This window comes from Larus michahellis, chromosome 5 (assembly GCF_964199755.1).
Source record: "Larus michahellis chromosome 5, bLarMic1.1, whole genome shotgun sequence".
Taxonomy (NCBI): Eukaryota; Metazoa; Chordata; class Aves; order Charadriiformes; family Laridae; genus Larus; species Larus michahellis.
Genome location: NC_133900.1, coordinates 32,771,400 through 33,348,115, shown reverse-complemented (window position 1 = coordinate 33,348,115; position 576,716 = coordinate 32,771,400). Strand labels below are relative to the sequence as shown.

General features: G+C 39.4%; 11 protein-coding genes and 4 long non-coding RNA genes across 32 annotated transcripts in view; 6 read left to right on the top strand and 9 right to left on the bottom strand.

The window, feature by feature from the left end:
- Window positions 1-99,296: 99,296 nt before the first annotated feature.
- LOC141744169 (uncharacterized) lies at window positions 99,297-152,612 on the bottom strand. Its single transcript, XR_012587354.1, has 4 exons — window positions 152,505-152,612; window positions 110,912-111,053; window positions 108,666-108,773; window positions 99,297-102,176 (listed from the first exon to the last, which is right to left on the bottom strand). It is a non-coding gene; the product is annotated as an uncharacterized LOC141744169 (long non-coding RNA).
- A 4,166-nt stretch (window positions 152,613-156,778) lies between these two features.
- RAP1GDS1 (Rap1 GTPase-GDP dissociation stimulator 1) lies at window positions 156,779-259,385 on the top strand. Of its 6 annotated transcripts, none has more exons than XM_074589511.1 (15): window positions 157,276-157,543; window positions 193,679-193,789; window positions 211,618-211,740; window positions 216,375-216,500; window positions 232,797-232,943; window positions 241,062-241,190; window positions 243,575-243,700; window positions 246,388-246,531; window positions 246,799-246,930; window positions 247,338-247,472; window positions 248,800-248,925; window positions 249,919-250,058; window positions 253,033-253,159; window positions 254,401-254,529; window positions 258,718-259,385. In XM_074589511.1, exons 1-15 carry the CDS (start codon window positions 157,540-157,542, stop codon window positions 258,843-258,845), a joined length of 1,827 nt encoding a protein of 608 aa, XP_074445612.1. In that variant the 5' UTR covers window positions 157,276-157,539; the 3' UTR covers window positions 258,846-259,385. The 6 variants fall into 6 exon arrangements, with proteins under 6 accessions (XP_074445615.1, XP_074445612.1, XP_074445617.1 ...); XM_074589510.1 differs by having other exon boundaries at window positions 157,299-157,543; window positions 193,682-193,789; XM_074589515.1 differs by having other exon boundaries at window positions 157,479-157,543; window positions 193,682-193,789; window positions 211,618-211,801.
- Window positions 259,386-265,838: 6,453 nt separating this feature from the next.
- Window positions 265,839-348,961, bottom strand: TSPAN5 (tetraspanin 5). Its single transcript, XM_074589509.1, has 8 exons — window positions 348,407-348,961; window positions 287,363-287,413; window positions 276,202-276,348; window positions 274,118-274,288; window positions 271,985-272,110; window positions 268,831-268,878; window positions 268,591-268,707; window positions 265,839-268,019 (listed from the first exon to the last, which is right to left on the bottom strand). The coding sequence occupies exons 1-8, from the start codon at window positions 348,485-348,487 to the stop codon at window positions 267,954-267,956; spliced, it is 807 nt and encodes a 268-aa protein (XP_074445610.1). The 5' UTR covers window positions 348,488-348,961; the 3' UTR covers window positions 265,839-267,953.
- A 29,989-nt stretch (window positions 348,962-378,950) lies between these two features.
- EIF4E (eukaryotic translation initiation factor 4E) lies at window positions 378,951-401,671 on the bottom strand. Its single transcript, XM_074589508.1, has 7 exons — window positions 401,618-401,671; window positions 392,051-392,157; window positions 389,825-389,920; window positions 387,703-387,766; window positions 385,335-385,448; window positions 382,616-382,755; window positions 378,951-380,002 (listed from the first exon to the last, which is right to left on the bottom strand). Exons 1-7 carry the CDS (start codon window positions 401,633-401,635, stop codon window positions 379,888-379,890), a joined length of 654 nt encoding a protein of 217 aa, XP_074445609.1. The 5' UTR covers window positions 401,636-401,671; the 3' UTR covers window positions 378,951-379,887.
- Window positions 401,672-403,121: 1,450 nt separating this feature from the next.
- LOC141743806 (uncharacterized) lies at window positions 403,122-412,328 on the bottom strand. The gene is made up of 4 exons (XR_012587203.1): window positions 412,184-412,328; window positions 412,006-412,104; window positions 404,568-404,786; window positions 403,122-403,898 (listed from the first exon to the last, which is right to left on the bottom strand). It is a non-coding gene; the product is annotated as an uncharacterized LOC141743806 (long non-coding RNA).
- A 98-nt stretch (window positions 412,329-412,426) lies between these two features.
- METAP1 (methionyl aminopeptidase 1) lies at window positions 412,427-441,540 on the top strand. The gene is made up of 11 exons (XM_074589490.1): window positions 412,427-412,605; window positions 422,581-422,632; window positions 424,965-425,077; window positions 426,416-426,476; window positions 427,622-427,713; window positions 428,410-428,493; window positions 430,001-430,139; window positions 433,445-433,576; window positions 436,146-436,289; window positions 438,684-438,749; window positions 438,919-441,540. Exons 1-11 carry the CDS (start codon window positions 412,492-412,494, stop codon window positions 439,077-439,079), a joined length of 1,158 nt encoding a protein of 385 aa, XP_074445591.1. The 5' UTR covers window positions 412,427-412,491; the 3' UTR covers window positions 439,080-441,540.
- A 2,197-nt stretch (window positions 441,541-443,737) lies between these two features.
- Window positions 443,738-454,492, bottom strand: LOC141744161 (alcohol dehydrogenase class-3). The gene is made up of 9 exons (XM_074589506.1): window positions 454,343-454,492; window positions 451,424-451,525; window positions 450,337-450,478; window positions 449,647-449,734; window positions 448,650-448,869; window positions 447,854-448,114; window positions 446,961-447,096; window positions 445,906-446,044; window positions 443,738-444,038 (listed from the first exon to the last, which is right to left on the bottom strand). The coding sequence occupies exons 1-9, from the start codon at window positions 454,352-454,354 to the stop codon at window positions 444,014-444,016; spliced, it is 1,125 nt and encodes a 374-aa protein (XP_074445607.1). The 5' UTR covers window positions 454,355-454,492; the 3' UTR covers window positions 443,738-444,013.
- On the top strand, window positions 454,459-481,150 carry LOC141744163 (uncharacterized). Its single transcript, XR_012587352.1, has 4 exons — window positions 454,459-454,741; window positions 455,221-455,358; window positions 456,185-456,238; window positions 481,042-481,150. It is a non-coding gene; the product is annotated as an uncharacterized LOC141744163 (long non-coding RNA).
- On the bottom strand, window positions 472,007-478,109 carry LOC141743805 (alcohol dehydrogenase 1-like). Of its 2 annotated transcripts, none has more exons than XM_074588770.1 (9): window positions 478,092-478,109; window positions 476,426-476,527; window positions 476,084-476,221; window positions 475,679-475,772; window positions 475,340-475,557; window positions 474,960-475,220; window positions 474,509-474,644; window positions 472,668-472,806; window positions 472,007-472,031 (listed from the first exon to the last, which is right to left on the bottom strand). In XM_074588770.1, the coding sequence occupies exons 1-9, from the start codon at window positions 478,107-478,109 to the stop codon at window positions 472,007-472,009; spliced, it is 1,131 nt and encodes a 376-aa protein (XP_074444871.1). The 2 variants fall into 2 exon arrangements, with proteins under 2 accessions (XP_074444871.1, XP_074444870.1); XM_074588769.1 differs by having other exon boundaries at window positions 475,340-475,564; window positions 475,686-475,772.
- A 432-nt stretch (window positions 481,151-481,582) lies between the features above and the next one.
- LOC141744159 (alcohol dehydrogenase 1) lies at window positions 481,583-507,654 on the bottom strand. Of its 3 annotated transcripts, XM_074589492.1 has the most exons (10): window positions 507,512-507,654; window positions 492,555-493,455; window positions 489,410-489,511; window positions 488,717-488,855; window positions 487,177-487,264; window positions 486,849-487,068; window positions 485,899-486,159; window positions 485,272-485,407; window positions 483,847-483,985; window positions 481,583-482,420 (listed from the first exon to the last, which is right to left on the bottom strand). In XM_074589492.1, the coding sequence occupies exons 2-10, from the start codon at window positions 492,570-492,572 to the stop codon at window positions 482,396-482,398; spliced, it is 1,128 nt and encodes a 375-aa protein (XP_074445593.1). In that variant the 5' UTR covers window positions 492,573-493,455; window positions 507,512-507,654; the 3' UTR covers window positions 481,583-482,395. The 3 variants fall into 3 exon arrangements, with proteins under 3 accessions (XP_074445593.1, XP_074445594.1, XP_074445592.1); XM_074589493.1 differs by lacking the exon at window positions 492,555-493,455; XM_074589491.1 differs by lacking the exon at window positions 507,512-507,654 and having other exon boundaries at window positions 492,555-493,565.
- LOC141744164 (uncharacterized) lies at window positions 484,529-488,574 on the top strand. The gene is made up of 3 exons (XR_012587353.1): window positions 484,529-484,663; window positions 487,021-487,095; window positions 488,437-488,574. It is a non-coding gene; the product is annotated as an uncharacterized LOC141744164 (long non-coding RNA).
- On the top strand, window positions 493,233-516,576 carry C5H4orf17 (chromosome 5 C4orf17 homolog). Its single transcript, XM_074589507.1, has 9 exons — window positions 493,233-493,289; window positions 497,205-497,307; window positions 509,701-509,904; window positions 511,462-511,631; window positions 512,234-512,289; window positions 513,853-514,017; window positions 514,553-514,634; window positions 515,060-515,216; window positions 516,344-516,576. Exons 4-9 carry the CDS (start codon window positions 511,625-511,627, stop codon window positions 516,426-516,428), a joined length of 552 nt encoding a protein of 183 aa, XP_074445608.1. The 5' UTR covers window positions 493,233-493,289; window positions 497,205-497,307; window positions 509,701-509,904; window positions 511,462-511,624; the 3' UTR covers window positions 516,429-516,576.
- Window positions 509,277-531,310, bottom strand: TRMT10A (tRNA methyltransferase 10A). 10 transcript variants are annotated; one of them, XM_074589496.1, is made up of 8 exons: window positions 530,939-531,210; window positions 529,586-529,874; window positions 528,405-528,567; window positions 525,185-525,256; window positions 524,683-524,757; window positions 523,559-523,708; window positions 522,267-522,372; window positions 509,283-509,615 (listed from the first exon to the last, which is right to left on the bottom strand). In XM_074589496.1, exons 2-8 carry the CDS (start codon window positions 529,795-529,797, stop codon window positions 509,362-509,364), a joined length of 1,032 nt encoding a protein of 343 aa, XP_074445597.1. In that variant the 5' UTR covers window positions 529,798-529,874; window positions 530,939-531,210; the 3' UTR covers window positions 509,283-509,361. The 10 variants fall into 10 exon arrangements, with proteins under 10 accessions (XP_074445601.1, XP_074445598.1, XP_074445597.1 ...); XM_074589494.1 differs by having other exon boundaries at window positions 509,284-509,615; window positions 531,188-531,310; XM_074589499.1 differs by lacking the exon at window positions 509,283-509,615 and adding an exon at window positions 517,546-518,721 and having other exon boundaries at window positions 531,188-531,310.
- Window positions 531,311-535,703: 4,393 nt separating this feature from the next.
- Window positions 535,704-564,477, top strand: MTTP (microsomal triglyceride transfer protein). Its single transcript, XM_074588768.1, has 18 exons — window positions 535,704-535,837; window positions 540,575-540,762; window positions 541,320-541,463; window positions 543,003-543,110; window positions 543,857-543,973; window positions 545,209-545,348; window positions 546,194-546,344; window positions 549,764-549,921; window positions 550,674-550,842; window positions 551,408-551,515; window positions 553,031-553,243; window positions 554,312-554,523; window positions 555,150-555,247; window positions 555,349-555,470; window positions 556,219-556,446; window positions 561,287-561,411; window positions 561,743-561,913; window positions 562,838-564,477. Exons 1-18 carry the CDS (start codon window positions 535,777-535,779, stop codon window positions 563,004-563,006), a joined length of 2,682 nt encoding a protein of 893 aa, XP_074444869.1. The 5' UTR covers window positions 535,704-535,776; the 3' UTR covers window positions 563,007-564,477.
- Window positions 564,478-572,619: 8,142 nt separating this feature from the next.
- Window positions 572,620-576,716, bottom strand: part of C5H4orf54 (chromosome 5 C4orf54 homolog) — a 9,706-nt gene continuing 5,609 nt past the window's right edge. Inside the window, exon 2 of the mRNA XM_074589487.1 lies at window positions 572,620-573,036. The gene's annotated coding sequence lies outside the window, so the exon portion shown is untranslated. The remainder of the gene's footprint in view (window positions 573,037-576,716) is intronic.

Sequence of the window (576,716 nt, the reverse complement as noted above, 5' to 3'; positions counted from 1 at the left end):
ACTTCATGCTAATTTTCCTACTGGCAATTTTAAATTATTTCCATTTTTTGTTGAATTACGAACATAAGAATGTGGAAAAAGATCAAGATTGTACATTTTTATTCTAAGAATATGAATCTTCAAAGAATAAGGCTTGATTTCGTGGCTGAAAATCCCAATTTAGATCCAATGCCTGCTTTTTTTAAAAAAAAAAAAAAACCAAACAACACAACAACAAAAATCCCCAAACCCTTCCTGCCTATAAGAAAGATGCAAGTCTAAAATGTTTCACTTAAATAAAAAATGTTAGATAACTCAACAGAAACTTACAGTGAATACCACAAAGAAAAGTAGGAAATAATTTAATGATAACTGCCTGCATTTAGAGCCTTGAATAGCTGAAGCCAAGCCCGGGTGTCAAAACTCTAAAGATCAGCTCTTCTTACTTCTCCAAGCCCACGATTACTTTCCTTCCTAGAAGATGAGCTCCTGTAAACTACAGTTAAGGGGAGATAGGCACAGGAAATTTGACACTGTACTGTGATATCTTAAATTTAAAACACCTTTTTTTATTCCAAATTTTCAGCCAACTACCCCAAAACCCATTCTCTGAATACACATTTTTAAATAAATCCCATTTCTGTGGAATCCTACTGAGTACCTTGGGAACCTCATTCAACAGAACCAGAAAATTCTGGCCACCCCCACCCCCCGCCCCATACTTCTAGCCCCAGTCCCAAGACAAAAATACCTCAGTGTGGTGTAACCAAAAGAGAGGCTTGCTGCATCTACAAGGTAAAAATAAGCTAAGCAGGATGTTATTAATCTTTGCTTTGACTTGAATCCCAACACAAGCACGCTAAAATAACAACTAGTGACAGTATGTAAGTATTCTGTAGCATTTCTAATACCAATAACAAAATATGAGCACTTTCTAATATAGCTGAACAATTTTACATAAACAACATACAAGTACACACGCTCAGATGGAGACTTGTGGTGACAGGGAACAGGAAAACATATGCAAGCAGTAAAACCTTCAAGGAAGGATGCATAACAGGCAGGGAATGTGTGTGATGCAGCCAGAACAAGTCCCAGTCCCAAAAATAAGATGAGAAAAACTGCCTGGAGCAGATGAAATCCACTCCCTTTTCTTTTGAAGAGGAGGTGAGAAGCATAAAACAGCAATGATGAGTGCTGAAAAACAGGGAAGAAAGAGGTCACCCTTCAGCTTCAGCTCCCCTTATCAAAGAGCGCTAGAGCCCGGCCCCTCAGTGACTGAGACCAGCGCAGACCACCGTCACCGGCGCTAATGACACAGCACCCGCTCTGTGGGGCTGTATGTGCACAGCTAATGTGGGATATGATCGTTAAGGACCATCTGTTTGAATACTTAGTGATAATGATTGATAATGAGCCAGAGCTAACCATTAGCACAAAGTGTATCGCTAATGAACGTCAGTCAAGCAAAAGGGTGCTCTGAAGTTTGCAACCAGCCTGATCCATCCATCTTCCAAACATGCCTGCCCCAGCGACCTCTCACTCCCTAATTTATATATAGATATACACTTGTTCAGTTACAACAGTGTACAACAGTACACCATCCCCCAATATGGGGAATGACATCTACAAAATGAAATTACTGAAATTTACTAGTCACGCTGCAACTAGAAGATCTGAATGTTAGTTATTTCTCTGAAACTATAAAAAGATCTTTTTAATGCAAGCAACACAAACAATCTTCAGTTTCATCATCTTATTTAAGCATATATTTTCTCTATCTTAATCCTTCACTTCCTAAATAAAATTGAATGTTTAGCAGATTTATTATACTGTCATTGACCTTTTTCTGGATCTTACTGAATTAGTAATTCCAGACATAATCTGATCCTGAATTACATACTAGCTCTAGCAAACAACAGCCAACTCAGTAGCTACTGTATGTTAAGAAGGACTTTAAGAATGTGACTTCACTGTCCATTCTTATAACTTATGAATTCATAGTGACACCTCAAAAATGGAGCATTTGCCAATAATGCTTTCAGTCAAATTTTGAACTATCTCTACCTCTGCTTCCAGTATCAGTGGTACAAAAAGAGTGTAAAGAACAAAAGAACAAGAAAATGTCCTTAATGGGTATAATAAATCAAAATTACATCGGTAAGAAGTAATTACAGCATATTTAACTTCATAGCACTCATACCACTCAAGTAAATCTCTAAAATTATGCGTTAATTTCCATTCAAGTGATATTAAAAAAAAAACCCTGAAGGTTTCCCCCAATGCACCTCTTCTTTGACCTTTTCATTGATCAAATTATCCCATATTCCTTCAAAACCTTTTGACTATAGTGACACTATTAGAAAGGCCACAGCTATTTAACTTGCTGCTGTTGAAATCTGCCAACAATAGCATTCATAACATTACTAAAAGGATGTATTTTTCAAAGACTGTGGTCTTTTTATGACTGGAACTACTGTCATACCTCCCAGTTGCTTAGAACCTACAAGCTGCTCAATACCAATCAGTTTTTCAACACTACTGTTAAGCTATGGATATAAGACGAAAGGAGAGGGGAGCAGTTCTGAGTATTTCAGTCCTTCTAGACAGGGAGGGATGACTCCTACCTGAGACTCACATTGGTATATGTCAGGACTACTGCTTTATATCTAAGCATGTAATATAAATTGGCATGTTAAAGAAATGTCTATTTCAATTTTTCTCAAAATAGAAGAACTTCCTGAATGACCCAGAACTACTGATGTTAATAGAATTGCATTCATTAAGGTTCTCAATGGACTATCTAAGCAAAAAGATATACTTCATAAACTCTGTTTCTTAGATCAAATGATGATCTGGAACTAAAAATATGTGATAAACGTATACCAACATACCTGTGGATGAGTATTATTTTATTAGACTTTTATGAAGTCAGAATTGTATACAAGTACGATAGAGTATTTAAATACTCTGTTTCAAAAAAGAAGGTATCTAAAGTATAGATACATCCTGGATTCAATAAACCTCCTACCACCAATTTTATGCTCACTTCAACTAAAGCAGGTTATAAATTGATACTGATGTCACAGGACACATGATTTAACTGATTATTTAATCGACTAGCAGTCAACTTAAAGATAATTTTGTCACTGTGCTTGCAATGAACGGCTTAAATGTATGGAACTATTGGTTAATTAATATTCCCAACCATACCACTTGAATCCTTAAAGACAAGAATCAGGAAAGTATAGCCTTTTTTGTTGGTTTTATTATTATCATTTCTAGATAAAGATATCTTACTAGACTAACTAGTATCATTTTTCTTTATTAGCTCCAATTTTATTCCTTAGTCTAACAAACGATGTTACCAAAAAGCCTTTCCTTGCCTACAACTTGCACCAACAATTACAACTGGGCCAGTAAAATATTAAATATTGAAATTTGCCTTTTGAGTTGGAAATAACATGAAGCAAAAACACACAATGCTAAATTGTTGATACTGTATTCATAAGCTTATGAAAGAAACACTCTATCATCCCCAGACTACAGTTTCTGTAGCCCTCTGCTAATCTGGTCTAACTTCACACACTTTGCAAATATCAAAAAAAAAAAAAAAAACCAGTAAAAACCCTGAAATCATTTCCTTCATCTAACTAATTCTAGAAGAGATCAAGCGGAAGGAGAAAACTGTAGACATTCCAACAAATTCACAGAGAGTAACCCCAACGTTTGTGGAAACGCTACAATTTAGCCGACATCAGAATTAGTCAGTATCAATCATTTAGCACCAGAAAACAATGGCAATGACAATAACTATCTCAACAGCAAGACGACTGCATGAGAACCATCACTGATTTATAAGTATCACTATTCAGCCCATGGATGGGGGTAACATTCAACTTTCCAATTATCAGCTTAACCAAATTACAACTATACAAGAACACTCTGCAAATGCCTATGGGTCCAAGAAGCATCTAAACAACATATCAATGTCTGGGGAATTAGATAAGGCCTCACCTCGAGCACTGTGTTCAGTTCTGGGCCGCTCTGTACAAGAGGGACATTGAAGTGCTGGAGCGGGTCCAGAGGAGAGTACCAGGCTGGTGAGGGGTCTGGAGACCAGGTCATATGAGGAGAGGCTGAGGGAGCTGGGCACTTTTAGCTTGGAGAAGAGGAGGCTGAGGGGAGATCTCAGTGCCGTCTACAACTACCTGAAAGGATGTTGTAGAGTCGTGGGTATTGGCCTCTTCTCCCAGGTGAATAATGACAGGACCAGAGGAAATGGTCTGAAGTTGTGGCAAGGGAGGTTTAGATTAGATATTAGGAAGAATTACTTTACTGAAAGAGTGGTCAGGCACTGGAATGGCCTGCCCAGGGAGGTGGTTGAGTCACCATCCCTAGACATCCCTAGAGGTGTTTAAGAAATGTCTAGATGTGTCGCTTCAGGGCATGCTCTAGTGACAGAGTTTGTAGGTTGTTTTGTTGGACTCAATGATCTCAAAGGTCCTTTCCAACCATGAAGATTCTACGATTCTATAATTTTTTTTAATTTAATAACTTTAAAAAAAAAATCATTCCATCATCAATTAAGCTACATTTAACAGAACTTCCCATCATGACAACTCCCCATAAAAGATCACCACAACAAAAAATTGAAATGCCATACACAATGCAATCATATATGGCATCTTTACATAAGGAAATCAACAGTGATGTGCTCAATAAAATACACAAGCACTCATCTTTTCTCCCACTCTCACTCAAAAGAAGTCTATCCAGGTTTTAACATCCAAAATCCAGCAGTTAAACCTGCAGGCAGAGCACGAGCTATAGTAATTTAACCATTACATTAACAAGGCTAAAAAGCTGCTCTCTGATAGTTCCTGGTATGAACTGCAGAGAAGAACTACATAATTATTTAAATTCATAATCACGGTTAAATCACTTCTCCATAAACTCCAAGGGGGAAAAAAAAAAAAAACCAACAACAAAAACACCAAACAAATCATATTTCTTCTCCTTCTCCCACCACAGGGTTATTACACACACTATCCAGACCAAGAAGGATGAGAATCCTGGCAGGTCCACTACTGTATCATTATGGGAACACCTTTAAGAAATTATTTGATCATCAAAACCATCCTTAAAACATTCTCTCATAATCCAAAGAGCAAGTTTTCTCCAAGATAGATCCGATTTCTCCTGAAAAATTATGCAACATAATCCGTCTTTCCACCCTTCAGGGCAGCAAGAATGCCACCACCAGTCTGTGTGCCAGCCTTCCAGCCTGTGATGGCATCATGACCTACCAGGAGTACTCATAAGAGCAAGACAAAATGTTCACAGATCTCTGTGTCCAGAGATACACATTTCTGCTAAACCCACAACAATCTTGTCAAAAATAACCTTTAATAACCAACAAGTAATAAACGGATAAGATCCTAAAATATTCTGCTTTTCTCATGGGACATGCTGAAGAAGAGATTTAAAATAACTGCATCACTAAGCCTTTGTTAAACCTCAGACACGTATGTTTCCATCATTTGCACATGAAGTCTGTATTTTATAACTGATTTCGACCACAAACTAAGTATTATTCCATCAGGCTAAATCTGGAGTATGTCTATATCAACTTATATTTCCTAGGCACTGGGATGACCATCCAAAGTGTCAACTTCAAAATTGTCATATGCAGAAAACCCACAAACACAACTTGTTCCTTTGAACCAGTCATCATCCAAAGTCAGTCTCAAACAATCTTCAATAGACAGCTAGGTGCTCTCATATCACCATGTTCGCTCTGGAAAGAACACATATAAGACCCACCAAAATGAACCTTTATTCAAGAACAATACTACTCTAAGAAATACATTAATTTTTTTAAAAAAAAACAACAACTATGAATTAAAATTAAATCATTTTCTTTAATACAAAACCAAAGTACAAATCATGTAATCCAAGCTGTTACATACTACGCTACCAAGACATTTATACAACAAATCATTAAACCATTATGATCTACACTGTCAGAAAGAAACCCTATCAGAATGGTGCCTCCTAGCCTTCAGATGCTCCCAGGCTTAACTAAAGTCATCATTAGATGCAAATTTCCCAGTCTAGAAAGCACCAAAATAATCTAACTACGATTGAGCAGGAAATATAAATCTGCTAATATGCTTTCAAAAAGTCATGATAAATACTCCCCAAAACAGAATAACCAAACACCCAAGATTTTAGTCTTCCATCTCCTGAATGTAGTAGACTTAATCCAGTGCTAACCCATAGCTAAGCAAACAAACAAAATAAATCCACAAATTAGAATGAACTAACTCAGTAGGAACTACTGCTGAGATAGTAAGAACTACTACTGAGAGAGAACTATCCTACTACTCAGATAATCAATAGAACTTAAAAATATCAAGCAACACATTTTTATAGAGTAATTACTACTTTGATATCTCTCTTTCTCTCTAAAATCCTCTAAAATATTAGAATTCCTTCCAAAAATTTAGCTAGAAACAAAAAGCTATAACTCTATTGGATACCAAACACCATAGACTCTATAGAGGGATATGACATAACTGAACCTTCCTCTTCTCCATTAACTTCATACAATCTATCTTCTTTTTCCCTAGTAAATAACCCTTATATCCCTTCTTTCTGTGTCTTTCTCACATGAAAATTGTCTCCCCTCCACAGGTGACAGCTACCTTTCCTTTGAGGTGATCTGATGCATAGCCAATTACATCCAACGCAGTTGTTTGCACATTGTATTTTGCTTTGAAATTTGGTGCTTCTCTCAGACCAGAGGAAGGGCCTGTGTCCCACAGTCATTCTTTTGCACTTGCAAGTACCTGTCAGAACCACAGAATACCCATCAATTTAAAATACAGTTTATTCCATATCTGATTTAAGACTTGAATCCTCAGAGAAGGTGGGGAAAAAAAAAAAAAAAAAAGACAGACTAAAAAGGAAGATAAGGGGAAAGGAAGGAAAAGCAAATCCAGGGACAACTGAGAGAGACTGGAAGAGATTTGCTGGAAGTAATGCTGCAGCTCTCTGTCCTTTAGTACAGATTAGAAACCACCATCGGGAACAGTCCGAACATGGTAGCAAACAGAAAAGTGACTACAACTACTTGTATAATTTGTAATCGGAGATTAGGAAGAAACACAAATGTCCCTTCAGCAAATTCTGCTTATCCCCCAGCCACCTATTCCTAAGCAATATGACAAGATCAAAAGTAAGCTTTACCTGTGTTATTCTCAGTAAAGAGTTCAACACCCAATAGTTTTGCACTGTGTAGTTCTCATTTGCAAGCTCATTTTGTACCTGTGAATGAGAACTCAGTTTATTATACCCGGTGAAAGAAAATGGACATAATTTATTCTTAGGATAGTGAAAAACACTTGGTATGGCAAAGAGACGATCACTGTCACCTTCAGTTTTAAAATTTGTGATAAAACTTTTTCCTTTTGGTTAATGGACCAAGCTGATTGGTAGGTTTACAAAATCTTCCCTTATATAAACTCCTTGAGTAAATTCCTGACATACTCAGTGTTTATCAAATCTGGCAAAAATCTGAGGAAATTTGAGAAAATCTGACACAGATTTTCTCAAATCTGAGCCCAGATTAGAAGCACTATCTTCAAACTTGAAGACACTTTTCAAGTTGTTGTTTTTGGGGTTTTTTTTACTTATTTGTTTCTGTGAGGGCTGTTTTATTTTCAAGCTCTAAAATATTTTTCAAAGTTGAAATGGAGATAAAAATACAACTTCACCTCAGGGCAAAATATCTAGTCACACTTGTATGATTTTAGTTGGACTGCTACATGAAAACAGAAGAAAATTTAAAACTGTGAAAGACAACTCTGCTTTATATGAAAGAAAATTAACAGCTAAAATTTCACTTTGGTGTATGATGAGTGGATAATTGATGCTCTGGGGATCTCTACTATCTATGAAAACACACATCCTAATAGAAAGAAAATTAAACACTACACCTTTTTAAATAGTCCCAAAATATTAGCAACCCTCATAAAACTAAAAACCTGGGAAGAAAAACAAGATTCACAGTGTGCCCAGAAAGGTAAAAATTATATTTTATGTGAACAACCCATACTTGAGAAAACCTACATGCCAAAGTGTCCTTGAGTGCATTTAGTTGGATTATCTGCAGTATAACATAAACCAGTTCAAATGTGAACAAAAAAAAAAAAAAATTCCTATGTGATTATCACGTAGAACTAGTACTACTGAATACATTCTTTTTAAATTATCAAATAAAATTATAGAATCATTTTACATAAAATTCAAGATCATCAGCAGTCACTACATCACACACAGCACTGACACATGTACTGATAGAGAGCTGCATTACTTTTTTCAAGTCACATAGAAACAATAATGCCTTTGATATCAGTTTCATTGGCAGTTCTTGTCATTGTTTTTGTCAAAAGCATAGGCATTTAATCAGTTTCACAAATTACTTGTGATTTCACAAATTACTCTCTAAAAGAAGATTTAAGTTTTTTTTTAAATATCAATTGACATTTTGCAGATTAAGATTTTACAAATACACATACAATGACTTGTCGTGGTTTGGGCCAGACTGGCCACTGAAATAAATAACAGATGTTCTCCCCCACCTCTCTCTCTCCAAGCCGAAGAGGGAGAGAGAGAGAGAGACAGACTGATGAGTTTAGGAAAAAGCTAAACTACTTTAATGAAAATATTAATAAATTAATATAAAAAGGAAAATAATGAAATATATACAAACCCAGGCTATGACTGTGTCACCGACAGACATAGGGAAAGTCCCAGGCTGGACTCAGTGATGGACAGGAGTTGGATTCCAGATCTGGATTCAGAAATGCACAGATCAGGATCAAAGGGAGATGAACAGAGTGAGTCCTCCTTGGACACCAGCCATCGAAGAAAGAGAGCTGGCCCTTTGATCCCTCAGCTTTTATACTGAGCATGATGCAGATGGGATGGGATACCCTGTTGGTCAGTTTTGGGTCACCTGTCCTGTCCACTCCTCCCCACAGGTGTGACCCCTCCACACTTCTCCACTTCCAACCCTCCAACAGGGCAAATCACGAAGTTATTGGTTGTTATAGCAGTAAGTGTAAGTAAGAGCCTCTCTGCCTACCATTCCTTGGCATAAATTACAAATAATCAGGTCTTATCACTCTGAGAACAAAGTGCCTCCATAATACGCTGTTAATTTCAGAGTTCAGTTAGTTAGAAGAGGCCTATTTAAAAAGTAAAATTACTGAACAGAAAATTGGTTCTGTTTTACCTCAAACCAGGACATTTACCCATTTAGCACCGACCCAGGTCACTTCTACTGGGTTTTTTTCATTCCACAGCTTCATCTAAATAACTACTACTAACAAGGCTCAGCTGATTTGCTTTCACCTTTCAGGCAAAGCTGTTTAACAGTCTCCTTTAACAAGCACGCCTCCTCCTGCAAGGTGCTGGCGAAATCTGCTATCATTCGGGAACACAGCTGACCCATTACAACTATCTGAGACATGGAGGTCTAGAAGTACATAAGAGGTAAGCTTGCAGGTAAAGAGGAAGGACATTGCTGCGACAGTAGTAGCAATAAACTAGTCCAATCAACTTAAAAATATTAAAACAATAATTCTTCAAATAAGTAGAATTATTTTATGTGCAAAAACATTCCTCAATTTATATAGTAAATACAGACAGTTAAACATTTATAATTCATAATGTAACACTATTTAAAGCACTGTGATAGAGTTTTTACTACAGCACAATTGTTAGCATGTATGCTGATTTAAGAACAGTACTTCAGAAAAGTAGTAAAGGTTACCTTACTAAAGAATGGAACCATAATATTCCCTCTACTCAAAGAAATATTACAGCAAAAAAAAAAAAAAAAGTTACATTTTTTGTAGCTGCATATGCAGTTGTAGATATCTGAATTTTGCATGTAACTTCCCAAGAAGCTTTCATGAATCAGTGAGACACAGCTCTCCAGGCCTTCAAGACCAAATTTCTCATCTCTATATACTACACAGAAATTTGGACACAACTGTCTCATTGTCATTTGATCCAGCCATTCCTTTGGCCTGGCTTCAACAGGTCAGATCTTCAACAGTTTATCGTTAAGCACATCAGTTTTTCTTTTTAGCGTTAATTTGATATCTGAATCCGCTTTTAAGACAAATTATGTCATTCCAGTTTAGCAGCTCTTTTTAAGCATTTTCTTTAATTTTCCTTATTAAATAACTCTTGACTCATGACAAAATAATTTTCAATGGTCACTGTCTTTTCTTCCTTCTTTCTTGTTTTTTTTTATACTTTAATAGAATAAGGGTATTTTTCTCTTAAGTCCCTGAGAGGCAGCAGATTTAGAAAACAATAATAAAACAATAATAAAACTCTAGCAGTGTATTGTCTTCCTCCAGTTTCCAAGGACCAAATGACAATGAATCACTTCTAGCAACATTGGGGGAAAAAAAACAAAACAAAACTTAATTTTGAACTTTCAGAGTCAGGAAAATGAATATTGTGTTAACATCCTCAAATCCGATGCATATACAATTAGGAGAATTATGTAAATTAATCCTAAATTCATGCAAAAAAGATACTCGTGCCTGATAACTGGCAAACTAAAGTCCAATCCATTATCCCTCAGATAGCAATTCTTTTTTCTGTTGAAAGCAACAGACTTCAAGGATTTCTGATAAGACACACATTTGTACATGTTAAAGTGCTATGCAATAATATATAAAGTAAAAAACCATACAGCTATATTGCAGTTGTGCGTGACATAATCACCCATGTGTTAACTCCAACCCTGGTTTGCAAGTCTTCCATCCCTAAATTATTCCATAATGCCCAAACAAGTTTTGTTTAAGGCTGACACACCAAGAACAGATATAAAGCAATTTTTTGAAGTACAGTAATTTAGTAGGTTAGTCATAACCCAAAAGGCATAAGTTCAGTTTTGTGTGCTTTGATAACACAAAATCCCTACTACAATTTCCATTAATCCTCTGTTTTACCATGCACCCTACCAGATCTATCCAAGACCATTTTGGAACAGGAGATAAATGGAGCACAGAATTGCCCTATCTTGACAAGATTCCTCTGATCTTCACTTGCCTCATCTGTAAAATGTGGTATTTACCTACCACGCAGAGGAATAGGATTAGACCTTGCTAAACAAGGGATATGAAATACAGAAGAGCTACTGTGAGAAACCAATGGAAACTACAGGGAAAGAATGCAAAGCCTCAACCTCTAGGCTGTCCCTAAACTAAACATTGCATTCTAATTAGGACAAATAATGACCATTGTTTCAAAAGGAAAGTTTAATTTTAGAGTTTAATTCCTCTTTTTTCCCTCTATTCTATTAATTCTTCCTTAGATGTTTATGCTACTCAAGGCCCTGTCTATTCATCTCTAATCCACTTCGATCAGATCGTGGAATGTGGCAGATCTACGAGCAGAGGCCTGTGTACGGCCAAAGACACAGCGAGCAGAGCACACAGCAAAAGGAACGCAGATGTCAATACGGATGGAATGAAGAGGAACTGGTCCAATATAAGCATGGAACAGAAAACAGCTTCTCAATATAAACATGGAACAAGAAAACAGCTTTGTGTGCTTATCTTAGTGGGAACTGAATAAGGTGTCTAGGTTAGTGATCTGAAATATGTGTTTACTTGCCTAGCAGGTGCATGGAAAGTTTTAGAGCTTGGGTATAAGAGCCGATGCTTGAGAAGCAATAAACGATTTCGTGCTTATCACAGCCGGAGTCCATGCCCTCATACACCACAAGTGGCGCTCGAACAGGGTTTAAAAGAACAAGGATTAAAAGGAACAGAGATATGAAGTACTAATTATCCGGTGGTGTACCTGCAGCTGGACGGAGAAATTCATACTGAGAGCTCTCTAGCAATTACTTTCATCACCGTTCGCTGGACGAAAAAGGTGAGCTGCCGCGGTAGATATTAAAAATAGGACAAACAGCTACTCGAGAACAGAAAATGCAACTTGAACTTCTGCAGCGCATTTTAACAGAACAGGGCTTTAAAGTGGCCCGTCGAATTAGTAACTTTGCTTATATGGATACATGATAATTGCTCACAGTCCCTGAAGGGGGGTCCTATGATTTAGCTCACCGGCAAAAAGTGGGGGAGGAACTGCAAACGTGGGAGACGCCGCTCTTGCCCTTGCCAGAAGGAAAAATAATTACTTGGCGAACTGTATACACTGCCATACGAACACTGCATCCCGCAGAGCAAGCCCTGCAAGGGGTTACTGGAGGGGCACCACAAGCGCCCCCAGAGGAACCTCAGTCTGTTGACGTAATACCCCCCAGTTGCGGACCCTGAGCCTGAATCTGCTGAAATTCCCAATCCTGGAGAACATTACCAAAAGCAGAATTCAGGAGGTGAAAAGCCAGAAGATCCCTTTGATCCTGGTCCAATAAATCCAGAGACTGAACCTGATTTATATCCACCTTTAACCCCAATTAAAGCTATGCCTGCATCTGATCCAACTGCGGAGGAGATTTTATAGCAAGACTGACGGAAGTCATTATCGCGCTTCTCCGTTCTTAACCCTCCTCCATTTGCGCCAGGTACCGCGTCTGTTCCTTCTTATCAACCACTTATATGTACGCAGCCAGAATTGGGGTATTGCGGTATATTGTCAGAATGTTGGCGGGAGGCTTTGCGCAGGGGAGATATTCAGATGTTACAAGCGATCCCTGTAATTGATAGACCTAACCAACCTCCTCAATATCAGCACTTACCTTTTGAGTTAGTTAAAGAGTTAAGAAATTCTGCCAGAGATTACGGATTGCAATCTTCCTCTACAATGAATCTTATTCATGCCGTAGCTGACTCGTATACAATGACAGTGTACGATTGGCGTTCTCTTTTGCGGTTAATCTTGACTGCAGCACAATTTGCGGTCTGGGACACCGAGTATCGTGATGCTGCCGCTGCTCAAATTATGGACAATCTTACTCAAGGGATTAATATAGGTCTGAACGAGTTGCTGGGACAAGGGCCATGCGCCACTGCGCAGGCACAAGCCCAGTTAGACGGAGGAATTTTTAATCAGGCCATAACACCGGCTATTAGAGCCTTGAGGCGAGTTCCCGATACAGGAAGAGAAACGTCACTTGCGGCTGTGCGCCAGGGGGCGCGAGAACCTTACGTTCCCTTCTTCGACAGTTTGCAGACTGCTACCCAAACGCAAATAGATTCTGACGAGGCCCAGCAATTGTTGTTGTTTCAATTAGCAATTGAAAATGCTAATGCGAATTGCAAGCGCGCTTTAGAGCCGTTGCGAAATAAGGCCAAGACTCTATCAGAGGTAGTAAGAGCCTGTCAAAACGTGGGCTCTGAGCAACGTAAAGCAGAAATGTTAGCCACTGCTTTAGCTCAACAGATGGTGGTAGCCTGTGAAGCTGTTAATGCTTCCTTTGTGATAAGGAAGGACATATTAAACAAAATTGTTCCCAATGCACTGACCATCCAACTTCAAGAAGGCTTGCTACCCCAACACAACCATACCCTTGGTGTCAGAGATGGTATCATTGGAGTAGCCAATGTCATTCAAAATATGATAAACTCAGTAATCCTACTGGGACCCTCCCAGGAAAAAGGAGGAGGGGGGCGAGGCCCAGCACCCCAAAAACAATGAATCCGGCCTTTGCAGGGCAAGTAGCAACCCCCCAGACATCGGAGACAAGTGGTGTGTCACCAGCCTACAACCCGCCACAGCAGGAAGCGCAGGGTTGGACCTGGCCACTTCTGAACCAACCACAATAACAGATACTAGTGTACACCTTTTGCCTACGGGGGTCTGTGGGCTGTTGCCAAGAAACAGTGCAGCTCTCTTAATTGTCTGTTCTTCTACAACTTGCACAGGATTGTTTGTACTGCCTGGTGTTGTAGACTCAGATTATAAAGGGGAAATAAAAATCATGTCCTGGACTCCAAAACCTCCTTGCATTATACCTCAAGGGGAAAAAATCACTCAATTGATACCATTTCCTGTTTTAACAACATCCAGTAATGGGACACCTCAAAATGGAGGTTTTGGTAGTACAGGCATGCCTCAGATTCTGTGGACACAAAAGGTATCAAGCGGCCAGACTATGCTTTCTTGCAGAATTAATGGAAAATTATTCTCCGGTCTAGTGGACACGGGTGCTGATGTGACTATGGTACAACAATCTCAGTGGCCTGTCGAGCGGCCCTTGATGAGATCTACCACAGCAGTAGCAGGTGTAGGAGGAATGCAGGTGCCATGGCAGAGTGCTCAGTCCTTATTGATAGAAGGGCCAGATGGCAAACAAGGGATACTACAACCTTTTGTCATGCCGGTTCCCTGTACATTAAGGGGAAGAGATTTGTTGCAACAATGGAATATGACTCTTACTACAAATTTATCCTAAGGGTCACTGACAAACGGCCTCGCCTAAAATTGACTTGGAAAACAGACAAGCCTGTTTGGGTTGATCAGTGGCCCTTGAAAGGGGAGAGGCTGCAAAAGGCCAGAGAACTGGTTGCTGAACAATTAGAATTAGGACATATACTTCCTTCTACCAGCCCCTGGAACACTCCTATCTTTATCATCCCAAAAATATCTGGAAAGTGGAGGTTGTTACAAGACCTAAGAGCTATTAATGCTGTAATGGAACAAATGGGTGCGTTGCAACCAGGAACGCCTACGCCATTCATGATACCTGCACATAGACCTGAAGACACATATACAGCCTCAACATTTACGCATTGCTCATTCAGTTATCACCTTAAACGACCTTCGAAAGTTATTGGGAATAATTAATTGCGTTCGTCCTTTGCTAGGAATTACCACCGAAGAGTTGTCTCCATTGTTTAATATATTGAAAGGAGATCCAGATTTAGCTTCTCCACATTCATTAACCTCAACAGCTCAGAAGGCATTACAGCAAGTTGCAGATAAGATACAGTCTACTACTACTGCAAGATGGATTGACCACCTTCCTATCAGACTGTTTGTGATATATCAAGAATTTCAACCTTACACCCTGATAGGACAGTGGGATGATGCACTTGCAAAGAGCCTGACTGCATTAGAGTGGGTATTTTTGCCACATACCTTTTCAAAAACAGTAACTATGATGATTGAAATGTTAGCACAATTGATTTCGCAGGGTGGTTTGTGCTGTCAGCAGCTTTCTGGAATGGATCCAAGGCACATTCACATCCCCGTCAAAAGGGACGACTTTGACCTTTGGTTATCACAAAGCCTTAACCTACAAATAGCCTTAGTAGATTATATCAGGCAAATAAATTATTCTTTGCTCCGGCACAGACTGTTACAGTCACATCCACAAATTCCTTTACAACCGCACATCCTACTAGCGCCAAAGCCTCTTGCTCGCGCCCATACGGTGTTTGTAGATGGCTCAGGGAAAACAGGAAAAGCAGTTGTAGCCTGGAAGACCTCTGAAGGACAATGGGATTCGGTTGTAACTCCAGTTGAAGGATCTACACAAATTGTGGAACTCGCTGCTACTGTAAGGGCTTTTGACAGGAACTGTTAAATATAGTGACAGATTCTCAATACGTTACTGGCATTGTTCAAAGACTTGAAGGAGCATTTCTAAAACAAGTAGAGAACCAATTGTTATTTAAGCTATTACTGCAATTAATGTTGCTTTTGCAAAAAAGACAGTTTCCTAATCTTACTGTCCGCATAGGCTCCCATAGCTGTTTACCTCATCCTTTAACTGAGGGAAACACAGTTGCAGATTACCACACTCTGGTGGTAACAACTACGAACATTATGCAGCAAACTAAAATGTCGCATGATTTTTTTCATCAAAATACGAAGGCATTGGGGAAGCAATTTTCTTTAACAGAACAACAAACACATGATATTGTGCGAACTTCTCCCGATTGTCAGCAGCTGGCTCCTCTGCCATCATTTGCAGGGGTTAACTCACGAGGGCTTACACCTGATGAACTTTGGCAATCCAATGTTACACACATTATGTAATTTGGACATTTGCACTATGTACATGTTTCAGTTGATTTGTTTTCTCACTTTGTTGTAGCTACTGCTCATACAGGAGAGAAGGCTCGTGATGTTATTCAACATTGGTTGCAATGCATTGCAGTCATGGGAGTACCGAAAACTATAAAAACTGATAACGGAGCAGTTTATGTGTCCGCTAAAGTACAGGCCTTTTTACAGACATGGGGTATTAAACATGTTAGCGGTATTCCTCATTCCCCAACTGGGCAAGCAATTGTGGAGCGTATGCATCATACTTTAAAAATCATGCTTGCTAAACAAAAAAGGGGGAATCCCGTAGGTATGACACTTCAAGAGCAATTGTATAAAGCAACTGATGTTTTAAATTTTCTAAACATGTCGTCTTTGTCATCCACAGCAGTAGAGTGACATTTCGGAAGGACTGTTGAATGGCCTGAACAACTGAAGGTGTATTATAAGCACCTTGAACAGAGATGCTGGGAAGGACCAGTCCACCTGATAACATGGGGTCAAGGATATGCTTGTGTGTCTTTATCCTTAGGTCCATACTGGATTCCTGCAAAATTTGTTAATCCGGCTCATCAGCCGAGTCCAGTATGGGAAAAGGGAGGCCTGGAACTAGTCTAGCCAATCAATGAGTAAAGCAGGCATACCTAAGGATGGGTATTTTTATTAATCTTTCAGTTTTTAATGCTTATCTCTTTTCTATCTCATGTATATTCTTTTCTACATTGAGTTATATACTGAGGGCTGGCGAAGCGGATTTCTATTTGTAAACAGAAGACTTCATAAGCTAACCATAGATAATACTACAACAAATAGAAGTTGTGAGCAAGAAGATTCTCTAATGATTTGTACTTCTCATTATTTTTGCAATAGTATCTGCAATTGTTATTTTAACTTCAGCTTTTTTAGCTGTTGTTGGGCTTACTGAATCTGTCCAGACTGCTAAGGTTGTAGGACAAACTTTATCTAATGTAACTGAAGAATCAGTTATGTTTAGTATGCTGTTTGCCATGTTTAATAAGCATTATACGATCAGTTGTAGATGCTGCTTTGCATTGTACCCTTGTACGAGTTGTAGAATATGTTGCTGTAAAAACTATGTGTGTATCCAGGAGAAATGAAATGGTGACCGAGAACAAAAATGAAGAGAACAGAAAGCTAACAGACAAGAAAGAAACTCCAGCGGGATGGCTTACTTCACAGCCGCAACACCATGGGAGCAAGCTAATAATAAAAGGGAGGCATAAGAAGAGTCAACAATTAAGCGGTCACCTAGCACAATACCAAGATTTCAAAATAAACAGGGCACAAAGTGACACGAAATGAAGAAACACCTGGGGGGGGGGGGGGGGAGGGACGGGACACAACACACAGTTCTATAAAACAACAGTAAGAGGCTAGGTAATAAGCAGGAGGAGATGGAATGAACCGTTTTCCAGCATAAATCTGAAACGGGGAACTGAGAAAGAATGAAAACCCAATACTAATTGTTGTCTTCAATAGACCATTATTTCAGATAAAACAGCAAGCTGACAAGCATCTAGACCAAATGGACAAAATAAAATAACATGCTCTTCATTACAGACATTAATAGAAATCATAGAATTAAAAAGACCTGAATTGTGCCTATAATCATGAGGGTTATGTCCTCAGAACAATGTCCCCCCAAAAGTCATATTTGATAACCTGAGAGTTACACGAAGACCCCTAGATATGTCTGGCAGACAAACATGAAGCAAGGGTACAGAAGTCTTGTTATATTAATATTAGAAGCCGGAATATACCCTAGGTATGCTCTGTCACAGTCTGGAGCTCAGTATTCAACAATGCAGGAGAAGATTCAGGGGACAGCCAGAACAGCTGAAGGACTGAAAAACAAATCTTATGCCAAAACCTAAAGGAATTAATATAAGACTTAATGTGACATGATCACAAACTATGAACTTTAATAGCTTCCTTACATAGGTAAGGTAGTAGAGGTTACTGTGCTTTATCCGGCAAAGATCTAAGCATGGAAATGAAATGGTAACCTGAAATGGAAACAGATTCCAGGAAACTCTGTTGTTTGTGACACTGTCACATGAATTCTTCTAGTCCTGAAATCAATTGCAATTAAGGAAAAAAAGATGGTAATGATTTTCTGCAGTTGGTAAAATCTTTCTTCTATTGATCTTACTGTATTCCACATGAATAAAATAATAAGAATTTTATAGTAATACTATGTCTTTTGCAATACTGACAGACATTTTCTACTGTGAATTTATTTAGTAGCTTTGCAATCAAATCACAAAGGGCCAGTCAAACCCTTTTAAACAAATAAAGTTTCCCAATGGATTCTAAACATTACTTATCAATGGGAAGAAATATAAGTGTACACACTTTTTTATTCTGTATAGTGAAATCACCAACAGTATGATATTGGTTACATAAAGAAAAAAGCTTGAAAACATGGAAAAGCAAACTTTCAAGTTTTCTTTATTTTATAAAATTAAAGCTTCTCAGACTTCTCCTAATAGCACATAACAAACATCTTCCTGGTCTTAAGTGATGTTAACGTTTCTCTCCTTCGTTCAGTAATTCTCATCCTTTCAATACAATATAGAAACATATGTTGGTAACTCTTGAGCTTTTTTTTAATTTATTCAACAACCTCAATGTTATTTTTATCAAAAGAAAATAAAAATCACTTATATGTATCATTTGCTCTTGGTTTCTTAGCTTTGATCTCACACTTAAATTCCTCTCAAATAATGTCATCTTGCTTTTCTCAGACTACAGACAGTATTGAGCCCTGCTGCAGTAGTCATTTGATTACAGGAAGAAGGGCTGCACGTTAATGAACTACTCATTTGATCTGACAATGGAAACACATTTTGATGTTATTTCCAGCATTGACTTCAAAATGCTTTCACCATTAGTGTAAGCAAGGATAGAAAACAGAATGGGAAAGCTAAATACTCACAGACACCATCTTATCTACCTGTAGCAGTACAGAATTTTCAAGGCAAAGGCTTCTATGCTAAATGTGCTGATTACCGTAGGACACATAAATAAATACGATCCTTTCTTTGGCACAGCATTTGTAACTTAAAGAAGCTTATAGAGTTATTTCAAGTGACACAAAGTTAAATAAGTAACAACAGAGAAATAAAATAAGAAAAAGGTGAAAAAACAGCATTTTAGCCGTTCATAAAATGTTTGAGGAGCTGAAGTTTGGATGGAGAGAAAGATAATTCTGTATGTTAGAAAGCACAGGGAAGAACAATCCAGAAGCCAGTGATGGACTGTAGATATACAAGGGCAAAACTAAATTGGACTTTGGAAGAGGGTGAGTACCAGGAAAGATCTGACTCCGATTTGTATCAGTATAAACCCAGATAAGCTCTGTGTTTGAAAAAACGTTAAAAGCTATATTTTGGAAAGCTGGGAGTTTAGACAACCTGTAGGGCAAAACTACAATTTGAAAAATAATGTATACTTCATGATTCTAACAAAAGTGGATTGGAGACAATAAAGAGTCATATATGGGAATAATTCCAGAATTTCTGCCTAACAGGGAACACGAATAGAGCCAGAAAACAATGAGAGTTTTTTTCTATTGAGATTTCCTGGTCAGGAGCTGATTATGGAAAATAATGAATGACTCAGGATACCAACTTTTGTGTTTAAATTGCTCATCCATTGTCTCTCTTGCATGGAGAACTTCGACACTCTGTGTTATCTGATAGAACAAGGAAAAATTCAGATAAAGATTGAAAAATAAATTTTATGTTCATATGAAAATGTGAAAGGGTACTATGTATATTAGAGCTTTGACACAAATATTTCCAGACTTATTTCTAAAGAAATTTACTCAAGGACAATCAAAAGAATGTTTCTAAATTCTCCTTTCATCCCCAAACCTCCCCAAGATCTACACGCATAAAAAACTAGAAAAGATTTTTTAATAGAGAAAGCTCGAAGCAGCTGAAGAGCCTAGAAGACATGCAAAAAATTGTCTTCCTGTCCATGGTGTTTTATATGTGGATTCTTGCTTCTGTAGATTGTTTTCAAAATATCTAATTTATCTATAAATATCTATAAATATAATAATATCTATAAAGTCCTGTCCCATTGAGTTTTATTATTTTTCTCTTCCTATGCTTTCTTCAGTCCATGTTTGTGATATGAGACTTATTAACTAAATCATAAATATAATAGACCAAACCTACACACACGTCTTCAGATGACCTGTTCTTGAAGATAGACAATTTTCCATATAAGATCCTTCCTGCATTCCTTTTCCAGCTCCTCTGAAGTAACTAAGCATCAGTCACTAATCCGAAAAGAATTTGACAGTGACCATAAATATGCAGGAATTGCTTAGTATTTCGTACTCAGGCCCTTAAAATGAAGGTTACTACACATAAACACATCTCTAGATAGAAAAGCATTCCTTACACAAGATCTTAAATCCCAAAATATGCTGATTTCCTGAGTCATCTCCTTTTCAAAATATACACATTAAACTACTAATATTTTCAAGAGAAAATATTTGGTAGACAAATCCACCCGAGGTTGATGTTTTAGAAGATGATCATGTAACCTTCTTCTATCAAATGAAAATAGGATTTTCTACAGAAAAGTATTTTTGTATTTCACTCTGACATAAATGGAAATAAAGATCTTTTGAAGAGAATCAGTGACTCCACTATAAAGACATATCAGGTTGAGTATCCGAAAAGCAGAGATTAAGTAGGTTACCAAACAAACTTCAGAAATGCAGAATAGACTATTCAGGACTGAAATGTATATGCTATGGTCTTATAAGAATAATCAGCCTTATTTTATATTTATGAGAAACAGTACACATACTGTGCATTGCTTTGCACATAGATTAAGCATACATTTTCATTCTGCTTGATCAGCCTAATTTAGAAAGAAAAATCAGTAAAAACATACTTCAGAAAAATTATGTCAACAACTTAATTCTGTTGGGGTATTTTATCACCGCCTGATTGGAAGCCATTCACTGATGTAAAATTTTTTCCAAATTAAATATGGAATTATCTTTCTTAGATGCCTATCCCTTTGTTTTTCTTCTATGTCCTTCTGAAAGAAACTTTAATTACTTAACTGATACCATATCTGTCATTAATCTTGTTAAAGAACAGCACTCTATAGGGGAGGGAAATTGTGCTCTTTATTGTGCCATTAAATGTAGTCAGCTATGAGTACACCATCAAAGCCAAAATAACCTTTTTGATGAAGAATAGTCTTTTTATTCTTATTGTTGTATGTAGCATTGCTAACCAACAAAAAGAAAAATATATCAGAAGTCTTCCATGCATAACATTTGCAAGTTTGGAGAATATTTTTTCCTAATTCATTTTTCCTCTTTTGTTTCCTTCATAAAGAAAAAGTTTCTTCAAAATATGCTTTTGTAAATATAAAGCCATGCTTTTCAAGAGCTCACAGGCTGCTCTGAGCTTCCTGATGTTAGATTAAAAGCCATTTTTCAAAAGAAGAAATAGATGAGCATTATGAAGTTACGTCAGTGTGTAATAAATGTGTGTCTAAGGGAAAAAAAAGAAGTATAAAAGAACCCCACCATCCTTCTTCCAATGGAATAAAAAATGTGTAGCACAGTTTAAAGAGAATAATCATCACATGTATTTTGTTTAATTATATAGAATTAGGAAAAATAAATAACCACAAGATTAAGAACACTCCATATTTAAAAGCTAAATCCACGTTAGAAACAACAACCAAGAATGACTATGACAAATACTCCTGCAGTATTATAAAGTAACACTGAATTATCATAGGATTGGTGTTAAAAGAAGAGTTATTTAATATTGTAGTAATTTGGATAATTACTTAAGAAAAATATCAATGTTTTTTTCCAGGTACAAATACAGAAGCTAGGTGCATAGCAAAGACTGATAAAAGTAACCTTTGGATACATATAACACTACTTCAGAAAAAAGCATGAGAATTTCTCATATAGACTGGGAATTCCAAAACAAGAGTTCTGATCACATCGTGGACTTTAAGGTGTCTTTTTTGTTACAGCAGCAGGTATTTGGCACTCTTTGGCTAACTCATGTGAATTAAAACTAGATTTGAAGTAACTACAAAATATGTTAAGTGACTGTTGTTCAGTGCTCGACCATTAAAATGATAAAATGTTGTTGAGGTCTCTAGAGAAATTACAACAACAATGATTTAGAGATGTGGCTGAACGAAGAAGGAGACCAAGAAAACATTCCATGGTGTGAAAAGAAATCATTAATGCCAAGCTGCAATGACACTGGAATTTGAGGCAAGTCTGACCTGGAACTGAAGTTGATGGCTTGTTTCCAGCTCTCCTATGCCCAAACCAGCCTGAAAAGCTTAGGCCATAGTCACACATTGTTTTCTACATAAGATTTTGTACAGACTGCTACATATGATAAACTATATTTGTCCCAGGAGAATCAACAGAACACCTGAACAATACAATCGGTTCAGTTTGATGGGAGTTTTTTAAGTCAACTTAAAAATTGTTTTACATATGAGGAAAAAGAGGCTAATTCTGAAACTAGAATTTTCCCAAGACATAGATAGGTGCAATGGCTTTTCAGAATATCTAACATAGGGCAAGAGATAAACGCAAGAAAAACAGGCTGTCAGACAGAGACAAACATTATAGCCCTCACAGATCCCGTATTTGAAAGTAACTGCTGTGCAAATATTATATGTCCAGAGATTTTTAGTTCTAAATTTCAATATATTTATAGCCGAATGGGGAAAAGGAAAAGAGGAAAGGAGAAAGGTGAGGGAGGCTTAACCGGCACAACACTACAACACACTCCTCAAACCAGATGGCAAATGCCACAAAAAAAGGAAAAGCGTACTCAGCGAGTTTTAAAGGTTTAGTGCTCTGCCCAGATACTATTTAGGGTCTGGGAGATGTTAAGTTTGTATACTGAATGACATTAACAATCTAAAAAAAAAAAAATTACCTCTGCTGAACCCCAGGTAATATTACCTACTACTGGTTCTTACATTTTTATCCATTGAAGGAAACGTGAAATTTATTATATAAGTTTGTTAGAAATTATTTGCCAGATGAAAGTCAATCTTCAGATAAGCAATGAAATCCCTAGAGAATCAAAGATGAAGAAAGCCTGCGATCATCCATCCACCCAGCCACTTCAACTCCACTTTCCAAAAAGATGGGTAACATTTGGCTGCACCTGAAGAGAAATAAATGTTCACATCAATTTTCTGGAAACTATTCTGAAGAATGAAGAGGAGTCTCACAGTCAAGAGGGACAGATCTCAAAATTTGAATGACATATCAGTTAGTATGTTAATTCTGTGCTTTTCCAGGAATAAAATCCATCACTATTTCCATCAATCACTACAATATCATGTGGAGAATAAAGGCAAAAAAAGTAAACATTACGTTAACGTTATGATATATATAAACAAGGAATTTCAAACTACAGTGTGAGTTTCTCTGGGATCTGTCCAAGGCAGGGTATATTTCTGCCAGAAATACAGGTTCTGCGATGCAAAAACTTTTTTCTCTTATCCTTCCCCATTGTAAACTAGTTCAATCAGAGTTATGCTCCAGAATAAAAATATGCACATACACATGCAGAGCCTTTGATTTTTTTACTTTTTAAAAAAAAAAACCCAAACTATAATATTAAAAGTACACACAGAAACATAATATTTAACAATATGACACAACTCCTCCTCAAACTGATCTCTCCAAAATCTTGCAGGGATTAAAATACAAATAATAAAAAATCTACATTAAAAGAAAAATGAAAAACTTCCAGAATTTTAAAACTTATGTCAGAGCTGAAACCGTGACCTAATAGCTGACAAATGCAACCACTGTATATGCACCCAGCACATAACACAGAAAAACACACTGGAGAGCACAATCCAGAGGCTCTTGTAACTAGTCACAGGAATATATTTGTATTAGGAAGGTACAGCAGCTACCAAAAACTACCAGGGTTTAACTGGCACATTCTTCTGTCTCTGTACAGCACAGCTGAGACCCTCAGGGAGTTTCTTAGTTGCTGCCCCCCTCTTAATGGCTCATTCTAACCTGGGAGAAGGCTGCAGTCTCTCCCCACTACCCTGCTGGGCAGACATGCCTGCCCATTCCTGGACATCCGAAGCTGCCCCAAGCCCCACCACATGTTTGACAATCATGATACCCAACAGGTAAATGAAGAGGACAAGGAAATATCATTTCATTTTTGTCAACTGCTTGAAAGAACATAAAACAGGAAAAAAACAAACCCTTCATGATCCTTTAGTATTTTCTTACAAAAAACTGTTTTCTGAGCCTCATAAAAGCTTTGTGAAAGCATTTTCTTTGTCTTCTAATGGAGCACAGTATTTCCAGAAACTAAAATTAAAGTGCTTTTGAGTCAATTTGAGTATCTTATCAAACACATTTCAGAGCTCTTCTCTGTGCCTCCAGGTAAGAAAGATGGGATCAGGAATGATTCACAATTCACTCTGAAATTCCTTGTATTCTACAGAGGAACAGATGGCTCAAAATGCTGGAAAAATTCCTGCAGGTATCTCAATGCCTGTATCTTCAACCAACCAGTTAGCACAACACTGGCATACTAACCCATTTAGAAATGTGAGCTACCTCCTGAATGAAACACTAAACTGAATTTTAATTTAAAAGAGACTATTACTCTCTGAAGTATGTTGCATAAGGGAAGGAAACAGAAACCTGCCATGTAAATATCCCTACATAGCCTCAACCATATTTATATTTATTTTTATTTCTCTTAGTGATGACACAAAGTAAATGTGTTTGGTCATCTCTAGGAATGGAAAGCTAGACATTTTCACCTTCCCAAAGCTTCCCATTTTCCTGTGAAAGGTCAGATGGATTGTCACATTTGAGTCTGCTACTTCAGAAGTAAGTAAAACTCATACACTGGAAAAGATTTATGTAGAGAAAGCACTATACATTCATAGTACTTTAAATACAGCTATTACTCAAACCTCACAAACCTTCTGCCTGAGTTCTAAGTAATTACAGCGGTACAACATTTACCCCCACTTGCAAAGAGCAAAGCACAGTGCCTCTATATGATTTTGATATTTTCATTCTGACATAGGTTCACTTCGATTTGTATTCAATGAAATCCTGCAGTTGAAGTATGAGTACTGTTATGAAAAGAAGCAATGAGGTGGAAAACTGTCTTTTCAACTTTTTCTTTCACTGTTAAGAAAGTCATGGTATATTTCAAACAAATAGTAACTGTTACAATCTCTGAAAGCATGTACCCTGGAATGAATTTAATATAATCTTTACAAAATAACTTGAGTGGAAAACACAGTTCAGAAAGTGATATCGTACAGGGAATTTCATTTACAAAGAAATAAAATGACTTACCGTACAACTATAATCTCTCCTCATACTCTACTGTGATGTTATGATTTTATATAGTATTTTTTTCTCTCCTGGTAGTGAATACAATTTTAGAGTTGTCAAAAATGATTTAGATTGACTTGAAATACATATAATCCCTTGAAAAATATTTTACATGCTATTAAAAAAAACCAATTTTTGAGTTTGCCTGGCTTCTTTAGTGGGGGTGATGTTCATCTTACCATGAAGTAAGCAAAGAAAGATTACAGAATAATGGACAACAGTAACTAATACAGACTTCTTGAATCATATATGAGGCAATGAAAGATCAACACTTACTTGTTCCCAAGAGCTTATTTAATTAGTGCTTTAGTTCCCATTAAAGATTACCTCAAAATTTATTACTATGCTCAAAAGTAACTCAAAAATTTGTCCAACTCCTGTCCCTTCACTAAAGGCTGCAAGGCACAGAAGACCAGCGAAATGTAACGGCAGCTCTACCCAACAGGGTGACTTGTGAGATCCACTGAATACATAGATGGCTTTCCAGAATCGCCACCCATTTTCAAATTATATTGTGTTGAAACTCTTGTTCCTCACTTAAGCAAATGAAAGGGTTTTTACAAAACAAGCTATATTACAAAATCCATCTTTGTGATTTCTTCCTTAAAAAACAAACCCACAAAGGACTCCAGTCCCCACTGGTAATTCCCAATAAAAAACTCATTGATAGCGTCCCTTTCAGTATCGAAGAATGTGAAATGGAGAGTGTAGAAACCTATTTCTGAGAATAAAACAGACTTAGTTGTAAGCTGTAGACATACACCAAGAGCCAGATGCTGTGGCTGAAGTACTTCTTAACTCTCTTAATAGCTCTAACAGATTTTTTTTTTGAGTATTAGAAAGACAAGTAATACTGGAATCTAGATAGGTACAATTCACTACACCCCCGTAAACAAACTCTACATTACACAGAATCCCCTGAGAATCATGCTACTAATGAAAAACGTACTACAGTAACATATCCAGTAAAAACAAAACAAAAAAACCCCACAAAACACAAAGCCACAAAACACAAACAAACCCAAAACAAGCAAACAAACAAGCAAATAAAACCCCAAGACCCATTGTTCTCCCTCCCCAAAAAAACCCCCCACACGCCATCAAATCTTGGTGGTCCATGCTAGATCTGAATTATATATACCTTCAACCAAATAAAGCCTATGTGTCAAAAACATACCGCCCTATCTCTCAGAAGCATATGGAACATAACACTAAAATTGTGCAGAATTTTTTATGTATACACATAAACGAGCATACTAGGGAGTCGCCATTTATTACAAAAGATAATGCTAACGTTGAAATGAAGAAAAGCAAGGACACAGGTGTGCCTCCTAAGTTTCCAACTGCAAAACCCTAAAGATTCAGGCTTTTCTTCTGGCAGTTTCAGAGAACTCATGCAGTGATTTAGGAGCCCGATAGAAGCCAAAGAGGAACTTAGAATAGATACTACAGCTGGGAAGAGACATGGATTTGTTTTGGGTTTTTCCAGCTTTGTCTTGTCTTTCTCCCACCACTGGCCAACAGATTGCACAGCCTAACAAGGCCCAAATATGAAGTTAGTTCAAACCAATCTGAAAAGATCCTTCATTAACCTCATGTGCAAAACGTTCCAGACATAATCTGATAAAGTCTGGTAAGCACATCCTTACATTATTTCAGCGCTTAAAATTTAGCATGGATTCGCGTGTTCTTCTGCACCTAAGTCAGAAAAATCACGAAGCAAACACTAACAGTGTTAAAACCAAACCCACCAGACTACTCACATTTCAATGGAAATGGATTTCAACACAGGAATACATGATAACCCACCTAACAAATTTGGAGGTCTGGAGACCTCCAAATCCCGGAAGCTTGGAGAAAAATGAAATGTTGACATTGCAGGCTTCTTTCAAAATATCAAATGCACCGCAGAGATCCCCATAGACCAATCCTGTACTCACAAATAACATGATGGAGAAATATGGGCATTTGTCTGCCACAAACACAGACATAAGAGAATTATTGTCTGATATAAATTGAGTAATATTTTATATACATGCCACCTCAAGGGAATTTAAAAAAAGTAAAGAACTTGCTCTTGAGTAACTGTATGCCGTACAGCTTTAAATGCACATTCAGATGTTGAATGGTTAAAACCAAGGACTCAGAAATGCAATTATTAAAAAAGATTATGCAGGGTCAGAAGCTTCCAGCTTTAATCATAATTTGCAACAACTTTCACCATGAATACCTTCAATTGCACCACTTATAGGAATGACTGCAGATAATAGTGCATCACTAGAAGCATCAGGACAAAATCTTTCCAAGCTTAAGGCTTCCAACACCCATATCACATAGAATTTTCATTTGAAGGGCAGATACTCATCCACTGCAGATGGTCTTTTCCTGAGTCTAAGATGAGAAAGAATTGAAGAATCATTACCATTCGTGCTTTGATTTTCCCATGATCTTCAGAATATCAAATTAGGACTTTTCGTAAGTCTGAATGTATCCTAGAAGAGATAGAAACAAACTGCATGGACTGACAAAACACATGGAGTCCATTGAAGATCACCATCAATGTCATAGTAGTTCAAGCACTGAGTAAGCAAAACAGTTTCCCAAAAGAACATATGGAATGGATCATTTTTTCAAAGTTATACAGAGAAATGTTTTAACACACTACAGAGTTAACACAAGTACTTTAATAACTAGAGGAAAGTTTTACAAGGGGCACTAATTCCTTACTTGGCATAAGACACCAAGTTCCGCCATTTATTAAAACAAAGGGAAATAGCAATTTAATCCAGCAGTAACAGATAAAATCCTCTCTATCGAAAATAATTTGCAATGATGTACCAGAATTTCTCACAAGAGCATGGAAAAAGATAACTTCATCATATATAAAGATAGCTACCCAAGAACAGGATAGCCTAACATAATTCTGAAGAAAGGACCTTCCTGATCTGAGGAAACTATAGGGTAGTCTCAAAATGGAAAAGGTTACAAGTGGTCTGGTACGGCGAAGTAATATCAAAAAGAACAGGAAACAAAGTCTGTGCATAAAAGGCAGGACATGGAAGCGATTTTCAGCTTCTGTGTTATCCTGGAAGCGTCTTGATTCAGTCCTGGGACATGATACACCATCATCCCCTTCACTGCTTTTCAAGGGGCATTAAGCCAACAGTGCAAAGTGGAAGTAGAAGCATTCCCTAGCCAGTTTTCCAAGCTGAACTATCAAAAACTCACATACTTGCTTCTAGAATAGAAGGAGACCAAGACACTCAGGAAAGATTTATTTCACTGTGAAACATTCTTGAAGTTTTATCACAGCTCAGACAGTACATGGAAGTATGAATGTAAACAGATATTAATGAATTACCAAATGTCCTAATGAATACTAGGATGAACTAACAAAAGTTATCTTCTGAGAGGGAGGACATCAGCAATACAGGAGACCAAGTTAGTGTAGCACGCCACTTTTAATATTGCTGTAAACAATAGATTCATTTCTTCCAAAATCCCTTAAAACAAAGACAAAGCTTTGGGAAAACATCTCTAGGGATGAATTCAAACAGCTAGTTTTCTGCTTTTAAGAAGTTATCCAACCATAGCACTCATGTGAATGGAAGTTTTCCATACTTAACTCTATCTCGCACCATAGCATCAATGTACGCGTGTTCTCCTAGAAGCTAAACTTCCACCAAAAGAACTACTACATCGTAACCCAGAAAATAACCTCTGGTTCGCATAGCTGGTTTCACTATCAGACAGTGTTTTGAAATGACTACACTTTTAGCATAACTGATTACAGTAAAGTGTCTAAAGGATCTCTATTAAGATAATAAAGGACTACACATAAAAAGTTTTTACACGTATTGTTAAATCTTCTTTAGTCAATAATGCTGTGTACTGGTACCTCCATAAGTATGCAAACATGCTATGAAGAGAAAGAACGCAGCTGTCCAGCTAGTGAAGCTGACATATGCACTTCAGTACATCTAGCTAAACTAGTTTCTCTCCTTATCAGAAACTCCACACAGTTAAGTAATAATAGAAGGATGAAAATAACCAAAACTATATTCACAATCTCCCTTTAAGGTGTTCCCAGTATATACTTACAATAAGGAAAAAAAAAAAGGGAGGAAAAACCCCACATAATTTACAACCACTCCAAAGTTCACTCAAGTCAGTAAGTGCTGTCTATTTACTTAATTCACCAGATACCAGATGTTGCTGATTAGAAATCTGGATCAAATTTTAAATGCCAGTTGAGTATCATTTTTGGAACTTGCATTGACTTAGAAAGGCATCAGAAGCAACAGAAGTAGTTCACCTTTTACATGGAGTTCCCAGGAACTAAAAATAATGCTGCTTACAAGATGCATGGTTTGGGGTCTTTTTCCCCTGAGATTTTTTTATTTTGGGGCTTGTTTTTTTTTTTTTTTTTTTACAGCTGACAGCTGTTGTATAACAACACACATTAAATTGCTAGAAGGATGCTCCTTTGAAATGGCACGGTTCACACCAGTTTTTCAGATATTTCATTCTTTTGTTCTTCTATTCTCCTAAACATTAGGAGAAAGCAAGAGTGGGGCATTTCATTTCGCTATTACCTAGTCTGATGTTTTTTCAGCTGATTACAAGCTTCATTTTGCATAAAATGCATCAAAATATTTCTGGCAGCTTTTATCTGAAACAATACAAAACAAAGCAAGCAATCACAATATACAGAATATTCAAAGAGTTTATGTTGCCCTTTACTAGTGTAAACCCTTGAAGAGCATCCCATTTAGAAATTATTTGGCCTTCCTATAGACAAGCTCATTGCAATACAAGTTTGAGAATTGATCTCATATCTGTTCAGTAATTATGAAAACATGAAAAAGCATTAGAATTTTTATTTATACCAGTTTTATTGGGTTTATTTCCTTGAGCTGATTATTCAACATTTGCTTTCATGAAAGGTAAGCAGCATTTTATGAAAAAGTATCCAGGTGTATCTGAACTATAAGGTAAGATCAAATCTGATGATCAAGAGTGTTGCTGATGTTCCACAGAGCAAGTTATTTATCATGAGTAATATCTTAATCTAGTGAAATATCTTGCAGTTTTAAGGTTACTAAACAGATGAAGCTTTCTAGGACATTTTTCAACAGTTCATAATAGACTAACTTCCAATAATGCTTATTACACTTACAATATCTACACTAACCAACTTCTGAATGCAAATTAGCAGGAATTAGGATGAAAATTTAATCTCTGCACTACCAGGTATTGACAAGTGCTTTCTAACAATGAAAATCCTTGTTAAGAAACAGAGAGAAAAAAAAATGTAATGCAGGAAAACAATTATTTTATTTAGAATACTAGCATTTTTTCATTGTAACATAATGGTAAAAATACATAATTATGTTTTACTAACAGGTAGATGCCAATGATTATCCCAATCACTTTGCTTAATACATTCTACCTGATTCCTTGATCTGTCCTCCCACTTTTTCTATTATTAGATTGCACGGTCTATAAATTGAGATGGCACATGCAAAAAACGCTGGCTCATTTAACGGAAAATATTCATTCCAATGCAGGTGCTGGTCAAATAGCTTCATTTTCAGAATACACTCCCTCTTTTATACAATGGGAGTAGACATTGTTCACCAGGATTCTAGATTTATATTTTAAAACTCATTTGGGGTCAAATATTTTCAGAAATCATTGAAATTAGAAAGGTTCTGAATGAAAGTTAGAACAGCAGCACTGGACTTTTAAGAAATGGATAAGGAATACTTTTGAAGTTTATGCACCAAATTAACAAATTGTTCTCAATTCCTTTCTACAGCATTTTTAAAATTTGTTTGAAATGCCTAATTTTAAGAAAGAACTAGAGAGAAGTTAAGCCCATTCATTTTTAATACGATGGCTCAGAAAACACGTTGTTTGGAAATGTTTGAATAAGCAGTCATGAGAAGGAAACCTAAGAAAACACTTTGCGATAATCATCTAAAATTGCATCCAGCTAAGACTTCTACAGTCTTTTGGCATGAATGTATCCTGCTTAGCTTTACTAAAAAATTATGCAAGATCACTGATTGGCAAATCGTTAATAAAGCACATTTTGAATTTTCTCCTTTGATAAAGAATGTGCTGAAATAGAACAAGCAAATTAAAAGTAAGCATATGCATACATCCGTTACTAATTCAGGAACCTGAATACCTATATTTCACAATCACCTTGTAATGTGTTGGACAAAAACCTAATTTTTTAAACCACTGGAGCTGGATAATGTCTTTTAATAGCTGTTTTGCCCCATTACTTTTAATTTGAGTAAAAAAAACAAACGGCAGTCTTTTGTTAGAATTGTATCACAAATAAAACACAGTGCAATTAAATAGCTAACATCCACCGTACTGACCAACACTTGTAAAATGTAGGAAAAGCATTAGATGGTGTCTCTGGCTACAGATCAGGGAAGGAGGTAAGAGCAGGATCCGTACTTGCAACTCTAGTGGTACATTTGAATTCTGAAAGAATTTTTGCTGAAAATACAGAAAATCTTACTGTTTTTCCTCGTTTTATATGCTTTGTTTGGAAAAACCTAGAAAATAATCTCTGTGGTAACAAAGGTCTGTTGGCTTTTCCACTAGAAAAAACCAAACCTATCATCTGGCGTGTCTACTTCTTCTGCCTGGCAGGCCACTAGGTTGTGGTCAGGCTGCACACCTGGAGAGCCAGGTGGTGGGTATGCTATGCATATCTTCCCTCTCGGTGCAGCAGTAGGGGGCAGCGGCTCGAAGTGGCAAAACTTGAATAACGTTTTCCGGAATGAGAGTATTCGCATCTGAAGATGTACTGGCATAGCCTACGTTCACAATTTACAATACAGTATACAGTACTTTTCATAGACAAACAGTAAGTCCACTTTTAGAAAACTAAATAACAGGGCTACACTGTCAAAATATAGGAAGTATTCTGCAATTCAGGATGCGTATTAGGAAACGAGATTATTCCTTAAGAACTTGAAAACCAGCTGTAACTTCCAGTTCCCTCCCCCTTAATTTTTGTAGCTTTGTTACAAATTTATAAAACATCAATAAAAAACAATTGATCAACACTGTTTTTACTGTTTAAGTAGAACTACTTTCTCTCTGGGAATATCATTAGAACTATTTTAATGTCTTACTGAGGTGAGGATAAGCCATGGAAATATTTACCATTTTCCACCTTTTAAAAATTAAATTAAATCACAAAGTACAACATTCAAATATTGATGTTTACCATATACAAGGAACTACCAATGCTGCTGCACTCCTGCTGCTCAATATGAGGCGGACCATAAGTGCTGCAGTATCATTAATGGCAGGTAAACGTCAGTATTTTAGTGCCAGGCACAGTGAGTTGGAACAATTTCCTTTTGTTTAATTCCCGTTATTAATATAATAGCATACACTTGTAAGTTCTTAAAAATGACTGCCCTATTACTTTAGCAATACTTGAGAAGGTGTTTAAATTATATTTACTGATGAGTAACTCTGAAGATTCCCTTCGGGAAAATAGGTACTACACATTCATGCTATGCTGGTATTCTATGATCTGTCCCATTCTGATGCTGTTTTTTCAAGTCTCTTCAACAGTTTTTAAAACTATCCCATTAATCATTTTAAGTTGATTGAATCAGATTAATTGACCCCCACAAGTCTGCTCATTAATATCTATACTTTGGCTTCAGTTCTGTAAAATGAAGGATCTTCATTTCCTTTCCTGGACTTTTTAATTCTCGCCTTCTCTGTTCTTCTAATTTAGAGTAAATTGTTTCCACTGATATGTTTGCAGCCTTAAGGAAAAACATTTACAACTTCAGTGTAGCCCAAAAGCTATTTAGATTAAATCAAATCTTTAGGCTTTATAGTGTCTTTTTAATACACTTAATGATAACTGTTATGATCATTATGATCCAACCATATAAAAAAGTTAAACAAGCTGAAAATACCTCCAAAATACTATTACATTTATTTCAGTTCCAAAGAAACCTACATTTCAGACAAATGTGAGGTTTTTTTTAATTTCCTTTCATATTAATAATTTTTTATAAGAACTGTTTTTGAAAGAAATACAGAAGTATGAAATCAGTGAACAGAATTAATAGAGAAATTAATCTCACATCACTTTAGATTATCTGAATACAACTTCTGTTCCTTATTTGGGTGTCTGCTGTTGACTACATTTCAAACTTTATATTTTTTATATTTTCAAAAGTTATGACTACCTTTATGAATGGCAAGCAATCTTTACATTCCAGATGGTATTCTTACAAATAGCGATAGGACAAGAGGAAATGGCATCAAGTTGCACCAGGGGAGATTTAGGATGGATATTAGGAAAAATTTCTTAACCGAGAGGGTTGTCAAGCATTGGAACAGGCTGCCCAGGGAAGCGGTTGAGTCACCATCCCTGGAGGTATTTAGAAGATGTGTACACGTGGCTCCTAGGGACATGGTTTTGTGGTGGACTTGGCAGTGCTACTACGTTAACGGTTGGACTCAATGATCTTAAAGGTCTTTTCCAACTTAAACAGATTCTATGACTCTAAATACCATTGTTGCTAACTGAAATCTCTGAAGACAGCATAATTAGTAGCCCTTCATCAATAAGGTTTTTCATAAGCAATGGCCCAGAATAACTCTCCTCCAGATTTTAGAAACTCAGTTTTATTCAAAAGGTTTTGTCATATCTGTTCTTATTATAGCATTACATGATTAAAACTTGAAATCAGTCTTTAGCTAGGCACACAACCTTAATGCCATGAATTATATTCCACTGTGGGGCACAGAGGGAAACCGTTGCCAAAGAATGTGCCCAGTTATCATTACTAGCAGTAGCAAAGTTCAACAATACTTTGGCAGTGGTCACAGTAGCAACTGTACATATCAGCAGTTGCCCCAGGACAAGGTGTATTTCCTTACTCCCTGGATCTCTTACCACGTATCCTTAACTCCCCCTTGTGCTTCCCAAAACTGAAACTTAGGGGAGCTTCTCCTTGCAGAGTGCGATTTTCAAAAGGTACCTACCTCTGGGAAAGGTTTCACTCAACTGCAGATTAAGCACAATTTACAAGTTAACAAAAGATATTTTCCTATCATCAGTCACTGCAAATCCATCACCTCCTGTCACCAGAAAATGGTTCATACATCATTATGAATAGCACTCCTTGACAATATTTAAATTAAGGGAATTTCTAAACAGCTGACAGAATTTCCTGTAAACATAAATGCTATTATAACATTGTATTGCTAATGCAATTTCTCTAGTATTCCATTTGGAAAATGGAATGATGTCATCATTTACAGGTATAATTTTTTTTTATCGTAAAAATGAAATATTGCTTCAAAGGAAAAACGAATTGCTTGAAACACTGTCCAAAGCTTTTCTCTTTCCCTCCTCCCCATCAAAAGAACAAAATTTTTTTATACTTAAATTGCTTTTGTTGAATTCAGACGTTAAAAAATATAATAAATCAAATGAGAAATTGAAATAATCTTAAAACAAATAGAGAGGTTTGTTCAACTTAACTTTTTTTTCCACATTGTGTAGGCTGAGAAGCATATACTCCAACTAACAGAGTTGTATACCATGTTGTATAGTTTGTTTGGTGAGGTCAATTCCATTTTATTTATTTTTTTAATCTTTGTGGTTTGTCTTTTCAAATCCTACAACAAAATAACCAGTCATTCTTTGCTTTGGGACTCACACATCACAATCTTTTTCCTAAACTCATCTGTCAGTTCCAAGTTTGCAATTTTCTTTGCTTAGTATCAGCTGTCTATAGAAAATTGAACATTATAAACATAAAACAAAAATACCTATTTAAAATTGATATGACCAAAATTCATATATAGATCTCAGTACAGCTGAAGATCTTACATGACTATATCAACAGACCACCATGAAATTTATAGGTTCAAGTCATATTTTACATTTAACAGATTTCAGTTTAGCTTGTGGTTTCTTCTGCTTTTTTGTACTCAGCAATGGTGGAAAAAAAATTTCTATGAAACCTATGCAATATTAAATATGTGAAAAACAGACCACAATATAACCAACTATAGGATAAAGATCCTATGAATGACAACGGGAAAAAGGTAGATGCCTTAAGACATCACACTCTTGTAGCCAGCAAGTAGGAAAACACCTTCAGTCTTAAAGCTGTTCAGACATACTGAGACTGTCTCCTGTCACATTCTTGTGCATCACCTTTCCCTTCCCAATTTCTCCCTAGAGTCCTATATTGGGTTTGCGTGGCAAGGTTTCAGCAGTGGGGGAGCTACAGGGGTGGCTTTTCTGAGAAGCTGCTAGAAGCTTCCCCCATGTCTGATAGAGCCAATGCCAGTGACCTCTAAGACAGACCCACCGCTGGCCAAGGGTGAGCCCATCAGTAACAGTGGTAGCACTTCTGTGACAACATATTTAAGAAGGGAGAAAAAAATCCTGGGCAAATGCAGCCAGAGAGGAGTGAGACTATGTGAGAGAAACACCTCTACAGACACCAAGGTCAGTGAAGGAGGAGGTGATCCAGGCGCTGGAGCAGAGATTACCCTGCAGCCTGTGGTGAAGACCATGGTGAGGCAGGCTGTGCCCCTGCAGCCAATGGAGGTTAATGGTGGAGTAGATATCCACCTGCAGCCTGTGGAGGACCCCACACTGGAGCAAGTGGATGTACCCAAAGGAGGCTGTGACCCCATGGGAAGCCCACGCTGGAATGGGCTCCTGGCAGGACCTGTCAACCCCACGGAGAGTGGAGCCCACGCTGGAGCAGCTTTGCTGGCAAGACTTATGATCCCATGGGGGACCCAGGCTGGAGCAGTCTGTTCCTGAAGGACTGTGCCCTGTGGAAAGGATCCACGCTGGAGCAGTTTGTGAAGAACTGCAGCCTGCAGGAAGGAATCACGTTGGAGAATTTTGTGGAGGACTGTCTCCCGTGGGAGGGATCCCATGCTGGAGCAGGGGAAGAACATGAGGAGTCCTCCTGAGGACAACGGAGCAGCAGAGACAATGTGTGACAAAGTGACAACAACCCCCATTCCCCGTCCCCCTGCGCTGCTTGGGGGGAGGAGGTGGAGAATTCAGGAGTAAAGTTGAGCCTGGGAAGAAGGGAGGGGTGGGGGGAAGATGTTTTAAAATTTGGTTTTATGTCTCATTACCCTACTCTGACTTGATTAGCAAATAAATTAAAGTCATTTCCCCAAGTTGAGTCTGTTTTGCCCATGACAGTAACTGGTGAGTGATCTACCTGTCTTTATCTCAACACATGAGCCTTTTGTTTTATTTTCTCTTCCCCATACCAGATGAGGAGGGGAGTGATAAGATTAGCTTTGGTGGGCACCTGGCGTCCTGCCAGGGTCAACCCACCACAACCTAAACATGAGGAGGAACTTCTTTACTTTGAGGGTGACAGAGCACTGTGACAGGCTGCCCAGAGAGGTGGTGGAGTCTCCGTCTCTGGAGACATTCAAAACCCGCCTGGACGCGTTCCTTTGTAACCTGCTCTAGGTGACCCTGCTCTGGCAGGGGGGTTGGACTAGATGATCTCCAGAGGTCACTTCCAACCCTATGATTCTATGATTCTAAGTCCTTTCTCATATAAGCATATTCTCAGCAGTATTTATAACCAATGTGATGATTCTTCATCTTCATGTGAGATTTAAAGTATTTGCTTAAATGCATATTTGCTTCAACAAACAGACATACTTTATCCTTAATAAAATGAAGGCTACCTACAAGAAAGAGAGGAAAAAACACACCACTCAGAAGAAAACAGTGGATTTCTGTGATCTTAAATAAGGAATTCTTTGATGGGTTTCAGACAGAAGCAGAAAGTATCAGTTGCTTACAGTCTTAAAAGCAGCTCTCAGAGAGCATGGGGATCCCTTAAGGACATGGCCACACCATGAGTTGTGTTCTGTAACAAATGCAGATCCCACCCAACAGACCCAAGTGTGATCCAACCCAGAAACAGCAGAGAGGACCAGAGTTTTGCTTGGTGGTGGGGGCAACAGCAAAGGCATCAGAAGCAACAACACTGAGAAGTAGCTTTTAAAAAAAACCCACAACCACCAAAATAGTAGGTACAAAAGAACTACCCTGAATTAGGAGAAGCAGCAGCCGTCTTTTGATACATTGCTCTTTTCCATTTCTTTTTCTTTCAAATAATGTCAGATAAGACATTTTCCCATTTTCCCAAGGGCAGTTATGGCATTTATGATCCAGGGACAATAAACTCAAGACCAGCCTAAGAGAAGAATAACAAGGCACACTTATTAAACATATGATCACTATAGAGTATGTAAAAGGAAGAAAGAGGACTTCAAATATTAGTAAAGGAGTGGGGGAAAAAAAAACCAATCACATCATAGACTTACTGAGTAAATGATTAGTGACTTACATAAGGGGGGTAAGAACAAGGGAGACCATAATATTGGTGTTCCAAGGGTGCGAGTGATAACTTTTTTCTGGTATTAAAAATATTTGAATTTATTATCTTACTCCATTTTTTTTCTCTTATCACAGATTTAAATAGGATTAGCAGATCTTGCACCAGACTTAAAATTTAAAAATTGCAGCAAATAAATTCAGATTTGCAACCCCTGTTATTTCTGCAGAACACATGGAAAAGAAAAATGCTATAGATTTAGAGATGCACATAATGCACACTGAAAACCTACATGACATTGCAGAGTACAATCTGTAAATCAATTTTTAATACCTAAAAATTGACCACGTGTAGTTATGCCAAGTCACTGCCATGTTAATGCCTTTAAGTGTTTCAGTAAGAAGCAGAAAACCAGGAAACAGTGACATGCTTAATGTAAAATGAAGATGCAGTGAATATAGTACATTTGCACAATGCAAGCTTCAAATGAAAAGCATCCATCTACATATGAGTACTGATTTGTTTAAAATGCATATCTAAATGCATTGTATCTAAAACTTACCTGTAATTTACATTCACCCTGTCATCAAATATGATTTTATCTGTATTACTTTCACTGATACAAATTAATCTTGTCTATTTTAGGTGTCCTCCTGTAATTTAATTTTAAAATAATACTATCATTTAATAGCCATCTTAACAGCCATTGCTCTCTAAAGAATGGGATAATATAGCAAAACTTATTAAAAATACATTATTTCATTGTAAAAGTTATCCCTATGATGCTATTCCATTCACTTTAACAAAACTACCATAATTTAGGCTATGTTTCCCCATAGAGAGTTTCCCACTATACCCAAAAACCCATGCACATTTCTTATCACCTCTCTGCCTAATTGGAGTCCAGACATTCTTACTTCCTAACAAGTTCTTCACTCCTCTCCACAATGCCATCTTTCTTAGATGATTTTTAGGGTCCCTATATGGTTCATGGCATGTGTGTGAATCACTAAAATTAGAGACATTCACACTAGCAGTGGATTTGGCAAGGTGGCTAGAAAATAAATTATGTTTTTATCAAGAGCATACTCTTATAGCAATGAAGGTTAGCTGTAAATTCAGCTGCACCAGGAAAAGGACAGATTTTCAGAACCTGACACAGCTCTGTGCAACTCGATCTAGCTGTGAAGGCAGCTCTGCTGTAGCTCAGAAGTGGGAATAGATGACCTTAGGAGGCCCCTTCCAACTTAAATTTTTCTATGATATTATAATTTTCAAAATAATTTAAAAAAAATGTGGGTTTATTTCTTTCTACAAGGTTTTGTCTTTACCCCTTCTTTACATATTTGCTCCTTCATGCCATGGAATAGCCCTAAAATTCTTCTCAGCATTACTATGATGCAAAAGGAAGAAGATAGTAGCTGAGGATCTGTGGAGCAGCATGGGTGAAGCTCTGCTCCATTAAATTTCTGATAACATCAATGATCAAGAAAAAAAAACCTTTCTTAGTGCTGCTCAGTTTCACACAAAAGGGACAGTTGGCCACATTTTTTTGTCCTTCAAGTTGACAATCAGTGAAAAGCAGTTAAAGTAGAATCCAAGAATCTAGAAAAATATGTTTTCTAAAACTCAAAAAAAACAACTTAAAAGACTCAATATAATAGCTTATGATCTGAAAATTGTGGTGATTGCTGTAATGCCGTAGAGACAAAACACAATGCTTTCACAACCTGAAATGTGTTAGAAATACATACTAAGTAACAGTGCCTTGCCATTTCCATATTGGAAAATCCAAGATTTTTAAGCAGATTGTTGACATTGCAGCTATTTTAGAAGTTCTAATGCACTTTGAAGAGCTTAAGTGAGCACTGAATCATCTTCATAAATATTAGACAATAGACTCCAATAATAATCCCATTATGAATCTCCAGCTTTATTTGTCCTTTTGGATTAGTTCATTCTGTAATACATTGCTGGCACTTTGCTCTAACAGCCAGCGACTCTTAGAATTCCTGATTACATGATTACACTCAAAAGCCTCATTATTTCAAAATGTTTTATCATCAACTGATCGCTTTTATATTGCTTTGGGGACGACTCCATCAGCCTGTTCTTACAAGATTAGCATCACACGTCCTTAACTATATTTTGTTTACTTAACTCTACAGGCTCCTAAAATCTCAAAATTAGGAAAAGGTAGAGAAACCTTCTTCATCTGAAAGAAATGGGTAAATTTTCATTTATTTTCATTCATCTGGTAAAGTATCTTCCCAAACTTAAAGATTTTTTCCTTTTTATTCTTAATTTTCTACTTAACTACGGTTTAAACAAAGTACAAACAAAGAACAGAGCACACTACAGCTGTATCATTGCATGCTGTGATCTAATTAGACTTTATCAAGTAAATAGGAAAGGTCTCAGTCAATATTTGAATGAAGGATTTCCAATGAACAAGAGCATCTGCAGTGACCGTTCCGGTAGTTTTACATGCAAGTCTGCCTTCTGAGACACTGCCAATAATCCAACCTAGTGTTAACAGTACAGGAACTTTCCTCTACTGTTTGTTTGGCTATTGATAATCCAGTAACCCCTATCCTCTTAGTCACCAGCTGAGAGACAAGGCACAACACTGGGCTGAATTTACAAGCGCCTCTTCTTTCACTGCAGTTTTTTGTAGCAATGGAGTTGCATGTGCAGATCCTATCCATTAAAATGCAGCTGTGGGCTGGGACTCGGCAGAGAAAAGAAAACAGTATTTGCCCCTGAGCCGTGCAGCACAGTTGAGGAGCTGAGCCCGAGAAGTAGATCCTACTTCAATTCTAGTATATTCTCACAGCCTAAGGAGCCAAACTGTTCCCTGACACAGGCCCTACAACTTTCTACAGTCCCATTCCTCTTCATGTAACTTCACAGCAAGCCACTACCTTTTATAGAGCCCACATACATGCTGTCCTTGTCCCACCTATACTACATCCTCAGCTCCAGCAAACCAGCTACCAGCATCTTCTCTACACAGTCATGGCTCTGCGTATCAGCCTAGAGCTCAATACAGAGAGGTCATGGCTTCCTAGAGCACCCTTGACTCAAGGAACTTCCGAAGTCACTTAGATGGGTTGAGTGCATATGACTTTAACATATTTAGTGAATTGTCAACAGGAAGCAACCAAGTAGACTCCTACAGTTATGATTAAAAATCCACTCTTCTTGTTAAAAGCAACAAGATATGGAATCCGTCCACATGGTCACAGAGAAAACCTCTAACATTCTTTCAAGGTGTAGAAGTGCTAATCCTTCTGTCCACTTATTTCTCCCTCCCCAATGCTGGGAAAGATGTCAAAGCATCCTTCCTCTATCTTCTGGTGGCCAGTAAATCAATATAAAAAATACCTTCCACTATTTTTTACAGCCTCAGAAAAAAAGCTCTATAAATTTTCTTTTACAACTCACTAATGATAGATAAAATGGTAGACCCACCTAGATGCTTACTTAATGATGCATAAATGTTTCATAGACTCTTCTAATATGAAAAGAAATTGCTAAAGTGCCACAAACAAGGACTTTCCTTTTAAGATTTATCACAGTTATATGACTTCTTTGTAACACAGGCCTGTGAACAGCTTGTTCATTATTAGCTGGAAAATACTTGCAGTTTAGGGGTTTTTTTTGGTTTTTTTTTTTCAAAAAGTATACAAGGTATTCATGCACTCTGGTAATATACTCTGCTCTGAACTAAAGTGAAGCAACTAGGGATGATCAGGAGATTCACTTCAAATTTTTATGAAGTACTCTAAACTACAGTGCAACAGTAAGTGCTCAGGATATTCAGTATATGCAATGCTACTGAAAACAAGAGCAGATCATTATTACATATCAAAAGGAAATGTTGAGAGTATTTAAATACACAAAACTTAGAATTCAATGTTTACGACTTCCTGCTTTTGGAGAAGAGGCCCATAAGCTAGGATCCATTTCCATTAAAGTATTTTTATACTGAAAGAAATATTTCAGAAACAAATAAAACTTTTTGAAAGTAAACATTCTAACACGTATGCTTCATTTGTGCATGATTTTGAATCATTTTCCTCCTCTTCGGTTTTCCCTTTCACTTCTCCTAATTTATATTCTTCATTTTCATATTTTAGTACTTCATGAACAAATTATTTCAATATATTATAAAGACAAATTGTTCCATAAGCAACAGAACTAATGACACTAGATTTCCTATAGTTTCATGTTTCATGGCTGAATTATTTGATGTCTAATAAGTGAACACTCCAATTCAAGCTATTCCTGTAGCTAGGAATTCATAAAACATTTCTGCTTTTTTATTTTTCTCTAGTAAGAAGAAAATTTGCACTGTATGCTTTACTACAGCAAAGGACTAGGAATCTCTGTCTCCGCTCTCTGGCTACCAACATTTATGATCACAGCAGAAATGTGCTCATTTTTTCTTGTTTAAGTTGAACAAAGCGTATATAGGAGATAGAAGGAGCATGTTGACAGAGAACAAACACAAAAACTTAGCCAAAGGCCTTAAACTATGTTAAAGAAAAAATATATTTTACCATCAAGGTGTTACTATTGTTTGCGATTTTAGTACAAAGTTCTAGAGTAACTATAAATTACAGATGCAAAGCACTTACGTTAACACTTGCAGTCCCTTTTTTGCAATTGGCACTACAGCTTTTTCCAAGCTTCCATTTCACATCAAAAATGCAAAATGTCACTGAGTCATGAATTAATACGTTCTGTTTGACTTATTTTTGTATGACTGATTCTTTGTTAATAAATTTTGCATTTAGAACTGCTTTTTAAAGAGTAAATAATTTTTAAAATATTTGAATATTGCTTACTTTTACATTGGTTTCTCTCTCTCTTTGCACAGACCCTACAAAAATATAAAGGTCTAGCAACAGTTGTAAGTGGGTTTGTAATTACAGGGAACCTAATAGTTATTGTATACAGAAATGTCCTAAGGATATAAAGATTATTATAAACAAGAATGCTTTAATTAAGGGACAAAAGTTAAGACGGCAGATCACCATCTTTCCTCTACTACTTCTATCAATGTATGAAAAATGGAGGAACAAAACCTACAAAGGAATCAAGCCAGTTTTTATCTTTGGTACTATGACATTTAATTCTGTGAATGTACTGTGTTAATTTTAATGAAGAAAGTAGTTTCAAAGGTGTTTTAAACACTGAGTCAAATTGAACCAAATAATGTTTTTCTTTCCAGTAGTGTACAGAATAGTGGAAGAGGGAAACCAACATTATTTTAAATAAGACTATAATTTAGTACAATTTTTTTTCCCCAAGAGAAGACGAATTAGCTTAAAAATATTAGTAAAAACTTCAGCATGCACACAACGGAATAGTCAAAAACTGAACTGTTTTAAAAACTTCGCAGTGTTTCCAAGCGCACACTGTTACAATCCAACAAGCAAAGAGAAGAAATAATTAGTTTTCACAGAACACTGACTTTTATATCAAAGGTACTGCTTGTAGTCAATGAAAAAATGTGGACAAAACTACCTTCACATGACATGTCCAATTAAAGATAAATTCTGTTTGTTACCTAAAGTAATTTATTTTAGGACTGTATATAGAAACATAATGATGTTTTGATGAAGATTCCTTTTTTTTTTTTTCCTCTTCAAAAAAGAGACTTTGGTGTTATGCATTACTTCATTTTCTGTCTGTCTCAGTATCTGCCATGTTTTCTGTGCTGCACAAGGCACAGATAGCACAAAAGATAAAATACTTCAGATGATAAATCCAGCCTAATATAGACCTAAAATGATTCCTAATGCAACGATTATCAAATCATTGATGTAAAAGGATGTAAAATCATTTGTAAAACTATGAAGAAAAATTCAGTAGAGTAACTGAAGACTCACTATCACTAGACTTACTTGGCACCGCTTTTCGTGATAAAACCTGCTAAGCACATACTTACATTTTCCTAAACAATTACTGGAAAAAGCATACCAAAGAAAATCTCCCCAGAGAAGTAGACAACTATAAAATGCACGTCATCCTCGTCTACACTTACCCTAACTAGTATCAATAAAGTGACAGAAGACCTGTCGTTAAAGAATAAGAGGAGTTTCAAGCTCCTACCTTTTGCGATAGCAGGAATGCTATCAAAACTAACACTCTGTAACTATATTTGGTTCTTACCACCTATTTCCAAGTCATACAACTTAAAAGCCAAAGCAACATTTGGTTCATTTAGGCTAGTCAAACAATTTTTAAATATTGAGTATTTATGCACCCTACGAGTTAGTAACTTTAGATATTTTCACTCTGATGTTTTCAGAATTTATTAAATATTTCTACTTCATTTTGACCCTTTTAATTTAAAAATGTGACTGAATAGTCACAAAGTATGGCAGGCTGATACTCGGAAAAGTCTTCATTAGAAAACTGTATCAAGATACATCAGACTGCCTCTGAGGAACTACTTCTAATAACATGGTTCATCTCCCTGCAACCTTTGGTCCCTCTATGGTAACCAAAGAAAAAACTTATTGGTAAGTACAGGCAAAAATTCGTGACATACCCTGTTTTTTGGAAGACTAGTGACATATCCTGGTTTTGGGAAAACATTTAGTTCATTTCACATAAAGGAACAACCAAGTTGCAGACAGGGACAGTTTTTACAATATCTGGATTTATATTCGGATTCACTTAGAAGTTTCCATTACCTCACTGTCCACTCCACCACAAGTATGATTTAATGTTAGAATTTTAATTTAACTTTATTTCAAAATGTCTTCAGCAAAATGCTATAACCTGCAACATAATGAAAAGTGGTCCAGAAAAAAAAAAAAAAAACAGAAGAGAGAAGCTCCAAATTTAGGCTGACCCTAAGTTCTAGGAATACAATGTTTGAGAGGAAAGTTTCTGTTTGAGATTCATTTTGCAATTCTAAAAAAAAAGTTTTCTGATAGTTTTAACTAGATATTGCTACATTCTTAAATCTATTTCCTACCTCAAACTGTCCTAGATACCAAAGATGTTTGTTAAAACAATACAGTTTCTCACACAATGCATTTGTGAGTAAAAGTATTACATTTCAAGTAGAACACACTAAGCATGGATACACTAACCACAACATGGATGTAAAGATGAGAGGTAGTTTTGTAAACACATTTGCACACATTTCTCATTTATTCTTACTTGAATTTTCCAAATTATCAAAGTAATTCCACACAAATTTTCAGTAGTTTGGGAAGCATGGACATTATCTAATGGTGCTTTTCCCTTTATCTGTGGTAGAACTTAGCAGGCAGAGAAAAAAAAATATATAAAAGGAAGTAACACCACAAAAGTATCAAAATTCTCAGTCTCTAAATATATATATATATATATAAAAATCTTTAGCCACCCTTAGATTTCTTCTCACCCCTGAGCTTTACTAAAAATCACAACCTTCTGAGGAAGACTGAGAGAAAAAGCATAGAGGATCATTTTCAAGACAAGGATGACTCTAGAGAGCCACTGACCTCCATTTAGGAGACGGTCTCAGGGAAATGATATGACTGAATAATGGAGAAAATTCAGAGGCTTTATATGGGCAGTTCTCTAGTCTTAGGGTTCTTTTTTTATTTTAGGTATGCGGTGACTGCAACACTAGGAGATGAAGCAATCTAGTAAATGTCTCCCTTGGGGCAGATTTCAAAGTAATCAGTTACAGGCAAATGGAAATCCCTCGGAACAGAACAGAATAGAATAGAATAGAATTGTGCATCTTCAACTATGGTGAAGGACAAGCCCATGACAGAAAATACATTTTGCAGTGACCTAGAACACAATAAGGTTTGACAGGTAAGACTATGATCCATAGACCTGACCAGTAAGGGTCTCTCCCTTCCCCTTATGCCAAATGAAGTAGCCAACCTGGGATCCAGAAAGAGTTAGTGAGACCTGCACATATACACTAGTGCTAGACAGATTTTATGCCTTGATATACACTGTTGATATAAAGAAACCAGGCAAGCAAGCTTGGTCATTTGATCATGCTTTTACATGGTGTCAGAATAACCTTGTAATACTGGCAGGCAGCAACACCTTCCTACTTTACGTGCAGTGTCTACTAAAAACAATGCCAGACTTATAGTGCTATTGCAGGCAAGATTTTAAGGGGTTACACACATCAGCCTGTTCATTCTTCATGCTAATCATCCAACATGGAGAAGCAACTTACACGCGTTCTGAAACACACCTGGACAGGGAGGTACACACACATACACACACACACCCATTTGCAAAGAGTATTCTTCAAAGAGAGTCTGGGCAAGCCACAGTGGCCCAATGCTCTTTCTCCTGGCATAGCCTGCATAGGCGTGCTGTGAATGACCGGCAGTAGGATCATCCTTACTTTTCTATGTTCACCATTTTTAAAATCTGTAAAACTTTTATACAATAAAGAAGTAAATATACTTTGTCTATTTATTTCATAGCATTTAACTGAACAGCTCATTTCATTCTAGTTGGGGAGTTATATTTATTTTACAAGATGAACCTGCTTAATTCAGATTTAATAATTTCAATAAAGATAAAGCACTTACACTTTCATCATTCTTAAACCTTTAGTGTTATGCTCCAGTATGAATAATTTAATGAACATCAAAGCAACATAAGTATGAATAATGATTATGGTAAATCTGGACTGACATTTGAAGTTTTGTACACCAAAATCTAACAGTTTAATAGCCAGAGTTTCCCTGTGGACATTAAAACTTACATTTAACCGCAAGTTTTTTAGTTTCCATTTTGATTTCCTTTTGTTGTATTTGTATCATGATTATTTATTTATTTTTAAGTAAAATCTTCCCCTTTAGATTTATATTAGCCCTTACTCCATAAGGTGGCATAATTCCATGCTTCTGACTTTACAGCTTCCACAGTAACCACCGCTATGATCCAGAAGATAACATTTTGAGCAAGGACCAAGGAGGAGGAATAAACACATTAAGGAAGTTTAACCAAGATTCTTCAGATGCTAAAACTCTTTATAACTTCAAGAAAGAAAAGTTGTATTTCTCTACCTGCACGTCACAGGTGCTATGATGCAGTTATCAGCTAATACTACTTATTGTACGCTCACAAACATTTTTACTAAAATGTATTTTTACTAAATCTACAGGAATAAGTTAGAAATTTACTCTGTGTGTACAATAATTCTCTGTCCATATATATCCTTTGTGAGAGCAGGTGTTCTCTGAAATGACATAATCTTTCTCTGACTAGATGAGAGTTGTCTCACAGCTCAAATATTTCAGCATCTGAGTGCTTAATGTTAGAGATCAATCAAAGAAGTAATAAAATGATGCAAAACCTAAAGGGCATACCTATTGCACACTCTCAAATCCTAAAAAAAACCTGCAAGGCAGAAGAAAGTCCCATCAATATTTTCACATGAAACATGTGTAATGTTCATATCAGTAAATGGATTCCAGTAAGGCACTTTCCAAATGATCTTTGTGAACTATATATTGGCAGACTTCTTTTTTTACATTATGAAGACAGTAAGTAATGCTTTCACATCTATGAATAGATTGGCTATTAAAGGTGAAAACTGGCTGAACTGCCAGGCTCAAAGTGTGGTAGTGATCAGCATCACAAAATCCAGCTGGAGGCCAGTCACTAGTAGGGTTCCACAGGGTCAATACAGGACCAACACTGTTTAACATCTTCCATTAACAGCATGGAAGATGGGGCAGAGCGCACCTTCAGCAAGTCTGCAGACAACACAAAATCAGGAGTGACTGACACACCTGACAGCTGTGCTGCCATTCAGAAGGACCTGGACAGGCTAGAGAAAATTGCTGACAGGAGCCTACTGAAGTCTGACAACAGGAAATGTAAAGTCCTGCACATGGGGAGGAATAACCTTATGCACCAGTACAGACTGGGGGTTAACTGGCTGGAAAGCAGCTTAGCAGAAAGAGGAGCTGGCACGAAGATGATTAAGGGATCGGAGCATCCATCACATGAGGAGAGGCTGAGAGAGCTGGGGTTGTTCAGCCTGGAGAAGAAAATATTCCAGGGGATCTTATTAATGTATATAAATATCTGATATGGGGGAGTAAAGAAGATCATGCCAGACTCTTCTCAGTGGTATCAAGTGACAGGACAGGAGGCAATAGGCAAATATTAAAATACAGGAAATTTGAACATAAGAAATGTTGGGTGAGGGGGTGTTTCTGGTTTATTTGGCTTGTGAGTGTTGGAGTTTTGTTTGGGTTTTTTTAGTTTTCTTTGGTGTTATTTTGTTGTTTTTTACTGTGAGTGTGGTCAAACACAGGCTACCCAAAGTAGTTGTGAAATCTGCGTCTTTGGAGATATTCAGCACTCCACTGGAGATGGCCCTGAACAACCTGATACAGTTGACTCACATCCGAACAGAGCAGGGTTGGTCTAGATGATCTCCAGAGGTGCATTCCATCACTTGGTGATTCTGCAACTGCATAAAGCATTCTCTCATGAGAACAGCAGTAGTAATCACATCCTAGGTCAAACAATTTCTTGAGCATTACTCATGGTAGAGGTTGCCTACATCACTGGTATAAAGAAGCTGTTCTTTCCTCCACATCCCTCCCCAGACACCTATTGTTCCTACCTCTTCCCTTTACTAGTACTAGCAATCATGCAGTCATGTAGAGTTTAATACATAGGAAATGAAACAAGTAGAAACAAAAACATGAAATAAACAGAATTTTCAGGTGACCCAGATGACTACGTAATGTACAACTTCTAGTGAAAAGTAAAAGACCACCTTAAGATTATCACCTTAAACCCTTTCGGTATCACCTTAGACAAATTTTCAAACTATACTCTCAAAAGCAGGACAAAGTGCCAGAGCCAGGTTTTACAATGCAGAAAGACTAGTAGAGAAAAAGCAAGTGTTGACAGAACAGAAAAAATAAGAGAACTTTTCAGCTATACAGAAAACAGCCACAAAATGAAAGATTGTCCATATCAGATAAAAAATATATATACACATATATATGTATGTATATACATATATATATGTGTGTGTGTGTGTATATATATGTATGTATATACATATATGTGTGTATATATATGTATGTATATACATATATGTGTGTATATATATGTATGTATATACATATATGTGTGTATATATATGTATGTATATACATATATGTATGTATATATGTATGTATATACATATATGTATGTATATACATATATATATGTGTGTATATATATGTATGTATATACATATATATATGTATATATATATATGTATGTATATACATATATATATGTGTGTATATATATATATATATATATAAAGGCAAGCCTCTAAGGAAGCCTCTGCTATGAGGCCAAAGAAAACTCAGGAGTGTTAAAATCATGAAATTTTTTTTTAAATATTTTTCCACACCTTGTTTTATAATGCTTGTCCTGCTTAATGAAAAACATTATTGTTTTGCCAGCTGTTACAAAATCTATATATATTTGTGTGTTTTAAGCTGCAATTACTGCTTGTTTCTAGAGAGGTAAATGGTAATTTCCTAGAGGAGTTCCAAGATTAGAACTCAAGAGAAAGGGTAGATTATTTACGGCCTAGTCTGACACACTCGGTGCCCAGACTCTTAATAGGTCTTGGGGAGTTTAAATATATCAATCCAATCGGTAAAGCACAAAGCAAGCATCAGATAAATATCCAGCAGCTGCAAATGTAATACCAAAAAAATTCCTTTTATCTTGTGGAAGTAGCAGTCATATGGAATAATTTAGGTTGGAATGGACCTCCTAAAGTCATCTATTCCCACCTCTGCCTCCACAGTTAGATCAAGGTGCTCAGAGTCATATCAAGTTCTGAAACCGCCAAGGATGAACATTCCCCTGCCTCCCTGACCATCCTGGTCCAATGCTGCATCGCTCTCACGACAACAAATTTCATCCTTACATCTAAGCAGAATTTCCCTTACTACAACTTGGGTCTGTGTCTCTCTGTGAGGAGTTTGCCTCCATGCTCTAACACTCATCCCTCCGTTTAAATAGTGGAGGACTGCAAAAACATGCCCCTTTATCCTTCTCCATCCAGTCTAAAGTTAGCCTGCTCTGTCAGCCACCTCATGCACCACATGCTCCTCCCTCATAACCATCTGTTGGCCTCCCACTGGACTCTCTCCAACACATCAGTGTTTCTCTTGTACCAGGAATCCCACCGGACACAATACTCCAGACACAGTGTTGCAAGAACTGAACAGAAGGAGACTGCGTTGACCTGCTGGCTACATACTTATTAATATAGACCTGAGTACGATCAGTTTTCGTCACCGCAAGGGCATGCCAGTACCTTGTCCCACCTGGCCCACGAAAGTCTTTCTCTGCAAAGCTGCTTTCTAGCCAGTCAGCCTCAACTCTACTGTTGCATGGGGTTAAATCCATCCCAGACACAGGATTTTGCATTTGCCTTTGCTGAACTTCATGACGCTGCTGTTATCTCTGTCAGCCTGTCAAGGTCCTTCTCAATGGCACTCCTGCCTCCGATGTGTTGACTGCTCTGCACAATTTCACACTGTGCACAAAGTATAAGCTTTTTTCCTTTGAAGAAGTGCAATACACATCAAGCAGTAGAGGATAGTAAACAGATTCCCTGTTGAATGCCAGACAGTCTAACTCCACACCCAGAGTCAGTTTAGTCACATCTGCACTCAAAGTAATAAAAATCTGTAATAAGCAAGATATTTGACACCTGAGTCAGATTTTCTGCTTACCATTGACCTATTCCATGTAGTTTGCCCAGAGTTGAAGATATCTAATACAGCACTGCATTATGCCAGGAAGACGCGCACTACTCTTAATATGAGTCAAAGGTATATTCATTAACCCAGGCCATCAACCCAGAACACAGGTGCTAGCAAAGCACTAGGCACAGACCCCTGCTTTAGGAAATACTGTGTCCCTGCAGATGAACACTTGTTGCAGCGTGTTGGTGAAATGAGGGAGATCATTATTTATATACAGAATATTCTGTAAATGGATAAACAAAAACATTTTCCACATGCAGCACACAAGCATCTCCTCTAAAAATCCATGAAGTGTTAAAATTCCATGTATGAGATTTTAAAATTTCTTAGTTCAGAACACGCTAGCAGTAACATAAGTTAAAACAAAAAGTCCATTAATTGCTGCATTTCTGTGTGACATTTCAGCATTATTACTTCAGATTGAATTGTGTGTTTTAAAAAAATATATTGTATTTCTTTACCACTAAAGTTTCTCAAAATGCTCTAAGCGAAATACAGAATTAAAAAAAAAATGTTTATCAATATCACATTAAAAAAAATGTGAGAGGCAACCGGCAAATTACATCTATTCCACGTATTGCAAAATCAAGTTCATTTCATGGTGTGTAATTTTTATATCTTGCAAATCAGGAACAGTAACTGACAGAGGATCTTACATTTGGAAGTTATCCAGAGAGTTTGCATTTTTAAGAATGTAATCAGCTCGCTTCTGGAAATTTCTGTGCTTTCAGTTTATACAACAGAGGTAGTCAAAACTTCTCTGTGAGTTTCTCACAAATATTGCCACCACGGTGAAACAGGATAAGTAAGAAAATGAGGCACAGATTTGGGCATTTTAAAAAATAATTTTCCTGTGGTTTTTATTTCCCAGTCCTTGACTTGGTTTGCCCATTCTCAGAGACACTGGTTTCAGAAGCCTCTTCCCTAAATTTTACAAAGCTGCACATAACAGGAAATGCAGAGAAAAACATGGATTACTCAGCCTTTTTTAACTCTTTCAGCCTTCTTGACTTCTCTCTTCATTTGTTGGAAAAAGAATTATTTATATATCCAATACGTTTTCAAGCAGACGAGCTCTTAAGTTACAGTCTCATTTGTGTTAAATGAAACCGCAAATTTACGAATAAAGCAAAGAAATTACCATTATGTCACTAGCATATTGAAGTTATTGGCTTCAAATCAGTAATTTGAATCTGTTCATGTTTCACCAAGAAAAATCACATATATGGGGGAAAATCATCATAAAAGGAGCTGGAATCACATGTCTATCAGGGCCACGTCATAGTGGGGGGACAATAGCCCAATTGTGAAGGCTGCTAGACTTGCGTTTGCTTTCCCTTTTCTCCAGGGAACAAGAATGTGAAAATAAGAAACATTCTGTTGCATGTCAGACACTTAATCATTTATATACTTCCTTCTAGGTTTCCTTTTCTTCACCTGTCACTTGAAATACAAATACCAATTACAAATATTGTGCTGGGCCAAACTGAATGAAGTAGTTATTAAAATACAACTAGTAGTGGAATTAAAGCTTTACTCACCACCTTATTTGCAAAGTCATATTGTAGGTATCTAAAAATCTTCACTTTTCTCATTTCCATTCAGAGTCAGAACTTCTATCACACATATTTCATTTACATGAAAAAAAATAGTAAATTATTATTATTATCTAATTAGCTTAGGGAAATTCATGAAATTATCTCTCTGAAACGAGGGAAAAATAGATCAGAAGCATTCATAGAATCATAGAATGGTTTAGGTTGGAAGGGACCTTAAAGATCTAGTTCCAACCCCCTTGGCCATGGGCAGGGACACCTCCCACTAGACCAGGTTAATCAAAGCCCCATCCAGCCTGGCCTTGAACACCTTCAGGGATGGGGCATCCACAACTTCTCTGGGCAACCTGTTCCGGTGCCTCACCACCCTCACAGTAAAGAATTTCTTCCTGATAGCTAATCTAAATCTCCCCTCTTTCAATTTCAAACCGTTACCCCCCATCCTATCACTACACTCCCTCATTAAGAGTCCTTCCACATGTCTCCTGTAGGCCCCCTTCAGGTACTGGAAGGCTGCTATAAGGTCTCCCTGGAGCCTTCTCTTCTCCAGGCTGAACAGCCCCAACTCTCTCAGCCTGTCCTCGTAGGAGAGGTGCTCCAGCCCTCTGATCATCTTTGTGTCCCTCCTCTAGAATTGCTCCAACAGGTCCATGTCCTTCTCATGTTGGGGGCCCCAGAGCTGGGCTAGTATGGCCAATTCACACAATGATGTTCAATTTCTACCTTTTGTCCCAAAATGAAAAATGTTTATAAAATAGCTTGAAAAAGGGTCCATACTAAAACAAATTAGTGACCTAAAATCCCTCATATGACTAACCCTTATTAAGGCATGACTTAATATTTTTGTCCATCATCTTACTACAATGTTTCCTTTTTTGAAGCAACATCATAAACACTGGACAAGGCATTTCAAGTCTTACCTGAGGCCAAAGTCTGTTTAAAGGTTTAGAATGATATCAAAAGGGAAGAATAATCTGCTGCTGCAACTGAAGTCAAGAGAAGTATTTCTAATGAACATATGCCAAAATGATTAAGGAAAAAGGAGTTTAGACTTCATGAATTTATAATTTCCAAACTGACTATAAATTTCCTATTGACTAGAAACCTCTTCAACCCAGAACCATCTGACAGAAAAGACAAAATGCAGGTTATATTGCTGAAATGCAAGCTCCCTTAGTTTGGAGGTGAATGACTAAGGAGTTCCCATCAAAAAAAACAGACTGCTGTTAAAAATGTAAAATTTAAACAAGAAAATGCAGACACTGAAACAGTTTAAAGACAGGAGAACCCAGTGGGAACTACATAAAACTACAGTTTTACGAGGAGTGGGACAGGACTAGATAAAGATAGACAAGTAATTCCAAGCTAAAAAAAACAATAATACAATAAGTCTTGAGAGGTGTGCAGCCTTTGTATCATAACAAACCGTCTAATGATTCCACTCTTACAAGGCAAGAGCTGTCTTGTTTTAAAGCCACTAACTTAAACTGCATTAATCCAAAGCTAGGGTGTTATCCAAAAGCACAGGAGGAAATTCGTTTTGACTAACATTTACAGTGAATACACTCATGCTTTCCTACCCGCTTTATTAGAGGTCTGTTATAAATTTTTTATAGAGTTCATTCTAAGTTCTGAATGCAGCGAAAAGCACTATAAAAGTACTAATAAACAGTATGTAATTTTGCAGAAAGTAATTTCTATAGGTTTAAGTACTGGTTAAATCATATCCATTTTCAGAGGAATATTTTCTCTGAAAAATGATTAGTACTCAGCTGAATTTGAGGCATCCACCCCTCACTCATCTGTACTCTAGAAAGTTCTAAAAATGAGTCCAAAGTCCTCTTAACGGAAAAAAGTAAGTTCTTCTCTCTCCATTTAGAGCTACATTAAATGTTTTGCACAAGGTTTTTTTAAGTCATATTCAGGTAGAGATCGGACAAGGAAAATTTTAAGTAAAATGGAACACACTTTTTAGACATGCACAGTAAATGAAACCACAGTACTTCCATTCTGAAATACAAAAACAATTTTCCATAAACATCTACAATCACATAATTTACATAGATTTAAAAAGCGGCTTTATAGTACAGCTATGTTTTTCCAATGGTTTGCAGCTGTGTAGTGTGCCAGCCATCACAATTCCACTCAGGCTTCAGAAAACAAGATATGTTAGGAAATATCCAATTCTAGATTAAAAGTAATGTCTATATATAGATATGAAAATATTGCTAATAACAAAGTCATCAGAGAAAGGCTGATCGCAACTCAAGGCTAAATGTTACCCTTTTGATTGACATATAAATCATAATATGATAGATAACTAAAGTTTTCAATTTATAGGTACATAGACAAATTAACCTAACAAAAAAGAGAGAAAGAAAATACAGATCATGCTATATCTTTAAAATTCTTAACACATTGCTCCTCATATTAAAGGTATGCTTTGGGTTTTTTCAGCAATATATCATCTTGGCTAAGCATTAAGTCTTCTTCCTCTATTACAAGCAAGAATTTTAGTATTTGGAAAAACCTGTTTTGTATCTGCAATTATCTTTTTTCCTGCCTAGGAATTTTTCTATTAGAGGTTATAAGTATTGTCAAGGCTAAAAAATCAGAAATACCAAAAGAAAATTTTGAAAACTCTCTTACCTTGAAGTTTTGGAGTTGTTTTGGGGTTTGTTTTTTTTTTTACTGTTGTTATTCCAAATTGTATATTGTTTGAGCAAAGTAAACTGAGGGAAAATGCATCTTGGCTGACTAACAGGCATACGTGAGAGCAGAAATAGCCTGATCAATGCTTCTTTCTTAACAAACTTCTCTACCAATGAGACAAAACCAATCACTCTAAAGAAAGACTTTAATGATCTAAACTGCAACAGACATATCATAATTTTCTCTTCACCAATCCTATCCAGCACATAACAGATACAAACACAAAATTCCTTCTCCTATTATATGCGAAAAAAAGATAATTTAGATAAACCAGGCATTTCACTTGACCAGCCAGTCAGCTAGCTAAGCATCACTTGGAATCTCATGGAGATTGTTCAAATAGATGCATCTATAGAGCATAATACACAAATGTCTACTATGTAAAGCACTTAACAATTTAATTATTTTTAGAAGGTCTTTGAATTTCTAATTACCTGCTAAATATAGAGGTGCAACAAAAGGTTAACACAACAGAAATAGCAAACTGGTCAGTCTTTTTTACTTCAAGTAAAAGTACTTTTGCCTGTTCAAACTAATGGCGCATAATGTTTTGTATTGGAAGACCTACCGGGCTTTAGCAGAATTGTTTTTTCTCTCTTCAAGTAAGTATAAATGCTTCTGTTCCAGAAACAAGCTCCAATGTTACCAGATAAAAAAATATCCATGAATGTGCCATCTTGATGCTCTGCTAATATAAAAGCTCCTGACTTCGAATGAACAGAACTAGAAGCACTTAGATCTTCTCTTTCTGTGTCACGCTGCCAATGTAATTATAGTTACTTTGAGTTTATCCTACCTATGCTCTCTCTACACAGGCTGTGGAGGAAAAGCCAGGCCTGAAAAAAATGAATCCTGAAGTGCAAAAGAAAGGCAGCTGCTGCAAACTGGGGATCCATTCTTCAGCAGAATTTCAGACATTCATTCAGGCTTCTTTTGGGGGGGGAAGAAAAAAAAGGAAAAAAGAAACATCTCCCAGTGTCACTCCTATTCATGACAAACTTGTAATAATCTACAGAGGACATTTAGAAACCATCTTTTCAAGTAATTTCACCAACTCCATGATTGTGGTTTGGGTTTTTGCATCAAGTACAAATCAGTCTTGGATCCAAATATAGGATGCCAAATTCAGGCAGGCATTCCTGTGTTCCAAAAGAAGTAACCCAGCAATTCCTTCTATTCTGAGGTCACATATAGAAAGTTTGGGAGAATCTGTATCAGACTGATGCTTCCAGGAAGGTGTTTTATCCTACTTGGTGCGTTAGGCTTTGTCTTCAGAAATTTTAAACAAAACATACGGAAACAAAGAGATAGACTCATACAGCCCTCACTGCCCACCTCCTTTCCTTTTTACTCAGCATTCTGTGCTTAGGACATTATTGGTTGCCAGAGAAGAATCCATTGCTGCATTTCCTTGCAATTAGTAAGCTATAAATTATTCTGGTAAGGAGCTGATCTCAGTCACCTCTCTTAATGCTCCTCAACAGCATTCAAAATACAGTTGTCGGCCAACAGAGTAACTATACCGATACAAGGCACATTTCATTTAGTTTGCATGGAAAGCACCCAATCCCTTCCAACACATGCACCTACACAGTCTTACACAAGTCCCAAGTGATCAGCTGGCCAAACAGTCCTTAGGGATTTGGGCTTTAAGGCAGACAGTGTCTTCAAGCTTCCACTCAGACAAATCCCACTGCTGGTCCCAGCCGCTGCCTTTTTATAGCTTTGAGAATCCGATGCTGAGTTTCTGCTGGAACTTTCTGGATCATAGACTTCTGCTTTTCATAACCACATACCCAAACTTGGCTATCTATCACTCGTTCTTCCTTATCCACACAGAGGAGCTACAAAGTTTATCTCAGCCTACATAGGAATGCATGGCTACTCATTAAGCCCAGTAATTACAGCACCAACTTGGGAGACAGGGACACATGGGCTCCAAATTTCCCTCCAATGAAAAGACTTGTCCACTTTTCATAAAAAGTAAGAAAAGCAATTGCTCAGGAAAAGAATTAAGTTTAAAATTTTTAAATGGCTTACTGAATATGACATCAAACCCAATATAAAATAATGACACTATGAATATATAAATAAGTGATAAATAAATACAAGTCAAACCCTACCTGTTATAAAGCTAAGAATTTCTTTCACTACAGTGGAACTAGGACTAAGATTACATAAACTAAGACAATTTTATGCTTTTACATAGGAAAGGTACAGAGATGCACATGTAAAATTACTGCATGGGGCCAAACCACACTTTGTAAAATGAGGCCAAAAGCTTGCTGCTTTGTATTTCAAGTCCTAAAACTTCACTTCGGCAATGTACTGTCCTCAGTCTGCCATTTTTGCAACTTTCGAAGTCCTTAGATAAAGGTTATACACTAACACAACTCTTCCCGTTTATCTACGGCTTGATAAGCGAGATGACTGTAACAATTTTTGACAATGGACATGGAATACTTCCCACTGAGGACTCTCTACATAGCCCATACGGATGATCTGACAAGCTTCTAAGTGACTACACCACAAATAAAAGATGAAGCATCCTTAGTCCCTATGCCCTTCCGTTTGGTGTACTGGTTTTGAACCACCTGTAAGCATACCACATGCCAGAACCAAGACAAGAAAGCATCAAGGCACGTAAGTTAAAAGGCCTCTCTCTCTTTTCACTTTTCTTCTTTTATCTCAGGTCCACATGTTTCTACATTTTATCCTCATTTTTTACTTAATACACAGCAGAGCCCGAAACTGACAAATCCAATAGATGCCATTATCTTTATTCATTACAACACCAAGCACCTCACATTTTCCTTATTTGTATAACGAATACCAGGCTTCCTGGTCATGTCTTAGGTGGCTGATGATTCCCAGTTACCTTCTATAGTTACACTTGGTTGTCCATTTCCACTGGGCAACAGACACAATAGGTTGACTGGAACGTTCATGATATGCAATACTTAATAAGGGATGGAAATTCCTCAGTGAAAGACCCTTTAAAAATATAATCATATTCCCTTGTAGTTTTCAAATCAATTTCAAATATCTAAATGCATAAGGACTGTCATGTAATTGTAATTCAATTTGATTCAGAATATAATGCAATTTTACTAATCTCTATATAAGACATAAAAAGATGAGGCTCCTTATACAGGACTATATCATTCATTAATATTATCGAGGAACTGTCATACTAAAAAGTTACTTCTGAATTTTACCATATCTTTTGCAGGATTAAGCTAAATTGTCTTTTGCATTATTTATTGCCTAATTTTTAAATGTCTCTATCACAGTCGTTGTGAATCTATAACTTAATACATAAAAAGGAAATAAAAAAAATCTGGCTATAATATTTTGGACATGCAAGTAGAACATACAAATATTGTCAATTCCACCAACCATTCAGAGTCCATCAAACAACAGCTAGTTAATTTCAAAATCTATAGAAGTAATCTTTTAATATTTCAAAGGTGCAAGAAAATGTTATATCTCAGTGGCTCAATTCCTAACTAAGTCACAAAACCGTAACACAATTTAATCGAACTGTAGATGCCATGTGTACAGATTAAAGTATTTGTACACATGGGTAAGCAGTTGATATACACATTTTTTAAAAAATGTGAAAGTTATGAGTATTGTTTGAGTCTTTTAATTTAGTAAACAGCACATGCTAGTCTTTGAAAGAAAAGGCTGTATGTAAGCCATATATCTTCAAAATACACATCTACCTTAACTCTTCCTAGAGATATCCTGTTTACTATTATCAAATATATCATTCAGACGCATATACACTTTATCGGTGATACACTCTACTATGTTGTGATGCTTTAAGAATGTCTCCAAAGGGAAAGAAATGTTTTCTTAAGATTGACAAAATGTTATTCTCCACTTTGTCATTATTGTAGGCTATTAAGATACAGCTTTGGCATCTCTATTTTCAGAAGGAACCAGCACAAATACCTAGGCATGGGGAAGTGAAGAGGGAGATACATTCCAATTGTCATAGAGTTTTTCTAAACTTTACTCCTCAAAACACACTGAATTGATAAAAAAATATTTAAAATTTAATTAATTACCTTTTCTTCTGTACAAAATGCAAACTATAAAAAGTAGTTGTGAAAAATGTACTCAACAAGAAGCCAGTTTCAAATATTTTGTTTCAGTCATAACATATACGGTGAAAATGCAAAGAACTAAAGTAAATATATTAAAAGGATTCATTCTTTACCATGCGAGTAAATAACAAAAAGTTTACTACTTGCTTTTCTATGGTCCTATAATAGCAGTTATGTAATATATTTACAGCTCAGTATCCACTTTTATTCAGATGTTATTACTTCCTTGAAAAACTGGCATTTCTGATTCAAATATATAACTTTATTTCAAAGATAATTATCTCAAAAAAAAAAAAATCTTTTTTTTACCTAATTTATCCCATTTTAATTAACGAAGTGTAAACATTTTCTTGGTATTTTGCTTGTGTTGGTAATACATAGTGTTAACTCTTAAACTATTCCTTTCTTTTGCAGCAAACCAAATTGTAGAATTGGAACAATTTCTCACATGCAATGAGAACTTTCTAAAGTGAAAAGTATATCATAGTATTATGCCCTTTCCCTCCTGCTTCTTAGACAAAAGCAAATACAAAGTGATTTGGTAATCAGCCAAAAATTAGGATCCAGATGCATTTTCATCTAAAAGGAAATCTAACTGCTTTTTAAATATATAATAATATATAAATGTACACATAAACATCAGCAGGTCTGAGGTACTAAAAACCTTATTTTCTAATTTCAGTTTCCAAGGAAATACTAATTATTTAGAGAATCATAGCAAAGATTTTTAAAAATAAATAAATAAATACAGTTTCTTATGCAACAACACCAAGTAAATACCTGACCTAAATCTGATACAAATCAATGCCATGACTTCCATTGATTTCAACGGGCTTTGAAACAGACCTTTAAGCCGTACATAATCAGAAATATTCGCAGATTCAGAATCTAGACATTTAGATTAAGATAAAGTATACAATTAGCACTAAGTAAATAGCAGGCTTTTCAGATACTGTAAAGAAGATTCTGGGAGAAGTAGTAGTACAGTATTTTAAGGTCTGATTATTTGACGAGCTACTAGTCATCTTAAGTTTAAAGACAAAAATATGAAGCTCTCCACAGGTAAGAACTACTTTCAGGGACAACTTCATGTGGAGGATTGACCTTGGCAAGCTGCTAGGCACCCACCCAGCTGCTCTCTCACTCCCCCTCCTCAACAGGACAGGGTGAGAATATAACATGAAAAAATCATGAAAAAAGGTCATGGGTTGCGGTAAAGTCAGGGAGATCACTTGCCAACTACTGTCACAAGCAAAATAGACCTGACCTGTGGAAAATTAATCTAATTTATTGCCAATTAGAATAGATCTTGACAGTGAGAAACAAAGACCAAATTAAAACATTGGCTTCCCTTGACCTCCCTTTTTCCTAGGCTTAATTTCACTCCCTCATTCCCAACTGCTTTATCTCCTCCCCACCCCAAGCGGTGCAGAGGGATGGGAACAATGGGCAAAGTCAGTCCATAACGGCTTCTCTCTGCCATTCACCTGTGGTTGGTCCATTGCAGAGGCAGCTGGAACCAATTGTGTCTAGCAAGGGACAGCCCCTGGTCACTCCTCACAGACACCACCCCTGCAGGCACCCCCGCTACAAAAATCTGGACATGGATACCCAATACATTTCAGAAGGGAAGAAAATGTTTTAGTATCGCTATTGCTTCCTCAAGAACTTATCAAAACACAGAACATCTGAATCGAACTCCCTCATGCCTGATAAATTCATACACATCTGTATCTTGGTAGTTTTTAAGTATCTAACAAAACCGAACATTCTGATTAAATTAAGTGATACTCATGTAAAAGAAGAAATGAATTATGAAACATTCCTTGAAATTGTGTTATGTAAACATCTAATTTAGAGCAAATCTGCATCTGCAGTGTTTCAAAGATACTTCTATTATGACATAAATATGCTTTTTACTTGGATGCAAAAACAGGACCAAAGCTGTTCTTTGAAGTCCTATAGCCTGCTCTGCTTTATCATGTGACAAGAAATGGAGGGGGGAGGCACAGCGGTAGGGAGGAAAGGACAGAAACATATAGAAGACGTGTCTTGATTAAAGCTATTTTCAAATTATTTGTGATGCAAAATGTTCAAGTGTCAGGTGGCAAAAATCTTTGCTGTGCACAACAGTCTCTATAGACTCAGATGATTTGTTCATAGTTACACAAGTTATGGGGCACTAATGACATCTGTCTGAGTTGATTTATGCTACCCTGCATCTGGTGTGAAACAAAGGTACCTTCTGATGACAACCAAAATGTGGTAAATCCAATCAAGAAATCAGTGTGGCATATCCATCAATATCAACCATTAACTTCAAAATCAATTGCTTATTAATGGTGAAGATGCTATATATATAGCGCCCAGGAGAGATACCACTACAGTCCAGTCCTCTAGGGTTGTAATAATTTGTTTGCTAAATAAAAATAATAATAAATGAAACAGACAATAATATATACCTAACACACACTGGAAAATTAGGTCTAAAACACAAAACCCCTGGTATTTCTTTATTTAAATGAGTTTACCAAGTAAAAACAGAAAGGATTGTGAAATCTTCCTACTATTATAAAAGTAAAAAACCCTTCCATTTATTTGTTCACTGGATGCCCTTCAGACCTTCCATTTCCAACCATTTTCACTGCTTGTTGCAAAATGAAAGAATTAACAAGTCAGCTGCCCAGCTAGTGAATGCTCAGCTTGGCTTGCCCCGACACAATTCAAATTTGTGGTTACAGGAAGATTAAGCAGTTATAAGCCTGACATACACTCATCCAAATTAACCTTTTGGGCAGAATGCTCTATTGCTATCCTGAATAATACTTTACATAAACCTCTTCATTTCCAAACCATTGTGCCTCTATTAATTAATATAAACAGCTTAGTATAAAGACATTAAATATTATTCTTTAACAGATAAAATCTAAGGCACAAAGAAATTTAGAGAAAATATTTTTAAAAAATAAGGTATTTCAGAACTTTTGATGAACCTAAGCTAAGTAACAAAAACAAATTAAAATTTCAGTCCCTTGTCTGTTGGTCTTTGTTTAATCCACTACAAGCAGAGACCATCCTGGTCACATGGTTCAGAGCAGTATTTGTTAGCTGCATAAGGATAAAAATATTCAGAAATCTTATAAAGTCTAGGTTTGATTTCATACTTACTGCAACTAGTAAGAAAAGAATCAGAACTACTTTGAGGTATGTTCTTCTAATAATATAGCAATACACATCTTATTTCCCAAAGAGCCTTTATGTTAACATTTAAAATAAATCAGTGCTTTTTCTAAAACTACCATCCAGCAGCACCACCACATTTACATTCTACACTGCTTGTACTCCACATACAATTAAGCTTTTATTTCTCTTGTAATGCAACTCTCAGCAAGGTTCATCCTCTTATTTCTCTTGAGTCCATCATGAGTAGAAAGCCACTCCTATTTTATCAGATTAGAAAGAAATGCAAAATCTTCAGAAAGGTTCCTGATACTTTATTTTTTTAAAATTAAACCCATGACTACTGAAGCCAGTGGAAGTTTCACCATTACCTTCATACAAAAGGCAATTGACAATTAAAAGTGCCAATAAAATTTCCCGAGACTGTGTCACTGTGCTTGCCTTTTTGTTTTGTGCAGCTTTAACTTGGTAACCATTCAATCACGTCAGTTGTGTAGCGCATGCTCACTGTTCACTGAAAACACAGTCATTCCACACCAGTGCTGTCAAAACTCCCTCTCACTTAAACTAAAAACTACATCTGATTTCAAGAATGGATATGTAAACTCTTATTCGGGGGGGGAGCTGTTTAATTCTTTTGCAAGTTCAAATAATTTTTTTTCGATAAAACTATGTTTTAGTTTTATAAAATATTCTACAGTCTATAGTTTTTGGGCCTACTTTAATAGGTTTAATAGGTTTTCACTTTCATTTTAAAATAATTATGACAATATTTCTCAAACATGCAACAAACCAATGAACAGGAAACTTCATAAGGAAGTATTAATCACTTTCTCTAGCCTTTAAGGGGCAAAGAAATAAAGGTCATTTTCTCCATGAATAAAGCTAGTATTTTGATTGGGTATTAGAGGAAAAACATATAGAAACAGTACCCATTAACAGATCGTTAATTTAGTAGATGCATTTGCACATGCTGCACTGCAGTGCACACTTACAGGAATTTATTTCACTGAATTCACAATTTAAATATATATATATGTGTGTGTATAGATAACACACACACGCATACGCATATGTATATATCCTTTTCAAAGCAGTATCAGACCGCAAAAATCTGTGTTTTAAACTAGTAATCTGGGATTAACAAAGTGGTTAAAAAAAAAAAAAACATGTATAAATGTCCAGTCTTTCCCACATTCACTCCCATAGCCCTTCATGCTTGCAAAGACTAATGAAAACTACACAACAGATGAGAAAGTCAGAGGACTGTGACTGCTGGGGCAGGGGAGAAGACAGGGAACTGGAGACTGATATCATGTAGAAAATTAAAAGTAATGGTGAATTAATGTTGTTACGTACGTGTAAGGAAACCTCCAGCTGGACTATTTTTACATCTGAAGATTCTATAAAGACTCATTTGTTGCAAGACACTACCATAAAACATCTGTTCCAGTTAAGCCCCAGAAACTCAGTAAAATGAACAGAACAGTTAATGCAGAGGCCTGCAGGATTTGAGACCATTTTGGAGACCTGGTTGAAAGTGCAGAACAGGATTTTTGAGAAACCAGGGTCTCAGTGTAAAAATCCAGAGGATCAGGAAGGCTTTGAGACTATACCCACAGGGATGTATGACCAAACTATTGCTGAGAAGGAAACATGAACTGAGATCTAAAATAAATAAATGAAATAAGACTTCCTGTACTTAGTAGATAAACAGGACATAATTATTTTTTTTGCCTATATTTCTGTTGGAAGTCAGCAAGTCTATGTTCCTTCCAGACATCGCCCCTGGTCAAGTCCAGGGCATAGAAGTTGCAAGTTAGTTTAACGCTTCCCTTATTTGCTAGAGGAGGAGCATCTAATTTAAAATATATTGTCTATATATTTTATACACAGATAGACAGTTTAAATATTAAACTAAATTACCCTTCCACTACAGCTTTTTCTTTTACTTTTTAAACAGCAACAGCAGTTCCCAAACTTAAAAAGACTGAGAACGTGAGAACACTCTATAGACACTGTACCTTGAATCCAAGAAGAAATGAAGTCCCTCCTTCACTGGCCCAACAGTATACTGACACTACAGAAGAAAACACAAACAGTATCTCTAAAATAGTCCCTAAAAATGCCATCAACACTTTGTGCTTTGTTTTACTAGACTTTGTGAACTTACTGGAAACCATAACGTGTAAAAATAATTAAGTTATAGAAAGTACCCAGCAGCTGAGCCCTGTACTGAACTCCCTTGATATTGCATAGTTCCTCAAGCATTGCAATAAACACAAAGTTTGATCATTTATCCTAAAGGCAAAGATGAAATACAAGAGAAAATACACTTTTAAGTGATTTGTATTTAGATAAGAATATTTTCTAAGCTTAAAATGTTGCTCTGTCTTCTATCTATGGAACATAATAGATAACAGCATTGACACAGGCATCTGTTATTCTTACGCTCATCAAGTAGAATTTCAGAAGGGTCCATTCAGATTAATAAATTTTCACAGTAGGCTGCAAATCAAATCATTACTTCCTGCTCAGAATGCCTCAGAGTAGCTCCACGCTGACAGTCATAATGAATAGGGAATAAAGCCACAAAATTGCTATTTAGCAATTCTTAGTTCCTAGGCATAGTAACAATGAACAGAAAAACAGGGGCACAATGAACAGAGAAACAGGGGCACCCTCCAGAGGAGGAGGAATTGTATGCAATTGTGCCTCAGATGAGGAATGTAGAACTGTTAATGCAGTTTATTAGATGCTATTTTAATCTCTCACACCATGAAACGCAAGAAGATGGTAAAAGAATCCAATAGTAACTGCCACAACATCATGCTGATTTTCATTAAATTTGTTGAAAGGGGACTCAGCATGGAATTATTAAACTGCTTTCAAAAGTAAATGACTAAAATGGCTCATCTATTTATAGCCATCATTCTCAATCACTATTTTTTTTTTATAGTGACACCTGCTAGTTCCTGCTATAGTTAAGGTTCTGTCAGCCTTTCCTCAAAAACCCAATTTTTTCACAGTCTTCTACCTTGGGGATAAAAGAAACTATCTTCCTTTAAAAATGGCATTAAAGCTACTTAGAGATGGTTTTAGGAAAATAAAAATAAAGAAACCGGGTAATATAACTGTCATCGGATTATGTATAAAGATTTAAAACCATCATCAGTCCTTACGTTTTTCAAACTGATTTTTGCATTTTAATGAGCCAGATACAAACTTGGTTTTTCAATAGCAAATTTATAGTAGCTTATATATAAGCTATATATAACCTTCATATATATGTATACACACACATATATAATAGAAATATATTTATACATATAATAGAAATATATTTATACAGATATTATTATAGAATTCTGTGCTTCTTCAATACGTTCATAAAGAAAGAAGTGTTTACTTTTCAGTGAACTTAATGGTAACAAAAATTTTCGACATGATTGTTTTTATCACAAAAATCTCAGCACACATGCATTTAAGCGATAGGGAAGGTGCCTGTGATAACAGCACTATCTGCAGAAGGAAGTAAGCGCTGCTGTGCAAACTTAACATTGCCAAAAAATCTGAGTGACAAGCAAAAGCACCACAGCATTATATACACTCCTAATGTTCTACTGTCACAGCATCTGTACTGTGAAAATAGTTTTGAAAATATTCAGTATTTCAGAATTACCCAAAGTTTAGTAACTAGCTTTCTATAGCCATATAGCAAATTTCATCCTCTTACAAAGACATACAGTTGCCATTTACTTTGCCGTTTAATTCAGGGCATTCTTGACATACTTTAGAACTACAATAATTATTTTTATATAGCTTTTAGGCTACAAAGCAGAAGTCAGTCAAAGCATCAGCATTTTATTCCTTTCTCTTTCATCGTCCACACGTTCAAAATGTGTCCTCACCACATTAAAAAAGTCCCTACTTGAGATGCTTAAGATTTGGTCTGTGCTTATAAAGAAAAATTGACTTATCGGCTTGCCCAACAGATCAATCTGAGATACTTTAGACCTTGAAATACATCACATTCTAAAGGAAAGTAGTCCCTACAAAGGGGAGAAAAAAAGATGCAAGGAGCCCCCTTCTTTTTATGAGAAGGGTGTTTAAGCTTCAGGATCTCAGAGATCATTAAAAACTGGCAGCCAATGGAAGCATCTTGAGAACAGACAGCCGTAAATCCTTTTCAGAACATGAAAGCATCCAAAGACTGATTCTATTCCAAAATAAACCATTTCTTTTATAATTTCATGGTAAAAACCTACCCGAACACTCTGTATTATTTGCCAAATTTGCTGAAATGCATTTTAGCATTTTTCTAGCAATTAAAAAAAAACACTACAATTTTGTGTGATGAACTGTCTATCAGATTTTAATTGCGGCTGGCCATGAGTGGGCATTTTGAGCTTCTAGTCCTAACAGTCTGCTCAGAAAACTGAACCTCACCTAAGTAAAATTGTGCGCATGCAATATCTAGCCAATACATTTTGACAGTACTCATCATCCCTTCTTTTTGTTTGTTAATTCAACTTCTTAAACTCATTTGAGCATGCAGGTAATTTCATTCATTTGAGAAATTGATGGCTTTTGACGTTTGTACATTACAATGGGATTTCTGAGGCTTCACGGCATAAACATAATTTAAAAAAAAGTTAGCAGCAGCCTACAAAAATAGAGTTAGTCTTTGCAAGCCCTTGCTGCAAATCTACAGAAGATAATGGGAATACCCCTACTATGGATGAGACCCAGTTCATTGAAAATAAATACCTAAATAAATAAGAATTTATTAAATTGGACATATTCTATGTAACCACCTCGAACATCTATAGTAACTGAGTTCTTGGATACATTCTTTTGAATTAACAAAGCATGCTATCCCAGAAAAACCTGGTATGCAAGAGTTTTCTTATCATTCACTTACCTATTGCTTTATTATGGTCATTCTTTTTCTCAGAGCTTTTCCTACCACTATGTTTTAATGTATAATTGTTACTTTCTTGCATATCAAAATGAGTTCATACTCAGCCCACAAGATTACAATTATTATAAATTTGAAACTGGAACTCAAGAAACAAATGTTGCCACCAAAAAACGTTACCAACCATATTAACATGGTAGGTGGAAATCCACTTGTATGGAAAGATTAATATTTTCACTGTGCGTATGCACATTCTAAAGGAAAGTAGTCCCTAGAAAGGGAAGAAAAAAAGATGCAAGGAGCCCCCTTCTTTTTACGAGAAGGGTGTTTAAGCTTCAGGATCTCTGAGATCATTAAAAACTGGCAGCCGATGGAAGTATCTTGAGAACAGACAGCTGTTCTAAAAGCACTACAATGCTTTTACCTTGGCAACATCTCGTTACTGTTTGTTAACTGCCTGTATGGGATCACTAGAATCTGCCCAGACACCATTGCAAGCATCACCAACCAGTTCCTGAAATAAATCATTGGCTCAATGAATGATAAAACTGATTATTCTTTGAATTAAAACACAATTTTTCACGTTTCCAACTTCTGTTTTGTTACAAAATAGCAACATACTGTCCATTTAAAATCTAAATGCAAGAAGAAATAATTAATTGCAGATCATACAGTTTTTATTTGGATCCAGTATCGTGATGCTTTTTGAAACCTTCTGAAGCAAATTTCACTGACCTCATTTATAGTGTAGCTTTCCGCGTGAACCAAGGAAAGTCAGACTTTATGATCTGAACACTATGTAAATTTGACATTTAAGTTTCAATAACATATATATATACGTATATATAAAAATTCATATAGGTAATGTTTTATCTTGATATAAGCCATTAGAGAGTTGGGGCAAGTTCCTTTCCATTTATTATGTTTTCTGAAATTCTGTCTTTCTGCTAACAAAATGCACAAACTATCCATAAACTAATTCCAGAATAACTATTAATTACAGAAGTATGAGTACATCACAGCGACATTTCCAAATACAAGATTATGCACGTAGGAATTGCATAGACCTTCTGTGAATAACGCTAGCACATCAAAGCAAGAACTTGGAAACCCACAGAATCTATCATTATTATCACTTAATGCTCTCTAAGGATAAAAATAAATGAAAACACATTAAAGACCGTGTTTTAGTCAAGTTACCTCATTTTCTTACAACTTATTGCTCAATATTCTGTACTAAATATACACACTATCTGCAAAGCCAGAACTATCTTCTCAGTTAGCTTTCAAAGACACAATAATGACCCTTTGTTGAGGGGAAATCTTTATAGAATTGTAAGATGCCTACCTGAGAAGGGATGCAAATTCCTATTGCCACATACAGAGTTCAAGACTTTTTCCCTATTAAAAATATCTTTAACGTTTTATGAATCAGAGCTATCATGAGCTTTGCATTTAAATGTGTGTAAATGGCAATTAATAGCAGGCAACCGCTGAGTTTAAATTGATTACTGTGTCTCATTTTGCGATAGTCTCAAATTTATCTGTATAAGAACATAAGTTCTGTAAAAAATAAATTGACTTTCTAAACAGCAAGATGTGAGGAACTTAAGCAGCTGGATGCTAGAGGCGCATGCCAAATTCTCAATGCTATAAATGTTGCAGCAGATTTTTTCATAAATACTGGCATGTGTTTGAGTACAGAAACAGATCATTATTTTTCACTTCCTTTTCATGTACTGATGTTCAGATCTAAAGGTTCTTTATAAAAAGATATAGAAAGCAAAATCAGATCTCAGAGAAAGCATGTCCTCAAAGAAAAATATCATGCCTGAACATTTTGAAAAACACTGGAAAAAGGATTATATAGCTGATTACTAATTTTTCATCATATTTCATTCGAAAATAATTATCCCAGTTTTCACAGCTACCATTTTTAGAGTCACATGACACTTCTTCTCACTCTACTTACCTCATTAATGATGAAAGTTGGAAAGAACATCTAAAAACTCAACTAAAATAAATAATACCTTTTATTACAGCTTTCACCTCATTCTCTCACAATTTATTAGCACATGCCAAAATGTTTAGGAGTTACCAGAAAAATGATCTTTAGATAAGAAGCAGAGAAAAAGGTTCACAAAGAAAAAAATTTGCTTCTTGTTCCACAACAAGGTAGTCCAGATGTCTTGTAACTATTTGTGAACTAGGAATGTGAACCTCTTACTGGTTTGATCAAGATACGGCATGTAAGAGCAGTACCCAGTAAGGAAACATTTCTTCCACATAGTCCTCAATGAGTCCATATTGCCAGGACTTGGCCACTCAGCTTGGTATGAAAAAAAGATGGTTTAGCCCTAACAGTTGACACGCTCATGCTCACTGAAATGAGCATAAAACATGTTAATTTTTAGTGTTATCATAGCAATAGTGAAAATTGCTTTTTTATTTTCTCACATACATAATTAGATTGCAACTACCTAAATATAAATTTAAAGTTCTGCTTATTATGCTCCCATCCCTTTGAAGGCTTAAGTAGGGTTAAATATACCCGTTTTTTCCTTCTCTGATTTTTGATGCATAGAGTTTGTATAAAAGTCTTTCTTACATAGTTGTACTACATTCTATAATAGGATGTCACAAATCAAATCCAAAACAGCTACTAAGTATCAATTGTTTCTAATTATAACTTTCTTGCTAAGAATAAGATGACATAACAAAAAATGAAACCCAACTAACTGAAGAGTACGTCCTTAATTTTTTTTTATTTTTAAAAGAGAAATAGGTGGTTGGAAAAGACTCTGGTGAAATTTTATTTTCAAATCAATACAGTTCAATTCCCTTTTAAAAATACCTATCCATAAACAGTTCATCTTCTCACAGAGTACTAAATTCTTTAAAGAACAGGACAATCTGATGTAAAAAAGTACATAGAGGAGGAATATTATAATGCTCAAAACATACAAGAGAAAATAATGTAAAAAAAAAAAAGTGTGAAAAGAAACCACCATTACCATGTCTGAATGAAACCAAAATTTCAGAGGTTGATCAAACACACACAGAAACTTCTACAATAAGGATACCTTAGGGAAAAATCAGACTGGTTTTCTTTAAATAATTCAGAAGTATAAAAAGACTGAAAGAGAATTCATCCTCAGAAATCAAATCTAACGCTTACTCCTCAAACAAATGCCACCTTACTGAGCATGATATTCCTCTGCTCACACAAGATAGTCTCTCTAAGCTGCTGCTATCTCACTTCTCATAGAAATGAAGCATTAAAACAGGTACTGGAACAAAAATGTAAACATCATTAGAATGGCTAGAAGTTGCAAATGACCGAAATAATTATCAAGATCTCTCATAAACTTTTCAGATTAAAAAAAAAAAAAAAAAAAAGAAGAAGAAGAAAGGCAGGTATCCAGCACCACTATCCACTATAAGAAATTTTTACGTTACTGTAAAAGAAAGACTACTCTTTTCTTCTTCAGTTGTGGTCAATTTTAATAGCTACAGGAGTTAGATAAGTTCTATTAAAACTGTATATCTACATTGCTGCTTCTGTGATGTAACTTCATGTGATGAAAGAAGCATAACCAAGGATATACATCTAGCATTGTTACTGTATTTTGCACAGTTTTGATAATCCACTGGAAGAAAAGACTATACCTAGCTTGCTTAAAGTTTTATTTCAGTTTTTACTAAACTAGGAAACTTTTCTTCCCTTGTCTTTTTCTCACTTTACTCAGGTATGCAGTAATCAGATATGTCTCAAAACTTGTTTATTCACTGTTTCCCAAGCATACAGATTGTACTGATGTCATGCTAAGGCCAGGTTCTATCCTTAAAGAAGATAGAGAAGTATTTAAACCACATATAGTTTAAAAACCTGCGAGTTCTCTATTTCTGCATGATTTGTACTGCTGACAATGTGTTAGTTAACAGCATTCTACTTTTATGAGGAAATCCATGCACTTTTTTACACAGACAAGAATGTTTAGCCAGTAGAAAGTTGCCATACTACGTTATTTCTTAAGAACAGAAGGTATGATTTTTCTGACTTCAGTGCAGTAGCTTTATCAGCTGATAACTTTGAATTAATTGACATAACACAAAACTTTTTATGTTACTAAACTTAAACTTTAAACAGCAGGTATGTGTGAGAATCATAAAGCAGCTCACCATCTACACAGCACGTTAACTTTTTGTGGTCTGGACCTTCAAGACAGCAAGGGGCTTTTGGGACACTGTTGATGCAATGTGTCAGTTACAATAAAGTACATTTGTTACTAAGAGAATATGGGAGCTGCAAAAAATCATGTTCAAATAACATTCATCCTTCAAGTATAAAAATCCCATTCCAAATCTGACAAATTAACTTCTACGACTCAGAAGTCAACTTCATAAAACAGAACACATCTTAAATACAAGTTAAAATTACAAAGGACCTTGGGCATGAATTAACATTTCATAAGAGATCCTCAAATCCAGAGTTGTCTTTTTTTTAATCCTCAATGTACGTAACAACTTCATTTTTGCAGAAGACCATCTCCAAAGATGCTACTGTAAGAAGGAAGACAAAAAATACAAAAGATATAAAGTTGCTTTTTATCATAAAACTAACATAGATAAAAATGAAACGATCAGCAGCACTGATTAAGGGCATTCTTTGTGCCTGGGAAAACTTATATTATATTTGCATAGCAGGGTTAACACACGCAATTTCCCAAAAGCAAACTGAGCATGGATTTTTCAAAAACTAAGTTTGCAAAGAAATGACAGTATCTAAATACAATCATAGTAGCTACATAAAAAGTTTTACTTTCCAGAAATATAATTTACTACAAGATGACAAAAATAAATGTAAAGCATTTAGAGGCTCACAGATCTCCATTGCCATATGGTATCACAGCACTAGATGAGCACAAAATAATAGCTACCTATTGTAAAGTTAATGGAGTAATTTATCTCTTAAAATGAATTTTAAAATCCCACATGAAATCATGGAAAAATTTCCAGGAGCTAAATACCTTAAGTAAGCAGAAAGCCTCAGTTGCACTTGGCTTTACTATTGTTCTAGTGCTTATACACCATGTGTTTTCAAAGCATTGTAGTCTCAGGAAATTGCTAGTATCATAAGTGCCAGACAATGGAAATTTTTACTAACCCTACCTAACAAAAGTTTAAGCCTCAACAGCCAGTTTAAATGTCATTTTAATGGGACTGCTTTTCTTGAAGGGGGCAGGAATATAGCTTTAATACAAAATAGCAGATAATGAAGTTGAACTGTGCACTCCTGTAACTGAAAGGCAACACGCAGTGAACCTGGGACACTCTTCAAGGCATAACACACCAGCCTGATGGAGTACTTGCTCTCAAGTGGAAAGTGATAGTTAACACTGGAAGAAAGGAAAAAAATTAACCTACATATATAATTCGGCCTGAAATGTAGATGTTTCTTTGCCAGAATACATGTCTTTTGCCACAGAATCACAGGGAATGAAAATTGAGTAAGATGTCTGGAAGGGGTGGCCTGCCTCTCACTTGATAAAGAGGCTGCTTTTCAGTCCCTGCCACAAGTGTTTTGGTAGTAAACACTCACACCAGGTTTAGCACGTCTCGTGATGTGATTCAGCTTTAGTTCTGTGTTTAATAAAGGAAATGCTTGAAAAAAAGCAAAAGATGGGAAACTTGCAACTGCCAACTGTAAGCAGTTTTTTATTTTTCATAGTACAACTGGCTACTTTTAGCAATGAAAACATCCATAACGAATTTGAAGACAGAGACATCGTACAACAGACTGGACTGGAATCTCTGTATTATAGGTTCACAATCTAAATTAAAAACTTTTGGTCAGCAACCCAGAATTACACAAAATAACCCAGCGAGTCTTAGCTCTCAAATTGACTGGGAAATATGGTGTGCACTAGTTTTAATATGGTTCCAAAGTGGTTTTATTAACAATTCAGTATGAAAGCTATAATTCTGACAATATACTAAAAATTATTTAGCCTTTAAATAGAACCCACTTAACTGCTTACACAAGATATGCTTACAGAGGGAATTGCTAGAGCAATCCAGTTACTAAATCATTCAAAATGTTATAATTTTCTATTCTCCTTGGTTTTAAAACTTTAATTTTTCATGTGCATTCACAACTTGAAAATGAAATAAAGTTAAAGTTACGGAACAGCTATTTTTAATAAAACAAAGATTTTACTAACATGAGAAGAAAAAGTAGTAACAACACTAAAAAACCTTAGTGTTTTCAGAATTATATTCACTCACATTTTTTACATGCACATTTCACACTTAGAATGGTTAAAATCTTCCCATATTGGCACAGGAAAAACATTTTAAAAACCAGTGCTCAGTATTCTATTTCTCCTTTAGTAACAATGCTGAAATTCCAAATGACAAAAATTTCAAAAATATTTTATATTCCGCCTGTGTTCTCTACCATTATTAGCACCATTCCTACTCTTGCCTTCTTTCAGATTCATGATTAGGTATGATCCAAACACTTCTACTAAAATTATGCAAGTCATTTTTCATCACTTGTTTTCTTCTCATTTTTCAGTGAATCAAGTCCGATATTTTTCCTGACTTCCTTTTGTTTCTTTTTCTCCAATCTCATTTCATCCCTATTACCCTAACATTGTTTCTTCCCCTCTGTACTTATAAGGTTGAGTCTTATATTAAGCTATTCTACACGTCTAGAATATTTCATCACTAGAGACTCTTCTCTCTTTCTCCTTTAAAAGCCTTTATTACCCTTTGCTTTGTTTCTGATAATTTCTTCTGACATTTTGTTAATCTTAACCCTTATTTATTTGCAAAAGAGAGTTTAGCATGCTTCTTGATTTAACCAAGCACTCTAAAAACTGAGTGCTGCAAAACTATGTTGTTCTGCATTTTCAAGGACTTTAACTCCGCTAGTAATTCAGAGAGTATCTTCTGGAGTGCTTTGGTTCCTACTGTTGCTTAATTCAAATCAGGCTGCTGGCTCTATAAAGTGGTACCTAGAATGTTATTTTTCTGCCACGTTAAAAAAAAAAAAAGTTTTGACAGTATTTTCAAATACTAATTACAGTTTTGTTACATCATACGCTGTCATAATTAAAGTTATCTTGTTAAGTTTTCCTAGCTAAAGTGGTTCTAAGATAAAGTCAACCGAGAACAATGAAAAAATGACAATTGGTTTTAATATGCTAAAGAAATCTTACCAGAGGATTGCTGAGAAAGAGAATACAAAGCTTCAATACATTTCTGAACAGCTGGGATCCCTATTTCAATTATCTGGATTTCTAGATGGCTCACTCCGGAAAAGATCTTAACATTAAAAAAGTGTTATTAGGACTGATGCCCATGTTTGATAGCTATCAGTTTTACCATACCCCTCACAGATAACTCATATGTTTCACAGTTCCCTAAAGGCAGACCTCCAGCAGTGAGAGATGCAACACTTGAATACATTAAGACAAAATTTTCAGTGTTATTGAAAATATAAAATTTTGTGTTATCAACATAAGAACAGATACATACAAACATCATGTAAGACATTTAATTTTAAGGGACAACACAATACAAAGTAGTTTTTAATCATTCAGTTTATAGGGCCTTCTAAAAGTAAAGAAATAAGAAAATAGTTTTTAATTAGGTACATCTAAATGCTTTTAATGTTTACTTCCTAAACCATATATAAAAAATCACTACTGAATTATGTTGGGGGGTTTTTTTCCCCCCCCATTTCCTGTAAGTTTTAGACTATCAGGGATGGAGAGGGAGGGCTTGGGTTTGATTTTTTTTTTTTTCCTTTTCTGTTTCATAGAAAAAGAATCATGGAGGATACAGTAAAAGACACGTGAGGGGCATATTCCCTACCTCCCAAAAACACTAATATCTCCTAAAGCATCAGCTACATATAAAACAGAAAAAACTTTAAATGCTTATCTTCAGACTACCAATACGTCTTCATACTGTGTTATGTAGATTTGACAGACATTTAGACATATAAACAATAAAATATATCCACAGCATTGAAAAAAATACCGTTATGGATTTAAATGTTTTAACACTTTCTACAGAATTATTTCTTTTTAATCCAAGCAATTTTTATTAATCGATCTCAGTTCATTTCAGGTGCATGGAAATTGAAAGGTTAAGTAAAGGACAGAATCATCAGTACACTATACTGGTATATTAGTGGCCATAAGAGACTGTATTTAATTAAGTTCTCTTTAGGAGTAATGCATACTATGAATAGCTTAATGGCAGTCCACCAGCAGTTTACATGATTACAGCTTCATAGTGGATTAAACCTGCCACTTCAGCTTATTTTATAGTTCGTACTTTACAGAAACTTTCTTCTTATCCATGGTAGATTTTAATAACTGGATTAATTTTTAGCTTGCTGAAAGCACTGTGAAGAGAATATCCTTTCTAAATAGCTCCAAAATAGACAGAGGTAAAAAGTATGCACGTTTCCATAGACACATGTGATGCATTAAACAGTCACAGATCTATTCTCTTTCTACAGGTTACCTCCAGTTACGAGAATTAGAACTAACTTGCCCTGTAAACTAATGGACACAAGTATGCCCATGACACATCCAGGAAGCATGTGATTTGTTTTCAGAAGGCAACATGACTAATGAAAAATTTGAAACTGATGAAACTTAGAAGTAGAGTATTGGCAAAGAGTAACATGCAGATTCTGAAGTCCTACCCAAGAGAGGCCTTTAATATGCTTCACGTTATCGGTAATCCTAATCATTTCAATAGCCTATGCACTCAATGGGCTTAGCATTCTGTTGGGGCCACAAAGAGCTCCTTTTACTAGAGTAGTTCATTTAAACTGGAGAAGTGAGGTGAGTTTTCAGGTATAAGTCCTTCTTAACATAACTATCCTGGAAAAACCTTTCTTTAAACATCACTTGAAGAAGGGCTCAAGCTCCCAAAAGCTTTTGTTCCCCCTCTCGTAGCTCCTCACACACATAGGTATGCTGTATCTGTTCTAATAAAAACCATTTTCCTCTTCCTATACAAACACGGCTTCATGTATAATCTTAGGCAATTATAACTACTACAGTACAGATAATATTTGCTGTGTGAAGGCCCTGCAGCACAAATCCCCACAGCTGTGGGGACTCATCCCTACAATTTATATTATTTGGCTGAAAATGAGAAATACCACTTTCATGCATCGTCCTCAAAGGTTATCAGCATATACAGAGTTAAATTTTCATAATATATAAGGATATGTAGAAGAACACTTGATTATTTTTTTTAAACAAAAACACAAGGATCACATTTGAAGTAGATATTATGATGAATTTAAAAAGGATATTTAGGTACTATTTTCATATATCACAAATAAATCTTGCATTACATTATTTTAATTACATTTGGCATTATTTGCTCCACTGACACTTCAAAAGAACAAGAATAATCTTTTATTAATTTCTTTATGTACATGTATACCAATAATGACAGGGTGAAGTAATAGTCTTGACATATTATTGCTCATTCTTTATGTATCCATACCTTCACAAAATAATGTACTAAAGAATAATTCATCAGAGAGTAGTACGTGTATCCTTATTTTAAACCATTATTATTATAGTGGTTTATTTCTTTATTGACACTGGTTTTTAAACGTGGCTTTATTCAAAAATGTTATTGTTGCAACACTGAACTTCATTATACAGATCTGATATACTATGAGGTGGCAGGAATACCAACAACATTGCCCACTTCATATGGCCAGATGTGGTGGGTTTGACCCTGGCTGGATCCCAGATGCCCACCAAAGCCACTCTATCACTCCCCCTCCTCACCTGGATGGGGGAGAGAAAAACTTAACAAAAGGCTCTCAACAAAAGGGCTGGCTATATCCAAAATTAATCAAAAAGGAAGCCAATCTTCCAGCTTGTTGGTTGGCAAACAGGTATGACAGTGAGAAGTTGGAGAAAATGCACTTCTATTAATCTATTCAAAATATACTTCCCTGTCCCACCCCCCAAAAAAGGCCAAGTTATTCTTCATCACTGTAAAATGATTTTGTTTCTCACTTTCACAGTAACAGTCAAAATCTCAAAGCAGTAATCCGTTCCCTTCCTGCAAAATATTTGTATATACATTCACAGTTTTCGTTATTGTTAGTTCATATTGTTTATGATGTTTATTACAATAATTGGACAAATAACCTCACAAGAGCTACCCAAGGTAGACATTGTTTCAGACAACAGGCAGCTGAGAGATTAAAAAAAATTTGATTTCCCCAAGATAGCCTACTCTGCCCTGTTACATGGTTTCCTGTTCCTTTCTGAAGAATACCAGTTGGGCCCCACAGGATGAGAGCCAATGGCTCTTACCCGCAAAAACCTTCCCTAGAAACTTGAGGGTTTCCCATGACTACACACTCACAACTCATCCAAGTTTCCGTTATTTCCTTCAGATATACCAATGACTTATTATGATTCCTCTCAACTAGTAATCTAGTAAAACTAGTTAGAAATAAAGACAATTCCATATAGAGAGGATGCTGAGGCAATCTGTAGAGATTAAATAGAAATAAATTAAAAGATTGCAGAATGGAAGCCAATAACACATTTTGTAAACAAATGCAATGCCATGCCAGAAGGTGCAACCACACAAGTGCAATACCGTGTTCTAAATAAACTGTAGTTGTTAGGGAAATGACCTTAGGATCACACTGTTCTAAAAACCTGATCAGTGTGCAACAATAGTAAAAAAAAAAAAAAAAAAAAAAAAAAAAAAAAAAAACCTACAAAAAATGAAAAAGAAAGTATTTTCAATACTACTCTTCAGATTCATACATTTTGCAAGATATTATTCTCACATATATCATTGCGTAGACAACATAAAAAATGTGTGTTGGACATTCTTCAAAAATAATTGTTTAGTTCAGCTGAGCTAAGATACACAAGCATTAGGTCCCACCAATCCTTTTGCATTCAATAATTTAAAAACAATAGAGGAATTACAGTAATCTGGGAAATTTTCTTACTGTGGCAACTACTGTTCTTTCTGTTGTTGACAAGACAGATACTGGTTTCTGGAGCTTTTCAGTATTTTCTTTGACATGAGAATTCTAGAGCACAGAGAAATGTTAGTCTTTGAAAAGTAACTCATTTTAAGTTGTCTTTTATAGTTTTAAGTTATAGAATCCTGTTAACATTAGCACTAATGATCTAAAGTCAATCTCAGAGTATACTGCTGGTTTCACATACTCTCTACATATCAGGCAAATTTTACATTATATTTTAAAATTAAGAGCACAAGTTATGTTAATAAAACATTAAACAATAAAACTTTTGACAACTAAATAACCACGGTTTTTACAGAAACAACAACTTACATTTCTCAACTTGCATATTTTATAGAGAACATTTACGTAATAGTTGCAAAACTAAACACCTACTACAAGAATTTGAAAAGGTCAAAAACAGCAAAGACATAAAAAAATCCAAATTTCATTTTAACATTTGTGCCTTCACTCTTAAAATTAATTAATATTATATAACAGTACCAAAAAAATTCTTTTAATTTCCCTGAAAGAATACAGAAAACATTTATTGCTGGTTATAACATGCATCTATCATACTTTGCAGTAATGTACAATATAAGCATTTAAAACATGCACCCAAACATTTATTTCCCCCGAGTCTAACATCAGAAACATATTTTATTCCAGTTTCACTCATCTAGTTCAAGGAAACACACCAGAACATGTATAAGTCTCAATGACTTAAAACTCTATTTGTGTTATTATAAAGTGAGTCTGAAACTCCAAAAGGAAAATTGCTGAAGATGAACACGCTGAGATACCAGCATATCACCATTCAGGAAGAGAAGAGGCAGGCACTCAACTGTATGTACATTCTCTAAAATTAACTTCAGTGCTAAGTGAATATGAGCTTAACTGAACTGGGATGATTTCCTGAATGAGGGTGTCAACACACCTTCAACTGTCTGCCTTTAGATCTACATGACAACAGTAACACTGCAGGGCTTACAATATCCAATGCCACATGTATGGAATTTGTCACAAGAATTGGTATATGATGTTAAAAGTTTCTCCTAAACACCAAAAGAAACATACATACACCCCAACGCCTCCCCCCAGCCCACAAAAAAAAAAAAAAAAAAAAAAAAAAGACAACAAAAAGAAGCCCTAGGATCAGGAGAAAGAAGTCTAAGCAATCGGCCATGAGTCTACAAACTTTTAAGTTCTTTCAAAAAAAAATACCCTAGAGGCCATGATGCTAGCAGAGAAAAGAGGAAGTACTGCTGTGAGTGCTGAACCAGCCACAGATATACAACTGTTGTAGGGAAGGGTGAAGATTTAGAAGCGTGTATCTTTCCTTATTTATATTCTTCTATTACTCACAACTTTTATGCAACTTTTTTTTTCCTTCCAAGTTTGTATACAAACATCTTAATGAAGAAAGAACAAAAACCAGTAATCCTGACATTCCCTCTCGTGAAAAATATTTTTTAAATTTCAAATACTTTAATAATATTGAATAATATTTCCCAATATTGGAATGTTAATGTTAAAAAAAAACTGCAGACATTTTATTCTTTTTAATTCTCCAGGCACAGTTTTGGCTTAAAGAGATTTTTACATTAAGGCTCAGAACTTCTTAGCAGTCTGCTTCAAATCAATCAGTAGATTCTGATATCTGTGTGTATGTACATGTTAGTTAAATATGTACACGCTGTTGTCCTGAAAGGCTAAGTAAAAATTTTCAAAATGAAGACAGGGATCATCAATCTTTGCTAGCCGCTGGTTTTATTATATAGGCCTGCAAACATGAAGTATCTTCAGTGTACTGTTCTGCCTTTTTTTAAACAAGTGTCATCTCTAAATATATCTACAATTAATTGCCATGATAATATAAGTGAGCAGTTTAGTTGGGCTGATTAACACCTGAGGGAACTCACTTATTTCCATTTTTGCAACGCTCATAAAAAAAATCCCAGTACTAATCTGTTTGGCAAAGTGCATCCTTTTGCCTTTCAAGAGGATTCTCAGATGGTCACACAATATATTTGCTAACAAAGGATCTGAGAGACAATCATAGAATGCTCTAACCACCTGACAACTGAGGAAAGCAGTAATTTTCTAATTTAATTCTTTTTATTTCTTAGCTAAATTTTACATCTTTATTTAAATAAAAGTCATGAAATCTATTTTTCCTTCTACAAAATGTTATAAAGTGTACAGAAAAGGAAGAAGTACATTTAAAAATTTATTTTATTGTGTAAAAAAACATACTTGAATGAATAATAGAACATTTATAAATACTGTAAGCAGAAAGAAGTACCAAGGCTTCTGTAAAACCGAAAGTATGGTATAAAATAAAATTACCAACGTTAAATCAGACAGTGTTGTGTTGTGTTAGCATTGTCAGTGTAGTTGAAAAAAAAATTATTAATTATTTTCTACAAATGGAGGTGGGATTAGCACCTAGTGAAGTTTCTCTTTGAGTAGAAGTGTGGAAATATATTTCTATAAAAGTGAAGGGAGCCCTTACATGCATCTTCTGGCTGCAAAATAATCTGCTCTTGACCAAGAACTTTTCAAAGAATAGCACAGGTGACAACGCTAGCCACTGGCATGTTCTGCAAGACTGGTAAACTTTGCTTAGTTTCTTCTCTTTTCCTTAAAGTTACATTATGAGAAACACATTGAATCGTGTGACAGTCTATTTGTAGCCATACTTTAAAACTGCAGAGAGATTATTTTGTGTTGAAATCTGTGTGAGATGATGCAGGCAGGACAGAGGAACAACCACACACCACGGATGAAAGGCAAAGAACAAGTTTAATCTCGATACCTTGCAGACCAGGGAATCTCCGAAGCAACACCCGGGCAGAGGCACGCAAGCAGGGACCACAGGCACCGTGGCGCGAAAGAGTGTTCTTGTTAGCAAGAGTCCTTGGCAGCGAGAGAGTCCTTGTTAGCAAGAGTGGCACGGGCTCCCTGTTCTCTCTGGTATTTAAAAGAGTTCAAACAGGCGTAGTTTTCCCACCGTGCTTTGATCACCTACAACAACAGGCCAGGATTCCCAAGCGGCTGGATAAGGTGTCCCTGAGTCCATCACAGACTTCTGTTATCTAAGTGCAAGTGTTTTTCTTGCAAGCACCCGAGACTGAATAACAATTAGTGTGATATAGGTGCTTTCGAGTACCCCAGCTGTGAGTCACTTGAGCATATTTACAATCCTCCTTGATGATCTTCCGTTGCTTTCCCACAAAATCTACATGCACAATTTTATTATAGGGAATGTGTAACAAAGAGAGGTAAAGGAATTCAATATAGACCTAATGAGGACTTACACGCTAACCATGAAACTGTGCTGTAGAGGGAAGTAAACTTTATCGTGGTTCTTTTTCTAACTTCAACACCAGAAAAAAAATACAGCCTAAAAGAGTGGACTCTTCTAGCTGAAGTAATAGGATAGTAGCTGCTAGATCTAGAGGTCAATATTCCAACACGGGATATTTTACACATGCAAGCGTATGAAAGCTAGTGAAAAGCCATACTGCAGTAGCACAGAGAGCTAAATTATTAATACAAAGAAGAACTCATTCAAGAAATGTCTATGCTGTGGGATACACGTGTTTCTACGCTTTGGTGTCAAAGCACATTCCTTATCTGCACACTGATTCCTCATCCTAATATGACTGGGCACAAACCATCATCTCAATTTCTGTGGATGGGAAAACCAGGTATAAAAGGGGTCAGCGGTCATGTTTTTAATGACCAGAGAACAAGACTCCCTCAGACATCAGCAGCATAGCCCAAATTTACCACCTAAACAATAGAGCATTTACTGATTAATCGTGGTAAATGGAAAGGGACAAAACACACTCCCAGGTCCAGAGTTATTCTTTTATAGCAGCATAATCTTTGTATGAAACAGATCTTTATGTTGAATATTGAGGCAAAAATTTTTGCTAGTTTTAAGGTTCATCTTACTGCTAAAGAGGATACAGGGGGTTATTGTAAATATATACAATGCCCTAGTTTTGAAAAATTGTTAATTATCTAGTTACTGTGATCTTTATCTTATCTTCCTAACTCATCCACTTTCTAATCATGTTTCTCGCATTTTAGCGTGTTAAACTATGTCTTTGTATTCTGTACTTGAACCAAATTAGATTTAGGTATTCAAATAGCAGCAATGATGAATGAGCATGATTCTCTCAGAAGTCAGGGCAGAAGGACTAACAATTTAAGTTTATATATTTCAAAAACAATACACTGTTCATCTGTGAATATAATCAGATGACAATATATTTTGCTTTCAGCTGTGATTCAGCATGAACTTGGAACACTGGCAATGGAACTTTACAATGCTTAGAATTAATCATGTTCTTAGATGCTGTCCTTCAGTAGATAAGGATTTAGACAGAACCAGGTTGCAATATAAGACTCTATGACACATTAAGCAACTAGTGAATAACATATTTTAAAGGGATTATTATTTTGAAGTAGAGATAGGGAAGCTGTGACAAAGAACAGAAAGACTGTGCAACAAACACATAAATAGTAAAGTTGAAAAGCCTCAGAACTTGTTATTCCAAAAACAACTAGTAAAATGTCTAATTCACCACCAAACTTGGGGGGTTTTGCCATTTCTTCTCTAACATTTATGTGACTTCATAATTATGAGCTGTCCTTTTAAATGCACAGAAAAACCCAGATTTAATACCATCATGAGTAAAAGATGTTCTGCTTTATATGACAAAAAGTGCCAAAACTGATTGTTTTTGACTTTAAACTCATAATTTCTAGAAAAGAGCAAACATATAAACTCAGGAACAAGAGTGTAGACATGTTTATCTGGGTATGCTCAGTACCTAGCGCTCTTTCATTGTTTATTTCTCTTTTTCACTAAATAAAAATAATTCTTCAAAACATATTACTCAGTTGGAAAAAAAAAAAAAACCAAAACATCTGAAATTCTCAGGCATTTATCTTCCTTGCCTTTTTTTTAAAGTTACCTGATAATCAGCAGGGTGAGGAGTACCAGGAGCTGAAGATCCAAATGCTACTGTCCTTACACATGCCAAATAAACATTTTTTAAAACTTTTATTTTCAATACTATGGGGATTTCAACATTGGAATACAATGACCATTTTAAGTGTTGGATCAGGTCTTTCATGGTGGGAAATCTGTCTGGAGGTAAGAAGGCTTTTTTTCTGTAACTGATTTCAGAGTTATGCTAAACATCATTGGTCCAAGCCCAATACGGGCTGCCCTCCTCTTTTTCTCCCTATCCACCCCGCCCCTTTTTTTTTTTTTTTTGGTAGAGGAGAAACTACCATGCAGACTCACATAATAATGGAGATTTTGCTTTGTACTAAAATAGGCTTTTATAATAGGAAACTAATAAAAGATTTGAACTGAAAGCAGGGAAGCAAATTGTATTGGGTAATCTCTGATGTCAGTTTAGATCTGAGGCATCTAATATGATGTAAAGCTATGTTCAACAGAAGAGGACAAGCATAAGGCTTCCGTGTGTACTTTAAAGGCTTGCTGGTAAAGACTTGACAGGTGAGCTGAAAACCTATTTCAAAATTAACATCTGTCAACAGCAAAGGAGAGAGGAGTTAAGACTGTATCCTCATCAGCACTCATAAATATAGAAAGAATGAGTATCACCTTCTGAGTAATGTCCTCAACATTATTTAGAAGAATTAGACAAGGGGTTTTATGTCAAAAACTTAAATACATGGTAACATGGTATCTTGAGTCTCTGTACCTACTATCAGGATACACACCCTCAAAAAGTCTCAGAACATTCACCTCAAAGTATGGTGGGGTATGAAAAAAATTCTCCTGACCAGTCTCTTAAGTTAATGGCTCCAGCTTATTGATGCAGTTCAGGACAGAAAACCTAAAAGGTGCCAAAGGCGTTCTGACCAATCAGGGTCTGAGACCAGGTGTGTGATGAGATCTGAGGATGACACTGTGGTGTCATTTAGAAGGTATTTCTCATTTCCCTCTTTTCAGTGCAGAGCGTATATGGCAGATAAAATAGTGGTAGGGCACACATAAAACTTACACAGATGGCACAGACAACTGATCTGCAAGTTGGTGGATAAAATGCAACCACTACATTTGTCAAGCAGAGCTAAAAGTGAACTTCAAGGAAACCATTGTGTTGCAGATGACTTGCATGACTTATGAGTGCTTGAGGACAAAACTAAGAAGCAAATGCAAAAAAGCTACAGAGGGCACCAAGCCTCTGTTCAACAAAGTGACTGGTCACATCAGGTGACCAAAAACAAGTGGTATGCCACCAAGTACTATTGACTTTACATAATCATGCACCAACCACAAAAGAGCATGCTATGTGAATGCGTCTTTTAGAGACACGTTCTACCACTTGCCTTTCTATCCGCATACCAACGCTAAACTGGTGTGAGATACAATCTTGCCAGTAGAGTGAAAGCATAATTCACTATTCATGCATTCACTTATGTAAAGTTATGCTTTTCACATTAAAATTACATCTCTGGTATTTTGTTGATAGTCAGCTATAGAGGTTGTATTTTAGAGAAATAGCCTTATTTAATAATAGCCCTAAATGGGGAAAAAGAAGAAATCAAACATCTATGGATGCTATTCGTATTGCTTCTTCGTTAGGTAGTAATCCTATAAACTAAGTAAACTGAATCAGTTTGCATAGAAAATAAGTGTTCAGATTTCCTAGATACCCAAAATAACAGTGAGTTGGAAACCATATTTGCATTCATTTAACCAAAATCCAATATGTACATTTTCTCTAAATCTTAGAGTATTTTCATTTCAAATTAATTTCATATTTTCAACTACAAGATTAATCACTAATGTCCTAGAATATCAGTCTTATTAATACTAAGTTATGTGCCCTGAATATCAGTAATATTTGGATTAATTGCAAACCTGGTGTTTTTTCTAGCTTGCAGTCTTGAGTAAATCAAACAGCCTTTGGATCTTTTTCATTCCTGATGTTTTGTAGGACTCAAGAGCTGTGTGTGGTTCATTATATGTGCCAGGAGCTGGTGTGATTGATTTCCCAGGTGGAAATCTCCAGTGAAGCACAAGAGGAAAAAAATATGCCAACAATAGCCTACAGCATATTCAGAAACTACATAAACAGAAAGTGCTTCCATCAGTACAGTACATTTATGGCATTCTTTCTTTCTTTTTAAACGTAATTCAGACACAGCGGCAGCCACCAGCTTAAATCTTTCTTGTCACGTAAGAGTGATTTTCAACCGTCTATTAACAGCAAGCATTAACACCACTTGGTTATGCAAAATACTTTGCATGTATGTGCACAAATACATAGCCATATCAATAGCTGATAATATGCAAAATTGTTTATTCTTCAAGCCATGCATTAATGGTATAGCTACAGACCTTTTCAAAAGTCATGCTTACCTGTGAAAAATTATGCCTTCCGTTTGCAATTCACATCACTGCTGTCTCTACACATGGTGTATGTTGCAGAAATCAGGGTATTTTTATATTCAGATACTTAAATATCGCAAGACAACTAGTACACATAGCAAAACAATAATGGGAGGAAGAACTGTAAATTTGTTGTAAATATTTTTTAGGGGAAAATAATTCAGTTGTGTGGACATAAGTTGTGTGATGCCAGTTGGCCTTGGTGCCTGAGATTTATCATTGGTATAGAGCACAATCCCTGTCCAACTGAATTTAGTATAATTAGATATAAATTAAGTTTTAAAAAAAAAAGTTTTATTGAAAACCAATATATTCCTAAGTCATGCAACTTTTAAAATCCTATTCAAAATACATGACAAGAACTAATATTCATCCATTAAATCATTTTTCAGTCGCCAATACAAACATCAAATTTCCCTATATTCACTTGTGCTCATCATCACAGAAAAAACACGTTAAACAATTTAGGTATGCACACTTGGTTTTAGACTGCTTCATTTGAGTATTCAACCTTGGTTGTTTTTTTTTTCCTCAGGAAGTTTATTGTCAGGAAGTATAAAGCTGAAAGGCGGGGGGGGAGCCACCTTTAAAGTTGCTAAACTTTAGAAGACATAAGGTATTCAAATCCTGGTTCTATATAACATAACTACAATATGGATTATTTTGGAACTTAAAAATTAAAATCAACAAAGTAAAAATCATACAGCAAATTTTAGTTGAATATAAATTGTGAGAAAAGAAGAAACTGCCTTGCCGGCCTGCTAACCACCTTGTTTGAACACTTTACAGCAAAACTAAGGTTTAATGGAAAGTTCTAAGGCTTTCTCACATTTTCTCCATAGCGCGAAGCACTCAAATGATGTATCATGCTTTGTAGTGCAGACAGAAACATACTACATGATCCTACATGAACCAAGACAATAACTTGGAAGTTTTGCTCATGCAAGATTTGCGTTAAAGACTACATACAGCTTGCATGAATCTGTTTTGCTTTGGAGAAAACAAAGTCAGAACTTGTGAAACATTGTAATCCTGAAGAGCACTGTTTGTTGTGTTAGAATATAAGCATAACAAAACAAATTAGTAATAAATCTCTATACTTGAACACCAAGTAAAAAGATGATTCTTCTAACCATCTCCATGCTACATGATAATACAAATTCCAGCAACACCAAATTGTATTTTGTGAGATGATTTATAGGGGGAAAAAAAAAGTGCAGTGCAGGTAGAATAAATGAATCCAAAATTATTTCACATTTAACAACCAGTGTCTGTCTTACACACTGACAAGGAATTGGCACATACATAATTTTCTAAAATATTGCTGTTATCACTATTTTTTGAGTCTACAGAAGTGAGAGCATAAACACAGGTGCTTCCACTCATACAAAAAGTACAATAAATCATATTTATGTACAATTTTAAGTAAATGCTAGTTGTTTAAAGTATTTTTGGTATGGATCTTACACCAGCTCAGCATTTTCCTAAATTACTATACTATTATATGTTCAATAACAGGAAAGATTGCTATTAGACTATAACACTAGTGGGGTTTTGTGACCTTGCAACTGGTGCTTGATTGTCTAATTCACAGTACATTCTTCCCACCGTACACAACTGCAGAGATTTTACATCTGCAAAACTTCTTCATGCAATTGCAACATAAGTTGCCATTAACCTGAGTTATCACATATTCTCTGTTTCAGAAAAAGATCTGTCCTATGCAACCAAAAACAGGAATTTATTAAAAACAACTTTAGATCAAGCAAGCCTAATACACAGAGATCACATGGCTAAAGACGACAGAAAAACAACTTTAGAGTTGATCTACAAGAGTAAAATGAAAGATGCTGTCCTTCAAATTACTTACCTGGAATGAAAATTAAAGAGGCTCCAGAGCAAAACTAAATCACCAGTATTCTATAACTTGTATACAAATTGAAACAGTACATGCCAACAATTTTTTTTAAATTTAAGAAAAGATAATATTTAACCAAGTCTTCATAGCACAGTTGTGTGTAATTTGTCTTCTCCTTAGCTTGACTGGATCGCAAGAGTTCTGAATTTTAACAGCAGCAAAAGAACAATAGGAGATTCGTGTATGCATTCCCGTCAGCCTAGCCACTCCCCTCTGTTACAGTTACCAGAGCTTACAACCAGCATTCAAAACCATTTCCAGCAACTTAAGAGGAAATATGTTTGAAAGATACCTGAATAATAATTCTTCAGCTGAGAATACTTCACTTATCCCAGAATCACAGAGTTGTAGGGGCTGGAAGGGACCTTTGGAGATCATCTAGTCCAACCCCCCTGCCAGAGCAGATTCACCTAGAGTAGGTTGGACAGGAACACATCCAGGTGAGTTTTGAATATCTCCAGAGAAGGAAACACCACAGACTCTCTGGGCAGCCTGTTCCAGTGCTTTGTCACCATCAAAGTAAAGAAGTTTTTCCCTATGTTCAGATGAAACTTCCTGTGTTCCAGTTTATGCCCATTACCCCTTGTCTTGTTGCTGGACACCACTGAAAACAGTCTGACCCCACCATCTTGACACACGACCTTTAGATATTTATAAGCATTGATGAGATCCCCTCTCAGTCTTTTCTTCTCCAGGCTAAACAGACCAAAGTCTCCCATTTTTCCTCACAAGAAAGGTGCTTTAGTCCCTTGATCATCTTTATAGCCCTCAGCTGGAGTTCCTCCAGGAGTTCCTTATCTTTCTTGAACCGGGGAGCCCAGAACTGGACACAGTACTCCAGATGCAGCCTCACCAGGGCAGAGTAGAGGGGGAGGATGACCTCCCTTGACCTGCTGACCACACTTTTTAATGCACCCAAGGATGACATTGGCCTTCTTGGCCACAAGGACACATTGCTGGCTCATGGTCCACTTGTTGTCTGCCAGGACTCCCACATCCCTCTCTGTAGAGCTGCTTTCCAGCAGGTCAACCCCTAACACCTCCCTAGGTGCAATACCCTACAATTGCCTTTGTTGAACATCATTAGGTTCCTCTCCGCCCAACTCTAGCTTGTCCAGGTCTTGCTGAATGGCAGCACAGCCTTCTGGTGTGTCAGCCACTCCTCCTAGTTTTATATCACCAGCAAACTTGCTGAAGGTGCACTCTGTCCCCTCATCCAGGTCATTGATGAATATATTGAACAAGACTGGACCCAGTACTGACCACTGGGGAACACCACTAGCTACGTGTCTCCAACTAGACTCCATGCCATTGATCACAACCCTCTGAGCTCTGCCATTCAGCCAGTTCTCAATCCACGTCACTTTCCACTCCTCTAACCCACATTTCCTAAGCTTACCTTTGAGGATGTTACAGGAGATAGTGTCAAAAGCCTTGCTAAAGCTAAGGTAGGCAACGCCCACTGCTCTCCCTTCATCCACCCAGCCAGTTGTGTCATAATAGAAGGCTATCACATTGGTCAAGCATGATTTCCCCTTGATGAATCCATGTTGACTACTCCTGATAACCTTTTCCGCCACATGCTTAGAGATGACGTCCAGAATGCGCTGTTCCATCACCTTTCCAGGGATGGAGGCGAGGCTGATTGGCCTGTAGTTTCCTGCGTCCTCCTCCTTCTTGCCCTTTTTGAAGGTTAGCGTGACATTGGTTTTCCTCCCGTCCTCAGGCACCTCTCCCATTCTCCATGACCTTTCAAAGATGATGGAGAGTGGCTTTGCAATAACATCTCTCAGCTCCCTCAGCATTCAAGGGTGCATCCCATTAGGGTCTATAGATTTGTGGGTGTTGAGTTTGCCTAAGTGATCTCTAATCCGATCCTCCTCAACCAAGGTAAAGTCTTCCTTTCTCCAGACTTTTTCCTCTTACTTCCTGCGTCTGGGATTCCTGAGGGCCGGCCTTAGCAGTAAAGACTGAAGCAAAGAAGGTATTCAGTAACTCTGCCTTCCCTGTATCCTCCATCACCAGGGCACTTACCTCATTCAGCAGTGGGCCCACATTTCCCCTAGTCTTCCTTTTGTTACTGGTGCACTTGAAATCCTTCTTGTTGTTCTTGTTTGGGTTTTTTTTCATAAAGAGTACAGAATACTGCTGTATACAAGTTGTTCACTACAGTAGGCAAGAATTAATTTTGTTCTGGGCAACTCTGCTATAAAAAGTTATGATTACAATTAATTACATTTGACAGATTTTAATCATCATTCTCTTATTTTTACCCTTTCATTAAACTGATATCATTACAATACAAGCTGTCCTATTGAATCATTTATCAGGAAACAGAATTCTTGAAGTAGCATCAGAGTATTTTGTAGTCTAAAACGGGTGGGAACACATATCAGGCAAACATATTTAAGACTATTTAAGCACACAATTATGTTTGCTATCAGCTATAGACTTCGTGAGAGTTCAGAAACTGGTTTTATTCTATGCTGTAAGACAAGCAAAACATGAAAGAAACTGCAAATTTTGCTTACAACTTTTTTAATGATTCACAGATACCCATGAATAGAATTAGAATCAGTGATGGGAATGCAAATGAGACAGTCATACCAATGCTTTTACTGGAATGATTTTTTTCCTCGTTACAGAATGTGTCACTGTATATTTTTGAAGTATAAGAACATTGAACCAGTCCAACTGTGAATTATAATACATTCATTTTGTATAGCAGAAAAATCTGTTGTATATTTACACTGTTTTGAATCTAAAAATCTTGATGTCTGCATATAGATTACTGAAGTAAATTCTTAATAACTTCATTTATACTTGAAAGCATTTTCATCCTTATTTTAATAAGAAAACAGAAACCCTAACATAGATTTTAATCCTAAACTTAAGCAAAACGGGTCACTGAAACCGGCTTACAAGTTATCCACAAAACCTTTTTTCCTCCTCAAGAACATAAACAAATACTTCAACAAAACACTGTTCCAATATACTAAAGACAAATACATGCATGAATTCTTATAATCTGTTTGTCATAAATTGTCACAGTAAGAGACCCAGAGCTTCCAGGACTCTGGTGGGGACAGAGGAAGCCTTTATGCCAAGGCAGTCTCTCCAAGAAGAGGCCGCCAAGCAGGGATGATCTGAGATAACCTACTTTCAATCTCATGAGGACCTTGCAAGTCCCTTGCCTCAGAAGCTGAGAAAGATATGCGAGTCCCACTGATAGCTTGCAAGCTCCAAGCCCATCTCACACTGAAGCTAATAACAGGTCTGGCAGGCAATGAAGGACCAGCTGCTGCATTGGGTCAGGAATGACTGACAAAGGACACATCATATAGCTACATCCTAACAGTGAGAATATTTTGATCGTTTTTAGCTTCTCTTACCTGTAACATCCTAAACTTCAGTCTATTTGTCAGTAACCATGTAAAGGTAACACAAGACAAGCCCCACTAAGGATCAGCATGCAGAAAAAAAAAAAATTTGCATATGCAGATCCTTTATTTTGGTTTAAAGGGACAGGAGGAGAAAATAGAACAAAAAAGCTTGTAGGTCAAGATAAAGACAGGGAGATTACCTAGTAATTACCATTACAGGCAAAGCAGACTCAGCTTAGGGAAATTTTACTTTAGTTTATTGCCATTTAAAATAGATTCAGGGAGTGAGAAACAAGAAGACACACATTAAAACAACACCTTTCCTCACCACTTTTCCCAGGCTCAGCTTCAGTCCTTCATTCCAGACTTCCCTACACACCCTAAAGTGGCACAAGGGAATGGGAGTTACAGTCAGTATACATTGGTTTCTCGCCTCCACTCCTTCCTTCTCACACTTTTCCTCTACTCGAACGTGGGTTCCCCTCAGGCTTCAGTCCCTTCAGAATACCTGCTCCACCATGGTCTTTCCACAGGCCACAATTCCCATCAAGCAAAATCTGCTCCAGCATGGAGTCTGCACAGGCTGCAGTCCCTCTGGAATATCTATCTGCTCCAGCATGGGTTCTCCACAGGCTGCAGGGGAAAGTCTGCTCTGATGCCTGCAGAACCTCCTCCTCTGCTGTTCCACACTCTTTTATTCCCTCCTCCTTTATCTGTCTGACATTTTCTGCCTTTTCTTAAATATGTTTTCACAGAGGCACAAACTTGTCTAATGCGTTCAGCTCTGTCATGTGGTGGGTCCATTGCAGAGCCATCTGGAAATGTCTGGCAGGAGGCAGTCCCTGACCTCTTCCCACAGAAGCTACACCTGCAACCTCCCCAACCCGCTACTAAACCTTGCCACACATACCCAATACAAGTATCATTTAATGGAAACACAAGGACATCAGAAAGTCTTCCTTGGGAATTTACCTACTGGATAAAAATCAACTGATTCAAACCGTGTAAGATAGAAGCATATACTTAAAAAAAAAGATAAGGCTAAATTAGGGTGATTAAATATATATGTCTTTACATAGTTACATTTTCTTATATACTATAGCTAACTTAACTTGCAGTCAGACTCTGGTTCTGAAAAAAAATAAAACTGAATCCTGAAAAGACAACTATTCACAAAAACACACAAAGCATTTGCTTTCCCTAAAGTATGTTTAAATCCCACTGTATCATTATCCTGGAAGTTGTTTGTAGTCAGTATATTTCATTATTTGAAACCTGTTTTTCTCTAACTCCATTGGCACAGGATAATATTACCATCTTAAATGAAAAAAATTAAAACATTTATGTATAACACAGTTACAGCATGGCTGCATTAGTGTTACCTCAAAACTTTACAGTCAGAAAATTAAAAAGCTACTTTATTTTGAAGAGTGCCACTACATTAGATGCTTCTAACTTGTTTGGTGATTGCTTTCTTGCTTTAGTATCTTATATTTTGATAAATCTTTTACTTGTCAAATATATGTTACTAAATACTCGGCATGAGAATGCAAAGCATGGACAGGTAATGTTAATGAAAAAGAAAGAAGTTCTTCAAGATGTGTTATTCATTTGTTCTCCTTTTTTAATGTAGTATCCAATACACAAGACAGATGGTCAGAATTTCCCCAGCCAGCGGTAAGAGAGAATGCTTTCAATCCACGAGCCTTTGCAAGATGACCATTTCTCGTTAAAGTACATACAGTGTTTCTTCACCTCTTCTTTCCTCATATTCAGATTTTAGGAATGCAATAGCTGATATCGGTGATGCAAAACTCTACAGTAGAGTACAGGTATGATCTGGGAGCCTGCAATCATTTATAACATTTCTTAGTGGAACTAATTATCCCAATCAAGTCTTTTACCATTGTCATGTAGTTTAGAAGCTTGCTGCCAAAGAACTTACTCCTGACTACCAATCTTGGACTTAAAAATGCTTAATAAGCCAGCCCCTGGGCCCAGAAAGATGCTGATGGATGCCTCATACGAATATTTACCAGTGGGGATAGTTAAACATGCAGTGCTCCTACGCACAAATTGAACAGTCACCAAAGTACCCCAGCGAAAAGTTTAGTAAATCAGATGTAATCCTGTGTCTTATCTCCTCAGCTCACAAATCACTCATTCATTTTACTTTAGACAGCCATTGCTTAAAAAAAAAAAAAAAAATCAGCAACAATCAGAATACTGGAATAGAGCTAGTTAAGCAATTAGTATTTTAACCAGCTCATTTTAAAGACCTAACATTCATCTATTTTTAAAGTTATTAATGTGTCAAAAAGTATCTTATAATTTATTTAAAATGGTAAATTGACACTTTACTTCACTTTTACACACACACAAAAAAAATCCACCACAGAACACCACATGACAGCCTTTTTGATATAGAATTATTTCAGTTGCAGGCAGAAACTAAGAATGGAAAATTTCAGCCAAGCAACAAGTTATTCTGAACATCTAAAAAAAAAAAAAATTCAAGTTATATAAAATCACAGTTGTCATACAATTCCAAGTTTATTTACAGTCAGAATATATTTCTTTAAAATATATTGAAATTGAAACAATGAAGTAATTTTATAATGCTAATGGATCACATCAGACATAACTGACAATTTTTAAGGTAGTACGTCACTTTATAGACATAAACAGATTCACATTATCAAGGACAAGCAGTTCATATAAGATTCCAACAGGAAGTTGTATAGTCAACTATATCATATTTCTTGAAAGGTTTATTACAGGGAATATGGAACAATATTTTTGTAAGAACTAGGGAAAAAAGGAAAATGTTAAAGTCAAAGATGGAATGATCACATTCAAAGTTATAAAAGTGCATACTAAGATTTGAAAATATTTCACCCTTTTAATATGTTATTTTTAAGGTATGAAAGTCTTTATTGTGGCAACTAGAGCACTAAATATTACAACTGCAGACTTCACAAGATGCCATCATTTAAAAATGCAGACCTCTCAAGATGTAAATGATTACACATTTCACACCATTTTGTGAAAATTACTTTTCCCTAATGTGTAAATACTGCCTACTGTGAAAATCATGTTCCACACTATGGTATTGTTCATTTAAGCATGTTATTTCTATTTATTTGTACATCTGTACCATTTTGTTGTTCTATAACTTTAAAGTGTTTTCTCTCCAAGGTGATAGTTCCCAAAACGCATTACACTGACAGAACTGGAAACTGAAATTCTGCATTTTTTTTGCTCTAAGAACTGCCAAATGTCAATAGTGGTATTAATTGCTTTTATAATACTCTCTGAGCCTTTAATATTTTCTATACTAAGAAATGTAAATCAGCTCAAGACAATGTCAGAGCCACATACAGGTGAACTGTTACTGAAAATGTATAAATGCAAATGTAGACAAAAGCAAACTACCTTAATCTTACTCCAAAAAGTCTGTTGGAGCTCTGCTGACTGCAGAAGTGGTTTTAAAGGTCTAAAGTACTATCAAATTAGTTGTTCTTAAGTATTAATAAATATACTAACACAAAATCCTGATCCAAAAGACAAACTGTATGAACTACTATATATATACACACTGAATCCATTTGTACTGGCTAAAATGGGATTCACTATGCACAGGATAAAGTCAAACTGCACAGCAGTTGTGAGCGTTTTTCCCCAGTTGCTCAAGCATACCTAGGGACTCAGAGAGCTGAGGTTCAAAAAAAGTCTTCACACAACTAATTCCTAGTAACCTTGCAACATATGTGCTGTATTTACACAAGCATATCTCAGAGAGCAGACTTTGGTATTACAGCATTGAAAGAACTTTGTTCAGGCTTCTGCTTTTTTGTTGATGGTGTTAACTAGTTACAACTACTTCAAACTTATGCACTTCACAATAAAATCTTTATTATTTGAGCATATAGCATTATTCATGCAGGCAATTTTTTCTTTGAAGTAATTGATAAATAAATTTGTACAACAAATTATGGCTTCTCTCTCAACCACATAGACCCAAAACTCCAGTTACTTTAATGGACTTACTCTGGATTTAGATTTAGTTTAGTCCAGAGTTTGGCTATCTCCTATACATAGATTTAACAGCCCATATCACAATCTACCTTTTTGTTTGTTTTTTCCCCCCCACCATTTAGTGTTGATACAGCAAAGCACAGAACCTGAAAATGGTAGCATTTTTATAGTTTAAAGAGTCCTGTCACTTTCTGGCTCCTGCATATTTTATTATACACAACACACACACACAATAGGCTTTTTGCAAGTCCTTATCCCCTTACATTTATTTTACACATTGAATAGAGAAAAGCTCACGTTCAAAGTGTCTTCATCCAATGCATTTTCAAAAATTGTAAACAGGGAATTCTCCCAGAGCTTTCCCTCATTCAATCTATATTTCTCTTTGAATGAAACAGAATATTTCTAATTTTTTTCCAGGTAATACAGTAATTCCCATAAACCATGTGTTTACAAATGCATTGTGCAAGTCTTAACTCTATGAGAATACTCAAGCGATTTGTTCTGTTTGTGGTTAAGACATATGTTATTATCAAATAATGGAAGTTGGACTACTTTCTTTTTAAGTAATGGAACTTTTCCTACTGATTCAATAAGGATTGGATAAAGTATTTAGATTGCCTGCGTGAAGCTAAAGCTCCAATCATTACTAAGCCAGCATATCTAAACAGGTTTTCAGGACCTTAAGAAACCCAAGTTAAATTGTCAAACTTTACTCTCTTGATAGTAAGCGAATTTCTCATGCTTCTAACACATTAATGTAAATACAGCTAGTGCTATGTTAAAATACCTTTAGAGCAGGAAGAGTTTCAGGAGGGAATACGTCACTTATGTCCAACTAAATATACCCTCTGATCATGAGATGGTACGGTTTAGTTAGCTCTGTTTAGACAGGTAGCAACCAAGCTGCACTTAAGAGTACTATAAAAGTGGCAAAAGCAGATTAATACCACTTTTCTATCTGTCATGTCCAGAAACAACAATGTTATGCCTATGGTTTTTGGAGGGTCACTCCAGCAGTCGGCGAGTACTAAGGCTTAATGCTTAAAGACAAATGGATCAAAACATCCCTACTTCCCAAGTGAGACTAGAAGTTTAGAAGTAAAAGTTTTCTGTATTAGCATTATGTATCACAGATTTTTTTTTTGGCCTCTGATATTCCAGTTTTTGAGAAGCTTTGATACAAAAAACAACATAACTGCAGATATCAAAAGCCACTTCTCTTATTTCTCTATATAATAAACCATTTCTTCTTGAAATAATATAAAGTAGAATTACGCCAGTATTACCTCGTATCAATACTGCCACCATCAAATTAATTTAATCTCCAGAAAGCTCAACTAACTTGCATATTCTAATTAATATCATGCTGAAAATAGTTAATGATGCTAAATTATAGCAATCTTTTTAAAAGGATCGAATTTGTCAATCTGCATTTAAGCTATAAACATCAGGTATGAAAATGAATTGGTTTTGAAGTAACACTAATTCTGAAAGGTCCCACTTAAGAAAATTATTTCCTTGCATGATTTTTTTTATATTTAATCAAGCTACCAATAAAGGATTATAACTCAGAGCAAATTGCTGCGTTGTATCACTCTTCCTATTGCTCTGAGCAGAACCCCCCCACTTTCTTCCACCAAGAGTTTTCACAGAGAAGACCCTTCATCAGACATAGTCTCCACAAGGATCTGTACAGGTACACAATAGAGTATGGCTTTGAAACTATGTTAACACAAGATTGTTTCCTCACCATTAAGAGATTTTTTTATTAATGTCTAATTCTATGCCATCATAGATGTGTTCCCCCAATAACAACCTCACACTATACAGATTGGCACGAGCAATTGCCGAGTAAAAATTCTCAAATTCCTAGAGAGTGCTAGTTCATTAAAGAGTGCTAGTTCATATGCCCCCACTTTCAATGAATAAATAGCTGTCTTAAAAAGGTCACCCCACTACCTGTTGAAATTCAAAAAGGTAATCCAATAAAGAGAAGGTCAAGCAGCCATACTGAATGATCTGCAAAGCAGCACTAATTTATCAGCAAATTTATACTTTTGCAGATGCTCTTCAGTTAATACTTACAATGTCATATTTTAAATGGAATAAGTGTGTTAGACAGCTACATAATACCTGTATTGTAGTTTTCACGTTTTGTAGCAAAAAATAAATAAATCTAACAATGTTCCTGTGAAGAAAACATAGTTATTTTTGTTTGGATAAAGCCTGGTCATGAACCTGATGGATTAGCCACTCTGCCTGCTGTCACACAGAATACACTGCAGAGACAAATAAGGTCATAGGTTTCTGCACAAAACCATTAAACCTTTTTTATTTTGCACATTGGTTTCTTTAAGATCCTAGAGTCAGCGTTGCACTTCATATGTCAACGTGGGTTTGGTTTGGGGTTTTTGGGTTTTGTTGTGGTTTGTTTTTTGTTGGTTTTTTTTTGTTTTTTTTTTTTTTTTTTTTTAAGTTCGCTTCCCTTGACAGTATCTGTTCAGCACATGGGTTTCTCAACGTGAAAGGGTATCTATGAAAATTCAGGTCTCATTAGGACAGTACAAACAATACGTAGCCTTAATAGGGGACTGGACAGTGGGAGGAAATGCCCAAACAATCATTGGCAGGAGATGAAATTTAATCTACCAAACATCTTCAGAATGCTACACCACGAATCTAATACACAAGGAACCTGAACTGAAACACATCATCCTTGTACAGATTCAGATAAATTTTTTTGTCAGGAGGAGAGCATTTAAACAGGGAAAAGAAATTATGTAGGCATAGGAGAATTTTCAGGAAGCTGATAAATAATTTTTCCTTATTTAAAGAAAAAAAAAGTTTGAATAGACCATAATGCAACATAGAATTGTACAAATACACAGAGTGCCACTCAGAACAATAATATAAACACTTCAAGAACACCAAAATCTGGAGCATATTTCTTGACCAAAAATAACATGCAATGAAAAAATTGCATAAATAAGTACAAGAAGATAAGCTATACTGATATATAGCAGATCAAACATATAAACATGACAGTGGTCGGTCACTTGAACCTGCAAGTGCTGTCATCTAACACATTATGTCACCCTATCAAATCTGACAGGGAACACAACGAAACAACGATAAAAGAAGTTACGTGGCAGCAAATAGCATACATATGACAATATCTTTTCCAGGAGGTCTTAAGAATATGTACTTGTATAAACTGACAAATAACAGTATATAAGATAACTAAAAGTCATCAGACAACTTGCTTTCAAATAATCAACATCTGAAAATTACTAGGGTTGACTATTTATGAGGCAAGAGAAAGTTCATTAATACATAATTATTATTTTCAGTAACTATATTTATTACAGTTTTACTGTTAATACTGATGCATTTCAGGTTCTATCAAGGTCATTACAAAGCCTTTAGTTTGCCTTCAAATTCCTGTATCTGTTTTTCAAATAATCACTGGATATAAAGGCAAAATGTAGACTTTTAAAAGAAATTTTGGAATTACTGTTGCCAATTCTACAGCTTGTAAAAAATGTTGATATAAACAATAATCAACAGAACTGTATCAGTGATTTAAAAAAATCAGTGTTTGTCAAATACAGATATCTTTACAGAATATGTGATTTTTCAATTTCTTAAACACTGAAAGGTAGCTCTGCATTTGAACATGCCATTATGAGGCCACTGAAAAGTATTTATCATTCCACTATTCCTTAACTATGAACCACCATTCTCCATTTTCAGGTGCTAAACATAAAATTGTTCATGTTGTCAACACAGTAGAAAACACTGCCATTCTTTCTAACAATATTAACAAGTAACACAGAGTCAGTAGTTTTAATCAACACAGAGAAGTTTCAAAAGAGCATATCCTTTTTCACATATTCAAAGTTAAACAGCAGAATAAAAATGACTCATGTAATTTTAGTCTACATCAGGAAAGCTGGCTGTTGTAAGGAGAAGAAAAAAACCACACCCCAGTTTTTAATGAGAGAACAGAGGATCAGAGATGCACAAAGGATGGGTACTAGAATGTAAAAGGTGTAATGCAAGTTACCAGAAAAAGAACAGAGGACAGCAGCAGTGAGAATGAACATGACTACAAGTCGAAGATGGCACACATTCTACGCTTGTAGAGAGGTTAAAAAAAAACCCTACAACAAGCAACAGAGCAACGCTAGAAAGGAAAATGATCACGTGCATTTCATAACACAGTAAAGAGAATGTGCAATATGGAGTTCACACCAGAATGAGGAAGATAAAAAAAACAAAAAAACCACTTTACTTAGTGAACACCATTTATTCTGTACACCCTAAGGCAAGATCCCATGGAAAACACAGTGTCATGATATAATTAAAGATTGTATCACAAACTATAGATACAGTAAGGCCATATTGAGGTTACTTGTACAATCTCAAATCAAAGCCTCTCAGACCAATTTAATGGCTTCTGTAAACAATGTAAATACATGCAAATATTCTAGATGGATGCTGTATGTGATCTTTACTGTTGGGTAATCTGAGATCATAAATACATAGAACATCCTAACACAGTATGCGATTTCTCAAAAACTGAGAGTATGAATAAATTTTAGTATTTTCTTTAAGTTACAGCAACAAGCTTCTGCCACCTTTTTATCATGCATAACAGCAAAATATATCTCAACTGAAAAAATTGAAAAATACAGCAACAGCAGCAAGATATTGCACTTCTCACAAGACAAACTATTAATGCTCCCTTCCCTGTGCCAAGCAGAATTAACTGTCATAAATCATTTCTACTGCAAGTAGAAAGCATGGGTTTTGTTTGCTGTCCAATTCATCTGTTGTACATACAACTTCAAACATTACAGTTTCATCATTCATGAGTGTGTTACTTCTGATAACATCACTAATGTTATTTTTCACTGAGTATATAAAATCTATTCTATTTTAAAATCTATCCAACAAAAGTTGTTCCTAATTTTTAACAAAAGACAATGACCACTTTTTCCTTTTCTTTTTTTTTTTTTTAAATATAAATTGAATAGACAGTTCTTCTTGCATGAAATGTAACTAGGGGACAAGGTCATACCTTTCAAAAGGAGAATGGTTTCTGTTACTAAATAAAGCACAAGCTCCAAAATACTTTAAAGTTCTTTATAGTTCTACTTCAAGCGTCATACCCCTTACAACAAAGCTTATATTCACACACATCCACATAGAATGAATATTTTTTTTTTTACAGAATTGAAGTTTCACAGAAGTTTAGAGTAAAAGGCAGCATTTATTAAAAAAAATTCTCTCAACAATAGAAAAAGAACTGGACAAAACTAGTATCTGTTCTAAATTATGAAGATAGAAAAAATATACTTATTTTAATACAGCAAACAACTCCCAAGTCAATGACAACTTGTTCCAAAAACCTAAAGAATCAAAAATCCTTTTGTAATAATTGAAGTCCCTTAATAAGTACACTTAAATGAATGGTAAGGTTTGTCCAACAAAGGAGAGAAGAACACCTAGGGTTTTGGGTTTTTTTTTAATTCAGCGACACCTTGAAGTGGAAAGGGGTGCCTTTCTTCACTGGTAAAGATATTTCTTATTCCACTTGGGAGAACTTTCCAGGGGAAAGCTAGTATCATTATCAGGCTTCCTAGCTGGAATCAGTTTGCCTCACATTTAAGAGTGCTTTACACTAAACTCAGTGGGGTTAAAGGAATTTTCTCCAAAAAAAATTAAATGGAATGTCAATTATAATGCTGCTAACATCGAAAATACACACTTAACTCCTCCAAAGTTTTGAAAAAATTCAACTCAGAGTGAATAATTTATATATAAGGGGAGGGGGGTGTTCAAAAATGCTTTCGCCCATGGTGGTAGAACAGGATTTAAACTCATGCAGTGTGAACAGCAATACTGAAGCAATAAGGAAACAAGGCTTTTACTTTCCTCTCCTGGCAATAGGATTATGAATACATTTTATCTTCAGCCTTACTTCACAGAATTCTTTAAAAAAAACCAATAATAATCTTAATTTAATTTGTACAGAAAACATTCTGGTTGTAGAAGAGGAAAATGAGACATTGAAAATGGCACCTAGAGTTCAAATGAAAATACTGATTAACAATTGAGCTTTGCTATATGTTGTACTCTATAATATTTTGTTAAGAGATGGTCATCAGTAATTCAAGTCTCTATTTTAGCCATACTTTCATGTTCATAAAGCTGCTATCAGACAGAAAAATAATAAAACCTTTAAGTATAAGGTATCTAGTTTGAGGAAAAGCCTAACATTATTACACTTATCAGAAATATCTTGCCCCATTTCTATCAAGTAAATATGCATCTGTGTCCTGCATCGGACGACTTTGCCCGTCCTCCAGGTATGCCCAGAGGGCGATGTAGGCTATAATGACCCATCTGTTCACTACTGGCAAGTAGCAAACTTCTAATGAAGACAGATGTGGGTCACCCTGTACAAGAAGGCTGCAGGGTGCTAATGAATCCACCTAATGGTCACTACCTGCCACTGCTGACTGATTGATGAGCAAAAGGGTTAAGCTTCAAAAGCAAAGAAAAGTATTTCAGGTAATCATTAGTCTTACTAGGATATATCTCTCACACTCCTTAATACACACACACTTTAATGTTGTCTTCTCCCATTAAAAGAAAAAGAAAAAAGGATATATATACATACGTATATGCTTCTATTACTTTTCTTTGGACAACCTTAAAAGCTGACATGAAAATTTTATGAGAAATTCATTACTTTTGTTACCCAGAAAAATAAAAGTTCACAACATTCATAGTGATTTATAAACACATGACCTCTGACACTAACAGTAAACCCAAAAAAAACTTAAAGGAAATAGCTACCAGTTGCAAAACTCTACATTTATTCGTACTTTCTAAATAATACAACCTGACAGAAGTGTAGGAAGGAAGTTTCTATGGTGAACAGACTACAAGTTAATGGATTTTTTTTTTTTTAATAATGATTAACACAAAAGCTAGTGATAATTTAACTCATTCTACCAATTTCCATATGAAGGTGATGGCACCACAAAAGCCAACTACTTATGAGCAAAGTATTGATGCAAATCCAACCGTTCATCAATTCAGGCAGCGAACAAGGGTCAGAGAGTTGCAGTGGGGAAGCTCCAGTGAGGGAAGTCTCTCTAGAGAAAAAGGAAAGAAAAAAACCCAAAACAAACCCATCCTATAGTGAAAAGCATCATGACTTTGAGCTAGTGCGGGGTGAAACCTGCAGAGAGTGTTACCATCTGCCAGGATTCACCAGGATATTGTCAATAAACAGCTGCAATAAAGCAAAGTCACAGCACTATCCAAAAGCATAGAGAAGTAATAAAATGATAGGTAAAGTTAAAAACAGTAAGAAGTATTTTATATAACAGCTTTTGAGGATCAGTGGATCTCTTGCTTTTAGAATCTATTCATTTCTTTTCAACACACTACAAAAGAATACACTAACTTTATTTCTGATGTAACTCTACTAACAGGAGTTAGGAAACGCACATATACTAAGCGCTACAAATCACCCACTGGGAAAGATTCTTTAACAGATATACCATGTAATAGTAGATTAAAAAAAAAAAAAAAGAACAGAAACAATCCTGTAGTAACATTAAACAAATAATACGTTGCATCAGTAGCTGGTCTGATAAAAATGAGGAAGACATTCTTACTAGATGACAACATTTAAATTCTTTGCCATGCTCATCTGTTGAATAACCCTTAATATGCCCTGTAACTTCTTTACAACCTTAACTGTAAACTGAACATCAGGATCCCAGCACATTCATTTTGCAAGGCTCAACACATTCATACAGGGGAGGATGGGAGGCAGAGAAGGAAGGCACTGGCATTTTAGGATAGAATGTTTGAGAAGTAAAGAGTATTGTTACATCCTTATCCTAGGCTAAAAGTAAAAGTGAATTTTTGGTTTGATAGAAGTCATGTAATTTTTATCCAAGTCATAACCTATTAAAAACTCCTGAAGTTTCAACAAACAAAAGGTAACACCAAACAATTTTTAATTCTCAGTATTATAAGACAAAAACCAGCCTTCTCAAATTTTAAGTCACAACACTATTTTTGAACAGAATGAGAAATAGCTTTGTTAATCTTGTGTATGTATTGAACCTACTTTTTCATCCATATTTTAAAAATCCATATAAAACTAATGAGTCAGTGACACTCGAAAATTTACCTTGCATATAAGCAATGATTTCTAGTAAATGTAAGGAAATTTATGTCTACTCTGTGAGGGTACAAATTGCAGTTTTGCGTAATATATGCCAAGAGAGACTCCAGTGTAAGTTACCTTTTCAAACAGATTTAAATTCACAGATGATTTACTGTTGTTCCCAGAACTGAAATGATTAAGCAGCCTCATTCTTTTGCCTGAGGCAACAGAAGCTCTTCAAGATCCAGTAACTCCAATCTATATGATCCTGAGAATTCTCTTTTGCAACAAGCTACTAACATTACATACAAGATGAAACTCACTATATATGGTTGAGTGATTTATAACAGAGGCTTTCACTGATTTATCCCATGACAACAAGCTAACAGTAGTGAGGTTAGTAACAAACAAAACAAAATAAAGCTTTGAGAGTGAATGGGTACCAAACATAAGCAAAGTGTAGCAAAACCAAAGTAATTGGTTATTCATGGGATTATTCACAATACCATTGGCAAATAAAAGCTATCACAATCTAGAAATACACCCTTAGCATTTAAAAAGAAACTCAAGTATTAATATCATAATAGCATGGGTACAGTGCATTCCGAGGGGGACTTCTGTGTTTTTCAGTTATCTCACTTGCCTACTGAGGACAACCTCCAATTTCTAAATGAGAAAGTCTTATAATTCTAATAAAATCTGGTCATTAGGCACAAAATTAATGCATCTTCTATTTTTATCTGTCATATCCTTTTTGCTTTAAATGTGTAATTACAACTGAGAAAGTATAGTGTAGCTTTAAAAACTTATAGTCCATACATAGGAGACATTCCTGCTTTGTTAAAATTAAAGATGACAGCACACAGAAGTCTAGTAGTGTCTACCAATTCAGTCCTCCCACCATCACACTTTTTTTAAAGGTCTTTTGGACAGAATCTCATTTCCCTATATATGCATGCTTCACTCCTGCATCAGTCAGAAAAGACAGACCCCTGAGTAAAAAATATGCTGTTGCATACTTAAATAGTGTAGTATAGACATTAAACAAGCACTGAAGTTTAGGACTACTTAGGGAAAATTGCTGTTAGTATTCACAGGTTCAGTTTAACTTCGAAACTGATTTAAGTGTATAATCTTAAGGTAAAATCTGTAGATATTTAAAAAGGAAGACTGATAAGAAGACACCATGTACAAAACTTGTGATACATGTGTTCACACATCATCCGAAAACAAGTGATGGTTCAAAGGACTCAGCTACTGATCAGCTAGTTAGAGATACGATGGGGGAGGAGAAAGTGCTCTATCCAAATCCTGCTTTATTTCCTTACATTCTATTCTCAACTCACATAGAAAGAGTTGTTACACGTATCCTACCCTCCTTTCTCAAACATGACCATTTTCACGGATCCAGAGGAATATAGCAGATTGTTAACTTGTGTCAAAATAGTAACATAGTACATCCACAAGCTACTGCTTTTTTTTCCAACTATTGCATTTCGAGAAAATGAATCAGATATTTACCAGACTGACAAAAGATACATCTCCAACACAGAGTCAATAGTGTTCTTTTATGTAGTATGGAAAGTGAATATATTTCTAACCTCAGGATGTCCCAAATTTCATAGGGATATGTATGTGTTGCAGGTTCAAAACATATACATATGCATAAACACAGTAACAAAATCAGAACTGAAGAACTGACAACAAGCTTCAAGTTTTTAAATAATTTTCTGTTAAGGTATTAGAGCTAATCAAATACGAAGTCAGAATTTGCTTTCATTTTGGCGATTGACAAAGTATATCCCGTCTCACCTGAAACATTCTTTGTTCTCAAAAATAAAGGAATCTATTCACTAAAACCTTCCAGAAATTTGAGTCAGGAAAAAAAAAATCCAACCAAAATCCGCATGGAGAACAGAAATTGATCAAATTTACAAGCCTTTGATAACAAACTCTTTCGAAAGAAGCACATTTACACAAATCTGTGCTAGTCCAAAGCTTTTCTCTCTTCTCATCTGGATTATAGAGATGGATTTCTAAATCACGTTATTTCCCATCTCTCTTCAGCAAGCTTTTGCATAGTCGAAGATTACTACAGTAAGTCCCCTTTTGTTATTTACATTAACTAATACAGTTCATTAATTTTTTTATCTAGGAACATCTTCTAAATCTCTCATTAGTCGCATTATTTTCCTCTAAACTGACTCTGATTGGTCTCCACATTTTTTAGTCTAAATACACTTGATGTGACACCATACTCCAGGTAAAGCCTACTCTGTGTAGCACAGCTAGCAAGAATTCTTTTATGTGCCTTGCAGGCTATACTTCTATGTACGCATCCTAATGTAGCATCTGGCATTTCTCTTTTTCACAACAATCCTGCAATTTTGACCACATTCAGTTTAGAGATTGTTGATCCTTGGCATTCTTCAAGGTATTCAGAACAAAGATACCTGAAAGTCATCAGTAGTAAGGAACAAATAAGAAACTGGCAGCACTTCTCCAAGCTGTGCTCATTTTTGTTAATACTGTATTAGTACCACTACAAAGTGAAATCTGAGTCTGTAGTCCTTTCTCTGAAATTCTTCAAGAAAATTTTATTCTGCCCTTGCTCAGTGGAAGTTATTACAAGAAGAATCTTTAAAAGCCTAGCTTCCTTAAGATAAAGTATCTTAATGATACTAATATAATTGAAGAAACATTTTTACGGACTTTTCACCACAAAATGGGAACACAGTAAGTTTTAAAAAGTATCCAGATTGATGCTTCACATTTTTAGATCAGTTTCTCCTCTTTTCTGAAACGGTGTGAGCCCCTTGCTTCCTTTTCTACTTCCCAGTTTAAGAACAGCCTACACATGCTTTTGAATTTATAAGCTTCTTCACAAATTCCAAGGCCATAGTACTTTACATGCAGGGCAGCTTAAAAAAATATCCAAATCTTTTCAGGCATGAAAACTCCCAATAAGCTCAATTTAGAAAACCCTTGTCTTTCCCAGAAGGCACGCTATGACAAATACACAGTTTCAGCCGAACATTTTAACATTTGTGAATCTAAATTAGAATGAGCAGATTATTAAAAACACTGCAATTTGCAGCCTGGTCTTTAGAGAAAACAATGGATGTGGTAATGCTTGTAGATATGTAAGTCAATTCATCCTTTCATGATAATTTTGACCCTATTAGTCACTCAACCAAATTTGACTAAGAACCTGCAAGACTCATTGACATGAAGTTCTCACAAACTTTGTGAAAGAGTACTGTGGAAAGATATTGCTCGGATTAATAGGCTGCATTTTAAGCTCATGTCTTATCAGAAACCTGTGGATCCACAGGAAAGTAAATGTTACGAATGCCTTTGCAATAGAAAAGAAGAAAATCAGCATATAATCTTTCCTGGACATGAGGAAATCCAATCCCAAAGATCAGGGTTAAGTTTGATTGCAAGACGAAGGTTTCCAGTTATTGCATTCAATCCCAAAGCACAGGGCTGAGTTCAGCTAACTGTTCACATAAGTATTTCACACACACACCTTTAACTGTGTGTATCATCCTAGTTAGGGACAAAAAGGTGTTTTTTTATCTGGTCAGTTCTACTTTCCATACCTCAAAGAACTGAGATCTCTAAGGTAATTACAACACAGTGTTCATCAACTTAAATTACTGGGATGTACTCTCAACTTTAATTCTCACTTTACATATTTTTTTATCTGATAATTTTATTTTTATAACAAATTTTTTATGCATTAGCACAGAAACCTGAAGAGAATAGTGTCATCAGACATATCATGTAATTTGAAAATATGAAGCAACATTCATTCATCAAGTTTTTATTGAACTTTAAAGCCAGATAGAAAGACACACTACATTCTCTGCCTCTACCAACATGCAAAAACATAGTTATCTTCTCCTTTTTTACCACTCCCTGCCTACAAACACCCTTTTTCCCCTCCCCTCCCTCCTGAATCTATCTAGTTTTCTACATTGCTTCTTCCCCAGTAAAAGGAGTGCTAGGTGTATCTGTAGTGTTTCTGTATACCTCTTACGTCAAGGGCAGCTTTACACACCCAAGGAACACTGAATAGTTTATTAGGAGTCAAGGGATAAAGCATAAGAGAGCTAAGAAGATACAATCTCATGTTTAGACCTCTTAGCATGGCACACATCTGATGATATGCCAGGAGAACAGCTGCCTCCTACTAATGCAGTTCCACCCATTCAAGTCACTGTTTGGTCCTTTGGCCTTTGCATGAGATAAGGTATTAACTTCCTCATTAATTATCACCTGAGACTATTCCAAACAAGAAACTATGGTTCCGGTAAACATTTGCAAGACAACGTCATTATTTCAAGAGATCTCATCAGACAGCTTTTGCAAGTTTATGCTATGCTAACACAGTTTCAGGATTCTCTGTACAGCAACACAACAGTCTTAGTTGTAACAGCCTTCAGTTAAAAGGTAGTGTGCTAAAAATATTTTTTCTCAGCTTTGCACCTACATACAAAGATTTTCAAATTCCAGAGTCCCGTTGCTATACTCAAGTTTAAGTTCCTTGAATTTTAACAAAACTTTTCGCATGCATGAAATAAATTCTTTGCAGCTTTCTCTCAGAACTATGAATGTTTCTGTCCTTTGATCCAGAAATGGCAGTTACTTGTTTAATGAAAATGCAATTAGTTACTTCTAGTGCTCACAAGTTTGAAAAGTGACGCTTGGTGTTCTCCTATCACTTATCAGCACAAACTGGTAGCATCTATCCCATTTACCTTACAATTCTTTGTAGTGACACTGAGTGAAAGTAGAAAAACTAAAAACATACAAAACCAAGAGGGTTCACACCTGAAACACTTTGCTGGACACACGGAAAACTCAGTCAAAAGAGAAAATGCAGTTGGATCTAGTGAAGCACTGATTTTTTTAAATTTCTTTAACTGCAATCTCTAAAAATATAAATATATAAAGCATATGTAAAAAGAAAGCATTTTTACATAAGAAAAAAAATATATAGAAGTTAAAGCAATTGCCTGTAGCTTAAACTTTCTGCATGCACACCTAAGGGCTCCAAAATTCTGCCGTGTTATACAAAACATCTGAAATATTCCATTTATTCAGTTTAAAATATACTTTAAACAAAAACAATAGTACAGGTAATTTATTCTAAATATGTTTTGATGTATATTTATTGAATCTTGATGAATTCTGAGAGGAATTATGGAGTCACTTGATTTCAATTTTGACATACTATTCAAAAAGCGTGAGAAAATACTCAGCTTCACGATTTCTACAGAGTATAAAAAGCTTATGCTCTTAAATTATTTCGCAGGATTTACGGAGAAATAGGAGAGAAAAAAAACACTCATGAATTGCAGTGTTTTTTTCATCCTGCATATAAAAGCCTTATACCTGAAATCCAGGTATAAATTAGTTTTCAAATAGTAGGAAAAAGCTGAAATGCCATTACCTCCTTTTCTTCCTGTAATTCTATTATTTCATGGTACTGTGGGATGAAGAGGTCATATTTTTTCTTGCCTTCTTTTTTGTTGTTGATTCATAATGCACTGCAGTTTCCCTTCAGAAGTTAAAGGAAAGATTTATGAGTCTTCATTTTTAAATGCTTATCTAAATACACTTAGTGAAAGCCTATTCTCCTATTACAAACAGCTGCTGTTCGCAATAACTAATGAAAGCCTAAGATTACTCGCTAATGGGAGGGGTCCCACGATATTGTACAATTATGCTGTAAACCCAAAGAAGCAATACAAATCATGTTTCAATAATGGCAAAATCATGCAGTTGTCACAGGATGACTCTAACAACATCTCAATGGAAAAAAACCAAAAAGCATACAGAAAAGAGAACATACAATTTTTGAGATACAATACCGTAACACATGTAAAACAAAGCTTCGAGTAAGTTATGATACTCTAACTCTAATTATAAGATTTAAAACTGAAATTAGCCAAAGACGACCTACGTCACAAATTTCGAAAATTCTCTTGATAACAGCAACTCTCTAGAGAACCCTTTTATGACTGATTTTAGGAAAAAGGCTTTCAAAGGAAATCACTTTAAATACACAAATAGTTTTTATCACTACTTCAAATGACACTCCAATAAGTCTGGTGAAGACACTGGAAAGGACTTAAACCATGACAGATGCTTGCATAGCAAATTAAGACCAACCAGCCTACAAATAACACATGTTGAAGTTTATTTTTAAAATTTCTCTCTTCAATTTCTAATTAATTTACATCTGTAGTCTGAAAAATAATCAACTGATTAGGGACTAAGTTAAGTATATGGACATAAGTAATTGTTATTTTTATCTTTATTCAGAAGTTCCACAGACCCAGGTCTCTGAAATACATGTAGAAACTCATCTTTCAGGCACAAACATCAACTAACGCTTCGTAAAACAAAAACACATACAAAGTGTAATAGCCTACACCAGGAATAGGCAATTTAGGCATTTAAGAGCAGAATCACAAAGATGCAAACTGGCAGTGCTCTGCAGTCATAGGCCAGAGTTACATACTTAATTGCCTTTTATAACAAGATTGTTACTTGCCTACAAACACAATTGACATCAGACAGCATATTGACCACATTGCTTCTTAAGCCAGCCAGCACAGCCATTGAAAGAGATTCTAAAATCTTGTCTTTCCCAAACTTTTCATGCTAACTTCCTGTTTCACTTTAAGTTTGAGAACAGGATATACAATCTGAACGGTGAAGTCCTGTTGTTGTTGTTTTTAAAAGAAATTAAATCTGGTCATTTATACTCATAAGACACACAGAGGAGGAAGTAATGGTCATACACACATTTTCTAGTACCTTAGTGAGCACTTCCACAGTAGTAGAAATACATAGTCTGCAGTACCTTAATGAGCACCTCTACAGGAAGTTACAGACACAAGTGAGATGCCTTCCTCTCAACACAAAGTTATAAGCTCAACTAGGAAAGATACTTCCCTACATCCTTTTTGATGATGAACCATTTGGAAGTCAAGAGAAGGGGCTAAATTAAGGATTAGTTAAATAAAGATTAATTTTACTATTTGCCTTGCACACTTCTCTCAGGATCTTAAATTCCACCACCACTTCGACCTTCACATCCCCAAAGAATTTGTCCCTTTTCATCACTAACAAGCCTGGCAGACCACCACTCCTAGGTCTGACTTGCTCAGGGATCCGCTTGATTGTATCCCATAGGGCATGGCTGTGAATGGCCAAGGGGCTCAGGAGAGCGGAGCTGATTGATATTCAAGAACACTTTCCTCAAAGTACATTCTAATATGCAAAAAGGCTATCAAGTGTGGCAGAAGACCAGCCTGGATGAATCAAGAGCTCAACCATGTTACCAAAAGGAGATTTATTTTTTTATTTTTTTTTTTTTTTTTACAAGCTATCAAGTGTGAAGTAAATTGGCTTTCAGTAAAATAAACCTTTAAAAATGTGTTCACTGCCCTGAAACCACAGCAAAATTAATAACTGTAAGGACTACGTTTCCAGTGAAACAAGCAGAAATATCTGCATATGTGAAAGTCTTCATGAAGCATAAGAGCTCAGGAACAGCAAATGAGCCTGATTGCTGCAAACCGAAAGGCTAAAACTGTAAAATAATCAAAATATATTAGCACAATGCATATAAAACCAAAAAATATAACAAATTAATTCTAAAGAATAAACATAACTTTTTTTTTTTACCTGTTTATTCCAAAATTGTTATTTTCTGAGTTACTTCATATTGCCCAGGTCCTGGTCCTTCTTGAGATTTAAACTCACAACGTTTCCCAGTTAAATTACTAACATGTATTCCTCTATAGTTCAGGGCAGAATAAGTAACATCCTAATGTAAAGGGAAGGAAAAAAAAAATTAAGCCAAAGAATTTTCCAATTTCTTGGCCACATTTTTGCCTTATCTACAAAGTACAGCTAAAATATATAATGGGGGAGGGGGAAGACATTTGCTAGATATATCATAATTACAATACAAACCAAGCAGTGGTTTAATTTTATCACATTGCATAGGCCACTAAGCAGGTCTTCACCATATTTCCTGACTCACATGAACGCTACACCCTCAACACCCTCAGTCTCACTGTTCTCTACAAATAGCAGTTGTGAAACTAACAATTCCCTAATAACATTGGTTTGTTTCACTGGTGACATCGTGATGTCACTACAGAGAACAATAACTTCAGTTATCAACTAAGAGAGCATTGAGGATTTACAACTTCAGCGCACTCCAGCAGGTAGGCACCTTCTGATTCCAGACAGCATATTTGACTGTAGAAACATTTTTTATAAAGCGTTTTCTCACATATAAAAGTTGGATTTTTCATTTGAATTCCTATACAGAACTGCTTCTTAAGCCATACACAACACATCAAGCAGAGCACAGATATCTCTCCCACAGATGCAGTGATGATTGCCATAGGAAAGAAAGTACTGAATAACAATTTAGTTTCAAGCTATATGGACCAGAATGCATAAAAATGGCCAGTGTAACAAAATTCAAGTTATCACTGTCCACATCAAGCAGTTACAGACCTCAGCGCTACAACGCTGCTCAACGGACCACTCATCTATCCAATTACACTTTCTGCACACATCTACATATTCATCTTTCAAGCTGTCAAACACACATCCAGTTATGTTCTATTCAACAGATTTTAAGGAAGTTAGACCAGAAACAACAGTTCCATTTAACATGAGGTATATAAAAAAATTTCAAGTTTTATGTTCATATAGTGTCATTTTGTTCTACTATGTGCTTGTGTCATATTCCCCACCCCACCCAGCTGGGGCCTAAATTGCCTGTTTCCAATATGAATACATTTATATAGTAGTCATCAGTTGTAAATGGCTGAAGGAAATATACTAAGCTGCATAGAAGACGTCTACTTTGACTCAACAATCTGTACAAATATTCCCTTTCACTTCATTACTAACTTTTTCAGCTTTATGTTCAACTCTATGCATATATATATATATATATATATGAAATTCAGTCCAGACTATTAAAGGCCACCCTGTATTAATTAAAATCATGCAAAAAAACACCAACAGTAAACTATTGGAATTCATAGCAGAGTTTACAGGGGTTAGTATGAAAATCAATAGGTAGAGTACTTCAATTCAGAAAGTTCAATTCAAAAATAAAAATTTTTATAACAAAAAACAGTGAAAATGAGACACTCCTAATGAAGAACTAAACAGGATATGCATGTTCCCCAGTAAAAGCTGCTTTTACTGGGATGGTACAAAGAAACATCAATGAAAAATACCTCACAGACACAATATTATCTCACTTACCCAAAATTTCTCTCCCAATTGCATTATTACTTGCTTAAAGAATCAAAACCATGCTAAATACGCACCACACAAAAACATTAACATGGCCTGTAAACTAAATGTGTCTCTAGAGATCAGAAAACAACCAGTTCAGCTAATACATTATATATCTAAAATTTCACTTACTAATTCTAAACCAAACAGCAGAATTCACTGCAATTTTCACATCATTTCTAACAAATTTGACACATCTGCCACAGAGAGAACATTCTCAGACACACAAACTAGGAATAAGACTGGCCATCCATACTCAGCTTCTGTTCAAAGAGCATCATCTTCCTGTTATTTTGGAAAAAAAAAACCAACCACCTTTGCTACCATCTCAGAAAAACAACTCAGTCATATTTTTTCTTCATTATGCACAAATAACTTCAAAATCATGAAAATACCAGTTAGCGTCTTCCTCAGATTAGATTTTTTTTTCCACATGTATATTATCTCTCTATACCCACTGTATACATTCTTATGATAAAAATTCACAGGCTTACAGATTTCTTTCTTAACATGTTACCTTTTCCTGGCAAAAAAGAAAAAAAAAAGAGAAAAGAAAGGAAAACAACATTTTTTTTTCCTTGATTATACAGTTCCTCCTTCTTCACCACATAAAGCAGTTTAAGATGCTCGCTATTATAAAGGAAGCATGACAGCAAAACTGAATTTCCAGAGTAAAAGGGTGACAGCACCATCAAGTGGCTCTATAAGGCACTATTTATTACTGGTTTATGCATGATAGAAAAAAGTTAATATTGTCCAGATACATACAGAATGGACTTCTTAAAACTAGTTTAAATTGTGACAGATTAGATCATGTAGAAATCTAATTTATTTTGAAGTCTGTAATATGGATAAGCATATTGAATTTTTTATATGGTTAATTTTGTGGAATTACCTACCTTTTATTATGATACTAATAAAGGAATAGCATGATATTATTATTAATGGAACAAAACCTTGGCACAGCAGGAAAAGTCTTGTACATTCTAACCACACTGGTGGGGGTCTTCAGGAGTTGGATGGCCCGATCTCCAACATCTCCTCTGTGGTGTGAGAAAGTGTCGAGCAGATAGCAGCCGTACATCAGTTATACTTAATTTATCTGGCAGCTAAAAATGTGAAATGAACTCCAAACTGAATCCCACCTAGAGGGATGTCAGCTTGTGTGTCTAGACAAATGAGATTAAATTACTAATAATAAACTGTAAAAATATAAAGGCCCGTTAAGGAGAATAAAATATGCAGATTGTCATTTTACTATGAGATGATTTAATCTGTACATTTTTGCTTCTCTTTTCCGGGGATGGCAATTGACAAGTAGATGAGCTTTACACAGAACAAGAGTAGGACATTTAAAAACATGCATTAAACATTGTTAATGTCATACCATTACTTTCTGTGATAATGAAAAGTATGTATTTCCACAAGGTATAAAATATTCCATGTTTTGCAAATCCAAACTAAAAAACAAACAAAAAAGTCATAGCCATTCTCATTTTATGCAGATGATGCTTTTTTGTAGGTGTACCCTACTTACAGAGTAGTGAGCCTTACATCACTGAAAAAACATTTCAAAATTGTGATCAACTTCAAATACCACAGCTGCCTATACTGAAGAGTGAGGATCTTCTGATGAAAAACGGAAATCCTGAACAAAACATCAGAAGCAATCTCTGCTTTTAAAACAGTAGACACACTATATAGTCTCAAGGAAAATTATTTATTCCAATCCCTTGCAAATTCAAATGAGCCTGTTTCCAAGTAAAAATAATACGAAAGAAAACTTTGCTGTAGAAATACATCACCCAGTCAGATCACTGGCATTTCTAACCATACTCTCACATCTACAGAAGAATGTTCAGCACAATTTACTCTATTTACTGTAAAATCAAAGTGATGTTAAAAGGCATTTTTAACACAAAGAGATAATAATAATTTTTATACTTAAACTTATGTACATGATTGAAGATCTTGAACTGAAATCTGTGCCTGCTACTCCCTAGGAAGCTACACATATAGACGCTATAATTCAACATTTCATTATTCAAAAGATCCTAGGCACCTCACAATCCCTAGATTGAACAGCCCAAAGCCTGTATAATATTCTATTAGGCATGATGCAGAAACTGAGAACAGAGATTTAGGGTTAAGAAAGAAACAGGTTACAGTAATTAGATCATACGGTTTCTCAGTTACGGTATATGCACATGATGACTCCATTAAAGTCAATTTTTATGGCATAGTAACTCAATTCTTGAAGGCAAAACAAAAGGAGTACATTCCTACGATCTGCTTGAGGAAAGATGTTAGTTTGATCACTGTTTTTACAGTGGCATGCAGTAAGTAGTATTTTCAGCATATTGAACGATATTCTTAACAAGTAAAATATAATACAATCTAAAAGCATCAAATCCAAACATGAAACTTAACATAAAATATTTTTTAAAGTAGTGATACCTACTTCTTTCTGAAGTCACTAAGGTTAGGGGTTTATTTGGTTTTTTGATTGTTTGTTTGTTTGCTGTTGTTTTTCCCTTGAAGACAGATATAATCTAACATAAAAGTGTGAGGAAAGAGGAACTAATGATAGTTCCCAGCAAATAATGTTCATGAATTGGCAGTATGACTATGTATGCATCTGAATTAAGATGGCATGCAACATCAGCTTCCAAAACGAGAAGTGATAAAAAGAACAAATTGAAAAGATCGGGAATATTTTTGGTGACAAAACAGAGTTCATTACTGCACTCATTTGTGCCAAATATTGCGATTACCTAAAACCTCAAACTAGCCCACTGTAAGTTAAATCTAAAGGCATGGGCTTTTTGTGGTTTTACTGAACTGTAAATACGAGGTTCTAAACTATATAAGTGTAATTTTATCATTCATCTTCATTTTAAATTACCAGAAAGAATTCATAACATCTTATTCTGTTCAATTATACTAGTAGCCTTTTTTAACATACAGCGAAATAAATTAGACCATGATAAAGTATAACTTCTGAAACAGTGAAATTCAATATCTAAATATTTATAAATGCATTTATATAAGTGACTTCCAGCCAACAGAAATGTGACAGTAATAAGTTGCATTTGTAGTGATTAAAACTACGCAGTTATAAAGATGACCCAGTTTGGTACACTTTTTCAAAGTCAAAACAGTAAAACGTTGTCTTATATACACAGTCTTCAAAATCCACAGTAAAAGCAATATAAATGGACTGTTACTTAACTTACTAACCTGTATATTATTCAGGTAAAGTATCATATCTGTAATGGAATTAAAAAGCTTTTTAAAAATACTGACAAAGACCAAAGAATGAATTGATGCACTCGTAATAACTCTAAATCATTTAGCTCTTTATGCCAAGAAGTGTTGACAATACCAACTTCAAGGTCATTGTCAACTTGGTAAGTCATTAGCAAATAAAATATGGCTTAATTGGAGCAAACTCAGCAAGGAGCTGCATTATTTTAAGTGAACACTGCAATATAACTTGAAGAAGAATTACTAATCACCACTCCCGTTGACAATGAAATGGATGAAGAAGGTGCTTTGTAACTTTTTTCTATGACTTTCCCGTAATTAAATATGGAAATAGATTCTGTGAAGAATTAAAAGTCCCTGAGTGCATTAATTCAAGCACTAATGGACTGCCTTCCAGTGGTACAGCACACAGGTAGTTCCCAGCATGTTACCAACATTAGCTAATATATCAGTGTCAGACTCCAGCAGTACACTTTAGTTTGAACACCCAGCTCTGTAAAGCAGATTTAGGCTGATTACACATGCTGTTTTAAAAGGCCGTATTTTTCATATTTTGAAATACTACCTGAAACTTTATGTGCATTGATGAAACAGCTTGAGTCAGACTAGAGATCCAGTTGCCTGATGTATGCAGATGTATTACATACCTACAGTGCTTATGTAGTCTTAGTGGACACCTCACTAACATCTTGCATAACACTATTCAATGGTTTGGTTTTCAATTTATTTTTTTTTTTTAAATAAAACACCTTTTAAAAATAATCTCATTTCAATATTTTTCATCTTTCCCAGAACAATATATCAAACTCCCTAACACAATTACACCACTGAGGGTTATAACATTTTAACTAAGGAAGTTCCTCTCAGCACAGACCTCTCGATACTGCTGCTCTGGTTCAAACACTCTGTTTTCTCACTTTATGCCACAGAACTATTCACTTCCTCCAGCTCTCCCTCCAAACCACATTTTATGGGCAAGCAGCCCTAAATCTGCCAAACTCCCGAGGTCCCAGCCTGATACACCAGTCCTTACACATTCTTAAAGCAACTGCCAATCTATCAAAGCATGGTAATACTCACCATAAGAGCAAGTGAAAATGAACAACTGTTTTTTTTTAAACTAATTCTGTAATAATTATAGAGTGCACATGTTTAAATAGCTAAAATAATTGCATTATAAAAATAAGATTTTAACATTTGGGTTTTTTTTTTTTAATTGAAGACTTTGCAGATCTATATCTGTACCAGAGGGCCTAGCTCAGTAACGTAATGCAGATTTGTTGCTCTTCCTTGGCATTTACATGTGGGCATCGATCCACTAAAGCACTTTAGTATGTCCGTAGCTTAAAATATGTAAGCAGTCCTACTGCAGTCAGATGCAACAGTTAACTATATATTTAACTACTAACATGTAAGTGCTTTGCTGGACTGAGGCCTACATTTGTTTGACAGTGAAAGCATGCTTCAGGAATTCATTGCTTATCCAAAACATGTACCCATAGTAAGAAAAAAGCAGTAACTTGAGGAACCTTAGATGAGTGGATTGAGCTTTGAGGCACAATGAGGGAGCTCTAATCTACAAATAGTTGTTGTGTAAAATAAAAATAAAGATTCAACACAACAATTACTACACATACTCAGTCACTTCTCTAGGGAAAAGACAAGGCCAAAACAGCTGTTGCAAGAGCTGAAAGAACACTAAAAATAGTTTGTTATCCACTTAAGAACTTACATATCGTATCCATCTTTTGTGTTGTTTCTTGTTGTGCTGTTATATTTTAACTGTGAAATCTCATTAAATTATTAAAGCTTGTATGTTTTTATTTAAGCAAATTTATATTAAACAAATAGAAGTGTAATCACATATTTTTTGCTAACAAGAAAGCACTGTCAAAAACCCTAGAAGACAGAATTGTTTTCAGAGTATTTGAAAGCCCTTTCTCTCCTGAGGATGATAATTCTTTAGTTTTATGTTTTTGGTGTGTGTCCCTGACAGACTTGGTGGCTATTATTGCTCATATATATCCACACACAAAGTATTAACTGATCCCATTGATCATATAATAAGTATTAAGATAAATGTGCACCTGCAGTAGGTTTTGGCTATGAAGATGTATAATCTTGCAAACAAGTTCTTAGAATTAAAGAAAAATTGTCCAATTCTAAGATAAACAGGAGGATGACAAGACTCAGGCATGATTATCTCTACCCATAGCAGAATCAGAAACATTTCAAGAAAAATTAAATATTTTATTAAAACCAAATAGATACAGAACAAAACGTTCAACATATGAACAAATAGCCTCCAATGAATCACTTAAGTGTTTTCCATTCTAACCCTTAGTTTCGGCTGCTTTAAAAATATGATCTCAGGCTGTGACCAGTATTTGAATGCTGTATTCAAATCCAAAACCCAACTGAAAAAGCAGGGCAATGAAATCTGACATTTAAAAAAAACAAAACAAACCCACAACGCACACACACACCACAACCCACCACACATCTACGAACAGAAACCAAGAGGAACTAGACAAGAAACACAGACAAATCAAAACTAAACGGGACCATACTACAACATTTCTATAACCTATCCATAAAAAAGAGTGGTAGTAAGAGACACAGCAACGACTGCTAAAATAATCTACAGTAAGGACTGTAGTTAGAAAGTACTGAGCCACTCAAACGTTTTGCTCTGGTTATGGGTCAGTTACTTAAACAGAAACTAATAATTACATTCTTGAGAGATGCCTATCTTTTCCCATGAAGGTGTTCATTATTTCCCTTGACAGAGAGAAACAAAGCTCCTCTTTGTCCTCAAAAGCCTTATTTTTTCCAACAAATTCAAGATATAGATTAGGCAAATTCAAGTCCTTAAAGAACCTTATGATTTTTTTTTTTTAATCCTTTTACATAGGATAACTACTCAGAAGTAGCCAACCTTATTTAATTACTACCAGTCTTGAAAATAAATTAAATGAAAGCCGTAATGGTGAAAGATCAAGACATCTTACTGTCTATAGGACCCCAGATCTGACAGATGTTTCCTTCTCTCTTACACAGTTTCTTTAAGCTCCATTGTACCAGTATTTGGTATTATTTCTTCCATAACAACATTAATTGGTATTTACAAAGGAATTTGGTGGAGAGCTCTGCATGGATGCAAAGAGTTCTGAAATTCTTGTGCACTCACACCAGAATTCAAAACAAAATACTCCAGTTGTTAGATTTTTAATAGTGATGAAATGGTCAACATTCCTTAAAACACAAAAACGTTTTAAATTCTCATTAAATGCTGTCTTTTAACACCACCAGTTAAATTCAAATTCAAAAGTTGTTTCTGAATAAGAACTCCAGTTGTACATTCTATGAGTTCTCTTAAATTTTTTGTCTCTTCCTTCTTAAAATATAAAGCATACAGGTAGCTAAAATACTACCTGAAATCATCCAAATCTAGAAATCAGATGCTTACTTCGCATTGAAATTCTCACATTCCCAAACACTTTTTCAGTATACCATTTAATCGCCTTGCCTTAGTTCTCCATTTGTATAACTACCATAATTACAGACAACTACACAGATTCTACATATGATCACTTATAGACTATTTATTTTGCTTATTCAGTGTTTAGAAAACATGATGCAACAGCATTCACAGAAGATGTGATTCCTAACAAAAATGCTGAATACTGAAGCGCTAGCATGAAATACTTAGAAATGGTTGCACACTGGATCACTACATGACTCTGCTGCCCCCTAATGCATTTATTGGAAAAATAATTACACAGGAAAAGAGTAACCAAAAAGAAGTAATTCATTATTTTTTTAATTTTCATTAATTATGAACTATAATTCACTCTATGCCATTAGTATTGCTCAGGCCTCCCCTTTGTCATAAATGCTATGTATAGCTGATGTTGCTACTTCAGAATCATCTGTAATAAGGAGCAGTGAACAGCTATTAAGAACTTTCAAATGGAAGACACTATTAATCTGCAATTTGTTTCAGAAGATGTGACAGAAACATTAAAGAAAAAACTGGTTTTTTACAACTTTGTAAAAATTCACATCTCGCATGAGAACATGAGAGTTATAATCCACGGCTTACAGAATTTGAATCTGTCACTTCTTGGGATAGGTGTAAAGTAGAACTGCTAATCTGCAAAAGTTATCTCTTAAAAGAAAAATTTTTTTCCAATGTAGATTAGATATAGGCTTTCAGATCTAAAAGTGTTTTAACAGTCAGAGTTTTTAAAAACATGATTAATTCTTTGAATAAGTAGTAAATTGAGCTAGAAGTAAAAAATACAGTGCAAAAAAACTCCAGTGAATTAAACATGAAGTGGTAACCTACAGACTTTGAAATTAGCTTTTTCTGCCACAAACCGATCTAGATGTGTCAACTATTCTGTTAGCCCGAGTCATTTAATTAAATCCCAAGTACCTTCTGAAAAACACAGTAATACATCACTATCCTGACCTACAATGATACCCTTTTAATTAAAGATGAAAATGTTGAGAATGATGAGGAGGTAAATATTGTAAACGGGAAACAGAAATACCACAGCCAAAAACCTATCAGTCATAACAACTACTCAGCAGGTAGCTTTCTTTGCCAGATGCTTTAGATTTGGGACTCATATTTTTAATACCAAAGTTGCCAGATTTTACTGTAATGTCTGACGCTTTTGAGAATAATTGCAAATAATACAATTTATTAACATCCTGAAAACACAGCAGAACTATCAAAGCTCATTACTTTTTAAGTCATTACTTTCCTAAAATTACAAAACTATGACAAAATTTATTCAAAGAATATAAGAATGTCTGTGAGACCGGTTGAATCACATACTGAAATCTTACATGAAATACTAGAACTTCAAGAGTTTTTTGCAATAGTCCCCGGTATCTTAGAAAGCACTACCAAAGAACTGCGTCACTTCAAAAGACAATTTATGTTTCATATGTACAATACATATATATATATATGTATTTATATATTACACCTCTTATGAAGGGAGTAAAGAGCAAGGGGGAAATCTCTTTCCTTAAAATTTTTTTTTTTGTGACCTATGGTTAAGAAAAAATATTGCCGAAATCCAGGAAATTTATCTGGAATATTGGCAAATAAAAATAAAACAGTGGGTGACAAAGATTTATTTTTAAGGTAGCACTCAGGATATACACTATATTAGAATCACATTCTTTTAATTCAGTTGTTTTCTCTGTGATTAAAAGAATTGCAAGTATGTCTGATTTTTTTTTTTTAATCAATTTTATCATAGGTTTTTTTTATTTTAGAAAAGTAGTGACTGTAAAAAAAAAAAAATGTAAGGTTTCTTACAGCCTCTACACTCCTCTGGTATTGCTTGCAGAATTATCGTATGCTGTTATTACATTACCTTTCTGTCCAAACAGAAAAGGGAACAGTAACTCTCTTTCAGAGGTACAGGGTTTTTCCTAGTCTTTTAGCTAAAGTAGTGAAGCAGGTACTATGAGACTTCGTTAGATCTGCATCCATATCTTCCAGAAACATCTTACGTAGAGTCAGAAATCTAGTGGCACCAGTTCCATTTTTGTTATTCTATGAGAAAATAGAACAGGACAATCTTGGCGGGGGGGGGGAGGGGGGTGGGCGCGTGAAGGGTTGGTTGGTTGGGGGTTTTCATTAAAAAAACAAAACTAGCACATTGTTTTATTGTTTTATCTTCAGTGATGTGAGAGTCATTAGAAGTTACCTACAAATAGTGTCTGATAGTAAGCTGGACACAGTGTGTGTCTGAGGCAGGTACTGTTTTATAAGACTGTCATTCTCAGCTTCTTCACATGCATAGTCTGATCAGGAGAAGGAATAGAGGGATCATCTTCCTTTCAGCAGATTTTTATAGAGTCTACAGCTTGCTCAAAAATAAATGTATATGTGTGTATATATATATAAAAAAATATATTTTAAATATATTTATATATATTATAATAGGTTGTCCACACATCTTTACTCATGGTAAATGAAAGGAAAATTAGTATCCCTGAAGTAATCAAATGCCCTATATTAAAAAAAACAAAAAAACACAACACCACCACACCCCACCACCACACCAAAAAACTACACACTTTCACTTCACAGTAGGAGGTACAAAACCTCAGAGTACTACAGAACCAAAAGGTAATCCCACAGCAGTGGTAACTTTATAACATTACACACACAGACAAATGACATCAATTGTCATTACCTGTGTCACATTGTTGCACAAGCATAAGCCAATTAAGTTGTGGAGGGGTATGGCTAATAGGATTACTAATATCCATCTAAATCAACTGAAAGATGGCAATGTTCCCTTCTGGCTTCTCCACCATATTCAAGAATGTGTAACAGCATTAGGACATTTGTAACCACCAGATAGTGTCAGCATCCTGGCCCTACGTACCATTTAGTAATGTGAAAAAACTCAGCCACTTATTCAGCTTCTGTATCTAATGCAAATTAAACTTCCAAAATCCATTTCTCCACAAAGTTCCCAAACTTCTTTATAAATTAGCATCAATCGCTATATTTTTTGTTTGGATCTGTTGGGTTACAGATGACATATGGAACAAAGTACATTTCGGTAACTTTAAAAACTGGTGGGGTTTTTGTGTTGGTTTTTTGTTTTGTTTTGTTTTAAAAAAGCAGGTTTTGCTTACTGTGGACACAAGCTTGAATGTGCAAACGTTCAATCGTTTTTGCACTTGTCATGGCTCAGCTTAGCAGAATATTAGCATAATAAAAACATCACAAATGTTCAGTAATATGCTTGATTTATTTTTTTTTTTTTAGAAAAAAGGAAATTCACATTACATAGACGTTTAAAATTAGCATACCAGCTGACTGTGCTCTTTACACTCTCTCAGCTTTTTGCTATTTCTAGCCAGCTCTGCTGTAGGAGCTTGGTGATAGCTGCCAGGTCCTAGAAAAACTGTATTGATCTCTTTGAAGTGCTTCTCTTACTTGGCAAACTCTTACTGCCTTTTATGTTCTAAAGATATATTAATATAAGAAAATAACCAAACCAAAAAACATTACCATAAATTATCTAGGAACATGATAGCAGTTTTATCAAAATAATTCTGATGCCTAGATGCATCTATTAAAAAAAATCAATCAATCTGTGGACAATAATATTAAAGTACTGTAGATAATGATTACTTGTTTCGAAGTTGTTTTACTTGATTTCAATTAGGAAAAAATCTAAAGAAGCTAGAAAACATTATCTCTCATCTGCATCCTCCAACAAATTACTGTGTCTAAAATTCTGATATATTTTAGTCAGTATTCCAAAGTGTTTCAATAAAGTAAAATAATGAATACAATTGTAGAGTAAAAACCAAATTCACAATTTCACTATTATTTATGCCATAACGGTAAAGACCTTTGATAAAGACCATTGATGAAGACCTCAACAAGCCAGGTTCTAAACAGTAATCTAATCAGTATCAGTTTCTTCAGTTCAAACATTTTAGTTATAATTGAGCTGTATGTACAGAAATGTCTATACTCAATTATATCAAACTAAAACCGATAGACTGGTTCTCTTAATAACTAAAAAGTCACAACATTCATTTATTTAATTAAATTTTTTTATACATTCTGGAGGACTAATATGGTTTTACAAGTGAACTCCATGGTAATTCTTAAAACAGTGAAAATAGCCTGTTGTAGATGTCAGGAAAAAAAGTAATTCTCTGCCAAGAAAATTAATTAGAAAACAAGACTCAAGTAGTTGACTTTCTACTACTCTAAATGGGACCTAAGACATGAATGGTGAAGGAACATCTTAGGAGATTTCCAGACAACTTCATAATTGTTGCTGCTACTGTAACTCTCGTCCACTGAAAACGCATTTTCTGCGTACTTTTAAAATAAGCATCCTTACTAAACATAAGTTTTCAGATGCAGCTTCCTTTTTTTTTTTTTATGATATCTCACATCATAACACATTTATGTGGTATTATGGCAGGCATGACGGAAAACGATGCAGTAAAAGAGTAAATTAACAGAAGCACATAACACGATGTATCTCAGTTGAAACACAAAGATGCCATTCTGCAAAGCCTGTCATCTGCCAATTTTTGTAACATATTGTTTTCACCACTATGCCCTCCTAAAACGCAGTGGTGATCCACAATTTCCAAAATGAACAACCAATAATCAATTAGAAGTGCCAAAGATAAGTGCCTTTTACATTCACATCACTAATTTCAAACTATTATGTCTAAAAAAAAAGTAAAAGTTATTATTTGTAACATCATTACTTAATGAGTTATTTGACCTTTTTCCATTATAATTTAAGCTGCAGGAAGATTCAGGAAAAAGAAGATAAATGAGGAAGAGCAGTGAAGATGCTTTATGAAATACTGTATTCTATGTCTGTGATTTTATCGTTCTAGTACAAAATTTAATGCAAACAGCTTTATCACCTTTTCCTGCTTGGGAATGTATATAGCAGGATGTATAGTCTTAAAAACGCATCATCTTAAATGATTGTACAGTAAGAAAAAAATAAAAAAAAGGATACTACACAACGCACAACTACAATATGGGTTTATTCATTGTCAGTTAGCCCCATGCTTTAGACAGTCTAATTCTTTATGCAGTTGCATAGTTTTATGTATTTTGTAGCTGTTGGCACTGATACTACTTCAGAGTCACGCTATGCTCTTGTTCTATAAAGTTTACCCCACATATTAAAGCTTAAAAAGCTGAATTTACATTTTTCTTCTTGACATAAGAACTTAATTATACATCTAAAGATGGGTTCCATTTCAAGCTACAAGCATCAGTCTTCTTTGAGAGCAGTAAGTATTGCCTCAGGCAAACAGCATCCCTGCTCAGCTTCCAGTAGTGAGAGACACTGTTCCCACACATTTATCTTTGCTAGCAGATAAGAGAAAAAAAAAAAAGGGGTCAAAAACTCTCTATACAATACAATGTCTAGAAATACTCAAGAAAGCATTAGGAAGATCAGACTTCTGCATTCCAAGGAGAACAGGACTGCAACTGCAACATTTTATCATGCAAGGATGGAGTGAGGAGAACGTAAAGCACATCTCTCCGCAGATTTCACAAGAGTCATGTCCAGTTCTGACTTTTTCACCTGATCCCTGCTTCATGCTCCCTAGCTAAAATACCAGCAGTCTATGTGGCACCAACTTAAAACCAGGGCCTCCCTTCAGCTGTGAGGCCTCACACAATCGCAACAGGCAGGTCAGATTCCATAGCAGGAGAGGGAGGAAAGATCATGCAGCAGCCACAGTGGCAGCCTCCCCTGCTGTACACACAGCAGTTGTACCAGAAGCTGTACAAACACCCGCTGTAGTCTCTGCCACATTTTGTTCCTATAAGATAAACACACAAGAATGACCATATTGGATCAAACCAGAAGTCCACATTGCCCTGTATTTCCATCTTCCTCGCTGATCTACTGCAGAAGGATAAGCATGCCGCAATATTTCTCCTAATACTGCCCAATTCTAGCAATTTGCAGCTAAAGAACTTCCTAATAAAGTACATTTAATACCTCTTCAGAATTCCTGCTTCCATCAACTTGTGTAATCTTTGATCACGTAACTATATACCCATTTGTTCTGAACATTTCACTGGGAAATTTCACGTGATAGTCCTTGTTTTTTGCATTAGGAAGAAAAAAAAAATCATAAACAGTCACGTCTCATTCATCTGTTCTATGAAACTCAATATTACATAGACTTCTACCATCTTGGTTGTAACTTTTCCAGGATGAAGAACCCTAATCTATGTAATGACTCCTTAAGAAAATGTCTTTTCATATCTATGATTATCCTTGTTGTCCTTCTCTCTATGCATTTTAATTTTATAACGTAATTTCAGAAGAGGGGTAACCAGAACTTCAGGTAACAATGAATCTGCAGGCAGATTATGTCATACATGCAAGGGCATAATAAGGTTTTATGGTTTGTTTTCTATCCCTTTTCTAATAATTCCTAGTAGTCTAGTTGCCTTTTTTTTAATTTTTTGACTGCTACTGTGCTTTGAGCTAGCATTTGCTCAGAATGAAGTGTTATAAGATCTCTCTCATGCCACATGTAATTCAGTGTCCTTGGTTTTAATGTGGAAAATTAAGATTGGTTTTCCCAAGTGCATTTATCTGCACTGAATCTCACTTGACATTTTATTACTCCATCATGCAGTATCATGAAGTCTTTCTACAGCTCTTCGTAAAAGACTTCATTTTTACTACCTTGAATAAATCTGTGCACTGAACAAACTTTACCACCTTGCTCATCTCTTTTTTCCAGATCACTTATGGGCATATTAGATAGCAGAGACCCTAGAACAAATTCCTGTGAGACTCCCTTACATAGGAAAGCCAGCAATTATTTCTCTCTTGTTTTCTATTTGTTGACAATTATTAAACCTTGATACATGGAAGTTCAAATTATTTAAACTCTTTTGGTGACACCATCCAAAATCTTTCTGTAAACTCTTGTAAGAATACATCAATTAAATCCAAATTATTGCTTGTTTACTGGCCCTTTCAAAGGCCTCCAATAGGCTCGCAAGACATTTTTTATAAGTTGCACAGTCTTTCCCATTATATCAATCCTATCCACATGCCTACAGCTCTCTCCTTTATCACATAAATTCCACAAAATGACTTCATACAGAAGCCAAGTTTACTAGCCCTACAGTTCCCAATGCTTCTGTTAAAACTCTTCAAAAACGTGTGTCATATACACCACCACCTGTTTTCTCAGTACTTATAAAATTGCAAGTAATAGTTTGCACACCATAGTTAGTCAGTCAGTGGTTTCATACATTAGTTTCATTAAAACTTTTTGGTGAACGTAATCTTGCTCAGGGATCTTATCTTGGCGATTTCTTCTCCCAACAACCTAATTCTAAGAAAGCTCCTTCAAAACATATACAAAGTGAGATTGCACTGGGGGAACCTCCTTAAGCTCCTTTCCAGTCAACAAGGACAAGATTCAGATTTCAGCTCTTTTTCCTATGTCTTTGGTTTCTTTAGCTAACATTTTCACACCTGTAAAAGGATCAGCTGTTTGCCCTGTAAGTTCTCCAGTAGTTTTCAATCTACTTGTCACTTTATTTCTAAACTGCAGCAACATCAAAGTAAAGGCAAAAGAAACCAAGAAAATAATACATCATTATTTTATACACTTTTGACCATTGTTGATATTTTCTTTCAGTAAGTCAAAGTAAAAAGCTTAAAACTTTTAAAACTGTTTTAAAGCAGAAAATGTCTTGCCTAACCCTAAGTACAACTCTTATGGTCTTAAGTGTTTTTATGTTTATAAACTGTATCTTTAATCCCACCATTACCAGAAAACAAAGAATACTAAACTTTCATAACAGTTTTCTAAGTAATCTGCTGAAAAAGGGTTTAAAAGAGTACAGAGTCATCACATATCCTAGTAGCTGCACATCTGAGGATAGGGAAAGGACTAATATTTACATTGTTTAGTAATATTTTAGAAATACAGACAGCTCTGAAAAAAAAAAGTTAATGCAGTCAAATAGGAAAGTATATGTGCTACAAATGGATTTATCAAGTCACTGAAAAGTCCTCAAGTCATTTTAAGGCTTAGTGGAGATGGAAAAATTGAACTGGCTTCATACTATCATATTATTTATATGCTAAATTACGTCATCTGAGTCTTCATAAGAACAAAAGTTAGAAAACCTTTTTACAAAGAAATACAAACATTCACAGTAAGAGATATTTACACCTCATTGTACACTAACTTCTACTTGAAATTCATTTATACCTCAGGCTGTGCTGGAACTTCTTAAATAATTTTTAACCTTAAAGAAAAGATGCTATTACCTCACTACTCAAGAAGGACACACCTACTTCACAAGAGTACAATCTGGAGCAGGGGAGCGGTTAGAATATGTTTTTTATGCAAAGCATGGTGATCTCCAAGCTAAGACAAATACCAGAGACTACCTTCCTGAAGAACAGAGCACAAGTAAATTTATGCTGTTGAGAAACTACCCAGCACAGAGCTGTTTGTTATGAACTCAAAGGCACCTCTCAAGCCACCAGGTCTGCACCACCTTAACACCTTTCCCTTCATGCCCCACTTGCTGGCAGCTAACAAAACATACAACTGCTTCCTCAAGTATATTTTTATTACATTCAGCCCCCTATGTGCCCAACACACCTAAGAGCCACCCCTGGCCCTTCGCAGACGCTGGTAACACACCTCACGGGCTCGGAGCTGGTGCTGCCAGAGCCGCCATGTCAGGCGTGTACAAAGGCTTTGAGCTGCTGTACAGGCCGATGCGTGCAGGACCGCTAAACGCAGTATCCAGCCGCTCCTCAGGACGCAATGGCTGCCATCGTCTTTTTTCTCTCTTCCCCTCAGCCTCCCTGTGCCACTTCCCACCCTCAGGCCTTAAGGTTTTGTCCTAAAGACCTTCACAGCTCAGGGACCCTGGCAGGGTGGCCCCCACAGCCTGCCCTGACCTGGGCTGTGGCATCTTCCCCCAGGCACCGACTCTGCTCAGCAGTGCCCACTGCAGCCCCATGTGGGCTCTGAGGAGGCATGCTCATAAAAGAATTAATCTGTCCCGTTTCTTTGCTTCATCCTTTTAAAGCAGTCCTTGGCCTGCAGCAGAGCTTTATTTCACATTCCTCCTGCAAAGGGGGCTGCCACAGTTCAGCCTCCTCACAGAGTCCCAGTAAACTAGAAACACCAGGTGATGGTGCTTTTGAACATCCTCATTTTGTTTATTGTAATTGGTCTTACCTGGTTCTGTGTCCTCGTTTATGACTACAGAGTAGTAACAGTAGCGGGAGTCCCTCAGCTAAAGTACCCATGTCCTACAGAAGCTGTAGGAGAGGTGAGGAGACAACACAGACTTTTGGGTGATAAGTAGGATGTCTCAAAAACAGGCAGCAAAGCTTTCCTCCAGCAAGCCTCAAAAAGAGGCTAAACTAGCCCCTGGAATGATTATTGCTAATAGTTACAATAATTATTACTACATATTGTGCCATTTCCATCTTTGTTTCACAAAAACTCTGAAGTGATAAATGCTGATCACATAACTTTTTGCTCCCAGTTGGTACATCCGCTCATACCATGGAGAAATCTGGGAAGACAAATGAAGAAGCACAGTTTCTCCCTTGACACGTGCATTCAGATGGGAGACGATACATGGCAAACATAGGTAAAGCAGTTACCTCCAAGCATAGGTAAAGCTGAAAAATAGCAAGCATAGGTAAAGCAGGTACCTCCAAGCATGCAATTCTTTGAAGCAATTCACACCCTATTGCTTTCCTCAATGTACACCTTTTATTAGAATTGTATTTACTGATGGCATGTTAAGGTTCTGAGTCTCCTACTTCAACATACTTCAGCCTTTCCAGGAACATCTTTCTTACATTTAGACAGAGCATTTGCATAAAACTGGAGTAGATACCTTGTGGCCACAGATGGCTGGGCAGGCAGCAAATTTCGTCCCAACCTGAAAAACCAAAAATACTAACTAAAAACAAAAAACTAATAAAATTTAAACTCAGAGGGATTTAATTCTCAATAGGATTATTTTTTTCTTAACGTTAGGCCTGCATATGTGGAAAAACATGGCAATATACACAAGATTAAAAATATTTACTGACCTTCGTTGGTACTAACAGAATTTCTTTATGTGGTTTTGTAGAAAAGACTTTTTTTTAAAAAATAAAAAAACCCCACAACTGTAAGGAAAGAAATACTACAGAGGTAGCTGTAGATGGCGTTATTTCCCCAATTTTCCTCAGTTTATATGCGGTACAACTGAACTCTGCGCATTTCACCATTGCAAACATGATGCAGCAGAAAGCTTTCCCATTTCCAGCGCTTTAACTAAAAAAAAATTTACAAATAATATTTTCAGGCTACTACAGCTGAGATTAAACATGTCCATACCATACTATTTACTCACATGAAGAAATCATGCTTCATCAATATCCATTCTAGAATTACATGTAAAAGAATCCCTTTAGAAAGCTGCTACAAGTGGAAATCAATAATGAAACTCTTCTATCATAAGTGATATTCTTCCTATTTAGGTAAAGTATTCATCATTTTTGTTCAGGTTATGTATATGAAATGTTAATGGAGCTCTCACATAAGCAAAGTCGACAAGGATCAGAGTTCACCTGAGTATGGTCCTCTGATCCAGGACTGACAGTGGCCCCTGTGCCAGTAACTGCACTCAGAATACAAAAGCCTCTGCTTCTCTGATCATTTCTGGAGCAGGCTTCACACAGCAAAAACTGCAAGCTTCTGCTCCTCTTTTTCTGGTATCATCCCTATCTGAATTGGATGCAGTCATATATTCCTATCTGAGGATGGAAAGAAATTTCTGCAGTACAAATCTTGTAAGGAGAGGAAGCCAATAAAAATAGATGCGGTGTACATCACCAAAAAAAAAAAATTCAGAAGATTCACACAGGCATCCCCATTAAAAACAACATGAAATCAGCAGATAAACAGTTTGCCAAAACACTAGAATAAAGAAAGGATAGGAAAAAAAAGAAGAAAAACTGTGTATTTTTTGGTGATTCACATAAGAAGTCCCAGGCTTAAAATGCAGTATGACACAGAGACACTAGATATGAAGGAAAGTTTCCTAGTGAAGTGTGTTTCATGAAAGTTGTAGAAATTAAATAACGTAAAACAATATCTTTAAAATGAAAATGTAAGTATTCAAAACGCAAAGCATTACATTTAAAAGAAAAAGAGATGCCCAAGCAGCGTGAACAGCTGCTTTAATAATGCTGTACTCCTATTTCTGACACACATATGATCATTTAGATTCTGAAATTCATCTTCTCTGTGAATTACACTATACAAAGATGCTGGTTAAATACAATGTAACAGTGAGACACCACTATATTTAAAAAAAAAAAAAGAAAAAAGGGGGAGGGGAGACAGGAAAAATGGGCTTATTACAAAAGAATACAGTGAGCAGGGAAGCTGAAGATCACCAAAAGGATAAATTATAAATATATTAAAATTATTCAGGTGAAATAGTCCAGATTTCTAATCCTAGGACAGATGTCCTTCTGTTGGGAATATTCCCAAGAGTTGATTCTCCTTACCCTAGCATTTCTTTCTACATCCTGTTGCAAATTCTGCATCTGTTTCATTTTTCAAGCTTGTCATGTGAAAATACATAACCATAGTTTTCCACCAGGGTTCCTTCTAAGGCTCAGACCTCACTCCACTTGCATTATCTTCAAATCTCTTGAGAGATTTGTCGATTTCATTTCCTTTTCCCCCCATTTCCAAATAGCTCTACAGGCAGCAAGTTGCAGTGCTGAAACTACTGCTACCAGTTGGGTTACTGCATGGACAAACTGTACATGGAGAAAAGGAGACACTGGTCTGGCTGAGGACAGCTCTGATCTAAAGACATACTTGTTGTTCCAGTTGTTTTCCCCAGTTGCAATGCTGTCCTGTAATTCTTCATGCATGTTTTCTATTTATCATTATTTTTATATATTTTAGTTGCATCCAAAACACCAAATCCATTATTAAATCCTCAATTCAGTAAGTACACAAATACAAAGACTTCTGCAGACAGAGAAACGTCTATGCCATCAGGAATAATTTTAGAAATAAGCAAGTTGCACTGATAAATATGGTCCCAGATTTGCATTTCATACTGCCATAATACATTGTAAACAATTGCACAGCATCCAAGACATTCTGTACATTGAGAAGGGCAGCATGTTGCAGTACTTACTGAAGCTGAATATTGGATTTCTAAACAGTGAAAAAAGCCAGTGTTTTTTGGGGTTTTCGTTTGTTTTAAACAAGATGATATTGTAAATAAAAGCATTGTATTACAGCTGTGATTCAGGAGAAGTTCTGAGCTTTCACACCATGTAATATAAATACATTATATATTATAATTCTCCTCTCCAAAGGGGTGATTATTACAGATAAAATGCTTTGGAACACATAAAGTTGTCTTTACTCTAACTGCTTAGTATTTTCTGTTAACATCCGTAATGTGTGCATCTTTCTACCTTTTCTATCAATCCAAATATCTCTTGACAGGAGCTGGTTAAAAGCTGGCTTCACAAAGAATAACCATCTTCTGCTACAGAACATCATTACAGCAGACTTGGTCCTTTGGAAACAAATTCCATCAGCTATCTCAAGAAGCAGAACAGCAAAAGCTATGGGCCATGGATATATTTTTAGTAGTTCAAAAGTTCTAGTTATACTCTCTGCATTCAACCATGAATATGAAAGAAAAAATTGCAGGGCTTTTTGCTATTCTCTCATCACATAAGCATTGTTAGAAATTAACAATTTGCAATTATAAACCACAGAGTCTCTGATAAAAAGTACTGGACCTGGAGCCTATTTAGTAGAAAAAAAATGATTAGTGGTGTCCAAGATTATGGCAAGCAGACACGTCTCAAAATAAAGCTACTTAAAACAGCATAATCTGCACAGCCAGATGAATTTAATATGTGCTATCTGTTGTTTTCATTAGGAACTGGATCAGTGAACACATACTGCTGATATAAATATGGCACCACAGTAATCTCACCTGTAACACCTTCCTTTATTAATAAACTGATGGCATTTTTTCCACTTGGCGGCTGAGAATCTTTTTTCCAAGTTAAGTTCCATAGTCTTACAAACCAGGTAAAATATATTAAAAGGCGAGTTTAAAATATTACTGTATTTAGTAGGTTAGAATTTATTAAAAAAATTTTCTCATTATTATGTTAAAAACACAGTAATTCCAAAAGAAAAAGGAATCTATTCTGGCAAATGCAAACTGTTACTGAGTTTTATTACACACAAAGAGGTTGAATAAGACTCACTAAAATATACCACAGAGGCTACACAAATATAATATTTAAGACTGTAGAAAGGTTGCATAGCACTGGTGGAAAGGGGGGTGAAGGCAGTCTTCTCTCATTTATAATACAATTAAGTAAAAAGCAAGTGTGAGGAAATCAATGTGTAATTCCAAACTAATTGCTATAAATTAGACGAAGGTCTAGCATCAGCAGTGGCAAAGAACCGATAACTGGATACAAAGTTGTTCCCGATTCAAATGCAGTCAGGAAAAGTAGTTAATAGACATTAGCTTCCTCTTGACAGCTGTTCAGCAGCTTGTGGAAACTGAGAGCACAGTGTTCTTATTCCAGTTGCCAGTGAACAGCTGCCTGGCTCGGAAAAAAAGCAGCATCGCAAACTGACACTGAGGCAAATTCTGCACTGGCCAAAGCCATGTGGTTGCAGTTAGTATCACACCAGCCCTGAATTAATAAGGCCTCCTGAAATTTCAGTGTTAGCCTCAGTTCAAGACCATGCTGGTACAGTCACATAACTTCTGGTTGGCATTAAGAGCAAGTTGTGCTTGCCCACGTCTGCCTGCAACATATACTGCAAGTGCAGAGATGGTACACGGGCCATTCTTGCCCTTCATCGCCTTCCATCAAGAAATCGGTGAAGTATATAGAACATTTTGTTCATTAACCCTTCTATTAAATGGGCATCCCCAAAATAATGCATAGCTAAATCTGTCTGCTGTTAAATCTTGAAGTTATCAAACTCGGCTTTAGTAAATAGAGCAAAATGGGCCTTTTCCTAGTAACTTCTTACCACTGGAGAAACTTAAATCTGAGAGCAAGACAAGAGACAGAAGGACAAAGACTCAAGCTTCCAGCTCCTTAGTGTTCTGGGCATGCAGTGGTATCGCTTCAAAGCCACCCAAAATCCCACCAGTGTTCAGAAGAAAAATTAATTGCCAAGACTGAGCTTGGATGTCAGATGAGTCTCTGCTACATTCACCAGCTGCAGGTTTGCCCAGCTGCAGCTTACATCAGCCTGTCTTTCACACGCACATTATGTGATCATTCACCCTATTCTCTATAGATTGCAATCAGAGCAGAATACCTGTGCTTAACATTCACATTGACCACCTCAAAAGAATAACCCAGACTCTAAAGCTGCAGAGAAAATAACTATCACCTATTTTCAAAGGAAAAATTGGATTTTGTCCCAGAATTGAAGCAAGCTGAATTCAATCTTGTTCACCAGGACAAAAAATTCTCTTTCACAAGCCTGTGCAAAAGCAAGAGGAGAGTAAGAGTTTCCCCTATTAAAGTAACACCAAAGCATCCTACAGCCTTTTTGTTTGAACTGTTGTGATTCTGAGGTGTTTTCTGGCACAAGAGCTTTATCAGCTTCCATAACAGCTTGCCCAGCCACAGGTCGGTTTGGGAATGTGATGACCCTCCACAGCAGTGTGAGAACAGCTGGGCTTGAGCAACGCATACATTTCCTTGAATAATATATATTATTTGGCTGCAACTCTACAGCACTGCCAGAATTCATACTTTGCTGGGTGCGCATCCTGGACAATTAGAGTGAGATTTGCTGTCAGCCCTACATTTATTATTCTATTTTAGGAACTAAAAGGCTTATCCCTTCCTCCTTGCTTCATCAGTGGCTTTACACAGCCTGTGGCCAGTTTCTATGGAAACTATAAGGACAGGTGAAAATGTACGGATACCACGAAGAACTGCACTTCCAGCAGCAGTCAGGAAGGGGTCAAGGCAAGAGGACTTCATGGATATATACTTCTCAAAGCTTTTAGAATTTAGATCAGTACGCTGGGAATGAAGGGAAAAAAAAAGAGTCAAAAGCTAAACAAAGTAATTACTAGAAGAAAGAAGAGACAAAATAAATTTGAAAACTCAGACCACAAAACTGAAAAAATTATTGGAGTAGTAAGGTGAAAAGATGTGAACTATCTCTAGGAACAATATTTGCATCAGCAAAGCCTTGCTCTACAAAAACACATACATACCGACATAAGAGAAAGATGTGCACAATTGGGTTTTTGGTTAGGTTCTTCCCCTCTACTCACTACTGGATAAGTTTTTGTTTAAAAACAACACTAGTTATTAAACACAGAGGCTTCTACTAAAATCCCACTGGTAATACCCTTCCGGATATTTGATAGCATGCCAGCTGTATCGTGAGCTCAGAGGCAAGCAATGCAGGCATTTTAAACAGCAGGCACTACAGGCTCCAGAGCAGAATTCCCTAACCTGCCCCCCTCCTGCCACCCCCAGCCCCTCTAATACGCAGATAGTGCTTTAGCAGACTCCTTTTCCCATGGATGGGTCCCCCTACCACCTCATTTGTAAACACTGGACTTCTCATTCCCATTTGTAATTGTACAGTGCCATTTGGTAATTCAATCCTTAAGTACAGGCAAAAGTTGCATTAGAAATTATTTTGTGTATTTTGGGGGGGAAAGTAACTGGAAAGAAACAGCAAGCCAGCACAACTTGCCTGTTTCACTGTGGACTAGGGCTTGTGATGCTCTAAAAGCTTTTGGTGTGCTCCAGCTAGCAGCCACACGCACATTTAATGGTAAAGGACTCTCTATTAGTACTAGCAGGGAAGTGGAGATAGCACTGAGGTGAATCCAGCAAAAGGCTGACATCATTCCTTTGAGCTCCTGGGTGTTGCCCTGCTCACACTTACTTCCATCCCTCCCCTTTGCCTAGAAAATAAAGTCTAAATCCTCCTTATGTCTTTCAGTTTAGCTCGGCTCTCTCCCAACCAAGCCATACTTCACTATTAATAAATATAGAAATAAAAATGTAATACACCGTGCATCTAACAGAACACTTGCCAAATAATATACTTTGCTATTCCACTAATATCTATACATAAAATACGTGCAAATACATTATACCCTCCTTTCCAGCTCTAGAAATGGAAATTCTTCAGGGAATGGATTACTACAATACATTTGTGCAGTATCTAACACCTTGATCTTAGATAAGGTCCATATATGCTCCTAAAACACCTGCTTTATTTACAAAGATAAAGACACAGCAGTAACAGAATTTAAGATCTAACCCACATGCCTGAAGGCTGCTGATGAAAATAGAAAGGAATATTTTTTTTGCTTTAAACACCCTGTTATACAGACAGTTCAAGTGTAAAATCTGAGGAATGACTGATGACTCCAATCAGCACTTTCCAGTAGTAAAGATTGTTCCCAAAATGCTAAGCAACATCACGCACTTCTGTTGTTACTCTTGGAAAAATACATTATGTAAATATTTCCTCTGACATGACAGTAAACTTTTACAAATATTTTATGAATTATTAATGTTTTCTCCAAAATATGTATGTTTTGCAGAGTGCCTGATTTCATATGATAAAAGCTTTTCTGGATTTTTCCAATTTTGATCTTAAATCATACCTACAGTTACTGTATTTGTTTCACTTTAGTTTTCAGTAAAATGTATTCATTTCTACAGACGTATTCACAAAGATATCCAAGTTAGTTCTGCTTCATTGTATCAAAAAAAAAAACGCCAAGAAAATATAAAGTCTTTTCAAATTCAAGCACAAAAAGAGAGCAATTTTAAACATTGTGTAAAAAGGACAGGACACATTAATTCCTGGAATGTCTAAGCAATGACATATGCATTCGTGCCCACAATTTCTTCTTTTCTTCTCTATTTCTTGTTTACTTTTTCTGATTTATGGTTACTTTCCATGTCTAACTTGCCATGGACAACCACAGCTGCAACTAGCCTGTTCTGGAGTCTGTTTTCTTCTTGAATCAAGTTTCACTTCCTCCCACACATGCATTCACGGCACAGGATCCTGGGTAAAGACTTTTGAGTTTTTAAGCTATCTTATTCGATAAAGTAATTTGACTGTCTCTTCCATTTAGCTTTTAGGAAGGATGACTAGTCCATGCATTATCCTGAATGAAGTCCACAATTGCTTCCTAGTGCCTGCTCCCACGTAATGTGGTTTCCTCCTGTCTTGCAATTCTAGCCCATAACTACTAAATCAGTTAGCAAAGTACACACTGCTCTGAGTCATTTGGCCTTTTGCAAAACCTCTGGAAACTGAAAGGCTAGTGTATAAACCATGCATATTGTATCACAGTTCATTAAATGTTACTTACTGCTTGCCCTAAAACCATAGAAGCCACCTGACAGGCATCCAATCAACTGTGTACAATATTTGTGCTAATGACCTCATACAGAATTTGCACAGACAGTTTTAGCTGCTGCATGACGTCAAGTGCCCAAAGGCTATTTCGGCTTTGACCTTATACACAGTGAATCAGGGAGCCCTCAGATCCTACAACACTTTCCAAATTCCTCCCCCACATGGCTCCTTCTCCAAATCACCAGAATGGATCTAGGCTTCCAGCACCTCCTCGTACAACCTCACATTATTGTCTCATCAGAGAAGTGACAGGAGCTTTCAGCCTGCTCCCAAATAGAAACGGAACTCTAGAGAAGAGGTTTTTCTAGGTTGACATGCATTCAGCAGAGCAACCATGGAATGAGAGCTCATAAGTCTGGCTTTGCCCAAGCTAATTTCGTGTCACATGCCTAAGTGGCATGCTCCTCAGGGCTCTATGCTGTATAAAAAAAAAAAACTTTACACATCAGGTGCAGTGCAGTGCAAACACATGCGGTCACCTTCGACCCAGTGCTGCAACCAGGCTAATAAGCTCTTTTTAACATTGGACTAAAAGGGTAACTTGATATTCATGCACCAGAGTTGCCTGGTAAGAGACAAGAGACCTGGGCAAGGCTTCAAGCTTTGGATCTTTGACAACTCCGCAACATTCTTCAGTCTCTATGTTGTGACCCTCAATACCTGAATTAGCCAAGTTTTTTCATTTGCAAAGTTATACTTGTTCTCTCCTGCCCTCAGAAGTTGAGAGCAGACTGTGTAAGAGATTATATTCTAGCATGCTGTTGACAGTTGAGCACGCCCATCAAAAGAAACAGTAGTTAACAGATTCATGTCCTTTTATTTCTCTATTGACTTGAGGAAAGCGCTAGAATGGCTGGTTTGTTGGTTTTTTTTTTTTTTTAACCTACTTAGAATTAAATATTTGTAATTCAGAACCCCAAGTGCAATGAAGAATTAAGTCAACAGAACACCTTAGGCACTGTTGTAACATTTTGGATTCCTTCTGGATAGATTTCCAGCTATTTTATAAATTACTCTACTAGCCCAGGTATCAAAGAACACTGACTGTCAGACTCTCTCAAGCAAGGCCACATCACATCAGTATTCATACAGACAAAGCACTCTCCTTTAGTATTCTCACTAGCAGTTGTTTTGTCTTCTGCTGCGGCTTTTCATCTTTAGCCTTAAATTCCAACGAACAAGAAATTGGCATGCTACCAATCTATTCTAGAATGCCTCAAGGGCTTTTGGCTATGTAAGGAACAAATATCATCTCATACCTTTAACAGTTCAGATCAAATTTCTTTTTTCTTTCTAGTGCTCTAGTGTCCCTTGGCCAACTGAGATGGATGGGTAGTTCTAAGGTGCATATTACAGATTCGTTTAAGCTTTGGATGATGAGATTTCTTTTCCTGCAGGTAAATTCTGCAGCACCCTCAGACGCGGGTCACTTAAGCTGTCTACTGAAATCCCTCTTTTTGTCCATTACAGTCAAATAATCATCACAAGGAGTTTTCTCTTCAAAGATAACATCATTTAAACTGAGGCAATCCAATTTCTTGCCTCTGCCTTCTGCAGATTATGAATAGGGTGTAAAATATCCTTTCTTACCTTTGGATGTTCAAAACATCCTACCCGGAAAGCTAGTTCATACTACAGCCTGAAATCTTTTTCTTTCTTTGCAAGCTAATTATTTAGTTCCTTCACTACCTACAGCATCTTATCTCAGCATTTTCCAAGTTGGCCGATAGTTTCCATGTCTCCTTCATTTCCTGGAAAACTTTCTGGGTCATGACAGCCAGGTCACCGAGCACCTCAATCTGTCTGCTGCTACAGAGAGCTCTGTGATTTGGCTTCTACATTGATTCAGATACCTTCAACCACATGGCTAACAGTTTTTATCTCCTCTGACAAATCATCTCCTAGTGCCTTCTGGGAGACCTCCCATGTTATCTTCATTCATTTTGCAAAATCTCTAGTTCTCGTATCCTTTTTCTTTGACTTCTTTTAACATCTTTTTGTTGCCTCTCAGTGCTCCCAGCACCTCTGTAACAGTTCTGTTTGAGCTTACTGGGAATATCACCTTAGAAATTTCCTGCCTGGAAACTTTTTCACTTTGACACATGCATGTCAAGATTTAGCCAACATCTAATAGAGAAAATGATAGGGTCTATGTAGGTTGAATGCCTTGTATAGCGCTTTTATTGTTCCATGTACTACAGCCCTTAAAGGTTAATGAAGAACAGGAACAGGGTTAGCAATGTCCACTATTATCCAAGTGTTAGGTGCCTATCTTCTGTCTGTCATGAACATGCACCTGAGCTAGCTGTGGACTGCCTCAGCAGGCCAAAGTAATAGCCCAAAGTTACTACGATACATCCATACCTTCTTCTGGTAGCTGAGAAATGTAAGAGTCATCACTCCCGGTGAGACCTCACCTGGAGTACTGCATCCAGCTTTGGAGTCCTGCATCCAGCTTTGGAGTCCTCAGCACAAGAAGGACATGGACCTGTTGGACACAGTCCAAAGGAGGGCCACAAAGATGATCAAAGGCCTGGAGCATCTCTCCTACGAAGACAGGGTGAGAAAGTTGGGGCTGTTCAGCCTGGAGAAGAGAAGGTTTCAGAGAGACCTTTTAGCAGCCTTCCAATATCTGAAGGGCGCCTAAAAGAAAGCTGGAGAAGAACTTTTTACAAGGGCATGTACTGATAGGATGAGGGGTAATGACTTCAAACTGGAAGAGGGGAGACATATAGATATTAGGAAGAATTTCTTCACTATGAGGGTGCTGAGACACTGGAACAGGTTGCCCGGGGAAGTTGTAGGTGCCCCTGGAAATGTTCAAGGCCAGGCTGGATAGGGCCTTGAGCAACATGATCCAGTGAGAGGTGTCCCTGCCCATGGCAGGGGGGTTGGAACTAGATGATCTTTAGGGCCCCTTCCAAGCCAAACCATTCTATGATTCAATGATTACATGAGCTCCGCATCATGCCTACACTGTGATGCTACTGTGTTAAGGCACCTGTAGGGCTGCTTCATGCATCCTGTCTGGCACAAAGCTGTGTCTACTCATCTGCAGAGCAGCATTTCTGTTTTGTGTCAGATAAATCTTAAATAAAAAAATAAAAATCAAGCAAACAAAAAAACCCTCAAGACCCCACACACCACAACCACACAACACTGAAGTGACAGCATGCCCAGATAGGAATGAGAACTGCGCTAGTCCAAGGACTAGCTCTTGTCCAAATAAGTCTGGAACAGTGCCACAAAATATTATTACATGTTGGAAGATACTAATTGAATTCTAGTTGTTCATTAGTCCTATAATACTAAAAACTCCAAGCCACTCAAAAACTGAGGATCTCACCTTTCTGATGTTGATAGCTGCTTCTAAAATTGGCATGGATTGAACGACCAATGTTTCAAATAAACTGATGTGTTTGCTAACTGGCATCTATACCCAACAGTACAGATAGATACAGTTTAGGTATTACCAAACTGTGAAACAAAGCTTTAAACTGGCTTAAAGTTAGGGACTGATTAAAAAAAAAAAAAAATATCAATAAACTTCCACCTTTTGTAACACAGCTAGTCATGCTCACAAGCGCATCCATCCCCACCTTAAAACCAGTCAGGTACTTCAACTGTTCAGAAGGTTGTTCCAGAATCTTATTTTTCTTTTAATTAAATAGCTGCTGCTTCTTCGGTCCTGCCAAAATTAATTAACGAACACGCTACACTCTTATGTCCATATGCCATACCTGGTTTAATTCTATTTTTCTCCCTCTCTGATTTCTATCTCACATCGGTATAATCATAGAGAACAAACATGTGGTCTTTCAGCCTGCATTTTCAGGCTACACAGTAGGTCATGCTCCACTTTTAAGATATGTACTCCATTTTCCTGTAAGGCAAATTTGAATTTGCCTTCACCGAACATGGGTAATCATAATTATTTAGAGATCCTAAATAAGATTAACCAACAAGAGTCATCTTACAGCTTGAAATTTCATGTTGGAAACAGATCAAGAGACCTATGAGTTGCTAAAGAGTAGATATTATTAATGATGTGTATATTTGACCACCTAGCAGGAGAAGCCCTGGATTAATGCACATGTCCCTCTTACTTGACGTTTCTTAAACCCCATGCTGTTTATTGCAAAAGAAAAAAGCATATCCTTGATTACAGGCTAGATTGAAAGAAGTGCAAAACCCAGCCCATATTTATTCCCTTGTTTCGCTAAAATAGCAAGACTGAAAAGATTAAATTAGTTGTTCTTTTCTACTTTCTGCTCATTTTGCCCTTTGTTGCTAATGGATCAGTTTTATGCAAGTAGGCTCAGGAAGAATTTCATGCTGCATTTTGAAATCATTTCCCCCCCCCCTCTTTTTTTTTAGTTATGTTTATTTACACTTGTTTTTCATTTCTGGCTTGTCCACACAGATTTTCTGCCACTTTAACTAAGGACCAACTGCAGCAAAAGAGATAGAATCCTCCTGTCTGTGTGTTTTTGTACTTATGCCAGGTCAACATCCAGTTCTAAAGCCCTTAATCAAAATTAATATTGGCAGAAAACTTACACTGAACTAGTAAATAATAAACTGTACTTAGTACTGACACAACCAAACTGTTACACATTTGTTTAGCTTGTGACCACTGTTCATACCAGGACAAATACTCAATTTCAGCAATTACCTCCCAAATATTCTGAAAATTGTCTTCATCATCATTAGTACCAGAGTGCTTGGTATTTTTTAGATCATTTTCCTTCTCAGTCCTAGCTATAGTATTCAAAGCATTTCCTCAATGCTGTCTGAGGGCTGCAGTTACATTTTGCCTGTGCCTAAAACCTCATGCCCAGTCCATTTAATTTCTCTGGCAGTCTCCCATGAGGAATAAGTCTATTTCCCTCACTGAGCTCATTAGTATCTATTCCTGCTCCAGCAGGTAGTTCTCAGACTTCCAGGGTCTTTTACTTGAAAGACTATTTTATTGGCCACTGTATACGAAGAAAAGGATTATTATGAATAAAAGACTAAAGGAAATCAGTGGCTATTGACTATTAAATAAAAGTAATAACAGCATTGACAGCAAAACTTTGTAGTGCAGATCTGACCTAAATGACTACTTGAAACAAATTCCAGAAAGAAAAACGAGGTTACATACTAAGATGAAATTGATACAGTTAAACAATACCTATTTTACTTATACACTGATGTCTGCATAAAGGTGATTTCTACTGATAGCTATACATGTTTAAAGTATATCTTCCTCATAAAATTGCTTCCACACTAGGGATTTTATCAATATGACAGTTAGATATTAAAAAAAATAAATAAAAATAATCTCTCTATTTACTAGACCAGAGTAACGACTCACAGCACCACACAACATTAGGATCTGTTTGAGTGAGATATAACTTAAATGAAGCACCCAGAAGGACCGGGACAAACCCCCTTTCCCTCAGCTACAGAACACTTTATATTTTCCAAGATTTAATCACGCTTTGATAGTAATTGTGTCTATGACCAGAAAAATAACAAAATTTCTCTTAAGAGATACATTTGCATCTCAATATATGTTCTCAATAACACTTAAGCCTTTAGTGAGTTTTCATAATTGAGATAAAATTCTATTTATGTCTCAAAAGCATGGCATACTCTTGCATTTAAGTGTTTGTTAGATAGTGTAATATATACAACTCTGTCTCTGAATTGTAAAGCATTACAGAATAATCTCACAGAGGAAGGGAAAATTCAGATGCTGATTATAGGAATGGTACTAATTCGTATAGGAAGAGGAATGACTCATCTTTTGTGAAAAGTTATCTGAATGCACTTAGCCAATACTGGCTTCATATCTGTCAGGCTTAAAGTATTTCTGGGAATCTGAAGAGCCTGACATTCCTGTCAGCTCCAACAACATGTACCCTTAATTAAGATATGCATACATACATTGATGAAACATCATTCCTGTCAACTGATCTGAGGGCTTGTCTGCAGCAGGAATCTATTCTGGAACATGCACGGGTGTGAATGTAACCTGTCCACACCGGGAGCTTGCATTGAACTGGTATTCTGTGGTAGCCGTTTTATCATATTTCCCCTTTAGCCAAGGGCAAATACAAAACTGATCAGTATTTTGCTGGGTTTTATGAACTTGTAGTCGTATTTCACATCTTGTTTATGTCCAACTCTCAATTTCAATATGATACTTTATGTGGTACATCCAGAAAGAATACAGCACTTGCATAAAAAGCAAAGACAAAAATCATACGTTCCAACTAATTAAAAGATTTGATAGATTTAGAACACTAATAGAAGCACATATGTTTAATTGAAAACACATACTACCTGCAAGCTTCTTTTTAAGTTAATACCACAGAAGTACAAAAATCACTAAATGAGTTATTGAAATCAAAGATTGGGAATTTTTACTATTTTTTTTTTTATATACAAAAGATTTGCTGAATCTGTTGCTGGATAGGTAGGAGAACTCACACGCTGCGAATATTTGAAAGGAGGTCGTTCCTGAGACAGCTTGCAGGCTAGCCTCCCATACATCTTCTACAACCATTTATCTTAGATAGTTCCAAAAATACATCAATTACAGAAGAAAAAATCTGGTGTGTGTTTCCTGGAATATTTCTTATTTGTTAAACTCTGAGAAAAGGAACATGAAAGATAATAATTTGATAACCTGAACCTATAGGTCTGGATTTTCCTCCTCAAAAGAAAATTAAATGCAAATAGTGTACTGTGTACATCCCTCCCAGTCTGTATACTTCTACCTATGGTGCGTGTTCCCCCTGAAATAGAAGCAGACAGCATAAAATTCCTGGAACGCAGTCTGTCTGTTCTTTTTTCTTTACGATTATTTTCTTGCACTGTCTGTGATGTGATGCAAATGACAGTCTCAGTTTCAATCTGGAATTTCACTTTGGAAAGCCCAAGCACGACAAGTTAATTCTATTATACAGAACGTCTTCTAAACAGTTTGCAGAACTATGCTAACCGCTCTAAAATAACATCTTTGATGTGTACCTTCACATGGCAACCGGGCAGTAGCCACCCCTTGCAAGGGGATCACATTCAAGACCACCAAGAGCAGTAGAACTGAACAGATACATGCAAGAGAAATAATTTTGATGAGTTATAGAAGGTAAAATTTAGAATGATAAACACTTGGCCATCCCTGTCTCCACACTACATAGTGGAATAGCACAAGTTCTCTACAGATTTCAGTGGTTAAGAATCATTTCTTTGCCTCAGACTTGCTCGTCACTGTTTTGGTCATGACTTTTTCCTATAGCTAACATGCCCTACAGAAATTTAAGGCTACATGATGGAAAATGGTCACATTTCTTACGAAACAGTTTATACAGATGAAACTACCATAATTCAACATCTGCACTGAAGAATGGGAGGTTCATCAGTAAGCCTAAGGAACAGGTTTACAAGTTCAAAGGCAAAGTAATCACAAAGAACAAGACAGCAATTGTTCTATAATACATGTACCCACATGCCTCATTGTAAGGGCCCCATCACTTAGCAATTACAAGTTTGAATTTTCAGTAATGAATTTAAAGCACTTCTACATGAAATCCAACAGCAAATCTGTGTGTCCACTCTAACCTGAGCACATTGGTTAAACCACGTAGGATCACATACAACAGCTGTACCAAAGATTTATTAAAAAAAAAAATTTTTTAAGTGATTTAAATTAGGAGCTTGGCGGGGGGGGCGGGGGACGGGACAACAGACAAGGGAAGTAAAGCAGGAGCTGATGATTCTGAACAGCATGTAAGCTAAGTAAATTACTGCCTTTTCCTCATAATCTCAAGATAACACCCCCTACTTCAAGGTACAGACAAGTTCCTTTTAAACAGGACTAAAAGGAGATATGCAGCTTCTTGTTGCAGGGCTTGGCAACTGTGAGTAAAGTCAAATGTTACAGGGGAGGAGTCTGCAATGGGGCAGGACAAAAGAGATAGCTGGAAACATGGGAGTGTCAATAAGAGAAACAATTTGTAGTTTAATGTATTTCAATTTGGCATTTTATACTGAAATTATAACGTATACACTTTCAGTTTCCTCCTCTAACATTCTAAAAATCAACAAGCAATTGTAACATGTTATAAATGATAATAAAAATATTTTAATAAAGCTTTTTTTTAAGATCAGATTTTGTACACTTATGGTTAGATCCTTGCAATCAGGCCTTTTGAAGGATAAACCAAAATATAATATTATTTTCTTCTTGTCCAAAACCACCCCATAAAACATACCCTCTGTGTAAATAAAAGGTAAGCTCACTGAGTTTACAATGAAGCAAATTAAAGCAAACATGAAAGAGCAGATTCAATTTTATTCTTAGGAACATCATATCTACTGGGATTATGTCCTTTGATTTAATTGGAATTGTATCATTTTCACTGAAGTAAGAACAATGAAGAGTGTGGCTAATTATCTTTTGATTTTTTTCTATTTTTATGGTGATGTCTTGTAAACCCAAAAAAAAAAAATCAATATCTGTAAACCTGGAAAAGATTGGAAGCGTTCATTCTCCTTCCAGACAAGATAATCCTGAGTCAGTAGAAACGCATGAAAAGTTACAGTAGGTTATAAGGAGTCCATGAAAGGGTTACTTGAGCTCATTTCCAATATAGAAAACGATCATTTTTCACATCACTGGCCAATTAAATGAGTTCAAACAAGCCTCCCATATCCTGGGGCAATGCAAATTCATAAGGAAAGAAAAAATAGCACTCAGTCTTAGAAATCCAAAGTAGGAGATCAAAAGAAAACACATAACAATACCACAATGCAAATGAGCTTTTGCCTGGGAAATAAAAAGCTCTACAAAAATGTCCACAACAGCAGAATTCCTAGAGCTCAGAGTTTTATAAAGCCAGTTAGCAGGGCTTGACTCATCATTTTTTGCTGACAACAGAAGCCTGACCCTTAGGAAGATATTTGTGCTTTTGCCAAGGCAGCCCCAGCTCCCCAAAGTTTAAAGCTTTGGAAATGTTTAATTTCTGCTAAATATTGTATCTGAATTTTTTTTGTTCATTTTGAAGTGATTATATCCTACCTGCCCTGCACAACACAAATTTTCCCATTAAAGTAACAAGCCTGAGGAACAGTACAATTTTTCAGCCTGAAATAGAAAACTGGGTCCAGAAGCCTACAAGGAACCATAGTGCAGCATCCCCTTATTTTAGGCCCTCTCTCTGACAAGTAAACATCACCCATCTTAATAATGCTTCTAATTTGGTAGAGTAAGATATCTGGGGAAAGTGGATCAAATATTGCAGTAAAACTCTGAAGCAGAAATTACAGTTGTTGAAGACTCCAGTTATTTATGTTTGTTCCCTCCTGTAAAAATCACCCATGGACTTTTTATTTTCAAGCCTTCCAGTTTATCAGGGTAATATGCTATCAAACACCGATCATTAAGTTTTCCCTTCCAAACAGTCCGTTCACTAGTTACTGTTTGCTTTCGCTTCCAGATATTTTATGTAGATAAGCCATTTGTAATGCTGAATTTTGACAGCATTGGATCCCAGAGGCATCTGTGAATTATTAACCGGTATGGGGCCTACGAGGCTCAGTTTAGACTTTGGTGTGCATTGATGCTGTCAGAACACACAGCTGCTTAGATTAAGCCATGGGTCTTGTTGTTAGTCCAAGGAGAGAGGCAAAGGTCATCTGGAGTTAGAAAAGTGCACAGAAACAGGGAAGAGGCTTCCCCACAAAATGCATAGCCCTACAGAATCTCTCTGGAGAAAGTGAACAAGGAAAAGTACAATATATAGGCGACAGTGCCAGGGGGGATAAGGGGAGGAAGAAAAAACCCACACCACACACACACAAAAAAAAAAAACCCAAAAAAGAAGTTGTCTTGCTACACACCAATGTAGAAATAGCTCTAAATGAATAATTTTAAGCAAGTCTTTTGCATTAGAGGAGTTGCCAGATTTTTCAGACCTACGTATCTGCATAATTTGCAGGTACAAAGCATACAGATTCACACATACTTCATAGTACATGTGAATTACACTTCCAAGTCTACTATTTTCATAACATTTTCATGAATACACAGGTGTAACCATACGCCCAGCTCCAGCTAATCCCTGAACTATTCTTGGCACATCACCAAGCAGCAGCGACTATAATGAATGGCAATAGCAAAGGAACGATAGCCTTATCTTTCTGGCAAGAGTTCTGAAAGCTCCACAAGAAACTCGTCATCACTAATGCAAACCCAAGAAAAGAGGGAAATGTGCTCTCACTAAGCAGCATTCTCACTGGGGCCTCTGTTTAGGATAACGTTCGCAGGAGCTTAGAAAACTTCCTATAATAAAACAGACTGTAAAGATTCATGCAGGACAAATGTATCAAAGCAAACAGAGAAGTAAACGGCCATTTTAACCATGCTGGTTCATGACTATTTATTATTTTTTTTAATTTTCTCCTGCTAATTGTTTGTTTATTAATTCGGTTTGTGAAGACAAGAGTTTTGGGGACTGTTACTTGAGAATACCAGAGATCTTTAACTGATTTAAAACGTTTTTAAATGTAAAGCTTGGGTAGTTACCAGTTTCATACACAAAGAAAAAGGACCGTATTGTGTCTAGCCTCAAATGCAACATCAGAAATCAAAATTCAGTAATACAAAGCAGCATTGAGATTACTTGAAACCTCTTAAGCATCCCTGCAGTGCTTGCCATCAGGAAGTGCAAGAAGCACAGCTGTGGTCAGCCCTGCAGCAAGCAGTTTAAGACTTCAAAGCTAATTTTTCAAAGGCCTCTTAGTTCATTGTTGGCCCACAAGAGACAACTGAGTTTTGGGTTCAATTCCAGAGGTCCTTATCACTAAAAAAATACTGAGATTTAGGTACATACGTGGGTGTCCCTGAACGCAAGCTAATGTCAAGTGAGAGACACTTTTTATACAGAAACTATCAAGAGACAAACTACAGTACCATTTGGGGTGACAGAGTGGTCAGGGACACAACATAGAGGTAGGAAAGGCATAGTAGAATGTACTGGAAAACTGCCATTTAAATCAGAAATGTCTTTATAAGGCTAAAGACAACATACCTCTTTTAAAACTTTCATTTTAAATCCTCCTTCTGTATATGCTCTCCCTCCCATCATCTCTCCCTCAGCTTCAATTTGTGCCCTACGTGTGGTTGATGGGCTGTATTTCTTCTTACAGATTGCAAGTCCTCTGCTGCTGCAGCCCTCCTCACCATGTCAAAAACCATTCTGAGAGCACCACGTCAGCACTGCAGGCTCCAGCTCCTACCTTCCCCATTCTCCCCCAAGGGAAATCACTCTTAAGAGCAACCTCCATTGCCTGAAGTTCAAGATACCTGGGTAATTACCTTTGTTGTAATTTCCGCCCCCACTTGCGCTGCTACAGATAAAGTTTCCAGACACGACAAGTACCTGCAAGGTCTCACAGTTTGTCACAACGCCTGACAGGCTAAATTAACAGCTGTGGTGGGAAAAATATGCTAAGGTACTTATGCAGCACTAAAATAGGGCAACTTAAAATCAGCTCTAAGCTTCAAAATTGGAAAGCCTGAGAAGTAAAACCAGTATATTAATACCCATTATTAGAAAAAGTGTGGACTTAGCAGTTTTTAGAAAGAGCTATGACTGAACACAAGTGTATGTCCTACTCGTATAATACATAGGCTGCGTGTAAATGGTCATGCTCAGCATGCTCGGGAATGGTCCCAGACATTGGGAGCACACCTGTACAGTTGCTGGAAAATGAGGTCCGAGTTTCACACAAGGACTCAGAATATGAGTCTGTCACAGATTCAAGTCTGTCCCACAATATTCTTCACAGTAAGGAAAAGAACGGTGAAACTTTCCATTCTTGCACCTCCTTGTGTTATGCCAATTTTGAGGCTTCCATACAATGAGGAATAACCCAGACTTCAGCCTAAAATGCTGATGAAAATAATCCTTAAATGATTAAACAGTCTGGATTTAATTTATTTTTATTTTACATTTTATTTTCTTTTTGGTAGCTTGTTCAGTAGATAAAGAAAACATGGAAATATTAAAGGATCTCTGCATTTGTAATTGCACTGGCATTCAATTCCACCTATGATCTGATCCTCTCTTGCCACTGCTATAGCTTGGGCATCTTCTAGCTTAGCAGCTTTTCCTACATGCAAGAACACTACTGCTGACCACAAATCTTTTCCATCGTGCAATATAAACATCAGGTGTTGGGTTTTTTTCAGTCTCTATTGCCTTCTTGTCTCCTGATGCATCAGATATCAGCTTTCCATCACTACTTGGAGTATAACAGATAGTAATCTTATTTCTTTATCTCAAGTGTAATTTCACAATACAAGTGTAAACTCTTCATAGTCCTATCATATTTTCTTACTCCTTAGTCCCTTCATGGTCTGACTGCTGCAACTGCTATCAAGCTGCTGTCATGTACCTGGCATCCTCATCCATCAAGTCCAACCACCCTCAATCAAGTATCATTTTAAAGACTGCAGGCTACACAACACCTTTTCTCTTTCACATTCATCAACAATCCCGATGCCCTATATTATTCATCTGCCTGTTGTATTGAAATCTCAATCTTTCTCAAGGGAGAGAAGTCTTATGTATAACCTGAGGAGCTTGGAGGCAAATGAACCTGTCCCCAAAGGCAAGATTTTTTTTTTTTTTGAACAATATTTTCGTATCTCCATTCCCACTGGGGAAAGTAAATAAATTTGTTTGGGCCTGGAATATCACTATGTTTGGTTTTTTAGATGGACCAAACCTTACAGAGGCAAACAATAAGAAGCTGGGAACCCAGCTCAATGAAGTTGTTTCAGTAATATTTTTCAGGAGACAGTTAAAATTAGCACATTTCATAATTTTTGAGCTCTCCTGCTACTATATGTAGATCAATGCCCTTTTTTGGGGAAAAGGAAAGCACATGAAGCAAGGAGAAACCGACACAAATATTTTGAGATACCAAACCTTCTGTGGATGCAAACCCCAAGAAATCTGAAGAAAGAAACATTTAGATTTAACTTATCAAGTAGTTACAGAGTTAAATGCCTTGACATCCTGAGAGTAGCTCTTGTGGGCATTTGAATGCCTCAGAATTAACTTTCTGAAATTCTCAGCCTCAGTGAAGAGGCAAGCTTGCCAAGAGCTTGCTACAATATTCAGAGAAGATAACAGCCTCGCTAGTTTTGGAAGACACCATCTTTCACTAGAATTGCTACAACTTATTCTTGATGCCACAATGGATGTGGTTTTTACTGGTAACGTCATCATCACTACCTAGATTTCAACGATCTAGGCAAAAAAAAAAAAAAAGAGATAAAAAGAAAGATAAAAAGAATGCAAAATTCACAACTAAAAAAAATTGAAAGAGACGCTTGCTGATCCCTTCATAAACACCAGCATCTTCATTGCCTGAAGCAGCACTTACAGTTAATTGCCCCATCACGCACCTTATACACACACAGATACACACCCTGCCTTTGCTTTTGCTGCACTTTTACAGCCTAAGCTGCTATTCCACCTCAACCTCCTGAACTGCACGGTAAAAGGAAATACAAGGAAAAGAATCTTGAGAGAGCTCAGATCAGAATGGAGTTCAGCATCTCTGAAAATTCAGTTTTCTTCTCATATTTGCCCAAGCACATGCTTTCAGCTACAGAAATCACAGTTGTTATTACAGGTTGTTTCTTGCTGTATCTCAAATACAGTATAAGAGCTTGCCTACAAAAAATGACAAAATTAATTACTTCAAATCACCAGGTTATGCCTGGAGCTGCCTGGTTGCAAAGCGGGTTTTACCTCTACGACCCAAGACAACAGGGTGCAGCTAATTACTTTGTGCAATGCAGTTAGAGAAATATGGGTTGCAGTACCTCATGGGGTAGAAAGGAAAAAAGGGGAAAAAAAAAAAAAAAAACAACAGAGGGACATGCAGCAAAATGATGCATTCAGCAGGAATGTGAAGACTGTAACATATTTGTGAAAATGTCAAATTCTATAATATTGAAAAATTAAAGCCTACGGATTTTGTCTATGATATTCAGTTATTATTTCAGACTTCTACAGATGCAAAAAGACCTTTTTTCTCAGTTCATGGTGGATTTATGTTTTTAAGATATCCCAGAAATATCTATGCATATATATAGACATATACATATTAAATATATGTGAAGATATAGATATGTACATATTTAGTGAACGTTCTGTTTCTGAAATTCATTGAAACCTATAGCCAGTTTTACTGTTAAGGAACCACAAAACATACAGCGTCCTGCATGTATACACAGTAAAGAATTTTTGCTACCTTAAGATATAGCCTGAATTCCTGTACTAAAGAACCAAAAATTAAATAAACCACAGAGTTCATATTTCACCTGCTTGAACTAAAGACAGGCTTTAAAAGGACACAGTCCATGCAGCTAGATATTCCCTTCTCCAGATTAATGTAACACTAGCATGTTGTGGGCAATAAGTGGCAAGACAGTGCCTCAGAGTTGCAAATTCCTCTGAAGACAGTCATCTGCCTATTACCTTATTGTTAACTTTAGTCAGAATTAGTTCAGTTGTCAAGTGTAGCAAAATTATTTCCTGATGGGGAGGTAGCAAATGGAGGCAAAATAAAGAAAGAGTTAAAGGGCACTAGGGAAGCTCAATCTCACTGGATTGCAACGTTCAAAAAGGGCAGAAAGATTTAAATAAGAAAGGCTGACGTACACATATCTTATTTAAATTCTGAGAGATTACTAATGTTATTAAAGCACTGCAGTATTGAACCTGGCACTGAGAGATATACCGTGTGTTAAAGCCTAGTGGGGTTTTTTTGGACTTTCTTTTTGGCTATTTGATTCTATCAGAATACATGCAATGAACAATGGATTGATTCTCATCCATCAGTTGTTGGAAGACTATCATCATGGGCATACAATCACAGACCAAAGTAATTTGCCTTTATCACCTAGAAAGTATAAAAGGTGGGATTTCAAACCAGTCTTTTTTGTAACTCTACCCTAAAATGTCCTTTCCCATATAGTAATCTTTTAGTTTATGCATCACTAACAGTTGAACACAGTGGCCTTACTTAGCTACAGCTTTGCTCTAGCAATTATTATTGCTTAGGTAGAATTCAAATTCTCTCCATCAGTACTATCAAGCCAGAAGCTATGGGGCTTAATTTTCTTTGCACAAAAATAGAGAAACTGATGGAAGCAGAAAAATAAATAGGACATAATAGTTTCACTAGAGTAACACTATTTTTGTAGTAATAAATTATAACATTTAAGTATAAAATGCTTCATAACACGTAAATAGAATACACTGTAGCAAACTCTGCCACAGATGCATGCACTTCACTAAGTCCAAAAACACACGACTTACACAAATGTAGATATACTAAAGACATACAATTAAAGAGCACTGTATAATTGCTTTGTACATCTAACAACTCCAAAATAAACCTTTACCCGAGAACACAATTATCTATTAGCACTTACTCAGAAATAGCAGTCTGAATCAATAAAAAAGCTTTTTTTCCCCAATTTATTTCACATCCCTCTAACTTAAGTAGGAAAAAGACTAAAATAGCCATCCAATAATGGGAAGAATATACTTACAGCACAGCTAGAGATGTCTGCAGACAAAACCCCTTCTTGGTGAATATCTTAACCTCTTTCATTTTATGGTATCTACATTGGCCAAAAAAAGCAGAGTTCTCACTTGCCTTTATAGGATATAAACCAGAAAGCTAGTTCATCCTTTTCTACTTTTTTTTCCCAGCCCTCTCAGCTGTCTTGAATCACTTCCTTAAGCATAATGCCATCAGGGGACAATAGGTCACCTGTGTATCACAAGCCAATAAATTTAACCTAGATATTCTGTAGATTAGTCTGACTTTACTCACCTGAACCCTAATGGGATTTAGCCAAACTCGACTGTGAGGAAAGGGAACCACCAAATTCTCATGCCCAAGACAGCTGCGTGACTGGATTCTGTTTAGGCAAGATCTACAGAGAGAGTCTGGCTGGCAAACTGCCTCTCGTAGTGAGGGGGAAGGCAAATATAGGCAAGGTCCCTACCAACCTCACCTGGAATCAAAGTCTTTCTCAAGCCTAGATATTGTAACTAGGTCACCTGAGTAGATTTTATACACGCAAAATAATCTTGGAGCAATTTTTCCCTCCAGTTGCTCTCCTATCTCTTCTTGAGGGACTGTAGGAAAGCTATAATAAATACAAAACCCTAGCAAGCAAACAAAAAATAATACAACTGCCCAGTTACGTTAGAGGGGAAAAAGGAAGAAATTCCTTCCTGACTACACAGGAAACCTCCTTCAGCTCTAAAAAGTAAGTCTAGTCTGTAGCCACTGTCTTCATACATTATGAATGTACCAAGCATCGTATGCAATTTTTACTCTCCCCTATACCCAGGAAGAAAGCGGGAGATACTGGTCATTCAAAAAGTCCCAAATTTTCACTCCAGAAAGGATTACTGCAATCTTTTAGTATGACACACAATGCATACAGACTCACACATAACACACACAAATTTTTCCTTCAGACAGATTAAAGCTTTGCTTTTTGAAAGTTTGGGATTGAGAGACAAAAACACCATGAATTTCTCAGATTTCACTTTCCCAGATCACCCATTCTGGTATTTAAATTGCACTCACAGCTAGAAAGTTCTACCTTATGTCAAGGCTGGAGTTTTCTAATTCCAACTTCCAGCACTTAACAGAAAGGCTTTATCATGAATATTTACACACTGGATATGGGAACATGAATGAGTTATCACAGGACAAGGTCAGGTGTTCACTTCTGTATTAATAACTGTTCTTATCCCATGGAAAATGTGAGGCAGCTTACTCTCAGGGAGAACATTGAGTCATCCCTGGCAACACTCTGTCCCCATGCACACTTTGTTGCCTCCCCATATCGCAGGAAGATCTCAAGAAGTAGCTTGTCCTGTTTTCCACGTGCAAGTTCACAGATAGTCCTGCACTGCACTATTTCCACCTCTGGTTTTACAAGAACTTAAATTTCTCAAGGTGCCAGGACTCAGGGAGTTGTCTGTGCCTCTAACAGGAAACAAAAGGTAAAGTGCTACCCATACTTTGGCATTCTTTGCCCTTCTTTACTTATGGAACAGGTTGTGACAGCTATTCCCACCAGATGACCTAAATTCCACTGAATTACAGTACTATATCATATTTCCTTATGTATTCAAGCATCCCGACATCCTCCTGTTGCTCATGTAGGTTTCTAAGATCAGTACAGAGGCAATTAAAAATATATTCCTTACCTGCACCTTTGTGCCAAACTAAATGATGCAATATGTGTGAGAAAGCTTTTCAAAGAGTTGCTACATCAGGGGTGAGGAGATGTGCTGAGAATTTGAAATGGATGCAGGATACGAAAAAGAAAATTCGTGAAGTGGTAAGCACTGGAAGGTCACTTTGACCAAATTTTTCCATTTTCTTGCAGTACATAAGACACAGTCAGTGTTTGGGAGTGCCGAGACAGCACTTGTTAAAAACTTCATAATTTCTGTAGTATACAACTCAATTTCCACAGCTGCATTTACAAGTGCAGAAATGAGCAGGGATCTCATAAGCTATTCTAAAGGATATTTTTATGAAAGAATCTTCCATTCTCTTCCCCACTGCTGAAATTAAACATCCCCTGAAATCCACAGAATGTGCTTGTACAGGTTTCTTCCCAACTTCTACTGCAAACCTCACTGGTAACTTAATACATTTCTTCTAGTTCCCAGTTTTCCTCAAAAACTTGTTTTTTAATTAATTTTTTTCCTTGATGTATACATCAAGAACATAATCGTTTCATTATTTTTAATGAGATATTCTCACAAGCATCACACTTCACAGGTGCTAATCACTTTAAAAAAAAATCAGCACACTGATTTTGCATATAATCTTCTATAGATATGATATCTAAAGCTTGATGGCCCAAAGCTCTTCTGTATAGTCTCTTGGAGATGGAAATTCCCCTCAGGAAGGCTCCTCGTCCTTTTGCACTGTACCGCGAGTAGCCATACATACTTGATCTTGCATTGAGCTACAAGAATGGCAGGGCTTTATTTGGATTATTTTTTTTTACAATAGCCCTTTGTTCCATTGTAAACTTGTACCTAATGGAGAGATTGACAAAAATGAAGTCCTTGGCTTCTTCAGATTTTTCTCTTTCTCTCTCTAGAATTAACAAGTATTCAGTCAAAAGATCAAAAAGTCTCCCTACTTTTGCACAGTTCTTTTGGATCCACCAAAACCAATTATAATCAAAGACGTTCTGCAGTGCCAGGCCTCTTTCTGGCATTTTTTTTTTTTTTTCAAAGCAGAACTCTTTAGAAGTCACTGTCCTCAAAATCCTCTCTTGGAGCAGGTAACAGTCCTAACTTTCTGGGTCTTGCAAAGATATAGGTGTGCATTTCAATCAGGATATGCAAGTAAACTTGTGAAACTCATGCATTTTACAGATTTCTCTGATTTATCCCAGGTATCCAATTGGGAAATAATATGGAATAATGCATGGAACATCTCCTCCATGACCCCTCAGAGACGGATCAGTAGGAACAGTATTTCACTGCCTTTTTCCCCAGACATGTCAAGGAAACATTTGGGACACAGATAAAAAGCCTAAGCAAAACTTACTTCTGAGCAAAAGAAATAAGGAGGCAAAACTGTAGAACAAAAATGAATTTCAGGCAGGATTTGAAAATAGATGGAAGGAGAAAAATACAACTTTTCACCACTCAGACTCATTTAAGAATCCCTGTATTTTATTAGGTATTCAACTAGACAATCCCTGCAGTTAAAAAACCAACATGCTCTGGTTTGAATTTTCTGCAGTCACAGTGCAATGAAGACAGTAACCTAAGTGTTTTAGTTGTCTAGCCATTGTAAAAACATACAAATTTTCAGTATCAGCTGCTCATAAAATTATATATCTTCAGTGTCAGTTTCTGCATACTGGGACAGTGGTTAACCCCGCTGAAGTCAACTGCAAAATTCTGCTGATGTCCTAAGGAAAGAGCTGCTGAATCACAGGGCTACACCAAAGTAAATGGACAAACCCCAAGATGTTCAGCCTGTACTCTGCAGAAGGACTGATGAATTATTCTTTGCTTGTCATATCACACTGCCCTTTTACAGCCATGAGAGCTCCCGGGACCTCTTCCAGAGAGGAAACCCCTGGCAGGTGCTGACTGCTGGCTGAAAGAGGCTACTGGTGTCACTTGTGAAGCCACTGTGGGGGCTGACTCATCCGCAACTCTTTTTTTGCATCACTCATCTGAATTGTCTCTGGCCTATCCGTTCCTATAGAGCGAGCAAGACCCTCTATCGTACTCTTTGGTCCTACTCTATTTAATCATACTTTAGAATTTACTCAGGTAAACCTGTGAATGCATAAATATGGAAAGATTTAGAAAAAGTGAAAATGCTACAAGAGCTACTCAATTAATTTCAACCCTGCCCCAAAACAGTTCCCAGTGAAAGCGCTACAATGAGAGGACTGTAACAGTAAACAGTTTCTCGTTGTTTCCTGCATTATAGAGTATCCCGGGGCAGAAAGGAAGGGGGAATGCTGAATACAGAGATTCATTTTCTTGTTAAAAATGCCTTCCACACATAACTACCTCGTGCAGAAGCCTTCCAGCTTTGGGTGTAAAACTTGCAACGTCGGTGCAGCACAACGTACAGCAATTGGACTTCACCTGGCAGTTTCCTCCACTGACTCTTTTCCTCACACGGCCCACCCAAAAGCTGCTTTTTCACCCATCTTAATCCACCACTCCTGCGAAACGCTCCCCATTTTTAAACTGCCCCACCACCTCTCGCGGCGGGGAGAGAGCCTCGGCGGCGCTCGGGCCTTTTGAAGGAACTTGGAAGAAGCGGCTGCCGCCCTCCCGCCCAGCGACGGCGGACCGGGGCGCGGCCCTCTCGCCGCCCCACCCGGTCTCCAGCCTCGCTCTCCTTCACCGGCCGCAAGCTGCAGCCGCCCGCCTTCCACAGAACGCCGAGGGACGGCCAGCATGGCAGAAACCCCCCGCTCCCACCGCCCCGCCGATAAAACCGCAGCCCCTTCTCCCCGCAGGATGCGGGGCAGCGGGAAAACACAGGAACGACCTCAGGCGCCCACAGCGTGAGGGAGATTGCCGCGCGCGCTCGTAGCCGTTACTAACGGTCGTACCGACGCCCCCCACTCCCTCAGCGCCGTGCCCCACCCCAGCCCCTCTAACAAAGGAGGCCCGGGGCCGCGGCGAGGGGCGGGAGCCGCCGTTCCCTGTGGGGACCCGCCCTCCCCCAGCCGCCTCCTCCCCAGCCGCCTCCTCCCCAGCCGGGGGCGCTGCCGCCGGCCCCGCACCGCCTCCTCGTTCCGTGGCTGCCCGCCCTTCCCCGGCAGCAGCGGGTGGTGGCAGGGTGCCGCCGGGCGGGGTGTCTCCCAGGCGGCCTTGCCCGGATGTGTTACCCTGACTCATAGCCGCGCCGCACGCAGGCTCCGCGCCGCTGCCGCGCCCGCCCCGCTCCGCGCACACGCCTCCCGCGCCTCCCTCCGCACCAGCGGAGAGGTGGCGGTGGCAGCAGCAGCAGCAGCAGCAGGAGGGCGAGAAGGAGGAGGAGGCCGCGGCGGCACCATGGGTAAGTCGCCCCAGCTCCGCGCTGTGCAGCCCCCTGCCGCCGCCCCTCTGCCCCCGGAGGCCGCTGCCCGCTCTTCTCCGGCGGGCGGGGAGAGGCGACTGGTGCAACTTCCTTATCGGCCGCCTTCCTCTTCTCCGTGCCTTAGCCCAGGAGGAGGGTCGAGGCGGACAGCGGGGCTCCGCCGGGTCCCCCCGGCGCCGCCGTGGCCGCTGCCCGGCCCTTGCCCCTGCGGCGCAAAGTTTCCGCGGCTCCTGCGCTGCTGCCGGCCGGCCCCGCCTGGCGGCTCTGCCCCAGCCCGACGCCCCGCCGGTCAGCCCCGTGGTGCGCCCGGCACGGCACCCGCGGTTCTCGCTCTGAATTCCAGCGGGTCAGAGGAAAGATAAATTCCCTGAGTGCGAAGAGGGGTTCGGAGCAAGGAGTTATATAAGGCACCCCCAGGACGCTTTCCCCGTTACTGTTTGCATAATGGAGACAGTTGGGGTAATACCTTCAGGAGATTATTTTATAATCCCCGTTCCTTGTTTGTGAAAGGCACAGAGATCCAAAGATATTTCTCCAGCTTTTAGAAAGAGCATTACTCATGCCTACAAATGCAGCCATATTACCGATGCCTTTTTTTTTTTAATCTTAAGATTGTAAATTAAGTAGTTTTACACTGATTGCCACTTGCATGGAGCTTCCGAATAATGCCATGTGAATCTAGGAAGTACAGTATTTGATTTTTCTTTACAAAGTGCTCAGTGAATTTCTCTTGCCTCTTGTACAAACTACAGCTCTCCTGGTATTAAGCAGACATTGTAAAACTGATTTCCCAGAAATCTGTCTGTGATATAGATTCCAGAGATGGGTAAGGAGTACCCCCGCCTTGAGCTGCCAAAGACCCAGCCAGCCTGGCAGATGTGGTGGTGGGAATCTAGGTTGCAGATCCGGAGGGCAAGGAGCTGTGGCTTGCAACCAGGGTAAAGAGGTGGCAGTTCCTGAATTCAGCTCAGGGGTTTGACATCAGCACTTCCTGTGGCCTTAGGTAAATTAGTAGTTTCTTTGCAGATCACACACATCTTTCACTTTTAACTAGAAGTTTCCATGGCAAGAAGCAGTTGCAATGCCTCAGTTTTTCTGGTTGTGAAATGAGGATAAATACTTATTTAACTCCTTTAAAGCAATGGTGAACCTTTGGAGAATGGTTCAAATTAGAAGCTGCCAGGGTCAGGCATGAGGCATAACTACCAGATTTTATCAGAATTAGGTAAAACTATAATGATGTAGTGAAGGTGTCTCTTTTAATGTGGATGGAAAAGACAAGACACTAGGATTTAGTTTGCACATGTTTCTTGTCTCCATTCACAAAGCAGGACTATTATCGTTCTGGTCGAAGTCTAGTTGTAGCTAACTCTGTTTTGGCTTCCAAAAATAAAAACTTCAGGGCATCAGCTAAAAGCTGTTCAGAAAAGCTGGTGCAGAATTAGCTCAGCATTGCTTTTTAGATGAGACTGTGCTTCAGTTGCAGGCAAGTTTGTTGTAAACAGTTTGAGAATCTGCTACAGCTTGCTGCAAAAGTAAGAGTAGTTATAATTATTTTCAGGAAGACTTAAATAATTTTCCTGTAGAATCTATCAGCACCTGTCCATAATTACCCAGAGAGATTGCTTGTGAAAATACAGAGGCCTCCCCCTCCCCCCTTATTTCTTCACATACCAGGGCCTCATTCCACTGTCTTTAAAATAAAGGCAAACTCTAAGTAGCCTCTGCAGCAGATCTTGTTGCTCCAAGGAGTGGCAAAGACTGAAATCAGTTTCACCTTGTCTAGGAACCAGTAATGACTTTTCATGTTTAAGATCTATGTTTAAGCTCATACCATCAGTGCACTAGCTTCCCTCATTCAGCTTATAGTATTCTTTTTGGTAACGCATTGCATAAAAGGTGAAAATCCTTAGAATTAAGTCAAGGATGAATTTGTTCTTTCTATAGCTTGTATATCATGCCATAAACTGTGCTCAACAAACAAGTGCTTGTGGCAGAGACTGCAGTAATGTCTTATGGTTAAATATTTGGTCTATTCTGTATTTACAAAGGTTGGTATGGTATTAGCTGGTTTGTATACTAATGATATAATATGGAAGCCCAACCAGGTATATTGTAACTCAAATAAAAAGATTTCTGTTGTTGGATCTGCATTATCTTTACTATATAGAAATATTTCTGCTGCCGCTCTGGTTCCAAGTGTGTGTTCCTCTGACTACATTCTCATGGCAGTTGTTTCCTCCTAGAAGACAGTAATTTCCTCTCATTAATGTCAGTTCTTTCCAAAATTATCCTTTTTGTTGCTTTCATTTATAGTTTTTAAAGTTGTGTCTGAATACAATTTAAACAATATTCAACTGTTGGCTTCAAGAAGCAAGTTGCCTTAAGTACTCCTGGAAGTAGAGCACTTTGAATATTTGAGATGACATGTGAACCACCAGTACTTTACTTCTGTTTTTATAATAACAATTACAGGTTTTTACTTTTCAGTTACTAATGCCATGCTTCAGTTTCACAGTGAATGGCCCCTTTCCTCAGTCATTTTCTTGTTTTTAACCTTGAAAAACACAACTTGTATCCTCGTGCAAACACACCATATTCAAGGAAAGCTTTCTATTTTAGAGCAGTGGCCTGTGGAGGTTATTGTAAGCAGGCTGCAGTTATTCCACAGATGTAAATTAATGAAATAAAAATTAGGAACTTAGTTACATATTGACCACTCAACAGTAATCCATTGGCCCAAAAAGATGGAGAAACACCACGTTTGAGAGCTTGTACACAGAATACAAATACAGATAACAATTTGGTTTTTATGGCATGTATCAGTTTGTTTGAAGTTTGTCTCTATATAGTGAAAGCTCATAAAAATATTCTTCCATTTTGAGAGTACTGGTTTTGTTAGCAGGAAATGGAAGGCTGCCTCTGCTCTTATGAAGCTTAATACGTACTTAGGTGCTTAGTTGGGCAACAAACTGCGAGAGCAACCTGCTGGTTGCCCAATGAGACCAAGGAGTTTCATAGACTCTTTTTACAATACCTAGCAGTAATAGCACGATGACAAGATAGATTAGATACAGAGGCTATAACATAGATGGATTTAAGTACTGTCTGTTTAGCTACACTGTTGTCAGAGCAAAGATTTATATTGCCCTCTCAATATACGCAATTTCCTTTCCCAGTTTTCCTGAAGAATTACCACGTGCAACTATGTATCAAGTTTTGGGGTCAGCTGTGTGGTTTTAAACACCAAATCCAAACTGAACCACAGATCAGGGTGTAACAAGCCAGGGTCTGTCTTCAGGACATTGGCTCACAATAAAGGAGGCAGGAGGGTGTGAAGCTTCAGGCAGGGCTGTGTGCAATATTGCTTTCAGGAAGATAGGGATAAACCTGCCTGCTTTTTATTAAAAAATTAATCAGGAGCCTCAGACATGAGAGGAATGAAAGCTAATGAAAAAAAAAGTCTTCCATCTTGAGAGCTCTTTTGCTAGTTTTCTTATAAGAGATGCAAGTCAGCCTAATAAACTGCTTGCAAAAGAGATATATCAATTGCACAAAAAGATAATTTTTAATTCTTTTAAAGTTTTGGCTAAAACAATGAGACTTCTAACACCACCAGCATATTAGTTCTAGCCAGCCAGAATACACCAATTTAAGCCAGTATGAAATGTTGTATGAGGATTTCCTAAAACGAGACTGATTTTAGCAAAAGTCTTGTCTTTAAAACACAAACACAGAGGAAACTGCTTTTAGACTGCATCTCTTTTGCTTCAGTAATGTTCCTCGAAGTGTGGTTCTGAAGCAGCCACAGAGGTTAGATTAGTTCTGACTGACCTTATTTAATGAATAACTGTTCCTGTGTTCAGGCCAATATTTGTGATCTTTTGTTACTGTGTGAGACTGAAACCAACCGACTTTGTCTTTAGCTTTAGGTTAAAGGCTTCATTCACAAATGTGTTTCCCTAGAACAGAATATTCTGATGTAGTTTCAGAAGTCTGTGAGGAACATCTGGCTTTCTATAGCGTCAAAATAAAAGGAGAAAGAGAAAGGGCAAAAGAACAGCTGAAACCTGAAGGAAGCAAAGCAGTAATAATGGAAATGAGAAAGCTACCAAGACAAGAATAGAAGGGAACAAAAATCCCTTGAGGGAGATGCGTGGAGGGAGAGAAATACTAGAAGCAGAGGAAAGACAGGGATAATAAATGGATGAATGGAACAACAGAGGACAGAAATAGTAAAAGAAATTAGAAGCTATATTCTGTGCCCCCTCCCCTCCCACCCGCCCGCAAAAAAAGTTATGAAAATAGTTGGGGTATAAATGTAAGTAAAATCAAATAATTTTTACCCTCTTTTTTTGTAGTACCATTTGGCTGCTGCTGACAGTCCTTGAGAAGACTCATTATAATTTTCCATCTTCCTAAAGTACAGTTGATTTATTTCTGGAAGTTCTGAGAATTTAATTATTTATAAATATGTAAAAAAAAAAAAAAAAAAAAAGAAGAGAGAGATATTGCCATAAACTAGCGTTTGCTCAATAAAGGGGAAAACAATGTCATTACTGTTTGACAGGAGAGAAAGCTATGGAGATTCATCTGTGGCATCTGTCAAGGAGGTTGGTTGTTATCCCTTCTTAACTCTGTTGCAGGATGCAGTTTATGTCTTAGAATGACAAAGGGACATTAGACAGTGACCCAGTTACTTATGTAAGAGAAAACCCACTTTACACTGTTGACTAGTCTACCTGGGTCAGTTCACATGCTGCATGTTCAAGAAAACGAGCATCTGTGCTGTTTTGATGCTGTTGGAGGCATTACATTTAAGATTCTACCTTGTTTCCAGATTAAAATAGATTACGAACTACATTTAAACTTCTGGAAATTAGGAGTCTTAAAGTGTTGATGTGTGTTCTCCAGCTAATGGAGAATTTTTAACGACAGTTTGAATTTTAATTAGATAAGGAGCTTTTCCTAGTAAGGGATTTTATAAGTAGCAGCTTTCACTGCAAGGACAATCTCCTAGGGCATCTTTTTGTTAAATATGGTCTAGAAAATTGTTTCTATTTACAAATTTTAATTTAACGGCAACCAAACAAAGTTTGTTTTGGTAGGGTAAAATGATAGTTAAAAGTCACAGACTTCTGAATGTTGAAGTTCCTTTTAGTGCAAAAAATAGCTGATGTGGATTAGAATTTAGGTACGTTCCAGATATGCCTAATAGAATTTGTAAACTCTCTGAGACAAATGGCTGTGGTTCAAGGAGCCTCAAAGCTGTGCAGAGAGTCTGGAGACGTTTGTTCAGCCTGAGTTACGCAGTTCTAGTTTAGGGAGCTTTGAAGTTGTGCAGAAAGCCTGGTGATCTCATACTGTTCTTAAGCTGTAGTTCAAGTAGATCACAAAGTTGGCAGGTATCCAGAAGAATCTGTCAAATCTATAAACCAGATAACTGCTGTTCATTTAACTCCAGATAGAGGACAGAATTTAGTGCAGGATGCTTTGGAACCTGCAAATAAATACAGCATACCTTAACTGTACAAGTATGCGCTGGCAAAGCATGTGTCTTAGAAATATCTCTGACTTCAAGCACTTTCAGATACATCTTCACAAATTCTGATAAGAAATGTCGGGGAATAAATGTGTGTGTATTTATGAAGTATTTGGAATGCAAAATATGCATAAATTGAGACAATGTAGATGCCTGTATAAAGTTGTGTTAAAATTTGCAGTTTAAAATAAATGAAGTGCTTTCATTTCATGCTTTCCATTTCTAGGTTAGACACAAATGTCTTCTAAAAATCCCATTTACACATTTAAAAATCAGGGAAAATAAAAAAAAAATCACACTTTTGCAAAGGAAATATTTTAAGTGATCCATTTCAATATTAGGTCCCATTTTCCTCATATTTCACATCTCTTAGAAGCTTACTGCTTCCTAGACGTGTTGTAGGAGCATCTGAGACATAAGTAAATTCTGAGCTTTTATTAAAACATTGAGCTGTTCATTGTGTTAGTGATAGCTCAGGGAGATTGATGAAAGGTAATCAGTGTTGTTTAAGTTCATCAGTTTGTTCCATCCACTGATACTTGTCAGCCTGATGGACACAACAATTTTGAAGAAACATGCAAAATTTGTGTATAATTTTAATTTTTTGTTGACCCTTCCTATCAGTTGAATCAGATTTTATAAGTCATTTCAGTATCTGATTAAATCTAGTTAAGCAGGTGCTTAAATTCACATGGTGAATAGCAGCCTTTCTTTCAAGCTTAATACCTGTGCTCTGCAAATACACTTGGGAGTAAGACTGGGCAGAGATGGAGGCAGAGTGAGAAGACTGAAATTTGAGGAGGAGAGCAGCTAAGCAGTATAGGATGAATGACATGACGAGGATTGAACAAAACCTTGGAGAAATTTATCAGGGCTGCCAATAAGCCTATAGGGAATAGGGCTGTGTTTGGGAGACCTGGAGAGGTGACAGCTCAACATCTCCTGTTAGTCTTGAGTTTGCATATCCACTGTCAGCTGCCTGTGCATTTTTATGGCCTTCCTGATACACTAACATGGGAGCATCAGGGCACAAAACCTGCAGTTGAAAACCCTATCCCTATCACATTCTTCACCTTTCAGTAAATATCTTTACCTCTAGACTAGACCAGTCCCACACCACCACCCTCCCCCCAGGATGTAACAGAATACTTATCCTTCCCTCATCCTATCTTCCATACAGTAGAGGTCTACAGTTGGAAGAGAGCTCTGTCATACCCAGCACTTTACAAACGCTGTTCTACCCCTTTTGCCCTTAATTATACCTGGACTGGAAACTAAAATTGCATTGTACCATATGGATTAATTTTGTGACGATGTTTTGTGGATGGAACCTGAAAATTCTGATTGCCTATTGATTTAGCTTAAATATCGAAACCCATAAAATGTGACCACATGCAAGCCTTTATGGACTCTAGGATGAGTGGAGTGCTTGGCTGAGGAGGTCTGCATGTTGCTGAAGGGTGGCCTGCTCTCTGGCAGCTAGGAGCTCCTCTTGGGACCGTATTTAGAAATACTTCCTATCCTTGAAGTTGGACATGACAGTCCAGTGACTTAAATTAATGAGACAAAATAGCCTTAAATGCAACCTTACAAGTACGTGTCACTATTTACAGGGCCAGTAGCACACCTGTTCCCTTCTGTAGCCTTGCTAAATTCATTCACGTATCCCTTCTCTATGGAGGAATCCCATCATGCTTGCAGTTGACAGCACCCAGTACCCCGCAGGCATAACTTGAGTTCAGTACTGCCAAATAGCTACTTGTGCTACATGAAGGCTTTGGAACAATTTCCTTAAATCAAAATGCTGTTTTATCTTGACGGCAGGAACAAAGCATGGGAAGAGAAAAGGGTTTTAAAACTAAAGCAGGATTGTACACATCTTTCTTATCTAAATCTTCCCTGTCCACAGAGTGTTTAACTTACCCCTCCTGGGCCTCTGGAGGAACCGACTGAAGTTGGTCTTCCGAGCCCAGTGTACTTGGTAAATAGCATCTTCATATCTTGGACCGCTTCCTTCGGCAATCTTAACGTTGTGCACACTGTCAGTGACTGGATTGCTGGTCATGTTAAGACCTTGTTGTACAAATATCTAAGACACCCCTGTGAATTTCAGTGAGCAATTTAAGGGGAAATTCAGTGAGTGAACGTGACCATCAGGAGGAGTGGCAGCAGCGAATAGTTATGACATATTTCCCCACTTACCTTTCTGTCTTTCTTTTTTCCTCTCTCCTCTAAGTGGCTAGTAGCCGTTATTTTTCCTCCTTCCTCTCCCATGATCATGTGTTGAACTGATTTTAGGATCAGGATGTTGTTCTGCGAGGGTTGGGGCAGAAATAAAGGCCAACCATAACAGAGTGCTGGTCTGTGAACACATTCATTGTAAAAATGTCTAGTATGATTAAATGGATGTAGAAATCCATTAATACACTTTATACAAATACATTTACTCTCATTCTGCAAAACCTGTTGGGCAGCCTCTTTCTTACCTAGATCTCCACAAAGCTCAGGGAGAATATACAGACATGCCAGCTCCTGCCATGTGGAATTAGGGGAAAAGCAGGGAAATGTTGGCAATGGAGGGAAAGAGATGGAACATGTACATAAGGGATTGCTGACAGAAACCAAGCACGTTCTTGGGGGTTTTTTGTTGGTTTTTTTTTTTGTTGTTGTTGTTGTTTTTTTTTTTTTTTTTCTTAAATCTTGGCAATAAAAATTCCATCACCCATTTACAGCAAGATAGTGCTTCAGTCCAATCAAAGATACCAATCAATACATTTATGTGCAGCAGTGCCCAAAATATACAGTGTGTACTTTCCAGGCAAAAAACACACTTCTCTATGTGATGTCATAATGTACTTATTTTCTTCAAGCCTTTTCTATTTTACCTAAGAATCCTTTCTTACTCTTCACACTCTCTTCCACAGCCATCCTAGTCCTTCAGTCTTCATTTCATTGCCCAGTTTTCTATAGTCTTCCTCCTCTCTACCTCCTCCAGTTATCTGTTCTTTTCCCTCTTTCCTCCCATCTCCCACTCTCTCTCCTCCCCTGGTTCTGTCTTTATTAATTAAATATTTGACAGCTTCTTCCATCATCCACCCTTTCCACTATCTTTGTTAGGGAAAGAATTGAAAAACTGGCGTTCCACTTTCTAATTTCAAGAGCTGATGTGATTTTTTTTTTTTTTCTTGTCTTTAGTTAAGTATCAGTTATTTACAACCAGTTTAAAATTATGCTTCAGTTTTGCCTCATATACTTGTACAATAAGTGAGAATATATGAAAGAATGCATCTCGTAGGAAAGAAATCATACAGAATTGGGCCCTATTAATGTAAATGCTATTTATACAGCATTCTTGTACCCACACAAAGCCCACACTGAGTTCCACTGAAGTCATTGGAATTTTGCTTTTCTGACTCAACTGTAGTAGAGCTTAAACCTTGTCCTCTTTTGGTGAAACCATGTAAAATGGTATGCATTGCCCTATTGTTTCAAGACGTAGTAATGTTGGCTCTCCAGTTTATACAGTTGGGGGAAAAATGTCAGAGATTGGACCAATTTTGATCATCAGAAGCACTGTTAAAATGTCTTTTATTCATAGGTGTGATGCTATACCAACATGTAGCACTCAAAGGAACTTGCCAAATGAAGAAAGAGCCACATGCTCTGATAAAGACAATGATTTGGTGAACTTGAGAACTTAATTTTTCTTAAAAATTGATGGAATTGCATAGTTTATGTAATTTGTTACATCAAAGAAGAAACTAATTTAGCATGGAGATCATCATATTAGAACATCCTCATGTAAAAGGAATAGTAAGCACAGTGTCATAAGCTATTAATATACATACAGTGACCTTTGTTCTATCTTGTAGCAGCATAGGGAAAAAGAAAAATTATGTTTTCAGAAATCTGTTTCAGAAACTCACTATATAGCCATCAGATAATGGCTTTCGGTGCTTTCTGATATTCCCAGAAAATATTAGGAATCCCTCTTTTCAAGACTGCTACACATTATGCTTCTAATGACGTATATGAGAGTGTGGACACTTAATGCTCTAGAAGCAAGAATGGTGGAGAGAAACAAAAAACAATTCAATACACTTTTTCAGAATGCATCTTCATCCGAGAAATGATCTGAAGCACTTGTTTATTTGTATTAAGGCCATAACTTCTCCCTTTATGAGGAGGGTGAATGCATCACAGTTCTTTTTTGGCTGTTGAGAACAAGGTAGAATTTAAGACTTAAGAATCTCTGGAAGAGACTGGAAGAGTTCTCTTGTGAACATAAAATTTGAGTTCAGTGCATGTACCCAGTTCAAAACTGATGGCTGGGGAGAGAAGTGCCCTAGATAATCAAGCACGTCATGTTAGCAAGGGGTGGCCTGTTTTACTTTTTCTTTTTTTTCTTTAAATGGATATTAAATAGACTTTCTGATAAAAAGCAACAGCTGTGGACTACTGTATTGTTTTTAGCCTACTTAGCTCTTCCAGTTAAGTTTTCTGAAGCACAGTTTTCTGTACTTCAGTGATCACAACAGCAAGGTGTCACTTGGAAGGCAGCATACTTAGCAACTATTTAAACTAAACGGCTTTCTTTTCTAAAATCAGAAACTATTATCAACAAACCAGCATTTTTGGCTGTACATAAAGAACTTGCTGTATTTTTTGAAAGCTCGTTAATAGGCACATTTTACAAAATGATTTAATCTTTGGCAGGTTTTTTGAAATGCAGGCTTTTCTGTTTGACCTTTTTTATGTCCTAAAAAAATAGGAGAGCCTATTAATTTTTTTTTTCCATTACCAGAAATTTATTTCTTACAATCAGAAACATGCTGAGGACCCTCTTGTGTATCAAACTCTGTTTGGGCAGAGAGAGATATAACTCTGAGATCAAGGATTAGATATCAAACTTGAAAACTCAGGAATTCTTGCAAGCTCCTTATTGTTTTCCTTCTTTATTCTCCCGGGTCTCATGTACTTCTTGCAAAAGCAGTCATTGTAACGGAACAGGCCTCTTCTGATTTTGCTCACAGTTTGGAATTAAAATATTTTTGTTTTAACAGTTTTTGTTGTAGCACTCATTGTTGGCCTTTCAAAGAACAATCAAAATGGGTTTTTGATGGCCACTATGTTTATTGTATTTATATAATAGTTAAAGCTTCTGTACTTCTTAGGCTTTGATCATGTAGATGTGTTGGACTTCAGTGTTATTTTCTAACACCTTCAGAGGGTCAGTGCAAGTTTAGAAGCCAGATTCTGCTTGCTTACATGAGCATTCTATTCTGCTCTTTATTTGTGGAACTAATTTGTCCCCAGGATTCAGCATATCATTTGAATCTTTTCATTCTAGAGGTTTCTGCTGCTTCATCTAATGCAATCTAAGAGTGATGTAAAACCATCAGACAAGAAAGTCTGGTTGCTTTGACATGAAAGATTTGCATGCTCAACACAGAGCTTATAAAGAGGCATTAATTTAATGAAAGTAAAACTGAGACATGACTTCTTTAAATTGAATACAGCAAACTCTAGAATGACATGATTAAGTGTGAGTTGTAGGTTTAAGTGACGCTGTATAGCAGTGCTTTAAGTGACCTGGTTCCAGAGCATTTAGAAAAGGTAATCTGTTGAAACCAGCTTTGCTGCTGAAGCCTCTGTGTAGTCAGACTATGTCCTCAGTTCTCCATTGCCCTGTATTATGCATAAAGTGACTGCAAATTTGATTTAAGATGGTAATTGGGCCCAAACTGTAGCTTTTATATTCTGCCTGGACATACATGACCATAGGATAATGGGTAATAAAGTGATGGGTAATAAAATGATGCCGGGGGTGCCTTCATATTTGAGATGACTTGAAGAAGTCTCATTTTTAAACACTCATCATAGTTTTGTAGAATTAATGGTTTTAAAATCTGCATACAGTTTTTAGGTTGCAGTGACTCACAGCTGTGGAAGCCAGAAAAAGCTGCAGATGTTTGGTACACTGGAGAATTTGTGGCACAAGGGAATTAGGAGTTGTATTCTCAAAAGACTAATTAGTTCAGTGTATCATGATGTCAGACACAGATGAGGAAATCTGAGTCTCATGCACTAGAGGGAAAAGGTAGATGTGCTGGCCATGGGTGACAACCAGACAGTTACTGAAAAGATAAGACCTCGGAGTTCTGTCATTAAAGAAGTCCTCTTCAGAGGGATCTATAAACATTAATTCATCTAAATAGCCTTTTAAGTGAGAGAATGAAGATAATATTATGTTTAACTACATGATAAGCTAAGCAGTGAAAACAAGACTAAGACAGTAGATTGTAAAACGTTGTCTTCCTCTCTACTCCCATTCTCATGCAGGATTTATAGTTAATGTATTGGAGAAGGCTGCTATTCACCCAGATAAGGAAATAGGAAATAAGAGAAAACTAGATTTTTACCTTGAGCTCTGAAATGTGAAAGTAAACAACTAGTCTAACAAATGAAAGGCATGCTTTGCAAAAGAGATATTGGTTCATTATATGTGAAAACATTTGCTCCTAAAATGTAGTTTTCTGGTGTCACTGCATCATTGAAAGATATATCAAGATGCAAAAGGTGTCATAATGACAGATAGAATTAAACCCAGCATTTTCAAAAGCCTGTGTTCAGACCACAACTCCATATTTACCTCAAAATATAAAGTTTCTGGGTATTTTGGTAATTATTTCAGTAGTATATCAGCTCCTAACAATTAATAGGCTGGGAAGTTCCTAACCACTTGTTTTAATAGGAAAGTGGAGAGTTAACATACTTTAGTAGTTCTACTAGTAAACAGTTCACAAAATCGCATCTGTGGTACTTATGTTCCATTTGTGCCATGTACGCTGTCATCTCACAAATTTTGATATTTTTGATATTTTTTTTAACCACAATTCACATGTCTAATGCTTTTTTTTTCTTTTCAGAGATAGAAATAATTAATAATCTTTCCTCAGTATTAAAATATTGCTACAGAAAGCAAGCCTCATTCAAGCTCTGTTTGTTTGCCTTTACAACTGAAGACCACAGTGACAGGGAGTCCACCTTCTCTGTTCTTCAAAGTTGTAATACAAGAGTTAGACAGCAGGAATAGTCAGACCAGGATTTTTCCAATCTGTTCTCTGCTAATTTTTAGTAAGACCAAGCAGTTACATTTCTGTCACACAGAAGGACTTAGACGTAGCTGTAAGAACCATGTCCTACTTGAAGGCACTGTAATAAGCCCTGTGGTAGAAACAGCAAGGTGTTTTGAGTTGAAATTTGAACAGATTCACGGAATCATAGAAGAATACAGAATTGTCATTTGGAAGGATTTTGAAGCAGGACTGTTGCCAACACTAGAATCAGGTCAACTATGACTAGCTACTACTTGAAGCCTCCTTAGTCTTTGTTATGTCCCTTCAGGTAGCTGCAGGCGCCCCTTAGCCTCCTCTTTGCCAGACTATAGAAGCCAACAACCTCCCCTTACACATCATGTGTTGTGGGCACATGCCCATCTTGGTAGCTGTGTCCTAGACTCTCCCCCATTTTTCAGTATGCTTCTTAATCTGGGACACTCAGAACCAGACAAAGAATTTTGGGACACACAAATCCTTGCCAGGCATCAAGCAGAGCCTTGATCTGCTGGCCACACTCCTAATATAACCAATATACAGTTTGCTTTATTTACCTTGAGAACATGCTGCTGCCTCATGCTTTACTTGGCATCCACTGTAACCCCCGGGTCTTTTCAACAGTTTGTTCCCAGCCTGCATCAATGCTTGGGGTTATTCTGCCTTAGCTGCAGAACTTGGCGCTTATCCTTGTTGAACTTCATGAGACTTCTGTTGATCCAGTCCCCACGTTTCTGAAAGGTGCCTCTGCATTACTATTTGGTATGCCAGCCGTTCCCCCAAATTTAGTGTTGTCTGGGAAAGATTACAAATGCATATCTACCTTCAGGCTATACTGGTTTCAAACCCAAACTGCATACTCAAAATCTAGAGTTTAACCAGTCCATATAGGGCCCTGTAGACTCACATTTGACTTCTTGATACTAAGTAAAGCAATGATAAACACTTCATATCTGTTACTCTAGAAAAACTAAAAAAATCTGTATACTTGAAAAAATGTCTAGGAGTGTTTAGTGTCTAGTTAGAGTGTTAGTACTAGCATTTGCAGTTGCAAGTGAACATGAGTTACTGGCAATCATTTAATGCAAGTGAATAGAGGATGGCAAACCTTAATTTGTACACACCCAAAAGACTTAATTCTGCAGAATCACGCTGACGATGAACTATGGATTCTCACGTGTAGCCTAAATGGGATTTCAGCTTTTTCTGTGCTACATAACTTACTTAGCTGATGAGAAATGCATTGAGATTGACTTGTAGGAGCAATTAATGGCAAACCGTTGGATACAGATCTCCCAGTCATTCCAATGAGAGCCCTACTGAGCATGACATAGCTCCCACCTTGTCTAAATGTCCAATTTCCTTTCCAGCTAAGCAGGGGACAGGGCATACCTTGAGCTTTCTCTGACATGGAATATGATGAGCTAGAATGCATACTTAGAACCTCTCCTGAGTCCCCCACTTTAGTTAAAGCCGCAGTCTGTTTGTCATGGCCCATATCTGACTTAACTACAGAGGTAAAAGCCCCTACCTAAATTAGGTTAGTTTATCTCAACATATTGTGCTTTTACTTGTGTATTATTATTATTTTTTAAATATTTTTTTCAGCTTTAGTAATAAATTTTTATCAATTTGGAGCAAAAGGAAGCTTTTCTAAGATAGATTAATCTAGCAGAGTTACTTGGTAGCATCTGCCACTATTTTTGTCCCTCTAGAGCACCTATGGTGTAGACCTGAAATAGGACAATCAAAATTTTTGCTCAACTAGATCAGAATAATTCCCTTTGACAGAGGCATTTAATACTTCTCTAATGGGACATAACTGCACTGTTTTTCAAGGGATTATCACAGTGGATCCTACTCACAGGGAAGACAAATTTCAGTATAAATGGGTGGCAATGCACAGACATGGATTTCCTGGGATATTTTAGATTCTTCAGTGCTAGTAGAGTTTGTTAGTTCTCTCCGTCTGGATCTTCCTGTTATCTTTTCCTTGGAGGAGTCCAACTCTGGTTACGTATGGAAAGTGCTGACATAGAATAGGGGAGAACTTAGTCTGAGAAGGCCCAACGTCTAGCTGAGATACAGGAGCTATGCATGTCATCTGCTAGATTTATAGGGGATTTGAAATAACCAACAGTTACCAAACTACTACTCATTTTGCCTAGCTGCCTATTTCAATGGGACATGAGGAAGAAGAAAGACTGCTTTTTATCCTGTGCTTATAGCTGAAACATTAGCAATTTTCCTGATAAATATTGCTTTAAGGATCAATTGCTGACTGTATTAATTAATATTACCTCAATAACATTCCATATGAGGCTTTTGTGTATTAATAAAACGGTGAGGAAGGATATTAAAACTGATAATGCTTTTAAAAAATTTTTATTCTTATATGCAGCAATAGCAAAGATTCTTTCCTCAAGCGTGGTCCCTTTGTGGCTGGCATCTGTGGGAGTTGTTGACTCCCACATATGCTGACCAAGAAGAATTTTCCTTGGTGCAAACACTAAACATACCATATAGAGAGGACTGTGCTGTTACTTAATGTTTATGCAAGATGCCTAGTGAAGGATGGGCTAAGGCACGCTGTTGGGAGTTTTTCAGGCTATTGACAGACTGTTCAAAGATTCTTAGTCTTTTGGCTGTCAAGCAGTCCATAAATAACTCCTCAGGGCACTCAGTTATGCTAAAGGCTGCAGCATCCTTGTTACATGCAGGAGCTGGTCAGGAAATCACCTCTCAGAAAGTCATGCTGGGTTTTGACTTCTGTTCTCTGCGTCTCTGCCTTCTGAAGTATCGCTGTATCTTTCAGCCTTAATGGCAAAAGGACTGGCAGTCGATCAGTAGCTCAGTCCTTCTAAGAGTCTGTCTATGTTGGGTAGTTTACAGACATAGATCAGTGTAACAGCACAAGTGCAGTTAACAGTGATACAATTCTCTGAGACAATGATTGAAAAAGGCATAAAATAAATAACATGAATATCCTTACTTCAGTGGAAGTTTCTCTGTAGACGCGTGGTTAGGGACAGACTGCATTACACATATGCTCTGGACTTTAGGTGCTGGTTCCCAGTGTGGCATTCAGAAACCTGAGCAAGGAGTTATGTCTCTCTAAATAAACAGTGCCTGTAGAGTTCAGTGTAGTATCAACTACCGAGCTTACCAGGAAACCACCCATAATTAATATGCATACCACTTACCCATCAGCACAATTTCTGCATTAAGCCCAGAGCCTTGAATTATTACTTGGAGGTGGACACCTGTACCTTTTCTATTAAAGTCTGAACCTTCATTCCTCCTTCTTTCCAGATGTGAATGGAGGAAGAGGTGCAGCTGGGTTACCACTGTCGCCTTCCTTGGGACAGGCACATGTTTACACAGGAAAGAGAATAGTCCAGGCTTTTACTCTGTCTGAAATTGAAGCTGTGCCCTCAAACAGACCAGAAAACCAGGCCTAATAGTGGTATGTGTTCGTAGCCTATTAGTCAAAGCATGTTTTTTAAAAGGTGGAGGTGTTTAGTTCCAGCACTTTCATTTGTTTTATGCAATGACTGCTTATTATAAAATATATCTCAAGAGAAGAGGTAGAAGGTGTTTCAGCCCTCACATGAAAAATATAAAAATCTGGTTTGAGTACATTTCTGGGAAATTGTATTTAAAACCTTTCAGGTAGAGGACAGCATTTGGTTTATTTTCACATTTAGGCTAATGTGCGAAAGGCACTTTCACCTTTTTGCCATGTACTTTCTGTTGGATGATGGTGCCTTTCTCCAAGAATTCCTATTGTCATCTGTGTGTACCGGGCACATTTGAAGAAGGGCCAAGGAGAGTTGGAGGCTCCCTTAGAGATACTGATAAGGCTAATACATTAATTCGGTTATTAAGCTGCCTGAGAGGACTAGGAAAGTTCTGGATTTGGGCTTAAGCTGAATGAATGCGTGTGGAACTTCAAAGAAAAAAAGGTTAAATTTATCCAGAATTTGGTGACAAGTGAATGGGACCTATAGGAGGTAGGCTTCCTAGAGTCATCTCAGTGTATAAAACTGTTTTTTTTCTCCCCTGTGACTTAAGGGTCAGTAAAGCTCAGCTTGGTCATCAGAGGGATAAATGTCTTTGAGAGTACAGTGGACATTCTTGACCTGGGGCCCATAACATTTGCAAGTGTATCCAGTTATCACAGAACCTTGTATCCCTTATGAAACACATCCCAAGGACTTCTTTGTCCTCCCCATCTGCTACTAGCTCTGCTCTTCATTCTCGAGACCTGCAGATTGTATGCAGAGCCTGACTCCTCTCAGTTTCTGTCAATATGACTCTTTACTTAATCTGAGAGATGGTTATTAAGCAGTGAAAGCAAAGCACTCCTCCACTTTGCAACACGCTCAGATCACGCTTGTGGGGGAAACAAATGACTTGCAGTTTAATGTAAGAAGTGGCATTTTGCAAAAAAATAATCTTGGTTGCCTTTTTTATTGAGCTTCCTACAAATACATGTGTCTTGGGAGCATTTCACTTGTTTTTGGCATGTGGTCCAAACACAGCTGATTGCAGAATGGGGGATTAATAGTTTAATTAAGAGTCATGAGATTTAAGACCTCTAAAGTAGCCTTTACTTTTGGAGATTTTTTCCCCTGATTTGCACTGTCAGATTTTCTGTCTCCCAAACCATATTTTCAGTGGATACATATTGCATCTTCTCACTCATTCAAATGTTCATGGTAGTGGTTTGAAGTAATACTTGAGGCTTATAACATTTGGATTATGATTTGCCCAGCTGTGTATATGCACTGGAATATGCTGCCTCAGAACATCAGTACCATGTTTACTGCACTGTCACTGTTGTATAATTTTTACTAAATAAAGCTCTTAAATGCTGTGCAGAGGTTAATGATCAGTTATAACTGCAGCAGTCACGCAGAATACTAGTGGCTTTTGTGGAAATCTTTCTTTAAAATAGGGTTATATTAAGCATTTTCTGCACCATTTTAATTTTGCCATCTGATTATGCAGTTTTGTGTCAGTCTTGCATGAAAACTCAGTTGAATCCTTTTCGCCTAGAGAGTATCTGAGCTGGTCCTCTCACTGCATTCTTAAGTGACAACAAATAACTGCCTTAATAGGTAAATATTTATCATTACAGGAATTAACCACAGATGTCTACTAATCTTAGTAACACCAGGTTTAAGGCAGTACAGGATACCTTTATAAACAAACCCTAGAGTACGTTTTGGCCCTGAAAAGCTTATAGATGAATTATACTGACAACCCGGTCTTCAGTTTACAATATGTGGGCACCACAACCTGCCTACAAAGTGCATATTGTTGATTTGGGGCCATTTTAGTAATTTTTGCTGAACTGCTAAATTAAAGGAATAGTGGCATCAGATAATCTCACCAGCCAAGAAGCAGTGCTTTCCAGCATTGACTTAATTTCCCTTGTATCCTTCATTAACATTAGAGAATATTAAAAAGCCTTTTTCTCCAAGGTACGAGGAGACTGTCACACTTCTATCATCCCTTCTGTGGTTAAAGGAAATTTTTGAAGTATACGTTTTAACACAATTATGTTTTCAGGAGGAAAGACACATTCTTATGTGATAGTCTTTCCTTCCCTTTCTTCCTTGGGAGAAAAATGTTTTGCCGAGAGTAAATTTAGTAGGAGAATACAGGAAAACAAGTATTTACCACCATACGAGTTTTTAATTGTAAGATACGTGTAAATAAAGAAGTTTAGAGTCATGTATTAGATTTGCAACTGATCTCTTTCTAACAAACTTTCACCAAAAACCAAACAATAGCACAAATGGCAGGTCACTTCCATTATGAATTTGTTTGCATACACTCATCAAAATCAAAAAGTATATTTTGAAGGCTGACAACTTTCATGCAGAGCTTGTCATTATCATGTAGCTTGAATTAAAAATAGTGATTTTTTTTTTGTAATTTTGGGGAAAATGAAATAAAAGCAAATTAAAAGCAAGTTTTGAAAGTTCTCTGGAGAACAGCATAAACCACCGTTAAGACTTCAAATCTAAGGAATATGTGCCCTTTGGGACATCACTGTGAAATCCTGCAATCTGACAAGATGCAGAGGCTGCAACTCTCAACCTTCTGCTGGGATAGAAAATTGGGGGAAAACTGCATGCTTCCATAAAAAGATGACTGGGGGGGACAATTGTAGTAGAGCAGCTAGTTTAGGATATGTATCTTGTTGTCAAGAAGGAAAATGGAACTTGCGTGAATATTGTTGCATAACAGAATGTCTGATGTCTTTTTAATTAGGAACAGCTAAGCTAATTTCATTTATGACTTTTTTTTTCATTTGTTTTTAAGCTTTATTTTACCAGTGATGGATGTATCATTTTGTATTATTGTATTATATTATATTATTTTATAGAGATATTATATATCGCTATATAAAATAATAGAATACAAAATGAACTTTATAATTATACCAGGGTAAGTATTTACCCTCCTTGCTAAGGTTTTGTTGAAGTGCATTGTGCAAGCCCTTAGTCTTTAAAACGTCTAGTGTTAAATTCTGTGTCAGGCATCAGAGATTTTTCACAGGGCTAACATGCTAAGGGAAGTACATCAGCATAGGACACCATGCTAGCAACTGCCATGGAAAAACTCAAGTTAATAGCTGGACCAGGAGAAAATGGGTTGCTCTGATCGACCTTGAATTTAAAACTAACTGCTTGAAGATCTAGCAAAGAAAACAATTTCCTATCTTGGAAAAGGACTGGGAAATTCAAGCCTCCATATTTTAAAAGTTTTTAAAGGGCTTACCATTCAGAAAGATGTTCAAGGTCCAGACTTCCTTCCAGAATGGTACACATTTTCAGGGAGGTACAACAACTTGTATCCCATAATCACATGCAAAAGACAGTAGCAAACCAAGGAAAAGTTATTAACTGATAAAAATTTAAAATTTCAGACCAGAAGTACAAAAGCAGATTATATAAATTGTTAATTTTCAATGCCAACTAATTTAATCCACCAAGATACCTTTGAAAATGTAGCACTAAGTCAGTAATTATAGAACATGTGGAAACATCATTATGTTCTGTTATTAGGTCTTTTATAGCCTTTCCTTAAAGCTTCACAGCTTTTCCTAGATTAGTCGCTATCTTTCCACTGCTCAGACCTATTTTATTTCCTGTAGTAGATTGCTCTTTGGGTCCTAATCATATATGTTATGGTTTTGGAGATTGGAGTAGCTAGTTTTAATTAAGTCCACAGCCAAGAGTTGAAAGAGAATGTCAAAGCAAAGATCTTTCTATTCAAATCCTTTCCAAAACTCCATTTTGTTGTATTGCCCACAAATTAATTAAAACAACAGTAAAAATAGTCTATATTTTTACAGTTGTATTCCCTTTAGTATCTCATTACATGTTAGGACCTCCAAGTGTTTATGTACACATGGACGACTACTTACAAAAATACTCCAGTAAGAATGAAAAAGTTACTCACAGATAAGTAGTGACAGAATCAGGGCTTTATCTGTCTTCTGAGTGCTTATCCTATAGGCATTTAAGATATAAATGAATCCCATTAATATACAGATTTTATACTTGATTCAGTTAAAAGGTGTTGAGGCATAGGAATGAGGAGGGAGTGTTACTAAGCCACTTCTCATAACTGAAATAGGATTTTTGTCTCACTGTGTATTTCTCATATCCCAGACAATTGGTCCTCTACCTGAGAGTCCAGTGGAGCATTCAGTATTGTTTTATGGAGCATTCAGTATTGTTTTACCTGTTTCTTTTGACTCAATATTGTGCAGAAGTGGATCACCTAGATTATCTCTGCCAGTCTTGCAATGTGGTGAATCCTCACAGATAATTTGGCCATTACTATGATTGTTTTAGTAGCTGTTTTGCATTGAAGGCTATAGACCAGGCCAGGCAATTCAGTGCTAATGTGTTTATGATGTATACAACCATATCAGATAGACTCATAGCATCACATGAAAAATTAAGTCATTGGGGACATCAGAGGTCACCTAATACAGCCTCCTGTGCCAAGCTGGGCTAACTTTGAAGCTAGATCAGGTCGCTCAAAACGGGTGGGTTCTTTTGTGAAACCAATTGTAGTTTTCCAAGGCAAACTTAAATATAGATTACAGTGTGGAATTTATTTTTCTCTATTAAATGCACGTATTTTAGCACAGTGACTAGAGAACAAATCTATAATGAATTTTAGCACTAAAAGATAGATACTTAATATATACTGAGCGTAGTACCCATCTGTTGCTGAATCTCTCTCCTTGCTCAGAGAGGTTCTTGAGATTTTTTTCCCCTGGGAAGATTTTTATCACTGAACTTTTCTTTAACTTGCTGTCTCCTGTGGCTTTAACTGTCTGTACCCTCTCCCATTCCATTGGCCCTGAGCAGGCTGAGCAGATTCTGACTATGATTGCAGTTTTAGAACAACCCTGCACCAGGTTTTCACTTTCACTTTGCATTTGCCTTATAAGGAACTTGGAGCAGCAGTAGATTGAACAATCCTAAATGTTAGAAAAAATATATAAACGCAAGCAACAACCCAAAGCAAAACCTCAGCAGTTTACTTTCAAGGTTAATTTCAAGTTTACATGCAAATAAACTTGTTAGAACCTAACCATCTGTACAATATTAGGTGGGTATTTGACAAAAAAAAAAAAAAAGGTAAATAAAAAAGCTGTCAAATGACTCTTGAACATTCAAACGGCTCAAAGGCTCTTTGTGTGGTAATGTTGGCACAGCTCCTAAGTGACCAGATGGAATTTTATTAACACTCAACAGGACAAAGGCTGAGATTTTGTTTCTTAACTTACTATATTTGAAACACTTGTAGAGAATGTGTCAGAAAGCTTGATATTTTTTCCTACTGTGCAAAATTACACATATACCTTCCCTTAATGCAAAGATGTTGGCTGCTTCAGAGGTTGCAATTTCTTTAAGTTGGGTAATAGAAGAAAGATGCATGGTAAATTTAAGCATCACAGCTTTTTAGTGAATTTTAAAAAGGTGGTTTTATATATGCAATTAATGGTCATATTAAAAGCAAGATTTAGAGACAGGCTTTTTAATAAACAGACTTAAAGAATGTATTTTTATAAGAGAAAACAAAAAATATCTAAGTATTAAAATACCCTTGATTTCTGACATCAATAACCACTGGCAGTAGTGATGTCAGATTTCCATTTAAGGACTCTGGTAAACACACAAATCCATGTGAATTTATACAAATCCTCCTTTTCTGGCATCATCATGGGTTTATTGTCAGTAAGAAATATCTCAAAACTGAAAATCTCCATTGTCTCTAGTAAATCGCAGGATGACCTTCAAACCAGACAGCTTAAGAAGCAAAGAAACAAAATCTGTAACACACTGCAGACCTAGTGTTTGCCCTGTGCCTTTTAAATGCTTCCTTTTCATAATCAAGGTTTTCAGGAAACTCATAATAGATAGAAATATACTGTGTTAAAGATTACTATTTCATAACATCTGACTTACCTGAGGCTTCATGAAGAGCACTGATATGACATACAATTAGAGTTAGCGGTATTAATTATGAGCCTGGGTGTCTTATTCAGGCAAAATTCTCACTGTTGCTGGTAAAAGATGAGCCTGAGGGCTTTGTACAGAATCAGATCCCATATTTGTTCAACAACTCAAACTGGTAGCATAAGTTTAGTTATGACAGATATTGTACTGTGGACTTATATTGTATAATTTATATATACTTACTTCATAGTATAGGCTAAGGACCAGTTTCAGAGCTTGCTGAAGTCAACGAGAGTTTTCCTCAGCTGCTTCTTCAGTACTGTTGCCAGTCCTGGAACTTTGTATCCTCGGTCTTTCATTGCCTGATTTTCATTTATTTATTTATTTATTTATTTATTTATTTTATTTTCATTAAAGCTCCAGTTTATACCTTTCATGTAGAAGAAGGTGATAGGCTCAGTATCATTACAAGAGGAAAAAGTAATTTAAACTTGTTTACTGAAAAAGCTAGTAGTAGATTAATTATATTATATAGATGAGGAATGTATACTTCAAATCTAAATCATTGTCCTGCATTATAGCATCCTGCAAATGTCCATTGAGACTAACTTCTGGCATTACATATGTGTTATTTTGTTACTTAATAAGCCATATTTTGTACGGAACTTGGAAAAAGTATAGAGAATTGGGAGCCTCATTAAATTATGCAAAGAAAAAAAAATCGGTGTTTGTTCTAATATTATATACATTAAATCAGTGTTTGTTTTAATATATTATGGGAAATAATTTAAAGGAAAATTCAAAAACATTTTAGGAAAATGTTTTTCTCTTACTTGTTTGTGTAGTGTCTAGTTTAGCATTTGCCATCTGTGGCCAGTTAACTTGAATCACATTAGGATCAAGACTTTTAAAGTAGGTATGGTCAGAAAAGTTTATACACAGTAGCATAGGCAAAGATCATTCCAAAGAAAAGATTAAGCTGAGAGCTAAGTTTAAAATGTGCTGTTTCTAGACTGTACTATTTCTGTAGATTAATTTTCTTCTGTTTGTTTTCATCACCTGTTCTCTGTTCTTGCTATCTTGACTTGACAAAGTGTCTCTTGCTTGCTAGATTAAAAATGCTTCAGGCAGAAAGCATCTGGAGGGGCAGAAGAGGAAGGGAAAAGAAAGAGCACAAAAGAACATAATTAAACAGCCATAAAGAGCCAGTAAAGAGATGAGGACCCTGCAAGTTGTATATGTGTGCATGCATGCACACATAAGCTTTTCTTTTCTCTACTCCTGTTCTGTAGGGGTGTCTATTTATATGTAATATGTCATTGTAGGGAATTATAGCATTGGTTGTTATTAAGGTTTCCCCTTTATTTATAAGGTCAAGTTTCAGTCATTTACTGACTCTTGAGGAAGAGCTATATTCTATGCCAAGTGTCTGCTTTAGGCTGTCCATTTGCATTTGCTTGGAGGGTTTTTGTTTTAGCATTAGCAAGAAACAGGTTTGGACTGTCTGAAGTATCAGTAGTCATTTAAGAGACTGTTTTGGTCCTGTTGTTTCCCCCACAGAATTTTTTCCTTCTGTGAATAGGATGGGCAGTAATCCAGGATGATGTGGTGACAGAGAGCTTCTGCTGCCTCAAGGACCCAACCTCTTATGTTGGAATACTTAGAAGCCATGTCATAAATTGAAGAGGGGTGGGCATGTATAGAGAATTGGTCTGACAGTTAATAGCTGAATATTTCCACAAAGAACTGAATCCTCCTGTCCCCCAGTGACACACAGTTCCCGTAGGAGAATATGGTAGGCAATGTTTTAAACCAAATATATCCCTGGTTATCTCTTACCATATCTCATGCTTTCTTGATACCTAGCTGTCATGTGTTGCGGTCTGCTTTATGGAAGATAATTCTTATCTGCATCTGGAGACTCCAAAGGAATCCAGAATGTGCAGTAACTCTGTTAGCTTGAAAATCAGGAGCTATCGCATGTTAGAAGCCCCAAATTATCATACAAGTGCTTTTGACCTTAAACTTCCCATGTTTCACTTCTCCTGTTCAGTCACATAGTATATTGATTCCATCTTACCTTATAAATACCCTGTGAAAACAAGCACATTAGTATCTTTTAAATGCTATGATACAGTGTAATGATACTAACTTTTTAATTGCCAATAAGAAAGGAAGTAATCCTTCAGAATGGGATTTTTAATAGTATCTGGTAAATGAGACTAAAACCACGTGCCAAGGAGGAGGATAAGAGAAGACATTAAGTAGCTGTTCTTTGACAGAACATTTGTCCTGAAAGAGATAGGTTTTTTGGAAAAACAGTATTCATCATGTGTACATCTTGGCATGCACTGTGTTGGATGGCAAGTATTTTACAGGGTCAAATATATGTGGGTTGATTGAATTCTGGAACTTTCTGTGTTTTGCATACTTGACTATGCAACCTAATATCACTAGCAATTTTTTGTTTGCAGTAGTATATGTATATACTATATGTGTTTGTGTGTGTATACACACCTACCTCAAAGATAAAGGAATTATGGAGATCTTATAACATGGAATATATGCAACTTTTGCACAGATATATATTTTACTTATTTGGGGGATTACATTAGTAATAGTATTTGTTTAATTCTAAACAGCTTAAGGAAACCGTAACAAGTATGTTTATAACTGTGGAAAAAAAAACCAATGAAACTTGAGAATACCAAATAAGGAGCAAAACATATAGAAAAAATCATTAAGATTGACTTAAAAAGTCATTATTTTTTAAGGGATAAGTCTTGGGTTTGTTTATGTTTACTCTTGTAATTTCTAATTTATATTTTCAAGTCGTTTTTGCTTCCAAAGGTAAGGGCTAAAAAAAGATGTATATTGAGAAATGAAACCTGATACTCTGAGGTATTTGTGACTCACTGAGAGTAATGCCTTTGGAGAAATACCAGCTAACAGATGATAATATTGTGACAATTGATGACCTGGGAATTGTAGAATTTTAACTGTTCTTGGGGGCTGGTGTAGGCGGCCATCAAACCAAACGATTCATTTCCATAGTTTTGGCTAAAAAGTCAGAAGCTGGTTGACAGCAGAAACAGGCTGTTGTCTTTTGTGAACCGCGTGCTATGGCTACATACAGTGGCCAGTTGGTTGGCTTTTCATAAAGCTAGTTCATTGCAGCCTGTAGTAGCTTAAATCCTGGAAGAAACCTACTTACATCTTGGTGGCCACTCTTGTCCTTCAGCAGGGATTGATAGGGAGACCTGCAGTGGTGAAAGAAAGGATACCTGCAGCCTGAGCTTCAGCTCCCAAGCATTCTTCACATGAGCTATCACATATTATATTGCTGCAGATCAGACCTATAGGAGGCAGGAGGAGGAAGGAGTGTAACACCCATCACAGTCAGCAAGCCAAGGTGCGTGATGGTGCACTTACAGAATGTGTTTTCAAATCCTTAATTGTGTATTTCCCTTTGTGTTTCTAAACAACCTGTTCAGTGCATTTGTCTAGAGACAGCAGTGCCCCTGACCTTAGTGCTTCTACACAGCATGGCTAGTAGCACAGGTTTTGACACAATCTGTCAATGTGAGAACATTTTATGTATTAAACTGTGTTTTTGTTAGCCAGTTACACAGAGTAAGAAAAATCCATATACACCATAATACACAGTTATTTGTCTCCTACGTTAGCTATATTCTCAGGATATAAAAAAGTTGAGCCTTTACAGGACTTGCTATTTGAAGGCTTAGGTTGTGATATACATTTTATAATTTTCTTTGGGTTTTGACATGCATCTATACCTGAGCTGTTATTTGTGTTGATGGTGTGATCTCTTCACCAGCCAGATGAGTTGGTGCTTTTTTCATGGAAATACAGTAGGAAAGTTAGGAAGATTGCTACTTCTGTGCTACATTACCTGTACAGATTTCCTTCAAAGAGGTTTAGAGACTCCATATAACCTAGGTGGGCAGATCAGAACTACACAAAACCCCAAAATGCCAAAGTTAGGCTTTTGACTGTCTTGCATCTTTTCTTTTTGGGATATTGCTGGCAGTAGCTGAAACATCAAAGGACATTTCTATTTTGTAAGCATACGGAGGAGGTGCCCTGCCCTGCCTTAGCCTTTTTCCCCATATAGGAAAATTGCTGCAATTAACTTTGATTTTCCTCTATATTCAGAATTCTGATGCTGCTTTCCAGAAATGCAAGTACACTGAATAGTAATCTGGAGAGAGAAATTGCTTAAAGATTGTCTTTAAAAAACTTTCTAAAAAGTAAGGGAAAAGGGTAAGATCTATTCAGTAGGGTGACTTTGAAGAAATTAACTGTGATATGCATGAATTTATGAAATTGATATATTTATAAAGAGTCATGTGAACATGAGAGAATTAAACTGGAGTACACAGAGGAAAATTATGTATTACTTAGGATAGATACAATAAGACGTTTTTCTTCATTCAGCACACAAACCATTTTTCTCTGAAATTTGACTAATCTCGATACAACGCATCACTTAGGATAAAACAGTCATCTTACCTTCTTTATTATCAGTTTTGTAACAGAGCATTGAATAAAGCCACTGAAGTGGATTCAGTTTTGATTGCAGACGATGTTGTGTGTTTCTTGCTCATGAAGGACCCAGTGAGAATTTAAAAGGCTTTGTCTATCAGAAGGTCCCAATTAGTATTTTCTGTTATTTTCTGCATGTCTCCTGGGTTTTTGTAATGTGGCTCAGTGAAGATCAGGCACCTGGAGGAAATAAACTATATGAAAATAAAATGTGCAGTTGTCTGTCAATTAAATGTGATTCTTTACAAATGGGTAGCCATCTTGTATATGATTTACCCACTACTCCTAGTAACAGAGTACCAGAAACGATCTTCCCTTAAACTGAGAACCATATGTCTTCTTTAGTTGAAATAATTACTTTTGCTATCATTAGTTGATTTTTAAATTAAATTAATCCAGTACAGATTCCCTTTGTCAAACTATATTTCTTTTTATTTATGAAAAAATCTATTCCATCCTTCTTTTAGGATGTAAACCAGTGGAAATCATTGGAAGTTGTTATGTTGATTTCACTGAATTTTGATTGGTTTCTTTGAACCTTAAGATAATTTCAGATCTTCAGTGTTTAATTATGAAATATAAAAATACCTAAATCTGTACCACATTTTCCTAGGGAAGGGACAAAAATCTTCCAATATTCTGCAAAATCTTCTGAAATGTCATTCTTATAGTCTAGCTTTTGCAACTCAGGATATAAGTAATAGAGAAAGGATCATTAGCATGCCAAAACCAATTACAGCAGCTACAGATCAGTATACCTTGCAATAGTGTAAATATGTTTGTATTAATATCTATTGTTTATTTGTGACTACAGTAAAAATAATATGCAAAATTATTTTCAAAAATCTCCATTTTCCCCTGAGGCAAAAAAAAAACAAAACAGAAAATAAGAAAAAAAGTCATTTTAGCTAATCTCTGTTTCTGGTTATCTTTAGGACTGATCCTTTTAATTCCACTTACAGACATGTTATTGAGGGAGTTTAGAAGCAGTAAAAATCCCAGAAACCACCACACCACTCCTTTTGCTTAAAATTAACCAGAATTCTACAGCAAAGTGAAAATTTTGCATTGGCAAGAGATTCCAAGTGAACTCAATGCTGGCTGATGCTGCTTTGTTTAGGTTTCTATCCTGATTTTAAATACAAACTGACCAAGTAGTTCTTAGCACTGACCTGATAAGTACCAAAAATAATTAGGTAGCTTACTGCTCAGGTGGCAATGAGTCATAGTGTGTCAGTATTTCCAGGTAACAAAAATAAAGCTCCATGAGAGATCAAGGTGTCAGAACAGATGCTGAAGCAAATGGATAAATGAAAGAGTAACAAGTTTCTAAGACCAGATGGTATATATCTAAGATTCAGAAAGTGTTTAAGAATGAAGCAGCTCAACTGTTGACAAAAATAGGCACTCTCATTAAAATTAGTTACTATGCTAGAAAATTAGAGCAAATGTCCCTAAGTTAAAAACCGGTTGCAGCAAGAGCTCTCCACTTAGTGAGCTATCAGTATTTACCCAGAATTAGTAAAATCACCTAAAAAAAAATAGTTAACACACCTCAATGAACATGGTAGGACAGAAACAAACAAGCAGGATTTCTGATTGTTCCTCCCTGATTAAGACGTCTGGATTCATGGATTTAAGTTTTAATCTGGTTTAGGGCCTGGATCAGCCTCAGGACCTGTTCAGCATCACAGATGCAGCTGATAACAGGAATTACCTTACTGGCTGTGGAGATGCCACAGAACCCAAAATATTTTCCAGCTTGCTGAATCCAAACAGATGGCCCAGTAAAGTCCAAACACATCTGCAGAGATTTGTTTGTCCATCTTTTCTTGGTGAACCAAAGCACCGAGGCACAATGCGACAAGGCAAATGCCATACAGCCACCTGTAGCTGAAAGTCAGTGAACCCAATTGCTCTGTTTCTGACAGGGAATGACCAGTAGCTGATGTCTGGGAAAACACTGGGCAGGGACAAGAGGTGGGCAAGTACAGGGTGGTATTCTCCCAACTTCCAGTAATCTGGCATTTTATGCGTATCATAGTATTAATAGCCATGCATGGACTTTAGTTTCCTCATAATTGTTTTCTAATTGAATAAATTAAATTAATCTGTTTATAATTCCAGCCTCTTAACAGTTCCACAGTTTGATTACGTGAGGTGTGAAAAGGTACTTTGTTCCCTTTAAGTTTGTTGCTTGGTAATTTCATTTTGGTATTGTAGTTGTTTTGCTAGGACAAACAGTGAATATTAGCTTTCTTTTCATTACCTTAGTCCTATTCATGATTCCATACACCCAGATCATGTTCTACGCTCGGTCATTTTTTTTTTTTTCCTGAATGAAGAGTCCTTACCTATTTAACTTCTTGAGGAGTAGTTCTTCCTTACCTTTGCTCAGCCATAGCTGTGCCTTTTCTAGTTCTGCAGCATGTCATTTGCAGCATGAAGTGCCTAGAATTGTACGCAGTATTAAAAATGAGGATGTGTAGTAATAATTTTGCAGTGGCAAAATAGTTTTCTATTTCCCGTTAATTTCCCAATGAAGCTGTTGATCTTTGAATTGTCATAGACCATTTGGTCTGGTCTGTCCTTACCAGGTCTCCTGGTTGTGCGTCCCCAGGCTGCCAGCACACATCTTGCATGGCAGCAGAGCAGAACCAGCACCCTGCAGCTCACGCTGCACCCCTGTACTCCGGAAGAGGTGCTGTGTCTCTCCAGAGAATCAAGGGAACAGGGGTGCTTCAGACTGCCCATTCCACTAGTGGCATAACTCATAGAGGGAACATCGCTGAGAACCAAAGAGGAATCCTATTCTGGGTTGTTGCTTGGAAAGGTTATATACAAGAGCACCAATGCAGCCCAAAGCATCTTGTTCAAACGATGCTAAGTGAAAAGAGCCACCTGTAGATATAACTAGGATAGCTGGATATCACCTGAGCCTGTTTGTCAGCTTTCGGAGATGTGTTTCTCTGTGCCTGGAGATCCTTCTCTGACATTGCTGGCTGAACAACACCTCCAGAACAGAGTCTGTAATTCTCAGGTGGCCTAAATTTCCACCGCAGCCAGACACAAGAGGGCCTGCTAAGATAAAAGGGCAATTGCTTAGTTTGATGGCCAGCACCTCCACCTCATTGCACAGCAGAGAAGCTAGGTGGAGCACAGGTTCATGTAGCAAGTGCAGATCCATCTTCTGTCTGTGCCAGGCAATTGCTAATCCAGTCTGTGAGTATGTCAGATGCGGTTCACATCGGGGTTGTCCCAGCTGTGTCCTGGCAGCATGTAAAACACTGCATTCTTAAGGACTCGCTCTCAGCCAGGCCCATCTCTATGTCATTCCTGAGAAGAGTAAAATGCTGTGGGAATCCATTGAGTCACATTGGACTTACTCAGCTATTAGAGGAGCACTGTTACTTCTATCATTTTTTGGAGACAATAGCCAGCTAAGTTTCTCCTGGCATTACCTATCAAAAATTAATTCTTTACTGGCCTCTGACAGCATATATCTACCACCTGATCAGATGCCAAGTTTCAAAATTTCCTGGCTGGGCTAAGAACAGAGAGTTGTTTCTAATGACAGGTTTGTGTGGTTTGACAGAAAACACTGTACACTTGGGAGCACCTGAGGGCAGCTGCTGCAAAGAAAGGAGGGCAGGGAGTACTTTTTGTCAATGACCTAAACATGAGGACAAAGTTATTTTGTCCTCAATAAACTGCGTATCTTTTGAGTATTTTGCATGTCTAGGTAGGTAAATTGTTGTATGGGACTGGGTATCTTCTGACAAGGTACCCAAGGGGAAGCATCTTAGCTTTTCTGTATGTAGATTCAAGAAGGACCCATCCTGTGCATTCCTGCCAGCTTACTCAATGTCCTGGGAGCTAATGGGCTCTGATAATTTTGGGCCAGTCTTCTATGCTTTCTTTGGAGAAGGGGCATCCTGGGGTCATTAATGACCAAAGGCATGCTACAGATCTCAGCAGCTGCTGGGCTTCCTGCTGGAAAAAGGAATTCAGGCCAAATATGCCTCCTCTTCAGGCAGCCAGTTTCAGGATCAACAAACCATACCCCGCCTCTCCCCACCCCTGCTACCCCCCTGTGGGAGGTTATCAGGGTTGGGACAACAACTTGCAAGGTAGGCATTATATAGCGCGGGGCACCTCAGGGACCACTGAATACGGTTGTGCGTGGAGTGCTCTGACGATGACATGGGGGCTGAATTCCAGTAGAAAAACAGATGGTATTGGAAGGGAAGTGAAGAGCGTGGGGTAAGGATGGCTTGGGAGCTGGATGCTGGCCTAAATGGATTATGTGTCTGATCTTTGTGTCAGTTAGTAGGTTCTCAAATAATATAACCTCAGAATACACTTTTAGTCCAAAACAACTGTGGGGAGTCAGTGGTGGATTTCCCATATAGGTTAGTTTCTACTGAAATTCTAGGCAGTGAAAGTCCATACAAAAAAATTAAGTAATTTCTGAAGTATAGTCCATGCAGACATACACACTTAATTTTTTAAGACATTTATGCCATTGTAACACAGAAACCCAGAAAATGGCATCATTCCTTTTGCTCAGTTTGATGTCTTGCCGTTTGCTGAGAAGCAGTGAAACAAACTCAAAAGGCTCTGAGGCTAATACGGCCACCATTCCTGTAATAGCAAAACTGCTTATCTGATCAGCCTGTTTCAGTATGTCCCATTTCATTATCTATTGATTTTGAATTCCTTATCTGTTAAGTTGCATGTATAATGTAATAGTTCCTGTAATAACAACAATATACCAGGTGTCAATCAAAAGATACAGGCAATGTGAATGATACGTTCAAAGTCTCATTTTTTAAGAAAATATCTATACTGAAAAAAGTCACAGAATATATAAAAATAAACTATCCAGACAAAAGCTATCCATCTAAATACTTAGCTAAAATATTCTAAATATTTTTTTTAATGTCAGTCTTAGAAGCTGGCTTTTTTGTGTACCTTGACTTTTTCTGTGGTTTCGTTGTCCCAAAGCTCTATGGTACATCGGTTTGGATGAAGATGATCTGAAATCAAGGCAAAATTAGCAAGTTGGTTCTTGCCCCCAGAAGCTGCAACCCTAGATACAGTATTAGGTACCTTATAAAACTATTTGCAGCCTAGCCAGCACTCCTGTGGCCCTGACCCTAAACAAGGTTGATCAACCACCAAATTTTTTACGAGATGAAAGAACAGTTCTTCTGTGTAAAACAAATTAGTGACTGAATATAGGAATGAGTCACAGAAAAGCTCTCAGAAAAAAAGGGTATGATGAAATGAAATGGAATATTAAAGCATTCACTTATGTTAATTTCTGACTATTTTTCTCTTAAAAAAGCCTGTGCAAGAGATAGCAAAAGTTTGTGAGAGACAGTAGTAATGCCATGCCACCAAAAGCAATGGGGGCTACTATAGTATTTAAACCACCTCATTTTTTGGAGTGTTTGGGTAGGAGTAGTTATCAGGGGAAAACAAAACGCAACAGTAGGTGGAAAGGGCCAGACAGGTCTGACAGCTCTTGCCAGACTCCTCTTCCTGATTTATCAGTTTGTATCATTAGGATATATGGGATTAAGGTCTGTGGGATTCAGGGCTTTCTGTCCAGATAAGAGAACTAATTCTTCTGAAAGCAATCTGATAAACCAGGTGTAAGTATGAGCTTGGGGTCATCAACAAAATAGCTGATACTTCTGTTAAACTTAATGCCTCACAAACTCACAACCTGATACCAGATTGCTGAGCAACTGAGCCATAAGGAACATTACTACCCTTATTTTTACCTTTACTGTCCTGATCTTGCCCACTTAGATCTTCCCAACTAATGTGAGCTTTCGTATGACCTTGTATGTTGAAAAAAATCTACTTATTCACGTTTCCCTGACACTCAGCCAAAAAGATTTCTTATGTTGTTTTTATCTGACGGGTTTTTCTCTCTGAGAATCTGATCAGCCTACTGGAAACAGCTTCTATAGAAAGAGAGGAAGAGACAGAAAGGTAAGCAGGAGATGATCACAAGAAAACAACAGGGTTTTTGTACACGGAAGACAAGCACCTGCAGCTTCTTCCCTAAATGACAGCTTCAGGGCAACTGGGAAACTGCACAAGTCAGGAAGCCTTGTGTGATGATATGCTGAGAGCCTGCTGGAACACAACAGCCCTTCGTCTCTGAGTGTCCCTGTCAGTGTCATCTCAAACTGTAAGGTTTTGTTCTTTTCAGAACAGCAAAAGGAAAAAAAAATAACAAAGCCTCTGAATCTCTTTAAGATGTATTTGCATATGTCTGTGATTCTCAGGTTTGAGAAGTAAATGTGTCTTTCAAGGTATTGACCCTGTTTAGAAAAGAGACCGGCTTTGACAGAAAGAGTCAAAGTGGGCAAACACAGTCTTTCCTGAGGTGTGGTTTTTTCCTATGTGCCTGTGGCCTTCTGACATTGTGCCAAGAGATCTGTTGTTTCTACAGAATTCCTACTTATGTTTTCTTCTTTTGCACAGAAGGACTCAGTCTCAAGCTGCAATAAGTTCAGAGTTGAAGGCTTGTTAGAAAATCAAGGATTATTGTAATTTATTTTAGAAACACACTTTACGCATATAGTTTCTAATTTAATTTCTATTATTATTTTTAAAGTACTTATAGTATCCAATCATATCTAGTGAAGTAGCAACTTGTCACATATTGCAACATAGTTTTGCAAGACATTTTAAAAGCAACATGGCATATGGTTGCCACAGATGTCCATTGATTCTTGAAGTATGTGTCTAAAGTTGAAGTTAAATGTCAGTGGAATGTGCACGTGCTCAGTACCATGAAAAATTGAGTTGTTTGTCCTAGGGAATGAAATATTTGGCTAGTGACATTTGAAAATTTTGGCCAAAATGGATCATTCTACATATCATATGTAACTGTATAGTATTAAAATAGTGGGCTTTCCCCAGAAAAAAATTAACATGTCACTGAGCAGAAAAGGCAGGTGAGAAAGAAGACTGGGGAGACCTTCCCAGCTCTATTGCAGGTTCTGATGTGGCACAGAGTGGAAGAAATTACAAGTATCTGAGGTAAAGCACTCATCTCCTTGCACAGTGAAATGAAAGAATAAGTGGGAACTTGTGATTTATTGGGCACATGCAAGGTAGAAGAGGCTGTAAGAGAAAAATAAAGTCTGGGTATGCTCTCCGATAACAATAGCCTCTTCTCCATATTCTGCAAAAACTAGTGTGAAGGTAAATTTCGTACCTATGCATTTTCTTTTTCCCCAGATTCTGGGAACCCCTGGTTTTTATATATATAGTAGATTTAATCCTTTTACTATAAATGGTTGCTACAGTTTCAAAGCTAAGTGTGATACATACAGGGAGATGAGATGCCTGTAGGATGGAAGAGAATTAGTGCTATATTAGCGGAAAACTGAAGAGAGGAATATGAGACGGAGGTCGGTGAGGAAAGTATAAGAGGAGGTGGAATGCACAATGTTAAATTATAGTACTGAGCTTGGTCATTGGGCACCCTACACCTGTGTATTTTGAAAAATTCCAGTGATATTTCCTGAATAATTTATTTAAGCAATGAGACTTAGCAGTGCATGTTCAGCTCTACTGTTGGCTAAGTGTCATTCAATAAATGTGCTGCAGTAAGCCTGCTAGACAGTAACATAAGTCAGTATGAGGGAAAATGATAAATCTTTTTTTTTTTTTGCTTGGTAGCTTGATCCAGGAGGTGTCAGTTCAGCATAGCAAGGAGAGGTGGTAGAGGGGCAAGTTTGAGATCTCAAGGAGCACAACCAAGTACAGCTGCCCCAAAGGCTTTAACAGAATTGCCTGCACGCTGCTGGCTCTCTGCATGTAGGAGTAATGGGATTCCTGGCTATAGTGTAGCTATGAACTTGTAGATTACTGAACAGGCAAACTAACTGCCTGATAAAGAATTTCATGACAAATTTCTTACCTAAATACTGAGCACTTCAAAAATGAAGCATCTTACCTTTATCTGTATGGGATCTTGGGCTACAAAAGCATATGCTAATAAAAAATGGAGGTGGGACAAAAGCCACAGATTTGTCTGAGAAGCAGAGCAGCTCCAGGAGGAATGAGATTCCACCTTCTTCATGGGACATCTGCTGTGTCTCCACTGGGCTGCCAGTGCCTCAAAGACAAATAAAGGGAAGTTCTTGCCATGCCATCTTTCCTTTGCACCATCCCATATGTGGGCAAATGAAGAGAAGGCAAAACACAGCAGCTGCCAACTGGCCTATGAAGGGGGCTTCCTACATTGATGTGAAGCTCCAAGGCAGCGCTGTCTGCCTTTCAGGTCCAGAATATGCCAGTGATGCATTGCAAAGAAACTATACCTATGGTTCTGTGGGGCTTGGGTCAAGGATTTTTGATTAATCACTGGAGAGCAGGAGACAGACATTATTTAACATTATTTGTTTTGAGTAACACTTTCTGCTTACTGACAGAGTTGGCATGGAAACTAAATCAGCACTCATTTTTTAAAAGGATAGTCCATTCAGAGAGAGGTTAGTCATCAGTGGGCAAACCAAAGAGACTCAGGCTGCTGCTGCTAACGCTTATACCTTGCTCATGAATAGCCAGAATACTCAAAATGGTAGCAGTCATATTACCCCAACTTTTATGGAAATAAATGTGCATCTACTGAGAATTATGTTATGAGGTGTGGGTGGTGGTTTTTTGGGGGTTTTTTTGGTTTGTTTTGGTTTTGTTTTTTTTTTTTTGTAAAGAGGGAAGAGTTATTTAATTATCCAAAATCCACAACAGAACTTCCTTATTTCTAGAAAATGGCATATGTTTTTATGGATCTGTTGAATTTAAGGAGTTAACACAGTTCATATAAACAGTGGTGCTTGTAATATTGTGGTGGAAAATGGCATAATACTTAAAAGGCTATAAGCTTAGCACAAGGGATCTGTGAATGTATAGCCAAGATGGAAGCCTACACAGTATGCAGAAAATGGCATTGTGAATTACTTTCCCTTTATTGATGAAAAAAATCAAGATTTGCTTATTTCCATCATATGTTTTCCCCACACGCAAGGATGGAAGCAAAGAAACGGCTGCTGGGTTCTGCACCAACTAGGCTGAGAAAATATTGATGGCTAAATTGCTGTTCAGCGGCATTTCATAAAGTGCCTGCTGGCATCCTATTCTCAGAGGCAGAATGATAAATGTAGATTTAAATTCGAAAAGTTTAATTTCCTCTATAACCTTTGACTCTTGGCTTTTTGCATCCTCAGAATACAGACCATACATGCCTTCTCCATTGATACAAGATCTTGTTTACTTTACAGTAACTATTTACATTCAAGGCTATAATGCTGTTACCAAATTGATGAGGACACTGATTTCTTTTTTCTTTGTGTTTACCAAGCAGATAATTTAAGTGACGCTCTGAAAAAGCTGAAGATAACAACCACTGACAGCACAGCAGATAGCTTGGAGGGATGCTTGGACTGTCTGCTTCAAGCTCTGGCACAAAACAGTAAGTTGTATGGACCTTTCAAATTTTAAATCGTATAATGAGATCAGTGAATTAAAATGGAGGTAGGAGAATGTGGCAGAGAGACTAACTCAAGCAAGTGGGCTGCTGGATTGGCTGTTCTGGATTTTGGGTTTTTTAACCCATATATCTGTAGCATTCAGATAGCAACGAAGACAGTGACAGGTAAATATCTGGATATTTAGAACAGCTGTAGTCCAGCCCTTTTTCCAGTATGAAGTAGCACAATTACTTACACAACTGATCACTCAAGGAACAAAGGACAGGGATGGACAAATGAGCCTGTTAGGATGGGGAGAGGGATATGGGAGCTGTTTGCTTATTCTGGTTAAAAGAGCATAGTTTCCTATTTGGAATGTATTTTTCCTCATTCTTCTGATCAAATATTTCTTATTTCCAATAGTTTCAATTAGCATAAATAGGCTGGATATCCAAAGATGATCCAAATTTGACATGTGGTACGATAATAAAAATAACTTAAGAATGGAACAAGATGTCTTTTTCACCAAAAGCTGTAGAATGTGTGTCCCCACTTGCAGTAGGCAGAAAGGTATGGTAAAAGAAGATGACAGCTTACAAGACTTTTCAGAGTTTAACTTTCCTAGCGCTTCAGATGGTGGCAGAAGAAAAATCTGTGTACAATTTCAGGTTGAAAAACTTGTCAAGATAGATACAAGCCATGGTTAGAAATTCTTTATTTAAAAAAAATATTAGTCCTCTGTTAATACCAATACACTCAAAAGTACATACTATTAATAAGTCTTGTTTCATTCCTATGATGGTATTCTATAAATCACAGCCTTTTGGCTTAGTTGGCGTAAAATACTTAATGAGGTTTTTCACAGTAGAATATAAGCACCACCCATAACAAATCCAATATGGATTATAACAGTCTCTGCATTTAATAGTAGTGGGTTTTTAATTGATTATTTTGCAAAGAGATATCAGCCAGGAAATAACAAACAAACAAAATATTTGGGGTTTAGATCAACCTATTTTTTGAGGATGCTGAATCATTTTTCTTATGAGTTTATTTATAAAGTATATCCAATCATTTAATCCAACTTCCAGTTGGATTTGGAACTTCCAACTTCCAGTTGGATTTGGTATTTCCAGTACATTTAAGTCTACTACTTAAATGATAAGTACTAAAAAGAAGAAGGTATGAAAAATGACAAAGTACTTAGTGTAAATGACAGAGTTTACCATTTTGCCTATGAAGGTCACATACCTATGTCGCAGAACAAGTTTGGCGGATGCAAAATAATTTTGCCTAATAATTTTGACAGCAAACTTACCAATGCTTCCTTGCAACCATGTGACTCTCTTCCATCTCTGTGTAGGGCTTGGCTCTTCCTTCCAAAATCTTTTCTAGTCTCATAGCTGCCAGATCAGATAAGTAGGTTATTAGGATTTTGACCTCTCTCTTTCAGATAGTTTTACAAAATTTAGCTATAATCCCTCCACCATTTACCATGTTCTTTGCATGTAAGTCAGTAACATGAATATAACCCTGCTGAGCTGCCATATGATGTACATCTCCACATATTTTCAGTTGCCCAAGATTGAGGGCAACTAAAGTAACTCTACTGAAAATTAGATATTTTTAGATGGCAGTTTTTTTCAACAGCTTGCAGGTGATTTAGGAGCCTGTATATCAATTCCCTTTCATGTGAATTAGACACTTCGATACCTAAGTTTTGCTGAGTCTCTTTGGACAACAAGCTTCTTAAGACAGTCTGATGATTTTGAGATAAAAACCTCATAGAAGACAGGTTTCCATTTTGAAATAAATTTGTGAGAACAGCAGTACATTCAAAAGACTTCAGAGATTATGAGGTAAATTGCATGTAATAGGTTGATTCAACAAATAGATTAGAATCAGCTTTCTAAAAGCTGCAGTCTCTGAGTTATTATTGGGCGACAGATGACCGTCCGTCCTTTGACTAAACAACTGATGAATGTCCATTCTCATAGTTCTCATCCATCCAGTTAACATCTTAATATGGATTTGATTTATTTTTTTAGTTACAGTGTGTATGATCATATATATGAGATATATATAATATCATAGAGATATGGGATACACACTGTACCTCTGTGTGTAAATTATCATATAATAATAATGAGAAATCAGATTGTTTATATAAAGCTGCACGATTATTGTAACACAGAAATAATTTAAATAAGGTTTCGCAAATAATTATTCTGTTCTCCTTTAGTGTATTCCCATGTGTATGATTATATTAATAAAGTATGCATTCTGATTATAGTTCAGTAAATCATCACGTTAGAGTAACACTAGAAAAATAAGCCATGCGAGGAATAGAGTTTATTTTAAGAGAATTTCATAGGACTATGATTTCATTGGGAGTTCATGGTGGTATCATAGGTCACAGAATTTAGTTTTATTCACTTCATTAAGACTTGGATATAAAAATATTATTTTATCTTCTATAAAATTTAGTATATTACTAATACACTAATGCAACCCACTCTCTTCTACTGCCAGCCAAAAATGACAGTTAAAGCCAGTGTTAATACTACATTGAGATTTTTAATAAAGGAAGTAATAGTTTCCACAACTTCAATTTGGGCATATTGCATGTACATATGAATATTTCAGAGACCATTACACTGCTTTTAATTGATAACTGCGTGCATGCAGCATAGGGTTGTGGTTACTGTGGAAACATAAGTTAAATTCCTCAGTGTCTAACAATACAGTGACAATTATAGTTCCATTTACTTTGCGTACAATCTTTTAAATTTTCATTATGTTAAAATATTACAAACTACTTTCTTCCTATGTTGTCTACAATATAGAAAAGGATGGCAAAGTTACAATTAATACTGTAGCTTTTAATTTCTTTTTATGTAATCTGCTGCTTTTTCTTCCCCCCCCCGCCCCCAACTCCTGAGAGATGATCTTTTGATAATCCCAGACAGGCAGTAGAGCTCTGGAACACGATACCTCCTGTCTGGCTTTACGAGCTATTCTGCCATTTGTCACACCAATCAAATTATGGTGTGTGCACTACACAAGGGTGAATCAAATAGTTTGCTGAATATGATCACTGCTGGTAAATATTTGGCAAGCCAAATTCAAATGGTTTTAGCTACTTATCTAGGGAGATAGTTGTATAGCCCTTCACATCTGAGACCCAGGTCTGAAAATCCTGCACAGATGGTTTCTTTAGGAGACATTGTTTGGAGAGATGTGTATTCCTATTTATGCTCATATTTTTGTTCTTACCTATCACCAGCACTTCTGGCTGAGGCCAGTCATATGTGGACTAGCTTGAGGCACAAGATAAAATGCAGGACATTAGGATGAGAGAGGCAACAATGACAGAGGATTAAGAGATAAGCATTAGAAGTGCTTTAGAATAATAAGAACATACCTCATTTTGTGTGGACTTTCTTCAGCATTCCCAGTGAAGTCAACTGGCATAGCTGGGGACTTTGCACCCGTAAGGCCTGCCATAATGAAGACATACAGTAACATTAGTCTAGATTCCTAGCTAATGTAAGTCAGCACAGCTCCATTCACCTCTGTGGATCTACCTCATGCACATAAGCTGAGATTCTGTCTACCTTACTGCTGAAAGGAAAATACAAATGCTTGATCTCTCTCTATCCACCAGTGTTCATCGTCTCTAGATTGCTAAACTTTCCATGGCTTAGACTTTTAAAGGAAGGCTGTGGTGCATGATCCCTAAGCAATGTTAGCAGCAGAGAAATAGAGTCAGCCATGCACTGAATGAAATACTGTCTTCTACTGAATCAGGAGGTGAAATTCATATATCACATGTGTTTTCTTTTAAAAACTATATATTAAACAAATTACTCCATTGTCTGCTTTGTAGAATTTGGATTCTTTCTGTATAGACATGGTTTGATGTGTTACTGCCAAGAAGGAATTTTGCTGATCTGGAAACAGGCTGTTTACAGTAATATGGAATGCAGAATGATCATAACAATCAGAAAAGGCAACACGCAAGAAATTGCTTTGTCAGAGAATATGATTCTGAGGTTCATCAGCTTTTTTTTAATTCAGCTTAAAAAAAACCCCTCTGAGATTAATTGTGCATTGCAAATGAAATTTAATTCTGTTTAATACATCAGAATTCCTTACATTATAATTTGAGACTTTGTACAAACAGGGGTCATTTTCTCCCCCCTCCCCAAAATGGGGTAGAGTAATAAACAGCTTATCTTGTAGCTGCTTTATAATAATGTGTGTAAAAAGAAAAGAACTGAAGTCTGCAGAAAAATCCACAGGAGGAAATGGGGTAAGGAGAGCTCTGGTAGATGAATCTGGATGCATTTTTCTCTGAGAAATGGCAGTTGTGTCACCTCCCTGTGCTCACTGCAGAAGGGTGAATGAGTTCCCTCCCCCTGGGCTTCAGACTGCCCTCTGATCGAGTCACAAATGTCACATGCTTGTCTGCAGCCCACAGCCATCCACCTCAAGGCCTTAGCCATAGTTACGAAAGCTGAATATTTGCTCTCTTATTTTTGCTAAGTTTCTGTCATGTTTAGCGACTTTGGAATTCAAGGGTATTGTGTGTTTTGTTTGGTTGGTTTGTTTTTTTTTTTAAATTACATCTTACTGAGGAACATTCTCTGAAATCTCATTCTTCCACTACGTGCAAGTGGTACTGAAAGTTACGCTGAAGATGCAAGGGAGGCATATTTGCTCTCCTGACTAACAGAAATTCTCAGTGCAAATACTGTAGAAAAATTATGGTATTAAACATCATCTCCAGTGGCATCATTAGATGGTATATTACTGAATTTTATTACTTTTTGAATAATAAACCCCAGCTGATTGTTACAAGCTCAAGTTACTTTCTATTCTGGAACCAAAACCTATCTTGTGAAAAAGATAGCAATTATTGCTTTCAAGAGTTTGGTTCTAAAAGCACAATGTTACATGTTTTACTGTAATAATTCAAAGAACATGGTAGTTAGAACTGAACTAGTTATATGTAGAAAAAGATTTGTGAGACAATGGATTCAACTATTGGCTCAGATATTTTCAATTTAAGCCTTAATCAATGGCAGGCTAAACTAACAGAGAAAAATATCTTAGCTTAACGTATGCTTTGCAGCTTGGAATCTATTTTTTAAAAAAATCAGATGAGTAAAGCACTTATGCACTGGAGAAAAGTATTTTGAAAGATCATACACTTACATTTCTGGAAAGAATTAGTAAATGCTTTATTTTTTATCTCAAACCCAAAGAAAAACACTGATATGTACTATTGGATTTTGGGAACAATAGGTTAATTGTATTGTCTAGGGAAATACAACAGAAAACAATATTGGTTATCATTTTATAACATATACAGATTTATACCTATTAAGGGTTCTCTCATAAATATTGTGCCTATCAAAAAGTGCAGTTATCTTTAGATCCTCAAATACAGGTCCACAAGAAAGGACTGCCTGACAAAAAGAAAACAAGATAGAAATAGAGGTTTTCTTTTAAACCACAGGCCTTCTGGGACATAATTATTGCAGTAACAACAACAAAAAAAATGTTATTGCTAGTCCAGACATGCTGTGTTTCAGATACAAGAGGTTATAGCAGACATAAATAACCCAGTTTTGGCAGATGAGAAATCTGAAAATCTGCTGAGCATGTTATTTTTGGTTCTGATGTAGTCAGTGTAAGAGGCTGAAGCCCACTAATCCCAGCCTTCAGCACCCAGCTCTGAAAAATGTCTGACATGTAACTGAAATGGAAAGGCTAGCACATGCATTTGAAGCATTTTTTTTTTATGTATATTTTTTGGGAGGCTAAGAGTATGAGTTTACAAGTTTGTGTGTAAAAATGGTTAAGCAAAATCACACCAGTAAAGATAAGCTGAAGTGAGAGGGCAAGGCCCCAATTTTGAAAGAGATTTAGAAATTTTGGAAAGCTCTTACAGTTGAAAGAAGAAAGTTTTAAATAATACACTTTACCTTAAAGATGTGGTTGGCTATAAGATGCCCTGTTTTCTATTTGTTGAGCTATGCTGATACCTGGTAACTCAAGGAACCATCAAATGACACATGAAAATTTTGAATTCCTGTTTGAAATTGGAAATTGCAGCATTATTCTAAGGCTTCTTTGGCATGTCATTTTTCTCCCCATAATGAGTGCAGTTTCTTTATGCTATTTTGGTTTGCCCCAAAACATATTTTGGCTATATACTATTTTGATTTGTTTTGAATATACTTACTGTGTTGTATCAGAGAAAATAACATTATGTTACAAACTTTCTGGGCAACTGCTTGCTAGCCTTTGCCATCATTTCCTGCTGTTTCAGCTTTATGGTGTTGAGATCACGAGCTCAGCCCTCCTACTTAGAGCTTCTGTTCAGGTTTTCTCTTGAAAGTCACTAGTGGGTTTTTGGAAACGCATTGGTTCTTACTTGATGGCGTGACAGAGGAGGATGTGTTAGCATCTGGAGTTCTTAAGAAAATGTTGAATTTTGCAGAGACTGCAGATTTCTCACATTCCTTCATCAGCGATGAAACTTTCCATCCAATGCCCTGAATCTTCTGTAGGCACTTGCTTTCAAAGGCATCTAGTTTCCTGTCTTTAATGTTTTGGTGGATTTCCAATTCTCACAACCATATGTTAACACAGAGGTTATATTTGAGTTGGAAATTCTTCATTTTATTCTGTTCTTTATAGCTGTTGCTTCCATATGTTGTTGAATTTAGTTAGTACTCATGCTCTTCCTAAACTCGATGTTCCTTTTTCTGATCTTCACTGGCCATAAAAGATGGAACAATTCCTCTACTGGAGCAGAAAAATGATGGAGAATTTAGAGATAATGTTTTGTAATTGTTAAATTCGGGGCTCAACTAAAAAAAATCTGCTTCTCTGAAATTTTTAAACATATAATTGTCCCTCTTAATGCCTTTGATTTATGAAAAAAAGAAAAAAAACCCAAAACCCAGAGCTTTACCTATTTTCATCTATTTCCTTTCTGGACATTTTTGACAGTTCAGTAGGTGAGTAGCTAACTGCTTATCTTTTAGCACATGAGAGTGTCATCTGATTTCAGTGAAATCTTGTACCTCTTTAGGTAGAATTAAACAATAGTTATTTCATCTTTTGTTTCTATGATCCTCTCACACATTAGTATGAAAGTAAAAGATATGTTACCCTCCCACCCCAAACAGAAAAAAATTAAGTTGTAGAAATAGTTGTAACTTAGCAGAATTATTCTAAGCTATGAGCATTACCTGAAATCAGTTTCGTTTTTTCCCATTGGCTAGACTTTTTAAGCTTGCTCCTTTCTCTTTCTGAAGCATGGAGAAAAACCTCTACATTTCACAGCTTGCTCAAGCAAGCAAACCTGTCCTTAAACATCACCAGACTAACCGTTCTCTGTTTTGAAGAGACTCTGTTAGATCAGAATAAGAGTAAAATGAGGTGACAATCATTTCATGTGGGTTGTGACTTAGTAACAATGCTTTCATAACTGTGAATGCTTGCACAGCATTACAGCTTAAAACAAAACAATAACCGTCTGTAAGCCCTATTCTGACCCTCACACGTAGGATTAACTTTTGGCTACTGTTGTTTGCTATAAATAAAAAAAAGAGCACTCAGCATCCCCACAGATTTAATACCCATAACTAACAAGTAAGCTGTAACAACACAAGCCAGTGCACAAGCACATCAAGGTAGCATAGCACAAGCAGATGGGTAGACAATGGTACCAGTTGGATCAGTGGCCTATTAAGCCGACGGATAACTAGTAGAATTAAGTCCAATGAAAAATAGCATTTCCCTGCTCTCTTACTCCTCTCTGATCTTCAGCATTTCCCTTTCTTCTTAGCAGCAGTCTCTCTTCTAGGTGGATATGTGATCCTCCTAAGGTCTACCTTCCAATGATCGCTTTTATATGTCACCCACCTGTGATCTTAGAAGGAGGAGGCCACCCATGGATGTATACTCAGCCACAGCAGACACATGCCTGCATGTTAGTCTTGATATGTAAGTGTCCCAGCCTGAACACTCAAACAAGCAACAGACATTTATGGTGTATGTCCATGAAAGGAAATATGCAGATGAAAGCTAGAATATCCTCCTCCAAAAAGACAAAACAAAAACAGTATTATTGCTAATTGTCTACTGAAATCTATAGTTACCTGCTGAGATTAAAGTATTCTTTAGGAAGATGGTGGCCTTAGCCCATGACAAAGATTTTACTACTTCATTATTCCTGGTTTGTCTTGGAAACTACAAAAATATTAAGAGTAGCACTGAGTTACCCATAGTACCTTGTACAACTCCTTTTCTTTGCATGTTAGAGACATGAACTGGTGTCTGTTTAGCAACTGCTAAATCTTGATCCAGCTTCTTTGAACTTCAGTGCAGGGATAATGTATTTAATGTCTACTCAAAGCAAGGGAGGGAGAGGGAATAGAAATGAAAAAGGAAGAAATGAAACGAAGTCGATGAGTAACAAGGAACAAAATAGTGCATAAGATTTTTTAGAGAAAAGACAGAAGGGAGCAACAGATTCGAAGATAAAATTTTTGAAAGAAAACAACAAACTGAATGCAGATACCTAAGAAGTGATGGATGCCATATCTTCCTAAGTCCCACTGCCTTCTACAACAGCTGCTTACACTCAGAATCTCCACTGATTTAGGTTAGTATGTTACTGCAGCACACATGTTTAGAGCACAGAGTAAAATTAGTAAAAGGACTATAAGGCAATGTCCTGATTCTGGCAACATTTACATATATTCTTATCTTTAAGGACATAGATTCTTATGTTCTGGTAGTCCCACTGAGCTCAAGAGATATATTTGTATGTATAAAGCTATATACATGGCAAAGCATTTGCATGTTCAGAGCCAAAATATGTACAGCCTATTTTAGCAATTCTTCTGTTTTAGGTCACCATCAGTCTTGATTCTTACATGACAGTAGGTGTCAAGGAATGTGTTCTTCCTTCAAAGGTGCATTTCCAGTTTATTTCTTAGTACCCTGTCTTTGTTGAGCATGATATAAACCAGTTTTTCTTGATGGGGAGTATGAAGCTATAAAATTAAAGGAAAAAGCATGATATATGCATTTAGCTTTTGCCATTGAATTATGTTTTACAACATCTATATTAGTAGAAATTAATATAACGTTTAACGTAATTGGGAATGTTTTGCATGACCAAAAATCCTTTTGATTGGCTTGTATGCATAAAGTCAAGTCTTCTGCATAAATGGTGATAATGGATTACAGAGGAAAAAATTTTTAACAGGAGCATTTTCATATAGAGGGATAGTTTTGGTGGGAAACTGAAGAGAGTACATATAACCCTGAGGAAGTTTTTATATTCTGCTGCTAGGGAAGGCTTGGCCTGCTTTTGCACTAGTGAGGATGGAAACCATCTTAGTACAGATGCAGTTTCTACTGGCTAAAATATTTGCTACAATACCTTACACCACATCCCTCAAAGTAACATTACCAACAAAACAGACTTTTATTATTTTTGTAGCTTTTGGCAGTGTAGCTGCATCAGCAATAAGGGTTTGCAGGTGGGAAGCTGTCAAACCAAAACCCCGCACCTTAGACCAGTGTACTCATACAGGCAAGAATTTCTAGTCTGCCTCTGATGCAGATAAACTCCTGTAACGGAGCCAGAGGTTCAAATTGAATTTGGTCAGCTCAGCCGATTAAGCTCATTGCAGTCCATAAGTTTACCTGGGAAGATTTCTAGTCAAATGCCTTTCTGAAAGGTGGAGATCCTGATGGATATTTTGCAAGAGGGAGTTTTGGCTCAAATACTGTGTTATGAAGCGTTCCTTCTCTTGATGAAGAAGGGTGTTCGTTGCATCTTAGCTCATGAAGCTGTTGCCTTTTCATGGCACTGTATACACATAATCCAGAAATGTTTCATCAGAAGTGCTGTATATAATATATTATTACAGTATACCTATTTAATTGGAACACAGTAAATTGAGGTGACTGCTTTTTATTGGACTGTCTCCCAGCAAACTGGCATACCCTAATGATACTGAATGGTAATCACTGCTGCTTAGCGAGATTATATTTTACATAAATTCCTCTTAATAGTGATGTATTTAGTTAGTGCCAGATAGTTAAATGATGTTTATCCAAGTGTTAAATTCCAACTGCTATTCATTGGATATACAATGTGCCAAATAAAGATTAAATATTATATATTTTTTCTTTGCAGAAGGCATCAGTAAAGCAGTTCCAGATAATAGAAATGACAAATTTCTTTTTAGATTGCATTTTTGAAATGCAATACAGAAGCAAAGGAAAAGGCCTGCCTTTTGAAATACAATACTGAAGCAAGGGGAAAGGCCTACTTTTTACAAAAAATTGTATTTAGACATCATGTAACTCACAATTTCAGGTCTGAAATTTCATTCTTAGTTTTGTTCCAGTCCCTTATGACTTACAAATGTCATCTTTTTTAGATTAGATTTTCCTTAAGCTACTTTTAAAAACACTAGTAGCTAAAAAATTCCTTTGTATGTAGACGTACTCTTCCAATAAACACTGGGCAGAGTTTTACAGCAGGCATTTGAACTTGCTTGAGAGCACTCTTAAAAGACTGCTTAAAAGGAATGTGAAACATTTCTTGCATATATGGTGCACAGCTTTCAAATCTGATTTGGTTTTTAAACTGAATTGAATTTGGAAAAAGGATTTTACACTATGGGCCTAGTATTTCTGTTGTACAGATTGAAAAACTAAAGCATGAGGATATTTAAGACTTTACCCAGGGTCCTGTAATAAGTCCAGTTAGTAGAAGTAGCAGAAGAGGCAGATTAAAATGTCCACACAGGCTGACTATAAAACAAGAAGATGCTAGTGGATGACATTTGTACTAAGATCACAGACAATGAACTTGGCAGCTAAACCACTAATATCAAACTCTTTCAGCAACTGTGCTACCGAAGTGGTTACCTCCTGCAGAGGGTGAGTCAGAAAGGGGGAGCGGAGGAACTAACAGCTCAGATAAATCCACCAAACTATGCGTCAGGGCTCTAAACTAGATCCAGTTCAGGAACTGAGGGATTCTGAGCTGCCTTACTTTAGTGTTCTGCCTCATGCTGTGATGTATGCATGGAGGTCTTATGTGCATAATTCTTCATTGAAGGCAAAGCTGGCATGTACTTTTATTAAATTACTTTGTTGGTACCTGCAACAGGCTATTCAAGAGGTGGGTCTCATCCTGAAATTCACTTTTATTCTTTGGATATAGCCTTTGGAGAAATTAATCAGTGGGAATCATGCAGCTAGTTGGTTGGTGAATCTGTCTCTCCATCTGTCCTTCCTTCCTTGTTAGAGCTGAGATTTTAATTACGAACATCTGTGCACTATCTCTATTTCTTCATTAAAAATAGGAATTAAAGTTGCCCTGTTGCTGCTGGTAGAGACAGAACAGAGCAAACACCACGATGGAAACGTTAGCACAGCTAAGGGAGAATCCTCCCTCCCTGCCTCCTAGGGGTGTAGTTTGAAGGATAGGTGAGCAAGCGGACTGTATTTGTGGGGATTTCCCCATGTGAGGAGGAGCATGCCAACAGAAAATTATATTCATTTATTTCTATATATAAATTATTATTAGATTATTTTTATTTCTGTAAAAACAACTCGATAATTGGAACATTCTTTTTGGCTAAGGTATGCTAAGCAAAAGCCTCCTTATCAGTGGTGCATTCTTTGTTGCATTAGAACACATCATTTGTTTCACTGAGGTTCTTTACAACCCACTTTTTGTGCTCCTGTAGTCAGATTAAAATCTCCATTTTGTGGTTTGGAAAATACAGTAGGAGGCTATGGAGAGAGGGACAATACTTCTTGAGGGAGGCCATATATGGGGAGAGCATCAATACTTGCTCTTGGTCACATGAAGCTTTTTTAACGTAGTGGTTAGGAGGATGTTCCAGTTAGAATGCTATCCGTTGCTCCCTTCATTCTCCTCCCTTCTGCCTTCTGAAAGAGCAGATGGAAGGTTCCTTTCATGATATACATGGCTCATCATTATTTGTTCATGTGTTCATCTTTCTCTTTCTGATGAGAGTACATGTAGGAGGGACATTATAAAGCCAAGGTAATTTTCTGCAGTAGTTTCAGGAGGTTTATCTTTTCAGCTAGAAATACATATATTTTTCAAAAGAGTACATTGCAAACACAGCTGGCTTAATGAAGAGGACACTCACAAAGCTGCTCGTTTACAATTCTGTGGTGTGCCTCATTTCTCATGTAAAGCTCCGTAACATGGGAATTAATTGCAGTGCTAGCCTTCACTACTGTTGGGTTACATCTCATGGTGTAATTTAAACTCATTTTTCATAGAGAACAGGAACCGTGAACCTATAGTTTTCTTCTGCTAGCAAGGGCAAAGTAGTAGCACTTCTGACAGAGATGCCTTGCCTTTCCCTTCCCTTCCTTCCCCAGCCCCCGCCTTGTCTTTCACTTGAAGGTGGACGAACTGATGCAGAGAGGAGAAAGGAGTGAAAAAGAGGAGTGAAATTTCACAGGAAATAGACCTGAGAGGGGGGAGTGTAGAATTTAGTTTGAGATGCTCATTGAATTTTCTTCCTATAGTGATTTCTGCTACTTAATTAAGCAGTCTGATAGCCACGGTGCTCAGCTCTCCAGCTCTGATCTATGGCATTAAAGAATTTCCTGCCCACACCCTTTATTATTCTGACTTCAGGCACTGTAAAAACCACGAAAAGCAAGGATATTGACATTTTAATCACCCAGCTATGACATTAATAAGATTTTGGCACTATGTGATCTAACATACTCTTTGTCTTGATATCTGGTGATATAAAGAGACATCTAAAGCTGCAGGTTTAACCTTAGAGGTTTTTTCCCCTCAATTATGCTGCCGTGGCACATCACTGTATTATATTGTGTGCAAAAGGGCTCTTTCTAAAGCAGCATTACAGTCCTACAATTTCTTTGGTTTAAGATAGGGGGCAGTGGGTGTTCTACAGGTGGGTTGGTGCATACAGACTGAAAATCAGGTTTTAAAAGGTGGCATTTGAAATCTGGACATCACCTATAGCAAAAGGATTTTGAGGTACGTCACCCTAATGTCAGGCTACCTAGATTGTTAGGCTTCCTTAGGAGACAAACTGAATGGATTTGAAAGGGGATGCAATTCTCCTAAAGGAATTAAAATGGTAAGCATAAGCCAACATTTTAGCATGTGATTAATGTTGGCTATAATTTCCTTTTTCTCCATTATAGAAAGCATGGGAGGAGATTACGTGGTGGAGATTTTGCCTAGATCACTCTTGCTCCTAGAGAAACATTTGGTTTTACTTGCTCCAACTACAACTGACAGTACATTGAAATATCAATTCAAAAGACGACAACTGAAATAAGTTTTCTAAATAATTTAGCCTCTGATAATTTACTAGAAAGCCCAGAATGAAAGAAGCATGCAGTAGATTCACATCCTTAACAAGTAATACCTCTTTCATGCATACACATGCAGACAGGAAGGCAGGCAGGCCTTCTCCAGCCTCTGAAGAGAACAAATAAAGGCAAGAATTGAGGGTTACCTATGCTAAAGCCATTAGCAATTTCTAATTCTCAGCAAACCCCAAACTATTTCTCCTAGGCCCAGGCAGCGATAAGGGTACCTTTGGCAACACTGGTGTGTGATCTTCCAGTCTTAGGTTCTGCAGAAGGAAAACCAAATTGTGGGTTTACAGTCACAGTGAAAATACTGCTACATAAACGTGACCTTTCATCGTCCTCTCCAAAAGGATAACGCCACACACACTTTTTCCCTCATTTCTGTCCCTATCTATGTTCCTTGGTCTTTTATACAGGACTCGTGTCATATGAAGCTGAGCAAAAAAGAGACAGAGGAGCATGGGTCTTAACGGGTGGGCAGTCTAAATCCATGCTTCCTAAAGCCCCTGGCCTGACCACCATGCCGCTCTAGTTGCAAGTGGAAAAAACAAAGGAGAAGAACAGCTTGGCTTGATTTAGGGCAGTTATTTGATTTTCAGTGCTGTCTGCAGCTGCAGTCCTTTACAACCACAGTTACACCTTCAGTGCAGGGTCTAGAACTGCAGACATACATGTGCAGTCACACACAAGACTCTTAGCTCGTATTTTGCAAGTAGCCGTGAAGTAATTGTCCCATCTGGGCATTTCTAAGAAACAGCCGAACTGCTTCTATACCTACAGCTGTGCTGAAATCATCTTCAGAGCCTCCAACTTGGTATTTTCTTCTACATCCATGTATGTCAACACTTACTACCTGAACTGAGTGTACAGTTGACTCCTCAGACAAGTGAAGGGTGGCTAAAGACCTAATTTCCACAGGGCAGCCCTGTGCATCGTTTGCCTGTTAAGCCCTCCTCCTTGAAAGGAATATTAAAAATACTGAGCAAAAATGCTAGATTTAGCAAGGCAATTTTAGGTTTATATGTAAGACATCTTGTTGGAATTAAAATACCCTGCCTTGTGTAGGCATTTCAAAAGCCCGCCAAAAAGACTGATTTTCTGTAACTGTCTGCCAATTACCTATCTTAACAAATCAATTTGTATATTTCAGCACATTCTTTTTTTTTTCCCACCTTCTTTATTAGAACTTTAGTATGATGAACATAAAATCCCTGAAAAAAATGGACTTTTTCTGCAGATACAAAACAGGACGATTTAGGGTAATGTGCATGGGGATGTTATAGTAATTTTATTGGCACATTCCCTTACAATGCCTTATATGGAGGACGTATTATAAACTACCTGCAAGGATTTAATGTCATACTGTCATATCTCTATTTTGACACTGGATTAATTTGGATATTACACAGAGTGTAAATTGTAAGTGTTCTGCAGAGGAAGAGCAGGGCTTAGGTAGACTTGGAGCAGACAAGCTGAAGCACCCCATGGCATTTTTTACACCCAAGGCAATTACTGGCAAATACGCCTCAGAGAGCACTGTGGGCTGCATAGTTAGTAGCTATCCTTCTGCCTGATGCCAGAGTAACGTGCTTTTCCCTCAAACGATTATGCTTGAGTACTCACTCAAGGTAGAGTGGAGGTAGGCGTGCCCCTGCAGGGTGAAGGAGAGGTACACTCGCTGCTGGTCAAATTAATAAATCTTCCCTCTTTTGTGACCAGCAAAAATTTTATATTGGGACTCAGCCTGTGTAACAAGAACCAGTAGGATGTTGGTTTGAAGGGGAGAGTATATGCACAGGTGTGCCTCCTGTACTGCTTAAGAGTAAGAAAGAAGTCAACGGTCTGTTTTCATCTATGTGGTTCCAGCTAGCTGATTTCCCAGTTTCCAACAGGTCTGTTAAGCCCTGCGCTTTTATTGGTGCTCACTTGCTTATCTCAATGAAATAAATCAATGCATATCTGCTACACGCAACTGGCCTGGAGAAGCATTTAATTTTATTTTCCTACTTCTTGCAGGATATATTTTATTCTATTTATACAATTTATGCTCTGCACAGTAATGAGTCCATCAAACTATAGATCATAAAAATAAGACTGGATACTATTTATCTTAGTAGCGTGGCAGGAGAAAATGCATTAATGTCTGCTGCCTAGTAATACAGGTTCACGGATACCTACATTTTCAATTTTGAATTCTGTACTTTCTGTTTTGAACTTAAGGGAAAAGGAGGACCCCCTCTTTAATAGACAGCTAAGATGCTGGACCAGTCTTTAGTCCTGACATGATTTTCTCTGAATTCAAACTTTTCTTTCATCTGTGTATATCCCTGGGAGAATATATCTACTAAATATATGTTATATGTCAAAACTTATAAAAGCTTCCAAATAAGCCATAAGCTCCTTTACATTCTATCTTCTGTGAAGGTTTCTCACTACATTTCAAAAATTGCAGTAAACTAGACTGCAAACAGGTTAATAATAATTAGCACTTGTATTATGCATGATATGTAGAAATTAATCAGTCTTCATTTTATACCTAATCTGTTTGTAATCAGATGTCATCACTGACATATTGTAGACGAGTAGTCCTAGCCAAAGGCTGACATCCTAAGCTGGAACTGAATACAAAAATGCAGAGGCATAACTACAATCCAGACTTGAAGTTCTCTCCTTTTACTCCATTTTCTGTCAGCTAGACACCACTGGTGTCTAGACCCAGCCAGTGAAGCACATACGTACCGCATGCGAGTCACAAAACCCGCGTGAGTCACCTCTGACAGCCTTGTGCTGGCTTCAGTTCAGGGTCAGCTCAAGTGGATCTCTCAGGTGCTCGGAGGCAGCAGGGGATGTTCTGGAGCCACAAGTAGTCAAAAATCAATTGCAGCCCTGAGAATGGGGAAAGGGAGGAGGAGGAGGAGGAGGCAGGAGGTGGTGAGCCCGGTGGCATGTCATTACCAATTCAAAGGCGAAGCACAGCTAAAGAGTGGTTGCAAACTGGTCTCTAGAAGACTAACTAGTTGTGGTGCACAAAATACGAGTTTACTTGGTTAGGGGGAAAACAGAGAACGTTGTCTTGGAAAAACTATTGGATATAATATCCCTCCCTTTTCTCCCAGATTTAAAAGATACTATGCAAAACCAAAATCCATTGATTGCTACTATTGTTGCCCAGCCTGACTATCTTGATAGCTCTTACACCAGAGTGCTTCTAAGAAACTGTAGGAGGTGGTGCTCAGAGGCCTGTCTTCTCAACTCTGAAATGCCTACATCTGTTTACTGGCAAGCTCGAGCGATTTTTTTATTTTAACTTGCACTTACTGCTTTGTGCTTACTGCACAAAGCTTTTACTTTAAGTGATGTGAAGGGGGTTGTGCATGTTGTAGTGCTTAAAAATGCCCCTGTGAGACAGAGTTGTTGAACAACAGACTTGCATTCAGTGGATTTGTTTTGCTTTGCAAAAGTCATCAGAGTACCTCAGAACTGTCTTTGGAGAATGCAAGTAACTTCAGTTATGAATGGCTTAAGGAGTCATGCTGAAGTGATAGGTGCCATCTAATCATATGGTATGTCACACTAATATTTGTCTCAAATATGCCATTATTTGAAAGCATTAGCAAAATATGTTTTAGCATCTTTAATTGCAGTTGAAGCAATGTTAATTTTCAGTTTGTAACAGAGCTGTTGGCCAGCAATGCTAGGTGGGGCCCTGTTATGGAGCAGCCGCACAATTTCTCTCTACTACAGGCAGAAAGAGAAAAAGTTTTGTCCCGAATCTTTGACCTCTACTACAAGAAAGTCAGTGTTATTTTTCCCATTCCCTTCTATGGAGGCTATACTGGAGCTACTGTAGCTTAGCAGAGTAACAAAAAAGATACTCAAGCTGAGTGTAAGACAAGTCTAGACCACGATCTGCTTAGCTCTCCCTCTTCTCCAGTTTCTGACTCCTACACTGCATTAACTTGTGCCCTCAGCTGTAAGGACTTCCCCCCATCATTCCTTGAATGTTTCCAATAATTCATCACTTCGGAGTACCATTCCTTTACTTTTACATAGTATTTTAGGATGCTGCATATCACTCCATTACCTTTAGTCTTTCTATCAGTCTCTCCAGTAGTTTCCCTATGTATGCATGCGTATGTATCTGTATTTACTTGTATAACAGAGAGTCACCTTATAAAGATCGCTTGATAAGGAATGGCAAAGTATTAAGTTCTATGAGCATATCATATAAAATAAATGCAATCATTGAAATAGCAGTTGGCTTGTTATATGGGAAAGTAAGTACTTTAATAGTTACCTTTAAGAAGACTTTCTGCTTTTGTTTCTTTTCTTCCCAAAGCAAGCTGATATACAAGTCATTTTTGTGTGATCTGTTTTTCAGATATGGAGACAAGTGAAAAAATCCAGAAAAGTGGAGTTCTTCAGGTGTTCGCGAGTCTGTTGACGCCACAATCTTCCTGCACAGCCAAAGTAGCTAACATCATAGCAGAAGTAGCCAGAAATGGTGAGGTTTTCTACAAGAACTTTTCTGCTGGAACATCTTCAGTTTTTCACCTCACTTGTCAGTATGTTTTACTTCATTTATGTTTTCATTTTGTAGATTAGACACCTTTCATATCCCTCCCTTTCACTCTTTTTGTTTTTATTTTCTCAAATTTTGTTTCTCTACTTTTTAATACAATCGAAACAGCATTTGGCTGCTGGAATATTTTTAGTCCTTACTTTCATGCTATTTAGTTTTTAAGGCAAGCAACAGTATAATTTATTGGGCAGAAGTAACACGCCACTGGCTTCATGAAATACATACAGGAAAAAAAAGATGTGCATCGTTTGTGCATCCAGTTACACACAGTGCATGTAGTTACCACAGCAGTATGTACACAGCTGGTTAAGGGATAGTAGATTGTTTCTTTGGTATGAGATTTGCGATAACATTATTACCACTATGAGGCCTTTGATACCACGAGAGAACCACTTACTCCTACCTAAAGAGCGTTATATGTGTTAGAGTAAGAGCCCAAGATCCCAAACGAGAATCAGGGGTCCATTTTGGTATGTATTATATACATACGGTCCTATAATATAGGAGATAATCTAAAACTATTTGAATTCTTTTTTGTTAGAAAGAATTATCTAAAAGCTCACCCAATACCCGGCATACCTTGAGCTCAAAAAACTGTCCTCATGCCTGCAGGTAGGTGCTAATGGCAGACCCCATGACCAGGACAGAGGAGGTTTGTGGCTGACTTCTCACTCCTTGACTACTGCTGTCCCAGCCAAAGAGGCACAGATTATTACATTTTGCACTTTCCTTCCCCAGAGGCCAGGCAGAGAAAAGTAGGATACCTCTTAACCGCTGTCTGCATGCAGGCCTAGCAGCCACATCTCTCTCCCTCTGTAAACTCTCATGCTGATGCCTCTTCAGAGAAGGATCTTCATTTTTGCTGACTATTTCCACATTCCCTTTCCACCCTTTTTTTGGAATGACAGTACTACAGCTTCTTACTGATAGCCCTTGTGTGACTTCCTCCACCCAATTCACTGATTTTAAGACAATGCTATATATGGATATTCAGAAACAACATTAACAAGAAAAGAAGATATACATAGTTATTTTTTAAGTTTTAAAATTATTTAGATAAATAGCCAGTAAAAAATGTAAACACAGAAATTTAAACTTAGAAATGTTTCAGAATGATAGAGAATCATGCAACCATATCACATGCTTTTTCTGTACTTAGTAAATTCATAGTAAGTATATTTAGAATATTGCAATCAACTGTCTGTCCTCACAGTTAGTCTTTTTAGTTTCTGCCTCAGAAGGGGGAAAGTTAAGAATAAAAACAATGTTCACAATAGCTTAACTGATTACTGTGCATTGTTTCCTGCAAGATTCTCTTACAGAGCATTTTAGCCAGTATCTTTCAAATCTGAATTAATGCATGAAAACTCTGAACAATTTCTAATGTATCTTTTTCCCTGCCAGCTTTTAAATTGCTGTTATGAGTATACTCTTCAGAAGAGATGGCATTTTACCTGGTTCATCATACAAAATAGCTTTTGTCTTTTGCTTAGAGTTATTAGCAGGTGCAACTGGGACCTCTGGCAGCCAAGGTTAAAGTGAAGGTATTCATAAATTATTTAAGGTGCCCAGTGCTTTCAAGACTGAGATGAGCTGAGTGTTTCTCTTTGGATCCTAACTCTGTTGAAATAGCTGCTCAAGCAGGATAGCAGGGAACACCTCATTTGAGTTCTCGTTGTCCTCTTACATGAGAATACAAGTGTTTCATGCTTATATTGCACCTTTTTTTCAAGCTTCAGGGCACTTTGAGAAATTTGTGTTATCAACATCCTACAGATAGTAGGCATTAAACCGAGGCAATTGAACTGATTTCCCTATGGTCATGCCATGCAGCATTTGCAGATCTGGGAGTAGTGCCTCTGACTGACACTGCACATTACTGATGAAAGAGCATCTTTTTTCTTCCCCCGTTCTTGTTTTCCTTTCCCATTCTCCTCATCTAGTCCTACACATACACACACACATCTGGTCACATCAAATCCCTCTACTTGCCTCACTGTTTTTGTCATGTTTCATCTGCTCCTTTTCACCTCTGTGTTCTTGCTGTGTTTCATCTCTCCAGGTCACATGACTCTTCCTCCTCCCAACATGCGTCTGTATTAGTCTCTCCCATTTTAAATATCCAAACACATAAAAATCCCTTTAGTTGCTTTTGTCTCTCCAGCTACGGACATTTGCTTTTCGACTGTGGGCATACTGAAGGCTCAGATGCACTCGCTATGTGGAGACTTATCTTCCCACTTTATACCTTTTAAACCCACTTCCAAGGTCTTTAGTCTCCTCTTCCCTTGACAAGTATAGGATTGAGAACAACATCTTCACAATCTGTAATACTACAACACAGCTACATTTCTCTTTTGAAATCTTGCCCTCCTTTGGTTTATGTTTCTCTGTCCTCAGTGATTCTCCTAACTTCTTCAGTGCTTCTTCACTGTTTCCTTCAAAGGATCTGCTTCTTTTCCCCACCAGTTTAGTGGAAACCTTCTAAATTACTCTCTTCTTGATTACCTTACCTGTCTTCTATTACTTCTATGTAGTATCACCTGCAAATATAGTTGTTGTTACTACATTTTTGTTGATGTCTCACAGATCTGTTTTGCTATATATAGCACCATTTCTTTACTTCTTACCCTTACATGACCTCGATAAATACAACTTTGCTCGGCATATTGCCTAATTATTTTGTTGCTGAATGGAAAACTGAAAGCTTCTGCTCCCGCCAAATGGGGGGAGGGTGGAGGAAGGGTTTTTTTCTTCTTTTCACCACATAAGCAAGAACCTAAACATACAACAGAGCAGACTGAGACCTCTCAGTCGTTCAGGAGAGAACAAGTTCTGTTTCCTGTCATAGGCTAGGAGAAAAAAACCCAAAAATCTGGCTTTGGTGGTGCAGAGACCGGTAAATTAGTGGGTATTAAAAAAGTGATGCAGGGAGAAGCTGAGGAATAGATGAGAGTTTTTATACGCAATTAAGAGAGGAAGAGGCTGAAGGGACAGATAAGACAGAGGTAGGAACATAATACATTAAGTAAATAAACATTAAGATGAAGATAAAAATGGGTGATAAAGAAATAGGTAAAACGTTACAAGGATGTGGCAAGACCAATTTTAAAGAACAGATGTATCTGATATTTATTCTGTTCATTACAATGGATATCGTCACCATTTATCACAGTATAGCATCTGTCTACAGTTTTAAAAAGTTACAGTATCTTAGGCAGGTGGGCCAATTGTGGTGACTACTATCTTCTGTTGGACCTGTGCAAGTGTATAGATATTGCTGATTCTACTTCATCTACTTGTTGATATATCAAAGTTTATCATTATGTGAGGATTGCTTACCTCTATGACAATTATTTCTTTAGCTAAGATAACACTGCAAGGTTAACTACAAAAGATACAAGATTTTGTAGCTACAGAAACATCAAAGAACATTGTAATAGGTGCAACAAAGGGAGTTCTGTTGATCCAGAGTCAGAAAAACTTTATCGTTCTTTTTATGGCGATTGTACACCATGGTTCATTCTGTCTCATAAATGACTAACACAAAGGTGAACTGATTTTGGAAGATCCAACATAGTCTAGGATCAGGAAAAGATACAATTTGCAATTCACAACAAGTCAAAAACACATTGTCCTTTTGCCTATTACAATGCTACATCTCTGAAGGGTGCTCTGTAGTAAATTATTAAGTAACACTATTGGTGTATCAGGTGGTTGCTTCTGTAAACTTCCCTTGTAAAATACGCAGCACAGTGCCTGCCTAACTATAGCTCCTTCTGCAGACCAGTCCTTTATGTCTCTGGCACCAGGATAATTCTCTATCTATGACTTGCACAGATGTGAAATAATAATTTGGTTCCCTGTGACTGGAGGACATAGCAGGAAGGAAGGACAGAAAGGTAGAGAGCTTCCCAGTGGATGGGTCCTCTAGCTTTCCTCCCATGGTGGGCATCAGTTAGACTGTGGAAAGGTGCAGGCCTTTGGGCTCACATAATCTCTCTCTTATTTCTCATTCTTTCCTGTTCTTTTCCTTTCATTACCTTCCAAATAATGAGCCTGTTACTTAACTTTAATTCCTTTTTAAATTTTTTTTAAAGCAAAAGCTTTTCAGGAGTTCTAATTAAGGGAATAGAGGGTAAAAAATGCTGCTCATTTTGGAGTATGAATACTAGTTTTAAGTCATCTTTTGTGTTATTTAGTAATTTTAATTTATGTTGAATTTGTTGGGGTGGAGAAAAAGGTTGTGAATTCACTGTTCTTTTTCAGCACTTCTTTATGATGCTAAAAACATGCTCAGCCTCAGCCATGTTAAATTAGTTTCCATGGAAGTCAATTAAATACTCTTAATTCCCTCTAAATTAATGAATAATGGAAAGAATGTAAGCCCAAATCCTGTCTTGGGCTTATTCTCTAGAAACTTGCATGAGAACTTACATTGTTTGTCTATGCATATGTTTATTCTCAAAAAAGGTCCAGTTGCAATGCCAAGGTAACTGGAATGGATGAAACTGAAAACAGCCAGCTTGCTTTAACGGGCTTTGCATTATTTGCAGAATTTATGCGGAACCCATGTGTGGATGCTGGGTTGATCCCTCCTTTGGTGCAGCTGTTAAACTGCAAAGACCAGGAAGTTTTGCTTCAAACAGGACGTGCCCTGGGCAATATATGCTACGATAGCCGTGAGTGTTGAAATATGCCATATTTTGTAGATGCTCTTGTAGGAGGGAGGGGAATGTTTTGGTGTTCTGTACATCGTGTAATGGAGGGTCATTTTCCTCTTTTCTTGATTTTTTTTTTTTACCATGCAACTCTTCTGATTGTACAGGGCAATTGAATGTCACACACGCGTTATGCTTTTGTGACAGAAAAAGGAAAAAAACCCTATTTTGATATTGTGATACAACTGGATATAAGAATAGAAAAGATTTGTGATCCTGGATTTGTTTTTTTTAAAAAAAACATAATGAGCTAGGTTTTCAAAGAGCAGGTGCTACATACACAGAGGCCTGAATAGTTCGTTTTTCCTCAAACAGAACGTCTCAGAAGGCAACAGACAAAGTCAGAAGGGAATATTCATTTTCTACCAGTCTCAAAGCTATGCACAGATACATATGTGGCTGAAATAATGCCTGAGCTATGTTGCTGATTCTCAGAATTCATATCTAGCCAATCAATTGCTTCAAGATTACATGTTGGTATTTTTGGTAGTCAGGGGTTATGGTGGGGATGAGGGAGGATGTTGGTGAAGTTTTTTGGACACAATAAATTTTGCACTGCAAGCAACTGAGTTTTGAAATGCAATTGTGACTCCATGTGCTGATTTATATGCATGGGTATGTCATTTGCAAAACCAAACAGGTGGTTGCAGAGTTTTGAAAATGCAGCCTCATTATCCCTTACTTTAAATATTTTGATAAAAGCCAGTGCATGACAAATATGGTACAGAAGCAGACACACTAGAAACGTCTTCCTATGGACATAAAGGAATTAGAAGCCTATGGAAGTCTGCAGATGGGAAGCGAGATGAAATTGTAAAAGCATTTTGTTATTTTGAGATTTAGTGCCTTATTTCATATGGCAAGAAATTTTCTTAGTACTATGCGTTGTATTTACTGAAAGTTTTGCTGTTCTGAATACTGACTGTTGAAAAAAAAGAATTATTAGTAGCCTTTCTCCTCGCTACTTTTTTTCATCCTAGTTTGCAAATTTACATTTTATATTGTTTTAAATTACCTTGCCTCTGACCTCAGGGAAGTTAATCAGATTTTCCATGCTGGCATTTCCATTTACAGACAACTACTGCTTGAGGATGTTAATGTATAATTCTTTCATTTAGGATTTTCTTTAAGGTGACCAATCAACTGAACACCTGCTTCCCCATGGAAACTTCAAGTAGAAGCTGTTGAGCTTTCTATAATATCATTTATTTACTATATTTTATTTCAGGGTCATATGCGATAAAAAGCTTAATCCCAGGTGGCACTGGTTTATTTCATATAAGTAAAATCTACATAACTATTCATGTCATTGTTGTTCAACCCACATTTTTTCATGAAATACAATAAGGGCACACAAAAATGGTTTTGTAATATCAGGTATTGTGGACTACTGCTGGCTTTTACAGTGCAGGATTTATCCAGTACAGAAAAGCTGTATTACACGCCTTGTGTTGCCCTTCTGTGGAGCAAAGCTGGCACTGATAAAACCTACAGTATGCGGTGATGTGTTCTGTAGGCCGTGTGTTGCTCTGCTTGTGTGGGAGGACAGTCACTACCTTCCCTGTGTAGTTGAATAAGAGTAATGAATAAAGTGTAATAAAATGTCACAAAAATGAAAATTAGCATCTTGGATTTGAGTAGAAGAGGCTATTTACAATGCTTATTTATCATATCTATCCTATCTGACTTTATTTTATATGTTATCTTATTATGTAATGGTTATGTAGTTATGTACCCTATCCTAAATTCGTACTTAGGACAAATACTTTCAATATACTTATTACTATAAAATTTAATATATTTTAATTTATTAGTATTATTTTTCCCTAACAAAGAGTTTTGAAGTATAACAAAGACAAGGTATGGAGGCCAATAGTTACAATAAAAAATGTTGTTATGTGTTGATAGTCTTTTTCTTTTCAATTGAGACCAAAGGACCTGTTACCCTTCCGATAACTGGGACTCGTATAGGAACTTGAAATACACCAGTAACTATATTTTACCATAAACATGAGTGTTTCTTTGCTTCTACTGCCCATGTAGTTATAACATGCAGTGATGAGGAAGGTCTTTAAATCCTAAATCAATGTTAGGCTGAAATTAAAGCTCATATTGAATGGCTCATAGCAACATTTCTATTTATTTGAAAGCCCCAATTATCCTGTATTTCATCCCAGCAAGCATGCATCGCTTTGTTTATTGACAGTTTGTGCAAAAAGGAGTTAATCAGGTGTCTATTTTTGAGAGAAATCTGCATGGCACAGGATGAAAGTTGTGGGACAAATGGCTTTTCCTACAGGGAAGGCCCCTTAAAAGTGGCCTTGCAGAGAAGGATTGTCTGAATTTTTTTCTTGATTAAATGAAAATGGCAGTCGTTTCTCAGAGTTTACAGATCCTAGAGTTGATGCAAGACCATTTCCATGTAAGTTCAGGAGGGGCTACTCCTGGAACATGGCTGCTGTGGAAAGGTAGTTCATTGCTAAGTCCCAATGCTGGAAGAGGTTTAGTAGCTTCCACAAGGTACAAGGGGAATTATACACTTGCTGACCAGAGACCTTACTGAACACATTTGTCTCCTCACAGAAAACATGGAATGAAAACCTGTAAACTTACTGACAGATTTTCTTCTCTCTTAAGCTTGAGGTGCACATGCACAGCGTTAGCACAGCACATAGGGCGCTCATCAGTGTTAGCCCCCTAAAATAATACTGAATCACCTGTTTGGGCATGGAAGAAAATGCAGAGAATTAAATGCATTTCATAAACAGTTAAAGAGGAAAAAATAGGTCAAATTTATCCGAAGCAGTTTTGAGAGCATCCTTTTTAAAATATTTATGTTGTGAAGAGATCTGCTTTATGTGAGTCTCTGGACATCAAGAATACAGGCAAATGTATTTGCAAAGCAGAATAGAAGGAAGCTTTGTTAGTACTGATGAGGCTTCTGGTCTCCCAGCCACCTTCTTGTATGCAGAGATGAAAGAAACAATTGAGGCACCCAAAAAGATTTTAAGTCAGAAGCAACGAATGTAACTAATCGCAATATGCGGACTGTTCAGTGCTGTCCTACAATTTAAGAACAGATACACTACTGCATGTTCCTGTGCAGCCTGTAATTGTTCTACATGCTTTATCTAGTAAATGGCACGTACACCTCTGCTCCCAAATTTTCATCAAAGCAGAAAGTGCAAAGCAAAGAAATGGAGACGTGATCTCTCCTCCTCTCCCTCCTGCTTTCTTCCCCACTATATCCACAGCTTGTACCAAGCACAGCTGCTTGTACTTCCGTATCCCCAGACAACGGATTCCTCAGCCTCACTCAGGGACAGAATTTTGTCTGAACTGTATTACTAGATGCAAAGCTCATAGCCCACTCATTCCTTTTAACCACTAGTTATGTTTTTTCACTTGTAATCAAAGTTAAATTCTTAGGCATTGTCCAGTCAGAGCGTTAAGACCTATCCTTCTAGCTGCTTCACCACTCTTTATCTATGAATCAAACTATAGCTACTTTTCTACTGTCTTTTTTTCCAGTCCTCCCTGCTATTCTCCCCAGTGCTCTTTGTTTAGTAAGTGTGTTCATTTAGGACTGTTAACAGATGTACAGATGTTACAGGGTAATAGGGCATACCTCCAAAGTGCTTCTAAGTTCCCCCTGCACCTTGGTTTCACCTGCAACACGAAGATCTCGTCTCCATTGTCCAGGAAAGGTTATGTTTAACATAACATGGTTCTTGCTACAAAAAACAATGTGTTAAGTCAGAGCAAAATTGTTAATTCTGCTGTCTATAAAGCCTAAAAATTATTTGCTACCATCAGCTCTGGCAGTTGGGATATTAAGTTAAAGAACAACATTATCCAAATTGCAGCTTGTGATCATTTCATGAACAACGTGATGGCTAGAGCATGCCTCAGCTCGCTCTCCTAATAGAATGTGAATACTCTGGTGACTTGAATCATATGGCGGTTTGGGTGCCTGGGGGACAGGGAGACTAAGACTACGGTTTTCAAGTTAGATCTGCCTTCTTACAAGACCCACATGAGAATGCAGGAGAAAGAAGACAAAACCTGTCTGTAGCCAGGTCTCTGTCCTGCTCTGACACCCCACACACCAATGCAGTTTGTATAGAAGAAAGATCAGGTCAATCAGATATATTTTAGTCAAGAATTTTAATGGAAGATGATACTGTATTAAAATAGTAGTAGTTTCTTAGCAGATAATAGCCTCACAGTATTTTTTATCATTAAGTTTGTGATGCACATGTTATCTTAATCTTGGTGATTTTACCACAGGTAGTTTGTTGCACACTTCAGTTTTGAATTGATTGACCAACTATTTTCCTGTGGTTTTATATAACATTGAGCACAACACAGAAGCTACCATAATTATACTATAAAAGTGATAATTATAAGAGGAAGTGAAGGACTAGGATATTTAAAGCCTGATTCAGTAGCTGTATAGACCAGAGGAAGTAATTCTGATTGACTTCAGTTGAGATTAGATTAGACTCTTATCCATTAGAAAACAATTCCTTCTTGCTGTTTAGAGCATCCACATATTCTGAAAGCTGTCCAAGGGAAAGAAGCTCTCCATATGTCTTGTAAGGAAAATGGAAAATTTCCCATTCTGCCCTTCCATAATATTCATATTAATGGTAGAGCTTAGAGACCTCCTAAGGAATCTCATAGCTATTGCTTTTTGCACCCATCCACAACCTTGTTTCTTCATGAAACCACCAGCCTGGGTACATGTTCTCACCAACCATACTTCATGATATAAACAGCTATAGAATTGGAAAGAAAGTAAAAACGCCAACTCATTCTATAAAGGCTCTCCCCTGACAGCTGCTTATCTACCTTTCTCTACAGGAAATTTACTGGATTCTTTTCTCATTCCCAAGCTTTACATTTCTTTGTTATCTACCTAGTATTGATGGCAAGACTCCTTGCTGAATTTCAGCAATGTGGCCTTTCACATAGACCCAGGTCTCTGTTGATCCCAGCCTTAACACCAGACCACGAACATTATACCACTTCTTGTTAAAAAGATTGTACATGTGCTATAAATTCTGTATACTCAGCTGCCCATCCTATAAGGATGTACAGATCTCTTGCAGGGACCTGCTAAAAAGGCTAAGTACAAAACCAAGAAACTACTCAATTGCACAGTTTCATACATCTCTCAGGAGATGAGGCTAATTTCAGGATCTAATGCAGAAAAACAGACGCTTAAGAATTAAACATACTGGAAAGAAGTCAAGTGCAGTTTTCTTCAAAAAATGACATAACCTTTTTCAGTACCGTATGGAAAACCAGCAGAATCCTAGAACACAACTGGTGTTGATAATGGCACACTACTGGCTAAACATTTTTATGAAGATCACCCTGATTCATGCAGCCAGGCAGCATCTTACCACAGTCTTCCACTTTTCATTGTGCTAGATCCTACCAAATGCAAATGCCACCTACTAAACTGTTTCACAACTAATATCATGAAATTGAGACCAGAGGCTTTAACTTGTTGCTTGAAAACTGGTTGTTTAGAACAGCTTACAGAGAATTAAAATTATAGATTTTAATTGTACAGTAATAGCGTTTTACCTTTACATCTGTCCTCTCCAAGGCATGTCAGAGTCTTAGAAAACTATAGCCTTTTAAAGTTAGAACTAGTCCTTGATAATGCAGTACTTTTTCCAAGCCTCTGCAGCAGAAGTATTGCATCAGCTAGAAACTAAGCATACCGTATGCATGCCAACACATACTTTCACAGTAATATTTAGTACTTATCAGCAATTAATCATGAATGTTCTTAGGAAGCTGTTAATATTATTCTAATTTACTTATTTTATGGCTGGCCTAAATGGAATCAGAATGCTGAGGAAGTCTTCCTAGAGCATCAGAAAAAAAACATTCAAGAGGTGATATGAAAACCATGAAATCTCATTCTCAGGGTATTACTCTTTTTAAAATCTACATTCTAAATTTTAACTCTACTGAAACAAGTGGCAAAATTCTCATGACTTAAGCTAAAACTTAACAGAAGCCCACATGGGGAAAAAATGAACCAAAACCAAATTGCCAAAGATATGCAACTTTTCACTTCTTTAAGATGAAGGTATGAAGCCTGATTTTCTGTTTGTTTTAAAGAGTATAGGTATGATAGGTCCCTGCTTATTTTCTGCAGTGCAAATATTTTTCCTCTTTATGTTTTTCCAGGAAGTTTATTTGAATAAGCAGAATAAGTAGATCAGAATTCAGTACAGGTACAAAGAGAATTAAATCTAAGAATGAAAGCAGACTTTTTTTTGATTTCTTACTTTCTCCCCATCTAGCATTTAATTCACAGTCTGTAAAGCTTGTGTATTGCTCATATTCCAACAGGCTCAGAGACACCTGCTTAATTTACAGCCAAAATAGAAAGTACAGGCAACAAGGAAATTTAATAAAATTAAAAAAATTTTAAAAAAAAAAAAAAAGAGAGATGGAAGGTGTTTCCAGGGTCTTAAAGAAGGTCATGATCAGACTTGGAGAGAAATCCTGCTTTATTCACTACATCTTGCTGCCACCCTAAAAGCAAGTTAAGGATTCAGACTTTGGTTAAGGACTGAGCTATTTCTTCATACTTCAAAGTTAAACAAAGTAGGAAAGGCAAAACTTGGGATTCCCCTAATATTTCTGAAGACTAAAAAAAATTCCTTATCAGGAAGAAAAGCTTTTAGAATTTCAGTAACAGTAAGTGAACAAGACAAGATATGTAACTCACTCTTCTCCTTTCAATTCAACCTTCCTTTTCATGTCTTTTTTTACTTTGCTTTTTAAGATATTTGAAATTTTTCATATTTATAGATAACTGCACAGTCACATGTTGTTGCTTTCAAGCCCCTCAGAAGACAAAGCTTGTTAATTGAGTGTCTAGACATGACCAAAGTGTCTGGCTTATTCTGCTTTATTTAAAAAAGTAGGCATTACATGACTAGAAATATCAACTGTCACTAAATCAGCAATGGTAGAAAACATCAACTGAATTACCAGGGAAAACAGATGAAAGAATCTAATAGCATCTTGCTAAGCATTGCTTATATACAACTGGGAAGTAAATGTTTACTAATTTTTTTGGTTAAGCTGGCAGCCATTGTTCTTCTCGTTTAACTTTGTGTTTTAATACACAGTCTAATTATATAATCGTAACTTCTTAAATAGTAATGTATAATATAATTTTGTTTTACTCTCAGATCCACTTCTGCAGATTTTTGCAACACTCTGTGCACCATGGATATATTGCACAGGCCAAGTCTTTTAGTTGTTTGCATGATTGCTACGTAGGCATCTGGTTTCATACAGCATCTTGTACAGTGCAATCAACATACAACATGCAAACCACCTAAACTCACTTACATTTGTTGCATTCGTATCTAAGGAATACTGTGCAACTCTCAGAAACAGAAATTGGACATTATCGGCAAAGAACTATATTAGTAAAATCATAGAATCTTCATGGTTGGAAAGGACCTTTGAGATCATCGAGTCCAACCATACACGTACAAAAAACCCCAAACCCCTACAATCTCTGCCACTAGAGCATGCCCTGAAGTGCCAAATGTATCACTTAATGCAGTGAAGCTCTTCAATGTCTCAGCCAGGGGACCAGGACTCTAGTTAGAAGGTTTTTATAATACTGTTTGTACCCAGTATAATCAAGAGCCAGTGCCCACCAGAGGAAGTTGCAGCGTAAGGGTTTGATAAAAGACAGTGAGGAAAGAGTTAGATAAAACTACAGATAGTAGCAAGACAGTTCACATTAGCAATAACAAAGCAGCGTTCCTGTCACAAGAGGTGTCAGTGCGTATGAACAAAGTTGGTCTTTGAGCCTCCTTGATCCTGAGACTGCTCTGTGTCTGGTTAGTTATCCAGCCAGCAAAGCGGCCTGAGGAGTCAGGGTGGATGCCTTGAATGCCTTATCTACAACAGCATTCCCGTTTCCCTGAAAAAAGAGTCACTTACCTGAGACAGTGTCCAGTTTATCAACCACATCTTGGCACCACTTGGCCTCTTGAGTGTGGGCTGTTCTGCAGTTATAGTGCATTGCTAGTTGTGCTCCGGTCAAATAAGTGATCTGCCTTCTGCCAAGGAGGTAAAAGATTTCTTAAAACTAAACACTTTGCTGGTCTTTCTCAGGCTGTATCCTACAACCTTTCAGGTACAAGAATCTTCTACAGGTCAGCTTCTCCATGCACGCTGCACACTAACAAGCAACAGCCTGCACACTGCTGCTTCGAGTTGCTTTAGAAGGACAAGTCCTCTCACTCCCCCTAGGCTTCATGATTTGGGCCAAGGACAGCACTGATCCCAAACCCAAGACTCATCCCAGCTTTTCCTAGATCCCAGGGCCACTTGTATCTTTCTCACTTCTCTGAATAATTCTTTTTTTCTTCCCAGGGCCTAGTAGGATCTGCAAATATGCTTTATGGCAGGGTTTTTTTTAGTTTGGTTTCATATTTTGCTTCTTAGGCTTCTCCCAACCTATTCCAAATCCCTGTGGGTTACACACTTTCTGAGACTGCGCTTCTGGCTGCTTTGGTGGAGAACCACAGCTCCTTCAAGCTCCTTCAGCTAGCAGTACCAGTCTCACACAATACCAGGCTAAGCCTCTTGCCAAGCTCCTTTCAGCAGCACCCAGCAAAACACCCCTGTTCTGCACCAGACTGTGACTGTGCCACGCTCAGTTCACACCCTTGTTCTTGGAGAGTTTGAAGCTGAGAGACAACATTGCACTCAAGGCCTGGGAGTAAAAATTCTAAATTAATTGCTGCGTGCAGGTTTATTCTGTTAATAGCATGAGATGCTATAAATGCCTACTTACCAGTGTAGAGAAACTGCCTGATGTTTTACTGTATAATTGGATTCCATGATGTATTTCATGCTGTATGAAATAATAAGCATAGGCTGGCTTCAGCTTGACTTATGCTCTCATAAACCTGGAGTCATTTGTTTGACTGCAATGAAATTACTAAGGAGTTGCATAGAGTTAAAAAAACAACTGAAGAATCTGCTGTAACCATATTGCACATGAAAAGGAAGGCAGAGGGAAGTGCTACATTCAACTTGGAGGGCCTTTACCTGACTTTTATATATCTAGTAGAACTTTTTTATACTGTTTGGCTTCTTTATTTTCAAATAGAATTCAGTAGTGGAAATTACTACATTTAAAACTTAAATCTCCTTGAAATCCAGAACAAATCACCTGCCAATACTAAGACTAGTAGTATTTTATGTCTTGTTGCTAATAAAAAACATTTCTGCTGTTACATTGAAATCTCAGGTGCACTAGTAGAATTTGACTGGCGGTGATGTATTAAAAAGTCTTGAACAGTAAACTCATCGCTGTTCTCTTGTCTAAAAATCAGAAACAGATTATTTTTCTCATATGTATCTGACATATGACATAAGAGGAATATGAAAAAGAAGCAAATTCTATTGGAATTAAGTTGTGGAGTTGAATCTGGCTTGCATTTGACTGCTGCCTCAGCGTAACATTAGGGAGATGCAATACTGGCGCATTTACCCGTCCTTTCAAATTTTCTGTCAAACTCCTGACTGTATACAAATGCCATGATGCTCATGAGAGAGATTAGGGCTTGTGGGCTTTGGTATCCTATGGTCCACACATTCAACTTATTATAAGGAGTCTACCAAAAATACCCCTGGATATCCATTTGGATACAACATTTTAAAATTGTATTTGTTAGAATAAACCAGCTGCATAAGAGGACCAGTATGCTGCTGCATCAGTTGTCATTAGCCAGCGAATATGCTGGCAACAGTTTTATCTGAAAAGATCAGTGCTATATATTTTTAGTCCTTGAAGGCCCTATACTAAAAGACAGCGTTCTGTTAGCATTTCTAGTTTATTATTTACATATTTACTGTTTTAGCATAGTTTCTACAAGAATAATTTATGATACAATACCCTCAGTGCAGCTGGAGTTAGGGCTAAGGATAGTTGCTAGCAATTTAAGATTAACTGATCACAAGACACTTCATTTATCTCTGAAGGAAGCATGACTAATTCAAGATTATTTTTTCTTCATAAAGCAAAAATTTTAAGGCTATATTGATTGATTTTAATCAATAAGCAAATGAAACAAAACTGTACTTCTGGTAATCAGAGTCTTATAATTCCTGAAGGAATTAAATAAAGGGAAAGGAAATTTCAGTACAAGATAGAGCAATTCCAAAAAATATCTTTCAAATTATTAAAACAGGGATCTCATACAGTATTGCTGTGTCCTGTCCCTTGTATACAAGTGCACAGAAGACATGGAAAAAGCAGCAAACAATAATAGTGCAATATAATAATGAAGCTTACTTTCCTTGAAAAAATAAAATTAATGCAATACTTCTGTGTTCTGTAACAGAGTTGTATTCTGTAGAATTGCAGTCAAAGAATCGACAGGGTCCAGAATCCAGTGATTTAAAAGCATACACAAACAGATTCAAGATAAAAAGCTAGGGTCAAATGTTAAAACTGAATGACAGCATTGCCTTAAAAGTTTTATCTTTACAGTGTTCAGACAGGAAAAAAAAAAAAGTTAAGCTCCCAGTTTATATGTGGCAATGTTTTTTTTCCTAATGTCAACGTAGATAACATGGTTTACACTAGCTAGGGGTTTGCCCCTAAGAGTGTTTTTTGAATATTTTCTCTTTCTGTTTTCTTAATAAGAAGAGAGAAAACATGTAAGCAGGATCTTTCTTCCTTTGGAGTGGTACTCCTGCTGTTTTTTCCCCACGCATATAATTTTCTGTATGTCATGTCACAATTTCCTCTGCAGCAGCCTGTTTGTTATCACAGAAGATTATGACTTCAGGTGGAAGAACAAGCAGCAGGAGCAGATGAATGTCTCAGTACAAAAATCATGCAAAAAGGACCTAATTAAAACGTAGAGAAAAATAAAAATAGGACATGGATAAAGAACCCTTTCCCCCTCCCACCTCGGCTACTGTAGATCTGTTCATCTTCATCTTTAAAAAAGTAATAATAAAAAAAAAAAAGTTATCCATAAAGCAGTGGTCTAACCTAGGCGGTATTTTGGCCAAGAAGAATGCAGGATTAGAACCAAATGCAATAAAGATGAAGCACTTAAGTAAAATGGCAGTATGTCATTTAAATGATTTGATCATTACACCTAATTGTAGAGTAAAAGAATTTTAAAAGAAATACTATTTTTTTTCAATGTCATCAAAAAGCTGCTGTCTTGGCACCTTGGTTTATGCAAATCGGGGACCTGGATCACAAAAATCATTCTTTCCCTCACTGACTTGCATCATTTATATCAGTGCAACCATTTATACCAATAAACTTTTTTAGAACATGAATCGGAGAATAGAGAATTCAGGTTTCCAGTTGCAAGACAAAACCAGAACATTTCAAAGTACCAATCTTAAATTTGAAGCCCAAAAGATCATTCTTAAGAAAAGCTGTCAAATAGTTTTCTAGCTGATTATCTGATAAATTGGTATATTTTTGAGACCTATATATATAGTAAACATTGTAATGACATGGTAACTTGTGATTTCCTGGTGCTTTTTAAAGCTTAAATCTATTTTATGGTCTGCAAGCCAATATAGAGCCCCTACTGAGAAATATCATTACATATGAAATTGTAGTATGAAACACAAAATTCATCTTTCAGAATCATACAGTAACAAAGACATAGCAAAGAACTGTTTGGAAAGCAGTGGCACTGTGGACATCATGATACAAAGATATGGTAGGCAAAGATAATATGGAGTGTCCATGACTTAACTTTTTTTTGTGAGAAGGAAATAGACGAGCTTTCAAACAACCATTCAGTACATCACTATACCGAACTTAATTTTCTATGCTTCTACTTGGTTGTTATTTAACTAGCTATGATGCCATCACCATCAGAATCATAGACACCTACCTAATTTTCACCAGCCTGTGTGTTTACTCACAATATACACACTTAAATAACAGTGTGCATCTTTGCAGGACCAGGATCATTTCCGAAGCACAAATGACTTCTGACCTATAGTTTAAATATTGGAGACGACAAAGAGAAAAGTTTGGAATAGTGGAGGAACCAGACCAATATATTTTAAAACTTAATTAAAAATTGGGTAAAACACGAGTTTTTAGAACTGCTTAAACTAATGTGTTTTTTCTGGTGAAGACACAACTCAATATCCTAATAGAACATTAATGGATTTGTCCCAATCTGTATGAGAGGCATCTGCTTCTTTAACGTCACTTGGATTGGCAAAGCTGAAACTTTAAATTAAAAAAAGGGCGCAGTATGAGAAAAACAAAGCTTATTTAAGGTTTAGATTAAAGAGCACTAGGTGAGCTATTTGCAAAAGTATTTTTTGATATCTGCCTATACTATGGCACAGCCATTTTCCTGATGTAACTATATTTCCAGAAATAATAACCTTACAGTGGTGACAGAAATCGAAGTACTGGTGCGGGTTTTTTAGAAATAATTTATTGCCTTTATATAGCTTATGCTTTATGTTGTTTTCATACTTCAATCTGTCGCTTTAATTCTTTTTTCTATTAACCTTTTATGACTTAGTGGTTTGTCTTAGGGTTTAGTAAACTGTGGAAGAAAACTCAAGGGAAAATTTTGCAAACACATCTTGGGAAAAGCAAATTGAAACTACTCTAAGTGCTGCATTTTGAAGACCTACCAATCATATGCACTAAAAAATTTTAGTCTTTGACTTGGGCATCCATTGGAGCAGGCATGGCTGAGCCACAGGGGAATTTGACAGGACTCTGTTCATAGGGGAATGTGAGCGATCCCAGTAATTTGGTAATCCACATTGAAACCCAGTTTTGCATAAAATTCCTGTGAGTAACTCAGGTTAGAAAGAGAGACTGTACTAATTCTTAGAGATGGTTGCATTGCATTCAGCTAAGGAAGACTGTGGAAGTAAGAACTCCTTCTGTAATAAATCTTACTGTACATTTTATAGGAAAAAAAGTTCCCTCTGGTCCCCTGGGTTGTTGTCATTCTGGCATCTTTAAACGATATTGCTTTTAAAAAAAAAAAAAGCTGCAACAGCATTGCCCTTTGTGAGCTGTAATGAAGCATTTTTAAGCAGCAATATGAATGCTCTCATTAAACTGTTCAATCATGGATCTCTTAGGAATAGCAAATGTTTATTTAAAAAGGTCACAGGAAAAATTTCAACACAGCTTTTGGGAGGCTGGAAGCACGTTAAGTGTGGGAGTTCATAGAGCTGCTGAACTGCAAGGTAGTGGTTGGATTGAGAACAAGACACAGCAACATGCTGCGGTCTTGTTTTGACTGTAAATGATTTGGAGCTCGGTGAGTATTCTTGTGTGCAAAATCTGTTTCTTAGCGACGGAACAGGGAGAAGCAAGTCAGTAATAAGTACATGGAGCATTCTGAGTCAGAAACACGCTTTTTGCTTGGGCATGCAACGCAGTGTCATAGCCTGAGCTTGGAGTGGGTAGTCAGGACCTTCAGAATTCTCCTCCTACATCTGGTACAGGATTCTTTGTGGCCCTGCACTAATGAGCTGAGTTAATCCTCTTGGGCATAAGAAGGCAGCACCAGGAGATCCTAATTACAGCACTAGCCCAGGTCTGTTCTTCACCCAGCTGCCTAGGGCAGAGAAGCAGGGTGAGCTCTAGAACAGGAAAGAGGTGGAGCAACAAATTCATTTAAGGCATCTTTTTTACAAATCTGCCAGGCTATGTAGTCATGTCAAAGTGTGGCACTTATAACCTGCCGCCTACTTGGGAGGGATCCTGAAGTTCATTTTATCCTAACTTTTTGGGTATTCTATAGACATCAAGAGACATTTCCTGCAGTGAGTTTTGTTTCTGAATCTTTCTGCCTTACTTTTGCTGTCTGTACGGCAGAAGCTGATGATCTATCTACCTAACAAAAATATCGCGTGCATAAGAGTTTTGTTATGTGTTTGAAGTGAAAGACTATTATGTACTTAAAAATACAGCAGGTTTTGATACATAACTTCTTTGACAAACCTGAGAGAATGGAAGTAAAAGGATGTACGAGTTATATTCTCATTTGTTGTAAGATACTATCACACAATTATTTTCAGAGTTGTGCCAGATTCCATATGGGTAAGGAACCTGGCTTGTAATTGTTTTTTGGTTTTTCAACCCTTGCTTCCAGACCCTCACACCCAACTCTACCTTTGTATTTTTCTTTGCTTATATATTTTGTATGCAGTTCCATGTGGAGACGTGGGAGAAAGTTTGACACCTGATTCTTATCTCAAGCTTAATTTTATCATGGTTTTAGTTTGTTGATTTCAATTGCATTATAGTAATTTGAGGACCACATTCAGTCCATCTGATCCAGAATCAGTGATTCAGTTTCGTTTTGCATACCTGTTTTGACTCAGAAAACAGGTGAGTCAAATACAAAATCATGCATTTGCATAACTTCTGTAATAAAAAAAATACAAGAGGAGGATACATAAAACAGGATGCTGGAATATTCCAGCCAAGTTCGGTTGTTTTTTTTTCTGACGGTTTGGTAAACACCTGACTATATTGTGTCACTATATTATGGTGTAGGACCTCCTTTTGTTTCAGCATTATACTTACATTTTTGTCACTACATCAAAGATGTGAGAAATTTATTTCTTTTATATTTTTCCTTTTTTTTTTATAGTCCTTCCTTGACACGGAATCTTATCTTGAATTTGTTTGACTGTAAACAGATTTCAGTTTCTCCTTTTTCAAAATGGAATATACATACCTGCAGTGAAACACAGTCCCCTGAGGTCCTGATCACGGAGGCAGTCATGGCAGTGATGGTTTTCCTCTATTAGAAGTTATCTCATTCTGCAAAACAATTATTACTTTGGTAATATTTAATAATTAAGATCCACCAAGAATTACCCTTCCTCCTTCAGCTCCACTCAGCAAATTATCTGCAGTCCCTGTATATACCCCTCATATATATATATATGTGTATAATTATGAATGTATGTATAGTATAGGTTTATATACAATACTTATAATTCTTTTTATAGCTATAGTATGTAAGTGGTATATATGCCTCATAAATAGTATTAACAAGAATTGGAAGATGTAGAAACTTCTTTTTGCACAGCTCTGGAATACTTTATAATGGAAGATCATATTATAAATGTGGACAAACTTGGTTTTCGTACTGAATACATTGCAGAGTGAGGAAAACTTGGTAGCTTGACCTCTATGTATGATGGGGAGAGAGAGGGGCGATGAATCAGTGGTGAATAACAAGGGAAAGACGAGATTTGCTTTGGGGCCATTAAAGGGATTTTTGTCTTATTTTGCAAAACCTTTGCTTTAGTGATTTTCGCCTCAAGGTATTATTTTCATACAGATTTTCCAGTTGATTCCAACTGTAATTCACTTGGAAATCTCTCTTTTTGGAAGCCCTGGAATTTAGGTTATTGATTGTTGTCGGTTGCTGATTGCCTGCTGGGAAAGGAAGTGATATTGTCGACTACTGTAATCGAAGGCCAATTTTTACTTTATTCCTACACCGATATATCAAATCTGATTTGTTATACAGAAAGAGTTACATAAAAGAGATTATGGTGTGTTATTTACGAAACCTCAGAACGTTGTAGCCTATTATAGATGCAGAGTGAATTTTTCTTTTAACCATACAAAAAGAATCTGAGAGTGGTATTAAATTTCAGGTATAGAAGGACAAAGAACATAGCATGTGGCAGAGCGAGTGCACAAACAGAGTTTGTGACTGGGAACTAGTACCTCTGTCTGTTTTCTCCATTTTATTCCCCATTTTGTTTTTAAGTAACCTAAACAATTTATTTTCTCTAGTTCAATTTCTTGATCTGCATAACAGCAAGAGTATTTTACCTGGTCCACAAGGGTGTATGGGCTAGGCTTTGTAAAGTGCTCAGAACCTGCCTTTGGCAAAATCCAGTGTATCTTCAGAATATTATTTATCGGCTGCAGCAGCTCTGCCTCAAACACTGAACTTCTTTACAAAGGTATTAGTGCCAGGTGGTTAATCCCTTTTGTTGTAGGTATTTTCACTTTCCTAGCTCTGTTACACTAAAAGCTGGCCCTCAAGCATCTCTCTAGATGAAGTTCACAACACTGGAGGAACGACTTCACTCTGTTTAAAAGCTTCATTTTGTATGATTACTGTTATGTTTGGGACTCTTCGGTGGGTTTTGGTTTCATTTTTTTTTTTAATGTAACTCTTTGTTTTACAGATGAGGGCAGGAACGCAGTTGACCGTGCAGGTGGTGCACATATTGTAGTAGACCATATAAGGTCACTGTGCAGTAAAACAGATCCAGCCAGTGAGAAGCTCTTGACTGTCTTTTGTGGCATGCTGATGAACTATAGCAATGAGAATGGTAAACAACACCGAAAATTTGCTTTATGTCTACCAAGAGAACAACCCCATCAAAAAAAGAAAAAAGATAAAAGTTAAAGTCAACTGTAGGTTTACATTGTGGATACTAACACTAAGTTATTCTGAAAAGATCATTTCAAACACAGAATTTTCAGTAAAGTTATGTTTCCAAAAATACTAGATATCTTTCTCATGCAATTCCGTATAGCATATTGTATAAAGTTTTAAAATCAATTTCTGGAATTTATTTCTTTGTCTAATACATGGAGATGTATCATAGACCTTAGGAAAAAAAAAATAGATTTACAGAAGTAAACTAGAAGTCCTCTCTTTTTCATCTAATATCAAACAACACCGTAAGACTAATTTGTTGCAGGCAGGCAATGTTGCCTTGGTGACAATTTGGGGGTATATATGCCAGTTTTCCTTAGTCATTTTTCTCCTTGTGAAATGTATATAAACCCACATGTTACTTCCTTCTAAGATAGATGGGGAATACTTTATGCGTATGTTCAACACTCTTCTGTGTCTACAAATTATAAGTTTATGTTCTTTATCCCATTAAACGGAGATGTTTAGGGGCTGGGATAAAAGCACAAGATAGTATCTTAAACGAGAAATCCTTGACCACGGAGGGTAAGAAAATAGTGATCTACATTAGTTGTAGAAATGTGCTTTTCTGCACGCAAGTGTGGTAATATGCCAAAGCACTCACACATTGACGGTATTCACGTATTTCCAAGTTTTTCAAAATTTCAATCTCTAGGAAAATTGGGATAAATGAGGAAAGCTAAATAGAGGCTGTTCTCCTGACTTGTAATGGCACAAATTGAAAATGTAGTTAGCTAATCACATTGTTTCTTTGATCATGCCAATTTCCTGAATTATAGTGTTTTAGCTTAGGAAGAAATAGCTTCTTTATTAGCTGCTCACCATATCCTTAGAGTTATCACTTGCTGTAACTCACTTTCCAAATCTACGTCCCTGAAACTCTTCTACTTTTCAGAATGGTCCATAGGCTTAATTTTTTTATTTTTTTATTTTTTTTACCTTTACTGTATAAATTTTTGATCTGCTTTATCATGTCTTCTAGCATAGTTCCCTTATGTGTTTTCTGTAGCATCTCTCTGGAACTCCTGCTCTTAGTGTTATGTACCCAGCTCCAAATATCACTGTTGTATGCATCTCATCTCTTTCTCTTGTTCTTGCATTTGTTTTTTCTCCTCTTTTCCTAGTATTATCTAGGAATACTTGTTTACTTCTTCCTTCTTCTCCAAATAATAACTTTCTATTTCCTTTATTTCGTATATTTTCAGCAACTGTTTTGCTTGATGTCTGCATGAGCGTCACATTTTATTACATTCCATATCGTATGGAATTTTGTATTTTCTGTATTTTCTTTATTTGTTAAAATATTTGGAGCAAATAGATATTCTCACTTCTAAGCTACCAAAATCCTCTGTATTAAGACTAATGAGCATCCAGTATATTTGGTAGCTCAGGACAGACCAGTCCAAAAGCGCTGTGTAGAGATACTGTATCAGTTTTGCTTCAGTGACCAAGCTCCCAGCAGATCTTCCCTAGGAAAACTAATTATGAGATAAATCTCTCCAACAAGCAGCTTCTGAACAGTTTAACTGTTACGAACATTGAATAAATGACTCATTCCATCTAGTGAGATAGCTTATTCTGATGCAATCAATAAAGCAGTTGTGTAGTTCAGTGACAATGAGGAGGATTCACTACCTGCTCTCTACTCTGCTAAATGACATCTCTCATCGCACCCGAACTAACGAATTGAGGCAACATTCACAGGAGCCACCAAAGCAGTGTCAGAAGTGAAAAATGCAGGACTATTCCCAGCTCCTGGATCTGGGTGCACACCACCCTTCTGTCCTACCATCACATCAGGGAGGATTGCTGGGAGCTTCCCAAACCCTCACCTTACCCCACATACTTGGTGGTCTCCATGAGAAAAGGCCTTTTGGTAGGCCCAGCACTCATGGGTATGCTGTGTAAAACTTGTGTCCTGCAGTTCCATTGTGAATTTGCCCACTGACTGGGGCAACCCTTAATTAAACCCCAAATAATCTGCTGAATCAATATTAAAAAAAATAAGTAGAGGATTAAATTTTTAGAAGAAAACTCAGTTATCTACCTGCCGGATATACATGGAGAGACCTGTAGGTGGCCTGTTTTGCCAGTTTTGTTTTAAGAGACACAAGTAAAATTGGACCATAGTTGTGAGCTACTCTAAAAATATCACCTGCAGACCATCGTAAATTTTCAGAACATCAGTCAATGTCACATATGAGCCCAAGACAACCACTTACTTCCACATATTGCAGCATTAGGTGGATAATATTCTGAGTAAATGCAATTCTTTGATGACCTGTTGTTAAACATGAAAACTCAGTTTGTCCTGACAGTTAATTGTGCTCACAGATTATCAGATACCATTTTCAGGATTTACTTGCAAAGGCTTGGTCCCACGTTACTTATGGAGAAGATAAACACTGCATTGGTTTTGCTGAAGGATGAGGAGTATGGGATTGCAGCCTAGAGTCCCAGATTGCTTTGTCAGTAGTTATGGAAACAAATTGGACAAAAATAAAAGACAAAATATTGGAAATGTAAGAAGGAAGTGTTTCAGTCTTTGAAATAGCACTTCTGCCTTCTCTTCTCTTGTTTCTGTAATCTTTTCCTGCTTAGCATGCTATGTTACAAAAATTACAGGTGGGGACTTTGAAGATTTCTTTACAGCTTTTAATGACTTGCACTCTTTTAAGTTGCACTAGCTATCCAGATAAGGATGATTACAGCACATTGGGTTCTTAGCTGCATCTAATTATCTGTGAACACTCTAATATTTTCTAATCCTTAGCATTTTATGAACAAAGAGTACATAAATTGTTTTATTTGGTTCTAAACAGCCGTAATTCCCAGTCAACTAATTGCCCTCTTTTTCCAATAGCTACTACTTTATTTTTAATAGCTATCAACTACCTTATTTTTTTAATGAGAGACTAATTCTTGAGTACTTCAAGTTTTTGAATTAGCATTATCACACATGAGTTTTGCAAAAAATGGCAACTAAAGAACAGCTACAAGTAATATTTTCTTCCCCTAAACAGAGCAAATTAATGGAGCATTCTTGTATCTAATCCCTATTCTGGACATTCAGCTTGCAATTGTAACTCCAGTCATAACACTGTTGTCTAAGCTTTAAAACTAAGATTCCGTTTACAAGGTTCTCGTGCCATCTGCTTGTGTTCAGGAATTATTTTTGCCTTGCTGTCTCTCAGTTCTTCCTTTGCCTCCTAGGTATCTTATCATTTCATTAGTCACAGAACAAATACTGCTTTGGCATATCTTGCAGCTCTTTTAAGCTTACCAAAAAAGAATATCAATTTTTAATAGAGTTGCTAGAAATCAGAGGTTTTTTCTGATGGGACACATCCCTTTGACTTCAGACCAGATTATCTTGACTCTCTGTCATAATCGTATTTTACTACCCAAATTCAATCAAACACAAGTAGCTCATCCCTGCTTTCCCTTATTAGTTCTTAAAATGCAGAGTTGCAGTTATGGGTAGGAATGAAACAAACGTGTCACACGTTTGCGAATGTTTGCGCTCATAGCTTAATCCCAAAAGAAGCACATCTTGACAGAAGTCTATAATCTTTCTTTGTCAAGCTATGCAAATTTAATTTGGGGTACAGAGCACCCATGCTTAAAGCTGCTGTTTGGGCACCTTTCAGTGAGTTCAGTATGTTGTTGTGCATCTCCCATTCTTAAGACTAGTATCATTACATATAGTCTCTGTGTATCTATGAATCTGCTTAAGAGCAAGAGGCAAAGCAGGCTTGGATAAAGAGTGAAAAACTAATAACTAATCTAATTAAACTAATAAACGTATGCAAACACTCACGTAAAAGAGTTAGTCACATGAGTGGTTATTTTGCTGACCTCATAATCCTGTGAGTGAAGACTATTTACAAGTTAATGGAATCAGTCTGCAAGGTAGCTAATTATTTCTTGAGATTTATAAAACAAACCATGAAAGCATTTTTAAAGAAATGCAGAAATGGTGGAAGAAGTAGGCCAATTGGCTTATTACGTAGTCAAATTGGAGATCAAAAGTTAATTGGATACATTTTGTGAAAGTATACGTATGTTTATATATAGGCATATATATATAGATAAAACTTATTATGTCTATAGATTGCTTCCTCATCTCATTTCATATTAAACTTCAGTCTGTCGAGGTTGTCTTTCCTTCAGCGCTTTTGTAAAATGTAACATTCTGATGTTAAAGCATACAGCTGCCAAGCCTTTCCTATTCTCACAAAACTCTTAGCGACTGGAATGAATGTTGGGGACTGATTTGCACTGTTTACCATCTGCAAAAGCTATACACAAGAAATAAAAAGGGAGAATTATGGCACCATTATTATGGTCTAACAGCAATGTTTCAGTAATGCTTCCTTCTAAGACTTACCTTTGTTAATTTTCATGCTTTCCGTGGGTTTTGTTTCATTTACATCACAGCTAAAGATGTCTAGCATGCTTTCAAGACCTAAATATACAAATGCAAAGTAACCTAAAGCATGTAAAAGCAGATAAAAAGTATGTTTCTTATGATAGTGAGATAATCAATACAATCACTTATATGTTATAGGATGATTTAACAAAGATGTGGGGATTGCAAGCAGGTTTCTCTAGGGTATGAAATTATGCAGCCAATTTGTACAAAACAAGTTTTCCTTTAGCATTATAATCACAGTTACTGATGAAACACAAAATGACTAGTTGTTTTCTGAAGTTCTGTCCAAAATCATGAGCTAGCCTAAATCAGCATTTTAAACTCAAATGCCCCCAATAAAGTTCTCAATTTGGGATATTCTCCCCAGATCTTACTCTTTGGAGTTTCCATGTGTGTCATCGAAGGACATGGAGCCATTGAAATTCAAGTTTTCGGTAGGTAATTCTTTGTGCTGGCGCATGTATTGATTGCCTTTTATCTACCTGTATATGCATCTGTACAGCATCACTGTCAGTGCTTTTCACCCCAAGAGAACACAGAGGCATCTTACTAGTGCAACATGTGATAGTAGTGTAAAATCTGAGAGAATTTCTTTTGTGGCTTTTGGTCATAAATCCAAAAGAGGCATTCAGTTTTTCATGCTTCCTGCTCACTATGCATAAAGTTCTGCTTAGGAAGCTGATAGAAATGCTGTTTCATGCTGAGACACGGTGTTGCCTGGCTTCATGGCTCACTTTAGTCCCGTGTCAGGCAACTGCTTGTAGGATAGATGCATGTGTCCCCTGAATTTGTCTCCTGCTCTAGTAGGACCTTAGCACCTCCTGCAATGAAAGGCTGAGACACACAGTTACTCCAAGTTACCCAGTCTTTCATAGGAGAGCCTGAGAACTGCTGTCAGTCCTTCAGCTAAGACTCAGCCACTTAGATGTTTTTAATTTCTCTGAACTAAAAAGTGCTGTGGGTCTCCATACAAATGAGAAGCCTAATACTTTTCTCTTAAACTTCTTCTTTGCCCTTGCATTCACTAGAGAAAGAGTCTCCTATTGGTGGTAATACAGATGTAAATGACGAGTTCAGAATTTGTATGGCAAGCCCAGGCTTATGTATAAACATAGCAAATAGCTGCTGGTAGCCTTTTATTTTCAAAGGTTTTGCCTCCTATGCAGCTTTGTGACTCACAGGGTTGTCCTGTCTTTGGCGGAGGAGAAAATTTATCCTTTCCTTTACTGTGGTCAACACATCAATATTTACCTTATTGGCAATTCTCTAATCCCCTCCCTACCACTGCAGACCATTCCTGTGCTCAGGTGCCATCCTTCTACTCCAGGGAAATGAGACTGGTATGCAGTCAGGTGTAAGGCCTGACCTTTGACCCAGTACAATTGTTCTTTCTTGGTATATTTTCTTTTTCCCTTTTTCCTACATGGGAATTCTGGAGACCTTTAATCAGTGCGCTCCATGCTCTCTTGAACAACAATATATCCTTCTATTTGGCTCTTAAGATTCCTGTTACCTTTCAAAGATGGATATGGTTTCCCTTTTTCGACTCGTCTTCTCCTCTGCACTTTTTATATATTTTGTATTAAGAAAGAGACAGCAGAAAAAAAGCCGTGCTTAAAATAGAGAGTTTACGTTTCTGATGTCAGAATGCTTTGCCAAATGAAGCCCATAGAGATTAATTGTCTTTTTGTCCATTACACTTGGATAAAGTGATTTTAGAGTCACTAAAGGCATAGTCTAGTAACAAAGCAATTTCTTTCCACATAATTTTGTATGGCATTTGTGGTTTGTGTCGTTGTTCTCCTACTCTCCATGACTACCATTTTTCCTTCAGAATTTTTAAGTGTCTGCAGGGGACAATCACAAACCAAGGACAAAAACAGATTATTTACCAGTAACTTGAGTTCTCCTACATGATCATTTTCTCCACAGAACCATTCTAGCTCCCCCTCCACAATTTTCCTACTCAGAGATAGATTTTTACAGTCAGTTTGGAATAAAGTAGGAGGGTACGGTAGTGACTCACACATCTGCCGGAGGTAAAATGGCATTCAATGCATGCGCTAGTGCAATTTGTACTTACCTGAAATTTGACAACTTCAACAGCTCTTTGATGTCTGTCATGGCGTTATCATAAATTTCTCTAAAGACCATGAATCTGTGGAAGAGGTAAACCGCCCCCACCCCTCCCCCCCAAAACAAAGGAAATTCAGTTACTGGTAAGTAATACAGCTTTATTAAAGATGTCAAGCCATAAGGATTCCTGCTCATCCCTAATAACCTGTAATAACTATGCCATTTACTTAGTGTACCAAATTGATCATTGTAGAATACTTTTATAATAATTAACATAGATTAACTAAACATTCCAGAACCTTTTCACAGTTTTTATTATATGAAGATTTCACACACACTCAGCAGTATCTGGAAGGCAAAGAGTTTTCCAAGAGCATGAGAAGATACTGAATTTGCTAGACTTAAGTTGTAATGTGTTTTTATCTCCCTGTAAAAATCTGCGATTTTTATGGCTCTGATCCAACAAGTATAAAAACTCCAACTGATTTCAGTTGCTCAGAGTAAATTCCTTTTAAAAAAGATAAAATTAATTCCCGGGTAGGTCGTGACCCAAAGCTGAATGAAGTAATAACAATCCTCTTGAATTCACTGGGCTTTGGATCCTTGTCTTTTGAGTGTGTAACACTTAAATGTAGTTAAAGTGCTTAGAAACACAGAAAAAAAGATGCTTAGGAAAATTACTAAATAACATCTGGTGTGTTCATGTCTGCTTCCTTCTATTCAACTGTGAAACAATGTTTTTCTTCTTTGCTATGTTATAGGTAAAATGTATAAGAAATATCGTTATAAATAATCCTTTAAAACAATCATGTTTCTGCCTAACCATCAAAGCATCTTTCTATTTGCAGACATCTAGGAGCAATAACTTTCTTACTTGTAAATACTATAAACTTTCATCCTATGCAAGAAATTATCAGAATGGCTTCTAAGGACTTTTCTTAAACCTTCCATTTTTTTGTCTTTATTAAACTTTCTTTTTTCTCAAGCTCCTCATAATCTACATTGTGACTTCCTGTGTTTATAAAACTTTTCATGTTTATTTCAGTGCCAGTTTATATTCATTCTAATTTTAATTTTCCAGTTTTGACCTTTAAGGGAAAACAGTATATAGGAACATGCTCTCAGATAAATAATTATTTCACAAAACGTAGTTTTGTTTGACTTCAGTCAGCTAGTCTCAGTGAGCTCAGAATCAAACCCAACATGTACTAGGAACCTGATAAGCACAAAATTATCAGTAGCTGCGTAATCCATTATACCCTGTGACCATATCAGGAGGGAATATTTCTGGGAATAGGTCCCATTGCCAGGGGCAGGGGGAATTATGAGTCCATATCCCAAGTCTGGACCAGATCCTAGTGTAGAAGAGTAGAGGAGACAGACGTTTTAATGCTGCTTAGCCTAGAATTTGCTTTGTGTGAAAAGTGTTTTTTTGCTTTAAAGAATAGTACTACAAACAGAAATGCTAACTCACTGTTGCACTTTCTTTTTATGTAGATACCCTGCAGTCACAGCTTATCAATATGGGTGTTATTCCTACATTAGTGAAATTGTTGGGTATACATTGCCAAAATGCAGCTCTGACAGAGATGTGCCTTGTTGCATTTGGCAATTTAGCAGAACTTGGTAAGTCCACAATATTATTCTCAAATTTACATCCAGTTTTCATAAAGTTAAATCTTGAGACTGACAAAAGCCTTGCACTGATGCTTGTTCCATTCCTTTTGGTACATTTAAAATTTAAGGCAAGCAATTTCTGCATATTGTCTCTAAAATCTATAGCTGTCTCTTTCTTTTTTTTTCCCTTCAGAAACTGAAATTTATTTGGGTACTTAGTACAACCTTATGTTTTATGTTAACGTTCTTCAATGCAACTAAGCCCATTTTAAATCATCTAAACAGTATTTCCTGAGCGCTGCTACTTACTCTGAATTATTTATTAATAATATAAATAATGTGTCCTGGTGTAGCTCCACAAAGTTATATTGGTATAATTTGGCTCACAGAAATCACTGAATGAAACTGAGACAGGCACAGTACATAAATCTGCCTATAGAATATTCTTTTAGGTGTAGAGTTTTAACATGTTCCAGACTAAATACTTGCATGTATAAACCATGCACACTACTAAGCTGTAGACGTTCATTACAGCTTCATTTAAATTGAAGTTTGTGGTCCCACATTGATCCACTGACTTTGCAAGTGGATTAGTTTTCAGTTGAATTCCACAAAGTGGAAACCAACAGTTTGTTAGGACCCATGGTTTCCGTTGCTGTTCTTTTCCTAACCTATTTGGTGAAGTTTTAGGGGTGTTGCACTGGAGTACGACACTATAGCAGTTACAGATATCATTCTGTATTTCTAAGAAGATTCAGCAGTTCAAAATATGAAAAATATATCTGTGAGTTTGTACTATTTGGTGGCCTGAAGTTATTCACAACTGTCCTAAGTTAGTAGATTTCAAGGCCAGAGAGAATATTATGTTATCTAGTATAGTCTCATCACACGCATAATACCTTTGCCTATAGCAGACAAGTCTACTTAACAAAACAACAACAGAAAGGGGCATCAAAACAGCAGTAAAGAAATGAAGGAATCGGAGATCTTCAAGATGGGCACTACATATTGTGTCTGCACAGCAGAAAGTATAATACGAGTCATATAGCGGAAATTCTAGTGCTAAAATGCAACTAAACCCACAAGGATATTAATATAATAAATGGTATCTCCACTGAGAACTACATTTCCTTTCCCTCCTTGGAAATATCCAGCTTTGTCCAGTTGAGTAAGAGCCATGGGAAAGCAGCTTAACAGCAGCTGCTTCCCTTCCTGTTCCCATACACTGAAAAGATGCTCGTTCTTTAAGATTGGCACAAAATTAATTTAGCTTGTAATACTGTAATCTCCCTTAAGCAATAGCTTAGTCAATCACATTGTAACGGTAATATTTTATTTTTGCCTTGTAACTTTAGGGTATTTTGTTGTCAGGTTGTCATTTTTCATCACTTAAAGACAACTGCATTCTACAGATCCCCTGAGAAGCATTATATGAACTCTTATTCTGTTTCAAAGCAGGGCAAAACCCCAATACAGAGTGTGATGGTTCTGCTTTTAAAAATACTGGAAAGGTCAAAAATCCACTTAGAATATGCTGTGCAGGCATGCATAGTGAGAGAAAACAATAATGGGATGTGCACAAAAGAGTCTAGGGCTGCAGTTCATGCATTTCCCCAGTTTTCCCCTCGGCATCAATTTTACGTTAAAATAATCCCTAACCATCCATTAGAGCAGTAGCAAAGGTGCTGGAAGGTTTTCTAAGTACAGATGGCCCTTAGGAGGAGGCAACTGGAGAATGCACAACACCAGCCCTACCACCTGCATGCCCTGTAATACTGCCAGTGAGGAGGAATAAGATACAGGCAATGGGGTAAGAGATGCTTTTGTTGAATCTACATTTGAAGAACTATTATCTGCTGGCTAACCTCCTGGTAGCGAGCTAGCCTATCTGTAAAGCTGCTTTATGCTTTCTGTGCAGTATGAAATGGCCCTGCAACAGCCACGCACAGATTTCAAAGGAAATGTCACCATCGTGAAACCACATAAATACTACAGCATTCAGTACAACTCTTCATCTCTCCCGTAGAAAATGCAATATATAATCTGTTAGTCTTCCTGTTAAGCTGAGGGCAATCCAAGACTTAATATCTATTTTTCGTAATGTTACTGTTTCTATAGCTACCTTTAGTTCTGTTGGGCAGAAACAGCCCGAGCAGCCTTGATCATATATTTATATATTTTTAACAGCCTTAATCATAATTAATTCAGGTCAGTACATTTATTTTAAAGTATTTTTCTTTTCATTTAGTGACAAGCACGAGTCTGTTGTTCTTGTCTGTGAAGAGCACTATTAGTCATCTTACTGAATAAACCTAGTAATAAAGAGAAAAAAATAGTCCTACCTTTTGATGTGGTTTGTTGACTTGATACTGAATTTTTCTTTTGCTTCACAGAGTCAAGTAAAGAGCAGTTTGCCTACACAAACATTGCTGAAGAGCTTGTGAAACTGTTCAAGAAGCAAATAGAGCATGATAAAAAAGAGATGATTTTTGAAGTTTTGGCTCCCCTGGCAGAAAACGGTGAGAATACGTGTTTTGGTATATTGGTGTCTGTTTCAGGGACTAAATGCCGAATAACTGGCTGCGTCTCGTTCAGAAGCCACCATGATTGATCCTTGTGATGACAGTTTCATATGAATTGAATAGGTCTTAATTGTCTGAGCATATGACAGGAGCCAACAAATAGTTGATGGCAAGTCCACCGCTGATTCACTCTGTATATGATTATGTTACATTTTATTTCCATGTACCTGCAGTGGGAATATCAAAAGCTGCTTTTTATAGGGCTGTACAACATTTGTCTGCAAAACGCTGGCTCAAGAGTTCATAGTCTGTTACAGCATCAGAACGTCAGTCATTACGTCATTTCCTGGGATCTCAGAACCACTGGCAGTTCCATTTCCTATGGACATATTTTTGCAAGGGGCATGTTAATTGCAGAGCTAAGAGCAGGACGCTCTCCCCCTACTGTTCATTGAGAGATCACATAAGCTTAATTTGAGTGTTTGGTAGCGTATATTATGGCAGCACCGGGAAGGCCCAGGAGACTTTTGAGTTTCATTCACTGCTCAAGCCAATGCGGGAAGTGATGTGTGCCCGATCACGCCCCCGGGATGTTCCTCCCAAATGAGTTCTCGGTGGTTTGTATAATCTACCGTCTGCCCTTCAGGGAAATGAAGAAATGAGTTAACAGGCGGAGCTGGACTGAAGTGGGAAGCAGTTTGAGTATGGAAGACATCACAGTAGTTGATGGCTCTATAACCTTGTTTTAATCACCTCAGCATTAAAGCTTGTTTGAATGGAATAAATTTTTAGATAGATGGTGAAGTCTAATGATTTAGGTTTTATCCTAATCTGATGTATACACACACTCTGTCTGTGTCTGTTTTACATAATATAAATCAAGATAAATTTTTACCTCAATTTAAAAAGTTATTTTGTCTTTTATTTTAAGTGGTATGTAAAAAACATTTATTACATAATAACTAACAAGTTGCTCTAAGATAGTTCCATCCGTGGAGACTGACGCAGAATTGGGTCCAACCTTTTGTGAGTTTGACACGTTTCAGTTCAAGTGCTTCATTTTTCTTAGACTATGTTTTATAGTCACAATAAAATTTGATAAAAGTTTACTGCTGCTGACCATAACTCAGGTGCTTGCATGTTATGAGGTAGTCAGCTGAACTCTTCCACTGTGGATTCAAGGCATACTTAAGTGAGTTCACTGTGCTTGTATTTTTTAAATGCTTCTGATTGTAGATAATTAGCAATAGGTCATCAGGGAAAAACATCTAAATGAAGTATTTGCAGAGCCTGGATTTTGGTGGTTGGGGTTTTTTGAGTTGGTTTTTTGTTTTGTTTTGTTGTTAAGGACACTGGTGTAGCAATTTATATTTCAAATCACAGCACACCTGCAACCTGGTATTCTGTAACTAAGGGAACTCTCTATTTTTTAAAGTACCTCAGTGCAAAAGTACCTATTTAAAAAATCCCAATAGGATATTTTGCATTCCCTAACAAAGTTCATGAGAAGGTCAGCCACTCTTAGAGGAACAATGGATTTCACTCAGGCAAAAAGTCTAGTGACAACAGGAAACTGAGAGTCAGTCACATCCTTCACCAGAGGTAGAAAACTTCTCCTCACCCAGCTGCCGCTTGTAAACTATATGAAAAAAATGTTTCCAAAGCTTTGGCCTTTAAAAGTATTTTAACTCAGGTTAAACTCATTGTTAAAAAAACATTTCCTGCAGAAAGCTAAGAGAAATCCATTTGTTTGCGTATTTCTGCAGAGGTTTGCAACTGCTTTCTAAAATCAGCATGCAAAAACTACCAGAATCACTTTCACACAACAAAGACATAACCAGCATCAGATGACCTGCCATTCCCAGATGACCTGCCATTCCAGAAAGGGAGTTCTGGCATGCAAAGAAGATTCCCAGCTCCAAGTTCACAGGGAAAAATCTGTTAAAGATTGCATGGTAGATATAACAGCAAAAGTGTTGCTCCAAAGTCCTATTTCACCACCTGAAAAACATGTTTATCACCTTCTCTATTGAGCCTTGTTGCCAATACCTAAGAAATGATTTTTCCTCCTCACTTGCCAGTTTTTCGTCATAACAAATTTCTCTCCCAACCCAGCCTTTTAGATTTGGCCTTACTGTACTCCTGCTGGCAGAAATCTTGGCTCAGCTAAAAAAAAATGGGTGATTACTTGCTCTGAGATTTCATCAAGAAGTTCTGTATTTTACATTTGCATGTCTTAGTGAAGTCAGGAGCTCTTCTGTACATGAAATAGAAGAAAAAAAAAAAAACACTAAGTTTGTTCTGCACCATAGTTGAGAAAGTCTTTGGAAAGCCCAAACACGGCACAGCCCTTATGAGTCTGCTGCGTGATGACTGAGATGCCAGAAGTTTGCTGTAGAGAAATACCCTCATTTTTGAGGAATGAAGAGGAGCTCCATACAGCTTCAGCATATAGTTGTGCTCTAAAGGCAGTCCAGGGCTAGGGGAGTGCCTGGTAGGTGAATAGTAACAACAGAAGTTGGCCCTGAGAATTTAAAATAATAAAAGTTGCAGTTTTATCTACACAAGCTGTCAATGAAACCATTGACATCACTGCTTCTTTTCATCGTGTGTCCTGCGTGCATGTACAACAGATGTACTACAAGTCATGATTCTGACTCCTATTTGTCCATGCTGTTCTTCAGATGTCATTAAACTGCAGCTGGTTGAAGCAGGCTTGGTGGAGTGCTTACTTGAGATCGTCCAGAAGACTGTGGACAGTGACAAAGAGGATGATATTGCAGAGCTTAAAACAGCTTCTGATCTTATGGTTTTATTATTGCTTGGAGGTAAGTACAGTGTGTCACTACCTTCTGCAAAGCAACAGCAGATACCTGTAATGCCGTTTGGCTGCTGAATTTTACTACTTATTGATTTTTTAAATAACATAGAGGACCTGCTACCTGCCAGTTAACATTTAATGGGTCAGATTTTGTCTCTCATCACATTGCAGGACTGGATTAGTTGTAGTGAAGCCAACAGAGCTTCACAGCTAGAAGAAATTGCCCTAACAAAGATTTCTTTGGCTTGCTGACTGTCTATGCTTTTTACCCCAGATGAATCCATGCAAAAGTTATTTGAAGGAGGAAAAGGCAGTGTGTTCCAAAGAGTACTTTCATGGATTCCTTCCAATAGCCATCAGCTACAGCTTGCAGGAGCATTGGCTATTGCAAATTTTGCCAGAAATGGTAAGAATATGCCATAATAGCTTATGTTAATTTTCTGTGCCCTTCTATCATGCTCTGTCTGTACAGCTATAAACAAAAGCTGCGTGTCACGGTAAAGCTGGTTTTGCGCTACACAGCAATAACAGTAGTTTTATACTTTACAATCCTGAAATGCATTAAGCCTAGTTTAAAAATACTGTTGCACATTTCTAGAGAGGCATGGGGGATTTCTGCCTTCTTCAGGGTTTCTTATATCACTCTTCTAAATTTGTCATGAGCACTGCAGCTCCTGCTGATGATGGTGGTCAAATTCGCAACAATAAAATGTAGAAAGGACCAAGGAAATAACCCTTCTATTCTTAAAAAGCTCTTGTAAAAATCTTAGTAATAATCTTCCATTCACAAGTGACTTGTGTCATCTCGCACAGACGGAAACTGCATCCATATGGTGGATAATGGCATAGTCCAAAAGCTGATGGATCTGCTAGACAGACACGTGGAGGATGGAAATGTAACGGTGCAGCACGCTGCACTGAGTGCTCTCAGAAACCTGGCTATTCCTGGTAAGCCTCACTTTGCATCGCTAATTTCCCAAAGGTGAAATTCTCTTCTCCTGCTGCACCCCCCCAGGGGATGAGGGTGAGAGAACTGACTGACAGTCCTAGAGGCAGGTCAGACTGCCGCTTTTCATTCAGGCCCATCATCGCTTTTATGTCTTTTGCACAGCAGTTGTGACCAGCAGTTTTATATACATCACAGGCCTGTTGATCACCCTTTGCCACTTTGATCCCACAGTATCCTCCCCCACCAAGGAAAGGGCAGCTTTGTAATAGGCAGGGAGCTGTGGAGGCCTCAGATACGATTTCTCAATCCTTTCTCTCCAGAGCACTGCTTTTTTTGTTTGTTTCATTTGAGATCTCTCTCACAGCTGAGGGTCCCCACCAGAGAGCAGTGCTCACTTTGTTGAGATGCTGCATCTTACTGTGACTTCCTCAGGCTTTAGCAATTCCCAAATTAGAGCTGGAGATAGACTGTTAGAATAGCCAGCCTGTTACATACTTTTTGTAGACAATGAACTGAATGTTAATCTTGTCATTTTTAATAAACTAATTTATATGAGTTTTGATTACCCAAGCATAACAGGCAGAGCACATGCACATAAAACCAAAGCAAGTCTGTAACAGTTGTGTATGCTTTCTTGTACCAAGCCAAAAATAAGTCTTTCATCCGTTTAACCTTATTTTACTGTTTCGGATCTGACAAACAATAACTTTCTAAAAATTAGCATGCATACATAACTCAACCCAAGCAGCTTTAGTGGTATGCCTTACCTTTCTCAGGTGAGTAATTCTATTTAAACTTCCATCAGTCAGCAAGCTTCCCCGGAGCCTGTGCCCAGGGGTGTCTGCCAGAGACCTACATAAGTTTTAATGTATATTGTTACAGAAAAAATGAGCAAGCAATAACTGGCTTCAGTGATGAACTGCTTCTTAAATACTACTTTGAATATGAAATAAGTACTTTTTTTTCTAAGTACAATATTGGACCAAGTTTCCACCTTACATGTATTTCCAAGAGCTCCATGAAAGGGGGCTTATGGGAGGGCAATACAAGGACTACAGGCTCCAGACATGTCAGGCCACAGTGTTGTTTGTATAAAGTATTGGACGTGGGTAAGAGGTTACCCAGCTAATTAGTCACTTTAGTTCCCTTGCCTATGTGAAATTTTCCCACAACGCACTATTGGCAGTGCAGACTCATGTTCCTAAAGTCTGTGTTCACAAGCTGTTTTTCAAAGTGTGTCTGAAAATTTGCTTCAAGACCGTCTTGGAAATAAACTGCATCTTCCAGAAACGTTCTTGAGATCATTCCTGTTCTTTATTCATGCAGTTGTAAATAAGGCAAAGATGCTATCAGCTGGTGTTGCAGAAGCTGTATTGAAATTTCTCAGATCGGAGATGCCCCCTGTTCAGTTCAAGCTGCTGGGAACATTAAGAATGTTAATAGATGCACAAGGTAAAAATAAACTGTTCTCTATGTTAAGTGATTCTCTTTGGTTCAGTCTCTGATATGCTGCCAAGGTTCTTACAAGAGGGAAGCAGAGGGTTTTTTAAAATTTTATTCCTGAAGTCTTGGAATAAATCTAATACATATGCAAAGGGAAAGAAACGTGGGTTGCTTTTTTTTCCAGAACTCCTAAATTGACTACCAGGGACCCTCAGAATAGGTGTCAAATGCTTATTTACTTTTGTACTTCAGAACTCATCTACACTGTCACTTTACAAGTATGTATTAAGGCGTGAGTGTTTCAAGCTACCACTCCTGTTTTGCTGTTCACTTATTACATTTTCTGGCTATACCTAGCTCCTTGGAACAGATTAACGCACTTGTTAATTGATAAACTGCAATTTCAAAATGAACAAGCACCTTTCAGTTTAACAGCTTGTTCTAGGATGAAAATCTATAAAATCAGAAGTCTGCAAAAAACCCAAGTAGTTAATGAGATAAATTAGCCAAGTATTTATTTTTGGTCCAGTTTTGTAGATTTTTTTTCCAAAAGATCCATCCTAATTCTAGTAAAGCTATTAGATGTGAAACAGAAATTCACTGAAGAAACTTACATGACTTATAATCTATAAAACGTAGTCTAATCGACCACAATGCTCCCTTCCGGTAGCAGTCCCTTCTGGTTTTAAATTTTTGAGCTAGCTCACCAGGGAATGTGACATCGCCTGTATTTTTCCTACTGATAATCAATGCACAAGCCTCATTAACTGGGCTGATAAGTTGTTTTCAAAGACTGGATTATGAATGTTTTTCCTGTATTTTGCTTCCATTTTGACTGGCTTTACTGGCTTCCATGCAACCTAGACTTTTCTCACTGTTAGTGCAAGCTTGTGAAGTTCTACTTAAACTCCTCCTAGTTAGTAACTTTCAGCTTATTTTTCTAGCACTTGCTTTAAAAAGTGACAACTTTTTTGTTGTGTTGTTGGCTCCGGCATCATGTAGCAGAAGCAGCTGAACAGCTGGGCAAAAATGTAAAACTGGTGGAACGATTGGTGGAGTGGTGTGAAGCCAAGGATCATGCAGGTGTGATGGGAGAGTCCAACAGACTACTTTCTGCACTTATACGACACAGCAAATCAAAAGTAAGTTAGCGGTGAAAAAGGTCAGCTTGTAAGAACTAAGAGTTACCTCTGCACTTGGTGTTGGTAGCCAAGGCCTCCGGTATGTAATCCTTCTGGAGATCCAGGTTGGTTAATTCATGTGCTACATCTCCTCTGCCTCTGGGACCTGCCAGTTAGACGCAAGCAGCAGGTTTAAATGCTCATTGGAACTATGTAGTTAAAAAAAAATAAATTGAAAAAAGCAAAACAATTTCAGAGTGGCAGGGCAGTTGAAGGAACACAGTTAGGATTCACGTGGCTAAGTCTTGACTCATTTTTATTTGTATTGTATCCTGTAGGAGTTCAGCATGCCATGTTTTCTACATTTTAATGATGCTATATATGAAGAATCATCGCACTCAATTACTATGATCTTGCTATATATATTTACATAAAAATGAGATCCAGAAAATCTGTCCCCTGTGCTCTTCATGTAGCATATTTCACGGTTTTAAGATTCTAACAGGTCACTAGAAATGATCATTTATTCCAAATTCTAACAGAAGCTTATTTGTACATGGCAAAAGGTGTGACATTAAGAGAAACAGTGGGACAGATGAGTTCTGTCCCTTCCATCACCTTTGCACCAACCAAATACCTTTACATAAGCAGCCCAAGTCCACAGTCCTTGCTCAGGAGAGTATTAGGCAAAACAGAGCCCTAGAAGGGACAAAAGCCTCTCATCTGGAAACAAGCTATTTCAGGCTCAGACTTCATTTAGTGTGTTCGCTGACACGAACACAGGCTGCATAACTGAGTTTAAATAGCAAGTGTGCTTTGGACAACTCAGACTTTAACAGTGACCTCTTCATTCATGCGTGGCATTTGCCAAGTGAAAAACATCGTGGACCTGATCTACAATGAGCCTCTTCAAAAACAAATCAACAGGATTTACAGAGATTTAAAATCTTTCCTCATTTCTAATATTACTGTCTCTTTCTGATGCCTATTCTCTATTTTATGTTCAGCCTCTAAAACTGATTAGCGTTCATTTTTTTCTGAGTCCTTATTTTTTCTACACCCAAATACACAGTCCACAAAACGCGTGTGTAGATGGCATATACCACCACAGATGCAAGTTTTTATCAATACTCTCTACAGGGAAACAATTAAATCCTAAATACAGAGACATTTATGATGGCATCAAATAGATGTCAATACAGAAGTTAACAGAATTATCACAGATGAACTTTTGTGTGGTTTATGTACTCAGAGAGGAAGCTTGACTGGAAAACAGCTGAGCGGGTGGGTTTTTTAATGCTTTTACTGCCCTCTAGGTTTGAATATGAGTACAACTGGATGGTTCTTTAGAGCACATCATTAGGTTTGAATTTGGTTTTTAATTTACAAAAGCAACAGTAGTTTAGAAAACTTGGGTCTCATTCTAAAAAAAAAAAAATGGAGTAGGTACTTGTGGGTTAAGCCACACTAGCACCAAACGTTACTGCCGTCTCTTCTATCTATTTGGTACTACTTTTTAGAGGGTGTAAATTTAGAGGGTGTAAATTTTTATGTCAAAGGTGCTGATTGATTCCCAAGGCTTATACAGCCAAAATTCCACACCAATTCAAATAGTAATTAGCAGTTCCCAGATTATTCCATAAAGTCTCAAAACTACTTTGGAGTTCCAGCAGAAAAATCGCAAATAAAACACATCATCACAAGTAAGGAAAAGCATAAAAATACTTACGTGCTATCATACATTATGATATTGAGAAAAAACAGGTTTTAAACGTGAGATTCTTGACTCATTAGGCTATGACTTGTGCCACTAGCATCAGCATCATCAGCATGATTAGCTAAAAACATTTTGCTTTTCAAGGATTATGATCGTGTTGTGTCTGTTCCCTTGCATAAAGAACATCACTGCATGGCCTGTGCAAGCACCGGCACATAAATCATTCTAAACACATGTATCGGGTCCTGAGTTTTGACTTGTGGCTGGAGTTAGAAAGGGATGTGTGTTTTAAATGGAAATTCAACACATTGATTAAAAATTTAAATCAGATTCTTATTTCAAGAAATAGCTACTATTTCAAAACTTTGTGCAGCCACAGCGCAAATAAAAAAGAATAAAAACCAAACCACATTTCCTTGAACAGTTTCCCTTCAGCATGCCAAGTTAGTGATTTTCTTCAGGCAAGCATTTTGAAGTATTTTTGGGACATACAATGGTGAAAACGTTAGGTGCAAACTCACTTTTTTAATGATAAGTAACAAGTAATCAAAGACCTGCAGACACCAGAAGTCTTTATTCATCCCTTTTACATACGTAAGTTGAATCAAATTTTGGGCTTGAAAACAGAATTCCAGCTGCATATTTTTAAACTGCTTTAAAGCAATTTTAAACTGCTTTAAAGCCATTTAAGTCAGTCAGCATTTTCATTTCAAGTACAGCATTTCTATCACAGAATAAGGACTCACCTCTGAACATTTTGAAGAAACCCTGAAAATTCATGAAGATAGATGAAGGATTTGATAAGTTTATTAAAAATATATTCTTATGTCTCCTTATCCCAAATATATGGTCTGTTGGGTGCTTTTGGTAAGCTGCTCTGAGCATCACAACGTAAAGAAGGGAAAACTAATCATCTTTGACCACCAGCTGAGTTCAAATGTAACAGAGTGGACTCATTGGTAGGTGACTGATGGCACACCATGAGAACTTGAGTTACACAGTGTAGCCTGGAAAAGAGTTAGTTACATGTGTCTTAACTTAATCATGTGGTTAACTGGCTTGGTTTAACAGGTTGTATCTCAAAACTGCAGAGTAAGAGCAGATAATTTAGAAGCCCACATGTGTATACATTTACATATAAATTGCATAAAGTGTGTATGTGCATAAAGCCAATGAGTATCCTTACCCAAAGATCACCTAGCATCCATGACGATTTTGTTTCTTAATACAGTTTGTACGCAATGCAGAATTTTTTCATTTCTATGTTATTTATTTTAGGATGTAATTAGGACCATTGTACAGAGTGGTGGCATCAAGCATTTAGTAACCATGGCAACCAGTGAACACGTAATAATGCAAAACGAAGCTCTTGTTGCGCTGGCGTTAATAGCGGCTTTAGAGTTAGGTGAGTACCCCATCGGTTAGCTCTGCCTGTTTACTTTCCAGTCTGTGCCCAAGAGAAGTCACAGAGGGCGAGTTTCTTGTGCAATATAGAAAAGCCTCCGCCTTCCACCTGCCTTTCAGTAGCATGGAAATACGTGAGAGTTCATGCAGACATAGGCAGGCAATGAGGTTACACAGAAAACTGGAGTTTGCTGGTAATAGAGTGTCTGCTCCATCATTCTGGTGGGTGCATCACATGATCTAGAAAGGCCCTCAAAGGTAACTTTCGGATCCAAAAGGCTAACAGTTAAGAAAATCATAATTTGGAGTGGAGACTATATGACCTGACTACATTCCTATACTGGAATAGTTAATCCCCTTTTGAGAGGGCTTATCAAAGTAAAGCTTTCACTTACCTAATTAGTGAGAGCTAGAGAATACACAGAGGTGGATGATGCCCCCAAAATGTCTTTTATTGCTAAGTTCCACAGAAATAGGTGTAAGGGTTGCCATCTGAAGGCCAAGATGATTACATGTCTTGACTTGCCTTTGTAGTACCTCAGCTTACCAAACAAAAAGGTAAATGCCCAACAGAGGTTTTGCTTATCCTATTTGCTTGCTTCTTAACTAACATAAACTAAATATTACAGATTTTTGCTCTTTATTTCATCTCTTGCTATTGTGTACTAGAGGAATGCTACGTTCAACTTCCAAATCGCTGCTAACGCATCAGGGAATTGTTTTAATACTGAATTCAGTATAAGTTTCTTAGGAAGCTACGGGGAAATAACTCACACTCTGATCTTGAAAAGTTTTTTCCAGCCTTTACAATGGATCATGAGTTCCCTCTACCATGGAATCGAGAATTACACCATCTGTATTTACTCAGAGAAAATTTGCAAAAGCAAATTCAGGCAATGGAAGTCTTGAAAGCTGAAATATTGCAGGTGTTGGCCTCAATCACTAGAAACCCTGGTGGCTTTTCTGTCAGCTCACTACACACTTCAGATTGAATTTTATCATTAAACCCTGTGATTTTCCTTTCAAGCAGTTAGGCTAGTTTACATTTTTATAGCAAGAGCTGTGATTCCTATCATCATACTGTCTAATACATGCTTCCGTTTTATGCCAACGAGTTATTACGTACCACAGCACCATTTTCACTATGGTGAGGGATCCACGTTTGAATAATAAATGGCTAACACACAGAAACATCAAAGGAAGCAGCACTTCCAGATTTACAGATTTTCACTTGTCTTTCAGTCACTGCTGAAAAGGATCTTGAAAATGCTCAGCTTGTTCAGATTCTACACAGACTGCTCTCAGACGACAGGAGTGCTCCAGAAATAAAATACAACTCCATGGTGCTGGTCTGTGCCCTTATAGGATCTGGTGAGTATTCAGGAGGGGCTGCTTTCCTAACAGATTTAGGTATTTAACCTTAGGCCTCTCTTTTAGCCTGAACATAGAACACGTGCAAACGCACTGTGAGACTGGTTCTCTGTTCGCAATGAATGTGCACAATTTACTATGACACTTTATTTATAGTGTTTATTTATAGTGTCAAAAAAGAGGCTGTTAACTCAGTTTTAGATATTAACTGCCAAAATTGGACTGGCTTCTGCAGGATGCAGCTAGCTCAAACTTTGACTGACAGGAGAGAAATGAAAGGCATTTAAAACTGTACAGTATCAGACTCTCTTTGCAAATATGCAAATAGCAAGAACTTCATTCACCTTTAGCTGGAAGTTCCCATAATTGATGTGTACTGGCTTTTTTTAATTGGTTAACTTAGTCAAGTAAGGCAAGGAGGCTCCTCACTTGCACTTTTAAAATTCCTACAAGAGTGGTAGGAAAGAAATAAAGATACAGGTAATATTTGCAAAGACACACGTGCACACAAATGAGTACTTAGTACAGCAGGTAGGCTATAATCCTGCTTTAGGAGGGATCCTCACACTTACCTCACTAGGAAGAGTCCTTCCCTCAGCAGCCCTCCCATGCTGAGCCCAGCAGGCATGAGTTTTCAGGGTTGCTTTGAAAGACAAGGAGAACACGCTCTAACACGTCAGTGCTGGACACTGTAAAGTCTAATCTTTCTGACCTAACCCTCTGCTAAAGGTCAGACTGTTTTGAGGATGGTGTAGCAGCAGGCTATGATTTGATCCTGCAACTTCCCACCTGTGTGTAGGCTAACAAAAAAAAAAAACCCAACCCAAAACCAAACAAATGAAAGAAAAGAGCAAGGTATCGTGGGGAAATTGGATTTCCAGCTTTGGTTTCAAGAAGTAGCTATGTTTCTTTCATTTAGTTCTTTAAGAAGTATTTACTCTGTAGAAGGAGAGCAAATTTCATTCCATAAAGGTTTCAGAATTTACAGACAACTAAGATGATGAAGAACTGGATTAAGTACAGAAAGGTGGAAACTCAGAGCCTGACTGCACACAACTTGTCAAGTGTGAAACATTTAAAGGTTCGCCACAGATGAGTTTACAGAAATTCATTTGAATTGATTAAAAGTTATCATAGCTGAGTGCATGCTGTCTCTGTAAGCAAAGCTGCTTTTCTTTTTATTGTTGCTCTTAAACAGAGTTTACCATGCCTACTCTAAGTGTAACTCTGGTGACCTGTACATCCATATGAGTGAATGCTGGATTACTGACATCTTAAAGGAACAAATATTTGGGTTTAGAGCAGTATAGAATCATAGAATAGCTTATGTTGGAAGGGACCTTAAAGATCGTCTAGTTCCAACCCCCTGCCACGGGCAGGGACACCTCCCACTAGACCAGGCTGCTCAAAGCCCCATCCAGCCTGGCCTTGAACACTTCCAGGGATGGGGCATCCACAACTTCTCTGGGCAACCTGTGCCAGTGTCTCACCACCCTCACAGAAAGAATTTCTTCCTGATAGCTAATCTAAATCTACCCGCTTTCAGTTTAAAACCATTACCCCTTGTTCTATCAGTACACTCCCTGTTAAAGCATCCCTCCCCAGCTTTCCTGTAGGCCCCCTGTAGGTACTGGAAGGTGCTATAAGGTCTCCCTGGAGCCTTCTCTTCTCCAGGCTGAACAGCCCCAACTCTCTCAGCCTGTCCTCATAGGAGAGGTGCTCCAGCCCTCTGATCATCTTCGTGGCCCTCCTCTGGACCTGCTGCAACAGGTCCATGTCCTTATGTTGGGGGCCCCAGAGCTGGACCTAGTACTCCAGGTGGGGTCTCACCAGAGCAGAGTAGTATATACTACTATAATTGTATATAGATATGAATCTACAACGATAGTGCTTAAAGTTTTCTAACAAGCCTCTGCTCCCAGTAAGCATTCGCTTCAATGCTAGGGCGTAATTTAGATGTTACTCAAGGTTATTGAGCCATTTTGTGCTTGGGATTACCCATCCATTTTAGAGCAGAAGCCTTTCTGCAGACGTTCCCCCTCAGCCTCACTGTGATGTTGTGTTTATTCCCGCTGCTTCCAACTAAAATAACCATCCTCAGAAATTTTGCCTGACGCTTGGCATTTTCCCTTCCCTGAGCCTTGTCACCTGCCAGATCAACAGTTATTTAAAGTCGAATACCTGTCTCTCTGTTCCACTAGAGTAAGGAGCAGTCTTGTCCTGGGGGGTGTTTTAGGGTTATCCACCTGGCAGAGTTCAGTCTGCCCCCTCGACATGAGGCATCTCGGCCTGCTCCCAGGCTGATGGCAACCTGCAGCTGTAAAGTTAAGGCCCAGCACTTGGCTGACCCAGTGCTTCAGCCCTGCTTCCTGATGAACAGACCTGTGTAAAAATCAGTGAGTACCTGAGAGTAACAACTGAGAAACCCTGGTATTGACTTATGCCTTTTTTTTTTTTTTTTTTTAACTATTTTAACGAAGGAGGGGGGGATAAAAGAGCCAGCTCTGCTCTTTACATGTGAAAATACTAAAATCCATCTCCCTCCCAGCTCTGCCTCTAACTTTTCACCACTGTCTCCATGCAGTGAGTATTTATATTTACGTGTTTCCATATTCTACTGTAAACAGACCTGTGTAGCCATTATAAATTAATTGACCCCAGTGTAGTTCCATAAAGACTAGAAGTGGTTTAATTATTGGTAAGTTTAATTCTCCAGCGGCAGCTGTTGTTACTATCCTTTGTTACAGGGTATCTGGCATCCCGTTTAACTTGATGTTGCCAACAGCTGTGTGTTAAGCAATAAATAGACATATATTTATATGTGATTTTTGCCATCTGGAAGTTGCTCTTGCAACTGGGTAAAGGGATGGAAAGAGGGGAAAAATGAGGAAAATGGAAACATGTAACAAAGAATCAGCAAAAGCAGAGCATTCATAGCTGGCACAGTCACTTGTGTGTGTGAGGGTCTCCAGGCTCACAAGAAGCTGGATGTTAAGCAGAAGTATTCAGCCACTGTAAGGCACAGAAAATTCCTGAAATTCAGTTCAGTAACACCCGCTTAAACATGATGATATCTCAGAAATCTGAGCTTACGCAGGATAACCACCCCAGCAGCTCCACTGACATCGCTCTGTATATAGAGGTTCCCAGGTGCACAGCAGCGTGAGAGTTCCCAGCTCTTACACAGTAGGGTTAAACTGCAAGAAAACTGAAAACGTGAACAAAAAAGTAGATAGGAAGGGAAATAAATGTTAAATTTGCTATTAAAAAAATAGTAAACAAGCATAGCATACAGCATAGATAGTGTGAAAACAGATGGATGGTATTTCTGCTGGGAAGCTCAGGGAATAGGCCCCCCGCAGCCCCTGGGAAGCAAAAAAAAATGTATGTAAGTGTTTGTTGCTGAGTAGGAGTTCGCTGGAGCGGCCTGAACAGGGCCTGAAACAAGACCAACTGCTTTGGATCTCAACTGTGAGATGTCTACAGTATAGGGCTTCGAGAAAACTCATCACATTTTAAGAAAAAAATTGCTCAATTTTATGGGTTGTTCCCAATCTTTCCTTATTAATACAAAGTACAGTGCAATCCAGGATCAAAATTGTAAAACAGTGTCCCACAGTTTTGAGTACGGCTTAAGCACTGCGTACATATGCACAGCATTGGGCAATGCACCAGGTGTTCTTTGTATGAACTTCAGAGCTGAACTGTAAATGGACAGCTAACAGTGACCCAGTGGTGACACATCCATTGAAGAACCACCTCACCCCCTGCACACCCCCACACAACCAACCAGAGCTGATCTGATACAGACAAACGACGTAGTGAACCTTTCAAGGCAAGCTTACTTGGTCAGGCTGGTTTAAGGAATAAATCAGAAAAATATTTTCACTAAAATTGCTTCCTAAGCATCTGTTTTGGAAGGCAATCCAGGTGGAATTTCTTAACTGCTACGCAGTAGCTTCATCCTTCATCTCTACCTGAAATCTGTGGGGTCTGCACATGCCCCAGGCGCTGGACATCCTCAAAAGCAATTCAAAAAAGTGAATAAAAAGATTACGTGTACACACACATTCGTGTGTTTACATGTGTACAGGGTTCAGTAGAAAAGTTTCTCAGACTCACCAAGGTTTTCTGTTCTTTTGCCTGTCTCATACAAAGCACCGTTTCTTTTACTGTTTCTTTTTCCAGAACCTCTTCAGAAGGAAGTGCAGAGCATGGCATTTCTAGAAGTCGTATCAAAACTCCGCAGCCATGAGAACAAAACTGTTGCCCAGCAGGCCTCGCTAACAGAGCAGAGACTTGCTGTAGAAAGCTGAGGAAGGTCTTGTTTCCAGTGCATCCCATCACAGATTTCACCTTTGTCCTCCGTCCTGCTGCCGCTCCTGCTATGTTTTCCACTGTATCACTCGTGCATGCGTGTAATGTTCCCACACAAATTGATGAACTGCTGTAGGTACCCGTCCAAAAAAGGTTTCTACAAATTCATAGGTGGTGTTAACATGAACCTGTCTCCACCCGTAACTGTTCTACTTGTATTCTTGTTGCTTGGGCCACATAGTAGAATGTGCATGTTGTAGTCCTATGATGACGTAGAAGTGGTACTACACAATGACTCTTTCCTCACGCCCCCTAACTGCATTACAATGTACTACTAAATTAGGGACAATACAAGACGCAGCAAGTCCAGACTAGTGTGCTGACTATAGGATTAAGAAGTAAATCTAGCTCCATTTTTGGTGCTTTGGAGATTCAGGTTTGAATGCAATGTACTGCTGCTCATTCACTGGTCTTGCCTATTAATGTCAAACTCGTGGTACCTAGAGGTAACAAATAAAAATTTCAGTGCTCTCACTTTATCCTGTGGTTTGTCCTTTTCTGTGATCACATACAGAAGCTGCGACTGCACCACGATGCACTGGTGAGGAGCCCTTTTCGTTCCCAGCTCTGGCCCTGCTGCAATCACTGCCTTTCAGTTGAGCTATTACAAAGGAAACAATTCCAACCACTTTCACTGTGTATGCTCACACAGAGGCACTCTGTGGTTTAACAATCGTGCGTTCTAACAGGAATACACTATACAAGCCTTATCCCATAAAGCCACGTGGGTCTGAGTGCTCTTGGGCTTGCTTGAGATTGGGATTGTGTTTGTTGGGGTTTTTTTGTAGATGGATTTTTAAAGGCATATCTTGCAGCAACTTTTCAACAGAACCCCATTGAATGAGAAATGCAGTATGCAAGAGTCTTCTTTTTTCTCCTTTCCTAGGTAAAGGAGTTGGGAAATTGCCAATTTAAGCATCTTATCCCACAGCTCCTCTTTTTGTAGGCCTGTAACATGCCAGCGAGCAACCAGCAGATGACCCTGGCAAAACAGGGAGCAGTTGGGATAGCAGTTTCCAGAAAGACAGCACATGTTATTTTTGACTCTGCAGTACCATTGTCTAGCTTGATCGAGCCCACAATGCACAAAGATCACAAGATCTATAACATTTTAAAGTGAACTCAGCACTCCCAGTGCTGAAGTGGCAGCCCCAGAAGTTTCAGGCTCCTTTTTTCAGCAGAGGCAGCAAACCCAGAGGCCAAGCCCCCACAAAATCCCATGCCCCGTGGTTGCAAAAATACTGCTTTTGACCTTCCCAAATTCACTTCCCAGCTCTATGAAACTACTGTCTATCCCATGTACACTGTGATGGGAAGGTGCCAGTCATGATGGGAAAGGGATTATGTACACAGGCTGGGTATGAAAAGAAACCTGCCTCAAATCATCAGTTTAAGTTCCGAGACTGTACCAAAACACAGTGGATGCTCCAGGAGGATTCACACGGCAGAGATTCTGCATCCATTTAATCCAGTGCCAAAAACACACAGAAAAGGCCTCTAGTACTAAACCGCACAACAGCCTCTTATTTAAAAAAAAAAAACAAAACAAACATTCAAGAGACATTTGCTAGTAATAGTGCAATAAAGCCACTGACAGTGTAGAGCTGTGAACACAGACCAAGACCACATGGCATCAGGCTCCAAGGAACACAGAACCTCTGCACTGCCGAACGTGACCAGCATGTTTACAATCACAGTTCACAGTGGACCCACACAAGCCCAAGTTCTCAGACATGGAAATAATTTCCATTGATTTAAATAGATCTCAAAATACATTTGAAAGACGAGTCATCAGTGACTTACCTGGTTCTATAAGGAGACTACTCCTTTTGACATCAGTATAAACAGCAAGCGCTCACACACGCTGATTGTAACTGACAAAGTTGTGACACTGACAGAATTCCCATTCACCTGGACCTCAGGTTAAGCATTAGCCGTATCCTTAATAAAAACTTGATGATAAGGATATTATTGACACAGCAAGCACAAACAAAGGCCAACACTGATATCCTTCTACTTGCAGATGGTTTCCCTGGATGGGATATCAAGTGACTTACATTTCTAGATAAAATCTGTGCTAAGCCTACACACAGAAGGAAAGTCTGTGTAAGGGCAAAGATGGGTGTATGTCACATTCAAAGGAAGTAACTGAAGAGACTGTATCTATCCACACAAACGCTGTGCTGTTCTGAGGCGTGCTGCTGCTACTGCACGTCATTTCTATGGAGCTGGTAAATCATTTCTGCTCTGAGCCTCTTTTAATAAGAGAAGCAGGATCTAAGGACATGATTGTCACATGTATTTCACTCCTTGACTGAAGTCGACTGAATTGAAATTGCTGACAATAGTTCTGATTGGATGTTTAGTAGACAGATTCCATCTAAGCAAAGCTTGCCATCCACTGCTCCAACTATTTTTACGACAGTGATGCCAGACATTGGGCCTTCTGTCTATTGCCACCGCAAACCAAGCTAAGACGATCACTGCTGCCACACTGCGCAGGGCGGGCAGTACCTCCCTGCTGTCTTACATTTGTCTGCATCTGTATGACTTTTGCAAGACCTGGCATTGCACCAGTCAGGAAGCCAAAAAGCACACACGTGTTTTTACATTTCACAGTGTGGAAGTACAAGGAAAAGTTCCACTTTGGGTAAGGCACAAACCCCAACAATATGGGCCTTGGATCCAGAGAACCCATTGGTCAAATGAGACCACAAGACCCAGAAAAGGTCATTTGTTTCAAAAGTCCTGGAAACGGTAACTGGCCACAACTTCAAGAAACAGTATGCAAGTCTGTTAAGAGTTCGACAGAATGCAGGCAGCCACCCCTAGTCTCCCCCTCCACTGTGAAAATGGCGTATCCAACTGTGTGACATCTATTGCATGTTACAAAGATGTAGGCAATGCCCTCGATTTTGCTTTTTTGGTTGACTTTTGTTCTTCCCTCCCCCAGCAAAGCCTCCAAAATCTGCATTCTTATTAACCAAGTCATTTCCGTACGTTCAGATAAATGTATACGCTGAAATATGCAAAAGGCGTTGGACTTCAGTTTGGATATACAGACGTGCTTTTAAATCACTCACAGTGGTGTTTTGTGGACAAAAGTGTAGGTTTGAGACATTGAATCGGATTAGCTTGCTCTACAGTTTTTGATACACTAAAAAATGGTGGTCTTCCTCCACTGTCTAAACACAAGACATCATTACCCATTTTTACCTGCACCATAAAGTAAGCCAGCTCTCACTACTTCTGTTTAAGGACACGTTGCACTTAGAACTAAGTGAAATTCCCACCTCTCTTTACAAAAGTTTAATTAAGTCACGACAAATCCCCTTTGTGCTGCTCCCTGCAAAGCAGCAACTGCTGAACACTTCAGGGTCACTAAAGTGATTACAGGGAGAGCGCCAACAGTTGTACTAACCAGCAGCCACGGCGGTCTGAGGAACACCAACAACCTGTCAGAAAGAAACAGAGCGTGTTCATTAGCCAGAGACTTCAACAACAGTTGACAGTAGATACGGGATCTCCTCATGTGGGGATGTGCTCTGCACCTATTAGCTCATTACGCATTTAAGGGCTGCCACCAGCAGTGTGATAATGTGCTTTGTGGCTTATGTAGATCACGGTAGTCTGCATTGCGTATGATAGACTTGGGGATTTATTTCCCCTGTTAGTCTGGGGGAGGGCAGGAAGGGGGTCTTCCCCTGGAAGACTTTTGCATTAATGTATCTTTGTACTGTTAATGTTAAGTGCTGCATCAAGAGTACACATTCACAACATCATATTTCACGCAATTTTATTTATAAAATTGTAATTATCTAACAAATTGCATATAAAATGATTTACTTCAAGTAAATACAGAATACTGCACAACTATTAAAACTATTGTATTGTCCATCATAAGTGTATTAAAACATTCCTAAAAAATGCCTCTATTAAAAAACAAAAACCCAAGAACACAAGTAGCATGATCAAGACCACTTTCAATAGCTTAAATGAATTACCAGGAAGTTGCATTAACTTCCTAAGTAGACTCCAGTTACATCCATTGAGATCAGCATGTGATACGATACCACAGTCTAATGCTAAAGATGACAAGTAATACATTATGCACCTGATCTACGCTTTTCTCCTAGACTGAAGGTAACCAGTCCAAAATCAGAAAACTAAAGCTCAAGTCAAACTCTACTGGGCATGCAGTTCTGTTATAGCAATACTTTCAATCAGTAAGTGTAGATGGCTTTTACAATCAATTTTACAACTGATAAAAAAAGGAACACAAGAGAATACATTCGTATAAAAAGGAATGATACACAAAGGGTAAATATCGACACCTTGCCGTACGACCCAGGATGAACAAGAGAGAGAGATTCAGTTGGAACTAATCTGGAATATACCCATCAGAGACAGGTCTGAGTCACAACACCCAAATCCCAATCTCCCCAGGGCTCAAGGTAGTATCAGGTCCACCTCTACTATGTACATGTGTGAACATGTGAACAGTGTGAACATGAACACACATACGGATGGAGCTTTTTATTAACACATTTATATTGCCAAAACACAAAAGAGAACTAGCAGTGCTGCCTGGTGCACACTAGTAGTCACAACACTTATTTTTATACCATATCTTAAGGGAGACAGATGGGGTTTTTTTCTTTTCTTCAAGTGGCAAAATTTGGTAGCTAATGGATCCAGCAGGGTAGTTTTATTTTGTTTGCTTTAGACAGTTTTAGACCAATTACAGGTATTTGAAAAAGCTTCATACAGAAATCAAAAATGGGAGGGAGGAACTGGAACCTTCAACAGTGCTTTGACACCTGTTAAGATCTAATCCCCTTCCTAGGTATTCACAGAACTGCCATTTCAATGCGCCCAGAAGGCACACACAGAAAGAAGAGAAACGGGATCAAAAATTCACAAGAGAGTTTCTCTTGTAACCAACGTTGTTAAGCAGAATCCATTTTACCAAGGGCATCTCTGAAGTAGTAAAAACACAGATTAACGTCCAGGACAGTTCTTATAGCACCATGTTTATTCCTGCCGCAAGTGACGGCGACCTCCCACAACTGGTAGGGGGTTCCGACTCCGACCCTCCGTTTTACAGCCTAACGCTGTGCTAATGCCAAGCAGCACAGGGAAAGGCAGGGGAGGTGCTGCTACGAAGCGGAGCCCCAACCCGGCCAGGTTTTACCTCCCCAGGCGCCTGCTGCAGGTCCGCCGGGCAGGCACTAGAGGGCAGGCGATGAAAGCGCTCCCGCCTCAGCCCCGGGGCGAGGGAAAGCCTCAGCCACCGCGCCGTTTCCATCAGCAAACTCTCCCGGTGGGCACCTCTCCTTTCTATAATAAACACTTTCAGGGTGAAAAGCAGTCATGTGCAAGAATCGTTTAATCTGCATGCTACTATTTACATTTCAAACACTATTTACACACCAGAACTACAATTAGCATCTCTCTCAAAGGGGAGAGAAGGCGGCTTTCAGGACAGAGTACACTTGAACAAGCACCTCCACAGCTTCAAGCTCTAAGGGGCACAATCAAAATTATGGATTTTGAAGCAAAGAGATCCTACTGCTACTGAAACAGACACACAGAGACAAATCAATTAATAAAAAAAAAATAAAAAAAGGAGAGCAAGATCAAACAACAGAAAGGCCTGTGAACACGGAGAGTATTTAGAAAGCAGAGGAGCAAGGACTGTGATGCCCTTTGGCCGGGCTCAGTGGGGAATTTAGAAATGGCTTGAAAGCCAGGGCTACTGCTGAAGCTACCAGACCTCTCATTAGCAACGCCACCATCCCATACAAATCACCCAAATAGAGCTGCTTCACACTCCATGAGGGCCATATGCCTGCCAACAAGTTTCTCAACAACTACTGCACATTAAAAGATAATTAGACTGACCTCTGAACTCACATCTACCCCACCACCACACCAGGCAGGCTAAGAATTGCCAAGAAGTCATACCGCCTACCATATCTTATTGCTTTAGAAAATGAGCCCATGTAGCCAGCAGTTGTGCTCTAGCTGCAGCTCACCTGAACTTTTCACAAAGTTTTCTAGAAGAAAGCTTGCTCGCATTTGGCAGGCTCTGACAATAATAGATTGATATCCAAGGCCTCCTACAAACTTTCCAAACTGGACACCTAAGCTGCTGATGTGGCATTTCTAGGACATCTTACCCGATCTGTAGACAAAAAAAAGGTGGGATTTAAATGTGCAATATAGACAGCTAATCCTGAACGTTCAGTATGCATTCATCAAACAACTGCAAAAATGAGAAAAATAAGAGCATTTCTTGGGAGTGAGGAAGGGGGGGGGGAAATCAGCATCTGCAGCAATAGACAAGCTCTAGAAAAATAAGTTATTTAGTGGTTTTTATAAGAACAGTCAGTCGTTCTGGGACTCAGCAGAAGTGTTGCACATTTGTGTGTAGACGTGCAAGTAGTGAGAACAAGACTGGCTCACCTCAGAGCGTTTACCTTCCTATCAGTCTGACACTGCCAACAGCACGTCCAGCAGACTGGAACTCAGAGAACAGCGTGACAAGACAGAAGGCAAATACAGTACAACTGCAGAAATTCAAGTAGAAGAATGAAGTTGTCTTCAGAAGCCCACAGCAGCAACAGCAGTGTTCAAGATCAGTGGCAACAAGGAATGTTTCTGCAATGTCGGCTTTTTTTTTTCTTTTTTTTTTTCCACTCTTTTTCTCCAAACCAAAGCGCTGGGTCGCAATCAAGGCTCTTGGGTTACTTCCTCAACCACACTTCCCTGATTTCTCCCCGCACAATTTTGTCTCAGTGCAGCAACACTGGTACTGATGATCTGTCTGTCCTGCTGCTATCGGGCAAAATGGTGCGTCCCTTTGTGGGGAAACAAACACCAGTAACTCCTCAGGTTGAGAAATGGCTAAGAAAAACATAACACTGTGGTGAGGTGGAACCAACTTTATTAAGGACAGTGAATTATAATTGCTTTCAAAGGCTTTAAAAAAAAATAAAATTACTCTGAGTCATGGCTGGCCTTTAACAGCAGATACCAAAGGATATGGAGGCTGCCTGATTCAGAGCCAGTCAGTGGGAGTTAACCAGAAGAGGATGAGGTAATGCTCAAAGACAGGAGGACAACAGGACTGTCTGCGGCATCTGTGTGTGCCGGTGTGCTTATCACCAGCCTTCAGAAGGAAAAAAACCATGGTCACCTAAAGCACAGGAAGGCAAAATGTGAAAGGGTACATATACTGACACGTTTAAGAGTCATAGGACCAGAGAGAACCTTAATTGGTCATCAGACCACCCTTCTATCCAGAAGCTTTGGGAAGCTTTGAAAGCAATGCATTCATCTCTTCTACTCCACATACTTCATCTCAGAAACTCGTCTCAGAAAAATGCTAAGCTCTTACTAAGAGGCACTACACACCCTTTGCCACTGTCTGACCAAAGCAGGAGCCAAGAGCTCACAGCTTTCAGGACTGGTTCTGCAGATACTGAGAAGGGTCATACAACAAGCTAAGTTTATACAAAGTGCAATAAAACTACCCAAGCCATGGTCAGGTTTGTAAATTCACTATCATTAGTGAAGAAGAACAAATCAAAAACTCTTAAGCTGGCTGGAGTCTATCTAATTCTTCTTCCACTCTTTGTGCTTTGTTCCAAATTCTACTCTCTTTTTTCCAATTCAAAATAGTCTATCTTGATCCTAATATGCGCTTCTATTTTAAAACTTTTATTCCATTGCTTCAAGAAAGCTTTTTGTTGCATTTAGAGCAACAGAAGGAGACACATCTCCCTAGCAAGGATTTGTTCACTGGAGGTAAGCATCTACTCTGGCAAAAGCTGTTCTCTCCAACTTCCATGGGAATGGGATATGATCTTTCCATAATCACATGCATTTACCAATAAATAAGTTTGAATTAGACTGTATTAAAACATATGCACAGATTTAAAGCACTGGAGCGTCACAGATTCTTACTCCACAGCTCATGCAAGTAAAAAGAATTAAAGAAAAAAAAAAGAAAGAACAAAGCCTCAGCTAGGAACAGACCAATGAATTATCTTAAAAGAAGTTTTGTACGAGTGTATCAAAGCACTAATATTAGTGAGATCCCTAAATACATTAGGTTACACTAAATTCCAGAGCAACAAAAGATTAAGCCGTATCAGATACATAATTTTTGATTTTTTTAAGTTAATATATAATTCATTCTTTGAATAATATTATTCACTTGGACCCAACATCCACACTGCTTTCATACATTTATACAGTTATATCCCATCCTTGCCTTAAGAGACTGATGTCCTAAGGTATGGCAGCAACCAAAGGCTCTACAACCCTTGTTTGTCAAATATAAAACTCCTCTCCCTTCATACAAGGGTGGAGAAAGGAAGAAAGATGTTAATAAAATTAGGCAGTTCTCCCTGTGAGCTTGCTGATTCCAACCTCAAAGTACTACAGGGAGATGGTTGGAAGCTTGCGTAAAAAATTTTCCCTTGTTTTAAAAACAATTTCTTTTACTGTACAATACAATAAATGCATAGAAAGTTGCTTCTTGCTTGATGGGTTTAGGCCTGTAGCTATGTTTAGCTGTGAAAACAAGAAGATCGTTCCTTTACAGAGTGGTAAGGAGAGAGACCATCTCAGGAATATTTGGCAGCTATCGAAGACCTCATGACACGAAGAATAAACAGCATATCCACAGACTACAACGATGCAACTCTGTCCCACTGAATACACCAATTTAAAAAAAGTGTCCACTTGTTACTCAGGATCAAGAATACAGTAGAGATTCACGGCTCAACAGCTTTCAAACTGGTGGTTTTAAAACAAAAAAATGTCAGTGAGCAGCAGATTTTAAATAGCCCACTCTTCTCTCCCCCACCCCAAAGAAACACGACTTCACTGCAATATCAGGAACTTAGACTTGAGACTACTTGGGAGAGAAGGCTTCCCTGGCACCCATGTCCGTACAGCTTGGTGTCGGAGCGACACACTGGAGGTTTCAGAGGGTTTCGGTTGTCCAGTGTCTTGTTGTGGTTACTTCAGCAGTTTTACCAGCTGGCTCTGACAGCCTCAATGTCACTAACCAAATTCTGGGCTAAGCATATCCCAAATATCTGGAAGAGACAACAGTTTATTCATTTGGAGCATCAGACAACTCTTCACACAGGCAAACTCCTTAGGTTGTATAGAACCGACATGAAAACAAAAAACAGAAGGTTAAAAATCAAAATAACAGTAAGCGTTGGAAGAAGGACAAACATCAAGAGACTCCTGTAACCCCAGTATTTTTATAGTGTTACTGGGTTCTGGGAAATTGAACCGTTCTAGACTTGCTTCACAAAAGCAACTGTAAAGGCTTTTCATGCCCATTTAAGCACCATCAGAAACGGTAGGTCTGTATGGGCTTAAAAATCTCTACCTAATCTTTATCTAACACAGAGTGTTAGTTTTGACCTGTAGACAGCTGAAAAGAAAAAAAATGCATCCCTACAGATAAAAATTAAATATGCCTTAACACAAAGAAAGCCTCATGCGTTTATCTCCCCTCATTAAAACCTACAGACATTATATTTCTGAGTGCAACTGACACTGTATTTCCAGTTCTCACATACAGTTCCCCCCTCAATTTATTCTATTTATCTGTTGTTCTTCTGTGTAACTCATTACAGGGAATGCGATGTTTACCTGCAGTAATGCTATCCCAATGAATATACCGGCAACTATGGTAAGATTGTCCTGCAACCATTTCTCAAACTGAGGGACACAGCCTTTAGTGTAGATAACAATCTGCTGATCAACTTCCTGCCAAGAAGAGGGAAGAAAACAGAGATAATTACATTCAACTATCCCGTCAGTGGAATAACCTGCTCTTGCAAGAGGGATTCATATCCTTAAGATACCACATTAATAAAAACAAATTCTTACTGGTTTTTGCCTTGCATCGTAGCCACACTGCGTGTTAATAACATCTTCCTAGGAGAGAGAGAGACGGAAGAGAGGCAATCAGTGACATGTCTCCCAAACACCCTTTCCCAGCTCCCCAGAGTTGGTCCCGCATGTAGTAAGACAATCACCCTAACTTCAGTTACCATGTTGCTTCTTAAAAACCCTTTCCTCTTCCATTCAGTGCTATTGATTATTTGCAACAAACAAAAGCACATGGTCAAAAAATATTTTCAGCTCTCAAGGCAGCAAGCTGGGAAAACTGGCACTCCACCTGGGTGAACTCCATGTTCAGATGCAAGCATCCAAAAGTCAAAGTGAAGGGACTAGGGAACATCTATTTTAAGTGAACGAACCTCTGCTGAAAAGGTTTTGTCTATACTGAAAAACATGCCAAGACTACTGCTAACATTTTCAGGATGCAGTCTGTGCAGCGTGAAAAGGTGAGAAAGGGCAGTTCTGTTGCAGAAGCTGCAAGTTCTTACCAAGGATATCTCTAGAAATATACACAGTTCCTTTCCAAAAACTAGGGGGGGGGGGGGGGAAGATGGAGTAATGTGTTCTTAGCTGCCTATTCTTTCTTACAGGAGCTTGATACCAATGGGAAAGAAGGGGTTTTTTTCCTACTGCCTCTGCTTTAGTAGTCCCAAAGCACAGGCAATAAAATAGGCTATGGCAGACTTTTCCTAGTGAACAAGTGCTACCTATTGGAAGCTGAAGCTGCATTTACTTTGTATGCAGAGTTATTTCAGGGCAATAAAGTGAAGCCACTACTTTGGGTGTCAGCCACGATGGCAGCAAAATATTAAGTTACTAGCTCATAGAATAACAATGAGCAGAAGAAGGAACTAGTAAAGGAAGTGAGAAAATCAGCCAGTCTTAGCTAGGTGTACTGAACACCACAATTTAATCAAATTGTGGGAAGTGAGAAAGGCAGCCAGCAGAAACAGATTTTAAGTAGCAGCCATAGGGAAAAAGATATCTCCTCCTATTAGCAGTTAAAACTCCTCTAAGTGTTTCCTCACTCTGCAGGAAGTACATCAAAAGGCCACATCCTGTCAGTTGCCCAAGTTGAATTCCCTCAATGGACCTTAAAGATTTGAACAATTTTAGTGAGATGAATGCTTGTGTTCCAGGATCTAAAATATAGCAGTGTCATGCACTTCAACACTGTAAAAGTAGATAAGATTACAACATAGGGATTTTAAGCTTTATTTTTTGTACTGAATCCTTACTTGCTTTATCATCAGTGTCTTCTGCCTTTTGCCTTGAAATATGTTAACCAAAAGAAAGCACGAAGAATGAAATGAAAAATCAACTTTTCTAGGCCTTGCCTGTCCAGGAATTTGGAACATTTCAACCTGCCAAACTACAGCAAAGCGAACTACAGGAGTCCAAATTCATTTTAAAGGAGACTTATTTTGGCCTCCCTTAAACTTATCACTTCCCAATTCAAGCTAAACTAAAAGTAAGTCCTGTTCAATAACGCAATGGTCCAACACTGCATCCTAATTCCAAAAAGGGCAAATTTGCTTTCCTGTGTTTATCACTGCAACTGAACCAGTCACAGCTTGGTTACAATTATGTCCATCATATGTGTGACTTCTAATATTTTTAGAAATATTATTATTTTTAGCCTTTATTTTAAAGGCAATTAAGCATTGTTCCTTCCCTACAATGAATAAGAATGAGATTTATCTTTAAATTTAAATTGCTGCATCACCCCCTAAGAAACTGCATAACCATATACGCACAAAGAGAGAGATAACTTTAGCATGGATTATGTATTTATAGGATTACCTTGTACTGCTGTCACTGGTTTGGTTTTATAACAACTATATTTTTAAAACTGGGTTGTGATGACCTCTCTGCGTGGGTGGGTGGGCAGACAGGCAAACAGTAGGGGGAATCCTAAGCATAATGTAATGCTTGAGTCTAACCTACATCTTGTTTTAGTATTTCATTAAAACATTTTCAGCGATGTTTGTGAGAAAGATTCAAACTATTGTGAAGACATGTTCACTGCAGAGGAACCAGAATGCAGCTTGTGCAAGCGGCGGTGCCTATCAGGAGAGGGGGAGAGCAGCAGTAGTGACTGGATGCCGGGAGCAGCAGCTGCATTGCATTAGCAAGTCAGGAAGCACCTGAGGTGCCTGCTGGCAACTTGCCTAGCTTTAGTCAGTGCTACAGACTCATACATTCAGGGAACTATAAGTCACTCCAGGTGGAGAAAAAGCCACAGCTGAACTACTAGATAATACAAGCACTCACAGGCCTCTTCTTTTAAGCTATATGGAAGTCACGTGTATGCAGTGTTAGCCACATAACAGTTTCCATGCACTCAGCCATCCCCTATTCCAAGCTTTTCACTGCCAGTGAACTGCTTCCCTAACTTTACCCTTCATTCTTGCTCATGTCTGTATTAGTAATGCATGGCTCCAACAGTTTCTGCGTGATGATCCAGAACTATAACTATTTTAAAAGACATGGAAATTTACCAAAAAGCTGTTCCCTCAATTTCTGACCTTTCAAGTCTTATTTCAGGTGACTGTAGGACAAGCAGTAATTTTAAAGGTAAAAAAAGAGCAAGTAAAGATGTCCATACCCCACTCACGGTTCTAATGCAAACGTATGTCAGTATTTCAGGGCACAGACTGTCATTCAGTCTAGCACAAACTGAGTGAAACTGGCTGCAACCTCTGGACACTGCATTAAATAATGAGCAATACCTGCATTGGTGCATCTGATCTTAAGAGTTGCTGTTCTTTAAGGCAACGAATGAAAGATCCTGATGATATTCAATTGAAAGCTCATATCCATCCTTCAACTCATTAAGGGCTTCTGCTTTTTACACTTGCTAAAGTTAATATGTATGCTCAGCCAAGCCCATGGTTCTCTCATTCTAATGAAAAGCAGCTAACAGCATACAATGAAGACTTAAGTTAGCTCAGCATTTTTGCTGACTGCAGAAAAGTTAGTGGTTAAGCTGAGCTGCAAGTACAAAAAAGAAAAAAAATACAGATTGGTGAGAAGGTAATGATCATGCATGGCTTCCAGGAAAAAAAGAAAAAAAAAATCTTAAGAGTGATTTAAATTGGAGCAGCAGACTCATCCTACCCTCTTGACTGTCACTTACGGCAGGGTCTTTAGTGCAGCAAGAGAACGGCACACCACAGCGCTCTCGACTTGCATTGGAATCTGTGCAATTGAAGTAAATATTAAGGTTCCAGTCATCAGCTCCAAAAGCCCCACAGCACTGCCACTAGAACAAAGAAAGGAGAGCTTCTTGACTTTCAGAACAAACAAATCTCAGCATTAGTAACACACATCATCACTGCCAGTTTCCCCCTGGCTTTCAAAACAAAACCTGATATCCCCTCTGGTTTCACTGAAGCCAGATTATTTTTGTATTTTTAAAAAAAGACAATTCCAAACCTGTTAGTTGTTCTAAAATTTTCATGTGATTAAACTTATGTTCACACACCCTGCAATGCTGCTCTCTACAGAGAAAGCCATGGAGTGAGCCGATAAGCCTACACAACACCACAGAATTGCACAGGTCTATAGGCTCAGGTCCCAGGGATAGCAGAGCCAAAGTATGGTACTCTGTTCAGTCTAGTGTCCCCTGTGTTCTCAACAGAACTAATTAGCTCACAGGGCTACACTGATACAGCTATTCCTTTTGCCAGTTTGGGGGAATCTTTGCCTGTCTGTATTAGACAGTATGAACATATTGTTTCCTGAGCATCAGGCACTGCACAAATAACATCTTTATTGAAGACAAGTAGAATCTTTCAAAAAGTAAATACGCCAAATGGCAGGCTTAGTCTCTGGCAAAACATGCTGAAAACACAAAGAATTGGTAAAACTTGCTGAACATACAAAGAATAGACTGGAGATCAGTGGATGGTTTACAGCGTTTAAGGAGCTAGCCCAATGAACACATCTATGTCAATATAAAAAAAATTGAAAAAAACCAAACAAACTACATTTTTAAAAGTGTCGGTATGGCAATTCTCTGTTTCTAGATGTAGCACAGTTCCCTCTGCAATATCTGACCATGTTGTCTTCAAGCATTATCTCTACCAGCTGAAAAGTTAGCTTGCTCTCCAGAATCTTGCTGTCCCTGACTTATCTGCTAAGATTGCTAATCCAGTTAGGAGAGCAAATTTTATGTAGTGCCTGCAAAATTGGACTGTAGCCTTTTGGTTACTTACAAGCAGACAACTGCTATCAGACTGTGGTGACCTCTGACCTTCTCCCAACCAGACAAGATTCAAACCAGTGCAAGGATCCACATCCTGTTACTTACTCACTTGTCATTTTTTCTCCCCAAGGCATATAGAAGCAAGTCAAACATTGAACGAAATTATTTTAATTGCAGAATAGACAAAAATTAGTAAACATGATTTCAACCAACACCAAAACATGTTAGCTACAGAGGGCCAAATTCAAAGAGGATTTCATCAATACAGGCCAGAATTGAGTACTGAAGCAAGAAGGTACTGGCAAAATAACATTTGTGCAAAAGCCAGCGCAAGACTCCTTTACACACATTAATAAATTACAGAGCTTAACTCACACAAGCGCGTGCATCTCTGGTTTCATCCTTCCCTCCCAAATGCAGGTGTAGCATCATTTAGATATTTCCTGTGAGAACTTTATGAGTTGCCCACTTCATTAGGCTAATTGCACTAAGTCTACTTAAAAAGTAGTAACATTGTAGTTTCACTCAGAGCAGCTAAACATCTCTGCCACTCTGCAGTGTGGTGTAGCACCTCTAACTTTGCTAAAACCACACCAACATTTATCTGGGAGCCAAATTAAGCTTAGAAAAAGGATTATTTTGAAAGAATTATTTAGAAAAGGATGTGATAACTCCTACAATAAAATATTTTGAACATCCCCCCCCCCCCGAACCCTAAAATATCTTCATATGCATATGGTATGTCCTCCAAAAAACAGAACACAAGATACTGATGGTTAACTTGTAGATTTGACACACTATTTCTATGACTTCAAGAATAAGTCACTCCAACTCTCCCCCTTGTTTTGCTCAGTCATACATCAACAAATAAGCCACTTTTCACAGGTGCTGTGTGTTTGTAGAAGTTCTGTGAAGAGAAATATACATATATATATTCAAAAGTATTATATGCTAGAATATTTCTGTTCTTCTTTGAAGACACCAAACAGATGGGAAGTAAAAAAATAGAGTAGGTATTTCTTTAAAGTAAGCTTTTCAAAAAATAAACATAGTCCAACTTACATATTCCTGTGTGAAGTCTATGAGGTTTTGCAAATCAATGTCATCTCGGTATGCTCTGATGTTGTTGTTTATAAAGAAATACAGCTGGTCCTTTATCCAGTCTTTGAAAACAAATGCTAGAACACCAGCAGTAAGCTCCAAGAAGAAAATAATTCCAAGAAACACAGAAAACTACGAAGAAAAAGAAAAAGGTTAAAGTTATTTTGCTTTTTGACCAAAAACTTATTTTTCAAGGCCCACAATTACGTCCAGTGTTAGGGCTTTACCTGTTTAAGTGCAAGTTCAAGCTATTCCAGCACACAGGAAATTTTAAATTAAAAATACACCGTTTTTAATTAGGGCTGTAGTACAGGAATCTTAATTTTATTCTAACAAATAATAAAAATGCCAACAAATTCAAACTTTGGACATTTCACTGGCGTTTTCAAAAAGGTTCAAGACAATTTACTGTAAATTTCAACAGAGATGGCTACTCACCACCTATAGGGCCCTCCGAAAACTTGTCTTTAATTTCTATGTAGTCACTTACATTTTCAAAGGCATAAAAAAAAAGAAATATTGCCAGTGAAATGCTATTTAAGTGACTTTTTCTTTAGACTCTTTTTCTTTACCCTCATTCACAAAGCTTTGCCTAAGCAGACAAAGAAAAAATTGGTAACAGCAGAAATTAATTAATGACTAAGTCAGAGCAGAATGTCTATGGAATGATTCACATCCACATTAAAACTAAATGAGGCTGCTATGATTAATGCAAATGCAATGGATGCCAAAGGCATTACTAATGATCTGCCACTTTCTCTAAGCATCTCCACTGAGTCTACGCTGTTTTGAAACACACAGGGGTCCTCGTATACTGGAAGTCCATCCCCTTTAAAATGAAACGCAAAGGCACAGTTGCAATATGCTCTCTGTGTTTGTTCAGATGCATTTTTAATTTCTCCTGCAGCTGCTGTATAGGAAGCTATTTCTGGTACAGCAGATGAGTTCATTCTAGGCAAGCTAAGAGAAGCGGGGGGGGGGGGGGGGGAGGGCGGGGGGAAGTGTTACAATAGCTCCTCCATCCACCCCTTTTTTTGTTTAAACAAGTCAAGAGCAAGCTAGAACTATCCCAAGCTGCTTTATAAACGCCTCAAGAACTCTAACTCTCAACTGCCTCCCTCCCCTTATACAACATGTCTGTGGGAGCCAAATATGTCACTTGAAGGCAGGTGTTTCACTGGAAGCCTCTTCATGCATATATTAACAGTTAATAGTTATAAAGACACAACTACTACCCAGGCTATGCACACCTCTGGAAGTTGGGGTGGTGGAGGAAAGAATCTTGAATTTCTATTATAAATCTTAAATTTATCTAAAATGGAACATGATACTGCCATCCTCATCTCTAAAGCTCACAGGAGGTGTGCTTTCAAAAAACAGAACCAGGCTACTTAGCGAAAGGAGTTTTGAATACTGAGGTGTGTCTGTATATCCGCAGCTCCTTCCCTAACTAACAGTCCATCCCAGAGTTCAAGAAGACAACTTCTATTTTCTTTACCTTTTCTGGGCACATTCTCCTCCCTTTCCCCTCTTAGGCCCAGCAATGAAGCCTTTTCAAGTCAGCTAAACAGTGCAGAACTGAGGATATTAGCAAGCAACCCCTCATAACAGTCCTATCTCCTCTGTACCATGAGGGGCACTTGCACAGCAGAAATCACACGGGTCACATTCAGTGGTGTATTGACATTCCTTGTGTTTCATAGGCAGCTTGTTATGGACATGCAAATTCTTAGCAGAAATGTCTCTCTTTTCATGACAGGAAAGCAAAATGTTAGGCTATATCCATATGAAAAGCAGTAATTTCACGTTATGATTCTTACCATCAATAATTTCAAACCTTCAAAAACCCAAAACAGTAAGCACCAGAGACTGAAGAGCTGTAAATTGTTAACAGGCAAAAGCGATTCACAGAACAGTACTCTCACATTTGATAACACCTCTGCTCCCCAAAAGACATTTTTAAAATCTTTACACAGCTAAGCCAGAACAGAGAACGTGACTTATGCTATGTAACTGTTGAATCCACAGCTGCAAGGGCTACTTACAAATTTGAGAAGAAAGGTATTTTCTCGCAAAGCTCCAATGCATCCTGCAAATCCCAAAATGAACATAACTCCTCCTACCACTAGGAAGAGCCAAACTGGATCAAATCCTCCCAGGTCGGTGATGGAGGAGATATTGGACAGCACTCCCTGGGAAAGAAACAATGCCAAGGGATAACAAATATGCTCAGCTTTCAGTTGTACTAATTCTGCTTGCATTTTTCTTCTTAAAAAGGTAGGAGACTACAGCAAACAAATGTTCTGCAGTACAGCAATAAAATACAATTAAGAACGTCCTTGCATTCAAAAAGAGATTAAAAAGGCTGAATATGTACAGTATTTCTGAATCAACATGTGGAACGAACAACAAAGTGTGCTTCTAGAGTCCTCTGCGAGAACCCCAGAGGGCATTTTGCTGCTTCTGTAGCTACGAGAGTCTGCCAGAAAGTCCGAATAAATATTTGAGCAGAACTTAACTCAATCTTATTATCCATGCTGAGATGCATTTTAGGTATCACACACATTGTTTATATAAGCACGCAGTTACATGCGTTATGACAGAAAAAACAGACAATAGCAGGAACCACCATGATTTCAGCATTTATTTTCAGTATTTAGAACAATAGACAGAAGTTAGAAGTGAGCTCCTAGGTTGCAGCATCTTGCAACAATGAATTTTATACCAAATTTTGACAAACTAGATACCTGGCCAATTCAACTTCAGGCATCTACAGTGCCAAAACTCATTACATAAATGAAGTATGATTACTGACTAATCAGTTAGAAGGAAAAATTTGAAAATACTGTTAAATCTTTTGGTAGGACATAAGGCAGTTTTAGGACTTGTCTTGGGAGACGGTTTGCACTAACTTAGGTTAGACTTATCATATGGTAAACCACATATGCTGTGTTTTAGACATGACAGTCAGCACAGTCTGCTTGTAATGCCATTGCCCCCTTAGAAGTAGAGCTTGGGTTGTGATGCAAGTAATTCCGAGGAACTCTTTTATTATTATTTTTTTTTTTAACACATTTTAACCAGAGTTTGGCTGATGTTGAACAGATGGGTCATATCAAGAAGCAAGGAAGCAAGTACAATGTCTTCCTTATTCCAGTGAGTTTGCACAGGAATGGTTACAGTTTCCTAAACCCTTTTGGCAGCAAAAAAGCTGAAGTATCACTATTTCTTCATTCACCTCCCCAGTGCTGTAGGTCAATGAAAAGCACACTGCCATAGCAGAGATTTCTCCATGTGTTTTGTCAAAGAAGCCTGAACCCTGAGCGCTTTGGACCACTGCTTTTCCTATTAACTCCTGAATGAAGCTGTGGCTTGAAAAGCAACAATATAGACCTTTACCTCTACAGCTCCTTATCTGCAGAATTATTAAGTTCTTCATCCTTTTCCCTGTTCATACCCCCTTTGCTTCTTTGAAATAGTCCAAAACCAGCAATAATTTTGAAGGGAGTTATCATAACCTCATTTCCAAAACTCGTTAGCAACATTGTTCACATAGGACTGTTCACAACTATGGCTTTAGACCTGTGATTATTTTTTTTATATCTATTTTTATAATCAGTTTAGACCATCCAGAACACATAAATAGTCATGTAACCAACATCTCTAATACAGTACTGCGCATATTCTGCAACCACATCCACAGTTCCCCAAGCAAAATTGACATCGAGCAAATAGTAAATGAAGACAGTACTCAAAGCTTTTTAATTCTGCAGATAGTGATAGACTGGATAAAACACACACCTGAATTTCTCCAATGCACACAGTGAAGAGCCTTGGAAAAGGCCAGCATGCTAAAAGCAAAAGAAAAATCTAACTATAACCCAATCCTAAAGTACGAACAACAAACCAACAGCATGAATGACATTCTCAAACTGGATTCCTCTCCCTCCCACTACGGAAGGCTATTGCCTGACAGAGAGGGATTAAAAAAAAAAAAAACCTTTAAAAAAAGTCACATTCATCACTTTCGTCCTGCATTACATGTAGTACTAGTCTTATTGTTACTCCTTAAAAAGACAAAAATAGACATAAGGCATGATATAACACAATGCTGCTCAGCCAGTATTGCTATCAAAGCAGACCAGTCTCTTTTTCTAACTAACTAGTGATGAGATGGTACAACCCAGGCTGAAACGAACACTTATTCATCATTAACAATTATATCAACTTCTGCAAAAGTTTTCCACTACTCTTGCTTCATTACATTTGTCATAGAAGAGAAATCAAAGACAACTTCCTGGCTAAGGATGACAAGCAAAATAAACAGTATAATCCAATAACACACAAACCTTTGAAAAAGTCATGGCCTTGGCCATACACAAGTCAGGAAACATGAGCTCTGCCCCAAGGGAAGATGGCTGCTAAAATGACTTATTCACAAAGTTTTTAAGTCCTTTCTATGTTTCCCCTATGTGCCTATATAGTTACTATAAGAAGAGACGAAATTTTTTCTTTAAGCAAACACTACTACTCGTTTCTTTTAACATTAGCTGATTTTGGAATTAATGGACTATAGTGTAGTAGACTGAGAAAACAGATGCTGGAGAAAGGGTGTTGCCTTTGAGTTATAATTATTTTACTTCAAAAAAAAAAACTCCAAGAAGGATAAACAGTCATTTAAGTCTCTCTTCATAAGACATTGTGTCTTTCTTTAAAAAAGAAATAAACCTCAGCAAATTACTATGTTTAATCAAGTCCTTTCCATAGGAAAGTAGTAAAATTCAAATGACAGAAGAAATCCAAGTGAAATTCAGCTCACATTTGTGACAATAACATTTAGTGAATCAGTTGTATATTGCCTTTCTGATCATATCCTTTCCCACCTTGCTTGATTTTCTAGCACTCCCAGGTTCTTAGCACCCTGGCATGCCACATTTTGGACAGTCACCCAGCAAAAGTCACTCATCTAATGTCTGGTCTCCTCCAGGCTCCAGATCCTCAGGGTAGCTGTGATCAGAAACGTACTGAACTAGAGCAACACAAGCTTTATCTGCCATCGTTTGCTGTCCTTGGAAAGCACCTTCATGTGCATCTTTAGCTAGTCCACATATGGCAATCATAAACCTAGCTTGGATAAACCCCAAATAATACATCCTGACAGCACAAAGCACATACTGCATAATTCTTGTTTGTACTCTGTGTGCTCTCTGCATATGAATCCCAGGCTATCAGTATTCTGGAGAGACATCTCAGGATATACAACCTTCAGAGAGGCTTTGGCAATAAAACAATAGCTAGCAGTAGGAATGACAAATACAGGCAATGCTCTGTGGTTATAGCTAGAGATGCACAGAGATATTCTGATAGAAGATTCCTGCTTACTGCTGAAATATATTTTTCCAGTCTTGGTGGGTTTTTTGGACACTTAGAAATAAGCTCTCTGAAGAGACGGTGGTGCAATACTTTAAAGAAAAGCATATTTTGCTTCATGCAGTAGGGCAATGACAGGGGAATATTATCTCACTTTATACTGTTAAGAAGAACTAAGTGTACAGTCCTATAGGCACATACTTTTCCTATACAACACTAGTTTCTATAATGGCTATTACCACAATATTAGTATTTTTTAGCTGTAATGGCTGCTTCTGGTGAAAATTTGGCAGAGATGTACAAACACCTGGTGGAGACCAATTCTGTCTTCATCCCATCTTTAGCCAAAAGCAGAAGGGAACACTTCCAAAGGTGCTTGAGCAGAGGATCAGGAATCTTATATTTTAACTCTGCATCCTTCAGTGACATGCTTTGAGTCCTCAGGCTGACCAGTCAGTCACAAAATATACGTGACTGTCAACTGATCTCTTGCAGCAATGCAAGACCTAAACAAACCACCTGTAAAACCTTTAAAGTCAGGCTTTCTACAAATGCAAAGTATTTTTCTCAGCAACACTACTGCGGGTAGTCCATTCCAGCCTTTACTGTTAAATAGTTGCAAGTACTACTGATGCTTTAGCATCTGAAAGGAGGAAATAAGTATTTTCCCTAAACTCACATTCCCATTTTGGAAGTATGGCTATTTTTCTGGGGTACACATGCATATCACTTTCTTGGTAGTTTAGGCATATACATAATCTTTATTTGGCAGTAAACACTTTGTGCAAAGCTATATGCACTAATACTTTTCTTCTCACAATGGCATCAATCCAGGGCTCTGCTATAGTCCCCCATGGAGAGACAGTAGGACGTGTTCCCTGGCTGAACTCCAGCTTATCTGTTTGCTCTGTTTCCCCACCCTTGCCTGTTGTACGTTACAACACCTGGGTTATTATTTAACTTTTTAATCCACCACAAATCAAAATTTGTTTGGGGTAGTGAAGCAACAAAAGTATTATCCATAATTGAACTAAAATCAATAATGGTGAAGTTATGAAAAAAGTTAATTTCTGAAATGTACTTCACTTCGACCACTAAGGTACAATGATGTAGGCATGGAACAGGAAAGACTAACTTCATATTCCTACCCACCCCAAATTCAGGAGAGGAAGTCAAGTGAAACGGTAGGACCTGCTCTTCTCCAACAAAAGGGTGGGGGAAAGAGGTGTTGGTGCCTTCCGTCACACCAAGAAACATGAGTCAACCAAGCCAGGCCCACCAGAAGCTCCTGCAAAACTGGAGTCTTCTCCTTATGGTATGTGAGCACAGGCAGAAAAAGAGTCTATGACAGATGCCTGAATCCAGTGACTGATCCTCTGTTGTCATGCCATTTTTTTCCCCATGGCCAGAACCCTCCACCCTACAAAGCTGGATCTCATGCACAGCTCAAGGGAGAAGGCGGCAAAGGAAAAATGCTGCTCTTGAAGACAGGAACTCGAGAAGGACCATCCTGATATTATAGCTGCACAATTGTTTGCCTTTGTCCCATCAATAAAGAATAAGGAAGCAACATTCACTTCGAAAAGCATTAAGGGTGCACCCCTCACTCCTCCTCCACCTTGTACTCTTCGAGATCACCAGGACAATTTGTAGTACTTCTCAGAGACAGATCTCTGACTTTAGCTCCCACCTTTGGTGCACATCTACATTAGCATTTAGCTAATTTAAATTAGCCCATTTAAAGGGTCCATTTCCTCTCCTATTGGTCCACACTACTTGCATTCAGCAGACATTGCATGCTGAACCCAGAAAGTTACTTTCATTTCCCCAGAGTGTATGGATGCCAACATAGACATCTCGGTTGGAGCAGTGCCCCAGTGTTGACACATGTATACAATCTGATTGCGTTCCTGGTTCCTAATGAGGCCCAATAGAAAGGGGGCACAAGTGCATTAACAAACTATCAAGTTTTCCAGACTGTCTGTGGTTGTAATTAGCGCAGAGAATCCACTGCCACATTCAGGTCTTAGAAATGCTCCTAGAAGTTTGCTAGACTATTGCTTCTCTCTGGAACAGCTGATTTCACAGGCGCAGTAGCATACTGCAGGGCAAGAGAGAACGGCTCCAAGTGAAAACACTCTAGACAGCAGCAATTTTGAAAAGCTGACCCAGTAATGAAAATTCAAGGCATCTGGAGTCAGAGACAACTTAGGAGAATCATTATCCAAGGGAATAAAGAAGTGATACACTGTGAAATGTATATGGAATTTGGCCCATAGGAGTGCACATAAAAGAACAGGACTCAACCCAAGAGTCCCCATGACAAACAACAGCCCAGAGGGCCATTAAGAAGTAAAAAGAAGAAACAAACACCAGTAGGATGGGAGAAATCAGCTTTTTTTTTTTCCTATTTCCTCCGAGAATGGAAAAAACCTTTTCTGCTGCTGCATTCCATTACTAGGGGAACAAAAAAAAGCACATGGTTAGAAAAAGATTCAGCAATACAAGATCTTCTGAAACATTTCTTCTTTGCAAACAGAGGATTAGCCTTTCCACAAGCTTGCTGCAGGACTTAGAATCACTGGCAAATAGGAACACATGGGGGTGATGGGAAATAAAAGTATTTCCAAATGCATTATTTTAAAATGTAAAAATATCTCCCTACTTTGTTAGTCATAAAATCCATGCAGTTTCTCCATGCTGTGCATCTGAATGAGCATGGGAAAGAGAACAATAGTCATTGAAACATGCCAAATTAATTCCACTCCAGAATTTTGTCTCTGCAAGCAAGAAACTAGGTGGGGGATGTTTACAAATCTTATTTCCTTGATTTTTGTTCAGTTTGCATTTCCCACAGCAAACAGCAATAGCAGCAGAAATTTATTTTCCAAGTGTTTAGTGAAGAACTAGTCTAGCTTTCTTGTCACAACAAAGAAGAGTTCAATAGGTGAATAATTGGCATAAATACATGCAAGATAGAGATTTTTACATTTTTCATGATTAATTGCTACAAGGTGTTGGAGCACTAATAAAATTATTTAAGAGCCTGCTTAGATAATGCATGTTTACATACTGAAATTTAAATTAAATGTAATAGTGAATATTAGTATCCCTTTCTCTCCTCCCCAATCCTGTAAAATCCACACACACAGACCATAAGGACCCACAGGATATGTGCAACGTTTCCTTGTCAGTAATTGTCATTAGAAGAACTACGTGATAGACACGTATGCACAAGAATTATGGAGTGACTAGCGTATCATTCCCTCTTGATGTCTGCCACTCACTGGGACAGTAAGAGTGAGAGTTTTCTCCTGAAAACAACTATAATTTTCATTCTGGGGCAAGGAGAGACAGGCTGGGTATGCCAAATTGTGACTGATTGTATGTAGGGAGCTTAGCTTGTCCCAGAACACCAAACCAGGCCCAAAACACCTTTTACCACCATGTAGAAGTCTAGCTTAAAACTTGAGATCCAGATTTAGAGCTTCTGCTCACTAAAGAATACTATGCTGGCACACAGAGGTACCATATTGGTACTCCAAGCTGTGCACAACTTCTGAGATGGAGTGTGTTCTGGTTATATTGACTTAACAAGAAAAGCCTAGAAACCAAACTTATGTACACTTCTCCCTCTTCAAGTCAGTCAACCTTCTACATGAACTAAGTTTAATCGACAAATTTTGCAAGGATTTGCAGATTTCTTCCCCACGCTTCAGTATCTCTAGCATTGCAACCTCCTATTTAAAGTATACCCCAAGGCCACAGTGCTTTCCTCCTAAAAGCTCCCTCTCCATGGACAGTCTTATAAGGTCTCAGAAGACATAACAGTAATTCATCACTTAGTCTCACTGCTCTTGAACATAAATCTCCTGCAGCTGAGAGAACCAGGAAGCTTATCTTCCCAAGTACCTAGTCGCATCATATACCATGAACACTTTCAATGACCCTTAAGACCACATTATTAATATACACAAACAAGGAGGGAAAGAGACCTTTTGTACAAGTTTAGTTTATTTTTAAAAAGTCAACAGAAGAAATGGCTTGAAGTTGTTAATAAAAGCCAGTGAAATAACGAACATTTTTCTCCTGCTGCTGAGCAAAGGTAGTTTAAGTTGCCTGGGCTTAGCACAGGCTCTTTATATGTTAACAATGTTCCTGTCACTGTTGCAGGGGGGTGGGAGGGTGAAATCAGCTGCCATGGATGAACTTTTTTATGGTACAAGCCCCAGTCCAGCGTGCCTGAAAACACTTGAGAGATTGTGAACGATATAGTGCATCCATGTATAGATAGCTTTATTCATCCTCCGCATTTATTGCCCCCCACCCTGCCCCCCAGCTCTCTTTCAGGTTCATGACTCAGAATGCTAATTGCCCAGTTTTTGTTTAGGGCTGGCTGACTGGCTGTCAAGCCAATTCTATTGCCTATTTGACAAATGAGCTCTGTCACCTCCCTGCAAAGCCTGTAAGGAAGGTCACGAGACTGCGTAGTATGCTTTTTTTCCTTCTTTAAAACAAAGTTTAAAAGGGAGAATTCAAGCCAACTTAGCAAAAAGAGATAAACTAGCAATCAAACCCACAAATCTACCCCAAACTGTTTTCAGCCAGCAGCAAACAGGACTCTGTAAAATGTGGATTATTTCTTTACATCTGCATTTTTAATGTGGCCTGGCACACTATCTTTTTATCTTCAAAAGATTCTGTGAAGCAGCAAAAGTATATACAAGTTGATGGCTGCGTTATAAAACAACACAGCTGGATATACAACCACACAATTCAAGATAGAAGTAAATCAAAATCCTCCCCACCACCAAATCAGTTTACAGTAGAAGAGTCCTTCTGAATACCCAACCCTGCAAAAAAGCTTACAAGATTTTGTTTACATGTTATACAATAGCAGCATCAAGTTCAACTTTGATAAAGGCCTCATTCATTAGGACAGCAGTCTTCACAGAATGGCTGAGGTTGAAAGGGACCTCTGAAGGTCCTCTGGACACCTAGTGCTGGCTGCCTAGGACCATGTCCAGACCGCTTTTAAATATCTCCGAAGAGGGAGATTCCACATCCTCTCTGGGCAAACTGTGCAGGTGCTTGGTCACCCTCACAGTAAAAAACGCATTTCCTGGTGTTCAGAGGGAACTTCCTGTATTTCAGTTTGTGCCCATTGCCTATGTCAGTGGGTAGCACTGAAGAGCCCAGCTCTGTCCCCTTTGAAGTCTCCCTTCAGGTATTTATAAACATTAAAATTCCCCCAAGCCTGCTCTTCTCCAGGCTGAACAGTCCTAGCTCTCTCAGCCCTTCCTTGTAGGAGAAATGCTCCAGTCCCTTAACCATCTAGACAGCCCTTTGCTGGACTCTCCAGTACGTCAGTGCCTCTCTTGTACTAGGGAGCCCAGAACTGGCCCAGGTGTAGCCTCACCAGTGCACAGAGGGGAAGAATCCCCTCCCTCAACCTGCTGGCAACACTCCTAGTAGAGCCTAGGACTCCTTTAGCCTTGTTTGTCTCAAGGGCACAATGCTGGCTCATGTTTGACTTGGTGTATGCCAGGACCTCTAGAACCTTCTTTGCAAAGCTGCTTTGCCGTTTTAGGGTACACCATTACAACAGCCCACAATCCTTAGCCTTAGGCAAGGAGCAGTCTAGCTAGAGAAGTGCTTTTCAGTTAAGTTACAGCGCTCTCAAGTCTTAGGCTTCACTTACTTGGCCTTCACCTCCAAGTCCCCAGCTGCAGCAAGAACAACTCGGATGTAACCGATCTGCCCCCCACTAAGTTGCATGGGGCCTTGCAGGCTGCAGATTCTGGCCATTGCCTGTCCTCTAGAAAGCTGAGTGAAAGAAATGTCTCAAATTGGCTTGACACAAGTCCATTTTTGCATAATTCCTGCAACAAAAATCAAGTCTGTCTGCGCTCAAGAGCTCTGCAGTTCAGCTATACTTATGCTACATTTCAGTTGATACAACCATGAACTGAAACAGTCCACACTAATCACTGCAGGACACAACAGTTAGAGAAGCTGGGGAACAATGCTTATTTTCAAGGAAAGACTTGTGCTTTAAACCAATAAAATATTATTTTATTTATTAATTTATACAGAAAAACCTATTCTATATGGAGCCTAAGCTAATGCATATTAAACTGATCGAGGTGGTTTTATTGGCTTGTCTTAGAAACAACACAGCATTTTCTCCCACTTTCAGGATCTGGTTAAAAATAGTTTAAGATGACTTGATAACAGATGTCCAAATTTCATGTAAAAACATGAGCTTTCACTTCTGGCTATTAGCAATTATGAATTGAATGCATTTTTCCTAGGAATGGGAAGGGTGCACTTTCCCATATAGAAAATATGTTAAACCTCACAAACCAAGCAAATTATTCTGCCAGAACACCCTCTAGCTGTAGGACTGGTATATTTTACATTTCAAACACTGGACTACAGCTGTTTTCCCTTTATCTGCTTATTCATTCTGAAAAAGAATTGTGTTACCTACTGAGATGATAAAAAAATGAAAAAAGTGTTAAAATCTTTCCTAGAAAGCTACTCCAAAATAAAATTCTCTGGGGCTTAGACATAGATATAAGCTCTGTAAGCATGCTCAGAGTATTAAATAAAATATATTTTTACATCTTTGCTAAATTAAAAAAATCACAGCACCTCTTTCCAAGCCTATTCAAGCCATCCAACAAGAGTATCATATGGTATGTAAATATACATATATATAGGCGTATACAGTGTGAGTTAAATAATATCCCACAACTATTTGTCATTATCTACATCCAAGGCACATGCACAGAGCAATTAGAATTTAAGTTAACAACTCACTTCTGAACCAGCATAATTTGTCCTGAATTTTTAAGTAGTAAAACTCCAGTGCTCCCAATGTGTTATTTGTTCTGCTGCAAGCGGCAGTTATTATGCCTTAAGTGAACAACAATTTGTAATTTAGTGTTTTCCATTAAAAGAAGAAAAAAACACATTATGTAACTGAATACCATAGCACCATTGTTATCAGCCAGGTTTTATTATTTTCAATCTTTTAAACAAAGAAGAAAAGGAAACTCTGGCTTTAATTTTAGCTGTAGTCTTTTAGCGAGCCAAACTCTTAATCCAGTAACCCAACACATCCTGACTTGCTTTGTATATTATGGCTTGATATTTTATCTTCTTCCCAAGTTCTGCAGCAAGCAAACTGAAAATTAGGCTCTGGTTCACAAATGTTTTCTCTTTCCCCACCCCCCTTCCTTCCCTTTTCCAAGTTTTTACAGTCTTGCAACAGAGAGTTCCAGTGGACAGTTTTATTTGCACAAGAAAAAACAACAGTTTTTCTGTCTCCAGTTTGGCTTGGTTTTGGGGGTTCATTTTGTTTTGGTTGTTTTTTTGTTTTTTTTCTGTTGTTGTTTAAGAGGAACAGCAATTAGCATGCTACGTTAAGGCAACAAAGCTGAGGAGTCTTATTTTCAGGAAGCTGCCCTCTGAGACATGTAGGCTCCCTCTCCATTCCTAGGGACACATGCAGCAGAGACACACTGCCAATACTGCCTTCGGTAGACTGTTCTAGTATCTGAGCTGCAGTTTGAGCGTGAATGGATTGAATCGGTTATTTTATGTGCAAGTGTCAGCCATGATTTCTTGCCAAGGCATTCTTTGGAAAGATGCCAAGGATCCTCCTCTAGGTGAGCTGAGCCAAGGTTTTATTTGACAGAGAGGCTTGATTTTTGTTTCAGTAGAAACTCTGTGGACACAAAGTGTGCAGCACATTCCTTTTTCTCTCTCTTTTTCTGATGAAATATTGGAATAGTAAAAACATGGAGTTTGGTGGTATACTCAACTTACCTTCTCATTCCATGCCCACAATCCAATCCCAAGAAACGCTATGCCAAGGAACTAAAGGAAAAAAAAAATACATATATCAGAGCAGGAACTGTAAGTTTATGGATTTTTTTTTTTTTTTTTTTTTTAAGACATACATATTGACTCATCCTCTATCAGAACTTTAGGGACTTACCGAGAGTTTTAAAATATGTATTTGTTTATTTTACAACTCAACCATTGTAACTGGAAGAATTGAAAACTTGCACAGCTCATTCAGGGATGTTCCACACAGAAATACTAGGTGCAGTAAGTGTCACTTTCTCAGTATTAAGCAAGTAAGGTTCTTTTTGAGCTTGTCAGACTCAAAGCAAACTCCACAGGCAAGCAACACATTATTTTACTGTTATATTACCACCACCTGCACAAAACAACTGTCCTCACAGCTTTCTCCCAGTGAGAGAGATGTATTAAAAGAAAGTCCTTAATAGACATGTACCATCAGTTTTAGCAATGCTGTCCACAGAAACACAGAATACTGTTTGAATATAACATAAGCCATGACTTCTGTGGAAGAAAAAAAAATACTGCTAGTCTAAAAGAGTAAGAATTTTTAAGAACCCTGAAGCCAACATTTTATGACCTTTCTGATACTGGATATTTCTGTATTTGGTAAAGGAAGTTACATTCCCTTTCTCCTCCAAGGGACTCAAACACACCAAACTCAAAAGACACTGTCTTTCCCCCATGATGGAAAAGGGAACAGCACTTACAATTTTGTTATGTCACTGTATTCTCCTTTCCACTGAATAATTTAGAGTGCATCATTTCCCTCCAAATACTGCAGCGTTTCCATACAAACCCAACGCTAAAGACCAGTGACACAAACAGAACAGGGAGAATAAGCACTCTGTCTCCTAACATCACCACTGCGTATTTGGCTTGATACAGTACGAATCATGTGGAATGTTTAAAAGAAACATATAGAAGATGTTCAAGTACATCTCTAAATGTCTCTCTCTCCAACTTTAATCTCTGGTTTTTTAAAACCTAAGTGCTGGCTAAAAAGAAACTATAGTCACTCTAGTTTTGGGACATGTAATGGAATGTTGCTTGAACATCATACTCTGGTTTACTTTGTGGCTTCTCCACAATGCAGTTACAGATTATTTTTGGCACATAGTATGCTTTCTCTTAAGTTTTGTGTAAACAGTTAAGTATCCTAATGATTTTTCTTTTGCAAAACAGGACAAAAATGTTTTTCTGTTGAGAAGTGGGAGGAGGCAGGAATATCAAACTTAAGCTTTCCCAGAAGTGATTTCAACAGCTTCAAAGAAAGATTCCTTCTTCCTTATACACACTTTTTTTTTTAAGTGGCAATTTTAGCTATATACTACAAGAATATCTGTAAAGCATAACTCAATATCAAGTCGAGTATGCACACTGGAATACCCTGAAGTTCCCGAACATCCCTCACACCTCTGTGACTTTCTGCTCTGAACATGCTTGCCAGCTGAGCAAAAGACCATGCATACTACACCTAGCCAGCTCACCCAGAAGCCCATCTATACTAACTGGGAACGAAACTCTCCTTTTTGACTTGAGTCATGACTGTAAATTTAAACAACAGTACAAAACAGCATTCTTCAAAGGGAACTGTCGTAGGCTTGGCTATTCTAAATAAGAGATAAATGGAAATTTTTCCTAGATGGAAAAACACAACTGCGGGTCAAGAGAGTCTGTTTCAGCAGCCTTAATTGTCTATAAGTACAAGAGATGGATTTGAGAATGTCAGTACAGCCTCCTGAGATATACCACGTGAGACAAAAACTGTCATCTTACCTGTATCAAGACTGCTCTTTTTCTATGGTTACAAAGCTTGCCAGAAGAGTGTGTTTAATCCTTCTGACTGCAGTGATTATTTGAAACTTGAGATAAAGCTGTACAAGTTTCCAAATAACTTTCAAACAAATGCAGTTAAGTTTGGTTTTGGTTTGTTTGTTGTTTTTTTTTTGTTGTTGTTTGATTGGGTGTTTTTTGGCAGTAACAGGCTCCTTTACTTCTTTCTTACACAGTCAAATGCACCAAGGCTGAAGGAACAGGAGTGAGGGAAAAAACCTATATTATCATAAAAGTCCATAAGCTGCATTTGGAAGTGGCAAATTGTTAATTGTAGAGAGGTACAAAACATTATGTTTTGCAAATAGCTTAATATGGTTTTGAACAAAGTGTGGAAAACTAGAACGAAATAATTTGATCAGTGCATACAAATGTAACTTATGCCATATGCATCAGCTGCAAGTCTGGCTCAGATCCACTAGCTTTATTAAATTTAATCCCGTCGAGTGTCCTGATCCTTCACAAGAAGTTGAGACTTAAGGGTAAGATTACCTCAGGGGTTGCAAAAGGTGATTTATAGTAGACTACATGGGTCTCAATCCAGACCGAGCCCATCTCAATTTACAGACTGGGTAATGAGATTGTACTATACTGAGCTGAACCACCTAAAAAACTGAGATTGTCCAGCTTCTGGCAAGCTTGTCAAGAAGAAACAGGAAACAGTTCTCAGAGTTTTCAAGAGGATCAAAGAATTACATGCTGCTTAGTCCTCTCCCTATCTCAAAACAGAAACCTCTGTCCAGTTGCCTTTTGAGCAGTTGATGAAACAGGAACAATGGACAAGATTCATTAGGAGAAAAAGGTTCAGGATGGAATCACAGAGTCTTTATCATGGGATACTGTGGAAGTGAAAAGCTTAATAGCGTTCAGAAAAAAGATTACATAAATTAATGGAGGATCCATAGCTATTGAAAAGTGAGTTTGATACAGCTTCTGGCTCAGGAAGTTTTTACACTGTTGCTCATTAGGAGAACACAATCGGGAAAAGATCACTACATGCATGCTTTGTTGCTGAAATGCCTGTTTCCCTGGACAAACTCCACTTGCTTTACTTGAGACAAAATACTGAGCTAGGCAGACCACTGACCTAACCCCTACAACCATGCCCTAGAAAGGTCCACCCTTGCACAAACACAGCCTGCTACAGGGATGAAACACAGAAATGTTGTCAGTAATCCCCACTGGCAGAAGACAGATGTTCATGAGGAGACTTACACCTCTCACCAGGATTAATTTTGGATTTTCTTGACAATTAAGAAACTCCTGTGTGTCCTGAAAAAAAAGTTGGAAGTGCTTAGCAAAAATCCCTCTGTATTTTTGCTGTTAGAGACAGAAGTAAAACATGATGCATATCCTGCTTATCTTGCAGCCCTTCTGCAGATGTCTCTAAGACAGTCTTGTTCTGATTGCATGTAACCAGAAAGAAAATCTCTTCACATCAGAAGCACACGGGGAGAGGGTGAGATGGCATACACATCATCTTAGTTAAGTCTGGAAAATTTAATTTACATCCATTAAATTATTCCAATGAGTAATAAAAAGGTGGAAGTTTGCCTCATTATCTACAGAACACTCTACAGAGAAAAACAGCCTCAATTCTCCACAGACATCAAGGAAGACCATTTAGCCTGACTATAAATGGTCACTGGATCTGAGGCACAGCTTGTAAAATCTTCATACTTTTCTTTTTTAAACAATAATTTGCAGGAGAATATTAAAATATTCCTCTGGAGTATTGTAGCCTTACAAAAAAAACTTGCATAGTAGTACTTTCTCAGCCATAGGTTTTCTATTCACAAACAAACGTGTTCAAATTTCTCTTTTATAGTTATATATATATCTAAAAGTAGAATGTGTAGCAGTACTTGTATGTTTCCCTACTTGTGAAGTTCACATGCAGTTTTCAGAAGTGGATTGATAATAAGTGTTTCAAGCTGCACATATCTTACTCCCAGTCTCGCCTGCATGGAAGAAAGTGATTCTTTATTGCTAGGGTTACATCATCATACAGCACAGCATTTCATTTAAAGGTTGCTGTGGTAAATACTAATGCAAATACTAGAAAAAATTTGAAAGAGAAGAGCTTGATTGTAGAGTGATCAGACATTACTTCACATACTGAACTTCTCATATTAGCTGACATTCTTAAATAACTTGACACCAGTTTTCAAGAAAAAACATGACAGCCGCAGGCCAAGCAGGAAAAGGTTGGTTAATGAGCCACGTGCATAAACCAGTGTATGTCCACGTGTGGGTACATTAAAGACTTGTGTGAGAAGGAACCATAGTGCAGCCACCTAATTTCACCTTCACTGCAACAATACGAATGCACAAGCAGAAACATGTCAAAATTGCCAGAGTTCAGAACCAGAGCTTCCTCACAAGAGCTTTTTTCTTCTTCCCCCTGCCCCTTTTTGACCTCCATATTTAGGTAGTGTGAAAATCTCCCACCTGCCCTTGTTTGAGCTGCCACAAGAACTCTGTGCACAGCATTAGCAAGGAAATTATCAAGATTCCTATGGGCACTTCAGCGTTTCTTCCGTGGCAGTATGCTGTAGGTTATTCACAGAGCAAGATTTCCTTCTGTGCGATTCAAGCCAGCACAGCACAGGAACACAAGGAACAGTATTTTACTGACATGCACAGCGGTGATCAGGACAACACAAAGTGTAATATTTCACATCCTGAAATACAACCAGGAAAACACAGGACTCCTGAGCTTTGTAATATATAAAGTAGCACCGACAAGTTCCTAACTTACTCTAAAACCCCAGATGAATAATTTTTCCCTAAGTACTTCCTCAGCAGCACTCTGTGCTTAGACTCAACTAAGAGAGATTTCAAAAGCCAGAATAGTCACTGCTTTCTTTAAAGTATTTATGCCAAATCAGTCTTTTTGCCTTTTAAGCCAGGGCAAAAAGGAGCTTAATGTCTGTCAGAGCACAAAGGATTTTTTTGTTGTTTTTGTTGCTTGTTTGGTTTTTTTAGTAGCCCTGACAGAGAAAGGGTACCAAAACAGAAACTAAAATGAAGTTTCATGCAGTTTTCTTCTTCCCTTCGTGCCACTGATGTGTACTCTGCTTTGAATACGTCAGTTAGCATTCTTTCAAACAGAACAAACAGGACATCCTCTCAACTCTCCAGCTTTTGGCCAGACCAGTATCACAAGGAAGGAAGTATCAAAAGTTTGCCCTGTTCCTTCTTCCATTCACCCCAGTTCCAAATACTTCTCCATTCTCAACACAAGCTGTTAAAGCATTTCATTTTTGTGTGGCTAAACACATGTGTGACCATGGAAAAGGCAAATTGCTCAAAGCATACACGCACATTTACATATTTATGCTAATACTTAAAAAGAATGCATTCTCCTAAAGCCCATTTCTTGTTTGCCTTGAGACATTATCAGGAGGAAAACTCCATGCACTACAGTCAGTGAATGAAGATGCTGTGTAGGTGACCAATTACCATTTTGGTTCACAACAACATTCAGATATAGACTAGAAGACGTCAAATCTATTTCCATTTTATGTGCAGCTTTAAAAAAAAGCATTAAACTATACTTCACAGATAACTATCTAAAGTAATACCTTTTCCCTCTCAATACAAAACACACACAGGGAAGAAAAAAGATCTCAGTTTCCACACATTTTGCTCAACTGAATCAGAGACATGACTGATTTTATAGATCATCCAAAGTAGAAAAACAGACCCAAGAACACAATGAGAAAAGCTGTCTGCTCCATCTTGCGGAACTCTTAGCATGACGCTTTATAATAAAAAATTAAGCCCATATGACCCCAATTTTCAAAGCAAGGTACCATGTCTGTTAATGTATCTTTCATTTTCACCAGCTTGGGGTTTTCCATTTTGCCTGATAAGTAAGCAAGACATATATACACACATCCTAATGCACAGTCATTTGCCATTATTTTCTTATTGCCTTCTCCAGTTCTTCAATTGCAAAAGCAAGACATCTGCTTTCTGTTACTGTTGCTCTATGTATTTATTTTATTGCTTTCTGGTGGTGCAATTGTGAGCACTGCAAATCAGCTTGGAGCAAGAGTCCCTAAAGACTGAAGTCCCTCTCCTCTTGTCCACAGAAATTGATATACTGGAAAACAGAAAAAGGAGGATGAATTAGACCCCATTTCCCCTGCTCCAACTTTTGAACAACTCCCCTCAAGCCTAGATAAAATAAATTTAACTCTTTCCAAGTTCACAGTGAGACTCTTTACACTCATGTCGTGCTGTCTAAAGAAAATACTTTATTTGGAGCAGATTTTTTTAAAGCACACAAAACTTATATGTAGCAGTCACTTTGTAAGATTGTTCAATAAAAGCTTTTGGGAGTTTAAAGTTTTTGTTTCTATGAGATCTAGCTAATTTCCTAAAACCAGTATCTTTTTCCCCATTCCAAAAATCAAAGACCTTTAATGTAAATACCCCACTACTACCACACAGAAACATTAAAAAAGCCTACAAGAGTTGATAGAGTTGAAGTAACAACATCACCATTCACTGTGACTTTTGTACGCTCATCTTGCACAGATCCTATCCCTTCTCTTCTACTCTTCTTTACACTCTCTATTGGTCTTTGTTTCACTGTTCGCTCTTTCCCTGCTCTCCCTGAGCCCAAAAGACTTTGCGGGAAGACTGAGAAATTCTGCTGCACACACCTCTCTGCGGGCCTCTTCCCTGCCTTCACTCCTGAACTACACTAAGTGCTCCATGTCCCTCTACTTTTCCTATCCAGCCTTGTTCTTTTCATCACTACTATTCCATCTCTGGCTCAGTACTCTCCACTGCAGCTTCTCTGCCTAATGTCAGTTTCTATTTTTAAAACCATCCAAAAATTATGTAAGTGGTGCTGTAGCAGTGTGTGAAAACAGCATGACCTTAAAACACAACCACAAGCAGCAGAAAAGTGCAAAATGAAGATATCTGTAAAAAAAACACCCAAACCTGAATTCCACATCCTATCTCCGTACGCTAATCACTTCTCTTAGCCAATTTGGCAACGTAAAGAAGTCAGTCTTCTCATTCTGGCCTATAAGTATGAAGGCAAAATAAGCATGTTTTGCTTCAAGCTGGGGGGGAAGTAAGGTGCCTGGAAGCAGTATTCCGGATTGGTCATTTTCCAGATCTGTCTTGCTGCCCTGGGCTAGCAGCTTCTTACCCCAGAGGGCAGCAAGACCTCCTCCGGCTCTCCTCTTCCTGCAGCTGTGCTGATCTCATTCATCCCAAACCACCCTACCCGAGCTTCAGGCTATTTAGGTGCAGCCCCACCATGACTCTTCTTCATGTTCTTTTTCTGAAGCTACTGTTCCCTTAAAAGCATAAGTTTGAAAACAAAAAAAAAAAAAAAAAACAGAAAAAACCACAAAACACTCCACACCACACACACAAGAAAACCCCACAAAACAGAGCATACATGACATTCTTATTATGAAACTGATACACAAATGCTTGCTTATTTCAGCTACAAGCAATGACGTTGTAACATCTAATTCAGGCATTTGATACAGCAAAAAGAAAGGATATGAGCTAGTCTTTTTCGTTACTAACAAATGGGCAATTGCATTGCCCACACAATTAATTTAAGTAGCTGAGAACATAAAGAATGCAGAGCAAGGAAACACAAACAGGTAGGCTTGTCAACACAGCATGATACTCTGAATGCTTAGCATTTGCTTTTCAGAAAGCAGTCTCAGCTCCTAGCTGTGCTTGTAGCCTACGGAGAGGGAGTCCCAAAATCTTCTCAGCTATACAAGCTGTCACATTCCAGGCCATTTCAATGGACTATACTCAGAGATCCATTCTATTTGCTTTGCAGGGAAGCAAATGCATATGGAGGGTGAGGAAGGCATGAAAAGACTGAACCAGTCTGGATAGAGGCACAAACTTGGGCTAAACAGTTTAATCTGATTCTCCTACTTAAAAAAAAATAAAACAGTCCAGAAGAGAGTGAACGCAGAGCAAATGGCAAACACACACCCAACACAGAACTTTTCCCAGCAAATTCTAGAGTAGCTTTCTTGCCTCTTACCATCACCAAATGCTCATTCCTAGGTTTTTTTTAGGGGTCTCCCACTGTAAGATGTTCACAGCCATTTACAAAGAAACTGGTACCACATATATGAAGAAATCATGGTTTGAAAAGGTAGGAAGTGATTCACTGCAATTTAATAACATGCCAGAAGCCAAGCTCAGGTATCTGAAATACTAACCCCAATATGATGTGACTGTATAGCCTATGACATCTCTCCACAGATCAAATCCAACTTAGAACTATAAACTCTGTAATGGCAAATACATATATATATGGCATATGTTAATATATAAAAGAAATCAACTTCTAACAGTCACTGCACCGAGCAATGGGGGGATGGAGCGAAGAAGGGAACACAAGAGGGGCTGTGGTAGGTTTATTAGGAGTTATTTGACAGCCTAGGAACTTTTCACTTTACAAAGATGCAGCCAAGAGTGCACAGAGACCAGTACCACTTTGTCAGCACAAACAAAAGCATAACCTCAAAAGTCATACCAGCTGTGTGCATGTGTGCCTGTGCATAGCTTGTTTTTTCAGAGAGATGTGGTGAAAAGAAATAAAGCCAAAACACTAATTAGATAGATGTCAAAATTATTTTCCAATACCCATGCACAGTTACTAGCAGCAATCCAGACGCACAAAGCCAAATAAGACACGTTCTGTACATACTGAACAAAATTCTTTTAACAGTTTGCATCTTGTAGTCCTTGCAATAGAGGGAAATGTCTCTAGACATAGTAATGTTTTTAGCCATTGTCAACCCTCAGCATTTCCTGGTGGCACTGTAACTGCCCAGAACTAAAAAAATTCAGATTATGTATTAGAAATGGTTGTGTGGACCTCTCAGTGCAGCTTCCAGAGGCACCAGAACGTCTGTGGACCTGAAAAATTCTGTTACAGATAAAGTCATTCAGCCTTGCATTTTGTCCTGCAGTGCGCTGCTTCTGACTAACTAGAAGCTACTGTATATGCCCCAGTGTAGGCTACACAAGGTCATTCACAAAATTAAGCCAAGCTTTTACTTATGTCAAAATTAACCAATGCTTTTTTAGCTATTTTTATACTACAAGATACCTTTCTAATTTCCAATAAAATTAAAATTTGCAGGAGTTGACCCCAACTTGTCATTTCTCCAACAACACTACTTGGCAGGGAGCAAAGCAAACAAAACTGATCTCAATTTCTTTTAAAACAAAAGCGATATGAAACAAGCCAGAGGCAACAAATGGTCACAGTGTTGTTTACCTGAAGGTTTTATTCCTAGGCAAAGTTCCACAGTTTAGCAGTGGAAAAACAAAGCAGTTATAAAACATCTGCTTGTCTAAATGAAACAGACTGCTGACCCTTTGTCTAGTTTTCAGACAGCATCAAAAGCACCTCTATTATTTGTCATTCTCAAAAGAGGCATCAAGGGCTTGACTAAACACGTAGGCAAAATGCTCTTCACTTCTGTAAAGGTGCCCCTTCAAATCACAGTTGCTTAATGCGATATGGCAGTCTGGGGAGGTTTTACTGCCAATACCTTTGCTAGAGATATATACAATGCTATCACTGCAGTTTAAATTGAGGGTGTTAAACTTGTTTTAAGAATCAGTGTGTCGAAGAAACCAAACTATATTGTAAGATTTCCAGTTCACTATGACAGAGCCTAATCTTCTTGTACAATTTCAGCTTGACCAACAGTATTAGCAGTATCACCTAGATAATAGAAAATGCTCATATGCTAAGTGCAAACTTTTATTCCCAATTTACTGCCACTTTAAACTACATTATTTCTGTAAACTATAGTTCCTGATGAATCCATTACCTTTGCCTTCACACAAACACTAATAGCTGATCCCTCCTGTCAACACACATCAGGAAAACAAGGATTAGAAAATTTCTTTGAGGGATGTGGCAATGTAGTTGTAGTACGTACAGATGGCTCTCTAAGAGAAGGGCTATAAAAAGCAATTGACACTGCCTCACTAAGATCCTTCTGCTGCGTAGCTGTGCTCTTGCAGTCAGTCAGCCTTCGCCTACCCCTCTTCCAGGATGAAGGAGGTATTCTGGTATTCTGAAGATGACTTGCAAGAGAGAGTGCATGTGCCAACCAGATAATCTCATTTTCTCCCTTATCCGTAAAAGCAGGATGGCTGCTTTTAAGGTCCCACCTTATTTACTTGTCGATAGTCATTACCAAGGAAGACAGTATCTCAAGGTGTTTCTAAGAAAGTTTTGGAAACACTAGAATGTTCTTAAAGTAAAGTCTTCACATCACAGCTCAGTTTCCAAACAGGGTCCCACATTTAAAAAAGAAACAAACAAAACCCCCCAAAAAAAAACCCAGCAAACACACACCACAAAAAACCCCAACAACCAGGCACAGAGAACTGCATTTGGTTTGACTTTCTGCATTCACCCATCATTGTGGCTTGGTCCAGCAACTGCAACTCCTCTTTTGGTAGGAAAAGCATCTAACTTTTTGCTCAGCCCCAGCAGGGTTTCAAGGCACAAGGTATACGAGCAGCACAAAGCAGCCATTTAATCATAAAAATATGAATACAGGGTAAGTTTCCATGCTCAGCTGCACGTTGTTGTAAGAGACAAGAAAAGCACTTGTTTTTTAAATCAGTTTTATTGCTGGCACTCAACTGTAAAAACTTAGCTGTTTTCCATGGAACAGTTGCCCTACACAGAATCTTAAAAGGGACCTCTGCAACCCACAAACTCTCAACTCCAGCCTTACAGGCAAAACCCACTACATTTGCCTTGATCAACTGGAAGATAACACAACTGTGGAGAACTCTATGTTTAAGGGGTCCACAAGATCTTGTTGGAGCAGTATTGCTTTGGGCACATTTCACAACAGCACTGCCTTAGGGCACAAACTGAATAAAGCAGACCTCTGTTAGGCTAAGGGGCCCAGAAAGCCTCCTGACCACCCCTGATAGCAGGCTTCTCACCACCATAATTAAAGTCAAGGATAGAATGAGATCAAGTAATGTATGTTCTAACAAACCTGTGATGGAAACAAAGGCAAAAGCACAAAAAAAAAAGAAAGTTTTCTCAGCATTGCTTAAAAGGCTTCATCTTCCAAAGCAGTAACTCCACACTACACACAATTTATTCTAATGATGCATCTATACAGCAAAGAAGGTGCATCTCAGCTGCTAACCAGAGACAATTAATTCCTGCTAAAAACATCAATGTAAAGAACCCAAGCTAGCAGAGAAAAATAAACATTTTGCAGCACAAAAGCACAAGCATAACACTACCTAGAAAAAACAATCTGTCTGAAAAACATTGCTTAAGTTTTACCCAAAGGCAATAGTGTCAGAGTTTCACTTCCCAGCCACTAACTGTGACAAACATACAGGCAACAGGAGAGGAGAGGAGACAACTTGAAAGGCAATGGTATGCTTTCCCAGAGAAGGATTTGGAAAGAAAACCACTCTTAACATAGCTTCTCCAGCTTTCAGCCCTGCTTTTGTTTAAGAGCAAGTATATTTGGAAGCCACTTCTAAACTCTCAAGATATAAACGTAAACAAAAAAACACCTCAAAAAATTAATTAAGCAAGGAAAAGCAATATCAAACATTTTTTCCTGTTTCTCAATGATTTCATCTACTGACCTCTTTTTGAGACAACTAATGTTATTTGTATCTCAACTAATGTGCCCAGGAAAATCTAGAATGCTCTTTTTGCCTTCTCTTCCACTTCAGAACACTTCAGCCTGGGAAACCTCACCATTAACCTGTGCTGTAGTTCATCCACTACAAGAACATAAGAAATCTTTTAGGGCATGAATTATTTTCTTTTCATTGTATTTGCATACTTTTAGATATTTCTTCATTTGAGCTGAAACATCAGGAGACAGGAAGAGACCTTTAAATTTGTTCCACCCCTGCTGCACAAACACCACATTTAATCCTGCACTGGGCTACCCAGAGAAAGAGTGAGAGAAAGGTTTTTCAGCAATACACAACTGTGCAAACTGTTATCACCATGACCATGGGCTATCAAGAATCATTCACTAGTACCTCATGTCCTTCCCTTCACATAGTGAAGAAAGATGACCACAAACAAACTGGAACAGTAGGAGGACTGAACATATGGGACATACAGATGGAAGGGAATTTGACAATCCAAACACAGTATCATATACTTAAGGACTAAGAAAATATCTGCGATAAGCTGAAAATCTATTCACTGGAAACACAACAGAAGACAGCCTTGGAATTGTATGCATCAGTCTGAGCTAGCAAGTTGATGGAATATGCAGAAAGGCAAAACAAAGTTTTGTGACATTTAATAAAACACTCTCAGAAAGAGTGTAATTGCTTTCTATAAGTTTCCCTCAATTCCATATCTCTACAGGTCTAAAATGGCCAGCACAACTAGTATGGCTGTAACCCACTAAATAATTGCGGGCTCTTCTTTCAAATGTCACATCAACACTGGCAGTGTCCAACTGTACAACTTAGGGCATGTATGACTGAGGTCCTGCTGCACCCCATCAATACTCAGCAATGAAACTGGGTTCTCAGGATTTTTCTACATGGACCCATAACACCTAGTATGTAGCTGGGCCTGTTAGAATAAAATTGCAGGTTCACTAACTATACTTCAACCTAAACAATGCTAGGGAGAGGAGATGAGGCATCCCAGCAAGTGTACATGCTTAAGTGCAAACACACAAATAGACACATACCAAATGACACCTTCAACTCTTTTGGGCGTCAGGTTTTTTTATTAGGGAACATGTCTTCAACAGCTCCTTATGTGACTTAAAACTTAGGTCTCCCTGGCAGACCACTTGGCTTGTGTCATACAAACAGCAGGTGCAGGGTTTTCTAGGATTGGGCCCATAATTGCTTTGTCCCAAACAAAGTCACTCTTACCAATACCCTTTCATTTGCACCTTCATTCAACCATCCATGGTCAGCCCTTCCCACTTGCCCTGAAAGCACAACACAGTTTCCAACTTCAGGTGGGGTTCTTCAGTATACACCATTTAAATATGTCTCCATAAAAAAATTACAAATTAATTCCATGACGTTTGGTACAGCGCTGACCCCTATTCACACAGAAGGCATGAAAGGAGCCCAGTGTAATGTAACTGCATTCCCAGCTCTGCCACGCTATTCTGGCTGCACTCACATGACCTCTGCTTGGTTTCTGTCACTGCCAAATGGGCAGAGAACAAACAAGTGCAGGGTGGCACGTCAGATCCTCTCTCTCGATGCACCAAATCAAGCAATTATACTCTACGGCAGTCACCCTCCGGGCATTAAAAAGAGAGAGAAAGGGGAACAGTGTGTGTGAAGACTGAGAGACATCACCAATAGCTTTTCATCTTTCTTTCAGTTAATACAGTAATTAGCACTACCAGCTCTTGCCTCAGGCGGCGCAGAAGGAAAAAGTATGTACGTGTCGAAGTGATATGCCCCAAATTAAGGAAGAGGGTTGTTTCCCTGCCCTGCCATTACAATCAATATGTATGGTTTTTATATAACAATGCAGGATAACAAATCTATCCCATAGCTTTCTACATTGTCAGTGTAGTCTATCACCAGCTTGTTCGGTGCTCCTACTCTTGCCTCTCCTACACAACTCCTGACAAGATGCAGATCTCTGAGGATGTGCTGTAGGAACTTAACAAGCCCCATTTTGTAAAATGAGCCCCTGCACTCTCAGCCAACAAAATCACATATATGCACAAACAAAGAGCTTCTGATCAGCCATGAGGGCGTGTGGAGGCTGGAGCTGTGAGAGCAGCAGCAGAAGGAGAAAGCCCACACTCCACAATGTTTCCAGTGACTAAGAGAGATTGGTTTTGGCTGCTGGCTGAGACAACTGTCTGTCCCCGTAAGACGCTACATCTATTATCAATCTAGAGGTATAAAATAGAACTGAAAAAATGTTTGAAGAAAATATAGGTTTTTAACATTGGAAAAAAATAGGGAAAAGTCATTAGTTCTCCAGCAGAGGATGTACAACAATCAGGATATACAAACATACTAAAACCGTGGTACAGTTCTCTCTGATTTCCCTTTTTTACTTTAATGATAGCTGAGAACTACTGGAGGCTTTTTAAAGTTCTCCCCATGACATCCATAGTACCTGACTTAAGAGAACTCATTTATTACCATATATGAAGTTAACTGAGAAGTGGAAAAATAAAATAAACAATCATGGTAAACTGGTAAGCTTTCCTTAATTCAGATGCCATCCATTTATATCCCAGAATCAGTAGGCTAAAAACCTGCTGCATCTCCTCTTTAAAAGTAATTCTTATTTAGAAAGCCAAATTTTAATGAGAATACCTACCAGCCTTACCAGATCTTCTGCTATGTCACTTTAAAATGCAAGCAATCAGTTTTGCAACTGAAATTGTTTCACCTCTCCATCTGAGAATAGCTACCTATATTTTTGTATTCTCTCATGGAGTGTATTCTCTCATTTTTAAATGGTTATCCCCGTTGCAAAATTAAGGCACCTTACAGATCACAATTTTCCTGGAAAAAAAAAAAAAGGATGTATGATGTATACAGATTCCCTTAGTTCTTGGCTCCCAGTAAATACGAAATAATTTGATCCAATTTGAGTCATAAGAAAATACTCATATATGCTTAATAAATACATCGATTTCTTTCTCAACTTCACTGGCCAGTGTAACACATACTTCAGAGACCCTAGTGATCTTCCTACTTCTACCATGTGAATCAGCAGTAACTGTGGCAGCAAAACCAAAGACCCTAAGGCTCCCCGACAGCGTGTCCTACACACTGAAGCAAACAGTAAAGAAAAAGGTGGTTTTTTTGCTACTTCACTATATTGCTATGCAGCCTTTCCATAAGTCAGGGCTGAAAACACTGGAAGTTTGCACCAAAGTAAGAGGGACAGCTACTGAATGGGTCAATCTCAACTGACAGAAGCAATACAATTAAGAGCTCAGCTTAAGGCCTGGCATATACTTTCTACTTAATTTACTCTTCCAAATCCTGTCACCAAGGGCTTTACGAATAATCCAGCCATCCCATTACTCCAGATATATAGAAGAAAGGCAATAATACAGATTATAAAATCATCATATATATATATATATATACACACACACACTGACCACATGCTTGTACTTAGAACTCTACAGAAGTTCTCCTCCCTGATACGCGGTCTTCTAAATTAATGACAGATACTAGTAAATGCAAAATCAGAACTTTGGTACATTATTGCAGGAATAAGATTTTTCATATTGATCAGAATATTTCTCTGGCTCTAAACAACAAAACATAATCAGGTACTAATAAAAACATACTTCCTGTACCTCGGACTTTTCTACCACCACCACCACCCCCCCCCTTTTTCCTTTGAGTGTTTAGCTCAGAGTCCTTCCTAATATTTACACTGCAGCCAAATTCACCAATTGGGGTTTTTCTTACTGTGTTCAATGAACTTGAAGATTGCCCATCTGAAGAAATCCCCTTGGAATTACACTAAACTATTGCAATTCTTAGCACTTACAACACACAGCATGATGAGCATCCTGGTAAATTCTCATTAGCAAGATACCTCATTTCATAACGAAAGTTAACACACTACCCTGCTATAACTTGCAAAATTAAAAAAAAACCACACAGCACTGAAACAGATAGTATCTGTTCTTAAAAGTTGGAGAGGTGAGCTGTGCACAATGAGTGACTTCTACACTGAGCAAGATCCTGTGCTTGGCCCTGTTCCTCAAGAAATTATGCACTTCTGTTTTTCCCACATCTATGATAAGGCTGCCAATGTGTTGCCCCATGCTGCTCCTCAAGACCAGCATGATCTGTCACAAGTCCTACACAACATCTGCAAGTCCCAAAGCAGGATCTTGGATGCCCTTCGTTTTCTGAGATTGTGCATTTTAGTACTCTGTATGAGTAATCAATGCCTTCTGACCTTATATGCAGTACAGTCCATCTCACTATTTAGAAATAAGTTATTAAAAAAAAATGCATCCTTGTTGTGCCACAATTTTTGCTTTTAGACTTTTACTCTGAATTTGCACATTATAAACTTCTTTTGTTCATTATTAAAAGAATCCAGTAAAATTGTCACATTATCAAACCTGATACAGTTTAACCAGTAATGCCTCATCTATCCCTTCCATGCCTTTAAGAAAGGGCACTAAGGAACACCTTATAACGAAACTATATAAATTGTTACCATTCAAATTGTAGAAAGACAGCTATTTTTAATACTTTTGAATAAAGCTACTGCTATTCATTTTGCATAGAAAAAAATTCCATATGGAAGTATGATTTTTTTTCACTCCAAGAGCTGACATCAAATGGGTGGTTCTACTGAAAAAAGTGCCAAGAAAATGTTTATACAGAAGCAACCTCATGTCCCCGACACCTCTCTGTTTATACAAAAGCAAGAGTTTTGCCAGAAGCATGTGTGTGAACTCAAAGCCACCAGTATTTTTTACACAAGTCAAATTATCCCTGATCCACTTTTCAGTGACCACTCTTTGAGCAAGCTGTGTGTCATGCAGCACAGATAAACTCATTTCCATTGACATTTCCTAGCAACTGCTCAATTCCATTCCACAAAAGGAAGGCTGCAACTTGAGCAATAATTAATAAGGATCAAAAAGTGTTTGTTGAATTACCAAGGGGAATTCTTCACTGAATTATTACTGAATGAGTAGACTACATCCTTACATCGAAGTACAAAAAAATAGGATATACTTCAGTGACACTGTACAGTACAGGGTTTTTTTAATCCCATAGATTTTCAAAAAAAAACAGATTAGGAGCAATAGATTGGTGCCATTTGGCCGGGGGGGTGGGGTGGGTAACAACACAGGACTTTATAGTAATCAGATCTTTTACTATATTTTAGAAATCATGGAAAAACACCTAACAAATATAATATTTCTCCTGAAAAGTTACTTAAAGTGTAACACCTAACATGTAATATTTCATTATATATCATTGCTTTATTCAATCACTGAAATTATAAGAGTTAGTAAAGTTACAGCTAAGGTTTGGTAAAACTGATGTGAAAGACAAAATCACTATAAGACAAGGAGTACAGTAACTAATCAATTTACTTTTGTCTGAATGAAGAACAGAGCTAAATATAGCCTATTCCATATTCCCATGTTCCATTTAACATGTAGAATGCTTTACGCAATACTAAAAAGTATTATCTATTGGTATTAATTTGTAATCCTTTCCATTATTAAAGTTTTATCTGTCTACCAAATTCAGCTAACTGGGAATTAGGCCAATAAATTGTAAAGATATTTCCCTTCAAAATAAGAGCAGCACAGGCAACTCAGTACGTGGTTTGTGTTGGAAGGGACCTTAAAGATCACCCAGTTCCAACCCCCCTGCCATGGGCAGGGACACCTCCCACTAGACCAAGCTGCTCAAAGCCCCATCCAGCCTGGCCTTGAACACTTCCAGGGATGGGGCATCCACAACTTCCCTGGGCAAGTTGAAACAACATAAGAAAAAAAGTAAACTTTGAGCTACGATTAATTTCTTCTTCTGTAAATCTTAAGTAGATAATTTATTTAACACAAAGGGGCACAGTCAGTTCTGTTGGTTTTTTTTTTTTTTCTTTTCATGGTCAGTTACAGACATCCAGGACCAAGGCTGTAGCTGCTTCTGTTTGAGAGTTGCCATTTCCAAACATTTAATTTTCACTGTGATATGAAACACAGAAGATGGCAACCACGTAAGGACAAGACACTGCTGTTGAAATTCCAGGGGAGCTACAGTAACTGTGGCCATCTATAGTTGTATTCTGCACTCAAGCTATTACACCTCACACAATATCCAGGAGCTCCTTTCAGTTCTGGGTTGTGTATCATGACCTAGCTCGGTCCCAAAGCACTGAGCTTGGTGGGGAACAGCAGTTTTTGGAGAAGGGCTCTGAAGTTTCTCCAATTTAGATGCTCTCATGCCTTTAATTGTGAGAGGGCTGATGAGTAAAATGCATTTTGTTTTGATGTATAGATGAGAATTCTCTATTTTTATCTAAGACCATCTAACACATTACAAAGTGAGAGCTACTCAGTTTTATACGTGCAAAGACGCATGCAGTTAAACTGCAGCTTCTGGACAGTGATTATACTGTACAATTAGAAAGTGTAACAGTTCACTTCCATTAAACAAACGAATACTTAAAACTACAGTCATACAGTTTAAACCCTTATTATGTCAAAGGAACTTAAAACGACTTTGGAAGACGAAATCACCTAAAAGAGGATTACAACACAGGGAAATTGTCACATGCTTAGCAAAATTGAGTATTGGCAGCAGTGCAATGCTACAGTTTCTGATAAGAAGCCTTGGGCCTGAACTACAAGGTACTGTTTTCTTCACCTTTCACTGACCTTAGAAGGAAAAACAACTGCAAAACCACATATAAACCTTTTTTTTTTTTTAGCAGTAGTAACTCGAAAGCAGAACTTTTATTAGGGTTTCCTAAGGTCAGGAACTTTTATTGAAATACTAGACTGTTCGCTGTGTAGCGTCAATAATCTGCTGATTAAAGGTCTCTCAAGTCCCACAGACATGATAGACCGTGACAGCTTAATGACCGGCTTATTATTATCTGGTGTAACATACTTCAACAAATTAACACTTTCTCATTCCAAATTAGTCTTGAAATTTATGAAGACGGTAAGAAACAAGACCGAAAGACCTGAAGCTATATATTAGATGATGAACTGAAAGACTAGAGATGACAGCATCACCACCGTGAAGCCAACGAGAAGCATGACCTTCAGTACACATGTCACAAGTTGATTATCAAGAGTGCCTGGGAAGTAGCAGCCCACAGTGAGCACTGGCTGACCGGGCAATGAGACAGCAGCTACAACACCCAAGTTCTCACCATGGTTTTGCAACTGACCTGCAACAAGACCCCACAACAGGTCACGTCCCTTCTGTGCCTCAGTTTTTCCTATCATCTTTTGTATTGCCTAAATAGACTGAATTCTTCAGGACAAGGCCTGTCTCAAAGCTGATGTTCGAGTACAATACCATCCCTATTGTATAGGGGAGGAGAAAAAAAAAAAGTAGTTTCTCAGGCTCAGCAAGGGTGAAAGTGTTGATGAAACACTAGTTTGTTATTGTTCAATTAAACAAGACCGTATTTAGGGTTTTACGACAGATTATTGCTGGTTCACTTCCACTTTAACATACTGAACGTATAAGAAAGAAAACAGCATGTGAAAAAGCATTTAGCAAAGGTTTCATTTTAGCAATACTGCTAACACACATTTGGTTTTAGCCATACACTATTACAATGGGTTACAAATCTACTGTTCGATAGATTTTAAGAAGTCTGAAAGACAATACTGAAGGAGTGAAAAGGGAGATAAATGCAGCTGTAATGGAGTGGCGCTCCTGTCATATGATAAAAATATCTAGGAGAAAACCTGGAGGAGACACAAGAGAAACACAGAAGGCCATCTTTTCTAGTGGCCTGTCTTAAACACCACTAGAAAACAAATCTAACAGCAGCCTTATCAAACATTCACACCTGACAAACTTTCATCAGTATCAGGATATTAAAGGCTGTTCTGATACCTTTTAGTCACAGCAGACAGATATACTTTAAAAGATGTAATTACCTTGTCTGACAAAGCCAGACATTGGGTTTTTTTCTTTTATTAATAAAAGCCCGAAAGTCAAAGGATGGAGAAAAGAAAAATAAAGCAAAGAACATAAAAAGTAGCATAGAGGGGGCTCATTCTGTCTAGTTCCTTTTCTCCTTGCCTATCCTAATTAAAGTGCATTTGGGATCAACACATTTAAGTCTAATAATGCCACAGAGAATCCTAAGAGAGTGAGGGCACTAAGCTTGTTTACTACAAGCTGCATGTCCCTGCCCCTGCCCGAGTAATCTGAAGTGCTCACTAGAACGAGAACTGACCCTTGTGGTATTTTTGCCACACTCCAACATCACAAATAAAAATCAGGGAACTCCAAGCTGGTACAAGCTGACATCACAGATGGAACCCAGACAAGTCAGTGAAAAAATACTAGCAACAATGTGAAAAGAAAAGAATATCCCAAAATTGTGCAGAAGCTCCTGTTAACATTTCTCTCTGTGGCAGTACTAGCTACCCGTGATCTTGCCTGTTCCAGATTTCCTCATCTGTTTTGCATGTCCACACAGTTCTCAGAAGAGGAGAAACTCCACTATGAAATGAGGCTTGGAACAAAATCCCTGCGCCAGGACAGCAGTTTTCTTCCATTTCATTTCCACTGCAGGTTGTATTCACCACCTCAGATTATTTTAAAAACAAACAAAAAAACCCAAATAACAACAACAGAAACTTGTTCCAATGTGCCTTTAGACAGCAACTGGCTTTAATCAGCTCCTCCAGAGAAAAGAAAAAACCCACATTTACTGGCCATCCCATGCCCTGCAACATGACATCCTATGAATTTAGCGTTCAATGACAAAATGTTCATTCTTTAATGTTCTCTGAGAATATTACTAGCAATGAAGAATGCAAAAACATATTTACCTATCATTTTCCATACGAATTATCAACTTTAAGCAGCTACTACTAATTTCATATCATTTTAACTGAATATTTACTGTGCGGTCCCAATGGTTACTGTGTTTAAGGGATAATTTCAAATTAGAATGTTCTTGTTCTCTTTATATTTAGGGCCAGGGATTTGGGGGTAGATTTTTGTTTTATTTATTAAGAAAAGAGTTACACTTACAAATAGAAGAATTTTTAAAAGTTTCACTTTTCCTTCCAAAATATCAACTTTTCTCATTCAAACACTTTTACTGCTTCCTATAGATTGTCAGTAATGACAAGACATCAAAGTAAATTTTACATCAAAATTTACAGGGTAGTTAAAACATATCAGATACATGAAATAACACTCAATTTTGAAAACTTAAAGATACTGTCTCCTTAAATATTCTTACTTTTTCTTTATAGTCCTTTAAAGCACTTTTGGGAATCAGTAGGAAAAGGGAAAAAAAAAAATAAATCAAAACACAGGTTGCTGGTGACCAGTTCTATCATGTTTACCATATACCAAGGCGATCCTCTGCCAGGTCTCACTCCACTTGAAAAAGCAAAAGAGTAACCATTAACTCAGATACCGAATTTCCAAAATCAATAATGGCTCTGAAGGAAATAAAATAATGAATAGTGGCTTCTTTTCCTCCTTTCAGAGGAAGACCAACATAATTAGGAAAAAAAAAAAAAAGAAATCTCACAGCTGTCCTTGTATTCTTTATAAAATAAAACCTGGCAGATGTTAGGAAGACTATTCTTATTATTTCATGCCCCAAGACTGCACTTCCATTGTGCACTTCAGGTGTTCTTACAAGACACCCACTGCATTTTGATCAAAAAAGTTTCCCTGAGGACACAGACACTGCAGCTGTGCAATGTGCAGTTGAAACTGTTTTGATTAATGTCAACATACAGAGTAAAAATCCTATTCTTACAGCAATATTCACCTACAAGTTCTCTCATACCTATTCTGAGCCCCATTACTTCCAGCAAGACTAACTAGTCTAGAGCATTTTGCAGGAATTTGAATTAAGACACTCTTATAATCAAGTTTGGGGGAAGTAGTTTTAGTGAATCTACTAGGACAACAGCAGGAATGAGAAGAAAAAGGTAATTAAATGAGTTATTATCAATACCTCACTGCCAAAGTGGAAGGATGTGACAGATAAGTTTCCAGGTGTCTGTCCTCTGTCTAGTATCATTCAATATTTTTGTCAGTGACCAGGATAAAGGAAAACAGCACATTTATTAAGTTTTCATATAGCAGTTAGAATGAGACTTCAAGTTTATGTTAACAGAGTACAGAGATGTAGACAGAATGAAGTTATCCATTCAGTGGAGACAACATACAAGGAGTTACCTGAAAGCTGACACAATTGAGTGCAGAAGTGCAGTGCAGGAACAACCAAGTACGTGGCAGTTCCTCACAGAAAAGGATCTAATATGGGATTCCTCAAATAGCTGACACTTGTTAAGAGTCTCATTGCAAGTAAATTCTGCCCAGACTTCAAGGTCCCAGATATATTTTTTATACACACACATGTATATAGCACTTACACATTTCTGAGGAGGATCCCCCACTTCCCATAGTTTTCCTCAATCCAGGACAGCAACAGCAAAGCACTCCTGCAATTTCAGCCACAATAATTATGTGCCTCTCCAGCAAATTCAGAATCACACACTACTTCCTTACTGAGGGGGCATAATTTAAAAAAATTAAAGATTAAAAACAATAACAAGTGTTTTAAAGACCTGCGGTAAATTGTAAGCTGAATGAGTCAACAATAAAAAGCTACTACACAAAAACCACAAGCTTCATACAGGAACTTAAAAATGAAGCAATACAGCCTGCAAAATACAGAGAGTAATCCTTACACTATATTTAGTCCCTGTAAGGGTTAGCTGGATGTTACATGTAGTTTTAGCCACTTAACTTCTACAAAGTCATGGACCATTTAGAGTATCTGAGAAAGTAAAGAAATGATTGCTGGCCTAAAAAAATGAACAGGCTTAGGATCTCTATTTACCAACACAAAGGACAGCAAACTGGTAATAGTCTTTAACCATTGCATAAAGAAAAAGGAATAACCTGTAGTCTGCATTCACAACACAAACAGCAATAGGCTGATATTTAATCAATCAGGATTCAGATGAGATATCAAGTAAAGCTTTCTAATAGGAGGACAGTAAAACACTTCAGCTTCTTTGATGAGTCCCTGTCCTACTGCTTTCCTGAGCCAAGAAACACACAGAGTAATTCAGCCTTCCCTGTATGGCCCACTACTAAGTTGCCTCCATATTCAACAACAGACTTATGCTTTTACTGAACTTTCTTTTGCTACTAGTGTAATTGTAGAGGCCCTTCCTGTTAACCTTTATGTCCCCAGGATTTGCACTGCAGCTAGGCTTTTAGCCTTCTTGATAGCACCCCCAGTGCCCAAAGGATGCTTTTATGCACCTTCTGTCTTGCCTGTCCTTGCTTCTATTTTCTTCTGTGCTCTCTTTTTACATTTCAGTTCACTAAAACTGCTTGCTTAGCTAAATATCCCTTCCCCTGAAATTCTCAGTCCTCCTGCACAGCAGGATGATTTGTTCCTGACCTCTCAATAAACTTTCTTTAAAGATCTCAAACTGTTAGCAGTTTTCCATTATCGAGTATCAACAAAAGAGTAAGAGAAGTTGATTTGGCTTCAAAATCTTTTTTTCATCTTTGAGATTCAAATGACAAGTTACATGATGGGGGTTAAAAATTCTAGAGAGATAAATATTGCAAAAAAAAAAACCAAACAAACAAACCCAACTTGTAAAATTAAGTTATAGCTGAATCTACTATAGACCAACTTACAAGCTGTCATTGTAATTATTTTGCCATCTCTCACCCCATCTCCCATGCCTTCAATGAACAGACATTCTTTGCTTTTGAGCGGAAAGCTTTTTTCTTGTAGCAAGAACAAGTTGAATGTCTTGAAAGGTTTTGTGAGCAAGGCAAAACAGTGCAAACTGAAGAGACTACTGCAGGACCCCAAATGTAGCAGTAAACACTAAGGGTAATAATCCTTTACACCTCAACACTCTCAGTATTATTGTTTAAGGTTGCATATGTTTTTCTCACTATAAAAGACTTAATACATTTTTACCAGGCTGCAAACGATCACAAAATCTGACAATCCTACTTTTGTGCCCAGGTTGGAAAGGGAGCTAGTTCACTCCTCTAAATTAGCACCTTCCTGACTACGTAAGTGCCTATGTCCTACAGCTGTGACAGACAACAGATCCATTTAAGAATCATAGGCACTAAAGGCCTAAAATTGTTAAATAGGTTTTCATGGTGTGTAAATTGCATCCCAACTACCTGCCATTTATAAGCTTTTTCTCATGAACCTTGTACCTTCCCCATAATACAATGGTCTAGAATAGAAGTATTAGTGCAGTTTGCATTGTAGTAGCAGAGATTTTTTTTTTTTTTTTAATCTGACTCCTACTGGTAAAGAGGCAGAGAAGCTGCAACAATTGGAGAAATCTGAGAGAGTATGCTATTGCAAAAGGTTGGCAACTGTCACACTCATCACCGTAACATCAACATTGTAAACTCTAACCCTCTTCAGCCACCCCCCCCAGAAAGGACCAACAGAATATAGTCTCAATTTTTAAGGAGCACATAAGATACACAAATATTACCATTAAATTTTATTTGCAGCATATCACTGCGTTATCCCCTAACTCCTTTCTTTTGCATGCAGTCCCCACTTCCATTAGGCGTTACTTTACAAAAAGTCACAACTTAATTACCAGAAAGAAATAAAAGATAACTTGCAAACACAACAGATGCCTGCTAGATGCCAGAATACCCATGATTTTTGCCTCAGTTGAATGAAAAAGACAACTTGTAAAGAAAAAAACCAACATTTCATAGCCTGGTCCAAGAGCAAAGCAAAACAGGTTGAAAAAAAATGCGAGAGTAAGAAGCATTGAAGAATTTCTGTGATATAAAGCAATTTTTAAAAAGTGTATATATGTATGTGTATACAAATACACATATAGATGCAGGCATTATTCTAGCATAGGTCAGTTTATTCCAACATTTATTAATGAGAATTTGCAACAGTCTCTGAATAGTAGGAATAATAGTAGCACATTTCCAGACAGGATTTAATGCTCAAGAACCTTTTAAGAGGAAGAGGAATGACATCTTCCCAGACTACTCCAGAAAAACAATCTGAAACTTCTATTAGTTTGCACTTTATCTGACTCCTATTCTTCACACAAAAAACAAAACACATTTCCATCTGCTCAGCAGGAACGTCAGTGGGGTTTCCTACCTATTGAGAAGCCTTTCTTCAAGTCTCAGTGCTAGAAAATGAAAGTCCTCAAAATAGAGAGGCATCAACTCTTGAAGGTGTTTTATGGACCTTTTAATAATGTTTTTCCACAAAGTTCTAGCTACTTATTATTGTTAGCTCTAGCTAACTTGCTATTCACTGCTTGAGATTCTCAGTTTTGCTTGGCTCATTAGTTTTCATAGGCAAAGAAAAAGGTAAAAATAAGTAGTCCAAAATTCTCACAGTATTAGCTTAAATTATGACTAAAAATTAAGTCTAGTATCTTGGAGCCTTAGTATTTTTCAAGGCTTGCTCTAGCAATGTCAGAAAACGCCTTGCTGGGACTGTATTTTATCACTCCACCTTACTGGGGAGCCGATGTTTTTATTAACAGACAAGAAAGCAATCTTGTTATGTCTAAGAGATCAACCTCCTCATGAACTTGTACAACACATCTTAAGAAGGGTAAACAATTGCCAGCATAAGTAATGCCTGTCTCAGCATCACAAAGCTCTTTATAGGACATGTACCATAACGAAATAATTAATAAGCATGTAATTAGTATGTGTAACATGTTAAACAACAAGGGAAAATGTGCAATTTCCATTTTGTTTAAAAGGTCATTGACATGAAAGCTTTAAGAGCAGACAGGTCATGCCTAGCAGTTCTGGGAAGACGTTCCTGGTTGCTAGATCCCTAGTGATCCTATTGCACTCCCAGATCTTGCAGCAGGGTCTGTAAACTAACTTGGAAGAGTAACAATGATTTCTACTGATCAGAGGTGTCCTACTCCCAGCCACAGGTCTCTGAGGCCAAATAAAACAAAATTACAATGCGTGACACTAAGACACTGAACAGGCAAATAATCCAACAGTAATTCAGGAATTCTTAGGTTGAAAAACCAAAACAAGCATTCCAATCATTTCCAAAAACAAGTCAACAAGCTTTTATGTAGTCTCACAAGTATAAACTATGTGCCTTTGCAACTTGAAATATACACAAAAACTGAAGAAAGTTACAGAATGACCAACTAATCAAATACAGAACAAAATGCATCTCATTCCTAAACGGACTTCATGTAAGGTGCACACCAAGAAAAGGACTATGAGATTTTTAATGCCAGATTTGTGTGCTCATTTGTCTAAGCACGAGCCAGATCTCCATATAAAAGAACAAGACCAAGAACACTGGCATAATTTTAAGAGGCCGAAATGAAGTAGGACATGGAAAAAAGATCAGGAGCAGCTCTCCATTATAAAGGGAATTCAGTTATTTACACCATTGATTTGGATCATCTTGGCATATCACTGAACAGATGTTCAATAAAAACCCATCAGTCTTGACAGTCTTGAAATTGGGGAGGAAAATAAAAAAATACTAACACCCAGGAAAAAATGGCATACAAAATAATTTAGACCCAAGACTGAAATCTCACTGCCTTTTCACAGAATACAATTTTTAATCTTTGAGTATGTATATTAAACACCCACTATCCGTCCCACTGCTTTTAATAGATGCAAATAAAAACAAGTGTGACAGCAAACCACATTGAGCGCTGGGAGCGAGGAAAGAAGTCAGGGGTTAACAAACAGAGAAGCTGAGACCTATCATGAGAAACCGCAATTTTATGGCCAGGAGCTCTGAAGCAAGAAGGAAGTCTGTGCCAACTAGCAAGCATTTGGAGGGCTTCGAGGGTAATCCACTGGTTAACTGCATTAAAAGCAGGTGAGGAAAGACTGCACCCTGCTACTATCTCATGAGTAGCTGACATTGCTGCTTCAGAATGACTCTAGAGTTAACACTCAGGTCGTACGCCATCAGAGAAAGACTGTTTAGAAATGAACTAAAAATTCAAATCATTAGTGTAAAAGAACATTCTACAGTATTAAAGCAAAAACGTATCAGACCTGAAAAATAAGACATTTTACTATCCTACAAGGGTCCTAGCAATTTAACGAAAGGTTTCCCATCCAGATCAAGAAATCAACAGGTTTCTGTGATGGATAATCATGAAAGTTATCACCACAGAGTAATCAAGAGTCTAGTTGCTTGGAAACTTGCTTAGAGATCCTGTTCTGTTTAATTGCTCAATTTGTCTCAGCCAGTGGCTGAATCTCTCCTGCAGACAGGGCAAAGAAACTAAACAAGTTACCAGCCAAACAAACAATTCCATATTGGAATAACAAGGAATTTAGGGGAATGCTTTCCCATAAAAATAATAAAAAATAAAAATTAGACACTTTCTCGGTAAACTTTAACAAATTGGCATTTCTATATTAATAGATTCTTGGTAAATTGGTTCACCTTAGAAAGTGAAATTTTCTTTAACTTATTATTATTGAAATGGTTTAATTTGGTAACCTACAAAGGTTACCAAAGAGCCTCTTCGCCCCCACACCCCAAAAACTCAGAATACTTTCCCCATCTGTGCTTTCACAGGTGGATGCACAGTTTCTGGGATCCTTGCCTGGACAGATACAGCCCCAACAAGCAGAAGCCCTTGATCAGCTTCCAGCTGACTGCTCAAGAGGATTTGTTTTGGGCATGCGCTGCTGTAAAACAGCATGAAAGAAAGTTACTCTGTACGTAGGGTCACATGAGACAACACTCTTGTTTTCAGAAAGTAATGGCCTGGATAACACAAGCTCCTTCTACTACTTTGCAGTCCTGAGCTACTCTTGCTATGAGGAACTTCCTTGTAACTTACTCAAGTGATATTGTCAAGGGCCAGACTGAGTCATCTACCACTGAGAATAGAGTGTGGTGTCCCAAAGGAACTCAATATTAGTACTTCTCCAGGCTGAGAAACTGTAGTGGCATTTACTGAAGTACTTTTGCTGCTGTACTTCCTATAATTACTTTTTCAAACCCTAATCTGTTTTGATTGGTATAGGTCCATGGCTAGCAAGGAAGCTATCAATGCCTCCTTTGGGGAACACAGGGAAACAGCTTCACACAAAGAGGCCTTTAAATAAGGAGCACGCTTTGCGGACAAACTGGCCAGTGCTCAATATATGCTTCTTTTTTTTTTTTTGTTAGCAGCACTGAAAAGATTGTGTTAGCAGAATTCTGTCCCTCCCCACTTTAAGATCTCCTTAATCTTGGACAGACTACTTAAATTAACATCACCTGCATCTGAATCCCTGCCCTGCATATTACATTCACTAGAAAAAGTAAAAATCAGCATGAACGCGATACAAGTAACAAGCTAGAAAAAAAGCTTCTCCGTCCCTTTCCCTTAAGATGATGCCAGTCAAGGAGCAACCTGTGGCTTGTATGGAGCTGGCAAATTGCCCTTTGGACACAGAAAGCAAATGGGTTATGAGCTACTAGATACTGAAAGGCTTAGACTTAGAGAGGGAAGAGAGGACATTGTTGAATCCACCCCTGAAAATCCTCAACAAAAGGCAACTGTCCTTGCTAGCAGGCAGTTAGTCTTGATACTGTCAGGGACACTGGTGGTTCAAAGGCTGCTGCACTGATGCCTCAGAAGTAGTCGTCCAGCTCATTCCTGGTCCTAAAAAACTCTCTTCCAGCAATCTGCACAGCTTCCCAGTCCACTCAAGAGTCACACAAGAAACAGCCAAGATGACAGCTGAAGAAGTGAGGGTAAAAACTTGGATGAAAGCCAGCCGTTCCCACAAAACATATCTTAATTCCGTACTCCGTTCCAAGGCAGACTATAGGGCAACATGCACTAACCAAATTCTTAGGGGAATATTAATCCCTTCAGACAGAGATTGGGAGGAGTAAAATACAGGGAGTCCATGGAGGCAAAGAAAATAACCCTGGAAGAGGCAGATGTAAGGGAGAGGTGACATTTTCAGCTTTATTTCACTTGATTGGACAGAAGCACACATCAGTTGGGCCTTTTGTTGAGAGCAAGGGAAGACTAGAGATGACAAGTGAAAAAAATAATCTAGACTAAAGAAGAAATTCACCCAAGAGTTTTGTGAGGCTAAACTAGACCCCTGTACTATTTATGAAACAGAAAAAGACTTAAATGACTGGCTACTTATGAGTAATTATCACAGCTATTATAAAAAGATTTGTTAAGAGAATTTTGGCTGTTATATAATTATCCTATGGGTCACCATCTGTCTTTAAGTCTTCATAAAATTAAACATATGTTGTTTTCACCAACTGTTGTAGTAGATTCACATTCTCATCCTGCTTACGTGCTGCAACATAAGAAGTCTATTCATATCATTGGGAATACGTCAGAGCCAAAAATCAAGTAGTGCTCTGCTGGCAGTTTCTTTTGAAAGCCAGGTCACTTCCTCCAATGTTCAACTAATAACTCAGGGGTGTGGACCTCTTGCTAACTCATTATACATAGCTTTGCCCATTGCTTTGCTGCAGCTTTCCTTTGGCAACACAGTTATGATCTGAAGTGTTAATGGATGCTTCAGTTATTCTTAGCTTTTTCTCTCCCCCCTCCCCCCCCTTCTCTTTTTCAAGTTCTGGAAGAGGACGACTCAGAGCTTTAACTCCTCGAAGAGTTCCTGTCTATAAAACAAGATTCTCTGCAGCAGGTTCCTACATCATCCCTTTGGGCAAGGGATGAGAATTCCAAACACTGCTCATAGTCAAAGGTATATATTAGTTTTCCTCCCAATAAATATTGCAGATGTGGGCCAAAGGGTTTCCAAATTATTAAAGAGGAAGGAAGAGGGCACAACACATTTAGCACCTTACTTCCTCTGGATTCCTGCCAGCAGGTCAGCAAAAGTTTGAAGATTACTGTTTGAGTGGTGGCATAAGGATCGGCACACAGAAATGCCACCAATACAAATTTGTCACAGCCACTAGGACATTTACAACACGATTAGCTGAAGTGGGCTGTCCCTTCTTTCCAAGTGCTTACGGAAGGCACAATAACCTCAGATTTCATTTTAAAAAAATTGCAGAATTACCATTTTTTTTTAAAAGTGATGCTGGCAATTAAAAAAACTGCCAGATATAAAATAATCTTAATTAAAAATTGAATAGACTGTTGATCGGGGACTATACTTGAATCATTGCCATGTTAAGACTGATGACAAGTCCTCCTAATTTAAGTCTTACATAGAAAATTGGCTATAAGCCTTTAAACAAAACTGAGCAATGCAATGCACCAAAATTATATAAATGAGAAGAAACAACAGTAATTTGATTCCAACACTGGACCCTTTAAGCAAGTGCTATGAAATGTGTCTTATACAGAGCCACACATGTTAAATAATACTGGGGAAAATTATCTTCATGAGCTACCAGCTTCAGGTCTGATAATTACACAGTGTAGCTACATACATGATTAATAGGTATTTTTAAAAGTAGCATTCTGCTCAATTGAGAAGGAAGGACACAGCATGTGTGGCAGCAGCACACAGCCTGTTTTTGTTCTGCAGGAACAAAAGGAAATTACAAGTACACAACCCAAGGATGGAGCAGAAGCTGTCTGGGCACTGGGCCTGCAGCAGGTGGGTAAGCAAGGCACACTCAGGCACTCTCAGGCTACCTGTAGTGCTTTCCATCCAACACTGATCAACTCAAAACACCAGCTTTTGCTACTGGCACCAAGTGGCCTAAGACACACAGTGCTCACCTCACCTTTCCTGCTGCAGTCCAGCAAGTCTTGCAGTGTCAAATACAGAGCTGGGTGGCAAAGGGAGCTACAGAATGGCTCTTTTATCCTCCCCTACCTCCAAGCTGCAGAGATGTGTTCCTCCATCATCCAGACATCAGCCAAATTAAATTAGGCTGGGCTCAGCACTGGGACATTTGGCCTCAAGACACCCTTTACTTTATGACATTGGGCAGCATGGAAGGGACCAACTGGTCAGTCTGCTATCAGAAGGCTACCCTATTAAGAGATGGTTTTGGCAAACCTCCATCAATTCTTTCTCTCATCCCAGATCCAAATAAGCTTGTAACTGTAGAGGAGAATGCAGGAATTGTGGAAGAAGTTTTTCAAATCCTCTCCAACCTTCCGCATCCCCTGGTTGGAGCTCTTCAACATCTAACAGCAAAGTAACCAGACAGGATTTCATCATCCAAACTGATTATATTTTAATTGTTTACAGTTCTGTCAATAGTACTGTGGCTGGGAGGCAATGGGAATAGCTGTACATCCATACACCCAAACTGCTTCACAGTGTTATATCTTAAGAACTCAGATACATAGTAGATATTTACAATACTGTAACCTAAAGGACTAAAATAATTCCACTTGCCAATGAGCTGTTGTCCTGGTTTAGCCTCAGACAGCAACAAAGAGCCATGCGGCCGCTCTCTCAAAGTCCACCACACAGCCATGGGGGGAGAATAGGAAGAAAAAAGGCAAAACTAGTGGGTTGAGACAAAGGCAGTTTAACAGAACAGCAAAGGGAATAGGAGAACAACAATAACACTGATAAAGGAAAACAACAAACAAGATTATGGTATCACTGCTCACCTACTGGACCCAGGACAGCTGCCTACTTACAAGGCAAAAAAACCCTCCACACTCAAAACCCCAGAGAAAAGATCATCTGCAAACAGACATACTTTCTCAAACATGTTTGCTATTAATGTTAAGTTTTCCCATGTTAATCCCTTTCTGAAAATGCATCATTTCTAAGATACTTTACATTAACCTCCCCTTTGGTTACTAGCTGAATTAAGAACCACAGCAGTAGACACACCACCCAGAACAACCACCATCTCTACTTAGGGTATAATATACAGCATAAAACCATTTGAAAAAGTTTTTCAGTTAATGAATGATCATCATAGACTCGCTGAACTTCAGTTTTTCAAATGACATTCCTCGTAGGCTTCATTCTCAGTTACAGTCACACTGAATTCCCGGTAAAGCAAAGCCTCTGGAACAGAAAACGTTGTGTGAGTAGGGGAATTCAGGAAAGCCTATGCCCCTGCCTGCCACTGCCTCTCCCCAGCCACGGTGTCATTGCAGTATAGCAAAGCAGCAGCAGAATGGTCTGGGGACTGCCAGCTTGGGGCAACTCCCCTCATGGCCATAAGCAAATGGATGCTGCATGTACAAAAAGCTCAGTCTTCAATGCTGACATATACACTCCAACTTGATCAATAAGCACAGGACTGGAACACAGCAATATTTTCAATGTATGAATAAAATAATCTCAAGTAAATGAATACTAGGAAACAATACTTAGATTCAGCAATAAATACATTGTTAGAAAAATATTATTTCTTTATCACTAGCTGTTATAAACATATTTTGATTAGCACCTGCTTGTTGATCTTCAAATTGTTTTGCTTCCCTGCAGATTATTCAAGGAAGATGGAAAATAATTCTTTGAAATGTAACCCAAGCAAAAATTACAGCATTGAATCTGAGCTCTTGTGAAAGGTTTTAAAAGCATTCACCTGAAATTGCTATTATGCTGTCATGTAAAATAGGCTTTAATAGCCTCAGTGCCAATACATCTCTGACAATAAAGCAACTTCTAGCAGACTCAGAAGTACAGCTTCTGGGAGGAAAATATTAAGATAAGGTGGTCTCACTCAAACCACCCATTCACTATAAAAGCAAGAGTACTGGCCTTTTCACATGCAGATAGTTCTGCTGCTCTTGTATATGAAAAAACAAGTTCCACATCATCACTCTTGCCAGCAGTGCTGCTTCTTGCCTTGAGGTCTGCTGAAAGCATGAGCAGCTAATACTAGTTAGCAAGGGTGACAGGAGAGCTTTGCAGGTAAAGAAAAGTACACCTAACCATATCTGAAGAGGAACTCAATATCATGGATGAACTAGCAACAAAAGAATCTTTGCAACAAGAAGTTTTCCATCTGCTGCTTCAAGAGCATAGGGTTATATTTCATTTCAAGTCCTTGCAGGAAGAGCACCTCTCTAAGAACAGGGCAGGAATGCAGTGTTTGAAGCTAATCAAGGAAGAGCTAGAAGGGAGTGATTCATGAGTGAGCACACACAAACATCAACCACCCTATGCTCAAAGTGCAGGCAGAACACAAAGATCGTACATCATCATCAGTAGGTTTGGGCACCCTGTCCCATTCAAAGAGCTAATAAAAGTGAAAAGGCTGCGCACCAGCTATGTAGAGTTTCTCTTGGCAATGTTCATGCATTTAATTCATGTACTACATAGTTTATCAGAACAGGTGATGAGGTAAACATTGGTACTGCTCAAGAACCAACATTAGCCTTCCAAGTTTTAGCAGACTACCACATTGCCACACTTAGCTGGCACAATTTTTGACAGCTAGACACGGCATGGATGCATCTAGATCTCCAAGTCCATCTCCTATTTGCTTCTTTCATGGTGCATGATCTCACATTTTGCATGAGAATGCAGGGCATTTCTTACCATTACAGAAGAAGAATGTAAGGCATTTCTTACTATGCTGAAAGCTATCATTCATCATTAAGGGTAGTGAGACACTGGAACAGGTTGCCCAGAGAAGCTGTGGATACCCCATCATTGGAAGATGTTCCTGCTTATGGCAGAGTGGGGTAGGACCAGAAGATCTGTAAAGGTCTCTTCCAACCCAAACCATTCTATGATCACGACTACGTGTCAATAATGTCATCTACATAGCTGTAAATTCAACACACCAATTCTCTCTTTCCTGCAATGCTGCCAAGGCTAATCTGGTATAGAGGTAGGAGGATCTTCCTGCCCTACCCCATTAATTATACATGCACTAGTCACTGTGCAAGCACAAAAAAAAAATCAAGTAGTAATGCAATCCTAAAAAAATTCCCCAGAAATTTCAGGTCAAAATAACCCAGATCACACATGTTATTCTGAAGGTGAATCACTCAACTCTATTTATAAGGTATAAAGTAAAGTGCAGGTCACATTTTAAAAAAAGCTCAAAGCAGGTTACAAAACAATGCTGAAGTGCAGAGATTTACATGGTATGGAGAACTGCTGATCTATTGAAATGAAGCAAGCAACAAACTGAAAGTGCATTGTATAATTATACTAATATACAGCAACTTACTCAAGAGAAAATTATGTAGTCCTACAGCACACAAGTTGCACTAAATAGAGAGAAAAAACACAACTGGGGACAAGCAGGAACTACAGGTAGCTAAAAAGCAACTGAAGCAAAATAGATTTGGTACTCCCAATCTTCAATAAACTTGTCAAACATCCACCAGTTACCACATCTGCATGGAAAAGAAGCATTTTTAAGTTTCTACCATTTCAAATTCACTGCCCCGTTGCATCTAGCTTGCAAGCAGAAGACTGTGACAACACAGAGCAGCTCCCCTACGTTCTCTTACAGTTGATCCCAATTCTCCTTTCAAAGGTCACATGCATGCACATATTGATATCCTCTCTGGGTAGGGTTTAGTTTGTGGTTATGCAAATAATTTTTCATCAGTAGCAGATCTTAACTCTCAGACCTTCCCTCCTTCGCTCATTCCTGTTCCACCCTGGGACAGAGGCTGCATCTTACTCAAGGCACTCTTTCCTTAGCTGTTCTCTAAACTGGAACTATGAATTACGTGGTTTATAAAGAAAAAAAAAATGAGATATAAAAACAAGAAAATAAAAGCTTTATGTATGTTTTGACCTATATCATTTCATTGTTTCAGTTTAGAGAGCTGTCAAACCAGAATTTATGCCAGTACATTTAACAGTGTCACAGACCAGCAGATGGTGAATCTATTACCAAGATAGCCAGTCGCTTCACATTACACCTAGCTGAAACTCACTGAAATTTTTCTAAAAGTAGGGACATTCCTCAAAAGAAACTAAGTATTATTTAAGGGGACCTGATTTTCTAGTTTGTTCTGCAAGGAGTTACTGAATGTAACTGGAAGCACTGGAAAGAAAAGTATTACTATATGACTATCTCCAACTGAAGAGTCCTAACCACAAAGTATTTTGAATTAAAGTAGCAGACATGTAATTCACACCTCATTGCTGTCTTGCGGATTGGTTCTGCAGGGACTAGAAGATACTTGACACAGATCGAGAAGATACTTGACACAGATCGAGAAGATACTTGACACAGATCGAGAAGATACTTGACACAGATCGAGAAGATACTTGACACAGATCGAGAAGATACTTGACACAGATCGAGAAGATACTTGACACAGATCGAGAAGATACTTGACACAGATCGAGAAGATACTTGACACAGATCGAGAAGATACTTGACACAGATCGAGAAGATACTTGACACAGATCGAGAAGATACTTGACACAGATCGAGAAGATACTTGACACAGATCGAGAAGATACTTGACACAGATCGAGAAGATACTTGACACAGATCGAGAAGATACTTGACACAGATCGAGAAGCATCACGTAGGCATTTGTTTTGCACGCACAGCACTTAGCACAACCAAAGTTTTGATCAACAGATCACAGCCATCAGTGCTGAAGAAAACAAGGAGAACCAGCACACTTGAGAATAGTCCTTATTTTCTGCTTCTCATGCCACCACCATGTCTCAAAGCCCTTCAACACCCTAGAGGGAACCCCAGTGAGGAAAGTAATCTTTTTTGGTAGGCACTGCAACATGCAATTCACTCCATGCCATGGGGCCCCACTGGCACTACCGCTATTGTGAGAATATGTTCCCACATCATCAGTGCCCAGTTTACACCAAGCTGGGCAGAGCAACTACTGCTTGACACTGCTCTTTTAGCTGGCCACCAGTTTAATTTCCTCAGAGCAGCTGGTTTACAAAACCTTAGAGGAAAGCTAATTTTAGCAGTGGTGAGAAATATTAACAGATTTCAGAAACTCCCTGTGATTATGCTACAATATCATTTTCCACATTTCTAAGTGTCCAGTTGGCTTCTCCACGGCTCTTACAGATGTAGGCTAGGAATATAGCTCATGGAAACAGCCTGTAGAGTTCCATTTTTTGGTTCTCCTTATCAAGCAACAGTAGGTAACAAACAGATTTCCTTTCCTTCACAAAATAAGCTCTGTCTTAGGAATCCACCAGAAAGGATTGTGTAGATGTGGCACTTCAGGACATGGTGTAGTGGTGGACTTGTCAGCAGTAGGTTTACAGTTGGACTCAATGATCTTAAGGTATTTTCCAGCATAAATAATTCTATGATAAGCTTGGATACCTTCTTGTAAGGCAGTATGAAGATGACTGTACTGCCACTTCCCCAACACTAATCAGGAAATATTTGTGAATAAAACTTAGGAATGTATAAAAGTGTCCCAAATGACATATAGTAGCAGCCTGAACTTCACTAGGTCACACATGAACATTGATGCATGTCATACGTCCTTGCAACAGTGAACTTTCAAAGAGCTGTTACCCTACTTGCTCAGAGCTAGACCGAAAGCTCTGCAGTTCACCACCTTTATACTCTGCACAACTGTAATAACCAGTAATAGCTGAGGCAGCAGCCGCAAAAGAGCAACTCCCCTTCTTGGCAGAGTTCAAAAGAGCGCTCTCAGCCTCCAGCAGCAGCCCAGCATCATGGACTGCTTTCGTGGCTTTATGATCTAGAAGGCCTTGCAACCGCCAGGTGGATGCACTTCTAGACTGTTGGAGGTGTACTTGCTGAGGTCTTCACTCTGCTTCACTCTCCCTTTACCCCCAGTTCTTGCACTGAAGGCAGTGTCTTGCTTTCAAAACTTCACATATTAATTTTAAAAATGAACAAACCCACACACACTTTAGTAAGATTTTCAGAGTCTTATATGTGCCTTCACTGCAGTTTAGTATCAAAAGATGTTTAGCCTTTTGAAAGTTATACCTCTTAGGGAAGGCAGCAAGCATGCAATATATATGTATTACTGGCAAATATAGACAAAGGATTAGCTCTGCTGGATTCCAAATCCAAATGTAATAACAAAGCAAGTTCCATTCTTGAGCACATCCCCTTATTTTGTTCACCTGTCTAGGAGGCTCCTGATCATACACTGCTACTGTTAGCTACCTGTCCTTCCTTCAGGAAGGGGCTGAATAAAGTGCTCCAAAATAAAGCTCTGGCAGGGAATCATGGAGCTACATGGATTTGTCTCATCCTGCTACTGTTCCCTTCTCAATGCACTGAGGACTAAGCGAAAAGGCAAATGATCAGAAGAACAGCTAACAAGACCTGAAACAACAGCAAGAAAGAAATGAGCTATCTAATCATGAAGATGCAAACAAGCTATTCATCTCCTTAAGCATCTGCACACACATGGGGGCAGGATCACCTACTCACGGCAAGTCACAGCCCCAGAGCCGTACAAACCACACAGCTTGCAGTACAAAACTCAGGCATAAGTGATGTATGTACCCAGAGAGACTGACATCACATGCTACATGCTCAGTTCAAAAACAACAGAATAAGTCACAAGTTACATGAGATGCAGCTTTAAGTTACCTGCATCATTGACCATTAGTCCCTACGTGACAGTTTTTGAAGCCAGTGTAGAAAGACCAAAGGGGAACCGTGCAGCACTTTTAAAGCTAAGAAATCCCTCTGTCACACACTACAAAAGCTCACAGATCCCCCTTATTCTTTCTCCTCCAATTTGCTCAGTATTCTCAAAACTCAACATCACTCCCCCCCACTATTCTCATTAGTTAACCATCCAGTTCAACCAGTGAGGCAGTTTCTGCTGAGTTTTCTTTCCCCACTCCATAAGATACAGCATTACCAATTCCAAAAACATTCCTACCGTCACAGCATCAAAATTAACATTGCAACAATTACACCTATTTCTTTTAACATTGCAACAATAAACATTGGGCTAAAAACACAAAAACACACAGCAGCTTGACAAACTGAAGCCAGTTTTTACATTTAGAAAAGGTTTCCCACCCCTCCCTTGACCTACTCTGCTAACAAAAATACCATTTCCTGAAGTTCACTCTAACCCCAAGACCAGCATTATTGTTTCCATTCCAGATAACTCAAAGTAATTTTAGAAATACACATCTGTGTGGTGCTCAGCAAGGATGACAGAAACAACCATTTATTAGTTACTCATTCAGTTTCTTTTAGCATGCCTTGAATGGGAGCATATATAAGCCATTACAACAGATACTCCTACTGAAGAAAATATAACTATATTGAGGAATTGCACATCAGTGTGAAACACACCCTTGTGCTATTTTGGTTAATAAAGATGTTTTTGAAAACTCCAGCTCTTCCCCCTTTAAAGCCTTCCACCTAGACAAGAACAATGCTTCAGACAGGCAGCAGCCTCCACACAATAGATGTTCTCTACTATACCAGGGCATTTGTTTCCTAGGAAACAAGGAAAAAAAGACAAAAAGTATCCAGTATGTTAAATACGCAAATAAACTAGGTCACACCAGTCATATTTCACTCAATGGAGCGAAGAATCCACAACTCGTTATAGTTTGGAGTACAGGATCAGTTTTTCCAGTAACTGCTCAAAACTAAATGATCTTTATTTTTCCACAGGCACCTCTGAAGTAGACTGCTTTTTAGGAACAAATGCAAGATCAGCAAGGAAGGACTTTACTCAACTGCATAAAAACGTGTTGTTTCAATGCCAAAAAAAGAGATATTCTTAATGCAAGTGCATTCTAACTAGCCAGCTATCTGCCTAGCCTACCAAATTGTGAGCAAAGCATTGCCAACAGCAAGTCACACCAAACCAAAGCCTATTATTCCAGTCCAAAACCTTACCAAATTCTAGGCAAATTTCCACTGTGCTTGTCTATAGCCCATAAGAGAGCTCTAGTCTTACAGTAATTGGCTTCTTAACACACAGACCAGGCCAAGCCTCACTGCAGTAGGAAGTAGAGGAAACAACAGAGAAAACTATCCTTTTGAACAATACTTTTCAATGTCCTGAAGGTAATATATCAGCAGTTGTTTCCCAAGCTCCCATGAAAAAATGGAGAGGGTCCAGGGAAGGGTAAGCAGGTCAGTCTCAAAAAAAAAAAGTGACATTTCAAGAATATGTTTGGTCAGAAGGAGAAGCACTAGTACCTGCACTAGTACTCACAGGAAACATAGGGCTAGCATAGTCAAACCAAACCAAGCATCACAAAACTCAAATCTCATTATCAGACTGTTTGAAAGCATGGCAATCACCTAGCACAATGTTAAATGAACAAAGCATCTTATGTTGTGAAAGGGCCATGCCAGCAAGCTTAAAAGCTGTCAGCTGAATCATACCAGTATCAGTTCACAGAATAACAAATTATACACTGTAGCTACGCATTCCCTCTCTGACACTGAGCTACTGCTAAGAGTCTCTTCAGCTCATATTAGACAGGGAGCTGTAACAAAAGTGCACTGGTCATAACTGAGGGTGGAAAGACTATTACCTGAAAGAAAAAAAAAAAATACACCAATGCTATTTATATTGCTTCTACAGTCTTTGCAAATCATGGTGTGACAGTAGGCAATTACAGTCTACCAAATACTTCAGGTACTGTTCCTGTTTACTGATTTGCTAGCCTGCAGAAGAGACCAGCATGAACATCAAAGGTGCCCTCATGAACTCTTGATGTCTGTTTTGTTAGTTATGGTATTAAATAGGAAGAGGATGCAGATATGCTGCTCAGTCCTCTTCCTCACCTTTAGAGGATAACACAAACATAAAGGTATGCCAAAAGTTCAGGGAAATGTTATTTATTTAATCAGGCAGGGAAGGACAGGGAGGAGCTTTACACAAAAGCCGATCTTCTGAACCCACACGAAAGTCAAGTAACAGCAGTTCACAAAAATGCATTCAAGGATGATACAATTTCAGAACTAAAAAAGAAGCAAGCACCATCAGCTGACAGGAACAGTACAATTCCTGCAGTTAAATTTTTGAGTCCTCAGCAATGTTTTGGGTAACTCATCACACCCAAGACTGTTTCTACCAAAATATTCTTGGGCTGATCAGGATTAAGCAGAAAATTATATTTCTCCACATCACCACAAACAGCAAATCACTGCACAGAATACTTCTCATTCTTTCCATGAAGAAAGTTTACCACTTAAAAGTTTAAAAAAAAAAGTCACCACACGTACAATAGCAGCTCTCCAGAAGAGCAGTTAACAAAGAAAGAACTAATTCAATCCAAGCACTAGTTGGCTAGTTCACATCACAGACCTGCTACGGTTTGTACCAATTGGGGTGGGCTTGCGAGGAAAGGGATAGAGAAGCACCCTGCCACTGTTCCTCAGCAAGGATGCTGCATGGACACTTGCTTTCCCGCTCATCCTGCTGTATGTGACATGGAAATATAGCTTACAGGACTATTAATCTAGCAGCTGCTAACAGCACTAAATTTACTAAAGAAAACACACACATACATTTTTCACCATGTGTGTGTTTGTTTGCTTTCATGTAATAGCCTACTTGCACAATGTTGTCCTCTTGCCTAATCAGCATGATAAAAGGAGCAGCATGAGCAAGTCCCAGTTCTACTGCTTCCCTCTCTCCTAAACTATGAAGTCAATTACATAAATCAAGACATTTTAATGTAACACAACTGTGGATAAAAAAAACTTCTAAGCTTAGGCATGTTTTGTTTTTAGGTTTTCACAATGCAGGATATTATTAAGTATAACAAAGTGGGATATCCTATGTATTCATTCAGGAGTTATTTGAATTATCCCTGGCATTTGTTCATTGCTTCCAGACTTAGGGAATTAGACAGAGAAACACAGTAACAGCTTGATCCTAAACACCATTAAGATCCCTTTAGTGAATCCTCCCACTCTCCCTGTGGGCAAGGAGTCACCAGTCCCATTACAGTCCTCCCCACCTAGCCTAACAGCAGGATAATTCTATTCTGACCAGAGGTTATTGAATATAAATTTCAATTAGCATAAGTGAAATCTGCTGTAAGAGTAATTAATTTGTTAAAAGTCAAAGGTTAAAGAAGGTACTGCGAAAGAACTTTTTTTGGGGGTGGGCTTTTTTTTATTATTTAAATTAGTAAGACAGTTCACCCAAGGGACTGAGGAGGAGGAGGGGAGGGAAGGACATTTTTCCCAGCTGGTCTTGGAAGAATGTTCACCTGAGTGTCAAGTTTAAAGAAGGGGACCTTCTAATCCTGTCTGTCTGCCATTATAAGCACATGTGAAACCTGCTATTAAAGATATGAGGACATTAACCGTGCTCCCCTTGCATGTTATTACTGCATGCATCTGCATTAGGCATCACTAAAGATGTTCCAGATACTTATATGCCAGTAGGAAAAATAAAAGCCGCAAGAAGCAGCTACCCCATTAGCAGGCAATCTGGCAAGGCCGCTGTTTTATTAAGCAGCAAGGAAGCAGTTAAAGCACTCAGCAGTTGATTCCAGAGGTATTTCATTCAAAGACATTAAAATAAATCTGATTATGAAGGTAGTAATGGCATTTTGTTCTTGTTAAGTCCAATTGGTAGACAGAACAGCAATTCCATGGTTGGTCCCATGATTACTTCTAAACATTACTATATGCTTATACAATTTCCATTATTACTATGATACTTTTAAGGAAAAAATTTAAGACAGGGTAAGTTTTTAAAGAGCACCTATATAATTTAGAAACCTCTGAATAACATTCAATATGGACTTCAGCGTGCTGTATTAGCAAAGAGAAATTCTTACCAGTCTGAAGCCACTTTTGATGACAGCCACAGTTCACACTACTTTTGAAAGTTTTATCAAATTCTCTTTCCTCTAAACTAAGCCTTCGCAAATCGGGACCCTTTTTCTACAGTACACAAAGGCAGTGTCACTGATTTCAGAAAGACTCTCTAGTGCTTGAAGTCTATCCTTGTCCAGCTAAGGCCTACATAACTGTTTACAAAATATAATTTGATGGCCACACCTAACTTCATTAAATAAAGAGCTCTGGAAAAATGCTGTCAAGACTGTTCCCTCCAGAATCCATTCAGAAGATGCAGATAATCAGACCAATACTTTTATTAAATGTCTCAAATGGCCCAGTTAGAACTTAAAAGTTCACAATTACATGCCACAAGAGGATTGGGGGTGAGGGAAGAAAGTCTAATCAACTTGGAAAGACTTCAGTTTTGAAGAAAGAAAATTAAACAGCTGGAAAAGCCTTCATGGCTTAACATGCTCTCCTGAAAATTAAAAGAGGATGTGACATTCACATACAGAGGTATCAGTACATTTACACTTAAATTGTGGGTTTTAAACTCTTTTCCAAGAGGCAATCTGATTAAATCAGAAAGATGGTTGCATTGCTTTGGAGGCTTGCATTTGAAGTCAAAACCTATCTACATTAAAGAGAAACCATTAAGTCATTGCAGAAATCATGGAGAATCTCAATATCCATAATCTAGAGAGCAGTGGATCAGATAAGCAGAGGACCAGACTAACCCTGCATTGACGACTGACAAGTACATAAATGGAAATACAAAGGAACAGTTTCTTATGTCTTACATGATTTTCAGGGATTAAAGACAAACCATTTACTCAAATGTTTTTCCTTAGGCCTGTCTTCCAATTCTGACAATGCCCTGAAGAGAAATCCATCATGACAGGAGCTACAACACAAAGGGATGCAAGTTTAACAAGGGTTTTTACATTCCATGGGGAAAAAAGAAAGAAAAAGAAATTTCAAGGAGGGCTTAAAAAAAAAAAAAAAACACAAAACCAACTCAAACCAGCAAACACTCAAGCAAAATTTTAGTCAGTTTATTTTTTTTCCCCACAAAGATGTTGGAATTCAGGCTCTGGCTGAAATAGATAAGAGGACTAGCAAAAATGTGAGTAGTCATCCTTACAGAAGAACATTCAATACCATTGGCATGAGCCAAATGCTGGCACCCAATATAAGCCAAACCAGCCTGTGGGGCCTAGAACAGGAAAAAGCAGAGAAGAGGTGGGCATAGTTACTTTAATAAAAAGATTAATAATCATCATCATCCTCATCACCACCACATATCACCTGCAAGGAAGTGGCCTCATATATAACCACACTATTCCAAAAAACATCTGCTATCTCAGAGATACACAAGGTAAAATCAAAACAAACCCCCGCAAAAAACACATACACAGTTGAGTCAGGAAATCTACATAACCAATTTTGTGGCATTCCATCACCAAGTAGCTCCCTATCCGCCCTCTGGGGGTTAAAGACCCCCTACTATGAACACTGTAAGACACCAGGCTTCAAGAAAATATAAACCCATCGGAGAAAACACTCTACTCACTGCTGTGCCCTCAGTCACACACATACACAATGGCAACACAATGGTTCTGCTGTGTCTAATGCTGCCTGCCTTCAAGGGAGAGAAGAAAGATAGGAAAAGATTTCCCCAGCAGGGACCCAAGAACAGGAATTAGCCCTGTATCTTCAGCAGCCATAAGAAGCAGAAAAATAGTCCCTCTTCTCCAGGCAGTATTAAAAGGAAAGGACTTGAGCTTCTGATGAAACTCACATGGCTAATTCTTTTTTCCACAAACTGCTCCAGTCACTCAAGTACATAAAACATTTGGAGTGACTAGAATGCTGCTCCTATTCAGCCCAGTGGTAAAAGACTGACTGATACAAATGCAGAGGAAATTCTTGAGAAAAAGAAGAAAGTCAAGCAAAGATGATGTAGGAAGGTCTGATCTGCCATTGCAGTGTCAGACAAGAATGGCCACAGGAGACCTTTGTATTTTAATTTATGCTCTCTCAGTCTGTCTGACGAGCAGCAGCTGTTGCAGCAAGAGCAGAGAACGCATGGCTGTCAGCAAAGCAGACAGGAGGGCAGTCCTTATGCCTGCTACCCTGTGGAGAGAAGAAAGATAGGAAAAGATTTCCCCAGCAGGGACCCCTCACTGCAAAAACAGATTCTGGCTGGCAAGAGCAAAAGCTGTCCTCTTCAACATGCCTCAGCAGTATTGGTATGATGCAGATGGGGAAAACCAGAACCAGAAAAAAAAGAAATATATATATACACGCACAGACATACCTGTATATATAAAAAACCCACATCCTAACATACACTGTTTACAACGGATTTTATTAATGCTAGTAGGAGCCACATTTTCTAGCATTTACACCTTTGGGATTATACCTAGTCTAAAGCATTAAATCCAGTTTGCAGTATGGGCTTGTTTCTCATTCAGTAGAAGTTATCATATCAAGATCAGGATACAATTCAGAACACCATTATACAGCAAGCACCAAGCTGGGGAGTGGTGGTCAGACAGAGAGGGAATAACTCTTTGTTGCTGCCAAGAAAACATGAATTAATCCAATTACTTCATACCTACGTAACAAAACAGGAATAAAAACCCCAAAAACAACACACAAACACAAACTTAAGAAAACCAAAACTATTCAACCAAACAAAATAACTTTTCTTTAAACACTAAGCCTTAAAGCGTTCTGTTCCATTGTCTAAGTTTTCACTAAAGTACTCCTAAAATAGATCCCCATGCAGCAAATAAAACATATTTCAGGATGAATAGCTACTGAACTGTTTTCTCAGGCCTGTGCATTTTTTTTATTAATTTTTTAAAAAATATTTCTTATAGCAACAGAATTTAGACTAAAGAGTTGTTTACCTGGAAATCCAGCTCCCAATGGGATCAGATCATGGACCTGGGGCCCTGGAAACACGGACTTAGAAAGGCATTCAAAAGCATTTGTTTATTATTTCTTAGTGAAACAAAGTGTCTTAGACTCATGAAAACTTCTTTATTTTTTTCCCCTAAGCCTAGTAAACTAGCTTAAATCTGAAGTGTACCTTCTGCCTCTGCACAGTCAGATAGCTTTAAAGCATCTGATATTTTGGGGCCAGAATCGTTATATTGCTACCTTGCCTATCTCTTGTCTTCTCTTTGTCAGACAGTAAATAGCAGTAGTCATCCATGACACTTACGTTCTTCCTCCCTTCCCATGACTATTATGCAAGTAAACAAGAAAAGTCTCACATTTTATTTATCAAATGTCAAATGCTGTGGTATGACATAAGATGACTTCTATAAATTTGTCTTGATCAAAGAATTTGCTTCGGCTACAATATAACCTTAGGGATTACGGGATGTCATGCTTGTACAGCACCGATGACTCTGCTGTACTGTCTGGCCACTGGCTTCCTTTATGCAACCCCTTAAGATCATACTCTTAACACAGTATGTTTCTTCCTTTTGGGAGGCAAGGGGGAAGAAAATGAAAAAGGACAGAACTGCGGGCAATTGCGATCCTACTTAAAAACTGCTAACTACATACCTTGCTGTTAAAAATGGCCTGGGCTGAAAATGGTTAATTCATTAGAATTGGAGAAGCTGTGTAAGGATCCAACTAGGTCACCATCTGGAAACTTACAGCTCCCTCTTCCTGGCAGCAAGCTTTTTTGTCTGTGACATCCAGCTGTAGTTGCCTTGGACTAGTACACTTAATTGACTTCACACGCCTCCGACATTTGTAATTCAACCATCTGAACTACTGAAAAGGAAGGTATCTATAATTTGTTTCTTAATGGTATAGTGTGGAAAAGTCAGGGGCAGGGTATGGCAGGGAGCAGAGAAAAGGTGTTTCAAACTATATTCCTGAGATGCAGGATTTTCACCGTGGTTCCAGAGAAGCTAAGCAGATGAGCATGAAAGTTAATTGACTCCAAGCTGCAGAACACTCTTATTACATGCCTGTTGGAACTCCACTTGTCTCAAAAGTAACCCAAAATTAACAGGGAAAAGGTACAACTAACAACTGGACATCACGTACTTCAGAAAGTTAGAGATTCAAGGACCAACCAGACAAATCGACAAAGAAAACTCAATCTTGAGATACCAAGTACAAAGATCCTAATTGTGGCTCTGAGAAGTTGAGGATTCAGAGCATACTCCCTAAGAATTATCACTATCTACCTGCCTTGTTCTTACACTTTTCATCATCTGTCTAGTACTGGCCTCTGTTCTAAGGATATTTACCTTAAACAGACCTTTTGTCTGGCCCAGTATAATCACTGGTATGGTCTCTTTGTTGCATTTTGAAAGAGGTTCTGTGAGGACTGCCTTGACAGCGCTGCCTTATTTTAGTTCCTTTCTATATGAGGAAACACTTCAACCCAAATGTTATGTTAGATGTCAGGGAGACAAGAAGGGGAGCTCAACTAGAACACCTAACAGCACATCACCCACAAAAGCTTCAAAACAGCTTTCTGTCCAACCCTGTGCAAGTTTTCATTCTTGCATTGCATACAAATCCAAGAAGGCTCTCATTTTAAATACAAAATGCCCCTTATTAAAGGCAAAACACTGATTTATTAGTGTAGCTATATCTGAATTTAAATGAATGTTTTAATTCTTCTATATATTCTTATTAAAGTAACATGATTTCTTGAAAATTTCAGAGCCACCTTTAAAAAAGCTCACAAAATTAATTCCAATACTCACTTTGAAACTTAAGTATTACTCCTTTTGCTCCAGTTTCTTTACCAACAATTATAGCTTGTTATGAACATTTCACAAACAACAATTTCATAACCTCACCCTATTCTCCTTCTGAACACTGAAAACTCATTTTGAAATTTCCTAACAGTTTACAGAGACCACAAAGTCAAAACTGCTGGCATTATATCAGGTTAAGTCAGAAAGAAGAACATTAGACACTTAACACATTCACCCCAAAGCTCAAGAGAGAAAGAAGAGAGCATGCCTTTACCACTCTTCAGTGAAGTACAGTAGAAATAACCATTCCAGGCAAACTCACAGTAGGTCATACCAGACATCTTTATCTGTATTAATTGTTTAGCTTCCATAACTTCTGTAGTAACTGTAGCTCTGCATTTCAGCATACCTTTCACTGAAGTTTTCCTAACTCGGTCTGGGGTTGATCAAAGGTATTAGACCTTGAAAACAACAGGGCAATGACAACACATCCACAGACGTTAAGAGCTAATTAAGATGAAATATTTCCAAGGGACAATACATTGTTCAGTCTACAGTGCTTTTTTTCAGATTTAGTCCATCCATATAAATGACTAATTAAATATTAATTAGAGGGTTAGTGTTTGAGATGGACAGCACTCACAAAAAACCAACATACAGCTTTAACTCAAGGCAGTTAAACCTGTTAGGTGTTTCAGTGGCAAAATGGTCTACTGATTTCCCCCATTCGTATCCTCACCTGAGTGGAGTTCTTTTCTTCCCATGTCACTCATCATCCCCTCAGTTGGTTTATGAAGCCATATCTTACACTGCACACTGGCACACAAACTGTTTTAAGTTGGTTTTGCTGGCAAAGATGCCAGCTTAAAACTCCCTCTTTGAAAAAAAACATCAAACCTCCAAAGTACCTTTGAATTGGCATGGGATCCCAGCAGGAAATGAAAGAATATTCAAAAAGATGTCTTTTATCACATCTTTCACACCATACAGAACACAGCCCAATAATATTTAAAAAAAAAAATGTTTTAGGTATTTAAAAGTTGTCAACATCCACGAGGTTAACAGAAATCAAGACTACACAACCTTCAAAGAAACATATTTTCAATTCCTTACCACTAAAACTTATCTTCAACTTGTTTAATAGAGCTGTAGTTGGATTGATATATTGTTTCTTCACACACTAGAGGAAAAAAAAGTAGGATTCTTTCCCTTAGGGAACTCCCTTGCACTGAATGTAGTCAAAAGGCAAGGCTCAGCACATCTCCTCCAAAACCTTGGAGCAAATTTTGTCTCTGTAGGTTAATGTTGCATTTGAAGGTACATGAACATCTAGCAAATTAAGGATTCAGTGCAATAGCTTGAATAAGTTCTTCGTCTCCCTTGGTGGTATGATTAGTCTAGAAGTAGGGAATGTTAATCTTGCTTTTTAAAAAAAAGCCATCAATAAGAATCAGTTTTACATTTCTTTAAAGCCTTCCTTAAAGGCAAAAGGAAAGGTGTTTTTTGCTGTTTACTTCTAATAGTATTGAAACCACCGGTATTAGCACAGACTATAACTATCTCCTCATATTGCATTAACAGAAACTGCTGGAACAACCTAACAGTAAAAAATAAATGCAATATTCATCAAGTTCTGAATTTAGACAGACTGTTTTTACCTTTTCCTCTATTAATCACCAAAGCATAAACAAAACTAGTCTGAGATGTTCAGTTCCCATTCAGCTATAAACTGATTTTCAGGCTTGATTTATATACACAGCTTCTTTTATGCTTTGTTTACAGAAATTCTTTTATCTGCCACACTAGCTTACTTGATAAGACACCATTAGCAATAATGGAACATATTTCATGCAGAAGCCATTATCTTTAGCCTAAGATGTTGTTAAAGTTCAGAAGCCATTAATAAAATGTGGTGATTTCTTATGTGGCTAATGGTAGACCACATAAGTAGTGGTACTTAACAGACGAGCATTAGTAGCTCCATTGGACACAGATTTATCATTAAGTTGCTGCTATTATTGTATGTGCCTGGCAAAAGCAAGACTCAGTACTCAATACAGTACTATGCATCACTAGTTATAAAAAAATGACAGCAATGACCAGCTTGCTGCCCAGACTGGTGGCAATGCACATAGCCTGCAGAAACCACTGTTAAGTGATATTTCAGCACATGTAAAGCAGTTTCATACAAGCACACCTCTACTCTACAACTAGAGAGAACACAGTCACAATTGTCTGCTGTGGATGAACTCAATGTGCTTTAACAGCTAAATTCTCTCAGTGCTACAAGTATCAGAGTCACATATCACTCCTATTATTGAGGGGAAGTTTTCATTTAAACGATTAAAATGGTCAGACAGGGTACTTACTCCGAGACACAAACTAGCAGAAACACTGCCTGATAGGCTCCACTGTCTCTGCCCGAGTTTTTTGGTTAGACTAGTTTATCACCCTTTTTCTCACCTCTTAACTACTTAGGCAACTGAAGTAATTGCTCTAGCTCTTTTGATAGTCTTTTCAATGTTTTGTTTGGGGGATCTCTTTGGGCTTCCCCACCCTCCTCTTTTTTTTTTTTTTTAAAAAAAAGACAACATTGCATGAAAAGCAGTTACACAGCTGCCACCAAGTGATTCCCATTGAAATCAACAGGAGCTGCTCTTATGCAGAGGCCTGTAACAAGGGCCCAAGCATTTAAAGCGCTGAAAGCCTTTGTGCTCTATACCCTAAGTGGATGAAGGCAAGCTATGCAGGGGGCTCATTCAAAATTAATGCTACATCAGGAAGTGGATGAGGGAGAGGGAAGGCACTTAATAATTGATCCACAGTTTGTTTTCTGTGAATTCTGAAATGTCTTTATGTACATGTTTGTTTTGGTTTGCCTTTTTGTGTTTGGTTGTTTGTTTTTTTTTCAAGCTAGAGAGTTTTTAAACTAAAGTCCCACTACAAAACCAGAGTGAAATAATGACAAGAAAACTCCCAAAATAGCACTTTGATAACAACAACTGCAGAAAAATATCTACCCAGACGGCAACACGAAGATGGAATAGAAAATAAGGCAGGTTTATTCAGATAAGGCAGGTTTATTCAGATAAAGTATGACTATCTTCTCACTTTTAGATTACCTTCTCAAAGTTAAATATCTTCTGCTTTATGAACAAGTGGTGTATTCCCCAGTCCTGCTCTTCCTGTAAGAAGTTACAGGTTTCTCTTTTCTCCACCATTTATACAGAAGTCCAATCCCACCCCACAACACAGACAATGTCCATCCTTCCAACTTATAAAGGCCTTTAGGCTCCTCAAGCTAGGAGTCTAACCCTGCTCACATGAACAATTTTGACAACACAGCTACACCAAAATTGTTCTACCTTGCTCAGTAAGAGTCATCTGCACTCATTTCAAGGACAGGTTACAGTGGCAAATTGGAACAACATAGCCTTTTAGAGACCAATAATGGTCTGACCCTAGTACACTAAGGAGATTTTAACAAATAGTACTCACTAAAGTTTTGATAGGTCTCCAAAGATACAAAAAAAGGAGTCCCACCAACTCTCAACTTAAAATACTTAGGACTTTACAGTATGCTTCTAATTAGTGTAGCAGCAGCAACCACCAGCAGCCTCTTTAAATTTCAGTCCTGTACTCCAGCCTCAAGTAACATCACTAAGACCTTGTGCTTCAAAAGCAACAAGCCTTCCATGTGGTTCAAACAGTAGACACAGCACATCCCTCAAATCTTCGCTGACCGCGCCAGTCTCTACCATGCCCCACACATTCCACCTCACCTGCTTCTACACAGCTCAGTCCTGCAGCAATTGTATATGAAGCTGAAACGTGAAATTCTTTACATCAAAGTCAGAGTTGCGTGTACAGTTTTCATATTCACCAGTCTTATAATTTGACACATGGAGTAAAGACGGATTATTTCTGCAGATATTATTTGGGAGGCCTTGTACCAACACTGAGACTTGCTGTTTCAAAAAGAGATGTTTGTGCATTACACTGAAAAAAGGCACATGTTCATGGACAAAAAGTTTTTTGGCAAATGTAACAAGCGCCTTATAAAATGGTACAAAAAAAGCCAGTGATGGTTGGTTTTGGTTCCCCCACACACACATACACTTCTTCCCACTTTCCTGTGGGCTGGTGGCTGGACACCTGTAACACAGCCAGCAAACTGCCCCTGTAGAAAGCCCTCTCAGAGCATGGCAATGACCATGCAGGAGTTCCTGTGGGCTAAGAGCATAGAAGCTTTCAATTCCAGGTGACAGGGGTAAGAACACATAGAGACACAGAGCGAGACACAAAAAGGGCTACCTTGGAGAATGGAACAGAGAGAACAGCCTCTGCAAACTGGAGTAGAGAACAAACTGAAAGGAGGGCAAAAATCAACAAGAATCAAGTATTTATAAGAGACATAGTAATTCATCCAGGCAGTAATCAGCTGCTATTGACAAGAAAACCACAGATAACAGTGGAGTTGAGTCTATCATTGCTGTCATTTATTAGGCATGACATTTCAAATAATATATGAAATACTGGATCACAGTGAGTTCACTGGAAATCCAGTGGACAAAGTTCTGGGAAGGTTGAAGGCAAAAGCTACTGTTGCCCACATCTGTCCTTTTGCCTCTGTTAGAGGCTAGCAGCTCTGCAGAACAGCTGACAGGGTCATAGGACAATGCCTCCAACAGAAGACAAAAATGGCCAGATGGGAGCCGCAACTCATTCACCTGCTACAGAGGCAAAAACCTTTCAGTATCAGTTGCATCAAGATTCCCACTGGTTTTCTTCAATATGCAAAGCTATTACTGCATCTGCTCAGGAGCTACTTCCTCTCCAACAGGTATGAGAGTGGTTTAGGAAAAATGAAGGAGAACAGAGGCCAGCAAGGATGTAAACCAGGTAAAAATGTAATTGGCTTGCATTCTTTAGTCAAACACACTAGTTACTTGCATGGAAAAGATGTTGCAGAATAAAATATTGATTCAGATGCCACTACAAACCTTTAGACTACCCAGGCAATGGTTTTGCCTGTGCTGAAAATAACAGGACATCTTGTTAAAGGAAGGAAACAGCTTACATGTAAAAGAAAGCAAAGTTTTTAAATCACATTCAGCCCCACGTAGCTGAAGTGGGAACACTACTGGTGACCATGCCTGACCTGTTCTGCTGCTGCTGGGAGAATACAGATAGAGGGAAGACCATTCCAAAAACCCCTTCTTTCCATGTAACAGGAATTAGATGGGTTTCCAGTGCCTTCAAGTCCTGCTTTTCAGCACATAAGTCAATGAAATTCTCTTCTAGCAAGTCAGGAATTAATTATTTTTTATATATATATAAATAAAATAATGCTGTCTTTAACTATGTACGCATACATATATAAATGTATTTCCAACATTAAATGCATACTAACATTTTGTTTGCAACAAAGCCAACAAAAAGGATACTACTTGGGAATGGATAATCATGGCAAACTGTCTTCAGAGAGATCATTTGCCACCCCTTCCAATAGGCCACTCCAATGAAGTGCCTTATTACCGGGAGTGGCAGGGTGTTTGGAATAACGTTTATGGGAAGGCAAAGAAACCAGAGAGGTAGATGAGGGAGCTGTCCACTTAAACTTAAGTTCAAGTTAAGTTCACATTACAATAAGCTTGGTAGACTATCACTGTTCTTTCTTTCTGCAAGATCACTGATCAATTAGGAGAAAACAGATAACAACCATAAATCTTACTAAAATAGAGGAAATCAAACTGCACTGGAGGAGCGTACCAAGCAGCACATACATCTACATAATAGTCCTCACCGGACTGAGCTAATTTTTAACACATCACAATGCAAAACCATTTTACCTAGAGTTGAAACAGGCTGTGCCAGTACAATCAGTTTAAGTTGATCTATACAGGGAAAGGAGGAGACAGTCCCACCATCTTCTCATACTTCATTCTTGCAACCAAACAGCAAGTCAATAGAAATTGACATAGATGAGAGAGTTCTCAGTCAGATTTAGTAACTGCTATCGGTCCAATAAAGTTGTACTAACACATTTGGTTCTGTAGCCTTGTGCCAGCCTCAGCCATTTGCAGCCCCCTGCTTTCTTTTTGACACCAGAATTTGCAAGGCAGCACACCAAAACCAGTCCTGAAACCACCGCCATAACCAAGGCAGAAAGCGGCCCTGCTACAGAAACAGGTCTTTCCAGTCATTCCAAAAGGAAAAAAAAAATTGAGTTAGACTACTAGGAAAGCAGCAAGGCTTCACAACCCCCTGGATGCCCACAGAAAGAGAAAGAAACAAGAGGATGTTTGTGATATCAAGAAATACTGATTAAAAACTAGACCTTAGTTATTTTTTTTAACTGCAATCATACATATTTTATATTTATATATACATATTTTTATAGCCTTCACATCAGTCATATGGCTGAATTTTCATCTAGAAATGAATTACATAACTCCTTGGAAAACAGGGCTTCTAATTTTAAAAGTTTTTACTCTTCTTTTTTAATTATTTTAATTACTATTTAATTATTGTTGGACTGACTGAATTCACACTTATTCCTTTCGACACACCCACGTAAACCAGGAGTTGGGAGGACAACTTCTACAAAATTCTCTTTTACCCACATGGAAAAGGGAACCCTTCTGTTTTTATATTTCAGTAGCAAAAATAAAAATCTGAAACCCTTGCTTTGTGATTATTAGAACACCCCATTATACTCCCAGTTGAAGTGGCTGAGGATGCTTGCTCCCCCTCTTCCTCATTTGCTGGTAGGACCCAATGTTTTGAATTGTCACCTTTTCCAAATTCTGTTCTCCAGTCTGAAACACTCTAACCACATGGCATTGCAAACACAAACTTGAGAGAGTTCTTCCACAAGGTGAGACGGTTAATTGAACCGTGGCATGAAGCAACAAAGCCTTTGCCATACATTATCTGTGAACTTTTTTCCTCAGTGTCTCTGCTTTTATATATAAGCCATTTACAGCACATAGAGGGAATCCCCTTCAAGCTCTTTTTAATCAGAGCTGGTTAGAAAACAGAAGGCAGCAGCAGAAATGTGATTCAGTGAGAGGGAAGCACAGAGAACCTAGCCTCAGAAAGGAAAATATGTGCCCTGCACATGGGTATATAAAGCAAAGGTGTCTGACAGGGAGAACCTGTGAGGCAGGCTCTGACAAAATGATAGACACCAGGTGGATCTCCTAGGGGTGACACCCCAACACGGTGTTACTGCATCTTTGCTTGGGGCACCAGAGCTCAGTTGAGAGAGTCTGCCCTCCTGACACAGATGAAGGCCTGACATAAAATAGTGTTTCACATTATGGAAGATTTGCCCCTAAATCAAAGTAAATTAAGCTGGACTCTCATTAAACGTAAGCTACTAACACTAGGAAACACTCAGTAGGCTGAATTATTGCAAACATCCTTGCAGTCTCATTTATATCACACTCATTACCCTGTAACAGTAGCTTGCTGGAGCTATGACAGTAGTTATGCAGGTTTTAATTCATTAACACTATATGCAGGAAAACAAAACAGAAGTCTCTATAAACGCAAGATATTTCATGCATCTAAAGGCTAGATATCTCCTTTCAATTCTATATTTGAATACACCACTACAAAGAAACACCACTGTTAGAAATAATTTTACTTGCCTATTGAGGAGAAAGAGAACATATTTAGGCAGAAATTCCTACAATTCTTTGATTTTTCCATAAGAAGTTTTGCTGTTGAGAAAACCAGGTGGCAACACGTACAGAATAGGCATACAAAACATAATATGTATTTGCCTCATTGCAAAAAAAAAAAAAAATCTTCTATCACCACACATCAGGAACATTGCTTGAAATGATTTTCAATATTATTTGATGTAATGGAGCCTTCACTAGGAGCAGAGGGATTTTCAAGGCCTCGAAGAGGCATATTGATTTTTCCCAGTTCTGTGGGAAATTGACAGTTCATTCATAAGATCCTCTGTGTGTGCTGAAATACTTATTCTAAATGCTGTCCAGAGGAAAGTGACTGGAAAGTTAAAACATTAGCTGAAGAATATGATGTGGAAATTGATGCATATTAAAATAAATAAATACTGCTATTGCCATTTGCCTCATCTATTTTATATAGCTAAAGGAGTAGGATCTGACTGGTTTTAGCACCTCCGCAAGTCAGACCATCTGGAGGTTATACGAGACCACACTGAGCCAGAGTTTGATATCAAATCAAGTACCCCTGACTGCAAGCCAGCATGCTAGTGACATTTTTAAATGCCAGTGTAAGGGGAAGGCTGGACTGCTCTAGATCTTTGAGTACGTTACAGGAGTAGCTACACTCTGTGCTAACAGGGACATCCATGCATACCAACCTTATACCTGTGCAAAGTCCTGCTGAAATCAGTGGAAATCTATATCCATAGTGATCTGCAAGAGGGGATATTTTTTGGCAGAAGCAGCAGCACAATCACAAAAATTGGGATGTTTCCCAAACTCACACAATAGTACAATGGAAAAGAAACAAATTAGGCCTCAAAGCAGTCAAGAATAACCTATGTTTTCCTGGATTTTGCACTGTAAAGCTGTAGTAGAATGCAGTTCAGCACCTTGGTAAAAATGGGTAAGTGGGTTTTTTTTATTTTTTCTTTATTGCATTGCAACATATTTCCTAATTTTTAATGGGGGAAAAAATATGGAAACTGGTACAAGAGTACAAAGTCACTATGGAATGCTAGCTAATGAAAAAGTCAGATATTTAGAAGAGTTAAAAAAGCACTTTAATAGTTAATGCTGACAGTAACTTCTGGGTCATGACTAACAGAGATGGGTTACTTCATGAGCTGTTCAGCTCCTTGCTCCTGCCTACATCAATAAAACAATTACAGTCCTGTTGACAGCCTACTAGCCATGCATTTGCGAAACATGCTGTATATTTTGGGAAAAGCAAAGTATGAAGGCTGATTCTATTCTTACAGTGCTATAGTTTAAGACTGAAATTCCCTAACTGGCAGAATTAGCTCAGGAGATTTCTTTGGGTCAAAAATATTCTCTCTCACCTCCAGTTGTAACTGGAAGCAAAATATTATATTCTAAATGCTTACAGCAAATCTTCACAGGTTACCGCTCTTGGTTAATGGAGTATAAACTGTTGAAGTACCTAGACTGAGCATTTAACAACACATCAGCTTCTTACTCCAAATTTATAAGTTGTAGTAGCCCTGGTGCCAAAAACAGTTTATAATGCATTTTCAACAAGAAGTCTATTTGTAGGAAAGAGGCTCAAAAGAAAAGGAAGTATTGTTTCACTAACTGTAATCCCGGGTTTCTTATCCTCTACTAATCATTAACTATTGTGTCTTACAGAGTTTAAGGAATAAAGAATAAATTAAGTTTGCCAAGAAATACTTCAGGATTGCAGTGATCTATGGAACTAGGTTTAGAGAGTGTTCTTTAAGATTACATACATAGTTTCAAACTCCTGTCCACTGGAGAGGACAGAGAAGTTCCTTACACTTTTCTTTCCTGCCCACAAAAAAAACCCAACCAAACTTCTCCCTCACATTTTCCATTTGAAAATTAGTCTACATCTATTGCACTACCTGATATAAGTAATCTTTTTTTAAAAAAAACAACCAAACATGTTTACTGGGTTCCCATTTGGAAAAAAAAAACCAAAACCTTTCTTCCCCAGCATAGGTCATGCTTACTTTCCCTGTGTGCCTATTATATACTGTACTTGAATATATACATACATAATAAATACAGTAAAGAGTTTCTCATGAAAAGACTGTCTTACTGAATACAGGTAACATGTCTACGTTCAAATTCAATGTTACAGAACATAGATCTGTTGCCTTTATTAAGAAAACATCAACATGCAACAAGGGGGATAGGACTAGGACCAAAGATAACTTGTTTTCACACATACAAACGTTCATAAAATGTTTCACTTGCAGAATTATTCTGTTGGGACTTCCTGTACTCTGGGTGCCATTCATATGCATCAGCTTTTCTCTGATTGGGACACTCAAGATTCAAAATTAACTCTTTGAGACAGATGTGCCACTAGGTAAAACTTACTATGACAATTCAATCAAGGTGAAAGACTGGTAAATACATTTACCAAATTCATCTTTAACACAGAATAAAAGTGCGTAAGCTGCATTTGATAGTTCCAGTAATATTCACTTGAACTATGTTGACATCAAACACAGGAAGTCGCACAATTAGATTTTTCTAGTTCTTGTGTCCTTATGTTTCTTTAATCTTTTATAAACTAGAGACATCAAATAGCTTAAAACAATAACATTTACAAACACATAGTTTTGACGACACAAACACATAGGAGAAAGGAAACAGCTTCATCCATGTTCCTCATCTATTTCTTTTTGTATAGCCAATGACACAGTCTGCCACAAGGGAAGGCAGGGCAAGGAAAATTTTTATTCCAGGAATGACCTGTACAAATCTGAAATAAGTCCCCTGGAGGCAGCTAAGTTACTGTATTTTTATATGCATTTAAAAGACTGGGGCTACATCTGCTGAAAGACACACTGAGGAATTCAGGAATCCCAAGCTCACAACAATGCATCTATTTCATCAACACGTACATCACCGCCTTTCACTGTTACAAAACATTTGTGTATTTTCCCAAGACAAGCATCGTTCTGTTTCTGGCAAGACCACTTGTCAAATACTCTCGAAGTGTGCTGTGCTATTAAGAAATTTTAAAAAAAAAAAAATGTTTCCACTTCCACTGCAAGGGTATTTTCCCAATGCAGTTTTTTTAAAGACCAAATGCTACAGAATACATTTGAAAATTGCATGGGACAAGCTTCACATTGATTTTATTTTTTTTTTTTTTTTTTTAAAACCACTGTGGCAAGGGAAAATTACATAACCAAGGCCGCCTCCGTGGATATCTGAAAACCAGCTGACATCAGAAAATTATCTTGTGCCCCTTTGAAAACAAGCTATCAACAGCATACAAAATTTAATAAGCAGTCTATTTGTTGTCCCTTAAAGGTCAGTGCACTTTTCCAACACTATTCCCATAATACACTTACATAACTTTATTCAGTTTTCTTTCCAATATCTTCCTGTAATTCAGAAAACTATTTAGGCTCCCATATGGTTGCCATCAAAACCAGCAGATGCCAAGCAAATTAAAACACAAATTATGACTTGTAATATGCTGATGTATCATAATTGCAGCATATCTCACAACTTACAGTGAATTATCAGATAACACAAAGAGTTCTGAAGTGTCAATGCTTTCTATACATCCGTCCGATTAGGCTAGGGTCAGTGGAATCAAGAGTGGATTGAAATTCAGGGTTAAAAAATAGTATGTATCTACAGTTTCCACCAACTACAATAAAGCATAGAGAGCAATTCAAAACAGGTCTTAGAACTAAAAGTCAGCTTAAAACTTCTTGCAAAAGTAGAAGGGGAAAGAAAAGGAAATGGTTCTTGCCTTTTGGGAAGCAGGGTGGCCTAGTTTTACTTTTTGCATTGTACCTTTGACATCATTCTACATAGCAGTCCAAGGGCGAAGGGGAGGAGAAGGCATTGTTTGTTTGCTTTCTTTAACTACAGAAAAACGTTGTCTATTACCTTATATTAAGGCTGCGGCTCTCATCTAAATCAGATTACATTATGGTTTACCTAGACAAAGACATAAGGGTCACAAAAAAAAAAGCACTGCCTATTCCATCAGCCTAGAAAGGTAGCAAACATAATGTGGTGCTTTCACAAGCTAGTCAAGTTAAAGCACAGGTGTGCCCTAATGAACAACCAGCAGAAGAATGTCATCTGAGGAATGGAAAGGAAACATAATAACAAGTTCCAATTTTTTATTTAGATGTATTTGTGCCTATTTGGTCTCATTTCCCAAATCTTACTTTGGCGATTGCCAAAAAGGCTTTCCTTTTCCACGAGAGCATAGTAATCCCATAAAGTAAGTTTTTCCGAACAAACACTTCCAGCGTATTTACCCATTTTAATACTGAATTTCAAAAAAAAAAAAAGCCTGCAAATATACCTAAACCATTAATTATGCATAGACTTAGTGGATAATATTGTCTTCTACAACAGTATGAAACACATAGACAAGAACGCATTACCTGGGGTGGTACAAGACTGAGAGCATACTGTTACCTTTAGTTACAACTACATATACAGCATTAGAATGCAACTTTCCCACGTTCAGTGTTCTAATAAATCAGTTGAATTTTTTACGAAAAGAAATAACAGACTAGCCCAAAACCAGAAATTGACAAAAAGGTCTGATAACTTACTTTGCCCATATTCTGCGGCATATAAAGTCTCCGATTTTTTGTAATATCTTCAGTTTAAGTAGCATGTACAATCATTCCCCACATAATTTCAACAGATCTATAACATTCCTCTGTTCAAGGAACTGACAATTTTCTTGTCAAAATCATTACTCTTCCAATTCAGTTCTCTTTATTTTTAGTCTTTTTTTTTTTTTTTTTTTTTTTTTTTTTTTTTACAATGCAGAACAGAGAGTATTTTCCCATTTGTTTACAATAAAATTTTGAAAGGTTGTGTTAAAACCACTACATAACGCTGCTCAGGTAGAAGATTCAACAAAGGTGTTCTACACATCTCCAGGTTCACAAGATCCCTGGAGAGCATCATGGGGTTAATACGATAACCTTTTCATCATTTCAGTCTACTTACAATGACTATATTCGTGGCTATTTTTGATTATCACTTCCTGTGAACAGCCAACCTAACTTACAATTTTCATTTACAGCTTTTCTGGCACAGTTTCATGACAGACTATTGAAGGGTTTGCTGTTAATTCAGTAAAAACAACATTAAAATGTATTCTACAAGAGTAACTGCCTATGTTTTCACTCCAAATTATGAAAGACATGGTAATAAGTGCAGGCTTCCTAATAAAGAGATTAGAATATTCTGAAGAAATTACTAAACTCTTATAAAGTACTTTGTGGATTTCAGGAAGTTTAGCCAAGGACACAGATGAGACAATTAGCATTTTGCAAAAAGGAAAATCTGTAAGCAAGGGCCACACATCAAGCAAATGGCAGAGTGGGCGATTCACTCAGCTATGTATACAGGGTATATAGCTTCTTATAGACCAAAGTGCCTGAAGAAGCAAGACAACATGTTTATGTATATTCCACCATAATCTCCCTCTTTTAGTCCAAGGACACAACACACAAGTGTTCCTCACACTTTTCTGCTCCTTGCTAAAAAAACATCTGTGTTCACAGCAACATATGACGGAATCTTCAGAGTTGGAAGGGACCTCTAGAGATCATCTAGTCCAACTCCCCTGCTAGAGCAGGATTGCCTAAAGCACACATGCCCAGGGGAATCGAAATGAAGCAACAGACAAGTGAAAAGAACCATGGCAAACTCAACCACTAAAAACTGAGCAAATAGTACGACAAAAACAGCTACTGTAGGGTCAGAATACTACAAAGCTTGCAACCACTCATCTCCACAGGTTGGTCTTATGCCAAGTAAACATTTACATAAAACTGCAGTCAACTTCACTCTAGCAGCATACTTTCTTGATTAAGGAAAGGTATTTCACTATAAACATGTCACTAATCAAAACTCCCATCCTTCCAAAACATCCTCTTCAAGCATCTTTACTTTCCAGGAACACAGACACAAGGTTAGCTATGAATAGCTGCTAGCCACGTAACCAGCCTCTATTCTCACAAAGGTGATAATCACAAGCTCAATATTAGTCAGAAGGTTTCTCTCCTGTATTCTTCCCCACCTTCAACCATAAAATTTCAAGGTGTTTCCCCCTGCGTCCCCAATTCACCTTTCTAGTCCAAAGAAGCCACTATAACATATGTACTCAACTTGTCTTCAAAGCCCCTCAAAAATACATTCACCCTACCTGGGTTTGTGCATGTTTCTCATTGCTAAATGGAGTATCTCATGAAAAGAGGGGAACTGTAAGAGCCTTCATTCAACTTTAACATTCTAAGCAGTGATAAAACCTCATAATTTATGTGTGTGTGAGAACGCTCACCCCCTCCCTGTGGCTACAAAATTTGGCATATACATCCAAAACCAGCTGATTCTCTTTCAAACCCAACACATTGAGAAGATGCTAGAAATACACTTATATGCAGGTTACATTTCACTATACAGTTCTGCCTACTCTATAGCCAGTGCTAGAGTGTTGCAATAAGATACTGTGCAGTCACGAATCCCTGCAAATGCCCAACCAAGCCTCCCATGGGCTAGCACTTTAGGGATGGGTGGGAATAGTGTTTCCTCCCTTCTCCCTCCTATTATTGCTCCTACTACTACGTGGTAATACCTAATCATAATAAAACCATGCCATACACAACCTCGTCATTGTGTAATCACTGCCTTAAACAGCACTGTTCAGAGAACTTAAGCTGTGATTTTTTTTTATTTATTATTGTTTTTATTTACCAGGGATATCAGCACAAACACACGCAGATCAATTCGTTCTCCAGGCCTGGGTGCTTAGCTGCTCCCTCCCCCACCACAAAGCAGATGAGGGGGAAGGAAGGAGGGAGGAGGAAAAAAGGAAAAGAGGGGAAAGGAAAAAAACAAACAAACAAACACAAAAAAGCAAGAAATCCTCTTCGCACCTACAACAAAAGCAATTAGGAGAGCCGGAAGGGATGAGGAACCGGCAGCCTGCCGAAGGTGCAGGAATGCAGCACGCCGACTTGCCCGGGAAAAGGCTACCCGGAGCCGGGCGGGGGGCGGCCAGGAGGCTGCGGGGGGAAGGCTGAAAAACGGCCTCCGCGCCTCGCGCCCCCCATTCAGACCCCCAACCGCCGGCCTCGCGCCCAACTGTCACACACAACACCCCGGGGCTCCGCTTTTACACCTCCCTCGGTTTTCATTTCTGGCCGTGCCCAGCCCGAGAGCGGCGGCGGGGGAAGAGGAGGAGAAGGGAGAAGGTGGCAGAGGAAGACACCAAGCGCCGTGCGACCGGCCCACTTACCCAGAAAATGACATTGAAGCCGAAGATGAAATATTTGATGCAACAACTGACTTCAGGCCCCTTGTAGTGCTTCCCGGACATCCTCTGCGCTCATGAAGACACTTTGCTCGCAGCCAGGGTGAGAACCAAAGGGGGGGGGGGGGAATGAAAAAATAAAAAAATGGGGGGGCGCTGGGGGGGAGTAAAAGGAAGGGGGGCTGGGGGCGGCGCGGCGCGCAGGGCTCAGCGCCGGCTGCGCGCCGTAGGGAGATGCGGCAGGAGCGGCGCGGTGGCGGCGGGTCGACTCCGACTTGCCGAGCCCCGGGGATGGCCGGCGAGCAGCTCCCACCTCCTCCTCTTCTCCCGCATGGAGGAGGCCCCGGCTACTCGCGGTGGGAGGCGGGAGGAGAGAAAGAGAAGGAGAGACTCTGCCGCTGGGGAAGGAGCCGCCGGAGGTACCCGGGCAGAGGCACGGGGCTGGCTGCCGCCACAGCCCGGCGCGGCGCTGCCCTGCCGGAGCCGCCGGCCGCCCCTCACCCTCTCGCCTAACGCTCGCTCCCCACGCCCCCCGCCCTCACAACGGCAACGGCCGCCGCGCGCCCCGCCCCACTCGGCGCCCCGGCGACGTGATTGGCGTCGCGTCCCGCCAATCCGACTGCATCCGGCCGGCCGGCCACAGGCGCCCCTGGGGGCGGTGCGAGGGCTGCTCGGCGGCGACCCGTCCTCTACCTACCCCAGCTCCTCCGCGGCGTTCCCCGGCGGGCGGGGAGCGCGGCCCGGCGGCGGGGGTGGCCGTCAAGTGGGTCCCAAGGAGGGGCTGATGGCAGCGGGGCTGTGCCCGCCGGCCTTTGTCTGCAGCGGCGAAGGCGGGGGGCGACGGTGCTGCCGCCTCGGTTACGTAAGGGGGCCGTTGGGCCTGAGGCTGGCCGTCGGGGCGGCCGTTGGGGGCAGCCCCCGGCTGGGTGGGTATCGGCGGCCGCGCCTGTCAGCGCTGAGGTAAAGGCGGTTCGTTTCGTGTTAGGTGCCCGTCGGTAGTAACGGTATTCGACGAGCCCGTCTCTTTGTTAACGGGTTTGTAAGTCAAAATCGAGGTTTCTGCCACTCTTCTGCGACACCTCCCGCGGCAAGGTCCCCGGTGGGTTGCCCCAGCCGTGGCCTTGCACAAAACCCAGAGGTGCCGGGCCGGGGGGTTCCCCGCCTCTTTCCGACAGCTGGGGACGACCCAGGCCGGCCAATGCCGAGGCAGCCTGGCTGGCGTGAGGGAAGGGAGGACAGCGCTCCGTAGCATGCACGGGGAGAAAAGCCAGGAGAGCAGCACGGTTGGCTACAGTAATGAGGAGCAAGGCGATAATTGTACGGTGGAGGTTATTCTGAATGGGTGCCTTCAGATCACCTCCCATGTGAACTCGCATGCACTACACGCACAGGAACACATGAACTATTTTACAATGTTTTCTAGAGTTCATATTGTAACATACTCTGAATTTATATTGAACCTGCCAACTGTAAAGTTATGTGGCTTAGTTGTATTGATACACTGGGATTCAGAGTCCACGTGGTCTGGCATTAACAGCATAATGAATATCATTTCTTTGCTGAAGAATATCATTTCAGTGTTTCGAGTCTTCAGAGCTTTCTGGTCCAGCTGTAAGCACAATATTTTTAATTCAAAAGATGGAAGGCTTCTTTGTAATAAATTACATTTCCCACCTCTACAAGGTTGCAAGATAACACACTTCAAAAGTATGATATTATTAGAACTACAAAAGATGGTCTTTGTTTCAATATCACTTCATGTTGGTTATGGGGCCTTGGTCATGTGTCTTTTTTGAGAGAGAAGAGAAATATTTGCCCATCAGCTCTGGTAGATGTTGAGAAGAAAAATCATCTGCTGAAATGGATCCATGAAAATAAGCAGTGTTATTGGTAAATGAGAAATTAATACATGTCTATACAATTTAACTGTGATTGTATAGTTTATCACATGAACGTTATCCCTGCGTCTATTGTTAGAGTATTGTTAACACTGTGTCTTTGCAAGACCATGTATGGGAAGAGGGTAGAAAAGGGTGAATAATTAGTAATGAGTAGGTTCTGTACCAATGAGTAAAAGCACATCACTTACAGGAGGGTATGGTAATATGTATTATATTAAGGTGCTGTTTTTACAAGTGGATTCAAATATTGGTGACAACCTGTACAAACATTTATAATATTACTGTCATAACACCCTACTAACACCGCGTGTTGGCACCCTTTAGCATTTTAATGCTTCACAGGCAACAGGAAAATATTGCAGAGTAATATTTATTACGACAAATTCAGTAACAATCTCAGATGGTTTACCTATTAATCCCTTCGTTCCCAATCAACAACTTCAAAAGAAATGCAGCCTGCATCAATTATAGCATCATATTACATGACTTCACTTGCTTTCTCAATCGAGAATAGTCTTATTGACAAGTGTAATTTTAAAGTCAAAAGCATTTCACATTGTCCCATCATCTGATCAGCTTAAGGAGAACTTAAGACATCTGGTGTTAACACCTAAACTGCTTACCTGAAGAGGGTATTGAATGCATAACTTTTTAATTCACTTTGTGCGTACAGTTCCTGTGCAGCCTCCGAAATGAGCAACCAGACAGCAAAGGCAGCAGAACAGCTTTGATGTAGGTAATTGATCTTTCAGAATGCCAGCTGGAACAGAGTCCTCTGCACCTGCAACAGCCTCTCTGGTTTACAAACACATTTTGTCTCCTGTCCTAAACAAACAGGGATAAAAAAAACCCCATCTTTGGCTTTTTGCCATCTCTTGTGGATTGCTTCTTACATGCTTTGGCCACCTAGGTCTGGAAGCTGAGCAAGATGACTGTGACAGCGCTTTAAATTCACTGTTAGTTACCAGTCAACACTGAGTTCCAGTGTGATGTTTTGGCACAAAAGCCCGAGGCAATACTAAGCAGGAGCAATATTACCATTCCTTGCAGTATGGCAAGACAGTTATTCAAATTCTATTAGTTTATAATTCATCTGTCTAGTCACAGGAGTACTAATGGACAGTATTTCAATGACAAAGCAACGTTTCTAGTAGCACAGTGCTTCATAACACTAGGCAATGCTTTGATTTATTACTGACATAAGAGAAAAAGTCCCATCTACTTCGTATGTCTAAGATGTAGATATCAACAGACGACTTCCTGACCAAAGACTGGCCAAGTGTAATGTTAGTAAGTGCAGGAAGTTTGAGAAGTTCCTATCTTAAAAGGGTTATAGTTGCAGACTCTGAAATTCTTACTTCCCACCAAGTGAAGAGCTCTCATCCCAATTCCTCGATTCAATCATTTCTTAGATCCAGCACCTCTGTCTTTGTGTCAGCTCCTGTTTTTTGATCTATGAATTCTTTGACATTTTCCAGGGAAAAAGAAATGCAAGTCTGAGTGACTCAAGATGAGAAATGGCTAAGCAGCACATTGAAGACTCTAGTTCCATGAGTTATCGCATTGGTAATCTCACTACGTGCCACATTTAGTGAGATAAAGGGTTGTGATCTAAGAAAAGTTTGATGTCTGTGTCCATAAGTCTAGTTATTTCCTAGATACTTAATTGAAATTCATAGGATAGCAATATTTTTCCATGGGGAAGCCATAGAGTTTTCTGACATACGGAAGATTTATAGAGTCAGAGGTATTATCTACCTCAGAATATTTCTCAATCTAAATGTCATACTAGCTTGTAATGCCATACCCACCCAACATCATTATAATCTGATAACAACATTGTTGTTAGGATGATTCACAAAGCATTAAGCATGTGTATACATCTACAGAGATAGAGGCCAGAATCTGAAGCTAAGGTGTACCAACCAATAACTGATTGCATTATGTCCAATCTTACTTTTTCAAGACTGTGTGTCTGAGCCTCAACTTTCTTTCTCCAAATGCTGCACTTTTGGCGTAAGGATCTGTTAATTTGTATGTTCTTAAAGTAAGAATAACTATATAAAGAAACTGTAAGTTGTATTCACTCCAGTTCTCACCAGCATTTGGCAAGTTTTGGAACAAAGATGATGAGAGCTACTAACTGGGATGCAAATGACTTGAAGAGAACTACCAGGTATCATCAATAATGGCCACAAAGTCTCCTCAGCCAAGCTCTGGTGCTTGCAGTCTGCAAGCTTGTTTGTTCAAGATGAGCCCAGACAAGTCTTGCAGCAGTCTAAGCAGATAGACGAGGCGCAGCCTCAGAAGTTCCTTTGTAGTAAACATATGCAAAATGAGATATGCAGACCATTGGTGCCAGAAATGCTGCTTTGAAACCATAGGGAAGAAAAATGCACCCTGCTCGCTCTTTCCTGTGAGAGAAGGAAGAGGTGTTTTTTGTGCCAGGCACCTCGAGCCAGGAGCTGCTACCTCTGCTGCTTGTGAGAGGAAGGGGTGGGAGTGGTGACACGCTTCCTCATGCTGTGCGGTCAAAGGCAAGGGAGCAGCCGGGGCTGCAGCTGCACCACGGGGCTGCTTGGGGCAAACATTCAGAAAAGCAGCTCTGTGTCTGAAGTGCAGTGCCTCAGCAAGCCCCTGTTCTGGAGATTTTTACAGAGCTTGCTCTTACTAATTCCCTGACAAGTCTATACAACAGTGAAGCAGGAATAGTATGACGTACCTGGCCCATAGCTCACTGTCACACTGCAGGTGTTGTTCCAAATGCCCTTACACCCAAACTGTCTCCAAAGTGCATTGACTATAAAGTAGTTCTTACCACCATTTTATATACAGGACAGTGACAGGGCTTAATGAGATAAAACTTGCATTATTCTACAAAAGAGAGACAGATTTGCAGTGGTGAATTAGGGGTGGCTACAATCAGAATATGGGCAGTTGCCTCCCCTTTCATTACAGGTGCTACAGGACCACGATAGTTAATATGGATATATACTCAGATTCTGGTAAGTGCCACATTTATCCTTCTAACTTTGTATTGCTACGGGCACTGGACAAACTCTGCAAATTTGTTGCTCCCTCCCCAAACACAGACTTGTGTATACCTGAAGGTTCTGGTGTAATTTGTCCAAAAGGACAACAGATGTTTATCCTATGATGGGACATCATATGATTATCATAAGTTAAGGTCCATTAAGTTTTTCAAGGCCCTCTGAGTTGCTCCTCAGCCATTCTTCATCAAATAACACAGGACATCCTCACTTCACAGCTCAGAGGTTTAACATACGGTGTTTGCTCTGTAATAGCACTCAGGAGAATGAGGATTTCCTCTGAGTGTGTTTTTAATGGTGATAAGATTTTCTGCAAATCCCCCATCTTAAGTAATCTTTGAGAATGTTTCCCTTCAAGGGTTTCCTTTACTCAATCCTAAGCCACCTGGGCTTCCCCCATCCCTGCTCCTGTGCAGATTTTTTGTTTTTCCGGGGAGCCTGTATCAGAGTTGTCCACATGAAAAATTCCTCAGGAATCAGCCTGGCATCTCTTTTCAGGCAGATCTTTAAACCTGTCAGAAGGTCAGGGAGTGGGAGCAGGTGTTAGGATGAGAGAGCATAAGACTGCAGATCTGGTTGTTGCAGGCTTTAAACACAAGTTGCAGTCAGAGTGGTGGGAAGGGAGGCTAGCAGACCAATTAATCTCAGAGCCCAGCTTTTAGAAAAGCTTTCAGCCACGGCCTGGTTGAGAGTTGAGTTAAAAGGTGTTGAAGTAGATGTTTGGCCAGCCTGATCAAGAGTTCAGCCCCCAGACCTCTGTGCAGGCGGGGCCTTAAATCATCTTGCCAAGAACAGAGTGGGAAAAGCCAACTGTGCAGCAAGCTCTCATTTTAAATCTAAGCAACACTTTTTCCATTGTTTTTTTGATTCAAGTGGCTGTAGAGATGCTGTGATCTGAAGGGACTCTATGCCATTGCCTTCACAGCAGAGAGTTGATCCAAAACCCTCTGGGGAGAGTGATGAGGTCCTCAAGGGAGTCAGCACCTGCAGGAGGAGGCCCCACATCTGCAGCGCAGTCCGGCTGCAGGGAGCCACCTCCTAACCTCTGGCAGGAACATGCTTGTTCATCTGAGCTATGGCAACAGCAGTGGCAAAAGGCTGCCATCTTTGCTGTGACATGGGTGACTCCTGTCTGTGAGACTGCATGAGAGAGCGTACCCAGGGCCTCTAACAGTTTATTAGGACTGTACAATAGTTCTGCAAGTGAGCTGATAATCCCAAGGAAGGTGGTTGATAAATTTAACCTGATGTCCTCACAATTTTGTGTCTGGTTCTTCATATACGCCTTCTCTATTCGCATCTGACAAGAGTTACCACGTAGCAGGATCAAAGATAGCAGTTTCCTTTACCTTTGGTATTGCGACTTTTGATTTCTCAGATGTTATGCAAAGACAGCTGCCACAGTAAATATAGTACTTTTAATAGCACCAGTTAAGAGGTATTTTACAGCAATATTCTGTGTAGTTTATATTGGTGGACCTGCTTAGGAACAAGGTAAATAAAAAACATTTTTTTAAACATTCCCAAAAGGCATAAAATAGCAGTACTAGAGTCATCACAAAACCATACTGTGTTTTTAGGGCTTTTTACTTCCAATAGCATCACAGGAGGAATGCACGATGCCTGTGGTAATGCTACATCTTTGGCAGATAGTCCTCTACGCTCAGCAATAGCATGCCATTTGTGACAGGATCAAGTAGCAGAAGACTCAGGCCACAAGATTCTTCTACTTACTTGGGAACTCCAGTATTTTGAAGAGTTCAAAGAGCAAGTAAACTGGGTCCAGGCTTTGTTTCCAGACTATTTCCAAATGCAAGAGTACACTTCATAAATAACTTGGACATATTACCCTTCAGGCACCTTTAAAATGAAGGTACTTCAGAAAAATACACAATTTACTTGTTTGCAAGTCCCGTAAGTGGAAATTTCCAAGGCTTTCTTACTCTCTCCTGATATATTAACAAAACCAGAAACCTTCCTACAGATGAGAATGTTCTTCTTGGGTTGAACAATTACTTTTGAAGTCTGTTTTTTCTGAGGCTTGTCATTTGCCGTATGCTTCACTACTTATGTTTCTCTGTGAGTTTGGATGGGTGGAGTTCATTTTAATTTCCTGCTCTTCTTCTACTGTGCTAATTATACCATCAGGTTTTTTTGCTGTCATAGTGCTTTAAGCAAATTGAGCTGTGAGCAACTGATACATACCTGAGACAATATTTGTAAAAGAAAAGAAATCCCAACCCCAGACCTATTTCCAGATTCATCTCCATCTTACCATTTCGTGTGCCACTGTCTTTAGGCACATCTTCAGCATATCTTCAGCCTCTTACGTAGCTGTTAAAGTGCCCCAAGATTTCCAGGTTTGATATTTTAGATTATACTACCTTGGAGGCAGGGACTATGTCTCCTCTTTCTTCCTGCAAGTGGTAAGCACAAAATGCTACTGTTGCGACAGCACAACAACTAAAGTAATTTTAATTTTAAAATGTACCTCTCTGTTGTTTTGAACTCAAGGATACAAGTATATCTATAAACACACAATGTGGACCCAGTAAATAGAAATAATGGATGTGAAAATGTGAAGGAGAGAAAAGGGGGGAAAAAAACAGCGAAAAACGGGGAAAAACAGAGAAACAGAAGCCTACTTTGTCTGTTTCTCCTGTCTGCTTTCAGACAGGAGAACATCTGCCTTTTGAAGTAGGCCTTCTTGCTCTGTATAATTTATGTCTGCAGTCATCAGGAAAGTTGACATTTTTCACCCAGAAGTATTAATCTTTTTGAAGACACTGACCGTGAGCAAAATATTTTTTCTCTGGACACAGAAAGCTAATTTTGCTCAGGACAGATATTTCTGCCCCAAATCACAGTGACATAAATGTCAGTTTCTAAAAGTTTTACAGATTTTACATCACCAAGTTCACCAGACCAAAATACGTGGCTGCTATATCACAACTTCTCAGGACTTTATTATGCTATATCCCAGCCCAAGTGATGACTGTTAAATGTATTACACTTATTCATACACCTATGAAATAAAAGTCTCGATGAAAGTTGTATTGCATGTGCAATGAAATGGAAAAAAAAGAACAAGAGTAGGGAGCTTTTTCTTTTTATCTTGCAAAACATCTATCATTTTCTTAGGTACTAGCACTGCTCTTTCAGTATCTTTGAAAAGCTTGAACTATTCATCATAAAGGTGAATTTGCTAAAAACCATCAGCTGTTTAAAAATGTTAAGTCATAAAGTGGGTGGGCACGGAGCTTACAACGAGTCCATTGTTCTGCTCTGAACACTGTCACTCTGAGCCAGGAACAAAACTGAGAGCTGGACAAAGAGGAGGTCCAGCCATCTAGTGGTGAATTACGCTGATGTGCAGCCTCCTGAAGTCTGCCTTCCATGGGCAGGGGCTCACGAGAAAGGGACATTTCACCTAACTCTTCCCAAATTTTGATAAGTGCAGGACTGGGAAGCAGTGAGACAACTAGGGAGCAAGCTAAAGTGCATAGGACCCTGCAGCTAAACTGGGAGAAGGGTTGGCAGAAGAAGTAACCATGTCAAACACAAGGTCAGTGTTTGCTAGGTTGACAAGGAAGAGCCTGCAGTCCGCGTTCTACACGTGTTCTACAGTTGCCTGCTTACAGTGCTTATTCAGACAGTCTTTTTTTCAGAATATATCTGTGTCCTTGTGAGCTGGTGCTTACCACCCTGCTTGCACATGTACAGCGGTTTTCAGGGAAAAATGTGGGCAGTTTTCCACAGTTCCGTAGCAGAGAACAGCGTGTCCAGAAGATATGCATAACAGAATGGCGCAGTACCCTCAGGTCCCACTTCACACAAGGAAATGAGAGGTGTAAGCCAAATTGTCAGAACAGGAACAAGAATGATGCAATCAAACAGCTACACAAAGAAAGCCATATGCTTAGTCCTAGCTAGAATAAAACACCAAATTTATTGAGTGAACTGTTTTATATTGTTTATATGGTTACAAACTAATAGAAAAAGCTTAATCTTGGCAAGGCCTGAAGAGACATCAAAATAGTAAACCATTAAATACTTCAAGGAAAGAATAAAAAAAATATACAATGAGTATGCCTGAATACTTCTCGGTATTCAGCCCAGTATGCCAGAGCTCCCATTCCAAAAGTGATCTCAGTGCTTAGAAGCCCATGTCTCCCTGAAAGCTGTCAGATGGCTAGTGTGCTAGCTGTCAGGCCTAGTATGCAACTTCCTTAGGCACAGACAAAAGGTATCCACTGGGATAGCCTAAGTAGCCTGGACATTAAATGACCATTAGTTTCAACATGAATTGAACCTCAGTAAAAACATAAAGCCAGTTATTTGTTTACCCAACTATAGATGTAAGTGTTTTACTTAAAAAAATAAAGATGAAAGATACCACCTGTCTTACATAATGAGAAGTAATTGATTTCCATCTATGTTTCTTAACTTATGGAGTAACAGCATCATATTAAATTCCCTATTGCTACGTTTTACTCCAAGCTGTTTTGACTGCTACTGAACTATTTTGAAATATAATGTTTTGTCCAAAGCATATCCCATTCTTGGCTTACATACACATGAAACTGCATTGCAGGTTGTACTCAGCTACAAAACACCGGGCAAAGTACAGTCACGGTTATACCAGGCATAGCCAGGTAAACATGAAATAATTCTGCAAAACTCCAAACAGTTACTTTGTGCTGTGAGAATTTTTGTAACTGAAAACAAAGGTTAATTCTAAGTAGTTACTGCAGCATGAACTGATTTTAGCAGGCACATTTGTTCTTTATCAGAAAACACAGTACTGGAGGGAGTACAGAGGATAATGCTTCCCTTAGGTAGGGGATATCCGAAGTCAGCTCAGTCAGTGTTACTTGCTGACAGCCACTAGCATAGAAAAGAAATACAGCTGTTTCCTACTAAAGTGATATCAGCTACTATATCTCAAAGTATCCCTTCTACTTGCATAATGTTTCTATTACCTGCAGTGGAGAGCTAAAAAAGCAGGGGGGACACATCTGGTTGCTACTTCGAAGTGGTATTTGCCATTGATTCTCCCACCAAACACTGGAAAGTAGATAAGGATGCAAATTCATCATAAATATTTTGTCAGATTTCTGTTCTAAGGAGTGGTTGGCCATAGAGAGGTTGAATCTCCCAATGAGAAATTATGCTCATATTTCATCTGGTCTTTACTAAACATGCTGTCTCACCTGGCTAACAGGAGAAATTAACTGCCAAGTGCCTGCAACGCTGTGTTCCTCGGTGGGATGGCTGCCTCATGCCATCTGGCTCTGCCCCTCTCATTTCGCTGATGGATCACACCTGATACTTTTGTTGAATCCCACACCACAACACTTTCAGAGCTGCCTGAAACCACAGACCTTAGAAGAAAAACAAGCAGAAAAGCTGTGCTTTTTACTTCTCTGGTTTACCCACTGGGAAGCTGAGGCAATGGGTAGGTTTTAATGGACTTTCGTACAGCACCTCAGTAAATCAGTGGCCAGCTTTGCTGCCTGTTCCTGTACTCAGCAGTCAGTAAGAGGCTAGGGCACAATGTTAGACATAAGCATCCTGCTTCAAAATCTCTCAGTCTGCTTTTCCTTTTTTCCAGGTAAACAGGGCCTCATCTTTGGTATGGAGTAGTATCCAAATCTGCATTCCTCTGCCATACGTTTTGGATATTCATTGAAACAGGGTTATTTTTTAAAGACTTGAAACTGGAATTTAAAAGCTGGTAACTTAAGAGAAAGGAGCCAGGAAGGAGTGCAACAGAGAAAGGATCAATGTTTTTGGGCAGAAAATATGGAAACAACACCTCCTTCAATTTGTAAATCACCCATTGGGGTCAGGGTGGGGTGATCTGGCAACGAGTATAAATGTACACAATCCTGCAGCCATTTGGGGCTGTCTGCATTCAGAGTATCACTGCTGTCTTACTTTCTGCTGCTCTGCAGGTTGCCTGCTGTGCTCTGCAAACACACTCCTCTCCTGTGGTTATTTTTGAAGCAGCTCCTTAAAACAGATGTCCTCATATGTGTCTCTTCTGCTACATAAATAACAGTTTGCCTCATGCTCCTGCCATTCTTTTGAACTAAATTTAAAAAAAGAAAAAAGGAGGGGGGAAGAAGAGTACCCCTTCCCACTGGTGATTTGTGTTGTAGCTTTCATGGCACTGTCGCTCCAGGGCATGTGTTGCCTTTGTGCCCTTCTTAGGGTGAGCTACAAAGGTTTTTTCTTTCTGGCCTTTTTCCTTGCCCTTCCCAGCATTCTTCCCTCTTTAGCCCCTTTCCAACTTCTCTCCTACTTCTTCTGCAACTTCTGGAAGCACTGCAAACACCTTAAGTCTCATAGAAACTTCCTCTTGAGTAATACTGGCAAGGAAGGATCCACGCGTACCAATTACAATTTGTCTTGTCTTCCTGCAGCTAGCAGTACCATTGCTTGCCACACAGGCATGCCTGTTTGGGGCATCCCAGACTCTTCCCTTGGCAGGAATTGTCTTCTTCAAGTCTTTGTCCTTGACTTCTCTTGGCAATACTAACATAAGTATATTCCTAAAGAGGCAAACTGAATGTGCTAGCTAGCGAATGGGCTATCTTCAGATGCATGGATGCTGATGTGGTCCTGTGAACCTAATGGAACCAAACCAGTAACACCAACAAGAACCAGCCGATCACATAACTGGAAAGATCTGAACAAAACTACTATGTTTCCTCTTGGTCTCTCTGTAGAAACCGAATCTGGCACCCTGTTGCCAGCTCTCAAAGGATCCGCTCTGCTCTCCCACAACACGGCAAGCCCCAACTTGGACTTCTGGCTTCCAAAGAACATGCAGAGAGCAGCCTTAGCTCCAAGATTATGTAACTTTTAAACATTTATTTTTAGGTGTTGAATCTAGGGGAATTAGCCAAGCAATCAATCAGCCTGTCTGTTCCAATGATTAAAGTATGTGCAGAGCTGTAGAAAAACATATGAAATAAAATATCCGTTATAGAATATTTGGCCTAAATATCTGATATCTTTTATGCATACAGGGACTGATTCTGCTAGCCTTGCTCACAGAGTAGCCAGGAAGTATCCTTACGGGTCTAAAGAGATCTGATCAATAAAGTACTTTTAATGAGCGCAGGAAGCAAGCACAAATCAGCAGAGGTAAAGGCAGAGGAATTACATAGGCCTACGAACTTTGAGCCCACACGTGAAATCCCAGCTCCGAGCAGATCAATAGGAATTTTGCAATTTTGGCTGGGAGTGGAGAGGTTTTACCACACAGCTTATTGGGAAACACATTCCCACCAAAGTACAAAACCAATCTGCAGAGCCAAGGTCTTAGAGAATATTCTCCTCTGCAGTCAAGACCCTATGTACAATCACCAATTACACCGCTGGAAGCTAAAACAAGAGAGTTTAGTCTATAAAATGTAATATCTCTGAGACAGTCCTGGTGGTGAAATACCATTTCTGAATGGCTGTTGTAATGCTATTGTTTGCATGGCATCTGAAATGCCAAACAAGGTTTCAACAATTGTTAGAGCCGCTCAGTTATATTTGCCTCTTTCTAGGTGACTGAATAATTGTCTTCTACTACTCTCTGCCTGATGTCTCTGAGAGCAAGGTCCTACAATTTTGGCTATCTGCAGTAGATTTGTTGCTGGTGTCACAGGGATTATAAGCAGACCATGATGCAGTGACAGGGTTTAAATTGGACTCATAAGGTTCAGAAATTCTTTTTCTGTTTGTATGTTTGTTTTTTTTAAACCATTTTGTCTCTTTCTCTTAACAGCTGTGCTCCCCCTAACGCTAGAAAAGGAAAATAGCCTTCTACTATTCAGTGCTGTCTAGAGGAGATTCAAAGATGCTTCACACACAGACAGGCCTTCCTGTGGAGTTTTTTAGCCTTATGTTACATCTCCCAGCGTGTCTTGGGCAACAGAAGAAACTGAGAATGTGAGCATTGCCCGCTAGGCACAGCTTTGTGCTATGCTGTAAACTATTACACAGTTGCTGTTTTAATATGGAAAATGGATCTCAGTTTTGATTTCGCAAGGAGGTCATTGGCCCAGCCACTCAATGGTGGGAAAAGGAAAACTTTAACTGCTACTCTGACAAAAAAAAAAAAAAAAAAAAACACACACCAAAAAACCCAAAACCACAAACCACAGGAAAAAAAAAAAACTAAATCCAAACGCAGCGTGACATGAGCCTGGAGATACACACTAAAGTTACACTACTGGGTTCCAGATAGTACATTGTTAAAAAGACACCCTTACCCCACACCCAAACACAAAACCAAAATAAACCCATTTAATTAAAGGAGACAAAGTAAGATCAAACATCTTCACCCCTACAGAGCAGCTGCGTTGGGGCACACAGAGGCTCCAGCCTTCTTTTGCTGGCACTGATACAAACATGGTTACACAGAGCTAAAAGGATGTGCTGACAAAGGGTCAGGTCACGTAACAAGAACGTGTTTCCTCTTCATGGGCTTGCAGGGTAAGGGTGAGCTCATAGTGCAGGCCTTCAGAAGGACTGAGAAACATTCAGTCTAGCTGTGGTACGGCATCCTCCATCAGAAACATTGAAGCTCCTAGCACTTTAGCGGAGGAGCAAAGGAAAGCAAGGCAGTGAAGGCCTCTTGATATCCTTACCCACTGCAATGGGCAGAGGCTTAAAATCCCCAACATACCTGCTTCAATTACAATTCAAGATAAATAGCTTGCTGTCAGTGCGGTATAGGAAAGGTGAGGAGAGCACCAACAGGACATTCTCTTTAAGGGAATAGGTTGAGGATGGCAGAGAGAAGTGCAGGACACCTGCTGTTGCTCGTCCTCCACCAGCTCTAGGACATGCTTTCCATTCCTATCAGCATGACACCTCTACCTCCCTCCCACCACAGCCCAGACTTCACCTCTCCCATACAGCCATCCTGGCAGCTGGGACAGTAAAACTCATCCTGGGTGAACATGACACTATGTCTCTGGCAATGGAAAGAGCTTGCTTCAAGTCGTTTCTCTCTTCACCCTGCCACAAAAGCCAGAGCCGCCTCCTCCATACGCCTTCTGAGCCCTACTGCCACCATCTGAGAGAAAAAAAAAACCAACAAACTAGCGCTGTTTTAGTTAATTTTGAACCAGTGAAAGCTGATTATTGCTTATCCAGTCAAATTGCTAAGCAATTTATTTAGCCCGATCTCTAAATACAAAGGGAAAAGTATGTATGTTTTCCTTTATATAGCAAAGAAGAGTAGACTAGGATGAGAATCTCTTTAGGAGTTATGAATCAGAGGACTTGATTAGAGCTGCCCAGTTTGATCCTTTTTCATTCAAACTACTGTTGCAGCCAGGAGTTGAAATTTTGCTTCCCTAAAGCTCTCAGCACAGCATGGTCAGCTGTGTGCTATCAACACTCCTGTCCTGCAGGCTCACACACACATGGAAAAAAAAATATTCCTGCATGTCAGAAGCAGTAAGTTTAAAAAGCAGCAGCAGCTTACAAAAAAAATCATGGAAACTTAGGTGTCCGTGACAGCTGGAACAAAGGTTTAGCAATACATGTCATGCTGACTGCATCAAATGATGGGCAACAGATGTACTTTGACACCAAATCCTCTTTCTTCACATTTAGGTGTATTAACTGTTCGAGTAAGGGCTTCCTCCCACATACCTATTTTCTATGTCCCTTAATGCATGGCATTCTGCCACCCAGACGGCAAAATACATTCACCACCTTCTTCAGGTCACAGAACAACTCCAGCCATACTTGAAGCTAAGCAGTCTCCCAGCTGTCACCACTTGAGTCTCACATCAGTTGAAGCTGATTTAAAGGCAGCAGACAACAAATTCACATCAAGTAAAACTGATCCATTCCTTCCACGTAAATTACACAGGGAAAGGTGAGGGTAGGCAAGAGCAGTCCACAGATCTTGTAAAAGAATTTGGTGTGAGGAGCAGAACTGTATCAAAAGGAAAGCAATGCAAGGATGCTTCTATGTTCCCCACATTCCCTGGAAACAGGGGAAGGTAGCAGCTTCATCTGCAACCATTACTTACCTTGTCCCTCTGGCAATAGAGCCAGAGAGAAAAGAGCAATACCTGCACTCTGGTTCCCCTTCTCTCTTTCTGCAGATGGAAAATACTCAGTTTTTTAGACTGCTTTTATACCTTCCCCTGCTTCATCACAGCAAATATTTGCAGGACACACAGCATTTCTCTGTTTGACCTGTCTCCTCCATAGATCCAGATCCTCCCTTCAGCCTCGTCTGCTTTGTGGTCACAGAATCACGCAGAATGGTTCAGGTTAGAAGGGACCTTAAAGATCATCTAGTTCCAACCCCCCTGCCCTGGTCAGAGACATCTCTGGGAGGAGGAAGGTGTTGCTCTCCTTACCTCCCTGCAGTGGTGAAACCTGGCAGGTTTAACCTAAAGCCAGAGCTCCTCTGTTGCTTTTCTTCTCAGGGTTTTCATTATAGGTGCAAATCAGATAAACTTGGCTCACCTGTACAAGGTTGAATGATAGTCTTAAAATACTTGAGTACCTTCAAATTTGATCTACAATACAATTTTTAAATAGCATGAGTACTAGCAAAATGGCACCGGCATGACCTCATAGGTCTATATAATCCCTAAATGAAAAAGCTTATATTAATCCTGCAAGGCTTAAAATCAGTCTCTGAAACAGATTGAACAGAGTTAATGGAACCAGCAGCTCCGTGGATCCAGCTGCTCTCAGTCTTGATGCCTCATACTAGGGGTGGACACCTCTTTTAGTACAGGCAAGATCTATATGAGTAACCCTTTCATAAGCAACACCCAGTTCAGTATTGTTTATTTTGGTGCAGAGCCATGGAGAGTTTCTTGCAGGCTTGCAAACCAAAGCAGTGATTGTGAAGACAATGAAATAATAAGCATCTGGGACTTGATAACATACAGTGACAGTAAAAAAAAATAATCCAGATGGATGCCGTCATCAGTAGCAAGATGTTATAAATGTTCTTAAGTTTGTAAGTGCTTTTCTTTAAGGGTAGTCGTATGCCAGAACAGTCTTAGTCTACCACTGAGAGCCTCGCTCCCCTACAGACATCAACATCTCCTAATTGTCTTCAGTGTAGCTGCTTTATCATTATCAGAAGGGCCCACAAAATTGTTTGCAGAGCAGCAGGCTGGTCGGGTTATCTGTCAGCCTTAAAGCTGTCTCTTTCTGACAAATACCACATGTTCTGCTCTAGTAAGGGGCTACCCCTTACTTGGAACGGTAATACAAGCTTAGTAGTAAATAAAGCTAAAGTCAGATCCAATTAATATATCCAAAGGGAAGTCTGGTAGTGTCAGGCAGTCAGGTGAGTTTGAAACCTGGACTTCCACAAAATAATACTGACAGCAGCTGCAGATCAGATCCATTATCTGCTGTACGGCTCCAGACTGGCAGGAGCCACATGCACTGTAAAAGTGGGCTTTGTCTTTGGTTGTGAGAAAAGGTGTGATCTTAGCTTATATCATCTCAGACAAGGTAACTAATGCAAGGTAGATGAGAGAGCAAGCCAGCTGTAGTTTTAACAAGAGCTAACAGGATGAAACAACTGATTGGCACCATGCAGTGCTTAGTCCAGTGTGACTCATACCAAAAGTGCAAAAAGCTCTATCCTTTCTAGGATATGAATTATCACACGCTAATAGCATCTTTTTTTTCCCCAACCAAATGTGTATCTGTAAAGTCAGAGGACAGGAAACACATCCTTCCCCTCTTGGGTAAACCCACCTAAAGACACGGAACATCCGTCGCTATGTAACTTTTTCATGGAGCCATTTCCTATGGCAGATGTACGTTTGCAGAAGGCCGTGCTGTGACAGATACCACCAACAATTGCTTGGGGAGGGGGAAACAGTACTTCTGTCTTGTGATTTCATGTCCCTTCCTTTTCCATTGGCATGTCAGAGTTTTAACCTGACTGGTTGCAAGAAGAAAATAAGCTCATCCATTCACAGTACAACTCACGTTTAAGAAGTAGATTATGTGTCCCCAGTGTCCCTTAGCAGCAACGGCAACTTCCTGTGCAAGAATGCCTAATCACATTTAGGGAAAATTATAGAGCAACAACAATCCATGCACTTTGGACACAATCCCTGAAGTCAATGAAAATTTGTTTACACCCTCAGTGATATCTGACCGCAAAGGAACGGTTCAGATTGTTTTAATAAGATGTTATGCACTGAGTCAAAAAGCCAAAGCCCTACTTACAATACCAGAAATCTAAGGATCAGAAGCCAAATCCTTTTCTCTGTTGTCAGCTCGGAGGCTAGCACAGCAGGTTCAGCAACAAGCACGACTGAGGACCAGTAGTACCTGCAGGACTTTCTCAGGCTTTCGTCCTTGCTCAAAAAGATGCCCCATTCCACTTTGACCCTTCGTTAAAGCTAACCGGGCTGAGCTGTCAGCATGAGTCAGCAGCAGCCACATCCAGTTTTCACATTTAGCTTTTGAATATTATGCTCACAGTGTAGCGCTACATTACAGGTCTCTCTTAAGAAACTTTATCTACGATAAAGACACTAAGCACAGCCCATGCATTACATCTAGGTACATAAAACAAATACAGTTACTTCAATTAAATTTGAGAACTGAAATAAAAATGCAAACTTGGTGTGTCTATAAATCTTACATTCTGCCCTCCCCCACGTTTTTTCAAAGGAAAGTAGCTTGTAGCTGGAATTTGCTGTTATTTGAGCTTGTCTTCTATCACTTCTTGAAAGATTTGTATCCCCTTACTCTGGGAATGTAAAAAAATTGTATTAAAAAAGCTATTAGGTGGAATGGCTGGTATTTTTGTAAGCTTAAGAAAAGTTTTAATAAGAGATTACAGTAAAGATGTGTGAAAGTTAATTTTATGGAGGCAAGATGAGATACTAATTAAACTTCCCTTATTGATAAAACTTGCGCACAAATAAAGCACAATTGGTTTTGGAAGTATTTCTGTCTTCAACTAAATTTGTCTAGGAAGGAGTTAAGTTTTATTTCAGGAGGCAACATGATACCTCAAAGTCTGATAAGACATTTCTTTGGCAGAGAAAAATTAACAGTTCTACATTGGAGAGTTGTAGCAATTACACCAGGGTGAGGCTTTTACTCCTTTGCAGACACAGACTCTCTCAAACACGGAAGTTTTATGCATCTGAAATTAAGGCTCCAGTAACAGATTCTCTAAAAAGTAAAACTATGAGAAAGGGTGTGTGTGTGTTTGGGGGGGGTGTGTGTGTACATATTAGTATTTATATTAACAGTTCTTACTTCCTTTTTTGCAAGCTTCCCCATGAATTAATTTATTCTAGAACAATCAAAGAAAAGAAAAAAAGACCCTTCCCCTCAAGCAGATCCAATTTTTACTCCTGTGAATTCACACTTTTGCTACGTTTCCAGGCCTGCCATTCTGTCATCTGGGACACACAAGATGTTCATTGGTGATGTAAAGAGTAAGCAGAAAAGAAAAAAAAATAATCAGGACAACCTCAAACATTTCTCTCTCTTCAGCCTATCTTCATATAGCACAAAGCTGTTAAAACAGGACACAGCTGACAGCATTTATTCCTTTGAAGGTCAGCTTTAAAAGAAAGAGCTACTGTAGCTAACTCAAAAGACTGTGGAGCATTTTTTATGGAGGAGGCAGCCTGAGCTCTGGAAAAAGGCAGCATGAAGACACAGGCATGTTCTCACCTGGGGAGCCGCCCCCATGGAAAGACACCTCATGCTTCCAATCAAACCTGCCCTGCACCAGAGCCCTGCCGGTCAGGTCGGTGCAGTTCCTGGGCTGCAGAGCCCAAAGAGAGGTGAACATCTAAAGCTCCCTTGCCATGGCAGAAAAAGATGAGTTTATGTGATGAGTCATCTCTCTCCCAGTACCTCTTCTGTTTGACAACAGTGTCGAGCCAGCTAATGCTGACTTCCTATGGCAAAATGCCTGACATGAAGAAATTAAGCTGGCTTTGTTTATGGCTGTTTCATTTATTAGGTCACAAGGTTCCTGAAGTAATCAAGAACCCATGGGGCTGTTTGAAAATAGCAAACACAACAGGCACAACACAGGAGCGAAAGTTCCTTTGCAAGTACACACCATTTGAATTTGCTTATTTTTAACTGAAAGAGGACTTAGAGAGGCAGGAAAGTGAAAAACACGCTATGGACAGCTCTGCCAAGTGAAATCCAGACTTAATGATCCAGCTATTACCAGGGTTAAAAAACATGGCTTGCATTTGAAACAAACCTGGTCCTCTTTATGAGGTGAGGTGGGCAGCTGGTACTATTTTGGAAAAGTGTTGCTAATTATCAGAAATAGTTGCTTCTTCTAATTCAAAATCTGATTTTCTGCTTCTGTAATTCTAGACTTTTTAAGGCACAGTCTGCAAAATTGCAAGACTTCTATTTACATACAGCAACTGTAGGGTTTGCATTGCCCTAGATGGGAGAAATTAAGTTGTTAACCAGATTTCCAGTATGCAGCAGCTGAACAACCTAACAGAAGGGAGATGCAAACTAAGCTGTAAAGAGGATTGTTCGAAAGCACAGTTAAAAAAAAAAAATCTAACGCAAAGATTAGTATCCCCACCTTCTTTTGTGAAGTGGTAGTTCTGTCATGTCTGCCACCAGATTGAATTGGAAGGGGAGGCTCCATCTGAGACAGGTTTGTTTGCGGGAAGCTACTACGTAGGATGATACAGATGGAACTGCCTTCTTGCAAGGCATGTCTACACTGGAAATTCAATTGCCATAAGAACATCTAAGACCAATACTATAAATTCATTCAGAAATGGACTCACTAAATTCATGGAGATGGATCAATCAGTAGCTATTAAACACGATGGTCTAGGTGCAGGTTTTTTTACCAAAAATTGACAAGGTGTACCGGAGGAAAAATCACACTAAAGAACTTTCATTTCCTAAGCTGTTTTCTAATCTTCTGTTATTAACCACTGTTGGAAACAGGACACAAAGTTAGGTCAATATTTTAACCAAGTCAGTAGATAGGAGGACACCTTTGCTGTCAGCACCAAGTTTAAAATAAGCATGGTCAAGTATGCACTATGTGCCAAAGGCAGGCAAAGGGCAGAGCTCCCAGCTCCCAAGTGAGCCAGAAAAACAATTTTCTGCATGAAATGCTCTAAGTAATAAAGTATCTTTTTTGTAGCTCTACTAGCAGTAACAAAACCCCTGTGTTTGAGGGATTTTTTGTTTTTTAAACTGTCTCCAAAGAATAAACAGGCCCTGGATTTCACGACATGAAGAAAAGTTAAGTGTATCCCCTTTTTAATGACATTTTAGTCTACAGAACATGAGTTTAATGAGAGAAAATTCCTTTCAGCTCAGTCCAGTGTTATAGTTACACACAGTTCATTTTTTTTCTACTTATACCATAACCCATAGTAATAGACAACAGTTAACCATATGAAAAAAAAATCATCTTTTTGTCTTCCTGAAGGAAGAGCAACAGTCACATCAAACCGAACGCTGAAAACTGCTATCAGCACTTTCAAAAATGTCTACCGTGGTTTAAGTGTTACCTTTCTAATCAGGACAGCTACAGAGAACTGCTGCAACTATGGCATTTCCTGCTTTGGACAGTGGCAAGGCACAAGGACATTTTCAGCTATTTCCCTCTTGCACATCAGATAAAAGAAACATGCTCTCTACAGGGCTCATTGCAAAAGCCACCTCATGCCACATCCCCCTGCAGCTGAAGTCTATTGATTTTTCCAAATGTGTCCTTCTTGCTGGGGCAGATATGAAAAGCTATACAGGAAAACACAGTGAAGGTCTTATGTGAGCCTAAACACATGACAGATAAACACAATACCAACTGTCGGGAAAAGGCAAGGCACTGTTGGTTTCTACTGTGCTTCGCCTGTGCTTTTTAGTGGAGTTCCATTTGGGACGTGCTGTCTACTGCTGTAGTGCAGAATGTCTACCTCCACGTGTGTTTAGCACTTCAAGTTTTCTACCTTACTATTTTATTTCTGCTTGAGGGCAGATGATGGCTGGAAGCCAGCACCTGGAAAATGTGCTTTTGCAAGTATTTGAATTAGCATCCAATCATTTCAGCCAGGAAGGAGGTGGGAACAGGCCCAGCTGTTAAGCCTTTCCAGAGCATATCTGGAAATGATACACACACCTGGTGAAGCTCTCAAACACTCCTGGGTGCGTGACCCGCAGCCTGCTGCAGGGAAATAAGACAGACACGTTCCCTCAGCAGCTCAGCCCTGCTGTGTGCAGGGAAGGGAGGATGCCCAAAAGCCAGGGATGGCACTGGAGTCAGAGAGGGAGCATGCAGCCCAGCTGGGCTGGAGTTGTTCTAACCTGTGCTGCTGGCCTACCATCACCCTGAAGGAGCACATCGTCCTGCTTGATCTTCCTAATATCTGCCAGTTTTGTGCCGCTGCAGAGTTCCTTTATCCAGGGCAAAATTCTTAACCACACATTCCTATCCCTGCCCCTTTTTATAGCCTCTGCAGTAAAATCTAGACCACAACAGACTGTCCCCATGTTGCTTAATGATAAAGCACCAAAAAATTGGCTGAAAGGAAAAAAAAACCCAACAGGCTAAGTTTTTTAAGCCACCGACGACTGTCTTCTGCACGGGCAACAATGGGGTAAGAACAGAAGAGACTAAATGAACTTGAAGCCACAGGGCTGAAATTACTGGAAAACAAGAGCTCAGTTATCAGTGTTCACTGATATTTGCCAAAAAAAAAAATAAATCACTAGGTCTCAATAAATGACTGTAACAAAATGTTTAAGTAGTAGCTTATCTGAATTGCTTCCCCTTCTACCAGATCTCAAACTCAATTGAACTTGTCCCTCTGTAAATTATCACAAGGACACAGATAGAAGACAGGTAGAGAAGCCCACGGATTGCATTTTCTACCCCAGCAGTCCCCACGAAGACGTGAAGACCTGAATGGATTTAGGCAGACCATCAGGAAGTCACAGAAACTTGTTTTTCTCTGCCTTTCCCACTTTCATGTCACCCCGGAGCCATCTGTTAACACCCAAGGAGCACGTTGCACTAATGCTTAGGCAGGCTCTGTCCAGAGAGCAAAACCCTTTTCTTTTCTGGTTGAGCACTGATGTTTACACGGGGACTTTACCGCACAGAATTGCAAGCTCATTTCCCCCCACCCCCCAACCCCCATTTAGTTTTCTGCAGTTAAAAGGCCTTTACAGTCAATTGTCTCAAGCTCAAGGGAGAGCTCAGACTACAACCTGGAAAATATTAACTGCCCTGTCCAACAAAACCATTTCACAAAGGCCAGTTCCTGTCAGCTTTAGTAAGGGGGCAGCATGGGGCGAATTAGAAAAGCCTGAAACGTTGCATTAAGGCAAGCAACTGATAAAACTGTTTCATGCACAATAGCGACCTCACAGAGCAGCTGCTCTAGCAGAAGGATTTGATGCCGATTGAGGATGAGTTGTAAAACTTGTTCAATCTCTATCATGTCTTATTTCAGGTTCAGAATCGGCCCAAGGCCCAGGGAAATGCTTTGGCTCAGCTGCCTTCAATTTGCCTTCCTCACCATCATTAATACTTGTTTCCTCACTGGAACGAATGTAGGGATGGTACTTGCTTGCTGAATACTCTGGCACAAAAGCTACAGTGAGTCATCCATCCCCTAATGCCATTACAAGGCATGGAGCAGCTCACACATGCTGTGCCTCTGAGACGTTTTGAAACTCTACGTCCAGTTTTTATTGCTTACAAGCCCAGCAGCTGTATTTTAAGCAAGCAGAAGACTACCTAAAGAGAAAGCGCACGGCCAAGGCAGCTGGGAAGAGCCCGGCGCATGAGGCACTCTGGCTGGCACAAACACGCTCCCCTCGTGCAAGACAGCGCTGTGCTGCTGCCCGGCTCTCGCAAGAAGATCTATTGCTACCTTAGCAAAACTGTGCCAATTGTAAAAGCACAGCTCATACCAGCCTCTGAAAGGTGCAGAGCAAGGTATGAAATGCTTCCTTGAAAGGTTAACATTCTGAGGTATTTAGACTGAAATCTATAGAAAGGAGGAATTATAATGTTTAGGACAAAACCTACAGATATTAATAGTATTTTAGGTTGATCCTTAGGTCCACCAGGAGCTGTTCCACTGCCAAACCTACTAATTTGAATAGTATGTTGGGTTGATCTCTTAGATCCAGCAGGAGCTGTTCCACTGCCCCAGCAGCTCAGTCACTGCTGAGTAATAGTTTCACTGCCCTTTGGCACACTCCTGCGAACCTCCTCTTCCTGCTGCTGGCCACCTCCCTAACAAGATATTCATGGGCACAACTGAAAGGCTATCATAACTACGCGCATTCGCCATTTTAATGTCAGAGCTCAATTTTTGGGAAAAAAAATCCTAAGCTGAATAGATGCACCAGGCAGCTAGGAATCTCTCTTCCTTTCCAAGCAAGCTAGCCCAGCCCACAGGTATGTGCATTAACCAACATGCTGTTCAAGTACCATTCGAACATGGGTGATTCTGCCCCTCTGCTCCGCTCTCATGAGACCCCACCTGGAGTACTGTGTCCAGCTCTGGAGTCCTCAGCACAAGAAGGACATGGATCTGTTGGAGCAGGTCCAGAGGAGGGTCACAAAGATGATCAGAGGGCTGGAGCACCTCTCCTATGAGGACAGGCTGAGAGAGTTGCAGCGGTTCAGCCTGGAGAGGAGAAGGCTCCAGGGAGACCTTATAGCGGCCTTCCAGTACCTGAAGGGGGCCTACAGGAAAGCTGGGGAGGGACTGTTTGCAAGGGCATGTAGCAATAGGCTGAGGGGCAATGGTTTTAAACTAGAGCAGGGTAGGTTTAGATTAGACATCAGGAAGAAATTCTTTACAATGAGGGTGGTGAGACACTGGAACAGGTTGCCCAGAGAGGTGGTGGAGGCCCCCCCCTATATTCAAGGCCAGGCTTGATGAGGCTCTGAGCAACCTGATCTAGTTGAAGATGTCCCTGCTGACTGCAGGGGGGTTGGACTAGATGACCTTTAAAGGTCCCTTCCAACCCAACACATTCTATGATTCTATTCTATTTTAGTGCTCTGGGTGTTGCCAATACAATTATCGTTGAGCACAACTCAACACTGCTGGGGAAATCCTTAGAAACTGACAGAAAGTAGGCAAAAATAAAGCCTCTCAAAAGTGACACAACATGGGGAAGAAACCATGGTTTTTAAGCCCTGAGTATACTCAAGCGTAGTTAAGTGCCTGTACAAACCTCCCTAAACTCCAAGGCCAGCACTGCAAGGCACAGCAGCCGGGAACGGGACAGCCAGCAAACGATCTCACAGAAAACAGCTCACATTGCTCAAGCATTTTATTCCCTTCCCAACACAGGCCAGTTCCCCTGTAAACTCCAGTCACTGCTTCCTTTAGGGGACAGGAAGGCAGACCTAGGTTATAGTTAAAACTTACCTATATTGTAATGAAGGTATATACACTACAACACTTCAGAAAAACCAAGTCTCTGTTGTTGAAACCTGGAGAAACTTCTTATAAAAAAGACAAGGAGTAGGACAGAGTTTCCTCAAGGTAACTTTACTAGAGATGACCCTAAACCGTACACTTCAGTCAATTAAGATGCAGCCTCAAGAGCGTAAATGAAGAAAGGTTGTTGGGGTTATGTTCAGTTCAGAATTAATCACGTTCTGGCAGAACACCGAGAATTTCACATGAATACTCAGCCGGGATTGTATCACAATATGAAAAACCACACAAGTGACAAGGTCAGTGCAATAATATCAGGCGCACCAGGAGCATGTTTTTTTACACTGTAATGCAAGTACAGTTGGAGGAGAGGACCTCAGAGTGTAGAAGTGAAAACCTCATCTCAGTCCTGGAGCTCACTGAAGATAACTGATAGCACCCATAGCGAAAGCTTACCCAACGCAAGCAGCGTCCAGCTGCTGAGGGCTGTGCCTTAGGGTACCCCCTCACAGGGAGACAGACACCCACTGCACACACGGCCGCACAACTGCCAAGGGGTGCCTGAACAGCATCGCACCCACAAGGAAACAATGGCCAAGGAAAAGTATCAAAGATGTGAGAAAAATCCAACTCTTCCTTTTTCATCATTTTCACACAACTGTGAAAGAACTGTCTGCTACTTAAGAAATCATCTATATCCAAACAGGATTTTTTCTTTTTTTTTTTTTTTTTTGCAGTACATTCCTACAATTCACTGCTGTTGCAGCTTATGACTACTCTGCACCACTACGACAAACCTCCAAAACATTGGTAAACGCCCAGTTTAATGAAGGTAAATCAAGACAAATCCATATGACCTAAAGTCACATTTTCAAACTTTAGAGAAGGTTAATTTGAGGATATGGGGCTACTTTTGCAATAGTTAAAGGAATACCAGTTCCTTTCAAAGGGAATTGACCTTAAAATTACACTGATTTCAGCTACACCTGTTGGTGCTTGAATCTCACTTTCAATTTTTATTTCTCCCCAAAATACCTTTGAACAATCCTCAAGGCCTGAGAGGGGCCTTTATCTGCCCTTTATCCCCTCACCCCCACCCCCCAGTTTGTGCATACAAGGAAGATACACCTCTATTGATAAATTCAGACTTACGAGGCCTTTTAAGCTTTTTTTTTTTTTTACCCAATCTGGAATGTATCTGTCCCCAGATGGCAGCCTGCAGATTTTTCTCCCATGCCTCTGAGGAATCAACTAAAGGATGAATTTTGCAGGTCCAGGGAAACTTTGAAGCAGCATCTCCACCTCTGGAAGCCAGTAGTCACCATTTCCTCCACTACGCAGGAGCACTCCCTTTTCAAATGCACGAGATGAACTGAGGCCGCGTAGGTGAATCAGTTTACAGCAGAGTCAAATAGCAGATATAGCAGATACTTGTATCCCCAGTATTAAGTGTCCAGCTGTGCAATTATAAACCTACAGAGACAGTTTCTTTCTGCCCTTAAAGCCCATAATGGACAACACACAGACTGAAACCCCTCCTGCAGGTTCAATGTATGTCTCCAGCTGATTAACATCAATGGGGTGGTACAACTGGAACACAGGAGCTCCTATTAGATCACCTGCAATTTTCTACCAGCTGGTACCACTATATAAACGTGGTTAGACTACTCTTTCCTACTGGAGAAACAATGGCGAACGAGGGAAGAGCACTCACCAGCATCTTTGCAATATGTAGACTTTGTTGAGAACAAGGCTGATCTGTGGGTGAGCAGCAGAAGCCCCAGCTACACACAAACTGCAAATGGAAGAGTGAACAGACATTTATCTTTGATTTGCATTTCTCTACATCCCATACAGAGTCAAGAAGCCGAGACATTCAGTTCCTCAGAAGCTTTATTTTCATTCAAGCTACAGAAATATAGTACCTTCCAATTTCCCATTATACTTTCAGTGTATTTGTACGGCTCAGGGCGAGATGCACTAGGATAACTACCCTGTACATACAGAGGAAAATAAGGCTCAAAAACTAGCTTTACTTCAAAGAATGCCAAACCTTACCTATGAGGCTGGCTCCAATTCCTCGATAACATTAATAGGCACAACATAAGGAAAAAAAGATTGATCTAGACTACCTATTGTAAGCAAAATCCAATAATTCATTACAGAAAGTAATCCAAAGAAATCTTTTAGAAATAACAAAACAGTTGTTTTCTAATTTGAAAAAAAAAATAGAAAAAATAGATGAGTCATTTTTGCTATATATATGATATATTCACACACATACTTTCAAGTATCATTTTCACTATCATACTTACATGGCTAGAGATAAAAAAGTGAAAATCCCATAAGCAGATTATTATGCCGAAGAAGTCACACAGAGCCTTATCTGGGTTGAGCAACACCTGGAATTCTCCACGGTTATCGTAGTGACCAAAAAAGCAGTGACTAGACTCAGTGTATTTCTTCCCTTTATTAAACATGTTTTAATAAGGCTTGAAAAGTATCAGAATTTAGAAAAATGGAGATGGGAGAAGCACAGGCAGTCATAAACCCCCCAAATTCACAGCTAAACTCGTCACGCACTCAGTACCAGCAGGGAATAAAACGAAATAAATATCCAAGTAATATCTGGTTAGCAGGCAAACTGATATCAACAGACTGACTTCAGCTAGGATGATTCTACATTTAAGGCATCACACAAAACAACAAGTTAATGCTAGGAAGCAAAGCAATCATCATCATGTGCTCAGCCACAATTCTCATTTAGCTCTGGACATCTGAACCTGCTTTATTTCAAAATAGGAAGGCTAGGAGGGCATCCCATAGTCTTCTGGGAAAGTGCCAGGCAGCCACAGGCAAGAGCAGAAGTGACAGTGGGTTTTATCACAGGGGAAGGAATTTAAGTGCTTATTAAAGGCTTTGCTGCAGTGCCAGAACTGGGCACCCGAAAACACGTTCTGGTGGAATACAAAACTTTGAGCTAAAAAGCATAAAGTCTGTTCAAGCAGCTACAGTGACAAGCGTCCTGCAAAGAGATCAAAGTGGAAAGTCTTCAAGATCTAACAGCTTCTGGAGCTTTGAAATGATGATGGAGATGTCCAGCAGGTGCATTTGACAGCCGGGAATAGGACTGGTTCCACACTTCTTGCTAATACGCCCTGCACTCCTGCTCTCCAAGTCTAGTTTGGATTGACAGGTATGAAATGTCTCTAAGTGAAACAGATATAAACTATTTCCTTACTGGTGATGTCATTTTCATTTGTCTGTTTCTTGCCCAACATGAAAAGGCACAAATTCTGCATTAAAAAAAATTATTGCAAGACCTAACTAAAAACCTACTAAAAAAATACAGAAACCAGTGGCTGTTCCTAAGAGGGCAAAGTCCCTTAAACGTTAAGTGCTAGGCAGTCTGAAAACTCTATGGGTTTAACCATTAAGCTCAACTATTTGGTTTAATACTTCATGCAGGGTGTTCTTAAAATATAGTTTTAAAACCATGAAGCCCAGACACAAAAGTAAAGCTTCTTGGAAATAAGGGAGGTCATATATATCAAAGGAAGGATTCATGTCACTTTACTAGGCTGAAATGCAATGGTTTTTTACTTTTAGTAAGGGTCCCATGGAGCCCGGAGTATTTTTTCCAAGCATTTCTCTAGGTAAAGATTCCATTAGGTAGGATGGAAGCTTTGAGCTCAGGCCAAGCCTTGCTAAAAGCTACTATTCCAAGTTCCCAGAATTTGGGTAACATCAAAAATTAAGTTTCCTGAATTATAGACAGCCTGAAACGCAAGATGGCAAGAGTGCAGCAGGACAAACAGAAAGTGACAATGAAAAGCACTGCACAGCTCAAGACTTACAGTATACCCAGAAGCTGTTAATTCACAAGTATTCCTCATTTTTTACCCCTTCTTCCCAGGCTGTATTTTGGCACATTCTTATACCTCCTTCAACACAGCAAATTTCTGCTTTCTTTCCTTGTTCTGCTGGTTTTGTACCATATAAACCCACGTCTGAATAGATGCTTCAGACATTTATTCTTTAGTCTTCTCAGGCTTACTAAAACCACACATTGACAATGGCTATCCAGTTAGCTGGAAGTTTAACAACACTGAATATTTTGTACCAAAACTAGATACTTAAGCTTTTACTGCTTTTATTCCTCTTATGAGCCTGTGTCTGTTTTATTAACACACAGAATGGAGAGAGCTCAGCTTTCTCCCATAGTATAAGAATACAAACTACGCCATTATAATCAGAACATTAGTATGCAGCGCAAAGTGATTTGCAAGCTGGAGAAAACTAGGTTCGTGGTCACTTGCTTCTTCTAGCAATGAACTAAAGGCATAGGTTATAATATTTGATAAAGCAAGTATGTAATTTCATTTTCACTCAAGTCTTCTAGAAACACAGCAACTGTTATTTGAGCAGTGAAGAGCCTCAAATCAACCTACTTGAAGTTTTCACATTACTGTGCAAGTCAGTTGGCTGCTTAAATAGGCTCAGGCTCAAAAACCTGAGACCATACAAAAAAAAAAACCCTACCAGTCACCTTTCTAGATGAATGAAATACTGCTACCCTGAACAATATTCCAGTCAGTCTCATAGTGGAATTAAACAAAACCAATACTATATACTTCTCACAACAGCACTCAGTTTAACCTCAAGGCTCTTCACAAAAGGGCAGCACTACCTGCGTTTCTGAATTACACTCATTTTAGTGAGCCTTGCCCCAGTGCTCCCAAATTACATACACGCAGACAATTTTATGTTACCACTCAGGAAACTGATTCATCTTTATCTTTCCATGCATACAAGCATTACTGGTTTATTCAGAAATATCAAAGCCTGTACAAACACTACTTAGCTTGAGGCTGATGATATAGAACAGAAATAGTTTGAAGAAATTTAGTTCAAAAAGCTTACTTTAATTGCAAAGATGATTCACTGAAGCAGTAAGCTGGAGAACAGGCAGGGACTGCTATATTCTGCTAAGAATGGTCCTATTAAACAAACCTGACTCGCTTTGCACACCTGCAGAATCAGGGCAGGCAACCAGTTACACCAGAATCCACAGAAACCAGCATACAAACAGCCTAATAGCTCCCTCCAACATCCAATACCTATCCCAGTTAATGACCAATACTGAAGGCACAGTATCATTAGATATAGATGCCTACTGTAAGTGTTTCTATTAGACATAATGATCCAGAAGTTAATGTAATACCTTTTTGGTATAGTCTGATATGCTGTTTAAAACACATTTCTTACAAGATGCTCGAGTGTTCAAGTCTATCTTAGCACACAAGCACTTCAGTGCCTTCATCGGGCAGATTTAAAAGCCTGATTCAACGGAAACTGCACTGCCACAGTGACTAAACTTGCTCTACGGAGTTGTCACAAAGATCAAAACCCCAATATGCATCTGCCTTCAAGTTTAACTGAAGAAAAGCTCTATAGCCCTGGCAAGATCTTAAAATACATCACACACTGAAAAAGAAACTGGCAATTAAGTATTGGTTTTGTTGCATGCTCTGCTTTTTTTTAAAGATTGGAAAGAAAAAGCCTCTCGCACTGTGCTCAAAACAAGAGCATTGCCTTTAAAATTTTCCCCCAATCCTACCAGTCAAGCAAACTTACAGCTCCCACAGCAACTTTCAAGCCAATTAAAGTTTCATTTCATTGTAGACATACATAATAGCAGACTACCTAGATCCTCATATACTTTTATTTTGTAGACATGTCTCTAGTGCGCTTTACTCATACTTCATATAGGAATTAGATACTTAGGCAGAATCACTCACTTCAGCACTTTTAGTGTAGTTCCTACCTGAAACTAGATGTCTTTCTATGTACTCTTGAATTTCTTGGTTGGCATAAACCAAAGTCAAAAGAGAAACAATGCAAACTATAATCAATTAGACCAACCACTAAGAAAAAACAGTAGCCACATCAATATAATTTTACTTTGATTTAGGGTGCTATCTAATAGATTTATTAGAAGTTTCAACAGACTATAGCTCCAGACTTTATCTTTCTTGGAAGACACTACAATAGAAGCCACAGTAGAGACTGCCTCGTCACAAGAGGTACAAATACTTGCTGTATAGATGGAGAAATAAAAGGACAAATCTAGTTGTCTAAAAGACAATTCACTGTACACATTTTATTTACAGTTTTGTACACTGTCTTAATATGAATGGGACCGCTTTTCTACTTGAGCCATTTTAACCAAAGCAAAATAACCTAAGTAATACAAAGTGTTAAAATACAGCGTAAGATACAAAAACAGACATACTATTTCTAGTAAGGAATGTAAATTATGGTGTTACATTAAAAAAAATCCACAATTATGTTTAGGAAATCACAGAAACAGATCACTGATTTGACTGAAATGCATAAATTTGTAGCAAAGCTTTGATGTTACAAAAAACCAAAAAATTACCAAAGAATGCACAAAATTAATGTTTATTCCACCTTTGTCATATTCCCAGATTCTTCACCAAATGTTACATGAACAAAAACAATTGAAATCAAAATATCACTAATGTTATCAAATAGGGAAAACAAATAAATTAATCTAGCAGCCATCAGCATAGGTTACAGCAAAGATGATGCTGTATAAAAAAATTGCTAGAAAACTGTATGCACCATACTCTTTTCCAAACCAGCAAAATGTTACTGCATACAATGCAAATGTAAAACAGAGTAATTTCCTGCAGGTACAGAAATGCAACTTCTTTTCCGAATACTGTGGATAAACAACTTTTTTTCGTAATAGTAATGTTTCTACCAAGCTATTACAGAGTGGGCCAGGAAAACATTTATGGATTCAGGGGGTGAAGTGTACTAAAATTCTGATTGGTAATGGTTACTTCAGCCAAAATAGAAAAAAATTGAACACAGAAGTACAAGACAAAGGCGAATGAGACTTCTCACAAATCTTAGCAACACTCAGATGGAAATCAAATTTAAATGTAGTCCACTCTGCTTTTGAAGAGGCTTTGGTTCAGCTCCCAAATCTCGATTGCTTGACGCAGTCTCCTATGAAAGAATACTCAGAAGGTGTCTTCTTAAACAACAAACCTATTTTTAGTGGTGGAGCCGCTCTTAGTAGCTGTGTCTGCATGGGACTGATAACCAATCACTATCTTTGGAGGAAGTCCTAATCTTTCCTTGTATACTCTCCTGGAGAAAAGAAATAGAACAACAGTTTAAGCAAAGCCCGTAGGAAGGAACTAGTAACAGGACACCTGCTTTTAAGATCTATTGACACCTGCATGAAAAATAGTTGCCTATTTAGAAACAATTTCTCAGGTACGAATAAAGGACTTGAAACAGGATTTTTCTAGCTTATTGCATCTAAAACCAGCTTGTAGTTCTGTATGAACCATATAAAATACGAAAAGCTCTTGCCAAAAAATAATTCACAGACCTACATAAATGCTGAACACAGGGATTCCACTGCATTCATGTGAGTATCTTTAATATCAGCAAGCTATATTCCCAAGTATAGAAACAAAACAGCTATGAAGAAGTCATGGTCCATGATTCCAGAACTACTGAGATGATAAAGTCACCTGAAGCAAATAAAACAGCAACTACCTGGAACACTCAGGTTTTATCACCACACACATCTCAGTTACACAGACTTACTGTCTTTTCTTTAACTACTGACAGAAAGCAGACCCCCAGCCCCCCCACTTCATTATGGTACTGGTCATGGGCAGCTACCCAACAGGAGCCCTAAGAAAAATGATCTTGGATCTTATGCCTTAAGAAGCAGCTGTACTCGCCTTACACACGCTGTGTTCCTTAGCCTAGAGTGAGATGCAAGCCACTAATGGCCCTAGGCTCCAAGCTCTGACTAAACCACAGAACAAGCCTGTTCAACTGTAGATTGTTAACAAAACTACATAAACTTGTTTTTTTAACTTACCTTAATCACAAAGAAGCAATCATAATCATACAGAACCATAGCTTACCCCAATTTTAACTGTTAAATAGAAGCTTGATGTATTGTCTTTGGAGTTATGGCAACACGACAGCAGGTTATCAACGTAACTTACCTTAGTCATTGTGCCAGTCAGTTTGCAAAATATTAACTTTTTTACAGTTCTCTAGTGGAGTCACCTTAGCTCATTAATTAGTGGTTAATACCATTCTAAAAATGCTCTCTGGTGCATCCTTGACAAAGCTGATTCTGCCCCTCTACTCCACTCTCATGAGACCACACCTGCAGTACTGCATCCAGCTCTGGAGCCCCCAACATACGAAGGGGATGGACCTGTTGGAGCACATCCAGAGGAGGGACGCACAAATGATCAGAGGGTTGCAGCACCTCTTCTATGAAGACAGGCTGAAAGAGTTACAGCTGTTCAGCCTGGAGAGGGCTCCAGGGAGACCTTATAGCAGCCTTCCAGTACTTAAAAGGGGGCCTACAGGAAAGACGGAGAGGGACTCTTTATCAGGGAGTGGAGTGATAGGATGGGGGGGGAAGGTTTTTAAGCTGGAAGAGGGGAGATTTGGATTAGATATCAGGAAGAAATTCTTTACTGTGAGGGTGGTGAGACACTGGAACAGGTCTACCAGAGAAGCTGTGGACGCCCCATCCCTGGAGGTGTCCAAGGCCAGGCTGGATGGGGCTTTGAGCAACCTGATCTAGTGGGAGGCGTCCCACCCATGGCAGGGCAGTTGGAACTAAATGATCTTTAAGGTCATTTCACATTCTAACCATTCTATGATTCCATGCCTACTAGGTTTGATGTAAGGTTACTCTCTCCTAGATGAAGATGTGTACCCCAGTTCTGTTTGTTTACTGTTAAACACTTACCTTTCAAGTCTGAACATGACTGTATAATAAAATTGTTAGTACAAGGTAGACCCCACCAGATACTTAAAGGCCAAAATGAAGAATGTGTCAAGAGAGCCACCCAGTAAGCAAAAAGTGTCAGCAAGCTAACATGCCTGACAGTTGAAGTTTGGCCTACGACAGATGTGCTAAGTTGTGAAGATAACCTATGCAAATCAACACAAATATTTAAGTGGCCAACAAGGACTGAATTTAACAGCAAATAATTTTGAAGCATCAATACTACAGCATGAGGAATCCACTTGCTCTAGCAATACTTGCCAAATAGCAGATCACAACATGCATTTTCTATGGTACATACTCATGTTAATCTGAGATGACTACTGTTTCTTACTGGAATGAAGACTACAACATGCTATCACACATGTCAAATAATCCATGAAACTCAGCATTATTTTATTTGATTTGTACTGAAGAGACAAAAAGGTAGGAAAACATCTGTAGAATTTTACAGTGTATCACTGTCCAGCTTTTTTCAACTATAAGGACATCCTTGTGAACTTCAGATTTACAGCACCTTTCCTCTCTTATTTGTAAGCATCACTTTTCTTAGAAAGATCTTACCAATGCTCTACTATTACTGGCTACCCACCATCACAAACTAGCATGCTGCAACAGAACCTACACTATCTACAGGTATTAATTACAATGTCTCATTGCAAAATGAAAATCTTCTGCCAAGACTTGTTTCCAATTCTTCATTATTTCTAAACTACAGTGAAGGCACTGCAGCAGTACAAAGAATTTATTAACATAAACCTGTATTAAAAAATACACAATAACACAAATAATTTGGCATTGAGTTACTTAAACTTGGGATACACGTCTCCACAGGCTACATTTACCTGACGTGCATTCTCTATCAAGTTTACTGGCTTTAAATGCATTGTTACACTTTATATATTCAAGACACCAATCATAGTACTTACCCTATATGCGTAACAGCATCCCTGTTTTCACATTCAGTTGTCCATATTGCTATTTTATCACCCTTAGTTCTAACATTAACAACAGCACCGCATACATCATCACTGTAGTCATCAAACGACTCCCCAATAAGGCACAGCAGCTACAAAACAAAGATTAACCATTGTAAGTGGCAGTTCAGAGTCAGAATCCTGCTCCATATGCAAAGAGTATACACAAAGGACTGAGGAATACTACACTTTACAGCTTATAGCCACCTGCCATACAGCAATCATTTTCTGTTTATTGCAGTATCTTCTTGAAGTTCCAAATGTTACAAGTGAATGCAAACCCAGTTGTAGTAGGGTATCTTCCTCCTGTTTTGATTTTTCCATCTCTCCTCCTGTCCCAGCAGCTACAAGTCCTGACACAGTTGATCATTTACATAGTGCTGCCTCCCACCCAACCTCACAATCCAAAACCAGTTAAGACTAAAGGAATTTATTCTTCTTTCTAAATTATCTTTAACACTGACAAATCTGAAATTTTATGTGTTTACATTCATTATCTAGGAAGAACCTGTGAAGAACTATTTGGGCAGTATGTCAGCTATGTACTGTCCAACCTCAATCCTGAAGTTTATCAATTGCAAATCAGACTGCAACTTAGGTGAAAAGTGCTATCTGACAAAGCGTTACTTCCTATCAACACACTCAGAAAGCTTCAGAGTTCTCACAGACTCCAAAGTAGGAATGAGTCATCCTGAACAGTGTGTAATGCAAGTTTAACAACACAAGCGTACGAGTTACACAAGATTCTTCCCCCACAGATTTCTAATGAAGACTGGAATCGGTGAAGGTGGTATACTACAGGAACATCACATTGAGGCAGGTCACACCCCTGTACAACATGCTCGCTGTGAAAGTGATATTTAAAGTCTTCAACTTGTAACTTGTAAAACAAGCAATTTTCAGATATTAAAAACTGAGAATTTCTTGTGGTTAAGACAGATTCATCTAGTCCAAGCCAAATTAAAAAAACCTTCTGCACACTGAATCTCCAAATGGACGCTTGTTTACTTCACTTGCACAGTATGTTAAGTACACTGCCATTATATTCATTTTCCAGAATCACTTATAACGTTTGGAAATTCAGCACACTTGCAACTTTTTGAACAAAGCAGGTCTTTCAGTACCCATGAGAGCTGCAGGGGCTGACTTCATCAAGGAAATACAAATAGGACAAAGTGTGCTACTGAATAAATCAGGTATAACTACGCATACCTTAAACATTACACCTAATTGCAGGCTGCACACATTCACTGGGTAATGAAAGCCATAAATGTTTAAGTTTAAACCACACACAAACATTCAAAATACTGATCAACAACCTTAGTACATGTACATGCAAAGATGACTACCATGCTTAATGAACACTACAGTCAAGTGCATTCTTCATGAATGCTGCACAACAGGGGAAAAGTCTTCTCAAATAAGTTTAGTTTAGTTACAAATGGTAAAGATCATTAGATAATAAAAATTTGTTTCAAAGGGAGTGATAAAGGAAGAAGTTTTGATTTTTATTGGAGAAAGTTGCTTACAAATAATTACTGGAATTAGCAGTGACAGGGTTGTTTTGGAGCACATATTCCAGTCACCTGAGTATTTGGGCTCTGTGCCATTGCCTGCTGCTAAACAAAAAGCAGAGCCCTCTAGCCTTAAATCTACATACACTGTCTACAAGGTTCCAATCCACATGTAATGGTTATTAAGAGTCGGAGGGACTCATATTGGCATCTAGGGGCAGAGGCCAAATGCACATGGCAAGACGTTTATTTACTCATGTGCAGTCATATTGCCTAGTAGTATAAGGGTCATCACCCTTCCTTCAAATCACCACTACAGTGACTATAAAGATCCTAATAGCTCTGGCATTTTGGACACCTCTGCTTTGATCCTGAAGGCCATCTCTCCCTTTCAAAGGGGTACGATACTTCTTGCCTTTCGCACAAGCAAGGAAAAAAAGATCAGAGATTTGATAAGATTGCTTTGCATTGTACTGCCTGCAATCCGTGCCCCTAAAGCCCAGATCGCATTAGACTCTTAGGCTATTCTGAGTCAGTTCATAGACAGTACAGTTGTATACTTTTCTACAACACATTTACTGCAACCCACATAATCTCCAGAAGTATATTTACCATTCAAAAAATCTATTAGAAAAAGATAAGAGCAACGGAAAAAGGAACTTTTCTAGTGCACAGGAAGATTGTGCTACTACTTGCCTATCCTAACATTAAGTACAGAAAGAACAAAAATAAACCTGAAACTCCCTTGTTTCAGCAAGACCAAAACACGAAAACCACTCACTTTAAGAATATTTGTAAAACAAATTGTCACATTTAAGCAATTAAATTGGGAGTCACATTCAATACAGAGTATTATTTTCCCAGTAGCTCAACAACTATTCTTTACATTCCATAGGAAAAGGTTCACCTGTCCTGTAGAATTATCTCTACTGCTGCCCATTTGAAGAAAGTATTTGATAGAATACAACTACATTGAGCATCACTACTGAAAAATAATGAAAAATCATGAAAGATACAGCCTGTCAATCAAAACTTACAGGAGACCGTGCTGTCAGAAGTCAGATGTCTACCATTGCACACAGAAAGAACAAACAGGTTAAAATACTAAATACAAATGAAAGATTCTTCAGTTGCAACTTTTAAGGCCATATGCTTACTGTCTCTAGCCAGAAGCGATCAAGGTCACTTCGTCTCTGCTGTTTGTTTAGTGTAATTAACCATCGTCCTCCTCGCTTGTTTTTTTCATCTTCCCACATGGGTTCAATCCCATCCTGCAAAGAACAGCCAGAAGTTAAATCAGACTTAATCTGTAGTCTTCCTAAAGAATAACCAAAAGACCAGTGATAACTGAAATAGAAACTTAAGAAAAAAAGCATATAGTTTAAGATACATACCTGTCCAGAAATACTGTCTCATACCAATACCAAAATTCCTAAACAGTTTAAAAAGAGCACTTTCTCTAATGAATTTTTATTTCTACTGAAGAATCACAGTCCTGGTAAAAGTCTTGGTTACACAACATTACATAAAAAACTGTGGGAACAGGCAGAGTCAAACATCCACTTTGCCCTGTATGAAACCAGATAAAATTAGCAGCTACATTCTGGAGTCTTTATTTTAAGTCTTGGACTCATTGCAACATTGGCCAAGTGTTTCGCTTATGCATAAAGATTACTTCACTGAAATGGAGACCCCTGGCAGTCTATCTCAATGACTTCCTGCACATACAAGGTGAGAATAAGAGGGCTTTAATTGCCAGGGCCACAAAAATCAACACACCACTTAAAAGCAAGTTGGATTCCGATTCATGCTTTACCAATGGCCCTGCACTGAATTAAATGACTCTGGATGCACTGACCCAGCAAAGCAGCCAGCTGCCACTCCCATATCCACCAGCTACACTGCGCTTCAAGAAAGTCAGTCATTAAAAAATGCAGGTAACTGTCTAGACAGAGAAAGTTGGTTAAGAAATGTCTATTGAGAGCCGCACTACCAAAGTTTGGCTGAAAACTAATTAAGTGTTCAACGTGCAGAATGAAGTGGTGTCAGCTCACTTTAAATTTAACACCCTCACTGGCAGCTGCACAGCTCAAACTAGTTCATCACCTTTAAGAGAAACTCTTAGGAGGTCACGATTGAAGGACAACAGCAAGAGATTGTTCAAAAGACTGCAACAGTTGCCAATTCTATACCTGTTCCATGCATTTAAATAACTAATTTCTGGTTGATTATATGCAAACACAGAATACATACATAATAATTCAAACAAATTTATGATTCATGCAAAAAATACAAGCATGATCCATAGATATTCTAAACTCTGAAGGGCCTACAGCTTCTTAAAATCTACTAGCAAGGTTTCTCAGTCACCTAAAATATTGTTACCCTCCCAAACCCAAGGTTTACAAACAGTCTACAGAGGAGTCCCAGCTAGTAGCTATGTTTTAAAAGCAGTACTTAGGGGATTATTTAGATATTTGAATCCAGAAAGGAAGCTGTATGTTAGAAGCACTTCAAAGAAGTATGGATTTTATTTAGAACTCCAGTTCAGATCTCCACTCCATCCAAGGCAGGATTTCATAGAACAGTCAGAGTTGGGAAGGGACCTTAAAGATCATCTAGTTCCAACCCCCCTGCCATGGGCAGGGACACCTCCCACTAGACCAGGCTGCTCAAAGCCTCATCCAGCCTGGCCTTGAACACTTCCAGGGATGGGGCAGCCATGACCTCCCTGGGCAACCTGTTCCAGTGCCTCACCACCCTCATGGTAAAGAATTTCTTCCTCATATCTAATCTAAATCTTCCCTCTTTCAGTTTAAAACCATTACCCTTTGTCCTATCACTACATGTCCTTGTAAAACATCCCTCCCCATCTTTCCTGTACGCCCCCTTTACGTACTGGAAGGCTGCTATAGGGTCTTCCTGGAGCCCTCTTCTTCAGGCTGAACAGCCCCTGCTTCACGTACACTTTCTCATCAGCATTTCCTATTCACTTGTCTGAACACCTTCTTCAAGTGCCAGTGTTGGGTACAATTTTTTATTTCATACATAAGCAATATGGCACATTACTGGTGGTGTAAAAATTAATTATAGGAGCATTGTGCATCTGGCTAGTAGTGCTCAAAGAATACTGAAGAACATTGCAGTCTCCCACAAAACTCAGACATTTTACCTTATTTCATATCACACCAAATGAAAGAGCCGGAAAATCTTTATATTATAAAAATTATTGAGAGTTAATTATTTGCACAAGCATTTCACACACAGAATGAAGACAAACATACCAACAGATTAAAATGTACTGTCTGGGAAACGTGTTAAAGCAAGTACTTGCGTTTTCAGAACTAGTGACAGCCTGATTTTCAGAGGGCAGGTGTTTCAGACTTCCTAAAAAAATGAACACCTTTATGACACTCCCAACCATGTTCCTAATTATCTAAAGTGAAATATTTGGACAGTGTCTTGCTTAGTCAGGAAACCATCCATCAACATCCATAACTGAAGAAAAAAGGTTAGCAAGCATACCTTAAAGAGCGAGTAGTCACAACCAGGCATTAAATTACTAGAGAGCTGGATATGGTTGTATAAACTATTGGAGGGAAAAAAGCAGGATTAAAAACTAAGCATTATTTTAAGGTACAAAATTCTTAAAGAATTTAAGACATATGACCAAATAAAATACAAAAATTAAAAAGCATTAAAGTTATTTCAGAAGCAACCTCATTTCCCAAGTATTTTTCAGCAGTATAAAAGCATTAGCTTTAAGATGTTCTGGGCTTAAAGAAGCAGAATGGAAATTGGTTTGTGAACACTTGCTGGGTTCATATACAATAGCATTTTCCAAGAAAATACCAATGCTTCTTTTAAACCTAGTTCTAACAAAGTTACTAGAAACATAACTCACCGAACTTTCATGGCAACAAGTTTTGTGTTCATGGGTATTCTGTACATATACATACACAGAATAAGGATAATTGTTTATATTTCTAAGGCTACTCTCTCTGCAGAGAGGTTTTGGGAGAAATATTCAACTTTGTTATTTAATACAATACTCTAGGGGTAAAGGCTGTAGGCCTGATAACTCAAATTGTTGAAATTAGGACTCAAAAGGCAAGAACAGATGACTGAAACAACAAAATATAAAATACATACTCCAAATTGAGTTTACAACTATGCAATTCAGAGAAAAAAAATAATAAAAGGAGTATATACTACCTCCTCCTCTAGCAAGAAGACAGATTTTTTTTCCTGCACTGTTAAGGTCAGACTTCAGAAAAAGGCCTGTACCTACCACAGTAAGCTGTAGTCCAAGACCAACTAACATTCAGGCATGGTCGAGCACCAAAAAAGAAATTCATTACTGAGATGTTCTAACAATTAGAAATGGGGCATAGGAATTTACCAAGCCAGTTAAGAGATTTACCAGCTTCCCTCCTTTAAGTTTACCTTAACCTTAATATTTTCCCCCAGAACACCACACCTATTTCCCACTCTGACCACAATGGAGGCATAACTTCTCAATTGTTGTGACAGATTTTATATCTTGACTGCAGACATCTAGATTAGTAGTACTTTTAATTACCCAGACTATCTTGCCTACTGGAGTTCAAAAAACTTACCCTTAACCCACTTTAATAGTGAGCTTCAAATAATTTAGCCTCTCATCACATACCCCAAGAGACTGCAAACTACTGTTCGCTCAACCATCAGTCACCCCCACAGCAGGAATAGAAAAGCTGGTTACAAGCACAGAATCCTATTTCCCTCCCTGATAACTGCACTGATAAGTACTTGTTCAACATTAATATCTTCTTTTTTCCTGTTGGTGATAATGGGTCACTGATAGATCTCAATTCCACTAAGAGACACCATCTCTCCCTTACTGATCACATCCAAAAAGAACCCTACCACTCAGTGTAGCATGAAACATTAAGGAAGATCAAACACATAACGCATTTTTTCCCACACTCGGTTTCATTGCACTTACATTTTCTCCATATTTCACCATTATGGCAGGCAAAAGTCTTCCAAGTAAACCACCTGTATCTGATCGAAGCAAGTGTTTGGAAAGCATAGGCCTACCTTCAAAGGCTTTGTTCTTGCTGTTTGAGCCTAACTGCTTTTGCAGTCCTTCAGTTTAGAATGAAGGTAGTTTCTTCTGTAACTTCTAACAAAACTTTCAAGGATGCCCTTAATCTGCATCAATTTCCCAAGTACTATGCTCCAGATTCAGGCACTCTTGAACACTTGAAGTAAGCCAGATGTCTGAAAATTTAATCAACTAACAAAATTTGGGGCCAAGGAAGTGACAATCACTTAGTTACAAGAATTTACAAATTCATGTTACCATAACACAGCTACTGCACAAATAGTTTTCTACATGTATGTCACGTGCATATGAATATAAGCAGTGTTGCAGTGTTAACAGCAAGACAATGTGCATTTAAAGTATGAAAAACTTCTCCACTCACATTTTCTTCAAAGGTTACATTCCACCACATTCTAAAGAATGGGGTAGACCTCACCTCCAATTTTACAAACATTTCAGCTTATGCTCAAAATTTCAGTTAATGGAGTACTTCATGTTTTTCTGACTTTGGCATAAGCTTTGCAGGATAATTATGCAGATTGAAAACTCTTTACTTACGCCCAAAAATCTTCAACAGTATCAAACTTTGAGATAAGACGAAGATTTGCTTGCCAAGTTTTGCTCTTGTCATTTTTAAAAAACCAGAGCGCCCATCTAAAGGAAAACAAAATAAAATAATCACGTCAAGAAATTAAAGTATATTAAAAATATAACTTGTTATATCCAAACTAATTGAAAACCACAATATATTATCAGCATGGAAATCAGTTTTCATCAATAAGCTACACAAGAAACTCATTTCCCAAATCCAGCTCTTACCAGATCAACATTATCTGTGTTCCCACAACAAGAATCACGGCAGACTTGACCAATCCATTTGGGTAAATATTTTAAATAGTTTTGTAACATTTCTAAGACTCTAAACCTCTATGCCTCATATGTTTCTCCTTGCTGCCACTGCTAAACTGCAATCCCCTGCCACAAATAACTGATTACAGTCTAAAACAACACCAGCTATTCAAACTAGGAGCACAGCTCCCTTGCCAGTAAAGGGGAATTTCCAGTAAAATTTCCTTGTAAAGGTTACAAAAGCTAATTATATCACTTCAAAAGCTATATGTGACATGAACATTTCCCAAGCACTCACATGCTTGGAGAGCATAAATGTTAAAATGCAACTCCCACCAACTTTCACTGTTTCAAGTTTTTAAATCCGCATAAAGACAAGATCAAATAAAAAATTTTCCATCTGATTTTCTTCATCTTTATCTCTCCGAGTACAAATCCCAACACATAAATTGAACCTTTCACACAAAGATGCTCTTTCTAGATCAAAAAAACATCATTTAAAATGCTAGAACAGGATACCTGATAAGGCATTTAACAAAACAGGCTTATTTTTCATTCTGATAGTTTCACTAGCATCAAAATCACCCAGGTCAGCACTGGAATAGAATTATCTTCTCCCAACAGAGTACTTTAAGTCACCAGATGTCTTTCCTACCATTTCAAACCTTGTTTTAAAAGTTTACTATTTTCCAGTAATAGCCCCACTACCACTTGTAAAGGAGCACCAGCACCAGTTTAATCAAAGTGTTTAGAGGAAAAAGAGGAAGGATGGAAGTTGAGAGAAAGACAACAAAGGAAAATGGGATGCACACAGCATAGCACTCTAGTGCAGAGGGGTTTTCCACACTTGTTTAAAACTTAGAGTAAGGTGCCACTCGGTAAAAGGTTCACTTTGGGACAGCACCTACAGAACACGTACAGTACAACACATGGAGTACTCAGCACTCCACATCAGCTCTTCATCTTACTTGAGAAAATTACTTCCTAGCTGCTCTTTTTGAAGTATATGTATGCTGCTGAGTAATTTTTTTGCACATTTACAGGAATTCAGCCTGTAATCTTATAATACCTTTACTGCAGAAAGGCAGTTCAAGTCAAGGCTTTCAAGTACAAAGCTTCTGGGTAAAGTCCTCATTGCCTCTATAGCTCAGTAAAAAGCTGAGCAGTAGCTTTTAAGACATACCTGGTTTTGCACACTGAACACAGATTTTGTAAGAGGGCTTTGATTGTTTCAATACCTTTTCTTAACTATACTTTTAACCATTGCTCCATGTTTTTCTCGTTAAACAAGAAAATTTAAGTGCCCTACAGTTTTGTTTTCCTCCTAGTGACATGCGGTGCAAATGTCTGCATTTGTACTTTACAGGATTTCTTCCACTGTACTTCCTATAGATAATGGAAAAAATACACTGTAAACACCAACCACTCATATGATCAAGTCTAACAAGCTCTGTGGCTGATTAACACAGCTTCTACCGCTATCACTTCCAAGTAGGAGAAAAAAAAATGGTAAGATATGAAGCAGAAGACTCTGATAAGAAATAAGAATGAGAAGTGTTCACCACTAGCACCTTAATTGCCTGAAGTACAAGGCAGAATGGAAGGTTTTCCAGTTCTGCTTGGCAGCAACTTCATCTCAGTGTCAGTCTCAAAACACACCAGACAAAAGCAACAAGAGCTCCGCTTGCCCCCAAGTAGAAGCAATTACCTGGCCACATTATGAAAATTTGCAAAGATTTTCACCTTCCTTAATAACACTACTTGAAAAGGCACTAAATTACAACAGGTTCAGGTTCTATTTTCTCTGCAACCTCACTGCAAATATTTTTAAAAAACCCAAGAAATTTCAAAATACAAGGTAAATAAGAAAGCTGTAAAGCCACAGGCATTCTTCTATCTTTGGCAAAATTACAATCACACTGCTGTACTATTTACCTGTTTTGTAGTGGATGCTTAATATACTGTTCAGGGCTGGCAACCTCCTGGCTAGGTGCTGGCTCGGTTTTCTCCTCTTCTGAAGGCTGAGGGTTGGGAGTGGTTTCCTGTTTGAAGAAAGGAGTTATTAATCCATTCCTTCTCAATTTTTATTGATGAAATTTAGTTCTTTGAAGTAACTTTAAGATGTTGGAAGCTAAGAGTTCCTCTACTTCATCTTGGATTAGGGGCCCAAATCACATCATGGAAACACAATTTGCATCCCTTTATTCTTCAATATCTGAACAGGTCCTACAATAAATACTAACTGCAGGAATTCACATTCTGCTGTTCAGTGATTTGCTTCCTGTGTCATTTGTTTCCAAAAGTGTTTGCTTAACATACTTGTCTTATTTTGAAACAGTTCTGAGTTATTTCAGAAATACACAACATGCTATGTTACCTAGAATACGCAAATCTAAAAATTAATTCCCAGAATAATAATTTTAGAAGGCATTTTTAAAAATCAGTTTCTGAAAAAGCATCACTGCAAAATATGTACAGATCCTGTTTATTTAGAAGAATCTGCTACTACAAGTAGGAAGCATGCCTACAATTCTCAGGTCTCAAATCAGCTACTACAAGCAGCTAGAAATCAAATCAATAAGTAGCTATCTTTGTATTTGCAACATCACTACTAACAAAGCATCAGCCACCGAACAGCAGAATTTAACCATATATCAGTTCTCAAATTTCAAACTGAAATATATGTAATTACGCATGTTTACCATAGATTAGACTGATTCCAAGTATTATTTTTTCAAATCTCTAGAGACATCACTAGAGACGTCAAATATGTAACACAAAGAAGTGAAATAATGTATTCCCTTTGCATGCAAACCCCCTCCAGCTTGTCATTCAGTTTGAGAAGCCACTGTGTCAGGTTTGAAATTCTAATGCCATTCCTTCAAACCAGGGAACACAAAGCTTTATTGTGAGGCCAAGTGTCCCCGCCAGTTACTACCATCTCTCCCTAATCTACAATCCGTACTAGAATATTACAGAGACAAGGAATGAGGACTAGAGCTCATCCCCTACAGCTAACACAAAAATGCCGGCACAGCCAACCCTATGAAAGAAAAAGCACTGCAGTAATATAAACAAATACTAACTACAGCAGACCCAAACGCTCTGGACATTCCTAAATGCAGCAATATAAAAGTAGTACTTAAAAATCAATTCAAACTTTGTGGTCTTAAAGAGAACAGAGCAATGTAGGGGTGGATTAAGTAATGGTAAATCATCTAATTAACGGAACAGTTTACTCCAGACTTACATGTTACTCAGTTTATCATCAAAGCTACTGAAAAATGGAATGGATTTGAAGTGATGACAAACAAACACCGTCCCAGCTGGAAAACTCTTCTGGTAACACTTAAAGATCCATCTTAATAGGGGTTTTCTCTTCATTATCAATATATTTAGCATTATTAAGCATGGTATTATGTTTTATTTCAGAGAAGTTACACCCTGATGCTTGAAAATAATTAAGGATGCTTTAGTTTAATAGCTCACCTAGAAAAAAAATCTCAGTTCAAAAGCTGATTTAAATAATGTTTAAGAATGCTTTCATATGCTCTCACATTCACAGTGAAAGGACTGAAATGCAAAGGCCTGACAGGGGCAGTGACAACTACGAGAGTGCTTTGATTTACACAGTACAGGGGGCAGGCAGTACAATTGCCTGCCTCTTGCTAAAACTAAATGCTTTCTGAAGATTTCCTCGTGGTGAGCATCACTGACAAACCCACAGAAGCACAGTGTTGAACAATCTGTCAAGTCTCCTTCAGTGTAATACTATAAAAAACTAAACAGATCTTCAAAAAAGCTTAGTAAGTGCTTCAAATTCTATCTAGAATAAAATTTCCAGTGTCGGCTCCATTTATTAAGTTGATGGGATCAAATATACATCTTTCTCTTTAATCCCATACAAGAACCCCACAGAACAAATATAGATGGTCAATGCACAAAGGCTGTAAAATACACCAAAGAAGCATTTCAGTATTTCCTCCTCCAAGTTATTGTTTGCATTATACTACAAAAAGCCAAGTAGAGACAACTACAGTTTAAGTTTTGCCCCTTCAGCGGCTTCTAACTAGAAGAGTTAGAGATATTACATGTGCAAATACAATGAGCACACAAGGAAAAACCTTGTTGGTATTTTGGAAGTAAACTAAGCACCAGGTTTTGTGATAAAGCGTGTTTTCATTCACAATACTCCGCAGTTGTGACATCTAATTGATTTACAAATGCTATCACACCGAAGATGTTTACATCAAATAGACTCACAATGGACAAATGCAGAGTATCTTCCAAAAATAACTTCATCTGAGAATCTCATTCGCAATTGCTCAGCAAATAGCTTTCAATATAAAGAGCTAATCCTAAAGTCTCTCTGGTCAGTCTTCCAAAAGTATCATAACTATATTAAGTGGAAGAATCAATACAAAACTACTAAGCACTTGCAGGGCTATGCCATTTCATAACTTCTAATACAAGACAACATCAGAAAGGATTTAGGTAGCACCTCCAGACAATTAAAAAAAAGCGTCATAAGCCTCAATACCTGCCCTGTATACCGATGGTTGCCCTTCACAACTACATGAAACTATTTTTGGACAAATGGAAGACATCTGACTCAGCGCAAACATTTTAGTTAAGTCACCACAATAACAATTCACTTAAGATATTTTGAAAGCTAACCTAGCTTTAATGAAATCCAGACTAATCATTATTTCAAGCTCCTGTCCCAAACAGTACGACAACTCACCTCCAAGGCCTGGCTAACTATGATCTTGACGCAGGATTATGCCATTGCCCTCAAAAGAGGGCAACCCAGCCAGAAGAGGCTTATTTTTTTTTTCTTCAGCACCTAGCTGCCCATCAAGGACAGGAACAGCTGTACACACCAGAATAAATCTGGAAAAAGGTGTAAAGTTGGAAGCAGAGCTTTCTACCACGGAAGAGTTTTCTGGCTGGTCTCAGTCAAAAGCCTAAAGTAGCTTCTTTTCACTACCTTTTATTTCCCAGTGACATAAGGAAAACAGAGTAAGGGCCATTTTCATTTTTGGCTGGTTAATCACACCAGCTCTCATTTCCTTTCACTTTACCTTTATCTCATTATTCTGACCACCAAGCTAAGTATTTGTAGAGCAAATCACTTTTCATAATTAGTCAAAGTATGTACATTCATTAACTGGCATTCAAAATCAATTTCTGGTATCCAACCTCTTTCCAGCTACTGAAATTCTACCCCAAACCACAAGCATGCAGGTTTTAAAAGATTCTATAACACAATACAAATTAAAGTGACATTGTACACGTTTTACCAATTCACACCTTGAAATCTTGCAATTGCTACACTATTAACTTACTAAAGTCAGGCTGCCTCCATCAGCAGTTTTTGAACTACTAAATTTAAGTCCTTCATAACACTTTACTATTGCTCATATCTAATGCATTCTTTAACCTAAAATTGACTTTGCATCTACTATTAAACGAAGCCACCACTGGGTTTGCTACTTTTAAAATAGATGTAATAAAATAGGTAGTATTACCAGATAAACTGGAAAGCTTCATATGGCCAATCCTACTCCTCACACACAAGACAGCACGTAATTAAAAGTGACATTTATTCGCTACCCACATGGTTTTTTGATCTAGGAATCAGCTTACAGAAGTCCATGAAACATTTGCCTACTCAGCATTTAATGACTGTGCATACCTGCACGTTACTTGGATCCTGACACTTGCAGATTTAATTGATGCTATTTATTTTTTCTCCACAGCACTTAATGACCAACATATCAAAGGAAGGTGTGCATGCCACTGGGACAGGAAACAAACAGCACTTACAGTAAAAACTGCTTAATCAGGTTTGTCTATTGCAGAGAACAACTAGCTTGACTAGGTTTCATCAAGTATTTTTAGGTGCTGCCCAGACCACATTCATGTCATCTAATTGTCTACAGAAGTTGTTTAGGAAGTCCAGTTGAGAGAGCACAACTTTTATATCCCAAAAGAAGGTAGCATAACACTATGACATGTTCTTGGTGAAAGTTAAGAGGATCAATTAGTGGAATAGGCTTCCAAAGTCTTCTTGAATTAAACCAAAATAAGTTACATTTGATAGTTCCTACCTTCTTGTTTAGGGTTTCCAACAGAATGAGAAAACTGCACATCCCAGTTATCAGACATCTAGGGAAAAAGCATGTCAGCTATCCACTGGTCCTTACGCTTCTTGCTACTATACTACAGATAGGATAACAATTCACAAAATCAAGAGCTTTATTTCAAAATATTCTGGACAAAAAAAGGGATTTAAGCCCACTCACAAACAAGTATTATGTGTTGTAAGAAAACAAACCAAATTACCATCTGATAGGCAATTCTGAGGAATGAACGTAGAGGTAAAAATCATGTGTTTTATGTGTAATACCAACTGGAATAGAGGTCCCAATAGCCACCTGTTACCAATTAAACAGTGTTAAATAGCTTTCCAGACACTAGGACAGAGAAAAATTTTCTAGGCATGACATAACACAGCCTAATACGGAACAACTATCCTAACTGCATATATCATTACTTAGACCACCACAGATTTTTAGAAAGGCATTCACTATTAGAACACAAACATGGGTCCTGATTTTAACTGAGTGACATCCCACCAAGTTAGAAGTGCAACACATGTACACAAGGACAGGAACAAAAGACTGAAGTAGAAGTCACATGCTTCCTCCAGGGTCAGAGGGGCACACTGGTTTGTTTTTTTATGAAATATAATCTCAGGTTTTAAGAGACACAAAGAATATTTACAGCCCTTTTGACTTCTGAAAAAATGCTTGAAAGTACCCATCAGATTTTCAACATTTAACTCATAACCTTATGACTAGAATTAGCAAACAAGTTACAAGGTATATCAAAATACTTCAGAATCTTTCTGGTTTTCCTAGCTAAGCAAGGCTGCCCTTGTGCTACCACCTCTCACCCCAGTCTGCACCCTGTTGCCCTGAAATCTACCCATGGGATAAGATGACTTTCCACATCTGACATTGTTAGTTCTAAGGCACTCGGACAAGAAAACAAGAACTTCCTCCAAAACTGCTGAGGAAAACAGTTCAGATGACTCAAGGGACAAAACCCACCTGTAACACCTCTCATCTCCCTGCACACTTCTACACAATAGACACAAAAGCACACCAAATTACTGCAAGTATATTGAGCCACTCCTATAACCAAGCATAGAATTTTACATCAGCTGAAAAATTAAGACACAGTCAATCTTCAAAAAAGAATTTCCAACAAAATTATATAATGTATGGATGCTCAAGAGGTCAATCTTCAACCAAAAGATAAAGCCCTGGACATACCACTGGTATGCCTGGTTATTGTAAAGCATGTAATATACACAAGCTACTTCGATAAACAGCACCAAACACACAAAAAACTGACCACTATTTGTAAGATTATCCATTTAAACAACTGTTCTGCACACTTAGAAAAAAACCAACTTTTAAACAGTTACAATTTTTCTGCCTTACATCCATCCACCATATAAAAATGAAGGACAACTGCCACTTTCAGGCAGCTAACAGAACACTTGTGTTACACAGCACACTTAAACCTATAGATCACAAACTGAGTACCTTCATAAGATGAACATTTTAAAGAGGAATAGGTTTTAGGACTTCATGAAATGAGTGACTGCTTTAAGTTTCTGGGCTAAAAATAGTCTCCAAACTTACATGTAACACTGAGTTTAGAATATTTCAAAAGTGAAAGACAACTGTTTGAGGAAAAAGTCACATTAATTTAAAATCTGCATTTCTCTTTCACAATGTAGGCTCTCTACCAACATCACCCATTTGATTCTCTCCTCTCTACCCCCTACAATTCACACTGATCTTTATAAAGCTGCCAAAAGATCACATTTTCTCATCAAAATTTCCCATGTATCTCCACACCTGCAGGTAGTATCAGTAAATGAAACACAACTCAGTCTCATATGCTATTTTTATGCATTACCTTGAAATTAGCTTGACATTTTATATGCAGTGCAAAACATATTTTTTTTTTAAATTGCTTTCAGAAAAATGTTTATCTCAAAAAATTTGCAAGTTGTCAAACATCTTCTTCCTCTTAGAGGACACTTTGTGTTCAGTCAGAAATGTAAGTTACCATCAAAAGACAGTTTATGATACACTCTCAATTATTAAACAGCATGCAAGATACATTTATCCTGCATCATTTCAAAAAAATGCAATGAGCAAGCAACTGTGTTCACAATACTACAGCTGAATACTACACTGATTTCAACCACAACAGGTCACTGACTATATAAGAGAAATACCTAGTAAAAAGAGCAGGTCTGAAGTTGAACATGGCCTACGCTTAATTTACATGCTAACTGCCTGTCAGTAATACAAAAGAAATACCTTTCAGCCTACCTTGAATTTCAGGAGCTATTTTGAACTCTCCAGAATTTCAAGGGCCTTCACCACTATGTTTGTAACCCCTTGAGATAATACAGTTTCATTTAAAGAAAGTTTTGAGTCTTACCTATTGATGATTGCCTGTTTAAACAAGCATTTTTCAAGTTACATGTAACTGAAGTTTCACCCATGTGTCATAAAATGAGGAGTTAAATTCACAAGAATTGCATTTGCATAAGTGTAACGATAGCTCTCATGAAGGAAAAAACGAGAGAACCATGATGCCCATTTCCAATTTGAATGATGAGGAATCAGATGCTCACCTGTAAGTTACTTCCACATGATTTATATGCACCTAGAAGTTACAGGCTTTGTGCAGGCTACATTTTAAAGTCACCTTTGGCAAGCTACTGTTTACTAAAGCATTACTAATTAGTTTTGTTGTTGACTTTGTGGACTTTTGCACAGCGTTATCTGATCACATTTAATCCTCAGAGGCTACAATATGAGCACGCTTCTGCATATTCTCACAAATTAATCTAAAATAGTCTTAAAAGAGAAACAATCTGGATAGCACAAGAAAAAACTGACTTTTAACCTGTCAGTGGCGCAGAGGCTTAAGTTTTACCCACAGTGGAGAAGTAAACCACAGTGCAACAGGCCTATATTTACTTAGAATAATCTTGCTTTTCTTAGCAACTTCCATGGCACTATTTACAGTACTGTAAACTCAAGTTTCAATATTACTAAAGATTTTTAAACACTTTTTCCAGCCTCTTAACAAGACTTAAAATGTATGTTACATTTAAAAGCATGGAAGTACTAGACACGTCACTGACATTCAGTGGTGTTTTGCACTTCCTGGGACAGATTTTCACACTAGGGAAGCTTCACAAAGGAGATCTCTATAAACCTAGGTCCAGATTTCGAAGGTCAGCAGCAGAGAAGCTTCCCTACGATCAAGAGGTAATCCAATCCCTAACCACACATACAATTAAATTGTTCAATTGAAAAGCATATAGTATTTCTGCAACATTAGCATCTATGACCTCAGTCACTACGCAAGACTAAGTTTAAGCTTAGGTTAGGAGAAGTGGGAGCCACCTAAAAGGACAATAAACAAAAATGTTATTATTTAAATAAATTTGAAAATAAGCAAGCACAGCTGGTATTTATTTCCTAAAGTCAAACATACTTCGACTATGGCAGAACACTCAAGGGCAGCATTACTTAAAAGCATTGTGAATGCTGCCCTATCTTCCACTTCTACTGGCTCAGCACAACTGTTTGTCACGGCATGGTGAACTGGATCTGGGAAACAGCATGGCAAAATCAACTGTTTATTTTTGGCTAAATTAGGCCCCAGATCTAGCTCAACACACAACCTCATGCTTATGCAAGAACAATGGAGAGAATGGTGTAGAGACAGGCTTATGCCAGCACCACAGCCAAAAAAAGCCATAAACCATGCCTTTAGAGTCATTTCAGTTTCCAATGGTCATCAGTATTACAAATTATTTATCACAACCCCTGCTAAACTCCACGGTCATCACAAAATACTGAGGTGACAGGAATCTCTCATCTTCAGATATGTGGGCTATAGCTCAGAAAGATCAGCTTTTGAATGCGAAAACAAGTGTTTAACAGTGTGGCTGAAGAACACGGGAAGGGTGCTGCTGGTGGTCCAGCTAACTGTCTTCACAACTGACATTCTTCCTGCTCAGAACTGCTAGTCAAGCAATTTATAAGTGCTGAGCAAATTCAATCTCTTCCTTGTAATTAAAGGTGTGGGGGGGTTTGTTCATGGAAGAAAATCATAAGAGGAGGATCAATGTCCTTTAGACAAAAAGGTAAAATTAATTTTTATTTAAAAATAGTGATTTTCAAACTTAATCTCTTTTTGTCTAAATGTTACAAAGCCTCCCCAGTGTATGCACTGGCTGTTTATTCCCACTGTTTTGCACTTCCTGGTAAGCAGCAGCAAGAAACAAGCCTTCCTTAAGTTTCTCATTTTCTCGAAACTGTCACACACAGTCCACTCCTCGTGATGCACAAGCATGTGGGATTAGAATAAAAACTACACTTGGACCACTTCCAGCTGCTCCAGTTCTTTATGGAAGTGCAGGCTGGGACAATGTTTATAAAACACAGCATAGTATCATAAGCATAACTTAATACCTATAAAAAGAAAAAAAAAGTACTTAAATCATCATGAAAACTATAAAAAAAGCTTGGATAAAAATATCATTTTGAGCCAGAGAGATGACATAACCGGAAAAAGCCAATTTCGTTTGCAACACGCCTCGAGTCCTACCAGTCACACTCTTCTCTCGCTTCAGCCGCCAAACTCCCCAGCAGCGCATCTGCCAACGTACCCATCCCCACAGCCCGGCCTCCCGACCTCCTCACCGCAAGGCCCCTCTCCCTGCCTGCCTCCAAACCAGACCTTCCCCGCTCCCCGCCTGCCAGGAGGGCGCTCGCCGGCCGGCGAGGAAGAGCCGCCCCCCTCGGTGACCGGCGAGCCTAACCCTCCGGGCGGAAAGCAACATGGCCACCTCCACCGCGCCACATGCGCCCGGCAGGGCGAAGTGCCGCCCGCCGGGCGGCCGGCCCGGCTCCCCGCCGCCCAGGGCTTCTCCGCCTCTACCTCGCCGAGCCTTCCGGCCCCGCCGTTTCCCCCGCCTGCCGCAGCGCCGCGGGGGCGGCCGGGCCGGGCCGGGCGGCGGGGGCCGCGGGCGGGGCGCGGCACAATGGGCGGCCGCCGGCCCTCAGGCCTCGCTCCTTCCCGCCTGGCGTGGCCCCCGGCCCGGCCCGTCGCCCCCCCCGCAGCCCCGCGGCGGCGTCGGCCCAGCCCTCAGGCCCCCGCCTCCCCCTCCCCACCGCGCCGGCCGGCGCCTCCCGTTCCCCCTCCCCCCCGCGCCGGCCCCCTGCGTGCGGGCCCTCCTCGCCGGCCTCTTCTCTCCTCGCCGCCCGCCCGCCCGGCCGGGCCCCTGCCGCGCCCGGGGGGAGCCGCGGCTGGAGGAGGAGGCGGCGGCTGCGGCGGGAGGGCGAGGAAGGAGAGAGAAAGGCGGGCGGGAGACGGGAATGAAACACTCACCGGTTCCACCGCCGCCATCTTAGATCGGTCTGATCGCAGAAGCGCGGCGGGGAGGGGAAGGGGGCGGGTGCAAAAAACCCAGGTTCGAACCCGGTTGGCCGCCTGGCGGTCACGTGAGCCCGGCGGCCGTTGGGGAGAGCGGGGGAGGGGGGAGGCGAAGCGCCGGCCTTGGGGCGCCGGGCGCCGCGCGGTGGCTGCCGGGAGGTGTAGGCGCCGGGCGCGGGGGGGGTGAGGAAAGGGCGGGGCCCCCTAGCGGCCGCGGCGGGTGCAACGCCCTCCGGGGTGCCGGGTAGGACGTGTATACACACACACGCACACACACGCGCACACACATATATATATGTATAGATATGGCCTCGTGTTCCCCCGAGCAGCAGGCGCCGGGGCCCGTTCCGTCCGTCCGTGCAGGAGGAGGCGGTTTCTGCTCCCTGGGGAAAACCTGCCGGTGCCTGAGCACCCACTGAAACCATCATTCACCCCACACCGCGAGCACAGAGGTTCATCAAGATCGTGCGCTTCATTTGTTTCATTTAACTTGCTATTTTGCCGATTCCATATTTAATTGACTCGGTAGTCTCACCCGCCGGTGATCCAGACTCGCCAGGCAAAAGGGAAAAAAAAGGCAGCGAATGGAGAAACGAGCTGCTTCTCAATGCCGGCGGCCAGGAAGGGTTCCAGCCGAGGAAGGATTAGGCAGGTTTATATTAAGTATGATGGAGCTTTCAGCGTTACCAGCAAATTGCCAAGCCCTGGACGCCTGGTCCAAGCACCCACAGCAGGGACTTGGTCCGTGCGCGGCAGATCCCCCTCAGCTCACGTCCCCCGATCTCCTCCTAGCCGGGGGAGCAGAAGGTGGCAATACTCATCCGAACCCCTTCCCCGCACGGAAACACACCACAGCCGGGCCGGCACAGGTGTATGGCACTACCAGCTGGAGGCTTCGGCTGTTGGCAAGCAGAGCACAGAACTTCACAACTGTCAGGTACCTCTCTCTGTCTGTCACAAAACAGTAATTCCATGTCAAGAATTGTACCTGTCTCTAAGGGTACGTCTGCCCCGGGGCTGCAGGGGCACCGTGTGGCTTCAGGACAGCCCCAGACTCTGCCAGCTCCCACCCTCCTGAGCCATGGGACGCTGCTGTCCTAAGCCCCTCCGGCAGCTGAAGGCACCCTGAGGCTCACCTGGGCCCTCCGTCAAATCTCTACCGCTTGGTGGACCATGGAACACCTTGGGTTTTATCTGCTGCCATGCCTGCGTGCGAACTGCCACGCGGACCTGTCGTCTTCCCTTGGTTGGGATGTGTCGGCAAGCAGAGAGGCAGGATTACATCCAGCATTTGTGGGTCAGCAACGACTCTAAAGCTACTTTACTGAAAAGCTGTTTCTGGGAGAGCAATCACGTCTGTTCCTACTCGCCCAGAAGACAGTACCTCAAAATGCAGAATCCTGAGAGGTGGAGCCCTCTCAAAGAGACGAAAAGGCAAAGATAGAAGGGCTGTTATTTTAAAACCAAGAGGCTTTAATGCTTGACACTGCTGATGTCTTGCTCTACCGTTTTAGCTGTCTCAGTTTCTTTCCACCGCCACTTAGAATTATATTTCTGACCAGTTAGAATTATATTTCTGACCATAATAACTACAGGCGTTGCAGCAGTTAAATTTTCCCCAGACCTTGGCCCTCAATGGGACAAATTAGAAGTTCTGAGAAATTTATTCCAGCCGCTATGGAAGAAAACTATCGCTTTGCTGCGTGCAAATAGCAGGGTGAAGCCCTGCAGAAATCAAGGGCAAAACGAGACCTACCACAGCTGAATTTTTTGATGGTTCCACAGGAGATCGGAAGGCTGTAAAGGATATCTGGATTGCCACAGCACTCCTAATTTACAAAAAGGGTCTAAAAATTAAATGGAGCTGTTTTAAAAAGTAAGATCTTCAAGCAGCATAGTGGAGCCCGTATTTCAGACTGCTATTCGTCAGCAAAAATGATGCCTGATTGGACAAACAGGAGAAAATACATCAGGATGAGAGGGATAACAGTAGGTTTGAGCTCCAAGTTGGCTCCATGAGAAAAGGCTGCAGCAGTGCAGAACTCCTGTGAGCCTCCAGAGAGAGGCATTTCATTTTCCTTCTGAAATGTTCCTGTCACAGAATGTCTGGTAGGGGATCTGCAGGCATCCATTCTGCTTTACCCGCGAAGGCATTCGTTAGCGAGTAGGGTGTTTTCAGGCTTTGAGACCAGGTTCATCCCTGCACATTCATGCAGAATCCCTTCTTCAGGGTGACCTAGAAATAGAGGCACAGCATGAGGAACGTAGGGTTTGTAATTATAGTGGTTAAAATGCTTTCAATTCCCCCTAGAAATCTACCCTTTAAAGCTCTCTCCCTTGAAATCACTTTCCAGAGTTAGGACCCAAAGGAAGTAAGAAGTTACATTCCTGATAACAGAGGAAGTTAAGGGAGGTGACAGAGGACTGAGATGCACTTTATTCAGCACTATGTTTTAAGGGAACCGGCTATCTAAGGAAGGTGTTGGAAAGAGGTGACAGAAACAGCCATTTAGGGGAGAAACTTGTGATTGGAGATAAATATTCCAGATGCTTCAGACAGGTGTGCATTCCCTTATCTGCCCCAAGCAGATGAGTTACCCCTTGGAAATGCAACTAAGACTACATAAGCCACTTTTCTCCACATGTGGGTCGACTCTTCAGGGAATTCGGTAAGGCAGAATTTCCCTCTACCAGTCATGTTGACTCTTACAAGTAGATCATATTTATCCAGGTCTCCACTGGTTCTATTGCCCACCATAGTTCCCAGTGATTTGCACGGGAGAGAGAGCAGACTTCCCGTCAGGCACCCCATCTTCCAAGGAACTCTGTAAAAACTGCCATCCCATTTGCCACCCAGCACACACCAGGTATCGGTACACTTTAAAAACTGTAGTTACACACACACCTGTTAGCAATTTCCATCTGGTCCTAGTGGCTTCTTACTGTTCATTTTATCAGTTTCATCCATTCTCTCTTCAACATCCCTTCCATTTCCAGGATATCCACTGATTCAAATAGTTTATGACCTTCTCTGCAACGGCCTTCTTTTCTTTGAGTACTCCTGTTAATACCATGGTTATCATTTAGTCCACCAGACTTCTGGAAGGCATCCCGTTCCTAAGGACTGAAGAAAGATTTACTATTAGCTTTGATTCCTTTTGGGGGGGACACAATCTAACTGTTTTCTTACATTTAATCTGCAGGAATATGTGGGGGTTTTCTATTTTTTTTATTTCAGTATTACTTCATCTTTTTTTAGAGAAAGCTTCTTGTTTCTAATAGCCTCCTTTAGCCTGTTTTTACCTGTGCTGTCTCCCTTTTGCCCATTTTCAAGTCTTCATTAATACTCCAAGCGTGACCTTACGTTTCTAAAATGTGCGTCTTAAAATAGCTTCCTTGTTGCCTCTGAAAATTTAATTTAGCTGCACTTTTAAAGTTACTTTTTAACAAACTCTCTTATTTTTACATAGCTCCTCTTTTTGAAACTTGAGGACAAATTGGGTGAATTTTTTGGCTGCTGTAACGATACGGCATCAAAGTATGTTAAGACGGTTGTCACAGAATGGCTCTTCCGATATGAGATTTCAAACCAGATCCTGAATGCTACTCAGAGTGAAGTCAAAAGCTGTCTATCTTCTTGTGGGCTTTCTAACAAGCTGTTCCATGGAAGAGACACTGAAAATGTCAGTCTCTCTGTTACACCTAGGTGTAACGTTTGTACGATCTACATATAAGCAACAAAATCTCCCGTTCCTGCTGTATTTTCTGCCCTTGCTGATCAACTTGATCCTCCTTGGCATTTCACTATTAGTAAACCAGACCCAGTATCGGGTTGGTTAATTATGGAATAAGTCAGTAATTATTTGTACTCCTCTAAAATCTCCCTCTTTAGGCTTGACACGTTAACCTATGCACATATGATTTGATTTCTAATAACTTTGTTAACTGGATTTGATTTAAATAGCAGCTTTTCCAAAACCAAAATGGTTTTAAGGGGAGATGAACTTCCTGTCACTCTGAAATCTGGCCAACACAGACTAAAACGTCGCCTGGCTCGATAACTCTTACAGGGGCTGTGGTACTGTGAGACTGTTACTGGAAGAATGTTTATAGAGGTGCAAGTAAATCCACATCCACAGCTACACTGTGCCAGCAGAAAAAGTACTGGGAAGGGCTTACGGTACTCAGGCAAAGGGCTTTGCTTCAAGACTTCAGGATTTTTATAGGACTCCAGACAGCAGATGGATATGTGAATGTTTTAATAAAAAGTATCCATTACTGGCAGTATCAGTACACAATCCTGAAGAGAGGCCATAGTTTCCAAGCCACCAGGGTGGTGCAGGGTATCGTATTTATTGTCTCTTTACTACTAGGAGATAGAATAAAGCTGCCTTCTGCTACATTTGTTTGTAGATCACTGAATGGCCATTGGCTGTAATGAAAATGTATTGGAACAGTAAATTTCCTGCTGTATTTTTTCTGCCGTGGAATTCATTTTAGTGTTATGATTTGATTTTTATTTAAGAGAGGCAGAGAGTTCAATAAAGTAATGTTTTATCTGCCACCTGACAACGCTAAAGGAAAACACAACAAATATATATTTTTTAATATATTTAATAATATTGTTTTATAAAATAAATAGTGAAAAAGTTTTCAAAATAAAAAAACTGGGACATATCTTCCCAGTGATAAAACAGAAATTAAGACAGACAATATTTTTCCTTATGCTGCATAATCCTAAACCATGTTATGATGGCAAAGTAAGAACAAAATCTATTAAATTTGTATGTTCAGAAAATACGTCAATACATGCAGAAGCATTACTGTTTGTCCACTGACATACTCTTCATTTTATCTATTTTATAAAATTTGGTTCCTAGCAATTCTTTACAGACTGTTTAATGTGAATACACTAATTAATAAACCTTCCTATTTATTTGCCTAATATGTCACCAGATGGATCTGATATTCCATTTTACTTGTTTGGCAACCACGCACGTTCTTTGACTGCCTGTTTTAATCCTGCCTTTAAGTCTCTTAACATAAATAAAGATAATCCATCCAGAATCCTCTTCCTCTCTGATCATTTTATCTTCAGCTTCTTCTGTGTTTAACCTTATATTTTTATTCTCAATGAACCAAGAGTACAGACCTACATTTTAGAGCTTTAGATGTCATTTTACTGAGAAGAACTGCGGATGAGCGTTAACCACCAAATGATACTGAATGTCACATTGCATTTGGCTGTATTCTCATTTTTCTTATGCATTACAGGGATAACAGCATGAAGTCCTCTATAAGACAGGTATGCTTACTAACAGTTTTTAATAAGACAGACGAATATATTAAATCTGAGTTCTGAACGTGGCCTACCTTATTACCTCACAAATAGGAAGTAAGCATCTGTTGTGATTTGGTACATGTTCTTCTTTGATTTGTTGAGCTACAAGGGCACAAAGCCTCTAAAGATGACATCAGAAGTTATCCAACAACTTATAATAGCAATGAGAGGATTATGAGCTACACTGATCTTTTCTTTGAATCACCGACACACATAAGCAACATCCTCATAAGTGATGTGCCCGCCTTGCAAGTGACATCATCTCCAAACTAACTAAAAGGAAAATCAAGACAGAAGGCAAAGAAGTATCATAGATACATCCACAAAATCATACCCTTTGAAGTTACAGTGGAAAAAGAGAAGGGTCTGAAGTAAAGAAACGTTGAATATCCCTTCTTCAGTAATCCTCGCACACTTTAGAGCTCTATCAGTTTTCAGTGTGAATCTAGTAGCTGTTACGAACATCTGTCTCATTCTTCAAAGTGCGGCAGCAAAGTCAGAGGTGTGCAAGGACAAGCTCTAATTGATCTGCACACTTGTATCTCACTGATTTGAGTGGAAATGGAGCAGATTACTCACATCGGCAATAGAACACTTTTAGTATCATTGTGTTTTATGTGATTAAAACTCCAGCCATCTTAGTTTGATTTTGAAACCTGAAAATAAGAAGAATTTTTAATGTCTCATAGTATTGTCCATGATATCTAAAGCGGAAACAAAGCACTGTTAGTATTTTACTACGATTAAGTGTATTTTTTTTATGGCCTTGACTTTGATGACAAAAACTGGGTGAAATCCCTGTTGATACCAGTAACATTCCCACGGAATTCGCTGGGCCAGAACTCCACTCTATGACTTTTATTGTGTTTCCATAGTACAGAATAAAAATTTTTATCACCTCATGACACATTCATGGATTCTTTCAAATATTACAAGCAGTGGAGTTTCGCTCTTTAAAGCTTGCAACTTATTGGTTAAATAGGAATGCTTTTTATAAAATACCATTTTGTTTAAAAAGATGCAGCTTGTTTTCCTTTGTTCTTGTCCCATGATAAACTACCAGCTTCCTATGCATATATTGGAAAATGCTAAGATTCTTGGATACGGGAAGAGTGTTCTTGAATTCAGAGAGAATCGTTCTTAAACCACACAGAAGTTTTGATCCACTATATTAACACGTATGCTGCAAGGGGCAGCATGGCTTGAACAGTCGAAACAAAAGAAAACAATGTGCAGGATCTTCCTTTCCACCACAACTAGAGAAAGCATCTTGGAATTAGCTTTGAGTAAGCCTGCTCCAGTCTGAACTGTGGCTGCAGTGGGCCCTTCAGTAACTTAGTTCGTATCTCCACCAATGGAAGGAATAAGAGTGATGCAGGGGCTTACAATATACTGCAAGCTCTTTTGACTTTGAGAATTAGAGAGACTTTGAAATCCCACACAATTTTTCTTTAAAGAGGAAAAATGAAGACAGGTATTTCTTTGATGCAACTCTGTTCATTTATGAAGGATGTTTATAAAGTCCTTTTTTTTTTTTTTCACTGGCCATAGTAAGACTATTGTGCTTCGACTATAGGTTTGTCTTTTCTTCTGTGTACTGTTTCCCACAAGGGCTCTCTTTCACTCTTGTTTTTTAAGATCATGCTACATGTATTTTGTGGCCATCTTTGAGACATTTTCTTTGTGTGCATTTGTGATGGTTTTGCATTTTCTCTTTTTCACATCCATGTGCAAACTTACATAACTGTTGCATTTGGTACGAGAATCTCAGTAAGTGCCTCTACCATCTGGCCAAGCCATAATAGTGCACATTTGCATTTGGTCTAGCTCCTGGGTGGTATTTTTGCATTGTTTCAGCCATCGCTAAACAAAGAGGCATTTAATTGTGTCTTCAATGAGCCTGAACAGAAGACAGCTACTACACCCAAGAGCTTCACTGGGAAAGTGTGATTGCCCAGCCCCCATTACTGCAACATACAGAAGCAAAGCGAGGAGGGGGAACATGAGCTAAGGCACTCTCTTAATTAAGTAATGTCAAATTCAGTGGCCGTTTTCTTCCCAACTAGCAGCTGTCTTAGCTACCAGCTGTTCTAGCTTTTTTGCAGCAGCTATCTGACCCATGAGACATTGCTGACCTCTCCTCCTGCCCTTGTTTGCTAACCTCACGCACTCCCAACCTCGCATCACTTTGGAGAAGTTGGGAGGACAGCAGGAACACAGCACTGACATAAATCAAGGACCATGAATGGGCTATAAAATTTCTGACTCACGCGCCTCTGTGTGCGTTTGTCTGTGACACAGAGGGACAGGCAGCTAGAAAGTGACATGAAAAACCTGACAGAGAAAAAAGAGCTCCACTCAGGGAAGGTCATCGCAAAGGTCAGTGAACTTCCTTGGTGAGAATGAGTGTGCCACCAGATAATGGGAAATGGCAGTGGATGGACCTCCAGGAGGCGCAAATCAGTTCACTTATCAAATCAGAAAATCAAGGCCAAATTGGAAAACAAAGCATTGAAATACCACAGAATCGACATAATTTTTACTATGGGGATGATAATACAGGGCTGTTTAAAACTAAAAACCACCACAACAACAATAAAAAAAAATCTTAGGTCAAAACTTTCGGAGTTAGTTACTCTAGGTGGATCAGCAAATGCAGTCCGTGTTCTTTCCAAACACTGAGGAGGACAAATAAGCAAGTTTGTTAATTCCTCAATTAAGGGGTTCACTGTTCTTTAAATTACATATATTTTTAAATTGTTTTATTAATATATGCATCCTTGGCTTCTCCAAGGAAGCAAGGAAACTGCATGCTTTTATTTTCCATTGCAGAAATGCAGTAAATAAATGAAACTGAGTAACAGAAGGAACCCTGTGTACTAGTTCGAGGTCCTCTTTTTTTCTAACGTGCATCATTATCAGCCACTACAAAAGGAGTACGAACATATATCAGCGTTGTCCCGGTAAGGATACTGAAAGATACAAATAGGAATAAATTGTAAAGTTATCCTCAGACATGAAATTAAATGTGAATTTAATACTCACAAAATTTAGTAAAGTATCCTAAATTATTAATGATTATTGATGAAATCGCATCACGAAGCAGATGATGATGTTTGAGCAGAAGAACCAGTATGCTTCAGGTTTTTTATACCATGTCAGTGACACCAAGCACTCGTAAACCCCGCTTAAGCAGGTAAATGATGTCTACAACTCCTTAGGGTTCTTTAAATGGCACAAAGTGGCAACTAAAGTGTGTGGAGGTACCTGTCCTTCGATTTGTTGGTTACTTGGAAAAGGAGCGTTGATTTTTCATGGGCTGTACACAATACAATATCTGCTAGCAACATGGATCATTTAAAAGTGATTCTGCCTGTTCAGGAACATTTTGCTTTAGGGTTAAAGCAAGCCTTTAATAATGACTTGGATTTGGAATATGTAAAATCACAGTCTGTGAATGTCTCCTTTAAAGATATTTCATGATGTTGGTTAGCAATTGGTTGCCTGTCTTCAGAATCTGGACCTACATGCTGTCACAGCATGAGCTGCACGCATCAATAAGTAGCTACTTTCACGCAAAGAAAATAATAGTTGTAATCTTTGTATTTTACAACCATCGTAGAAACATTTCCTAATTCACTCTTACGGTATTCTCTTTCTATGAACAATAGGCGGAGACAAGTATTATCAACACTAGAAAAATGAAGGTGAGAACTGTCAGAAAGACAGCTGTCCACCTGCAATTACACTTCAGTAACAGCATGGCATCAAATTCCTTTGGTTGTTTGACCATGCTAGTGCAAGTGTTTATCACACAACAATACAAGATCGGATACTTTGTTATCTGTCGCCTTGGTCCTGTAATTAGCTGGGCTACTTAGCCACTTTTTACCAATTACATTGTCATAAGACAGCAAGTATGTTTATATGAATACACTTATTCTGACAAAAGAATAGGATGTATGCTTTTCTGCTCTGGAGTTAATAAGTGGAAACTTTCGCTTAAACTCTAAGCATAGGAGATATATATTTTTTTTATTAAAGATGCGGTCAGAAGACCACAGGGAATAACAGTTGCAGAAAATGCTGAGATCATAGTTTGGTTTTTGAATCACACTTTCTGAGGATTTACCTGGATGCCAGGAAATGAGGAGAATGTTTTGCATTCTAAGATCAGAGTAAGGATTGGTGTAGTTTAAGTCAACGATATTGAAGTAGGAAAACAGAATCCGATCCTGCCACATTTTGACTGAAATGATAGGCCGTGCCTGCCAGCTAGTGGGAAGACAACAGAGATTTAAACAAGGAGTGGAATCCCAGCACTAAGGCTGGATCTAGCAAATATGTGATCTGAAGTCTTTTGCAGCTATTCTCCTACTCAATAGGCATCTCTCCATGTTCTTTTTAAAAGCAACTTCATCTTGATTTATGAACCAGTAAAAAGTGTCTTGCATTGGTATTAAGTTAGAGATGTTTCAGTACTATCAATAGCTTTGACAGAGAACATAAGCACAATTAGCTTTATAGGCACAGGTAGCATTTTTTTTGAGATCAATCCATGTAAATGGGAGAAATACAGTGTATGTATTATGTATGTGTGCCCCATCCCTGGAAGTGTTCAAGGCCAGGCTGGATGGGGCTTTGAGCAGCCTGGTCTAGTGGGAGGTGTCCCTGCCCATGGCAGGGGGGTGGAAGTAGATGATCTCTATGATCCCTCCCAACCTAAATCATTTTATGATTCTATGATTAGTCACAGCTAATTTTATGACAGATCACTGGTACGCAATCTTTCTTTTTCCAGGAAGAAAACCGGCATCCTTCCCGTGATGATGCCACCGCGACCCTGCAGCCTGTTTTCCTAATTTTAGTTACGGCCTTACTGAATATCGGATTTGTGATTTAGTGGGTTTGGTTTTGTTTTCTTTTTTTTTTTTTTCCCCCTTCCAAACAAGAGCTAAAAATAGACAGAACGGATTAATTTAAAGTATACGCGCAGACTTACAGAACAGCGCGCTCCATAACAAGGACGATGCGCTTGCGAACTGCGGGATACGAGCCCCACTGAGGTGAAACCACGAGAAGGCAACGAACTTCCTTCTTCCTGGCAGATGGAAGCGCACGTATTTCAGCCCGAATTTCAAGGAGATGGGACCAAGCGGGAGTCTGGCTTCTCCTCTTACCTCAGCCATCCTCTCACCTCCAGCCCCCAGCTCTCCCCCCCGCCCCCTCCCGCGCCGTCCGGGGGCGTTACGGTTCCTGAAGGGGCACCGGCGGCTCCAACCGGCGCTTTCCCGCCTGGCCCCGCGCCTGTGAGGAGGGAAGGGCGGGCGGGGAGAGGCGAGGAGGGGAGGAGCGGCGCCGAGCGGCCCCCACAGGGCCGCTCGGCGCCGCTCCTCCCCTCCTCGCCTCTCCCCGCCCGCCTCAGCCGGCGGCACCTCCGGGCGGCGGCTCCTCCCTCGCCGCGCCGCGCCTGTGGCAGCCCGGCAGCATGGCGGCGGTGGAGACTCGCGTTTGCGAGACGGCCGGTTGCAGCAGCGAGGCCAAGCTGCAGTGTCCGACCTGCCTCAAGCTGGGCATCCAGGGTTCCTACTTCTGCTCTCAGGTGAGGTTTCCTCCCCCCACCCCCGCCTCTCCCTTTCCCCTCACGGCGCTGCCGGCACCGCCGTGCCGGGCTCCGGGCGGGCGGGAGGAACCGGCTCCCCTTCACCTACCCCGGGCCTGGCCTTTCGTGCCTGGGTTTAGCTCCCGGAGGGAGCCCTTCTGCCCCTCACGGCTAGGGATAATTTGGGATTTCATTTTATTTCCAGCCGTGGAGGTCGTGAGAGGGTGCGCGGTTTTTGCTTCAGACTGAAGGTTTGGGTGGTCAAGACCCTCCCCCCCCCCCCCCTCCCCTAAAAATAAGGGCTTAGTGGGACAAAATGAGACAGTGCTCATCAAATTCCACCCTGTGCTTTTCTGTGTCTGCATCGGCTCCGGCTCTGGAGTTGCCTGGCTTCGATAAACGCCGGGAGACTTGTTGCTCTGAAAACAGATTTTTCTGTTTCCTTGAACTAAATAAAAGCTTTTTGGGGAAATGATTTGGTCCTCTACTTCATTATTATTATATTTTTTAAAAAACGTCTTTGGATATTCTATGGACCATTCAATTCCATTCCATTCTTTGGGCCGTTCTGTGATATTTTAAGGGTACCAAACAGGGAGACTGAGCTTAGGCCGGTTGTCATACAGCCCTCAACTCCTGTTAAACGTACTCTGTAGGCCTCAGCTGTCCTCGCTTACTACCACAGTAGCAATATAGTTTGGTTCTTAATTTAGATTTAAAAGGACTGTTTGATGGCTGTTGAGGGGGGTTTTTTGTTTGGCTTTTTTTTTTTTAATAACTTGAAAATGCACAGTAAAATCCATAGCCTCATGCTTTGGACTTTTTGTATATGTAATTTCTGTCAATGTCAGTGAGGAAGTACATGTTTAATTCAGGGATTAATGGTGAGCTTCATTGTCAGAATTATAATTCAGGGTAAAAACCATTGAAGTTTTGTAAACTTAACAAAATCATTCAATCACATCAGCTAGATTACCTTACTAATTGGACAATTTTTCTACTGAGTCAGGATGTAAACCGATAGTTATGGTTTGCATAAGACTAGGGGAAAACTTCCCACGTGCACGTAGCACACCCACTGCATGGTTCTGGTAATTTCCCCTGAAGTCTCTGGTGCCAGATGCTGGGAGTCAATGCTAAATTACATCTACTGCAACTCAAAATTGTTCTGATGATGCTGTATCTCTAGTTTCCATGTGGTGCCTATAGCTGGTTTGTAGGATTTGCTCTGCATTTTACTACCCATTTTGATGTGTCTGATGTAGAACTCATTGTAAATACGTCTTCAGCATATAAAAAATTTGTTGGTGATAACAAAACTGTTTGTTAACAGACCAAACAAGCCTGTGTGAGAAGTCCTAGTAAGATCTTCACTCCCCTTTGTCCTATCCCCAACTCAGCTAATTTTATATAGGGTGCAGACATTCTTCTTATTTATATATTAGCTTTCATTCTTTTGAAATGTCTGATACTGTTGTAAGGTAAAAGGTGAAGTACCTGAAACAATAATTAGCTTGTTAAAATAGGCTGCTGGATAACCGACTATGTGCTTGTAAAGCTGTCCTGCCTAGAAAATAAAATACTGAACTGGGAATCCCAGTTGTCTTATTCTGAGTGACCTTGAGTGTGTTGTTCCTCCTCACTGTCCTAATCAGTAAAGTAGGTAAGCACAGTTATTCCCCCTGTGAAAGGTGCTTTAAAGGTTTTGGGGCAACACATGTTACAGAAGGGAGAAGAAAAATAACAGCAGCCTGTTTTCAAGATGTGCAAAAAGTGTCATGTACTGAGAGAAGAGTCGTCCTGTTCAGCCTGCAGCGAGGACCTTCAGCCCCACTTAGCACCTTCTGTGGGGCCCAGCATGGGGATGCCCCGAGGTTCCAGTTCTCCCCATCATCATGTGTGTGATGGGCGATGAGAGACTCACTGCAGTGCTCAGCTGGTGTCTTGCAGGCACCATCAGGAGAGTAGGTGAGGTGCTGCTGACAACCTGGCTGTCTGGTCAAATAAGCACGACAGGCGAAGGAGTCTTAAAAGCCAGGAAATTTTCTCAGAACTTCCAGCAAGTTTCATCTGACAGTACATATCTGGTTAGCATTTGTGAAACTTTTCTGAAGTTCTCTCTTTGGTGGTTTTCTTTCCATTGTTGTGTTACATGCATAAATAACTGTTAGATAAGCTAGTGAGTGGACCTAGGATGTTACTCCACCTCACAGCACAGGCTGCGTTATAGCTGGTATGGTCCTATTGCCTCCCTCCGAGGATGCACGTTTCTATTCCTTCCATCAAGTTTGGTGAGCCACTTCTAGGGGTTTTTTTGGGTTTTCTTTTAATGGAGGAAAAGCAGTTGCATTAATTTTTTTTTTTTGCTGGTTTAGCTCTCCAGAGCTGTGCGCTGCAGGATCACAAAGAACTAGTGCTTGAGGAGCATGCTGCTGAAGAGCAGTTCCCCGCTGTGGCCCAGTTTAGCATAGCCATAAAGTCGACGTGTCCTTATTGAATGCAGTGGTGTTAGCTACGGGTATGCAGGTCTTTAACTCTGGGCGGAGGGCAGGATGGGAGTGACAAGCTACCTGGCATCTGTCTCTTTGAGGTGTGAGAGCATCTGTATGGACGTGCACGCTAGGTTAATTTGCTTGGAAGCCCAAGATGACTTGTTCATACAGCCAAAACTCCAATCGGAGCTAAAACCAAATTTGTAGGAGTTTTTCTCCAATGCTAAGAATAAATGATAGAAAAGTGGGAACTACTGTAGAAAGATAACCAGTATAGAGCGATGGTTTTGGATTATAAATAGTAACATGTAAGTTGTTAAGAAAAACTAATGCAGGCAGTATAGGTCTGAGAATCTCAGTGTAATGAGATTGAATAAACATTTTTCTTCACTGCATGTAGAGAACTGAAGTGAACTTTTCAAGTAGATTGTATCAAGACAGTGATTTCCCCAGTGGATTTATCATTTGTGTTTCTCCTTTACTTGAGAAAGGGCATTATTCTGGTCATTTGTTTTATTCCCCTTTCTGCATCAAAGAGTAAGGCTCAACAACATGCCCTGAAAATGCTTACTGTGAAGGAATTTGATACCCTTTGAAATTTCTTTGAGCCAACACTGTTTCATCTCTGGGTTGTGCACCTTGGAAACTGGGTACAGCTGTTGGATAACAGTTGTGCTTGTGGGTTATGGGTGGAAAGGGGGCCAAGGCAGCCGAGCTCTGACCTAGCAGGGAGGTTTTGAACTGGTAATGGGGACAGGCTAAAGATGGCTTTTTAGCAGCAGAGGAGCTCCGAGGTGGTGTGTTGAACCCCGGCGTTATTTTTTTTTTCTTTCACTCCAAGGTGTAACGAGAGGGAATATTATGCTGAGGGATTCTGTACACTGTTAACCTTTAATAATACCTTCATTGAGGCTAGTAAATCGGGTACTGTCACTGTCAGCCATCGTCTTCCCACTGTCTTGCTTTCTCTTTTATAGAGACTTACTACAGTGTTGTGTGTGTTTATCATCTAGGACTGAATTACTATATCTCACTGTGTCTTCTGAATGTGGAAGTAACACAGATGCACAGCATCACATCTCAAGTGTGTTGTTCCTTTTACTAAGATGAATTTGCTATTGTGAAATCTGCCTTTATAGATACACATGTCACTTGTGTGTGTAAATCGTATGTAGTGTACATAAACATACATAAACAGTTTGTGTTTAAATACACAATTTACGTTTCTTCTATGCCTTCTACAAGCTGCTGAATGATATACAGGGGGAAAGTAGTAACTGTTCTTGAGATCTTCAGTTGCCACTTTATATGAGCCTTCTAATTGTAAATTGATCTTTTATTAATAATTTTGTGTTGCTTTCGTGAAAACTTCCTCTCATACTATTTATATCTGCATAAGTCTCTTGGACGAACAGAGTAGTCTGAGGTTTTCTGTGGTGTGGATGCATTTCTCTAGCCAAATTCAGAAATACCTATTTCTAGCCGCACACTGGAAAGATTCTCTCATTATAAAGTCAGTGGCCTATACTGCATTTTTTTTATCCAAGAGGTGGAGGCCACAGATTGCTCTAACTTACTCAGGAGGAATGGTTGCTCCTTGCTGCTTTGCATGCCCATGTGTTGTCAGTCGCAAAGTGACCTGGCAATATCAAGCGAGGACCGTGCCATGGTGAAGATGCCGCACGTGAGCAATGGTCGAACATGTGCTTGTGGTGTTTGAAGGGAAACGATTTCTCTGAACTGTATGGTAGGCAGCAGCATCTCTCTGGCAATGGTGGATACCCACTAACCAGGCTCTTTCCATTTGAGGTGGGGCGTGACTCGTTAAATTCCAGTGACAGGAGAGAAAGGCAGCCCTGTTTTCTCAGTGGGTTTGTATACTGATTTACTCCTTTCTGGGAGGCACATTTTCACTCAGACCTGGACCCTTGAGAGCTTTGGATACTCAAGGTCACTAAAATTTGTGAAAAACTGTGGTCCTGAAGAGAAGAGTGGTGGTGTCCCATCCCCCACTGTGCTGTTTCCTTTCACCTTCAGTGTGGTTGGGGGTGGGGAGCGGAGAGCAGTGAACCTGGATGAAACTATTTCTTGTCCCCTCTCGTGTCAGACGGTAGGACGTAAGTGCCGTATTTCATTCTTGGTTCGCTGTTCTTTGCTGTGCCTAAAATAGTCTAGAACCTGCTGCTTGGATCCAACTGCAATGCATGTGGGTTTCTTCTGGTATAAATGGCACTCTGCAGATACTGCCTTCTGGAAGGTCTTTTGACAGATTCCTTTCACTAGGAAGCTGATATTTTTATTGCCTGTAAATCACAAATACCTGTGTTGAGGCACAAATGCTGAGCCCTCATAACTTTCTGAAAGTAAAACTTCAGACTCCTGTAGGTGTTCTTTCAGAGCTAGTGTTCAATGTACTGAAAGGATGGTCCAGTTTGAATTTCTCTAGGCTGTTTTTCCTTCACTACTCTCAAAAATCCCTTGTATACCTCTCTAAATCTGAACAGCTGCAAAATGCAGTCTCTTCCTTAAAGGAAGGTCTCTGTCATGTGGGACCCACAAGTCTCTGCGAGAGATCAGGCTTTAGATGAAGGCGGCCAACATTGCTGATACCAAGGTGCTGCATGTTGGTGCTTTTCTTGGATTTGAATCTGAAAATGCATATTCAGCTCTTGTGGAAAAACTGACTAGTCATGTATGCTGCTTAGGCGAGTTTGGGAATTTGGTACTGAGTTTTGTGCTGCGGCCTGAGGCTATCTCTGTGGGCTTGTACTGCACCTAGAAGAATAGGATTCAGCATGCTAAAAAGAGGCCACTGTTTTAACATCAAATGTATTAACAATAGTATTCCTCAACATACTTGTATTTCTGGATAAAATGTACGGTTATCCATGTTGTATTAAATACGTATATTGCTGATAACCTGCTATTTTTCTTAAGCTAAATGCCATACTTAAGCTTTTTGGTCTTCTGTTTTGCATACTTTCAAGGTAGCTTGGTTAGAAACCAGTTCTCATTAAGTAAAACTACATGATCTCAGATTAAGCCCTAGACAATTTTACATTCCAAAGGACGTTTTAAAATTCTATTTAAAAAAATTGCGCAGAATATTTTTTAGATACAGTGTATAATGACACGCAAAGAGACAGCCAGTCTGTCTCCACAATCTCGATTCCAGCTGCCGTCTTTTTTTTTTTTTTTTTCTGTTGAATAGGTATTTTTGGAAGTTCATCACAGTGGGTCTAAATGAGGAGCAGAGTGAATGGAGAGGCGTGATTTTGTGGAAGCTGGACATGAATTGGAGTTTTCAGTAACTGTGCAGTGGGGCAGTTTTTGCACACCTGCTGATAGGTGTATTTTCAGTGTCAAATGCCAGCTTGTGTAAAGCAGCAGTACCTGAAGGTGAATGGGAGCCTGAAGAAGAGTCTCAGCCTTCGGTCTGGAAATTGTTGACAGAGAGTTGTCAGAGCTAACTTTAAATGAGTTGCTACCTTGCAAAGCAGTTCAGAAACACAATCAGTGAGTACGCCATGAATTTGGTGTTGTGGTGCCTGCAGAACTTCCTGTACTTGGGTAGCTTATTTAAAGCGAGTTTGGTTACGTCTGTACTATACAGAGGTTTGCAGTGTAGTTATATCCTAATCTTGGTTGATTTTTCACCCTCTTCTCTGGAATTTGCAGTTGGCTGTGCTTTTCTACCTCTTAATGAGGTGGCATGGATACACAAACTGAAAGAATAAGAAGTGTCCTGTTATTACTGTAAAGATGACAACAAACATAGGAAAAAATTTCTTGCGAAGTAGCTCAATAACTGTTTTAAAGGGTTTTGTTTCTTTCAATGGCTGATTTAAAGGAAAAATAATGAAACAACCTGAGGTATTTGGTAGTCATAATTGTGTTCATAGTCAAAATGCACTTTACTGGAAGACACGTTCTGCTATGCTGCATAATTCTGTCAATATTTCAACCAGTACATAGATGTTCATCTCAGTCCTTAAGGTAAAAATCATTTAGGGAAATAACATGGCTTCCATGAGGTGATCGAAGAGGAATCTTTCCAGATCTTAATGCTGATTGTGCCTTTGGTTACCTTTTGGTAAATAAATGTACAGGTTCTGCTGAACACTGTGTTAAGCTTGTCTCTAAACACAGAATCAGTGGCATTGGCTTAAGAATGGCTTGAAGCCAGAAATGTTGTTGAAGGTTTAAATGTGTTGAAGACCTCTGTCTAATAATCACAGTTGTATTTTTCTTGCTGATAAAATAGTTGTACCCAAGATTGCTCTGAACAAATTGAGGATTACCCCTCCACCTCCTGCCTTTTTTTTTTTGTCATACATTTGATCTTTCTTCTTATACAGTCCTCTTCAGTGTTTCCAAGTCTGTCTTGATTGCTGTATAAAAACTGCATGCAATAAAAAGAAAAATGCTTTAGGTGAGAAGGGTGGGGATATTAATATCAGACGTAGTAGTGGATAATGTAATCTTTGAAAGGAAATCCAGGAAGTCTTGAAGCCAAATTCATATTCTTCCTGTGTACTTTCCCCCTGAAGATAATTAATGTTTTCATATGTAGCCATGTGAGGTCATGTGTTCCTTTTTTAACCATATAAAAAAAAAAAATCTTCATTTTAATATTAAAAATAACCCTGGATATTTTTTTCTGGATTTTTTTTTATTTAATCATTGAAAATTTTCTGTCCTGATCTGTACATGGCATTAGGAACATGGAAGGAGGAGGCAGGAATGATAATAGGAAGATTGAAGTAAATGTCTGAGCAGAAGGCTGAGAGGAGCAGGCTCAGCGAAAAGCAGAATTTTCTCCAGAAAATTCTCTAGAAAGTGTCCCAGATGGAGAGAAAGAGTGGCTTTCTTCCATGGCTTGTCAGGAAGTCTGCTGCATAGAGAAGGTGAGGGTGTTTGCGATATGCAGTGGTACATTGGTAGTGCTTTGTCGCCAGAGCTTTGAGTCTCCAACCTGTGAGATGACAGCTGCCATATTTTTATCTGGAATTGCCAAGGCAGAGCTCTGCAGGCATGTGCAATGTAGTGCTTGTGCAGTAAGTTGTTGAATATAAATAGTTTGTGTGTACCCGGTAAGTCCAGTGCCTACAGGAAGCATATGACTGATCTTACACAAAATATACGGGTTGTAAGTGGATGCGCAGCGTATCCTTTGAGTGCTTTCCAAAAGTGTCAGACCATGACAGGGATATTCATTGATTGTGCACTGCATGTGTAATAAAAAATGTTTTGGGCTTGCTGTGTGTACTTGCTGCAGTTGATTGATGTGCATAGAGTGCACAAGTCTGGGATGTCCCCGTGTACAGCAGGTTGGTTGGAGCTACGCTGTAGTAGTTCTGATGGAGCTGCAGTTCCTCTGGAAATAGAGGGCAAGTAAAATCCAGGAAACAGGTTTGGGAAGACTCAGATATATGGCAGCCTTATGTGGGAATCCTCTTAGGTAGGTTGTTTACAGCTGCAGGAAATAAAAAGTCAAAATGGAGCCTGCCAGGTTGTGATACTGCCAGTGATGCGGTGTTTGCCTGGTGTTTTCTGGTTATGCACCAGCAAAGAGGAAGGACTGTTGGTGTCAGAGAGAGAAATGGCATTGGAGAATACACCCCAAAATTTCGTGGGGAAAGAGAGAATGAACTACAACCAGTAATTACCATGCAGCTGATGTACGTCTTCATTCCCCAAATGCTCCTTTGTATCCCAAGAAGCGAACTGTAGATTTGCAGACTTGGTAGCTGTTATAAGTCCTTAGTCATGTAATCCTTCTCCTTCTGCTTCAGAACAGAGGCCTGGTGTTTAAAAGGTGATTAAAACCATACTGGTGCTTCTAGTGTTCTTGTAGTAGGGTTTTTAGCTTTTTTTTTTTTTTTCTTAAAATAGGCCTCAGTTAAAACCTGCTTCTTTTCTTCCAGCTCTCCAACAGAAAACAGGTAATAGTCCGATGCAAAGGTCTGTGTATGCAGCAGGTTATAGAAGTGTGACAGTAAAACCTTCCACTGCTTGTTCAAAAAGACGTTCTCTCTGGTAATCTAAAGTGTTGGTTTTCAAAGCTTCCTGTTGCCCAGACCATTACATAGCACCATGGCATGTCAAGTGCCAGTCCAGAGAATGTTGCATAGGAGAAGACAACAATAAACAACTGGTTTTGGTAATGAGAGAAATAGCACACATCAGGGTCTCTTTGAACGTAGGCATACTTGTGCACCACTTTACTGTGGTCTTGTGGATACGATTTGATAACTACTGGTCGCAAGACTAAGGCGAAAATGGGGAGATGATGGCTCTACAGGAGTAGACAGTTAAGACTGCTCAATAGCAACCGTGAAGCAGGGATAGAATGTTATATGCCAGGCTTAGTTTACAGATCTGCTGTTTTGGACTGGTTGAGTGTTGTATACATTAGGTTGAATCAGTTGTTGGCTCTGGATGGTGGTTTTATGATGATGATTCAGCAGTAGTATTGTCTTTCCTTATAAAGGAAAACAGTTTGCTTCCTGCCTCTTTCTTCAGAAATTCAGCTGTTCTTGTAAATGATTGGAATTAGCTGTTTCCTAATGGTTGTTTTGAGTGCATATAGCCATTGAATTAGACTTTCTGCTACAAAACCAAGTAATTTCCTAATTAGCACCTTAAAGGATCACCTTCTGCAGCTTTTCTATTTAAATCTCTCCTTATTTCATGTCTTTCCTTCATCTTAGTCTTTCTTTATTCTTTTCCAGCTGGCAGCCACTTCCATCTGCCCCTTTACTTGTTCGTTGCATGACCTGCTGTATTTCTTCCTGGGGAGAAAAAGACAAACTCCTTCACATTCACTCTTTCCTTGATTTTCATTTCAACTTTCTCTATTTTATTTCCTACTTCCATTCAGTAGCCCTCACTCCCCCCACTCGCCCTTAATCTCGTTCATTTATGCCCCTGTGATCATGCTGATTGGCCTCTGTTGCTTTCCTGTGCTGGGGAAGGAGGCAAAAAAGACGCAATTAGCAGGAGGAGATGGCGTCTTGTAGGAGCCAGGGGAGGACCATCTTGCCCACTGCAATGCTGTAAGATCTGGTGTGGAGGTAAACCAGACAAACTCATCTCTTTGTTTCCATGAACAGCACAATGTTTCAGCCAACCTGGAGCAACCATGACGTTTAGTTACTCATTAAAACACTAAGGGGACAATAGGATTAGATCAGTGTGTTTCACTGTGATGGGTGCATCTGTTTGGCTGTGCTTTCTGTCTCTCCTGGCACATAAGCAGTTCAATGTAGTATTTTCTGTTGTTAAGACTAGCAATTACAGTAGCTTTTACTGCATGTTGCTACAGGGGTTAATAAAATTAATCTTTTAGTTTTATTTTAAAATACAGTTGCTTCTCTATTTTGTGGCATGGCATGGGATGTGGGATGGCTATTGTGGGATGGCATGTCTGTCCAGGATAATGCTACTTTAAAATATGTATATTTTTTGTTTGCAATTCTAGGAATGCTTTAAGGGAAGCTGGGCCACTCACAAGTTATTACACAAGAAAGCAAGTAAGTACACTTTATTAAACCCATTTTAATATTGTTTTGAATTTGCTTTGTCCTATGCAGCTGGCTCTAGTTGGCCTTGCTTGAGCAGGGTGTTGGACCAGATGAGCTCCAGAGGTTCCTTTCAACCTCAATTGTTCCATGATTCTGTGTCTAAGACAGATTTTTCCAAGATATGTGGCACTGGATTCAGCATATCTGAAATTTTGTCCAGTTCCTGGTAATCTAAAGATCTATGTAAAATTTCAGAGACAGTGGTACAGAATGTTTCTTTCTGTTTCCTTTTCTATTTGTATGAAGTATTCCTTGAGCTACATTGCCAGCTATATGAACAGAGAAAGAGGAATACTGAAATAAAGGACAAGGATAATAATAAACCATTATTAAAATGCATTGCCAGGCTTGTTCTATCACAGCATTTTGATGTCTGATGTAGTGAAAGGCAGTAAATTGGGAAAGGCTCTTGTGAAGTCTTTGTGACTAGACACTTGCTGCAGTGCAAGCGCGCCAGTCAGAGTGCAGCTGTTCTGTACGTTTTGGGGCATGCTACTTTGGGGAAAAAAACAAAAAAAAAGAAAATGCTTTTTTGCGTTGATACAGCCATTGGTAGGAGGGTGTGTTGTAGCGAGGATTTTGCTAAGTTTATTTGAAGGTAATAAGAGAATCTGTATGTCTTAGTTACAGCTGGTAGCTCTGGCAGAGAAATACTGGTAGACTCTCACTGGAGTAGCAAAAATAATCTGTGACTTTAAAACCAAACAAACAAAAAGAGAGAGCAGACCCCAGTTCTGCCCCCCTAGCCTCCTCCCTCCTCCCCGCCCCTGCCCAACTTCATCAAGCCCAGCTGAAAAGTGAAGTAGGATTAAAAACTAAGTGGCATGGCAGAAAGTCAAATCTCCAAGTCATTTACCTCCTCCTTTCCTAAAACTCAGTAAAAACTCCCTTTTCCATTATAAATGTTGCATGATTAATATGTTGGAGTAGCACAGACAATTACAAATGTTTTCCCTCTTTCTGCCTTCCTAGTGCAGCGGTCTCAGTTCACACTGGCATTCTGTATCCTATTACTTTGTACCTGCATGTGTATAAAATTCCCTTTGTTAGTAGTTCTAGTTGTTCTCTGGTGCAGTCCTCTAATGCTGTTGTTTATCTGACAGCAGAATTTTTTTATGATGCCACTAAATCCATGATCTTGTTAGCTTCCTGGATAATTGCTGAACTCAAGCTGAGCGGGCTTGGTTCTGATAGCCCTCAAGACCTCGATGCAACAAACTGCTGAAGCATCTCAAGGGGATCTAAAATATCGCTTCATTAAATCTTTGGATTTTTAAACTATTACTTCTTGGTGGTTCATCTAAACTGAATGTCCTATGAGCAGATGGCTCAGATGTCAGCCACAGAGACTCTGAGGAACTCACGTTAGGGACTTGCTATGGCAGACCTTTTGCCATCTCTTCATTCTTATGAGATATAAAAAGAGAAAACAAACAAGTTATCAGTTATGAGTTAAAGATTAATGCTACCATGCTCTTTCTTAAACCTTGCCTCCTCTTTCTGAGTAAATATTTTTTCTCTTGGTAATGCTCATGATCTACTTGCTTCAATCCTTTATGTAAACACCTTCAGTTTGCCCTGTTAGGATTGTGTTATTTGTGCATGAAGTCAGTCACTGGACTGCTGTCACTGGACCACAGCGACTGACAGTCAGACATGAATTTCACAAGATTGAGAGAGCTGGGAACCTCCAGCAGTTTGGGACCAGCTTGCAAGGTGCACACACTGCCTGTACTGAAATGCAGAAGCACCCTCACTTTCTCCATTAGATCTGGAGGGGTAGCAGGCTCTCTGTATTGAAACTAACAGTTGAATGCCCTCCTTCCCACTCCAGGTCACTTCTGCCACTGAGTGCTAAGAGACATCACAGAAAAGGAACATTGATTCACAGTGCAAGAGTATTAATTGAAGAGACAATGACTGTTTCTGTAGAAATATGTAGAATGAAAGCAAGCGCAGAACTGTGTTTCAGAACTATAAATGAAGAGCAACTTAAATAATTACCACACTTTCTTTGTGCATTCAGTACTGCTGTCCTGACATTCCCCCAGTTTGCTATTGAATAGAGTTGGCAGGATGTGAATTTTGAATGTGAAAAACTTAAGGGCAATACACAATGATAACTGCTACTTACACTTTCATATATCAGTATCTAGAACACCAGAAAGAGTAAAATGTAGACTTCTGTACTTCTAGGTCACTTCCTGGACTCCACAGTTCTTATTCTTAGTAGGACTGATTTTGCTGCTGCAATTTTTTTTCTTTTGTTTAATCATTTCAGAAGATGAAAAAGCTAAGCGTGAAGTTTCCTCTTGGACGCTGGAAGGTGATGTTAACACAAATCCCTGGTCTGGTTATCGATATACTGGTAAACTCAGGCCACACTATCCACTGGTAAGCAATAGGTGCCACTCTGTGCTTCAGCACCACTGCATTCTGTAGCAACTAATGGACCAGTCCTGACCTGATTACCTCCCACATTTTAGTTGAGAGAGGAAACCTTCTTAAACAATCTGAACCTGATGGCAAGGACGTATCATTCTGTGACTGTGTCCTTGTTGTGGTTCATTTTGATTTAACTTGATCTGCCTCTTGGTATATTTAAAATGAAGGAAGTGCCCGTGAGGTAACATGCATCAGTAACAGACTTAGGCTCATACCTTTTGGTGATACATTTTGACATTTATTGTGCAAAATGTTGCTGCTGGTTCAGATGATGTCTTCTTCTAGCTTTTTAGCGTTCTCACAAATAATGGAGCAGTCTGCTTCAGAAAAACTCAGGTGAATTAATAAAGAATTTAAATAAATGGTTTTATATTATTTTATGTAAATGGTTTGAAATAAGCTGGTGAGTAACGTGGTGAAGGAACAGAGGTTATAGTAATCACCAGCCCTGGAATGGTGAAGAATAACTGAAGTCAGTAACATCTTTGGCTGTGAAAGGTGGATTTAGAAGATGACCTCAGTATAGCTGTATTTTTTAATTAGTACAAGTTTGTACATGGAATGAGCCAAAGTTTTTACAGGAATAATGGCATTTTATTTACATCTGTCTCTTCTCATTGGCCTGTGCTAGAAATGCTGCCCTTGTGGCATCTTCTCTGTAGTCTTCTCCATCTGTTACAGGCTCATCAGAGAACAATTTAACAGAGCCTGAGCCTGGGTGTGTTTGTTAGTGTCACTGGAGAAAGGGTGTTTTGGATCTGTCCCTGGCCAAGTAATTTAGTAGTCTTACTGCTGAACACTTGCTTTTTTGTCTTCTGACTGCTGTAGGATTGATGCAAATGAAACTATAATAAAAAGTGGTATTGACTAAGATGATGATTAGAAATAACAATCTTGCTGCTGCACACTAATAATCAGCGAGAGAAAGGATGTACTTGGAACCAATGCATTTGCAGTCTGGAAAGCAGCAGAATAAACACTGCAGTCTAACAGGAATAATGTATTATAAACCCACTTTCATTTACTTGACACATAGAAGTTTTATTTTTACAAAGCTGTGAAGTTGGCTGTTGGAAGTTGTATAATATGAAAGCAATAAAAGAGTAACAGGGGAATCTTTGAGAAAGGAAAATTGGACCTGTTTTGGAGTGTTTGTGTACTTCACAACTTTTTCTAAGTGGAATTAGCCATATTTCACTGTATTTAATTCTGCTGCATGAGTCTCTGTTTTTTTGACTGCAATAAGTATTCTTGCAACCTAACCAACTTTGACTATGATTTATTTAGACGCCAACAAGACCCGTGCCAAGTTATATTCAAAGACCAGATTATGCTGATCATCCACTAGGTAACTTGAAAGAAATCACAATTATGGAGTGTTATGTTTGCTTTCTATTTTTCTTTTAATTGAAAAAGCCTTTAAAGCATGAAGGAGATAATGGAGAAGGGAACATCTTCTTTTATCTGTTCTTCTCACTCTACCTCTTGTTCCCCCACATTATTTCTGAAAAATCAGTAAGTTAACGTTTACAAGTATTTTTTGGAAGTTCAAAGTCTGTAGTGTGTTATCTTTCAAAGGTACTCAGGGAAGAAAAGAAAAAAAAACCCACGCAAGTCCTAGTCCTGTGGTTGCCTTCAAACCAAGCAGCAGTAAGTTGTCTGTCACAGGTGAATTCTGCTAATTCTGTCACCATTTTCAGTGACATCAGTGTATCCGCTGCAAATGTGTTGTAAAGTATCAAAACCAAAGAAATGCAGTAAGCAACCCCCAAAAGAAAATTGATATGAGTTCCAGCTATTTTTGAACACAGAGGGAATACATTCAAAATTACTTGCTGTTTGGTTTGGTATTTTCCCCTTTCTATATCAGTATTGGTGCCTTGCATTTCTCAAAGAAGCTGCTATAAAGTCAGGTAGAATTATTTTTAAATCTTCATCCGTTCTTTAGTTATTCTTTACAGAATGTAAATATTTAAACAACACAAAATACTGTCTTTTAGGAGGTCGTTCAACTATAAAACTGAGCTTGCACAGAATCTGGTAGGAAGAATTAACTGATTATTGCAGTAGTGTCGCTAGAGATATTCACAAGCTAATACAATCCTTTATGGCTCTCTTAGAATGTTATTTATTACTATTTATTATCTTCAAAGCAGCTAAAAACAAAAAATAATTTTCTTGTAAATCTGTTTTTTAAGGCTGTGTTTTGACTAACTGGACATGGTGGGTTTATGCAGTAAGTGAACGGGCATCCTGAGCACGTGTGGGCATTATGATATTGTGGGAGGCTTATGAATTCAGATTAATCTGGATAATGATGATAATGCTATGACTTGGTGGATTTGTTTTACTTTAGTCTGTGGTGAGAAAGTACATACTTTTAATGCCATTGGTCAGCTAAGTTCCTTGATTGGACATGTGTAGCGATCAGTCCTCCGTATAACGTGGTTTTTTTCCTTTCTTTTTTTTCTCCTCCCCCTTTTTTCTTTTCAGGAATGTCTGAATCGGAACAGGCTTTAAAAGGAACCTCTCAAATAAAAATACTCTCATCTGAGGATATAGAAGGCATGCGAGTAGTGTGTAGGGTAAGGTGGTTTTGGTTTTTGTTATGAAGTGCCTTTATTCTTTAAAAATGTATAGGGATTTTACTAGTTTGTAACAGCACATTTGGGAGTACAAACTTTCCAGTGCTCTTTCGAGCACTGGAAAATAATTTGAGAAATTTGGTATTTTCTTGCTCTTTCTCTCCTTGTGATTCCCAATTCACAGTAAACTTCTTGCAAGAAGAAAGATTACTTTTATCTGTTTTCTTGCATTGTTGTTACTAGTGAGATAATCGGTGGCTGAAACATTGTTACTGTTAAGAATATATTTTATAGTGCATAAATGAGAACAGAACTTTTTCCTCTCCTAGAGTTAATAACATGTAAAAACTAAAAAGCGAAAGCAAAACAGAGCCCTATCCCTAACAGTTTTTGGAAATGAGCTGTTCAGTTGTCATCACTTCCTTGTGCATAAAGTCAAACTTTGAAATGTATGTAGGAAGTCTGGTTTAAGTTTATGGTATTCAGGGAAATTGTGATCCAAATCTTAATTGGGTATTTTCAGATCTCACAGAGGTGGCTTAGCAATACAACCTGTAGGCAACTTGAAGTCTTTTTAGAGCCCAAGTCTACCCAGCTTTCGTAGCAATCTGAGTGTAGCTGTAGAAAATGGGTTGCTAATCTTTTAGGGAGTGGTCCTGGTCTTATTTTAAATCAGTACTTCAATTTTATTTGCAGCTTGCTAGAGAAGTATTGGATGTTGCTGCCATGATGGTGAAAGCAGGTGTAACTACTGAAGAAATTGATCACGCTGTCCATTTAGTAAGGTTATTTTGTTGTTCTTCTGGTGTTTTAAGTGCTTTCTTCTCTATTTTTCAGTTATGGTTGTGTAGTTTTCTTTGTTGTTGCATGAATTCCTTTGCTTTGAACTGTTTCCCAATTTGAAGCTATTGGGTAGTGCAGATGTTAGAAATATATTACAGTGCAATGGTAGATTTAAAACTCAGGAGCTCCTGGGCCCCTCTCTCTATCAGCTCCTTCTGTTATTTCCAGCTTCAGATTCTCTCTAAGTTTCTTCACCTGTTTTCTCAGTTAACATAATATAATTTTCTTTCTCTAAACCCTTTTTGCTCCACAGATACCATTATATAAAGAACATCATATGTAGGCCATGGACTTTTTGTGCTCTGTGTTGTTTGTTAAGACGTACAGAGGAGAAAGTTTAATTATTTATGATTGGGAATCAGAACTGAGGAGCCTGAGGGAGAATTGAAACAAGATGTTTGATGCAATCAGGCAAACTAAAGCCACAATCCAGTGAAGTATTTGAAATATATGTTCAAGTATTTTCCTGGCTTAACTATTCATAGATACTTGAATTGTGTACTTTTAATTTTTCTTTGCTGTCTTCTCTATAAGGCATGTAAACTGATAATTGAGGATACTTGTGTGCACTGTAGGGAAGGCAATGATTTTGGTATAGTTGAGTTTGCTAGAGGGCTTTCTGGCTGCTGTTATTTTTATCTGCATTTGCAGCTGTTGAGCCAAGATTTTTAAGGAGCATATTCTGGTTTGATTAGGCCAGAGTTTTCTGTTTAACTGCATTAAACGCTAACTTATTTGCTTGTGCATAACGTCCAGCGTGAACAACTAGTAGTTCAAATGGCGTGATTCCTCCTCATCAGTTTTTGGAAACTTTTGCATGGCAGGTTGTTGATACTGACCAATACGTCTAATTGGTACTTTGCAGTTTTAAAACAGTATTATTTTTTAAAATAAAAAAAGTTAACAAGAGTATTATTTTTCTGGAATTGCACAGTATGTCACAGTGTGTATATGTAAGTATATATAAAACGTATGTGTCAGTTCTGCAAAATCACAGAAAAGTTATTAGAGTGAGTGCAAAGGAAGCAGCTTAAGGTTTTAAAGACAGGGGTGAAAGAGTGGTGCTAAATGTTATTTTGTCTAGCTTGTGTCTTTTGCAAAAATATTTAAAATCTTAGACCAGGTGCTTTAAAATAGCCATTAAAAAATGGCTGTTTTTTTAACCAAATAAATATTGCCATGCATTGTTTTAAACCTGAATATTTCAGCATTGTTAGTTGAACATAAAAACGAGCAGAAACAAAATTAAAGTAGCTTTATGTTCTTCCTGATAAGAAATGCAAAGCATAACAAGATACCGTAATGCCAAAAAGTGATTGAAGAATCTTATTTTCAAGAGTCACTGCTTTTCAATCTGTAATTCTTACTACTGTAAAGCTGTTGTGCATATGTTTTTTCATTGTACAAAACTAATGTAAAGTGTAAATTGTATTTTCTAAATCAGGCTTGTATTGCAAGGAATTGCTATCCTTCCCCTCTGAATTATTATAATTTCCCTAAGTCGTGTTGTACATCAGTGAATGAAGTGATCTGTCATGGAATTCCTGACAGGAGGCCATTGCAGGAGGGAGATATTGTTAATGGTAAGTGCTATGAAAATTAACCTTCCATATTTCTACCTTCTGTCCAGTTAAGCCATGCAGTAAGGTGAGTTTTCATTAGCAGGCAACATGATTAGAACAGCTTCTTAAAAGAGGCTTTTGTTCTCATTTACCAATTTACCTCTGCTCTTTACATATTCAAATTAACGAGTTAATTTAATAAATCAATTTCAAAAGTTTGGTCCACTTTAAAAGCTTTAGAATTCTTCTACCCTGGTCTGTGCATTAGTATAGTGCCTAAGTATTCCACTTGCAGGCTAGGTTCCATTTGTTCCAGACTGTACAAATAGTGAATAAAATGTGTATTGAATTATTCAACTGGATTAGTTCTGGGTGAATTCTTAATCAGATGGTTCTAGATCCTTAAGATTTTGCTACGGACATGACTATTATGATGACTGTAAAGGATCCTAATGGTGAGGCATCATGCAGGTGCATATTAAAAAAACATACCCCTCTTTTTGAGCATCTCGCAGCCTAACAGTACCAGCTGCTTTTTGTTCACAGTACTCAAAGCTACTTACACCTTCTTGGATGGTGAGGGATACTTTTATAAATTACTTGACTTTTTTTGTTTTCTCGTTCATTTCTTCTTGGTTTGGCAGTAAAAATTAATGACACTTGCTTTGTACAAACATTTGCACCTTTGTTTGTTGCACTGATTTGTTTTTATCTGTAAATAAATACCCAGCATATCCTAAGGTTTGGCCTATCTCTAGAAACAGGTTGGAATCCTTTTAGATTGTCAGATATTTGATATATATGAACATGCAATAATAGCTACTAAGTATACAGCTCAGTGCTGTGGGTACCCAGCTTTTCAGAACAAGCCTCAGGATTGCTGCCCCTTTGGTTCTGGCTGTAGCGTACATGTAACCATTTGGCCAAACCTACTTTATCTTTTTTCAGTTTCAAAGATGATGCCTTTGCACAGCCTCTCTATTGTTACCAGGTTTTCTGGCATTGCTGGAGTCCACACTAAGAAGCCCAGTTAAGCTTACTAGGTTGTGTCTTACCTCTCCACTATTTACATGCCAAGGCCATACCTCAGCACTAGAAAATACCCTTTTATAAGAGGGTTTAGTCATACCTTTGTTCACATCCCTGCCCTGACTGCACTTGCCCAAGGCCTTCTGCGTTGTTTTGATGAGGAATAACTAGTTTACTCTTTTCTAGCTGAGTAGGTCTTGTTACAAAAAGGTCCACATTTTGTGGATTGAACATGCATTCCCCATGGGCTCAAAAGGCTTCCAAGTCTTGTAGGCTTCCTTTTGGTAAGGTAGTGGTTCAAAAGCCTCTTTAAAAGGAGGAACAAAACATGGTACAAAGGAGGAGACGGAAAAGGTACTTTGGAGGGAATGTGCCTATCTTTATTTAAAAAACTTTTAGCCTGCTGGAAGCAAAAGGTGACCAAGTCAGAGTCCAAAACAGGTTTTCAGAATCACAGGAAAAAACATCATCCAGAAGGTACTGGCAGGTGATGTCTAGTCCAACCCTCTGCTTTGAGCAGGGCATCATAACATTTTGTTATCATACTGTTCCCTGGGAGCAGATTCTTAAAGCTGATATCTCTGCAAAGTGAGGTAGGTGTTCTGGCCAAATCTGGCAATGTCAAGAGAAAGTCTTGTAAAGGTGTGTCCTGTAGAGATAGCCTCTTTGTAGCAAGTAGTCTGGATGCAGCTAAGGAGCTCTGATACACAGTTCACAAGAAACTTATTTGGGTAAGTTACCAGGATGCTGGTTTCTGTACAGTCCTGTTGTTATGTTACTAGATGTGTACACTGGTCAGAGTATTCCAGTAGCCCCACTCAGTCATGCAGTGAGTATAGTGTAACCCTGCACATGCATGCACAACAGGCAGTACTGTTTTCGTGCAGTCTTAATTTAATTCTTAAATGTTTGCCAGCAGTACAGATTTACTGTTGACACCAATGGTTTTTCCCCCGCATTTTCCTATCAAGATTGTACTGGTCTCTCTAAACAGCTCATATACCATATTCCTAAAGTACAGTTTCCTTCATGGCTATTTACCTGTGAGGGGGTCTGTGTGTGGATTTCTTCATGAATACCGGTTCAGTAACTATTATAGTGGTTTTGGTACTCTAGCAGCTATTAGACCTACCAGACTACTGACAGTCTGTTAAAACACAAAAGTACCCATTTTACCACAGGAAGTCAACTTGATATACAAATCTAGAATATTTTGCATGTGTTGACTATATATAATGACAGACTTTAATTTTCTGTCTGCTATGAGAGACAGGATACTAGAATAGATGACAGCTATATCTAAACTGGTGGGCCTGTTCCCACATTTTGTAAAAGGGCTATTTGCAACAAGCATCTTGTATGGATGTTCTTAATCCAAAAAATCGTATCTTTATTTGGAATGAGTTAAACTAAAAAAAAAACTTTTTTTTCGCATTAAAACTACTTATGCTGCCTTTTTCCAATAATGAGTTATATCACTTTTAGTTCACAACCAACTTTATACACAAAGCAAACAAGTTGGAGTTTTGCTCCAACATAATTCTAATCTCTTATTATATGTTCTTCTAAACCTTGATTGTTTAAGCATGCCCTTCTCATTCTTGCTGTTTGCCTGGCACTGAATGTTTAAATTCTGTAACTTGAAAGAAAAAAGAAAAAGTTTTGAGTCATTTGGTGTATTTTTCTTAGTCAGGAATACTATTGGAAAGTTGCTGTGTATTTAATGTTCAAGAAGTTTTACCTTTTTGGCTGGAAGCAATGCGTTTTGGCATTACAATTTTTGCAAAGGTGTGACATTATTCTAAACGTGCATAAAAATTACTGAAGTTAGAATATGGGTTAAAACACGATTACATACCTTTTTAAATTTAATTTCCTCCTATTAGCTCTGGAATTGATTCTAAGAGAATATTTTAAGCAGGTGAATCACCATGGAGCAAAGAGCTTCTCGTTTCTGTTTTTTTACATTTACCTAGAAAACCAATCATAAGCTTGCTGTGCCTGTGTTGCATTGGTGTGGGGTTTTTTCTCTTCCCTTTTTTTTTTTATCCCATTAAATCAAACCGTTGACCAGTGAAACACTATCTTATTAATTAATTCTACAGAATCTACAGGATAAGCATGAGAGAATTGATTCTGCTGGAAAAGTTTACATAAGGAATTATTCCAAAGTAATCTTATAACTTCACAATTACAGTACTATGTTTTTACATGTATTTGTTGTCCTTTCACAAATCAAGAGACAAGAAGTGAGAAATACAGTGTTAATATTGCACTATGTGTGGTATTTTTTGCAGTGGATATTACTGTCTATCGTAATGGCTACCATGGAGATCTGAACGAGACGTTTTATGTTGGAGAAGTTGATGAGGGTGCAAGGAGGCTTGTCCAAACAACTTACGAGTGCCTAATGCAAGCCATCGATGCAGGTAAACGCTTTGGCTAGGGCTGGAAGCATTATGGTTTTGGCTCATGAGTGCTCATATTTGCTATTACCTGAGAGTGACTTCTGCCGTAGAACAAAGAAGCGTTAGTGCCTGTCACCAGCAGATGATATATATTGTATAATACAGTGACTCTTCAAATGGCACAGCTCTGTGGGTGGTGGTTGCAACTTCTATTTGAAATGTGGGTTGACAAGCAAAATGTAATTGATGCGGAGCTGATCCACATATGATGATATTTACATGGAAACAGCCTTTTCGGACTATTAGTTAAATAAATCCTTGATCTAAGTAGTTTAGAGAATGTGAAGAACAAAGTGTGATTTGGAAAACCAAAGTATGGCTCCCTACTTTTATAACTTGTATGGTGTTACACAGTGAACTGCTAAGGTAAAACAGTTTGACCACTTAAACATATCTCTTTACCCCTGCCAAACCTGAGGGTTATTTCATAAAGCTAGTAATGAGCTCTTGATTTTCAACTGTAGGAGTGTGCCAGAGAAGACAGATCCGTATTCTTCAATACCCACAGAACTTTAATTATGTTGCTTAGATATAACTCAGGACAGCTTCATTGAGACATGTAATGAGATAGAAAGGTAGTGAACATGACACTGGAGAGTGTCATGTTCAGCTTCATTCACAAAGGAATATACTAAGTTCTCTTAGACAAACAGAGAAAACAGAACAAAAATCGTCCAAGTCCCTGGAAATATTTGTATTGTCTGTATCTTTTATACCCTGCAGCTTCTTAAAATCCCCAATAAAATTTACTCACTTCATGGCCTCTAAAGATTGAAGTTTAAGGTGCTATATGTGAAGCCTTTAAACTGGCATTTAATCAAAAGCAAATGAAAAAAAAAAAAAGTTGAACTTACTTTGGTTAATACTTTGGAGATAGCTAGCCAAGCTGAAAAAACAAAAATCCATATAAACAGTATGTTGCTTACCTATCGTGTGATCAAGAAAATACTGCAGATTTGAGCTGTGAAGAATATAGATTACCTGTTCATGTGGGATTACTATTCTGAAATGACAACTTTGGTTTTCAGAGCTAAAACAGAATAATATTTTTCTTTGTTGCTGTACTTTGTAGCAAATGTTAAATGTGTTGTCTCTTATCTTTCATATCCTGGCTTTGATGTATAAACTATGACTGAAATTCACCTTTGTGTTCATTATAATAAGATTTAAATTCTCGGTGTAAGTTTTCTTTACCAACTTTTTAGATGCTGTAACAGGTTTTAATGGGTTTTAGACATTCTCTGCTAGTAGGGATTCTGGCAATAAGTGTCTCAGCTGTTAAAAAGGGTCACCTCTCCCCTGTTTAAATCATCTTAATTTCTTGGCGTTGGACCAGCAGAGCTCTAACCAAGAGAGCCGTATGAGAGAGAGAAGCAGAGGGCTCCTTGCTGCATTGAGATGAGTTGCTTGGTATTGTCAGGCCTGAACGAGATGGTACTACTTCACAACTATTTAGCACAAACCCAATGGATAAAGATTTTCCTTTCTTCCCCACCATGTCTTTTTTTTTTTTTTTTTTTTTTGGGGGGGGGGAAGCATGCACATTCCAGTAATCTAAATTTCTTGTTATTTTCTGTAAATTCATCTTAATGATTTCTCTTGTAGTTGTTTACATTAACAGGGAATTGAACTAAATGGCTTGCTTCACGTAAAGTCTTAGCTGTGTCTGTGAACTCTGTTTAAGATGTCTCCACATAAGTACGCAGCATCTGACTTCTGAAGGAACAGCATGTATTCAGGGAGTTGTGAATGATCTTGAAATAGCATTTACATTCTTTTTTTATTGTTAGTGCCTCAAGGTTGCTTTTGGTATGCATCTTCATTAGCTGATGGATGAGGCATGGTTGCTTTTATGATATTATTACTGCCTTGTCCAAGTCCTCAAAGTGAATTTTTCACACCATTTTATCTGTTTCAAACTCTTTAAATTTAAGGCTTCCTAAAAGGATTGTCAAAAAAAGTTAGTCCTGCATATGAATGTTCTTATTTGCTGTATTGTTGTCACTAAGAATCTTGTCTAAGAGTAGAGTTTTGTCTTCCCCTCCCCCTTCTTGGTCCTTCATGTATAATCATTTTTCCTCTTTATTTGTGTGCACTTTTCACATAGTAGAGAGATAAGTATATATTAAAATATATTTCATGTATTTATTGAAAGAAGCACTGCAACTCTGGGTATGAGAAGTTACAAAGTACTTTGAAAGTCTTTTGATGCCTTTAATTTCAAACTTCAACATCCTTTTAATATAAGAACACTTACATCCAGGATAGGAAGACAGTAGTGTTCTTGCAAAGAAGGAGTTTTCTTCTTTCTCATTTTCTCTTTTATATGAACCTGTTTCCTCCCTCTCTCATGTTACTGCACTCACTTATATCCTTGGTGGATTAAGTGATCATAGGAAGTTGCACAGTAGAAGAGATGGCCGTAAAAGCCATGAGTGCTACAAAGATATTAGCCTGAATGGTGTTTGATGGTTAGTTATGTTGAGAGAGAGCTCTGTAAGTTTCAATTTGTATCTCTTTAATTTTGCAGTAAAACCTGGTGTTCGGTACAGAGAACTGGGAAACATTATTCAGAAACATGCTCAAGCAAATGGATTTTCAGTGGTTCGGAGCTACTGTGGGCATGGAATCCATAAACTTTTCCATACGGCCCCTAACGTGCCACATTATGCCAGTGAGTATTCATTCCCTTTGGGTTGTGCTGTGGTTTGCGATGAATGCACACAATTTGCTTCTTGCTTATATTCTAATAAAGTAGCATGTTGCCTGACAGCTGTCACATTAGCATTTTTGCACTTGTGAAATAATTTTTTTCTAAACTCTGGACCATAGCATGCTTTATGACCCTAAATAAGGTGAATATATTATTTACTGAGACAGTCTACGCCTACAGTAATGGTTAGTCTTAGCTTTCATCTGTATTGGGTTAAGTGCTTAATGTTTTGGGGTTTTTCCTAACGAATCCCTTAGATATTCTTGTCTGACATGAATGGGCAGAATGCTTAGAGCTTCTATCCTTAGAAGGCCTAAGCAAAAACTTACTGCCATTTCCATATGTAAATAAAAGGCTTTTTGAATGGTATGCTATTCATGGTGGTGTGCCTGAATCTGGATCGTGTTATGTTTCACTTTTCTTCATTTGGGTGTTATGATCTGGTGTTCCTGGAAACTTCTTTGTAGTGTGTGGCAGAGGAGGAATGACCCTTCCCCCAGCAGGTTCTCAGCTTTAGTTTTTGGAAACGGCAGTGTCCCTGTGACAATTTTTGCCAGCAGGATTAAGAAACAGGATCTACAGAGGCAAAGGTGAGAAGCTTAAGTGCCAGTGGACAGCTAAGGATAGAGTAAATATCATGAAGCGGTGATAAACAGTTCACACCCACTTCAGCTGCAAAGCTTCCCTGATAGGACATTTATTTCCTTAGACCTGACGGATGCCTCCGTCTTCCCATCTCCTAACAACCTTTAACTCGGGTTATAGTTACAGATTATAATCTAGCAGTCCCTGATTTTTCATGTCATCATTTCCCTAAATTATTTTTTCAGAGAAGAGGGAAAATCTATTAATCGCAGGGTAGAAGGGTATCAATTCCTGGTATTTGATTTTTGTCATGTAAATTGAAGAAAATCTGGATTCTTTGGAGATGGAGGGCATTTTATACGAATTAAAGCGCAATCCGAGAAAAAGGAAACTTCTGTATTCCCTGGCTGTTGGGAACTTTGCACTTTTCTTTTTAATTGAGCCGAAACATCTGTTCCCAAAAAGGAAGGTTTTTTTTCTGGTATTTTTAAGTACAGATTCACAGCAAAAGCAAAGTGGAAAGACCTGAGGGACTTAAAGCCTCTTGGGGGGCGGGGGGGGGAGGGGGGGAAGAGAAAGCTGCTGCTTATTTTTGGCTTCCTATGGAAGGGGTTTTTTAAAAGAAAAAAGTTCATTTTATAAGCCTTTAAATTATTTAACAAAGTCATGAAAGCTACAGTGAATAAAGGACAAAATTTGTTCAGATGCAGAAGACCAGAAACTTAAATGTTAAGTGCTGAGAGGAAGAAATACCAGGAGATGATGGAGATAGAGGCAAGACCCTTCAAGTAAAAGAAAAGATGTTCTGATTGCTGTTGTGTCACCTTGATGTCTAAGATTTTTAAAGCATCTAGGTGATTTAGACAATTTAATAAATTTATGTAATTAGAATAGACAGGGAGTGGGGACTCTGTATGTAAGAATTGATGCAAATTTTCTACAGCAGCAAAGTAGCTTGGAGCTAGAGGTTCCTGTGCAAGGTGGGAGTTTGTTGCAGCTCTCACATGCTAGGCTGGGTCAGATCTAAGCTGCACTGCATGTCCAAGGGGAAACAGGGCAGAGGAAAAGGGCTCAAGCCTTTCTTCAGTCGCACTACACTCCTAGAGATGTGCTGTGCATCGCTGCCTCCACATAAACATTTTTGGTGTATATGACATCAAAACCGTCCAGTGTTATTATCCTCGATGCCTTGAAATTCTCTGCCTTTTTCTGTTAGCCGCAGAAATACAGCATTATCACCCTGACACTACTATGACCCCATTACCCAAAGTAATGAGAGGAGCAACGTGTCTTTCATAAATGCAATCACAGGATTACTTAACTGCTGTCATATTTTGACAATTTATTTGAGCCAATGGTTCAGTGGAAACAAATTAAGAGGTTTCAAGCCTTCTCTGAATATCTTAAGTGCTTCTTAGTTTTATTGATTTTTTTTTTTTAAATTATGTTTTTCATCACAGAAGTCTGCAGAAATTCCTGTATTACATTTGTTCAGTGTTTTTATAGAACTGGAGTTGAACTCCAGTTGTTGGAGAGAAACTAGCAATTAATTTTAAGCTCCTTGAATAAATATTGCAGTGTTAGAGGAAGGGGAGAAGGAAAGAACTAAGGAAAATCTTAATGAGAATTAAAAATGGACAAGTGAACGAGTCATCTCTGAAAGGCTTTCCTGAATTTACAGTATTCCTGCTGTATTCTTCTAGGACAAGGATTCATTCATTTATTTAGATGGGATCGCTTTTTCTAATTTGAGTGTTTATTTTATTGCAGAAAATAAGGCAGTTGGAGTTATGAAGCCTGGTCACGTATTTACAATTGAACCAATGATCTGTGAAGGTGAGCAATTTAGCAATAGAGTAAAGTGGTAACTCTTGTTTACTATTAAGTAGCGATGGAATAGGATGCTGGTTCTTTTCTGTATAGTTGATAGATTTTTTCATTTCTCATTGGGAAACTGGTATCTGTTACTTAAAAACAGTCAAAAAGTTATCATTTATCTTTTTAGGTGGTTGGCAAGATGAAACATGGCCTGACGGTTGGACTGCGGTAACAAGAGATGGAAAGCGATCTGCCCAGTTTGAACACACACTTTTGGTCACCGATACAGGCTGTGAGATCTTGACCCGGCGGCTGGATAGTATTCGTCCCCATTTCATGTCCCAGTGATAGTCTAGACTGAGCACATGGATCTGAACAATACATATGTTTTGGGGGTTTTTTTGTCTCTCTACTATGCATTTTTTTTAAGAGTACAGAATAGAGAGATTTCATCATTTACTTTGTTCTCAGTGATTGTAGATAAGAGGAATATCTTGAAGAACCTGACCCAATGTCTGGAAAAGCAGAGAAGAATTTAAAGAATTTCCTGCTTTCCTCCTACCTACAGCACTCATGCTATATTTTTCTTTTTTCTTCAGTTATCTCTTTAGCACCTTTCTTCCAATTAGACCCACGATCGCTTCTGTTGCTGCCATGATATTCGCTAGAAAATTGTGGGTAACTTTTCCCACTGGGACTTGATATTTTGGGATCCAGGTGTGGGTGTTTTGGTTTTTTTTTTTTTTTTTCACCACTTCAGTGTGCCCTGTCAACTCTTGGTATGTGAGTGGCACCTGAGATTTTAAGCATTTCTAGTTCCAAAGACTTGCTCCTGCTTCTGCAGTTACTGTTCTAATGGGCTGGGCCTTGTTTGTTTATCAGTTTGAGAAGGGGGCAGAAGGGAGAAAGACATGCATGTTGCCAAGAATAGGCTACCCTTACCTTTAATTCTGTCCCCGCCTCTCTGCTGGTGGCTTCTGTGGTGATTCTGACTGTAGGTGACACGCTGTGTTAATGGCAGGACTTGTTTCTCTTGCTGGAGATTTGATAGTATGGGCTTCCTAACAGGGAAAATCAATAAATTCCATCTTATAAGCAGCTCCCTGGAATAAGCTGCTTCTCAGTGAAGCAGTATTTGCAGGCAGTCTCCTGCTCCAAAAGCTTAGTGGAGCTTTGCTTAGGTAAAGGAATGAAACAACCAAAAAGATCCCTTGATTTGTGGGATCCCTGCACGTGTGAAGTGTGGGGCGTTTTTTAAAGGTACATCCACTGTAGCTGTGGGGGATTGGATTTGCAAGACTTGCAGTGAAATGAGTATATATCTCAAAATAAGTCTGAGTGTGAGAAAATGAAACACCTTCAATGCTGTATTCATTTTCTTTTGGCAATTTTTAAACAGGTCATTTTTTTACCCCCTCAGTTAAGTGTTTCATGCTTTTGGAAAGTCTTAGGGGGGCAGCTATGAAAACTGATGTTTTTTTCCTTAGACTGGGTATAGAGTGGGCAATGTTAGTATATATACCCCTTTATTTCTGTTAATGGGTCATGATGAGCTGGAAACTGTCACGTTAATGAGTGTGGATTGATTAAGTCTCTCTTCGCTCTACCCTTTCTTTTCCCGTGCTCACTTCCTTTCCATCATCTTTGGTGTCTCTGCTGAGGGAATTAATTTTTTTCTTCTGAATTGTAACGAAAAATTTTTCAGACCCCATTGCAGACTTAGTCTTGCACCACTGTAATGCAAGAAATACTTAAATGAATGCAGACATTAAATCATAACAATCATGGGTATAAAATACACCTTTTACAAGGTGTCTGGTGAATTTGTTGCCACATTAGACCCAAGCATATGAGGTACTGCACGTCCTTGTCTCCCTTTAGCACTGCAGAATTTAGGTGGGGGAAAAGGGGTTAGTGCTTCATAGAACTGGACTCATGTGTACTACCAAATACCAAATTTGCCAGAAAGTCTTCTCTGCCCTGAGTGCCTCAGACCTCTGTTGCTGTAAGAGTATCATTGCAATGTTTTCATTACCTTTATTATTATTTTTAATTATGCAGTAAAGTGACCTGAAATGATGCATATAGAGTGCGTGTGCGTGCGTGAGTGTGTATAGATTTTAACAAAACAGACGGTAGTACTTGAGTGGAATTACCTGTGTTGAATGAGATGTAATGTATTGAGGAGATGACTGTCCTGGAGGTTTGCCCACCGTATCATTCACTTGAATGGTTACAACGGTCTTGCCTTTTCTATATGTGTGTGTATGATGGGGGGGGTGGGGGCTTCATTTTTGGTCTATAAAATAAAAGTTGCAGCTGCTTTTAACAGAAATAACATTTATTTTTGTGATCCAGAACCAGCATAGCATTCTGAATTATATCCAGGTTTGCTTGCGCTACTGCAAGCCTTACTGGTTGATGCATGCAACCAGTTAAAATCACCCTTGAACCTACACACGTGCCACTTGAATACCTCTTTGTCTTTGCATCAATACAACCAAATTAACACTGCACGTTTTTAATATGGGTAATCTACGATGCTATGCATTTCTGCCTATAAATTGAAATCACAGCATGTTTATATTGAGTTCATACTACTACAGTACTTTTGAACAGGTGAAAGGCTTAGTCAGCATCTACATCAGTTCTTTCAACATGAGATAGCACAAAACTTAATAAAAATATTGTGAAAGGCTATTTTTTCACCTGTCTAGCTGTAACTGCTTGAACTTGACATATTAGACTTGTGCTGACCGGGTTTGGGAAATTATCTATTTTTGATTCTTACAGAAGTTGCTATCCACTTAAAAAAAATAAATAAAAAACCCAAACAAAAAACCCCACTGACTTAAATCTACTTTCTAATGAAATTTCTAGAAATTGTATACACTTTTGCTAAAAATTATCCTGCAATTAGTTCTGAAACTATCTCAAAGTATTTTTCCTTTACTATCATATAAGAGAGCGTGGAAACTCATTATGCTGTTTCTGCAAATTTACATTAATATTTAAGGAGAGAAGATTTGATAGCTAATGTTGAATAAAAGTAACAGCATGAGGAGAGGGGGGACAAGCTGCGTCTTTTTACATGACAGCAAGCAGAGTACACGCGCATTTCACATGCAGTCATTTGGTGGAAACTTTTTGTCCACTGAAGTCCTTACAGTTGCCAAGATGGTACAGTTCAATACAGTATCGTGATCACCAAAAATGGGGTACAAGCTCTTGTGTTTCTGAGTCCCTTTGTTAGCTGAGCAACTTCAAAGAGACCACTTCAAACACGCCCCATTCCATCCACTGCTTTGCAGGACAAAGTAATGGCTAGGGTGTCTCAATTCTTCAGGCTGGGAAGAAGCTGTAAGTCTTTGACCTGACTGCTCTGGCATCACTAAATGTCTTTGGTTTTGATTTACCCTGGTATTACGAGACTAGCTTTTCACAAACACTCTAAGATGCAGATTCTTTAAAGTAATAATATAATGCAGACAACATAATTGTACGGTCTTGATCTAGTCTGTGCAGTCTAGAGGAACAACTGTTATAGTATAAATACTTTAAATCTGTTAGATCCAGTTGGGGGGGTAGTTTTGCTAAGATGTTGAGCTAATATTCTATTGATACCATCTTGTAGTTATAGAATACTCTCGTTGGAACGGCTTGACAGCAAGTTCTTCTACTGGAATTCTCTAACGTTCAGCCAGCGTTTCTGGAGCTACAAGGTACTTCACTGCTGTGTTGGAGAGCTAACTTTCCTGGTACAAATTAACTTTTTATTTCTTACCGATGCTCAAAATTGAATTCTTATGACATTTTAGTAGTTAACTTTGTTGTTTACTCTGTCTGAAATGAAGTTAGAAATGCAGCTACCTCAACTATTTTCAGAATGTTCTAGGGATATCTTTCCAATGACAAACGGAAAAGATACGATTTTCCCAGCTGTATAGCAGTGTCTTGGGGTAAGGTTGTTAGTGGTGAGAGGGAACTTCTTCTAATAAAATTACTGTTTGCATTCAGTGTTCTCTCTAACAGTTGTTTTGATCAGGCTCACTTAAAACATGAAACTTCTGTCTCAATTAGTGTCGCTGGTTCACTGAAAATCACTGACTCGTTCTGTATATAACTCTTCTTTAACTGGGTAGGCTTTCTGCCTCTGCTTTGCAGACTGTTTTCTGCTGTTTCTCTGGACCTGTGGCACTGCTTCCAGCTTTCAATTCAAAGAAATTTTATCCAGTCAGAGCACTTCAGTTATACTTAAGAAATGCAAAATTGAGACTTAACCCCTCCCCTTCCAACAAACAAACCGACCCCACAAAACCCTGAAGCCTTCATCGCACAATGCTCTTCACTGTTGTTCCCCTGCACCCCTCAAGCAGACTGTTGCTTTAATAGTAATATTCCCTGCTTCAATGGCATGATCTCTGACTAAATAAGAGGTAACAATCCCACCCTGTTTGATTTTTGCTGTGTTGGCTGCAAAGGCCGCTTCACTTGCCAGTAAGTTTAAGGAAATGGCAAAACAGTGCTACTGAAGGACTCCACCTAGGGCAAGTGACTAGGGTAGTCAATGCTATCATCTTTATAACAGGCCCGCCTGCAGCTACTGCAATGAGCCAAATAGGAAATAAGGCAGAATATGGACTTCTCAAGTGAACATGGGTACACCTGGACACTGAGGTCATCCAACCACATTCTCCTCCACAGTTGGCTTCAAGGTAAAGCTGGATGGTACAGCCTTTGTAGTCCTAGAAAAGCCTCAAGAAGCTTGACAGCTGTTGGGAGTTCTTGCCACTCTTTCAGTACAGTTACAGCACATCAGTGCTGCTTCTCAATCCAGCTGTGCTGAGCAAACTGCCTACTGTAATGAATCCCACATCATTTACTACTGACTCTGAGGAATGCTCTTCCTCTGTCGTGTATGCACATACTGTACAATCACTAGAGGAAAACAGTAAGACACAGCAATCATAGACACATTCTTAATGCTCAATAATTCTAACACCATGTTTAGAAATAAGCTTTTATTAAGTAGATTGAGTTAGGCACTATTGAATTTGAAGAACAAGTAGAGAAATAGACGTTCCACAACCAGTGCTAATTATATAACACTATTCAGTGGTTACTGATTTTTTGGTTTTAATATTCAGAATGCTCACCCTAAAATACATCACCTTGCTAGTCCCAGTGAGTTTTCATTTGCTTGATTCTACTCTCTATCAGAAATTCCATTATAAAAGGACAGTGATCATGTTGCTGGCCAACTGGAAGGTCCACATTTGGCTCTAAAGCTTTAGGACAGTTCGAATGCTTAAAATGGAAGAGAAAAAGACAGTTAGTTGTAAGTCCATTTTCTCCCCTTCTCTCCCCTCCCTTTCATTGCTGAGGCATACTGCAACTTCTGTCTCTTGTAAGAATGGAGTTATGCTTATGCCTATAATATTTATTAAAGATCCTAGTTTAAATGGGTTAGTAATGTTTGTTATCTTTGGTTTTTTTAGTCTCTCCTCCAGTAAGATATACTCAAAATGGAAGCTTTTTCAAACTATGTGAGCATCAGTTTTCAGTAGGTAGCCAAGAATACTGATCAGGAACAACATTAATGTTTACAGGCATTCCCTCTTTTGGCTGCTTGGAGAATTTCAAGTAACTTTCATTATTAGCTTCATAGGACATGCTCATGTAGGAATAATGCACTGAAATGATACAGAAGTTTGGAAAAGTGGATCAGCTGATGAGTGAAATTTGCGTAGATGCAGCGTTTCCAATTGTAAAAAGTACAAACGCAGTTACTGTTAACTGACTTATCCAAGACAGGAATACATACGAGATAAAGCAGATAAAGTTATTACTTTTGAGAAAGTTATATACATCAGTATGGATTGAGATCAAATACAAAGACCATGCTGGTTTCTTGAGATAATGCTGGTAACTATTTATCCATTTGCAGATGAACCTAAATCTGGATAAACAGTTTCCTGCATTAGTGCAAATATGCAGGAAAAGATTTTATTTTTTACTAGAAACAGCTCTCTAATTCTTTCTCTTGTTCACCTGCTGATTCTTCCCTTCATTCAAAACACGTTCTTAAAAAGTACGTGACCTAGACTGCTAATAAGCTGGTTTCTGCTCTTAGAGGCACTGGTAGCTATCTCATTAAGTCCCTGAATTTCCAACAAATTACAGAGCATCTCATTAAAACTCTGAGAGAGACCTGTTCTTGCAAAAACACAGCAGGACAAACTTTAACACACCTCAGGCTAAAACTGTCTAATCCTTCCTGCATTAGATTTTAACCTGCAGATACAAGTTCTGTGCCACAGTATCCCCATGCTGGTCCCCATTTTCCCCTCAAGCACATCTGTGCCCATATCTGTGCAGGGCTTTACAAGGATCACCCAATATATCCTCTGGTAAGAACACCCTACTTTTTGCACTGCTTTTGCAAGTTGATCACTACTTGCAAAGAATAATGCTATAAGGGCAGCAAGGCTCATTGCACATCCAGCAGGGTTTTTACCAGCAAGTAGGGTCACTTCACTATGCATTGGAATTGGGCCTCACTAGAAGTTTAATATAGCTATGGCCTAAGTCTGCAGTATGAGCAGTCCAAACTGCCATTTATCTTAATGAAGGCAGAAACTGCTCTACGGTAAGTACAAACCCGTCATATGAATGTTCTACCCCACTTCAAACTAGAGAAAAAAATAATTTAAAATGTATCAAAAAATCATTCCAAATGATTGAGTGCTGGCAATCTATCCTAAATAGTCTGAAAATACACTGAATCTATTATTTAATTAAAATAGACTAAGAGCTTAATGACTTGTAAAAATGTATTAATGTGAATGCTCCTTTAGTCTCTTTACATTTCATTTTCGAAGGAAGAATACTTCAGCAATGTTGGAAACCTAAAACTGACCTGTCCCCTTTATCACCTTTACATACTTCTGTAATTTCCCTTTTACATTGTCGCTGGCTTTTTACTCTTTGACTGTGTTTTGGCACATGCCTAGAAGCTTGGAAAAAGTGTATTTGTTTATCTCAGAAAAACGTGTGTGGTATATGTCAGCCTTTATCCTCCCTGTTTAAAACATGACAGTGGGCGGGGAACCTATATTTTGACAGTGTCTCCTCAAGAAATGTCTTCTACACCTTTCAATTTTATGAACGTTACCTCTTTCCTGTATGCATCATCTCAAAAGCCTCATTAATTTTGTCAAAAGGCAGGGTGTGAGTCACAAATTCATCAACCTTGATCTTTTTGGACATGTACTCAGTCACCAGTTTCGGTACACTGTCTACACTCTTCCAGCCTGAAAGACAAAAAGCACGAATTTGTTTTTCCCCTTTCCATCCACCTTGGAAAACAGAGAGAAAGGAAAAAACACAACCCTTACATGGGCACTTGTGTGATAAATATGGAAAGGAACTGAGATCAGTGACGTGTTTGTCCCTCCTGCTCTAGGCAGGCAGTAAGGAACGCAAGAGGACAGCTAGGTCTGGCGAGAGCACACGTTATCCGAACACCTGAGTTTTGTATCCTTTTACTCGGTATTTCAGCATTCAACGTAACAGCAGCTCTCACCTAGGAAAGCACACGCAAGGCATCTCTATCAGACCCTCTGGTTTTGTATTACTTGGAAAAAGGGCACTGTAATAATAACATCAAATTTGGATACTTCCATGAACTTCAGCAATTACCGAATCCCCGAGTTACCAGTAGCTGTAAAAGTCTCTACGTGTTTTTGGTTTGACAGCAGAAAATGTGTATCAAGCACTTGTTGCTTTTTATTTTAAAGCTCTTTATAGCATATTCCCACATTAGCCCCACAATCTGCTTAGTGATTAAGCAACACAAACATGTTTATGTGAATCCCCATCTCCCCAAAGACTAGGTCATTTCACTGGACCAAAGTGAACCAAACCTTCACTTGCTGATAAAGCAATCCCTCTATACCACTCCTTTGGTACTGAACAGCACATATAGTTATATTCTCTCTTCAAAATATGTGAGGTATCATACCATTGTGTTTATTTGTAGCCTGTCTGTAGGAATATCAGATTTTAAAAGTCTTTATCTTAAAAGTCAGCACAGCATTTATGAATAGCCTGTTGGTAGTACATTTCTTGCACAAGCAAAAGCAAGGCGGTGTGTTCTTCCCACCTTTAACCCATAGTAAATCATTTTTAACCCCATACCAAAAGAGAGTTACACCAAAAGAGAGTTACCTCCAAATGCGGTCCCTTTCCATGTCCGCCCAGTTACTAGCTGGAATGGCCGTGTGGAGATCTCCTGACCAGCGGCAGCTACTCCAACTATCACACTGACTCCCCAGCCTTTGTGGCAAGCTTCCAAGGCAGCCCTCTTCACAGACGGAGAGGACAAAGCAGAGCGTTTATTGCTAATGTTTGTGCTGCCCAGACTGGCACAGGTTGCACTTGCTTTCCCCCAGTTAATGAATCATCACATTAGTATTTAAGGAACAATAAATACACTGGAAAGTACAATAAGTTTCCCATTGGTTCAGACTCCTTATACTATTAAAGATTCACAGCTCTTTTGATAACCCGTCTGGCGTCCAGAGAAGTCACTCTAAACTACCACTGGGAGTTCATATAAACTGTAATCAGATACAGTGTAGACCACGTTACTGACAGTTAGGAATGCTGTTGTAATTCCTCAAAACCTAGCCTTACATTCAGTAATACTTCTGCATTTCCAAAGGCTAAATTCATTATTTAACGAATTAGGGAAATACTGAGTGGTCCTTGAGATTTTACTGTTCATTGTAGAATATATTTTATGTGGGTTTTGTTAATTTTTCAACTGTCAACATATGAAAACTCACGATTTCAAAGAACTCCCATTAAGGAAAAAAGTTTGTAAATTTTAAGTGCCATTTTCAACCTAAGAAGTGGCATCTGCTTTCGTTACATAATTAGGATTGGATGTAAAGTGGCCTTTTTACTCATAGCAGCTATCATTACTGTTTACAAATAAATAAATTAGTATGGCATGTTTTCTGTAACAAGAAAGCAGCTCATTTTGCTATTTAGCTAAACAACTAAGTTGCAGCTAGCTATCCCCTCCCTCTACACACTACTGTTACGCAAACACTCACCATGACTCCAACGTTACCAATGCACTCAAATGAGTAGTCTACACCACCATCAGTCATCTCAGCCAGCACCTCCTGTATGGGCTTCTTGAAGTCTTGAGGGCTAATGCACTCTGTAGCTCCAAACTCTTTAGCTTTGGCATACTTATCCTTGTTAAGGTCGATGCCAATGATCCGGGATGCTCCTGCTATTTTACAGCCCATAATAACTGCCAGCCCAACTCCTCCTAAACCAAAGACAGCACATGTAGAGCCACGTTCCACCTAGGAATAAGACAAGAGCCATGAGCCGCACTGAGAAAATCCATCCTTCCACGGGAGTGGGAAATGCAGGTTAAGAAGTCTGTAGTGAAGAAAACATGGAAGCAAATATACACAGCTACAAAACTTTATCATTTAGATAGGTGAAACTATGCTTTTCTTTTTGCCCAAAGACTTGACTCCCATAACCTGCCTTAGACTCATGCACACTCACTATCAGCTCTGTCTCTGAGCTTCAAATTATCATAATGACTCGCAGCAAGATAAAGATGAATTGGAGAAGTAATTTATATATAGCTGGTATCAAAAGGGATGCAGAATCTTCCACCTACATTTCCTCTAAAGGGCATCCGGTTCTTCTAACCTGATCTGGCCTTTATGTTAGAAATTCTTAGCTAAACTTCCATCAGTTGAAGAGGATGAAGAAACAGAAATGTGGTATGTCACATTTACAGTCCTAATCTAGTCTCTGACCTGTCTGTGTACTTTGGCTCAGATATAGTTACAGAGAAAAGCCAGAGGCAACCACAGCCTTTACCTTAGCAGTGTTAAGAGCAGCCCCGTAGCCAGTAGAGATGCCGCAACCCAGCAGGCACACTTTATCAAGAGGTGCTGCAGCATCTATCTTGGCTACTGAGATATCAGCCACCACAGTATACTCGGAGAAGGTGCTAGTCCCCATGAAGTGGTAAATCTGCTTTCCTTTGCAGGTGAATCTGCTGGTGCCATCAGGCATGACTCCTTTCCCTTGAGTAATTCTGAAGGCAAAGACAAGAAAGTACAGTCAGAGTCTTAAGCGGTATTCGTTAAGTAGCACAGAGATGCAGGTGCATGCTTGCAGCATTGTTTTAATCATTCCAATAAACCCATGAGTTAAAGAAATTAGATGCTAAACTCCTAAAACTTCATGCTGTTGATTCCTCCATGGAAGCACTGAAAGAAATGGAGTTTATCAACACGCGGACCTCGTTAGCTACCGATGCTAACTGCTTGTGCCATGGTAACCCTCGTCCTCACTTCCTTCAGTGAACTTCCCTTGAATAGCACCTGTCAATTATATCACTGGGGTTTTTGTTTGAGTTCGGGAGACTTTTTCAGAATGGGAGCTGGAAATTTAGCTGAGAAGCAGACGTTAAGGAAAAAAAGTTTTCTGTATAATTCTGTACCACTTGACAGCTTTGGTGTTGATTCCCAAGAGCTAGATTCTCTGAAGTGCTTCCCTTAAGTATGGATTAAATATGGAGTCAGAGCATGTATGTTTTCAAAGCTGTGGACCCAAGCTAGCAGTTTACACCTTCACATACATGAAGACAGAGAAACAGATTTATTTAAGGGCAAAAAAGAAAATAAATTTTAAGGAAGAATGGAAAGTAATACATAACTGACTCCCTAAAACACATACTTTCCCAGTCATTAAATGATACATCAAGAGATTTATTTGTCAAAGATAACTCCTATCAATTACTTTTGGTAACTAGAACAGGTATACATTGAACAAATACTACACTGTGTGTCAAAATAAAACGTGTACAGACCTTATCTTCTGGCACAGATTTGTTTTAGGATTCTTGCAGAACTTGCACTCTCCACACTGGGGGATGTATAGAGGGATAACAGTGTCACCTAAAAGAAAAAAAGAATATTCTGTGGCTAGTTATCAAGTCAAGCAAGGCATAAGCAAAAAACTGAAGGTCCTCAATTTTCATGGCTTTTATGTGAGCTTGTGTTCCCTTAAAGCCTTCTTTGTGTATTAAAAATTGTTTATAGTCTAGAGTAGCATTGTTTATAGAGAATGCTAGATAAAACACTTTTCTCACGTCTGAGCAGACAGCCGATCAGAAGTACATAATTCCAGAACAAACAGGAATGTTACTGTAAAACAAAACAACCCCCAATCAACACTATACAAGATGGTTAAACGTTTTTAAGCCCTTTAATTAAACCAACAGGTAACAACTATCATTTGGAAAAAAAACAACAATCTTCTAACTATATTGATCCAATTTCAAGTAAGAAATGGGTATGCTGGGCTCTTTCAAGCATTAAACCAAGAGCACATTGATGTGATGTATCTCAGAGATAAGAGAAATCTACGCAGGCATACACCCCAGAGTAAGACATTATATTAACTCCCGCGGTGTAGCATTTCAGGGGCCCAATTTAACAGTTGATCTTATAGTAAAGTAACACTGTTAAGGAAGGAAGGAAGGAAGATATCTTCTTACCCGGCTTTACTTTTGTTACTCCTTCCCCAACACTCTCTACAATTCCTGCTCCTTCGTGACCCAAGATCACAGGGAAACATCCTTCGGGATCGGCACCACTCAGAGTATAGGCATCAGTGTGGCAGACAGCAGTGGCAACTATCTGTGAAGAAATATATAATCTGAGGCACGTTGACAAACAGAATAGCAGCACAGATCTAAGTATTTCCCTTTGGTCAGAATTTCAGAACAATTGCTGGGACAAATTTGCCAATCCTGGCAGCATTTCCAATATGGCCAACACACTTTCACTCCTGGCAAGGCACAGGAGTGCCAAGCCAAGGCACTTTTTCTTACTTTAAAAAAGTAAAGTCGTGATAGTACATCTTTTCTCATTTCCATCAACTAAATTCTGATGTTGAAACAGGTAGAAGATGACATCTGGTTTCTTAAAGCTAAAAATCAGTACTCCAAGTCATCTCAAAGTAGGCTGGCTTCTCAGATTTGAAGTTAATCTCTCAAAGGTAAGATGACCAGAGGGACCGCACAGAACTCTTAGTATTGCATAAATCCAGTTTAAGTCTTAAGCACCATGCAGAGGCCCTTTCCACAGGGATAAATTTCACCTTAATGTCTACTTTTTGGCAAATATGGGCTACTGGAAAGTCCTGACCAAATGAGAAACTTGGGTATGGGGAACCCAAGAGACAAATCACAGCTCCGCAGCCAGTAAATTATGGCCTGACTGAAGTAAAATCCAGCGTGTTCCACAGCTGCAACAGGTCACAAGCTGCTGCCCTTCAAACAAGATCAAAGGTGTTCCTAGCTCCGGTATTTCTTGGAGCTTAGCCTGTAACAGCTGGAATTGATCCCCAAGACCAGCCATGATCTTTAGACCAGACCGTGAAGTGAGACTAGTAGAAACTAAAAGCGTTTTTTACAAATAGAAGATCTAAATACTATAATTTCCTTCTTTGTAAAGCCAGCTGAGATACTAATGAACTAATGCTATCCACTCAACATTTCCTTTGTTGGTAAACAAACTGTTCAGCTTTAATACTTAGTCTCACAAAATACAATGCATACAGCTAATGATTGATTTAATTACCTTGATACGAACTTCATGAGCTTTCGGTGGAGCAACCTCCACCTCCTCAAGAGAGAGAGGTTTACCTGCCTCCCAGGCAACAGCAGCCTTGCACTTAATAACCTAAAAGACAACAACAAAAAAAGAGGACATCTGTTGTATGGTCCATTTAAAATAATTCTTGTTCAGCCAAGTGAGAAAATAAGAGAAACAGTATTGGCTTTTGGAAAGAATTCCAGATCTGAAATTCATAATTTCAACACAAAGGCTTAATTGCCCTACATTCCCCTTTCAGGAAGCTACATAATAATGAATGAACCGAGATCTGAAATCTGGATGTCATTCTCTTATTGAGAAAAAAATATAATAAAACCAGGAGTGCGTAGGAGATACTCAAATACTGCAGTGAAATGAGCAATAGGAATGGAAAGATTGCATAATAAAACTGATGTTTTAAAACAAGAGACCAACATTCATTTGAGATGTATTCCTTGAGCACAGAGGGTTTGAAGTTAAAAAAATTCAGAAAGCTAACTGGAGGTCACGTAATGGTCCAAGACCCACATCAAGAGTGAATCACTTGTCCCTTATCAGGATGGCTTCTGAGAAAGATTTTGACCAGGAGATGCGTGTGCATGCAGGTGACATGCCAAGCCCTCCAGTGAGGCTTAGGGACCAGAGAGATTTTGCTATACGGTTATTGTCAGCGAGTTACTGTGCAGTAACACCTCTGCAGAGCCTGTGTGGATTATTGTTAGCAATTCTTCATTCACCGCTTTCAGTGCTGTAACAAATCCTGCTCTGCAACCACACCTATACATCCCAGGAAACTTGTCAAGCCAAATGCTGCAAAGCCTGGATGAAAAGCGGGATTTGTGGATCTGTAAAGCCCATCCTACCAACAGGTACATATGCGCAACTGACCGAGGAAATGAGCAGGCATTATAGCCATGCAATCCCGAGTGGCTTCAGGAGCTGCAAGGGTAAGCATCTGGAGTACCCTTAGATGTCAGTTTTACAAAGTTCTGTCCTTCAGGATAAACTGGGCAGGGTATCAAATAATCTGAATTTTGCTTTCTGACAGCCACAACATCTTTCAGCTAATACAATATGCAATAGCTTCCCGCAGGACACACAGACAAGTTGTGAAATCGAATTCAAGACCTTATCTACATAAAGCCTGACGAGGAATGCTGTTGCAGGCTAGACTGCTTTGGAACAGATCCCTTTGCAATCTGCTCCAGAAGAGTGTCCATGTATTTTGGAATAATTCAGTTATACCAGAAGACTCGCACTGATTTTCTTCCATGCAAAGAAGGTCTAAGCCATTGCTATGACAGTTGGAAATATGAACCATTTCACAGTATGCACTATAAACCGATATAAAAAAATGACATTTTGTGCATTCAAACTAGCTGTGGTGTTCCCATGGAATCACTGGAAGGGGATTAATGCAAATTGCCACGACCAGACATACAGTCTTCCAGCCGTTTTGAAATTTCACTGCCTGGAAGAAACAACAGTGCCAAGACTGCTTGTTGAGCTTGCCAGGTCTGATTCATCACCTGTGTGTACAGGAGAAAATAATCGGTAGTTTATGACTTTCTGTAATATTTCTGTTGTACAATAAACAGCACTGAACTTTGTCAGACCAGTTAACACCCTCGCTGTACCTGTTAGAGCACAACTGCAGATGTTGACCTTGGCTTAAACTTGCTAAAATAAATACTGCCAACCCTCAAGCTCTCAAGCTTTGTAACAGAAAATAGGTAGTACCCATTCCTACAGGGTGAACTGTGCTTGGCTATTTCCCCCAACCCACCCACCTCAGCTGGCAGAGGGCTCTTTACTGCCCTGTGGCAACTGAATGTGCACTGAGGAGCCAACACCTTCCCAGCCCTGTGTGCAAAGCCATCCACTTTCCCTTCCTTCAAGCTTATGAATTCACATCTGCCCACGGCCCATAGGAAACCACGCAAGCTCAAGGTCTTCTGCTTGGTTGTCCATCACTGTGACTAACACACAGTTAAAGCACAAAAATGGAATCCTCAGATCCAGAAAACGTGCAGAGGGGGTGATTATACCCAATCCTGCAAATCTTAGAATGGTTTGTGTTGGAAGGGACCATAGAGACCACCTAGTTCCAAGCCCCTGCCACGGGCAGGGACACCTCCCACTAGACCAGGCTGCTCAAAGCCCCATCCAGCCTGGCCTTGAACACTTCCAGGGATGGGGCATCCACAACTTCCCTGGGCGACCTGTTCCAGTGTCTCACCACCCTCATAGTGAAAAATATCTTCCTGATAGCTAATCTAAATCCACCCTCTTCCAGTTTGAAGCCATCACCCCTCGTCCTATCACTACATGTCCTTGTAAAAAGTCCCTCCCCATCTTTCCTGTAGGCCCCCTTTAGGTACTGGAAGGCCACTATAAGGTCTTCCTGGAGCCTTCTCCAGGCTGAACAGCCGCAACTCTCTCAGCCTGTCTCCATAGGAGAGGTGCTCCAGCCCCCTGAACACCTTCGTGGCCCTCCGCTGGACCCGCTCCAACAGATCCACGTCCTCCATGTGCTGAGGGCTCCAGACCCGGACCCGCTGCTCCAGCAGGAGCCTCCCACGCCTGAAAAACGGCGCCGATCGCTGCCGCACCCCCGATACGCGCAGGATGGGGGTAGCGAGAGGCCAGGCCGACCCCTTCCCCCGACCCCGGCACTGCGGCGGGACCCCGGCAGCGAACCCATCACCGGGGGCCCGCAACCGGTCCGCCCAGCACGGCCAGCGCCTCGGCCTCTCCCATACAGCCATCCCACAGAAAGAAAGACAGAAAGACAGAAAGACAGAAAGACAGAAAGACAGAAAGACAGAAAGACAGAAAGACAGAAAGACAGAAAGACAGAAAGACAGAAAGACAGAAAGACACAGACACCGCAAGGAACCTCACCCCGCTGGCCATGGCGCACGGCTGCCGCTGCCCCGGCGGAAGGAAACGACACCCCCCGCCTCTCCCGCCCTCCGCCGCCGCGCATGTGCGCTGCGCCCCCGGGGGCGGGGGTCGGTGTGGAGCAGGGGGGCCGCGCAGCCGTTGGGGGGGAATGGCGGGCTCTCTGGGGTCGTCTGTGGCTCCTTCCCTCCCGCGTTCCCCGCCGGGAGGGCGGGGCGGGGGCGCCCGCAGCGGGGTTAAAAGCCCCTTGTAGCGTTTTTCTTCCTGCCGACCTTGGGGCGGGTGGGGGTCCGGCTGGTCCCTCACGGTATCTGCTGGGCTGCCTGGCGGTATGGCTTCTTGACGGCTCCATGGACGCAGTCTCGTCAATCCGGCAGGCAGATTTGCATAGCTCCACCTGTGAGGGAACAGACCCGTTGTCCTGGGTAATGGGGTCGAGTGGCCTGCTCCTGCCGAGGCCAGGTCATCCCACTTATTTCCTGAGTAATGGGGTGCAACTGAGCCCTTCTTCCCATGGTGGCATGTAGGTGCAGTCCCCCTCTTGTAGCCGGCCTGGAGATACTTGGTAGCTCCCGTACCTCACCCGGACGTGCATGGGAGCTGTCCCCACATCTCCAGTGTGGGTCCTTCCCACCTGGATCCATACTTAGCTGGCTAAACCATGGTGGTGGAGGCCTCAGTGGACTGCTTCCAATGGGGTGAAGGCAGCCCCTTCCCAGTGTCGGCTGAGGATCCTGCACAGCAAGGTGGAAGTTTTGGCAGGGACCCCTGAGATCCCAGCTGGAAACAAAAGGGCTATTGCTACAAGATGGGTTGGTTCAGGTTCACCTGCTCACACTGTTGTTCCATTTTCTGAAGAACCTTCTTTCTCCCAGCAGGATGAGGAATGGCTTCGCGTGAGATCTGCCAACGTGGTTGTGGAGGATCAGGTGCAGAGTTTTGCCAGGGGCTGCTGCTATTTTACATGAGAGGTGCTGGTGATTGAGGAATTGCAGGCTGAAATTAAGACCCCCTCGGTAAGAAATGGAGGTTTTTTTGTTTTCCAGTGCCATGGTAACAAAGCTCAGCAAATACCACAGTTAAACAACAGTACCAGCTTGGGGAGAAATAAATCTTAACAATGCAACATCAACAACTATAGCATTTAATAAATAACATAAAATAACATAACATTTAATAACATATCTAAAATGATAAATTAAATCTGTAGGCCCAGGAAAGCTGACACCTAGCTGGAAGGTAATTTGGGCAGTGAGAGTGCGATATAGGTTTCACATATGGTGAAAGGTGTTGAGGAGGAATGAACAGACATGTGGTTAGGCTGTCTGTCCCGTGGTTTTCCTGAGGCTTTCATAGAATCACAGAATGGTTTGGGTTAGAAGGGACGTTAAAGATCATCTAGTTCCAACCCCCTGCCATGGGCAGGGACACCTCCCACTAGGCCAGGCTGCTCAAAGCCCCATCCAGCCTGGCCTTGAACACTTCCTACTAGTTATTTTGGTTTGTAATCACTAGTTACCCCTAAAACCTTGTTGTTGAATTGTGAAATGGACAGGTCTTGTCCATTTCCATGGTTAAATTCATCTCTACCAGCCTTTCCTGTGAATTTCATGCTCTTGGTCACCCTTGGTTTGTCAGTGCTTCCAAAAAGACTCAAAACATTTTACCTTTAGCTAAACTTTGCAGATGCTCAGCTTTTGTTAGTATCTGACATTCTAGAAACTGCAGGTACTGATTCTCCTAGGCAAAAGCATAAATACATAAATCATAACTCCTTAATGCTCATTGCCTGATTTCAGAGATTAAAGTGGTTGATTTTCTTCGTTTTTCTTTCCCTTGCAGTTTTGTGATGCCGTCTCCAGTGTTGCTGGGTACTGTTGGCAGCCCCTGGACATGGTAAGTGGTTTTGCAACTTTCTTTCTATTCTCAGTACCATCACTTTACCACACTGTGCTCTTGACTGAACTGTCTGTGCTTTGTCATGTGTGTTTCAGGTTTATATAGGAAAATTCTGTAGGTGGGGGCTCATAGTGATACTGTGGTTTTTACATTGGGTTGGTTTTGGTGTTGTTCTAGCAGATGTTATGTGCTAATCAGAAGCATCAGTTTGGATTGAGAAAAGAGGAGGGATGGGAAGCACTGTCAGCATGTGGGAGAGAGGCCTGGCAATCGTGTTTTGCTTGGAGGATGTGCTCCGTTCTGTGTGGTGAGCAGGAGAAAAGCCCAAAACATCTAGGGATCTGCAGTGTTTCCCGCCCTCCCCCCCCTTTCTGTTTTTTTAAATTGTACTATTGTGCCCATCCTGGAAGCATTAGTTTTTAGTGAGGGTTTTCTCTACCTTAGTTTGACTTTGAAGTACAATGAGATACGGGGCAAGAAATCACATGGAAGCTTGGCAGCTAGTGTATGCTGAAAGAAGCCAGGGCAGGAGCTGGCCCTATGCTAGTGTCAGAACTAGGAGGTGATGTTTAGAGGCTGTAACTGCTGGCTGCAGCCTCACACAGTGGGGAGCGTATTGGCGAGGCTTAGGGAGCCTGGAGGGAACTGACATAGGTGAAACCGAAATGCGTTCGTGCAAACGTTGCCGGGTGTCTTTTCCCCAAACAGAAATGGTGCTAGATTGACCCAGAGGTAATTTGTCTCTTATTAATGCAATTAATTAATACAAACCAGTGTCATTTAACTAGTTTAGATAGATATATTTCATACAAACAACTCCATTAAACCTGGCATAACCTGTGCACAGGTTCCAGCTGTGGATGCTTGAGCGTAGCAGTCTTTTTGTGTGGCATTGCTCTCAAAATCATCATTTTGAATTGTGATTTAAGCTTTCCTATATTTTCCTATGAAATACTGGAGGGTACTACTTGTGTAGCATTCAAAAAAAGTAGAAATTCTTGTCATTCTTCAAATAAAAGTTATTTTTGTAAGGTACAAATACAGCTGGTTGAAAAATGGAAACATTTAAAAAATCAAAATTGTTCTCATTTAAAATGTTCAAAGCTGGTTGATGTTTCTTTGGGTATTTCTTAGTTAATTAAAATATTCTGGCTTTGTAAATACAAATATGAATTTAAAATATTATACAGTATTTCAAGAGGGAAAACTTTAGGAATAAATTCACTAATTAATCCTAAACTATACTAAAATAAAATAACTTTTCAAAACAAAGGCACATGTTAATTAGATGTAATGAAAATAAATATGAAAGTGACCACAACAGTTCTGCAGTAGAGACACATGAGGCTGGGATACTGAAAGATTTTTAATATTTTAGATATGGAGATAAGTCATTTGGGGAGTTTTATGATTAAATATCCTCAGGTATTTGCTTTCATTGAAAATCAAATAGAACACAAAAAGCTGACCTTTTATGTGCTGATTCTAATATGTTAATATTAAACTAACTACACAGAAGTGGGGGAAGGGTTACACTGGCACCTCCTTGCTTGTACTTGACAGCATTTTCTTCAGGTATGTATAAATGCCTTTGCTAGTCTTTCAAATATAATTCTTTGGTCAGCTGTGAAACCAGTGGTGAATTTAAGGAGCTCTCTAATTATCTGCTGAAATTTCAAGTCCCGCCCAGTTTATGATCATTATCAAAGGGGCAGGAGAATCTCCAAGTTATTGGAAAGTTGGCAGTAATGCATTTGCTGGCTTGAGGAAAGGAAAGGGCAGCTGAACAGCTTCCCACTGGCACTCGTGTCGCAGCTGGTAGCCGAGCTTAGCAGTGAGGATGGCAGAAGGTTCTGTGGAGCTGGCAGCTGCACACACGTGTGCCCACACATGCCGCTGTGCACAGGGCAAACCTCGACCCCACGGATGTCTGCTGCGGGCAGATGCTTGAGCTGTGCTGAAATGCAACTCTTCATGGCTTGGATGGGCATATGCTTCACTGGGTAAAAAAGAATGACTGGATGGCTGGGCCCAAAGAGTTGTGGTGAATGGAGTTAAATCCAGTTGGTGGCTGGTCACAAGTGCTGTTCTCCAGGGCTCCATATTGGGGCCAGTTCTGTTTATTATCTTCATCAATGACCTGGACGAGGGGATCGAGTGCACCCTCAGTAAGTTTGCAGACAACACCAAGTTGGGTGGGAGTATTGATCTGCTTGAGGGTTGGAAGGCTCTACAGAGGCATCTGGACAGGCTGGATCAATGGTCTGAGGCCAGTGGTGTGAGGTTCAAGAAGGCCAAGTGCCAGGTCCTGCACTTGGGTCACAACACCCCATTGCAACGCTACAGGATTGGGGAAGAGTGAATGGAAAGGTGGCCGGCAGAAGAAGCCCTGGGGGTGTTGGTCGACAGCCAGTGGAATATGAGCTGTCAGTGTGCCCAGGTGGTCAAGGCGGCCAGTAGCATCCTGGCTTGTATCAAGAATACTGTGGCCAGCAAGACTAGGGAAGTGATCGTCCCCCTGTACTTGGCACTGGTGAGGCCGCACCTCGAGTACTGTGTCCAGTTTGGGACTCCTCACTACAAGAAAGACGTTGAGGTGCTGGAGCGTGTCCAGAGAAGGGCAACGAAGCTGGTGAAGGGTCTAGAGCACAAGTCTTATGAGGAGCGGCTGAGGGAGCTGGGGTTGTTTATCCTGGAGAAAAGGAGGCTGAGGGGAGACCTTATTGCTCTCTACAACTGCCTGAAAGGAGGCTGTAGCGGGTGGGGGTCTGTCTCTTCTCCCCAGTCACAAGTGATAGGACAAGAGGAAATGGCCTCAAGTTGCACCAGGGAAGGTTTAGACTGGATATTGGGGAAGATTTCTTCCCCACAGGGTTGTCAAGCATTGGAACAGGCTGCCCAGGGAAGTGGTTGAATCATCATCCCTGGAGGTATTTAAAAGCTGTGTAGATGTGGTGCTGAGGGATGTGGTTCAGTGGCGGATTTGGCAGTGCTAGGTTAACGGTTGGACTCGATGATCTTAATGGTCCCTTCCAGCCTAGACGATTCTACGATCCCATGTTCAGAAGCTGATGGGCAGTATGCAGGGAGCAGTGACAGGTAACCACCAGGTCTGTAATGACAGAACTCGTCACTACACAGACATGACCACACAGTTTTTCCTGTAGTAACATTTCAAAATAATGGGTAAAGTGCAAGTTACAATTGTCTTAAGGCACAGTTATTTTATAGCAATCAAATTTTGCTTCAGCAAGGTTTAGATTTCTTTTAAAAAATGAAAAATAACGTTTCTGTTAAATTAGCAAGACTTAGAAGTAATGTGTGATGGTACAGACAGAGGAGGTGGTTTGCTTCTAACATATCAGCGTGGTGAGGTTTTTTTTCCCAATCCTGCACAAATCTATGTGTTTGTAGTTATTACAGAGTTACTTGGCTAATTGATTACATTTTTTGAGACTTGTCCTAGTGTAAAATTAAGGCTGTGCAGGCGTACATGCAATATTAGGGAAACATTGTTTATTGGGAGGAACCTCTTGTAGTGTTTTCTCAGTAGGGAAGTGCTAAAACTCAATTAAAACATTTAACGAGTTATTTTGGTGTTATCTCATTACCTGCTGTCTTATTATTTTAGGCTTTAAAAGTCATTAAGAGAATTATAGGTAACTTTTTAGCAAGGTAAAGTGAGTTCTATGTGCAGAAGTTACTGTAAATTGGCAGACAAGATGGAATTTGTTAATCTTTGATAACTCATTTGTGCGTTTGTGATGTGCTGTGTCATTGCTGATTGTGCTGAGGGGTTTCCAGAAGTTCAAAGGGCTATGGACTGGGATAAGGGCTGCTTAAAAGAGGTCAGAAGGCATTATAGTGTTATGGGTCCAATGTTCAGCGCTGAGAGAAGGGTCCGTTTAGCAGAGTGACCCACTCACAGTGGCAATCCTGTTCTCTGGGGAGGATTTTGAACAGTTGTGCTGTAATATTCCGTGGGACTCGGTGCTGGAAATACATTAAAAGTACAGCAGTATTTGCAAAAATAGAACCACATCCATGTATGCATGTGGAAATATTACATGATGATAAGAAAAGTTACCTATTGCTTTATATAATATGCTTCAAATAATACAGTGCTGGCTACTGTCCCTTATTACCTTTCAATGCTAACCATTCCTTATTTGTCTGAGCCGCACTTTCTTAAATATGTATTAATTCTTAGTATGTATTTATTACATATTAAATATTAAATCAATTTGTTAAATAATGAGACCATCCAAAAATAAGGCTTATGTTCAAGTGAGAGTCTTCAGAAATTTGAGACCAATCCTTAGAAAATGAGGACAGTTTGATTGCTGCAACAAAGAAAATCAACCATGTAAAAGTTTGTTTTAAACTTAAGAAAAAAGCCTAACCCACAAACACAAAACATTGGTATATGGAACTTGGGTGTGTATAGTATTTGCTTATTGTCTTTAGACATTCCTGTTCCATTAGAGCTTTGGGCAGTCCTGTCACTGTGGGCCGTTCATCAGCTTAGTAGCATTGCTCTTTTTTGTCAGGCTGTGAAAGTGATGGTTTAATTGGTTGGCTCAGCAGCTGTTTTGTATCTCTGTAGAAACTGTCCTTATGCTGAAGAGAAGTCAGGGGAAGTTTTCTTCTCTTGCTCTTTGCTAAATTGTGCTTGACACAGATAAAGTCATACTGGAGGAGAAGATGACCAGAACGTTTGTGAAGACAAAGTATTTTCAAGCATCCTTCAATAAAGAGACCTCTGTGACCTGTTAAATGATTCTCCTACCTCATGCTTCTTGTGTCTGCTCCCATCCTACATATTTTCTATTATGTAAGCTGAAAATGTTATTACTCTATCCTGTCAGTTTATGATGGTTGTATGGTTCAGCAATGAAGCTTTTCCAGCAAGGCAGAAGTTTGCTTGAAGTTACTGCAGTCAGCTGGGGTGTGGAGGTACGCAGCCCTAGGTTCTGTAGGCTAGCTCTTCTTGAAACTGTTACTGTTTCCTAAATGCCCAGGCACATACTTCAGTTTCAAAGTGGAACACAGGCTTTGGTGTGCGTTCACTTTCCTCATAAAGACTCAGCACTGGGGACATAAAGCTGTGGAAATACATAGCCTCATTGATTGCATGTTAATTTTCCTTTTCAGATATGAATTAGTGGTAGGAATGAGATTTTCTTGGAGCATTTGACGGTGTGTCTCTTTTTTTTTTTTTTTCTTTTTAAATGCATCCAAAATGATAAGACTTGTAAGAAGTATTCAACTTCCATGATTAAAATATGCCTCATGAACAGCATAAGGTAGACTTGATTTCTTGATAACTTACCTCTTTCCTGCAATCATAAGGTCAAAAGCATAATTTTGTTAAATGGCAATGTATAGGACACCAAGACATGCAGATAAAATTTCTTTGCTGTATAGTCAGACACCAGCTTTGTTACACTTTCCACACTCTTCCAACCTGCAACAAAATCCAAAAAACTATGTTCTTTTAACAGCGAACAAACTGGATTTAATTAATAAATCAGGTTACAAGAAAGCACACTTTGATCCAAGATTATACAGCTGCCTGATTTTCTGCTTGATTCCCTACTTTAATTTTCAAGCCAGTGGTCACACCTTCCTTTCTGATGCTTTTCCTGCTTTACCAGCCACATACATATGCCCCAGCAGTCCACTGGTTTTGAGGGATACCTGCTGAACAGAAGAAAAGCACCAGACCTATTATTAGTTAAATGGCAGATCTGCGCTGGTGGTATTTTTTGGTTGTCTTTGCTATGAGTTTTGGTTAAAAAGAAGTGTTTGGTCAGGTTACCTTCATTGTTGTGCTAGCAGTTAGGTGTTACTCCACAAATGGCTTATTTCTAAGGAGTCAACTAAATTATAAAGCTGTGTGTATTTTTTATTTTAAGTATCACATAGTGTAGTTTTTGTTTCATAAGGTGACAACCCAAATCACTTCAATGATACCCTGGAAAGAGGATATTTAATACATAAATGCTGTTACTCATCCAGTTACACTCTGAAAACGAAAAATTGATTTGTTGTTGTATTCGGGTGTGTGACTCCTAATAAATTGCAAGCCTGAATGCTTTATCACATCTTTTTGTATCCAGTCTTTTAAGAAACTGGAAGGCAAATGGCAGACCTTTACAATGACCTTGTTCTGATGATAGTCACTTCTAGAAATTTCAAGACTCAACTAAGTGTACTAACTGCTGAAACACTGTAATGAAGGAATCTACATTTTATATAGAATACATATCCTTTTTTTGCATCTACTTTTTCTTTTGTATCTTTCCAAATTGTTTTTCTTGTTTCTTTCTCCTGGATACCAAAGATTATTTAGAATTAGATTTAGATTCTTGAAGCATGCATCATTTTGTTACTCTTATTTTCTAGTAGAAGATTTGCAGATTTTCTAAGTTGTAAATTTAGTTTCTGAGGTTCCTGGGGGTGGGGAAATAAATCACTTTTGGAATAAATTATAGTAAGATCTTAAAGTAATTTAAAAGGAAGGCTAGTTACACTGCATCCCTCTACACATTGCTGACAGAATATTTAAATAAACAGCATATTTGGTAATGATCTACATGGAATGTTCAGTATGGTATCCATAAGCCACAGGGTATTACGTTATAGCCTTGAATGTCTGTGAACTGCAAGAGAAAGCTTACCCAATTAATGAACGTCTGTGCTTACAGTTAATAAATCTAAGGGGAAAAAAAACAACGAAAACCAGTGATGCAATCCCTTACCACCTCCCACAAGGAGACGGGTGCCCAGCCAGTCTCTGAGCAACAGTTATCTTGGAAAGACTACCTCCCAGTTTTTATTGCTGAGCGTGACAGTATACGGCACAGAAAATCCCTCTGGTCAATGCAGGTCAGCTGTCCCCACAGTACTCCATTCCAGCCAGTTGCCTACCCCAGCCTGCTTGCTGCGGGGAGCAAACGGAGAAACAGAGAAGGCCCTGACACTGTGCAAGAGCTACTCAGCAACAGCTAAAACATTGGCATCTTACCAACGCCATTTTGGTCACAACTGTACAACGCAGCACCACGTGGGTGGGCTGCTATGAAGAAAGTTAACTCCATCCCAGCCAGACCCAGTACAACTCTGCAGGGCAGGGGATGCATTTCTATTCTGCGTTCAGAGCTCCTAGCATGATGTGCTCGTGGTCTTGGACAAGGACTGGCGGTTCCTGTGTAGGACTACTGAGCAATATTGCATTGGTGGAGAAATGCTTTGTCACAGTCAGTGGAAGAACCGGTGGAACTGTTCTGGCAAAAGTGCAAACCTGGGAACTCAGATCAAAACTGGAACAGGGTATACTGAATTTCGGTGCCTGCCCTTCTGGCCTATTAGGGAAAAAAGCGGGTTTTTGGATATTGCTTTTGAATTCAAGTATCTAAACTCCATGTATGTCCTGTTTTGGAGTTGAACTTAAGTCAGTGATGGTTTGTGGCAGTACTGTACCAAACAAAACATTTAGTCTAAACCCCTGAAAAAAGCAAAAGGAATTACAATACACCAACCAAATTTCTGAAATTTGCTACTGCAAGCATTAGTATTATGCTGTAACATGAGTAAGTTCTATTGTGTTGTTGATAAATATTAATTGTATTATTAATTGATAAATATAAATATTAATTGTTGATATTAATTCCTTCAGAACAGAGAAAAGGCCACTTTTTCTGCAAGTTAGGTGCCAGTTACAGTTTTCTTCATTTCAACTGAGTTTCGCAGTAAGATTTCACCTGAGAAATTCAGGTTACGTCATTGTAACCCAGCTCTTTTATCGCATTTTTTTTTTTAATAATCTAGCGATTTATAAAAATCTCCATGATTTCTTTAAGAATCAATGTTTGGGACATACATACCCTGGAAGCCTTCAAGAAACTTACTTAAGTCCACATAAAAGCTTTAGCACTGGTTTAATAAATAAACACAGATGTAACACAATGGAAACATAAATTTTGTCAAAACACATTATCATCTGCTTATCACCAACTATACATGGATAAAGTATATAAATGTAAGCCTCGGTGCTTAGTTGCTAAAGGGAATGAATTCTTGCTCAAAGCAAGAAAAGGAACTACAGAGATTTGAATAGCAAAATAGTGGCTGACAAGAGATGCTGTTAATACTGTTCTGGTGATAAAAAAGATAAGATGATAAAAATTATATGCATTTCTATTGAAACACACCTGTTTACTAAAACAGATATTCTGATGTAGAACAGAAGACTTTCTTTGTCTTGCATTAGGATGCAAAGCCCAAAGGATGTGAAGAAAGTCAAACCAAAAATAAGTACATTCCTATAATTCTGTTGCGGTTTAACCTCAGCCGGCAGCTAAGCACTATGCAGCTGCTTGCTCACTTCCCCCCAGTGGGACTGGGGAGGGAATCAGAAGGGTAAAAGTGAGAAAACTCATGGGTTGAGATAAAGACAGTTTAATAGGTAAAGCAAAAGCTGCGCATGCAAGCAAAGCAAAATAAGGAATTCATTCACTGTTTCCCATCGGCAGGCAGGTGTTCAGCCATCTCCAGGAAAGCAGGGCTCCATCATGGTAATGGTTACTTGGGAAGATGAAGCACCATCTTCCATAACTCTGGAATGTGCCGCTCTTCCTTCTTCCCCCAGCTTTATATGCTGAGCACGATGTCACATGGTATGGAATATCCCTTTGGTCAGTTGGCGTCAGCTGTCCTGGCTGTGTCCCCTCCCAGCTTTTTGTGCACCCCCAACCTACTTGCTGGTGGGGCGGTGTGAGGAGCAGGAAAGGCCTTGACTCTGTGCAAGCACTGCTCAGTGATTACTAAGACATCCCTGTATTATTTCCAGCACAAATCCAAAACATAGCCCCATACCAGCTACTATGAAGAAAATTAACTCTAGCCCAGCCAAAGCCAGCACAAATTCTTGCCAAAATTAAAACAAAGTAAGACCCTTCCTGCATTTATTAAATGCTGTAGAGCAGAAAATCTCTCAGCAGGTTTATTACAAAGGATGTTTTCAAGAGATAACCAGCCTTTATCGCCAATGTTTAATTATGTTTAAAGCAAATTTGTGCTGTGTTTTTTCTGGAATATGGCTCCCATCTTGGTTTGTGCAAACTTTGGGTAATATGACTTGGGTAATATTATCAGTTTAGTACTGGCATAAAGCTACTAGTAATGTTGGTACTGAGAATATCTTAGTATAGCTAAGTCAGTCAGTGAGTAATTTCTCTTAATGCTTTTTTTAAAAATTCTGTTCCTTACGAGGCGTTGCTTGTATGGCGCAGTGCCTGGGTGATCTCGGTTGGAACAACCGGCACCTCTGGAGAAAGCGATTTGCACTGGAAGTGTTCATGCAAAGGGCTTATTCACAGCTATAAAACTGAAGTGGTTGTTGATGGAAGAGTTGCTTCTGCTGATTATCTAGATGGTTGCTAGGCTTCTCTTTACTTTAGGCTTTGTAAAACTTTAATCACGCAGCAAATACAGAAGGAAGGAGAGGAAATTAGGAGAACTAAGTATGTGCTTAGTATATTTCCATTCTGAACTCACATGAATCAGCAAAGACCTTCACTGTGACACGTGTGCCCCAGCGATGTGTCATCCTGCACAGCTGTTTAGGCAGGATAGAATCAATGGAGCAGAGCCTGCTCCGTTGATCCTACCCTGCCTAAACAGCAGCAGACATGCTTTCCACAAACTTAAATATAGAAATACACAATATATGTGTACAATACATGTATATATAAAAAAATATATCCATGCTGCAACTTCGCCAAAGTCCCTACTGGATGCTCAGAGTCAACATAGTTATGGTAAATCATTTGCCAATCCAGAAAGGCTTTTTTTTTTTTTTTTTCAGTAATAGACTATTGGTTTATAAAGCATGAAAAAAAATTAGCAGGTTGATTATTTGATCTAAGATTTCTAAGCCTCTAGGAGGAAATCATAATTTCATCTCTACGTGGGCACAGAGAAATTCAGATGCCCTGACTTGTTTCATGGAAGGAATGTGTTTTCTTTCTTCAGTGGGCAGAGGTATTACTTTTGCTCTCCCATATCACCCTCCAGTTTCAGGGGAAAATACTATACATAAGGAGCAGTAGTTTTAAAATCCTTGACTGTCCTAAAGGGATTGGAAATTCAGTAACAAGATTGCTAGATGATCTCCAGAACACCAAACTATTGTTGAGCAATCTTCAGTACTCTAGCCATTAAGTTGTGTCTGAGCAACCGATTCACTGAGAAGAGGCTGACAATCTGCAGTGTTACTGTAGAACAGGCACCCAATGTGATGGGTGTTGTCTGCAGTTGAGGGGTTTTTGCCCAGTCTCACCCGTAACTGCAGGCTCCTGAAGGTCCCCATGGGAGCCGTGACGGAAGTCTTTCTGGAGAAATACTGTTTGAATGCTCCACTGTCCAATCTATATTGAATCTTTTGCCACTTATCACTAATCCAGTGAAGTGGAAACTAAACATTGGAGAGAGGCTCACCTGATTAAAAAAGTATTGAGTGGGACACAATGACCAGGTTTTCACCAGCTGCTGAAGTTGTTGCGGCTTTGGTGATGTCTGCGTTTTTTTCACTGAGAGACTTTGTGATTGCAACAAAGTATAAATTTATGCTAGAAAATTTTATCAATCTTACATTTCTGGACGGTATTTTAGTGAAACTATTAAAAAAATCAAGTATATTCCACAAGGGGACATAGCATAGAACAATCTTTCTCTTTAGGGTGTATATAGAATAGTGGAAAAAGTATTTCTCCTTTTGTATTTTACTGGGAAAATTTGATACATTCATTCCACAGTATATTGGCTAAACCAAAAAGATAGATCAACATCCTATTATGAAATGTATTTCATGTTTTCCTCTCCCTAAAGCTGCTGGCCACAATCACAAGGAATGGTGGATGACAAAGTGAATGTGAGTTAGTGGTACCCTGCTATTTGGGGATAGAGGAAAGGCAAACATCCTAGCGGCTGTGAAAGAGGAATACACTTGACAAGACGAGAAGTAATGCTTCACAGTGGGAAGGGCAAGGGTAGATGTAGTAACAGTCTTCTGGAATGAAAAAAAGTAGCTATAAGGTTGAGCAGGAGATTTGATATTTCTGAGGAGGTTAACTTTGACAGTATGATACAGTCTGAAATGGTAATGGAATAGATGATCATTGGAGGCCTTTGAGCACAAGTTCTCTCTCAGGAATGATGCAGAGAGTTGATCCTGCACTGGGAAAAAAGCTAATCTACATGGTCTCTCAAGAACCATCTGAGCTCTGTTTTCAGATGAGATAATTACATTAATAGTCTTGTTGTTTTATCCACGTCTGGTTGTGGTTTTAAAAAAATGTGTAGGATGTTAAAAAACCACACATTTGATCAGCATCATAAGAGATTGATTTGCTTACCGTTTCGTTGATATGACTGTCATTTCTAGAAGTGAACATCACCATCCGTTTCTCTAAAGTGGTGGTGTAAATAACAATCTTATGATGTATTGGATTTTTATGGTAACTAAGTTGTATTTAAAATATTTATATCCCCTTCTGGAGTATTTGGCGTGGCTATCATAACATTTGTATAAGTGAGAAGTTAGGGTATTTGACTTAAAATAAATGCCAAAGGATTATTCAGATAACATACTACATTTACATAGTGCTGGTGTACATGGTTCTAGAAGCAAAGATTGATTGACGTTTGTGTTATTTGTACAAAAAGAGACACTTGATGAGAAATGGTGTGTGATTGTCATCTCTAAAGTCTAAGAAAACAGTACAGAGTCACAAATACTCAAACAGAAAATGAAAATATTTTAAGTGATGGTCTGTTCAGAGCTGGGTGCTCTCTACATTCACCTATAACGGTATGTAAGCATCACTAGAGAACAATGTTTGATACTCTGATGCTTCGTGTATATGTTACGGAGAAAACCCATTTGTTTACTTTTAATTTTTACGATCTCATTTATGGGCTTGTTGCCCATATAAACTGCTGGGACGGAGTAGTAAATATTTTTCTGGGTTAATATATATTTTGCATAAATCTACTGGTATTTTATTGATAGTAGTTTTAGACTGCTGAGTCTACATTTATATTCTAGAAGAGATGGTCTTTTTGTTATTTCAAAGAAACCGAGTAGTAGAATTGATTAAAATAGAACTGTAGCTGAAACGGATAAGCTAAATAATGGAAACCACTCCAAAGAGCAATTGCTACTCTGGAAAGAAATGTCACACATTAAAATATTGAATGGACGTGGTTGTTGTGTGTAATTTGGCAACCAACTAGACTTACCAACTTTAAGCTGCTGCCAAGGAGAGACTGATAAAAGGAACAGAAAGATGATGGATGAAGATGTTGAAAACGGAGATGATATGGTTAAATGGCAGTAAAGAGAGTCAGTTTTTCCTAGTCGCACATGTGAACTTAACCCCAGCATGTCAGAAATGCCATATATTGATTATAGCTTTGAAATTTTGGGTGTTCTTAGAAAAAGTGATGAGAGCTCTTTTCAACTTAAAACAAAAATCATTGCCCGGGTGTTGTATCCTTCTTCTCTTTAAACCTGTATTCTCTCCCTACCTGTCTGCTCCATGCTTCCCTTTTTCTTTACCCTTAACTGCTTAGCCCAGCACCGGAAGACAGTTCATCTTTCTGCTGGTCCTTTTCCCATTCCTGGGCCTGCTGTGCACAAATTGGTGTTCTCTGTAATTGAAGTCCACGTGTCTAATTCAGCCTTGAGGACCTTCATAATCCCACCAGCTCTGGTCAGAATGAAATGATAGACTAGAAAAGGCCTATCCACTAGAAAGGAATCCTCCTTCTGTGTGGGCATTTTTGTATACCTAAGGAATGGGATCATTTCCTAGAAGAGTACCAAAAATGACATAAACCCCCTTCTTGGACCAGCAACCATTTAGAATGCTATAGTGCGCAGAACTCAACTCCTTAGCTGTTGAACAAAATTATAGATATATTAATATTTTTTAAAAATAGAGAGATATCTGTTAATGTTAGGATGCAAAAAAGATTAGTCCTGATCAGAAAAAAATGCACCATTCATGAATGAGGAAGGCATTCCTCTGTACACTCATGCTTAGGACACCCAGCTCTACAGTTGATTCACACGTCCTTCGTGCCTGTTATCCTGTCAGTTCACTCACCAGGTTTGGTGGAACAAAGACGTGGTTCTTCTTAGGATTAGTTGCTTTCATGTACTTTGCAATCTTCACTCCACTTTGAAAGCGGACTGATGTTTAAGTGCTTAGCTGAAAACAAAAATATTCCTTAAGCCGTTCAGACAGACCCACTTTACAAAGCTTTTGAGCCTTATTTTAGTTGGGTTTGATTACCATTCAATTTTCTACATTGTGCAAGAGTTGAAGAGCAATTTCAGAGGACAAATGCTGTAAGGCTGATATCCTATATGGTTGCTAGTGTTTGAAGTTTAAAACAACCAAATTTTACAATTTCACTGTGACAGACAATGAAATCATCAGCTGCTTCCTAGATAACATTCCATACATATGGCTCATGTTTTCGTCTCACCCATAAGGACATAAATGTGAACAGTGCTATGTGCACTGGAATTTTGTGCCTCTTCAGACATGTCCAGTCTCTGCTGTTGAGCTTGTAGCCTACAAAATGGTTGTGAAAAGGTATTTCAAATGTGTAGTATTGTTTATCCTTAAAACGTCCATGTGATGGTCTCCTCCATCAAACTTGCAAACTTAACATTGATGTGAAGACAACATCGTTTTCAGAATTGCTGCTTGCAGTTGTGAAGTCCTGTGGGTAACTGGCATCTCTGTAAAACATTTTCAATGTATGTGAATATGGGGGGGGTGTGTTTGATACCGAGATCCTGTTGCTGTGCAGCTTTGTGTATACCTTAAGAAAGGAGGATGATTGTTTTTCTTATCCAATTAATAGAGGGAAAATAAAATCAAACTTGTTTGTCAGTAGACATGGATTTAATGATTAACTTTGTAATGACAGATACTGTGTATCTGTGTTCAACAATATTTCATATCTTGACTTGGTATATGTGTTCACATATCAGACAAGTTTTAATAACTGATTTGTTAGGTCAGATGTTTGTACAGACAGGCGCAGTCCTCCAGGTATTTGTCTTCATCTCAGTAGTCAGTGTTCTGGCCCCCTTTGTGTATTATGTTTGTTTCCTGTCTGGGTCCAAGTGGTGGAAAAATGGAAGAATATTTGACAGAACTCACTTTGTGGAATAGACTCTGAAATGCATTTATGAGGGCTAAGTACAAATCTTATCTTTTCCCTTGCCTGCCGTAGTTCAAAGCCTACAATAATTTTTAATTAAAAGACAAAGGTGGATATTACTGCCTTTATTGATGCCTCAGCATTAAATTTTTGTCTTCAGTGTAACTGGGCACCAGTTTCAGAGACAATTCTTGCATATCTACTATGAAAAACAAACTAGATCATATCCTAGCAGGCATGGCTTTGCATTTCTTAGCAAGATTGATAATTCGCTACTTTTTAAGGTCCTCTGTTACTTTAATTTCCATTCCTCATACAAAAAGGAAGTGGGAGGAGGCAAATGAGGTAAGGAGAGATAGATCCACCTTGACATATTAGACATTGAAGAGATACAACAAAAGTATTGATAAAGCTCTAATAAACGTGTACAATTAATTCTATTCACCCTAGAGAAGAAGAATGGTTGAGGGGAAAAATGTGTTAAAATAGAGAACAGGACTCTTACAGCAATTGCTAATTTTGAGTTCATATTATCATAGAGTCACAGAATAGCTCAAGTTGGAAGGGACCCATAAGGATCATATCCTTGCATTTCCTTCTGTGCATAGAACAAATATAGTTGTCAGACCAGTTGTGATCCTGGTAGCTCCTATGGAATTGCACACCTGCAATGTAAGGACGAATTTTGCTTTTTACTTTCTGGAAGTCTAGGTTTAGTACCTCTAGCACCCACATTTACATATCATGGGATATAAATGCACTTTTAATTTATCTTACTGGTTATAATCTGTAAATTTCTCTGAGGTTGTTATCAAGAAAAAAACTAGATCAGGAGAAAAGCCAGCAGACTGAGCTCAGGAGGCCAGAGGATCTAAAGAGGACAAATATGAATTCAAGAAGCAAAAATTAGGAAAGAATAGGACAAAGTAATGTGATAAGAAAACTTAATGTTTAAATGAAAATGGCTGGAGTGACAGGTTTTGCCTGAGGATAACCTCATGTAGCAGAACACATTTTGGTCCTGCAAGTGAGACCAGAGAACAGCAGTAGCAGCAGCTGTCGTTTCCCTGCTGTACTGTAGTTGAGGTTGCAGCATTCAACCAGCTGAGATGGGGGCAGAGACGTGTGGGCATAAGTGTGTAAGGTGGGTGAAGGTGAGAAGCAGCAGCTGTGGAAGGGGCAAAGGCAGTTGCTTGCCGCTGAATCAAGGGGTGTGATGGAAGGGCCTGCGGGTACAGGGAAGAGCTCCTCCTGCCCAAACGGACCTCTGTTGATGGAGTGCACTGCATAGGATTAGTTTGAACAAAACCCTTTATTGGCAAAAGTATTTTCTTGGAAAGAGGCATCCTTCTGGGTCTTGGCCAGGTTCAGGAACTCTGGCAGCGGCACCAGTGTCGGCAAGTTCCTCGTTCTCGTCTCCTTGCGACCCACAAAGTGAGGTGCTGGGCAAGAAGGGCCTGTGCCAGGAGAGTGTGTGCTGCACCGGTCCCTCCGCTTGGTCTCCTGTGGCTGCGTCCTTCAAAAGAGCAGGACGGTGCGAATACTGAAAAGTGGAAGGGAAGGGAAGGGAGGAGTTAGAGGTGCTGCGGCTGGGGGTGCTGAGGAGCAGGCAGCGGGGCAGGCAGGTGTGCCTGAGGACTGGCCGCCTTCTTTCTCACCCAGCCTCTGCCCAAGTCAGCTGCAGGAGCCATGCAGCAATGGGGCAGCCTTCAAACTCTGCTGAGGGAACCCCTCAGGAACCAAGGCTCCTTGTCCCTCCCCAAAGCTCTTGTGCTGTGCTGTAAGACATGTTCTTCCTTCCTTTGGCCTTTATGCCTTTGTCGCCAAGGATGCCCCTTACTCCTCGCTCCCATTCGCCTGTCCCGTGCTCTCAAACAGTGCCCTGTGATGTGGTCTCTGAGGGTCTGTGCTGGCTTCAGTGCAGGACCGGGGCCATGGGCTCTCTGCTGAGCTGAACCATGAGCAGGAGGGTTCCCCGTGCTGAACGTGGGCTCTTCCCTCTGAGATATGGCAGATCCTCCCAACGTACATCCCTGATCCCTGCTTCCTCCAAAGGCTTGGGTGCTTTTTGAGAAGGCAGTATTGCATGCTCTGCCTGCCTGCCGGAGTGTTTGGATGGTTTGAATTTTCGGTGGAGGTGGCGTCTGCTGTAGCTCCCTCCTGCTGGTCAGGGTCTCACCTTTTTCCTGCATGTAACAACTCAAACCCCTTGTTCACTTTAGCAATCGGCAGCGTGCGTGTGATCAGCACGTCTGAGTTGAATTTCTTCTCCAAGTAGCTGGCAACTAATTTGGGGATACAATCTCTCATATTCCAACCTAGAAATGGGAGAAAGCACCGACAGTGAATAATCAGAGAAATGCTGTTTTGCTAAGGTAGAGTTTGCTGGTGCCAACAGTGTAGCAGCTCTCCTCTGATCAGAATATGAGAGCCAACCCCAGGGGCGTGTCCCCTCTACCAGGCTGTTACCTGTAAAATACATATGGCTCTGTGCCCTTTTATAGTGCAGTACCTATTTCTTGGAATGCATCGAAATTACTCGGATGAGGCTAAAAATATGAGAGGGTGCCACCTTTGAGCTGCGAGGATAGCAGGAGGGAAGGAGAAGTTCCTTGAGTTGCACCAGCTCCTCCTCTGGCATAAGACAGAAGCACTTAGATTGCCGTGAAATGCAAGCTGAGATCGATTGCTGGGGGTTACGAAGAGCGTGTATGAGAGTGGCCACCCCTGAAAGGCCAGGTAGCGGGTGTGTGTGTGACAGAGTGACAGGGATGAGAGAAAGCAAGAGAGTGGGAGAGGGAAGAAGAGTCTTGTGGTGGAAAGAGAGAGTAAAATGCAAGAGGAAGGTGTTGGTGGGGCAACAAGGAATTACTTTCAGGGGACATTTCTGACCTTCCTACACATAGCGTAGGGTCAGGACTGAACGAGCAGTACTGGTGCCATTATCTTGGGAGAAATTTTCTTCTCCTTGGCAGGAGAGTGGTTTTGTCCTGGTTTTAGTGTCTGGTTAGCGTAGACAGTTGTGTGTGTTGGACTGTACAAAACGGTTACAGGTTTGTTAGCATGTTTCATGCCTATATATAGAGTGGCAATGCAGCACTCCAGTTATAGGTTTTTTTAACTGGAAAGCCCTCTCAATGGGGCTTTGTGTGACATTGCCAAGCTTGAAATAATTCTTGGTGACCAAGAGCTTAGTGAATAATGACTATGAGGAAAAGTGTCTTTTGTCCTACAGCTGAGGACTTTGCTCAGATGGGAAAACTCATTTTCAAGGGGATTCATATGCCTTGAAGGGTACCTGTTCCGCAGACACAGTAGTGATAACCGACACGGAGAAGGCTGAGGTACTCAGCAGTTCTTCTGCCTCAGTTTTCAATGGTAATCTCCCTTCCCAGCTCTCTCAAGTCCCTGAACCTCAAGACAGGGTCTGTGGAAATGAATTCCCTTTCACCAGAAATGAAGATCAGGCTCGAGACCACCTCAGGAACCTGAACATACAGAATTGCGTGGGACCCGATGAGATGCATCCCGCAGTCCTGAGGGAACTGGCTGATGTAGTTGCCATGCCACTCTCCATCATATTTAAAAAGTTGTGGCAGTCAGGGGAAGCCCCCAGTGACCGGGGAAAGGGAAACGTCAGACCCATTTTTAAAAAGGGACCCTGTCAACTACTGACCAGTCAGCCTCTAGTGACAGGACAAGGGGCAGTGTTTTTAAACTGAGAGAGGGTAGATTTGGATTGGACACAAGGATTAATTTTTTTACAATGAGGGTGGTGACACACTGGAGCAGGTTGCCCAGAGAAGTTGTGGATGTGCCATCTTTGGAAGTGTTCAGGTGTTGGACAAGGCTTTGAGCAACCTATTCTAGTGAAAGCTGTCCCTGTACACAGCAGAAGAGTTTGACTAGATGATCTTCGGAGGTTCCTTCCAACCCAGAACATTCTGTGATTCTATGATTTGGAAACTACCATGCAAGGAAAAGTCTGAAATGCCTAAAATGTTTTCTTGAGTTTCGTACGTCCGAGCAGAGTCCCCTTCCATGTGCGCCCAGACAGCACAAGCATAGGATCGAAGCAAATCACTGAACCAGAAGCTGGTTCCCCAACCATGACGCAGATGCCAGTGTTCATATTGCAGGAGGCCAGGGCAGCAGTCTGATGGGACGTGCAGGTGAGTTACAGAACATGCTGATGAGTTTGTTAGAAAAAGCGTTCTTTCTGTCTAGTCATCTGCCTCTCCCTGGTAATCTGAAAACACATCGTCCCTCGTGCGGCAGAGATGAAGAGCTGAATGCCTGTTTGAAGACTTGTAGGTCATTTTCTCCCAAAGCCAACAGACTGCGTTTCTGGGCAAAGAAGCGCCCAGCAGTGCTGGCAGCAGGCAAGGAACTGCCCTCCGGGGTGACATTTGCCCTGACAGGAACCTGTGAAGGAGGTGGGAGGGAGGCCATGTGCTGAAATGCCACCTACCATGGTATCCGCGTGCCCGATGACCTCAAAGGAGTAGTCCACGCCATGGCCGGTCATCTCAGTGAGCACCTCCTGCATGGGCTTCTTGAAGTCATGAGGACTGATGTAGTGGGTGGCTCCCAGCTCCTTGGCCTTGGCAAACTTGTCCTTGTTGATATCAATGGCAATGATGCGGGAAGCTCCAGCTGCCTTGCAGCCCATGACAACAGAGAGGCCAACTCCTCCGAGGCCGAAGACAGCGCAGGTGGAGCCTGGTTTTACCTGCATAACATTGGGTCCCTGTGAGTGTCCAGTGTGAAGGGGAGGTTTCTGTTGCACAGGGTGGTGAGGGTATGAGGGTGGCCGTGGTGTGTTTGTGCTGGACGTGCCTGAATACCAACCTTGGCGGTGTTGATGGCAGCCCCATAGCGTGTGGAGAACCTGCAAGCAAGCAAGCAGACTTTGTCCAGAGGTGCAGCAGCATCTATTTTGGCAACAGCGTACTCCAGGATCACGGTGTATTCTGCAAAGGTGCTGACCCAGAGGAAGTGGTGAATCTGTTTCCCTTTGCAAGTGAACCGGCTGGTCTTGTCAGGCAGAAGGCTTTGTGATTTGGAGAAGCCGTTGGGAGGCGCATGCATTTATTGTTCATCAAGTAAAAATAAAGCACTTGTGGGGTTATCAGACTTGTTGACAGACAGACGACCCCATTTAGGTATAGGGGAAGGAGAAGCAAACTCCCTGGGACTTCAGGCAGTAGTTGGATTCGGGATTCAGGCAGAAGCTGCATTCCCCGCAATGAGGAAGGGAAATGGGGATGACTTTGTCACCCGGAATAACGCACATCCCATATATTATGTGGTGCCTCTCTCTGAGCAGACCCTGAGGCTGCTACCTGTTGGAGGACTTGTGCTGAGCTTTCTTATAACCGCATCCTACCATGAACCCTCTGCTTTTCTGTCAGGAGGAACTGCTCGTGTTCATGGAATCGACCAGGAAAGTGTATGTGATGGTCCAGTGTAATAAGTATGCATTCAGATTTTGAGCCGCTGATGCAGAAGCAGCGGGGAATTTCTGAGCTCTGGCAGCCTCATCCACTTTGAGGGTCCTGGGCATGTGTTTGTGTGTGTGTGTCTGTTACCTGGTTTCACCGAGGTCACTCCTTCTCCAACACTTTCCACAATCCCAGCTCCTTCATGGCCTGGGATAACTGGGAAATCCACACTAGGAAAGATACCTTCCAAAATGTGTTCATCTGTGTGACAGATGCTAGTGGCCACAATCTGTTTGGAGAGGAAAGAGCAGATGAGATTTAGAAATGGTCTGGCCTCTGTTGAACTCAGTTTGTGGAAGGATTTTTCACAGGGCTCCTCTGAACAGTTAAGGCCTGTTAGTGGACACAGATCCCTGTCAGGTATATTCAAGGTGTAGCCACAAGAAGAATAATTCCCAGAAGGGAGAAAAAACATATGGAAACGCGTTTTTACCTTGACACAGACTTCACCTGCTTTTGGAGGTGCAACCTCCACCTCCTCAACAGAGAGTGGCTTCCCCACGGCCCAGACAACAGCAGCTCTGCATCTGATAACCTGGAAGCAAGAGAGGGGATTGAGCTGCATGGGAATGTTTGCCTTTGGCACACGGTCGGGGATGGTCATCTTACAATCACGTAAACCAGAGGTGCAGGAAATCAGTAGCGCTGAGCTGCACGGGAAGCCAGGTGATGTTGTGGTGGTGTGCTCTCCCCTTTTCCCCCCCCAGCTCCTGCTCAAGCCATGGCCATCAGCAGGAGTTGTTACGAGTTGCGCTTGAACTGTGGGAGATGGCTGGCAACATAACCAAAACACTGTCTGGAGTGGGAACCTAGGTATCTTGTTCCCATGCGAATATGACTATAGGTCCATTATCTTACTCCATAAATAGTGGACAGCCCAAGAGCCCTTTGAGCTCTCCTGCACCGCAGCGGGCTGCACGACAGGATCTCCCCTTGAGTGGGGACGCTCGCTTAAGGTTCTTCTCCTCGAGGTTGAGAGATTCCTTGCCGCAACAGATTCTCGGTAAGTGACTAATAGCATGCTAAACTTTGAAATCTTAGCTAAGTGATCTAAGGATTGATTGCGCATATATAATCCTTTAGACATAAACCGTTGACCAAGTCTGGGACTAGGATTGGATCCAGCCGCCCCTAGACTCCCCTCTGAGAAGGAGTTTAGAAAGCAAGGGGGTCCTGTCTGAACCTCGTGACTCAACGGGAGGGTCTCCCTGGCAGCTTGTCTGACCCTGGCCTCTATGCAGTAAATAATCAAGTGTACCCTGGCATCGAATCTCGTAAAACACTGTCGCATTCACTACTAACTTTGTTAAATCACTGTTTTATGTTAATAAACATTTCACTACTCTCTTACAAGTGAAGTTATTCACTCCGCCCGCGACAGATGTTCACTAAACACTGTCCTAGTTTAAGGTCTGAGGGAACACCCTTTGTGCTTTGTCTCACAAAGAGTATGAGGTCTACCCTTAGGAAATTACTGGGCTTTTAATGGCTTTTGTGGAGTTTTCCTAATGTCGTCATATGTTAGTGGACAGATTGTGCTCTGATGGGGAGTGTGGGCCCTACCTATTGGAGATGCCTGTTGAGGGCTTTGGTGTTGGATTTGTAAGATACTGGGCTGAAGGTTACTAAGAGGGGTTAAGGAACAGCCCCAGTCAGCCTGGCAACTGGAAAATTTTTCCCTTGTCAAAGGCATGATCCATGTGTGCCTGCAGCTTGAGAGGGGTTTTGCCAGGGACAAGATGGAATGCAGGAGATGAGCAGCCGCGGGACTGCACCTCTGAAGAGCTGTTTCCCTGCCAAGGCGGGAGCTCAGGGCGGGGCTGAGCAGGAGTGTGTTTTTTGGAGTGGTACGATTCAGTGTTTTCATTCCTGAGCTGCCGGGCAGGAGAGGAATGCACTACCTAAGGCAGGTACCGACACATGCAGATGTCTGAAAGCAGAAGCTCGTGTAATTCAAAGGGGTTTGGATGAGGTGGGGAGTAAGGTTAGAGGCAAGAGGGAAAGGTTAGAGTAGAGGTGCACAGGCTGAGCCATTTGGAGAGTATTTCCGCAAGAGCCAGGCACCTTGGAAAGGAGGATGGGAACTGAGTTGTCCTTACTTTTCCAGCAGTGGCCATGTGGTCTCAGCAGAGCCATTGCTGTCGCTGCAGCAGGCTCGAGGGAAGCTGCTGCCCATCCGGCCGAAGGCCCGTGTTGCGAAATGTCCCAGCTGTGGAGCCGGAGCTCCTGGTCGCCCTTTGGCCGCAGCTGCAGGGAGGGAGTCCTGGCGTGGGACCGTTGCCAGAGGGCGGGGAGCGGTGGTTAATCTGTATGGGATGCCGGACACTGAGGAGCACCGCGAGTGTTGAGCGGAGGAGCTGGATGGTGGCAGGGAGATGCCAATGGGCGTCAGTCACGGTGCACGGGGAGTGGGCAGAAGTCCTCTGGGGAGGCCTTTATTGGTGGCTCTGCCTTCGGGCCATGCCCTGCCGTCCCTGCCTGAAAGGCACAGAGAACTCAGTGAGATTTTTCTCCTCGTCCTGTGGTTGGTTTGGGCAGGTGTGGAGGGAGGAGATTCACAGCAGTGCTGGGGCTTCCTCGGGGTCCCCTAGTTGCCAAGGGGTAGCATTTGACCTGGCGGCCGTTCGCACCAAGGTGTTTGCCAAAGGTTTAAAAATTAAAAAAAAAAAAGAAAAAAAACCCGGTAGTAAAAACATGGTACGGTGGACAAACACACATGCCCTTTTGTAGTGGAGCTTAACTGTCTGTGGTGATGCAGCTGTTTTCACCTGGGTAGTAAGGGGAGAATGTGTCGGGAAGGGGGGCTTTTCCAAGGACACATTTGTTTCAGTTGCGTGTAACCAGTTTTGTGAGGGCTTCACTGCCCCAGGCTCTCCTCATTCCCACTGAGCTATTTTCTGCTGAGGCATTGGGCAGGGTGATTTATAGGAGATTGGATGAGCGGGACCTTGTTGGAGGCCGACTACCCCGTGTGTGACCCTCTCTTTTGGGTATTGTTTCTGCGCTTGGGAAGACGTCAGCCCCAGGTTTATGTGTTCAGGGGACTTGCCTGGAGCAATTTGTGTTGGCACTTCCTACCGCGTGTCCCAGCCCTGTTTCATGGGGCAAGGGGGAAGGTGAACAGCAGCAGCAGCACTTGATGTTGACAGGCCAAACCCCCAGCTCTCTGATCCCCGGGACCCCTCTCTGGCTTCACCTATGCAGACCAGCAGCACTGTCGTGCCCCAGCAGCTGGCTGAGTTCTTGCCCGGGGCAAGGTGGCCCTGTGGTGTGACAGTGGCTCCAGCTGTGTGGAGGTGCTGCTGGGCAGCCTGCTCCCCAGCCCTGCTGATCAGGTCTACCCTCTAGGTGATGATGGACAGACAATGCTGCGCTCCTGTCATGGAGCTGTGCAGCTGGCACTAGAGTGGCCATGCACTTGCAGATCATTTTGATCTGTATTTCAGGTGCACAGGGACGTTTAGCATTTTTTCCTAGGAAACTTCTACTTTTTCATGCTTTTCTTTGTGCACCTTTGGTAGCCTTCATCAGACTGTGACTGCTGGTGATGTATGTTTTCCCAGGAATACGGATTTTTAGAATGAAGTTCTTAAAGTTTTCAATATACAGCTTGGTCTGCCTGCTGCATTAAAAAAAATAAAATTAAAAAAAATCTGTCGTGACTTGCGGTATTATTTATATATAAGAAAGAAATTTATTTCACTTGTCCTGAGCAGCCAAGGATGTGACAGCCCTTGAAGAAAAGATTGGCCTTTCATCTCCCAGTTATGTCTGAAGCACAGTGGTTACTGGGATGCATGCTCTCTGGTAACCTGGAAGCAATAGAAGGGATTTTGCTGCATGGGGATGATCATTTGCCTGTGACGCACAGTCAGGGAGGCTGATCTTACAAGCATGTAAAAACAGAGGTGCACAGCGCATGTCTCCGCACATTGGAGCATCTGCTGCTGGAGCTACACAACTGTCCTGTGCTGTTTCCTGCGGGACTTGCTGGGTGGGTGGGATGTGGTGGGAGAGCAGAAACACAGTTGTCCTCAGCTGCACGCGAAGGTAAGTGGTGTTCAGTAAACGCTGGCATAGTTTAAGGTCTGAGGAAACACCATTTGTTCTTTGTCAGACAAAGAATTTGTCTTTTGGGCAGTTACCGGCTTTTTCATGGCTTTTGTGGATTTTTCATAGTGTCATGATGTGCTAATGGACAGATTGTGCACTGATGGGAGTGTGGACCCTGCTTGTTCCCAGGAACCCTCCTAAATGGAGGCTCAGACAGAGCCTCTGCCTGTGGACCTGAATCCACCAGGAGTACTTTAGAGTCAGAGAGCCCTTGGGAAGGTCTGTCAGAAATGTGCTGTCCAGAGCTGCTCAATCCCACAAACAAATTAATCTTCAGCTGGGTGTGGATGGAGATCTGGATGGAGAAATACTCTAGGACAGTATGAACTATTTGTCATTCCCCAGTTAGAAGCCACTTCCTTCCTCCATGTGAAGACTGAACTAGATTGCTGCCTAAAATGTCCCTGAGAAAATTTTTTATGGGTTTATTGTTTTGGACCTCAGCAGCTATCTTAACAAAGATACTAGCAGCAGGTGCTTACTATGCTTGGCAGATTACAACAACAGAAATGGGCTTTGCATGATCCTGAAGAGGACAGAAGCAAGGAGGTTCGTTGTAGTTTATACCCAAGCTCTTTTTTATTTTTATTCTTCTACTTTGAAGACTGCTGGTATATTCTCTGCCCTTCATGCAAAATGGAATGCCTTGAAAAAAAAAACATATATTTGGCAAATGGAGGATACTTCACCTCTCCATACTCCTCCCTTCTGTCCTCACAGCTAGATTTAAACAGGCCTTCTTTGTCTTTTGTTTAAGTCATGAGTTAAATGTACCTTAGCCGGTACAATAAACTAGCTTGGCCTCCACAGAAAATATTTGGTTAGAATACTCTGAAAATTGAGATATTATTATGCACTTGTTTCTGCTGAATCCATGTTACTACTGATGATATCAATTAAGTAGAATTAAAGCCCCTCTCCTTTTCTTTTGAATAGTGATCCAGTTGACGTTGTTGGTTCGCACACAACCTGCCTTGAAAGGGATCAGAATTCTTCAACTGAACTGCACCTGAAAAGAATTATTTTACGGTCCAGAAAAAAACAGGTAACCCCACAGAAACAAATGACTGAAGTTTGGGTCTTAATTGCTGTGTAAACTGAGTTTATTATACACACACGTGTCTAAGGATCTTCTTCTGTTAAAGTCTAATCTCTTGGTAAACTTACTCTCAAATCATTAACGCATCTGGGCCGCTCAAGGACTCGTTTTGCTGACACAAACAAGTCAGTCATTATTAGCCCACAGTCCCCTTACTTCACAGGCTCTTCTACCCAGCTACCATGGATGCGAGTGCCTGCAAGGTCTGATGAGTACTTTCAAAAGATAAGTCAATGTTGACCATGTGTGCCGAGACAGAAACAGCCTCTGTTCCTGTTTCCATGTTACAAATGCAGAAAGCAGTAAGATGCTTTATGTTTGATTTCTTGCAGGCTGTTACCAGTCACCTTTTTCTTCCCATTTACTCTGTATTCACACTTAAAGGTTAGAAACTTTCCCTTTATTTGATGGAAACAAGTAACAATACTTCATGCACATTCGTATTTCTTCACATTGTTTCCCAAGCATCAGACGCACGTGTATAAATTGTCCAAAGATCTAAAACATCCCCAAGAAAGAGGTACAAAGTTGAAAAAACCCCACAAACCACAGAACACCACCACAGCAGTTTTATATAAAATGCCTGGAAGTGTTAATTTGGTAAAATTTTCAGTGGTGAGACATTCTCCAGTACCTAAGTCTATGATTTACTGCAGTAATTTCCTTGCATATCAGGTAATGGAATAAGGAGTAATTTTGTTGCTTGTCAGATAATGGAATTCTAAAATCATTCAGGACAGATACATAGGTCTGACCTAGAGTTTTACTGTGCTGGGCTGCATGCACAAATCTGTTAAGCTTGCAGTATTACGAAGGCCCAAACGAACCGTTTCCTTCATTTTTCTTTTATTAGAGGACTGCATATTAAAAGCCATTTTGAAAAATCCAAACCTTTCGTAATACCTGTGATGGCGGCAAGTGCTGTAATTCATAACTGGCTATTAAAAGAAAACTGCAGCACAACACAGAGCATTTAAAGCAAGAACAGGAGGAAGAGGTAAGAGGAAAAAATATTATTTCATTTATAAGTGCTGCACTTGAATTCTGGGGTTTGAGCTTGATCCTTTTATTCAACAGGCAGTGGTGGTAGACCTTTCAGAGAAGTCTTGGTGTTATTTCATATCAGTTATATTGGAAGATAATGAAATTTGTACTGGTGCTGAGCCATCTGCCGCTTAACAATTGGGAATCCTAAAACATCAGGACACTGCGAATGCTGCAATATAAAATGACAAGTTAGTGACTGTAGAAAAGCCCCTGGGCTAACATCAGGAAACCACTGCTGTTTTCTCTGAAAGCAGGGCACCCTCTCTCCCTCCCCCCTGCCCCCTCCCAGCTTGCAGCAAAATGACACAACAGATGTGGCAACCTTGCTGCAGATGCGGAGAACAGAATTCATGCAAGACTGCAAAGCCTTCACTCATGAAGCCCAGGGCTCCTGGCAATTAATCACCAAATACAGGTGCTTAGATACATCTTTCCAGTTACAAATGGCTCTAAGGGTAACCTCTGAGCAGTACTGGGCTGAAACGCTGAAGTGTTTCACTTAATAAAGATGGTCAGCTGCAATATGCCTCTGTCTTCGGGTTGACTGTCACTATTTTAGCAAAGCTGATGCCGTCTCTGCCCTCACCACTTTGCCCTGCTTGTTACACTAAAATCTAAAAATAACATTTAACTCTAAAATAAGGACAGTCAAAAAACGAAGGGTGTGCTGCATAGTTAGAACCTAAGAACAAACCTCAAGACTAAATTATTTTTTTACGTGCTTTTTAAATTTAGAGCAAGTAACACCTAAAGTAACTGCTAGGTAATGCAATGAAAAGAAAACATGAATGTAATTCTCCAGACTGTGTAAGTTATAAATTGCTAGAACTTTCAAAAAGGGTAGTCCCCACACATACTAAGATAAACAAATGCATTTCTGAGTTCTGCTAAGGAGAATTTTCAATTAGTCCCACGGTGAATCTTGTCAAATGTCTCTGGCAAACAATTTCTGATTTCAGCACCCTATTAAAAGAGTCTGAGCTGAACACTCTCCATATTTGAGAAATGAATGAGAGCTAAATTCTGAGTGTGCAATGTATATATGCACCAAGTACTTTCCTTTTTGAAAAGCTCTGAAGGTCAAGGTAAACCACCTGGTGACTTGAGGACTAATTGCGCTGGGACTCTGTTGCCTAACTCATGAGAGGAATGGTGAGTTGCTCTTCCAGTAAACATAGGCTATTTCTGTGTTCCTGCTCCTCATCCTAAAACGTTTCTTGGAATGCGGTGTACTGAACCCCTGGCACTCCACAACTTGGCATTACAAGGCTCTCTTGGTTGTGTGCCCTTTTCCAATGAGTGGTGGGCAGAGACTTCCTCATTTGTGTGGTCTTCTCTCCCCCTGCCACCCAGAGTCTTTGCTCAATCCAGAATCCAAAAGTTCCTCTGAGAGGAAAGACAGGGCCCACTGCATTTTAAAAGCTGAAGCTTCACTGGCTTTATTACTACAGCTGCAACTGTGGACACGCATTGGGTGAGATTAAGGGGCGTAGTGGGTCGCCTTCCCTGTTCTCTGCCATGAAGTCATACTCTGTGTTACCATACAGCTCCTTTAGGTTATTTATACAGAACCTTTACAATTAAACAATGTTTACCTCTTCCCTGTCCTTAGCAGATCAAATCCTTCATTGATTTTAGTGAAAGGAAGTGTGTGGGTTATTAATGGATCCAGCACAAATTTTTTCTTCATGTAGTCATCAACCAGTTTAGGGACTGAATCTTTACTCTTCCAGCCTGAAAAAAATCACAGACAACAGATAATGAAACAGTAAATGCTTGTGAAAATAGATAAAACTCATGGCAGCTTAATTTTTTAGATAAACTTTCGGTAGCAGAATAGCATTGTTGAAATGTTGCAGCTTGTCTTTACCTTTCTAACACAGACTGCCAGCAGGAAACATGGGATGAAGCGCAGCTATTCTACATATGACAAACCCAGTAAGTGCTTTACTGGTAGGCCAATAAAAATTTGCATCTTTACAGAATCCAGACTTCCCCCCACATTAAATACTGTTTCAACAACAAAAGCCAGAGTGCTGACATCCATGTTGGTAACTGGAAACCTGACTGCCTAGTCAAAACTGGGGGGGCAAGGGGTGGATATGTCTCTTTTTTCTTACAAACAGTATTAGCTAAAGCTGTCTCAAATAGCAGGATGTCCTTCCAGAGGAACCTAATTTGTCTCTGCTATTTTATTCAGGTGTCTATTGAATACATCAGAGGAACTGGTTGTCAGTGAGGAAACCTGTTGCTGGAAAGAAGTTTTCTGTGGCCTTCAGCTCTGTGTTGAGCAAGACAGGGCTTGCTGAGTGTGGGGCTCTGCTGGGAGAGCTTAGAAAAGAGAAAGAACTGGAAGGGACTGATGGCAGCTGGCAAGGGGCTGAGCTGGGGTCTGACCTATGTGGAAATCAGGTGAGTCTGACCCCCAATGTCCTTTAGGGTCCTGACTCTCCACCTCTCTTTCCCTCTCCTTCTGTCTATCCTTCTTATTCTCCTTTTTGCTCTTGCTCTTTTTCTCCCCATCCCTCTCTTCCCTCCCCCCAATCTTTTCCTCATTTTCTCTTTTCCTCCCTTTGTCCTTTTATCTTTTTCCTTTTCTTTGTCCTTGTATCTTTTTCTCTCCTCTATTTTATCTCTTCTCCTCCCTCCCCTTCCACTCCTTTTCTTTCTCTCTTCTGCCTTTCTCTCTTTTTCTCTCTCCTCATTTCTCCTTTTTCCTCTTATTTTCTTCCTCCTCTTTTCCCCTTTTTCCCTTTTTTTGGCTTTTTATCTCTTCCTTTCTCTGCCTCTTCCTCTCTCCCACTTCTTACCCCTCCCTCTCTGTTTTTCTCTCTCCTCCTCTTGCTGTTAACTAACATTTCCCATAATTAATTCTCTTTGTGCTTCTTTGTCAGCAAAATATCTATCAATATTGCTTCCAATAGGACAGCCTAAGAAATTAATTTAGATATATCCCATTTCATTCTAGTTGATTTACAATTTTCCCAAGCCAGTTCAATCACATCTTTCCAAGTCCTTACCTCCAAAGACGGACCCTTTCCAGTTGCGACCAGTGAAGAGGAGCATGGGGTCAAAAGTGATCTTTTGTGCTGCAGGGGGTACTCCCACAATCACACTGACTCCATAGTTGTATTGGCAACAGGCCAAGGCTGCAATCTGCATTTGAAACAGAGAGACATCCCAGAGTCATGCAAGATTTGCCGCTGGGGCATAAAAGTTTGAATTCCTTCTCCTCCTCTCACAGCTCAGCTTGCAATTCATTTTTTGTAACTGAAACCACATCACACAAGTTCCATTTTATCTGCTCACACCATTTTTTATCAGCTGTCAAGGGTTAGATATGTCCTAGCTTTGTTCTGATTCCCCATTTTGTCTTCGTCTTTAATGATAAGCCACTGTTGGAAAGCAGATAGTGTGAATTTAGCCACCCTGGTTAGGTCAGGGGAATACATTGAAGTTCCCTTTCATAATTTTTTGAGCGTACTTCTGTCCCTGCGTCTCAATGGCAGATAGCTGGACTTAACAGGTTTGAAGTTAGCTTGACACTTTGCCAGCGGCTCTCAGCTCCTCACCCTTGGTGCTTAGTGGGTTAGTGAAGAGAGAGCTAACAAGCTAATGCCTATTTGACCACATCTTTGGTTACATACCATAGTTTCGGTACGGCCGATGACCTCAAAGGAGTAGTCCACACCATGACCAGTCATTTCGATCAACACTTCGTGAATAGGCTTCTTGAAATCTTTAGGGTTGACGCACTCTGTGGCTCCCAGCTCCTTGGCCTTGGCAAACTTGTCGCTATTGATATCAACAGCAATGATGCGGGAAGCTCCAGCTGCCTTGCAGCCCATGACAACAGAGAGGCCAACTCCTCCGAGGCCAAAGACAGCACAGGTGGAGCCTGGTTCCACCTATAACCATATAAACGTGGCATACTGTTACAGTCTAGGTAAAGTACAACGCATTTTCTTATTATCAATATGTTTTCACTTAAGCCACTTCTTGTAATTTAGAGATTAACTGCTGAAAAGGAATTTGCACATGCATACCTACTAGTGCAGTAGCCAGCTATACTGTTATAATCCTACATGTGACTAAGATAAAATTGTCCCTAAAATACATTTCTGAGACCAAGTTTTCATTACACGTCTCAGCTTCAGGTTTAGACACTTTTTTTTAATGATGCTTTACATTCCAGTCGTCTTAAGATCTATAGTGTCATTCCACTGCAGACACTGCCAGCTGTAAGTGTCACATTCACTTATTGCTACAAATCATGAGTGTTCCATTTGCAGGCTTCCATGTATTCCTAGACTTAAGTTACAGTAAAACAAATCAGCTCTGTTGTAATGTTTTTCTAGGGGTGATAAAGCTATGAGAGAAAAACTTAATAGATGGTAATAAGTATTTTTACTGGATTTTTCAATTGAAGACTTCTGAGTGCCTTAGAGACAGAGAAACTCAAGTAGGCAAAGTACTAGTATCTTCTGAACTCAACAGAGTCTATACCTCCCGGCTGCCGTGCTGACAATGCACTCGCAAGCCACACAATCCTCAACAGACCCCTTGAGATATCAGAAACACCCACCATGATACCTACCTTGGCAGTCTGCACAGCAGCCCCGTAACCAGTTGAAAATCCACATCCAATCAGACAGACTTTTTCCAGAGGAGCAGCAGAATCAATTTTGGCTACAGCAGATTCATGCACTACTGTGTATTCAGTGAAGGTACTTGTACCAACAAAATGGTGAATTGCTTGTCCTTTACAGGTGAATCTAGTGGTGCCATCAGGCATTGATCCAGTAGCTGAACCAATGCTGTTTGAAAGAGGACCAGAAATAATGGCAAGTGAAATCCGTTGAATGTGATCAGTTTTGTGTAAATAAAAATCAAATAAGGGTTGTGGGTAACACAGGAAAACTCACTCATTTTTACTGCACAGATTGCCCTTGGTGCTTAAGCAACTGTTGCACTCCCCACACTGTGGAACAAAGAGTGGAATAACCTTGTCTCCTAGAAATAAAACCGTAATGATAGAGGATTAAAAAGGCAAACAAGCAGCATGCTGGTCAAAACATGAAGCAAATGTACGTAATCCCTGGGCAAATGTGCACTAGGAGTGCAGTGCTGGTTTTATTTCCTTCTGCTGCTCCTGGAAGATAAATCATCTCTCTCTATTATGAAGGACATCATTAGGGCAAAGTTATTACAACTAATTTCAATATGCAAAATTCCTGGTGTCTTACATAGAACTAAGTCTGAGCTATGTCATAAAACTATGTTAGCTGCTGACATTCCCGAAGTACTCCTTCTACAGTTTATTGCATCTTCTACTTAAAAGGAAAATAGTAATACACAGGTAAAGAAACTGATATAAAAGCTGACATCCACTATGACAGTAGATTGGAGTGACAAGATAACAGGGCTGTAAATTGTGTGTACAAAGAATGGGAAATTAAGCATTAATTAATTTAGAACTGTGACATGGACTTAGCAATCATTCCGCTAAAGAAACTTTGCACATCTTGGAGCCTTTTTTAGAACTTGAAGGTGTAAATTAAGCAACATCTGAGAAATGTGATTTTGTGCACGCGTGTGTGTTCAGGCCTGCTGTTTCAGCCCACCTGGAAACACATGGCCGCTAGAATTGATGTATGAACCCAGACCTAAGAGAAAAAGCAGTTAGAGCTATCACTGAGATTTGCAACATACATATTTGTTTGGAGGTAAAGCATAAATCTCTAATAAAGCCTTTTTTTATCATACATACCAACCTGCTTTGGACAGACTTCATACTTGTTGCCAGTATGAACAAAGACACTGGAAGTACGGAGGTGTTGGAATTGAACTCCTTAGGTATTGTAACAAACTTCCTGGATAAAATTGAGCATTTCTATGCAGATTTTGTTCACTGAATATTTTGTCTTAATAATTTAGCCCTTGTTAGAATTTGTTCAGTCCTGTAATTAAAAGTGTAGAGAAATCCTGTCTCATCTTGCAGGAGTTGGACAAAATTCAGTATCTTTCACTGAAGTCAAAGGATTATTTAGCTCTTAGGAGAATTAGAAGAAGGTGCTTTGACATGTTGTCTAGTGTTTTGCTTTTCCTTATTCTTGAGAGAGATTAGTTGTGTAAACTGTGTTTAAAGAACGTGCAGCTAATACCTGATTTCCTTTGACCAACAGCATGTTCTTAATCCCATGACGGGAAAAGCCCTATTTAGGTGGAAAGCAAGCTGCAGATGTTTTTGCCAAAACCAGAAGAAATTGAATGGAAAATCTGAAAACAAATCAAGATTGGCAATACAGAAAGATGTAAACAGCACATCCCTTAAGGTATCTTTGAAGAAACTCAAAGTTGGAACATTTTCCTCTGCAATACAGGTACTCACGCATGTAATCATCTTTGACTTAAACAGGAGTCTGGAAACTCAGGACAGCGTTTGTGTTCAGCGCTGTTTCATACCTGGTTTGACCGAAGTTACTCCCTGCCCAACACTCTCCACAATACCAGCTGCTTCATGCCCAAGGATTATTGGAAAAGGCATAACCAGCCCACCAGTTATCACATGGTCATCAGAGCGACAGATCCCTGTAGCCACAATCTGATTTAGAGAAAGACAAGAATATTTCAGCATTTAACTATGTCACGTCATATACAGAAGTGAAATTATAACATATATTTGGAGGTATACCTTATATCAAACTAGATATAAGGAAGAAATTTTTTACAATGAGGGTGGTGAAACACTGGCACAGGTTGCCCAGTGAGGGGGTAGATGCCCCATCTCTGGAAACAATCAAGGTCAGGTTGGACGGGGCTCTGAGCAACCTGATCTAGTTGAAGATATCCCTGCTCACTGCAGGGACTAGATGTTGGCCCAGATGACCTTTAAAGGTCCCTTCCAACCCAAATTATTCTATGATTCTGTGATTCCAAGTCACTCGCTTCCTTCTTATATCATATATGCACACAATAAACCTACAGGTAAAACACTTATGGTTGTGTGATTCATGATTTTCACAGTTTGTATTAGTCTTTAATCTACAAAAAAAGGCTCCTTTTTGAATGTTTCCTAAAAGTCTATAGAAATAATTCTGACAAACAGCAAGATAGAATGCAATTCATAACAGTTATTTTAAATTTTATTTTTAGTACCTTTATGCGAACTTCATGTGCTTTTGGTGGGGCAACTTCCACTTCCTCAATAGAAAATGGTTTATTGGCTTCCCACATTACTGCTGCTTTGCATTTAATAACCTGCAAACGGAGCAAAGAAAAAGGGAATGCCACTTGCATTTGCAAGTCACCACACAGATAGATTCTTACATTTCTACATGTGAAACTCCTGCTCAGATTTGGGGGAGGAAAGGAAAAACTACGGAAAAAAACCAACCCAAACACAAAACACAACAAAAAAGCCAACACCAAAGCATAGTGTAAGCCCGCCCCCCCCCCCCCCCCGCAAGATCATGTCTGACTTTGATCACATTTCTGTCATAAAAAGTTTTCAGCAATATGTATAATAGTCTCCTAGGATAACTGGATACCTTATCCATCCTCATTGCTTCTTTGTTCTTGAGTTCTCCAGTAGCAAACATTAGTCAGGTACAAGAGTTATTCTTTGTTTCAAACTTCCTTGGAGGATAATTTTTGCCATGTTGGATTACTGGCATATATTTGTATCTTCTTGGAGATGGCACACTAAATGATGCCATATATCAGGTTGTGATAAAGTCTGTATTGCCTAGAACTGCCAGTGTCGGGAAGTCACAAATTGCTAAAAATGGAATTCAGAGCCTTAATACAGGCTTGTGAACATTTTCTTATAGCCCAAGTTCAGCCATGAGGTGATCACTGAGAGAACACCTATATAAAATGGTGTAGCACTAGGCAGAGGTAATCTTGAAGAAGCAACAGTCCCTTTAGTGCGAGATTATCTGTGCTAAGGTACCTTGCTTCTCAGATGGGATATTTAACTCAGGGGGAGTTACTTCCAATACTGAAGACTGCTTTTTTTTCTGTTAGACTAGTTTGCCCGTGAGCTCTGCAGGCTTTGTCCGGGTGCTGTTGGGCCTCTGGGCTCCTCTGATCATCTGCCACTGAGAGGAAAATGCACTCAGACGAGAGAGGAGTGTTGTCCACGCCTCATGCCAGGCTCTCAGAGAGAAGGTAGCCCCAGTTTTCACCCTACAAGCTCACTCCTAGTGTATTCAAAGGTAGTGGGGCCTCTCTGTCCCTGGATTCATTCCTGTTCTTCCTTGGTGGTCTTTGCCCATCCCCAAGCTTTAAATGATGCCAGGCCCTGCAATATGATTTTCCATGACACCCTCATAGGTGAAACTCTATTTAAAGTCCTCAATCCCTCTGTTAAGTCCTACCTACTGCAAGTGTTCAGGTGGCATTATCTTGAGAGGGAAATGGAGGAAAATAAGTCCATGATGCAAGAAATTTAGCATATGCATAAGCGTCCTGCATGATCCTGGCACTGGGACAACTTAACACCAGTGTCTGCAAAGTTCTCACGGGAAAAAAAAAAATAGCGCAACTTTTTAGTATCAAAGCTTTTCAAGTAGAAATAGAAATGATGTCTAATTATCAAAAATTGTCAACTGGTAACAAAGAAAATAATTACCAGGAAATAATAAACACTTAAAATGAAATAGCGCACTTTCCGCAGACAGACCCAAAGTGGTAATGAGCACACTACTTTGAAAAAGACAGACTCAAGAGACATCTGCAGTATATTTAATGTTTCATATGTCAAATGCAAGCGTGATTAGTAAAAAATTCGCAAATGAGGCCCAAGATCACATTTTAAAGGGCCACATTTTCAAGGAAACTTACTTAAAAAAAAAAAAGGGCCTATGCATTTATACTGTATGCCACATAGCACAATAATGATTTCACAACTTGCACATGCAAACATATAGTGTTTGTAAGAACAAATCTCTCCTACAATTAGAGATTGGTTAACTACATATTGTTCTGACAGAGTCCCTGTGAACTTTTACCGACTATAAGAGGATCCCACAGATGCACCAACAGCACACTATCACCCGTTTCATCTATTAAGGCAAGCACTAGCTGGAGTCACAAGGGTTTTTCTGCTTGTGTTTTCTACCAGCCTGACAAGTTACTGCAGCAGGGGGAGGGCAGGCGTAGAAACACACCCTTTTACAGAGCATCAGGGTTATGCTGCTTTGTCACGTAAACTGCATGGTAACTGACATATTACTCCAAGATAAACACAATGAAAACAAGGCCGTTCTGTTCTGTCACAATATCTGTAATATTCTATCACAGTATCTGTATCTATCACTTCGCTTACTATGCTCGGTCCAAGGCTGGGTGGAGGACTGAACTTGGTGAATTTATCTACAAGTGAACTACAATTAATTTTGCACTTGCAATATCTCAGAGTTGAAACGAGCTTTTTTTTCTTTTCTCTTGTTTTGTTTGGTTTTAGAATAGTGAAGACAGCTGGCAGCAACAGTAAATGATCCTGGTGTTTTCTTAAGGCACATTCCAGCAAGATGCATGCCTTCAGTTCCATCTCCGGGTTCCTGTCCATCTGCCTCTCTTGCATGTCTCTGGGCGTACGTCAGCATCTCTCAGGTAGCGCAAGAAGAAACATATACTGACTTCAGCACTGGTATTAACCTCCATCTCTCTTGTCACTTTCTAGCAAAGATGTAAATACCCATTTCAGTCCCAGCTCAGTACTGCATTGCACGCGATACTTACTTTTGGCCTTCATTAACTTAAGCTCCACACTTGCTCTATGCACATTCCAATTTAATGACTGTCCTAACATCAGCACAATTACACCCTGAAATTTAACACAATATTAAGAGTATGCCTTTTTTTTTAGAAGACGAACTGATACGAATTATAAAGAAACTAAAAATAGTTTAAAACACTGTGGGATCTCAGAATGGAAACTGATAGAGCTGATAAATGCATTGTTTTGAACACTTACTATGTTCTATGATATTTTAAACTGTCCAATCAGAGATTAAAAATAGTTTGCTAACCCTTGGGGGAGGCTGTTCTTATTCTGGTGCTGTTACCTTATGTTACCTCCATGTTTAAAAAAATAAATTAATTATCGCCTTGAAGAGCATAACAACCATTTCCTAGAAGAGTTCAAGTAAAGGCAGTTCTCTCGTACCAGCTTCCTCCTAAACTCCCATCTGTGCTATACCACCAGTACTTACGGTGTCCCTGCAAATAAACTGCATTTAAAAATGCATTACTCAGCTACAGCAAAGAAACGTTTCTAATATTAACTTTTGCTTACTTTGCCTGCTGTGCTCATGTTGATCGGTGCGTCTGTTTCTTGCCACCACTGGTTTCTTGGGCCAAGAATTCAGTCAGCTGCAAAGCAGTCAGGTTGCCGGTACAAGTCTTGTCCAATACACTGGAAGCTAGTCTCGTTAAGTGTTCCTGCAAGTGCACTGCACTGACTTTATAGCCAAGCCTCCTGTCTCAGAGTCCCACCCCTTAATCAGCGAAAGCGCTAGAACAAAAATAAACAACCCATCTGCTGAAACCTTGCTCCTTACAGTGCTTCTGTCTTCCTGATTCATTTGTCATGCTCTTCCCCACCCTTTTTGCATCCCATCTATGGTTGCCCTCAGCATCACGGGAAGAAAGCAAAAGCCCTGCCTGGAAGCTGTCCCCTCTTTGCACCCCCCTGGGAGGCTGCCTCCAAATCCACTGCTCTCAGTGGCACTGTAGGTGCAAAGAGAAAAGGGGAGAGTCGCTCCTGAATTCACAGCAGGAGGGATGCAGTGACAACATGAAGGCTTTGCTGAATTACTTTGGTGACATAAGAGCCTAGCTGATTTATTAAAACATGCTATTAAAACAGCTTAAGCAAGCTGCTGAACTAACATACACTGTCTGGCTGCAGCTGTACCTACTCCTGATGCCTTAGTTTTACAGTCCGGCTACTCATTAATCTCGGAATGGCTTTCAGTGAACAGTGACCAAGGACACCGTGCCAGTCGTGCTGATGGGAAAACAAAAATCAGTAAGTCAGCAAGAAGCGCTGTGCAAGATGCGTGTTTCTTACCGTGTGCAGCACGCTGCTCGAATTGCGAGTGATTGCCTGATCCGTCAGTTCCATCAACACCTGCAAGCGCAGGGCCCACCACTGCTCACACATCCACACACTTACCCTCTCCTGGCACAATGTCCTGGTGTGAGAGATTGGGTGGTGGTCAGCACTGCATGCCTTTGCTCTGGATTTCAAGCTTCACCTATTTTCAAATTACGCCCAGCATTCTGAAATCAAGATTTTGCCTTCAGAAACAACCAAAAAAGAGAAAATACTGCATATAACCTGACTAGTAAAAGTACAGCACTCTCTCAGGTTTATGTGTATGACTATAATTAATTTAACAAGGAAGAGGTACAGGTAGAGGAAGCAGGGAGAAACATGGTAGATACATGTATGTAACCTCAGGCAGGTACTTCAGGGACAGTGGGGTATTCTAGTGGCCTTGGAGGCCCAACGGCAGCCTGGCGGGGACGCAAGCTGTGTTTGGCCAGGGCTAGAAGAACAGAGGTCAAGAGCCCCTGCTAAGCAATTTCAAAGACATGAAGAGCAAAAAGGAGAGGCTGGCTTGAGGCTTCCTATGGAAAAAGGCTAACAGAGACCACAGATGGTGACCTGTCTCCCATCTGGGGAATGGCAGACCTCAGGGTATTCATCCATACAGTCTGCGCTGCTCTTCTGAGACTCTCCCCATCCCCCCAAGACTTTTCATAGAACCATGGAATCATTTAGGTTGGAAAGGACCTTTAAGATCATCGAGTCCTACTGTAAACTTAACACTGCCATGTCCACCACTGAACCACATCCCTAAGAACCACATCTACACAGCTTTTAAATACCCCTAGGGATGGTGATTCAGCCACTTCCCTGGGCAGCCTGTTCCAATGCTTGACAACCCTGTGGGGAAGAAATCTTCCCCAATATCCAGTCTAAACCTTCCCTGGTGCAACCTGAGGCCATTTCCTCTTGTCCTATCACTTGTGACTGGGGAGAAGAGACAGACCCCCACCCGCTACAGCCTCCTTTCAGGCAGTTGTAGAGAGCAATAAGGTCTCCCCTCAGCCACCTGTTCTCCAGACTAAACAACCCCAGCTCCCTCAGCCGCTCCTTGTAAGCTCTAGACCCTTGTGCTCTAGACCCTTCACCAGCTTTGTTTGCCCTTCTCTGGACGTGCTCCAGCACCTCAACGTCTTTCTTGTAGTGAGAGGCCCCAAACTGGACACAGTACTCGAGGTGCGGCCTCACCAGTGCCAAGTACAGGGGGACGATCACTTCCCTAGTCTTGCTGGCCACAGTATTCTTGATACAAGCCAGGATGCTACTGGCCGCCTTGGCCACCTGGGCACACTGACAGCTCATATTTGGCCGTCTATCAAGCAACACCCCCAGGGCCTCTTCTGCCGGCCACCTTTCCATTCACTCTTCCCCAAGCCTGTAGCGTTGCAATGGGGTGTTGTGACCCAAGTGTGGGACCAGGCGCTTGGCCTTCTTGAACCTCATACCATCAGCCTCAGCCCATCGATCCAGCCTGTCCAGATGCCTCTGTAGAGCCTTCCGACCCTCAAGCAGATCAACACTCCTGCCCAACTTGGTGTTGTCTGCAAACTTACTGAGGGTGCACTCGATCCCCTCGTCCAGGTCATTGATGAAGATAATAAACAGAACTGGCCCCAATATGGAGCACTGGGGAACAGCACTTGTGACCAGCCACCAACTGGATTTGATTCCATTCACCACAGCTCTTTGGACCCGGTCATCCAACTAGGTTTTAACCCAGAGAAGAGTACACCTGTCCAAGCCACGAGCAGCTAGTTTCTCCAGGAGAACGCTGTGGGAAACCATGTCAAAGGCTTGACTAAAGTCTAGGTAGACAACGCCCACAGCCTTTCCCTGATCCACTAAGTGGAGAGTGTCACAGAAGTACATCAGGTTAGTCAAGCAGGACCTGCCTTTCATAAATGCATGCTGACTGGATCTGATCACCTGATTATCCTGTATGTGCCGTGTGACGGCACTCAAGATGATCTGCTCCACAACCTTCCCCAGCACCAAGGTCAGACTGACAGGCCTGTAGTTCCACAGATCCTCCTTGTGGCCCTTCTTGTAGATGGGCATCACATTTGCTAACCTCCAGTCAACTGGGACCTCCCCAGTTTGCCAGGACTGCTGATAAATGATGGTAAGTGGCTTGGTGAGCACCTCCGCCAGCTCCCTCAGAACCCTTGGGTGGATCGCATCAGGCCCTGTAGACTTGTGTGTGTCTAAGTGGGGTAGCACATCGCTAATCATTTCCCCTTGGATTATGGGGGCTTCAGTCTGCTCCCCTTCCATGCCTTCCAGCTCAGGAGGCTGGGCACCCTGAGAACAACTGGTCTGACTACTGAAGACTGAGGCAAAGACGACATCCTTGGTCACTATGTTTCCCAGCATCCAATGAAGGATGGAGATTCTCCTTAGCCTTCCTTTTGTTGCTAATGTATTTATAGAAACATTTTTTACTGTCTTTTACGCCAGTAGCCAGATTAAGTTCTAGTTGGGTTTTGGCCCTTCTTTCTCCCTGCATAACCTCACAACATCCTTGTAGTCCTCCTGACTTGCCTGCTCCCTCTTCCAAAGGTCATAAACTCACCCTTTTTTCCCACGTTCCAACCAAAGCTCTCTGTTCAGCCAGGCCGGTCGTCCCTGCTGGCTTGTCTTTTGGCACATGAGGACTGCCTGCTCCTGTGCCTTTAAGATTTCCTTCTTGAAGAATGTCCAGCCTTCCTGGACCCCTTTGCCCTTCAGATTGCCTCCCAAGGGATTCTGTCAACCGGGCTCCTGAATAGACCAAAGTCTGCCCTCTGGAAGTCCAAGGTATCAGTCCTGCTGATGCCACTCCTTACTTATCCAAGAATCAAAAACTATCACTTCATTATCGTTATGCCCAAGATGGCCTCCAACCACCACACACACATTGTATTTACAGTGTAAATATACATTGTTATTACAGTGTAATAACACTTTGCTTTATGCAGCAGTGGTGATAATTAATCTCTGTTGCTGTTTCTTGAAAGTACAGAGCTACAGATCCCACAGAAATTTTGCCTGCTACAGTCATCTCAAAGTTCATAGTGAAGCTAATTTCATAAATCTTTTGATTTATGATATTGCTGCAGATAAGCTATCACTGCTCACAGTATAGCAGATACTACACGTTGGGCTTACGAACATTCTGAACTGTATAGTCTTTGTGGCACATCTAAGGTAGAATAACCTCAGATAAGCCCTGTGTTGGCCAAGTTCATGCATGGACACTATGACTCTAACCACACGGATTTTATCTAGATCAAAGTAACAAATAATTTCTCCTGCATACTGCTTACAGTAATGAGCTAACAAAATATATTGTTTGGGTATACAAAATCAGCCAGTTAAACTTGTATTCTCCCTCACGAAGTTGCCTGAACATGGACTTGTCACCACCCTGCTCTGAGCCCCTTTTCCCACCACCCAGCGAGCAGAGACTTCATGCTGCAACCCTGACATATCAGTTGGGAAAGACCACACATTTGGATGGCCAACCTCAACAAGCAAAAAAGACTCATTCCTCACCCAGCTAGAGGAAAATCTCCCCAACATCCAAAACAACATGACTCACCTTTCTGTAATGTGCTCACAAAGCCTCAGGAGGCAAGACCTAGCGACTTCCTAGAAAAACTTGTATCAGAATGAAGTATTTCTAGTCCAGGCTATTCCTTGACAGCTGTCTTTCTCCTTTCCTCCATTATGCTGAAGTTCCCATCCCTTTTCTTCTCTGATACCTTTACGTTTCCTTTCCCCTCAAAACTCTCCTCATCTCTTTAGCTATATGCAGCACCAAGACCATGAAATGTTTTTTGTTTTTTTCAGGGAATGGAGTTGAGGCCATCTGGAAACCATCTCCTTTGGCCAAAGTGGGTACCTCTAACTGGGAACACTGGTCCGTGGATCCTGTCTGCAGCCTGTGGCAGGGGTAGGTGGCATGGTCTTTAGGAAGAAGGTGGCAAGAAAAAGGACTGCACATGGTGCCAGTGAAACACAAACCAACTTGCATAACTCTATTGCAGAAGCTGGTTTATTTGCTTTGTTCTGCCAGATTGCTCAAGATGCCCAGGATCGAGGTGTACAGCGGCCCTGGCACGCAGGAAAGCAACAGTGCTGCCCCCTTTATGACTTGCTCACACAGGCCCCATGCTTTGCTCCGATACTTGCCAGAAAATACTTAATTGACCCCTAGTCCCCATCCTCTCCCCGTTTAGGGCAGTTCACTCTTAAGAGGATTTTTCTTCATGCTTACCTATGTATTTTATTCCTTCTTATGCAATTAATTCCTTTATCAGCTTTTTATCTCACTTGGCCCAGCTGAACATGTGGCACTAATATTCTCTCTCCAGTCATTCTTTAACCTCAGCAGATCGCGGTGAAATGTAGCAACAGAGGCAGAAGAGAATGAACACACTGGAGTTGTTAATGGCTGGTGAGCTTGCACACAAGAAGTTAGGAACACCGAACAAAGGCGCGTTCATGCAACTCCAGCTCATCTTTACTTGGGGACTATAACTGGGGCAAAGGACATGAAACACTGGCCATGCTCAGGAGATTGTAGCCATAGCTACAGTTTCTGATGCCAGGCGCTTGTAGTGGAAGGTGGTTCTTTACTTCCACTTCACAGGCAGTACAGTCTGCTTCCCACTCCTGACTCCTACCAGAGCTGAGCAGCCTTGCATGGCTTGCTCTCCTGAGTCAATGCACAAAGTTGACTCCAGGTGAAGAGAGCTAATGGTTTCTGAAACAGCCTTCTTTTAACATCAAGAAAATTCATTCCTCTGCACTGAACATGACCCAATTTAACAGGAGGATATTATAATCACAGCTCAAGTGACTTAACTCTTCACAGAAAAAAGCTTTTAAGGGCAGTTACATATCACAGTTTTTAGCGGCAACTATACATTCTGTCCTACAGATAATAAAATGTGTATTAGCTTTAGCTAATACTTAAGCATTTTTAAAAATAGGTTACTTTTTCCTGAATCTACACTGTTAATAGTTGTTTTTAAGCTTACCGAAGTTCATGTATGTTTCTTTTCAGACAGTGATTTAGCTGTTAAAAATAACGAAGCAAATATAGTTTTGGCCTTCTGGAGTGTCTTTACATTGAAATTTCAGCATTTCTTCTTACTGTGTGATGGCAATTTCCAAGTTACTCTTTTGCAAGTCACTTCTTACTCTTCAGAACTTGTTAAGCACAAAAGATTTAGCTCCACACGTTAGGGGTAGATAGAAAAACATTGCAACAATTCTTAAGTCCCACCTTACACAGTACAGAAGCTGTAACCTCTGCCCCTCTGTATTTTTCTGCCTGCACATTTAAGGATGTCCAAAGGATTAGGTACATGAAACACTGCAGGTGCTTGTTAGTATAAAGTGCAGAGATAAAATGGAGCAGCAGGTAAGATTCAGAGCTAACAGGCAGGGCAGGTCAAATTAAACCTGTTCAAACAGTTTAGGGATCATATCTGAAGATTATACAAATGTGCATGACAACGCAATGGAGCTGAATTAAGCAAGCATGGGATGATGACATGCAGTTTTGTGAGAAGAACGTAAAAAAAGACTTGCAGAAATAAATACCAATACCTTCCCAGAACACACAGAAAATAAGTCAATTGCTCATGGGACAATGCCTTATTCATTTTAGTAAGCTAAAGACCAAACAGCAAAGGTGGAAGCTGCAAATTAGCTAAATACCAGTTCTGAAAATTTGTAGGTTTAGAGCAAGTATTAAAAGAATATGAAGAGGAAAATAATATCTAAGGAGAGTACTGAACCAAGTACGAACACCCCTTTTTTAAATACTGCCTTTTATCTTCATTTTAGGCCTCTGAAAAATCACAGCCAAGTGACAAACAAAAAGAACAAAGCACATCTTACACTACTTGAAATAGAAATGAAGCAAAAGGGAATGAGTATGAATCAACAATTTTATTATTTACTGGCTTTAAGAGTGTCAGTAGTACATACTGTTGTTCCAGCTAACAGAGCCACCTTCTTGGAAGAGAGACAATTAAGCTATCTATACATTTCAAAGATGGGACAAAGTTAAGTCAGACGTAGATTTGGAAGTCATATTGAAGTCCATCTCTGCCTTTCAGAGTAACTTAGAAGAAGAAGAACGTGTGCTTACTTAAAGATTATTTTAAAATCCCCCTGCGGAATAAATAGATACTTTCCACTAATACGAACCAACACCAACTTCTCTGACTTTATGCTCAAGTTCTAAGGATTTTAGGAATGTAACCTTCAAGATCTATTTTACAAATAGGTAAATGCATTGTTAATTCACACAAGCCACCTAAATCTGCCCAGTGCACAGCAAAGTCTTCCCCTAGAAGTTCTGCAACAGCACTTACACTGAGGTACCACCTTACGGATTCAAACCAGATTAACCTCCAAATGTGTTGTTACACCTGCCTACATCATTGCAAACATGCATCAGCAGCATGACAGTATCCATAAAACAACATACATTTATATCATCATTCATCTATTGATTTTCAGCTAACTATGCAATTAAATAGTCGATATCTGATCTTTCTCAAAGCTTCCAACAGGAAGGTTCAGGTTATTCAGCAGTTTCAGAAAAGGAACTGATGTCAGTAGGTACCAATATTTCAAAGGCAAGCCCAATAGTCCCAGGCTGTACTTCAGAGTATTTTCTTTTTCAGTTCCTTGGCTCTGGGGTGCAAAGAGTGTCCACAGCCAGTGTCCCGGCTGCAGCTGCGACCCCCCCTAAGATGGGGGTATTCAGAGAGGCTCTTTTCCACTCAAATCATTCAGATGCCCTCCTGAAGAGTCAAGTCAAGAATCAAACACAATTGCAAACATAGGGTCAATGAGCACATGTGACATGGGACGTGAGTCTATGTGGAAACCAAACCAAAGGCAACAGGCTTACTTGTGCCCCCTTGCTGTGACCTCCCTGCTGCCTGCCACTAAAAGAAAGTTTGCCCATTTTAGCCAGAAGGTTTGACTTTTTGCCATATCCCCTTCGTATTTCCTGCTTTTGAGACTTTCTTTTCAGGTTCATGAGGCATACCTTCTTTATTGCCTTTCTAATGTTTTATTACACAGGTGTAAAGATCTCTGGTTGTATTCTGCTGTTTAGCAGCTGCTCAGGGTTGCCAATAGTTCTGGCAGTACCCAAAACTTTACAAAGCTCAGCGATGAAAATCAGAGCTTTCGTAAGCAGAGCAATGATGCCTGATGGTGAAGCACAGTCATCATATTCTTCTAGAGCTTCTGTGCACCTTTTCTTTTTAATTTCTGTTCTCCATCTCCATGGTGGCCAGGGAATAAAAATTACTTAAACTAAAGCAAGGAAGATTCAAATTACACTTCAGAAAAAAAACTCTCTGGGCACAGAGAGCAAAGAAAGGTAGATTGCTTGGAGATGGCGCGGTGCCATCATCTTGGAGGTATGCAAGACCTGGTTAGACAAGCATGCCAGAGCTGATCTTCCCTGGGGACAGCAGGGTGAAACAGAAAACTTCCCTGCCCATTTTTCTACAGTTTTGTTGACTTTGTACAGCTGAAGCTTGGATTCAGAGAAGGATCTTTCTTTAACACATGGCTGAGAACACTACATATAAATATTTATTTCTGTTATCAGAACCTAATTCCTTGTCTTTTCCTATTATAAAACAGTACAGCGATTCATCTTTGCTTCCAGTGCAATGCTTTAGTGGGCCACGCCTGAAATATGCAAGTGTGTCCACCTTGAAAATCTTGAGAATAATACAGCCAGACCTGTAGATTGCAAGCAAGGAATAAATGTGCTTTCTTAAATAACATGCCACAAGCTAGAACACCAGGGTGCCAGTCAGTGCTATAACTTGCACACAATATGTAAATCCAAAATGCAAAAAAATTAAAAGTGACCTCCAAACCCAGTGGCATGTGCTGCCTGTAGAGTTCTTGTGGCTCTCCTTTTCAGTCCCACCTCACCTTTTCTGTGCGCATCACTGTACAAGGTGAGGTGGAGGAAGCTTTATGCCCACCACCAGCATATCTTTGGATCAAAAATGCAATTCTGGTTGTCAGGTATCAATAAGACAAATAGGTGGAAAGAAAAAGCTCAGAGAAGCAAAGCACTTTACTGCCTGATTTTAGCCTGAAATCACAACCACGAGGGCACTTAACGACTGAATAAATGTTCCTACTTGTTCAATTTTCATACCTGGCATTATTAAACCTACTAAATCTATTTCTGAAAGGGGTAATAAAATCCTGGACTTCAGCCAGGAGTAAGCAGGTTCCAAATCGATAGTAAGCACTGATAGTAACTGCCTTGCAATGTCTTCAGCTCGCAGTTCATGAAAAGATATAGATCTTGAAATGTTACAGCAGCCCTTCCCCTCACACCCTGGGGATACTTGAACCTAGAAAAATCACAGACTTTTCTCAAATTGGCTTTTATCCACCATTTCTGTTTGATTTTTCCTTATTTACTCACAGTTGCTATTTATTGTCCCAAGCTGTTCTGCTTTTGAAGTGATTTTAGCTAGCAACTGCCACGAATGTGATCAAAAACAGAGATGGTATTTCTCTTGCCTGAAGAACATCCGGCACTGCGAAAGTGATCTTTGTATCTCCACAATAGGATGCTGAATGCTCCTTTCTGTATCACTCTAGGGCTGGAGTTGGGAATTGTGGGAATGGGGACAACAAAGTGGTTCATGGTTTTACTTTACTGTAGATCTTTATCTTGATGTAGGTCATAAGCCATTAGGAAATTGCTCAGGACTGGTACCAGGACTGTAGCTAAAGCTGTTTACTCTATAATCTGGTTTTTTTTAATCAAAAAGTTGGATGCCACTTTGGAACAGATACTGTGTCTCTCAAGCATTCACTAGAAGTGTTTCAGAAGCACCTTCCCACAGGCACAAAGATACTCCCTCCCGAAAACTGCTGCTTTAAGAAACATTATTGAATTTTGAAACCAAAGGAAATTGTTGGAATCGCCCACCAACCCAGGCTTCTTTCAATTATCTTTCACCAAGACTTTTATCAATAACTCACAAAGCATTTCCAGCCAGTTGCTGTTTGATACAAGGTTGAAACAAATCTGTAATGCTCTGCTGTATCTGACCCTATCTTTCTCAACTTCTGGGTTCTAGCTGGGTGCAAGAGCTAATCTACCTTTAAAACCTAATTGTCCAGCTCAGTTTTACACTTCTACAGACCATCTTAGCTATTTTCTTCTACAGATGGGCAGTGCATAAATTCTTGGATTTGATATTCTGCACATGCAAATCCCCAAATCTAGTTTTGAGTTTTCCCTAGGTATCCACCTTGCTTATGTGCCAAATCTTTCTTGCGTTCCATGAGACTTAGGCTTTTGAAAATAGGACTTCACATTGAGCTCAAGTTAACGGACAACGGTCCGAGGTAAAGATGGTATAGATAACTGATGCAAAGAGATAGGTAATAATAAGTTTCAAGAATAACTTAAGATTCTCCATTATGTCTAAATTGGTGGACCCAGGCACAATTTCAACCTCTTTTTTTCAATTTCAACCTCAATTAACATTGGGAAAAATGTTGTTCATAAAGCAACAAACAAAATACATGTGCAAAAGAGCTTTTAAAATTGAAAAATCATCTTAGTATTTTTATAGCCCTATAGTGGAAGAAATAGGGATCAGCTCTGGGAAAGGAAAGTATGAAAAGGCAAAGTGTCAGAATTACTGGCAGATTCTGATACCTTAATAATACTTCATCCTTTCGTCTTCCACTAAAGTTGACAGTTTGAGCTGAACATGGGAACTGTGCAGTATCAAACCCACACAGAACATATAACTTTGGCAACTAACACTACTGCCCTTCACCTGACTCCATCCATTCTCCCTTTTGGTATGTCCTCATCTCTTAAACGTTTAACACATTATGAATTGTCTTGCAGCATCAGCAGCAGTACCTCTCCACAGGCATCCTAGCCACAGAATTAGACTGAATTTCCTAATGAATCTATGCCTCTGCTTTGTGAAAAACAAGTTTTCCCAAATGATCCCTTTCTTTGATTTATCAAAGACAGTTAAGCTCCTTGTACAGCACCTTGGGAAAATGCTGTTCCAGAACCTCTCTTTCGTTTCCTGTATTTGGATAAAGACAGTACTGCACTATGTGAGATCTTAATGGCAGCTCCATTTTAAGGACTCCAGATGGCTATTTGGTGAAGTTGGTTTTATAACAACTACTTGTAAATCCCAAGCAATTGCAAAAAGCTGCACTACACTGGAAAAAATAAGGTTTACACCTTACGCTGTTCTGTAGGCGGTCGTGGTCCCCAGGAAGCCATTTTCTTGTCATATTAGACTTGAAAATTAACTAAACAGCAGTATGAAAGACTTCCACACGCATTGAATTTCTTGAATTGCTCCTTCCAACAACGCCCTGCTAGCTCTTACATGGAGCAAAGATGCAGGTGTTTTCTGTTAATTCTGGCGCTCTCATGCTCTTCCCCCTGCCTCCTTTCACACTGCAAAAAGATGCTGGAAAGACAGGAGGACTACCTTTCCACTCTGTCATGAGGAGTTGCGGTATCACAGCAGGGAGCGGAGGTGTCACAAATAGCACAAGCCCTCTTGCTTTTACCAGCTACTCTCTCAGACTCTCTCACAAACAGGTCTCAGTTTCTCACGCTTGATTTGATGCTGGGGTGATTTTCATGTGCTCCAACCATCTCAGTGTACTCACGCTTACTGCTCCATTTCACCATGTCACACATCTCGAGGACAACATCCTGAAGTGACAGCTCATGACAACAGGCATGAACTTCAGCCTCGTATGACCTCATTACATGAGCACGAACAGAGAAAAGGTAAAAAGCAGCAATGCCAACTGCTGGCGAAGGCATCAGTGAGGACCAGGTGATTGGGACAAGCAACAGGCAATAGCTACTCACCAAGCTGCTGTGACCTTGTGGAGTTAGCACAAGGAGCCTTCCAAGAGCAACATATCAGATCATCTCTTTCTTCTGTCTCTTTCTCCACAGACAGGTAAGCTTCAGATTTGCAACAGCTTGATTTAAAAACACCTACATGCGCATGGGTGGGTGTGTTTGTTCATTTTCACTCGTAAAGATGCAAGAAAGGCTGTGTCTTAAGCCACATTCGTAAGATGCTTTTGGACCCTGCTTTACACATTTCTATTGGAGAATCAGTGTAATACATGGTGGTTATAGTTATGCTGCATTTTTTGTTACAGAAATAAAAACAGCAATGCTGTTTTGAAAAAGATGATCTAGTTTCTGGAACAAAAGCAATCACAGTTTTGCAAAGCCTAACAAAAAAACCCACATCACTTGAGCAACAAACCACAATCCATACTTTTAACAGAAGAAACTTTTTTATGGTTATTTAAAAAGTAGAGAAGTGCACTGGGTGTATAAAGTCACTAGCAGTTGGTTGCCAACCCTTTACAGACCACAGGGACCTGTAGGGATCCCACTTCTCATCTCCGTTTGAAAGCAGTAACAACAGAGTGAGGACTAAAAATGGATACAAGCCAAGTCATACTTGAATCAGGCCTCTGACTCCAGCTCAGCAGAGATGAATGGTTACGATGATGTCTTCCTACACTCTTCAGCCAAACCCTGTGAAAAAGATGCAACTACCTGGCAAGTCTCCTACAGAAGAAAGGGATGGGGCAGGCCCACAGGGCTGAAGGGAAGCCACACTTCCAAGGTGTCCGTTTCACTATTTGGCAAAAGCACTTAAGTCAGTTAGAAAGAAGTTGAATCAGAACCTCTAGCCAAGACTGAGACTGACGCTTTTTGGTTTTTTTAAAAGGAAAATATTTGACAGACAATGCAATACATACAGGTTCCTGTAATAAAACAGGTATACTGAAACTGAGGGACTTGTAAGAAAGAGTTCTTGTCTCCTGGTCTGGCACTGAGACCATGTGATAAATTTTGCTACGATACTCAAGAAGTAATCAAAAGTGATTGTGTCACCTCAACTCAATGTGCACCATGTACCAACCAAGATGCACAATTTGCACTCGTGCAGACATACATCCCACTCAAACTGAAGTATAAAGCACTGGCTTAACCCCACACTCATATTTCATCTACTGACCCCAGCTAACCGAACACGGTATATAAGTCAGCTCAGCTGATAAAGGCAGTTCAGTTGCTTGTGACTGTCTGTTGAGATGCTCAGGAAAACTACATTTTTTCTGGTTTGTTTTGAATGTTCATGCACACTTTGCAACACGCACTAGTGGTACAGGTTTTGAGGTCACAGGCTTTTAAGAAAATGAGAGCAGAAATGGAGAAGAATGCATCCATTAAAATAGTAACTACTACGACTCTTGGGTATTACACCCAAGTTGGTATATCTAAAGAAATAATATTTAAATATTCACATCCTTTCAATTTCTTGAATTGCTCCTTCCAACAATGCCCCGCTCTCTCTTACATGGAACAAAGATGCAGGTATTTTCTGTTAACTCTGGCTCTCTTGTGCTCTTCCCCCGTCCATAGACACAGAGCATTCATGAAGAAGTAGATCCACAATTTCATGCCAACCTTGTTGGCTTGATTTAAAAAGAATGGATAACAGTGCTTTCAGAAACAGAATATACATCTTAACACATGCCCCAAAGGTCCTGGCTCTTTGTCTCTCCATGTGTGACAACTCAAAATCAGCCCATGCTTCATGCCACCTCCATGCCTTCACAACAGCCACCTCTTCTCTACACAGGCCTTACAACAAAGCAAATGGTAACAGGCCAGTTTGGGCTGCAGGATCAGAAGCCAGCAGCTGCACGGACCCTTTCCAGGAGCTTCTGCTGTCAGCTGCATTCTCTTGAACAGATTCAATACCATCTTAGCCTGCAAGTTATCCAAACATTTGCTGTCATGACAAAGGGTCACACCAGTCATTGTCCTCTTTTTTCCCCTCCAAGTGTAAAAAAACCTCCCAACACTTTTTGCTTTGATCCAACTTCTGCTGGACAATGCCATCTATTCCCACTTCGGGGGAGTACAAAAAGAAAGAGACTGTGCCCCATTTTTCTGCAAAAGACCTTAAATCACAACTTTAGACGTTAGAGCTAAAGCTTTTATCCTCCTTTTTCTTCCCAAGGTGGCTTGCAAAACCAACAAAACGAACAACAAATTAAATGAGTAACAGTCACTCACAGGTACAATGTCCTGAAATAGTTGGGTCTGGAGGCCACAAGCTAATGGACTGCTATGGCCCCCCGGTGTGACCAAAAGCACTGATTCTGGTCCACCCTCGCAGGGCGGCAAAAGTCATCTCAGGTAGCTGTGCTTTCTGGAATACGAGCAGTGGGAAGGATGTAAGAGCCTGTGAAACCGAGACACACAAAATAGCCTGTGACTTAGCGGATGCATCTACAGAATCATGCTTGTAAACCTGGTGGATTTCTAAGGAGACATGAAAAATGGAGTACAGTTGCAACCTCAGTGTAGCGGGAATGTTATTTTTGTGGGCAAAGTACCATTGAAGACATCTCTGGCTGTAGCCCGTGGCAATGTCGATTTCTAGATTTTCTTTCTGGTACTAGATTCAAACAGCAATCACATGACACCATTGAAGATCCTTCCTCGTCAATGCCTGAAAAGGCATTTCACATTTTCACCCCATTAACCCTACTTGATGATGGCAATTTCACCTGTTGAAACTATGGAGCACTGCACTTGTACTCTAGAAAAGATCATCCCTAAAATCTTGTCCAAAAGTGTGAATTTTCTTGAACACAGAAGCCCACGCTCAGGTGACTTTATAGTCCTGTGCACAGCCTGTTTTTCTCTGTCCACATACAAATATTAATTCTCTACAGGAATTGTTTATTTCTGGCCACGAATATTATTCTCATGTTAAGGAGGAAGAGTGATAAAACCATAAAGGATAAGCTGGAGGTACTCAAGATCTTTCCTCTGCTAATGACAGGCAAAAGACGGGGCTGCGCTGCTGTCATGGTGGCGCGCAGCTCCCTGGTGTCACAAGGGACAGGAGCGGTTCTAGAGCCTTCCTGCGTCACCAGCCCTGGTACTTGGCAGAGTGGACAAGCTGGGCTGCTGCTCGCTGAGCTCAAGACCCCCACCTAAGGAAAGACGTGAATCCCTGATAACCAGTGAATGTTACCTGCTGCAGCTCGCAAAACGGTGCCGCCGACCTGGTATTCTGCTGAGAAGGAGGTCCTCTACAGTGCTGCTTCCCTCTCTGGTAGTTGGTCCTTTCTGTCCATTACACCACCACTTACACGCTTGCCAGGTGTAGACTGAGAACTGCTGAAAAAGCAATACACAACCTAAATTACATTTTTTCTCGAGAGCCCATTAACACAGTCAGATATAAGACTACTCTAAAGAACTGCTGTACGCATCCTTCGTAAGGAAATGGGAAGCCTTTAAGTATTTTTGAATACTGCAACGATAATCAACGTTTTAGATGTGATATTATCTAGCATATAAAAATGACAGTGTTGGCTCGTAACATCGTTCTGTCAAACGTCCAGTTGTTCGTGGTGTCGCTGCATTTAATTTTACTAATTTAAGTATTAACAATGTTGTGAGTTGCTATTTTTGTAAACTGATGCCCCTAAAATCCCCAAAACATACTGTACCAGCACTAATTGTATATCATACTTTTAGGTTGCTAAATAGATAGTGAGATTCTAAAAGTATGTTTCACAAGACAGTTTAGATTAACAAAGAAAATCCACTAAACAATTTAGTAAAGAAGAGAACTCTCCCACCTGAATTGCATTTTAAAAAACTTCCATTAGATATAGTTAGTCCTTTATAAGTAGCCAACATAAAAATGTAAGTAGGATTAAGTAGAAAATCAGAAGCCCCAGAAAAAAGGAAGTATTTGCTGCTTCTACAAGTTGCTTTATACACTCTTTCAAGTAAGCACTTAATCTTAAGCATATGGAGAGAGTATTTTATAGTAAGTACTAAACATTTAAAAAAAATTACAGGGCTTTGGAAAAGCTATTTCTGGAATAAAAACATTGCAAAACATTAAGAGTTGCTTAAACTCGCTGGTGAGGGGCCTGGAGGACAAACCTTATGAGGAACGACTGAGGGAGCTGGGGTTGTTTAGCCTGGAGAAGAGGAGGCTGAGGGGAGACCTTATCACCCTCTACAACTACCTGAAAGGAGGTTGTAGAGAGATGGGGGCTGACCTCTTCTCCCTGGTGACAAGTGATAGGACGAGGGGAAACGGGTTCAAGTTACGTCAGGGGAGGTTTAGATTAGATATTAGGAGACATTTTTTCACTGAAAGGGTTATTAAACATTGGAATAGGCTGCCCAGGGAGGTGGTGGATTCACCATCTCTGGAGGTGTTTAAAAAAAGGGTAGATGGGGCACTGAGGGACATGGTTTAGAAGTGGCTCTTGTCAGGGTAGGCTAAAGGTTGGACTCGATGATCTTAAAGGTCCCTTCCAACCTCAACAATTCTATGATTCTATGATTCTAAAAAGATAGCCTGTCCTTTCCCAACCCTCTTCTACCCCCATACTCCGTATAATATGCTGCTTCCTGAGCACAACAGCGCAACTGACGAATGCTTATTCCCTTCTCAGCCCATCCAGGCTCTTACAGTCAGCAGCCTCTTACAGGTGAATTTCTTGTGTTTGATTAACTTGATTCTGCATCATCACAAAATACATTAGCTAAACCTCTGTGCAACATTTGCAAGGGGCCTTCAACAAACTGCCATTCTTAGGATGTTCCCAGTCTTACAAGTTGTGGTACTGAGTATCGTAAGCAGTGCCAGAGGCAAAGAACACTCTCAACGTTAGTGACTGTACAGGACAGGAAAAAGAAATAGTTAATGGTAAGAGCGGCTACTACTCTATTATTCAACCTCCAAAAGCAAAATCTAGAACAGATACCAAGATTAAGAGACATGGGACTGCCTCTCTGCATACACAACCCTTCGTAAAGATAGAAATCAAAATGGACTGGACATCTCCTTTGCTATCGTCACTCGTCCCTGGACTTCTCTTCACAAGTCAGAAAGCCATCCACTCCCCTTGCTTCCATACACTCTGGTACTACAAAAAGGTGTCTCAGATACGCACAGCAAGAAGCGGCTGAGCTCCAGAGCAGAAACCACAAGGAAATCAAAGCAGCGGCAAAGTGCCCACAAGCAGTATTAGTTGCCCAAGGCAACTCCTTAGGAGTGGAGGAGTAAGTAGCTTGCTTCCACCTTCCTGTGTTTAGAGCTTCTCCAAATTCTGCAGAGGTAAAAATAACAAGAGTAATTGAAGTTTTTGCTACCTTTCAGTCTATGTGAGTTCATGTTCTTTACTTCACCTCCAGCATTTGGCCTCAGGTGATCAGCAGAAAAGCCAACCTGCTCTGCAGAAAGACACGCCGCAAGAGAAGAAGAAAGTTACGCAACAAATACAAGAAACATCATGTTGCAGAACAACCAGCATTACTCCGAGTCGAGCTGTGCAGGAGGAACATACTACTACTTCTCCAGGAACATCCCCCATCCTCGGATGGTCCGTCACATGCCAGGTAAGAGTTGTTGAGGGACCATGCAGTTAACCTGGACAATTGTCCTGGCAAGCACAAAGAGAAATGCCAGCATAATGCCATTTTGTTGCAGAAGTACCCATGGCTCCCCTTTCCTGTTTCTGTCTAAAAGAAGCATTTCATAAAAACAAGCTGTTACCTTTATTTCAACTCACTAAGCATCCATACCTGCGCTCCGCAATGAAGGACCTCAGGCTGGTAACATAAAGGTTAGCAGCACTGAATTCCTTACAAGGTACAACGAAAACTATTTCACCAAGACAACTGTCTGGGATTTCTTTTAAGCTAAAATAACTTCTTCCAAGCTAAAATAATTTCTTCCTCTTTCCTTCTGTGCTCACAAGTGTACCATAAGTGCCAGAGACAGGTTGTCACACTTTCTTTCTCTGGTTCACTCTCACCTAAATAATTCTTGTACCTTTCCAGGAGCAACATATTACACAACACAGCATTTAATGTGAGTAACCTGGTGCTCTAAAAACACTGTGCTGCTGTGCTGTGTGCTAGATCTAGCTGTGATTACCCTGCCTACACCTGCAAGGAGTACACTTAAAACCAGTGTGCCATCTGCATCAGCAGAAGAAATAGCACGTCTAGGGATGGGCTTTTGTTTCAGAAGCTGACCCTATATGGTTGCACAAAGACATCTTTGTGGCAGCAGCTGAAAGAAAATTGCTGACACACGGCCACATTTACACTGTAAAGGCACAGAATGGTCACGAAGCGAAAAAAAAAATCTCTGCCCAGTTCCCTGGAGACTGTTAAAAGAAGTAGGTATTGCATCAGGATTGGTATTGGTAGATGATGAGTCTGTGATACAGCTTTTGTAATAAGCGATGAAGGGTAATGCAGGACCAAATCAGTTCTGAATAAACCGAAATGTATTGCTCCTCAGAAGGGATGCCTTCGAAGGAACAAAGCAAGACTCCTCCTTTCAGACTGCCCACCCAATGTGTAGTGCACACAACTCTGTGTGTCTGTGTGTGCATATATGTATTTCTCTTTATATATAAAATCTACCTAAAGTAAAAATATAGAACACATAAAAAATAAAGTATGTATTTGTGTGTGTTATCTCCCTCTTATTCTAGAACCTGGTAAAAAGACAAGCTGACCCGAGGCAGCAAAGACCAAAGTCTGACTTGGCTTAGCCAGATTAATGTGGTGAATATCTTTGTACTCTCAGCAAAGTAATGTTGAGGCGTAATTACTTTCAGCTTAATATTTGTCTTATCACAGATACTAAACAGAATCAAAGTTCTGAAAATCCTCATCAACTACTTAATAGCACTGCTTCTTTGCCATGTTAAATCCAGTTTGACTTACGGTAACAATAAAAATAGTGGTTGTTTATAGAATTCCTTTTACCCTGGCTAAGAAAAGAGGATTCCAGTTCTTCAATAAATGCTGCAACTCTCATTGCAAACCACAGTCTCCCTGCAGATCACCTGCTAAGTTAACTGCATGTGTTTACCGTAGGAAAGACTATCCTTTTGGGTTTTGCACAGGATTAAACAACGCTCTGATCTGTGTTGTAAGAAGCAGCTTTTCACAAGAACACCCGTCTGCTGGCAACACAGTCATCCCCCAGCAAGAAGGTGATCAAGAAGAACACGTGCTAACTGGGAACACCAGAACCAACAGCCGCAACCTTCCAAGGCTTGAGGGTTTCCTGCGAAGGGAGCGAGGCACTTCACGGCCCATGACACGTGAGTAGGGGCATCAAACTGCCGCGTTAGACAGCAGCAGAGGAGGAACCTGAGCTGTTAAGGGTGCAGCTGGGTCTCAGCCAGGGCATTGTGTCATCGCAGCTCAGGTCCAGGTAAGGGGAACGTAGGGCAATTAATGTACATTTAAAAGGAAATTATTTCTTCCCTTCTATGTGCCTTAGTCACCACATCTTACAAGATTTCTCCTTGAAAATTACCCTGGCATCTTTAGAGATGCATCTTTTACAGTTTATATGCTCATGAGACATCTAAGAATTTCATAATTATCAGCAATTATTCCATCTGTGAGCAACATTCTGCAGTAGGAGTTACACAGCACTATAAGCACTCATATATGAAATACACTTTCCAGGATTTTTTTCCGATTTCTTAGGCATCTCGACAAATAACTGCATTAACGTACTATATGAGGTAGGAAAAGCAAACAGAAAACGATGGAAATAAATACACACCATTAGAGATAACGGAAACATGGCTCATGCAATTTTGTAATTAATAATGACCCCCGCCCAATATAATCTAAGGTGTATCTTATGGCCTTTCTGTTTTAACTTGAGAAAACACTGCCTGTTGATTTCCAGAGGGACATGCAGATCTTCCTGAAAGGATTCAAAGTGAGCCTACTTTGTCTGAAAAGGTAAGGGGAAAAAAGACACAGCTCTTTATTTCAGCTCTCTCTCTCTCACTTCTCAGCAGTAGAACCTGAAGTGACAGTCTCAGACTGCTCAGGAGGACAGTGCAGAACTCAAAAGAGGGGGGTGAGGAGCCCATGTGTAGAACACGAGAGCTTGGAAAGGAGATGGTGTCAAGCAGGGTGATATAACTAAGCTCTAAATGTACCACTTCAGCTCTGTAATGTCACTGTGCTTTGCGTAGCAAGAAAAATGGTCAAACCCAATGAAGTTGGGAATGCAATTCACTGTTTCAAACCACTGGGGAAAAAACATCACAGTAGGCAACAAACAAGCACAGGAAAAAGCCTGCTCCCCTCACAACACAAACACTCTTTAGATGACTTACTGCCAACAGCGTGACTTCTGCTGACACTCTTTCGTAGAAGCAGCACACTGGGGTTTAGATCCAACTTTGCAGTCGTGTTCATAAAGTCCAGGAAAAGATTCTTTCTGCAATAACTCTTTAGTCCCAAGCTGCAAGCTATCGAATTACTTGTCCCCTGTATTGCAACTGTACTAGAGCTGAGGGCTAAGTTAATATTCCATCACAAACGGTAGCACAAGGAGGATTGCACACTCTAGAAAAAAAGGAATGCATGTGTTGCTGCACTGGTACTGGACAGCAGAGGGCACTACGAAGAGATTTTGCAGTAAAGCTGCTCAAAAGGACTCCCTTTTCTCCTAACTTTCCTATTTTAACCGTGGGGGGGGAGGCGCTGGGGGTCTGTCTAAATGTTGCTCTCTGGTTCCTGAGCTGGGTGTAGTAAAGACCATCTTTTGTTTTTCCTGTTCACTTGTACATGCAGAACACAATTCTTCATACCACATTTACTGGGGCTTGGCTGCCAAATAACTACAGAATGGACAGATCCTGCCATATAGCCACATTCAATAAACTACTGGTTCTTAATAGCTGTTAGATGCCTTTTGCTTTTCTTCTACACAGAAACAGAACCTTCTGCCAGTCACATTTTCATTCCTAGGCCTTTCATAGATTGCTGAAGTCTGCGCACAGAAAAGTGAAAAGCAGTGGCTCAGCAGCACACTACAAACCCATAATGGAAAGGCAAACTCAACACAAGAGGTCCAGATTTAAATCCCTTCCTCAGCTGATTTCCATCTTAAAGGTCTCTGCCAACCAAAACGATTCTAAGAATAGTAGTTACCCAGCATCACTTTCATTCTTATACCAAAATCCAGCTCTTTCCAAAATACACAGCTATTCCAAAAGGGTATTTCAAAGCAAACCATGGTTGTACAGTTCTACACATTGTCTTCAACAAAAGGGAGAAATCCAACGTTACACATTTTGCCATGGATATCTGTTATTATTCTTCATGATCATGTTTTAGAAGCTGTAACAACCCATATGTGGCCATATTCAACCAAAGAACAGTTTTAGAGGTGTTCTCTGCTGCACACCCTTGCTGCAGCCCAGTGTTAGCGATATACTTCACATTGTCTTCAATTGCCGCTTAAATGGAGTCAAGCCAATTCTTTAAACATTGTTTTCTATTTTGGAAAAGCTTTTGAAAAAACGATTCCAAGCCTCTGCACAACCTACAAGTCGACAGGGAATCCGCAGTGTGTCTGTCACCCAGCCTTCCTCTCCATTTGTCAACTTGCGTCATGGTCCTCATGTCCAGCAGAACGTGAATTTGGACCTGAACTACCTGGATCAGGACATAAAGGTAAGATCTGAGTGCTGTAGTATATGGCTTCCTATAAAGTTACATATTTTTCTGTCTCTTGAGGATGGTGTAGGGCGTTATTTGTCTGATTTTTTTTCCCCAGTGTGGATTCCACTGACTTAATTTGGTGTTCAGCGTTTACTCTGAGTTGCTTTCACCTAACTGGAAGATGCCATGGGCAATCGCTGGGGGAGCAATGCAGCTGGCACGTGGGTTGAGAATTGTTCTCTAAAAAACAGCCTGCCAATACTACATGTCACACGCAAGGGGCTTTACATGTAGGAAACACTGCTTACAATTTCCTTCCTGTGCCTCTGAAGTGCTGTGTACATGGCACTCTCTCAGCATCACCTTTTGCAGCCTGGTGGCCTTTGCTCACACTGGGGCAAAACTGGTGGGACATCTGAGGCTGGGCAAGTGGCACAGCTGTAAAATTGCATGCTCACACAGCTAGAGCTAAACGAAAACACACACAAAACCTGGGTGGTGAATCAGCTTCTCTTCCTTCATGGTAACTATCCTGTACGTCTTCCAGGTCCTGGGAAAACTTGGCCAAGTTCTACAGACGGATTCGCTTACCGAGATCCAGAAATGGTTCGCAAGGGCAAGTACGGAAGGTAACAAACAGATGTATCTGCATCCCTTTCTGAAAAGCACGCGCTCTTCTACATTCGCGTAAAACCCTGAAATTCTCATAGACCTGAACAGAGTGGGGTTGCCCAGGTGGAAGGAATAGGACCCAGTGAAGCATGCTTGGCCCAGCGGTGGCTGTGCTGAGCAGTAAGGTGACAGGACACAGAAATCAGTCATTCAGACATCAGCGCACTCAGGTTTGGTGCAAGGTGGAAAAATGTGCACTCCCTGTGGTGCTCTGGGCTGCTGTGGACTGGGGGGAGGCAGAAACCAAACAAAATGTGTCTCTCTTATGGCCTTAAGCCGTTTGAAAATGAGAAATGAGGTTAGGGAACTCGTAAATTCACCGCTGACATCCAGATCAGCAAGTGGGAACTTCAGTGAAATTTCTGCTACCTTCACATTTCAGAGAAAGACTTCGTGTCCAGCATGATTTTTTCAGAACCAACTGACAAAGGCGTGCTGAATTCTAAGGAAGGTACAGCAGAGCACATCAATACCCAGACTCTGCTAAAGCCTCTCCCTTCTCTTCAGAAAGGACCAGAAGAGAAAAAGAATCAGTCCAGGTAAAACCTGCAGTGAGGTTGCTAAGACTATGGATAAGCTAAACCTCATAACCAGAAATCCTTGTCTTCTTCTCCCATGAAAAATGCAACTTTGCGCTTGAACTTCATCGTGCACAGTCTGAAGCAAAAATGGCCCTTGCTACAAACAGCCCCACATTCTCTGATACAAATTTAGTTGCTACGAGAACATCACAAAATTCTAGGAGCACTTGAAATCCCTTTGAGAAAAACGTCATGTATATTGCAGTGCACAGTTTAGACCGGTTATCAAGTTAGACATTCTTTCTTTTTCACTCAGGTCTTCATCCTGGCCATCAGTGGCAAGTCGAAACATGAAATGGGGTTAAGTAATAGAAATTGCAAATGTTAAGACACCCTGAGTCTAGGATGCTGATCACCAAACAGCACAGGGACTGTGAATCTTTAGAAGCTCTAACTTCTCTCTTCCCAGCAGCACACAAATTAGAATCACAGAATCATAGAAGTCAGTGACAATATGAGAAATGACCTGAATTTACGTTCTATAAGAGCTAGAAACCCAAGACCCTCTATTCTTGCTGCCCCTCAATTGGTTTCTCTTGATTTGACATTCATGTACATCTTCTCCTAACCAGAGCAACTCAGAAACACAGCAAGGTGTTTCTCTTGCTAGAAAGAACAGGCAGCAAGAGGTATTGATTTCCTCTCTTCATCAAAATCTGCTCCTGTAAGTTATACACAAGCTGAAACTCCTTCTGCCAACAAACTTGGGGATTTGCCAATCTTGGGCACTCCCAAGGAACACCACTATCACCACTTTGTGTCCCTTCTGAAGCACACAAAGCAAAGTCAGTCCCAAAGGACATTATCATTTGAACAAAGCCATTCATGCCAGCTCTAATGCTACCAGCATTTGCTATTCTTTGTACCTCCTCCAGTAGGAGGAGTGCGTGAAGAGTAATCTTACATAAGAATAATAAGAATAAACTGACAAAGCAACAATCTCTGCTTTTCCAAGTGGTGTCCAGGAAGGATTCCTTGCTAAAGAGTGGATGTGCTTCTATACTCTCAGCTGCGCATCAAACAAAGCCAAACCAACCTAACATAATCTTAAGCCTTACAGCTTGCTTTTTCAAAATGTTTTCCAGAAAAGGAGAAACTTTTGCTCTCAACGCTGAGAAACACAGGTCCAGCACAAGCAGACACACTGTCCCCAGGAAGAACTGCAACTGAGAAAGTGCATGGAGACAAGTGACCATCCTGCCTTCACACTCCAGCAGAAGTCTCACCTGTGCCACAGCCGCCCCCAAACAACCGATATCTCCTTTCCAGTGGAGGCCTTTCACATACAAAAATATGTAACCTTAGCACTTCTATTATAAAGATAGCTGTTCAGACACCCTGTTAAAATAAATTTATGCTCGTTATATTTAGTCCTCAGGTAATTAAACCAAACCATGCCGCATAGATACATGAGAAGTCAGCTCAATGGAAAAAAGGAGAGAGGCCACTCTTTTTGGCATCAAATTCATCTTTTTGCATGACTCAGCCAGGCCTGCACAAAGAGCTCTTGCATGCAGACCTGAAGCTACAGTCACAGACATTCTGGGTTGAGAAGAGGGACACACACACACGTGATCTGCAGAGATGCACATCAAGCCCTAGGCACCGGGGGGAAAATGTACCCTGGAGTTTCAAAATCTGAAGAGCAGAGTGACTGCAGATGTGAGCTTCACAGCAAGCTAGAATTTGCTTCCATAGCTCTCGTTATTAGTGGAGAAGCATCACAAACTGTAGTATCCTATGGTGGGAGATGGGACAGGACAGGACGGGATGGGATGACACCAAACAAACATTAAAACCACCATGCAAACCTCAAACCGTTGAAATAGAGGCCCACAATGACAGAAATATATCTGGACCTTTGTTGGACCTTGTGAGTGAACTGGGAAAGCAGAAGGATTGGGGTTTATCGGTTTGAAACATTAAGCGTTAAGTAGTGAAGAGCTTAGCTCAGGGCAGAGCCCAGTGTGCCTTTTCCAGGAGCCTTCACTTCAGACCATATCCACTGTAGTCACTACCACCTCCATTCTCATTTTCCACTGCAGGAGAGGAGCATGCTGAGGCCTCGGGAACAAGTACTCCATGTAAGAGAGAGTGAGGCATTGCTGGAAGGAGGAATTCAAGAAATTCAAAGGATGATTTATATAACCTGTTTAGTTAGCTGGGTCCAGTAGGTGAAATATGAGCATGGGGTTAAGCCAGTGCTTTATACTTCAGTTTGAGTAGGATGAATGTCTGCATGAGTGCAAATTGTGCATCTTGGTTGGTACATGGTGCACACTGAGTTAAGGTGACACAATAATTTTTTATTACTTTTTGAGCATCTTAGCAAGATTTATCACATAGTCTCAGCACAAGACCAAGAGACAGGAACTCCTTCTTACAAGTCCCTCCATTTCAGTATACCTGTTTTATCACATGATCCTGTACGTATTGTATTGTCTTGTCTGTCAAAGTACTCTTGGGTAATACACCTGTGGGAAAGCAACGGAAGATTGGCGAGGAGGACAGTAAATATGCTCAAGTGACTCGCACCTGGGGTACTCGAAAGCACCTATATCACACTAATTGTTATTCAGTCTCGGGTGCTTGCAAGAAAAACACTTGCACTTAGATAACGGAAGTCTGTGATGGACTCAGGGACACCTTATCTAGCCACTTGAGAATCCTGGCCTGTTGCTGAAGAAGATCAAAGCACAGTAGCAAAACTATGCCTGTTTGAACCCTTTAAATACCAGAGAGAACAGGGAGTCCATGTGCGCTCTTGCTAACGTGGACTTTCTCGCTGCCAAGGACTCTTGCTAACAAGAACACTCTCTTGCGCCACGGTGCCCATGGTCCCTGCTTGCGTGCCTCTGCCCGGGTGTTGCTTCGGAGATTCCCCAGTTTGTGAGGTATCAAGATTAAACTTGTTCTTTGCCTTTCATCCGTGGTTTTGCAGTTGTTCCTGCGTCCTGCCTGCATCGGCTCACACAACACTCAACTTGGCATGTATAAAAAAAAAATAAAAAAAAATAAAACAAATAGCTTCCTTGGGAAACAAAATAAATACTGCATCTGCCATTAATTTATTTTTTTAAAAAAAGCTATTAATATTGAAGTTTCAGTGTAAAAACCCTGTATTTATCTTTACCCTTCATGTCCAGAAACAGCTCTGGGCCAACTATGGAAATACCAAGCATTGAGACAATTCCGTATCACAAGGGCAGCAGATGGTCTTTGGAGTACAACTACTTCACATCCCAGTTTTATCCCAAGAACTGTTATGTCTCATTTTTCCCATCTTCTCATTCTGAAGCTTAGTTGCTGTCCGAGTCATTGTCGTCTTCTTTTCCAGAGAGAACATGTTTGGATGAATCATTGACTTCTCCCAAAGGAACAGCCCCTTTCCGCTGTGGCAAGACACTGAAAAAGGCCTCCTTCCAGTCTCTCTTCTCCAGGTATGCAAGGATGATCTCAAATACTGCAACATCAAGAAAGACCATCAGCTCTTTTACAGGGAGATAAGTGAACCGCTGATAGGAACACCCCCCCACCCAAATCCATCTTTACAGAGGTTTATATGCATTCGGTTGTGGCATCTTCAGAGTAAAGCTGATGAAGCAGACAAGGCAATTCTGCTACTGCTGCAGTCTAAAGCCAAGCACACTTTGAATCTCCAGTTGTAAGACAGTTACCACAGCAGTGCTTTTCTGCAGTGGCTCCTGCAATGGCTTCTGCAGTTTGAATTAATTTATCTCAGGGAGGGAGATAAATGTCCCCCCCAGTACTTCAGGTCTCACCAGTACACAGCCACTAATACTTTCCCCATGTTTGACAGGAATACTGCTGTGAATGCTCTTTAGCAATGACTTTGTCCCCCCCCTAACATATGGACAGCCCTAAGTCTTCCTAAAATCTGCTATAATTAGCTTTCTTTTTCATTTCCATCTGAACTTATCCCAAAAATCCTTATCTGTCTCCAATTCTGTGACTCTTTCTTTCTGTTTCTATTATGCTAACCATACCGTCACCCTCCTACTCCTCCTGCTTCCACTCCCAAAACTTACCCTGACTGACAAGAGCTACAAACTGCATTATATGCAAAATTCATCAGCAAATTCTTACTTAGAAAAATCCCAGGCCATCCAAAAAACCTCTCAACACAGATTGTGGCCGGCAGGAGGAGCAGGGAAGGCAGCAGGAGGCTCTATAGCTGGTGAGGAAGCTAGACTTGGATAACAAATCTGGGAGAGAGGGGTGGCTCTTCAAGCTCGGGGCTACAGGAATAGTGCTAACGGCACCGGAGAATGCTGACTTCAAAGAATGTACCCAGTACAAGCATTCTCAATGCCAAGCAACAGCATATGAGAAAGGATCAAAGGAGCTGTGGAGGGAAAAAACCTTACAGAGAGTTAGGCAGGCGTTCAGAAAGGGAGGAGCAGCATGGATCTCATAGTCAGAGAGTCAAGTTACAGAAGAGTGTCACATTTACTAGAGGTTTCCTGGATCCAGGTTTACTGGACAGCCAGCTGCTCTCTGTGACACTGATACTGAAGTGCTGACCATTTTGCTAAGCAGGTTATTCACCTGAAACATACTGTAAAGGTATGAGCTCTCAAAGGACTATATTACTATCACTGTAAGTAACTGCAGAAAGCATCTGTAGCAAAAATGCTGGCTTAAGAGACAAGATAAGTATAAGGAGCATGCCTCTTCTTTGCTTTGTAACTTTTTATCTGCATAGTAAAAACAGAACTGGAAACAGAGTAGCTTCCACAGAAGAACAGAGGCTTCTATGATGGGCTGCAATACCAACAAAAATACTACACAAGGACAGAAAGAGGTAGCGGGAACAGTTGGTAGACATCCCTGCAGACTGGAATGGAGCAACACACGGTACAAAGTATAAGCCTTGGGATACAAACATGAACAGAAGGAAACACACGCTCTCAGCTACATTTGCAGTTGTGCTTTGCATACAGTATTTTACATGGATCTCACTTCCAAGCTTCAAAATTCCAGATCAAGTTAAAAACATAAGTCTCATCTTACACCTTGTCAGTTTTTGTAGCATCAAATACTTCACACATACACGTATTCCACGTGCCATTTTAACATGGCAATGCAGGCACCGAACTGCCTGTGGAAATACAGAGACGCCATCCCAAGAGAGAAAGAGTATAAATACATAAGTAAAAAGCAACAAGCAGATCCTCCTGTTAACGATGATGCCAATCTCTCACCACCAGAGGGCCCATTTAACTAAAACACTGCAAAGCCTGACGAGGCAGTTCAGAAAGAGTTTCTTCTTCTACAGGACTTTACAAATTCCCACCTATCAAAAGTAGTCTCACAGGGACCAGCCAGGTCCCACTCTCTCATCTGGTGAGCCCCGTACTGTACTCTGCCAGCTTCAACTTCTGCACCCGGGGGAGAACCCAGAGGCCAGAACAACCAGATCAAAACAGAAAGGGTGAACAATTACACAGTTGCACAAAACAATAAGGCAGATGTACTCACAGCAAAATACAAAAACCTCAGTGCAAATGTCCTCACCTCCACAAAATGAGATTTAAGAGGCAGCTTGATTCTGTCCACCTTATTCATGCCAAGTAGCACCTCCCTTGAAAACTGTCTTTTTGGATTTAGGTTGTAAGCTATTAGGGTTACAATATACACCAGAGCCCTAATTACAAATTTAAAGGTACCTCCACTTTTGGTGGTGGTGGAGTTGTGTTTATTTTCCTGCCCAAAAGCCTTAAACAAAATACTGCTATAGTATAATATTTACCTTAAAAAGGGTCTCTGTGTTAAGAGTCTTTTAGCTGCAATTTTAAAATGTTTTTAAAGGGCGAGGAAAGACAACCTCACGAAAAATGAAATCTCACCAACTAAATTAAGAGTGAAATCAGGAGCCTAGAAGTCTGGCACAAGAAATATGCACAAGACCATAAAGCAGATAAATAAAAGCCTCAACGTAAGTGATACAATTTATACCCAGTACTCAAACCTGTAGAAGACAGCCTCCAGAAGTGCTGACACTAGAGGTCAGTATAAGATTATTGCAGAAAAACTCCATTAGAAAGCTACAGCTATCATAACTTTTGATGAACAACACATAAAGTCCTATTCTTGTCTATAATAAAGTAACATATAAAGTTAAAACATGTAAAATCTTACATATACATGGAGTTTGATAATTTTTAATTCCAGTAATGTACCATATTCTCCTCCACATTTAAATAATCTTTATTATCATGTGAATACATACCTCATCAATCAATGGCATTTTCAGAAAATAAAGCTATTATCAAGCAATGTGTTATATAATAAAATAAACTTGAAATAAAGCAAGGTAAGATAAAATTTCCATAAAGGTCTAAGTAGGCTCCATTTTGCATGTATTTTTGTTTAATGACACTGAAAGATAATTTAATAATAAAACTGAAAGTTTAAAAGGAGTGGGATTCAAGACTTGGTTCAGCAATTGTATACTTCAATCAGAACCAGGAAACCAGGTAAAAATACAGTTATGAAAGCTCAGCAGATGGAGTACTGCTGATACCAAATGAGGCCAGTCTACAGGTGCCTAAGCAGTTACTGCTGAACGAAGCTGTACAAAGAGGTGAAAACATCACATACATTTATCCTCCCCTGGGATAAAACACATGGGATAGTTTCTAACATTTTACTCACTTATAAATTAAGCCTGGAAACAAGACCAGGATGGTAAGAACGTCAAAATTACTCGTGGGACAAGTCAACAGACTAGGAGGTGCACTTCTAAGTGGCTAAGACACCATCCTTTACACTTAACCATATCTGAAGTATTTGAAGGTCAGGGCAATTACTGTATGCCAAAGGCAACTTGGTTCAAGAAATATCAACATAATAAAATAAGATTTAGGCATCTGCACTACAGTGCACACTTTGAGGGTTCAAATTCTGAATATCACAGATATTCTGTATTCTATAATATTCTGAATATTCTATAATAATGTCATTATTTGGTGATTTAAAACTTACCATGATTGACAGCTAACACTTTCCGACTGTTCATCTTCACAAAGTTTCCAAGAGGGAGCTGTGCATGACTGATTCCCTGCTCTACAGCTTTTTTGTAAGTAATTCCCTGTGGGAAAGACACCAAAACAGCTGGACTGAGAATCACCAATTCAAATCAGCGCATACAGATTACTACAAGTATCATTTTCCAACAAGTTTTGCCAGGGCTGCCATGATCTTACTTTAGAATGTATTTACAAAAAGAAACTTACGCCGGTTAGACACTACCTGCTTCAAGGCCTACTTTTGGAAAAGTCACTACTTTGATTATATGTCACACTGTGATGTACGGTCAAAAGGATCGTAAATAAAACTTGTTCATGCAGCTGCAGCTCTAGAACATGTCAGCCATAGCCTGTTTTAAAGGCGAGTTTGTGCTTAAATGCAAAGCTACTCAGATTGCAATAACCGGGTTATTTTTTTGAGAGGAAGAGTAAAGGATAAAGAAATTTTGTTTGCTTTTTTAAACCTGGCAAATCCTGTGCCCAAGACCGGCAAGAAAACCCCTTTGAAACTGAGTAAACACTTTATAGCATAATGACTATACAAAGGATCTGCTTTAGCTCCCTCCTCGTCTTTAACTGTGGACTAACTGCTCAAGTATCATTTGGTAAGGCTTAAGATCCATCTCTTTTTTTAGCATCACATTGCAATATTAAATACGTCACCAGAAATTACACAGGAGCGTATTTGAAGAAAAGCAGTAACAGTGCTTTAATTTCCGAACTGAATTCTCTATGACATTCCACGTCCACATAGCACGATCCCATGTACAGGTATGGAACCAGATCCCTGAGGCATGTGTGTTACTTAGCCAAGTTCTCATGACAAGCAAACTTATTAAAAAAGGACATCCAAGATTCGAGCGCTGTTCTTCATCTATATTTGGGCACATGCACATACAAGAGCATGCACACACACACAACTGCATGAACAGAAACCAAACCCTTCTGTCTGAAAATATGGCCCTCAGTAAGCTGAGCAGTGTTATTAATTCCATTCCTATATTTAAAATGAAAAGATAAAATCCTAAAAAGCTCAGCATGTCTGCACTCTGGAACACAAGACACTGCTACCACCAGAAGTTTTTTTTTCCCCTATTTCTTAAAATTTTTTTTTAAATAAGTCTTTTTTGAAGAAGCTTTCTTGTTATTTGTTTTTGTTAGTTTACACATGAACAGCATCAACATCAAGTACAGTGCCAAAAAAAAAAAAAAAAAAAAGAGCTGTAAAGAAATGGACCCACAGTTTACCTTGTGGTGATTGTGATCCACCAGTCCTCCAATCACATAGGCTTTCTTCTCATCAAGTTCACTGAGAACGTCTGGGGAATCTGAGGTAAGATATACCAAGTCTTCTTTCTTTATTAGCTCACTATAGTGTTCTGTCCTAATTTGGATATCCTGAAAAAAGGTAGTTAAAAGAAGTTAGATTGAACTGCTAAATTACTGGGCAAGCTTTACAGACCCAAGATGGAACCAGCAAAACTAAATCCAATAGTATGCAGACATTCCACATCCCTCATTCACGTTTACATACATAGCATAGTGCAGACTGATTTCTGCATGAATAATCCACAGTCCCTACAGCACTGACTTGTAAAAATCATCAGGAAATTTTCTGCAACACCAAACGAACTTTACAAATCCTGAAGTTCTTGTGATTCCCTTCCAATGTTACCATATTTCTCATAGTGATCAAAATAATCTTGAAGTCCACCTTTCTAAAAATGTGAAACTAGAAGTAAATGCTTAGTTAACATTACTTGTTTCTTAAGAGGGCTTTATGCTATGCTTTTGTAAAGCAGCTATTGCACAAGACATGCTGAAAGTAGAACTGTTTTTATTTACACAAACTGGTCTTCATTTGAAGTTGCTGGAATACTGGTTTATCAGGGAGTCGTAAAGAAAACCAACATGAATTTGACCACGAGACAAGGTACTTTTCTGAAGAACACTTCAGTGTTGAGAGGTAACATAATGGAAGTGAAGGTGCACATCAGAGAATCGCATCATGACTTCAAAGTCTTATTTTCCGCCAAGAAATAAAAAAGAGCACTGTCAAGACAGAAGACTGTCAGAAATGCCTAAATCGAGTAGTCTTGCTTAGTCTATCAGAGAATAGAGTCTGTTCAATAAAAACAGGAGAACACGTGTGGAATTTCTCAAGGAAAAAAAAAAAGCTAGATTCAAGACAAGAAGTCTTCAGCTATTTAAGTTAAATTAATTAAAAACACAAAGAGCCACACTATTTCTAATATGCTATTGCTCTGATCTCAAAAAAAAACACATGGAACAAGCACAGATCCTTCACAACAACCAACCTAGTTAGCAACTATAACTACAACCCCTTTATACAGAAATACTCAATTATTCACCTTCCAGTTTACCCATCCTTTGTCATTTTCATTCATGTTGCTCTTCAACTGTCCCCCATGGCTGGTCAAGTAAAACTTTGAAAAGAACAAACACGAGATACAAAATACTGAAATGTTAATGTGCCAATCTGTTTCCTCTCTGTACAAGATTTTTTCTACCCTTAACTATTAGTTAAAATTCTTAATCATTTTTTAGCTGAAAGTGGTACTAAGACCATATTCATACAGGTAATGACACATTTAAAAGAGAAATATGCACTTACAGTCACTTTTTTTAAAAAAATCTGTTACAGATAAAACTGAGTATCAACAGTATTTTAGTGGCACGCCAGTATCTGGCACTCTTCAGCTGCATGCACGTACTTTTTCATATATACAGGGATTGTAATTTTCTTATGAAAAAGAGGCAGCTTAAATATTTTTTTCCGCTTGGGCCACAGCTGCCTTTCTCATATGCTTTGTATATGGCAATACAGTCAGGGCGGAGTTTGCTTAAACATACCTGCACAGGATGAAATGCTTTGCGGTTTTCTGCATAACATCTCTGAATTTGCTTGTGCAGCTTCTTAACATCCTGTATACAACACAATTTGTTTTTACATAGTCCTTCGAACAGACCACCACAACATGCTTTACCATGAGCCACTCAGAAGTTAAAGAAAGAAGAAGGAAGCTTTTAACTGGCAAAAGTGACTACTGAGAGAGCATGGACATCAGACCCTGACAGAAAAACTGGCCATTGTGAAGGGATTAATGCTGACAAGGAAACACAAGCATCTTCCACAAAAGTGTATTTAGACATCTCTACACGTGCTCGATTCATAAACCCAGTCAGCACAGGTTTATGAATGGCAGGTCCTGTTTGACTAACCTGATCTCCTATGACAAGGTGACCCACTTAGGGGATAAGGTAAAGGCTGTGGGTGTTGTCTACCAAGACATTAGCAAGCCTTTGACACTGTTTCCCACAGCATTCTCCTGGAGAAACTGGCTGCTCCTTGCTTGGACAGGCATAGTCTTCTCTGGATTAAAACCTAGTTGGATGACCGGGCCCAAAGAGTTGTGGTGAATGGAATTAAATCCAGTTGGTGGCTGGTCACAGGGCTCTGCACTGGGGCCAGTTGTGTTTAATATCTCTATCATCTATCTGGATAAGGGGATCAAGTGAACCCTCGTAAGTTTGCAGACAACACCAAGTTGGGCAGGAGTGTTGATCTGCTTGAGGGTCGGAAGGCTCTACAGAGGCATCTGGACAGGCTGGATCAATGGGCTGAGGCCAGTGGTATGAGGTTCAAGAAGGCCAAGTGCCTGGTCCCACACTTGGGTCACAACACCCCATTGCAACGCTACAGGCTTGGGGAAGAGTGGATGGAAAGGTGCCCAGCGGAAGAGGCCCTGGGGGTGTTGCTTGATAGACGGCCAAATATGAGTTGTCAGTGTGCCCAGGTGGCCAAGGAGGCCAGTAGCATCCTGGCTTGTATCAAGAATACTGTGGCCAGCAAGACTAGGGAAGTGATCGTCCCCCTGTACTTGGCACTGGTGAGGCCGCACCTCGAGTACTGTGTCCAGTTTGGGGCCTCTCACTACAAGAAAGACGTTGAGGTGCTGGAGCACGTCCAGAGAAGGGCAAACAAAGCTGGTGAAGGGTCTAGAGCACAAGGGTCTAGAGCTTACAAGGAGCGGCTGAGGGAGCTGGGGTTGTTTAGTCTGGAGAACAGGTGGCTGAGGGGAGACCTTATTGCTCTCTACAACTGCCTGAAAGGAGGCTGTAGCGAGGTGGGGGTCTGTCTCTTCTCCCCAGTCACAAGTGATAGGACAAGAGGAAATGGCCTCAGGTTGCACCAGGGAAGGTTTAGATTGGATACTGGGAAAAATTTATTCCGCACAAGGGTTGTCAAGCATTGGAACAGGCTGCCCAGGGAAGTGGCTGAATCACCATCCCTAGGGGTATTTAAAAGCAGTGTAGATGTGGTGCTGAGGGACACGGTTTAGTGGTGGACTTGGCAGTGCTAGGTTAACGATTGTACTTGATGATCTTAAAGGTCTTTTCCAACCTAAATGATTCTATGACTGATTTGCATTATTCTAAGAAACAAACAAAAATCACTGGAATTTAATTATGTGTAATAACATACTCAAAATTAATCTGAAGAATGAAGCAAATTTATCACTGTGACAATACTCAGTCTTTCACCCATGGAAAAATCCTGAGAATATGCTGCTTATATTTAAGAAAATTAAATATGCATAATTAACCTGAAGAACCCCAGAATAATGCAAATAATTTAGTGTCCGTCTCTGGCATTTTGACCTGACAATTTGGACAACAGTTAACTAGTACTACCTGAAATGCAGCAGACTTACTTTTAAACCAATTATGTTTTCTGTAAGGTACATTACATAGCTCTGTTCTCAGTGCCCCAAAAGCAGTGTTTTGTAAATATAACTGATTCCCATTTTAAAATGAAACATCATTATATTGCTTTGAGTCATGTAGTGCTTTGAGAATATTTTGGTATCCCAAAGGATTTCAAATAAACTAGACTTTATCACTACAATATTGCAATGCAAGTTCTTACAGACACTAGCAAAGGCATATAATTAAGCCTATCGCTAAATGCCACAACCATCTTCACTTACAGCTTCACTCTTCCTAAACACCTGCAGAAGTACCAGGTTTTATATCAGGCTTAACAGGGGCTCTGCCTGACCAAGGAGGCAAACGCATTTTATAAAGGACAAAGCCTAGCAGGAAACACCCTGTCAGCATCTCCAAAACTACCAAGGTGGTCTTCTGGTCTCTTCTGAGGCACTGCTGAAGGGCTCCTCAGGGAACCAAGTTCCAAAATGCCAACTGGAGCTTCCAAAAATTTTGTGGTGAGAGGCACTAGCCTCCATCAGTGCTATACATGCTCTGCATTACACTCAACGAGCTGCAAGATGGGCTTTGCAAAAGCTTGTATTCAAGCAGTCTTGCAGGGCACTGAAGTCCCTGGCACAGCAGAAGGGGGTCAGGGTAACAGAGAGGGGAGAGGTCTGACTCAGAAACCAAAGGCCACACTCTTACAGGAGGCTGCAGATTAACATACTTTCCTCACAGGGTTAAAGCTGTTTTGATCTTAAAACACCACACCAATCACCTTGATCAGTGGTTGGGTGTCATGCTGATCTTTCTCATAATTACCTATCGTGTGATCATTTCACCTGTTCTTTCACCCATTCTAAAATTTTAGAGACAGCCTGAACAGTGTCCTCCTGTCCTAACTGCCTCTCATGTGACTAAGAGAAAAAGGCCAGTATCCTCATAATGCTCAAAATTCTCATTTCCACAAATAGTTACCAACACAGTTGGGAGCCTCAGGCCCACTTTGAAAGAGAAAGTAACTGGATGTGGCATCTACAGCCCCCCTAGCAAAGCATTTTGGGGCAGACTGCATCTAACTTCATGGTGAACAGAAGACACAAACTGTTTCTGTATTCCTGTTTTGGGAATATAACTTACTGCATATCCATGAAGGCAAAAAAAATCTTTGGCAAGCTTATAGAAAGGTACATTCCAAACCCTAAAAAATTCAGCAACTGATGTAAGCAGGTCTGGGAGATCTTAAACGTGCTAACTGTCCTCTGAAAGCTGTTCTCCAGTCTTTGTGCTCTGACATTGCATCGACGCTGCCACTGGAGAACCTTTCAACATTTGTTTGTGATGGGTAAGTTTCTTTTACCTTTAGCACCATCAAATCATCAAAGCTGCAGTCCACAATGAGACGAAGTGTACTAGGAACAACTTCCCTTCGCATACGCTTTCTGTCATTCCCTTCGTTATTGGAGTCCAATTTTGACTGACGTTCTAGTTTTCTCTTCTGTCGTTTTTCTTTTCGTTTCTGCCTAAATAAACAAACAAACAAACCTTCAAAAAAGTACTGTCAGATCTGCTGAGGTGCATGTTATGCACATAAATGCATACTTCTACGATCAGGGTGGTTGTCCCAAGACTGTGTTGGCTTAAACATCCCCATTTGTGCTAGGCTGGTACCAGCATGAAACACATACTCTGCCTCCATGAAGTTCTGTATATACCTACAGACATCTGACACAAATTTAGTGAAGTCAACAGTGAGAGTCTCATGGATTTAAGGGTGCTCTGAGTCACATCTCGTAACAGAAACAACCAAAAAGATGGCGCAAATTGCAGCATCAGAATCAGCATGTGGAAGGCAATTTACCTCCCGTTTCACTAAAGTGTTTTTCAAAAGGCTTCTGAAGCAATTGTTTCTTCCCCCAATCCCCCGACGAGTGCAGGCAGTTGGGAGATCAATTTTCAGAGACAGCAACCTTAACAGCCACTGCGTTGGGAAGGAAGACTTCACATCAGCAAGACAAGGATAAACCACAATCAGCCCATTTGCAGATACGCTTTCTCCCAACAACAGAATAATACAGAAGCTCACCATCTTCCAAAACTAATTTAACAGACTGTAAGTCAACATAACTTATAGCACAGCATTTCATGTATCAAAAGAAATTTTTTTTATTCACTGCCTTTGTAAGATTCACCAAGTCTGACAGCACAAGGGAAAGAGAGCGTAGCCCATTCAGAAAGGAACTAGGCCACATGTTATTTCTCTGTTCTCACAAGCCAAAAACATGCAAGTTTGAATCCCTCCTGATATCCTCTTCCGGTTGAGGAACACTTCTAGTATGAAGAGAGGATGCTTACCTTTATAACTTCTTCATATGTTGATGGAGTAGCCTATGACTACTGCTTTAAACCTGTCACAGGAGAAAACTTGTTCAACTGCCTTGATTTGCTAAAGCAATTTATGCACAAATTCTGCTGACATATCATTATTATTAGCACTAACTACTACACACGATCCTAGGAAACCCGTTTTGCAAACCATACCTCCGTAGATCTTTCTGTTCTTCCCACTGTTTCTGCCTCAGTAGTTTCTTCCTTTGCCTCTTGGACATGGCTGCAAGGCACTCTTCCTTGTCTGAGCCTGCCTCCTGTCTCTCTACTGGATTGTCACTTAACTTCACCTCTCCTTCCACATCAGGGGACATGGTATTTTCCGTTGGCACCTCTGGACTTTCTCTTGGCGTTTCTGACGACATTAGCTTTTGGCCGGGTTTACTGACTTCTCAACACGTGATAAATATGTCATTAAAAGCAAGCTTTTTCCTCACCAGTTCTGTAAGAAAAAAAACAATAGTATGAGTGTTGTTAACAAGTTCAAGTAGAATGAATATCACTCTATACCTACCATAAACCTGAATAAAGAAAAAAAATAGAAGACATGGCCTGTTTTTAAGGCTAGGTTAGTGTTTCCGCAAACAGTAACATATGAAATACTGGAGAGATTATAACCTGTATACAGATCACATCTAAAACTCTGCCTGCTACACCTGCAGCTATCCAACAGTTTCCAATTAAAAGCTTTATGAAAACACAACTGCATAAAAGCAGGGAATCATACTGGGTTAAAGATAAAAGAAAAAACCATCAGCAGTACTGTTATGTGTACACAAACTGAAAAAACCAAAGAGGTATCCTGTAATGTAACTATGGCAGCATGTTAGAGAAATAGAATTTTAAAGAGACTAAAGCCATTTGGGGGGGGGGGAACAGTGTGAACAACCTGCACCCCTTCAAAATTAATTTTTATTTCTTCTGAAAACCAAAGACTCTGGCCAAAACACTGCAAGTAAGGGGATGAACAGACAAAAGTGTTACTCAGCAAAACGTTCCGTGTTCAAATCAACAATTATACCCTCTCCTTTTCAATGGTAAGTATTTTTCTCATACTAGTTAACTCCTCTGTGCTTAACAGCCGCACGGTTTTCTAAAGGTAACTACTTCACCAGAGAACACGGCACCTACAGAGCCAACATGCAGAAAAAATTCCCCCAGTCCCCCGGCTTCTTCAGGAAGAGAAGAGCCGAAAACACACAAAACACCAGAAAACCAGAAGTGTTTTTGCCGTCACACTCCGATTTCCCTGCCGGGGGGACGCTGAGACACAAGGCCCGCGGGAGCGGAGGTGGCTCGTAGGTGCCCAACGGCCCGGGCCCGCGTGGGGGGGGACTGTGCAACCGCCTCAACGCCCAGGCCCCGCCGATACCGAGCTCTACACATACACCTGCCCCTGTGTATATATAGGCACGTATACATCTACATATATACACGTATCTATGTATACACTCGTTATATATATAGCAACACACACGCGTTATTTCTGCTCAAGCGCCGAGGTACCTCGTAACTCGACAGGATCGGCCACTCCCGCACACAAGGGCCCGGAGGCCGATGACCGTGACCGCCCCTCCCACAGCCGGCAGCCGGGCGTGGGGAGGGAGAGTGCGAGGCTCCCTAGGCCGTTGGGAGGCGGCCATTTTCCCCTCTCTTCCCCCTGAGGGAAGCCGACCCCAAGCACACACACCCTCCCCTGCCCCCCCCCAATACACCAAGGGGTAATGGACGTGGGGCGGGGGGGCTGTAACGTACCCGCGAGCCGCCCCACGCGCCGGGCCGGGGATGGGGCGGGAGGAGGAGGAACCCACCGCCCCCCGCGCGCGCACCTCCCCCCTACGCACGCGCGCGCACGCACGACTTCAAATCCCGGCGAGCAACGGGCGGCAGTCACGCGGCGCTAACGGAGACCGCCCCGGCGCTGAGGGGCGTGTCCGATATAAAGTATCGCGTTGCGTCACGATAAGCCTTTCCCGCCCCGCTACCGCCTGCCTGTTGCTTGGGGGGCGTACACGGGGGTTGTGTGGGGTGGCGGGGAGCGGCCGTCGTTCTGGCCCCGCTGGGCAGCGGGGCTGCACCCCCGACTGCTGTGTTCTGTGTCCGCACTGGTTTCACCTGCAGCAGCTTCCAGTCGAAAAAAAAACCACAACACAACCCCCAAAAAATACAACCGTAACGAATGCACTTGAAGATCAGTCATGGTTTGGGGTGGGTTTCTCATTTTCACGCCGTTGCTTATGACAGTCACCGACGGGCCGAGGTTGGCTGTCGGTGGCCACTCGGGGTCGGCGTGGAGGTGGGTGCCTGGACTGGCCTCAGGGGCCTTTGGGGCCCGGCCTTGCAGGCAGGTAGACAGGGGAGCACACTGCTTGGAAATCAGCCCCTGCTGCGACTTACAGGGAAAGCCGTGCTCCTCCTCCCTTATGGCTGCCGTGGCTCCACAGGATTAAGAGGAGCGAAAAGTAAGAAAACCTTATTTTTATCTGATGGTTTTGATGACACTGCTGAGTTCACGCAGGGGACAGCGAAGTATTTTTAAGTTGGTGACATTCCTCAGAGCAGATTTCTCGCTCCAGAGGTCCCCCAGCAATGCCGTGTTCCCACTGCCCCTTAAAAAGGGGTGCGCGCCTTCACGCTTCAAAGGCCAACACCAATTAGCTTTTTAAACTCTAGTGTCAACGAAGGGCAGCGTTCTTTTGCCTTCAGATAACTTCATGAACAAATGCTGCCCTGGTACAGAATTTGATTCTGGAGACGGGGATTATATTATATGAGAAAAATGTATTTTGGGCAGCCTAAATATGTAGATATCTGTTCACCCCTGGTTAATGAGACACATAAAGTTAGCAAACATAAGAGCGCATGCTACCATAATATCCTTTTCATCTGCATCGATGTTTATCTCAAGTTTCATTCGTTCCAGATATACACACTCTTTCAGTTTTAGTGCTGGTTTCAGGTTTACTATGGCTATGTTAAAATCACAAAACTGTGTGCTGTCACTATAGTAAGACACTGACCTTTAACTGCTGTTGGTATTTAATATTTGCTGTAATATTTGATCTCGTTTGTGATTCCTATTCCCTGCATTACTTTAAAAATAGCTGGATTTGCATTTGCTTTTGCTAGCATCTATTTAAAACCTCACTTGTGTTACTATTCATATCTAGCTTTACACATCAGCATCACAAAAGTCCAAATGTGCCACTGTCCCTGTGAAGAATCCTTTGGTTTCCTTTGGTCATTAAAAGGTTGCAGATCAGTTACTGATAGAAGCCCATCTGCTTGCTTGCTCTTTTAAAAAAAACAAAAAGTCATCTAACAAATTCACCTAATATTCAGATGTACTTTTTCTTAGAATGCAGCAAACGCTTACGCATTTTGATTTATAAATCTGTTTTTTTCATATTGGGCTTTCTAAAGCGTCAGTGTTGCTAACCCAGATCCCTACGTCCTCAAACACTGATACAGGGTAATGCAATGTTTTATGAACTCTGCCAAGTGGTGACAAAGCAAAATGAAAACCTGAGCAGTTGCAAATATTGAGAAAGAGCTGTCTGACTGGATTTCATTATTTTGATAGAGCCATAACATGACTTTTCAAGATGCTCGTTCAAATGGTGAGTTCCCCCCAGCAACAGAACAAACTCAGCGCCCCATAGTTGAAAGCTGTATATTGAAGCATTCTGTACAAGCAGCACTGCTGGTCAAGAGGCAGAGTGTGGCGAGAGGAAAAAAGATACTCAGTGGAGGCTTGGGTGTGGACACAGACATCAGTCTCTGTGGTCCAGGTCTGATTGCAGCACTCCTGAGGCGAGGCTTGGGACGTGAGTGACACGCACAACTCACCTTTAGCCAGTGGCTTGGCTATGCATCTCCCTCCCCCCACCCCCTGTGGCAGAAACAGGGGGTGGTGGGGCATCTTATCCACCAAAACAGCAGGAGCTGGGACACACAGGCACCCATCTGAAGGGCAAAGATGGACTTGGGTACTTTGATGCGCGTAGCTGAAAGTTTGTGTTGAAAACCAAGATCTTCACACTGTCACTTGTGAAGACAGAAACATTCCATTGACCTCAGAAGATGTGAGGAAATCTCATTAGTTTTATTAGGTTGTATAAAGATATGAGACTTATAGTTTGGACTCTGGAAAATGTGCAGCAACAGTAGTACTTTGACCCCAGTACATATGCCAGCATGGCGTGAAGCGTACATTAGGGGCTGATCCTCAACCTCTGCGTGTAATGGACTTTGGTGGGCACAACACTTCTTTCACTGGTGTAATTTGACTTCAGGGAAGTCACTGCTCATTTACTCTGGGCATAACTGACATGAAGCTCAGGCCTCCTGGTTTTAAGCTGTTTGAAGAATATACCAAGTATGCATTATAGGTATGTATATAGGTATATGTATGTATATGCACGTGGAAATATATGTACGCTATTTCTCTACATCATGGCTACATTCTTAGTTCTATAATTGGCCCTACTACACTGGTGTCCAAAGAGAGAATGCTGATTTAACTCAGCAGGGGATCTGGCCTCTGATATTCTAGTGTCTAAGGGAGGCCTTTTTGTAAATAACTTCATTTCAAGGAAGAAATACATCTCCTCTGTCCCCAGAGCATAAAAGGACAATTTCTTTTCTCCAGATTTCAGACCAACATCAAGTGCTCACCGTGAGTGAAATGTGAACGTTGCATTTCCAGATCAGGATCCTTACCTCTGGTCTCTCTCTAGTCAGAGTTAGTTTTTGCACACAAATAGTGTCCTTATTTTTTTCAAAAAAAGCTCAGAAAGCCTGGCAAGCTCCTTGTTCACCAAACGCAGAAAAAGGCTCAGCTGGAGTCCTCTGCCTCAGTCCCTTGAATTCAGGAGCATGTTACAGCCTGCACTGGGGAAGCAGCACAAATAACAGCAAACTGGGGAGCATCAGTAGCAGTCCCCAGGGTTTCCTACTAATCTCCTCCCTCCCGCATGCATGCACACACAACACGCGAAGAGCTCCAGAGGGACTTCCACAAGGTGCAGAGAGATGAGCCTGAGCGAGGGGCGTTTGCATGGATAGACCTGTTGCTTCTCACTGCTGGGCAACATTTGACATCCATAGTGCTTAGCTTCTCTTCTACCACAAGGCAACAGGGGCAGCATTTATACCACCCAAGGTGAAGACTGTTCTCACCTTACAATCCCTTACTAATACAGAGGAGCTGGTGGCAGAAATGTCCCATTGGGAACAGCTGAATGCAGCCTGTGGTGGCACTGGTTCAGTCAGGATGCTCGTAGCTCACAGTCTTGTTAAAGCAACCTCTGGAAAGTGGAGTGGAGGAGTGTGGTGACGGCTCATGGGTGGGCCTCTTCAAGCAGGACCAGATCCTCCCTCCCCGCAGAGCCAGGGAAGCTTCACATGCCAGGGGAGAGTGTGTCCCCTTGCAGACTGTGACAGCCAGGGGGTGACCTACTGCCCCGCCATCACCTGAAGGACAAGGGGTCCTTTAGCAAGCCCTGTGGCCATGAGGCTTAGTGCAAGATGACCTGGGATTTACTCTCAGAGGAAATGGGGAAGCGCGTGAGCTAGTCAGCTGGGGGCTTATCAGGGGAGGCGGTGAAGTGAGCGTGAGAAAAGGGGAAAATAGGGGTGAAAAGGAGGGCCTGGTTTGCCCTGCTCCCAGACCTAGCCATGCAGGTACTCTTTGCCGAGGTGGGACGGAATGGCAAGTTTATCTCATCCTTTCAGCCTCTAACATCTGCCAGTGCAACGATGGAGCTGGGGCTCCTGAAACAAAGAGAATTTGGTAGGATACAATGTAGCAGGAGCTGACATTGCATCTGAGTCTCCGTAACAAAGTAGCATCACTTTTTGGGATGGCACTGATAAATCCCATGTACTTCTGCTTCCAGGAAGACCCTTAAAAAGCATCTGCCTCTGGGGTTGCTCCAAGAGATGGTACGAGACAGTGGTCAGGGTCTGTCCCCTGGCAGCAACAGACCCAAACACCCTTTCGTTCAGACAGAGGAGGAGCAGTGGGTTCTGCCAGGCCTGGAGAGGGGCTTCCCCGCTCAGAAATGTGGCAGTGTGGGCTTAGCATTCAAAAATGAAAGCTGAGGCAATCGATAAAATGGGGTAGAAACCACCAGTTACCTTAGTTCTTAATAATTAACTGGAAGTCCTTTGATGAACTTAGTACCTGAGTGTGGAATTTGGAATCTGACCTTTACTACATCTAGATAAACAGTGTGGCCGACCTGGCAGTGCTCTCTGCAAGCGCCCCTCCACTCTCAGCAGCTCACTTCTTGGAGGCTCTCACACTTCATGCTGCAGTCAGGAGCTCGGGGGAGTCCAGCATGATTCTTCTTACTGTGCTGTTCCTTTGCATCATTTCCACCTACTCAGCCTCTGTTAAAGGTAGGTCTGTGCCGGACTCGGCTCAGCAAAGGCATAACCAGTGTGTGTATGCAGATCTGTTTTGCAGCAAAAACAATCATCTTTACTTGTTTGTCTTTGAGTAATGCAAAATACATTCAGTAATTACAAAGGCTTACGTGCTTGTAGCATTCATGTCGGCAGAGGGGATGGAAGAGACAATGTTTTCAGGTGCACAGGACCAGCGACATGAGCCAGGAGACTGGGGATCTTGACCTTGCTTAGTCAGGACACGCTGTGGGAGCACTGACTTGAAAGGGACTATGCTCAAAACTTAAACACACAGAAGTGCTCTGGTGGAGCACAGCCAGGAAGTGCTCAGGGCTCTCCAGGTTTCAGCTTCTGAGCAGTTGACTGAGCTACCACTGAAGTCAGTAACAAGCATCCCATTAATTTCATGGGGAGCTTGCTCTGCAATAAGTCATGAAAAGCTGGATGTCTGCACAAGCCCTGGGAGCAGGGCTTTACTGAGGTGTCTTGACAAAGGTCAAGGGTATGAAATTTGGAGAGTGCCCACTTCAGCAGTGCCAGCGTATGAAGCAAGGAAAGGTGTCTTTTCTAGTGGACCTTCATGTACAATTTGACATTAAATTTAGAGGAGCAGCAACCTTAAAACATGAGCTGACACCTAGTTTTTCGTTTAATAAGGATGTCCTCATCATAAGGAGGAGGAGCAGGTTGGGGCACACCATCCTAGGTTAAACTGTTAAAAAGGCTGTAGAGGTGCTCTTATGGGTGCCTTTTCCTCCTCCCTGCAGGGGATCCAGGACACTGTATCTATCTATGTAAGCACAGAGCAACGATCTTCCTCCCTACCTCCATACACCCTTACGACAGGAGTTATAAAGCAGAGAAGTTTGCAGGCAGTTCTTCTACCCATGAGTGTATTTCACAAAACTGCTAAGTAACGTTTATGGCTAGAAACCAACATGCTGCTGTCAGCTTTTCCCATCTTCTCCTTAATTACAATTAAGCAAAGATCCTTCTTGATGTGAAATAATATTTGCTTGTCACTTTACATCCCCGAGGTACGGAGCAGGTATTTTCTCATTAATTAGTCCTCCCTTCAGCTCTGGCAGGTCTCATCTCTCTCTTGTGCAGAGAGATTGAGAGCTAAATTACTGGCCCAAAAGCCGCTTAGTGCCTCAGTGACAGAGCTGGGATTAGGATAAGTGTTTTACCTTTCCACCAGGGCCATGCTTCTTTTTGGAAATATTGAAGGAATACTCTTTTCTTTTAAGTCATCTATATCAGCACACATGAAACTTTCCTACTGCAGTTTCACTTGAAAAATATTTTCAAAGTGGATGGGTCTTGCATTTTAAAGCTATCCGGTATCAGAAACAGCAGCAAATATAATTTATGAAGGTAGAGCCAGCAAGTAGTTAGAGACGCAAATGCTGTGCATGCCATATGTATTAATAAAAGGCACAGGACTTGACAGCTGTCTCTACTTATGCAGTGTAACCTTCTGTATTATACAGTATCATGATTTAATTATAGACTTGGCATGTTACCCTTAATGACAGACACTTAACATTACTAGTCAAACTATATGTTATGTACTCCACCTTGAAGGCAGGCACTTCTGACCCTAAGAGAGCAAGGCCAATTGCAGTCTTTATGTCCATCTCTCCTCCCTTCTTGGTCAGTGGGACATTTGCCATCAGCTGAAATGGCAATGGCTATATGGGTGGCAGGGATCCCAGTGCTGTGCTGAATAGAAAGGAAAGAGCTTCTAAAGGCAGGAGGTTTTTTAAAGAAAAGTTTCTTGTCTCTCTTGGCTTCCCCATTTCCACTGCAGTAAGTGCTAACTCCTTGTGACTGCCTTGAATACTGCCTCATCCCTGCTGCTTCTCTTATCGTGATCCACCGGTGGCTCACCCTTTTCCATGAGTGACACCAGTCTTATAACTAAAGGCATCTTCTGCCCTAGCTCCTGCAGAGTTTTCCACATATGAAATAGTGAAAGCTTTCAGATCCTTATATTCTTCTAGCTCCCAGAAATACTTTGCAATTATTCATCTCTTCCACGACACTTGCAAGAAGCTGCTGCATCATTTGCTCGTCTGTTTCCTTCAGGAGGGAACAGCTCTTTTGTATGTGGGGAGAAGCCCATGCCAAAAGGGAGGAAGAGGGAAGGAACTGTTGCAAAAAGGAAAAAAAGATCTATGGGTTGAGTGGTGTGAAAAGGAAGAGGATAGGTGAAAGGTAATTTTAACTGAAAAGAGAGAGGGAGCAAAACCACAAACATCCACCGTAACTAATAAGACATGTCTCTCATCACCCAGATCATTTTTCTTGCACATGTTTTCCCCCCACCTTAATCTTTAGGTGGGATTGTGTCACCCTCTGTGTTTAGAAAGCACCTAGTGGGTGGCACTTGTAAAATCTCAGCTGATATTAAATCATTAGCGCTGCCATTTCTGCTGCAAATGAAGGACATTTCAAACCAGGAAGCGACCCGCTCCACGGTACTGCAAGGAACCAGGGGTGTCCCTGAAAGGTGCAGCCATCTCTGGGCAGGCACTGAGCACCCTCCACTCTCAAGGGCAACGTAGCTGCAAAGCTGATAGGAGTGTGGGGAATTAGGGAAGTGGCTAGGAAATTCACAGTAAACCTGAAGGAATGCCTCTTGGTGACTTTTTTTTTTGAAGCAGACACACAAGACATGCAAAACTGGAAGATCCCCGTCGTGCCAACATTAATGCTTCAGCCTCCCTGCAAAAAAATCAATAGTCACAGCTTTGAGCTCTCACATGCAAACAGGCTGCTTTCCCCTGGGTTACCAAACTTGCTGTGCCACATCTCCAGCTGGCGTAAAGCATAAGTCAGTTTAGTTCTGCGTAGCTTTGCCAATTTACGCAACTTGCAGACGAGACTTGGTGGGGTCACTGTTTTCCTCAGGAAAAGGTTCTTTGAAGCTTACCTTGATCTACTGCTGTGATATCTGTGTGAACAGGGGAAGGAAGTGAGCAAAACCTTAAAAAGGGGTTTTGGACTTTTTGAGAACTACAGAATATACCCGTATATATCCAACAGCCATGTTGGAAATACACTGTCCACCTAATTGGATTTAAAATTTGAAATTTATTTAGCAGAGGGATAAATAAATAACTCAGGGACATGACATAAATTGTGATAGCCTGTTGATTCTCTGCAAGGGACTTTGGACACACTGATGACATTACAGCATGCTTAAGAATTTTTCTGAGATGTTTTGATAGATTTTTCTTCCTTTCCCCACCCCTCCCCAACTTGTCATAAGACTGAGATGCATTTCCCTGAGGACAGCACTTTGCTTTTCTTAGATTAACTCTGTTGTGAAGTATTTGTTTCTGTTTTGTACCTCTTGAACTCGATGAAGAAATTCCCAATGGATTCAGTGGTGCAGCATTCGGGTCCGAGAGGCTAGTGCTGTACTGCTTACAGATAGCACCTAAGGTCACTGTATGTGTATTTACTTTGCGGATGTAACAGCACTTTGTGTACAGCCAGCTTCTCCTCCCTTCTCCTCCCTTCCCTTCTCCTCCCTTCTCCTTCCCTTCCCTTCCCTTCCCTTCCCTTCCCTTCCCTTCCCTTCCCTTCCCTTCCCTTCCCTTCCCTTCCCTTCCCTTCCCTCTACAAACTGACTTAATCAGTTTTTCTTGTATGGAAGAGACCTTTGTAGCCATTTGCACCAGAGGAGGGATGCCCTTGGAAGCAGTGAAAAGGGATGTTATGTATACCCTTCATGACAAAACATTTAAAGGGTATTGAAGAAGAAATTAATTTTCCTTAGCCACAGATTTTAGGAGCACGGTCTTAATTCCTATGCCTAAGGCTGGGTAGAGAGTTGTGACTCTGGTGCCGCACATTCATCACATGGCTGGCTGTGAGAGAAGAGAAAGAGAAGATAGGAAAGGGTGTGGTAGTAAGTACTTTTATAAAGGAAATATAAAAGCCATTTGTATACTACAGATTTTATTTACACTAACAAGAGTGCAGCTGAATCCCTAGGGAACAGTCTGAGTTGCTAATGCAGATGGAAATGGCACCATGAATTGGGTATGCAAATTGCATTTATGCTCGAATTTGCCTTTATATCCCTTAATATATATCAATTAACAGCCAAAGCACAGCTGCAGAGGCAATTATTTGGCTTAAAGAACAAGGGCTTAATTATTTAATCTAAAAAATATTTTCACAATGTCTTCACTACATTCGTGTCACCCCTGGGCAAGGCTCTTGATGGAAAGATTCCCAATAAACATGCAAGAGATGCAGAAATCAATTTCTGTTGGCTCCAACAAATTATGTCAGTGCATTTCAAATTGCTAAGCACACAAACTGCATGATTAATTACAGTATTTTGAATTGCAAACCATTTTGGATTAATTTCTAATGCTTATTTTGAGTTGCAAATCATTTTGGATTAATTTCTAATGCTAATATATCCAAAGTAAAGAATTTTACTTTCTTTAATTTAAGTGTAAGCTAGAACAAAGGATTTTGTGGACATTCTTACCTTAAGTATATGAGATTAGTCTCAACTTAATCACAAAAAAACCCCAGCTGCTCTAGTGGGACAGCCTCTGTTATCAAGGGTAGCGATCAGTCCCAGAAATCTTTCATTGGCAATTAAATTTTTTATTTTTCTAAAGGTGTTTTTTAGAGAAAATGGCAGATTATGTTAGTTGGTCAGTTCTAAAATGCTGTTTGTTTTTGCTTTCCAAACAGGGCACACTACTGGACCAAGCTTAAATAATGACAAGCTATATCAATTTGCTTACTCAGCCGAAGTGTATGTTGATCGGGCGAAAGCATCACTGCAGAAAAGTGCAGGCTACCGGATTTCTTCTGGTGTGGATGTCAACCTCTTATGGAGAAATCCTGACAATGATGATGACCAGTTGATCAAAGTTATGGTAATTAATGCCATCAGACGACTTAAAACATGACCAATCTTTTATGCATTTATCTAACTGCTAATTTAACCCTGAAGAATTTGTTTTCAGAAGATGAGCTAAATAATTTATTCCTCTCTAAGCTCATCAATTAAAACCAGCTTTTTTGATATGCTGATTCCTATAGATAACATCACCAGCCAGAACTTTAGAATATCTCCTATATTTTGAAATTGCTTCATACGGCTTCTCTAGCTTCAAACAAATGGTGTGCAAGCTCCTATGTGAGGTTGCTTGAAGCCCTTGGTTGTAGCTGCAAATCGTGACATTTGCTAAACACAAACTGGGTTTGGTACTTAGCTTTATGGTGAGTTTTTCTGCCACTTATTTCCCCAGCGGTGAGTGCTGGTTTCTTTTGAAAACATAGACATAGTAATCATGGAAGATTAATGATCAGAACCAGAAATGAAGAAATAAAAAAGATGTATTAGGTAATTTAGTCTATCCAGCCTACCCCAGGCCAATGCTAGACTGCTCTCTACATGAATTTTCTTCTTACAATGCTTTTACTTTGCTAGATAAGAGATGTTCAAGTTGAAAATGTGAATGAACGTCCAGCTGCTAAAAACATCTTCAAAGGAAAAAGCACAGAGAAGATCATCGGGAAAGAATACCTGGCAGCTTTACAGAGGCCAATAGTTCTTGAGCTAGTCCGTGGAAAAGTAAGACTCTATGTTTTAAAATTGAATCCTTGAGGAAATCTGAGAAAAATCTTTTCTTACAGGCTTGGAGAATTTACCAATTCACTATCCTCTCAGTGTTCTTAATATGCCATCATCTCCTATCTTTCTGTACAAAATACAGTAGTTTAGAACAGACTGTAATTTACCTGTACAAGAGGCCGCTCCAGCCTGTCCCACCACAGGAGCCCCCATGTCCAATTGTAGCTCTCAGACTCCCAGTCTTGCTCAGAAAGGGAATCAAGTAAACCCATTTTGCCCTCTTTTTTCCTGAGGAGCTGCTCACTTGCCCTCTTGCACTCAGTCTACTGCTCTGGCCAGGGAGTGGCAAAGCTTGAGCCATGCCTGCTCCTGCCTCCTCCCCACGCTTCTTCACCCTATTCTTCACCAGCTTGTGGCTGGGAGCATTAGGCCAAGAGCCTCGCTCTCTCCTCCACAGCCCAAGCAAGTGAGCAGGTGAGACGTGGGCAGAGGGGCAGTGAGAAAGGAGGAAGGTAGAAGGTCACACTCCCTTTTCTCTTCTGCAGAGCGGAGTGAGGGCTGTGACACTCTATCCTGGCAGGTTCTTTACCTCCTGCTGTAAATAGGCACTGAGCACATACCCTGGCCGCCAGCTCAGCCTACTGAATTGCAGCTGCTATCAGGCCTGCTCAGTAACTTTCAGACTCAGCCTTGTCATCAGTTTTACACAACATAAAAAGAAACAGGACAGCACTGTCTCCCAGCTGTACACATCCCTAAATGAGGACAGAGGTATCAGAAGAACTCAGTCAAAATACATCTGCTCCTAACACATTAACCAGTTCGCCCACTGAGTCTGAGATGTAGTATTAAAAACTTGGGCTTTTTCTCAGGTAATAGGGTCCGTACAGTCCTTTTATGATTTCTCTGTGGTGTGATACTTTCATCCCTGGCACAGTGATTTCACTTTCCAGGGTTGCCCTGAGATAACACGCTGATTGTACTTATAATTCCTGAAAAAAAAATGCACTTTTAAAGCACCTTGAATGCAAAGTGGAGGTGCAAAGTCTTGTTACCAGAGGAGAGGCTTAAGCACAACAGTTGACCCAGGAAGTGCAAAGGTTGTGATGTGTTTGACACGTCATTTAAGTCATTCTAACTATGATTTACTTATGATTCATTCTGAGTTTTTGCAATCTGTGATTAAAATGCAGCAGATATTATGCCCCCTGTGGGGAGGGATTATTTGAGGATTATGCAGAAAAATGAGTCAGTTTTGAAATTATGTAACATTTCACATTTCCCTTCTAAATTCTTTCTAATTAACAGGAAAGATGCACACTGCACTGAGACTGTACAATGGTACAGCTGAAGCCTGAAACATGTTTGTACTGTTATCAGCAGACCCTACAGCCCCTGGAGTTTGCTTAAATAAGGGCAATAGGCCAAAGTCAGCTTCCAGATCAGAAAAAAAGTAAAGGGAGTTTTTTTAGAGAGGATTCTCACTGTTCCTTTGTCATTTAACCAGATTTGTTATGTACTCGTCTTTTATTCCTACAGGTCAAAAACTTCTACTCGTATGAAAATGAACCTGGTTTTACTCAAAATATTAAGAGAGGTCTGGCTAGCCTTTTCCAACTACAGCTGCACTCTGGCGCTGCCCGTGAGGTACGATGCTATATCGAGCAAGATAATGATCATCAGAGAAAGAGGCAGAGCGCAGTCTGCTCTGGAAGGCAGACCTGTGGCTCCCACTGACTTCAGAAGGAATGAACTGTGACACAAATCAGCCCTTTGATCGCATTTAAGGTTGGGGATGTAAAGATAGTCTTCAGAATATTTGGTGACACAAGTCAAGTTGCTGCAATTAACACAAAGAATTGGTGAAATCCATTTGATTTAAAATGCTCTTACCAATTTAGCAGAATCTGGTAATATACGAACTTAAACCAGGTCACTATAAAAGAGATTATACTGATGTCTAAATTTGGTTGATTCCTAACCTAAGTTCAACGGATTAGGCCATTTTAAATCAGAGTATCCACACAAAGTTAGAAATGGTTTAGCCTCATCCATTTAACTTGCGTTACATTTATATCTGTCCACATGAGCAAAGCTGGAATTTAACTCAAATTTTGTAAGTATAGTGACAACTGCCAGGTGTTTCCTAACTTTTTTTGTTTAAACAAACATTTTTACTTTCCTTCATAGCTCTCTAATGAAAAGTACGCCTGCCTGTTCAAAGCAGATAGTTAGAAACACTGATACCTTCAAAACTGGTAAATAAACCCAAACAGTGCAGCATTCTGTGTAAAAGATTCCAACAGTGAAGAAAATGTCTCATCTCTGAAAAGTGTCCCAGGATTACAAAGATAAATTCAAGCAATTGTCCTAATCTAACTCTTTTTTTCAAGGTGGACATATCTGGTAACTGCAATACTACTTACCATGTGCGGCAAGATCAAGTGACTAAAATAAAAGCCCTGGACTCCTGTGAAATAGAAAACCAAGGATTTACCAGCCACAACCAGGTATGATTTCTTTAGCAAAATAAAATCTGTTCTGCCTGTTTAAAAATACAATCTTAATGGCTGTTACTCATTTTCTCATAAGTCCTTTCTTGCATTACAGAAAGCAAATTCTACGTGTAGATTTTGTAGTATTACTAGTAGAAATTCCATATGTATTATCCATGGGGAGACCAGGGAATGGATTCTCCTCTTGTGCAAACCACCTTGGCTCAGCTGACATTAAGTGCAACACACAAATTCTCATAATTTTTGAATCTCATGCAGAATATATTTTAGTTTCTATGCAGACTTACAACACACTTATCCTGGCTGTACTGAATTTTTAATCAATGTGAGGCTTTTTTTTCTTTGTAGTAAAACACTATATACAGTCACAGTCAGAGTGACATCAGTAACCTTTTTTCCAGCTGCTAAATCTCAGCATTTAGTCACACAATAAATGCCGGGCAAGGTGCTGACTCCTGAATGGACCCTTGTCAAGCTTGCCTGAAAGGTCAAAGGCGCCTTGTCAAGCTTGCTTGAAAAGTCAAATGCTTCCCTGATGCACAGGTGTAACGTAGGAGATATGCTGTAGAGGTAACTGAAGCCCTTAGTGGTCCCTCACTACTAGTAAATGCCTTTCTAAGTGGTTACTACTGAGCACAGGCTGGAGACATGCTGAAGGCACTGGGATTCTTCCCATCAAAAACTGACCTTTCTCGGGTCAGAGAAGTACAAAGGTAGCACACACTCTCTTAATAAACTAGCTTAATGCTATGACTGAGTTCCTGGTTTTCACACTTGCCACAAAGGCTTTGTCTTCTTCACAAATGGATCAAGTGGTGTGGCTGGCTTTGCTTCCCAGGTGTGACCACCACAATCTTATTTACAGAACATTGCCCAGGAAAGGCTTCTCATCTTATTTGAAAGGCAATCTTAACTAAATGTAGTACCGGGCATTTTCTCAGTTACAGTCTGCTCATAACTTCGTCCCATCCTCTCCCCTCTTTTGTTTCTGGTATCTATTGAATTTGAAACATATGGTGCAGAAATGAGTGACTTCTTGTTGCAGAAGGAATTCTTCAGAACCTGGAAGATCCTGGTTTGTAAGCTTAGCTTGAGATGTTGTCAACCCACATGCACCTTCCACATTTGGCTGTATTTTGTTGTGAGTTTTGCTCCAGTGTGGAACTGTGAACTCTTTTCCTATTCTGTTACTCATTGATTTTTCTGGTTTATTTTTTAATTATTTTCAGATTTTAGGTGTGACTACAAAAGCCACATCTGCTACAATTTATGTGCTGGAAGACAGTTTCATTAAATCCGTTAAGGCAGAAGAAAATTATGTTTTTCTTCTGAATTCCCGACGAAAAACAGGTGCCAAAATAGTTTCAAAGTAAGTGGGGCAATTTGACTGTCGTTGATAGTAGCAGGACTAGTGGTTCAAGTCAGGTTATACGTGTATGTCTCATAGCATCAAGATCTAAGGCTCTAAACTCTCCAGGTAAGGACTTAGGTCTCTTTTGTATCTGTACCGTATCTAGTCCAACTTTGATTAAGGGCTCTACCATACTGCAAATGATAATGACATTTGTGAGAAATTGAATGGAAACAGCTGAAATTGGCCAAAACGTTTTAAGCAATGCCTTACTTCTGTAGGTGTTCCGTTTCTGTGTCCTCTCATTTCTTAAGAAATATTTCAAATGGATCTCCATTTCTGAAAGTTCAGAAGTGTAGAAAACAAAATCTGCATAGAAAGGAAACAACAGTGAAACCTCGATCTGTGTTAGACTCCAGACTCTAAAACACTGAAAGTTTAGAGATATACAGGTTAAATGATTCAGGCATCTCCTTAGTATTACGATATTAAAAAAAAAAAAAGTACATTCAAAATCTCATTTTCCAGATCTTCTTATGAAAAAATATATGAAACATTTCATAATGCATATGGTTACTGAAGGCTGTTTACCAAGTGCTATAAATCCATACTTCAGAAAGTCTGTTATGTAGGTATTTTATACCACATACCTCTAGCAGCAATTCTGCTGGTATCAGATACTTCTGTTACCTTAAAAAAGGCCATCGAATTGCCATGTTCTGAACATTTTAAAATGAAACTTCAGGAAGTCTGTGTTCTGTATTTTGGTCTGTGGAGGGTTTTCTGTTTCCTTTTGCTGTGATTTCTGCATTTCTGCTCTAATGGTTGAGTTCTAAGAGTGTCTTCAATGTATGGATACACAGGCAGAGACTGGAACTGAAGTCAGTACAAGCTGGCCCTGGACTGATCGCTGGGAAGCAAGTCGCTAGTGTTATCAAGACCTTGGACTCCAGTTACGTTGCTGTGACACTAGTAGCAGAGCCAGCCAAAGCTGAATGCAAAAAGTGCCCTTCAGTAAGTAAACACAGGCTCGTCGGACGTCAGGGCGGTTAGCTGAGCAGAACAAGTGTGAAAGAAGTTTCTGTCCAAGCAACCTACTAGGAGAGGGCTACCATAGCAATATAAAATACGCCCTGGAGTGGGGAGCATTGTAGTGATGCAAAGGCGCTCCACCGCACAAGGGTGTTTTAAGATTTACCTCTAAAAGTACCAACCTTTTTGCCGTCTTTCAAAGATTGAGTGCAGTATTTCTCAAGACCACTAGAAAATACAACACCCTTTTGTTTTGTTGCATCTTTGCCAACCTTGAGTTGGCAGGAACTTATTTCTTCTGGGTAATGGAGTGCAAAATGACTTTTAAGATGGTTAACCAGTGTTTATAAACAATTCTGTCATGGAGGAGCTGAACCGCTCCTAGAAATTAAAGGTAGTTAGCCATTCCTTAGGCAGGCTAAACATTTGTTAGTAATCTGTGTAGCCTCTTCTTACTCCCTGACAGTGAAGGAAGTCCTTTATTTAAAAGATTTACGGGTGTTTTGTAAGTGTAAAATGGGGCTTTAGTATTCTTGCAAGTCCAATACTGCTCTCTTTTTTCCCCTGGAAAAAAAATTACCTTGTTTTTTTATATTTAAGACATCTAGAGACTACTAAGGGCTTGGTACTGTAAATGTATCATCTTTGTTTTACTGATGCTATTCATCATAAACTAATATAAATTGCTACAGTGATTGTTAGACAATTTTAATGCTATAACCATTGTGGACTGAATTTAGCAGTGAATGGGAACATTAACTTAAATATTATTATTCTCTGCCAGTTTTTGATAAGCAAGATAAGACTTCTATTCAGCGCATATAATATTGATCTTCCAGATATACGCCTTATGAGCACAAATACCTTACTATATTTGAATTTGTGCTAGTTATTTGGAAGTAGCATTGCACTGTAATAAATTATCTTGCCTAAAGCTTGTTGAGCTGCAGAGAAGATAAAAAAATATGTTGAGGGAAATGAAATAGAAATGATGCTGCATGTGTGCTGGAGCAGTTCTGAGCAGGGAACATCAAGGGATCTTAAACAGGGCAGGGACAGGTGCTTTTTCCCTGACTCTGACCATCGGGGTTTGCACTGACCAATTTGTCACTTGGAACCAAGTTTGTCATAATAGTTATAGAGATAATTTCCAGACCAAGATAACAAACATAGGGTATAATTCCAGAGCACTGCCTGGGGACTGAGCTATGTCATTATAAACCTAATGGCACGATAAGAATGAAGTCCTGCTTTCTCACTGTATTTTACAGTAACTGCTATGAAAAGATGGGGTCTATAAACAGAACACTGTATCCAAAGCAGCAACATAACATTTGGTACTTATATATCATAGTATACATTAATGCCATGCTGACATGGTATGCCCTACAGTTTTACATTTTCAAAACCCTTTTAAAATCAGAACAGGTCTTATCTCTATCTTTATGAATTTGGTAAAAAAACCATTACTATCCCCACTTCACAGATGCAGCATTAGCTTCTGTGAGGTTATGGCCACCACTTACTTACATTTAAATCTAGGCCTAGATTTCTGTGTTTAGATGTCATAAACCATGCTCTTTTCAGAAGAGCTCATGATTCTTATGTTTTTTGATGCTCATGTTTCCTACAGAAATGGATGCTTGCCCCTTCCCAAATTGAGGTGGTTTTGTTCTGTCTCATGCAACCAACCTTTGTAGGTTGGTAAGGCAGCTGTCAGGCACTGGCATTCAAAACCAAGTCCTGCTCAGTTTTAGGACCTCTTGGTTTGTCTTCGGTTTTCCTAGAGCGCCCGCAAGATCTCTGGTCCGATTTCTATCGGAGAGACAGAGGTTCGTGTCCAAGGTTGGCTGAGTTGCCATGTTGAAGTGCATGCATCTATGCCTGAATCCTTGGGGTATTCAAGCTGCCTGGCATTCACATCAGGAGAATGAGGCCCCTCACAAATGTCAACTGTAAATGCTGGGTTTTAAAGTCATGGTCACTGCAGGAGATGGCAGCTGCTCCTTGTAGCAGTTGAATGGCTAGAGCACCCCACACAAAGAGGAAGACTTGATCTCAACTCGCTTTTGCTTGAGATGGCTCCAGCTCACATCTCCCACCTTGCTCATCTCTGGGGGATGGGCTGAGCCGACAGCAGCCCACACAGCTGGGCTCTGCACAGAAGAAAATACAGGTTAGGGATTTTTTTGCCAGGCTATGGTGCAACTTCAACAGGGGGAATAGAAAGTGCCCCATATGTTTATCTAGTTTCAGCTTATAATAGCCACACTGACCTTGGCGCTAAGCACTAATCACCAGTTGAGGTTAACAGACCCATCTGTGCCTCAGAACATGAGCTCCTCCCAGCTGGTCATTAATCCTCAGGAAATATCCTATGTCTCAATCATTGTTGCCTAATTATTGTTTGTTACAGTTGATGGAAGTTGCACTCTGTACTTCTGAATGATATTTCTATTTGCCGGCAGGTTCAAGTGTTATTGCCTAATACAAAACCCATGAAGAGGGGAAGTATTTTAGTAAAGGTCAAATGGGCGATAGTGTTATTTCGCACTTGGGAAAACTGCAGTAAACACTGCTGCAAAAAACAGCTGAGTTTTCACCAATACTTTGAGATAATAATAATCTAACCTGATAATTTGAGATAACAGAGGCAAAGGCAAGTGAGAGAGGAAAGGTCGAAATACCTGCACCAGCTTCTTATGGGAGTGTATCTGAAAGGACAGATATAGGTGCTTTGGTACCATGTTGGCTCGTTCAAGTAAAAAATATGGAGTGTGGATGAAATACAGCAACAACATACGAAGGGGCTGATACCTGTTCTAACACCATCTTAACTATCATTTTATACAATAAGCATAAATCCCTCCCCATCTTATGCAGGTTTATGAATAAGAAACGGGAATTACCTGTGGGACATTTGCTCCCGTTCCACACTAACCACTTACAAAATTACCATCTTCTAAGAAAATACGATTGCTTTGTGAATTAGCTATTATGCATCTCCCACTTTAAAAAAAAATGACTTAGGAAAAAATGGAAACAGAAGGTAAACATTGTATTCACCAGAAAGCACAGTAAATTTGCAAGAGAAGAGAATTCACCTTATTCCAGCTACAGTGTAAATAATCGTGTTTTGTTCCAAAATATATTGCACCTAAGGCAATGTACATTATCAGGAAAATACTAAGGTGTTGGATGAGAGAGAGCTATAGAAAGGTTTCAAAGATACTTGTGCTGGGAGATAATAAATTAAATAATACTTAGCTAAAAGATCAGCAATCTACAAGATTTCAGCTAATTTGAGCAATTGCTGGCCCACATATCTGCATTTAGTAAGTCTGATTTTGAGAACTGAAGCCACAGCTGAGAGACTTGACATAATGTGAATTATTTTGCAGCTTTCTGAACATTGGCAGAGCATCAGAGAATATATGTATCCTGAAAAACTCTCCAACGCTGAAGCAGCAAGAAGCTTTTTGTCCTTCATTCAGAACATCAGAAAAGCTACAAAAGAAGAGATACTGCAGATTATTAGAAGTGAAAATAAAGAACTTCTGTAAGTCATCATGAAGAAGCTTTCAAAAGGTTTAAGTTATTTAAAACTGCAGAAGAGCAAATTGCACGCACACATATTCAGTTCTACTGGTGATGTCCTAGCAATGCAAAACCAGAATCCAGTACTGTGTACAGGAAACATATTTTTTTAAAAAAACCTGTGTTTGTTCTTGTAGTATAATTGCTACACTTGCAGCACTTGCCCATTTGCCTTCAAATGGAAATACAGCAAAGAAGGGGATGGGTTATCTCTGGATGTTGTTCTACTATTACAGTTTGGGTATGAACAGCATGAACACCTAGACTTGGGAGACAGAAAGCATTTCTGAGTCCCACCATAAAGTCAGGATCTTTCTAGTAAATTATAGCAGTTGTTAACAATAGAGATAAACCTGAGAGTAGAAGCCTGTTCTGTAGTTGCCATTGTGTATGTAGAAATAAGACACTTTTTTTCATTTACAACCTTGTCCTGTAAACTTTAAGACACTCTGGATAGTTCTGGCTTTTAATACCTTTTTATTCCTGTATTTGCAAAAATTAAAATATTATTATCCATGGCTATGAATAATTTCTGGAGTTCATGTACCATTTTGTGGCAGAAGAATTCAGGGACAGTTTTTTCCAACAAGGGTAAAAAAATCTGTCTCTTACCTAAAATGAAGAGATCTTTCAGCACATTAGCTTCTTTCTTTCTATACACAGTGAAGCCTTTTCAGTATTTAGAATGATATGTTAATTTCCACTTCTTTGTAGTCCGCAGGTAGTGGATGCTGTAACCTCTGCTCAGACCCCAGAATCACTGGAAGCCATACTGGAGTTTCTTAACTTTAAGGATGCAAGCACTTCTACCCTGCAGGAGCGATTCCTGTATGCCTGTGGATTTGCTTCTCACCCCAGTGAAATGCTCCTGCAATCTTTAACTGTAAGTCAAAGGACAAAAAAATCCAATGGAGTTAATATTCTTGAGCCTTACCCCTGTCAAAGGGGAAGGGAACAAGAAACGACTGTTGCTGTTTCCAGTTTTCTTTTCTTTATCCCTTCCAGGGTTCCCTTTAAATGTGCCAGTAGCATATAGCCTGGCAACAACAAAAATTAATAGGTCCAGACCAAAAGTCTACTTGCTTTGTAAAATGTTACCAGTATCTACTTCTTGGAAAACAAACATAATTCTGAATGTTAGCAAAACAATTTGAGGGTTGTTTGATTGTTGCCTTATCAAAGTCCTGTAACCATTTAATACTTTTTTTTTTTAAACATAGCTTCAAAATGAATCTACCATTTGAGACACTGAATGTAGCTCAAGGGGAAAATGGCAGTCAGTTTTTATATGTAATTATAGAGCAGTGCTCTGCTTAGCCTAAGCCCAGGACATTGTGGTCATAGCTGCCTAATATTCACAGGAAATGAGGGAGGGTATTCAGCCTGCTGCAGACTGTGCTTCAGCATATTTAGACAAAGAGACTAACAGCATTGCTTTTGCATAACAGGATACGTTCAAGGGTGATGTCGCAAATGAAGAAATCAGAGAAACTGTTGTCATTGTCATGGGAGCGCTCATCAGAAAGCTGTGCGAGAGAGAAGGCTGCAAGCTTCCAGTGAGTATCTGCTGTTCAGTGCTGGCCAAATTCTGGTCTGCAACACATGCGAATGATCCCTGCTGAAGTTACTGGGAAAGCACGAGAGACACAGGCAGCATATTCCCCCTGTTTTAAAATAAGCCCATAACTCCTATATTTGATAGAGGGATGATTTATTGTTTTTTTTTAATAATGACATCTACTTTGTCAGCTATGGGCTTTAATCTGGTCTCTTCCCATTTCTGTAGATTTCTCCCAGCTTGCCCTTGTTTGACAGAACTTTTTCTCACTGCCTAGTCTGTCAGCAGAAGCAGTACTTTTGCTCACTTGTCCAAAAGGTTTGCATGTTGTCCTGGTTTCAGCTGGGATATAGTTAATATTTTTTTTCTAGTTGTTGCTGTATTTCAGGTTTGCTATGAAAGGATGTCAATAATGCATATTGGTTTAGTTGTTGCCAGGTGATGTTTGTATTTTTCAAGGACTTTTTTCAGCTTCCCATAGAAACTGATAAGGAGCATAGATAGAACGATGGAATTGCCAATGGAATATTCCATACTACAAACATGTTCAGTATATAAATGGGGATAGCTGGGGGGGGGGGGGGGTACTTGCCATCACTGCTCAGGACGGTGCCAATTCAGCAATTTACCAGGTGGTAAGAGTGACTTGTGTCTTGTATATTCTTTTACCACTATTATTATTATTATTGTTATTTTTCCTTTTCTGTTATTGTTCTATTAAACCGTCTTTATCTCAGTCCATGAGTTTTTTCCCTTTCCCCTCCTTTTCTCCCTCTTCTCCCTGCCCTTCTAGGGGAAGGGGGAGAACTGCATGCACGGCTGCATGGTCCTAACTGCCAGCTGGAGTTAAACCACAACATATCTCCTCAGAGAACCGCTGGTGAATTCAAGATTTATTTAATACTTGCAGTCACATTAGGTTATTTCAGATCTGTGAAGAAAATTAATCGGTTCAAGTACTCAACTCTGCCCCAAAAACCCAGGAGGAAGGCTATCACCTTGACCATGGACTGGGTAGATGCTGGTGATAGAGGATGAAGCTGATCAGACAAGGCACTGCAGCCTGCTGGGTCTGTGCTGTTTGGGATTGCAGCATGCTGCTGAAAAGACACAGAGCACCTGAATGGCTGTTAGGAATCCCTTTTTCCTTCCTCTGCTGATTACCAAGCACTCTTATAGCACTATGTTATGGAGCACTAAAGAACACTTCCCTTGTCTTTTTTTGTGGGGACATGTTGGCCCCACGAGTAAGACCTGTGAAGTCCTTGAATCAGGGCAGGAGCAGCTAGCAAATGATAAATCTATGGACCGGGTGTCACTGTGACTATAGCTACTTTGGCTATGCTTGAAGGAAGCCATTGACTTACAGTTTACAAATCACACCTTTGCTAACCCTGTGCAACGATGCTTTCAAACAAAAACACGCTAGAACCCAGCCCTGTGCCTCCTACTTTTGCAAGGGAAAAAGGTAAGTTTACGATCACCACTTAAACATGCTGTTGATTTTCTTTAGGCTGTTGTGGAAGCCAAAAGACTGATTCTAAATAGACTGGAGAAGGCTAAGAAAGATGACAACGTGAGGATGTACTTGCTGGCACTGAAGAATGCACTCCTTCCCGAAGCGATTCCAGTGCTTCTGAAATATGCTGAGTCAGGAGAAGGGCCCATCAGCAATCTTGCTGCCACTGCCTTACAGAGATACGATCCTTCTTTTCTCACCAAAGAGGTAAGAAAATATACTGCCCATAAAAGAAGTGCGAGAGACTGCATTAAACATCAAGTATAAATTAACACATTCAGTTCATTTGTCAGTCCCACTCTTTTTAAAGATGCCCCACATATGGGTTTTCTACCTCCAGGAAACTATGATATACACTTCAATTCCAGCCAAAAAACTCTATAGATTCCTGCTTGCCAAATCCCAGCTCCCAGTCTGCCAGTGCTAGTCAGCCTTTGGCTTCAGAGTCACACACAGCCGTGGAAGGTGACAGGCTGGGCTTCCTTCAGAAGAGCACTTCATTCTCTGTGATGTACGAAAGACATTAGGAACACTTGGGCATCTGCGTAACCCCTCTTCTTTCTTGTACTTTCACATAGCCAGGGAGAATGTATGAAGTAAGAGAAGGGTAAAACAGCTGCATCTTACCTTGCAGCATCCAAGAGTAAGAGAAGACATATGAAATAGCAGAACATGAGGTCCTGCCTCTGCTGCACTACCCTGCATCCCATTTCACAGCCACTGCTGGCAGCTGTGACCGAGGTTGTCAGGGTGCTGCTCTACAACGAACATGCTAGAGGCCATTTTGTCAGTGGGGCTACATGGACTCTCCATGGACTTCTCTGTAACAAAGATGTGTCTCAACCTTCACAGGGACACAAGGCCACCACAGGCACTATCTAGAAAATTAAAATTGCAAGATTCTTGTTTTTTTTAAAGTACATATTCCCTTAACAGTCAAGTAAATCTCTCTCTTGATCTTACGCAGACACAGTATTTTGATCTTAGTGCTCCTACTTATTTACAGCCCTGCTGTGAAAATCAGTGTGGAAGACTGTATTTGGACTGTGACAGAGAGAACATAACAGATGCCCCACTTGCCCATGTGGTCACTAAGCCTATACATGTCTTGTACATTCCAAAAGGACCATGAAAAACAGGGTACTGAAAATATATCCTTATGTATTAGCCTTAGTTATGGAGCTAGCTTAAGCTGATATTATAAACAAGATTCCAACCTGTACTTTGCCCAGCCATCTGTGTGAGTACTGACTGAACAATCTGTTTCCTGACCAGGTGAAGGAAACAATGAACAGGATATACCACCAGAATCGTAAAGTCCACGAAAAGACAGTGCGAACCACTGCAGCTGCTATTATCTTAAACAGTAACCCATCCTACATGGAAGTGAAAAACATCCTGCTCTCCATTGGTGAACTGTCTCTGGAAATGAACAAGTACATGCTCTCCATGATCCAAGACATACTTCATTTTGAAATGCCTTCTAGGTACATTAAGTTCAGTATAAATAAATACAGCTCATCCTTACTCCTTTGCAGAAACCCAAAGAACACACAGGTTCTCATGAATTTCTACTGTAAAAATTAAGGAGAGTATAAAAGGATTCCTGATTTTTGTGCCAGTTTTAAGTACTGATATTTCAGAATAAACCTCTGCATCTCAATGACATTAATAGTTATTCACATTTCCAGAGGTACAAATAAGAATTAGGCATCTAACTTGCATTACTGTAAGAAATGTCATCTGTTAGTCTTAAAGGTCTCAGTAGGGCCTTGCTTTTGTATTTTAAGAACCAATGAACCAGAAAAATTTTAAACATCACAGCACTAGAATGAAAATAATCAAAATATCTCTTCTTCTCAACACCATTAATTTTCAGGCAAGACCTTCGCTTGCCTTTCTACCTGTGACTGCAAGGAGTAGCTGAAATTGGAAGAGTCTCTGGGTTAGGGCAGATTTTTAGTCGGAAAATGTGAGGGGTTTGAAGACCCTCTTTCCTACTGGGAAATTCACCCTCTCTCAAATTTCATATTTCTACAGAACAGTAATACATTTGGTACCATAACATTTTTGTGTCTCTGTGTGTTTGTTTGTTTGTTTTGAAATACCACAGCAAAACAATTCGGCAAGTTCTGAAGGACATGCGTGCTTATAACTATGATCGCTTCTCTAAGACAGGCTCTTCCTCTGCCTATTCTGGCTATATTACACGTATGTAACCATGAAACTGTCTTTTAACCCTGTTTGTATTCCCAAACATTTGATTAATCCACTAGTTTAGTCACAGGTACTTTCTTTCTCTTTTAATTAAGGTGGTCCTGATGTATCATCCACATACAGCCTTGACATCCTCTATTCAGGCTCTGGCATTTTAAGGAGAAGTAACATGAACATCCATGTTTTTGACAGAAATGCTGAACTTCATGCCAGCCAGGTAACTGCCACACTGTGCATAAAAACTAAGCCAGTGTGTAGTCCTCTTCTTAACAGCTTCTAAAGCAATTCACCTAGTGCCTAGGACCATAAGGTTTGCTGCACTGGGCAGAGAACAAGCAAATAACAGGGCAAAAAGAAACCCACAACAGCCAATGAGGTACATATTTGCCCTAACTGAAAGACAAGTGTTTTATTCTGTATCATATATCAAGTTCCGTCTCTGGTTAAAGCCTATACTGTTTATCTGATGTAATCATTAAAAGCTTTGTAATCAGGTATAACATAGAATGGAAATAAAAGGAGTAGATCAACTGTACAAATCAAAGAGATTTAAATGAGATGCCACTGTTTTGGCCTCTTCTTAATGTTGGCAAGTACCTTCCTCCTAAGTTTCTGCAGGGCAAAAATTGTGCAGTGGAACATCTTTGGGTTTTCCTCCCAAATGTCCGTGGAAAAATAGTCATATGGATAAAGGAATATTTGTTTGAAAGTAGGCTCAGGATTGTGAGCTGCATGTGGGTGAATTCTGCCTACACCTAAACGGAAAAAACATGCAGTGAGATTATTTTGTTTTCCATTTTTCTAGATGCTCTACCTAGTTCCCTTAGGTCTTAACCTCATACTTTTTCATCTAGAATACAGAAATAAGAGTTAGGCTCTTAGACATTAAGAAAATGTGTAGGATTGTTAACAGCCTGGATCACTCAGAGTTTTTTCATTGCTTTTGTATCACTATTGCTTCCTAGGTGGTGATTGAAGCTCAAGGTCTGGAGTCCATAATAGCTGCAACTCCTGATGAAGGCGAGGAAAACCTGGACTCCTTTGCCGGCATGTCAGCCATTCTGTTCGATGTCCAACTCAGGCCAGTTACATTTTTCCAAGGCTATGGTGATTTAATGTCTAAAATGCTCTCAGCAACTGGAGATCCCATTAACGTGGTGAAAGGACTTATCCTCCTGACAGATCACTCACAGGTACTAATAGCACACCGTTTGCTTCTTTTTCTGTCTCCTAAGCACAGATGCTCCCTCTCCCACACTGTTATTGTAGGACATCTTATTTTCTCTCTTTTAAATGCTGATAAACCTGATCAATGTTACATAGGCTTCTCTCACTATGAGAGCAATAGAAAAGCCATAGGTATTAAAAAACAGAATGAAATTGCATGAAAAGCAATCTACAACAAAGGTGAGAACAGATACCATTCTAGAAAACAAAGTAGCACTGAATAAAAGCAAATCCAACTGAGTTTCCTGTAGAAAACCCATATCGCTATCAGCTATGACCTCCCCTCCCACAGTTACTTGTAATACAGTATTGTCCCATGTGACCACCTAAGTTTTCCTCTTCACAAGTTGTCCAGAGACCTTACATCCAACTAGGTAATAACCGTCAGGTACTGAATGAATGAATCACTGGTACTCAAACTTTCCCACGTAACTATCTTCAAAGAACAATGCTGAGAGGTTCAAATTTCAAATGCCTATTGCTAAGCAAAACCCAGAATTAAAATGAGGATTACACAATTTTTATGCAACTGTCACCCCAAATGGTCTGTTAATTTTATACATAGTCTATATATAGACTCACGTAGAAACATAACCAGCCACATAATGTATTATTGGAGGACTAAAAATCTAGACATCCCTCTGAAAGTGCAGGGCCAGCACTTGGTTTGATACTTTTGTTCTTTCCAAGCAGGGATCTCCTTAGAACTTGTGGATTTAACAGCAGCACTCAGCTCGTGAAACATCTGCAAGCTAGAACTTTACTTTTTACTTTTCCCCTTTAATTCTTGGCAAAAGAAAATACCAAAAGCAGATGATGAGAAAATCCACTCTGATCAAAATTACACAGAAACACCCCCTGCACATGACAGCTGTCCCCATCCTGAACCCAGTTCAGCCCCTTTATAACGGTATTATAAGTCTAGAGGGCTTCCCATGTCGTCCACAAATTGGCAAACTAAAGCTCATTCCAACAATGCTTTACAGTTCACACGCAGATTATGGACAAAAACTTTACCATGACCTATTTAACAAACAGACCGCAAAGGTGAGAAAGATAATCATGTCCAGTCCTGGGCATATGAGCATGGTGTTTACAGAACTAAATATTTCAAACTGCTGTGCATGCACCAAACTCCATATATATCCTGGATGAATCAACTGGCCGGGCACCCCAAGAGCTCTGTCGGCCAGCAGATTCTCCTCTCATCTTTGGAGAAGCTCACAAGTCTGGGGCACAGCAGGGCTGGGACTGTGTGCCATTTTTATCAGTACTGGGGTGTAACATTTTCAGACTCTCTGGAAGCCTGGGCAGCAGCGTGATGAGATGGGCTCCCACCTTGCTTTCTCTCTTGGGTTGCCACTAGCACAGTTGCTGCCTAAGTTCTGTGAGACTCAAGCAGTGGACACGACCAAAAGCGTGTGTTCACAACCAAAAAGGCATTTGTTCTTACCTCTACACCCCACAAAGGCAAACATTTTTTAAAGGACTGTGAACACAGCTTTAGGCTGAGCTGCATTTTAAACACACTGCATCTTTCTAAGACTGGTTTTATAGCTGTGTACCAGCTCAGCAGCAACATCAACATGGTTTAGGCACTTCCACATAACCCAGTTAAGCTTCATTAGAAATCCTTTCACCGGTCAAGTTCTTGAACTGTGATGACCAGAAAACACTGTCAGAATGGAAGTGTGAATGGCATAGCACTGGAACTGAGGAAAAACAGTGCAAGAGAGCCATAATTAATCTAGTTTCTTGACAGTTGAGTACTACCTCCACTTTCCCTGGCCAGCATGGACAAGCCTTGCCCAGAGCATAAGCCCCTTTACAAATTGATACTGTAGACAAAGAAGTCAAACGCGGATTTATCTTCTTTCAAAGAAGAAAACCAGGCATGGGAAAGAGTGCCCATTCTATCATACCAAAACTCAGTGTGCCACAGCTGGCCGCAGTGTGATTTCAGAACAGGCAAAAACCAAACATAAGATACAGACAGCGCAGTTGAGATCAAACATCAAAAGGAAGCCAAGACTGGAACTTAAAAACGGGGCAACTGAATTGTCAGAAAAGAACATATGTAATATTTGGGTAATTTTTGCATTGGTGCAGCCTAATTTTGAGAAAAGTGATTTTTAAATATTAGAAAAGTTCTGCTCCCCTATTGCTGTTTATAAGGATCATTTTTTCACAGAAAGACCAAAACTGATTTGTACTCAAAGTGCTATCAAATCTACCAAATAATTCATGTCCGTCCCCCCCACACCCCCCCATCCCCCAGAAAACACCTTCCTTTCTTTAACTTTACAACTGCAATAATCATAACAGGCACATTTTGGAGAGGTGACTTCCAAGTTATTAGTGTTGCTTCTAAAGCTTACACTCTGGCCCACCATCTGTAACACCTTTTCTCATATAACTCCACAAACTGAAATCAGAGTGTATTTTACAGCCATTGCCAGTTCTCACAGTGTTGTCTGAGGGCTAAGAATAACCGTCCAGAAGTTATAATTCCCTCTATAAAATAAACAGCTCTTATAAAACTGTTTTTGAGACTCCTAAGTCACCTGCATTAAAGTTCAGTAGTGTTAATATTTCTCCTAGGCAACACACCTGGCAAAAGCACAGAGAAATTAAATACTGCATTAATAGGTCAGAGAAACCATCTGAAAGCCAGACCCCAGTGGAAGATTGCCAGTTCCCAAAGAAGTGCCTGTTTCAGCCATCTCTGCATTGCATTACAGTAGCACTGTCAGCACAGTACATAAAGAGAGTTTTTTTATTGAAAGGTAGCATGTTTCAGCATTTTAAACAGTAACAAACTACCGATTCTGATCTTTTGGATCACATTTTCCACTGCAAATGACACACAAAGCTTAAAATAGGAAGGGAAAGGAAAATACTGCTCCTGAGGAGGCTGGGTCCCTGTGATTTACACCTCCCATCAGCCTGGATTGGATTTGCACATGAGGCGCAGGACAGGACTGCGCTCTAAATAAGGAAATAGATGAGCTAGTAAAACGCAAGACAAGTGCTCCTTAGCTTCTCTGCTGGCTTCAGTGACAAACCTGACTTAATTCTAGGTAGCCTTTAAAGCTTTAAACTGTGCAGCCATTGCAAACCAAGCCTACTCTAATATTATTAGGTGCAATTTGACAATGCATCTAAAAATACCCGCTCCTCTGGTTGTGTGTACATGTCTCTGCCAGAATGTATACTGTTACCTCCTTGCTCATCAACAGCTACCCACCAATTCAGGCCCAATTAAAACCAAAGTAAAATAAAGCAAAACAAGCTTTATTTCTACACCTAAACAGACTGACAAGGAGAGTATTCCTTGCCCCATTGCAGTCAGTAGAAAAACTCCCTTTGATTTCAGAAACACCACAATTCTGACCCAGGATTTTAACTTGTGTGAAAACAAGAAATCAGAGCACATTATGACCACACTTGCTGTGGGTGTGCCAGATTTATAAGCCACTGCCAGCCCGCTACATTCTTACATTAAATCTCAAGGCCACTTCAGCAGCAACTGACTATCAACTTGGTTCTGCCAGAGGTTGTTTCAGAGATGGTTTATTTACCCTAAAAGGTGAAGTAACCATATACAGCCACCGTAATTACCCAACTCCTCAATTACGGCAGGAGAACTCAGGAAACCTTTAATACTCTGAATAAAAACCTCCCCAAATGTTGCTCCTTGCTATAGGGATTAGGAAGCCAGACTGTGTCTGCTTGCTTCTTTCTTAAATCTTGGGACGGCATTAGCTGGAACCACTGGGCTACTGAATAGCTAGGAAGAGAAGAGAGACATTTAAAGTGCCTGGACATCAAAAAGGGGGAGAAAATTGAGTATTCACACTTCCTACCAATGCCTGCAGCATTACAGGTGCTGAGAATACCACAGGCACAGAAACCTGGAGGGAGGGCAAAAAACAGCTGGGATAGAGGAGGAAGTGTCCTGTATGTGAGGGATATGATCAAAATAAACTTTTCCCAAATTAATGGTTCTTTTAAAACAGTGAATTAATCCACTAGTTCTTAGAGAAGCAGGACAACTGTATAAAGTGAGTTAGATTGCCAAGCTGAGTGAACCTTAAAATCTTGGCTGTGTGTCAAAACTTAAAAGTAATGAGCTCCCATGACCCTGAGCTCTATTATCACTTCCGAAACGGACTCCACGCAATGGGTTTCCAGTCCAGCCATAGAGGTTTCAAGAAGCCATGAGCACACTTGATGGAAAATGCATTAAATGCAAATTCACAATGGCAATTAAGGTGCATTAGTTTATGGGTTTGGCCACCCAGCCACTGAAGACGTAATTCCTGCCGTACGGTGGGTTTGGAGCCACTACACGCCGCACGACTGCTTGCAGCACTTTGGTTTGCTTTGCTTTGCACCCTTCGGGTGCACTGAAGAAGCCACACCACACTGCACCATCGCTGGGGCTCCAACGAGGAGTTTAATCTGACTTAGCTGGAGTGCCAGCAGAGCCTCCGTGAGGCTTGTGTGGTAGCTCCTGGGGACAGAGGCCATGATACTCCTTGCAGTGATACTTGCAGAAATTACGCCAGCTGGCACATAAAGGAGAGGGGAAGGATGCAAGGCACCTCACCTTAGCCTCATCCCATTTTCCAGGGAACGAGGTACATCAGGGGTGTTTTGTCCACCCTTTCAGAAAAGTCGCCTATTCCTTTTTCTTCGTGCAAAATGACCAGTGGCATGATCACAATACAAAAGGGAGTAAAGAAACCACTGAGGTCTGCGGTCAGTAACGGGGGTGTTACCTGTGCTTTCTGATGGCTCTAGGAGATTCAGCTGCAGTCCGGGCCGAGGGCCAGCACGGAGTTCCTGGGCGGCCTGGCCATCGACATCTCAGGAGGGATGGAGTTCAGCCTGTGGTACAGGGAATCCAAAACCAACGTCAAGAACCGGTGAGATACTCCCAGCGCGCGCTATAGCTGTAGAGAGCTCAGGCTCCTGAGCCCCAGTAGCCACAATGAGAAGAATTTAAATATAAAAGACCTTGCAGATGAGTTAAAATTAAATACCTTTCATGCTTGGGAGAACACTTGTACTTGTCTATTCCTTTCCACCTGGGTAGTACCAGTTCCCACTGGTCTCATCTGAATTTGTATACCTTCTCGTGAAGAACGGGCTCCTTTGAGGCCGGTTTATATGTAAAGGTGGTAGGACTGTTTGCAATTTAATTTCCTCTTTCTTAATGTGTGTTGTATTAATTGTAACGCCTGAATTTGTTTGCAGGGTAGCCATGTTTATAGCTGGTAACACAGAGGTGGATTCCTTCTTTATAAAAACTGGTATGGAAACCACTTTGGAAGTAGAAACGGCATTAGACTTCATCTCCACAGTGCAGTTTTCACAGTACCCATTTTTAGTCTGCATGCAGATGGACAGAGTCGAGTCTCCGTTCAGGTAAGAGCTAAGAGCACACAATTTCTGAGGTGTCCTTCCAGCCAGCTGCTGAATCTGGAAGTTTTGGTGTTCCCAGCCACAAGAGATTAACAACAAAGGCCAAATTTCAGCCTAGCACGGTCGGGTGCAGCGCAGGCCGTTACACACACCTATCTCTCCGCTAACCCTTTTCCCCCGTCCCTCACTCCTGAGATTCAGAAAGGACTATTTGAAGATCACAACGTGCTCTGAATGTGCATTTTAGTCCAATTTTCTAATTTGGCCTTGCAAGTTAACTAACTGAAGTGGCAGGACACTGGTCCCCTCGCGTACGACCAGTTCTGATGGTGACCTGAAACTCTGCCAGCAGTAGTTCTCTATGACACTGTTGAGAGAGTAAGTGCGTAGCCATAAACTAGCTGAAGTGGAAAGTTTTCTTCATCATCTGCCATTTACTAGGGTCAACAAAAGTACCTGGTGTGTTAAGCTTTTGCAACCATCGTGTTCCGTCATATTTTATTAAGGCACCAACTTTCCTGAAAACTAAACAACTGCACAATAAGGTAAAACAGATGCTTTCCAGTAGCCAAAGAGTAGTAACTGCATTGCCGTATGAGAAGCTGAGTTTACTACTCCCTCCTAATCCCTATTTGCTAAGACCTAAGGTCGATAACATTTGCAGAGCCTGTGCCAGATTTCCATTCAGGCTTTTCGGATCCAAAAATGGTAAGCCTGAGAGGAATTAAAGAACTCAAGGATCTCCAGGAAATCCTAAGAAAACTGTATCTGTTATTCTCCAGATACTAAACCACCTTCTGATTATACCTACGCATCGCGGAAGTGTAATCTCCTCTGAGTGTAACGAGTTTGTCTCTAGCTTCACATAGAGGGTACAGATTTTGCATAAATTTGCTAATGCCAGATCACCACGTTGTGTCTTTACAGGCGTTACGTGACCAAGTATGAAAGTCTCCCCTCTGGCAGACGGTACACTGCAAAGAGAGGGAAAGCAGAACTGTTGGCAGGCAATGAATTCCCTCTCCATCAAGAAAACTCCAACATGTGCAGGAAGGTTTTCGGCGCAAAGTCTGATTCCTCCAGCAGCTGGTTTTGAAACGAGCACCCGAGCTTTTGCTTTCCTGAATCCATGGCTCCCGCAACGACTTAGGCTTGTACGTACCCTACTAACTTGGAGCTCGATCTTGCACTACTGCAGTTAATGGGAAATTTGCCATTGATTTCAACAGGCCAGGATCAAGCTCTCAGTGCGTGCACAGTGTTTACATATTAACCTATATTTAAGACTTTTGTAAAAAAAAAAAGCTAAGGCAAATAACGACCAATTTGGTAGTATTCCAGGCACTCCCTTAAGGGTGGTGCTAGTTCTTTATTTTTACATTTTCATGCCAAAAGCAAAAATAACCCCTCATTTTTCTTTCTTGGGGAATACAGAAGTCCGTGGTTTTGACATGCAGCAAGAACAATTATGATGTATAAAGAATGATTATTTATGGATATATTTTAAAGTATTTAGGTGTTTTAGGCCTATGACCAATCCTCATTCAAATATTCAAGTACAATTAACATCTAAATGGGACCATGAATTCCTGCTTACTCAGTATTGCCTGTTTACAAAAAAGCAGGTTTATTTTACATGATTTTAAAGGATTTTCCCTTTTTTTAAGCAGACAGAGCCTGATTATTATTATTATTTATCTTTCTGGGTTTTTTATTAACTGATATAGTTAAATAGAATTGATTAAAAATGTGGGGTAACATTTCCAGAAGTACTTATGGTTGCCTTAATTCTGTTCCCGTTGAAATCAATGGTATAATTTCTGTAATTGTCACCAGGAGCAGAGTTAAGCCAACACTCGTTGCTCTCCAGGGTTGCCTTCTAAAAATTTCTGTCCCTGTGTGTAATCAAGGCAGGTGTATATTTCAAAAAAATGAGCACCCACTAAGGCAGTTCTGAACTATGAAGGAAACGGTCCTGAAATAAATCTGTTTTGAATGCACAGTCTAGCAAAGCCTGTGCAGAGCCAGAACATTTTCTTCTAGGTAAGTTAGGCTCATATTTCAATGCCAAAAAAGTAATCGCTGCTCATACAAGTCCTCTGATTAAAATGACTTATACCTTTCTGCTCGTTCAAGCAGTGTCTTCACGGGGACTGTGTTAAAAAGAAAAAAAAAAAAAAAGTTTTACATTTACAACAATGTTGCAGAGTAAGAAAGAATATACCTCATCCCAGCTCAGCTGATCTCTGACATGATCCATCTCCTTTAGATTTTATAGGACGAGGTGGGTGAGTGCTGGTCACAAGAAAATAAAAAAAAAAAAACAGGAAGAATTGTTTTTCAAAAAAACAAAAACAGGCAGGAAAAACTCATAAAAAAAATGTATTATGAGAATAAAAAACATTCCAAATTCTTCTGTGTTGTAAAAAAACAAGAGTGCAGAAATCTGCAAAAATCAAACTATCAATAGGATGAAAGGGTCTGATTGTTGTCTTTCCTGAAAATGCCGACACACTTCTAGTCAAAGCATAATTAAAACAGGTAAAAATACAGTGTGAAAAAACTGTTTTGTTTTCAGTCTTGCTTTTTGTCCGTTACCTTCTGGGTTGGGAAAGCCTCTCGTTGGGGAAGGAATGGTGTTGACAGGGGCAAGAGGAACCCTTTCCTTCACCACCACAGAGGAACCAATAATGTAAGCTGGACACCCACTTGTCCTGGGCTCCCCCTCTAGTCAGGAGACAGAGGTATCTCCAGAGGGTAGTGCAGACCCCAAGGAGGATGCACCACATGCTCAGGTGCCTGCCAAAATCCTCTGCCCAGAGGTAAGACCAAGGTGTCCCTCTTCAGTGTTGACACTTAGCAGAGATGAGTTAAGGCCAAAGTGATACCAATGCTGCTGGCAGTGACAGCAGCCTGTGAAATAACATGGTCAGCACTGCCAGCAGACCTGCTCCTGATCCTCAGCCTTAAATGCCCTCTTTCACTCCTCTGCTGAAGATTCTACACAACGTCCCACCCCCAGCCATTCCTCTTCCCTCAGCAAGGGGCAGTTTCTCCTTCCTTCCTTCCAAACCTCCCCTAATTCTCCCCAAACAGTCCTTCCTCTTGCAGCAAGGCTCCCACAAAAGTGTCCCTTCTCCTCAATATCCATGCTCCAAGTCTGCACTCTCTATTTCGTAGACCTTTTTTTTGATACCCCCACGAGTGTTTTAGGAACTAAAACTGAAGGCAACTTTTTACATTTGTTATTACTACTTGCTATTTGTGTCACATAAAACAAAAATAAGATCAGAGCTAAGTATTGGAACACCTAGAAAGAGGCAGTCTCCTCCTGCAGGGATCTGACACCCTAAATATAGCAGGTGGACAAAGGGCAGCACAAAGAAATAGCTGTCATCACTATTTCGCTTGTAGAGCATTGAGATATCAACAGATGACAACCCCAACTCCACATCCTAATTTGCATCAACGGTCTGCCAGGCTTGCCCATGACTTCACAACCCAAAATCAGAATAAAAAGGTTCTAGATAATGCAATTTGTATCTGTATGATCTGTGCCTGATATCAGCAATCCCACTGCAAGGCTTACCCCCCCCCAAATTTATAAAATCTAAGAACCTTATGAACGCGTGCCTGTAAAATGGGGCCCTTTGGCACATAAAAATAATGTGACATCAATGCTGACTTTTAAAAAAGCATAAAATAACATAAAATCATAACATAAAATACTTTCCAATTATGAAAGATAATCTGAATGTTACCAAGTGTCTAGGCAATGACACCGGGTTTGCTTCTATTTCACGTGAAATGCACAGGTCTGTTTAACATAAATACAAGTCTCCCAGGGATACTGGCCTGTGTGTTTTCCTTTTTTATTTACTCATCAAGCCCTGGCACGGCTTGTTGAGGAAAATGACTGAAAACCTGGCCTTTCAGAATGGGACAACCAGCCCGTAAGGGCAATTCTGGGGCTTCCACAGCTTTGACAACATCCCTTGAAACTAAATCAAACGGATCCTCTGAGGACCACGTTGCTCCCTCAGAAGTGATACATGTCCTCGTGGACACCCCCTGGTACCGCAGCAATACACTTGCTTCTGAAGCTATCCGACCCCAACAGCTGGACATAATGGGGATTCCAGAAGGGGTTTAGTCCAACAGCTGGGCAATGGAAAGCCGCGGCTCCCTTATGCGGGCTCCATAGCTACAGAAACAACAAAACTGACAATCTTCTAAAAATAAGGTGAAATTAATACATCGCTTAAGCCTGCATTTGAAGTGAAAACACACTTGGGGTTACAACCAAAGCAAACACTACGAGCATTTATCAAACCAGTGGGGGCTGATCACAAACACGCAACGTACGTCTTTAATAATGGCTATTACGTGTACTTTTAAATAATCAGTAATAGTAGCAATTAGCAATTAAACAATAATTCATACGTGAATCTTAGAGAAGTAAACAAATGCTCCATCCTTTCTAATTGGAAGCCACAGAAAGCACAGTGCAACGATAATTCAGTTAAGTCCAAAAAGCAACCCAGAGATTTTGAAACTTTCTGCTTAAAGTTTCAAGGAGTGCTGATTTTTAAAGAATATTTCTCATATACTCTTCAAAAAATATTCGAATTACAAGATTCAGCTTCTCACTCCACTTCTGAAGATATTCCGGTGCAGAAAGCACAGGGAAATATAAAGATCAATGGCCTGGGAGGCAGACCTTCCCATGAGGTTATGAGTTAAGCCATCAGCGCAGCACAGCTTAGCAGGTATGAGGCCTGAACATCATTATTTTTGGAACACTTGACCATAAATAACTGCCGGTAAAACGCATTCTTTCCTACCAATAACGGCTACCAGACGGAGGTGCACGGGTGTAAACCAGCATGAGCTCAGAGCAGCGTGCAACCACGCTGACAGCGCCTGCCTTTCCCTTTGCTAGTGGGAGCAAGATCATAATTTTAACTATTTTACTTTTAATAAAATTAATTGACATTTGGTGAAAGGTGCTAGGGTTAACACACATGCAACAACCGGTGAAATACTTAGCCCAGGTTTCCAGTGACTACACGTTACTTATAAAGGCAACTCTGACTTACTGAGAGCGTCTGGCAGAGAATTTGTCTGGCTACGCAGCGTAGAAGGGACTGCAGCCCTTAAGTAGAGATACGTTTTAGGAGTGACAAGGCCATATAATGCACGCTGCAGCCCTACCTTAGCACGCAGGGGGATTTGTTAAAAATAGCAAAATAAACAGAAGTCCTGGTTGAGCAAGGCTTTTAAACCACGTTTTCAACTTGAACTGTGCGCCTTGCCCAGCAGAGGTCAATGGAAAGCGGGGCAGCGGCAGGGCTGGGCTGGCAGGCACCGTGCTGCAGCGTCGGGGTGAATTTGGCAACTAGATGATAAAAAATAAAACAGCTGGATGGACTAGGGATACAGTCTGGGTTTGACAAGAAGATTACTTGTTCTCAAGAGCGACAGTCCAAGATGACAGCAATTTTTTTTTTTTTTAAGAAGTGTTTTGTTTTATCTGGGATGGCTTGCTTAGATCTGGCATCCAAGGCAGATTACGGGAATTATCTGCTTCTCATTTTGCTTTGTTCCCACTCCTCCTGACAAAAACTGCTGCATTTCTACCTTTTGGTCTTGTCATTCCTACCAGTGATGTTTTAAAGACTATTTAGAAACTTGTAAGATTTTCTCCACCAATCCTTGAAAATCCCAGACATATCTCACCTGTCTTTTCAGTTTAATTTAAGGTATCCTAAGAAATGCTCTCACTTTAATCTCAGTGGGTTCTTGTAGCACGAAGCCCATTGCTGTTGGACAAACACTGGCTGCAAGAGTGAGCCCCTTAGGGAAGGGTTTGAGTTCGTGTCTCTCAGCGTATTTAATTTTGACCTCTCTTTTGTAGAGGTGTGAGCTTAAAAGGTCCATCTATGGTGAGAAACAGCAGCAAAGAGCTCGTTACAGAGGTCCACTGAAATCAGGCTTCAGGAGCTCTTCTTGGAGCAAAGTAAAGGAACAGTTCCCAAATTTTCCTGATGGCAACCCCAGGCCCCTTTGCAATTTCAGACTCCTCTAGTTTGAACAAAGTGACCTAAAGCCTTTCTCTCCACTCCGCACACCTACTATTAATTTGGTTCTCGTTTGATCATCCTTTGATCTCCTGCGGTCACCCAACTCGCTCCTGTTGAGCTCAGGCTGTGTGGCTGTGCTCTCCCCACTTCATTCTCCCCTTTTCCCAATTCTTCTTTCCAATATCTATTCTCATTCCTCTCTTAAATCTTTTGGCTCTGACAATTAATCCATTTGTACCTCTGTACAGGAATCACTAACTATCCATTGGCAGAGAAGTCACTGGTAATGTCTATCCTAAATGCAATGCTAAGGTACAAATTTCAAAGAATCCAGAAAGAGAGAGAGAATGTCACCAACACCAAACCACTGCTTTACCAGTAAACTTGTGCTTCCAGCGAGGTAAGAAGGCCATGTAGCCATGTCTTGGAATGATATGGCCAATTCACAGTAGATGTCTTCATACTGTATTACTTGCAAATACAGAATGAGGTGGGAATCTCTTTTCCTTTAAGCATCTAAGGCACACGATTAAAAGGAAGACCATTATAACGTGCCCCTTATGTACTAAAAACTGAGAGGTGAAATTGTTCTTTTAAACTGCAAAACTAATCTTTTAATTTTCAAGTCCATTTTGTGGGGTTTTTTTGGTGTTTTACTAGTGCTTTTTTAAACATTTGGACTTGACTTAACATCATAAAGCTACTCAATCTCCACTAGCACAGAAGGAACACGTGAAAGCAGCAAAAGATTTTTCCCAGCATTAATTCAAGCAATACCACTGTCCACTAATGAGGTGATCCTATTTTTGACGGTATCACAATATTAGACAATGAAAATAACATAGAGAATGAGCAGAAAAAAGTTATTCACCCCGCTGATTGCTCTCTCTGACCACATTACAACAGACAAAGACACAGTTCTTCGGATGCCCAAACTCACACACCACTCAAAGTTAGTCCGCTGAAACTGGGGAGTCCTTTTTTTGTTTAAGTTATAGCTGGGGGAAAAAAATAATCAAAGAAAGTCAAATGAAGCAACACCCCCCACTTCCCCTTGTCCTAAGAGGGCAGAGAAAACAGGGAGATTGGGTCAGAAAGAGACTTACAACACTGGGACAAACTTGGGGAGACTCTGAGTGCGGGGTTTCGGATCTGCTCTCCGGTGAAACCTTCTCTTCTGTTACTGTTTACACGTTGAACCAATGCCTCTGTTATCACTTGTTCCGCACAACAGCATAGGCGACTTCCCAAACATAGGACCAAGCAGGGAACTGCAGGCTTACTTGCAGTGTGTCTTTTACTGAAAAATACATTTTATTTATCATAACATTCAAAAAAACCCAACAAAACAAAACAAGAAACCCCAACATGATAACAAATGCTAACTCGTTCAGTTACAAACTTTGGTACTCGGCGGTTTCAGACAGTCCATTCTCGCGTGGTCGTGACATGCTGAAGCGTTCCCGATGCGCAACACGCTGCTAGTGCAATTCTTGGAGCGATTCCCTGGTCCTTCAATCCCAGGCTCATGGCATCCTGCAGCGGCACCACTTGGGGCTTCGGCTATGCACTTGCCACAGTGTTGTCTACGTTGAGAGCAGCTCAAAGAGTCCATTTTTCTCCAGTTATATATCTTCTTTTTAAAATCTTTTTCCCCCCACAGGCAACAATCATCAACGCAATGTGTTCACGGCATTTTCCCCTTTGCCTTGTAGCCCACCGCTCCCTCATCAGACATACCACCCACATCCTCTTAACAGTCATTATCCTTACTTCACATTTGCACTTTTAAATATCTTTACAATGATAACCCACTCCCTTAAAAAAGGGGGCAGAAAAAAAAGAGGAAAAAAAAAAAGAAGAAAAAGGGGCAAAAAACCACAAGCATTTTTAAAGTAGTGTATGTGTTCTCAGGTAGCCACAAGTTAGTGGTAATTTATAAGCATAAGGAATGACACTTTAGCCATCAACACTAGAAAGTAAAGGCAGCTTTGAATGCAGACAAGAAAACAAAAAACCCCAACCACACAACCCATAAATACATTTTAAATCATTCACCAAGTGATTCACCAAGGATTAAATTTAACCAAGTGAAACCGACCCTGCGAGAAGGCAGCAGAACAACATTTGTGCATCACTCCAGTCCCGCGCAAACTTTTAATTGGATCCTGACCTAAAAAGCAGGGAAGCGTCTGTCGGGCTGTTGCAGACCTGGAACCCCGGCGGCAGGGCTGGGGGGGGAGCTCGAGTGGTGCATAGGATTTTGCCCTGCTTTGCACGCGGGGTGAATTTCAGCTGTAACGTACTATAACTGCACCGTGAAACATACAATACTAGCAGCCTGCGAACCCTGACACGGAGGGCTTGACTCTGATCCAAGATATGTGGTCACACATCACCCCATCAGCTGGAGAAATTCACCACGGGATACACATGGAGGAGCACCATATTACCGGATATTTTTTTTCTGGCAGCCTTTCACGGCTCTATCTGCTGGGTCTGGCCAGACTCAAGCCCGGAGCTCCGGTTTTGTACATATGAAGTGAAGAACCCGGGACTCGGGTCTGCAAGGCGCTCTGGGACAAGTTCAGCAAAGTGTTGTGCTGACGGGTCAAAAAAAAAAACACCCAAAGAGACTGCACTTCCACTGAAATTCCCAGGCATCTGCTTCGATTTTTGAAGTTGAGAGATACACGTGAAGGCTTTGCTGGGCTGGGTCTGCGAAGCGCAGCTCCTTGCAAAACTGACCCCCTGATGTAAACATGGAGTGTCTTTAGTAACAGACAAAATTAAGCAAATGCTGTTTGACATTAGAATCGACACATTCCACTGAAGAAATCTCCCCTGAGAAAATAAATAGCTGGTGGCATTGCCTCATTTCATGGCTTTCGTCTCCACGGGCAGTTAAAAAAAAACCCTGCAAAATTTTCCTCCAACAAATAAATGTCGAAATCGTGGGCACTTTGTTTTCTCGACATTTTTTTCCTTTCAAGTACACCGGGTGAAACTGTAAACCCTGAGTCCGTGTGTGCAAACCCGTGTCTTGTAAACTGCAACGTGAAAGTTCGCCCCAAGCACCGATAGAGGAAAAGATAGGACAAAACAGTTTTAAACAGAGATGCTAGTATTATAAAGTACGTACCGCGCACATGTATGTCACAGTGGACGATCTACTCTGGTACCCGCACTGCCCTGCAGTCCCAAGTACTGTTCCGTTTAACACCGATACTCTCCTAGTAACCTGTACGGACTTATCAGTCGTGAAAACAGCGAAGACGCATTCATTTTCTGTAAGAGGCATCCAGCCCAAATCCCCGTAGGAAGTTAGAGCTTGTAACTGTAAACCCGGCAAGCGAAGAGCACGGGGACTAAGCTTACAGGATACGTGCTCCGGCCGGGCACGCCAGGCTCTTTTAAAAAGGCTAGCATAGTATTTTTTCATTGGATTTTCGCAACGATGAAGAGAAATGAGAAGACACATGTTAAATCACTCACTATCTGTATACTTGCAGTGCTTTTCATCCTGAGGGCAATTTCAATTTGTGCCTGTAAACAAATAAATGGCATTGAAATAGAATCTCACGCGTATGGTTAAAGACAGTTGTATCTGAGTTTTCTGTACCTTGTGAGTTACTCAGGAAAATTAAAACCTGGGGCTTTCTTTAAGAATGGGAAACCCTGAAACTTCCTTTGCAGCAGGAAACCTTGAGAACAGGTGCAGGGAAATCCTGCTGTAGGAAAATGCTTAAGTACAGACTTTTGGGTTTTGCATTTAAATTTTAAATTTCCAACCCGTTTCCTCAAGAAAGCTTTATACTAAATAATTCAGGCTTGATCTTACATTTATTGGCTTCCCAAAGTGCTTCACTGAAGCAAAATTTTGGGCAGGGAACACACCATTGTAATTTAGTTTTACTGTCGTGATAACAAATCTCTCTTGCTGAGACGAACTGGTTGCTGGCAACAAAAGAATCAGTTTAGGCAGAGTTGGTAGAGACATATGGACATATATATCACTGCATTTTGAGTAATCTTAGTTTATATTTCCTGTTCAAAAGAGAAATATTTTCTTAGCAAATACAGATAGCGTGGATGTAGCCCTCAGATAAACCTGCCAAACAACAGCTAAAGAAAAGAGTACATACCGTTGGGGCTGCAACATCAAAAATCTCCCCTCACAGGGGAATCACCAGGATTATGTTTTCAGCAATGTTGCAATTTAAGGAAGAATGCAGTGCAGTCTTACAGAAAAATAAATGCTGTCCTCTCCTTTAGAATCAGGTTCTGAAAATATTACATTCAATTTCTGGCTTTCCAGTATTTAAACACTGTCATAATTAAGGCAACTTGTGATGTTCAACACAGTACAGAGGAGCAAATAAAACCCGAAATCAATCAAGTGTGTCTTCTGACATTTACACAATCCGTTCTGAACCATGCCAAAAATTAAACACTAACGATAATCCTAACACTACAGATCTCTCCGTTTGCAATTCCAAGTGCAGAAGTACAGAGTACAAAACGGCCGTCGGATCGCAAATTGTCACCGAAACCTATGGGGAAGACCCTCATTTACTGCAATGGGAGAGCGCTGAGGGCTTTTTTTTTTTCTTTGTTTTTTTTTTTAAGAGTTGCAGGGCTGCCCTGGATCATCACGACGCGTTCCAGGGACCTGGACGAAGCTGCATGTCGGTCCACACCGAAACACTGCTGCATTTACAGCCCGCGCTTTACAAAGAGCTGTAGTGGCACTACTGCCGCCAGCCACCAGCACAGGGTCACCGCCCAACGCCTGCGGATTGGCTTCCGTATAAAAACAACTTTGCAGAAAATAATGCTGTAAATTTAGTGTCGCTTGCATAATTAAATGTATCTGTACTCCAAAATTGGGGGGGTATTTAGGAGAAAACAAGAAACTTACATGTTTGTTTTGTATGATGAAGCAAAAAAAAAGATAAAACTGTAGAAGCAGTTTTTAGGATGAATGTTTAGAGTTACCGAGTGTGTCACAGATTAAAGGAGCATGATTCTTCTTCCTTATCCCTGTAAAAAAAACCCAAACAAACAGTAAAGCATCATTAATAAAAAGTAGGTTATTAGAGAGTTGCCACAACCATTTGAGCAATCTTTAGTACTCCAGAGAAGTGCACAGTATCGCCTCCGTTGTCATACTACTCTTCCTACTAATTTCCTAAGCTACTGCCAAGAATCAGACAATGGCATCTGACTTTTTAAACCCAGTCAGTGCTCGAGCAGCCTTATTTTTTGAGCAGAACCGATCCTTGCTGCCTGAGATGTGAAATGTGTGGTGCCTTATGACTCTGCAGTTCCCCACGGACTGTTCCTGGGGAGCCCCCCACACATAGGTAGACAGAGAGAAAAGCGTTCCATCCTGGATTTAAGCGATCCCTCCAGAAGTTAAAGACCAGAGCACTTCACTTACAAACACAGCATCCAGCATGGTGTATGTAAGCAAAAGAGGAACAACCCGTAATCATGTGTTGTAAGATTTGTAGAGTTAAGACTTAAATACTGGCCCAGGAAAGCATCCCGGACAAGAAAAGTAATTAAGCTCACAATTAACTTTCATTGGTATCAATGTTAAGCACTATTTCACAGAATCATAGAATGGTTCAGGTTGGAAGGGACCTTAAAGATCGTCTAGTTCCAACCCCCTGCCATGGGCAGGGACACCTCCCACTAGACCAGGCTGCACAAAGCCCCATCCAGCCTGGCCTTGAACACTTCCAGGGATGGGGCATCCACAACTTCTCTGGGCAACCTGTTCCAGTGTCTCACCACCCTCACGGTAAAGAATTTCTTCCTGATAGCTAATCCAAATCTCCCCTCTTCCAATTTGAAGCCATCACCCCTCGTCCTATCACTACATGCCCTTGTAAAAAGTCCCTCCCCATCTTTCCTGTAGGCCCCCTTAAATGTTTCCTCAGTTTCCATTTATAGACTGCTTTATTAAATCAAATGCTAAAGCCCTTTTAGTTCTTGGAATATTCCTGTATTTCCCACTAAAATTGAGCAGGTGCTTTACTAAATTCTCAGCGAAGGCATCAGCATAAGTAAATCCTATGTACTGCATGTTTCACTGTAAGTTGACTTTTTGACTTAATAATGTAGAATGTACGTTTTGCTGAATAGGGCACAACTAAAACAGAGTTTAAAAATACCAATTTATAAGCCTTTTTAAAAAAAAAAGAATTTGTATATGCTATCTACACAAAATTACTTTTAAAAGGCAGGCACAGATTGTCTGATGGCAGGTAGGAAGAAACACAACTAATAAGTACATTTGCATGCCTTGGTGAAAGAACTGCTCACATTTGCCTACTTTCACTACAAAAATAAATGTCCCACGTTTTCCTGTAACTATCAGGTGGCTTCAGCTTAGGCACATGTTTGAACAGAGCAAGGAAAAATACCCCTCTAATATTGACAGTACAATTTAGTACAGTTACTTTCTACTTTGCTACATGTTATTTTCTCATTTGTTTACCTAAAACAAGGCATAAACTCCACAGAGTATATTGTGGAAATAGATAAGAAAGTTAAAAAAAGACATTTTCAGTCATTTAGGCTGGGAACAAGCTCCCTTTAGGCAAACTGCTTGCTACAGGTCAGCACTGTCTGGATGCTAATGTGGGCAGATATGGCAAGTTTACTAGAACTGAAAATTAGCATTTTTTTTTTTTTATATGAAGGAAGAAGTGCAGCAGGAAAATCCTGCTAAAAGCTCACCAACTACCGTGAACAAAGAGGAGGGAGGAAAGCGACCTTGTGTTATCTCTCAGAAACACGTACGTATTCTCTAATATTTGCCGCCTATCAAAAATTCAAGAATTGTTCAGAAACTGCGTCTTTTAACTTGGATTTTGACAGAATCCAAATTGATAGGATCCATTTTATCCCATTGACTATGCAGGAAAGAGCACCGGCCACAGGGAGAAGCGCTGGAAGAGCCGCAGACGTGCGGAGGGTTCGGTGCCGACAGCGCCACGGGCATCGCACCACCACCAAAGCGTCAAGTCAGCTCCGTCATGCTGACCTCCAAGAGGTGACAGAGAGCAAAAATGGAGCAGTCCTTGAAACGGTGACACAGTTTGTGAATGGACACGTGAACAAAATAGAGTAAAGAGGGAAGGCAGAGATTATGCCTGGTGCAGAAGGAAATACAAGAGTGGAAAGAAAGAGCATTCATTCAACTTATTTTGGCTAGTGAAAGAGAGGCCTGAAAGGACAGTATTTTATTCAAACCTCATGCTCATGTGATCAAATCTGGCTGTTTTAAAATTCATTTTAGGATATGCACAGCATTGCTGCAATCAAAAAAACCGTGATTTGATATGAAAGCAACTAGAATGAAAAAACAATCAACAGTTCACCTTCTCATTCATATGAAATCATACTCCTGTCCTTGTTAGAGGAAAAACGCTACCCCAAGCAAACGAATGTGTTTAATTAGGAAGAGGAAGACAAGAAAGATACAGGAAAAGAAGGGGAAACAAACAAAAAAAAAGCAGATAAAAGAAAGAAGAGAAAAAAACATCCAAAGGGATTTGAAAGTTATGTAGGTGAACGAAAATGCTGAGTAGGTACAAGGACAGGACAGAGTAACAGGAAGAGGTTATAGATGCGATTCCCCACTGGCATATATGTTATTTATGTTATTTTCCACTGAGAGCTATATGAATAACCAAGGTCTCATGACAAGCTAAATGTGTCTTGTAGCACACAGTTAAAATGATTTGTTTTACTGACTTTCAGAACAGGTCAAGAAAAAACCCCCCACATCGCATCCATTATACATGGGCAGGACACCCGCCTACCTCAGCAGGTCCGAGACGGCAGGGAGGGGGCATCCCTCTCTGTATTCGACAACATGCATCTGGGCATCACTAAAGGTAAGAGATGAAAGGCTTCAAAGTGCTGAAAGACCTTCTGTAATAACTACAAAAGTTTCTGCATCACTGATCTTTTGGGGCAGCTTTCACACCGGCCTTGCAACGGTAGGACTCCGACAGAAAAGCAGAGCATGGACGCAGTTAATATCACCAATAAGAAAGAGCAACTTGCCGAGCGCATCACCTGCCGCAGTGGTACACCAGGCATTGCAGGCAAGCTACCTGCGTGGCATGGCAGGATAACCCCTGGGAAACGAGTGGCAAATCACACTGGGAAATATGTTTGACTTTTTAAGAGTGAAATAAGATTCCTCGTGCTGGCCGTCTGAATCTGGCCTTAAGAGCAAATGGAAAAAACAAATGCCTTTTGCCATTTTATCTAACTACCCTTCAGTTTAGTCTTCAGTTTTGAAGACTTCACTGACAAGATCAAGTCGAGTAGCACCGCAGAGCTCAACTTCAATTGGTACTTTGCCTATCCTGAGTGACCTCATAAGGGGCAATAAAAATAACTTTGTTTCTACCCAAGATAAAAGAATGGCATTTCTGAGACAAAGTATTTACAAGCAGAGAAGTAAGCACATAAATCACTTCAGTAAGGCTTCATTCAACAAGTAATCTACTACGCTGTAGTAATGATGCAAATTAAAAGAACTACAGGAGCAAAAAAAGATGACACAAACACCAGCAGAAAAAATTTACCCTCAAGCATGTGACCTGAACAAAACTCAGCCCAAACTGGTGACAAATCCAAACCTCTGACTGTTGCCGCTGTTTCTCTTTGCCTCTTGATATACCCCAAGAAGAAAC

Coding starts and splice junctions, on each gene's coding strand:
- TRMT10A (XM_074589494.1), bottom strand. CDS start 529,797: ATGTCGTCAGAAACGCCAAGAGAAAGTCCAGAGGTGCCAACGGAAAAT. Junction 525,257..528,404: donor ATGATTTGATGGTGCTAAAG/GTAAAAGAAACT, acceptor TGTTGTATACAG/GATGTTAAGAAGCTGCACAA. Junction 509,616..522,266: donor AGTGTTAGCTGTCAATCATG/GTAAGTTTTAAA, acceptor TTACCTCTGCAG/AATTTGGAGAAGCTCTAAAC.
- TSPAN5 (XM_074589509.1), bottom strand. CDS start 348,487: ATGTCCGGGAAGCACTACAAGGGGCCTGAAGTCAGTTGTTGCATCAAA. Junction 276,349..287,362: donor TGTGGGCATGGAATGAGAAG/GTAAGTTGAGTA, acceptor TTTCTTTCCCAG/GGAGTGCTGTCCAATATCTC. Junction 274,289..276,201: donor ATACCTTTCTTCTCAAATTT/GTAAGTAGCCCT, acceptor TTTTCTTCGTAG/TTTTCTGTGTTTCTTGGAAT.
- METAP1 (XM_074589490.1), top strand. CDS start 412,492: ATGGCGGCGGTGGAGACTCGCGTTTGCGAGACGGCCGGTTGCAGCAGC. Junction 425,078..426,415: donor TCAGGCCACACTATCCACTG/GTAAGCAATAGG, acceptor TGATTTATTTAG/ACGCCAACAAGACCCGTGCC. Junction 436,290..438,683: donor TAACGTGCCACATTATGCCA/GTGAGTATTCAT, acceptor ATTTTATTGCAG/AAAATAAGGCAGTTGGAGTT.
- LOC141744161 (XM_074589506.1), bottom strand. Junction 450,479..451,423: donor CTCATGAAGTTCGTATCAAG/GTAATTAAATCA, acceptor ATTTCTTCACAG/ATAGTTGCCACTGCTGTCTG. Junction 444,039..445,905: donor ATGATGCATACAGGAAAGAG/GTAACGTTCATA, acceptor TTCCATTTTAAG/CATTCGAACTGTCCTAAAGC.
- LOC141744159 (XM_074589492.1), bottom strand. Junction 483,986..485,271: donor GAAAGGGTCCGTCTTTGGAG/GTAAGGACTTGG, acceptor GATTTTTTTCAG/GCTGGAAGAGTAAAGATTCA. Junction 482,421..483,846: donor CTGCTAAGGACAGGGAAGAG/GTAAACATTGTT, acceptor TTTATATTGCAG/CATTCGCAGTGTCCTGATGT.
- LOC141743805 (XM_074588770.1), bottom strand. Junction 472,807..474,508: donor GAAGGGGACTCTGCTCGGAC/GTACGAAACTCA, acceptor TCCCATTTCTAG/GTTGGAATATGAGAGATTGT. Junction 472,032..472,667: donor TTGTTACATGCAGGAAAAAG/GTGAGACCCTGA, acceptor TCCACTTTTCAG/TATTCGCACCGTCCTGCTCT.
- RAP1GDS1 (XM_074589511.1), top strand. Junction 241,191..243,574: donor TGGCAATTTAGCAGAACTTG/GTAAGTCCACAA, acceptor TTTGCTTCACAG/AGTCAAGTAAAGAGCAGTTT. Junction 254,530..258,717: donor CTGTGCCCTTATAGGATCTG/GTGAGTATTCAG, acceptor TTCTTTTTCCAG/AACCTCTTCAGAAGGAAGTG.
- EIF4E (XM_074589508.1), bottom strand. Junction 385,449..387,702: donor GTGACTACTCGCTCTTTAAG/GTATGCTTGCTA, acceptor TGTTCTTTGCAG/GATGGGATTGAACCCATGTG. Junction 380,003..382,615: donor GATGCTGTTACGCATATAGG/GTAAGTACTATG, acceptor TCTTTTCTCCAG/GAGAGTATACAAGGAAAGAT.
- C5H4orf17 (XM_074589507.1), top strand. Junction 512,290..513,852: donor AGCCTACTTTGTCTGAAAAG/GTAAGGGGAAAA, acceptor ATTTTGGAAAAG/CTTTTGAAAAAACGATTCCA. Junction 515,217..516,343: donor GAGAAAAAGAATCAGTCCAG/GTAAAACCTGCA, acceptor AATGTTTTCCAG/AAAAGGAGAAACTTTTGCTC.
- MTTP (XM_074588768.1), top strand. CDS start 535,777: ATGATTCTTCTTACTGTGCTGTTCCTTTGCATCATTTCCACCTACTCA. Junction 550,843..551,407: donor TGCTCCTGCAATCTTTAACT/GTAAGTCAAAGG, acceptor TTTGCATAACAG/GATACGTTCAAGGGTGATGT. Junction 555,471..556,218: donor CTGAACTTCATGCCAGCCAG/GTAACTGCCACA, acceptor ATTGCTTCCTAG/GTGGTGATTGAAGCTCAAGG.